Source organism: Polyodon spathula, chromosome 3, assembly GCF_017654505.1.
Source record: "Polyodon spathula isolate WHYD16114869_AA chromosome 3, ASM1765450v1, whole genome shotgun sequence".
In the NCBI taxonomy this organism is placed as follows: domain Eukaryota; kingdom Metazoa; phylum Chordata; class Actinopteri; order Acipenseriformes; family Polyodontidae; genus Polyodon; species Polyodon spathula.
Genome location: NC_054536.1, coordinates 45,431,866 through 46,008,581, shown reverse-complemented (window position 1 = coordinate 46,008,581; position 576,716 = coordinate 45,431,866). Strand labels below are relative to the sequence as shown.

Here is a 576,716-nt window from a genome sequence, read left to right as displayed (position 1 = left end):
AGAGGGTGAATAACCTCAGGTGCGGTACATTAGTTGATGAGATACCGATAAAAAGGAGCGAGACTGCTTGCGGAGAGAATGGAGAGATACAAAGAAAGAGATCAGGATAAGAAGTTTGCTGGCGGCTGGTGATGACTGGAGAATTCGAGACAAGGCATGGGAAGAAAGAAACCATATGAACGTTGCTACAGGACTGCAGTCTGCACATAAATTAAGTAGCATCTCTGACTATTGTTTACTTTTTCCCCCTTTGAATAACTTTCGTGTTGCTCGGGTGTTTGTTTAAGACATTTTGTAGTTTCTAAACATTTCTTACTTACCTGCCATCCCATTTTAAAATTATGAACTATATTGGATCCGGGGTGGGAGGGTGTCGACACCCTCGCATTACACTAAAACCGATCTCTAATCACTATTGTTTTTGTTTTGGCGTGTAGTTTGCACATATTGTATTGCTATATTTAATTATTCTTTGTGTGATATTTGATTCGAATTATGAATTTGCTGTGTGTTGTGTGAATTCTTGACAAATACTTTTATAGGATAGGAGTGTGTGCGTGTGTGTGTGTGTGTGTGTGTGTGGGTGTGTGTGTGTGTGTGTGGGGGTGTGTGTGAGATCACTGAGATGTATCCTCAGATTCTTGCCCTGTGAGCTGAACTATCAGAGTATAATTGTTTAAAATAAAAATAAAAATATCTCTTTTATGATACAGGGTTGCCTTGTCAAGTTTGTTCACATTCTCCAACCGGACACTCCGGTATAATAAAAGGTGGTGGTAGCAGAATCGCTACACGTATAATTAATAATGAATCAGAGAGGGTTCATTACAATTCTTCAGTAAAAACACGTTTAAATTGCAGTGAGGTCTTTCTGCTATATTTACGATACTAAATACACCACAGCAAGCACATTGTCATATTTTCATTAGCACAATCTGAGCTGAATTATTAGTATTTTTTGTTTTGTATATTGCAATTAACTAAGCTGCATTACATAGTACACTTTCTAATTACAGTTCCAAGTATTTCTGTGTGTTCTAAATGGTCAGTTTGAGAAATAAACTTTGTTTTCTTTGCAACAGCTGACTCTGCTTTAGTACAAATCTCATGCTAAATACTGTTTTACATAATGGTAATGGTGGTAACACCGCTGTGTTGCATTTATAAACATTGACAATTGCTTTTAAAAAGAGATGTAGCATTTTTGTGCCTAACCCCTAAAAATAGCTGTGAAAATATGTTTGTTGCATTTGTAACCATTTCAGTCGCAGTTAGTAACCCTGTAATTTATCATTTCTGTGTTATTCAGTAATACAAACAGATTGATACATTACAATGGTGCGATTGAGGAAGCATTGTGTTTTGAGGAATTATATTGTCAAAAAATAACTGTTGGTGCATACCACAGGATGAAAACCACTGCTCTAGACTGGTACCAGACCACTTTGACTTTCCCACTTAGAAATAGACTTTCCCACTTAGCAGCCGATAGTGCATATCACCCTCCCCAATTTCATGTGTCCAACACGCCACCAAAGAATGAGATACACTGGCATAAGTATTTTAAGCTGCACAAAATAGAAATGGGTAACATAACATTGCCCTTCAATGGTTTGTTACCCATAATCTGTTAAATGAGGTAATGCCACTGTATAGTAAAAGTCACTTATTTTACATAATATTTGGACCTGTGCATCTCAAAAAAATATAAATAAATACCAAATATGTGAAACTTATATAGCTTTTCAGGCTTTCACATGCTGTAGACTGACAACAAAGATTTAACAAATGGGTAATTGTTGTAATGTTGAAACTAGATTAACTGTAATCTTTCCCAGCTCATTGGGGAGGAGAATATTGGGGCAGCATGGATTGGGTTGGTGGACCAAAATAAATTCATTCTAGGTTCATCCTCTAGTCTCATTAGAAGCGATAAGCACCAAAACATTTTCATTTCAGAAACATTTGTGAGGACACACTTGTGCACCTTAGAGTATGGCCCCAGTTTGTTCCCATGCTGTGCCAAATATTGTTGGGCATACAAATTGATGTGTTTTACCAAATATTCAAAAATTAACAACTAAAAAATGTTAATTTGAGTAAACACAGTTGTGTTCACACTGGTACCTGGTGTGCCAGAAAAAGGGTCATCTGGCACAAAATCACTCTGAGTCAGACTCTGTTAGGAGGTTAGCAACAGCATCTGCACTGAACCACCTTCTTGCCATTTTCTCCCCAAAATAAACCTCCACTGCTCAGTACAAATACAATTATATAATACAAATATGCAATAATAAAATTAGATCCTATACAATTACAACCTGTGTTGTCAGAGCAGAGGATATATATATATATATATATATATATATATATATATATATATATATATATATATATATATATATATATATATATATATTAAAGCCAAGCCATTTTAAAATTTAGTCAGACGCTTAACGTAAAGTTCATAAAAAAAGATAAAGGTAAAGGTTTTTTTTTTTTTTTTTTTTTTTTTAATTTTAATGGAGAGAAGAAGAATCAAATTAAACCAGTAATTGCAAATTGTTTTGGGGGATATGGGGAAAGTAGACAAAATCTAATCAATATACTATAAAGCAAAGTCTTATTTTGTGTGGGGTTTTTTGTATTTTCTTTTTTAACCAAATATAGAACACGAAAAAAGAATAATAAAAACATTTTTAAATGAACCAGGAGAAAAAAAAAAAATACAATCAAATTGTTGGGGGGGGGGGGGGTTATAGCCTGAGTTGGTTTTTCACGTGGACATTACAAATACAGTACTCTGAACAGGCCTGAAGCAGTTGAAAACAATTATCAATATTGCTGTACCGTATACAATTTCTGAGGCTTATTGTAAAATGGTGGATCATGTGCGACCTGATAAGATGTTGAAACCAAGGCACATTGATAAAATCGGCCAAAGAGAACTTCAGAGTTCAAAACGAAATGCACATTGGGTCAAACCCAGTTGTACTTGCGTCACCTGATGGACAACTTTCAAATTTACATATATTTTGGGATAAGTGCGTACATTCCCATGAATACATTTAATATGCTCCTGTCCCGTTATGTGCTTATGCCCCGGTGAGATTTAGCTCTCCTACATCAGGGACTGACTACACCCTGAATCCAAGAGAGCCTGGGTTTGTGTATCATCCACTGACATAGGAATAACAAAACTCGTCTGCTGGAGTGACTGATGGAATGGAACAGTCTGACCTGGTCGGATGACATCACATCCTATAGCGGGGCAATCCCTGTCAATGTGGTTCACCTCCCAGCTTGTTCCACACATCAGTGAACTGGTTTCTCACTTTAGCAGAAGGTTGAGACGCAGGAGCCATGTAAGGGGCTCGATAGTAGGGTGACCACGCAAGACCCTGGTACAACACTGCAGCAGCCAGTGGGAGACCCTACTCTGCCCCAGTACTCAGGCCGGGAGCTCCCACCGTCAAGCTCCATCCAAAGACTTGGCTACTGCTCCCCCCAATCCCTTTGCACTCCCGGGGGCCAATAGAGGGGATGATGCTGGAGTAGCGCTGCTTCCAGGCGTTGGTTCTGCTGCCTGATATTGCTCTGCCAGTTGGATCTCCCGATCCAGGGTTGCGGGTGCCTGCCGTTGTACCCACAAGCCCAGTCCCGGAGCCAAGCACTGCAGGAACCATTCGACCACGATTACCCCCACCAGCCTGGCAGTGGTGGTTGGTCCCAGGTTCAACCATCCCTGTGCGTAATCCTGCAAGCGGTGTGCAATGCCCCTGGGGTATTCCTCTGCCAAGAAGCTCTCCTCCCGGAATTTGCGCCAGTAATCCTCTGAAGTTGCACCAATGCGGTTGAGGATGGCAGCTTTCAGTGTGGGTTAATCCATAATCGCCACTGGATCCAGGGTCCTCGCCGTCGCCTGCGCCTCCCCCGTCAGCTGGGGCAGGAGGTAGCTAGCCCATTGCTCTTGGGCCCACCCGGCAGAGATCACTATGGTCTCAATTACCTCCAGGTATGCGTCCAGCCGATCCTCTGCCGTCCTTTTTGTTTGCCGCTGTAGCATTGGGTTAGGAGCAGCAGCCAGTGAATCCCAATCTGACACCACGTGTGGAAGGGTATGGATATTCACTGACGTGGGAGACAGAAGTGTAAACACCGCACAGGTGCCCAGTTTTATTGGTCTCTTTTTTGTATTTCAGCAGTGCTTTATTTCAGCCCGCAGAGGGCGCTGTTGTCTGTGGCCTGAGTACCGACAATGGTAATCAGATCTACCATATTACCAGTAACTGTACAGTCCATTGCTTCCGCACTCACAGGTGATCAAAAGAATATTGAAAACCAAAGGCGAAAGATAAAAAGGGAAAAAAATACAGTAATAAAACTACAAAACAAAAGTGTTGCTTACACAGTGCCCCCATTGCCACTATGCCAGTCAGCTCGAGTCTCCGTCCTACACTTCGCTGTGCACTATACACTGGGTTGGCCAAGGTTCCCCTATCTCTACACATGTCCCCTTGGGTACGTAATCATATATTTTAATAACCAGTTTATTTCAAGCTGGCTATCTTCCTCAGCCATGCTTGCCTGCTTTTGGTCACTCGTTCCAACCACCGGCCTTCTCCTCTAGTATCTCTGTGTATTCTAGATCACGGCCACCCAAATGCACAACCAAGAGCAGTACTTATGGGCCGAGCAATCCCCCAAGGCCCGCTTCTCAGCCACTCAGAGAGAGGAAAAGCCCACACACCCTCTTCCCCACCTCTGTGTCATCGCCATGACTGAGAGGCGGATCTTACGGGGATGCCGCCTTCGTCCTGCAGTACCACGCATGCACCAGACAGTCAGTACAGACCTCCCCTGTTACACTCCCATTAAATGTTTATTGGTTTTATGTTTTCTAAGACATTGTCTCATATAAATATGAGACAATGTCTTATAAACCATAATCGTCATCATCTGTTTCTTCTTCAGAGGAACTGTCATCACATCCCTTTGCCTGATTGTCATAGTCACAAAGTCTACACTTGAGGCCACTTGCTAAGCAAACACATTTAGGCAGTTTGCACCTCCTGGGACAGTTGCAGGCCAGTAGATCGAGCACAGCCTGAGGTATGGGCTGTCCTTCCATCCAGTCTATTGCAAGCTTCACTTCCCCATCCTGTGTTTCCCACTTACAGCCTCTCCCAATAGGGGTAAGTGTCTCTGGATCTTTTTCCAGACACTTCCTCCATATTGCAACCTGGTAATCGGCCCATTTGGTATGTTTATTTAAACAGTTTCTGCATGGGGGCAGTTGGTGACTCTCAATCTTACCATTCTTCACACAGAACAGGTGATATCTCAAATCATTTACATTCACTGTAGCAGATTTGGCTACATAGAGAAGGCATATGAACTTATCCAATTTGCCATCAGCTCCTCAGACAGATCCAATTCCTTCCCCAACTCTGAGGCTTCCTATGCATAATTGTTGGCACTCAGGATTTTGAGGGCACTTACTTTCCCTTTGCCTGAAATGTGCTGACTCTGTGACATCCTGTATATGCATGAGGGCCTGACAAGCATTTGTGCCACAGCAGCTACTATTTTCTCCATGTCAAGGACATGGGTCCTGATGCAATCTTGGAATGCCAAGCATATGATGAAAACATCAGTGTCCTCTGGGCTTATAGTTACCACTTGGTAGCCTTCTTCAACAGAATGTGCTGCATGTAGCAACAAGCTACCATTTGCTTCCTGTTGTGTACTATTGAGATAAGGCACCTCCTTGTTATCTTGTACCATTTGTCATCAGAAGTTGCAAAGAGTACCTTATCCTTAAGTCTATCAGTGTACCTTTTTTCCACTCATTCACCAAAAAGGAGATGAGGCTTGTTTTTTTCTGACTTGGCTGAGAAATTTTCTCCACTGTCTTACAATTTGTAAGGCTGTGATGCTTTATAGCTGGAGTCAAGGCTTTTCCCCTCTAACTGTTCTTTCACTGTTCTTTACAGATGTTTCCCGGTATGTGTCAAACACCACATAAATCTTTTGACTCACTTACGTCTGTCATCTGAAGGTTGTGGCTCTGTGCCATCAAAATGATGCAACCAAAGGGTGCCCTGTCTGCTTTCAGAATTATTGTCCTCCCATTGCTCTTCACCTCCTTCTTGCATGCAGTGTTGAAGGTTTTCAGCTTGTTCATTCTTCATTGGCGGTTTGCTCTCAAGTCTCTAAGTTCTGAAGTCAGCAAAACTTTGCTTCCCTATTTCATATGCCTTCATTGGGTCAGGCTATTTCCCGAAAAGTTGCTTTTGCTGTGTAGATAATATGTCGAGTCAAAATACGACAAAGAACCTGATACAAATACAAAAAACTGATTTCAGTTCAAAATAAGCCCTTGAAGCAATTTCTGAAGGGTCAATAAAATACCTACTAATCAAAGGAAACGTTTTATTATCATTCTGCATTGAAAATAAAAGTTACCCATAGGTAAGATAGCCACCAATTATGTTCAAGTAGGCTGTACATTACATTTAACAAGAATGTCACATGAAAGATATTTTAATTGTGTAATATAATAAAATTAAAACCATATGTTGTGTAATAACTCCTTGATGAGCGACCCCGAGTGAAAAATGATAATCCTTGCAGAAACTTATAAATAATGCAGAAACTCGTAAAATTCGGTTCAGAAAGTATTTCATTTGCATTTATTGTACAGGACACATTTTTATCCACCCCTATCAAACAGATTTTTTTTTGTTCATTTTCGCCAGTTTTCATCAAAGTTGTCAAGCTTTTTTGTATACATATGAGTGTTAGCGCATAAAAAAAGTGTGATGTGCTTGTGCTGCAGTCAAGAGGAAGGGCTGTGATTGTTTGGTTTTGGTGGATAACAAAATTAATTTGGACCGATTGTGCCTTTGCTTAGTATTTACTGTCCAATAGAACTACTGTGTTTTAATGCCTGTATAGCTGGAAGCTGACTGGCTGATGATATTGAATCTTTTTTTAAATCACGATATATTGCTTTACGTAGATTAGGGTGCTTACCTTAATGAAGTTGCCGTGGCTTTACATGTGGGAAAAAAAGTGTTTTGTTATAGCCATATATTTGCTATTCTTCCAAGAGAAGAGGTAATATTAATGCTCAGTTTTTATTGGTAAGAGTTAGGGACTAGAGAATAATGACAATGGTAATAACAAATAAACATAGGATATTGCAATAGTTTATCGATCGTCTGTTTCTATACAAAGACAGTGTTGATGTAGGTCTAAAGGAAAAAATATGTTTAATGTAAAATATATGAACGTTCATTGTAAAAAAGTATGAATGGAATGAATGTTAAATAAGAGTTTATTTTTGTATAAAATCATTCCAGGTGTAGTAAATGTTTACTGAATAATTCATCCTGTTAGGAGTAGGCAGGGCTGGGGCTTATTTAATGCCATGTCATTCGTGATCTTGTCTCTGTGAACGTCAGTCATTTTGTGTATAACCTGTTAGTCTGTGAGCATCAGTTGTCATTTGTGTGAAGTATCCTTCCTATGCCAAAATAAATATTTATGCCTGTGAAAACTACCAAGTTGTTGTTTCCTGTGTTCCAAAAACCTCTATGTTCTCGAGCTGATAAATGTGATTGTGGGTAAGCTCAGACCCTCACACTGTTACATTACTATTTACAAAGTATTACTTGTTTTCTCATATAATAAGACTTTACATGTACAAATAGAGGTGCTTAAACGGCTATCAATATCAGAGGAAATATCTTCTTAAACCAGTAGTGAATAATATGCTGCACATTAATTATAATAAGGATGTTTCCCTACTTGCATTTCTGTGTACAAGGTTTTTCAAATATGCTCTGTCAATAGCATCATGTTATGCTTAAACAAATTTACCAACTGTCAAATAGCTTTATAAAGCTGTGAAATGTTATAAAACTATCAAATAACTTTATAAAAGTGTCAAATGCATCAAATGTCATGCAGTGCATTCATCATCTAAAATACACTATCATGATTTAATCATAACAATCCATATGCCGTACTTGGCTTCTCTGGGAACTCTGGAGAGGGTAAACCCCTCGACACCCTCTCAGATGGCAATGCGACAGGTTTAGGCATGTTGGCACACCTGCACCTCATATACAGTATCATAAACAGCAACATTCCCCAGTACTGATCAATCCACGGGGTCTGTGTACAAATATACAACAGTTTACCATCGGTAACCTAAAACTGAATGCAAAATCAATTTAACCAAAGAACTAACTACCATGGAAGAATCTAGACAATATATATATATATATATATATAGGACGAATGGGATTTGATGTACTCTTTCTCGAGTGTGTAAGACAATCAACATTCCTTAATTGACGGAATTATTAACTGCTAAGAAAAAGTAATACAATTAAGAGACTAAATAAGTAAGTAAATAAATAAATAAATAAATAACTTTATTTCCAGAAGTCTGATTCTGTTTAAATTTGGCAGGTAAGAGAGAATGACAAAATTTGCTATCGGCTCAGCAATAAGGTTAGGTGGCTGTGAGAACATGGTGTGGAAACAAAAGTCACAGATCTGTTGTTCATTACTGTAACTTTTTATAATGTCTGTCTATAAAATAAAGTAATGTATTTTCTTCCTTTTCATAATTAGTGACACTAACAATTGCTAATTATTATTTTGTATACAACATTCCATGTGGAATTAAACCCCCTAACCTAGTTTAAAAATATAATTGTATGCACAAAAACAAATGTTGTGCAAGCCAAACCTGTTAGCAGAGATTAAAAAACACACTTGATTGAAATGATCTCCAAACAGCAAACTTCTTGTATCACATACTTGATTATGAAAATTGGTTCCAATATCAAAATAAAAGTTTATACTTATATTTTTGTCTCTTAACATGACTCTGCCTTAATCTATTTGCATAAACTTCTGTATGTGACCAAAATCAATATTCTTTTGAGCCACAAGAAATGTGATCAGTGAATTAACACATAAACACAACAATGTGTAACAGAAATACTGGACTGTCAGGCCACCACTCTCTTCCCCTAAACGGGTTTGAATGACTCACCACAATTACTCTAAAAACATCTATAATCCTATGAAAGCTCTATCCATTTAATACAATACAACATAATAAACAACGTCATTGAATATGATCTTAAAGTAACCCACTGACATTATGTGCAGTGTGTAAGCTGACCATAGTGTACATGATTCTCTGGCCATATCTAGGTCATTTCCTGTCTTAAGTTCTCATCATTTATTAAATGGGAAGCTTTAAAGCATTATAATAAATGTAGTATCCAAGATCTCTTTGTAGATTTGCCTGGTTGAAAGCTGTATAGGTTAGCTAGTGAGGGCTGTTGTTTTATATTGTGACCTATGAGACATGCTGGTTCATTGCCATTCAGTACATTTATAAGATAAATGCCATACTACTTGCCAAACTGTGTGAGGACAACATAAGATATGCAGCTTATTCTGGTGTCACCCATTGAGGGGGATATAAAGTGTTAATAGAAGTTTTATAGAAACCTTTTTGAGGATGTGTTGTAAGTGGTCATTGAAATAACAACACTGAATACAATACAATTTAAAAAATAACATGTTATAACATGTTATAAAAATAAAATAAATACCTATTTTTACATGATTCATAAATAGAACCACTTAAAATGGATCTGTAAACTAAATCATTTTAATTTTGGGTGGTGTTGTCCACAGTTGTTTCCTACAGTAACCTGCAATGTGGTAGTTGTGTTATGCCCCTTTATTTATGGAAAAATGTAGCGTATAAACACACCAATATCTTAACACTCATTATAATTATCAGAACTTTCATCATTCAACTACATTCCCTCAAGGCTCTCAGCTATCCCATATTTCAACTGGTTGGAAGTGCTTGAGCGACTGCTTCTGCATCACTGCATAATAAAACAGTGTTCTGATCTGTAATGTTACAACTCTGCTACAGTGGATAGACATCTTTGGTGTAACCAATATAATCTCCCTCTGCTATCCTGCTGTCCTTACTTTAATTGGGGCTGATATGAGAACTCCCTCCCATGTGTTCATTAATGAGCTCTTTACCACATTACATTACATCAATGCAACTCATTAATCAAACATGTTCTTCTGAACGATTAATAGAAACCTGTCCCCTTTGGAACCAGTCAATGTCAATACTACATGGCCAAGTTTTGGGGCCTACATCATCAAGAGATGGATGTTCTTGCTTGTTAAAGTATTTTGTGGTTCTTGTTTGTCTGCTAAAGCCTAAAGGTTTGTACACTCTTGTTGTTGGCACCATTAAAGTAACTAATAGGTCTAAGAGAGGAAAGTGCATTCTAAATATATTTACAATATAATTAATCCCCAACCCATTTGAATGGCTTTTAATAGACGCTTGGAGGTAATCCAATCTAAACTGATTGTGTTATTTACCATCTGAGGTCAAACCAGGAGGTACTCCATGTCACAGATCCTTGTTACTATATATGGGAGGTGATAACATCTGGCCCACCTGGAATTCAGTGGCTAGTGTTATACTAAGTATTGGTACAGATGAATACATACATATTGTGAGATCATTAGTATTGTTAGGTCATTCATCAGATATGGGTAGGGGGGCCAATAGGAAAAGGTACCGCATGCCAGAATGTATCAATGTTTACTCATATAAAACTGCCTTGTTGACAGTTTATACAGTAGCCTGGAAAACAAATCCAGTCACAGGGACAGGCACAAAAATGAATGCACCTCAGGATAACTAGTAGCAGTGAGGGCTTGCCTGATCACCATGATAGCAACAAAATTTGTTTGAAATAAATTGGACAGTAACAGCATAATTTTCAAATAAATTATAGACAATAAACAGCATGATTTTCAAAAGGGGCAAAATAAGAACGAGGTCGCAAAGTGATTTCTAAAAGCTGATTTGGGTCACTATGTATCTGGCTTTCAAAGGGTTTAGATGAATTGAGTTGTGAATTCACTTGCTGTTGCTTTAAAAATATAAATCAATTGATGTGGTTACATTAATCAGGTTTTAAAAATAATTTTTAGATCTAGTCCTTATTTTGCCCCTTTTTAAAATCATGCAGTAGTTGTTCTTATTCTATCCAGAAAAAAAAGTTATGTGACTGTCACAGAGTGGTTAAAACAATGATTTGAGATAAACACTTAAATCGTACTCTTTGTAACCATGATGTAAAAGACTGTCTGTCAGATTCAGGCTCTAATATACTATCTTTAACATCATAATTTGAAGCTACTTTGCATTATGAATGCTCACATAAATAAAGTGTCAAACTCTGATTAACAACAGTGCGACAAGGTTAAACGTTAAAAAAATGTCAGATATTACAATGTCAGAATACTGTAGGAATACAGTTATAAATATTTACTAAAAGTTTTCATTCAACAATGACCAAGAAAACCAAAAATGTCTTTGGTATTAAGCTTCTGAAGACATACTGGTACCTAAAATAGGTATGCAAGAGACATACATTATAGTTTGATGTTTAACTTTGTATTTAAAACTAAAAATATCTATTCTTTTTAACAAATTATTTTCATATATTATAAAAATAACACAAGTTCAATGTGATTATAATTTCCCTCTCTAGGCTCTTGTGACTTAATGTTTGCCATTGCACAAAATCAGTTTTGATATTAAAAATCTAAATATGTAGAATGCAAAAGGGTAAACCATAACTCTCAAATTTAGCTTATATACCACCTGAGCACTACAAATCACTTTGCATCTAACAGGTTTTCACTTGTGAACTCAAAGCAGTACCGACCAAAGACCATTAAGATAAGAACCCAGCTGGCTCCAGGCTTCAAGCCTTTGCATGTTATTTTCAGACATGTCACAACTCTGGTATCTCCAAGAATCAATATCATAAAGATTCCATTTGTTAAATGTTGGACCTCATTCATTCATTTATTTAAAAGTGTATGTTGTTACTTTAAAAGACCATGAAAATATCAGCTACAGGTATTTCCTAAAAAGTGTTATCCGTGTAACCAAAAATGTGTAGAGATTTATTAATTTTTGTTTCCCTGAGCAACTGCAGAAAGTAAATTGATTGACATTAGCAGGTTTACGACTACTCCCACAACACACCTTGCTATGCAGAGGTGTTAGCAATAGCTAGTTTTGACTGGGTAATGTATGTTAGCAAAAAAGACACATTTGCTGTGGAGTACCTTAGGACAGTAGAGTGCAACAATATAGGTGAAGTGTACTTAAACACATTTCAAGAATACTTAAACACCTGGCTGTAGGAGTTCAGTGTATTTAAACACCTGGCTGTAGGAGTTCAGTGTATTTAAACACCTGGCTGTAGGAGTTCAGTGTATTTAAACACCTGGCTGTAGGAGTTCAGTGTATTTAAAAACCTGGCTGTAGGAGTTCAGAACCAACTTAATAAGGGTTAGGGTAAGGGTTAGAAAATAACACATGACTTAAAGGAGGGAGGATGCCTGCAGCTACCTTTAGGGAATGTAAACAATGGTATTGCTTTTGATTAGGTACACAAGAGTAAGCTTGGGAAGAATTACATTTAGTCACCAAACTCATATTTCACAAAGTAAAATATAGGATGATTATATCCAGCAACCTAAAATGTACTTGGTGTAAAAATGTATGAAAAAGCAACATACAACATACAACATCTATACATATATATATATATATATATATATATATATATATATATATATATATATATATATATATATATATATATATAAATCAGCTTTGCCAATGCAGTGAAGATGTGACATTGGAGGAATGCAGGATCACGCTATTTTTTCTCATAGAGACTGCCACCACAGCTGGCACAATTAGATGGCACGCATTTTGTTTAAATTTCAACAGCAGGATATGTCCTTGGGATGTGAACGTTTGTATTCAAGGACACCTCAAGGGGCAGCAAGCATGCATGCATATGTAGTACACAGCATTCTAAAACAAACACCACACTATCTTGAAGAAAAGTTATTATACATCAGCAGAATCATGTGCTATTTTCCTTAAACTGAAGAGAAATCAAGATTTTTTTAACTGATCTAGTTTTCAACTCAAAACGTGCAACACAAGAAAGTGTTTTCTTATGTTTAAACACACATCAGAATCTATATGTAGGCTGCAAATGAACAATGTATGTTGGAATGAATACAACCCCCAAAAATTGAATGAGTATCTGTAAACTACCAGCTTTCTGCAATACAATATTTAATGGAATGAACACAATAACTTGCAGTTGCCACCCTCCAAAACCCAGTAGTAGTGCAATATACATTATGTATACAGTCATCCATTTTTATACTGTACCAAATAACATAAGACGGGTGCCAAACTGACTCCACATGAGGGTGAAATATAACAAGTGTCATAAATACAATAAAGTATAAAAATTGCCGGTTAGCAAATTACAACATGAAGGATAACTTCAAAGATAAGACATAGTTTTCTGCAATTGTATTGGTTATTAGCATCTTGCTGGCTGTAAAGTGAGAGTAACTGTGAGAGAATTTCTGGACTGTTTAACAAGTGTGGGACTCAAACTGGCAAACCAATAGCAAGTAAAGATTTTGAGATTTAACCCTGACTGCATTAAACCTCCAAAATCAATTCATTAGTCGATTGAGATAAACAGTTCCTAGACACCAAGCAAGCATGAGACTTGAGTGCTTGCCCCTCAGAAATGAATGAGCATCTGTAAACTACCAGCTTCTAGCACGGTGGAAGCCTAGTCTAGAAAATGAGATATACTATCAGACTTCCCCTGTGCCTTCCTGCACTGATAAACCCAGTGCACAAAGCAGCTGTTTTAAAAGATACTTATCACTTGGAGTTGTTTATATTTCTACAATAAATTGAATTGCCATTATATTGAGTAAGGTAAATACGGTGTGTGTAGAACATTAAAACAGACAATCAAGGAAACCATTTGAAAGCTTAGAGCTTTAAATAACATTTCAAAATGGTCCCAACCTAAAAGCAGTCTATAACAAAATGGTCCAGATGTCACCACATACAATGTGTTCTGTAGTATATGACAAAAGCTACTATCCACAGATATATATATATATATATATATATATATATATATATATATATATATATATATATATATATATATATATATATATATATAAGAACCGGGCCCTCTAACTAAACTACTTTAATTGCCTGACCTAAACAATATTTTTAATTGACATGATTTGTATTAATTTTTTTAAATATTTTGTCCCTGTTGTTTGTCTGAATAGCACCTGTATTATATGCCTAAACTCACCTAAGGTATGGGAGGTAGTCATTCATTCATTCATTCATTCCTAGTGGGCATTATAAAGTGACTGAATTCCTTCCAATCTAATTTCCACCCGGTTAACCCTTCCATCAATGCTTTCAGGGAGTTTTGATATTTTTAAAGGGAGTATGGATTCAGTAAGGTTGTTTTTTAATCCTTTTCATAAATCTGATTGACGCAGAATGCCATATTTTCCAATATACGTAACAAAAAACGTTTAAAATTGTAATACAAATTGTTATTAATATTATTGGGCAGAAGATATAGTGAGTATTAGATTCTGTGAATATAAAGTATCTGTCAGTAAAACAGAAAAACGTTCAAGCCAAAAACAACACATTCAGAACAAAAATGACGAGGTTAATATAAATATTACGCGTGTATGTTTATTGCTGTTTTTTTGTGTACACATAATTTTCACCAGCATTTTTTTTTTTCAATATAATAAAATACACTATTCTTCAATATTTATGTACAGATTGTATTAGTAATGTTTGCACTACCCTCTTTTTTGGCTTGAATGTTTTGGTTCAAGGTTTTTCTGTTTTTTTTTTGTTTTTTTTGTTTTTTGTTTTTTGTGTGTGTGTGTGTAAATGTGTAACAAAACTAAATGTAAATACAGGAAAGCTGAAACGTGATTATTGTTATATTTTTATTTTATTATTATTTTTTTAAATGATATTATTTTAAACAGAATTCCTAATTATATCAGATGAGGATTTTTTTTTTTTTCTACAAATCCGATATCGGTAACTGTAATATTTGCAAGTTGCGTCTGCTGAACTGCAGTGTTCAAACGGCTTTAAACAAAAAGTAGGGCTTGCTTTATCCAATACTATTGGATACTATCAAATGAAAGCCTGTATTTGAGACAAAATGACTACTGTAAAACATAACTTTAAACGCACACACCTCTGCAATTAAATAACATCAACGTTCTGATGCTTCAGTATTGGTTTTTTTTTTTTTTTTTTTTTTTTGCCAAGTCATTATGTTTAAAACAGTTCATAATAGTAAATCGTCTTTTCAATGAATATGGTATTAATAATCGTGTAGGCTTTAATGCCGCTCCACTACATCACGTGGCATTAAAGACATATTGGTCATTAACTACCAGGAATGGACTCATGAACACTTATTTACTTGTTTATACCACCTATAAAAAAACAAACAAAAATAACAAACAAAAAAAAAAAAACCTTTTTTTTTTTAAATCACCCTGAAAAAAAACCCACAACAATATCCCACACCAGCTTCGCATTAATTTTCTCTGCCATTTCTTTGTTTTATTTATCCTTCAAAGAAGCTAGTCACATGACCTTTTACATCGCTTTCGTTTGTGGATTTATTCTATGACGTAATGTTGCTCTTACAATATCAACAGTCCTTAAACAGTTGCTTGCAACAAAGTAGCGTGTACGTCACTTTCTTCTACAAAAAGTGTCCCTTTCTACATTAGTGTCCCCTCGGCTTAACCCAATTTCCCCTTTTTTGTTTTTTTTTTTTTTTTTTTTTTTTTTTTTTTTTTTTTTAGTCCAGCCGAGCCTGAACCCCATATCCTTTTTCACACCAGTGAAGTAGAGGAAGCACAGGATTAGAGTAGCAATACTGAACATGCAGTCTACATATTATATATGCTATTAAATACACCAGCATATATTTTACAGTGGTTCAATACGGATTTTACACTCTTTCTAATGAGATTGAAACATTCAATAACAGTTCTTTCAGTAAGAATACTGTATACTGTGATGTATATATTAAGATGTATACTCCGCTGTAGATGACAAGTGAAAAGTCACTCTGTTTCTTTGTCCCACTTGTCTCATACAGCGCACAGCATCAATTTGTGTTATTTATCAGTTCTAGGTAAAAGTGAGAATTATGAGAAGAAGAAGAATCCTCACTTAACACACATTATTGTCTTATTTTAAATGTAAACCACTTAAGGGAAATTATCCATTCACGGCTGACAGAACAGACCAAAGGTGAAAAGCAAATATGCCTTTTTAGTTTGGTTTTGGCTGCCACTATAGCCCGTCCTTACATATTAATCTTTCCTCCCAGAAGCCCTGAATTTTACCTCACATGAATGAAAAAATAAAAAGACTAAACATACAAGATAAAAACATAGCTATGTGTTCAAAATGTTCATGTAAGTGGGAAGTATAATGAAAGCGTGGACACAATGAATTTACTCTAGAGGGAGCCAAAAATGCATTTTGTAGACAGGGCGAATGCCTTTCAGAACCTTTTATCTGGACAGCTCCGTGTATCATTCTCTTCGGCAATGGGTCCAATGTTTTGTTACTTGTAAAATAACATAAGATACAGAAGAATTGATTATTTTGCGCATAATCTAATTAGGAGAATTGCATAAGATTGTAGACGTCAGGGCAATATATTTAAATAGAACACAAATGCGTCTAGTTGAATAACGTTTTTCTTTTGTTAGGTGGCTACTAAAGAGATAGACAGAAACAATAAATAATAATAATAATAATAATAATAATAATAATAATAATAAATAATAATAATAATAATAATAATAATGTATTCGGCGAGTGATGGACATGATTAAATATGTGTACTTGATTATATATATATCCAAGTACATCATCACTTTACAATTACGAAGTTAAGTTTTTTTTTTTTTTTTTTTTTTTTTTTAAGTGTTTGGTTAGAAATAATCTTTATACATGTGTTGTGTCAGGTGATTATATATATATATATATATATATATATATATATATATATATATATATATATATATATAATGATGTTTTTATGGATATATATATATATATATATATATATATATATATATATATATATATATATATATATATATATATATATATATTTACAAAACTGCCATTCAACATTATTTTGGCACGTTGTCTAAATTAATAATGAAATGGTGGGGTTGTTTCATAATACCTACCTGGTTTGTAAAAATCATTGCGTTTTGGGGGGTAAACAGTTGCACCACAATATGAAGAATAGAGGTCACCAATCCAGCTAGTATAGCCCACGTCAGTGGCAATGGAAGCATACTGTAAGTGGCAAAGAGAGTGAAGAGCACGTAACCGATACCATCCCCAAGGAGGCCATACCCAAGTCTTGATGCCAAAATTTGAGTGGCCATAGTCCCCCAAGTCACCACACCGCTGTATTGCAAGTAGCTGTGAGAGGTCGTGTCTTTCCTAAACACCACTAAGGCACATATCAGCACCTCAATGCATGTGAAGAAGCCCAGTAACATCCCTTTTATTGGGTCCATTGGGGCAGAAGCCAAGGTAAGGTGAAGAACCAGTAGGGTGAGCTTGGTAAGCACATCCAGGATGTTCATGACTACCACTGATTTACGTCTCTGTCCCAAGAAATAACGCTGGTAGAGCCTCTCTAGGTCCCTGGATTTAAAAGAGTTTCTCAACGTTGGGAAGATGACTCCTCTGTAGGTGTATCCCCAGTTAAGGAAGAAGTCCGAGTTACTCGGGGCACAGTCTAGTTGCAGGAAGCCCAAATCACTACTTGCCCTTTCCGGGAACACCTTGGTCCCACCATTGTTATGCCTGTCCCCTATTGATGTTTTGCTTGCAGACTGCTTTCTAATGCTTTGGCTGTAGGAGTCGTCCGAAGTTGTGGTTTTGGTGCTGCTTTGTTCGTGTATAAATCTTTGCTCTGTAATGTGCCTGACAGCATTTTGCCAAAGAAGTCTTTTGGGTCTTGTGCTGCTGTTACTGATCGAGGTTTTGTTAATGGTATACAGCTCGTCATTTGCACTTGAGCATTTAACTTCAGATAATTCCATTTTTTGAAACAGTTTCAGCGTACTACTTTATTTAAAAAGAAAATCTAAGCAAATATACGGGTTGCTTTTTTATTTTCCATTCTGAAACCAATGGCACATGTATCCTTGTATTTGGGGATGATCAGATTGAATAAATCTGACATAGATCACATTCATAAGTCCTTTCTCCAGGAGTTTAATTTTAAAAACTGCCGCAAAATGTTGTCTATTTTCGAAAAATTGTCACGTCTCATTTTAAATAAGCAACACACTACTCTTTAGTCTAGGTTACAAAGCTTTGGATTGTATATATTTTTATACGGTTAACATCCAATAGTAGAACGTGTACGGACATTGTGCCGACTGTGTAATCACTCGCAATAGACTTAACATTTAACAAGATTTATTAAACCCATTTTATCCAAGGTAATATTTAGCAGCAGTCTGTTCATAATATTCAGAAGTAACTTTGAAGATGAGACCACGGTAGTTATACAACACTGCGGTACTGTTGCATACAGTCCACGGTAAAGAAGTTTATAAACCCATTTTTGCTAAGTTTAATAAGTTAACACTTTTATTAGTGTATTCCATGTAGCTGCATGTATAGACATTACGTTGTTATCTAATAATTAATATAATCAGGTCTTTCAATTTGATCAATTTGATATCTGCAGTTTATCAAACAATATGTTCAAATAAAGCATAGCTCATAACTATTACAGTAGAATGCTTCCATTTTGAACAATCGGTCCAACTGTGTAAGTTGTATATAAATATATTAATCGCATGGAATTTTGTGCCAAGGTCTTCAGATTTGCTTGAAAAAATCTTCAACTTGTTCTGTTTATGTACACATACTCTGTTGCATATTCTCATAACGAAAAACGGTTGTGAATTTGATTAGCAAAGTTAGATGTTTTCCATCAATAAGACCGTTTATCTTCAAAATGACTTAACATATGGCCAATGTACAGATAGCTGAATAATACTCCAGACGAGCCTTGTTACGAAAGACGATCCACAAGCAATACGTTTACCATACTTACATTTAAGTCCTTCTGAACCAAATCAATACTTTTCCAATGAAAAAATAAATATCCAAAAAAGCATCTGACTGTAACCATGTAGCAAAAAATGCGTTTCTTTCCCTGTGTGTGGTTTTCACTGGCGATTTGTATGCAGGATAATAAAAGGGAGCCGTGCTTCCTCTCTTGGCTAGAATTAATGTTGATAGCATTAGAGCTCAGTATAGACTGGATTAGCGGAGCAAAGACCTAGGCTGAGGAGGTAGGGCAAATGGTGTCAGCTGGGTCCATATGACGTCACCCTATATAAATACACTTGCATTCCTTTGTCATTAATGATAATACTGCAGCTGGAAGAAAGATAAACCAAGTTACCAATGAGAGAGGGAGAGAGGAAAATAGGAAAACAGGTTTTATAGTTATTTGGCACACATACTTTGAAGTACAGTATGGTACCTTCAAGCCAGGGTCCCCAGAATATGTTACATAAATAAAATGACTCATGCAGACCTGTTAACCTGCAGACCTTATTTACCAGGACTCTACCGTTTTTTGGACAATTCTCCCACACAACTACTGGACAGATTTTCTCTCATATTTTGCTAAAAACACTGTACTGTTAAACCCCTTTATGTCAGCAAGCCTTTAATTTCTGCAAATGGGATGGTTGTAATACCTTTAGTTTCTCCAAATCAGAAGCAAGCTAGAGTGCCATCACTCACTGGGCACATGCTCAGTTCAAGTCTCTGTCTGCCTGTGGAAGAGGAGCTGTCTGTGCCAAGCCCTGAGATTTTATCTACAAAAATCGATTTTTGACCTAGTAGAGTCAATTTTTTCCACAATTTCTTTTTGTGATTAATATATATATATATATATATATATATATATATATATATATATATATATATATATATATATATATATATATATTTTTAAATAGTAAAAGTAGACACGATCTATGTCCTTCTAATTGACACAATTGATTGCTTTTAGTTTTGTTGTTTCTTCCAGGAACCTTTAGTTTAGTAATGTCTACCTGGGATGGAGCCAGTTGTAACACGTGTTACAATTGACCCCATACACCATTAGCTGAACTATATTTGGGCACATGAATCTTGCACTGAAGGAAACAAAATGTTCATATATCATAATTGTGACTCAGAGTGACATATTCTTGCTTGATAAGGCCTATAATTTTAGGGATGTTAAATTTTAAAAGTAGAACAACAAAAAACAATTGCCTTATGTGAACATGTTATTCTTTTAATAGATACACAGTTTTTGAGTTAAATAAAAACACATATATTCGCTTCATGTTTTGATTTTATTGATTAAAACTTTCAATTCTTGAGTTCAATTAAATGTGTTGTTATTTATTTAATTTTTCTTCACAGAATGTTACATCTGACCCCATCCCTGTTACAACTGACAATGGCCATGGGGTCAATTGTAACATCGGACGCCTAACAATTCAGGCCCTCTTGCCATATGTATATCAACTCTTAAAACAAGATAACTATGGTGATTGGTAGAGGACAGATGTAAGTTGTTCGGTCAAACTAGCTCTAATCATCTGTGCGTAATGGAGAAAGATAAAAAATGTTACAACTGTCCACAGTCTCCCATATATATATATATATATATATATATATATATATATATATATATATATATATATATATATATATATATATATATATATATATACACACACACACACATTTTTGCAAGCTTCTTGGCCAACAACATATTCTCACATATGAATGTTAGAAAAAGGCATACCTTCTGTAAACTATGCATGACTGATTTTAACGGTGAGACATGGGAGCAATAATTGTAGTAAGCATGGAGAGCACAAAAACACCAAAAAGCCAGTGATACTCTGAATCAGGGCGAGCAGGCCTGTTCCTGTAATTTTTAAAACGGGGTCTCCCCCTCCGCCCCTGTGTTATTTTGTGTTATGTATATATATATATATATATATATATATATATATATATATATATATATATATATATATATATATATATATATATATATATATGATGTAAATGACGGCGTAGCTGTGTTGTGTTTTGTTGTTATTTTTGTTTTTATTTTGAAACGTGCTCTGGCAGAGGCGAGGGAGTAACTCGTCCTCTGCCAGGAATGATTAAACCTTGTGCAGAAAGTTGCCATCTCCCGAATTAATTAAGTGATTGATTTGTTGCTAATGGTCACCTGTATAAAAGCCTGCAGCTCTCTTCCCTCTGTGTGGGAGTTCAGAGGTGGAGCCGAGAGCAGAGAGCAGAGAGCAGAGCGCAGAGAGCAGAGAGCAGAGAGCAGAGAGCAGAGAGCAACTTAAAAAGAAATCTAAAGGATCCGTGAAGGCTACTGCCCAGCCAGACACTTAAGTGTTGGTATAGTGTTCGTGATTATTTTTGATTACATTTTGTTTCGCTCTGTGAGCAAGTGTTTATTTTTGTTTAAATATTTTATTTATTTTTGTTTGATAAACAACGCATGCCGCATCTTTTTCCCTGCAGTACCTATGTTTTCACTTCCTCCTTCTGGCCTGACGTCACTGCTCAGCCATTTCCTGCCACATGCTCATAAAACCAGTGCTTTAATTAATAACATCTTTTGTTGCAAAATGAAAAATGTAGATCAGGAAAGTTACATATCCAGAGACCTTTAAATGTTGTGACAAGTTCAGAAAATCTGTATAAAAATGTATTCTGCAGGAAAGTCTAAAAGTCACACAAATAATGAAGGGTGTTTCTATTATAACTTCAGCATCAACATTTCTTTAGAAATTCAGATTGATTGATACCGTGTTTATATACAGCAGTCGTGTATTCATTTGAAATGGAAGGTAGTTGACAATTAAATGTTACTGATAGTGGTATTATTGATCTATCACATTATGTGCAGTGTAATGAATCATGTTTTTTACACATTACTTTAACAAGTTGCTGTTCTTCATTAAATGAGTATTTTCCATGCAGAGTTTCGATAAAGGACACTTCAGAAGCAATTCATGTTCAAAGCACTTTTTTTTATTATTATTTGGCATAACTGCTAACTTCTGCCTACCCTAGAAATTTTGACAGTTGGTTCTGCAGGATTTCTTTTTTTTTTTTAAGCCCAGGTTTTTTTTTTAACCTTCCTAAGTTATTAAATTCAAACAGCTTAACCAACAAAATAAGTGTACTTCTGGGCAAAGCATTATTATTATTATTATGATATAGCCTTGCAAGACATAGCCGCAAATTATTCTTATTGCTAGTATTACTATTATTAATACTAATAACACTTATTATTAATTACAAGTAATACTATAGTTGTTGTGTGGTGAACATAAATGTATGGAGTAGAGGTGAATAATAAAGTCAATGTATGAAACTGGTCTGTGAATTAATCAAAAGGAAGAATATTTCAGCATAAACATAGATATACAATTGCTGGCCTTTAATAGCTTCTTGTATTTGGTAGCAGTATACAGTTATAAAACTTGAATGGAACAATTTTGAAAAAAAAGAGAAAAAAATCCTGAATAACCGACTGTCAAAACTTCTAGGGTAGGCTAAAGTTAACTATTAAATAGAAATCAGAGATTTTTTTTTAACATTGTTTTTGTTATTTGTTTCTTCAATGCCTAATCTTAATTTACCATAGCATATTGTAAAATTGCACAAAGAGGAACCATGTTTATCTGAAAAGAAGCCAGGATTATTATTTATTTTATTTATTTATTTATTTATTTATTATGGGTATTTTTTTTTTAAGTTTTATTTTCCAGCCGAGCAGATATTATTGTGACACTGGAACAGTTTTTTTTAGAGAGGGAAGCAGAATGTCGTTCCCTTTCAATTCAAAGACCAAAAACGACATTATGTATGGGATATGCCTGCCCATTGAGTAGGTAATTGCTTAGCTCTATACCAGAGCTGCCGATAGGCCCCTTCCTGGGATGACACACTCGGTCCTGCCCACCGAGGGGTTAAAACCGTCTTCCTGAGGAAGCCATGGTAAGAAGCCATGGTGTTGAGCTGAGCATGTTGATAGAAAAGAGCTTCCAGAGTCGAATCAAGTCGATTGTACTTGCTTTGCATTCATGCTGAAAGCTGGCTCATTGCTTTCCCAGAAGCAACAACTCTAAAAAGAACAGAGCCTGTCGCCTGTCTGCCTTTCAGTGGCCTCCTTGCTTGTGTGGTAGGCCGGTCTTTGTTATCTGTCTGTCATGTGTGAGTGACTGCCTGTGCAGTTAGCCTCATGAGTGGTTGTCTATTTCCTTCTTGAGAGTGCACAGTTCCTCCATGGGGCTAGGTCTTGCCGCATCCCTGCTGTTGAGTGACTCGTCCAGCCATGCTCTCCTCCATGGGGCTAGGCCTTGCCGCATAGACCTTGGTACTTTGGTATCTCGGTGCGTAAGGTGCACAGTGCTACAGCTTCAGTGCACAGACAGTGCCGCACGGTACTCAGTGTCACGATGCTTGGTGCCCACTGATACAGTGCTAGTGCATGAACGCACGGTGCTACATGGTACTCGGTGCGTATGGTGATCGGCCGATTGCGACAGCGTCAGTGCACAAGCATACGGTGCTGTATGGTACACAATGCACTTAGTGCTTATGGTACTCATGCACACAGTGCTTGGTGCGTATGGTGCACACGGTGCTAAGTGCCGACTTCTACACTAGTGCATGGGCATACAGTGCCCCACGGTATTCGGTACGCGCGGTGTTCGGTGCCCTCCACTACAGCGCTAATGCATGAAAGCATGGTACCACACTATTTAATCAGTGCTTGAGTGCTCATTACAGCCAGTGCAACACTGAATTGATGTCAGGCAAGTCGGGGTTCCACCCCTGTATGACCTGCAAGGCAAAGATCCCGCAGGAGGATAAGCATACCCTCCAACATGCCACCTTGGCCCTCGAGAGTTAGAGGTGGCCTGCAACACCTTTCTGGCTTTTCAGCCCCAGGTAAGGGAGAATAGGTTGGAGAGGGCCACGAGGGAATCTTCCACATCCCGGTGGCCAGACCTTGGGAGGCTCTTGGAGCTCTAGAGCACCTCCTCCATGAACTGTCCCAGGACCCCCTGCTGGACATCCCTGACTCACAGGCCCCCCGTATTCACTCCCCATCTCTCTATCTCCTCTTATGTCCTCTGGACACACCTTTGTGTCAGCCGTGGAGGAGATCCTACAGAGATCCCAACAGGGCCCCTGTAGCTGTAGTACTGGCGCGCTTGCACCTCGGACACCTGGGTGCTCGCCACCATGCACAAAGGTTACATGTTTCAGTTCCACTTTGGACCCTCTCCAGGCCTTGATACTTCAGAAGGGTGTGGCCGCCTTGCTGTACAAGCGACCCATTCATCTCATAGATCCCACCTCCTACGGAGAGGGATACTAAAGGTATTTTCTGGTGTCCAAAAAAGATGCTGGCTTTCGACCCATCCTAGACCTGAAGCTCCTCAACGGGTTCTTAAGAGAAGAGGTTCCAGATGCTGACTCACCGTCACATTCTCCAGTCTGTCTGGCCATGGACTTATGGGACGTGTACTTGCTGTGCTGCCATCCATCTCTCCCTACACATCTACACACCTGTTTTCAAGGTGTGTGGAAGCTATCCTGCTAGGCTAGGCCTCACCATCAACGATGCAAAGAGTCGGCTTACATTGGTGCAGTGCACAACGCACTTAGGGTTTCGGCTGGACTCCAGTACAATGCGTGCATACCTGTCATTGCCCGTCCCTGTTTCAAGGTCCAGTACAATGCGTGCATACCTGTCATTGCCCGTCCCTGTTTCAAGGTCACCCTCCTATTGTGCCAGAAACTGTTGGGTCTGATGGCCGTGGCCATTCAGCTGGGTCTGCATTCCACCTCAACACCAAACGCGACAGAGACCATTGGCTGACTGTGTCTAACACGTGCACGGCAGCCCTACCCTGGTGGAGGACAACCTCTCAACTGCAAGAGGGTGTACATGTGGGAGTGGTCTTCAACCGACCAAGCTATGATGACAGATGCCTTGAACTTGGGTTGGGGGGCAGTCTGGGAAGGCAGAGAAGTCGCAGATCCTGGCCGGACCATTGGACATCCCTGCCTTTAAACATGCTGGAGCTGCAGGCGGTCTCCCTTGCTCTCAGCCATTTCCTCCCAGTGCTAAGGGGTATGCATGTGTTGATCTGGATAGACAACACAACAGTGGTGGCATATGTCAACCACCAGGGTGGCCTATGGTCCCCGGGGTTGCATCACATTGCCTTCAGGCTTTTGATGTGGGCTAAGAGGAACTTGCTATCCCTGCGGGCAAAGCACATTCTCGAAGCAGTGAACTGTGCAGCGGACCTCCTCTTGAGGGAGGGTCCCCTTCCATCAGAGTGGTGACTTCACACTCAGGTAGTGGAGTGCATTTGGGAATGATTTGGTTCGGTGCAGGTGGATGTCTTCGCCTCGGCGGAGACGACATATTGCTCCCTGTGGTACTCCCTCCACGGCTTAGTGGTTCACTTGACATCGACACCATGTGGGTCATCCCAAGAAGGGGCCTATCAGCAGCTCAGCAATTACCTACCCAATGGGCAAGCATTACTGTAAGTAACCTAATGTTTCACTCGTTTTGACTATTTATTCATTTTGGTACTATATGCCAAATAATAATAAAAAAGTGCTTTGTACATGAACTGCTTCTGAACTCTGCATGGAAAATACGTATTTAATGACAAAGAGCAACTTGTTAAGGTAATGTGTAAAAGAAATAAAAATAATAACAATAACTTGAAACAAACCATGCAGCTACTTTACAATAACCAAGACCCTCGGTGCATCTTGGGCAGGCAGCAAGTACAGCGCTGTAATGGAGCTCGCTGTGGTGGTCTGTTGCTGTAAAGGGGTCCCGCAATGATGGGGTCCCATGATGATGGGGTCCCGCGATAAGGGGTCCCGTGATGATAGTGTCCCGTTGTGATGGGGTGCCACGGTAAGGGGTCCCATATTGAGGGGGTCCCGTGGTGATGGGGTCCCGCGATGATGGGGTCCCGTGATGATGGGGTCCCTCGGTAAGGGGTCCCATGGTGATGGGGTCCCGTGGTGATGGGGTCCCGTGATGATGGGGTCCCGTGGTGATGGGGTCCCTGGTGATGGGGTCCCGTGAGGATGGGGTCCCGCGGTGATGGGGTCCCGTGATGATGGGGTCCCACGGTAAGGGGTCCCGTGGTGATGGGATTGCGCTGTACTGGGTGACACGCTGGTGGGGTTGTACAGTACTGAGTCATGACTTGAAACAAACCATGCAGCTACTTTACAATAACCAAGACCCTCGGTGCATCTCAGGCAGGCAGCAAGTACAGCGCTGTAACGGAGCTCGCTGTGGTGGTCTGTTGCTGTAAAGGGGTCCCGCAATGATGGGGTCCCATGATGATGGGGTCCCGCGATAAGGGGTCCCGTGGTGATGGGGTCCCGTGATGATGGGGTCCCGTGTCGATGGGGTCCCACGGTAAATGGTCCCGTGGTGATGGGGTCCTGTGGTGATGGGGTCCCGTGATGATGGTGTCCCGTGGTGATGGGGTGCCACGGTAAGGGGTCCCATATTGAGGGGGTCCCGTGGTGATGGGGTCCCGTGATGATGGGGTTTGTGGTGATGGGGTCCCGCGGTGATGGGGTCCCGTGATGATGGGGTCCCGCGGTGATGGGGTCCCGTGATGATGGGGTCCCACGGTAAGGGGTCCCGTGGTGATGGGATTGCGCTGTACTGGGTGACACGCTGGTGGGGTTGTACAGTACTGGGTCATGGGGTGATGAAAGCGCGATGGAAGGTTTGCTGTATTAGACGTGCTGTAGGGTCTGGATACGCGCCAGCTGTGTATGCTTAGCTGTCGTGCAAAATCAACTACAGTGGACCTGTTTACAAAGTACTATTGGCTGCTGCAAATCAATCACCTACAACTACAGTACAATAAGAACTGCAGGGGCCAAGAGAGAATTTAATTGTGAAGCATCTCATGGTTGTTTTAATGTTTAATAGTTTTCCTTTTTAAAAGCCATTTGAAAGAGCACCTTATCACAGTCTATCATTCTACCAAGTATTAAAATTGAATAATTGTATGCATTTGTCTTGCAGATATTCATTTTAATTTAGGAAACATTTCAGTAATGAAAGACAGGTAAGCTTGTGTGTATAATGCTGAAAAGAAGTAATTGCTTTCGCCCACGTTAATATATATAATATATTATATATAGTATATATATATATATATATGTCTTATATCTATGTATATTTATATAATATACTGATACACACACACACACACACACACACACACACACACACACACACACACTGTGTGTGTGTGTGTGTATATATATATATATATATATATATATATATATATATATATATATATATATATATATATATATATTGTTGCCTTATAGCCTGGAATTAAAATGCATTAAACAGTTTTTTTTTTTCATTTATCTACACATCCTGTCCCACAACTTCCAGGTGAAAAAAAATATTCTAGAATTTTGTAGAAAATTAATTAAAAATAAAAACTGAAACAGCTTGGTTGTGTAAGTGTCCAGCCCCCTTATAATAGCAATCCTAAGTTAGATCAGGTGTAACCAATCGCCTTCATAAAAAAATATCAAATGCCTTGAATATCCCTTGGTGTACGGTGAAGACGAATTTGTGGCATTAATTGAAGATTGCTGTCAATCAAAGCTCCCCAAGGAACTTGACAGAGCTTGAATAGTTTTGTAATGAAGAATGGTTAAATATTGCCAAATCTAGGTGTGCAAAGTTGGTAGAGACCTATCCCAACAGACTCACAGCTGTAATTGCTGCCAAAGGTGCTTCCACCAAGTATTACCTCAGGGGGGTGGAGACTTATCCAATTATGATATATTTGTAATATATAATTTTTTTCTCAATAAAACCTTTTTTTTCCCCTTAACAGTGTGGAGTATGGTGTGTAGATAAGTGGGAAAAAATTACTCATTTAAATGTATGAAACTCTGAGGCACTGACACAACAAAATGTGAAAAAGGTTCAAGGGGGTGTAAACTTTCTATAGGCACTGTGTGTGTGTGTGTATATATATATATATATATATATATATATATATATATATATATATATATATATATATATACACACACACACACACACACTCAGTGTCACTCAAAAGTATTCACCCCCCTTGGACTTTTCCACATTTACTTGCATAAGTATTAACCCTCTTGAGTCAATATTTGGTAGAGGCACCTTTGGCAGCAATTACAGCCATGAGTCTATTTGTATAAGTCTCTACCAGCTTTGCGCATCTTGACACTGCAATTTTTGACCACCATTCTTCTTTGCAAAATTGCTCAAGCTCTATCAAGTTGGATGTGGACCTTTGAGCAATCTTTCCACATATTCTCAATTGGATTGAGGTCCGGGCTTTGGCTGTGTATTTGGGGTCATTGTCCTGCCGGAAGATAAATCTTCTCCCAAGTCCCAGGTCTCTTGCAGACTTCAGCAGCTTTTTCTTCAGGATTTCTCTGTACTTTGCTTCATCCATTTTGCCCTCTATCTTCACAAGCTTTCCAGGCCCTGACGTAGAGAAGCATCCCCATAGCATGATGCTGCCACCACCATGCTTCACGGTAGGGATGGTGTTCTCAGGATGATGTGCGGTGCTAGCTTTGCACTAAACATAGCGCTTAGCATTGAGGCCAAAATGCTCTATTCTGGTCTCATCAGACCATAGAATCTTCTTCCACTTGGTCTCAGAGTCTCCCACACCTTCTGGCAAACTCTAGCTGAGATTTGATGTGAGTTTTTTTTCAACAATGGCTTTCTTTTTGCCACTCTCCCATAAAGGCCAGTTTTGTGAAGCACCCAGCTATTGTTGCCATTTGCAGTCTCTCCCAGCTCAGCTGTGGAAGACTGTAACTCCTTTAGAGTTGCCATAGGCCCCTTGGTGGCCTCCTTGACTAGTGCCCTTCTCGCCCGGATACTCAGTTTTTGAGGACGGCCTGTTCTAGACAGATTCACAATTGCGCCATATTCTCTCCATTTCTTAATAATGGACTTTACTGTGCTCCAGGTGATATTCAATGCCTTGGAAATGTTCTTATATCCTACCCCTGATTGGTGCTTTTGAAGAATCTTATTCCAGAATTGCTTAGAATGTTCCTTTGACTTCATGATGTAGTTTTTTGTTAGGAAATATACTAACCAACTGTGGGACCTCCTAGAGTCCGGTGTATTTAACTTGAAACCATGTGAATCACCTTAATTGCACAGAGGTGGACTCCATTCAGCTAATTATGTGATTTCTAAAGACAATTGGTTGCACCAGAGCTTATTTAGGCGTGTCATAGCAAGGGGTGAATACTTATACAATCAATTATTTTCTGTTTTATATTTGTAATTAATTTAGAACAATTTGTAGATTTTATTATTTACTTTGACTTTTTTGTGTTGATGAGTGGCAAACTCCCAATTAAATCCATTTTGATTCCATGTTGTAACATAATAAAATGTGGAAAAGTCCAAGGGGAGTGAATACCTTTTAGAGCCATATATATATTGTGAGCATAGAGAGGGTTAATTCCTTGCTGCTCAGAAAAATTTTAATTTAATTGTCAATTGTTTTATAATTAATTATCCCCTGCACCTGTTGATTATTGTAAATTAGAGCCAATTGCAGGGTATTTAAAGAAAGCAGTTATTGTGCTTAGGGCTGCTGTTGTGTGGAGGGCCTGGTTGATTGTGTTTTCGTTATGTAAAAGGTACTGTGTAAAAGTCTTTTTGGTGTTTAATCTTATGTTTTTGTTTCAGCTGGTAAACAGCTTAACTGCCTGGTTTTATTGGAGTAGGTTCCTGGTGAATATTTAATTAGTGCTCCAAATAGAATCAAGGTGTTTACTTTTGTTTATTTCATTTTGTTTATTAAAAGTATGCGTGAGCGCTGTTCCTTTCAATCTGTGTGTTGGGACGTGACTTTAAAGAAAAAACAACCTGTATGGTGAGTCGCCAGCTCACTATAGAGAGAGAGAGAAATCCCACGACAGGGTGTGGGTTATTTCGCTTATAAAATGGCTACATTCTTTATTGAAAATAATTACACAAACTAACTTTAAGGAAAAAATAAGAAATATATTATGTATCCTTCCACTGAGAAAAAATAGTCCCTGAAGACTGTTTGATTGTAGCATATTTTATACTTTGTATTTTTTATTTGCCATAAACAATACATTGAACATTGCCATTTATAGAACATTTTTCGCGATTAATTGACATTTGTGAATTGAAAGCAAACAGACTTCTCAGATCTGAAGGAGGATTCATGGAACAGCCAAACATTACACTGGCGGGAGTTTATTTATTTATTTTTTGTAGGACATGTTCTACTCAGGTTTTCCGGTCTTCAAGAGAAGCTGACCAATAATTTATCACACCATTTTCACACCGATGTCAGTAACCAGCGTAATTTCCCTAGACTGTAAACCAGCATTAGAAGATTTCCCTGTCAGTTTGTGCTGTGCTGCAGTCCTTCCCGTCCGCGGCGAGCACAATAGAATTCTATGCCAATTCCGACTTTGTTTAAAAGTTCAATGGTTGTGTCAGCAAAGAGCAGGAGAGATTTTAATTTATTTTTAAATATGTTTCTGAAATCGGAGGGTAGTGGTGAGATGTGTCTGTTGTGTCGAGTTTAAACATTGTATATTCACTAGTCTGTTTTATAAGGCGATATTTAGTTTAATAATTAGATGCTGCTGCTACATATATACATGCTGAGTGAGACTTGCGTGGTGATTTCTCAGATGGCTTTTGAATAGTGTTGCTGCTACTGCTTGCTTCTGAGTTTTCTTTGTTCTGTTGTTTGACTAAATAAATGCCACAGTACATTTGCCAATTTATCAGTAATTCAGTTTTATTTTTTCATCTGTCACTAAGATTGTTGTGTGATTAAAATGTTGTTTCAGTTGTATGTGACATTTTTACCTACAGAAACACTGTTTAGATAATTGTTACTATTAAGGCGTAGTAATATTAATAGATCAGGTAAGTAAGTTGGTCTGTGATGTCAAGACAATTATTACCGCACTGTCATGTGATCTTGTTCAGCCACTCGCAGCACTTCATTTATTCAAGCCATCTTATAAATAAGGTATAAACCACGATGAGCTGTGTGGTTCCCATGATATATACCACACCTGGGGTGGTGAAAAGGCCCGAGGCATCAGCCGAGAGCCTTTAACCACCCCAGAAGTGGTATATATCATCTGAACCACATGGCCCGAAGTGGTTTACACTATTTATAACATGGGTACCTGTCATTTGTAGGAAGAAAAATAATTAAAACACATTTAAATTAAGACAAAATCAAAAACTTTTATAGTGTATACATCCTCAGTGTAATATTGTTCGGCTTATTAAAAATAAATTGCACATGAATTTCTGCATCAAAATTGCCATCTCACTAGAAACTGGAGGACGGATTACAATCTGTGATGGGTGGAGTTTCAGATGACACTAAGGAATTAAGGAGAACAGACTGAAGCCGGATCTTGAACAGAGTTTGTGAAATCGTTATATGCGCACACACATTCCTAGTACATTTTCATCCTTTTGAATCTCAAAATATGTTTTTGTTAGTTGTCGGACACCCTCGTGTCCAAGTCGTGCCAGATTAAGTTTACGATCAAACCAGACTAAGCATCAGTTTGACTGCAGAGTCAGTGGACAGTATCTCAGTTTCCCATAGACGCTTAAAATCCAGGCCAGTAATTCGGGGGATGGAGTCTGGCCTTGTCGTTACCTGCATTTCTAAGAGTTTTCCCCACTGACAGGAATACATTATTGTTGGTTTTAAACTTTATGTCAACAGAGATGTCTACTGTTGAAATATGTTTTTAGTCCAGCTCAGGATTATAAAACTGGAGACTGAATACCGGTCCTCAGCTGAACTTCTTGAACTGGCATAAAGTTCCCTTACGTCGCTTTATGATTATGATTTTTTTGGACTTATTTCCATAAAATTAACGTCTATATTTAAGTACGTTAACCAGCCCATGCTATAGCTTATATTTTAGCGGTAGGGCAAATATCAAAATGAATATTTGACATGTTTTACTACTTGAAGTAAAAACAATCGTATTCACCAGAATTGGAAACTTTTGTCTTTCCTGAAAGGAGACTCTGCCCATCAGTCTCATATGTTACCAGTTAAAAAGGTCTCTCTGCCGAAAAACCCCTATTATTTCTTTGTTGGTCCTCCTCCTCCCTGCCTCCACCCTGCAGCATGCCTTGTCTATGGGGAAGGTGGCCCCAAGTGTCACTCGTCCTGCCCGCTGGCCGAGTCATTCTTAATCACTATATAATTTTTCTAGCTCGGCCATCATAGGGGCGGCTATCGAGCTCCAATGGATAAGGCCATGGGCCAAATTATAAATGTATTATGTATCTGTCGGTTATCATATTCATGTCAGGCGTAACTGTTTGGCAATTGTTCATGTTCCATCAGGCATATCTTTCACAACCAATAAATTGCTATTTTCTACTACTATGTGGATGTGTCCTTTCTGAAATTACAAATCAGACACTGTAAAAGGCTTATTGTGAAATTAGAAATGCTTAACATGGCTAAATGTGCTTAAATTTAATTCAAAGCTTTAGAAACTTTGGAAATATTAAGCCTAGTACTCCAGTGCTATCATAAAAGACTATTATTGTATTTTGATTATTAACATACTGTATAATAATCACATTAAGCCTCCCATTTAATGTTGCTTAGCGTGTGCTTGTTACATGAGACCAATGTTGCCAGATCCTTCCAAAAAAAAAAAAAAAAAACCCTCTCTTAATGAAAGAAAACCTTTACAATTGTGCCTAATACCTCTAGGAAACACAAACAATTAGGCTGGTGAAATGTTCATTACATACTGAAATTATTAAGATACACTGAAATGCAACTTAAATAGTTCTAGAAGCACATTATAGTAAGGTCTATTACAGTAGAATCTTGTTAATTGCATAGCCCAGGTGCCTAATAGTTTTATGCAATGATAGTACCAGTAACACACACAGTGTAATGCATTTAATTGTTTATCAGATAATTGCATACAATTGTAAAGCAAATTTCTTTTGAAAATGTGTTCCTTATTCTGGTTAAATGAAAGTGTATGTTCCTTATTCTGGTTAAATGCATAAAACTGTGAGGTACGTGCAATTCACAGAAATGTTCTGCATGTGCATTTTCATAGGAAATGTGCTTCACTTTTTAAAAAAGTTAACAGGAATATGCAATTATCATGTATGCAATTCATTGGAATGTGCTTCTCTTGTATAGTTTTTAAACCTTAAACCTCCAGTAATATTACATTGCCACACCATGGGTACATTGTTTAAAAAAAAAAAAAAAAAAAAAAAAAAAAAATCATTTTTTTTTTCTCCATTTTCCTAATTATAGATTCACTGACTGTCACAACACTTAGATTAATTTCCTCTGCAGCAAGTATTAGGCCCCCACCTGTTCCTCTCATTCGGATTCTATGCAGCACAGACTCAGTGCCTGGTGGCCCTAATGCCTTCTGCACATGAAGTGATCTTATACTAGGCAGTCAAAGTAAATTGAATGTCTAGAGAAATTCTATACAAATCAGCGGTCACATCTACCATCTTAGTAAAGGAGGGACGTAGGACATGAAGGAACTAGCAACTGCAGATGTGATGTCAGTGTGACATACGGAAGACCTGCAAATGTAAACACTAATGACGTTAAATAAGCAATAATTGAGCAGCTCCAGCCCTTCAACTTCACCATCCAGCACCGAGCTTGCCATGCCAACACAGAAACACTGTCCCATCAGCCTTACAGTACAAATGGCTGTAGTCACTGCCCCAGGAAGGAGGCTCGAGAGAAGGAGTTGAGCAGACAGGAGGAGGAGTGGTGCCCCACAGCAGAGGTTAGCAGAACCAGGGTGATCACCTGCAGGTAGTTTACAACCATTGATGTTTCGCAGTGGCAGCACCAGCAGGACAAGGATCCATACCTCCAGACCCCCTGGGAAGGAATAGTGCCCCATTCCATAGCCACGAGAGCCATGTGGTCCCAGTGGAAGGGACTGACTGACGAAGCAAGGTGGCAGATGGTGTTCCCCCGAGCTCTGAAGGAAGCAGGTACTGGATAGTTTGGGGTCACCAAGACCCTGTGTTGGTTGCAGCAGGGATTATACTGGGGCGGAAGTGATCTACAGACTGGTTTCATGCCCTCCCCGGCAGCTTCCTGTCAGTAGATATCCTGGGGCCATTCCCACAGTTGGACAGAGGAAACCAATTTGTGCTAGTGGCCATGGACTACTTCATAAAGTGGCCCAAGGCATACACCCTGCCTGACCAGGAAGCTGAGACTGTGGTCAGTGCCCTACTGGAGTGTTTTTTTCAGCCAGTTTGGGATCCTGTAGGAGCTTCACAGTGACCAGGGTCGCAGTTTTGAGTCCTGGGTGTTTACAGAGGTGTGCAAGCAGTTGAACATCCACAAGTCCCACACTACTCCACCCTCAGAGTGATGGTCTTGTGGAGTGGTTCAACCATACTCTCACAGTCCAACTCATGATTAGAGTGACTGGGGCACTCACCTGCCTCTGGTTCTGCCGGTCTGCCGGATAGCAGTACAAGATTCAACCTCCTGCACTCCTGCCTTGCTTATGCTTGGATGTAAGCTTCAGATTCCGGCTGCATTGACGTTTGGATGCCCCAGTCAAGCTCCCAGGTCCACAGTTTGCCAGGAGGCTACAGGACTGCCTGGAGATGGCTCATGCTTTTGGCAGGGACCAGCTGATGGCTGCAGTTTCCCGACAGAAGCGGAACTATAACACCTGGGCACAGGGAGACATTCTAAAGATGGGGAGTTTGTAGCCATGCCAGGTCCTGAGGTAATTGACTGGGTTCAACTAGCTTCCAGAAGAGATCTCCCAGGTTCAACTAACCTCCCAGAAGATGACGGGTGACCCCCTACAGATTACAGGACCTGACAGAATTTGACCTAGCAGCTCCTGTCTCCCCCTTGCCTGACAGTCCCCTTTCCCTCTTGCTCCCCCTTTATCCCAAGGAGGTTCCAGTTCTCCCAGGCCTGACAGTCCGCCAGCCATCGCTGCTAGCAGCAGGCTGCATAACTCAAAGGACTTGTTTGCTGTTTGGACATGGGGAAAGTGTCATGCAGCACGAGGCAGGCGAACACTCCAAAGTCTTTGAAGATTCAAATAAGGGAACTCAAGCTGGGAACAGTAAAAATGGCAGAAGGGTTTCGTGCTTGAGAGAGAGGAGCCAAAGAGAATAGGTCTTAAAAGAGAGACATCAGTAACCAGCCAGGTTTATTATTTTGGAGGTGTAGGTCAGAGATGACAGTGACTAAATAAATACAGAACCTGTAAATAATAAACCGTTGAATTCGAGAACTGAAATCCCTGTCTCTGTGTGTCTTCATTTTCACACAACGTTACTGTATTATTATTATTTAAATGAGCTGGATTGCCGTTATTTCGCTTGGGCTTTCTCATAGAGAAGCTCTTACTGATAACACTATGTAACACAATTTTTGTTCCTGGGTAGTAAGTGTTATTTATAATTTTAGGAAATAACACTTACTACCCAGGAACAAAAAATAAATAAATTTTTGTTACACAGTGTAATATGGGTCAGTATTTCCAATTTCATTATGTTGCATGGATAAAATGTCTTCGATGTGATGTGACACATTTTTTTAATTAATTTGTAGCCAGCTTGAATGCTAGCGCTGTTTTAAAATCGTTGGTTGTCACAATCTGCACAAAGCTTTCGAAGAACAATTAAAAATTTAATCATATTAGAAAAGTGTTAAGGAATAGAATTAGTTTTTACGTTAGCAACGCTGGTACCTCAGCAAGATTACTTTTAATAGAATCACTTTGTAACTGCAGTTTAATACCAAAAAAGCTGTAAAAAACACACTGTAACTGCAGTTTGCCAGTAGCCTGTAATATAATCACATAGTAATTACAGATTAACACTAGACTGCAATAAAATGACATTGTAACTGCAGTTTTACCTAGATTGAAATAATCATTGTAACTTCAGTTTAACCACAATGAAGTAAAATTCCATTGCAACTTCAGTCTAACTCCCACTGCAGTAAAAATGTAACATAACATTTAATGCGCTTAGTGTGATGTCACATCAGCGGTGATTGTTGCTAGGTGGTTCCAAACAAACAGACGACAGTAAAAGTAATTAATGTGTTTTAAAACAACTGTGAAATTGTATGAGGTTTTTCTTTTTTAAATATAAAGCAACACCATTCAAAAAGAAAAAAATGAACAATTTAGTTCGAACACCCTTGTTATCTGTCAGCCACATCTTTAAAACATTTAACAATTCCAGGATGGAAATAAGACACCCATTTCATAGCAATTTGAGCCATTCCAGATTTTATGGTGACCTTAATCATTCAGACACAATTAAGCGTGTTACTAATTAATGTATCTATTATTCAGGTCTCTTCACAATAGACTATTGTAAATCTGCTTTGCGATAATGGAATATCAGTTTCACAAAGGTATCCATTCACACTCAAAACATATTAATATTGTTACTCAGAGGCAACTAAAATACCTTGCCGAGCCTAGTATCCCAGGACTATTTTCAACATATGCTTAAACGGTAACCACTTTATGGGGCACCTTTAAATAAATGCATATTTCAACTTTCCCATAAAAAAAAGACTTTTGCTTTTTATTTAATCAAAATAGAGAACCTGTATTTACAAATTTCTGAGGTAATGTGTCCATACAGAGAACAGCGAAGTGAAAATGTGTTTAAAATGTATTGCAGAGTAATAAATCGGTGTCATCTATTTCATTATCTTTTTAAAATAATTTAATATCAAAAGATAGTCAATTTAGCCAGAAATTTCCTCAAGATTTTAAGTTTTAGCCTTCATACTGGCTTTGACTTTCAAGACACCAAGCATACCATCATATAAGAATGCTAGATATAAGAATTATCTATAACTCACCATTCCCACCCCCACACAACCAACCAAAGGAACCAGACAACTGCAGACTGCTGTCATCAGGTAAGTCATAGAACATGCAACTTTCCAGATGACATCTCCATCATCATGGTAGCAATGGATATACATGTACACCTCAAAACATACACATCCACTTCATGCTACAGAAACATTTCAACTTTTAAAAAAATAGAACTATATTTGCATGCACTTTGGATAGCAATGCAAATATGAAAGTAAGTGACATGTCTCAATGCACCATTGTTTGCTATCACTTCAAAGCATTCAAACAACCATGGCTGGTAGGGAGTCTGCTATGGGGCTTAAGGCTCATTCCACCAGATATACTGTTGCCTCAGTGGCTGCTTCCAGGGACATTCCTATTCAGAAATTTGCAGGGCTGTTAGTAGTCTCTTTTTCTAAATAGGGGGTGTGCGCCTTTATCCCTCCTCACAGAGAACTGCTACAAGTCTACCATAAGTGTGGGTAGTGTATTTTATCCACGTCCCTAGAAATGAGTTATGTGACATGTAACCATAATTCTAGGAGTGGTATATGATGCATATCAAACATCTCGCCAACCTAGGATATGTCATACCAATTCTTGTTTCCAACGTGTAAGATCTGATGTCACTGACCTGTGCCGAGGAGGAGAGCACCCGGGTGGGTAGGGGGGAACAAGCTTAAAGATCTTCTGGGAAGAATTAAAGGGGAAAAAGAATATTATCTGCTTATCATTCAGGCCTTTCCAAGTAGTCGACCCACCAGTGCTATGCCTTCAAATTGAGGAGTTATTTCCGGAACTAGACCCTCTGTTCTGCCCAGAGGCGAGCATCCTGGATTATCTCTGGTCCCTTCCAGTCAGGCCTACGGTTTATGACCTTCAAAGTGCACATGGCAACCATCTTTTCAAGCCAGGTGCGAGCTGTAAATATAGTTTTTTTTTTTTAATAAAGTTGACAGGGTTCTGCAGCCTGAAGTGGGTGTGTATGTGTGGAAGTGTACATGTCAGCAGCATTGCTATCATGATGATGGATGTCTCTTGTGTCATCTGGGAAGAGTTGTATGTTCTATGTCTTACCTGATGACAGCAGTCTGTGGCTGCTTTTGTTGTCTGGTTCCTTTGGCTGGTTGTGTGGTGGTGGGAATGGCGAGTTAGGGATATAAACTGTAATGCCACACATTTCCTTACTTTTGAAGTGATGACTTCAACCCTAACTGCTGCATTAACCAAGTTTCTGCAATACATACTGTGTTATAATAGTAGAATATTAAATTTCCTTAAATAAGGAAAAACATTGAGTTAAATAGCTTGCATCACTTAATTTTTAAGGTGTGGTATCTGAAGCATAATCAACAACTTTTCTCCAACCAGTCTACTTGGAGAAAAGATCCTCGAGCAGGTTCAGAAGCATTTAAACTAGAAAGGAAGGGGGGAGAAATCAACAAAAAAACAGAAGGGAGACTGCATCAAAACAAGGACAACAACTCAAGTAAGACAACCATTAAATGTATTTATCTAAATGCTAGAAGTATCAGAAACAAAATTCTAGAACTTGAAGCTACTGCACTAACAAGTAACTATGATGTGATAGGTGTTACTGAAACTTGGTTGTCTGAGAGTGATGGGGATGAATATAATATTTGTGGGTATACACTGTATATGAAAGACAGGCAGGACAGAAGAGGAGGAGGGTTAGCGCTATACATAAGAAACAGTCTTGAAGCCCAGGTGTTAAACCTGGACAAAGAAAATAAAGCCGAATCAATATGGGTCAGAATAACAGACAAAAATTCAAAGGGCATAATAATAGGAGCATGCTATAGACCGCCAGATTCAGATGGTGAGCAAAATAATCTGTTATACAATGACATTAGAAATGCGTGTAGCAAAGGAGAAGCCATACTAATGGGGGATTTCAACTTCCCCCATATAAAATGGGAAAACCCGATGGGTAGCACGATGGATGAAATTGAAATGGTGGAAATGACAAATGACTGCTTCCTAACACAATTTGTCAAGGCACCGACTAGAGGGGAGGCATGCCTTGATTTAGTCTTTTCAAATAATGAAGACAGAATAACTAAAACAGAGGTCAGAGAACCATTAGCAAACTCAGACCACAACATGGTCTCATTTGAAGTGTTTTTTAAATCCCCAAAAGTAATGACTAAAGCTAAGGTTTACAATTTTAGAAAAAGCAAACTATGAAGGTATGAAACAGAGACTAACAGAAGTAGATTGGAGTAAAATAGAGAAAACATCTACAGAAAAAGGATGGCTGTTCTTCAAAAATGTAGCACTAGAAGCACAAAACAATTACATCCCTAAAGTAGACAAATCTAAATGTAAAACTAAATTGCCAAAATGTTTTAATGGATACAGACTGGAAAATTGCAAACGTAATACCGATCCACAAAAAGGGAAACAAAACTGAACCAGGTAACTACAGACCAGTAAGCCTGACTTCTATTATATGCAAACTTATGGAAACTATAATAAGATCCAAAATGGAAAATTACCTATATGGTACAGGGTCCTGGGAGACAGTCAACATGGTTTTAGGAAAGGGAGATCGTGCCTAACTAATTTGCTTGATTTTTTTGAGGATGCAACATCAATAATGGATAATTGCAAAGCATATGACATGGTTTATTTAGATTTCCAGAAAGCTTTTGACAAAGTCCCGCACAAAAGATTAATTCTCAAACTGAACGCAGTTGGGATTCAAGGAAACACATGTACATGGATTAGGGAGTGGTTAACATTTAGAAAACAGAAAGTACTGATTAGAGGAAAAACCTCAGAATGGAGTGTGGTAACCAGTGGTGTACCACAGGGATCAATATTAGGTCCTCTGCTATTCCTAATCTACATTAATGATTTAGATTCTGGTATAGTAAGCAAACTTGTTAAATTTGCAGACGACACAAAAACAGGAGGAGTGGCAAACACTGTTGCAGCAGCAAATGTCATTCAAAATGATCTAGACAAGATTCAGAACTGGGCAGACACATGGCAAATGACATTTAATAGAGAAAAGTGTAAGGTACTGCATGCAGGAAATAAAAATGTACATTATAAATATCATATGGGAGATATTGAAATTGGAGAAGGAATCTATGAAAAAGACCTAGGAGTTTTTGTTGACTCAGAAATGTCTTCATCTAGACAATGTGGGGAAGCTATAAAAAGGCTAACAAGATGCTCGGATACATTGTGAAAAGTGTTGAATTTAAATCAAGGGAAGTAATGTTAAAACTGTACAATGCACTAGTAAGACCTCATCTTGAATATTGTGTTCAGTTCTGGTCACCTCGCTATAAAAAAGATATTGCTGCTCTAGAAAGAGTGCAAAGAAGAGCGACCAGAATTATTCCGGGCTTAAAAGGCATGTCATATGCAGACAGGCTAAAAGAATTGAATCTGTTCAGTCTTGAACAAAGAAGACCATGCGGCGACCTAAATCAAGCATTCAAAATTCTAAAAGGTATTGACAATGTTGACCCAAGGGACTTTTTCGACCTGAAAAAAGAAACAAGGACCAGGGGTCACAAATGGAGATTAGACAAAGGGGCATTCAGAACACAAAATAGGAGGCACTTTTTTACATAGGTAATCGTGAGGGTCTCCCCAGTAATGTTGTTGAAGCTGACACCCTGGGATTCTTCAAGAAGCTGCTTGATGAGATTCTGGGATCAATAAGCTACTAACAACCAAACGAGCAAGATGGGCCAAATGGCCTCCTCTCGTTTGTATCTTACAATCGTTTCTTCTGTTCTTATGTTCTTAACTACAGAGAAACAACATCTGTAATTGACAAACCCAGAACTGGAAGACCAAAAAAGCTGTCTATCAAGGATCAGCAATACTTGAAGATAATATCCTTAAGGAATAGAAATAAAACAAGCATTGAATTGACATAAGAACTAGCAGAAGTTTTACATCTCTCAGTGTCTGCATGTTTTTATTACTCTACTAATCCTTGACTAGGACTACTGGAAACTGCTAGAGACTGGAAAATGCTGGCAGATGTTGGTCAACAATTTATTTTTCCATCTGAGTTTGCCACCACTTACCTTCAACCAGTTATTGTCTTGTGGTCTGCCTCACTCACCTGGTAGAATTAACAGTACCATGAGAGGATGCCTTGGGTGAGGCTTATGAGAGGAAGAAACTTTGGTATGCTCACTTAGCTGCTGAAGTGGAATAGCCAGGATGAAGAGTCAGGGTTTTCCCAATGGAGGTAGGCTCTTGAGGATTTGTGTCACACTAGTCAAAGAAACACCAAGGATGGAAGATGCCCACTTGAACACCCCAGAGATATAACCTACTTCACTCAATCCAGACAATTGTCATGCTGAAGCGTAGACTGCACTGTGGTTGATCCCTGGAGCCAGCATCATAGCGTTATGAGTGCTGATGCACCAGAGAGGCAAAATAAGCTGATCCCTAGAACCAGCATTACACTTTAGCCATCATTACCAGGCAGAAGGATATCTATACCATCAGATGGAAGGAAACACAAATAGATGGAAACGCAGATGGATCACATTAGTTTACTGTAAAGCTATGTCTTACTTGGTGCTTGGCGAGAGTCGAGTCAAAAAATGAGCTTGCAGTTTTAACATCTAATTTTGTATAATGGAAATCATCTAGGCATATTGTTAATACATCTTCAACAGTATTACCAACATGCAATATTGAGTTCTGAAGCTACATCCAAATTATACTGTTAGTCAAAAATAAAATGACATTTGCATGGCTTTTAAACTTATTTGAGGGATTCACTTAAATTGAAGCTAAAATGTTTCCCAAAAACGTAGGAATTCCACATTGGATATGTTTGAATGGTCTACTAGTAGTCAGATCCAATGATATCACTGTTTAGTGGTTCCCACATGTCGCTTTTCCAGTCAATTATAGTCACAACTGTTTCATTTAAATATACTTCTCACATATTCACATATCTACATGTTCAAACAAACATGCACATTAAACCATACAGCAAAATCCAAACAGATGGGGAAACAGAATGCAAAGCAAAGGATTATGGATTAATTTCACTATTCTGAGAAAGGCTACATTTTTTAATTTGGATTCAAAATACAGTAGAAATTTCTTATAGTATTAGGCCTGTCTGATCATACTGCAAAGATCATACTGAAGTGGACTAGACCTGTATTGTATTTAATCCCCTAAATGTCAAGTTGTCAAAATATAGCAATTATAAAATCATGGAAATTATTTGCAGATGAACTTTACCATTGTATGGTGTTGAATCTATTCAATGTTATTTAAATAGTGAATTATATAAATACTGCGGTTGTTTAAATCTATAGTTCCAGACTACTGAGTCCAGGAGTATAGTCCTTTAAAGATTTAATAGTAGAGGTTCTTTTGAGCAAACAAGTTAATAAATTTACCATAGAATAGTTTGTGGATTCAAGGCCATGAGGTTTTGTGGCAGGGTGCCCCGTCCCTGTGTGTATTTTTGGGGTTTTATGTTGTATGTGGCTTGTTAATGTTGGTGTATATGTATTGGGTTCATTCATTTATAATAAACAAGCAAGCAGTGTATTTCAATGACTTCACTTTGTTGTGGGTTTACTTTCTGACCTGACGACACCACAGAGCTATACATGACAGGTTTCTTTAAAGATTGAGACAGACTTTCAGAAATGAGCAACAATTGTTTATTATGTAGCCAACATTAAATTAAATAAACAGTTAAAGATTTACACATGGCTTTATAAAACAAACAAACAAAACAATCCAATTTAAAGCTGTTCACTTTAAATAATCAACTTACCTTGATGAGACACAATTAGATTACTTGACCATCAATTTTGAATGTGAGTGAACAAGTGCTCATTTACTATACACGTTTCCAAAAAGAAGGCAGAGTTAGTGTCAATTGTGTGCTCTCTTTCTAAATATTACAGTCAATTTTAATGATCTAAATGCAGTGGATCTAGGTAATGTACAGTGCTACTTCATCATAAGGTGACCACAGAACATGTTAGGCTCACATTTACCCCATAATGCCATTACACTAGCACGTGTATGCTTGTTTAAGGCAGAAATGAAATAGCACGGTTTCTAATCTATGCCCCCCCCCAGATGCAGATGCTACAGATGCAGCTATAATAGTTTACCAAGGGATCATACGGAGTAGCATAAAAAGGGCCAGAGAAATGCTAATCTTTTCCTTCGCTTGGGTTGTATACGTAAACCTAGAAAGACTGAAAACTGCAATAGAAACTGCCGAGGAATATTCGTGAGTGTTTGTTTGTTTTGAGTGTTAGTAATTGTCTTGTTTATCGTATCACTAGACAGCTAAACACGTTCCGGAGCTGTCACTTTTGGGCCAGCACAAGCCGGAACTGCACTGCACGAACTGTTAACAAATAACCTGTTATCACCCATCATGATCACTACTACACACACCCGGGACTGGTGACCACGTTTTAGTATTGTGGGGCGGATAACGTTTATTGTTTGGGACTGTAAACCTGTTTGTTTGGCTGCGCGCTTTGCACATTGTTGTGTATTGCCAGAGCATTTTTCTTTTGTTGGTCACCAGGCCCGGAATATAATTAAAACCCTCGTTTCCTACTGCATTACAATTGTTTGTGATTTCTTCTGCACTTCATCACCGTATTTCCACATGTGGTGTCAGTAGTGGGATGGATCGCAATGCACTGGCGGCTGCTGGAGGCTCTAGAACACAGACGGCACATAGAGGAGAGAAGGAAGGAGGAGCACTATACTCGCTCATTGAGAGGGTAGGGCTGGCAATGTCCACAACGCCAGCTCCTACCGCAACACCCGTTACGTCAGCACCGAAGGCTCGGACGATGAAGATGTTGGCAGAGGACGACCCCAAGGCATACTTGGTGGCATTTGAACGGTTGGCTACCACTGCGACTTGGCCGAGGGAGTTCTTGACGAGCCAGCTGGGACCCTGCCTGATTGGAGAAGCTCAGGCAGCCTATCCAATCTATGAGTGACCTTAACACCGCCAACTATCACCTGGTTAAACAGGCCATCCTTCGCCGCCTCAAAAAAACGGCAGAAACCCATCGGGCACACTTTAGGGAGTACTGAAGATCTCCCGAAACACACCCCAGGGTGGTCATAGAGCCGTTGCGTGACCACATGGTGCACCGGCTGACCCTGGAAAATCTGGCACAGATGGCGGATGCAATAGTGGTGGGGCAGTTCTACTATGTAGTCGGTGCCGATACCCAGGCGTGGATATGGCGCCACAACCCCGACACCCTGGAGGAGGCCGTGCAGCTGGTGGAAAACTTCGAGGGCTCCCTAGCTTCTGCCCGGGTGGAGATAGTGTCGGCCCCTGCCCTTCGGAGCAGTCGACCCCTAACTCTCTCTCCTCCAACACCACCCCCACCATCCGTCCCGGGACCCAGACCTTCAAGACCGCCGAGCCGAATGGGCCCTCTTGCCTCCCCCCATGGAGACCAAGGTTGGCCCCCAGCTGGGGTAGAGGTGCTGCCCCTGCTCCATTGCTATACCAGCAGCGGGACAGATTCTTAACCCCTGTTCCCTCTGTCCCCCCGATTTGTTTTAGGTGCCACCAACCAGGACATATGGCCAGGTCATGCCCCGCTGCCATGGAGTGTGACGTGGCCGCTTGTAATTGGGTACCTGAAATAGGTAAGCGTGGGGAAAATGGTCAGGAGGGGCCTTATATATATATATATATATATATATATATATATATATATATATATATATATATATATATATATATGGCGTAGTGTCCCGCCCTTTGTGTTTATTAGTGTTTTATGTTGTAAAAAAATACACAGGATATAAATATGAGTTATGTGCATGAGTGTTTACAATGTATATTTGTATTTAGGCACAAGGATTGCACAGCACTTCACATGCAGGTAAAATGTAATAATATGCCAGCATGGGGAATTGCACTTCATAAATTCACATGCAGTTGTACCGAGATTCCAATCAAATGATTGATTAGCAACTGAGTCTCGGTACAGCTGCATAAAAGCATCATGTTTTTATTCACTCAGGGTTGTGTGTTTGGTGAGTGGAGGACGTAAAAACAAAGTAAGTAACAATTTCTACTACATGCTGGAGAACCAGCACAGTACTTGTTTGTATCTGTTCATCCACTCGTTTGTCTGTCTGTGTTTTGTCTGTTTGTATGTTTTTGTTTACTTTTTATTTTGGCTGCAAGTGCCGCATCCTGTTTCGTTGTGCTGTTTTCTGTTCAAAACTTTTATTTCTGTTTAAATAAATGCACAGCAAGGGTAGGACCAGTGTAGGTATATATATATATATATATATATATATATATATATAATATATATATATATATAATATATATATATATATATATAAAATAATATTGGGAAGAAATGGGGCAGGAGAAAGTAGCAGCAACAGCAGCAGCAGGAGGTGCAACAACAGCAGCGCGGAGCCGGTCGCAGGTCCCGTCACATCTCTACTACACCGGATGTTTGTCTCGCCTGTCTGGAAGGTTGGTGCTTCCTGTGTGGCAAGGTCAGGTACCTGCCACTCAGCCAGAGCCATGCATGGCAGGACATGGAGGATCCTGAGTGTCCGGCGTCAGGGGAAGACAGGCCGTGGCAACATTAGATTGAGTGTCTTTGCATTTATTGTTTAAATAGAAAGTTAGTGACGGAAGTGCTTAATGGCGTGTGACAGAGAGCAAGTGAATTCAATTCATAAATCTCCTTCCCAATCTGTGAGATCTCTGTATAACAGAAACAGAAACCCGGACTGGATGGGTTGGCAATTCATTCCCGAGAAATAGGATGTCGGCCACCGAGAAAGGGAATAGAGTCACAATAGCATTGCACTCGCTACCGAAAGGGGCGTGACTGAGGGTATAGCAGGGGATGTGGCAAAGCAATCAAAGCGAGTGTTTTGTGTAATCTCTGTCTGTCTATTAATTGTCACATTTTTAATTTATAGACAACTAAAATCCGGAAGATGTTGCTCTCAGCCAGCACCAACTCTGGACTACACTGCACTACTGTTTCACTAATTGCTGTGTAATTCACCACTTGCACAAGAGCAGTCACTGTTGGATATTGTGATCGTGCGTGTATAGTGTGTGCTATTATTATTTAGGGACTGAACCCTGTGGTCTTAACTGTGTCATACACATCGCTGTGTAGGGCTAGTTATTTATTATTTTGCTTTCAAGCAACAAGCCAAATAAGAGCTGCTTTTCACTGTGAACTGTCTTGTGTCTGATATTCCAGAGCACTGAATCACCTCTTCACCTGTGCACTGCAAACCACTTTGCCAACATGGAGCAAAAGCACTAAAAATTAACGGGAGTTTTATTTATTTTTTAAAAATCGTTCTGACTGCTCATTGGACAGAAGGAAGCTTACTTGTATACTGTCTACTGTCAAAGCGAATTCTAGTATCACACACAGCATCACACGTGTAATTCTAGTGTGGCGTGTGCTGAACACGGCTTCACTTAACAAAATAAATTAGCCGCAGCTCTTCTTCTACAGCCAACAACAATACAACAACAAATTAAACCCCCCAGTTTTAACAGAAATTCAGGATTGCTGCAAGCCCATGAATCATGCCAAGTATGATAATATAAGAATATAAGAACACAATTTATTTATTTTTTTAAAGAGTAGGCCAGGGGTGTACACAGTTAGCACACAATCTCACCCAAATCTGTGCCTATGGGAATTCCAAGAATAAGTAAATTTACATATTTGTTATTATTATTTTTTTTTTAACTGTACACCTCGAAGACGGGAGCTCAAGTTTAGGACTAAAAGGCTATTTTTAAAAATGGTGCAGGCTTTAGCCAATCAAAGTAAAGTAGCAATTGTGTTGCTATGTTTTGGTGGGATATTCCACTCACAACAAATCATGTGCAAGCCTCATTTGATTGATTTTTAAAGCAAACTTGCAGACTAATTAGTAGTAGTGCGGTGGTCAACGTGGCAAAACATATATATATATATATATATATATATATATATATATATATATATATACACACACACACACACACACACACACACACACACTGAGTGAACAAAACATTAGGAACACCTTCCTAATATTGAGTTGCACCCCCTTTTGCCCTCAGAACATCCTCAATTCGTTGGGGCATGGACTCTACAAGGTGTCAAAAGCATTCCACAAGGATGCTGGCCCATGTTAACTCCAATTCTTAACACAGTTGTGTCAAGTTGGCTTGTAATGAATCTCTACTCCGAATAGCTCACTCCATCTCATCCTACAGATGCTCAATTGGATTGAGACCTGGTGACTGGGCAAGCCTTTGCAGTAAGCTGAATTCACTGTCATGTTCATGGAACCATTCCTGGACAATCCTAGCCTTGTGGCATGGGGCATTATCCTGCTGAAAAAATCCGTTAGTAGATGGATACACTGCTGCCATGAAGGGATGCACCTGATTGGCAATGATGTTCAGATATCCTGTGACATTCAAACATTGCTCCACTTTTATCAAGGGTCTCAATATGTGCCATGAAAACACACCCCACACCATCACACCACCACCACCAGCCTGCAATGTTGACTTGCGGCATGATTGATGCATGTACTCATTGGGTTTTATCCATACCCTAGTCCTTCCATCAGTGTGAAACAGCAGGAACTGGGATTCATCTGACCAGGCAATGTTTTTACAATCCTCCAGTGTTCAGTGTTTTCGTTCCTCACCTACTGCAACCGCAGTTTCTTATGTTTTGCTGAAAGAAGTGGAACTGTTAGGTTGTCGGCGGTCATACCCCATTCGTGTCAAGATACGACGAGTTGTGCATTCTTTTATGGGACTTTTGGCACCAATATTGTACTGGACTGTCAGTTGACTAACTGTAGCCCATCTGCTGGTCTGCACGATTTGTGTCAGCCTCCTTTGGCCTCTTTTATCATGAGCTGTTTTCGACCACTGGCCTGCTGTTGGCTGGATGATCCTTGATACATACGGGAAAATGTTGAGCGTGAAAAACCCAGCAGCGTTGCAGTTCTTGTATCAAGGCTTAAAAATCATTCTTTAACCTGATCTGATTGAAGTGGATTTAACAGGTTACATCAATAAGGGATCATACCTTTCACTTGGATTCACCTTTTCAGTCTGGAAAGAGCAGGTGTTTCTAATGTTTTGTACACTCAGTGTATATACACCCAATATCAATTTGTTACTTCATCTTTGGGAAAGTGAACCAGGGAGCACTCCAATGAAGATTTGAGAGCAATGTGGAATCATATTTTAGATTGTCAACTTTGTGAATTGAACAGCCGCTTTCAAAATTACACATGGCCATGAAAGCCACGTCTGCCTACTTGGCAAAATTGGACACATTCGGCAATAAAGAAAGTCTACACAGAACTGGCATGTACTTTGTACAGTGTTAATATGGATGAAGCTGAAGTTTTACAAATAATGTATAAATTGACAAAAAATTGACATTGATAAAAAATATCCAACACTAATTTAAGTTTTAGATTATTGACCCTTGTATATCTTTCCAAATATGCATGTAATTTTAAGAGTTTTGATCCCAATGACAGCCTGTACACCAGGAACAGGATTAATACAGCTGTACTGAGCCTCAGTGCTGACAAGTCGCTGAAGAACATACTGTCTCTCCTATGGTTTGAAAGAGACCTGTGCGATTCTCTGGAGTATGACTGTATATAATTGCAATATTCAGCAGCAAGCCCGATGCCTTATCCTGTAAGGTGTGTGAGTGGAGATGAGAGGATACTAACTAGGCAACAGTAAGTCATTTACTAACTTTCATTAATAATTGCTTAAAATGTAGTATTAGTGTGTTCTCACTGGTTTGGCCTCTCCCTGTATCTCTTATCTCTACACCATCTCTCCCCCTCACCCCCTCTCCCTGTATCTCCTATCTCTACACCATCTCTCCCCCTCACCCCCTCTCCCTGTGTCTCATATCTCTACACCATCTCTCCTGCTCACAACTCGATACAACTCGATAATAACATTATATTAAAAATATCTTTACAGTTTTGTAGATGTCTTTCATATATTGACAAAATATATATCTGTAAATATGAATGGATCTTCAATAAGGAATGTTTAAACATGTTCTCAGAATTGATGTTATTTTCCATGATGTCTATTGTCAGTGGAAAGACCATAGCAACAGTTATTAGCAAGACCATTCCTGAATCTATTAGGAAGAGCATGCCATGCAGTCCTTTCACAGATAGCCTCTGTACAGTTTCGTGCCACACACACCCACCTCTCACATCACACCCACACAGGAATCAATAAACAATATACAGGTCACCACAGTAATTCACCACAAGAACTAGGCCTAATTCCTTTAAAATGAAAAAAAAAAAACAATAAAATCTGTGTTTAATTAAAAAACAAACTGCCAATGAAAACATGGAACTGAAGCGACTGAGATTTAGCTTCTGCTGCTTGATAAACACTTCTGGATTATTATTATTTTTTATTTTTTTTGGATAAATAATTGTATACATTTATTTTTTCCATTGTATGATTATTCACAATATAAGACAACATCCAATTAGGGTAAAATTTCCCAAGAATGAGCAATACAACGGCAGTGCAGTATCAAGTTATATGTGATTATGCCATTGGTTGGTTCCTCTGTCAATCATACCTTTTTTCATAAGTTTTGGGGGGTTTTTGGCTTTTGCTTGGTAACCCGTTTTGCACTAAATGAGCCACAACAGAAAAACTGGAGCCTCGTGAAATTTATTTTATTTTTTATAATTTATCATTTCATTTGGAGAAGATTTTTTTTGTTATTTTGTTTTATCCATTAAAAATGCTGTATTTCTCTACATTACTAGAAATCTGGCTTTCTAAACATAGGAAGAAGGCGGAATATAAATTCTGTACTATTATTTGGGCAATTAAAAAAAGAAATCTTGTAAAATCATTTGGGCAATTAAAAAAATAAACTAAAAAATGTGTGGCAGTACAACTATTTCTCTAATTTAAATGATTTGACAGAGGCCAACCTTAATGGGATGCAAAAATTAAATAGGCGACGCAAAACAGTGAGGCGGGGAGTACTAAAACAGGTATTGTGCATGCATGGGCGTCCATTGAATTAATTTTGGTGGTGGGGGGGGAAAGGTTAATGTATTGCATGATAATTATTACACTTCTAAGCCTCATTTACATTTACAACTCAGACTTAAGCCAGCACAGCTCCGTTAGCAGCAGAGATCCTTCTCATATTCAGGTTGCATTTCCACTTGTTTATCTTTATTTAATTCAAGAGTGGAGACTGTGATGCACAGTAAGGTGAATTTAAGAATACACGATACTATGATAGTCATCATGCATAGGTCATCACGCATAGGTTCGTGTGGCTCCAGAGCTGGAGCACTAACACACCTAACTAAAGATAAAGTATTACAATCTTGTAAATGACCAGCAGCAAGCTATTTAATTATGCTCAGTTTAAACTTAATCATAACTTAGTGAGTTGGGTAAAAAGTATAAAAATGTTTTATTGTAGAACTATAGGATATATAATGAAGAACTATATTAGCAGTATATAATAATATTTTTATTAATTTATTTAGTAGACACCTTTATCCTTGACAACTTACAGAGGCTAAGCTGTGAACTATGCAACAACATGCAAATTTATTATAATAGGACCTCTGTTTCACACCTCATCCTAAAGATAGCACAAGCAAGTTAATTGACTTGCTCAAGGTCACAGTGAGTCAGTGGCTGAGCTGAGATTTAAAGCCAGGAACCTCCTGGTTCTAAACCTTTTCTTTTACCACTGGACCACACAGCCTCTACAGAATATAACTAAAGATTATAATTAAAAAAAAAAAAAAAAAAAAAAAAAAAAAAAAAAAAAAAAAACTTTTAAAAAAAAAACAAAGGTTGAATTCATTCCAACGATAGTACATTTTTAATTTGACTTTGTATCAACGTCACCAGTGTGGAGTATCATAGGAACTTGGCGGAAACTAAATTTATGGACGATGGTGTGTCGTGAATACGTAAATTTTAATAAAATTACGTTTTCTTTTTTACTGAAAACAGTAGTCCGTCTACAGAATACTAATAAACGAGTTCCAGTGTCCTCTAAACTCGACTTAAATTTCGGTCCTTGGAGTTGACCAAGATGTTTGAAAGAAAATGGTGACCTGGTGTGTCGGAGATAGAAACAGAAACAACGGGAAAAAGCTTTCTTTTGTAAAGTGAAACTCACTAATTTGGTACCATCACACATAAAAACAAAGCAAGTTTCTGTGTTATATCAAGTACAACCCGTAAGAATTAATCATGTTTTACAAAGAAATTTGATTTAATACACTGCTGAAAGCAAATGCATTTAAAATTAGATGATTTAAATGCAATGCACAAAAAATAACTTTGGTAAAGGCACAGAAAGTACAACATGAATATAAATGTATTTATCTTTGTATGTGTTGCCCTTTGTGAAAGAAAGAATGCTTTAAGTTGCTTGCAGACCCATAGAAGAATAACAAACAAGTACAAAAGAGTGTATTAATGCATGATTAATGCAAATGACATTTAATAGAGAAAAGAGTAAGGTACTGCATGCAGGAAATAAAAATGTACATTATAAATATCATATGGGAGATACTGAAATTGGAGAAGGAATCTATGAAAAAGACCTAGGAGATTTTGTTGACTCAGAAAAGTCTTCATCTAGACAATGTGGGGAAGCTATAAAAAAGGCTAACAAGATGCTTGGATACAATGTGAAAAGTGTTGAATTTAAATCAAGGGAAGTAATGTTAAAACTGTACAATGCACTAGTAAGACCTCATCTTGAATATTGTGTTCAGCTCTGGTCACCTCGCTATAAAAAAGATATTGCTGCTCTAGAAAGAGTGCAAAGAAGAGCGACCAGAATTATTCCGGGCTTAAAAGGCATGTCATATGCAGACAGGCTAATAGAATTGAATCTGTTCAGTCTTGAACAAAGAAGACTACGTGGCGACCTAATTCAAGCATTCAAAATTCTAAAAGGTATTGACAATGTCGACCCAAGGGACTTTTTCAGCCTGAAAAAAGAAACAAGGACCAGGGGTCACAAATGAAGTTTAGACAAAGGGGCATTCAGAACAGAAAATAGGAGGCACTTTTTTACACAGAGAATTGTGAGGGTCTGGAATCAACTCCCCAGTAATGTTGTTGAAGCTGACACCCTGGGATCCTTCAAGAAGCTGCTTGATGAGATTTTGGGATCAATAAGCTACTAACAACCAAACGAACACGATGGGCCAAATGGCCTCCTCTCGTTTGTAAACTTTCTTATGTTCTTATGATGTCATAATAGTTTTTGTAAATGCACTTTAGCTAGAGCAATCTCCTTCAAGAAAAATGCCACCAGTATTCACAAAAATCATAGTTTCTTGTTGTACAAGAAATCATATACTGTCTGCTGTAAATTTTAAAGATGAATTATTTCACATTGAGAATAAAATCTGTGCTTTATAAATTGGGAGATGTAAGAGGTTTCTACATCAAACTTCCCGAAGAGCTGTGTGCTGTGAACTCTGAGAGCTTGCATTGTTTTACACTCCCACTGTCTCCACAGGAACAACACTTGTCACCCGATTTCCGCAGTCCCCCAATATGTCACCCCTGTAGCATCGAACATGCAAAACTCTAAACAAAACAGGGCCATCCTCTTCCTACCCTAAAAATTTCAGGCTACAACTCCAAACTTTCTCACTGCTAGGCCTTTTAAAAAAATTGAATAAACAAACAAACAAAAACTGCACATCTGACTGGAATGAATTCGGCCACGTACGTCAAGAGACATTTACCCTACAAGATCATCCATGCAAAATGATGTGCCAGTCCATTTAACAGGGTTGAAATTATTAAAGTGCAAAAATTGGTGTTTAACAATAAAGTGCCTGCTCAACCCTGTAGTGGTATTTATACTGTAATACCCGACACACTCAGTTGTGTACAGTAACATTTAATCTGTGAGTAGAAGCGCACCAAATCAATCTTAATAAATGCAGCAGAATGGTAAACCACATACTCTTTATGTGCACATAAATCATCTAAAACAACAACATCTGATGAAAATCAAATGACTGCTTGGATAAATGACATTGGTTTTGTTGAAGTGTGTTCTTTCCTCCTCACGCTCCATGTCTTTCTCGAGAATGTACCGGTATACTTTATTATTATAATGTATATGACAGGCTATGCTGAGTGGTGACGTCAGGCCAGAATGAGGAAGAACACACACAGGCAAGTACTGCAGTAAAAAGACGCGCTGTGGTGCCGCTCGCTCTCGTTCCACCTCTCAAACACCCCACCCGAAACTGAGAGCATCGCAGGTTTATATACTGTGGCCGAGGGGTTTAACTAGCTAGTAATTATTCAATTACCTGTCGGCCACAATCTGCACAAGTTTATTAATTATCTGTGACTGTCAACTAGTTTAACAACGCACTAGCCGACAACCAAACATTACCACAAGGTTTTAAAAACAAACACATGGCTCCTACTTTTGGCCATCCTTTAGTTTCAACAAAATCTTTTATACACTCTAAGAAATAAAGTTTTTGCTTCATTCTGTAGGTTCGCACATGACTGGCCATGATTGCATTCGTATGGATATACTGAGAAATTAAGCTCTATAGGCTATACCTCTAATACATCCTAATTATTGTGATTTTATTTACACCTGTAGTCTATAATACTTTGGTCATATAAATGTATGTGTTTATTTTGCGTGTGAATTAAATAATGAGGAGTAATAAAAGTTTTGTTTAACTTCAACACAATTGTTTGAGCGTTGGATGCAGAAGCAGCTATCTCCTTTATTTCCACGTTATATCTGCGGTGCAAGGGGTTATCAGATACGCCCTTTTGAGTGGAGTTCAGAGAAAAACCTGCAAGTTTTTTTGAGAACTCTCGGAAATACTGAGCAGCAGGCCAGAGATAGACCCACCACAGATCTTGGATTCTATGGGACCAACGGCGATCTCCAGCCCAGAAAATAGTAATGGGGAATTATGACAAAGTGGCTGGTAAGGGGAACAAGTGTAGCGGTGATGCGATGCAGGAGTGACAGGCAGACAACGGTATTTCAGTGGAAAAAAGGTGCTTTAATTATAATCCAGGTCTGGTGACCGTACAATAATAAATCCCCAGTTATACACAACAATGTGTAAGGCGCGGGGATAACGAAAACAGGGCACAGTCCTGAACCAAAACACAAGACGCGGTCACCAGTCCTGGGCGCGTGCAGACGTGCAGGTGCTCGGTGCAGACACAGTTTATGAGGTGTGTAGTGGTGCTCCGGATAGTGCTGACCCTGGTGACAGCTCTGGAGGTGTGCTTAACTGTCTAGTGCTGAATACAAAAACAGTTACACGGACAGACACAACAATACAAAACACGAACACAATCCACTCTGAGAGCTCCTCTCTCAGTCCTTCTCTCTCTCCACTCGTTTAACCCAAACGAAGGAGAAGATCAGCGTTACCCTGGCCCCTATATGTAATCCTGCATGATATCGAGGTAAACGGTTGCAGCTGCCTTATTACTTGCAGCTGCCTTCGTTTACCTTTCAAATCAATACGGTCTTACAACAGAGTCGCGCTTCCCTCCAGGCTGACCCACTTCCCTGACCCGGAAACGAACTGTCAGGCCAGCCCTTCCAGATACTTCTCCTCCCGTTCTTTAGCGCCCTCACAGCTCGGGAGGAAGATTCATCACCAGAACTCATATTTCTGTCACAGGAATGCGTTGAATACACCGGCACTTTTGACGATGATTATGGGTCAGAAATGAATGGTAAGTATTTCTTCATCATACAGCTCTCATTAAAACGATAAAACTTGACAACTAGCATGACAACTACTTGTTATTGTTTATATTCAAATCCATGATTTATTCCTACATGATGTAATGGTGTTCTATATGTGACATCACTTTTACTTTAAATCTATATTAATTCTAATTACATTATTTTATATAAACTTATATTTATATTATCATGCAATGCTGGCTCTGAGGATCAGCCTTGATATGGTCTCCCCAGCACATCAGCATGCACAACTTTTGAATTAATTTTGTTTATTTAATTATTTTTAAATTTTTATATATTTTATTGGAATTAATTAGTTCATTCTTTTCTGTTGAGTCCCGCTGGCATAATTGTGTTCAGTCTATTTATCCATTTACTTTCTTTTATTCTTCTATATGTCGCATTATCTAATTTTACTTGTTTTAATACTACAAACTTTATATCATTTATGTCATGTCCCTGACTGGTGAAGTGCTGTACTATTGGTTCATTCATTTTTTTTATTTCTAATTAATGAAAGGTGATTCTGAATTCTTTTATATAAAGTTGTTCCAGTCTCTCCAACATATTTTATTTCATCACATTTTTCATAGGCTATTCCATAAACAACATTGCTATTTTTACAGTAGGTATATATACACATTTCAGATTGTTGCTAAGATTGTAAATCTCAATATTGATAAATAATGCACACAACGTTGCATATTCAGTCACCATTAATATAATAATCTGTATTGTGATTAATGTAATGTACACGTCCTTGTTTGCTGCATTTATGAACGATCCAACAGGATCGCTTCTTTCCACAGTAACCGACGGCATTGTCAACACACACCTTTATCATATCTTATGCAATAAGTACAGTACCAGCAGAGTTACTAAAAATAAGATGGCCATATTTATGTTTGCAAGTTTCCCAGCTCAATCTCTTTGTAAGGCGAGAGTGTATTAAATGGAATGTCCAGACAGTAATTTATGTGTACAGAAATAAAATAATTTATTTTTATTTTCTATACACAACAAAAGGATTAAATAACAAAAGAAAAACAAAATGGTGTGAGGGAAGGAGTGCAGGGGTGGAATCCAAAACAAACTGTGATGACTCGTCTTTAATTTGTCTTCGTGGTGACCATACATAAACAAAAAAAAGACAAAAGAAATGTTAGTGTTTCAAAAATTCCCGCTGCACAAAACCAGTCTCTCCCTCCACCCGTTACTCCTCCTACTTTACTTTCGGACCAACCGACACGTATCCTTCTCCTTCACTTGACTCCAGTGGCTGGAAGTTACATACTCGTACTTCCGCCCCTCACCAAGGTGCCGCCCCTCAAAAGATGACTTTTGCCATGGTCACGAGATCTTGGTAAGGGAAGTCCCGAGTTGGTTTGATGCCATCTACTGTCGGGAGGCTGAATCACAGACTGAAAACCCTTTGACTCATCACATATCCCACCCCTCAGAGTGGAGCCGAAGGAACACTCGGAAACCTCTAACCCTTCCCTTTTACCTCCCTCCCGGGAAAAAAAATCAGCATTTTGATGTAACTTACCCGCACGATACCTTATTTGAAAGGCGAAGGGTTGGAGCGCCAGGTACCACCGCGTAATCCTAGCGTTTGAATCCTTCATCGTGTCTAACCACTTTAAAGAAGCGTGATCTGTGATGAGTACAAAAGGTCGTCCCAGAAGATAGTATTTTAAAGATTCCACTGCCCATTTCACTGCCAGGCATTCTTTCTCCACTACCGAATACCTCTGTTCTCTGGGCAGTAACTTCCGACTGATGTATAGTATCGGGTGTTCTACACCATCTCTCTCCTGGGACAGAACCGCCCCCAGACCAGTCTGCGATGCATCTGTCTGCAGGACGAACTCTCGGCTGAAATCCGGGCTTATTAATGCTGGGGCCTGACTCAAATTAGTTTTAATAGATTCAAAGGCTGTCTGACACTCTGCACTCCACTTAATTTTATTTGGAGCGTTCTTTTTAGTGAGATCAGTGAGAGGGGCGGCTATAGTGGAAAAGTGTGGAATAAAGCGGCGGTAATAACCAGCCAACCCTAACAGTGATCTCACCTGGGTTTTCGTGGTAGGTACCGGTGAATCCAACAAAGCCTGGACTTTTGAAACCAACGGTTTCACTCTACCCTTACCCATTATGAAACCTAAATATTTAGTTTCTTCTTTTCCAATAGCGCACTTTGCCATGTTCGCTGTGAGCCCCGCCCTCCTCAGAGACTGTAAGACGGCTTCTAATCTAGTCAAATGTTCTCTCCAGGAAGAACTATAAATGACTACATCATCGATATACGCAGCTGCATACTCTCGATGAGGTTGTAAAACCCTGTCCATTAGTCTCTGAAAAGTAGCAGGCGCTCCATGAAGTCCGAACGGCATAGTACAAAATTGAAAAAGACCCTCTGGGGTTGAAAATGCCGTTTTCTCACGAGAGGCTTTCGTTAATGGAATTTGCCAATATCCTTTCGTCAGATCCAGAGTTGAAATAAACCGAGCTTGCCCCAGTTTGTCTAAGAGTTCATCTACTCGAGGCATGGGATATGCATCAAACTTGGAGATAGCATTCACCCTCCTAAAATCGATACATAATCGTAGTGACCCATCTGGCTTGTCTATTGGTACTATTGGGCTACACCACTCACTTCGGGAAGGTTCAATTACCCCAAGTTTCAACATACACTCCACCTCCCTTCGAACAGAATCTCTCCGACTCTCTGGAATGCGATACGGTCTCTGTCTAACTCTTAGACCTGGCGGAGTGATAATAGCATGTTCGATCAAATGCGTTCTTCCAGGCACGTTAGAAAACACATCACTGAACATTTTAATTAGATTGCTTACCTCTTCACGCTGATCAGGAGTTAATTGTTCCCCCATCGGGACCTCAATTGCTGACTCTGACTCAATTGAGGGTCCAAAATCCTCTCCCTCCTGTACAGGAGATATAAAATGGACTTCCCGTTCTTTCCACGGTTTCAGGAGATTAACATGATAAATTTGACTTTCTTTCCGACGCCCAGGCTGTCGGATCTCATAATTGACTTTACCAATTGCTCGAATAACCTGAAAGGGACCCTGCCATTTAGCAAACAACTTAGATTCCGATGAGGGCAACAATAACAACACTTTATCTCCAGGTCGAAAGTTCCGAATTCTTGCATTTTTATTGTAGCTTTGTTGCTGCTTCTGCTGTGCCGCTTTGAGATTGTCATGTGCCAATCGACCGACTAATTCTAAGCGATCGCGTAACTGCAACACGTATTTTACTACATTTTTAGACTCCTTTGACTGTTCTTCCCAGCCTTCTCTTATGAGATCCAAGATACCCCGCGGCTGCCGACCGTACAAGAGCTCAAACGGGGAAAACCCCGTTGAGGATTGTGGTACCTCGCGAACTGCAAAGAGCAAGTAGGGAAGCAGTTTAGCCCAATTGCGTTTTTCTTGATCTACAAAGCGGCGCAACATATTTTTCAAAGTCTGATTAAATCGTTCAACAAGCCCATCCGTTTGTGGATGAAAAACTGAGGTTCTAATTGAACGAATTTTCAATAATTTATATAGTTGCTGAATACAGTCTGACATAAAATTAGTGCCCTGATCAGTGAGAATTTCTTTCGGGATTCCCACCCTAGAGAATATTTTTACCAATTCATTCGCTACAGCTATTGCATTCATAGAGCGTAAGGGAACAGCTTCTGGATATCTCGTTGCGTAGTCCACTACTACTAAAATATACCGATATCCTGACTCTGTTCCCTCCAGAGGGCCTACTAAATCTACACCAATCCTTTCAAACGGTACCCCAATAATTGGAAGTGGAACCAGAGGTGCGGGGCGAACTGACTTAGGGGCAGCTAATTGACATTCAGGACACTCCGATACATACTTCCGCACAAGACCATAAACCCCAGGCCAAAAAAACCGGGCCAGAATTCGTTCCTGAGTCTTTTCAGTTCCCAAATGACCTGAAAATGGAATGTCATGCGCCAATCTCATGACTTCTGACTGAAAAGGCCTAGGAACCAATAACTGTTTTACGAGCTGTCCCGTCCCGGGAGCCCGGGTTATTCTATATAATAAGTGCCCAGATACAGAAAAATGCGGAAATACCACCGGTTGTCCTTCCTGCATATCCTTCCCCTCGATATATCTAACCCGTTTCCAAGCATACTGTAACGTGGGATCATTTTGTTGTTCATATCCCAAGTCAATATCTCGGTCCCAATGGTTAGGTACACAGAGAGGAGTGTCTTTTATTACATGACCTTCCACCTCAGTAACCTCGCAGCCCCGGTTACACTGAATACCTACTCCCTTTCCTTGCCGTTTCAGCGATTGGTTTACTTTTGTGTCAGACCCCTCCCCTTGTCGTCTCAGAGTTCCCTCATATTTTTCCACCCGACGCTCTCTTTTTGTTTTTCTTGGGCGGATTTTAGGGTTAAACAGGTCGGATTGCAACGGAAAAATCTCGCCAATTGTTTTCTCCTGTTGCTTTAATTGTCCCCTGGTAGAAACTAAGACCATTTCCCGACCTAAAATACGATCAAAAAACGGCTAGTCTCTCCCTCCACCCGTTACTCCTCCTACTTTACTTTCGGACCAACCGACACGTATCCTTCTCCTTCACTTGACTCCAGTGGCTGGAAGTTACATACTCGTACTTCCGCCCCTCACCAAGGTGCCGCCCCTCAAAAGATGACTTTTGCCATGGTCACGAGATCTTGGTAAGGGAAGTCCCGAGTTGGTTTGATGCCATCTACTGTCGGGAGGCTGAATCACAGACCGAAAACCCTTTGACTCATCACACTCTTATATTGACTTCTGGGAATGCGGTGTTTACATCAGTGTTTACATTCCCAACAAACTTTGCCGCAATTTAGGCTTCCTTTTGAGCCACATATGTGAACGAACTTAGGCAACCCCAAAAACCTCAACTGTGAACAGAAATTTGAGGCTGCCCAGAGACAGCTCAAGGCTGGCTCAGTAAGTGTGAATGGGGTCTTAGTACGCAGCTCTGTACTAACTCTGCAACTTTGCTGCAATTGACCTTATGGGTTTTTGTGACCGGTATACATCTCAGCTGTCCAGTATAGTTCAGAACTAAAAGGTTTAGTTAGCACTCCTAGAAGAAGTTAGGTTTTGTTTTTGTTTATTCTGTTTTGTGTTTAAAATAAACATACAGGCCTGCCCTGTTTAAAAACCTACCTGTGCTTTTGGAGTGCTTTTCCTTTTTATACAAAAAGTGAAAACGGTCCTACATGTGGAAAATGTATCACAACATCACCACAAGTCCAAAACCGCACCGACATGACCGCGTGGGCCATTACAGCGCCAGGCATTACAACGACTGCCCATAACAGTGCTATGACATCACTGCGACGGATATTACAGCGCCGACCATTACAGCGACTGCCCATAACAGCACTACGACATCACCGCAATGGACAATACAGCGTCGACCATTATAGCGACTGCCCATAACATGCAGGTTTTAATATGGCCTAGCAGTGTCGATGAATTGCGCTATAGCAAAGCAATTGTATTCCAGGTTTTACTACCAGCCCCCCGTTCCATTTCTCACAGCGTCCATTTCTCAAGGAAGAAATAAACAGTGGTTCTTGTTACTGCTATTTTGGCCCCAAAACTGCCTTTGGTATGTTTCTTTTGTCCGCCGCTGCCACAATATGTATAAACGTTCATTTGCTCGTTTGGCAGGGCATCTAAAAATGTAATCCTGTAAGCTGTGTATATACATTGATTGTCCAAAGTTTACAAACCCTAATTTAAGTGTAACACTCTAAAATTAATGTTGAATACATGAATATTGTATTTATTTATTTGAAAATTATCTATTCTCTGTGCCAAATAACATATTTGTCTATTTTCATTATCATCAAACCATTTTTGAAGTTCCAGAAAATTGCTCTGTAGTATCTTAGTTAAATCACGGATATTATCAGATCTGTAGTAAACCACCATATCATCCGCAAACATATGTTCTGAAATTTTCTTTCAGATTTTGGGTATTTCATTAATAAAAATAGAAAATGAGAGGTGTAAGAATTGATCCTTGTGGGACTTCTAGGGATATAGACATAAGGTTGGATTTCTTTTTTTTCATAGACAGCTGCTTGGGTACGTTCCATTAGATATGATTTAAACCATAACAATGAAGGACCCATTACTCCAAGGTTACTTAACTTATTGAGAAGTATTATATGGTCAACTAGGTCAAAAGCCTTAGAGAAGTCAATAAAAATGGCACAAAGCAGTTTCTTTTCTCCCATAGCCTGGTATATATCACTCATTAATTTTAATAAAGCTATTGTGGTTGAATGAGCTTTTCAAAAACCCAATTGATAACCTGTAAATGAATAAATTGTTAGGTAATTAGTCAATTGGGTTTATATGATTTTTTAGATAATCTTTGATAAGACTGGTAAAATAGATATAGGCCTATAGTTACCAAGGGCCTTGATGTCCCCACTTTGGCATTTCGCCAAACATAAGAGACCTATTAGTTGGTGTAGCTAGCTGATTTTCCAATGAGTAGCCAGCTACCTTAAGGAGTCTAAGTTCTATCCCATCCACACCTGTTTTTTTGGAAGCATCAATTTACATTAAAAGTTTATATACCTCCCCCTTATTTACCAGCTTGAATTTAAAAGAAGTTTCAGGAATACAGTCAGTAAGGTTTTTATGACCAATCATTTTTAATTTGCTTGTGTATTCACTTAGGTTTGTGAAGTAGTGGTTAAATGCATTAGAGATTGGCACTGGATCATCAACCGTTTTTCCATACAAGTTTAAGTGCGTGGCGTCAACCCTTTTCTCTCTATTTAACAGTTTATTGATGCCCTGTCGGTTTGTTTCTATGTAATTTAAAAAATATTCGGCTTTTGATTTACATGTGAGGGCTGTACTTTTATTTCTTAGTTGCCTGTATGAAATGTTACCTGAGTGATTTCCAGATAATCTAGACCTCTGCCAAGCCTGACCTCTCATACAGAACATAATAATTCCTATAAGCACCCCTATTTATTTATGGTAAATATATGTAGATGGTGCATTCCTAAAATCCCCCTATTCTTCTATTTTCTAATATAAAAAGTTCCAAAACAAAAAACAAAACTGTAAGTTTAGCTTGTTACAGTTACGTTCTGCTTTGTTTGCGTTGTGCTCTTGTAGCCCTGAATAAATATATTTTCAAAGAAACAAGAAATCACCATATTATGTGTGTAACAGAAGCATACATTTGGATACCTTTGACAAACAACTGTGGATACTGGCCAATTGCAAGTGCTTTTATTCTTTGGAGGGGGGTCTGCTTCACAGTCTTGCAACAGGGCCAGTAAAACGCAGAAGTGGTAATGGATGGAGAGTGGGACTAAGACTAGATATGAACCTGTGTCATTTTTTAACCTGTGACGTGTTTAATCAAGTTTACAAATATCACCACTTTTACTTTTTGTGCTTTATAATAGAACATACAGGATTTCTATCTGTAAATATATTCTCAAGAATTAATTAAATTCCTTTAACTTCATTAATGCATCAGTTAAGGTTGATATTAAAATGACAAAACTAGGGAAATGAAATGTCAGGGTGTGGCGGAGTGTATATATATATATATATATATATATATATATATATATATATATATATATATATATATATATATATATATGTATGTGTGCGGACAGACTAAAGCCATCCAATATTATTATTATTTGTTGTGTGAGACCGGCGAAAAGCCGGTCTCATAATATAGTCACATGAATGGGGTTAATATCCCTGTTCATAAAAACCTTGTGCAGAAGGTGACCATCTCTCAAGTTAATTCATTGATTAATTGTTGCTAATCGGGAGATGGTCACCTGTATAAAAGCCTGCAGCTGTCTGCGCTAAAGGAAGAGGGAGAACGAGCGAGGAGTTAGGAGGTTAAAGTATTAAACTGGAGTAAACAATTGCTATACATGCTGACTAAAAACCGCCACGATACTTGTTTGTTTGACCAACGTGCCATTGTGTTTGGTGTTTTGTGTTTGTTTAAATCTTTTGTTTATTATTTAATAAAACGCTGAGCGCCGTAGTGTCTCAGTTTGCACCGCCATTCCTTGTTATGGAGTCCGTGTTCCTGGTCTGACATCACCCCTGCATCCAACCTGTCCACACAGGGTTTTTAACCCTAACTCTGTATTCCCTCCCTCTCCCTTACAGGCAGTGGAAGGGGCAAGGCATTACAAGCAACCACAGACAGACATCAGCAGTTAAGACAAGAAACATACAACTCGCTGCAGAAAACACAAGAGACATCCATCATCATTGCTCTGTAGGTGTATGAAGCCTACTGCCATGCCAGTATGTTGGGGGGTTGTGTATATCTGAGCACTACTTATGCAGGTCTAGTAGGAGATGGATGCATAATAGTGGCACTGTACTGATGAATACCACTACCATGACCAATGTCTAGTGTGGCATCTACATGTTTGATGTGTATGAGTTTGTTTGGTAGGGGTGTGTGGAACTGTATGCAGGGCAATATGAGGAGATGTGTGGTCAATCGTGAGAAAGAGGTGCATAACAAAATGACTGCCAATAGTGCTGTAATATCAATCTATGTCCAAGCATAACTTTCTGCTGATGTTCAATGGCACAATACAGTCTTTTGCAAGGGAGGAAGGGATGGTGGCCTCTCATTAGCATTCATAGTAACATGGATAGGAGGAATGGGAGTACTTTAAGAACAGGACCTGCAAAAATTAAAGAGTATGAGGTACACTGTTATGAAACTGTGTTTACATGTGTGAGTGGAATATGCGGTGTTTGAGAAACAGAATACAGTTTAATGGGAGAGATGGCCTCACAGTCACAGTGTGCTGTATGCATTGTTCTGTAATAGCAGCATGTTCTATATTCTCCAGTGGTTTAGGACTATGTTGGCAGACAGCACACACATGCGTTCTGTAAATATCCATACTTATGCAGTGCGCCTTCCCCAACAACCTTGGCAGCCTCCCAGTAGGTCCCTAGAGAGCACTTCGAGGTCATACACCTAGTAGACCATGATGATGGATGTCTCTTGTGTTATGTGCAGAGTTGTATGTTGTTCATCTTAACTGATGATGGCTGTCTGTGGTTGCTTGTGTTGCCTTGCCCCTTCCACTGCTTGTAAGGGATGGGAGGAAGACTTAAGGTCCTTATGGAAAAAACATATAGTTTTTAATATATAGTAGAAAAGTATGATCCTTATATTTTTGGTATACAGAAATTGATCCCTTTATTATATATTTAAAATATATTTTAGTCTGTAATCCATATATTTATTTTATATGTTGAAAATATATGGTGCACCATATATTTTCATCAGTCTCTAATCCATATAAAATAAATATATCGATTACAGACTTGTTAGTCAGGGACCTGGTGGTGTATAGTCAGAGCTCCAAAATGAAGTTAAGTTTTGTTTCTGTTTTATTTGGTTTGTGTTCATTAAAAGTGCGCGTCAGTGCTACAAAAATCAATTTCCGTGTCCTGAGTCTGTTCTTAAAGGGGCAATGAATCGTGAGAGTTTCGCAATCTTTGTTCACATATGGTGTCAAAGTGTGGGCGCCCCTATGACCCTAGAAGTTGAAAGCATTGAACAGTTGATTGCCAGGATCAACCGGAATACCACTGCTCAGCTAGAGCAGAATAAGAGATGGAGATTGGCACTAGGGCTGCTGGAGCGGGAGCCGACGGAGCTGGAGCTGCTGCTCCAAAAGTGGGAGCAGGCAATAGTAGCCCTGCTGTCTCCAGCGCCTGAGAGAGAGTCCCCGCCGCTCCCAGAGCCCAGAGAGGAGGAACTGCCGCTCCCACAGCCCAGAGAGGAGGAGCTGCCGCTCCCAGAGAGGGAGAAGCAACGAACAAAGGGAATAGAAGGTGAAGTGCACACCTCCAGCACCCCAGCGAACCAGTCCAGCACTGCCAGGAGCAGTCCCTTGCCTCTTGCTCCTGGACACCCTGCCGGTCTTCCTAGACCTTCCTGCACTGGACCTGGAGCCCAGAAGTCTGCAACATTGGCCACAGCTCTGCCCCTGGTTCCCTGCTCTGCCCGAGCACCCAGACGTCAATGGACATTTCTGGACTTGAGTGTGGGTGGTTGTGTTTTAGGGGAGGGGAGGGGGTGGCCTTGGAATGGCCAATCAGTATTGCACACTTGAGGGAGGGGAGGGGAGGGGAGGAGGGGGGGGGTGTGTGTAAGATATCAGGAAGGGGGTTAAAATCCTCCCTGCTAAAAACATGTGAGAATGCACATTTTAATTGTTTAATTGTTTAATTGTTTAGTTTATTTAGTTAAATTGCAAATTAGCACCTGGTGGTAATTGCAAATTAGAGCCAGGTCCAGGGTATTTAAAGAATGCAGCCAGTCAGTTCAGGGCTGCTGAGAGGTGGGAAGAACAAGGTGTGGTCAAGAGTGAAGTACGATGTTTTGTTTATGACAGGTAAACGGCTTAGCCATCCTGTGTGTTAGTCGGGGACCTGGTGGTGTATAGTCAGAGCTCCAAAACGGAGTTAGGTTTTGTTTCTGTTTTGTTTGGTTTGTGTTCATTAAAAGTGCGCATCAGCACTACGAAAATCCATTTCAGTGTCCTGGGTCTGTTCTTAAAGGGGCAACAAACCTTGAGAGTTGCGCAATCTTTGTTCTCTCTCTCTCTCTCTCTCTCTCTCTCTCTCTCTCTCTCTCTCTCTCTCTCTCTATATATATATATATATATATATATATATATATATATATATATATATATATATATATATATATATATTGTGAGATAGCAGGGAGGGGGTTAAAATCCTTCCCTGCTAAAAACCTTGTGAGAATGCACATTTGGGTGTTATGGGGTTTAATTGGGTAATTGTTTTATTGTTTAGTAATCCCCTGCACCTGGTGGTAATTGTAAATTAGAGCCAGGTGCAGGGTATTTGAGAGGCAGCCAGTCTGTTCCAGGCTGCTGCTGAGAGAAGAGCCCGACTGTGTGAGTGAGCAGTCGTATTGAGGTATTGTGTGAGGGTGTGTTTTTTTGAATGTTTGTGGCAGGTAAACGGTTTAGCCGTCCTGCGTGATAGTTAGGTTCCTGTTTATGTTTAGTGAGTGCTCCAAATAGGAGCTAGGTGTTTGTTTTGTTTTTATTTCATTTTGTGTTTATTAAAAGTGCGCGTGAGCGCTGTTTCAGTAGAATCCTGTGTGTTGGGTCGTGATTCGGAAGGGAGAAGAACCCGTGAGAGCCTCTGTGGCAAGCAACAAGTTGACAATATATATATATATATATATATATATTTGTGACAACTCTAGTAAGGTTTGGTGTGTTTGTCACTTCTCTGGACCTTTTACACTGTCCTCTAGCACAAAAGAAAGTCAAACTTCCAGGACTGCAAGTTAAACAGGATCGTACCTGTGTGTTTATTTACAATGCTTCAAAAACACACAAACAAAAGCCTAACTCCTTAAGAGTACTAACTATAACATGAAGTTTCCCTAACTAACAGTCTGGGCAGCTAAGCTGCTTGCCAGGACTCTTAAGTCCTACCTTGCAAACAGACTCTTTCCCAGCTCACTCTCCAACTCTCCTCAACCAACAAGTTGACCCTGCCCTTCTTAAAAGGCTCTCAATTGTTTAATTGATGGCAGCTGTCCAATCAATTACACAATCACCTTGTCCAATTATGCCATCTAACATGGCCTCCTGGGAACTGAAGTCCTGCTTCGCCAGATCGGCAGGACTACATTTCCTTAAAAAGGGTACAGACTGTGCATAATCCGTGGCCCAAAATATCGGCCCTCGACCACAATGCCCCACAGTTCATCACAATATATACATGACTCTGGGCAAATTTCTATATATGAAAATTATAAGTATCATACTTTTCTACCATATATTAAAAATGTATGTTTGTTCCATAAGGGCATGTTTTAAAGTGGTTGATAGTGTGCAGGTGCAGGTGATAAAAGAACAGACAGACAACTGTAACCAAGGTGAAAAGGTTTGTTTCACTTATTTTTAAGTCCAGTGCCTCACAGCAAATCAAACATTAAATAATAATGGCGGTAAGTAATACAGCGGCATGTTTTACTTACTTTCTAATCCCTGTGTTGCCCCACAAATAATAATCCTTTTTTTTATTAAACACCCACTCAAAACACAAAACACATAAACAAATCCGTTAGTGTGTGAATTAGTGCTAGTGATGCAAATACAGCTATTGTTGGTACAGGTGCAGTGCTGTTCCGGATTTGTGCTGGCCTCTGGCAACAGATCCGGAATGTGTTAGCTGTCTAGTGATAACACGTAACAAATAGACAGAACAAAACAAACACTCATGATTACCCAACAACAATACAGGTCCTTCCGGGTTACTTAATACCAATCAAAGCTAAGGAACAGATAACATTCCTTCGACCCTTATTTATACTGTCACTCATGACCCCTTGCTAAACGATTGCAGCTGCTTTATATGACCTGCAGCTGCCACATCATTTGCCCTCTGGGTCAATGAGTCAGTGTACTAAAGCTACGTCTCTTTTCTACATGACCGACTTCATTTTATCCATCAGAACAAAGTGTCCCGTCAAGTAGTCAGAGTATTCTGTTCCCATTGCTTAGCACCCTCGCAGGATGAGAGGGAGATTCACCACCAAGAATCATTGTCTTTCTGTCATGGGGTAACATTTGTTTGGCATTCCGTAAGGGGATGTTTTACAACAAATTACCAACTGGGCATTAACATTTTTTTTCTTTAATATCAACCTATATGTTGGGATTTGACTTAAGTAATTACTTTTAAATCAAAGGAAAACAAAATATATTTAAACTTCTAAGATAAAAAAATAAATTATATAATATATATATATATATATATATATATATATATATATATATATATATATATATATATATATATATATGAATTTCCAAGGTGTCCACCAGTAATCGATCCAACAAAACTAAAAAGATAAAGACCATTAAATGAAATATATCCAGAGAAATAATCCAACAAAGTAATGAAAAGAAAAAATAATGAATAGCCATCCAGCCAACAAAAGGAAAGTAAAAGCAGAACTTCTCACCCGGGTAAGATTTGAAGTGTTTATGGTGATTCTGGAACCCTGGTTGTTGAATTATTTTCTAGAACTGTTCCAGCAGTAATTGCAATCCTTAGAAAATTTGATTAGTTGAAGTAATCCACAGGGAGGAGAGACAGGTAAGTCCACAGAAGAAACATACAAAGGACAAATCTGCAAATGTCTGACCAACAAGAACCAACTCCTGAAACTCTAAATCAAAGTAACCAACTATGTAAAGTGACTCAAGTCACCTGACTCATGGTTTAATAAAGCTCCCAAAAAACAGGATTTAAGCAATAAAACACCTGTATTGAAAAACTGATTCAACAGCATGTATAACCCCCCCCCCCCCCCCCCTCCTCTCCACATGTCCTTTTTTCTTCCTTTTCCTGACCTAGCAAGAATTCATGTAATCGAGGAGAGAGGGATGCAGGAGCTGGTCAGACACCCTTGCTACACTGCCCCCGATTGTGTGGCAGATGTCACATAGTCCCCCCCATGGAGTGATCGGGGGAAGAAGTCCTGAAATAAGGTTTTAAATTAACAACATTGAAGGTATCTACTTTGTCACCTTTGGGAAGTACACAAACCCTGTAATTCAAAGGCCCTAACTTTTTTACCATAAGTGATGATCTTATCCATTTTGGTGCGAGCTTGGCCAAAAACTTTGCGGTGACATCAGACTGAGGATGCGCCTTGACCAGACCAAGTCTGCCTCCTGAAACTGCACATTGTGTTGGAGAGATTTATAACTTTTAGCATGTCTGGCTTGTGCTCTATCAACATTTGGTCTTACCTCTCTAGCTATTTTTGCCTTTCTAATAGGGAATATCTATGGGGGGGGGGGGGGGAGCTACAGTGATTAGATCCTTTAGAGCCTGTCCAAGAGCTAATTCGGCTAGAAAGAATCTGTTTGTTTTTTCATGACAAGCTAAATTAATAGCAAAGTGAAATTCTGGAAGCCAGGAATCCTAGTTCTGATGATTGTCACCAATATAAAAAGCAATCATGGTTTTGATGGTTCTATTGACCCACTCAGAAAGATTGGTTTGGGGTGAAAGCTTGCTGTGAACTTGTTGACCATACCCCAAGCTGTACACACTTCCCTCAGCAACTGTCCTGTGAATTGAGGTCCTTGGTCAGACAGCAGGTAGCAAGGGGTGCCCCACCGAGTAAAAATGTCCTGATAATATTTGAATCACCTTCGGAGTATGACTGTCTCATGGAATGGGTCCCATGATGTCAATCTCGAGCATTTCCCTAGGTTCATAGAGCATTCCTTGCAGTGTTTCCAAACATCAGGATGCACTGAAATCCACCAAGCCACTTCCATAATCTACTGAAGGGTTTTTATCCTCCCTAGATGACCTTCCAGGCAATTGTCATGACAATATTGAAGGAAAGGACTAATCATTTCAGATGGGACGACAAGCTGGAAATTATAACCTGTCTGGAAAATTGGAAGTTTCCTCTATAAGAATCCCTGGTATAGGGTGAAACTAACCCAGTCCAGGTTATCAGTTGAAGCAGGTGGTAAATGAGCAATGATGTTAGTAATTCGGGGCTCTCCAGACTGGGCGGCCGTGATCTGGTCCAGAGTGATGGGGAGAGCCAGACTGTAGCACAAACATTTTTTTCCAGGTTATACTGCAATGGAAGGGGATCCTACTGAGAAGCCCAAGACAAAGCATCTGGAACGGTGTTAAGGCTGCCTTTCTGATACAGCACGGAAAAAGTAAACTGCTGCAGACACAAACTACGGCCAAGCACGCCTTTTCAGATGCGGAGTAATTCTGCTCCATATTGTTCAAGATTCTGGCAGTATAAGCAATTACCCCGTTCATCTTCCTCACTGTTTTGCATCAGACCAGCTCCTAAACCCACCTTGCTGGCATTGTTATACACTCGAAAGGGAAGATTTAGGTTGGGATGAGCCAGGATAGAAGGTTGCAGCAGAGTTTTTAAGCTGGGTGAAACTTTTCTGGTAGTCCTCATATTTTGTATTATTATTATTATTATTATTATTATTATTATTATTATTATTATTATTATTTATTTATGCCCATGTCCAGGGTAACTTACAATTGTCCAGTGGTCTGTCCTGCATTGGTCCAAGGGCGAAATGAATGGATAAAGGTTAGAAGAGCCAGCCTCCTTCACAACATATCTCTTAGTCACCAAGTCAATACAAGTCCTTGTCCGTTCTATAAAATCTAGTCCAAAGATTGGAGGAAAAGAGAGATTTTCCTCTGACATATCAAACACTGACATAGTTTAGAGAGGAGAGTGCCACGATAATCTAAAATCACTTGTTCTCTTCCAAATGCACAGCAGGAGTGGCCATCAGCCAAGGAGAATGTTAGATTTGAGCATGTATGCAAAGGCTGTCCCAATTTCTTAACCTTTTTTCTTAAGAGGGTGTAAGTGCTTTCAATGTCTTGTGAGGTGGCTCTCTGGTAACAGCAGATATTTATAAGAACCCTCAACAAAGATAGAGAAGCAGAGCAAAGTGCTGAATTTGGCAGCAGCAAGACTTCTTGTACTACAGAGAGCTCAGCAGCTTTCTTAAGCAGTTTACGGTTGGACTTGGCATCAGGGGTTGCTTTGTTTAGTCCAGTAAAGTTTTTGATTTGATTGGTCCTTGACAATCATGGTTCCCACTTGTACCAGTTGAGATATAGTAAACACAGTCCCTCGAAGGCAACCGGTAAGTTTAGGATTCATGTGGGCAATGATCTGCCGCACGATTTCTCGCTCCTCCATGTCAGTTTTCCATCGAACACAAAGGGCTCGATAATCGTATGCAAAATCCCTTACATGCTCTTTGTGTCCAACAACTCATTGCTGATCCTTTCAAGACATTTTATAGGGTAACCATCAATTCTGTTTCCTCCAGTGGTCTTAGGGCTAGAAATTCTTCACATCGTTCTATGTAGCTCAGGGGATCACTGATTTCCTCACCCACCCAATAATAAGGAAAATGGATTTTAATAGTTAGTGTATTAGGAAGTTTCTGAAGCAGTTACATGGCTTGCTACCACTTACAATGCACAGCCACACATGACATTTTTCACAGCAGACTGTGGTTTGCCTGCTGGTCTTTTACGTGCGGTGTATCACTGGAGATATGTACAATTAAACTTGATATAAACTAAATAAATATGCATATTTTTATTGGCTTTAATATGACCCTGTCTACTGATTGCTTAAAAATAGAATCTGAAATGTATTGCACTTTTATCATATAAAAATATATGTAAAAAATTTCAGCTTATCACTCTGTTGTCCCCACATGGACCAGAAGCAGCCATGGTTGTTTTCAATCAGGCCTGATGAGTTGATAACTGAGATGCAGATGCTAGAGATTTTGCATGGATGCTAAATGGAATGTATCTTGTGGGATCCAATGCTCAGTTTGTGTTCAAACAAAGACACATGACCGAGAGAGTGTACTAAGGAGGGTGTATCCTGTGGTGCATAATATCACTACCATGTCAGAAAAAATCAGTTCTAAACTTTCCCTTAAGACAGTTTCTCTGTTTAATTGGTTTGAGTTTGCATCTCTAAAATCTTGCTCCAGAGTGTCAAGATGTACACCCAAAGCAAATACTCTGTCTTCAATAAGATAGCATTTTTGACTGGATCCATGTCAACTTCCTCAGTCTCTGCAATATATAGAGAACTAAGTGATGAGGTTATTTCTTTAAAATGCTGCTAGGAATTGAGTTTCAAACTTCATTGTTTTTTTTCTTTTTTTTTTTTTTTATTTTTAACCACTTACAACCAAGGGTAATACTTACACAAATTACACTTACACGCGATGGCTGCAGGGGTGACGTCAGACCAGGGAAGTGAAACAATAACACAGGTAGTATGGGGTGAAACTGAGGTGCTGGGCAGCCTAGTGTTTGTTTTATTAAACAGAAAATAAAGATTTAAGCAAAGCACAAAATTTCTCCTATGCCCTCTAAGCTTTCCTCCGCTCTGAGCCCGGAGTAGGTATTTTATATTTTGTGGCTGGAGCCTTAATTACCCATTAAACAAATATCTTTTTGATCAGGAGATGATTTATTCCAGAATTGGAATACAACGTCGCAACCATTAACATTATCCCGCCAAGCAGCTATTATAGGTGTACAGTGTATCCTTATTCCTCATCCTTCCAATGTAACCTGCACATGTATGCAGAATCAAACCTCAACACACATCGGCAGCAAAGGCACTCCAAACAGCAGCATGCGCATACAGAAAGAAGCTACTAAATGGAGAAATTAAACAATAGCTTACATTATGAATTCAAAATATAACTTAAATAAACTTATATATTCATATATTGCAATGACTTGCTAGGATAAGTGTCAACAATAGAGTCTTTGTTTTTGTTTTTGTTTTTAATGGCTCAGAATTATGCTGCAAACAAACATGTCATTTCATTGTAACCTGTTGTCCTGGCCGTCCACACTATTCATAAACATATTTACAAAAGTGTGGACTGTAAAACAAATCCACAATGCCGAAAGCACTCGTCCATTTAGAAGCTCTGATGATGGAAAGCTGTGGATCCAATGTGCACGTGTATCCCTTACTCATACTCCTGCTGAAAGCACCCCCCCCCCCCTCCCCAAACTGCCCCTCTCTCACCATGCCCCCTGGCCTTACTACACCTGTATGGCACAGGCAATGGCAAGGAATGCAGATCAAGCATGTGAAAGTATGCCTGTGATATTAATGAACAGTAAATTGCACTATTAGAAAAAGCTGTGCCCTTTTACTGTACCTTGTAGAATTACCAGGTTCAGGGCTTGAAAATGAAAGGGAACTTTTGGTGAATGCAACTACAGGGTTATTTTACGGGCTGAGCCCTGTGGGCACTGTGATGTAAACTAGCCGCACACAGTACTTCACCAAAACTAATGTTGCTGAGGGAAGGCATTTAGCTACGCACATTTTATTGAACCATTCTGCTCATTGCAAAGCCCTAAGCGCTTCTCGCAAACTTTGCCATCTTCATTCAAATTAGGCCTTTAGAGCAAATCAAATAATTTTGTGCTTAAGCATATTAAGTTTGTCCACATTCATACATTCAAATGTAATGTTTATCACTATCATAGGCATTAGCATGGCTAATAAGTTAAATAGTTAAAGGGCCATCACAGATTATATGGAATTCAAACAGATTTACCTACCAGGAAGCTGGGAAGAGAGGTGAGCTATCGATGCCTCTGTATTTGCGTTTTTCATTTTGACGAGTGTCTCAAATATATGAGCACATTTTACCTATTTAATGAATTTAATGAATCTCTTGTTTTTTACTTTCTTGTTTTCTATTAAGTTCCCATCCGTTTTCTTTTAGTTTTTCTTTCTCAGTAGCCTATTAGCTGTGATCTCCTGGAAACTGTGCCAGTGGCGACCTGCAAGTGTTGTCCATCCGTAATGAAATACTACACCTACTACTTGCTCGTATCCAACTTTGCTCTTACAACTACATTCACGATATTGCAATTGCTCTTATTGAAACTGTCCTTAAACTGATTTCCACATAAGGAAATCAATGTTGATTGATCGATTTGTAGGGATTATATACAACTGTAAAAGGGTCTATTATTATTGTTGTTGTTGTTGATTACATTATATAGGTATTTGTTTAGTACTGTATGTGCCGGCTCAGTCTATGTTACATACCGTACTATACCCTACTGCAGATGTGGCCGGAACCTTAAATAACTGCTGGGTGTTTTCCATTGTTGTACCTTGGAAAGCTCCTGCGGTCAGTGCTTGAGTGAGTGCTGGAGTGGTGTGCACGGAATTAAGGCTTGCTTTTTAAAAGCATTATTTTGTGCCTCACAAAACTGGTTTTGTGCTTGGCGCATACTTTTGAAAATGGCAGGATCACGCAAATTGTCGACCACTCCCCCCATATTACACAAAATGATAGACATGTGAAAAATAATAAATTATATTTTTAAAAATTGCCAATTTCGACCCCTTTCCAAGTGTTATATAAAAAAAATAAAGACAATTTAGAGCATATTGTAGCTGCACAAGTTTTCCAAGGATTTCAAAGGGAGACAAAAAAAAACTTCCATATTGTGCTGTATTTATTTATTTTCAAAATTACCCTGCAGTTGAAGTCCTCCTCCTCCTCCTCCTCCTCCTCCTCTTGCAGCAGCTCTTCATCAGGGCGGTCCTCCTCCATGACACCCATGCTCTCGATCTCCTCCTCAGTCAGGGCCCTCCTCCTCTTCAGTGACTGAACCTGATGCTAGAACTGATTGCCTCCATCCATTTTCTGGCTTACACACACCCACATAAGACATGAACATAAATATCAATTATTAATAATAATAATAATAATAATAATAATAATAATAATAATAATAATAATAATAATAATAATAATAATAATAAAGACTACAGCTAAATAATGTATTTGTACTTTACATAGGCTACACCAATAATAAATAATAATAAAAACAACAAAATAATTATTGCTCATTCTTTTACACATTCAATAACAATTGTTATAAAAAATACATAGCTAAATAATAACAAGGACTACAGATAAATAATGAATTGCCTAGAAAAAGTAAACAAAAATTAGTCTGGATGTTGCCGATTCGAGTCCAGGCTATACCTTCGCTGACCGAGGATGGGAGCTCCCAGAGGGGAGAGAGTTAGCTTGGCCAGGGTTTCGTCGGCTCACCGCATACCAGCGACCCGTGTGGTAAGCTGCCCGGGGCTGCGTTGTCCTCCGACGCTGTAGCTCTGGGTGGCTGCATGGTGAGTCTACAGTGTGTAAAAAGGGGGCAGCTAACGGCACATGCTTTGGAGGACAGCATGTCTTCGTCTTCACACCTCCCAAGTCAGCGCACTGGTGGTAGAGGTGAGCTGAGCTAAAAAAAAACCTAATTGGACACTACTAAATTGAGAAGAAAATAACAAAAAAACCGAATTGGAGACTACTAAATTTATAAATAAATAAAAACTTATATGTGAAACTAACTATAAGAAAGGTTTTTTTAATGTGATGTTGGTACAGTAGTTACTCTTGTCTACAGTCATAAAAGTTAGCCCTGCCCAGCAAGCAAGCACACACACACACACACACACACACACACACACACACACACACACACACACACACACACACACACACACACACACACACACACACACACACACACACACACACACACACACACACACACACACACACACACACACAGACACACACACACACACACACACACACACACACACACACACACACACACACACACACACACACACACACACACACACAGACATGACACAGTGAAAAAAAAAAAAAAAAAAAAAAAAAAAAAAAAAAAAAAAACAGTGCAGATGTACACAACACAAAAAGCTAATATAAAGTTGAAAAAAAAAACAACAACAATATGGCTAATTAGCCTAAGTACTTTCCATTTAGATGATATGTTTAGATTAGCACGCCTGGAATTGTAAACCTGGAGATACAGAACTTTGAATCTGCTGTACATTCAGTCGTAATGGTGCCAGCAGAGACGGATCCTTGTAATCAAAATATTATATGTCCCACCCACCCTAGCCCTAAATCAATGGTATCAAGACAAGTTTTCTGGTTGGACGGATGGTATGACATGTTTTGTCAATCTAACAAGAATTACTAAATTGCAGCGCATTGGCAGCAAAGGGTTAAAGGCTAATTACAATAGTGCTGTTGACTCAAAATTGAGAAAGCACAAATTATATACAGACTAGACCATCTTGCCATCTTGCTTTAAAGTTGAAATGCCAGGAGGGTAGATTTGCCATTCCAAAAATCAGTTCTCTAACAGAAGTTCTGGTTCCTGATCTCAAAGTAATTAATGAAACCTTTCGATCCTTTTTTGCTAATTTATACTCCTTTGACAACTCATCCACCCTGGAGCTATGTCTTGCTTTTCTACAAAATTGTAACCTTCCCAGTATTTCTCCAGAAAACGCAATGATGCTGGACACTCCAGCATCTCTAGATGGACTTGTTACAGGCAGTTAAATTTACTAAAAGGCGCAGTTCTCCAGGAATCGATGGAGTGCCTATTGAATTTTACCTGGCATTCTGGGATTTGGGTCTGATTTGGCTTATAACAATGAATGCTGCAATTACGTGTGGCAGTTTTCATCGAGATTGTAACACTGCTTTGATTACTTACATGTGATCTCTAATAGTGGTAAATTTGATTCTCCCATTGGAATGTTGTTTTTGGACGCAGATTAAGCCTTTGGTTGTGTGGAATGGCAATATTTGTGGTGTGTTTCAGAAAAAAAAAAAATGGCCCTTACTTTATTAAGATGATTCAAGTCTTATACTCTAACCCCTCTGCAAGGGTCTCTACTGGTAGAATATTCTCTGATTTATTTTGTATTTGTAATTTTACTATATGAATATTCTTAAAGAGACTTAACTAGATGAACATTATCACCAGCATCAGTCCCTGCTGAAATCGCCACAATTAAAACAAAATATTCTTCCAAGAATGAACTTTATAAGTGCAGTGTTACCGCTACCTCCACCAATCAGCTGTTGGTTAAAGCTGGCTTTTGTGTTAATAAAGTATGCCTGGAATGGAAAGAGAGCCTGCGTTAAATGGTCTACGTTACAGAACAGCAAATTGAATGGTGGATTGACCTATCCTAAATTCAATTTATATCACTGGGCATTTCAACCTCGTTCGATATCCCAATGGTTAGATTCAACAGTTCATTTCTCTTTGAAAGAGATTTAACAGGAGTGATTTCTCCCATTAGACTGTGAGATCTATTTTTCTCTGGTCTTATGCAGAAAAAGCTGCTCTCTGCTCTATGGTCTTATAATTTCATACATCCTCCAAACTCTGGATCTTAAAATCAAGTGGCACAAACATTTTCCTTTATGGTATAATTCCAATTTACTATCTGGGGGTAAACCCTTTGTTCAAGGGTTAACATTAAATGAGACACTAATTCAACTTATTTTGTACTTGGTAGCACTGGAGCGTGTGTGCTGTGCTGTTTTGCCCATCCCTTGGCTACTACATTCTTTTTGTCTAGGGGGGGTGCCAGATATTATAGCTGGATACAACAAGTCTTTCAAAGGTTAACATTAAATAAGACACTAAATCAACTAAATGTGTGTGTGTGTGTGTGTGTGTGTGTGTGCTATAGCTGTATAACATCATTATTATTATTATTATTATTATTATTATTATTATTATTATTATTATTATTATTATTATTATTCAACTACAACAAATTACTTTACTCAAAGATAATGTACTAAAGCTATTTTTGTTTAAACCACTGTGCTTTGAAATGTTAATAACAATCTGTATTTAGGTGAGGTAAATAAAGGAGCCTGTTGTGTAATAAGTATATTTTTTTTCTGTTTTAGCCTACTGGCAAAAACCAGGGTTTAAAAGTTATCTGTTTTTTTTTTTTTTTTTTTTTTTTTTTTTTATATATTTTACCAGAGAATAAAAACAGCACACAATGATAATGTGAAGAGAAAGAAAGCAAGGAGGCATTTTGAAGATATCCGAAAGGTGAGAGATGCAGAAATTACACAGGATGCAGGATATTTCACAATACCGGCATAAAATTGCCTGAGGAGACTGTTCAACTTGTCCTTGGAAAGTAAATGAACATGCTGCTTTTTTTTTGGAGCCAGTTTTGTAGAAGAGCCCATTTTTGTTTTCATTTTGGTCAAGTTGGAGTTGATTCAGTTCTGGTTCCATTTTTTCACTGTGCCTTTTTTCTTTTAAAGAAAGTTGAATTACTGATAGTTTGTCAAGTTCGGGAAATTCATCTTCATACAATTTTTCAACAGTTTTTCCATTTAAAAGATCAAAATTAGATTTTGGGTCTGACTTTTTTTGTTAGTGTTTACTTACAGATGTGAAATGTTATAGAATGAGAGCAGGTAAGTGGTGGAGGAATTTAAATCAAAAGTGATGTGTCTGTGAAATGTTGTGTGGGATTAATGTACAGTTGATAGAACGCAGATAACCAATAGGACAGCAGGAACTTTGTAAGCAAATTTGTAATTTACATCAAAATTACGATGGCAGACAATTTCAACTGTCGATGTCTGGAAGAACTCTCTCTAATTCATTAAAGATTTATGGCATTTTATATGAGTAAAGGGGTGTTTTTTGTATGGGCTTGTGGCAGGAAATGGCTGAGCAGTGACGACAGGCCAGAATGAGGAAACACACACAGGCAAGGTAACTGTATTTGAAAAAAACGCAGCGAGCCATATATTAAAGACAAATAAATAAAGTATTTAAACAACAACAAACACTTGCTCACAGAGCGAAATAAAAGATTCAAACAAAATAATCCCAAATGCAAAAATACAAATAAGATCCAGGTCAGGATAGGCAAATTGCCTTCACTGTTCCTAAATTCCTGAATTATCTTCTCTTGCTCCTCTCTCGCTCTCATACTATCCTCCGTACACCAACCCAGAACCGAGAGCATAGTAGGCTTTTTTATAGCGTGGCAGAGGGGTTTAACTAGTTAATAATTATTCTATTACCCTTCGACCACAATCTGCACAAGTTTATTTAATTATTCCTGGCAGAGCACAAGTTGCTACCTTGCCTCTGCCAGAACACTATTAAACCAAAACCAAATAACAAAAACACACTGCGTTCGCGACATATATATATATATATATATATATATATATATATATATATATATATATATATATATATTGTAAGGTACCAGGGAGGGGGTTAAAATCCTTCCCTGCTAAAAACCTTGTGAGAATGCACATTTGGGTGTTATGGGGTTTAATTGTGTAATTGTTTTAATGATTTAGTTAATCCTCGGCACCTGGTCGTAATTATAAATTAGAGACAGGTGCAGGGTATTTAAGAGAGGCAGCCAGACTGATCGGGGCTGCTGAGTGAAGAGCCCGACTGCGTGTGTGTCCAGTCGTATTGAAGGTGAAGTGCTGAGTGAAGAGCCCGACTGCGTGTGTGTCCAGTCGTATTGAAGAGAGTGTTGAGAGAAGCCCGTTTGTGTTTTGGTGTTTGTCAGGTAAACGGCTTAGCCGTCCTGTGTGTGAGTCAGGGATCGGCTGGTGTATAGTGAGAGCTCCAAAACGGAGTTAGGTGTTTATTTCTGTTTTGTTTTATGTTTATTAAAAGTGCGCGTCAGCGCTAAAGCAATTCCGTTTCTGTGTCCTGGGTCTACTTTAAAAGGGGCAACGAACTCCGTGAGTGCGAGGATCGTTTACAATATATATATATATATATATATATATATATATTATATATATATATATATATATATATATATATACAAACACAAACTAACACAGGGGCGGAGGGGAGATACCGTTTAAAAAATACACTGTACAGGGCTGCATCGCCCTATTACATGCAGGACCTTCAGCACCCTCAGGGGAAGCGGGACCCTCAGCAACCCCAGGCGAAGCAGGACCCTCGGCAACCCTAGGGGATATAAGAGGGTCACAGTGGTTAGGGTTAGGGTTAGAGAGCCCCAGGCGATGTGGAGCACCAGGCAGTCCCAGACGGTGCAAACATGGAATCCTTGGGCGGTGCGAGGCAGGCATCCTTGGGCAATGCAAATCAGGGCAGCAGCGGTCCCTCGGAAGGCTACAGCAGCAGCGGACCCTTGGGAGGTGATAGCAGCAGCGGACCCTCTGGAGTGGTGGTGGTGGTGGTGAAGACAGAGGCAGCTCCTGCTGCTTTGCTCCTGGCGAATGCGGCAGGGGCTCCTCCCCTTCTGGCGGAGAAGGCGGCAGGGGCTCCTCCCCTTCTGGCTGCAGTGGGGAAACGAGCAAGCGTGCTCCCTCTGCAGGTGGAGATGGGAGCAACACGTAGTCCTCCCACGGTGGTGGATGGGGAACCAGCAGGTATTCTTCCTCTGCTGGTGGAGGTGGGAGCAGCACGTAATCCTCCCATGGGGGTAGAGGTGGAACCAGTAGGTATTCTCCCTCTGCTGGTGGGTACCTGGGCTGTGGACGCATCAACTCCCCACTCGCACTGTGGAGGCACCAATTCCCCCCTCTTGGGCTGTGGATGCACAGACTGCCCCCTCTTGGGCTGTGGACGTTCGGGCTCTCCCCATCATGAGCAGGATGTTTAGGCTCCTCCCACTCAGGAGCAGGATGTTTGGGCTCCTCCCACTCAGGAGCAGGATGTTTGGGCTCCTCCCACTCAAGCACACTATATTTGGGCTCCTCCCACTCAAGCGCAGGACGTTCGGGCTCCTCCCTCCTGGGCTCAGGACGCACCAGCTTCTCCCACTCGAGGTCTGTGTACTCTCTCCAGCAGCTGTAAGACCACTCTTCTTATATACCAAGTTCTAAAAATACACTGTTAAGACCCCATTCTAAAAATACACTGTACAGGGCTACTTGCGCTGTTACATGGCTACATTGCGTATGGCATTATTATAGAGCAGTTTAGAAGTAGTTTGACAGCTGCTGAAGAAACTAAATTTCGAAACATGGTCTTCAAGCCAGTAATCCGTGACACCTGCATGATGTGGGAAATCCAAGAAAACCCAGCAGAGCTAAACCAAGTGAATGTAAAGTGCCGCGCGATCCAGGACTTGCATAAACTAGTAACTATGCTAGAAATGAAGCTGCAAGAAATGAGACAGCAACAGGATCTTGAGGAACTGGCACACCCACAATTCATGGAAGTCTGCACCACCCCTAACAGACTGAAAGCCACCAGGGAGATAGAAGGTCAGAACAGCTGGCTTCAGGTAGGTAGAAGCAGGTAAAAAAAGAAACTTTGTCAAACACAACCCCCAGAAATCAAAACAACCAACAAATTTGAGTCACTGCAGAATTTTGATGAGCAGAACCAACAACAAGAGAATGAAAGGAACAACATCCAGGACCCTATTGACAATGGTGACCAGACAGCAAAAAGGGAGGTCATGATTGTTGGGGACTCCTTATTGAGAAACACAGCAAGTTCAGTTCGCAGTTTGGACCCCCTCACTACAGTGTGCTGCCTTCCGGGAGCCTCTGTCAAGCACATCACTGAGAACGTGGACAGGCTCCTAGAACGAACAGGAGACGACCCGGTAGTAGTCGTCCACATTGGTACAAACAATATTGGATGAGACAGACCAAAATCCCTGAAAAACAAATTCAGAGAGCTAGGAAGGAAATTAAAAGAGAAAACCAAAACTGTGGTATTTTCTGGTATACTACCGGCACCTTGCAAAGGACCATATGGACAGCTGGAAATAATTAATCAAAACGCATGGCTGAAGACGTGGTGCACACGGGAAGGCTTCACCTATCTTGATCATTGGACCACATTCTACAATGAGGACTATCTGTATAGACGGGATGGACTGCATTTAAATAACAAGGGAACTAGTCTACTCGGAGAAAAGATCCTCGAGCAGGTTCGGAAGCATTTAAACTAGAAAGGAAGGGGGGAGAAATCAACAAAAAAACAGAAGGGAGACCGCATCAAAACAAGAACAACAACTCAGGTAAGACAACCATTAAATGTATTTATCTAAATGCTAGAAGTATCAGAAACAAAATTCTAGAACTTGAAGCTACTGCACTAACAAGTAACTATGATGTGATAGGTGTTACAGAAACGTGGTTGTCTGAGAGTGATGGGGACAAATATAATATTTGTGGGTATACACTGTATAGGAAAGACAGGCAGGACAGAAGAGGAGGAGGGGTAGCGCTATACATAAGAAACAGTCTTGAAGCCCAGGTGTTAAACCTGGACAAAGAAAATAAAACCGAATCAATATGGGTCAGAATAACAGACAAAAATTCAAAAGGCATAATAATAGGAGCATGCTATAGACCGCCAGATTCAGACGGTGAGCACAATAATCTGTTATACAATGACATTAGAAATGTGTGTAGCAAAGGAGAAGCCATACTAATGGGGGATTTCAACTTCCCCCAAATAAAATGGGAAAACCCGGTGGGTAGCGCGAAGGATGAAATAGAAATGGTGGAAATGACAAATGACTGCTTCCTAACACAATTTGTGAAGGCACCGACTAGAGGGGAGGCATGCCTTGATTTAGTCTTTTCAAATAACGAAGATAGAATAACTAAAACAGAGGTCAGAGAACCACTGGCAAACTCAGACCATAACATGGTCTCATTTGAAGTGTTTTTTAAATCCCCAAAAGTAATGACTAAAGCTAAGGTTTACAATTTTAGAAAAGCAAACTATGAAGGAATGAAACAGAGACTAACAGAAGTAGATTGGAGTAAAATAGAGAAAACACCCACAGAAGAAGGATGGTTGTTCTTCAAAAATGTAGTACTAGAGGCGCAAAACAATTACATCCCTAAAGTAGACAAATCTAAATGTAAAACTAAATTGCCAAAATGGTTTAATAGATCAATTAAAAAAAATATTCAGCGAAAAAAGGCACTTTACAGAGCATTAAAAAAGGACCAAAAAGAAAGTACGCAGAAAGAGTACACAGAACTGCAAACGCAAGTCAAAAAGGAAGTTAGAAAGGCCAAGAGAGAAATAGAAATGAACATTGCTAAGGGAGCTAAAACCAATTCCAAAATGTTTTTCCAATATTACAACAGCAAGAGAACATTCAAAGAGGAGATTAAATGTTTAAGAGATACAAATGGCAAAATCGTAGAGGAAGAAAAAAAAATAGCAAATATGTTAAATGATTACTTTTCACAAGTTTTTACAAAGGAAGATACTGACAACATGCCCCACATGTCATCCAGTTCCTATCCAGTTTTAAATAACTTTAGCATAACTGAGGCAGAAGTGTTAAAGGGACTAGGAGCTCTTAAAATAAACAAATCCCCTGGGCCGGATGAGATCCTCCCAGTAGTACTCAAAGAAATGAAAGAAGTTATTTACAAACCGCTAACCAAGATCATGCAGCAGTCTCTTGACACAGGGGTGGTACCGACAGACTGGAAAATTGCAAACGTAATACCGATCCACAAAAAGGGAAACAAAACTGAACCAGGTAACTACAGACCAGTAAGCCTGACTTCTATTATATGCAAACTTATGGAAACTATAATAAGATCCAAAATGGAAAATTACCTATATGGTAACAGGGTACTGGGAGACAGTCAACATGGTTTTAGGAAAGGGAGATCGTGCCTAACTAACTTGCTTGATTTTTTGAGGATGCAACATCGATAATGGATAATTGCAAAGCATATGACATGGTTTATTTAGATTTCCAGAAAGCTTTTGACAAAGTCCCGCACAAAAGATTAATTCTCAAACTGAACGCAGTTGGGATTCAAGGAAACACATGTACATGGATTAGGGAGTGGTTAACATGTAGAAAACAGAAAGTACTGATTAGAGGAAAAACCTCAGAATGGAGTGTGGTAACCAGCGGTGTACCACAGGGATCAGTATTAGGTCCTCTGCTATTCCTAATCTACATTAATGATTTAGATTCTGGTATAGTAAGCAAACTTGTTAAATTTGCAGACGACACAAAAGTAGGAGGAGTGGCAAACACTGTTGCAGCAGCAAAGGTCATTCAAAATGATCTAGACAAGATTCAGAACTGGGCAGACACATGGCAAATGACATTTAATAGAGAAAAGTGTAAGGTACTGCACGCAGGAAATAAAAATGTACATTATAAATATCATATGGGAGATATTGAAATTGGAGAAGGAATCTATGAAAAAGACCTAGGAGTTTTTGTTGACTCAGAAATGTCTTCATCTAGACAATGTGGGGAAGCTATAAAAAAGGCTAACAAGATGCTCGGATACATTGTGAAAAGTGTTGAATTTAAATCAAGGGAAGTAATGTTAAAACTCTACAATGCACTAGTAAGACCTCATCTTGAATATTGTGTTCAGTTCTGGTCACCTCACTATAAAAAAGATATTGCTGCTCTAGAAAGAGTGCAAAGAAGAGCGACCAGAATTATTCCGGGCTTAAAAGGCATGTCATATGCAGACAGGCTAAAAGAATTGAATCTGTTCAGTCTTGAACAAAGAAGACTACGTGGCCACCTAATTCAAGCATTCAAAATTCTAAAAGGTATTGACAGTGTCGACCCAAGGGACTTTTTCAGCCTGAAAAAAGAAACAAGGACCAGGGGTCACAAATGGAGTTTAGAAAAAGGGGCATTCAGAACAGAAAATAGGAGACACTTTTTTACACAGAGAATTGTGAGGGTCTGGAATCAACTCCCCAGTAATGTTGTTGAAGCTGACACCCTGGGATCCTTCAAGAAGCTGCTTGATGAGATTTTGGGATCAATAAGCTACTAACAACCAAACGAGCAAGATGGGCCGAATGGCCTCCTCTCGTTTGTAAACTTTCTTATGTTCTTATGTTCTTATCTGTCTGTGACCAGACAGCAAAAAGAAGGGAGGTCATGATTGTTGGGGACTCCATATTGAGAAACACAGCAAGTTCAATTCACAGTTTGGACCCCCTTACTACAACAGTGTGCTGCCTTCCGGGAGCCTCGGTCAAGCACATCACTGAGAACGTGGACAGGCTCCTAGAACGAACAGGAGACGACCCGGTAGTAGTCGTCCACATCGGTACAAACAACATTGGAAGAGACAGACCAAAAAATCCCTGCAAAACAAATTCAGAGAGCTAATTAAAAGAGAAAACCAAAACTGTGGTATTTTCTGGTATACTACCCGCACCTTGCAAAGGACCATATGGACAGCTGGAAATAATTAATCAAAACCAATGGCTGAAGACGTGGTGCACACGGGAAGGCTTCACCTATCTTGATCATTGGACCACATTCTACAACGAGGACTATCTGTATAGACGGGATGGACTGCATTTAAATAACAAGGGAACTAGTCTACTTGGAGAAAAGATCCTCGAGCAGGTTCGGAAGCATTTAAACTAGAAAGGAAGGGGGGAGAAATCAACAAAAAAACAGAAGGGAGACCGCATCAAAACAAGGACAACAACTCAGGTAAGACAACCATTAAATGTATTTATCTAATGCTAGAAGTATCAGAAACAAAATTCTAGAACTTGAAGCTACTGCACTAACAGGTAACTATGATGTGATAGGTGTTACAGAAACGTGGTTATCTGAGAGTGATGGGGACGAATATAATATTTGTGGGTATACACTGTATAGGAAAGACAGGCAGGACAGAAGAGGAGGAGGGGTAGCGCTATACATAAGAAACAGTCTTGAAGCCCAGGTGTTAAACCTGGACAAAGAAAATAAAACCGAATCAATATGGGTCAGAATAACAGACAAAAATTCAAAAGGCATAATAATAGGAGCATGCTATAGACCGCCAGATTCAGACGGTGAGCACAATAATCTGTTATACAATGACATTAGAAATGTGTGTAGCAAAGGAGAAGCCATACTAATGGGGGATTTCAACTTCCCCCAAATAAAATGGGAAAACCCGGTGGGTAGCACGAAGGATGAAATAGAAATGGTGGAAATGACAAATGACTGCTTCCTAACACAATTTGTCAAGGCACCCACTAGAGGGGAGGCATGCCTTGATTTAGTCTTTTCAAATAACGAAGATAGAATAACTAAAACAGAGGTCAGAGAACCACTGGCAAACTCAGACCACAACATGGTCTCATTTGAAGTGTTTTTTAAATCCCCAAAAGTAAAGACTAAAGCTAAGGTTTACAATTTTAGAAAAGCAAACTATGAAGGTATGAAACAGAGACTAACAGAAGTAGATTGGAGTAAAATAGAGAAAACACCCACAGAAGAAGGATGGTTGTTCTTCAAAAATGTAGTACTAGAGGCGCAAAACAATTATATCCCTAAAGTAGACAAATCTAAATGTAAAACTAAATTGCCAAAATGGTTTAATAGATCAATTAAAAAAAATATTCAGCGAAAAAAGGCACTTTACAGAGCATTAAAAAAGGACCAAAAAGAAAGTACACAGAAAGAGTACACAGAACTGCAAACGCAAGTCAAAAAGGAAGTTAGAAAGGCCAAGAGAGAAATAGAAATGAACATTGCTAAGGGAGCTAAAACCAATTCCAAAATGTTTTTCCAATATTACAACAGCAAGAGAACATTCAAAGAGGAGATTAAATGTTTAAGAGATACAAATGGCAAAATCGTAGATGAAGAAAAAAAAATAGCAAATATGTTAAATGATTACTTTTCACAAGTTTTTACAAAGGAAGATACTGACAACATGCCCCACATGTCATCCAGTTCCTATCCAGTTTTAAATAACTTTAGCATAACTGAGGCAGAAGTGTTAAAGGGACTAGGAGCTCTTAAAATAAACAAATCCCCTGGGCCGGATGAGATCCTCCCAGTAGTACTCAAAGAAATGAAAGAAGTAATTTACAAACCGCTAACCAAGATCATGCAGCAGTCTCTTGACACAGGGGTGGTACCGACAGACTGGAAAATTGCAAACGTAATACCGATCCACAAAAAGGGAAACAAAACTGAACCAGGTAACTACAGACCAGTAAGCCTGACTTCTATTATATGCAAACTTATGGAAACTATAATAAGATCCAAAATGGAAAATTACCTATATGGTAACAGGGTCCTGGGAGACAGTCAACATGGTTTTAGGAAAGGGAGATCGTGTCTAACTAACTTGCTTGATTTTTTTTGAGGATGCAACATCGATAATGGATAATTGCAAAGCATATGACATGGTTTATTTAGATTTCCAGAAAGCTTTTGACAAAGTCCCGCACAAAAGATTAATTCTCAAACTGAACGCAGTTGGGATTCAAGGAAACACATGTACATGGATTAGGGAGTGGTTAACATGTAGAAAACAGAAAGTACTGATTAGAGGAAAAACCTCAGAATGGAGTGTGGTAACCAGCGGTGTACCACAGGGATCAGTATTAGGTCCTCTGCTATTCCTAATCTACATAAATGATTTAGATTCTGGTATAGTAAGCAAACTTGTTAAATTTGCAGACGACACAAAAGTAGGAGGAGTGGCAAACACTGTTGCAGCAGCAAAGGTCATTCAAAATGATCTAGACAAGATTCAGAACTGGGCAGACACATGGCAAATGACATTTAATAGAGAAAAGTGTAAGGTACTGCACGCAGGAAATAAAAATGTACATTATAAATATCATATGGGAGATATTGAAATTGGAGAAGGAATCTATGAAAAAGACCTAGGAGTTTTTGTTGACTCAGAAATGTCTTCATCTAGACAATGTGGGGAAGCTATAAAAAAGGCTAACAAGATGCTCGGATACAATGTGAAAAGTGTTGAATTTAAATCAAGGGAAGTAATGTTAAAACTCTACAATGCACTAGTAAGACCTCATCTTGAATATTGTGTGCAGTTCTGGTCACCTCGCTATAAAAAAGATATTGCTGGTCTAGAAAGAGTGCAAAGAAGAGCGTCCAGAATTATTCCGGGCTTAAAAGGCATGTCATATGCAGACAGGCTAAAATAATTGAATCTGTTCAGTCTTGAACAAAGAAGACTACTTGGCGACCTAATTCAAGCATTCAAAATTCTAAAAGGTATTGACAGTGTCGACCCAAGGGACTTTTTCAGCCTGAAAAAAGAAACAAGGACCAGGGGTCACAAATGGAGTTTAGAAAAAGGGGCATTCAGAACAGAAAATAGGAGACACTTTTTTACACAGAGAATTGTGAGGGTCTGGAATCAACTCCCCAGTAATGTTGTTGAAGCTGACACCCTGGGATCCTTCAAGAAGCTGCTTGATGAGATTTTGGGATCAATAAGCTACTAACAACCAAACGAGCAAGATGGGCCGAATGGCCTCCTCTCGTTTGTAAACTTTCTTATGTTCTTATGTAAGTTGAACCCAGAGGGAACAGCCGATCCAAACGAGTGAGACAGCCACGGAAGCTGTATACCTACGATCGCTTAGGGGAACCTACCTATCGACCTGCTGACCAGAGAGTGCACAGTGTGATTGCCGGACCTGCAATGTCTAGCTGGACACCTGTACCCATGGTTTGGGCTCCACAGAGATGCAACCCATGACTGGTCACTTCTGCATGGTAGACCAAAGCTGCTGAACTAAAGACTCTGAGACTGTTATGTGTTTCATGTTTGTTTGCTTATTTGTTTTATTCTTGTTAAATAACAAGTTATGTGTTGACCATTAGGCTATTTAAAAATATGTTTATTTGCAATGCCTGATTGACAGTTACTGTAGTTTTGAAGTAAATGTCTATTTACAGTCCTTAGTAACTACAGGGTGATACTACCAGAATATAACTGTGAATACAAAGGTTACACCTGTTCTTTACTGAGTTAGATAGAGTACTAGTACAGTTGACGGAATTGATTAGTACTGTACAAGTATTTGTGATAAGTGAGAAGTGGCATGTACATGTTTAAAACGCAGGAGAAAAAGGAGTAAAATGGTAAACACTATGCCAGTCAATCGGTTTTTGTTGGGTGGCCAACCAGCATAACTGTAGGCTAATTTTAAACTCCTGAAAAACAAGAAAAATAGTAAAATCTTACAAATTCTTGTATGTATGCCATAAGTATTGAAATGAAATGATGTAAAATGTAATCTTTGTAAAAGAAAACTCACCACACTCCACTTTAAGGTTATATTGGTTATTATTGTTAATCGAAAAAAATGTTTTGACAACATTTTTATTTTTCTTAGTAGGGGAGTGTGGCATCTCCCAGAGACAGGTATATTTAACCTGAAATCATGTGAAACACCTTAACTGCACACAGGTGGACTCCATTCAACTAATTATATGACTTCTAAAGACAACTGGTTGCACCAGAGCTTTTTTAGGTGTGTCATAGCAAAGGGGGTGAATACTTATGCTATCAATTATTTCCTGTTTTATATTTGTAATTAATTTAGAATAATTTGTAGATTTTATTTTTCACTTTGACATTATGAACTTTTTTGTGTAGATCTGTGGCAAACTTCTAATTAAATCCATTTTGATTCCATGTTGTAACACAATAAAATGTGGAAAAGTCCAAGGGGGGGTGAATACTTTTGAGAGCCACTGTATGCATCTGGTCCTGAAAGATACAAGTTATTTGAAGTTAAGCGTTTCCAAAAAGGTAACAAATGTTCTGTAATACGTAGGGGGAAATGGAATTGCAGAGCAAGTATCCCTACTGTGACTAAAATATTTCTCTTAAGAGAAATTAAGAATTATATGAGAACACATGACATTGATGCAAGATCTTATTAATCTATAAAGTTTGATCAATCTATTACAGACAAACATGTAACTTGGCATTTTGAGGGACATGATGTAACTGTTTATATGGAGAAAATACTAAAAACAGTGATTTGAAATATTGTAAAACAACTTTTTACATGAAATTAAATATATATATGTATTGTAATATAGACTGTTAGAAAATATTTTCCTAAAATGTTATAGTTAAGTTAAAAGGGTGAAACGGGATGACAGAGATGAGATGACAGATTTGGTTGTGCATATTCAATCTGGTATCAAAATATTCGTATTGGACTGAGCAAGTCAGATTAAGGAAGATCGTGATATATTCGAAGGTATGCGTCAAGCACAAAACCAGGTTTGTGATGCGCAAAATAAGGATTGTAAAAGGACTGCGTTAACTCCGCGCACACTACCATTCCAGCACTGACTACAAACAGGCAACAATGGGAAACGTGGGTAACATGCAACGTGTCCGTCAACATGTGGATGTGAATGATGCAAGGCACACCTAGCAACAGCAACCCCGACATAGGCGAAGATATGCTGAAAGGGTGTACCGGCCTCAGCACACATATGAGGAGCTCAGCAACGAGCAAATCTTGTCCAGGTGTCGTCTCGACCAAGACATGCTGACTCATCTAGGTCACATGCTGCATGATGACCTGGCAAGAACAAACCTGCGCAGTCATGCCTTGTCTGAGAAATTGGTAGTATCTGTCTGTATGTGAATCCTGGCTACCAGGACCTTCCAGAAGGTAGCAGGTGATACAGTGGGGATCACCCAGTCAGCGGTTTTTATGAGGTAACGCACCTGCTGCGCATGGTAGGTGCAATAGAGGTGCTCCCATATTGCTATCTGGGCACCAGGATTCCAGTTGTATTCGGAATAGTGGGACATTTAAATAGCTATTCCATGCCATGTAAACAGGGTATTCTGAATTAATCCGTCCGTATTCTGGATACCAGTGTTTCGAAAACGTGATACCAAATACCCACTTAGTATTAGGATACTATTGGAATACTAGCTCTTCTAGACACCTTATTCAGAAAACCAGTTTTTTTCTAGACACACGAGTTGTTGTTTTATAATCTATAATATATAAGATTACGGGTTGTGTGCCCAACAAAGCCTTTGCAAAATCTGTGCACAAATATATTAGTACTTGTATGACCCCAAACTGGTTGCCGACTATGTCAATGTTTTTTAGTAGATCAACAGTCAATACTATTATATATATATATATATATATATATATATATATATATATATATATATATATATATATATATATATTTTTTTGTTGGAAAACATGGATTGAGAATTGATTAGCAGTTTGCTACGCAAGTGGACTGGCAGAGCTATACTGGTGTTTTTTTCTGAAAAGAGACTAATATTGCAGATAGCAGACTGTTTGGTTCAAATTGCATGTACTGCTTACAATTGATAGAGACCTTGTGTCTACAAGTTTCTTGCCCAGCATTGACTGCAAGCTAAAAAGATAACAATGCTGTGGACCAGAAGGGGCCAGGCTCTAAGACTTTTGGAATGCAAAGCATAAAGGGGCTAAAAGGCTCCCAGGGGCTGGCGTTGGACCCAGAGGTTCTCAGAGAGATCGAAAGAGATAATGCCACTGGGATCAAAGGGGCAGATTTATGGACCTTTTTTCTCCAGGAGTGTGAAGAATGCACTGAGTTCAGAGGTTGTCACACTAGACTACACACACACACACACACACAGACACACACACACACACACACACACACTAAATTAACAGAATAATGTGTTGTACCTTGACCATTGGTTAAGTGTCAGAGAAAGGGGAGGTGGACCATCTATACAGAAGGGTATTTAATGTCATGCAAACATTGTAATGATGAGTATTCTGTTTGTCCTGTACCTGGGACCAGACTCCCTGCATATTTCAATAAACCTGGCAACTGATTGAAGAAAAGGACCCTGTGCATTTTCTTGAATCTACTTACTCACCATCTATTTTGTTAAGTTACTTCATATCTATCTATCTATCTATCTATCTATCTATCTATCTATCTATCTATCTATATATATATATATATATATATATATATATATATATATAAAATATATATATATATATATATATATATATATATATATATATATATATATATATATATATATATATATATATATATATCATTTATTTATTATCCTTTTAGTCACATTGAGATTAAAACCTCTTTTACAAGTGAGACCTAGCCAAGCAGGTAGCAGCAAGTCAATCGAAAACAAGAACAATAGAAAATAAAATACAATTAAGACACAGGCAAATCACATTTAAAACAATAATCAAAATACACAAAAGTAGTCAACTATTTAAAAGAATTTCAACTCTCAGTCACAAAATCATGCAGTTTACTCTTAAATTGCAATAAAGATATCTGGGTCTACAGATTTAGTTTGGACTGGAACTCATTTCAGGACCATGGGGCATAATAAGCAAAGGATCCTTTACCAGCTTCAGTAAGGACATTTGGGATTTTAAAATGCAAAAAAGAATGAGATCTGAGGCTATAGTTACTTTGGGAAACTATAAGGTATTCATTTAAATAAGTATATTCATATAATTTACATGGAATAGCTTTATATACAAGAATATGCCAGTGCTTCAACCTGTGTAAAGCCAAAGAAGTCCAGCCAACCAAATCGTATCATATACAATAATGAGTATTAAATCTTGCATTTGTAATGTACCTCAAGGCTGCATGATATAGCGAGTCCAGTTTATCTAAAGTTGATGGTGATGCAAACCTATATACTACATCACCATAGTCAATTTGCGGCTAAAACATACAAGCAATAAGCCTTTTTTTTTGTTTCCATAAAATATATAACATGAGCATATCATAGTGACATTTATAGCGTATTGCCATGCCCAACAGACAAGTGTGGAAACATGCACTCACCTCTGTCCAGCACACTGCCTTCCTTCTGCTCCTTTAACATGGGCCTGTTAGCATATGGTAATGCATCGGTAAATAGAAACATGAGATGCAAATGTATTCTAGGTGGATATTCAATATGCACATAGCGCAGTCAAATTTGAATTGGGCGAAAGCCCTAATTCATCTGAATATACCAATATCTGCGCGATAATTGCGATGCTCTAGTTCCAGTAACTGCGCACCGCTAGTTCGAATAACTGCGCACCGCTGGCTAAAATAGTGTCAGAGTAACAGTCCACTCTGGAGTTGGGAACAATAATACAAAAGTACAATAGTACAGAACCCCCCCCCCCCCCCCCCCCATCCTCACACACCGGATGGGCAGAACAGTTATGTGTTTTATCACTGTATTGATATGATGGACAGCGGTAGTGTGTTTACATATAGTTATATGTGTTCTTCACTGCTCCACAGGCATATTGGCATCCAACGTGTACCATCAAAGTATGGAATCCCAATTAAGATTGAGGGGAGGGGGGTCCTGCCTGTTATCTTTGCTGTGTGTTGCCACACGTCTGTAAATTAACTGTATAAATACGTCATACACCCATCTTGTGGCCCATTGCTTTATTTGGCTATTTCATAGGTTGCTGTGCATTACGGGTGAGGGGTGGACAGCTGCAGTTAACGTTTTCCTAAAATCAGACCAGTGATACGATCAACCAATCAAAGACCTGTATTTTCTCTGCATCACTCTAATCATAAGTTAGTTGAGGCGGGACAAACAGTTCTGTTAACTTTAATTTCTGGCCGTTTTTATGCAGCTGTCCAGTTTGCTGAATGTCGGTGTTGCTAATTGTACAGAGACTGTTAATTTATTGAGAAATCATAGTAGGCTATAATTAACATTTTAGGAGCGTATTTAGAATTAATTAAAAACGAAAAAAATCCATTCCGGCGACACTCAAATGGGTGTTCAAATGATGTTCAAATGGGTGAGTAGAATGAATAACATAACGCATTTCTGTGTATTGTGTATATAAAAATGCTTGATTGATGTTTACTTTGCAGGTGAATGACCTTGTTACATTTACAAATCAGAGAGTGTGCTACCACAGTTAGACTTTATCACGGCACGACTTAAAAAAAAAAAAAAAGAAAATTCTGAAAAAAAGACAGTATCCAAAGCATTTTTTAAAATTTTACTTCAAACACATAAAGCTATGTCGGTTTCCTTTAAAGAAACCTATATAGTATTTCCTTGTGATACAATACTGTCCGTATTCAATAAAACAGTGGTGTTATCAGTACATTAATTTGAAAATTAGACACCTAGCTATGGAGCCAATTGTGTATTTGAATGGTCCGTATGTATGTGTGCAGGATATATTGTGTGGTCTCGTCTGTTGTCATATCAGTACATACTGTGGCGACACCAATGATATGACCAATGCTTGTCGGGGTAATGCCATTACTAATGGTGACTGTCCATCATTCTGCATTCTCGCTTGGATGTTGTGTGCAGTTTCTATATTGTCAGTGAATGCGCAGACGGTTTTGTGAGGCACAAACAGATTTTCGAATTGCTCAAAAAACTGCTATATTCCAGTGTCTCGCAACTGTTTTGTGCCATTTTGGAATATCTCTCATTTTGTCCCAAAGCGCTATTTTTTTGTGAGGCACAAATTTAGTGAGGGGATTGACCGAAGATCGAGGATCAGGCCCATTGTCTTTAATACAGGATTTGCACATCACAGGAGAGTAGAAGTGAGTAAACTCTGTATCCATTATATGACAAGTGGGTAAATTATATGTTACCCAAATTCAAAGTGGGTAAACACCGTTAATCTGCATATACCCTGGACTACACCACTGAGTAAATCTCCAAAGAAAAACTTAAAGTACCTGTGTGGCAGGAAATGGCTGAGCGGTGAAGTCAGGCCAGAAGCCGGAAGAATAACAAACAGGTAACTGCAGATCAAAGAAAGAGACGCGTGGTGCGCCATTTATTCAAATAACAAAAATAAACACTGCTCACAGTGCACAAAAATAAAAGGTTTAAACAAAAACAAATCATGAACACAAAATAAACTACACACACAGGTCAGGCTGGGCAGATTGCTGTTACTGATCCTGTATTTTAAATATCTCAGCTCGCTTGCTCTCTCTCTCTCTCTCTCGTTCTCCTCCGTACACCCACCCAGGGCAAGGAGAGCTGTAGGCTTAAAAACCATGGCTGAGGGGTTTAACTAGTTCCCCAGAAGATGCGAAGCCCCAGGCTGCCCCAGGCGATGCAGAGCACCAGGCAGCCCAGGCGATGAGGAGCACCAGGCATCCCAGGCAATGCGGAGCACCAGGCAGCCCCAGGCGATGCAGACGTGGCATCCTTGGTCAATGCAGACATGGCATCCTTGGGCGGTGCGAGGCAGGGCAGCAGTGGACCCTCGGGAGGCGATGGCGGCAGCAGACCCTCGGGGAGGCGATGGCAGCAGCGGACCCTTCGGGAGGCAACGGTAACGACGGCAACAGACCCACGGGAGTCGACGGCGGGAGGAGAGCTATGACTAACGGTGGTGCTGTGGTTGGCCCTCTTCGCAGCCACTGTGGCCGGGCAGTTTTCCCTATGCTCCTTAACCTATGCAGGGGCTGCTGAGGCCCTGCAGCCTCTTGTCCTGGTCTGTCCTGTCGTGAAGGGAGAGGCAGCTCCTGCTCCTTTCTCTTGGGTGGTGGTGGTGGTGGAGACAGAGGCAGCTCCTGCTGCTCTGCTCCTGCCGAAGGCGGCAGGGGCTCCTCCCCTTCTGGAGGCGAAGGCGGCAGGGGATCCTCCCCTTCTAACTGCAGTTCAAAGAAAGGGACACGTGGTACACTGTTAATTCAAACAACAAAAATAAATTAAACATTTGAGCAAAAATAAACACTGCTCACGAAGCACAAACATTAAAGGTTTAAAAAAAAAAAAAAAAAAAAAAAATCACAAACACAAAATAAGCTACACACACTGGTCAGACCGGGCAGATTGCTGTCACTGATCCTGTATTTTAAAAATCTCCTCTCGCTCGCTCTCCCCCTCTCCTCCATACATCCACCCAGGGCAGAGAGAGTACAGGCTTAAATACCGTGGTCGAAGGGTTTAACTAGTTTGTAATTATGCTATTACACCTTGGCCACAATCTGCACGAGCTTGTTAATTGTGTGACTGCCGGCTAGTTTAACAATGCACTAGCCGACAGCCACACATTAACACAAGGTTTTAAATTAACCACTGGCAGAGGACAGGCTGCCAATCTCGTCTCTGCCAGCACAAAAATAAAAACAAAACAATAACAAAACAAACGCACGGCTACGCCATCATAAATACAATACATAATAAACACAAACAAATAAATCATAATGCAAAACACAAAATAAACTGCACAGGGGCGGAGGGGGAAACCCTGTTCTAAAAATAAATACTGTACAGGGCTGCTCGCCCTGTTACAACCTGGTATTGCCAAGCAGTCTCCCATCCAAATACCAACCAGGCCTGAAAATTCTTATTTTATTTCTTAGCAGACACCCTTATCTAGGTCAATTTACAATTGTGTGGTTATTTATTTTTTACATACAATCCATCATTTATACAGTAAATACCTGGGATGAAAATTGCGACCTTCCAGTCAAGAGCACAATGCTCTAATCACTACTCCACATATACTACAAGTGAAGAAGCAGTAATGTCTCGTTGTATAACAATTGTTTGTTTGTTTGTTTTTGTTTTTTTTTTTTTTTTTTTACATAATACATAATTTTTGTATATAGGTATACAAATATCAATTGTGCAAAAACCATTTATAATATAAACACTAATTTCTATTTATTTATTTTCTAAATATATTTATTCCTTTACCTAATACATTATTCATTTATTATTATTTGGGAACTACAATTTATTAGAGATCAAAGATTTAGACAAGACAACTTGCTACTCTTGTGTACAATTCCATTCTGTGCTATCTACCAAACAGCAAACTAGATATTTTCAAACAGGAAATAGAATAGAGCAAAACCTTCATGTTTTCAGGAAAAGCTGGCCAGGCATGGATGTAAGCTTAAAAAATGAACACATTTCAACAACTGCGCAGTGGTGCAGTGGGCTAGGTCAGTGGACTAGGTGTGCTCTTCAAAGATGTCATGTTGCAAGTTCAAACAATGGTAATAATAATAATAATAATTCTGTGATATGTGCTGTTTTAAAACATAAATAAATTTTTTAATATAAATTTTGTGGATATCAAACTGCTTGCGATCCCTGGTTTATTCTGACATTAACCAACATGTGGAATCACATGATTGGTAGATGTCCAGTTATTTAACTTTTCTGTTTGAAAAGTCGCTATACACTCTTAAAAAAGTAAACGGAAGAGAGAAGGAGAATAATAATTTTACCTTAATTTGACGACTTATATTTCAAGAGGTATTTGCAATTTTTTTTTTCTCATTTGATGTAAGAAAGTTTCAGACTTTTAGTACTGGTACAGATGGTAATTAGAAGTGATTTAGTTTTGCCAATGCAACATGATGAAAACAGCCAAACTCTTGGAGCTGTATAAAAACTTAAGTTGTTTCAAACTTTTTCAAACTTGTACGAGGAACTACTACTGTTCCTCTCAATATCTACATGTAAAAGATGCTAATGAAAACAAAACCAACACATACATATTCTTCTGCAATCAGAATCAAGTGGTGACATTGTAAAGCTAGCATAACCTACAATCTGACCTTTGTTCATGTGTTGTTGATGTTATTAGTAGTGACAGCAGTGTGGCTAAAGCATTTACCCAACAAGGCACCTTACATACAACACTTTTGAATTAATATGTAGTACACCAGGCTGTAACAATACAAGCAACCAGGTTGGGGGTCCATTCCTATTTTCCATTTCCAATTCGGTTTTATAAGCAAATCCTATTCTAATACAGCATTTTCCACAGTTACAATTCCAATACAGCACATGGTTCCCTTTCAATCTCAAAATGTCAACCATTACGAGTTGGGAAATGACTCTTGTGTCACATGACCTGAGCACACATTTAAAAAGCTGCCTGGTAGGCCCGGTGTGACCTTGTGACTGTTGCATTGTGTAACAAGACGCTACGTCACACAGCAACCTTCGCCATTTGATCCTCACTCCAACCTGAGCAGATGTGTCTTCACTTGATTTGTTTTCCTGAGAATCTCTTTCTCTTCGGAGACTGTTTTTGGTAAAAAAAAAAAAAAACAAAGAAAAAAAAGTACCTTATTATTCTACTTGCCGACTTGCCTCTTACTTTGGATGCGAAGGTAGTTCCTTTTGAGTCTAAACACACAGCTGTGTGTTTTTTTGGTGGCTGAGAAGTGGCGGCTGCTGTTTCCAGCCTCGTCCATTTTGGATTTAGTGTCTCAGTTTCTGGTCCGCATTCATGCGTTTTGCCAAACTGAGTTGTGTTTTTTTTTTGGCTAACATTGTTAACTGCAAATAAATTTTAAAAATGCTGTATCGATGTAGTAAAGTCAAAGCAGAGTAATAATGCAAAAGAGTCGTAAGTGCCGTGCTTCGTAAGTTGAGGATCGCCTGTACATTCCTAAAACGACAGTGATGAGCCCTTTACCGTTGCTCCTTGGAGGCTGTAGCTACACTAACTGTTTCAGAAAACAAAAACTTCACCCTCGCTAAACTGGTCATATAAAATGAGTAATGATTGCGGTGATTAATTATGTGTTTGCATTATAAGAGCACTACTTCAAATGCAGAGCAATTAATTTTATTCCACCTCCTTTATTCTGCACGTTAAGTTATTCGCTGGAGTGAAAGAAGTCTCAAAAGTTAATCGGCTTGTTTAATTTTTTTATAAAAACAGTCGACATAAAACTTAAAAGCAGGTACATCGTCAGAAAAAATAGCGAAAAGTAATTAAAAAATTATATTAAATTGAAAGACAGTAGCCTAGTACACACATCAATCACACATTATAAGTGAATAGTAAGGATGTTGAAAAGTACAGTGGCTGTAGATATCAGCGGGACTCAGGGATTCATGTATGCACACAACGACGGATTAAATGCATTTTATTTTCGGCAAAGCAACGTGTAAAAGAGCCTAGATAAATAATTATTACTATGCTTTTTTTACTGAGGCCCCTACATCTGGTGCCTTAGCTGGCTACGGCCTTGAACACTCATTAAATATTACTTTACACTGACTCACAATGTGTCCCTAACTTTGAACTCAACTGTTCCTTATGAAGTATATTAAGTACTACGTGTACACATAAGATTCACATTTGAATTTTTTAATGCATGCTGAAAATAATAATAATAATAATAATAATAATAATAATAATAATAATAATAATAATAATAATAATAAAAACCTATCAATTTCACACAAATATTATTGTTAAACACATACAACAGAAAGATGTGGACTCAATGTACTCATGTACCATATTCTATTTTCCTTTTGTTATGTCAGACCAGGACATGAATTGCATCAAAATAAAGGGGATCAATTGATATTTAATACATTAATAGTACATAATATTTTATTGAGATATTTTGATTTTACACACAAGAAGTTTTGTTTTCACCTTTTGTTGAACAAACAAATATTTATTTGATATGAAGTGTTAAACAAATGTTCCATTAACGATTACTTTCTCTGCTTTGACTGATTTGGGAAAAGACCCAGCCCTCCTCCTACGCAGTGCATTTATGTCCTTAATGTTTCATTGAAGTCAATGTTCTCACTGATTCAGTGCCAAAAAGCCTTTCATAATTCCCCATTACATCTTCTGCTAATACATTTAGCTCCTGGTCTGTAAACTTTTTACATTCCTCACTCTGTCCTGGCTCTTTGAGCGAAAATATATATATATATATATATATATATATATATATATATATATATATATATATATATATATATATACACACACACACACACACACACACACACACACTTTCCACAAACCAACTGGTTGACCGTCATAAAGGTCGTACAGCGAATTGGCTGGGGCAGGCACTGTCTCCCTCCAGCTCCTCTATAAAAGGGGAACTGGAAAAGAAGGAACTGTTACAAGAAGCAACTCTGTTTTGTGTCTTTGACATTGCTGCATTGGTGTTCAGAATTGGGATGTGGAGACCAGTCAAGAAAGAACCTGGAGAGGAGTCAGAGCTACCCCCACTGGAAGGATGGGGACTGTTGGCCGAACAGGCAGAGGGCAGTAAGCCATCAGACCCTGGGAGCGCATGGTGGCAGGCGGAGTGCTGTAAAGACCCCCCCGGTTCAATGAGAAAGTGGACTGGGATGCATTCCATGCCAAGTTCAGTCTGGTGGCTCACTTGAAGAGATGGACCTAGGAGAAGGCGGCTCTCCAACTCGCCAGGTGTTTGGCGGAGGTTACGCTACCCTGCCTACTCACTCTGGCTCTGGAACAACAGGCAAAATTTGGGGCACTGAGTGAGGCACTCCGGAGCCGGTTTGGCAGCAGCCAACAACCAGGGCTGCTGAGCAACGAGCTCCGGGGAAGGACTCAGAAGCTGGGTGAGACCCTCCGTGAGCTAGCCGCGACAATAGAGGTCTTTACATGCTGCACCTTTATCCACATGCCTCCCATGGTGCAGGAAGAGCTGGCCAGGGACTGGAGAACGCAGGCATAGGTGCGACTCCACTGGCCCCACAGCCTCTGGGAAGCAGTGCAACTGGCGTACAAGAGAGAGGTGGTCTGGGCTATGGAGCAGCAAGAACTCGTGGGACAGGGTCCATCATGAGTCCAGACAGCGCAGCTAGAGATAGAGGAGGCTGTGACTGGCCATTGGCACGCTGAATGTCTGGACAGTCACCATGCTGTGAATGCCAGCAACCCTCGGCCAGCATCGAGAAATGCTCAGGGGTCCGCTTATCTGAAGAAACCCCGTCAGCACGGAGCACGGTCCCTCAGTGGTGGTGACAACGACCATTGTCATGTTATGGTCTATGTGGAAGGAGTGACCTACCGGTGGATACCGGTTCAACAGTAACCATCGTGTGGTCAGATGTCTTGAAAAGGCGTCACGGGAGACTGTGGCTGGTAGAGGGAACCACTGCCCGAGTATGCTGTGATGGGGAAGCTGGCGCTGATGGAGGGAAAAGGAACAGTGACGATCCGTATTGGGGGGCAGTTGCTAAAGGGGGTATTGCCTCAGTCCAGCTCCGTAGCATCAGGGCTCATGTGGACTTACAGGCAGGGGAGCTGCGTCTTTCTGGAGGTCCAGCCCTTACCCTGGCTGGAGCTAGAACACTGGGTCCGTCGGCTGATGGAGCGCAGTCACCGAAACGCCTCGTCAACTGCGGCTAATCCTTGTTCCAGCTCCGGCAGTGTGCAGCAAGAGGAAGCAGCCGCCGCAACGCCGCCGCCCCAGAAAAATAGTACCCCGACTTCTCCCCTTCAACAGGAGCAGTCTCCTGCCGATTTGCTGTCACCGGTCATCTCCTGTCACCGGTCATCGCCACCACTGAGTCCAGCCAGCCGACGGCACCTGTTCCTAGGCTCTGAATAGGGGAGAAAGTGGTGTGTGAGAAAGCAACTGCAGTGTGGCAACACAATTGTGAGGGGCTTTGCCCGGAGCAACGAAGCCAGCTGCAGGACCTGTTGATGCGCTTCCTCCACAGCTTTGCTACCAAAGATGAGCAAGCAGGGCGGACACACCTGGTCCAGCACAGTGTCGACATGGGGGACGCCATGCCGATAAAACTGTGGCCTCATTGGATGCCGCTGGCTCAGCAACCAGAGGCGGAAAAGATTCTGCGAGGAATGGTGGATGCCGGCATGGTGGAGACTTCTGAAAGCCCTTGGACGGCACCGATAGTTATGGTGCGTAAAAAAACGGTTTTAAAACGGTGATTGGAGGTTTTGTGTTGACTACCGGTGGCTGAACAGGGTGACTAGGAAGGACTCTTTCCCCCTTCCCCATATTGACGAGTCCCTGGACCTGGTGGTTGGATCATCCTGGTTCACGTCCCTAGACCTGCGAAGTGGCTACTGGCAGGTCGCCCTTACCCCTGAAGCCTGGCCAAAGACTGCCTTTTCCACCGGGCAGGGTCTGTGGCAGTTCCGCGTGAAGTCGTTCGGGCTTTGCAATGCCACTGCTACTTTTGAACGGCTGATGGAAACAGCCCTGGATGACATTCACCAGCCGAGCTGCCTTGTCTACCTGGACGACTTGCCGGGATCCACCACACCAATGCTGATGTCCTGTCATGGCAGATCTATGCGGAGGAAGGCTGCCAGCACTGTCGGAGGAAGTAGGACCGTGAACAGGAGCTGCTCTCCGAGCAGCAGGAGGAGGATGTCCCGCTGGCTCCCAGCTCATCTGGCGGTGTCTTGGGACCTACCTGCAGGCAGCTGACCATCACTGAGGCAATGGAATGGCAGCAGCACTTCTAGTCCCGGGTCATGGCAGAGATGTGCCTTCGGCTGGGGATCCACAAAACCCAGACCACTCCACTACATCCTCAAAGTGATTGGTGGAGTGGTTTAACTGGACGTTGGCAACCCAGTTGGGTCTTGTAATAAATAATAACTGAAAGTTTGTAGATGGGTGTAACATGTGTGGATATTTATTACATTTGTGGGCAGGTGGTTGTAACATTTGTGAGAGATACTACATTTGTGGGTAGTTATTACATTTGTGGTTTGTACAGGGTATCAATTTGTTCAATTTGTCTCAATTTGTTGATAAAGCATGTCATTGTGTGTGATAGCATTAAATCTGTGTTTTAAAGTGACCCCAGAGAAAGTCTAGGGGCAATTGGTTGCCCAATCATCATTGAACATGTACAGAATGATGCCAGAGGCACTGTCAAACTGGACCATCACATGCCAGAGGTTAGCAAGTGGAAAGTCATCAAGGTATGGTGAAAGGATGTTTAGTAGGACAGACATGTAGAACTCTGCATTAACTGAAACATCAAAACAGTGTAGCCCAATAACTTTATTGTTGTGGATGACACAAAACTATTCTTGCCCAATTATTGATGTTTGACCAGGAACAGTCTCAAAAGGAAAGACTATGTGTAGTATTTGGTGTATTCTCAAAACCACATTTCAAAACATCTGTCAAACCTAAACTTCCTTAAATAAATGAATCACTGAGGAATATCTGAATTTACTGCGAATTATGGTCTACTAGCTACTTTATAACAGAATATTCTGAATAAGGTAAAACAAGAGAACATATTTTGCTTCTTAAATTAAATTAGTGCTAGTCCATAAAGAGATATGTAACACCCAATCTGCAGCACACTAATTAAAAACTGCTAAATATGGAAAATGAAGTGTGCAATTACCATCTGCAGAAGCTTGATATCAGAGTTCATATTTGTTAACAGCTTTTATATTAACATCTTTTTCAAACACAAAGTAGTGCCCATTATTTTATTTTCTTTGAATATTATTCATGCAAGTTAATTCAATTCAAACACTACCCTTTAACAAGAAATTGGGACACATCATGAGAAATTGAGACACATTCTTATTGCATCTTTAACGCATGTTTATGGTAAAGGATGAACCACTTTAATCATGTTTTGTTTTTATAATTTAGAGAGAATCTGTAACTTATTTTTGTAATACTGCATAAGCCTCATAGCTCTTGCTAGGGAGACTTAGTTTAAAAAGTAAAGTTGTTTACTTACTGCATTATTTGACAGGATGTTACTTCCTGCTTTGTGATTCTGGTCCAGACTGGAGATACACAAGAGGTTGAACTGTTGTTGAATGGGTCTGTAGAATTTATTAACAATATTTCATTGATTAACAATGCATCGGAGTCCTTAATAAATATCCATGCTTACACAAGCTAAGTACATAAATTTACACAAAATCTCAGACTTCCCGTCAGTTGTACATCAAATTAAAAATCATGTGTTTTGTGAAAAAAAGACTTGCAAGTTAATTTGTTTCAGAACCGCTTTCAATAACAGCTCATCTTATTTGAAATTCAGCAATTTTTCAGTGGCAATTTTAATTGTTCAAAACACAAATTGCAATACTCAGTTAAGCATATCTTGTTATGTTCAAAATTAACTCCTGGGTGCAATTTCCCACAGTTACAATTCCAACTTAAAGCTGAGCACAATGCTGGCATTCTGTGATTCTTGAAATGTGTATTTTTTGTGACAACTGTAAGAGTTAAGTCACACTGGGTAAGTAAAATAACGTGTAACTTTATATTTAATTACTGATAAATATTCTGATTAAACCAAGATCACATCACCAATTGATTAAGTTCAGTAAACAATAAGCCAAATTATTAATTTAATAAATTACTATTATAATTTTTTTACTATTACTATGGTGGCTCGCTGAGACCGTCGCAAAAGAAAAAAAGAGAAGATCCTGCGATCCTGAGATAATGCTCTATTAAGATCCTGAGATGTTCTCTATAAACTATGAGGTCATCACAAAAAAAACCAAACAAAAAAAAAAACTTTGTTTTCTCAGGATCTTGATATTACCATTTCATTTTCTCAATTACTGAGATAAATTATCTTAGGATTTAACGGAAATGGAAGTCATTACTTCCATTTTCCTAAAATAATTTCTCATGATTTTGAGAAAACAAAATGGTAATACTGAGATCTTCAGATAATATTTCTCAGGATCTCGCAAAAATAAAGATTTTTATTTATTTTGCGATACCCTCATAGTTTATAGAGCAGGGTGTATAGAATAATTAAGTGACTGCTGTCAAAAGGTTTAGAAAACAACTATTGAGAAAACTATTTTAAAAAAAAATGATTGCTGATGCTGGTGTGTCCCTTGGCGACCTGTTCCCCTTCTGTATCTGGTGCATACCTCAGCCATTTCTTAATGACATCTGCAAACATGGCTTGTGTTGCATCTTTGCCCAAATGACTTTTTCTCATTGCTCCTGAAAACACAAAGCAAACACCATATTCTATTTGTAATCAGAAGAAACAAACAAAAAGCAAACAGTTCAGGGCAGGACCTAAACTAATGAAGCCTATAGTTTCCTGTGGGTGTGTTTAGAATGACCTGTTAATTGACATCACCATTCTTTGGTGTCTATGGATATGCACACAGTCTCAGTTATAAAGGCAGTAAATAGTGTACGTTTTGTAATTTATGGGATTCTGCCAAATTTGGTTGAAATCTGCCTGCAGGTTGAAAAGGTAAGGAGGGGGCAGAAACAGACATGCATACACAGACAGAATGATTTGATAAGCCTTAGTTTCTATAGGAAACAAGGCCAAAAACTGTCCTAAATAGCAGATCCTGTCAAAATCAATTTTCTGCTGTAATGTCTTATATTTAGTTGATAAATGTAAGAGTTTTAAAGCATATTGATCCTGGTAAACTATAAAAGTCTAACAAACACAGGTATAGCAAACAAATAGTTTAAAAAGGTAAAAATGACAAACGTGACTTCCTGAAGCTTGGTCTGCTGAAAACTTTGCTTGCTGCCAAGACCTGTCCAACTCAGTTTGCAGGCCACTTTATTCATCAGCCCTGCTTGCAGAATGGTCTCATCCAAACAGCGACCACCCATCAGGGACAGATGAACCATTTCGAATTTAATGAGAAGGAAGCCATTTATTTACAAAGCTTCCTTGATATTAAGGACATAATAATAGGTTTCCACTACAGCAATTCAAATATAACTTGAGGATACAGAAAGTCATGTCCTAAAATTGTAGCTAGACCATTGTAAACTGTCAATCTCATCGTCAAAATGTAAGATCCATGGCTAGTATAATATAATTATTCCCATGCATGAATTAAAAATTTAATTATATCAAAAGTAATTCAAAAAGTAACCAACATTTTGAACAAAAAGTGCACCTAAACATATGTAGGTCAGTGAAAGAAACAACATTGCAGTATAATAATAATAACAAAGGAATTTTAAATAGGTATGATATTTGTCAGTCCACCAAATGCTGACTTCAAGCAAACATGTATGATTGAACAACACCTAAGTGATCTTACCAAACTATTTTTCATTTGTTCATCCTCCAAGCACTTCTCAATGTCTTGAAGCTGTTCAACTTTCATAATAGGCAGCTGAACATTTGGTGACAATGATCTGGTGTGTCTGTCACACCGCCTTTGGCCTGCAGCTCATGTAAAATGGCCTTGTGCTGCTTCTTTTATTTCTAAAAGCAAATAGATATGATAATGTTTGTATTTTAATAATCTCAAAAGTTCTTATAAAGACATTTCCAAAAGTGTATCATTTTTAATAATCCTGTTATTTTATCAGCAAACATCAGTGCATACCTCTGGCATTGATTCCACTTCATGCAAATGACGATGGCAGCATAGTCATTCTAGAGGTTATATTCAGTGATAGAAAAAAGACAAACTAATCAAATATGAAACAAATTGGTTTCCATATAAGGCCCGCTTGCAACTGTTTATTTCAGAGTGTAATGTGCAATACTTTATCGCAGTTAACTGTATCCCTATAACCAGTAGAAGACTGCTTAAAATTAAGAAGAAAAAAAAACCTGTCATTCATTGAGTGGCTAGGTATTTTTTGCTGAATTTCTGTAACTGGGGAATAGTGACAAGAACTGTTGCTGGGAGGTGTGTCTGAAAACTAAACTAAAATAAATTTAAAATTCAGTCCGGTAATGGAAAATCAGCTGTGTCTATAATATCTAATATGATATAACGTGGTTCCCATAAAAGACACAAAGTTGTGACTACAGTATTTACTTTAAAGTGCCACATGCAATATTTTAAAGCAATTTACTGTACAGCATCTCCATAACAAAAATCAAAAGATTGACTAAAGAGATTTAAAAAAAAAAAAAAATTCCATCATCAAGCGGCAGGGTATCCTTTCTTGGATAGGGGATGGGGTTGTGCTGCAAGATGATGATGATAGTTCCATAGAGCACTGAGGCATTTTACTAGATACAGATTGACATCCTGCCTGCTGGCTAAAAAAAAAATCTAAAAACAATATTTAGATTTAGCTTTAATATTATCTTATTAAAACTAAACACACATGAAGACATAATGCAAGACCACATATGAATTATAATCTGAAATGATGAATTCCTTCCTAAACTACTGTAAATGAGGTTATATATATATATATATATATATATATATATATATATATATATATATATATATATATATATATATATATATATATATATATATATATATATATATATATATATATATATATATATATATATATATTATATATTATATATAAAACCTGGCAGTAGAAGTACCTGGAATCAGCAAAGGGCCCACTATGTCCATTGAAATGCATTCAAAAGAGGTGGAAATAATCGGCAGTTGGACTAAAGGGGTGGGGTGCACTCGTCCAGAAAGCTTTTGACAAAGTCCCGCACAAAAGATTAATTCTCAAACTGAACGCAGTTGGGATTCAGGGAAACACATGTACATGGATTAGGGAGTGGTTAACTTGTAGAAAACAGAAAGTACTGATTAGAGGAAAAACCTCAGAATGGAGTGTGGTAACCAGCGGTGTACCACAGGGATCAGTATTAGGTCCTCTGCTATTCCTAATCTACATTAATGATTTAGATTCTGGTATAGTAAGCAAACTTGTTAAATTTGCAGACGACACAAAAGTAGGAGGAGTGGCAAACACTGTTGCAGCAGCAAAGGTCATTCAAAATGATCTAGACAAGATTCAGAACTGGGCAGATACATGGCAAATGACATTTAATAGAGAAAAGTGTAAGGTACTGCACGCAGGAAATAAAAATGTACATTATAAATATCATATGGGAGATATTGAAATTGGAGAAGGAATCTATGAAAAAGACCTAGGAGTTTTTGTTGACTCAGAAATGTCTTCATCTAGGCAATGTGGGGAAGCTATAAAAAAGGCTAACAAGATACTCGGATACATTGTGAAAAGTGTTGAATTTAAATCAAGGGAAGTAATGTTAAAACTGTACAATGCACTTGTAAGACCTCATCTTGAATATTGTGTGCAGTTCTGGTCACCTCGCTATAAAAAAGATATTGCTGCTCTAGAAAGAGTGCAAAGAAGAGCGACCAGAATTATTCCGGGCTTAAAAGGCATGTCATATGCAGACAGGCTAAAAGAATTGAATCTGTTCAGTCTTGAACAAAGAAGACTACGTGGCCACCTAATTCAAGCATTCAAAATTCTAAAAGGTATTGACAGTGTCGACGCAAGGGACTTTTTCAGCCTGAAAAAAGAAACAAGGACCAGGGGTCACAAATGGAGTTTAGAAAAAGGGGCATTCAGAACAGAAAATAGGAGACACTTTTTTACACAGAGAATTGTGAGGGTCTGGAATCAACTCCCCAGTAATGTTGTTGAAGCTGACACCCTGGGATCCTTCAAGAAGCTGCTTGATGAGATTTTGGGATCAATAAGCTACTAACAACCAAACGAGCAAGATGGGCCGAATGGCCTCCTCTCGTTTGTAAACTTTCTTATGTTCTTATGTTCTTATGTTCTTATGACCCTGCACTACTCTGGTAGTCTAGGCTTGAGGCTACATATTTTGTCACTTCAAGCCCTACCCCCCAAAATTGAGCCAATATTCCCTTGTTTTATCAGCTCCGAGGTGCCCTGCAAAAGGGATATCATGCCCCAGCCTCATAACCTCAAGCCGACAAGACGGGGGAACCATCAATTGTGTTACAGACTGTCCTGTGCCCATTGAAAGGTTTATCCTATACAGTAATTGCCCCTTAATAATGAAGTGTGTAAAAACTAGCGCCCCAGAAGACCTGTCCCCAAGTGTGCACGAGTGAGGGTCATTATGTTGGTTCCACACTATGTCCGTACTTGAGTGCCACGTGTCTGGTATATTGAGAGGGGCTGGAGTAGCTTCTGTTCTGAATGACCCAGTAACCTCGCCCTCTCGGTCACACTTCATTCCAACCTCCTTTGACTGGTGTTTGTTACCACCCAAGCATTCTCCCACCAGACCCCAGCCTCATCTGACTGAAGCTCCCTCCCAATTTTTGGTCTTTCTCTCTGAATTTGTTTTTCTAGGATGGAAAATAGGTGAAAACATACCTGCCTGTAAAGAGAAAAATATCACCAGTCAATTTCCCTTTTACTTTTTCTACCACGTTTATGTGTGTGGGTGAAAGTGCCATTAATTAATTCTTTAAATTTTGGCCAGTCATGGCCTAGAATAACCTGGTGTGGTAAACTTTCCACCACCCTACTACTAGATGACGTTTTATCGGTCCCAACGATAATTTTATGTTTAGTGTGGGGTTTGCTCACACCCTGTGTCCACTATTGTGTTCATATGCCTTAAAACCATATCAACAATGCAAGGCCCTTCCCGACCATTTTCCCTTTGTTTAACCGCTTCTCATGCCCAATTACAAGCTGACACATCACACTCCATCGCAGATGGGCATGACCTGGCCTGGTGTCCCAGCTGGTGGCAAAACAAGTAGAGGGGAAGAAGAAGGGAGCAGAGGTTAAATATCTGTCACATTGTTGGTATGGCAACAGGGCAGGGGCAGCAACTCTACCCCAGCTGGAGTCAATCTTGGCCTCCATGGGGGTCGGCGGTCTAGGAGGTCTCGTGATGGTGGAGAGGAGAGAGCAGGTGGTGCTCAACTGCTCGGTTGTGCTGGAGCGGTGAGTAGGCCGGCCTAGACGGAAACCAGGGAGTCCTCAAAATCTTCTACGAGTTCTCTTCCAGGGTGTTGGTGTTGTGGCGCCGTATCCACCCCTAGGTTTTGATGCCAACCACATGGCAAAACTGCTCAACCACGAGAGCCTCGCCCATCTACAAGCTTGTTTTCTGGGTGAAGTTGAGCCACTGCACCAAACAGGTGCTAATGATCATCAATTCAATATGTAGGTTGAAACACAATCATTAACTGAAACAGAAACAGCTGTGCAGGAGGAATAAAACTGTGTGAGGAACAGCCAAACTCAGCTAACAAGGTGAGGTTGCTGAAGACAGTTTACTGTCAAAAGTCATACACCATGGCAAGACTGAGCACAGCAACAAGACACAAGGTAGTTATACTGCATCAGCAAGGTCTCTCCCAGGCAGAAATTTCAAGGCAGACAGGGGTTTCCAGATATGCTGTCCAAGCTCTTTTGAAGAAGCACAAAGAAATGGGCAATGTTGAGGACCGTAGACGCAGTGGTCGGCCAATGAAACTTACTGCAGAAGATGAAAGACACATCATACTTACTTCCCTTCGCAATCGGAAGATGTCCAGCAATGCCATCAGCTCAGAATTTGCAGAAACCAGAGGGACCCTGGTACACCCATCTACTGTCCGGAGAAGTCTGGTTAGAAGCGGCCTTCATGGAAGCCATACCTCCGACGTGGAAACAAGGCCAAGCGACTCAACTATGCATGAAAACACAGGAACTGGGGTGCAGAAAAGTGGTAGCAGGTGCTCTGGACTGATGAGTCAAAATTTGAAATATTTGGCTATAGCAGAAGGCAGTTTGTTCGCTGAAGGGCTGGGGAGCGGTACACGAATGAATGTCTGTAGGCAACAGTGAAGCATGGTGGACGTTCCTTGCAAGTTTGGGGCTGCATTTCTGCAAATGGAGTTGGTGATTTGGTCAGAATTAATGGTCTCCTCAATGCTGAGAAGTACAGACAGATACTTATCCATAATGAAATACCATCAGAGGCATCTGACTGGCCACAAATTTATTCTGCAGCATGACAATGACCCCAAACATACAGCGAAAGTCATTAAGAACTATCTTCAGCGTAGAAGAACAAGGAGTCCTGGAAGTGATGGTATGGCCCCCACAGAGCCCTGATCTCAACATCATCAAGTCTGCCTGGGATTACATGAAGAGAGAGAAGCAACTGTGGATTCCTAAATCCACAGAAGAACTGTGGTTAGTTCTCCAAGATGTTTGGGCCAACCAACCTGCCGAGTTCCTTCAAATACTGTGTGCAAGTGTACCTAGAAGAATTGATGCTGTTTTGAAGACAAAGGGTGGTCACACCAAATATTGATTTGATGTAGATTTTTCTTCTGTTCACTCACTTTGCATTTTGTTAATTGATAAATATAAACTATTAACATGTCTATTTTTGAAAGCATTCTTACTTTACAGCATTTTTTCACACCTGCCTAAAACTTTTGCACAGTACTGTATATATATATATATATATATATATATATATATATATATATATATATATATATATATATATATATATATATATATACAGTGCCTATAGAAAGTCTACACCCCCTTTCAATTTTTTCACCTTTTGTTGCCTTATAGCCTGGAATTAAAATGGTTTAAAATTGTTTTTTTTTTCATTTATCTACACATCTTACCCCACAACTTCGAAGTGAAAAAAATATTCTAGAATTTTTTTTGTAGAAAATTAATTAAAAATAAAAACTGAAATAGCTTGGTTGGATAAGTGTCCACCCTCCTTGTAATAGCAATCCTAAATTAGATCAGGTCTAACTAATCATCTTCAAAATCACACACCAAGTTAAGTGGCCTCCACCATGTTAAATTGTAGTGAGTCACACAGGATAAATTCAGCAGTTCCTGTAGGTTCCCTCTGCTGGGTAGTTGTAACAGGATGGTGTGTGTGTGTGTGGTGACACACAAACAGCACTGCAAGGGGATATGGTGAGTGAAATGAATGCGCTACAATACATTACATCACACCACACGCAACATATAACACAGAAATACACACAGGGGCAGGCAACATTGCCACAGTAGTGCATTTCAAAGCAAAGACTCAACTATGAGCACCAAGGAGCTTTCAAAAGAACAATGGGACAAAGTTGTTGAAAGGCACAGATCAGGGGATGGATCCTGTCTAGATCAGGCCGTCCCTGCAAACTGGATGACCGAGCAAGAAGGAGACTCATCAGAGTGGCTACCAAGGCAACTTTGCAAGAGCTACAGGCTTTTATGGCTAAGACTGGTCAAAGTGTGCATGTGACAACAATATTCCAAGCACTCCACAAATCTGGCCTGTATGGTAGGGTGGCAAGAAGAAAGCCATTACTCAAGAAATCCCACTTTGAATCCTGTTATGCAAAAAAAAAAAAAAAAAAAAAAACCTCAGGAGATTCTGTAGTCATGTGGCAAAAAGTTTTGTGGTCTGACAAAACTAAATTGGGACATTTTGGTCTAAATGCAAAGCGTTATGTTTGGTGCAATGTGAAGCATGGTGGTGGCAGCATCATGTTATGGGGATATTTCTCATCGGCAGGGATTGGGACACTTGTCAGGATAAAAGAAAAAATGAATGGAGAAAATTACAGAGAAGTCCTTGAGGAAAACCTGCTGCACTCTGCAAGAAAGCTGAAACTGATGCTGTCCATCAACGCTCCCCAAGGAACTTGACAGACCTTGAACAGTTTTATAAAGAAGAATGGTCAAATATTGCAAAATCTGTACAAAATTGGTAGAGACCTATCCCAGTAGACTCACATCTGTAATTGCTGCCAAAGGTGCCTCCACCAAGTATTAACTCAGGGGGGTGGAGACTTATCCAATTATGATCTTTCAGTTTTGTATTTTTAATATATCATTTTTTTCTCAATAAAAACTTTTTTTCCTCTTAACAGTGTGGAGTATGATGTATAAATAATTGGAAAAAAATCCTAATTTAAATGCATGAAACTCTAAGGCACTGACACAACAAAATGTGAAAAAAGTTCAAGGGGGTGTAGACTTTCTATAGGCACTACCTATATGTGTATTTTTCCATTTTTCCAGTTTTTATTGAAATTTACACAGTTTAATGTCTCAATGTACTCTGAAATTAAAGCATAGAACAAATAAACAATTGGAGATAAAAAAGAAATCATGGAATCATTTTGTTTAACAAAATTTAAACTAAATACTCATCAAAGTAGCCACCTTTTGCAGATATAATAGCCGAACACAATCGTGGCATTCTTTCTACAATGGAAATCAAATATTGTTTGGAAAGTTCTTCCCAACACTGTTGCAGAAGTTCCCACAAATGTGTTGTACTTGGAGGTTGCTTTGCTTTCACCCTTCTGTCCAGTTTATAACCAAAACCAGCTCAATGTGGTTTAAGTCTGGAGACTGAGTGGCCATTCCATGATTTGAAGCCTACCATCATGTTCTTTTCTTCTAAAGTAGTTCTGACATAGGCTGGAGGTATGTTTTGGGTCATTATCTTGCTGTAGGATGAACCCCTGACCAACTAGACGTATACCAGAGGGTATTGCATGGCGCTGCAAAATGCTGTGGTAGCTGTTTTGGTTCAGGGTTCCACTCACTCTGTGCAAGTCACCGATTCTGGATCCAGCAAGAGCCCCAGACCATCACGCTTCCTCTTCCATGTTTGACAGTTGATGCCACACACTGAGGAACCATCCTTTCACCTACTCGATGGCGTACAAAAACCCTGCGTGATGAACCGAAGATTTCAAATTTTGATTCACTGGTCCATGAGACCTTCTTCCAGCCTTCAGTAGTCCACTGGCGGTGCTTCATGGCCCAGGCAAGCCTCTTTTTCTTATTTTGCCAACTTAGCAATGGCTTTCTTACTGCCACTCAACCTGTCAAACCTTTAGCTCGAAGTCTTCTCTTCATTGTTGAAACTGAGACTTGCTTACTTCGACCAGTGTTATGCTGTACTTGAAGCTGTTGTTCTGTGAGCTGCCTATCACGCAAGCTGTTGACTCTCAGAAACTTGTCTTCTGATTCTGTTGTGGCTTTGGGTCTGTCAGACCTCTTCCTGTCAGAGTTTCCTCCAGTTTCCAAGTGTCTTTTGATGGTGTAGGAAACTGTACTCGCTGACACCTTGGCTTTCTTTGCAATTTATCTAAAGGAAAGACCTAAATTTTTAAGGGTTATAATGGTCTGTCTGTCTTCCTTTGTTAACTGCCTTTTTCTCGCCCTTATGATAGCAATATACTACTTCCTGCAGTACAACACTGTCCAAATAATGCTTAAGAGGGTGTAGTAACACAGTCTGTTCCAACACTGCTTTTATACAGACAGAGGGTTTGTAAGTAATCAACAAAAGTTGGGACACCTGTAGGAATTGTTAGGATCAACTTCCAAGGCTTAATTTACTTCCATTGCTGCAGAACAGCTGTAAGTTGTTAACCCATTACTTGTTCCCTGAAAAAGGCCTTTTTGTATAACTCTGAAATGTACATTATTTTTTTCAGTTTTTGGTAACCTAAACTTTTTTTTTCAACCTTTTAATCTTTGTACCATTTCAGGTTATTCACTGGACTTGAACTGCTTAAATTTCAATAAAAACTGGAAAAATGGGGGAGTTCTAAATCTTTTGACCGGTAGTGTATATAATCTCAAACAAATAAAAACAAGAAAATGTTAATAAATAAACATCTGAACAGACATCAGTTTACAACACGCGGTACATATTTATGAAACTGAAACAATAGCAATACATTTTTTACATTTCAAAAGCAATCAGTTTATTATCAGATGAACAAAAGCAACTGAACAACGTAGATAAATAAACATTTTACAGAAGTGTACAGCACAAGAAGTTTAAAATGTCAAATTTATTTATTTATCTTTTTTTTTGACAAAAGGGTATTCCTGAGTCTAAGCTGTTCACAAACAACACAGATAATGTGCTTCTCCACGCCACTTTTCTGCACCAGGCACAGTTGTCGGAAGTTTTATTTTTATTGCACTTACCAACCTGGCACTGGCGTCTCTTGTGGCTCTCAAAGGGGTTGTCAGCTTCAGCTGTGGGTACACGCCTGGCAGTCTCCCTCTGTTACAAATGCTTTTTGCGAATTTCCTGTGCTAACTGTAAAATATATTCTCTCCTTGGTAAATTCTTCTCCGCCATGCATTCTTTGTAAAGTACCCAGAAGCTGATGGCTGCTAGGTCCAATACATTGTAAAACATCTGAACACACCACCATCGGGAGCCAGCTTTCACGGAATACTTCCGTGCCATCTGATCCAAAACATCAACGCCATATTTTGATGTATAGTGTCTGTATCTGTTGTGTCTAATTTAAACATTGCATACCCACTGGTCAGTTTTATAGGGCAATATTTAGTTTAATAAGTAGATGCCGCTACTGCATACAATATTTATTACGTGCTGAGTGAGATTTGCGTGGTGATTTCTCAGATGGCTTTTGAATGAAATGTTACTGCTACTACTTACCTATTCTGTTCTCTGACTAAATACAACAGTATATGTGCCACTTTTTCTGTAATTCTTAGTGACAGAGAAGAATAAAAACATTGTTTGATGGGTGATTTAAATGCTGTTTCAGTTGTATGTTGACATTTTTACCAACAGAAACACTGATTAGATAATTGTTACTATTAAGGCATAGTAGTAGTATTAATAGATAAGTAAGTTCGTCTATGATGTCATTGCCATGCGATAAGACAATTCTTATCGCAAGGTCATATGATCTTGTTAAGCCAATCGCAGCACTTAATTTATCCAAGCCATTTTATAATTGTTCTTAAACCACTGCTGCAAAAAGAGTTATATTTCACCCATTTTCTTTAACCACTTCAGTGCCCTTAGGATGTACCTTGTACGTCCAGCTCTTCGAAGTGCCCTGAAAACCCACAGGTTTTTTCCCCACCATTTTAAAAAGCTTGTTGTGATTAGGACCCTGGGCTGGAACATTTTCTGATGATTTTACTTGTTCAAAAAGTTTGAAAAAAAGCATGAAAAAGGAGGAGTGACTAGAGTGCTCTGTTGCTGTAGTTTAAGTGGTGAGACAAGGAGTGCTTAAGATTGCTGTTCATTGCCTAACTTTTAAAAAATAACTTGTATATATTTATCAATACCTTTTTTTTGTTATGAAATATTTCTTTTTTTTTATACCCACCAACAGCATATATTTTTGTTTGTTGCATTTCCTGCAGTTACAGAAAACACACTTGTGGTTACTTCAGTTAGAATATACAGTACCAGTCAAAAGTTTGAGTACACCTGCTTGAAACCAAGTTTTTCATGATTATCTATGCTTTTAACTGTATAAACTTGTCTATAAACACTTACTATTTCATTATATGATATGTGTACTTATATAAGCTGATAACACTGTGTAACAATTTTTTTTTTTTTTTTTTTTTTTTGGTCCTGGGTAGCATTTACAGTATAATCGTAAATCTCGAAAAACTACTCGCTTCTAAATCTTTTGTAGTCATTTTTATATTACTTTAGTATAAATACATGTTAATTTGGATTCACATGTTGTTTTTTTCTGACTTTATGTGAACGAAAAGACACACATTTGCCCGTTTTCCCATTGGAAATAGTGATATTTTGAAATATCACTGTCCTGGTCACAAAAGCAAGGTTTGTGGGGAATAATAGTCATTTTCTATACTTTTGAGGCATAAGCAGTTAGGAAATAACACTTACTACCCAGGAACAAAAATTGTGTTACATAGTGTAATCATAAGTGAATTGCATTCAAAAATTAAATTTTTAAATGAAAATGTAAATCTTGTCAATTTCAATGAAATGGTCACCCAAAGCAAGGGGATTTCAGTCTGAAGCCCAAGTCAGTTAAAAGTCTGAAATGTGTATAACCTGGTGTTAGAACACTGGCCTAAGTATAAAAATGTCTTTGTTAGATGTTCTCTGAGTTAACTAGCATGTTACCTAATTAACATTTTGTCACCAATTATTGTTAACAGGTGAGGGTCCATGATTACTATAAATATAGGTAGCATAGACACAAGTTTGTCATTCCTGAATGTAAGGGAGAAGAAAATGGCAAAATACACTCAGTTAAGCAAATAAAAAAGACAGTTCATAATTACTTTAAGAAATGAAGGTCAATCTTTAAGACAAATCACAATAACTTTGCCAGTGTCCTTAACTGCTGTGGCCAAGACAATCAATCGATTTGATGAAACTGGCACTCATGAGGACCGAACAAGGTCAGGCAGGCCAAGGGTGACCTCAGAATCAGAGAACAAGTTCATTCGAGTCTGCGAAACCGGCGATTAACTGTCCCTGAAATACAAGCTCAGTTAAATGCTATTAGAAGTACAGATGTTTCAACATCAACTGTTCAGAGGAGATTGCATGAAGCTGGCCTAACTGGAAGAATTGCTACAAAGAAACCATTGATAAGAGTGCAGAATAAGAGGAAGAGACTTGCCTGGGCCAAAAAACACAGAAACTGGACGTCGGTCTTATGGACCGATTAATCAAACCGCCAAGTATTTGTAAGACGCAGAGAAGGTGAGCGCATGAGTTCTGCATGTGTGGTTCCCACTGTCAAGCATGGAGGAGGCAGTGTCATGGTCTGGAGTTGCTTTGCTGGTGACAGAGTTGGTTGTCTTTACCAAGTCCATGGCAAGCTCAACCAGCATGGCTATCATAACATACTTCAGAGGCATGCCATTCCATCAGGATTACGGCTAGTTGGGCAGCCCTTCATTCTTCAGCAAGATAATAACTCGAAACACACCTCAAAGTTGTGCAAGAACTATCTGGCGAAGAAGGAAAGTGAAGGACAACTCAATCTAATGACCTGGCCTACCCAGTCTCCAGACAACAATCCCATAGAACTTATACGGGATGAACTGTCAGAAGAGTCAAAGCTACCCACAAGTGCTCTACATCTCTGGGAATTGCTGCAGAAGAGCTGGGAAGACATGTCAGGTGATTTCCTGCTGAAACTTGTTAACCGAGTGCCTCGTGTTTGTGAGGCTGTTATTAAGGCAATGGGTGGCTATTTTGAGGAATCCAAGATTTAGAGACAGTTTTCAATTTTTTTGAACATTGCTTTGATACTCCTTATGTTTTCTTTTGTATACTGTAACACGTGTTTTCATTTTCAAGTATTTAAGAAATGTATACGATGTAAAACATTGTCAATTATGAAAAAAAACTAGTTTCCAGCAAGTGTATATATATATATATATATATATATATATATATATATATATATATATATATATATATATATATTACCCGTGTGCTGTTAGTGTGTGTGTGTTTACCCTTTTTTCACTTTTGGGTTTGGCTTTTTCCCCGCAATTGACATTTATTTGTGTAATATTCATTGTATTTTATACTTTTGCAAGTTTTTTCCTCATAGTTTGTTTCTTTTTTCTTTCCTTTAGATATAGTATCTGGATAAACTACAAATTGAACTTGTTCTTTTTATTTATTTATTTTGCTTTAGATTACCAAGTTTATTGCACCTCACATTTGGCCGAACACATCAAGATTCAAATAATACGTATAGCCTAGCTATTTTGAAGTTACAAAAAAATTAATTGTTAACCTACGAACTTCTACATCTTTCATATTTATTATGTCTTCCATACCTCTGTAATTTAGCTGTATGATGTTATACAGTAAGTAGTGTATTTTGTGCAGCAGTTAAAAAAAAAAAAAAAAAAAAAAAGTAATTTATTTGTATTTATTGTCATTATGTTAATTTATTTGTAATTATTTGGAGGTAGTTAGGAGATTTATTGTATTGTATTCTTTTTTGTGACCTACACTTGTGTCTGTGTTGTTATACCCTTTTTTAACTTTAGGTTTGTTCATTGTATATTGTGGTTACACACATGATTTTTGTAAATTAAAAACCTATTGAAGCATGTTCAAAGACAAATTCAATAATATATTGCTTTCAAATTGCCTTATGAAAAAAACAGGCACAATCTGGAACAAACCCGAGCTGACAATGTATGAATTATCACAATCTTTATAATTTAATATTTTGGTCACTTTATCAGATATTCATACAGGGTTTGCACCAGTGGAAAGTTCAATGTGTGCTTGTGATAGAGTGAAAGAATCAATATTATAAATCTCCCTCCCAACCAGAAAGAGCTCTGTGTAACCATGGTGGTATGCTGCCTCCTAGATGGGCCGCCTTGATGGTAGGTGGAAATCAGGTGACCAAATTAGGGGGAGCACATAGTTGCAAGGACCTGGAAAGACTCCATTGTAATCAGCTGGGCGACGGCCCTCTATTGGACGAAGGGAGGAGTTTGTGTGTACAAAGAGGAAGCAGCTACGTCAGTACGCCGCCTTGTAGCTGAGAACTTAACCAACGCCCAGAGTGTTATGTTTGTTTTGTTACGTGATGTTTTGTTTTGTGTTTTGTAGAGAAATAAGGAGCCATGGGCTGCAGCCATGGAGTCAGCCCACATAAACAGAGCACTATCCTCACCTCACGACACCAGCATCACCCATGAATTTAACAGCATGCTTTCGTGCACAGGACTGTGAATTGGGTCTTATTGAATAGTATTATTGTTTTGTTTTTGGTCTGCAAGCCAGCCGTGTTCCCTCTATACCATTGCTGGTAAAGGGGTGGTTCTTTTATGTTATTTGAAATAAACATGAACATTTTGGGGAGTTAAACCACTGTTTGGACCTTCACTTTATTCACCACACCAATCTCATCTGTCAAAGGGCTGAACAAAACGATATGTAGGTTTGCTTGGATACACCAAAACGTTGACATAGTAATCGTGATTAAAGGAATGTATTGCAAAAATTGTAGAATTCCTGTGGCCAGGGAGGTGGAAACTTCACTTGGCAGCAAAAAGGTTAATATAGAACTGGTACAGCACCAATCTTCCCAGTAGAGACAGTAAAAAAAAAAGAAAAAAGAAAGTAAGAGCTACAGCAACTGTCAACAGCAGACACATAAGAGTAATGAGCCACAGCTAAATGAAACAAGAAAACAAAGATGAAAAAGCACTAAAAAAAAAACTGAAATATGGGCTGTTAATGTAAATGTGCAGTTTATTTTTAATAAGTGGAACGTAAATTCATTCTTAAATACAAATTTAAGGTGTGTACACAATAAAAAGTTTTTTTTTTTTTTTTTTTTTTTTTAATTTGTGTGTTATTTTTTAATACAATACAAATGACAATTAACTTTAAAATAGCCGTTTATAAGCGTTATAAACCAGTTTAGGTTGTGCGGTTCCCATAAATTATACACTTGCCTGGGTGGTCATGGTTTATACCTTAGTTAAATCTGCTTCTGATATTGGTGGTGGGCTATATCTTTGTCAGATTCTCTGTAATTCTTAGTGACAGATGATTTAAATAGAGACACTATTCTGATAGTGATTATTGCCAACTCTCAGACCCAAAAACTACTATATTAATTTTCTTCAGCATTTCTAGCTGTATGTTAAATAATAATAATTTATGTACCATTACATTCTAAATTTCATAATAAACTGCTATTGTATATGTTATTAGTTCAAAACCACTGCCAAAAATGAGTCACATTCCACCTTTATTATTTAACATGCTTAACTACAACTAGGTGTTTAATATATATATATATATATATATATAATATATATATTATATATATATTATATATAATGCACGTCTGCCACGCCATCAGTGTTTATCACATCACCCAGGCTTCTTTCTGAAACAAGCGGCACTTTGCAGACTGCAGTTTTAGCCTGAGCTTCCAAATCTGTTCAAAAACCTGTTCCAGATGATGAAGGTGAGTCTTAAAATCATGTGAATATAAGATGATACCATCCAGGTAAATAAGTAGGGAATCGGTTACATGGCTAGGCATCTCTCTATAAAACATTGGAAGGCAGGAGGAGTGTTACACAATCTGAACGGTGTCTATTCAAATTCATATTCAAAGGAGTAGTGAAAGCCTTCATCTTCTCCCAGTCCTTTGGATCCACTTCTACCTGCCACTATCCACTAGCCAAATCCAAAGTCAAGTACCAGAACAGGATAACTGACTGTGACAGAGAAAGAATATAAATCTCCCTCCCGACCCTGTGAGGGTGCTGTGTAAAGGGAACAGAGTGCCCCGGACTGGATGGTCTGACCATTCATTCCAAGGAAAGGTGGAAGATGGCCATCTAGAAAGGGGGTGAACTGTTCCTTTGCTTTTTTAACGTACTGTAATGTTTGTTTTTTTTGTCATGTCTAATTCTATGCGTTTGTTGTTATTAGACGGTTAACACGTACCTGGAGCTGATGCTTAAGGCCAGCACTAATGCTGACAACACTTCACAACTGTACACTAATAAATTGTATTTCACCACTGGCATGGTAGCTCTGGACTTGTGATCGTGCGTGTGTCTTTATGGGAGTATAATTTACAGTCGGCAGGGATTACAAAAATAAACAACTGTTTGGAACTACAAATTGGAAATTGGAAATAGCCAAATTGGAAATAGCCACCTGACCTTGTGGCTGCCACGACATACTGCTGAAGAGAGCCGCTCAAATTAATGTCTGCTCACACCCTGTGTCCACCAATGCGTGGGTTTTCATATACCGTAAAACCACATCAACAACACAAGGCTGCTCCCGACCATTTCCCCATCGCTTACCTGCTTCTGATGCCAAATATCATGCCGCCATGTCACACTCCATTGCAGACGGGCATAACCTGGTGATGTTTCCTGGCTGTTGGCACCTGAAACAAATAAGAGGGGCAGAAGGAGCTGTGGTTACGTATCACATGGCAGAACTGCTCAGTGACGATAGCTCATCCATCCCTATCCTTGACTTTGGGGTGGGGCTTAGCCTGTGCACCATGTGGTCACCCAATCGCTGCGCAACTACCCTGGGGTGTGTCTCCACCGATCTCTGGTACTCCCTAAATTGTACCCTATGTGTTTCCCCCCTGATGTTCAGGCAACGGAGAATGGCTTGCTTCACCAGATCATATTGGGTGGCTTTGGCGTCCATCATGGCCTGGTCCCTGGGTCTCCCCAATTAGGCAGGGCCCTAGCTGGATAGTCCAGAACTACTGTGGCCATGACATGTTGGTAGCCAACTGCTCAAATGCGACCAGGTATGCCTCTGGGTCATTCTCCGTTTGGGGCAGTCATCAACTGGTCCATTAGTCTCTGAAAGGCAATGGGCACACCATGTAGCCCAAATGCCCAGTTCTCATGTCCACATTTGCCAAATTAGAGACTCAATATTTGGGATTTTTTCGAGACTTGGGCAGGTGAAACCCGTCACCACCAATGTAAAGGCTTTGATGGACGCGGCAATCCTGAAAACCAAGTCCCATGTGAGGTCTCTCTTGGGGTTGGCTGGTTATTACCGAAGGTTTATCCCCGAATATGCCACAGTGATCAAACCTCACTAAAAAGAGCACATCAAATTCAATTAAATTGACAGGAGAATGCCAGGGGGAATTTGATAACATTAACCTCTTACGCCCCCTGTGTCCCGCGGGCAGGACAAGGTAGTGCAATTACACATTATATTTAAAAAATCATCTGTAATATTATTACAAAAGCAAAACAGCAAAAAAAAGACTCAATATCAAAAACGTTGTTTTCTTACCGTCAAACAGCGAAGGAATTTTTCGAATTCGCCATTTCACCGCTGAGATATTCCCTTTGCAATGTGTCTAGTACCTCACGGTTCAAAAACAACTCAGATCGACTAGCTGTGTGTTTTGCTGCTCTGGTCTTACACGTGTTTGTTGATGGTGAAATCTCGGTGATCACGTTGTAGGGGAGGTCACAAGCTTTCCATTCATACCTTGACTTTGTTTGTAGCCTAATCCATTGAAGAGTAATCGATGTGCGTACGTAAACAAGACAAATATTTGCAAGTGAGTGCGCAGTGTTACGCACATAGGATCAAGGTTTCTTACCGTTTTCTGATCATTTTTCAATTTGTAAAATTTATAAAATCTAACGAAATGGCGAGCAGTGTTCCAAAGCATCCCAAAAGAAGTCGATTCAGTCTTTTTGAAGTTTTGGAGGAGGTAGATAATAGTGAAAGTGATGGCGAAAATGACTTTCTGGGTTGGAGAGCGTTGATTCAGCACATTTGAAGATGGATTGGAGCCTCTTCAGGATTTGTAAGTATAATAGATCCACATTACTGCTATTATTATTATTATTATTATTATTATTATTATTATTATTATTATTATTATTATTATTATTATTATTATTCGTAATTTTCAATATGCATTTTTACTGTAAATGGTATTAGAAAATGCAACCATTTGACTCTCAAGGGGCATATAAAAATAACATTTTTTAAAATAATTTTTATTGCATAGTAAAGAGCAACACCATGTCTCATCTGTGCTGTGCTGCTGTATACGGTCCCTGATCTTTACGATGCAATAGAAGTTGCAAGAAGTAATTGTTGCTTCCCGGCTGTCTTTATTATTTTCTCATTGATGTTCATTGATTTAGATTATTGCATGGGAGTGTTTAGCAAACTTTTTTATATTTCACCTAGAGACAGTGTAGGTTTCTTAGCCTTTCAAGATAAGCTGTCTGCCTGCTCCAACAATCAATCACTCAGTTCCTTTGTTTGCCACATGTCAATCAAAGTAAAGATGAAAGGAACTGACGTATTTTCAGTCTGGCAGCCTGATTTAGAGCAGCAAAGATGTCTGCAATCTCATTATTATTATTATTATTATTATTATTATTATTATTATTATTATTATTATTAGACATTTAGCAGATGCCTTTATCCAATAATCAACATATGGTCACGTGTCAGCAGTGCTTGAATGAGTGTAACCACTTTATTTTGAAAAAGACAAAATCATTATTTTTCTTCTTGGCATTTACATACTTTCAAGCAAGTGAGTAACAAAAATACAGTCAGGTATTGAAAATTCAGAGCTATAAAAAAAATCTCAGTAGCAACATTCTCCTGCACAAACACACAGTTATGTGAGAGCAATGTGCCTGACAGTTGTGGCATATAAACTGAGAGTATTTGTCATGCATACTCATCATGGATACATTTCGGGCACCCCAAAGCTCTCCAAAAAGGCCACATTTTGAATGAAATATTGGACAAATAAGTAAAAAAGAGGATTACAAAATCTAATTCATGTGGCAATGCATAGCATGTGAGGTGCCAGAAGGTGACCTCCCTTTTAGATCTTGCTCAAGAAACTAGTGTATCACTGGCCATAAAGATTTACACAATATTCATTTTTGGAGAGGTCTGGGGACCCTTGGGCCTAACTGTGTAAAAACACATGTAGAATTTGATCCCTTTATTCAATCAATTTTTATCCAGTGTAGTAGACATGTTGGGGGAGCACTTGAAAAAAATCTGAAAAAATGACTGTAGAATATAAACAAATGAAAAGTGTTTCTTTTTCTGGTTATCTCCTTCCAGTGTGGTACTGAGTAAGACTTATATCAAATCTGATCTCCTAATGGCCAGGGGGTTACCTTGAATTCATGCCCTGAACCATGCCTGTGCTGTCTATACTTTGGAAGATAATGTGATTTATTTAAGGTCATAGCCCTCCAGGTGGAAATTGCCTGTGGGAGGCTGGGGGTTTAACAGGTTAAGCTGAGACTGCCAAGCCCCTACATTTATCACATCAGATTTTGATAAGGAATTCATCTTCCACACAGACGCTTTAGATGTTGGTGTGGGGGCAGTCCTTTCCGAGCAGGTCAATGGAGTAGAACACCCCATCTTCTATATAAGTAAAAAATACTCCCCCAGGAGCTTAAGTACTCTGTCATTGATAAGAAATGTCTGGCCATTAAATGGGCCACTCAGACCTTACGATAATGCCTATTGGGACATTCATTCAGTCTCGTCACTGACCACGCCTCACTCAAGTGGTTAAGCACGATGAAGGATCGAAACCCTTGAATAACTCGTGGTATCTGGCACTGCAACTCTTTGTGTATTTTATGACACACCGCACAGGGAAAGATCACCAAAATGCGACTTACTTTTCTCGGGAGGGGGGTGTAATAGGGAAAGTAGATTCAGCTGAGTGTTCCATCAGCTGCACTCTGAGCCGTGGTATATGTGACAGAGTGAATGAATCCGAGTCAACAATCTCCCTCTGAATGACAATTCATTCAGAAGTCAGCCATCCAAAAAGGGGGTGAAGCCACAATACTAGAAGTCAGCATCTTACTGCGATAGGCGATGTGTCAGTCATGGATTGGAGGAGACGTGATTGCACTCGCTACCAAAGGGGGCGTGACTGAAGGTATATCAGGGGATGTGGTCGAGTGATCTTTTCCTTGTGTTATGGTTACGCAAAACCTACGAGGAAAGACCTGTGTACTTACCGTGTTTGTTTTGTACTGTCTGGTAACTGTTGTATTTGTTATTGTTAGATGGCTAAACCATCTGTGAGCTGTTGCTAAGGGGCCAGTTTCCTTTGGCTCCATTCTTAGCGGTGGGATATGTGCTTCCCTTGGGTCGCCTCATCTGCCAACATAGCCTCATGTTTCAGTCCTATGCAGATGACACCCAGCTCTACCTAAAACTAGACCCTGGATGTCCCTCTCCTACGGTCCGTCTCTCAGCTTGCATCGAGGCCTGGATGTTGAAGAATGAGTAATATGTTAAATCCTTGCTCTGATTTGTAAAAACAGTTATTTACTCTTAGGTTTCAGGAACATGAATGTTTTTTATACTGTTAATGAGATTCACTGGGCGCCTGCGTGGGCTTAGAGAATGAAGTTAGGATAGGGTGAAATAGATCTTGGGGAAGTGATTATGTAAGTTTGGTGTTAGGACAAGTAGATAGAGGACGAGCTGGCTGTGTCTGAGTCAGACACATGCAGTGCTGTCATCATGTCACAAAAGCAAAGTTTGTGGGGAATAATAGCCATTTTCTATACTTTTGAGGCATAAGCAATTAGGAAATAACACTTACTACCCAGGAACAAAAATTGTGTTACATAGTGTAATTAAACAATTAACACAAATAAACAAACAAATGTGCATTCGCACATGTTTTTGAGCAGGGAAAACTTAACCCCTTCCCTGCTGTATTACTATATATATATATATATATATATATATATATATATATATATATATATATATATATATATATATCAAAATGGATTTAATTAGGAGTTTTTGCCACTGATCAACGCAAAAAAGTCCATAATGCAAAGGGAAAAATAAAATCTACAAATTGTTCTAAATTAATTACAAATATAAAACAGAAAATAATTGATTGAATAAGTATTCACCCCCTTTGCTATGACACACCTAAAAAAGCTCTGGTGCAACCAGTTGTCTTTAGAAGTCACATAATTAGTTGAATGGAGTTCACCTGTGTGCAATTAAGGTGTTTCACATGGTTTCAGGTTAAATACAACCTCATACATCTCTGGGAAGTCCCATAGTTGGTTCGTACATTTCCTAACAAAAAATACAGTCTTCCACGGCTGAGCTGGGAGACACTTTGCATATGGCAACAATAGCCCGGGTGCTTCACAAAACTGACCTTTATGAGAGAGTGGCAAAAAGAAAGCCATTGTTGAAAAAAACTCACATTAAATCTCGGCTAGAGTTTGCCAGAAGGCATGTCGGAGACTCTGAGACTAAGTGGAAGAAGATTCTATGGTCTGATGAGACCAAAATAGAGCTTTTTGGCCTTAATGCTAAGCGCTATGTTTGGCGCAAGCCTAACACCGCACATCATCCTGAGAACACCATCCCTACCGTGAAGCATGGTGGTGGCAGCATCATGCCATGGGGAGGCTTCTTTGCATCAGGGCCTGGAAAGTTTGTGAAGATAGAGGGCAAAATGGATACAGCAAAGTGCAGAAAAATCTTGGAGGAAAACCTGCTGAAGTCTGCAAGAGACCTGGGACTTGGGAGAAGATTCATCTTCCAGCAGGACAATGACCCCAAACATACAGCCAAAGCCACACTGGAGTGGCTTAAAAACAAAAAGGTCAATGTCCTGGAGTGGCCCAGTCAAAGCCTGAACCTCAGTCCAATTGAGAATATGTGGAAAGAGTTGAAAATTGCTGTTCACCAAAGGTCCCCATCCAACTTGGCGGTTCTTGAGCAATTTTGCAAAGAAGAATGGGCAAGAATTGTAGTGTCCAGCTGTGCAAAGCTGGTAGAGACTTATCCAAATACACTCATGGCTTTAATTGCTCCCACAGGTGCCTCTACCAAATATTGACTCAAGGGGGTGAATACTTATGCAATCAATTATTTTCTGTTTTGTATTTGTAATTACTTTAGAACAATTTGTAGATTTTATGGCAAAAACTGGCAGTGGCAAAAACTACTAATTAAATCCATTTTGATCCCATGTTGTAACACAATAAAATGTGGAAGGGCTTATCGCACACAAAGCCATCATAGATGGTGACGTGTGTGAGCTTGTCTATTCCTTTCATGCCACCAGTTGAAAGGGTGCTAAACCTGTGCTTTTGCAGAGGTGTACCAGTTTTGTGACACAAAAACATAATGACAGGTTCCCTTTCAATTAGAAGACAACCACCAACATACTTATGGGATATGCCTCCCATATGTAGGTATTCACTGAGCTCTTTATAGCAGAGCTGCCGATAGGCCCCACCATGGGGTGACATCCTTGGTCCTGCCTACCAAGGGATTAAACAGTCAACCCACGGAGACCATTTTCTCTTTTGCCATCTCACCATAAGGTAAGGTAAGCTTCTGTATTTCTACTTTGTGTTTTTAAAAGAGCTTTTCTGAGTTGACTGCAGTTCCCTTGCATTTGTGCTGAGAGCTGGCTTGACGCTTTCGTGGAATCAGTGCCTCTAATTCTTAACTTCTTTCTGTTTCTTTCCCCACAGCCCACCTCACTTGCATTGTAGGCTGTCTGTATAAGCTGTCTGTGTGTGAGTGACTGCCTGTGCAGTATTGATTAAGGGTGCATGTGTGTTATCTTTTCAGCCTACACTCTTTGGGAGAACACTGTTCCTTCATTGGGACTAGGCTTTGCTGTATCCCTGCAGTTGAGTGATTTCGCTGGCTGCTGTTCGTGCAGTTCTGGCAAAATAAAAACATAAACAAATGTTATTGTGCTTTGTCTGTGCTTGTGTGGTGTATTTTTGCTGTGTTAAGTTAAAAAAAACAAAAAACAAAGACACAACAACAGCCAGTCAGCAATGTAATTCCTCCACTGGGGCTGTGTCCTTCATGCCCCACTGTTGATTAGACCCCGCCGGCTGCCTCTGCCCATCCGACCAGGGGTGTCGGGCCCCCTCTTGGTTTTTTCACTCACCAGCCACAACTTCCATCACCCTGTGTGTCTCCCTGGTGTATGCTGTGCAATGACCAGGTGTGTGGCTACATGCGGTTATGGTAGGCACTACTGCATTAGCTGCCCTCTGGTGCTTCGATACCTTGGTGCATGCTCAGCCCTTGGTACTTCGGTGCCTCGGTGTGCATGGTACTCTGCGCATAGTGTCTCAGTACACTCGGTGCGCACAATGCTTGGTGCACACAGTGCTCGGTGGGCATAGTGTCTAGTACCTCGGTGCACATAGTGCCCTCTGTGCTCAGTACAGTCGGTGCACACGGTACTCGGCGCACGGTACATGGTACTCAGTTCACTCAGTGCACATGATACTCAGTACGCATGGTGTCTCGTACCTTGGTATGCATAGCGCCCTTGATGATCGGTACACTAGGTGCATGTAGTACTCAGTGCATGCAGTACTTGATGCACTCAGTGCACATGGTACTCTGTGCACTCAGTAAACTATGGTGCGCACAGCGCCTGGTGCATTCGATGCACAGTGTCCTTGGTGCTTCGGTACCTCAGTGCACGCGGTGCTTTAGTGTTCCCATGCCTTGCACTCTGTTCAGGCTCGTTGTGTGGTGCCTAAGGCTTAAATACCAGGTAGTATTGAAAAAGCATGGCAAGCATGTCCCAGGAGAATGGGCACTCTGTGTGTGTGTGGTGCTTAGGCATCCAGCACGCCACTTCGGCCCACGAGAATGAGACGTTTTGCAACCCAGTCACAGGTGTTTTACAATATGCTGGCCAGGGCCATGGGGGCAGAGGTGCCATCACCTGTGGCTGAGCCATCAGCGGCCCTGGGAGACCCGGGCTCCCCGCTACTCCAATTGTCCCAGAGCCCCTCGCAGGATATTCCCTGCACACAGGCTCAGTTGTCAACCCCTGGTAGCCACACCCCATCTCCGCAAGTGAAGCAGGTTAAGCGCCCGAGGCAGGCGAGGGACATAGTGGACCTCTAGGCACAGGTGGCCCAGGTACTGGAGTTATTGCCGTGGCAGCAGACTCTTGCTGCTCCAGCTGCAACTCCGGCTCCGCCATTGCTTACCCCAGTACCAGCTCCTGTCTCCTCCGGGGGAGCTCAGGGTGAGTGGGACTCATCTGTACTGATGGCAGAGGAGGATGTGCTTTCGATAGCAATACTTCATCAGGAAGTGGCTGTCTTGCTGTTCAAGTAAGCCATTCACCTTGTAAACCCTGCCTCCCACGGAGAGGAGTCTACTTGAGATACTTCCTGGTACCCAAGAAGGGCGGTGGCTTTCAGCCCATCCTAGATCTGAGATTCCTCAATGAGTTTTTCAAGGAGAGGAAGTTCCAAATGCTGACTCACAGTCACATTCTCTACTATGGACTTATGGGACACGTACTTCCATGTTCCCATTTGTCCCATGCACAGGAAGTACCTCTGCTTCACCTGACGTTTTTCAAAGTTAGTGGACATTATCCTGGCCCCCGTATGGTTGCAGGGGATCAGAATATTGACAATTGATTGATTTGTTCCCAGTTGCGAGAGGGAGCAGTGGTCCACATGCGATTGTGACAGAGCATGTGGCTAGCCTGGGCCTCACCATCAACAATGCAAAGAGTCGGCTTACACCGGTGCAGTGCTCAATGTACTTGGGGCTTCGGCTGGACTCCAGTACGACGCATGCATACCTGTCGGACGACAGGGTAGCAGCTATTCAAGATTGCATCTTCCTGTTTTGGCAAGGAGGTTACCTTGCTGTTGTGTCAAAAATGATTGGGTTTAATGACAGCAGCCATATCAGCCATTGAGCTGTGCTTACTTCGCATGTTCCCACGCAAGAATGGCACAATGCGTTCCACTTGCATCGAAGGCCCTGCTCTGGTGGAGGTGGACCTCTCACCTGTGCAAAGGCATGAGGATGGGAATAGTGGTAAACCGTCAGGTGGTGATAATGAATACCTCCAACTGAGGGGGAGTCTGGGAAGGCAGAGGAGTCGGTGGTGTACGTCAACCACCACGGCAGCCTTCGATCACCAGGGTTGCATCGCATTGCCTTCCGGCTCCTGACTTTGGCACAATGGAACTTGCTGTCCCTACATGTAACGCATCTTCCCGGAGTGGAGAACTAGGCGGCAGACCTCCTCTTGAGGGAGGGTATACATCCATCGAAGTGGTTGGCTCCACCATCAGGTGGTGGAGCGCATTTGGGAATGGTTCGGGAAGGCACAGGTCTATCTCTTCCACTCAGCAGAAACGACAATCTGCCATCTGTGGTACTCCCTTCACCACTTAGGCAGTCCACTCAGCGCTGATGCCATAGCCCACGAGTGACCCAGGACCCACATTTACGTGTTCCTGCCAATACCGCTGCTCCTGGCCTTCCTAGATAAGGTCCAGTTAGAGAAGGCGACAGTTCTCCTAGTGTACCCCTGCTGGCCCAGGAGAATCTGGTTTTCGACCCTGTGCCAGCTCCTACAAGGCCAGCCCTGCGAGATCCCGTTTCGCCTGGATCTCCTGAGTCAGGCAAAAGGATCTCTATGTCATCTGGAACAAGGCAGGTTCCAATTATGGGTCTGACCCCTGAACAGGATCGCTAGACAGCCATAGGGCAATCTGATGCGGTCATGGGCACATTGCAGAATGCTAGGAGAGGCTCAACTAGGTTGTTATACGCCTGTAAGTGGATATATTTTCAGGACTGGTGTCCGACTAGAGGTCATGACCCTGAACTTTGTCCTATGCCAGTTATCTTCTAATTTCTGTAAGAAATGCTGGATTCCGGTTGGTCAACTTCTGCTTTGAAGATGGATCTGGCGGCCATTTCTGCATGCCATGCCCCCGTTGACGTTGTATCTCCAGGTGCACATGTCTGTGTACCATGCCCTCATTTATGCTGTATCTCCGGGTGCACATTTCTGTGTGCCATGCCCCCGCTGATTCTGTATCTGGGTGCACATTTCTTGGCGACCCATTTCCTCAAGGGTCGTTCCCCCCTAATGGAGCCTTGATATTGTGCTGGAGGCTCTCACGGAGGCCCTGTTTGAATCTCTACTCCACCTCTACAAAGTGGGTCAGTGAGCTACAGACGCTGTCAGTTTACAGTCAATACAAAAGTGGTAAAGAGTGTTCTTTATTGTATTCCTGAATTTTATTAAATAAGTCCTTTTTCTCTACACCCACTTGTTCTCAGTGGCTGTCACATACTGTATTAAAGGTCTTTGAGCTTGCAGCTTTTTTTTCTTTTCAAGGTTCAGTGAATCAGTATCATTTCTGGAAAAGACATCTGACTCATGGGGATGCAATCCAGTAAATAAAAGGCAATAATAGGTAGATGGGACTGTAAGTAAGAGTAGCCACCAAGAGCACTGTAAGGAAAGGGAAAGCTTCACAATGGTCACTATGAAAACTGATCAGTCTACTGTGACAGGCTTTACTGAAAAAGCCATTGTAGCACATCAGTAAATATATACTTAGACACAGTGATGGCATGAATGATGAATTACTTTTTCTGGCAATTCTTAACAGCATCATAAGAATGCATGCTTGCAGTAAAGTCTTTTTGCAAAACTGTGAAAACACTTACAAAACACTTAGCCTTGTGCATTTGCTTGAGACAGAGTATCAAAAACCACCTTATTGACAGTGACAGTCAGGTAAATCAATACTCTATTAATATTTCACATCATTTCTGAGAGCCACAGTAAATAGAGATGAATAATGGGAACTTTGGTGTACCTCCTTGTGAGTACTTTTTAGTGAAGAAGCAAATTATTATTATTATTTATTTCTTAGCAGATGCCCTTATCCAAGGTGACTCTCAATTGTTATAAAGTATTGCAGTATAAAATATCACATTATAAAATATTATACAGAGTATCACATTACAGATTATTATTATTATGTGTTTATTTAGCAGGCGCCATTATCCAAGGTAACTTACAAGGACAAGGGTGTGTGAACTATGCATCAACTGCAGAGTCACTTACAACAACATCTCACCCGAAAGATAGAACACAAGGAGGTTAAGGCTGGGACCAAATCACAACTTTGACAACCCGCTAATCGCACTTAACAAAACTTTTTAATAGCATTTTCTTTTTATGATTAGGAGAAATAAGATACTTACAAAAAAAAAAGAAAACTCTATTAAATACAATTTTGTTAAGTGTGATTAGTGGTTTGTCAAAGTTTAGTCTCAGCCTAAATGACGTGCTCAGGGTCACACAATGAGTAAGTTCTTACAGTGCAAAATACTAATTAGACTTGATTATAATCATAAGTGGCACCAGTTTCTCTTTATGTTAACTTTTTTTGTGGAGTTAGATTAGTTGGATGTGCCAAATGTTTAATAAAGAGCTGATACTATCAATCAATCAATCTTTATTTTATATAACGCCTTTCATAGTGGACCACCATCACAAAGTGCTTTACAAAATGCAGTAACAAGAAAATCCATAATACTTTAAATACATAGTCATACATAATACATGATATACAGTAAAAAAAAAAAAAAAAAAAAAAAAAAAAAAAAGCATAATACATGAAATATTGTGGAAAGTGAATAATGATAGTAGCATAATACATGAAATAGTACATTAAATACAGTGAATACTACTATGAAACATCACAATGTCTATCTTCTTTCTAATTAATTAAAACAGCAAGGGAAAGTAAAATGACTTATATGGCGATGCTATGCCTACTGTATATACTAGCATTTATGGTGAAATACCTTCTATCCATTGACTCTCAGCACCACGGCATCTGTGAAATGAAACAGTTCAAGTAATTATATAAACATCTGCATCATTATTAAAGATCTAGGTGTGGCCAACTTACTAAAGTGTAGAATTCCTGTAATTCATTTGACAAACCAAAAATATGGGGCTGGTAAATACTGTATGACTCTAGGGGTTAGTTTTTCTTTTGTGTTCGTTATTATTTGCAGGGAGGATGGTTTTGAGATTCACATATATTACAACACACATGGATGTACAATGTATGGGTGCATATAACCACACAAATAAAAAAATAACCCATAAATAAAGTGACAGAGGATTAACTCACTAGTCTTTAAAAATTTGATTGGCTTTTTGCTAAACAGTCAACTGTATCAAGGAGGCAGGTTATAAATCATCATAAGAGGACAAATAAATTATTTATTTAAAACACTGTTGTTTCTTAACACGTGCTTATATGCACTATAATTAAGGCACTGTATAAATGCGCAGAAGTTGCAAAAGGTCTCATCTCCGAGGGCCAAAGTGGCGTGCTGGACACCCAAGCACCTCGCGCATAGAGAATGCCTATCTTACTGGGGCATGTAAGCCCTGCAGGACATGCAAGCATGGAATCACGACATGCCTACCATCACTTTACAATACTGCTGGGTATTTAAACGCTAGGTGCTGCACACCGCCCTGCATTGAGTGCAAGGCACAGGAGCGCTTGTGCACTGCGTGCACAGAGGTACTGAAGTACCGCGTGCACCGACCCCAATCACCATGCATTGAGTGCACCGGACCATGCACTTCATGTGTACTGAGCACCAAGGGCGCTATGCGCACTGAGGTACTAGACACCTTGTGTACCGAACACAGTGCACACTGAGTGCAGTGAGTACCGTGTGCACCGACTGCAATCATCACCAAGGGAGCTATGTGCAACAAGGTACTAGACACTGAGCACCGAGCACTGTGAGCATTGGGCACCATATGCAGCAAATGCACAGAACACCGTGTTCATCAAGGCACCGAAGTACCAAGGGCTGAGCGTGCACCGAGGTACCGAAGCACTGAGGGGGCAGCTAATACAATGGTGCCTACCCTAACCGTGTGTAGTCACACACCTGGTCAGCATGCAGCATACACACAGTCTTAAGGAAGCTGCGGCGGGCGAGTGAAGAAGAAAAAAGGGGGAGAACACACAAAGGCGGAGTCACTCAACAGCAGGGATAAGGCAAAGTCGAGCCCTGGCGGAGGAACGGAAGTGTAGGCTGAAAAGAACACACACACACACACACACACACACACACACACACACACACACACACACACACACACACACACACACACCTTGGGAAACACCTTTTCCGTGGTCCATTATTCAGTGCCTGGTGTGTTCGTCAGGTAAATGTTATTTTCACAAATTTCATTATTTTACACACAAAATTAAAAATAATAAGTGTGTTCAGTTTAAAAAATGCACGTAAGAAATGACACTCAGTACTGCATCTCTAGCCAAGCCCCGTGCTTGTTTGCTACTATGTATCATCCACGTGTGACTTCATTAGTAGTGGACGACACTGATATAAAATAGTGGTTTGAGTTATACGATAAAAATCATCCTTCAGAATAACTATATTTATACAGGCTTTCGAAACGTTTACAGTCACTTAAGAAACTCGCGACCTACACCTGCGTTGTCAAATGAACAAACAAATACAGGCACCCAATATGACACCAAATTCCCGCTGGATGTTCCCCGTCTACAAAAGCAAGCTAGAAACCAGAGTCGGAACTTGGTTTCTCGCAAATGTCAGTGATATTCTTTGAGCGCTGGATGTGGAAGCAGCTACAGAGTCTTGTTTGTTTATGTCCGTGTTATGTCTGTGGTGAAGGGACTATGCGCATTGCTCAGGGCAGATTTTTCTGGCTTCTCACGTCTTTGCCACTCTCAGCCATTGAACACTTTTCTCGGCTTTTTCCGGAGAAAAACTGACATAGTACGTGTGACTGATATCTTTTTTATGATGTCGGACTGGAAAGGAAAAGTTTTTATGTCGGACCTGGTTTCAAAATGTGCCTGGACATTTACCCCGAAACACTCCGGCTGCCTGCAGAATAGTTAGTATTGATAAGTAAAACATGCATTGCAAGGCAATATCAAGAACACTAATAAAACAGTTGTTTATTTTTACAGCCAATAGTATGAAATAAATAACACATTTAAAAAAAAAATTGAATTACTTTATGGGAGGGATGGGGTTGCATTGGTGAACACAACTGCTTTAAACGGGCTCAGTGTGGCTGAGGTGAAGGTGAAGGCTATCTTCAATAGTTAGGAGGGTCATGTACTTGTTTTTTAGTAAAGTTGGAGCAGAAAATCCTGATTCATACATTTATGTTACACATAAATCCAAAGGTTAGCAAGAAGTTTTCAACAACAAAATCTGACCTTTAGTGCCCTGTTACAAGAAATGTCCATCAGTGTTTCTTCTGCTGTAAGTGGTAAATTCGTGCTTCCAGTCACTTCATATTTTCGATCATATTTTCATGTTTTTTTGGTTTGTTTTTTGGGGGGTTTTTTGCTGCTGATCGGATCCTTGCACTTATTTTGCTTGCAGTGTCACTCGACTCCCCTTCATTAGTACCGTTTCCAATATTCAATGTTCGATTTAACACTACAGAAGTGCATTCCGCTGATTAGCCGACATGGAAAAATGATACAAGTGTGTGTTCTGAACTTATATATAAGATTGAAAATAAGGCTTTATTTGGTACTAGGTCTGCAGATTACTTAGCTTTAGTTGCCTGTTTGTCCTGTTCGTAATTTTTGTAAGAAAACAAGGCCTTCTGTTTTCTTAATATCTATTGAGATCCTGAGAGTAAAATTATGACAGACAATTCTAAATCACAATAATCAGGCTTTTAATTATAACATATGGGTAACATTATACAAAATAATTCAAGAAATTCACTGCTACTAGAGCTTATGATCTAGCCCTAATACAGAGGAACAGATAATGTCAAATACTTAGCTATTAGAACTGGACAGTTGTCAGACCTCTCCTGCCTTTTCCAACTGTGAGTGAGTTTGACATTGTAACAAAACATAAACCCTCCAAGAGAGACACACATACACACAGACACATACAAACACACACACTGACAAATACACACACACACAGGTATGGAAATAAGACTCTGATTGCATAGCACTTTCACCCATTCCCCCTATAGCAACGACTATATGTATCAAACTAGTTTAGTTCTCAGCAAGAATGAGTTAGTCAATTAAATGAACAATAAAATTATCAAAGTATCAGATGTTACAGTCCACACCTTGAAAGGGAAAGAACTGTGTTCTGACCATTCACATTCACAAACCCATAAATCTAAAGTTTAGTAAAATACAAAATATAAAATAAATAATAAATGGTAATGCTTATACTTTTGAAATGAAAAATTACACCTGCAGCTAAACAACTCCTTGGAAAATCCTACCCCATACTTATCAGAGTTGTAGACCTACACAGAATGTTGAGTAGTAATGTAATTGGTTTTGTATTGCTGTTCATCAGTGGTTACACAGTATTCTCCATTACCTTTGTATGCATAGTCTACCACTTGTATATTTGTGTAACAAAATGTCTGAATGGTTGTTCAAAATATTATTATTCACCATTGCTTCATTTACATGATATCGTTTTTTATTTTTTTCAATATGGTATGAGTTATGCAGGGAATTCCCTGACCTAAACAGTCCTGTTATATGTCCCCTCTATTTACCTTCTCTATAAGCTGGTTAATAACTTCATTGCCCATATTAGGAGTTTCTTTGTTCCAAACTCTGTTCAGCTGAACAACCGCCCCCCCCATCTGCACACCATCACATATAGTTATCTAACTCAGCAACTTCCTCTGTGACCTTGAAGGCCCATTGCTCCTGACAATTAACTCAGATCACCTACAATCATTATCTTGTCTTGTTGCTGGCTGGACTACACATACACACCACTCAGTAGTTTACAAATTTTATTGCAAAGTTTATTAACTTCAGTTCTTAACTCTTACAACCCCCCTGTTGTCAGTTGGATGTCCCTGTTGTCAGTTGGATGTCCCTGTTGTCTTCTGGATGTCCCTGTTGTCTGCTGGATGTCCCTGTTATCAGCTGGATGTCCCTGTTGTCTGCTGGATGTCCCTGTTATCAGCTGGATGTCTTTGTTGTCTGCTGGATGTCCCTGTCGTCAGCTGGATGTCCCTGTTGTCAACTGGATGTCCCTGTTGCCAGCTGGATGTCCCTGTTGTCTGCTGGAAGTCCCTGTTGTCAGCTGGATGTCCCTATTGTCAGCACAGTTCCATTATTGTCTCTGACCAGGTCCTTGTTCTCAACACTTGAATCACCATCAGAATTAGTAGCAACTTCATATCAGAACCAACCTGGAAGAAAAATCAAGTGGAGTATTTATCCTTTGTTAACATCTTTCACTTGGACTGAAAGGGGGCCCTTCACTCCTTTATAACCACCAGCATGTCTGCATATTTCAGTCTTGGGCTTTTATATTTCACCCCGTTGTTGTAAACATAATATCAAAATATCAGTTTGCAATCCTCATGGAGGAATCCAAAGTGGGCCTTTTGGAGAAGAGAAACCCTCAGGCCTGTGTCTTTACTTTGAAAGTAATTCTAAAAACTGTTATCTCTATGTGCGTGGTTAGCAGCATTCCTTTTTTTGTAATGGAAAAAAGTCAGACAGTGCTTTATTTCACCGTTTAGGGTAATTAACAAAACCTCTATCGTGAGTGAGTGCTCCATCCCTTTTATCTATCACAGATATGATACATTTGTTTCTCTGTTGGCAAAATTTTTTTCTCAATTCACACAACAACCACACTAAAGTAGCCATTCCACTGCACCTGGAATTTCAGTTCTCTAGCAGGCTTGCATATCAGTGTAGAAATAGTTACTGAGCCTCTTTCTATGAACAAAAACATAACCCCTTATAACATGCATATGAAAAGTACAATGTGGTTTTGCTCTAATAGCCATTAAACAAAGCCCAGGTTGTCGCATGATCTGAGTGAGATATGTTAGTCATGGAGAAAAAAGAAAAGTTGAGGTTACGGAGACAGTCCACCCGATAATTCAGCTCATTGAAGAATATTTGTGGGCGTCTGCCTCCCCATATAAATTTGGAAATCATAGAATGGGCATCAGTTCTAAAAATACTATTTTGGAAACGATGGACATCATAAGAATTAAGGTCTATTTCTTGCAATAAGGCTATAGATACTCATTTGTGATGCAAAAAGTGACAGCCTTTTGTACATTTGAAATGCAAATTGTCACAAGGCATCTGGGCCTGACTTATAAAACAGTTTCCAATCTGAATATCACAAAAGGTGCGAGCTCTGTAATACAAAACATTAAAACAACAACAAATACAAATAAAAGCACAAACTGTAGGAGGATTTCAACTTTAAAAGCCCCCCCGGTTTAGAAAAACTTAAGACTCTTTAGAGCTGTGACTATCTCACAGCAATGCATGTCCAAGCTCAGACCCGCCTTTTGTATTACACAGTCAGACCCCTGAGCCAACAGATAATAATTGTTTCTCCAAGCGAAATACCACAAAAGCACAAATAAAATGAACAGCATTGATCTCAATATCAAGTAAAAAATATTCGATCAGCTGCCAGCCGTAGCATTGTGTTGCAAGAACATTCTCGATTTTTAGGAATCCAACACTCCCAGTACAGGCTACTCCCTGATGAGAACCGTTGAAAAAGCTGCAGCCGCTGTCTCCATGCTGCCCATAGCAGGCTCAACTAAAGCTACAGGAGTATTTAACTGAAATTCGACCATCACAGTTGTAGAAGGGTTAGTAGAGATGCTTTGTTTTGGTTCCTTTGTTTGTAGGGGTGGGTGTCTGTATCCCAGTACCTCCCTGGGATGCTTTAAAAGTCAATATCAGAGTGTGAGGACAGTTTCTATCAGAATCTTTACCACTATACAATCTGTGCGCTGTTTCTATTTCAATCTGCCAACCTCTTAAAGAAGGGATCCACTTTGTCAGCGTGGTCTTTAAAAATCCGATTGGGTCCGATTCTTCTTTGGATTAAGCCAATTCACCAGCCGTAGGTTGATTCTTGGGGTCGTGTCTTCCATCTCTGCGGCCTTGTTTTGCAATTGTTCAATTTGTTGATTGCAGAGTAATAAATGTTGTTTGTTTGACCACACTGTGGATTGTTCATTATCGAATCTGGACTGTAACTTCTTCAGTGTCTTTGTATGTGCATCATGGTCTTCCATTAAAGCTTTGGTTGTATCATTTGGGTTTTTAAATGTCTCCTTCAACCTTAATTTCCGGAGTGAACAAGTCAAATCTCCCATACCGCTTGTTTAATCAAAGAGTGCGATAGCGGCTGATAACTCAAATCTCAGATTTATTCTGTTTATTTAAACCTGTGTTTTCTCTTTGTATGTTTGTAAAGAACAGTGTTTATTTTAGTCACCAGGAAAGATTTAGTTCCTGTGTTCTCCTGGCTGCTTGAGACTGAAAGACCTTACACTGCCAAACTTTGGGGGCTCAATTTTGATGACAGGGCAAACGTCTAATGTTAGGACAAAACATGTTTTCCCCTGATTTTGATGAAAAACTTGGCTCTAACATCGAATATTAAATATCAGCATACCTCAAATTCAAAATTGAAAATCAATTTGAGGACTCAACTTTCAGTTCAAGGTCTATCCATTCAATTCGATGTCTATATTACATTCAATAACTGGTCATTAAGTTCAAGGTCTGTGTATTTAAAAGTTGAGGTTTGCAGTTTAGCAGTGTCAATCATTCACCCGACCACGCCCACTTCTGTCAGGGAAATCAGTGCTTGTCCTTGGTACCTATTCAGCTAATAAGAGTTATGTTTGGTTTTGAAACAGAATACTATAGTCTCATCTGTAGTTACAGGCAGTAGTTGTGTTTAAAGGTTGTTGTAACGCCACGTGCTATTTGTAAGTGCTGTTTAAGAACGTTGTTTACATTGCATTGGACTATATGTAATCACTGATTTTTGTTGTACAGCAATTATTGATTATTTTAAACAACGTTAATTTTCTAATGTTATTGTAATTAGCTATCCATTCTATACATATAAATGTAGCTGATAGGCCACCTGTTGTGAGCCAGAGGCAGACTTATGCAATGCAAAAGTCTATTCTAGCGAGAAAAATGCTTTACGATATTTACATTTTATTGTACTATATGTAATAATTGACTTTTTTAATTGATCTATTTTAATTTAATGGTCATCGAAGCAAACCCTAATGGATCGAGGAAGGGTTTAAAATTTTTTGGAAGAAGCCATAAGAATGTTAGGCCTGCCACAGAATAACTCTAGTACTGGGTTTGCCTCTACTGCTGTGCCTGAAGGCTATTCTGTAAAGTACCTTAGACTGGATTGCTGTCTTGGCCATAGAATTGTGTATATTTGACCTTTGCAAAATGACCTAGACAACTCTGTTCATAAAGACGTACAATCAATTATATTTAATGGAAGGGTTCCGTGGTATTTTTGTTAGGTATTTTATTTTTAGGAATAAAATCTAATTAATCTAGTTGTATTACTTATTTCCGCCTGAGATTTAGTATTATCAGTTGTCTCCTGATGTCTAATTGTTGTTCTATGTTATAATTACATAAGTATTAAATGACCACAGGACCATTGGCTTTAAAAATGACAACTAAGTACCTCTGACATGCATCAAATAACAAAGCCATTGGTCTTTTATAAATAAATATGGACCGACTTGTATTTTAAATTTTAAAATGTAATATTAATAAACTAAATGGCACCCTACATTTGTAGGACAAATTTTTAGTCAAAATTAATAAAAACGTCAAACAATTGTATTAAAATGTAGGCTTTGTTGAATCATTTTATATTTGTTACACAGGACTCATTTGTTACACAGTATTCATTGCTTTGAGTTATTTTCCAGAGGAGTCATTTGAAGCCATGTAGCAACCTGCAATATATAATCATGTTAGATCGCTTTACAAAACTGGACAGCTATATACTGTGAGGAACTGTGTAAAGGTTTTTCATTTAGTCTTTGTAATGTGTGCATAACTGAAGAATTAACCATGTTTGCTTTGTTTTTGTCTGTACTTTAAAATGTGGAAATGATCACAGAAGAAGCTCGCAAGAGCATGATTGTAAGCAATGTTTAATTTAACAATGTATTTTTTCATTCTCAATACAAGACGGGGGACTAACATTAGTGGACAAGCTCTACATTCACAGTTTAGGGAGGTCAGTTAATAATACAAATCTTGAATGTAGTTTAAATGGTAAGACTTTCATGACTGCTAAATATTATTTAATAAACATTGTTCAATATTGTATAGTAAGATGTAGATCTAAAAATAACAATATAAATTCATAAACATTTCTGGACTCGCTAACTTTCGTTATTTTTGAAAAATTATTTCTTTAAGAAACTTATACAGTTTTAAACACTGACTTATTTTGTTAATGTAAAGTGTAGAGAATACAATGAAACAGTTTTCTGTAACATTTCGCTAAATATTTTCTATGCTTGCCTTCCGTCTTCACAGAAGAACTATTCAGAAAATCTTTCAGATATCACAACCTCTGGTAACCAACACAAGCTCCAGCACTGCAGAGGACGTAATGCATTCTGTGCTTCAAGAGCAGGTGGCTTAATATCAGTTACAGAGAAGCACTGACTTAGTGTTACACAGCAATACTGCCCCTGTGTTAGATGAAGACTCCTAGTTTAGCGGAATGTGAAAAATTGAAAATTCAAGTAACACTTTATTTTGTTTTCTGTTTGTGGTAATCTGAAAGTTAAGTGATGGGAAAAACAGTGTGTTCTGAAGCAGATTTCAACTTAATATCTGATATACTTAACAATGCTTTATTTACACCAGGGAAATGCTTAAATTGATTTGTGAAATATAGGGATGAAATGATAGTAATTTTCCACGATACAGATAGTTGAGATCCCACTCTTTCACAATACATAGATTATCACGATAGTAGCCGTTGTTTTTCAGTTACGTTTTTTAACTGAATAAAAAGAAAAAATAACTAGTGTTGTCTTTTTTTTTCTCTGTGGAATATGGTCTGCAACACAAGGAAGCTACAGACTTTAAAATAGAGCAAGATTCTAGCAAGAATTAAAAAACTTAGAAGCACACAGATGGAAGAAAAATAATCTTAATGAAATTGTCCTTATAGTACCATCATTAATAGTTGCAAAAAAGATACCTTTAAGTCTGTCAAAATAGGACTGCAAGCTTTTTTCCTCCTTCTGCTCTATTTACCCATTTTATTTATTTAAATGTTAACTTTTTAGTGTAATTCAGGGTGCCGTAGAGGGTGCTCTTTCTATCGCTCCTACCCCTTTTTCCCTATGCCTTTCCTAGCCACTCTAGCCTACTTGGTACGTTCAGTAAAGGGCAGGAGATCGGCCGCCCAATCACTTCCGGGTGGAGAAATAATCATGTCCTTGTTCAGGCTCATTGCTCCCTACCAATCACACGGTGACAGCACTGCATGTGACTGACTTAGACACAGACAGCTCAGCTTTGCAATTCCGATTGGCTGACTCACATGCCAATCTATCCCCATTTCTTATTTCTACACAATTCTACTTCTGCTCTCTCTGTGTTTGTTTTTGGATGCACTGGTGTAGTATATTTTGGTATCTCATTCTACCTTATCCAAAGTTTTTTTTTTTTCAACTATCTTACTAGCGACTCGTTTGTTTAAACATTTATTTTACTAAAACTTTTTTTTATTTATAATTTTTGTTTAAAAAAAAAAAAAAAAAAACTCTAGTTCTACCCTATCCAGATACCTTGGCACCAAGATTCTTTGCCTTTCATCAGACCCTCTGTTCATCAACTGCTCTAGAACTGTCATCACAAGGAGCTGGTTTTCTTCCCATCTCTCTACTATCCTGTCCCAGAACGGTCTTCCTACACAGCTCTTTTCCCCTCATTCATTCCGGATAGGAGCAGCCACTTCCGCAGCAAGGGCAGAGATTAATCAGAACTTAATCAAGTCCTTGGGATGTTGGTCCTCTTCAGCCGTGGAACATGAGATCATCTTCCGGGTCGGCTTCGTCAGTATCCACTGCCACCCAGCAGTTCCTTGCCAGGTCATAGGGGACCCCTGGTCACATCCTATACTTTCACAACTCCTGCGTTTGCCTCCACGGGCTTCGACCGGCTGTCTAATCTTCTCTCATTCTCTTTCAGGTTAAGTACCTATTTGAACCTCTCTGCAGTATGCCAGTACATCTACCCGCTGGGACAGGCCCCTCTCTAGAGGGGCTGAGGGGTTTTTCTGTATCTTCATCTCTCCTAAACGGACCAGATACTTCTTTTCCTAAACTCTCCACATTGCCCAACTGGCAGCCTAGATACCTGAGGATGCTGCCCTGAGTAATGAAGGAACTGTCCTTTGTTTGTGTTATCTCCTGTCCTGTCTCTCACTCTCAAACTGCCCAGCGGCCAGAGGATGGCGCCTGAACCAGCAAGACGTGAGAGTACAGGTTCTACCTGTCCTAACACCAAAGTTACATAATCATTTCCCCAAGATCAATTTCACCCTATCCTAACTTTACTTTCTAAGATCACACAGGTGCCCAGTGAAATGTACTTAGAAACAGTACATAATTACAAAATATGAAGCATCTGTATTTCTTTCAATACATTTAAAGTACTTGCTTTACACACATACTGCTAACTATTCTCAATTTTTTTTTTCAAATAGTCTGCAAAATAAATACATTATTTTATACTATACAACCTGTAAGTATGGAATAGAGCAGTATTGGCATGATGTTCTTTATGCATATTCATTTTTTTATTCCTTTTGTCGTTATTTCATTTATAATTTAAGAAAACACATTTCAATAATGTTATCAAATTTACCCGAGGTAGCCCGTTTTTCTGGTGGCATAATAGATTATAACGTGTACATTTTAATGGACGTATTGAAACTGTATACTGACAATTTAGGGCGGAATGGAGGATAGTATAGGAAGGGCGCCACACTGAAAAAAAAAGTAAGTTATTAAAGTGACCTTGCTTGTTGAATGCTGATGTTTAACTCCACCGAGTTTGTTTGTAGTGAAAGTACAAAGCCTCGAAATAGCAATCGATTAATTGGTCACACAAAATATAATCGTTCACATTTTCGGTGCATTCCTCTTCCCTGTGACGTTATTATTTTAATATCATTGCAGTTCAGTAAAAGCTTGTGCACAACAATTGAATGCGAGGGGTAATTACACCTTGGTAGTATTGAGAAAAAAAAAAAAAAAAAAAAAAAAAAACACAGCATTCACAACAAGCCTAGCAAGTTTAACATACTACAGGAGTATTACTAAAATATGTATTCCAAACAGGATTTTTTATTTTTTTTTTAATTCAGCGACAGCTGCAGTATCAAGCATTGCATCTTGTTAATACTGTACCCCCTAACCTTCACTATCTGTGAAACACAATGCAAAGTCCTGGCCTAAAACATAATAATAATAATAATAATAATAATAATAATAATAATAATAATAATAATAATAATAATAATAATAGAACTGCCAGACAGTTTTGCGGCTTCCAAGCCCCAGTACCAGTACCAAAAACTTAAGCAATTACTGGAAGAAGCGGGTTTAGTTTTAAAAAAATTGATCAAACAGCCATTTTGGTTTCAGGTCAACACCATTTTCTTAAAAGTTAGTTGAATTGCTACAGTGTCAAGGATGATGCTTGTGAAGTTTGGAGTTAGTCAAGTAAATCGTTTGTTAACTGACGCAGGTTTAAATTTCAAATGTAAACGTATAAGTGGTGGCCATCTTGTTTTATAAAACACCACCATTTTCACAGATTTGTATCCCATTGTTATTGGGATGATAACTACCAAGTTTGGAGTTTGTGGAGAAACAGTTTTCAAACAGCAGCAGTTTGCTGTTAGGGGAGTGTTTCAATAAGACTTGTGGCAGCCATTTTGACAAGAAAATTTATCACAGCAATTTCTACTTCGCAAACTTGATGTGGGTTTGGATGCTGATGATATATGCCAAGTTTCATGTCAGTGGCTTCACCGGATCCCGAGAAGATGATTTCGAAAGGTTTTATCAAAAATGCATCACAGCGTAAATTGCAAGGATGCAGCAGTAAAGTTTTTTCAGCATCTGACACAAATATTCGTAATCACGATATATCGTACTGTCGAAAACATTCTTTCATCCCTACTCAGCAACCAGACCATCTGCCCAGCACTAGAGATCAAAGTGCCCTCGCCAGCAAACCCAGCCTCTGGAGCAGATATTTTATAAAGATTAGGCACTTGCCAAACTGTCAAAATCCTGCATGACAACAATATCAATATTCCGTCCGGAAGCGATTGTATGGCGCTGTTCAATATTTACTGTACCTTCATATCTGCTACATCCATGTTCCCACCTTCTTGCAGACAAGCTTCAGCAAAACTGCCCGTCCAGAGTCCCAGGACAGGCAGCTGCCACCACCCTCCCTCTCCATTTACGGTCGACGCCTCCTCTCCCAGCACAGCAGTTCTGCAAACTGAAGATGCAGTTGAAACAGATCCAATCCTTCAGCTTCACTACAACATTTTTGAGGACATAAAGTCCCTCATTCACCACATTGCTATTTCAATTTCTTCAATTAGTACACGGCTCAATGATATGGACAGCGACAGCGAGCGGGAGAAGTACAGGCGTGGAAAAGTACAGAGCAGTTTAGAAGCAGTAAGGAGACATTGCATCTTGAATTGCTTTAATCAGAAAACAGAGGACATTGGGGAAACACAGCAGCAGCTCAAAGTCAAACAGCCGCGTGTGTTTTTCTGATACCAAACAAGCTGAAACTCGGAGCAGCTGATTCAAATTCAACGCCGTTCTGAGACACGGGCCAGGGAAGGAGCCAACAGCACAGCAGAACAACACAGTTAAACGAGGCAGTCTTCCCAGCGACAGCGAGTGGGAGAAGTACAGGCGTGGAAAAGTACAGAGCAGTTTAGAAGCAGTTTGAAAGCAGGCTGAGAGCTTCAGAAGAAACTAAACTTCAAAAAAAAAAAACCCTCAACATGGTCTTCAAGCCAGTAATCTGTGACACCTGCTTGATGTGGGAAATCCGAGAAAACCGCCATCTTTTAAATAAATACAATACAATAAATAAATCATAATAAACAAACACAAAATAACACAGGGGCGGAGGGGGAGACCCTGTTCTAAAAATAAATCATTGAATAACTGTACAGGGCTCCTCGCTCTGTTACAGGGGGTTTCATGGGTACAGAGTGGTCCTCCAGCAGCTGGTCTCTGGAAATTCAAAACCTAGACATGCATCTCAAGGATACAACACTCCTGGAGTTATAGCATAGCAGCCGCCTACCTCTGGGGCCATCAGTGGTCTAGGAAGTCAATCCTATTCTTCAGTGATAATCTACCCGCAGTGCATATCATCAAAAAAGGCCATTCATCCTCCCAACTCATCTTGAGCTTAGTTCACCTCCTTAAATGGATTTCAGTGCTTTATAATTTCATTATTCAAGCATGCCACATTGCAGGCATTCATAATAATGCTGCTGATGCTTTATGTCACCTCCAGATCACCAGATTCCGCCAGCTGATTCCAGCAGCAGCTCCAGTCCCATTGCAGGTCCCACTATTCCAGCACCTGGTGTTCAATTAAACTCAACTCTATCCAAGCTCCTTCAATCTGCCAGAACCTACCTGGTTTCAGCTCTCACTTCATCCACAAGGTCATCTTACACCACAGGCTGAAACTGTTATTCAGTCTTATGTGCACAATTAAAGTCTTCATATTCTGTTAAGTCAAGACTGGATCCTTGCTTTAATTGCACATGCAAGGACTCTCTCCATCTGGCTCCAGGCACAATAAAATTGTACATCGGTGGGATCCAGTGTCACTTTCGCTTATTGGTAGTTTCTTCCCCTATCTTGCTGTCTATTCTGGCAGCTTCCCAATCACGGCTATCTATATCTGGATATTTTATTAACTTTAATACACATCCTTCAAAATGACTGCTTCAATCCTTTCTGCGACCTACTCGTGTTTAAATTTCTTCAGATCCCTCAGATGCGCAGCTCACAGTTCCATCAATCGCTAGTTTTTCCTCCATCGGCATCTGTTCTTGTGACCTCTCACTGGTTCCCGGATCCCACTTAATTTTCCTACTATGCACTTTCAAAATGTCAACAGTGTTTGTAAGCCAGTGAAAATCATTCAGTGAGAAAGAAGTATTAGTAATAAAACTGAATTCAGATTCTGATTTAAATTCAAATACATACAATTCTTCCATTGAATTGGATGTCAGCAATTGTGTCAGTGAAGACGGAAGTAAAGAATATTTACCATCAACATCAAGTGACAGCGAAGAGGCGGCACCAAGCTCTGTGCGTTGCTCCATGCTTCACTGCCTCCACTCCCACGCCATGCCTCACTTTATCGAGCAAGACAACTCTTTTATATGTTTTCACTATAAGTCTCTCCTCTACCAACCCAATATACGATCTAACAAGCTATTCTTATAGTCTGGGCTCCGTCACTAAGAATCTTTTTTTTTTTTTCTTGCTTTTTATATATTGACTTTCATATTGGACAACCATCACAATGTGCTTTACAAGATACAAGACTAGGGTGTGTGAAATATGCATGAGCTGCAGAATCACTTGCAAGAATGTCTCACAGAGACAGAGCACAAGGAGGTTAAGTGACTAAAGCACAAAAATGATGTTCTTCCACCCCCTTTTTTAGGCTTTTTTAGAATGAAGTTTCAGCGCATAGGTAATTCTTATTTAGACTTAATCATTTCTTTAAATGTACGGGTAGGTTAAGTAGCATTTATTTAGCAGAATTTTTGTCCAATTAACACATTTTTAAGGGGTACTACATTACAAGTTCTCCCAAGATTTCCCCATATTTCTAAATCTCAATCCTACCCAATTCAACAACAATAAACAAGTAAAATAGAAAACCATAAAATGAATTATTTTTACAAGCATTTATTTTAGTCTTGGATAATTGTTTTTAACATGATTATTTTTAATTGATAATTCTCAACTTGCCTGTCACTAATACTTAACCCTTGGTTCCCAAACATGCAATCAAATATGTCAGAGGTAGAATTGAATTTGAGGCAATTGGGTCTCCGAGTTAAAGCTGCTAAAAATGTTAATACGTCAATGCTCCTGTGATAAAGAGAGAAAGGATCAATGTTGTAAATCTCCCCCCCAACCAGAAAGGGTGCTGTGTAACGATGGTGGTATGGACCAACTTGATGTTAGGTGGAAACCGGAAGGTGACTGTGGCAGGAAATGGTATTGCGGTGACATCAGGCCAGAAGAAGTAAGAACAACAAATGATAACTGCAGTTCACAGGCGTGGCGTGCACCATTTATTAAATAACACAAATAAAATATTTAAACAAAAAGACACTGCTCACAGAGCAGAAAAATAAAAGGTATAACAAAACAAATAACAAACACAAATAGGTCAGGCTGGGCAATTGCCTTCACTGTTCCTATAAATGTTTTTAAATTAATCTCTCCTCTCGCCCTCCTGTTCTCCACTTCCAAACACCCACCCAGAGTGCAGAGAGCTGCAGGTATTTATGCAAGTGACCGATTAGCAACAAATTAATCACTTAATTAATTTGGGAAATGGCCACCTTCTGCATAGGTTTTTAATGTGGATGGGGCTTCCCATCCACTCGGCTTCAGAGTGTCTCTGTATTTTTTTCTCGTGTTCTCCAATTCACCTGATTTAGTGTTTTTACTACACAGCAGTGGCGGGAAAAAATCCGCAAAAAATTTACTTCATAAGTCGCGTTCCATTAGAATAAAATCGAATTAGTCAAAAATTTACATGCCCATCAATTCATCGTACGTAAATCGTCGTCAAACAGGTAATTGTGTAAAATTCCCCATGATGTCAGTTCAAGAGGGTGCTACAAGGGTATAAGATTTAGAGTTAGGATGGGTTCAGTTGTTGTTATTTTTTGTTCATCTTTATCTTTTGGTATTTACTTAATAAAAATGTTAGTAAATAAAATCAGATCCCTCGTAACAAAAATTGTATAATATAAATTAACTATTAGAGTGAACGGACAGTGATATTGGAATTGGAACCAAAGTGGTTGTACGTAGTTTTACAGTCTCCTCTTGACTTACACTCCGTTAACCCAGAGGCTCAATTTTCGAGATTGTCAAGTGCTAGTTAGACGCCCCATTCTCTTTGCCTAGTTACAACATAGAGGGGGGTTGGTTTTCCCACGACAAATTGCTACGCACCATACCTTTTGAACTACCATCCACCTTTGGCCTTACACGACACCGTCCTTTACATAACGCCACTGTAGGGCTTCTTATCTTGTTGTACCTTGACGTCAAAGTGTCGAAGCTGCAAAACATATACAAAACAATAACAAAATACATGGCGATTTGCCGTCATATATACACTAACCACCCCTAACAGACTGAAAGCCACCAGGGAGATAGAAAGCCAGAACAGCTGGGTTCAGGTAGGCAGAAGCAGGAAAAAAAAGAAACTTCATCAAACACAACCAACAGAAATCAAAACCACCAACAAATTTGAGTCACTTCAAAATTTTGATGAGCAAAACCAACAACAAGAGGATGAAAGGAACAACATCCAGGACCCTACTGACAGTGGTGACCAAACAGCAAAAAGAAGGGAGGTCATGATTGTTGGGGAAATTGAAATGGTGGAAATGACAAATGACTGCTTCCTAACACAATTTGTCAAGGCACCGACTAGAGGGGAGGCATGCCTTGATTTAGTCTTTTCAAATAATGAAGACAGAATAACATAAACAGAGGTCAGAGAACAATTAGCAAACTCAGACCACAACATGGTCTCATTTGAAGTGCTTTTTAAAACCCCAAAAGTAATGACTAATGCTAAGGTTTACAATTTTAGAAAAGCAAACTATGAAGGTATGAAACAGAGACTAACAGAAGTAGATTGGAGTAAAATAGAGAAAACATCCACAAAAAAAGGATGGTTGTTCTTCAAAAATGTAGTACTAGAGGCGCAAAACAATTACATCCCTAAAGTAGACAAATCTAAATGTAAAACTAAATGGCCAAAATGGTTTAATAGATCAATTAAAAAAAATATTCAGCGAAAAAAGACACTTTACAGAGCGTTAAAAAGGGACCAAAAAGAAAGTACACAGAAAGAGTACACGGAACTGCAAACACAAGTCAAAAAGGAAGTTAGAAAGGCCAAGAGAGAAATAGAAATGAACATTGCTAAGGGGGCTAAAACCAATTCCAAAATATTTTTCCAATATTACAACAGCAAGAGAACATTCAAAGAGGAGGTTAAATGTCTAAGACATACAAATGGCAAAATCGTAGATGAAGAATAAAAAATAGCAAATATATTAAATGATTACTTTTCACAAGTTTTTACAAAGGAGGATATGGACAACATGCCCCAAATGTCATTCAGTTCCTATCCAGTTTTAAATAACTTTAGCATAACCGAGGCAGAAATGTTAAAGGGACTAGGAGCTCTTAAGATAAACAAATCCCCTAGGCCGGATGAGATCCCCCTAATAGTACTCAAAGAAATGAAATAAGTTATTTACAAACCGCTAACCACCATGCAGCAGTCTCTTGATACAGGGGTGATACCTACAGACTGGGAAATTGCAAACGAGATACCAATCCACAAAAAGGGAAACAAAACTGAACCAGGTAACTACAGACCAATAAGCCTGACTTCTACTATATGCAAACTTATGGAAACTATAATAAGATCCAAAATGGAAAATTACCTATATGGTAACAGTATCCTGGGAGACAGTCAACATGGTTTTAGGAAAGGGAGATCATGTCTAACTAACTTGCTTGATTTTTTTGAGGATGCAACTTCGGTAATGAATAATTGCAAAGCATATGACATGGTTTATTTCGATTTCCAGAAAGCTTTTGACAAAGTCCCACACAAAAGATTAATTCTTAAACTTAACACATTAGGGATTCAAGGAAACACAGGTACGTGGGCTAGGGAGCATTTAAAATTCTAAAAGGTATTGACAGTGTCAACCCAAGGGACTTTTTCGACCTGAAAAAAGAAACAAGGACCAGGGGTCACAAATGGAGATTAGGCAAAGGGGCATTCAGAACAGAAAATAGGAGGCACATTTTTACACAGAGAATCATGAGGGTCTGGAATCAACTCCCCAGTAATGTTGTTGAAGCTGACACCCTGGGATCCTTCAAGAAGCTGCTTGATAAGATTCTGGGATCAATAAGCTACTAACAACCAAACGAGCAAGATGGGTCGAATGGCTTCCTCTCGTTTATGTTCTTATGTTCTTAACTCATAAAACAAAACAAATACAAAATAACACAGGGGCAAAGGGGGAAATACCGTTCTCTAATAAACAAATAATTTTTATAGCAGGGCTTTCCTACCGCCCTGCTACAGTGATCATATTAAGGGGAGCATGTAGTTGCAAGCACCCGGAATGACCCCATTGCAATCAGCTGCGGAACCGCCCTCTATTGGAGAAACCATGGCAACAGGTTGATTGCAGGGAGGAGTTTGAGGGTATAAAGGGGAAGTAGCTATGTCAGTATGTAACCTCCAGCTGGACCAGTTTGTTTACAATTTTGTTACATGCTGTTTTGTGTTTGCGTTTTCAGAGAAGGAGTAAGGAGCCAGGGGCTGCAGCCATGGAGCCAGTCCGCATCAACGGAGCACTACCCTCACCTCACGACACTAGCACCACCCTACAGATCGAAGAGCACACTCTCGTGCACGGGACTGTGGAGTGGGGATTATTGAATAACATTTGTTTTTGTTTTTGGTCTGAAAACCAGCCATGTTTCTTCTGATACCATTGCTGGTAGAGGGGTGGTTCTGGGGTGGTGTTTATATTTTATAAACACAGACTTTTTGTGTGAGAAATCATTGTCTGGTCTGTCAATCTATTCACTACTACACCACTCGCGCCTGTCACAGTTGGTGACCAGAATGGACACACTGTGTTGGGAGCAATGTTGGTGGCACAGACATCAGGAGGGAATGGCGACTATGACGGAGAGGATGCACGCCATGTTCCTGAAAGCCAATCGGGGTAGGGAACTGGCAACTGAACCAACGGCGCCCTTACCAAAGATAAGGGTGGTGAAGATGTTGCTGATCCCGAGGCCTATTTGGTAGACTTTGAGAGGCAGGCGATTGCAGCACTGTGGCCTCAAGATTGGTGGGCAATCTAGTTGGGCCCTAATTTGATTGGGGAAGCCCAGGCAGCCTACCAAGCCTTGACCAATGAAGACACAACTGAGTAAAGCAGGCCATCCTCCAGGTGCTAGACATCACTGAGGAGACACACCGTTGCCAGTTCCAGGAATACAAACAACCCCCAGTACTGCGAGCTCGTTTGGTAGTACAACAACTGGTGGACCACATGATCCAGTGGCTCTGCCCCAGCACCAATTATGCAAAGAAGGTAACCAAGCTGATAGCAATTGAGCAGTTCATAAAGGTGCTGAGGCCAGACATGCAGAACTGGGTCAGCCGCCACCATCCCACCACGCTGGATGCTTCAGTCAGATTGGCTGAAGGGTTCGAGGATGCCCTGCCCACCCCTCCAGTGGTTGCCACACCTGCTCCTGCCTACAACAAACCACGATCGGCGAGCCCACCACAGCGCTTCATCCCCACTACCCACGGACCAGCACTGCAACGTCACCCCATGGGCGGCCTCCCTCTAACACAATGGAGATCGAGGGCAACCCCCAGCGGGGTAAGAGCAGAGCACCCCTCCCCACTGTCGAACCGGCGGCGGGATACGCAAGCTCCATGGGTGCCCTTTCACCCCACCTGTTACTGGTGCCAGGAGGTCAGCCACCTTGCCAGAAATTGGCCGGCAGCAGTGGAATGTGGCGTGAACTCCCATTATGTTCTGACAGCACCAGGTAAGTCCAGGGGTAATGATTGGAAAGGGCCTTGTATTGTTAATGTATTGGTTGGTGATATGAGCACCCATGTGTTAGTGAACTCAGGAGGTGGGCAAACTTTAATTCCAAAAGCTCTATTGACAGGGGTACCTTCGTGGTCATGTGAGGTTGTAGTCATTTCCTGTATCCATGGAGATAACAAGGACTACCCCCTCACTAAATTAGATTTGACAATTGGATGTCATACCCGCTGTGTAATCGTGGCTGTAGCTGAAAAGTTGCCATATCCAGTCATTTTAGGTTGAGTGGCCACATTTTGATAGCACGATAAATAAAACGGTAAAGCCAGTCTACAGTAAGACCCTGGGAGCACCGGGGGAAGGTACTGGGAATATTTTTCCTCTGCACACTGATTTGTTTAATTTCCGATTTCAGAATCTGTCAAATTTAAGGGAAAGGGGATTGGGACTGAGTGTGACCTGTGGGACCCCAGTGATGAAGCTACTTTATCTCTGCTCGATATCCAGAATTTCTGGGACCGAGATGTGGACCTAGCATTGGAACAAAAGAACTATCCTTTGCTGGCACACATCTGGGGGCAGGTTTGGTCTATCAAGGGGAAGGATATAGAGGATAACCAACTGCTTACATATCCTCACCACATTATTGTCAGGCACTTACTATATAGAGCATCCCAAGCCAGGAGCACAAATCAGATTGTAACACAATTACCCGTTCCCCAGTCTTTCTGACATGAGATCATGGCCCCTGTTCAGGCCATTTAGGTAGCGATAAGACTCAGGAATGAACATTGGCTTGGTTTTATTGGTTGGGAGTTTTTAGTGCAATGATGAGATAGGTAGCGAACTGTCCAGAATGCCAGCATTAAGCGCCTGGGCGGGTTCGCCTGGCTTCGCTGGTTCCACTGCCCCTGATCTCGGTTCCCTTTGAATGCATTGCTATGGCCATAGTGGGTCCATTGAGCCAGTCTGACTCTGGATATACACACATTTTGGTAGTGGTGGACTACGCGACTAGATATCCAGAGGCAGTACCATTGAGATCCACCAGTGCCACAGCAATTGCTCGAGAGTTAGTACAGATTATAGTTAGAGTAGGGATTCCAAAAGAAATCCTCACTGATCACGGAATGAACTTCATGTCAGTGTTTGAAGAAATTATATAAATTGTTGCAAGTTAAGTCCATTCGAACCTCCATTTATCACCCGCAGACAGATGGTTTGGTGGTATGTTTTAATCAGACTTTAAAACAGATGCTGAAGCAATTTGTCAACCAAGAGCAAAAACATTGGGTTAAACTCCTCCCCTATATGATGTTTGCAGTGAGAGAGGTGCCTCAGAGCTTGACCGGGTTCTCTCCCTTTGAGCTGCTGTAAGGGAGGCAACCCCAGGTCGAAAGGAGCAAACAAAAACTTCTAAAAACAGTCAAGTATGTAATCATGTTAAGAGACCGTCAGTCATTGATCAGTTATTTGGCACAAGAAAAACTAAAACTAGCTCAGCATCGCCAGGAGCAACAGTACAACAAACAAGCACAAATTATGACTTTTTAGCCAGGTGGTAAAGTATTGTTGCTACTCCCCACATCAGAATCTAAGTGGTATGTTAAGTGGCAGGGAAAGCAGGCAAAACAGGGAACTGGTAATGTGAATTATGAAATCAGACAACCCGATAGCCGAAATAAGATAAAAAATTATCACATTAACTTGCTAAAATCCTGGAATGAAAGGGAGGCCCTATTTATAGTTTGTGACAAAAGAGGATTTTGGTACCACTGTCAATCCACCATCTACAACTAATATTCTGATGGGGGAACAGTTACTTCTGGATTAGAAACGCAAGCTCTACCAGTTACTGGAAAGGTTTCATGATATTTTTTCTGACTTGCTTGGCAGAACCAATGTTATTTCACATGTTATTATTACTCCACCAGATGTCAGTATCTGGAAGAGACCGTATCGAATCCCAAAGAGTAACAGGGGTCCCGTTCACAAAGAGGTGGAGGATATGCTCGGGCTTGGAGTCATTGAACCTTCCCGGAGCAAGTGGTGCAGTCCAATTGTGATGGTGGGCAAGAAGGGCAGTTCCACTCAGTTCTGTGTAGACGTTCAAAAGGTTAGTGCCATCTCCAAGTTCGATGCCTATCCAATGCCCCAAGGTGGATGAACTCCGCTGACTGGGTAAGGTAGGGCTAATCTCGACCTTGGATCTGATGAAGGGATACTGGCAGATTCCACTCACTCAGAGCTCGAGAGAGAAAGATGCTTTCTCTACCCCAGATGGCTTGTTCCATTTCCAGACCATACTCTTCAGGTTGCATGGAGCTCCCACCACCTTTCAGAGACTGATGGACCAGGTCTTAGCTCCCCATCATCAGTACGCCGCCTTGTACATTGATGATGTGGTGATTTTGAGCTCCATCTGGAAGGAGCATATTATGACTTTCAGCCATCCTACAGTACCTAAGGGAGGCAGGGCTAACAGCCGATTGCCTCCAAAGTCCAGGCCCTGGTGGAAATGGCGATCTCGAGAACCAAGTCACAGGTGAGATCACTACTAGGGTTAGCCGTCTATTATTGCCATTTTATCCCCGAGTATGCCACCATAGTCAACCCCCTGGTAGATCTCACCAAAAAGCCTGCTTCAAAAATATTTAAATGGTCAGGGCAGTGTCAAGAGGCATTTGATATGATTAAGAAGAGACTCCGTTAAGCTCCTGCTCTGATTTCAGCAAAGAGTTCTGGGGGTTCTGGGGGAGTTGGTCTGGGGGCGATCCTGTCCCAAACAGTTCACTGGGTAGAACACCCTATCATTTGTTTGAGCATAAAAATGGCTTCTAAGGAGCTAAAATACTCCATCATTGAGAAGGAGTGTTTAGACTTGTTGGGGCATTCTTTCTCTCTTGTCACTGATCATGCAACTTTAAGGTGGTTATACACGATGAAGGACAATAATGCCAGGATAACTTGGTGGTATCTGGCGCTGCACTACACGTGAAACATCGTGCCAGTAAGGAGCATCAAAATGCCGATTTTATTTATTTTTTTCCCCAAGAGAGATGGGACCATTGGGGAGTGTAGAGTTGGCCGAGTGTTTCTTCAGCATAACTCTGAGGGGTGATATATTTGATAAAGAGAGAAAGGATCAATGTTGTAAATCTCCCTCCCAATCAGAAAGGGCGCTGTGTAAGGGTGGTGGTATGCTGCCTCCTAAGGTGGAAACCGGAAGGTGACCATATTAGGAGGGGCGCGTAGTTGCAAGTACGGGGAACGACTCCATTGCAATCAGCTGTGGGACAGCTCTCTATTGGGGAAACCATGGCGACGGGTTGATTGCAGGGAGGAGTTTGTGGGTACAAAGGGAAGCAGCTACGTCAGTACGCCACCTTGCGCTGAGAACGTAACCTCCAGCTGGACTGGTTTGTTTACTTTTTTTATGTGATGTTTTGTGTTTGTGTTTGCAGAGGAGTAAGGAGCCAGGGGCTGCAGCCATGAAGCCAGCCCACACAACCAGAGCACTACCCTCACCTCACGACATCAGCAACCAGCATCCCCCTGCGGATCAAAGAGCACACTTTCATGCACGGAACTGTGGAGTGGAGATTAAACACAGACATTTATTTGGGAGAAATCGTTGTCTGGTCTGTCAGTCTATTCACCACACCACTTGCACTTGTCACAGCCTCCCTAAACATTTCCAATGGCATATATGTTGCTTTTTTGCCATCACCTATACATTGGGTCTGGAGTGATTGTTCCTCCAGTGGCTGATCAGTGATCAGGTTACATAAAAAGCATAAAAATTCAATTAAGATTTCTAACCTCCACAACTGTGCAATGAACCTGCAACCTTCGGAACTTCAGATAGGACCACTAACCCCTTGCTACGATAACCACTTACTAAAACATTTTTAACTTTGCCCCTTTGTAGCCCCTATTGATTATATTCAATTTCCCTTGTGGTCTTTGGGTAGCCACCGGCAGCTATGTTGAATTCCAAATTATATGCACCTTCTTAGCTGTGTAACTATAGCAATCTGTCATCAAAAACACCAAACATTGCATAGAGACAGCCAAGGCTTTTGAGGAATAACTTGTTTACTTAAATTAATTGGCAGTCTCTACACTTTGAAGATGATGGCTTTGATCTGTGTTTCCAATGCCCAGCAGTCAGACACATGCTCACACAGACTGAAGCGAGAGTATGGACAATTCTTTAGGTCCAACTAAGCAAAGGTCCTATTTCTAGTTTTGATTTCAAAGGACATCAAAAAATATAATACATGTAATTAAGTCTGTGATATTCTAATCTTTAGAAATACATTTATTTGGAGGTATATGCATGTGTAAACATCCCATGTAAGTTATATATTAGCTACTGTATTTATATGCATAAATATATATATATATATATATATATATATATATATATATATATATATATATATATATATATATATATATATATATATATTATAGTAGCTCCGATTTGTTATCATCGAGTAAACAATTAATGACAACTTTATCTGTTTCAAAGTTTACTATACAGACATTATACAATACATCTATGTATGTATGTATGTATTTATTTGTTCTTTTAGATCTATAATATAAAACTGTCTTGGCAAACTGATGAAGTGCTACAGGAGCCATTTGTATTAAGAAGATTAAAAACAGGATTGGATCTGGGATCACTGGAGCCGGATCATGAGCAGGTGTGTGCTACACCGATCGGGATCAGGCTCCATTGATTTATAATCTTGATCCAAACTAAAGAAACTGACCAATGAGGAGAGAACATGTGTAGTGCCATTGGCCTAATTTACATGGTGGGCACAGGGGACATGATCAGTGTTTGAGCTGCCAAAGTAGTCTAGTATATGAATTCTTAAATGGGGCTGTATGTATTCAATAATAATAATAATACATGATATGCAATGTTTTATTATGCTTGTTTGTGAAATGTTTATTTTAGATAGAATAATCTTCATGTATGCCCAAACTCCAGAAACTGCAGTATACAGCGTTTGAAGTTTGTAACTCACCGTAGCTTGGTGTAATTTATTAATGTTACCACACTGGGGTTTCTAACTGTCTACGTACAGTTAAACTTTTCATACTAAATTGAAACAGTAAACTTAAAATGGTACATCTAAATGACCTTTGCACTTGTTTCTTATACAAAAACAATTTGTTTGTTCAATATAGACGTCAATAAAGCAGCCCTTTTTTAATGAATTAAGCTGACCTTTTGTGTGCAAACTGAGTTGATAAAGTGTCATGGAGGTAGCTGTGACCAAGTAATGGATTATCGCGAGGATTTCACGATAACAGCCTCTGATATGCTGATTTGTCAGCATCATGTGTAACAGGACAGAGGGTGTGTGCAAACTAGCAGCCATGTACATTGCAAGTAAGCCTCTTCACCACTGGACAGACAAGGCTAAGGAGTTTTGCATGTGCAATTATAGAGCTTTTACTTTCAACAGATCAGAATCAGAAGGGGGCGGAATCCACACAACACTGTCCGGTCCATTATTTTCCGTTTAACTCGGCAGTCAGCAGATGCCAATCTGTGAGAATTTTTGTCACGGCACCAATGTAACAGGGCAGAAACAGGAACCACACTCAGCAAGAGAATATATTAACCACTACAAAACAACGGGCTTGTTGAACAAGCAGTTATTGTTCTAAACATTGTTTCACCTGCAGGTATCAGAATCTGTAACAGTGCTCGTTACACAACCATCATGTTTTCTGTATGTTCAAATAAAACGCTAATTATAATTCTAGTCATCCTTGTTAATGTGTGTCATTCCTCCATTATATCTGTATTCCTATCAGTATTACAATAGTTTAATAATATGTAAATGAAAAGATAAGCACATTTGCGGAATGTTGTAAAAGTGTGTGTGAGAGAAATTTATGTATTCTAATATAATTCTATATTTTTCTTGTATGTGCTGAGTTAATCCTGCATTCTTTCTGTCATCTCCCCTCACCCAACTTAAAATGCAAGCTTCAAAAGAAACTAAGAAAGCAGTCTGCAGATCTGTTAGCCAGGGCCAGGAAGAAATGAACAAGATTATGTTTGTTTTTCTAAATGGTCAGACTCTGATAAAATGGCTGTCTCTAGCACAGGTGTTAAATGTCTATTTAAATTTATGAGTAACTCTAAGTGCTTTAGAGAATGTCTTTGAATTAGCTTTGCAGTCAACAGACCTTTAAAATGTTTAGATAAGTAGACATAGTTTTCCTAAAACTTTCTAAATACAAGATTGACACTAACATTTTGATCATAAATTTATTAAACTAACAATACCAAACACTATCCACATTATGATGATTGTTGTATCTCAAATTGTATTTTGATAACTGTTGTTATGATATTAAGGATTGAAAATACTTGTGCCTTACAATGATATTTGGCACATACATGGTTAAATCTGTAAAGAATAAGTTACAATTTAAAATGAACAAATAGTACTTTATAACCAAATATCATTTGTGTTACTCAAGCTGAGTAGCCATATATAATAAGGTATGGAGTTATTCCTCTTTTTGTGGGCAACATCAATATCAAGGTTTTATAGACACAGGAAGGAGCACAGTGGAGTTATTAATAAAAGAGACTTTTCTTAAGTTACCTTTTAAGAAGATATTTGATGGACAGCCTTATCCAAGGCATGGACAAGAATTCTTTGAAGATCAAGGACACACCTTTTTCTAAGGACAACTGCCAATGAGGTTACATTTTGGGTCAATCCCAAATGATTGGCTGGTGTCTCAGAACACCCATCTCATGCCAATTTTAAAAGACTGGAAATCAAATGATTTCTGGGTCTTGATTTTTCCATCCATTCAAGATCTATTCTGGACCTATTCTTTGAGGAATCATCTATATATCTGGAAGCTACAGAAGATGCCTTGTTGGAGAAAACCTTCTTCAACTTAAGAACTTCGATCTGCCTTGGAACTAAACTTTGAATTGAACTGCAACCAAAAGACAATATCTTTGAAGAGGATTAACTGCAATTGACTTTCTACGTGGGATTTTAAAAGAAAAACTTCATACATTTTTTCTTAGAAATCGAACAATTTGCAACGAAACTCCAGAACTCTTAAATCAAGTTTTGCACATTAATGGACTCTTTTTACAACTGGACTTGCAAAATTTTGAAACATTCCTGCTCTTAAAACCTTTCTTCAAGCTCCACAAGGGTAAATATATCATTCTTAACCAATCAAAAGTTGCCTATAGCTATTAGATTTAGAATATCTATTATGTGTTGTCTTTGCTTATCCATGTGTGCTATATAATAAAACTAGTTAAAATCATTATTTCTTAAATTGTCTGTGGTTTTTTGTTTGAAACAAGGTGCACTTTTACCGAGAGTAAACATTCATGATTTAATCAATTAAAATTAAGCCAGAACTGTGAATTACTATTGGAGTGATGTATTGCTGTAGTTTTTATAGCATAATTGGTGAACTATAGTGACTAAGTTCTTTAATAGTAAATAGTGAGGAAACCATGTTGTGATATGACCTTAGATGTAAAAACGTAAATATACACGACATGTGTTAAATTACTACATCCTAGCTTTCCCACAGTCCCTTGCCATTAATAACATACAAATCAGATGTGAATTATTGCACATGGCAACTGTACTTGAAATGATAAAGGTTCCATTGATGTGTTTACAACCAGGCTACTTACATTTACAGTTTTACAGCGTGAACCCCAAAAAGCAAGACTTTGTTAACTCTCATAATTGACTAGACACCGCAATAAACAGTTTTTTGACTATTAGACTGTAACATATTTGATGGTGCACAGACAATTTAAGATGATTATAAAAAGTATCTGAAATGTATCAAACTATAGATGACAAGTCATGCCAATTAAACTTGTTTCTACAAATGGTTTACCAGTTCACTGGACAGGAACAAATTCAATGTGATAGAGAGCAACAGTAGACCATGGTAAATGATACAATATTTGACACATGATCAAATATTGCATGATTTATTCAGTATATCACTCAAATATGCCAACATTGGATTATTTTTCTCTTTTTGTACGTTTGAACATTAAAATAATTATATAACTCCCTCGCATCCAACCACACCATTGTTTGCACTGCAACTTCGTGTTTTAAAAACTGTAGTGTTACCTCTGACAGAATTTATGTGTACCAGAAACCGTCCCCTAAAGAAACTATATTTTCTGTATGTTCTGTGTGGAACTCTGCAAGAGTATATCTAGTTTGACAAGAAATACAAGCGCTTATACAAATCACAATGCAGAATACTTTGTTTATTTTAAATGGCATTTCATATTTTTTGTTGATATAGTAATTTTTCATGTGTGTGTAATTTTAAGGTAATTAATTTGGCGATTATTAGCTAAACATGCAAGTAGATTTTATTTGTAGATCCCTTCATGCTAGCTAAAAAAAGGGGTGCAATTTATTTATAAACTTATCATTTTATTTAGCTGACGCAAATTGTTTATTGTTTTGTGCAAATGTTTTCTTGTCAAATAAATTACTATTTGCAGCTAACAAAACCATATGCACACTTGTCTGTAATATAAAAAATAATGTTACAAGTAGTAGGATATTGATATTTTAATGTATATTGTCAACTGGAAATATGAATAATATAGGTTACTATTGAGACGCACACGAAAAGTGAGAATTCATACATGAAAAAGTATGGACACTTTATTTTTTTTACTTACCTGCACCTTTAAAATAGGAACACATCAAGTCCTCCTTGAACCTAAAGGAAAAGCCTAGTAAACTGCATTATTTGATACAGCCACTAGGTGGAGCAGCCTAAATGCAGGACAGCGCTATCAGTTAGTGGTGATATCATGCTTTCTTTCAGTAGTAAAACTGAGAGACTGCAAGCAACAATTGATTTAGTCCTGTCTTTACTTTTCCTATTTTAACAGATTAAACACTTTATCTTCTGTTGATGGGCTCTCTGCCCGAGACCCGTAACAGAATCATGGGAGCTCATCCGGGATCAGTCTCCAACGCCTGGCGGAACTGATTCAGTGATTTGAAGAAACCGAGACAGCGAGACCAACGCGGGTGGCAGCAGTGTGCATCCAGACGGCAGAGGGGGGGGGACCAATCTGGCAGAACGTCAAGGTGAAAGGGGGACCCTGGCTCCAGAGACACAGCGCTGCTACTAGACCCAAGCTGCTGAAGAACTAAGAGGATCAAGGAGTGGCACAATTGCTTTTTCTAAAAGATTTGATACATGATTTGATCGCAAACCGTGAGAAAAGCCCAGAAATTATTCAACCTACTAAAGAGATTGAGGGGCTAAACGAAAACCAGCAAATGCCATCCTTACCAATTGATCTAGCTGGCGATGCCACTGAAATATCTTATGGTGTTGAGCTCCAACAAATGTTGGCTAGTTACAAACAACTAGGTAGAAAATTGGAGCAGTACAAAACTACTACAGCAACACTCATAACAGTTCGCCCTACTACAAGGGAGCGCACTAGTATGGATAGTAGTCCCAGCAATGAACATTACCAACATACTAGGAGTGAAAATACTGCGTATGCAAAAGAGGTCACATTCCTGCAGCGTAGGGAATTTAAGATACACGGGGGTCAAATAGGTGACACTACCTCTGATATTAGGTTCAGCAACTTATCTAAACAAATAGGAGAGGGCGTTAAAGAACATTACAGTGAGAGTGAGATCATTAGGAGTGTCTTTCGTATTATCAAACCAGGAAACTTTAAAGACAAGCTGATAAACAAAGATGACATGACACTTACTGAACTGAAAAAAATTCTCCTATCGCACTTAAGAGAAAAGAATAGCACTGAGCTTTTCCAGGAGCTAATGTGCGCTAAGCAATATGACCATGATCACAAGGGAAGACCCACGTCCCCAGAAGACAGGCAAAGTGGACCAGTGCCATTGTCTCCACAAGGAAATTGTCCAACTGATCAAGTAAGAAGATCCACTAGGGAAAGAAGACCTAAACAAGTCTTCACTTACAATCGATTGGGACAGCCATCATTTCAGTCACAAACCATGGTTAATGCCATGGGTCTAGCTTACTACACTGTTCCACCCCTACCTGTTTGGGGAACTGTACCATACCAAACACGCTACTACAATACACTGGTATCAGTTCCATTTCCTATTAGTGTATACTAAAGTAAGCTAAAAGCATCAGCAATTTTCAGTTTCTCTTTTTTTCACTATAAGATTTGTAAATAAGTTGAAATTATTCAGTAATGTCAGGAGCCATTTATTTTTGTCAGGGAGCGTGTGACGCACCCGAAAAGTGAGAATTCATACATGAAAAAGTATGGACACTTTATTTTTTTTACTTACCTGTACCTTTAAAATAGGAACACGTCACGTGCTCCTTGAACCTAAAGGAAAAGCCTAGTAAACTGCACTATTTGATACAGCCACTAGGTGGAGCAGCCTAAATGCAGGACAGCGCTATCAGTTAGTGGTGATATCATGCTTTCTTTCAGTAGTAAAACCGAGAGACTGCAAGCAACAATTGATTTAGTCCTGTCTTTACTTTTCCTATTTTAACAGATTAAACACTTTATCTTCTGTTGATGGGTTCTCTGCCCGAGACCCGTAACACTATGAACAATATATTGTTGTTGATTTATTGTGCTTAAGGTTACAATATGGTAACATACCTATAGTTTATTGAAGGTGCAAAATCAAGCCGCTTATTGTTAGTGTTTCCCATGTAAAGTGTGACAGATTGACAGACGAACAAGATTAGCCAAAATTGTAAAAGAGTAAGGCTGTTTTAACATTACCAGGCTGTACATTGGCAGTAAAAGCATTGATTATCTTGAAGGATAAAAAACTTTTATAGTAAAATTTTATAACTGTAAAGTCTGTATTTACTGCATTTAATACATTTTATTGTGTCTGTGTGAATGGGGTGTGCACGAATATTCAGTAGAGAAAATATACATTTTTCCCCCGTGCCGTGCATCTAAAAAAGATTTATGAAAACACGTGTAAGATCATTTCAGTCATGTCCTCCAACTCCAACCTGACATTAACATGGTCTTTTTCAAATATATCTTTTTCAACCCTATAGCAACAATTGCTAGAGGTAACTTCAACTTTTTTTTTTTTTTTATTTTATTCTCTTGTAGGTGTAATATGTCAGAGGTAATTTGTGTTGGCTTCCAATGTGCTGAGGCTGAGAAACTTTACTTTGCAAGAGTAGGTTGGTACATTATTTTTTTTTAATCTTCAAACTTCAGCCAAAAAGCAATGCAGTGCATCAGAGTAAAGGAAAACTTGCACGTGATGATGGTTCAGTATTAATATTTTTTTGTTAAACTTTCAGACCTATAAATATTGCTTTTACTGTAAAGTCTCTTAAACAAACCACTGCATTTCTACAGAATGCTCAAATTCAATAAAACCTGTATTACTGATCACCTGAATGTAGCAGCCACTACTCCAGTAAATCCTAAAACAGATATTGTTTTCTTCTTAAAATTGAAAAAAAGGAATCTTGAAGATCAGATGTTATTGTTCAGCTCTATTTTCCAGCCAAAGACATATAACTACTCAAATAAATTAAAGAGGAAACATTAAATATCTCAGAAATAATACTATAAACTTACAGTAAAAAAAAAAAAATGGAATGGTTACGGCATTTACCAGGTAGCCCTTTTACGTGTTCTTCAATGAATTGTGACAACCGTTGACATCAGCTTTGCACCGACTGGCCCCTTTTAAAGGTGTCCTCATTTAGACTTTAAATGTTATCAATAGTCCAAAGGCTGCTCTGCTGAGAACACTGTGATAATGCAGTTAGTTTGGGAATCATGGTTTTTAATGGTGGCTGAATAAGATTTTTGACTGGTTCTGACTGCCAGAATTGTTCAATTGCTGGAATCTGAGGATTAAGAAATACTAAACTAAAACTCAATAACAAGCATTTAAATTGGAAGATGTTTTCAAAGTCTTGATCTAAAGACTTCAAGACAAGTGGAGTCATCATAAGCAACCAAACTGTAAGAAACAGATTGCATGAGTCCTGGATTGAGGGCAAAAAGATCAGCTACAGCTCAATAATTTACCCTACCTCACTGCAACACTGATCTATCATTCAGCACCTGTTTGCTCAATGATGAATCAGGATTCCATCTGTCCAACAATAATAAGCTTATTTGAGTATGGAACGCCCAGGAAAATCATACGGTCAATGCAACATTTTTCAATATGATTGCTTTGGAAGGGACTCCCTTATGGTATGCAGGGACTACAGAAGTTATGAACCGGCTTGCAAGAAATCTGGACCTTATCCCAAAGAATGCCATTGGGATGTTCTAGTCCTTAGCATTCACACCCTCAACTTGATATCAGAGAACTTGAGATTTCAATGATTGAAGAATGGAACAAGATTTCCCCACCTGATTAGAAGCATGCCCAATCGATGTACAGATTGCAACAATGCCAGCAGCACCCATACGCGATACTGAGACATTCACATGGACCATTTTTAAATGTTAGCCCGCGTAGTTCAGGAGGCGTGCAGCAGGGGGCTTCCAATTTCCTGTCAATTAGTACCTATTTTCTATTTAAGCCCTGAACACTTGCACCTTTGGTGTCTAGCATTTCGTTTTTGTAGCAAACGCTCAGAGGTCATCTTTTCGTGTTTCAATGGTAATCTACATTTTGTTGCCTTTCACTGGAGGTCATTTCTCTGCGCAGCGCTTCCAAGATATTATCAAATATTTTCCTACCTGCTCCGGTGCTGCTTCTCATCATTCAGCTTCTCCATTCGGCTGCAGGAGCTCCAGCGTTAGTCTTTCCTGATCTTTCCAGCCTCCAACCCAGCAACAGCACCGTCCAAACCGCAGCTTCATTTATCAACTCGTCCGCGTCTTTATTAGACAGACTGGCCCTCCAGTAAAACCTCTAAAGCTCCTTCAAGAAGACATCGACATTCCCGTCGTCAGCGTTTGCCTTGCCATAGCTCCTCTATTTAATCCACCACAACGATCTGTCAGCTGAATATTCCTTTAGTCTTCACTTGCAATCAAGCGCCCCTCCTCCGCTCCCAGAGCCAGCACAAATTATCATTCCTTCATGGGATCCTGCCCTGGATTTCTATTGGCTAGGTTCAACGTTTTAGGGACCGCTCCATTCAGTTTCGTGCTCCGTTTCGGCGTGTGGCGGCTTGTGCTTTCGACTGGTCACAACAAGCTCCAACAACACTGCTGTTTTGCAACTTTTCCACCGGCGCCTCTCAGTCCGTGGCTACCATGGCAACGCCCTCATTGCGTGACTGTGGGGAGTGGTAAGTAACCATGGTGACCAGGCAGCTTCATCTGCACTGTGAGCTCAGTGCCTCAGTGCTGCAATCGTCGTCTGGCTTACTGCTGCTGCGCTTTTACAATCTGCAAGGGCTCGTTCAACTCGCTGAACTGTGACATCTAAATACTGTGTTAATGTATTTATATACATGACTAACTGTCCTAAAACATGTAACGAAGATATTCAAATCTAAAAGAATACGCAATTGTTGTTCTACACCGACAAGGATTTTAATCACAATAACCAAATATTCTACCCGGCTTCACTCAAGCCAATGGTTAATTCTAATCTTAACCGCTAAATGTCAGTATAACACCACAAATTTTATACAGTCTCTAAGCTGGTTTGCTATCACTGTGAAGCTCACATGCTCCAGATTTTCTATACATTCCTGCAGTTTGTTGTCACTCTGAAGGATTTGCAGGAGACCCCCTCCTCCTCAACCTTTTGTAGCAACTGACATTCTCCAATTTCAACTCTTTCCCTCTTCAAGGACCTGGTCATGAAGCAACCTTACTCAGCTGTTTTCAAGATGCTCAGTATCTACCATCATAGTAACGTCCTGCTTTTCTGCATCATGCATCCATTCCTGTGACTTATTCCTGTTCCCAGATTCGTGTTTCCTCATCTGGTGCTACTCCTCTAATCCGACCAGCTTCATCAAAGTCATCATTTCATCAACACGAGCTACTAGTCAGTCATGGAACCATGTCCTACAATTTATCAACATTCCAGTCAATATCCTCCTACCCCCAATAGACAATAAACTGCTCCCAACCAATCAATAGGTTTTGCAGACGCCTCGGAGCAACATATTCTTCATCCTCTCTAGTTCTGCAGCGGTCTCAGATCTCTGCAATCTTCATCTCTGCCCAAAAGCAGCCCCATCTCTGGCTCCATCTAAATCTGCCTTAACACTGAAAGACCAATATCTTCTGCACCCTACTCTCTGCAGCAGACCACCGCACTCTACCGATGGTAGTCCTCCGTTCTCTATTGCAGATCTCTGCTTCAGCAGATCTCTGCTCTCACAGCTGGGCCTCTGCACACTACTGACAGCACTCCATTGTTTTCTTCCTCAGACTCCTCACTACAGCAGATCTCCACTCCCTCTTCAGATTAGCTCAGTACTGCAGCTGCAAAAGTCGCTCTAGTTTACTGTTTAAATCTGCAACTGCACTTCTCCAGAGCCTACAATGTTCCAGCCTTCCTCCAATACACAGATCGTGGCAGCATTCCCACAATCAAGGCTAACACTAATCCCCATCTAATCAAAATACGGGGCACTTCTTCAGCAATCCTATTCATATCTCCACTCGTCCTCCCAAATGTTACAACATTAATACTTGGTTTGAGACGTGGTACGAGACTGGAAATCTGTCTTGATTATGAGCTAAGGATTTCCACTATTAAGAGAATAACTGACTGTGAGGCGTGTGAGTAAAAATGGATTTTCCAGACAGCGATTTACGTGTAAAAAAAAAAAAAAATTGTATTTAATATTACACAGAAAAGAAAAAAAAAACAATAAAGAAGGATGTGAGGGAGGGAGTGCTGGAGTAAAAAATAAATAAAGGAACGGAAGCCTCTTAGTCCTCTTCATGATCTGCTCAATCCAAAATGAAACAAAAAGGAATAAAAACAGAAAAGAGCAAAGTTAGTAAGGCCTCCGTCCGTAATTAAAAGTAAATAACACAGTCCAACCCTACACGTACTTCCCTCCAGCCTTTTTTTCCCCGCCTCTATTCCTCAGGACCAACCCCGAACACTGTAGCACGTTCCCTTTAGTATGCAAACCCCGCCCCGGTAGTCAGTGGATCACCAATCCCAGACTGACAGGTATCCTTAACTTCACTTGACTCCAGTGGCTGGAATTTACATACTCGTACTTCCACCCCTCACCAAAGTGCCGCCCCTCATAAAGATGACTTTTGTCATGGTCACGAGACCTTGGTAAGGGAAGTCCCAAGTTGGTTTGATGCCTTCTACTGTTGGGAGGCTGAATTGCAGACCGAAACCCCTTTGACTCATCACACTGACATTTCGTGTTCCGGTCTTCCGGGACAGTCTTCCTCTGAGGGGCAGCTCCCTGTGTCATAACCCTCATATATGTTTTCGGTTGCTAGGTCCTTCGGCCCTGGGCTCGTGTCGGCATCGCCGCCCTCAGTCAGTGACCACCTTCCATGTCCAGCTTCGCTGGTCTGCTACTAGAGTGGGCCTCACCTGCTCTTCTATCCTAGGTCTGGTCCTTTCTAGCTGGCACTCTGTCCTACTTATCGCTCCCTTCTGCTTCTTCTGCCCTATCTCTACCCCCCAGCTCACGCCTCGTGAAACTGTCTGAAAAAAAAGGTCTCCAGAAACTAAGGATAGTGGCATTTGATTTCCATGCATCTTGTGTTCAGATGTCTGTCACTGGCTGGGTTACATGCATATAAAAATCATCTCTACAGCCATGACTGTGTGACGTTGTCACGCAAATACATTATGAAAAAATAATAACATTATTGTAGGAAACCACAACTTGAAATTCCCGTCCAGGGTAGTCAACATTTTTGCTGTACAAAAACCTCGTAAACTGGAGCAGGAATAGATGAGTCTCTCAAGATTTCTGCAGTCAAGATTCTGTTTAACTGATAGAATCTCATGTTATTCCTCAGCAAAGCCATACCACACCACACACACACACACACACACACACACACACACACACACACAAACACACAAAAAGCAAAAGACACTGCAAATGTAATCCTCTCGTATAGCCTATTATTAATGTTTGTAAAAATGCATGTTGTTAAGCACAACTAATGGAACTTTTAGCCTCATATTATTATTATTATTATTATTAGTAGTAGTAGTAGTCGTAGTTTCTTTCTATAATTCTTTTAAGATTTCACAGGAAACAGACCTTTTCTTCCACCGCACGAACTGGAACGAACTGTTAGCATCAATTGACATATTGTGCAATAGTAATGGATATAGTTAACAAACAACATAAATGTACTGTATTACTTTAAGCAGACTTTTGTTTGAATGTTTATAATATTACAAGACATCCACGTTTCACTGTAATGTGTGTGTGTGTGTGTGTGTGTTAAGCGGATTCTACGCCTGTCACTTCTACTGCAGCTGCAGACCAGCAGTCACTGGCTTCTCAGAGCAGAGGCAGGGTAGAGGGACCGGCAGATGTGTGCAGGAACATTAGGATGCTCAGCCTGGTATTCCACTTATAGAACTGCCAGTGCATGAAGCTGCTCAGGAACCTTGTATTTTTACATATCCCCCTGTTCTCAATCTTATATTCATGCAGGCAGAAGGATCATGACGTTTTTTATTGTATTGTAGTGTCACCCCCTATGTTCCCACATTTTCCACATACATTTATAGATTACTTTAATCAAATAAAATTTTAGATGTTATGCACATCTATTTTTTAAATAATAAAACTTGTACTTCGTAGAAGTGTTATTTTATATACTTTTATGTGTGTGTGTGTGTGTGTGTGTGTGTGTGTGTGTGTGTGTGTGTGTGTGTGTGTGTGTTGGAAAGGTAACGAGATACAAACCAGTAATGCATAATAATTTGAAATATGCACGACAATTAGTTAATTCTTTTCTCTTGTTCATTTTTTTAACAAAAGTCATTATTTTCCTAATTATTAGGCAGACACTGACATTAAAATATCCCCTACCCTAAATTACTATGAATTTGATAATCTGCATTGGTGACTTTTTTCCTAAATCAGAACAGCATAGCAACGCATTTCCTGAAAAATATGGCAAAAACATTGTGAGGAGCACTGTCCTGATTTGTCCTTGCAAACACCATCACTGATATTATACATATAATAAAAAAATAATGCATTACTTCATTTCAGTGTGTAACAAGAGGTCTGTTGAAATTATCAGATTTAATCCTTGTTGTTATTATGTTCAATAGAAAAACCTTTAATTTTTTGGAGTAGCAGAACATTTCGTAATGTGATTTCTGTAAAACTTTTGGGCACCACTTGTTGACTTAACATTAAACGTCAGGATTCTGCATCAGGTATTTTACAATATCATGATTATCTAGAACACATTTTTGTCCACAATGTGTGTCCGTGATTTGACAAATGTTCTACAATTCAAAGCAAACTTGCTGTGATAAAAATGTAGTGACTCTTCCTAAAGTCATAAAATGCCAAATGCTGTTTACTACCTTTATTACTTATGTGTCATTGGTTACTATGGTTACATAATGCCTGACTAAAGGATCTTGTTAATATGTTATCATTGGGCGGCTGTAAACTAGATCTTTGAAAGAGGTGCTGTATATTGTTTGGTTACTATGCCAAGAGCATGGCTGAAGAAAAGGCTATGTAAAGCCACATTGTAACCATGGGGACATTTCTTTCTTATAACCCTAATCTTTATCTTTATCTGATGAGCAAACAAAGTTACAAGCATCTGGATTCACCAAAACTAAGTTTTCATTTTAGTTTCCATTATTTTACTTTCTTGCTTTCCCTTCATATTTGTATGACATATTGTTATCATACTGACATATTTTCTACAATGACAAGGAACCCATCTGTGTGCTGGTAATCGTCTGAAAAAACACCATGCTAATAAACCCTTTAATTTGATCATTTTCCATAGTTGGTTAAGTTTACAACTGAGGGAAAATTGTTGTCAAGTGTAAAAGGATGGAGGAGGATAATCAAACCCCTCCAACAGGGATTCTGGACATATTGTGGTATTATTGGTTTGTACAGCTTAGTTTGTTGAACTTAAAGTTAAACATGCAGTGAACACATCGCATGTACACATCCACTGGAATGGAGATCTCTTACAGAAAGCAAAATTTGTGGCCATGTGCCATTTATTGTTAGGACCTTTCCTCATTATCAGCTCAGGTACAGCCCCTGTATGATAGTAACACTCCTTCCTCTAATTTCCCTATATTTTGAAATGCACTTATTTGTTGGAACACTATGTAACACAATTTTTGTTCCTGGGTAGTAAGTGTTATTTCCTATTTGCTTATGCCTCAAAAGTATAGAAAATGGTTATTATTTCCCACAAACTTTGCTTTTGTGACCAGGACAGTGATATTTCAAAATATCACTATTTCCAATGGGAAAACGAGCAAATGTGTGTCTTTTCGTTCACATAAAGTCAGTAAAAAACAACATATGAATCCAAATTAACATATATTTATACTAAAGTAATACAAAAATGACTACAAAAGATTTAGAAGTGAGTAGTTTTTCGAGATTTACGGTTATACTGTATTTACAAAAAAGACACACATTTGCCCGTTTTCCCATTGGAAATAGTGATATTTTTAAATATCACTGTCCTGGTCACAAAAGCAAAGTTTGTGGGGAATAATAGCCATTTTCTATATTTTTGAGGCATAAGCAATTAGGTAATAACACTTACTACCCAGGAACAAAAAAAAAAAAAAAATGTTACACGGTGTAATAAATGTACTGAATGTAAAATTACTGTATTTTTTATTATTTGTAAGGTATTTTTATTTTTAATTCACTTGAAAAAGAAAGCACAGTTATTTCTCAGTTAAGTTTTTTCTTCTTGTGCTTCAGTTTGTTTGCTACAATTTGAGACTCCACCAAAAACTCCTTTAAACCTAGTGAAGAACTCTCAAACCAACAACATGTGTAAAAACTATATTTGTGTAGCTTTGTGTTTGTTTGTCAGTATGTGAATGAGAGTAAATATGTGCTCCGGCCTTGCTGTAACTGAGAATTTTGGACCTAGAAATTATAAGTACCCCTGCCCTATAGGGTAGAGTCCCACTTTTATATTATCTAAGCAAATACAACTTTGCATACCAGATACCCCTGTCTGTTGGAAATTATGCATTTGTCTTATTTGTCTGGCCTAAGCTACAAGCATTTTGTTATTGAAAATGAGGGATCTGATAATATGGATGATTCTCAAGTCCCTTTGAAATTGATAATATGTTAGCTACCCACGTCATGTTCAAAAGAATCTTCTTACATTTGGTTAAATCATTTAGTCACTGGTCTTTCGCATTGCATGCGCTTGTGGTGAGGAAGAAATAGAATCTGGGGACAGTCCCAAACAAACAAAACAATTAAACACAGATAATCCTCTCTCCATGCAGGGACAAGTGGTGGTTGTGTGCAAGGTAGGTGCTCCAGGGGGGTGTGCTGGCTTAATGAGCGTCAGCTCCCGACGTATTCCTCAGCTGCAACACAGACAACAACAACAAACAAAGTTCCAGCTGGGTTTAGAAATTTAAGCATGAGGGGCCGTACTCACATAGCTGCATCCCCTTTGTGCTGCAAAACTCGATCCAATCGTCACCCGGACCACAGATGATCACAAAAGAGTTGTTCATCAGTCATACAGTTATGCCCTTTCCCCAAGATGTCCAACTTCCAGTTCCGTCACACTCTCTAGTTGACCCATCCCGGAGAAGACGTACCACCAACCTTACTTAGCGCCCTTCCTAGTTGGTTTGCAGCTCAGATTCCTTCTCTCCCTGTCACAATGCTCCATCAAATGCATCCCTCATATTAGATCCGGTAAGAACCAGAGAGGGCCCCTTCCTTGGCAAGAAGTCCGGTTTTGTGGTTGCAGATCCAGTGGGATCCGAGTTTTGTATGGTCTTTAACCTTAACAATTCTGTGTGTCGATGTGCTTATATACATAAATGTCTGTAGCATTTTCCTGTGAAGCTGTTAGAAAATGGCTTAATGTGTGTGGCTGTGTATTGGGTGCACACTCATGTGGAGTACCTTGATACAGGATACCTCCAGCCAACATGGGTGGTCCTGGCACATGTTTTATTTGGATATCCCTGTTCTTCAGCATAAGAGTCTAGCATGCTAGCCACTTGTTAGATGTGGTACCATCCTCAATGCTGCCTTTCAGGAGCAATTCTGTGTGGCTATGGCAAGTACTTAACACAATACTGTAAAGTGTTTAACAGCTCAAATTGTTGCAAACAAATGTTTCTCAAAGCACTGTATGTCAATTCCACTGGTGTCAGCATTTTGGAACCATGTGCTATTGGATGCAGCTAAGGGTATTCTTTGAATCTGGCGTGCAACTGTACTTGTCAGCGGGTGATGTGATAAAGGATCTAACAGACAGAGGCTTTGCTATCAGTGCCCTCAAGAAACCTGAAACAACAATGGACATGATCAGACACAATGCATGGCATACAGCAGGGGGTCAGAAAGGGAAACGCAGGGGACAAAAAACAACAAATGACCAGTACAAAACAGCACCCCAGGCTTTTCATCGCCATACCCCACCAAAGACTGAAATACATGCCTGAACACCAGTTGGACACCAAAAAAAGTTCTCAACAGTATAACTGAGGGAGTTCACAAGTTACTGGTGAGATTGTTCCTATACAGTTTTTCTTTAATATTACCCATACTATAAGTCATAACAGATTTATTCGAATGTTGTGCTAAAATGGATCATTGGTATATACATAGATGTACTGTTTACTTTTTATATGTAACTCCTTACAGGGAGTATGAGCATGTAATGTATGTTTATGCCCAGGTTTAGAAATTAAGTCTCTCTCTGAATACTGTGCTTTAATTCGACAAGTAAACTAATCTTAGTTCATATAACAGTATAAGCAGAATTCCCTCTAAGGGTCTCTGAAATTCAAGATGATAGTTTAGTAAATCAGCGACTGGGAGGAGCAGTGATCAAAAATTTCACAACACTGCACCATTATATATATATATATTTTTTTGATGAACACGCATTTCATTTAGGACCCTCTTCTCTTTCAAAGAGGGACAGCATTTCCCTTAGATACCCAGGATTTGCGCTGGGTCAAAAGGGGTTGATAAGATTTTGTAGCCCTTCTTTGAAGTCTGTACAGAATAGTTATAGTTTATGTTATTTAGGTTTTCATTCTACATGCCGGCATTTTGGTATGTTGAGAGAGAGGGAAGAAATGGTTAAACTTCTTAAAGAGAAGGAAAGGTTTATACAGTGTATCTGATGTCATTCAGAACTACAATCTGAATTAAAACTTTTAGAACAACATAAAAACAAAAACATTTGAACATTAGAGCAGAAATAAATAATCTACAAAGTCTCGAGGTGGAAAAAAAAATGTTTATAAAACAAAAGTATTATGAATCTGGAAACAAATCACTGAAATTTTTTGCAAAATGATTACATAAACAACAGGCCAGGGCTAAAATTTATAAAATACAAAACACAAAAATCAAGCAGACATGTTGCAAATTGGAAGAAATCCAAACAGCTTTTGTAGAATATTGTAGCAATGTCAAGAAGGAAAACACAAGGCAAGTTCTCAAGGGCTAAATTAATTTTTATTTCTCTAACAAGTCCCATTCCTGTCTTGTCCACAGCTGCTGCTTCTTTTCAATTCGACCCTGGTATCCAGCTGCCACTCCCCTTTATAGGGGAGCCGGAGGGAAGCAGTGCTCGTTTCAACCAATCCAGAGCTAGATATCTCACCTGGCTGGAAAGTCCCAGGCTGGCAGCTGTGGAGAAATTCCCCAGCCCAGGGATCCATAGAACCTTCTAAAAGGGAAGGGTCGGGGCCGCAGCTTAACTGCGGGTAACCTCGCTCGGTGAAAAAGTACAGACTGGGTTCTTTCGTTCACTACAGCTCTCTGACCACGCCCCCTATCCATGAGGCACCCACTTCCTGGTTGGTGACGATCAGTCAGCACACTGGCCCTGCCCCTCTCTCTTGCCTTGAGACCTGCCATTACACAGCCCCCTCCCTAAGTCCTCGTCATCCTGAGAGGCAATTTTAGTCCAGGAAATGGCGGGATCTCCGCTTTAACCTCTGTGGCCTCGGTCTGACCAGTCCGGGTGAGGTAGCTGGTGAACTAATGAGTCCCGCTGCTGCTGCTGCCTCAGGGTACAATCCACGGGGCTGCTCCACCAGTGTATCTACAGGTAGGGGCGATTCCCTGGCCAGCCCTCAGTAGGGGGTAAATCGATCCTGGTGCAGCACCACTTTCCAGCTATGGTTAGGAAACTGCACCCGGTAGATGACTTTTCCTAGTGGCTCCAGCACCCAGCATGGCCCCAAACAAACACTGTCCAACTTGGGGCAGCGACCGTGCTTGCACTGTGGGTTGTATACCCAGACCGGTTTGCCAGCTCAAAACAACCTTCCTTTGCCTGAGTGTCACAGTCACAGCCTGCTTCCTGAAAATAATCCCAGGCAAACTGGTGGGCGAGGTCAAGCTGGTCTTGAAGCCACCGAGCATACTCCGATCCCAATGGAATCGCGTCAGAGTCGGGTGGTCGGCCAAACACCAATGCTGCCGGGGTCCATAGCTCCCGTCCTGTCCCTTTCAGAGTGGGGGAAGGGGCCCAGGATGTCGTCTCCTATCCGGTAAATAGGCCCGCCTACAGGGAACTGCTGGAGGGAGGCTCGCGGCTGATCTATCAGTCCCTTCTTGGCTGTGCAGTTGTCACAGCAGCAGCAGTAGACCGTCACATCACTGAGGCATCGCCCCCAGTAAATGCCCTGCCGAAGTCGCCATAAGGTTTTGGTGACTCCAAAGTGGCCCATTCCAGAGGTGCCGTGATGTGCCTTCAAAACAGTGGCCTGAAGATTCCTGGACACCACCAACTGCCAGCAGCCTTTCTGTCCAGCTGGGGCTTCCCAGCGACACACAGCCACGCAGTACCACTGTGCCCAGGGTCCCTTAACTACTGGAGACACCAGAGCAATGGCTTCCTAGGACGGACGCTGCTGCCACTCCACCCACTCCAGGACAGGGAGGAAGTCGGGGTCCCGCTCCTGCAGCTGTTGCTGCCCCAAGGGGCTGCTCCGAGGGTTCTGAATCCCCAACATGCTGCTTTGCTCACAGCTCCTGCTCCCAGTCCTCCTTCCTCTGGCAGTGGTCACTGCCTTCCTCCATACACGGCCGCCAGGACAGGGCTTCCACGTTGGTGTGGCAAATCCCTGCTCAGCGTTGGTGTGGTGGATCCGTAACCACTGAAGGGCTGTGTGCGTCGGTGCGGGTGGTGAAAGGGAGGCTGCACAGGTAGTGGTGGAACTGGTGCACCCCACTACCATGGCCAGCAGCTCCTGACGCAGTACCATGTCTCCGGCTTAGTTAGGCCCCGACTGTAGTAGGCCAGCACCAGCTTCCCCTCTGGTCCCTGTTGGGAGAGGGCCACCCTGATCGCCAGGTTGCTTGTGTCAGTGTCCAGCAAGAATGACAAACCACATTCAGGTAGGGAGAGTACTGGGGTGCAATTCAAGGCCTCCTTTAACTCAATGAAGGCCACCTGGCAGTCAGGGCCCCACAGAAACACCTTTCCTTTCCTCAGGAGACAATTCAGGGGGACTGACTTGTCTGCAAATTTGACCACGAAACGAAGGCCAAACCAAAAAACACCTTCATCTGTCGCTGGTTGGTGGGAGTGGGTCAGTCCCTCATGGCGCTGATCTTGTCGGCCTCAGTGCGGATGCCTTGATCCCCAACCCGGCGTCCAAGGAAAGTGACTTCCTTCCTCATGAAGCGACACTTACCTGGGTTGAGATTCAGTCCTGCTGCCTCCAGGTGTAGCAGCATCTGTTGAAGGGATTCAAGGGCTTTTTCAAAGCTGGGGCCATGCACCAGCAAGTTGTCCAGGTAGACCAGACAGCACCGTTGGGGGAGCACTAGGACTTGCTCCATCAAGTGCTCAAATGTGGCCGGAGTATTGCAGAGCCAAAATGGCATCACCAAGAACTGCCGCAGACCCTGCCCTGTCAAAAAGGCTGTCTTGGGCTAGGCTTCAGAGGTGAGAGCTCCCTACCAGTAGCCACTTCTTAATTCCAGAGACGAGAACCATGATGACCGAGCCACCAGGTTCAAGGACTCGTCTATGCTTGGAAGAGGTTACGAATCCTTCTGAGTCACCCCATTCAACCTCCGCTAATCAACGCAGAACCTCCACTCCGTTCTCCGGACACATGGATGGGGTCCAGCTGGCCTTACTTGGCCACAGGACGACGCATAGTTTATGAGTAGCCTTTGGAGCAGGCAGTGGTGTCTCTAAACCAGCCAGGGCAATAACTGTCTCACCGGGGATTCGCAGCATCCCCTCCCATAGGTTAGACCGCTGATGCGATGGAGGAAATGCATGCATCCTGGACTGGTGCAATCCACACTGAGTGCTTTAGCACTTGACATCTAATGTGGATGGTCATTGTCTCCTTTCCTCCCATCAGTGACAGCTCCCCCATCACTGTCCTTAACTGGACAGTCATTGCTTGCAGCAAATTATGTCCCCACCGACTCCAGTGCCAAGCAGGTACCCCCCTTCAACCTGGACCAGGACATGAGAGTGGTCTCCCACCGAAGCTCTCCAAACCACCCTCACAGGGACATCCACTATTTCTGCAACAGGGTTTGGTGACGAGGTTCGCTTTTCACTCTTAAGCGGACCTCTTGTCGTTTTCCAATGTCAGTTGACAACTCGGGGAATCTCCAGGACGACGCTTCTCCGGGCACTATGCTCTATGATGACCAGGCTGTCCGCACCCCCAACACTAGAGAGGTTGCCGACAGTTGGCTTCTGGGTCCTAGGCCACGACCAACTTGATAAGAGCAACCTCTAGAAGCCATGCCATTGACGCCACATTGGGACCAGACTCACCAGGTCGATCTGCATCTCCCAGACCAGGGGATGCCTGCTCCTCACGGGGCCTAACGGTCAGACCGTCTCCCTCACTTGGGCCATCTCTAGCACCTCCTGGAGACTCTGGGGGTGGAGCAGGCGCACTTGATTCCACATCTGTCCAGGCCCCTGGGCCTCCACAAATTGGTCCCGAGCCAGCTCCTCCTGCACCAAGGATGGCATGTGCATGAACACTTGGTGAGTCAGACACTCAATCGCCACAGCCAGTTCGCAAAGGAGTTTCCCTGCCTTCCTGCTCCGACCCCTGATCTTGTTACACTGCAGCTCTGGCTGTTGGCTGAGGCCGAACCAATGCCCGAGAGCCCCACTCAAGGTTTCAAAATCTGACTGCTGCTCCGGGGCTAGGGTGAGTAGGCGGGGTAGGGTGTCCTTTGAAAACCCCAAGGTGAGTTGAAGAGCCTTCTCTTCCATGGTCTACTCTTCCAAATGGGCCACCAGGTGAACTGAGAAAGGAAGATGTCCCAGTCAGCCTTCCTGCTGAACTGCGAGGTCTTTACGCAACTCCTCCTGCCGCCTCAGGGTAGCCCCCTCCGCCGTTTCCTCCGCCTCATCGTCCTGAGACTCCCAGTCGGCCTCTGGATCCACCGACAATAACCATCAGGCCAGCAAAGAGAAGATGGAATCTTCCTTCCTAATCATCCACGCCATCCCACTCTGACACTAATGTAGTGATGGGAAGAAGGAAAACACAAGGCAAGTTCTCAAGGGCTAAATTAATTTTTATTTTTCTAACAAGTCACATTCCAGTCGTGTCCACAGCTGCTGCTTCTTTTCAATTCAACCCCGGTATCCAGCTCCAACTCCCTTTTATAGGGGAGCTGGAGGGAGGCAGTGCCCGCTTCAGCCAATCCAAAGATAGATACCTAACCTGGCTGGGAAGTCCCAGGCTGGAATGTCTCAGGCTGGAATGTCTCAGCCTGGCAGCTGTGGGGAAATTTCCCAGCCCAGGGATCGATGGAACCTTCTAAAAGGGTAGGGTAGGGTCCCCAGCCTGACTGTGGGTAACCTCGCTCAGTGGAAATGTACAGGCTGGGTTCTCCCATTCACTCCCTCGCAGGATATCAGCACACCTGTCATAGACGTGAGCAGGACTTGCGTGGATACAACTAGTGATGAACCTAATGATCCTTGCGAACCCGGTCAAACAAACCAGCATAAGAGAGAAAGAACAGCTGGACAAATGGAACAGTTGAAAGGAAGATGGATAAATTTGGAGACATCATCTACGCATATGGAAGCGAGAGGTTTGGAATTGAACAAAGGAAGGAAAAAGTAGAAACTATTCCTGCAAAGTCTAGACGGCAGCAGGGATTGAATGCTTAGTTAGAGAAAGGAGGCAGTTGAGAAAGCAATGGAGAAAAGCAGAACAAAATAAGAAACAGGGACACCATCTGTTAGAAAGGGTCATAAAAGATAAGCTTGCAACATTGAGCAGAGCTGAGTGCCTATGGAAACACTACAAAAAGAAAGAGCGTGCGAGAACTAACTTTTATAACGATCCATTCAAATTTGTAAAGAAGATATTCACCAGTGAGAAAAATGGCACACTAAAATCATCCAAGTTTGAGCTGGAGAGATATTTGGAGGAAACACATACAGATTCAAAAAGGCAGGAGCCTATGTTAATTCCTTGAGACATCCCACCTATCAATCCACCCGAATACCAAATGGAGGACTGTGCACCTAAGTGGAAAGAAGTAGAGCAAGTTGTGAAAAAAGCAAGGACATCATCATCTCCAGGGCCTAATGGAGTTCCACACAGAGTGTACAAGACTGCTTGGGAGTTCTATGAATCCTGTGGAAATTGATGAAAGTGGTATGGGAAAAACAAATTGTACCACGAGCACCGGGCTGAGCAGGTGGAGTCTTTATACCAAAAGAAAAGGATTCTACAAGCATCGGTCAGTTTCATTTTATTTCCCTATTAAACGTAGAAGGCAAGATTTTCTTCAGCATTATTTCGCAGAGATTGTCAACCTACCTTTTAAAGAACTGCTTCATTGACACTTCAGTACAAAAAGCAGGCATTCCAGGTTTCCCAGGATGCTTAGAGTATGTCAGCGTAATCTGGCAACAAATCAGCAAAAAAGTAGAGGAAGGAGCTCCATGTGACATTTCTGGATTTGTCAAATGCTTACGGTTCAGTGCCACATGAAATTCTTTGGGCAGCATTTGATTTTTTTAGTGTACCAATGACAATAACAAATTTAGTGAAAGCCTACTTTGGAGTTTTGCACTTTAGTTTTTCAACTTCAGAATTCAGCATTACATGGCAATGCCTAGACTTTGGAATAATGGCAGGATGTACCATTTCTCCACTGGCTGTTACCATGGCAATGGAAGTAATTATTAGGGCATCAAAATGGGTAGTTGGAGGAGGATGCTTGGCTTCTAGAATGCGACTACCACCAATTCGAGCATACATGGATGACATGACAACAATGACTACAACAGTAGCCTGCACTAATCAGTTATTGGGCAAATTAACCAATAACATTGAATGGGCACGAATGCAATTCAAGCCCACTAAATCAAGTAACATCTCTATAACTAAAGGCAAAGCAGTAGAAAAAAGGTTCTACATTAATAGTGAAGCAATACCAACAGTGTCCGAGAAGCCAGTGAAAAGTCTAGGGAGATGGTAGGACGGGGATCTAAAGGACACAGTTCGTGTGGGAGAAGTTAGACAACAAGCAGTGGAAGGGTTGAAGAGCATAGACAGCAGCGCTTTACCAGGCAAACTGAAACTCTGGTGCTTTTAGTTTGGTCTACTGCCAAGACTGGGCAGTGGCCACAGACTGTGTACAAGGTTTCTTTGATAACAGTTGAGAAGCTGGAAGCTTTAATCAGTTCATACATCAGGAAATGGTTGGGAGTTCCACGCTGCCTCAGCAGAGTGGGACTTTATAGTAAAGGAATACTGCAGCTACCAATCTCTGCTCTAACCGAGGAGTTTAAGTGTGCCTAAATTAGTAGATTCACACGACAAATGCATAAGGGAGGCAGAACCTGTGTGGAAAACTGTAAGAAAATGGACAGCAAAGAAAGCTGTGGAAGATGCCAAGGCTGCCCTTCGAATCGGAGATATTATGGGGCAAGTTCAGCATGGAAAAGGAGGTTTTGGTCTCAGTTCAGCTCCTTCTACATGGCACAAAGCAACCCAAGCTCAACGGAAGAAGCTGAGTCAATGAGGTGTAAAAGCAGGAGGAAAAGATCAGGTGTGTAAAGACCATTTCCCAGACCAAGCAGGGAGAATGGATGAGATGGGAGAGTGTGGAACAACTCAAGATCAGCTGGTAAGACCTGTGGACAATGGAACAGAACAGGATCAGTTTCCTCATCAGATCAGCATATGATGTTCTCCCATCACCATAGAATCTAAACTTCTGGGTGGTTGAGGATCCCTCATGTCCTTTGTGTTCATCACCTGCAACTTTAAGGCACATTTTGACGGGATGTAATGTGGGTCTTAGCCAAGGGTGGTTTACTTGGTGCCATGACCAGGTGCTGCGATGTTTGGCCTTAGCATTGGAAGACAAGCGTAACCTGACCAATAAGTTGCCACCAGTTCCATCAAAGCATTACACACAAAAGACAATATTCCTCCATCCAGGAGAGCAACCACCAAGAAAAGGTGCTAAAACCAAGCCTTGCCCATGGTAACTGGAAGATGCTGGCAGATGTTGATCAACGGCTTATTTTTCCACCTGAGATTGCCACCACTAACCTTCAACCAGACATTGTCTTGTGGTCTGGTTCAGCACGCCTTGTTCATCTGGTAGAGTTAACAGTGCTGTGGATGAGGCGTATGAAAGGAAGAAACTTCAGTATGCTCAACTAGTTGCTGAAGGGGAACAGCGAGGATGGAGATTCCGAGTTTACCCAGTGGAGGTCAGTTGTCGAGGATTTGTGGCACAATCTACAACCTGGTTTCTCAGAGACGTCGGGTTCAGTGGCCAAGAGTTGTGTCGCACAGTGAAGAACTTATGGATGGAGATGCAGATGGATCACATTAGTTTACTGCAAAGCTACGTCTTACTTCGTGCTTATCTTGGCAAGAGCTGAGTTCAAATCAGCATAAAGTTCAACATCTACTCTCATGTAATGGAAATCATGAAGCCCTTGCGCAATAGCTAAGACAGAATTTCGAGATTAAAGGAATACAAATAAATGGGCAGGATCCTAAAATTGCACTCTATGCAGATAAGGTTCTAATATATATGGAGTAGCCTGCTGTTTCCCTTGATGGGTTGATGGCTCTCCTGAAGGAATATGGTAAAGTCTCAGGGTATAGAATGAATGTGGAAAAAATAGAAGTTTTATCATAGAATTTCCACCGATCAATCCAACTGGATGGAAAATATGATGTGAACTGGCAATCAGCTTCTATCAAGAATCAAAGACAATATTGCAAGGTGGAATTTGCTTTTTTTGTCTAATCTTTAGAGTGGAGGCTGTTAAAATGAATGTTTTACCAAGGCTGCTGTATCTATTTCAGACTATGCCTGTGGATCTCTCGCCAGGACAGTTTAATGAATGGGATAGACTTATTTCAAGATTTATTTGGAATGGCAAAAAGCCAAGATTATGATTTAAAACACTTCAACTATCCTGTCTTGAGACCTATTACTGTGCTGCTCAATTGAGACCTCTGGTGTGTTGGTGTAACCCTTTCTATACTGCAAGATGGAAAGATATAGAAACTTTGATAGTACACAGATTTCTGATACAGGTGGTTTTGAGGGATAATTCATTGACAAAAGTTCTATATATATCTGAAGTGTCATGGGTCATACTGCCTGTTAAGCTGTGGATTAAATTCTAAAGACATGCCATATGAAGACGGATGTGGAATTGTTAAAATGGATTGCTTATGACCCAGACTTCCATCCAGCGCAGCTTGAGCAGAGGGTTAACTCTTGGGCTACGGGGGAGTATTATGGCTATATGCACAGTGATGCGGCAGGGTCAGTTTGAAAATTTTGAAGAGTTGATGCACAAGTATAATTTAAAAACCTAGAAATACAAGACATCACTTTTTTTTTTTTAATAAGTCCTAAAATACAATCACAATAAAAATACATAACCTAACAGTGTTGGAGGATTTATGGGGAACAGGTGGCGACTCATACACATATTTTTGGTCCTTTTCAAAGGTGCAGCAGTTTTGGCATTCCTGAGTTTAGCTCTTAAAAAATTGATACATGCTGAAGTACCACTGAAATTTTCATCTATGTATTTGGGAAATATCTTCTTCAAGTTCATTGAAAATAGAAATAGATACATCTCGGGTATTCTCTTAGTGACCAATAAGAAAGCTATTACAAGAAAATGGCTTGTTCAGGAACCTCCAACATATGATCAATGGATTGATATAGTAAAAGAAATATATGTAATGGAAAAATTAACCTGTTAAACCCCCAGCCTCCCACAGGCAATATCCACCTGGAGGGCTATGGCCTTAAATAAATCACATAATCTTCCAAAGTATAGACAGCACAGGCACGGTTCAGGGCATGAATTCAAGGTAAGCCCTTGGCCATTATAACTAAACCCTCAGATCTGATGTCTTACTCAGTACGACACTGGAAGGTGTTATCCAGAAAAAAAAAAACATAACAATTAAGAAATGCTTTTCATTTGTTTATATTCTATCATCATTTTTTCACCTTGTAGCACATGAAAAGAGCTTCTAGTGTTTCCCCAACACGTCTACTACACTGGATAAAAAATTTAAAACTGATTGAATAAAGGGATCAAATTCTGCATGAGTTTTTACAAAATTAGGCCCAAGAGTCCCCAAACCTCTCCAAAAATAAATATTGTATAAATATTTATGGCCAGTCATACACTAGTTCCTTGAGCAAGTTCTAAAAGGGAGGTTACCTTCTGACACCTCACATGCTGTATATTACCACAAGAATTTTGTAATCCTCTTTTTTACTTATTTGTCCAATATTTCATTCAAAAGGTGGCCTTTTTGGAGAGATTTGGTATACATGATGAGTATGCATGACAAATACTCTCAGTTCATATGCCACAACTGTCAGACACATTGCTCTCACATAACTCTATGTTTGTGCAGGAGAATGTTGCTACTGAGATTTTTTTGTAGCTCTGGATTTTCAGTACCTGACTGTATTTTTGTTACTCACTTATGAAAGCATGTAAATGTGAAGAAGCAAAATAATGAGTTTTTTTTTTTTCAAAATAAAGTGGTTACACTCATTCAAGCACTGCTGACATGTGAACATATGTTGATTATTGGATAAAGGCTGTTAAATGTCTACAATAATAATAATAAAAATAATAATAATAATAATGAGATTGATGGTAGGAAAACAACGTTTTTTATATTGAGTCAGTATTTTTTGCTGTTTTGCTTTTGTAATAAAATTACAGATGATTTTTGAAATATAATGTGTAATTGCAGTACCACATTCCGTCCGCAGAACAGGGGGGCGATAGAGGTTAACCAGCATCACCGGATGCGTTTCCGAGAATACTGGAGGCCACGGGAGACGCGCCCCAGGGTGGTCGCCCAAAAGCTGTGGAAACACATGGTGCACAGGCTCCACACTGCACAAAAGACCAGTGCACAGATGGGCAAGGCAATGGTCTTAGAGCAGTTCTGCCATGTGGTTTGTACAGACACACAGGACTGGGTACAACGTCACAACCCAGACACCCTGGAGACCGTCTTCAAACTGGCAGAGGATTTTCAGGACTGCCAGGCTTCTATCAGGACCGGACTACTGACCCCTCTTCCTCCTCTCACCAGCAGCGCCCGCAATACCGCCAACACCTCCTCCCCTGGACCCCAACCGGCCAAACCACCAATCCCAATGGGATGACCCACCTCCTCACCATGGAGGCATCAGTTGGCTCCCAACTGGGGTAGATTTACTACCCCTGACCCGCTGCATTATCAGCAGAGGGACAGACCACTAACCCCAGTGCCTTCTGCCCCGATCATCTGTTTTAGATGCCATGAACCAGGACACATTGCCCCTCAGAAATGGAGTGCAACGTGGTGACGTGCAATTTGGCATCTGAGGCAGGTAAGGAACAGAAATGGTCGAGAGGGGCATTGTATTATTGATGTGATGGTTGGTAACGTGAGTACCCAGGCTTTAGTGGACTCAGGGTGTGCACAGACCTTAATTTGATTAGCTCTCTTAGACATTGTGCTGCGGTGGCCACAAGGCAAGGTGACGATCTCCTGTATTCATGGGGATACAGAAACGTACCCCACCCTAAAAGCATACGTGTCGATAGGTCAGACACAGCGCTACCTCACAGTGGGGGTGGTGGAAAGGCTCCACACACCGTAATTCTGGGCCGAGTCTGGCCACAGTATCAGCAATTAATATAAAAGGCAGTCCCGACCACAGGCGTAACTTTTTCCCCTGCAAGCTGACCTGTTTTCTTCCCTTTTTTGTCCTAAGAAAACAAAGAAAGAGAGACAGATCAAAAAATGAGAAGGTGCATCTCTGAAACGAGGCTGGGGACTGGTGGGGGAGTGCGTGAATGGTATCAAACGCCATTCAATTGGAATCGGTACGCAGTGTGACCGAGAGGGCGAGGTTACTGTACCCTCCAGGGCAGATGTTACTCTAGCCCCTCTCAATATACCTGACATGTGGGGCTCAAGCATGGACCTAGTGTGGGATCACAAAAATGACCCCACTGGTGCACGCTTGGGGACAGGTCCGGTCTGTTGAAGGTAAGGATGTTGAAGGCGCTGGGGTGCTAGTATATCTGCACTTCATTATCAAGGAGCAATTACTGTATAGGGTAAACATTGCCCCAGACACAGGACAGCCTGTAACACAACTGATGGTTCCCTCATCATGTCGGCCCGAGGTCATGAGGCTGGCTCAAGACATTCCCTTTGCAGGACACTTGAGAACCGACAAGATGAGGGAACGTATATTGGCTCAATTTTATTGGGTAGGGCTTCATAACAAAGTGTCAAAATATGTAGCCACATGCCCAGACTGCCAACGAGTAGCGCCGGGTCAAATGCGCCCCGCCCCTTTGGTCCTACTACCAATCATTTCTACCACCTTTGAACGCATTGCAATGGACATAGTGGGTCCTTTGCTGCCTTCTGACTCTGGGTATACGCATATATTAGTGGTTGTGGATTATGCTACACAATACTGGGAGGCAGTTCCATTGAGATCCACTAGTGCTGCTGCAATAGCCAAAGAACTAGAGCAGATTATGTCGAGAGTAGGGATCCCCAAAGAGATACTGACTGATCTTGGGACCAACTTTCTGTCTCGAACGCTACAGGAGGTATAAAATATTAAAAATACATCTCATCCGGACATCATCCACAGTTGGACGGTTTGGTTGAATGTTTTAACCAAACATTAAAGCGCATGCTGAGATGATTTGTGAACCAAGAGCAGAAACATTGGGCAGCACTCCTTCCCTACCTCCTTTTTGCAGTGAGAGGTGTAGCAGCATTCAACAGGGTTCTCCCCCTTTGAGCTCTTGTACGAACGATAGCCTCGCGACATCCTCGATCTGTTGAGAGAGGGGTGGGAGGAGCACAAAGGCTCATCCAAAAACGTAGTGCAGCAGGTGCTCCTACTCCGTGATCTCGATCGTTTGGCCCAGGACAATCTAAAAATGGCTCAACACTGGCAACAGCAGCATTACAACCAAAATGCACAGATTCAGACCTTTCGACCAGGAGACAAGGTAATGAAGCTTCTTCCCACGTCGGAATCCAAGCTATATGTTAAATGGCAGGGACCATATGAGGTGATCTGGGCAATAGGGAAAGTCAATTATGAAATTCGGCAGCCCAACGAATGAGAAATTTACCATGTCAACTTATTAAAGCCCTGGCAGGTAGGGTGGCCTTATTTATAGCCCCAGGCGAGGTCGAAGATGATTTTGGACCCTGTATAGAGGTCAGAAGTTCAGCAATGTTTTTTCTGATGTGCCCGGCAGAACTAATCTTGTTGAATATGACATTATCTCTCCCCCAGGTATCACAGTTACAGAGAGACCCTACCAGATAGCGGAAAGTCGACAAGGTGGCGTTCGCAAAGAGGTACGGGCGATGCTTGAGCTTGGGGTGATTGAGCCTTCAGGGAGCGAGTGGTGCAGTCCAATTGTGATAGTGGCCAAAAAGGATGGTGTTGATTTCCATAAGGTAAATGCTATTGCCAAGTTCGATGCATATCCCATGCCTCGGGTCGACAAGCTTCTCAACAGACTGGGAACAGCGAAGTTCATCTCGACTTTGGATCTGACGAAGGGCTACTGACAGATCCCCTTAACCCGCATATTACGTGAGAAAACTGCATTTTCTACCCCTGATGGTTTGTTTCATTCCACAGTCATGCTGTTTGAGCTACATGGTGTGTCCACTGCCTTTCAGAGACTAATGGACCAGGTTTTATGCCCACATTGTGAATATGCAGCAGCGTATATTGATGATGTGGTGATTTACAGCTCCACCCGGGGAGAGCATTTGGCTAGGGTCAAAGCCGTCCTACAATCTCTGAGGGTAGCCCGGCTGACAGCCAACTTGGATAAATGTGCATTTGCCAAAGAAAAACCCAATATTTAAGATTTATTATGGGACATGGGCAGGTGAAACCCATCGCTACCAAAGTCCAGGCTTTGATGGACACAGCGATCCCAAAAACCAAGTCCCAGGTGAGATCTCTCTTGGGGTTGGCTGGTTACTACTGCCAATTCATCCCCGAGTACGCCACCGTGGTCAACCCCCTAGTGAACCTCACTAAAAAGAGAGCACCAAATTTAATTAAATGGACAAGAGAGTGTCAGGGGGCCTTTGATACCAATAAGCAATGACTTTTACTGTATTTATTATTATTACAACACAAACTGTTATTACTCACTGACACAACCTTTAATGACATTGCTGGAATTTTGTAATTTACTTATATTATTTCTGTAAGGTTGTGTGCAGGCAGTTTTTTCATGATTGCATCTTAAGTATTCATCATGAAGTGTTTTATCCCTCTCATATCCTGTGAAGGATTTTACCCCTCCTACAGTGCCTATAGAAAGTCTACACCCAATTTCAAAATATTCACCTTTTGTTGCGTTATAGCCTGGAATTAATGCATTAAATTTTTTTTTTTTTTTCATTTATCTACACATCCTACGCCACAACTTCCAAGTGAAACAAATATTCTAGAAATTTGTAGAAAATTAATTAAAAATAAAAACTGAAATAGCTTGGTTGGATAAGTGTCCACCCCCTTGTAATAGCAATCCTTAATTAGCTCAGGTGTAACCAATCATGTTCAAAATCACACATCAAGTTAAGTGGCCTCCACCTGTGTTAAATTGTAGTAATTCACATGATTTCATGATAAATTCAGCAGTTCCTGTAGGTTCCCTCTGTTGAGTAGTGCATTTCAAAGCAAAAACTCAACCATGAACACCAAGGTGCTTTCAAGAGAACTCTGGGACAAAATTGTTGAAAGGCACAGATCAGGGGATGGGTATAAAAAAAAATATCAAGGGCCTTCAATATTATTAAGGAGTAGATGGTGAATAACACCACCAAGACCCTGCCTAGATCAGGCCATCCCTCCAAACTGGATGACCGAGCAAGAAGGAGACTGATTAGAGGGGCTACCAAGAAGCCAATGGCAACTTTACAAGAGCTATAGGCTTTTATGGCCAAGACTGGTCAAAGTGTGCATGTGACAACAATATCCCAGGCACTCCGCAAATCTGGCCTCTATGGTAAGGTGGCAAGAAGGAAGACATTACTCAAGAAAGCCCACCTCGAATCCTGTTTTGAAGTATGCAAACTCTGGAGATTCTGCAGCCATGTGGCAAAAAGTTTTGTGGTTTGACGAAACTAAAATGGAACTTGTTGGCCTAAATGCAAAGCGTTGTTTGGCGCAAAACCAACACAGCGTATCACCCAAAGAACACCATTCCTACTGTGAAGCATGGTGGTGGCAGCATCATTTTATGGGGATGTTTCTTATCGGCAGGGACTGGGGCACTTGTCAGGTTAGAAGGGAAAATGAATGGAGCAAATTACAGAGAAGTCTTTGAGGAAAACGTGCTGCCCTCTGCAAGAAAACTGAAACTGCAACGGAAGTTCACCTTTCAGCATGACAATGACCCAAAGCACACAGCTAAAGCTACACTGGAGTGGCTAACGAATAAAAAGGATAATGTCTTTGAGTGGTCCAGTCAGAGCCCTGATGGAATTTGGTGAAGCCGAGTGCTTGCTTGCGCTCAGCATTTAATAACTGAACAGACATAAAATAAAATGTTTGAAAGACAAACAAAACACAGGACACGGCACTGGTAGCCAAAACAAAGAGATAAACAAAACGTACTAACACTAAATGAAACACACTGACACACAGGGACAAATACTAAACAAAACAAGTACCCTGCTGGTCCTCCAGCACGATGTAGCAATTGATTTTTTACTATTTTTAATCCTCCTTCTCCACACCCGTTCCTTCGCCCTGAACACACAACACAGAGTGAGAGAAAACATGTTCATTTTATGCAGCTGTACCAAGACTCAATTGCTAATCAATCATTCAACTGAATTCCTGGGACACACAAGAGCAGTACAATTTCTTAAAAAACGTAATCAGAGTTTGGCACCACTTGATCAAAAGATATTGTTGCAGGATTTCCATGAATGTTTCTAAAAAGATTTTGAGGAAGATAGAAAGACAGAGGACCCAACACTACCCGATCTAATTTACTAGGGAAACTGTGGCCTTGGTACTCTCTAATATGGAACAACTAAAACTGGATGGAAGCTGGGAGAGCTACTAAGAGCACTATGGCAGCTCTTTCATGATACACCAGTGTGATGAGAGGACTATACTAAAGTAACTGAAAGCACACGCTTTCCACTGAAGTTTTGTCCTCACAGATGGGTGGAAGATTTGGTATTTGCAGAGAGTGCACTTGAACTATGGCCGAACATAATTCAGTTCATTGACAGCTACAATCAGCAAAGTTCCAAATTCAGCATCATATTCTTTGGTGAAGCAAACCACAGTTGATCCCCTTTGTGAAGCAAAACTGTAATTTTTTTGCTTCAGTTGCGATAACTTAAACCATTCCTGGAGAAATTTCAGACCAATGCCCCTATAGGGCCAGTTCTTGCAGAGGAACTTCAGGCTCTCTTTTTTACTTTGCTGTCTTGCTTCATAAAAAAAGATGTATTTGAAAAGGCAAACACAGTTATTAAGCTCATCAAAGTTGACCCACAGGACAATACCCTACACTCCTCTGGACTGAGAGGAGTGGAATTTAAAATGGATTGCATAACTGTTCTGGCTGCAATGGCAAAGAAGCTTATAGAAAGGAATCCACTACAGTGCCCCATGGTAAGGTGCTTGCTGTCCTTAGTCCACAGTTCATAATAATGTTAGAAGGATGCTACATCTAAACTTGAAAGACTGTTGCAGATCCTCTTGAATTCTAAATGGCATACTGCTGCACAATGTGATTAAATCTTTGCACTGTATAATTGTTCCTAACAGAGGTGATCAAAAAACACAATACTGAATTCCAGAACTTTGGCCAAAATGATTCAGAAACCTGCAGAGTTGATTAGTTATTTGGTAGAGTCTTCAATGGTAGATTTGAATTCAAGAAACTCTGGGATTTGTATAAACTCCTGAACGAGGTTATTCTATTGCAAATAATTGCTAATTGAAAATCTAAAGGAAAGGACTCTTGCTACACAATGCATTGTGTATGATTCCTTGTCATCATTAGGAGAAAATGCTTCACAAATGGCCATTGCAAAGAAACTCCTGCAGCACATAAAAGCAACCAGAATGAGGTAAGCCCAGTTCTTAGAGGACCAAAAGAAAACCAAGACAGAAACAGAAAACCAAAGAAAGAGAAAAGAAACACACAATGAAATTGAAATGGAACAAGAGACAGAAGGTCTTGAAAAGCATTGACAGAATGCAGAAAGAAGCTGATGAAATGACTGAACATGCTGAAAAGAAACAGGACTTCACTCTTCTAACTAAATCAGATGCATACAGAAAACATGCTAAGGATAAATCTGTTGAAATGGCTGAATTGGACACAAGACTTTCAGAGCTGATAGACAAGGCTAAACATTTTGATTAGTTATTGTTTTTTGTAATACACTATTCGAATAGTTTTTTTTTGTTTTTTTATTTTCGTGTAATCGTGTACTTGACTACACTGACCCATCCCTAATTAGCATGATTATAGTTCAGTTTTAGCGTTGCTGTGACCATATGATAACAGTTTGGTTGGTGGTTTGTGAAAAAATGAGTATCATTTGTACACATACATTTTCAAATCTTGAATACAGTATTTTCATTTTCTGACAAGTACACAAATGTGTGCATGTGAAATGGCTGAAGTAACATATATTGAAAGGCTTTGTTTAGCCACTTTTGAGACGTGGGCTCTCTTTGGTTACCATACCATTAGAAACATACAAAATAAAAACCATCATGAAAAAAATATCTAAATATATTGGGCCAGATAAAATTGCATCTGGTCCAGTAAAATATGGCAGACCAAATGATCCTTTAGAGATATCTCAAATTCATTTATAGATATTGCATATATAAATGCTGGCGAAAGCTACAGATTTGTTTGTTTTATGATTTATTTATTGTATTTATGTATTTGTATATATGACGGCGTAGCCGGAGATTTGTTTGTTTTATGATTTATTTATTGTATTTATGTATTTGTATATATGACGGCGTAGTGTGTGTTTTCTTATTGTTTTTAAACTGTATTTATAGTAAATGACGGCAGGGACTGTATGTTTTGTTTTTGCAGGGTGGATGGGAAGCCCATTCATGTTAATAATTAAAACTCGTGCAGAAGGTGGCCATCTCCCAAATTAATTAAGTGATTAATTTGTTTCTAACTGGGAGATGGTCACCTGTATAAATACCTGCAGCTCTATGCTCTTCGAGGTGGGTGTTTGGAAGTGGAGAACAGGAGAGCGAGAGGCGACAGAGAAATTTAAAATTAAAAGAACATAAGGATCAGTGAAGGAGTTGGCCAGCCTGACCTTAGGTCAGTTTGTATTTTGCGTTTGAGAGTTGTTTTATTTAAATCTTTTTATTTGGGCTCTGTGAGCAAGTGTTTATTATTGTTTAAATATTTTATTTATTTTTGTGTTAAAAATAAAACTGCCCACCATGCATCTCCTTCTTTGAACTGCAGTTACCTGTTTGTTATTAATCTGGCTTCTGGCCTGACTTCACCACAACGCCATTTCCTGTCACAATATCTCTAAATCATTTCACTAAAATACATTTAGACATATCTCAAATTGATTTGCAGATATCTTTAAATAATATGTGGATTTGGCTAGCATGGTGCCCAAAACTGTCATTTAGACATATCTTAAATCTAACACCCACACTTTATTTATAGGCAGGGCTCAGGTCTTCCACAATATGTAGTGTGGCAGAGACGGGCAAGGATGTGTGGGAAGGTAGAAAAGGTAGTCCAGGAGGAGGCTGCAGGACTACTTTCCCAGAATGCCACAGGACTGCAGTCAATTGAATGCAACTGAAGCAGATTAAGCACTCGATAAAGACAGGGGAAACTCTGTCCACTGAGCTGATGGAGAAACAGCCATAGGCAGCCAGGCTGATGAAGGACAAACCATGTGCAAAAGAGACCTCCCTGTGTGGTCAATGAATGAGGTACTGTGTGAACCTGTGTGAGTTAAAAGTGTTTTTGGCTTAGCCGTCCAGCCTTCGTAAGAATAAAGAAACGTTTTGTTTGCTCTAAGGTGGAGTTAGTTTTTTGTTTGTTTATTTATTTTGTGATTAAGTGCAGGAAAGTGGTCAAAGTATCATTTTGTGTCAGGGTCTGTGTGTTAAGGGTGAAAAATGAGACAAGTAAGAGAAGAGTAGTGGTTAGAAGATACCCTGTATAAGTAAAATGGCTGTATTTGTAAACCATATAAGGATTTTCTTAGTATTTCTATTGCCAGCAATGTTATCTTTTTAATGATACTATAACATATTGGTACTGGTCTTTATATAACCAAAACACAACCACTCTATATGGGTTTCACAGATATTTGATGTTTCCTTCTGAATAAATAGTGCAGCAAAGTATGTACCAGAGACCTATACAATTTACGTGCACTGTGTATATATATATATATATATATATATATATTATATATATATATATATATATATATATATATATATATATATATATAATATGTGCATTGGTAAAATAAGTATTTTAGATTGAGAGAAGTCAAAAATGTTTTTAAAAGTGTGTTTTTGTATAGTTTTTTTATTATTTGAAAAAGGCAGTGGATAGTCTCTAAGTCCCCTTGGTTCACAGGGCATGATCTGGGGGTGTAAGGATAGAGCAAAAGAAGCAGAAAAGAGTCGTTAGTAGGACAGATGCCAGCCAGAAAGGACCAGACTTAGGATAGAGGAGCAGATGAGGCGCTGACTATTAGCAGACCAGCAGAGCCGGACATGGAAACAGGATAGAAAGATGGTCACTGACTGAGGCTGATGATGCCTACGCAACCCAGGGACAGAGGACCCAGCAACCGAAACAGGATAGAAAGATGGACGCTGACTGAGGGCGGCGATGCCAGCACATCTCAGGGACAAAGGACCCAGCAACCTGAGACAGGATACAAAAGTGGTCGCTGACTGAGGGCAGTGATGCCGACACAACCCAGGGGCAAAGGACCCAGCAACCAAAAACACATAGGGGGGTTATGACTTGGGGAGCCACCCCTCGGGAGGGAGACAATCGCAGTAGACCGGGACACAAAAGGAAATAGAGAGAGAGAGAGAGGTACCCAGCATCGGAGACTTCTGTAAAGGGCGCTCGTTAGACCCCCAATTGGCTGAGATTTCACGCTGCTTGGGACTTGAAATAAGGACAAGGCATAGAGGTTAATATGGGACTCGAGCACGGAGTAGCCATGTCCCTAAAGTAAGGCAGAGTATAGAACAGAGCCTCGAGTGAGGTAAGATAAGCGCAGGATCTGTGAAAGGGCAGTGTGGCCTGGGGTCCTCTCTGGCTCACATGGTGAGGACCCCCCTGAAGGTAAGGGAGGCGGATGCCTAGCCCTGAGGCCAGGGAAGAGAGAATCACTTGCCCCCCAAAGGATGGACTCCCGGCTCCTCGCGAATTCTTCCACACCTTGAGATGAACAAAAGACAGCACATGCCATGACAGCGCATGCCAGCATAAACAAAAGACCTGAAGGACAAAATGGGACAAACAGAGGGATGGTCAGTAATTTAGTAGGATGTGATTATGTGTACACCAGCTGCTCAGTGGAGAGGAAAAACCCCTTGAGGCTGATTAGGGGAAAACCTCTGCTGGCCCCGGCAGACAAGAATCCCCCCCACTCCGGGCATACTAGCAATTTTAAAATGAGCAGCAACTATATCAGAGAAGTATGAATGTAGGAATCCACCGCAGAGGAGGACCAGCTCCCCCATATTCATGATCAGGCTGTGATTGATCTTGGCCCTCACTGAGGAGGTTGCTGCGCCTATACGGAATGATGGCGGAGGGGGGCTGCTCTGGAGGCGAGGGTGGAGAGGTGTGTTGAGAACCAGTGACGAGTGATAACACTATGTAACACAATTTTTGTTCCTGGGTAGTAAGTGTTATTTTCTAATTGCTTATGCCTCAAAAGTATAGCAAATGGCTATTATTCCCCACAAACTTTGCTTTTGTGACCAGGACAGTGATATTTTGAAATTTACCTATTTCCAATGAGAAAATGGTCTTTTCGTTCACATAAAGTCAGAAAAAAACAACATATGAATCCAAATTAACATGTATTTATACTAAAGTAATACAAAAATGACTACAAAATATTTAGAAGTGAGTAGTTTTTCGGGATTTACGATTATACTGTAAATCACTTTCACGAATCAGCCCCCAAATGTAGTCTCCCATCATGTTCTCTTTATACTGTCCTACGGCGTTCAAAGTCCAGTATATCCTGATGGAAGCGCTCGCCTTGCTCCTCCGAGTACGCTCCCATGTTCTCCTTGAATTTATCAAGATGAGCATCAAGGATATGGAATTTGAGGGACATCCTACAGCCCATTGTGCCGTAGTTCTTCACCAGAGTCTAAACCAGCTCCACATAGTTTTCGGCCTTGTGATTGCCCATGAAGCCCCGAACCACTGTGACAAAGCAGTTCCAAGCTGCTTTCTCCTTACTAGCGAGCTTCTTGGGGAATTCATTGCACTCCAGGATCTTCTTTATCTGTGGTCCGACGAAGACACCGGCTTTGACCTTTGCCTCAGACAGCTTAGGGAAGAAGTCTTGAAGGTACTTGAAGGCTGCCGACTCCTTATCTAGAGCTCTGACAATTGTTTCATAAGGCCCAATTTGATGTGCAGTGGTGGCATCAGCACCTTCCGGGGGTCCACCAGTGGCTCCCACTTGACGTTGTTCCTCCCCACAGAGAACTCGGTCCGCTGTGGCCAGTCCCGCCTGTGGTAGTGCGCCTTGGTGTCCCTGCTGTCCCAAAGGCAAAGATAGCAGGGAAACTTGGTAAAACCGCCTTGGAGACCCATCAGGAATGCCACCATTGCAGCCTCTTGATGCCATCTCAGAAAAATGCAGATATGTATCCATTTAGGCAGCTGGAACTAAACTGAACTGGTGGGCTTAAGGTCCCTGTATTTATACTACTATTTATATTACTGGAAAATTCTAGAAGTTACTTCAAGTTTACTCAGCACTGAATCTATCTGGAATGTTCTGGAAAATAGGTAAATTTAAAAATATCACTGTCCTGGTCACAAAAGCAAAGTTTGTGGGGAATAATAGCCATGTTCTATACTTTTGAGGCATAAGCAATTAGGAAATAACACTTACTACCCAGGAACCAAAAAAAAAAAAAAAAGAAAAAAACTGTTACACGGTGTAATAGGAGTGAGTGGAATCAATGAACAGAAGGGGGGGGGGGGGGGGGGGGGGGGGGGGGGGGGGGGGGGGGGCCTTGGGTTTCCTGCTGGGGAGATATCTTGACGTTGAAGGAAAGGGGGGATAGGGGACTTGATACTTGATGGCTGAATGAACTAAACATGCTGAAATTGATCCATCTTCGAGGTATGCAGACAAATGATGAAGTAAGCATCGAAGGTGGCTGAGAGGGAGTTTGGGGAGAAATGGCCTTTCCAAAGAGTGGAAATGAGCAAATGGAGAGTGTCCGTTGATATAGATATACAGGAAGGTGAGGCAGGGGGAAAGCTCTTAAGAATCCCACAAAGATGGAGAGAATCCCTAGCATGGACGATGAGACATTTTAATTGAAGGAATGTGATTATTTGATTCTGGGCGCAGAAGGTTGAAAACACTAAGCAGGCTGTAGAATAGGAATCTCTTGAAGATGTGACGAGGGCTGCAGACATGTAATGCTGTGGGGAAAATTAATGATTGAATGTAATTTATCATGTTACTAATAGAGACGGTTAGAATGTATTTGTGTTTTGATCCCCCCCCCTCCCCCTCTCCCTCCCTCCCTCCCATTTTTTTCAATTCCTCTCCTCTACAGAAGCAGCTGCAGACTAGGTTTATGGTTTAATGAACTTTGTATAAACAATGAATGGCAAATGGTCTTTGGAAATTTAAAAGTGATTTTTGATTAGACTAAGAAACAGACACAGGAACAGATATGTATCTGGTCCTAGAAGATACAAGTTATTTGAAGTTAAGCGTCTCCAAAATGGTGACAATGATCTGGAGAGAGCCGAGTAATTTATGATTCTGTTGTAAGTAGGGGGAACAATTGAATTGCAGGCATGCATGCTCTGATGATGATTAAAGGATTTCTCAAGATCAATTAAGAATTATATGAGAACACATGATATTGATGCAAGATCTTATTAATCTATAAAGTTTGATGACTCTATTACAAACAAACCTGTAACTTGGCATTTTGAGGGGAAACTATAATGATTTACAGTGGCTTGCGAAAGTATTGACCCCCGTTGGCATTTTCCCTATTTTGTTGCCTTACAACCTGGAATTAAAATTGATTTTTTGGGGGTTTGTATCATTTGATTTACACAACATGCCTACCACTTTGAAGATGCAAAATATTTTTTATTGTGCAACAAACAAGAAATAAGACAAAAAAAACAAAAACTTGAGCGTGCATAAGTATTCACCCCCCCAAAGTCAATACTTTGTAGAGCCACCTTTTGCAGAAATTACAGCTGCAAGTCTCTTGGGGTATGTATCTATAAGCTTGGCACATCTAGCCACTGGGATTTTTGCCCATTCTTCAGGGCAAAACTGCTCCAGCTCCTTCAAGTTGGATGGGTTCCACTGGTGTACAGCAATCTTCAAGTCATACCACAGATTCGCAATTGGATTGAGGTCTGGGCTTTGACTAGGCCATTCCAAGACATTTAAAGTCAAGTCATAGGAGTGAAACATTGGTGGATGAGGTGACCCAAGAGATGCATGTAGATATTGAACAGAAGGGGCCCAAGAACAGATCCTTGGGGAACACCACAAGTAACTGGGTTTACAAAACCACTGCGTCTAGCATAGAAAACAGACTGTATGCATCCAGTTAGGTAAGAGGACATTAGGTTATTACCATAACCCTGGTTCCCTGAAAAGAATGACAACCATTACCGAATAGGAAAAGTCCTTCTCTGACCATCAATCACTGAGCATGTATAAAAAATCTGCCCTATCAGGGCCCTGCTGTGAGGAGGAAGTCCCTCCCACCTCCTGCTGAAGAGGGACATCTTCACAGTAGCATATCACCATTTTCTTTCGAAAGCGGAGATCAGTTGAGGACACAACCTCGAAGAGTAATGGTTGTCATCCTTTTCAGGGAACCAGGGTTATGGTAATAACCTAACGTTCCCTTTCAAGTGGAATGACAACCATTACCGAATGGGAAGCTGTACCAAAGCTGTCGTGGCTCCAGATTACCAATAGTACAGCCTCGCGGTTATAGCCTCAGAGCCCTCATGATTCCTAAGTGCATGCCGCCTGCAACACCCTAGAGCCCAGAGAGGTCCTCGCTCAGTTTGCAATATCAAGGCGTTACAAATGCACAAATGTCTGACTGCCTGTCCATGTAGCAGCATTGCAAAGCTCATACAAGGAGGTGCCATGAAAGAGAGCCCACGAAGTCGCTTGGCCCCTGGTAGAATGGGCTGTAATCTCCCCCAGCATGGGGAAGTCCATCTGTTAATACGCCAAGCGTATAGCATCTGCCACCCAGCGTGCTAGACGTTGCTTTGATACAGCCTGACCTCTAGAGCGGGATCCATAGCAGACAAACAGCTGGTTGGATTGACTGATAGTGACCTTCTGCAATGCACCAGTCTTGGAAAACTTTCTATTTATATGAATACTGGGCTCTAGTGCTCAGCACCCAAGCAGACTGTAATGTCTCTACCATTGCATCTGGCAAACCTCGTCTGAATAGACTGCTTTGTTCAATGGTCAGACCTAGAGTTGGAGCTGTGCCAGGTTCTGGTGCCATAATAACCCCTTCGCTTGGCTCAGGAGGTCCTTGCTCAGCGGGAGCTGCCACTGTTGACCAACAACATGTTGGAGAGGAGAGCAAACCAGGGGTGCCTCGGCCATCTGGGTGCAACCAGCAAAACCTGTGCTCTCTCCACCATGATCCTCTCTAGTGTCAGGGGTAATAGCAGTAGCTGCAGGAGGGCATAAAAGAGCCCCTATGGCCAGGGGTGAGCTAGCGCGTCCACTCCCAGGGGGCCCCCATCTCTCTCCATAGAGAACCATAGGGGGCAATAAGTGGACTTGGCTGTTGCAAAGAGGTTAACGTGAGCAGTACGAAACCTCTCCCAAATCTGTTTCACCACCTGATGATGCAGTCTCCATTCTGAGCTGTCTGGAGCTCTTCTGGACTAGGTCTGCTGCCTTTTCGTCCACACCGGGGAGGTGAACCGCCCTGGTGGAACACAAGTTTCTATGCGTCCAAGACAGGAGTCTCTGCGCTGTGTGGTGAAGGCCCAGTGAGCGCATGCTACCTTGGTGGTTTATTTAGGCTACCACTGTAGTATTGTCCGTCCGGACCAGCACATGTCTGTGCACTAATATATGTGCTTGCTGCCAAAGTTCCTTCCACTGACCTCTTATTCCTGTCCCATTCCAGACCGCTCACCAGCCCAGACTGGAGGTGTCCATAGTGACAACTTCCCTTCTGTGAGGGGAGCCGAGGGGAGATCCGAGGCGCTGATTGCCAGGATGGAACCACCACTCCAGTGTCTTCTGGCATTATCTGGACACTCGCACCAGCTGGTACCGATCTTGGACCGGGTGCATCTTAAGTGTATTTACCCAGGCTTGAAGCGGGCACATTCTCAGCAGCCCTAAGGGAAGTATTCTTGAGGCGGCTGCCATCAGCCCCAATAACCTTTGGAATATTCTGACCTGTAGAAGAGAATCCTCTCTGAATTGGGAGAGTGTGACTCCCAACGACCAAATCCTTTCTTCCGTCAGCGGGGCAAGCATGCTCACAGAGTTCAATTTGATCCCCAGAACTCTGTGGTCTGAGATATTATGAAGTTGCTCTTCTGTTGATGTATGGAGAGTCTTAACTTTGTCACCTGATCTATGAACTGAGTGGAGCCAGTGCTGCATCCATGCACTTTGAAAATGTGCGGGGCGCCAGCGAGAGGCCAAATGGCAACACGCAGAATTCGTCCGCATTGCCTTGAAAGGCAAAGCTCAGATACTTTCTGTGCGCGGGATGGATCGGGACATGGATGTAGGTGTCTTGCAGGTCGATCGATGTGAACCATTCACCCAACTGGAAGATACACTGTGTGGTCAACATTTGTTTCAGGAACATGTTGAGGACCCTGAAGTCCAGAATAGGTCTGAAATTGCTGTCCCTCTTGGGCACCAGAAAATATTTGGAGTAGAAGCCGCTGAGGGCATCGCTTGGGTTTATCAAGCACACAGCATTCTTCTGTTGAAGATTAGCAATCTCCTGTTGAAGAAGTAATGTGCTTGCTGGTTCGATGATGGTTAGGCGCACACCCTTGAAGGGTGGCAGACCTAAGTGGAATTTTAGAGAGTATCTGTGTCTCATTGTCGAGGAGTCCTTGGTGCAGCCTTGCCATGGGTCATGTCCAGTGGTCAGTCCGGTTGTGGGGGGGTGGCAGCCGGAGCCCCTCAGAGGGGGTCTCCCTTGGGCTTGGGAGGAGGCACATCTTTCTTAGGCCCCGGCCTCAGTCTCCAGCTGGAGAACCGGTTCCCTCTGGCCGGCGGTGGTCCCTTACCTCCGTCTCTTCCTCTGCCTGCTTGCTTGTTCTGGGGTGGAGGGTGGCGGTCAGTACCAGTTGCTCCTGCAAGTTGTGAAGGCCACTTTGGGTGCTGGCGGTAGGCAGGGAGGCGAGAGAACTTCGAAGCGATCTCTGTGGCATTGTAGCATCAGAAAGGGGGTCATCATATCATTCTGTGCATGAAAGTAACACAATTGGAATATACAAGGGGATCTTAAATTTTCTGTACCTTCTTGGTCTGGTTACAAACTCTCCCACTGACAGAATGTTTTTAGAAAGAGTCATAAACTAACTGCTGGACAAGTGTTTTATCTCATTTTGGCGCCAGTAGTATTTTGCTGAGGCAACTTTCAGACAATTCTGAGTACCTTGACACTAAGACGAGAACCAGTCCTTGTCATAAATTCAGCCAAAAGGGGCAGCGTCGTAAGGGGCCGTGTCAGTACGAGAACAACCAATGAAAGACACGTGGACACTGCCCAAAAAATAACCAGACTAACCAATCACAGGGTTGAAGAGAGAATAAAAAAACTGACTTTCGAAGTGTGAGTGATCTTCTGCTGTGAGCTGTGAGCTTCAGCTGCGTGGTGAGGTTTCCAGTGTGCTGCTGTGAACAAAGTTGCAGAGTCATGGGAGCACATGTGCTCGAATTCACAGAAGGCACGGAAGAACCAATGTTCTGAATAATGGATAAAATCATCTTCTGAGGAAGGGCCCTGCCCTCTGTCCTACGAGAGACTAGATCAGTAAACGGGATACTGCATTAATCGGAAAGCGGGTCTTTGTTTCCACGTATCTGCATAAAACGAACTGAAGCAAAGCCGTACAGAAGAATTGCCACAAGAACACTTTTACAAACTATATAACTTTTCAATTGCAACGGATTAGCTGAATTGAGTAACGTCTGATCAACGGAACTATTCCCAGTAGGAAAACTGCCAACAACAAAGATAATGTTACAAACCTTGGAGATCAACAAGCTGATTTTCATTTGAAAAGAACTTATTTGTTTATTGTGAGCCTAGCAATACAATGCGTACAGCAAAGTACCGTCTACATTGGAACTGCGGATCCGGAAAGCTGCAGTATTCATCGACACAGATTGACTTCTGTATATGGAAATCGATAAGTATTCAACATGTCTAATATTAAATACTTTATGACTCGAGAAAGTAACTGAAGCAAATGCTGTCAAGTTAAGTGGAAACTGTTCTAGAAATAGAATATAACTTCCTGTTTTAGAGTGTGTAAGAAATGTATTATGTTTGTTTGAAATGTGCAACTCAAAAGGAGTTGTCTCGTAAATGCAGAGAATTTCATCATTGCCCCATTTCTGAGTTAATTTGAATATATAATCAACTGAAGTTGCTAACATATTATCAGTGCTGTAGATCACGTGTAAACTAAGTTAACATGGTAAAACTAATTGGCTAAATTGGGTAATGGAATGTTGAATTCCGTTCTAAATGGGAAGTTGAATTAATTCTCGTGCAGCTTTACATGACCGATTACAACGAGAATGGGTATTGAAAATACTAATACAAAGCAGACACTGTGTGATAAAACATTCAGTATTAGTATATTAACCGCGTATGCTAATGATGTTATGGTCGTTGTAATCGTTTGACTATTGAATTAATAAACTGCATATTACTATTCATGCATATCTCTAACCAATAGCCTTTCCTTTCTGTAATATTAGATTAGTTGTGCACCCCTTTTTCCCTTAAATAAACAATTGTTTTACATTTCAGACACGTTGTGTGGATGTCAATTGTTGTCAAGGGAATCCGAGTTCTACATGATATCACCGAACTATTATGGTATGTCCCAGTGTGTGCCCGCCCCTGTGTATATTATGTTATGTTCTGTGTGGTTTGTTAAAATGTTGGTGTATTGGTACATGGGATATAAACGGGTCTGTAACACAAGTGTTTAAAATGTATATTTGTATTTAGGCACGGGATTGTACATCACTTCACATACATTTAAAGTAGTTAATATGTGAGCACGAGGTTGCACATAATAAATTCATGTGCTGGGATTCAAGTGAATAATTAATTAGTAATTGAATCCCAGCACAACAGTATATATAGGTGCACGTTTTCACATACTCGCGGTTGGGTGTTCGGTGAGTGGAGAACGGGAGAGAGAGTAGGAAAGTTAAAATATCAATTGCTATTGCGTGCTGGTGGGACCAGCACGATACTTGTATTGATCTGCTCACCGTGTTTGTTAGTGTGTCTGTCCGTGCATCGTGTTTTGTTAAGTATAGTCCGTTTTTGTTTGTCTTTTTATTTTGGCGTAAAGTGTCATGTCCTGTTTCTGTTTGTTTGTTTAAAATTTTATTTACAATAAACCGGCGCAAGCAGGCGCCATCATCATTTCATTTCATCCCTGTCTGTTGTGTATTTCATTCCTTCCTGGTTTTGACGCTGCCCACTTTGGCCGTCTCTGTGACACCCAGTTATTAACATTTGGACATTCTTAAACAGTGCGCCTAGAGACTAATTTATATATAAATAAACTGTATACCAAAGTCACTACAGCATTGTGGGACATTTCAAGGCTCCAAAAGTCTGTCCCTGTGTAATTGGGGCATCTAATAACGCTACCTTTTCGGTCTCCATGACCTTGACCTGTGTTAGCCATAGGCAGTGATGGACTGGGACTAAAAATCATCCTGGCATTTAAAGCACATCGACCCATGTTTAGGCCTGTGACTCTAAGACAAATTATTTTTCTGTACTCCTATCAAACCTTTTTTTTTTTGTTTAAGCAAGCATATAATTAATAAAAATACATGTATTTAGTTAAAACACAATATATACAGTTTTATTTGTATTTGTATCCATCTGTTTTTGTTACTTTATAATATGTAGGCACGTATGTAATATATTGATTTATTTTTTAATAATAATGATTAAAAATTTTTTTTAAAAAAAGGGCTTAACCTGTACGCATTGCTGGGACGAGGTAATATACTTTAAATAACGCCTGCTTCATTATTCCGATATTAAACTCAATATAACAATATACTGACTACAATGTCATACTGTGCATTCCTATAAGCAAGCCATACAAATAAGAAAATAATTGTATCTTACCTTATGCAATGAGCAGACTCCTTTCTGCAACTCTGTCGATTACTGCATCCAAATAAAGGTTCATAAGAACGTCTTTTTCTGTTGCCATCAGCATGAAAGTCTCCAGTGTTCCGGTGATAAGGTGCTCCTCAGTCTTCTTGATAAACTTCAAGGTGGAGAAGATTCTCTCACAGGCAACTTAAGAACATAAGAAAGTTTACAAACGAGAGGAAGCCATTCAGCCCATCTTGCTCGTTTGGTTGTTAGTAGCTTATTGATCCCAGAATCTCATCAAGCAGCTTCTTGAAGGATCCCAGGGTGTCAGCTTCAACAACATTAATGGGGAGCTGATTCCGGACCCTCACAATTCTCTGTGTAAAAAAGTGCCTCCTATTTTCTGTTCTGAATGCCCCTTTGTCTAATCTTCATTTGTGACCCCTGGTCCTTGTTTCTATTTTCAGGTCGCAAAAGTCCCTTGGGTCGACATTGTCAATACTTTTTAGAATTTTGAATGCTTCAATTAGGTCGCCGCTTAGTCTACTTTGTTCAAGACTGAATAGATTCAATTCTTTTAGCCTGTCTGCATATGACATGCCTTTTAAACCAGAAATAATTCTGGTCGCTCTTTTGCACTCTTTCTAGAGCAGCAATATCTTTTTTATAACGAGGTGACCAGAACTGAACACAATATTCAAGATGAGGTCTTACTAATGCATTGTAGAGTTTTAACATTACTTCCCTTGATTTAAATTCAACACTTTTCACAATGTATCCGAGCATCTTGTTGGCCTTTTTTATAGCTTCCCCACATTGTCTAGATGAAGATATTTCTGAGTCAACAAAAACTTCTAGGTCTTTTTCATAAATACCTTCTCCAATTTCAGTATCTCCCATATAATATTTATAATGTACATTTTTATTTCCTGCGTGCAGTACCTTACACTTTTCTCTATTAAATGTCATTTGCCATGTGTCTGCCCAGTTCTGAACTTTGTCTAAATCATTTAGAATGACCTTTGCTGCTGCAACAGTGTTTGCCACTCCTCCTATTTTTGTGTCGTCTGCAAATTTAACAAATTTGCTTACTATACCAGAATCTAAATCATTAAAGTAGATTAGGAATAGCAGAGGACCTAATACTGATCCCTGTGATAGTCCACTGGTTACCACACTCCATTCTGAGGTTTTTCCTCTAATCAGTACTTTCTGTTTTCTACATGTTAACCACACCCTAGTCCACGTACCTGTGTTTTCTTGAATCTCGAATGCGTTCAGTTTAAGAATTAATCTTTTGTGCGGGACTTTGTCAAAAGCTTTCTGGAAATCTAAATAAACCATGTCATATGCTTTGCAATTATCCATGATGTTGCATCCTCAAAAAAATCAAGCAATTTAGTTAGACACACTCCCTTTTCTATAAGGCCCGTGCAGTACCTTAGACTGTTCTCTATTAAATGTCATTTCCATGTGTCTGCCCAGTTCTGAATACTGTCTACAATCATTTTGAATGACCTCCATTTTTTTGTGGTGTGCGAATTTAACAAGTTTGCTTACTATCCAAAATTTAAATCATTAATGTAGATTGACCTTATCGTCTCCCCTGGATTTATGACTACGGCAGACACTATCCAGCCAGTGACCAATGCGCTCTTTTCTGTTTCTTTTGTGAGGTAAGACTCCAGAAAAAGGAGATTAATCAAGAAAGAACAAAGATGTACAATTGAGTAGTCCATACACATGCATCCTCTTTTGTGCGGGAAAAAAATCAAGCAATTATCCATTATGGATGTTGCAGTTAGTTAGACACGATCTCCCTTTCCTAAAACCATGTTGACTGTCTCCCAGGATACTGTTACCATATAGGTAATTTTCCATTTTGGATCTTATTATAGTTTCCATAAGTTTGCATATAATAGAAGTCAGGCTTATTGGTCTGTAGTTACCTGGTTCAGTTTTGTTTCCCTTTTTGTGGATCGGTATTACGTTTGCAATTTTCCAGTCTGTCGGTACCACCCCTGTGTCAAGAGACTGTTGCATGATCTTGGTTAGCGGTTTGTAAATTACTTCTTTCATTTCTTTGAGTACTATTGGGAGGATCTCATCCGGCCCAGGGGATTTGTTTATTTTAAGAGCTCCTAGTCCCTTTAACACTTCTGCCTCGGTTATGCTAAAGTTATTTAAAACTGGATAGGAACTGGATGACATGTGGGGCATGTTGTCAGTATCTTCCTTTGTAAAAACTTGTGAAAAGTAATCATTTAATATATTTGCTATTTTTTTTTCTTCATCTACGATTTTGCCATTTGTATCTCTTAAACATTTAACCTCCTCTTTGAATGTTCTCTTGCTGTTGTAATATTGGAAAAACATTTTGGAATTGGTTTTAGCCCCCTTAGCAATGTTCATTTCTATTTCTCTCTTGGCCTTTCTAACTTCCTTTTTGACTTGCGTTTACAGTTCTGTGTACTCTTTCTGTGTACTTTCTTTTTGGTCCTTTTTTAATGCTCTGTAAAGTGCCTTTTTTCGCTGAATATTTTTTTTAATTGATCTATTAAACCATTTTGGCCATTTAGTTTTACATTTAGATTTGTCTACTTTAGGGATGTAATTGTTTTGCGCCTCTAGTACTACATTTTTGAAGAACAACCATCCTTCTTCTGTGGGTGTTTTCTCTATTTTACTCCAATCTACTTCTGTTAGTCTCTGTTTCATACCTTCATAGTTTGCTTTTCTAAAATTGTAAACCTTAGCTTTAGTCATTACTTTTGGGGATTTAAAAAACACTTCAAATGAGACCATGTTGTGGTCTGAGTTTGCCAGTGGTTCTCTGACCTCTGTTTTAGTTATTCTGTCTTCGTTATTTGAAAAGACTAAATCAAGGCATGCCTCCCCTCTAGTCGGTGCCTTGACAAATTGTGTTAGGAAGCAGTCATTTGTCATTTCCACCATTTCAATTTCATCCTTCGTGCTACCCACTGGGTTTTCCCATTTTATATGGGGGAAGTTGAAATCCCCCATTAGTATGGCTTCTCCTTTGCTACACGCATTTCTAATGTCATTGTATAACAGATTATTTTGCTCACCATCTGAATCTGGCGGTCTATAGCATGCTCCTATTATTATGCCCTTTGAATTTTTGTCTGACCCATATTGATTTGGCTTTATTTTCTTTGTCCAGTTTTAACCCCTGGGCTTCAAGATTGTTTCTTATGTATAGCGCTACCCCTCCTCCTCTTCTGTCCTGCCTGTCTTTCCTATACAGTGTATACCCACAAATATTATATTCGTCCCCATCACTCTCAGACAACCAAGTTTCAGTAACACCTATCACATCATAGTTACCTGTTAGTGCAGTAGCTTCAAGTTCTAGAATTTTGTTTCTGATACTTCTAGCATTTAGATAAATACATTTAATGGTTGTCTTACCTGAGTTGTTGTTCTTGTTTTGATGCGGTCTCCCTTCTGTTTTTTTGTTGATTTCTCCCCCCTTCCTTTCTAGTTTAAATGCTTCTGAACCTGCTCAAGGATCTTTTCTCCAAATAGACTGGTTCCCTTGTTATTTAAATGCAGTCCGTCCCGTCTATACAGATAGTCCTCGTTGTAGAATGTGGTCCAATGATCAAGACAGGTGAAGCCTTCTCGTGTGCATCACGTCTTCAGCCATGCGTTTAGATTAATTATTTCCAGCTGTCCATATGGTCCTTTGCAAGGTGCCGGTAGTATACCAGAAAATACAACAGTTTTGGTTTTCTCTTTTAATTTCCTTCCTAGCTCTCTGAATTTGTTTTGCAGGGATTTTGGTCTGTCTCTTCCAATGTTGTTTGTACCGATGTGGACGACTACTACCGGGTCGTCTCCTGTTCGTTCTAGGAGCCTGTTCACATTCTCAGTGATGTGCTTGACCGAGGCTCCCGGAAAGCAGCACACTGTTGTAGTAAGGGGGTCCAAACTGCGAATTGAACTTGCTGTGTTTCTCAATATGGAGTCCCCAACAATCATGACCTCCCTTCTTTTTGCTGTCTGGTCACCACTGTCAATAGGGTCCTGGATGTTGTTCCTTCGTTCTCTTGTTGTTGGTTCTGCTCATCTGTTCTGCTCAAAATTCTGCAGTGACTCAAATTTGTTGGTTGTTTTGATTTCTGGTGGTTGTGTTGCCAAACCTCGCCTCTGCCAGAATATACACACATGCACGCACCGGCACAAGAATTCTATCTCCCGGTGGCTATATTTTCATTGTTGTTATGTTTTATTGTGGCAGGAAATGGCGTTTGGGGTAAGGTACCTGAACCCACCTTCTATCTCCCTGGTGGCTTTCATTCTGTTAGGGGTGTGGCAGGAAATGGCGTTGCAGTCACTCAGACCAGAAGGAGGAACAACAACAGGTGGGTACGGTGCAGTGGCGCATGCGCCATTTTATTTAAAGCCAACAAAAATAAATAAAATATTTAAATAAAAATAACACTGTGCTCACAGAGCACAAAAATAAAATAATAAACAAAACAAGTCACGAACACAAAAATAACAGATGTGATCCAGGTCAGGCTGGGCAATCGCCTTCACTGATCCTAGATCGTTTTTAGATTTATTTTCCTCTCTCACTCCTCACTCTCTCTCGTTCCTCCTCTGAACACCCACCCTGAGTGCAGAGAGCTGCAGTTATTTATACAGGTGACAATCTCCTGATTTGCAACAAATTAATCACTTAACTAATTCGGGAGAAAAAAAAACTAAAAAAATTAAGGAAAAAGAAAACCATGGTCAGCTCAAAATGAAAACAAACTGATGCTATTACAGCCTATAAAATACAAGACCACAACGTAATCCTCAACACAATCACTGAGAACAAACTGACGCTATTACAGACTGTAAAATACAAGACCACAACTTAATCCTCGACACAATCACTGAGCACAAACTGACATTATTACAGCCTGTAGCAGGGCGGTAGGAAAGCCCTGCTGTTTAATCATATTGTTTGTTTTTTTTTAGAATGCGATCTGTTACATACCGAACGGTAACAGAGCACTGCTCTTTTCATGTAAATTGAAATCTCTTACACACTTTTTGAGTTTCTCCTGTGCTCCAGAAACCATGACGACGCCGTGAGCGCGCGGAGTCACCATACAGTACCACAATAGCTCACACAATGGTAATTTGGACTACACACGGTAGTAAAAAGAGAATTACGGCTGCTTGCCAATCTCAAAAGAGGGGTCGAAACCAACTCTAATTGTTAATACTGACGCGAGACTCGGGCAAGAGCAATCTCAAAAAACACTTGAGTGTAGCTTACCGTGTGAATAAATTTGTAGGCTCGAAGAACAAACAAATCAGCCAATTTCCAGAAAAAAGACACACAAGGCAATCTGTGACCTGACTCAGTGGACAGAGAGAAAATGACGAAATGCTATTGTGAGGATGACCTTCTTCAACAGGAGGTGGGAGGGACTTCCTCCTCACAGCAGGGCTTATAGGGCAGCTTTTCTATATATGCTCAGTGATTGACGGTCAGAGAGGGCTCTTCCCATTCGGTATTGGTTGTCATTCCACTTGAAAGGGAACATCCAAGGGAGACACGTTCCATACTTCTGAAGGCAGTCAAGAAAAATGCCATGTTAGGTCAAGGAGGACAAACACAGAGGGAGCACCAGCATCAGCAATGAACAGGAGTTCATTTACAATCCGGAGCAGAGCAGTTTCAGTACTGTGATGCGGCCGGAAACCAGATTGTAGAGATTCAAGCAGATTGTTGTCTGTGAGATGTTTCATCAGCTGACTGGCTAAGCCCTTTTGAGAGTTTTTGAGGGAAAAGGAATATTGGAGATGGGACAGAAATTAGAAATGCTTAAGGGCAGCAGGAACTGAGCCAGAGTCCAGGGACATATTGAGGGTGTGCATAATGGAGGAAGCAAGTTCAGAAGTACAGAGATAGACAGTCGTAGTTGAATTCAACAGTAAGCTGGAAACATCAGCAATGGAGAGAGGAGAGAAGGAGGAGCATCAAGGTGGTGAAGTATTAGACTGGGTTTGTGATGGGTGAGTGTAGAATAGACATTGTCGATTTAGTTCCGAAAGAAAGAGGAGAAATCATAACAGGTAAGAGAGGAGGATGGACGGGAGTTGGATCTGTCGGTGGCTGGATGTAGGATTTCATCAGTGGTCCGAAAGTGAACATTGGGTTTACTGTGTCCCATAGTTATGATTTCAGAGAAGTATTTCACCCTGGCCACGTTAAGCGCACGTCTGTAGCTCCTGAGATGGTCGGTCCAGTTGAATCGTTAATCCAGATGACCTCCACTTACATTCGAGCTTGCAGCAGGCAGATTTAAGTAGTCGAATTTCAAGGGTGTACCATGTGCAGTTTTGATCTTTCTTGATGGTTCTGGTTATAAGCGGGACAACAGTGTCAATGATATGAGTAAGGGTCATATTTGTCAAATTGGATAAAACAAAAGACAGTTTTTAATGACACTTTGTCATACTGATAATACTAGCACATTGTTTGAGAATACTTACAGCAATAAGAACAGACTACAAATTAAAGATGCGTCCATGCTGCAGTGGCGTAGCCAGGTATGGCGCTTTGGGTGGGCCCAGAACAATGGAGGGGCAGGTGGTGTACAAACCATCATGGTGTTAGTTACTGTATTGAGTTCTAAACAATCTGTTCATAGTTCCACTCTAAAAAAACATAAAATATAAAAAAACTTATTTTATCACGATGAGTTAGCTAAAAACAATAAGATCCCCCATAACTTCAAACACTCAATAATAACTTATGCTAAAATGAACTGGGCATTGATAATAAATATATACCGTATAACAATGAAAAAGAGGGAATCGAAATGTCTGATACCAGACTAATCTTGAAATATTCTAGAAAATGATTAAGCATTTTATTAATCATTAATATAAATAAACTTAAACTAAACACCTGATGATGTCTTATCTCCGTTCCACCCCTCTACATGACAAGGCATCGTGGCTTGCTGTTGACTATGCCATTAACTGTGAATCACACAGTTTAGAATTCCCTTACCCAGACTGGCATGATGGTGTAGTAGAGTGGATGAACAGAGTGTGATCATATTCATCCCAGGGCTTAAATTTCAGCGCAGGATTGCGAGAATTGTGCATTTTCCAAGTTGCTTTCGCATATGCGCAACTTCCATTGTGGGAAAATCCCCCAGAGGTATTTTAAGACACCAAGCTACTGTATTTTTCACCCAATTTAGAATGCCTGAAACGCTACAACAATCTCTAAGGAAGTGGGTGTCAGTGACGAAAGCACTATAAGAGACATTATGAGTAGTTCTGGATAAAATAAATAAATAAATAAAAGTAGCGCTGGATATTTTAAGTGCTGCAAGACTTTATTCTCTCATACGTAATTCTCGACCGCTATCTTTAAGCAATATAGAAACTCAGTACACTGCAGTATAAGTAAACCGTTTTGTGGAAAAAAAATATATTAATTAAATCTAGGTGTTATTTTGCAAGCAGTGATTTTTGCTTTAACTCTTAAAAGTCAGCCCCATTCATTTTGGGGCACCAGCACACCAAAGGTGCACACTTATTACTCAGGCACCGTAAAAGCCATCTAACTGGTTCGTTTCAAAGTACAGACTCAGGGCTTTCCAAAGACGGATTCAGTGGCTGCGTTCACAGAGATCGTTCTGCACAGATTCTGTGCCTAATCTGACCAATTTAGCCAATGGGTGCGTTCATTATTAGAAGATTATTGGCAAAATTGGTCAGATTCTGCACAGAATCTGCACAGAATGATCTTCGTGAACACACCCCAAGGATATTGCTGCTCTAGAAAGAGTGCAAAGAAGAACAACCAGAATTATTCCGGGTTTAAAAGGCATGTCATATGCAGACAGGTTAAAAGAATTTAATCTATTCAGTCTTGAACAAAGTAGACTAAGCGGCGACCTAATTGAAGCATTCAAAATTCTAAAAGGTATTGACAATGTCGACCCAAGGGACTTTTGCGACCTGAAAAAAGAAACAAGGACCAGGGGTCACAAATGAAGATTAGACAAAGGGGCATTCAGAACAGAAAATAGGAGGCACTTTTTTACACAGAGAATCGTGAGGGTCCGGAATCAGCTCCCCATTAATGTTGTTGAAGCTGACACCCTGGGATCCTTCAAGAAGCTGCTTGATGAGATTCTGGGATCAATAAGCTACTAACAACCAAACGGGTAAGATGGGGCAAATGGCCTCCTCTCGTTTGTAAACTTTCTTATGTTCTTATGTTCTTATGTGTATGCGGTACTCCTAGTCAGAACTGTGGCTGCCTGAAGTTAAGCCTCTTATCATGTGACAGAGCTCACAGCTTAGGTTTCATTTTAAGCTAGGAATATGGCTGTGTTTCATTCCAAAAACCTTCAAACTGATCACTTCCAGGAGTGATCTCTTCGAAGGGAAGTAGGGCATAGGGGGCACGAAAGTGTTTCAATTGGAACACACATTGGAACACACTTCAGAGTCATCATTCACAGCCAGGGAAAGGTGTTATTATTTGTCAGCGCTAGAAATGTGTACTGTCTGGCATAATGATATGCAGCATTTTGTTTTAAGAAAGTTGGGTATAAATGTACATTTTGATGGTGTTGATGCTTTGCTTTATTTCAAGTAAACAAACATTGAACAGAAGTTGGTGTATATCGTTATTATTAGTTTTTGGAAGATATATTCATAAAATGAAGTGGACAAATTCTACTCTAAATTTTATTTGATTTAAAATAGAGATGAAGCATTATAGCAACACGATTAAAACAATTAGAAATAAGAAAGCAAAAAAAGTGTGCTTTTTTTAATCATTTAATTTATTTTGGAAACAAGTGTAATATTCCTGGCAATATATGAAGTTTATTTCTCTCTCGTTTTTTTTTGTTTTATCTTGATAGCCGTTGATATCCTATTAATGTATCATTTTGTTTCAATAAAAGCATTAAAAAGTACATTCTCCACAGAAGAACCTCAGGAAGTCATTGACATTTTTGTTTGTATGTGTAAGAGATTCTGCTCTTTTAAATATTGCTATGCTTAAGTAGCTATTCATTATAAAGCACTAATAAAACATTTGCTTTTTGTATATAAAATATAAAATAACATAATACTAACCAGTACAACAGAGATGTGTAAATAGACATTTAAAAAAAAACTAATTAAAAGTGAATAGACATATAAAAAATGTATTTAAAATTAAAACCCTTCATTAAGCAAAGAATGCAATAAATTTGTCTTGAACATTGGTTTATATTTATCTGGGGATAATAATCGCATGAGTGTTATTTATATGACACACAAAGCATAATATTGTTTTGTTATATGAATGCTAATCACATTTGTAGATGGACTCTAGACTCAAATCTTTGGCTCCATTTTTGTGCTATGTCTTTAAGATGCAATGTTTGATGGGATTAACACAGTGCTCAGTGGGTTATAAAAAGAAAATCTCTTCCACAGAAGTGGGCATGAAGTGTACAGTGCTTGTACACTTTGGGAACGCCCACTTGAAGGCCCCTTCAAAGGTAGCATTTTATGGTCACTATGGATTGGAACATCCCTTAACATGGCCACCACCCACTTCCGCCCTTCTATCATCACTTCGTAGGACGCATTTTCATGAATTGGAAGACAGCCTATATAGGACAATAGGAAACTTGTGTCATTCGCACTTGCCCCGGTAAAATGTTTATTGACATAATCAAGCATTAATTCACATGAATAAGTCAGTCCCTTTATATTAACAATATTTTGCATTGTTATTAAAAAAATACTGGTATATCCTGTTGCTGCAACACAGCATCACCGCAATGTATTCAGTACTGAGTGGCTCCACAGATGGCACTTGTAATTGAGTAACGAACTGCATCACGGGATTGACTGTCTTATCTTTCTTTATATAGTCCTAGGTTTTGAGTCTATTGATCCATCATTGTAGCAGCTAGACTGAAAGGGGTGGTATCATCGGAAACCTTAGAAGCTCAACTTCTCCATGTTCATTTCATTTCAAACCAATTCCAAAATGTTTTTCCAATATTACAACAGCAAGAGAACATTCAAAGAGGAGATTAAATGTTTAAGAGATACAAATGGCAAAATCGTAGATGAAGAAAAAAAAATAGCAAATATGTTAAATGATTACTTTTCACAAGTTTTTACAAAGGAAGATACTGACAACATGCCACACATGTCATCCAGTTCCTGTCCAGTTTTAAATAACTTTAGCATAACTGAGGCAGAGGTGTTAAAGGGACTAGGAGCTCTTAAAATAAACAAATCCCCTGGGCCGGATGAGATCCTCCCAGTAATACTCAAAGAAATGAAAGAAGTAATTTACAAACCGCTAACCAAGATCATGCAGCAGTCTCTTGACACAGGGGTGGTACCGACAGACTGGAAAATTGCAAACGTAATACCGATCCACAAAAAGGGAAACAAAACTGAACCAGGTAACTACAGACCAGTAAGCCTGACTTCTATTATATGCAAACTTATGGAAACTATAATAAGATCCAAAATAGAAAATTACCTATATGGTAACAGGGTACTGGGAGACAGTCAACATGGTTTTAGGAAAGGGAGATCGTGCCTAACTAACTTGCTTGATTTTTTTGAAGATGCAACATCGATAATGGATAATTGCAAAGCATATGACATGGTTTATTTAGATTTCCAGAAAGCTTTTGACAAAGTCCCGCACAAAAGATTAATTCTCAAACTGAACGCAGTTGGGATTCAAGGAAACACATGTACATGGATTAGGGAGTGGTTAACATGTAGAAAACAGAAAGTACTGATTAGAGGAAAAACCTCAGAATGGAGTGTGGTAACCAGCGGTGTACCACAGGGATCAGTATTAGGTCCTCTGCTATTCCTAATCTACATTAATGATTTAGATTCTGGTATAGTAAGCAAACTTGTTAAATTTGCAGACGACACAAAAGTAGGAGGAGTGGCAAACACTGTTGCAGCAGCAAAGGTCATTCAAAATGATCTAGACAAGATTCAGAACTGGGCAGACACATGGCAAATGACATTTAATAGAGAAAAGTGTAAGGTACTGCACGCAGGAAATAAAAATGTACATTATAAACATCATATGGGAGATATTGAAATTGGAGAAGGAAGCTATGAAAAAGACCTAGGAGTTTTTGTTGACTCAGAAATGTCTTCATCTAGACAATGTGGGGAAGCTATAAAAAAGGCTAACAAGATGCTCGGATACATTGTGAAAAGTGTTGAATTTAAATCAAGGGAAGTAATGTTAAAACTGTACAATGCACTAGTAAGACCTCATCTTGAATATTGTGTGCAGTTCTGGTCACCTCGCTATAAAAAAGATATTGCTGCTCTAGAAAGAGTGCAAAGAAGAGCGACCAGAATTATTCCGGGCTTAAAAGGCATGTCATATGCAGACAGGCTAAAAGAATTGAATCTGTTCAGTCTTGAACAAAGAAGACTACGTGGCCACCTAATTCAAGCATTCAAAATTCTAAAAGGTATTGACAGTGTCGACCCAAGGGACTTTTTCAGCCTGAAAAAAGAAACAAGGACCAGGGGTCACAAATGGAGTTTAGAAAAAGGGGCATTCAGAACAGAAAATAGGAGACACTTTTTTACACAGAGAATTGTGAGGGTCTGGAATCAACTCCCCAGTAATGTTGTTGAAGCTGACACCCTGGGATCCTTCAAGAAGCTGCTTGATGAGATTCTGGGATCAATAAGCTACTAACAACCAAACGGGCAAGATGGGGCAAATGGCCTCCTCTCGTTTGTAAACTTTCTTATGTTCTTATGTTCTTATGTTCATATTGAGGTTCAATGGTGCAGTATTGTTGTTGGTTTTTTTTAGACATCTATGTTTACAATATATATAGCAGGACCAAACATGATTTTTTTGGAAAAGCGTTGTGTTTTTTTTTTTTTTTTTTTTTTTAACATATATTCTCATCTCTACCACATAGTATCCCTGATCCTGTTGCAACTTACATAATGTGAAATAAATTTTGCAGTCTTTGATTTGATATGTTACATGCATGCACCACAAACTATCCAGTAGTTAAACATACATAAATGAAAACAGTGGAAAACAGGTGGAAATAGGGCTGAGTGTAAAGAGTTAAAAAAAACAAAAATGGAGTGCTTGTTAAAAAGAAAAGCACCTTTTTCTTCTGCGGAATGCAAAAACATCTCGTCAGGCAATGGCAAAAGCAATGGAGAGTGCTCTGTCTCCATGGATGCCAACATCTACTGTATGGTGGGGGGACATAACGTGTGGCAATTTAGGAAAATAAGGCGTGATGTCATGACAAATTCTTATAAACACAGATGGAGAGTATTGAAAAGGCAACGATAAGAAATGTTCTTAATGCACCTAATGCTAATCCTTGTAATTTCGCCTGCACACAACAACCCCCCCCCCCCCGACTTGTTTGTTGCCTAAATATACAATATATATATATATATATATATCTATATATTATATATATATATATTTAAATATATATATATATTATATATATAATTTTATCATGCTTTTGCACAGAAAACAGCACTGTACTCCCTTAATTGACTCCTTGCAGTGTAACCAGGGATAATGTGTGAAACTGGTTGGCTTGAAAACACTGTTTTACTGCTAAAAATTGGTATAATACTTGTAAATGGCTGTTTTAGATTTTGAAGCAAAATGATGCTTAAATTCCCTTTGCTACCAATGTCCTCATTACTACAATGCTGAAGTTGGCTTCTTATTCGGCTAGCTTCTTATTCACATCCCATGAGAGAAGCAACACAAATTGAATAGGTAACTTGGGAATTTCAGGGGTTCAATCACTCTGGGCCACTTATTTCAAAGTTCATTCTCACAGAGGGGGAACTCCTCTATGGCACCCAAGGGCATTTACCCTGGCCCAAGATGGATTTTGACAGGACAATAGCTGGCAAACATGGCACAGGTAACAAGGTCGCATGTTTTCCAATTAATGCTAATTGAGTGAGTAACTGGGGTGTTTCAGAGGTTGAATCGTTTTGGGCCAGTTATTTTGAAGCTGATTCTCACAGGTGGTGGACTCTTCTGTGGTACCCATGTATATTTACCCAGACCCAAGGCGGGTTTTGATACGAAAATGGCAGGCAAACATGGCACAGATAGTACATTCCAGCTTCGTATTCGTGGACAGCAAATGCAACACAAATTGAATAACTGGGTATTTAAGAGGTTAAATCGGTTTCAGTCACTTATTTAAAAGTTCATTTTCACAGGGAGGGAACTCTTCTATGGTACCCATGGGTACTTACCCTGGCCCAAATGGGTTTTGTACAAAAACTGCGGGCAAACCTGGCACAGGTAACAAGTTGGCATGTTTTCCAATTACTGCAAATTGAATAAGTAATTAGGGTGTTTCAGAGGTTAAATCATTTTTATTTAAAACTTATTTAAAAGTTGATTCTCACAGGGGGGGGAACTCTATGTCACTCATTGCTATTTACCCTGGCCGGGTGATTTGATGCACTACTATTCCTGTCTTCCATAACAAGGTGTGAACTCAAAACATGTCATATAGTAAACAAAATAACCTAAACTTTTATGTAATATATCAGTCTAAAACCAAAGACGTTTCGACACAAGTTCTTCATCAGATTAAGTTGATGTCAAAGAGTTTTGAGTTTCCTTTCAATGAAAACTTTTCTTCACCTCGGTGTAATAATATTTTATGCGGGGAGAGTGTCTATAACAACTGCGAGCTGACGGCCAGGAAACACATTTTTTAAAAGTTGCAATAAATTCAGTCGAGCTACGCGGTGTGATAATATTTTATCTAGTGGCCATTCTGCATTTTATTCTATAAGTCTATATCTGAGCTCCCATATAATTAACTACTGTAAATACAAATATGCAACGTGCAATTTTACTATTGTATTGCCGTGCTGCCTCGCGGTAATTAAGCAACAATATAAGTTTAGTAAAGGTTTAACACTTAAATTACAGATTCATTTCTTTACAAACTTTTTCTGTCTTAGTGAGGGATTATGGGGCCAGGTGGTTTTTAGATTACCTCCGTTCATCATGGTGCTGCTTAATTACAGCCAAACCTATGACCAAACACAGACGTTCATGAATAATGGTTCAAATCCAGCTCAGCAACTGACTCACTGTGGGAACCATGACGCAAGTCACTTCACCTCCTTGTGCGCTTTCAGATGAGCCACTGTTGTAAGTGACTCTGCAACTGAGGCATAGTTCACACACCCTAGTCTCATATATTGTAAAGCCCTTTGTGATCGTGGTGAAAGGCGCTGTATAAAAATAAAGATTAATATGATAACAATAACATTTTTGATGCCTGATACTAATAATAATGTAGCGTTCTCAGTTCCCACAGACAGGTGCATCAAACAGTTCGAAGCAATCCACATACAGGTGGAGGGCAGGCCGATACCACTGTACAAAAGAGCCGGCTCCTTTGCAAGTAGCATATATCGGGCTTATGTTTTTGTATGTGATTACGTCACCTATCATCCCACTGCTACCACCAAGAAATATGTAAGGCCGTGGGTTACCTTTGGTTCTCGGGGATCCGTAGCGTGGACCAAAGAAGCAGGTAAGGCACTTGATCTTGCTTACATTCATGGTCAGTTTTTATTAAACAGTGACTCTGATATACAGGCTTAGCAATAGTAGAAACACACAAAGTAGTTGGTCAGCAGATAATACATAAACTGTGGTATGATTACAGTAATAAAATAACACAAGTAACGGGATGCAGTCGGGAGCAATCTGCCCTCTACCACGTCTCCTGTGCAACCTCAACTCCTCCTCCTTTTCTCCCAGCATTCTCTCTCATCTCTCTAGCTACGGGAGCTGTTAAGATGCAAAATAACATACTTACACTAACAAAATATTGTAATTACTGCTCACAATAGTAAAATGTTGCTCTTTGCAAAACAACTACTTTGTAATTGATTTGTTTCATAACAACATTCTTTTGTCATCTAAAACATATTTTATGATTCTTCATTCATAGTGCTATGCATGCAGCTAAAAGGGCACTATTTAATTCCCTTCTGACAATTAAAGTAACAAAGACAGCGAATGTTACTTCAGAGATTAAACTTATTTTTATAGGAGCATCACATAATAAAGGACACTCTTGCAGCAAGTAAATGGGTGGAGGAAAACAAGCATTTGTTTTAGGAAATGTCTTGGAGCCATTGGTACTTGCAATGGAGAAGAGTGATGTGGAAAATGCCATTCAACTACCAAAATGTACATTTGGGCGGTGAAGAGGGAGATTAGTGCATGGTACCATTCTTGTACACTTTCACGGAGAGGGCAGATATGGACACATATAATTGAGTAAGGCACAATACACATACTGTTTACAAATACTGCAAAGAAAGGTTAGTGTACATAAGAGCTAGCAGTTCAGTATGTTAGGAAAAAGATGTATATATATATATATATATATATATATATATATATATATATATATATATATATATATATATATATATATATCCCTGTATATAGTTTTGGATTGTGATATAGTTTTTATATATCAGAGTTGCTTTGATAAAGACATTTTTTTCACTGTCTTTACAAATCAGAGCAAGAATACATTTCAGTAATAAGACTAATAGAAGTCACATTCCATAGAAAATAAAGCACAATGTTAGTAACGATGCATTTGTTTCTGCGAAGTTCAATCTAAACAGTATCCTATGCCGAGTGAGTAATGATAACGGAAACTAGTTCACATATTAAATGGACAACAATAGTCTCGAAACATACTTGGGGGCTTGCAAGAATTCCTCAGTGGGAAACAATGAGTCAGGTGGCACCTATACATTGAGTGGATTAATACAATAATGTAATAAAGCTGGGGGTTAACTGCCAGAGATATTGGTCCATGTGGAAGGGGTGTGGGTAATTCACTGACCAGGAGACAGACAGGTGTATTTGGGAAACACCACACAGGTGCCCAGTTTTATTTTAGACCGGTTCTTTTTTTTTTTTTCTCTCCGGCAGAGGGCACTGTTGACCGTGGGCTGCCTATCAACGATGATAGACAGCACCATGGAAATACCACAGCTGGTACACGAACCGCAAATGCACTCGCAGGTGCTCAAAGAAATAATAATGAAAACAGAAGGCGAAAATAAAACAGTAATAAAACTACAAATAAAAGGTGCTGCACTCGGCAGCGTTATCCCGGTCGCCGCTACCCGCACGACCCGGATCACCGTCCTACTCTCTCGGCTAGCTAGCCTGCTCTTTCACAATACGTCCGGGTCTGCCCAAGGGTTCCCTGCTCTCTCTCTCTCTGTCTCCCTGATTCCCGGTCTCGAATCAAAGCGTCCGCACCCTCTAAGTGGGCAGACCTGAGGAAACAACAGAGCGTTATTTTATAGGACCAACAATCACCCAAGACCCGCCTCCCAGCCATTCAGAGAGGGGGAAAGTCCACACACACCCTTTCCCACCTCCCCGTGTCATTGCCATGACTCACAGGAGGCTGTTGGGCAACTGCCGCCCTCTTCCTGCAGCCCGTGAACACGCCAGCAGAGTCAGCACAGATCTCTCCCTGTTACAGTCCACTAAAACAAATTTCCTTTCTGTTGTAAAGTCATCTGTCAAAGTTCCCAGTCTGGGAGAATCAACTTTGATATAAGTGGTCCAAAACAATTTAACCTCTGAAACACCCCAGTTACTTATTCAATTTGTGCTGCATTTGCTGTCCACGAATATGAAGCTGGAATGTGCTATCTGTGCCATGTTTGCCTGCAATTTTCGTATCAAAACCCGTCTTGGGCCAGGGTAAATAGACATAGTTACCATAGAAGAGATCCCCCCCTGTGCTAAAATAAAAAACATTACTGTATGCATCAACTTCATCAATGACACATGTGCAAGCAATGAGACATGTCAGGTTCACAGGCTCAGACTAGTTCATTGTGTAAAATAAGGAGGGGTGGAGAATCTGGTGTGTTCCAGTCCGAACAAAACAAGTTAACAATTCTGAATCATAAAACCGTTTAAAAATATTGTTAAGGGGTTGTAAAAGTGTGTGTGTGTGTGTGTGTGTGTGTGTACTGTTCCCCCCACTACGAAGAGTGGGTGGGACTTGACCCCCTCGTTCCCTCTGGGATCTGTGCCTATGTCTGTCTCACAGTGATGAACGCTGTTAGGTCTCCTGAAAGCAGCTTATTTTAAAGCAACACCAGTGTGAATGATGATGCAATAAAATATATATAGTTTTTATATGCAAAAGTGCCTTTTCTTTTGCCATTGCCCCCTAAAATTTTGGAATCCCCCCCATTGGCTGCAGCATACGGGCGGAAATCCACCCAGCACAAAAAAACGAAATTCAAGCCCTGCATCCTATATGGGAAGGATTTTGTGCGCTGCAGCTGTTTTGAAATTGATGTCAAATTTGTTATCTCATTTGTGATCAATCCAAAAATGTATACAATACCTATATAAATAGAACTTTTTGTCTTCTACACGTCTGTCCTAGTATTTCTGTGCGGTTTTATGTTTAACAGAGGTCTAAAATCGATACAAACCGTAAAATACAACGAAACCCATTATATTAATAGTATAATAATTTCTCAAAACATAATATAAATCTCACAAAATATCATTTTTTTGGTTGTACTGTTCACCTAAATTACTATTTTTTAAGTGTTTTTTTATGTTATAACATTCTGTTTTTTAGTCAAGCATCAGAGTCAATTTTGGGACTTAGCCGCTGCGCCATGTCTGCGGCACCAGCATTTTCAATTTTGGTCTACCTATTTTGACCTCGCCACAAGCTCCACTTCAAATTACACATAGAAAATGCTTTTCAATCAATGTAATACCAGTATGCACTAGCGACAGACCTGATTGACCGTAATTCCTGCAAGTAAAACATAAAACAAATGCATTTAAATATTTAGAGGCGGTATTTCGAAGCCATAACCATCTACCATTCAACAAAAAATACGTCATTGGTTAGTGCTATATGTCAGGGAGACATACCTCTGAGTTACTATCCTATCAGGTGTGATTTTATGAGATAAATGGGTTGGATTAAGTGACGCACACTGGAGGTTTGACCGCTGTCAAGTCACCTAAAAGTTTAGCTTATTCTGTTAAAGTGGAGGCCCTAAACAGTGGTAAGAGGAAGCAGCAATGCGCTTTTTGTGCAGAATTAAGAATTGATCTTAACGACAGAAATAGACCAATCAAAAGTTAAATTATACATGTCATTATTAACAAATGGTGTGATTAGTGACATCCATAAATTTGCCAAGAGTCGCACCGAGGAGCGATGTGTAAGTCTTGCAGTCTACAGTGCCTATAAGAAATACTCACCCCCTTGGACATTTTCAGTTTTTTGTGTTACAACCTGAAATCCTGATACATTTAAATGGGATTTTTTTTCCTTTGATTTACACAACCTACTCAACATTTTTAACCCTCCTAAATAAGCTCAGGTGCAAACAATTGCCTTCAGAATTCACGCAATTAGTAAAATGGAGTCCATCTGTGTACAATAAAAGTGGTTCACATGATTTCAGACCAAATACACCTGTCTCGATATGGTCCCACAGTTGAGTAGTGCATTCAAAGCAAATATACTACCATGAAGACCAAGGAGCTTTCAAAACAACTCTCGGATAAAGTTGTGGAAAGGCGCATATCAGGGGAGGGGTATAAAAAGATTTCAAAGGCATTGAATATCCCTTGAAGCACAGTCAAGTCAATCATTAAGAAGTGGAAGGTATACGGCACCACCCAGAATCTGCTTAGAGCAGGCTGCCCTCCCAAACTGAGCAGCCGGGTAAGAAGGCCATTGGTCAGAGAAGTCACCAAGAGGCAAATGACAACTCTAAAAGACCTACAGCATTCCATGGCTGAGATGGGAGAAACTGTACTTACAAATCTGGCTTGTATGGAAGAGTGGCAAGAAGGAAGCCATTTCTGAAAAAAGCCCACGTCAAATCCTGCTTGTAATTTTCAAAAATGTATGTGAGAGACTGAAAAGATGTGGCAAAAGTTTCTATAGTCCGATGAAACAAAAATGAACTATTTGGCCTAAATGCAAAGCGTTTTGTCTGGTGCAAACCCAACACAGCACATCACCCAGGTAACACCATCCTTACTGTGAAGCATGGTGGTGGCAGCATCATGCTATGGGGATGCTTTTCATTGGCAGGGACTGTGAAACTTGTCAGGGTAGAAGGCAAAATGGATTAAGCTAAATACAGGCAAATTCTTGAGGAAAACCTGCTTCAGACTGCAAAAGACCTAAGACCAGGACAGAGCAATGACCCCAAGCACACAACCAAAGCAACACTGGAGTGGCTTAAAAACAAGAAAGTGAATGTCCTAGAGTGGCCCAGTCAAAGCCTGGACTTGAATCTGTTTGAGAATCTGTAGCAAGACTTGAAGATTGCTGTACATCAACAATCTCCATCCATCTTGACAGAGCTTGAACAATTTTGCCAAGAAGAATGGGCAAATATTGCATGATCCAGATGTGCAAACCTGATAGAGACTTACCTCAAAAGACTCACAGCTGTAATTGCTGCCAAAGGTGGTTCTACCAAGCATTGACTTAGGGGGGGGTGAATACTTATCTAACAAGACATTTCAGTTTTTTTTTTTTTCTAACTGTTGTTTCACTATAAAAAGTTTCTTGCCTCTTCAAAGTGTTGAGTAGGTTACGTAAATCAAAGGGAAAAATCCCATTTAAATGCATCAAGATTTCAGGTTGTAGCGCAACAAACTGTGAAAATGTCCAAGGGGGGTGAATACTTACTATAGGCACTGTATGTCATCTTAAATAGTAACTTCAATATCGATATAAAAAATCTGGAGGACGAACAGTATTTCAAACATGTTCAAAATTATTAGTATGTGTAGATAATCCAGTAAGAATACGCAAGATACATTTAAAAAGGTACATTTTTACTTTGACCTCTTGCAAGCAGACGAGTGATTGACAGCAGTGACAGAGACAGTATGACTGATCCAAAGTCACAGGGCAGCTCAGAAAGTGCAGACATTCACAATGCTAGTAGTAGTAGCATCGATATAATTCATGATGGCTCTGATTAGGCAAATAATACATTGATTTGTAATTTAAATGTGGAAGACATGACTTTGCAATGCATAGATTTAGATGCTACAAGAGAGGATTTAAATAAAAGTAAGGAAATAGGGCTCAAATTGTATTATGCAGAAGTTGAAATTTAAAAATTAAAGAAGGAGCTAAATAAGACTACAGATAAACTTAGTGAAACAAGCATTAATAATATAAATAAAAAAAAAATCAGGTGCAGAGATGGAAAAATTGTGCAACTTGGAAGACAGGCAGAAATTCAGGGAACTGGAGGATAACATGAAAGGCTAGACAGGAGTATAGATGGCTTGCAGGCACAGCTGGAGAAGTGTAAACAGATATACATAATAAAATTGAAACTATGAAAGTAAATTATTATAAGAGAAAGTCTACAGATGGAGGGAAACAGAATTCTGATTTGATAAGCAAGGTCAGGGAGTTAAATGACCAGGTGCAATATTGACAGGGTGTGTATGACGATGTGAAGGCAGAATTGGACAGTTTCATTAGTAATAAAACAGTTACTTACAACACAGGTAGATACACAGATGTAGTGAGGGAGCTGTATGTGGATTTGATGGCCAACATGGGTGTTAGCGCACATAAGGCATCTCAGGTAATCAGGACAGTGTTACAAAAAGTAGCTGGCATACATGTAGACTCCCAGGGGAGACGTTTGCTAAATATGTGATTTTACAAGCAAGACAGGTATCTCTGCAGCATGTGCAGGTCAGTATTCTGAAAGAAAATTAGGTCACTCTTGCTACAGATGGTACTTCTAAATTAGTACACAAAGATGGTACTGCAGGGATGTTTTTCATGGATGACAGTCGGATGCATTTAGGCCTTAGAGAACAAGCATCAGTGCACATTTGATACTGTTAGAGAATTGTAAGCTTGCTTGCTTTTCTGGATGGAGAATCCGCCCCTAACCAAAACATCATAAGCATGCACATAAAAGCTCTGTGTATTATTCTTTCTTGTCACTTCTTTTAGTTTCGGCTGCTCAGTCAAGCACTGGGAAGCCAAAACAGGAGTTGACTGCTTAGAGCTTGGAGGAAGGGCTGCACTCAGCCACGGATTTCCTGAGGTTTCCCCCTAAAAAATATGTGAGTAGGGGGTTTCTCCTTACCCGAGTGCTGAGCAGTTTGTATTTATTTCTGTGGGGTGAGTGGTCGGTTTAGAGACACTGGGCTCTCTCCCCTGGTGCAGTCATGCTCTGTGGGATGGGCCGTGTCTCAGCTGCTGATTTTCTTTAAATTCAATATTTGGGGAATAGGTGGAGAGCGTTAATTATTTATTATTATTCATTCATGGTTTGGTGGCCTCGTCTTTTTGGGGGGAGGTGGCCACAGCCATTTTATCTGCGGCACTGGGATGCATGTAATTGTTCATGTTTTTCTAGCCGCCCACATGCAGGTAGCCATCAGGCACCCACGGACGTGGCCTCCAGCCAATTTTATCTCTCTATTGTAGGGTGCGTTAATTATTTATTATTATTCTCCGTTCATGGTTTGGCAGCCTCGTCTTTTTGGGGGGAGGTGGCTCATAGCCACTTCTTATCTGCGGCACTGGTGTGCATGTAACTGTTCATGTATTTCCAGCTGGCCTCAAGCAGGTAGCCGTCGGGCACCTACGGACGAGACCTCTGGCCAAATTTATCTTTCACTGAGCACCCTTCACAGTTCATAAATCAGTAAACAAAGTAAATTAAATTAAAGCATACAATTGCTATTTTGTGCTGGAAGTACCAGCACCATACTTGTGTTTGTTTGGACCAATCGTGTTTGTTTGTCTGTTCGTCCACTGTTTGTTTAGTGTTAATCTGTTTTGTTTGTCTATGGCCTCAAGTGCCGTGTCCTGTTTTATTGTTTAAACCGCATGTCCTATTTTTTTGTTTAAAATGCATGTCCTGTTTTTTTGTTTAAACTGTGCAACCGCGCAATTCACATTTCACCTGGCAGTACTGTGTTTCTTCCGGGTCTCACCACTACAGTCTGCTTGTTACAGTACCACGAATGGCTTTCAAGGGAAACAGGATTAATGTAATGTTTCACAGTGTGGCTGATGTTTATTTTCTGGATGAGGACTTGCTGGAATTCGCTCATGAAATCCAGCATGAGAACAAATTGGTAAGTGCAGTGTTTGAGGACTTGAATGTTACACAGTTCTTAGCAGGATGCAGAGCACTTGGACTCATCTGCAAGTTTATCACAGCCACTTTGGAGAGCTCTGTCCAAAAAAGGAACATATTTTAGAAATGAATGTGAGGTATAGGGAGCTTGTTAGTAAGATTAGAGAGTGGCAGACAGACAGCATGAAGTTTGTTAGGGGCGAGGTGTGCTTGTACACAGATATAGAATTGCACGCCGGACCTGTTCTTGAGAAGCTCACAGAGCAGCCTAGTTCAGAGTTTGATGAGATGACTGGGCAGGCTGTAGAACCAATCCTTGCTGTAGTATGTTAGCTGATCATTTAGAATGTGGTAGGTATGATGAGGTGTCAGAGGAACTATACAGAATACTGGAATCGGCTCCAAAGACTAGTGTTAGCTGTTTTGGTATCTTTTTTGATACCAAAGCTGTGTTAGCTGTTTTGGTATCTTTGATAAATTACTCTGGAAATTGCCCTTGAGGGGATGATCATGTTCAAAGTGAATCGTTCCTGGCAGTGGCTCTCTAGTTTCGATAGTGACAAAAAGTCAGAGGTTTTGTCAATTGCTCAAGCTTCTGTAAATGATCAGAGTGCTATGTTTAGTGAGAGGATGGGTACAATTAGAGAGGCTAGATTGCAGGCAATGAGGGAGAAGAAGCAACAGAAATTTCAAAACTAAGCAAAGGATATTGATACAAAAGAGCAGTTGCCAGTGGAGTTAGGAAAATATGGTGGCCTTTGGGATAGCGAGGAGAATATTGATCAACAGCTGAATAGTTTATAGACCAGTGCTAGAATTAATGCAGTAGTTGCACAACTAGAATTCAGGAGATTTGTAATTGGCATGAAAAATGCGTATGGGATTTTTAATGTTGGGCAATTCCAGCATTATGGATGTGACATTTGCACACAAAATTCAACTTTGTTACCATATACAAGGCCTCATTCAAATAATTAACTAAATATGATACACTTTTTGATAATGTGCTTTTTGAACAGTGTCTTGTTAAAATTTCAAGGTTCAAAGTTTCACCATTCGTTTTTTATCATCCAAAGAACCTTGCGTTATGGATGGGATAGAAATGGACAGGCATTGCTGGGTCACTTCACATGTTCTCAAAAGTCTGTGATTTGTGGAATTTGTGAAACATTAAATGTCATTTTTTAAGAACAACTTGGCAGCTCCTAAAAATCATATTAAGTAATACGTCAGGTTTTTAATATTTTCATAGCATAGCTTGAAGTGCAGCATTAAGGATGTGACACAGTGTTATGGATGTGACGCTGTCTGAATTTTATTCAAGAAATGTATTTAAATCTTTTTTTAAAAAACACTTTAAATTGACATTTGTCATTGGAAGCCCAGCCAAATTGATATCAAGATGTAATGTACAATGAGGGAAATATTTTAATAAACTGGAAACATTGCCCTCTTGAGAACAGTTACTGTATCCTCAACAAATAACAATTACAGGATTAATAGTAACATTCCATTTAAGTAACAATTAAGGTTTCAAAAATTGACAAGGAGTATCGGTGGAAATAAATACAAACTTTTAAAACAGATACATTTGAACTAATACTGCTATTTCTCTGTTGGCTTTATAGCTTCCAGAACATTTAAAAATTATTCAGCCGGGACTGCTTCACCGAAGTGATACCTGTTTCAGTTGTCAAGAACTGGGGTTAGTTTGCTGACAGTCTGCTCAGCCCCAATCCAACCTTTTGTCTTCCTTTGCTGGCAAGACATAAACAAGTCCCACATCATCATTTCTTCTTAGAAATTAAATGTCAAAAATCTCAGAGTCACTGTCTGTGACCAGACCCACAAACTATCTGGTAGATAAGAAGGCAGTCCCCAGAGATCACTTCTTCCATTGATTTCTTGTTGGTTTCTGGTTGCTTACTTGCCGGTTTTTAAATGGAAGCAGCTGTCATCCTGGCAGTGCAGAAAGGAGTGGATCTCTCTGCTGCTGAATATGTCTTGTGAAAAATGTAGCCATAAGTAAAAGGCTCAACATAATGTACGGATTGGGTTCCAGGGATTGCAGGAACTTCCTTCCAAAATTCCTCCAGATTATTCTGCTTAGTAAATACTCCGATATCTGCAGCGGTCACCAACATCACTTTCATTTTTCTGGCAAACCTCTCTGCAGCTATGGCAAATGAGCTGGCAGTATTAACAATTGTTGCCTACCAACTGTTTACAGCAATCGACACAACCCGCTTAACTGTTCCTCCAACACCATCCACAGCACCCTTGCCATGACTTGTTGCAAAGAAATGCCACACAATTTTCATGTCCTTAACCATCTTCAGCAGAGCAGTGGACAGAAAACAAAAGATGTATTTGTTTTTTTAACTGTGATGCAGCACCATCGCTAAATACATCCAGATGGTTCATATGTGGGTATTTTGGGATGAGGTCTTAAAGATCTTGCAAAGAAAGGTGCACACAGCTTTCTTGTCATGATCAAGCCTATCACTGATTAATGCATAGGACATTGGAAGTTCTGTATCTGGCCACACAACAACAGTAAACACAGTGATTTGTTTTTGGTGCCAGTGTGCAGACTGGATTTCATCTTGATACACATCACTGTAATTTTCTGAAAAATCAACTTTACAGCACATTTGCCATCTGCTGCCGCTTTCTTTCTTTGAACTGTACAACTCTGATTTCTTTTTATGTACACATAATTCAGAAACTTCGGTGCAGCAGCTTTCAGAAGAACAAGGACATCCTCCAATATACCTTGATTCTGTACCTTTACCTTGACTCCTCCAACTGCTTCCCAGATATACCACGTGGCATCACATAACAGTTCTTCAGGGATTCTGTTAAGAATATTTTTTTTGAAGTAGCTTCAGGTCACAGCATGTTTCACATCCATTCCCCATGCACTGTGCACTATCAGGATCACATACAGAAGCTTCCACAAATTCCCTGGAACTGAACAGAACTTTATTTGGTACATGTCTATGAAGGCATTTAAGGAGCAGGTGGAGATTCTCGTGGTAAATACACAGGCAGACATTTCTGAATGTCTGAACATTTGAGCACATGACTGGGTCACAGCTCTGCAAACTTTGATTTTCCAATTGCTGCTGCAGAATACTCCTCTTTAAAACAACAATAAGCTTCTACCGATGACATTGATAGGTGGCGTTTTTGCATTTTTGTCTTCTCCCCACCCACTTACACCATAATAAAAATTTTCAGCCCTGGTGCCTGTCTTGAAGTGTCATCCCTTTCAGAAAACTGTTTTATTACCTTTTAGTTTCTTGGGATATTCCCACATGATTATTTTTCTTCATTTTCTTGGTTGTTAGCAGTGAAACAGAAAAGGCAAGTTTTCAGAGGACAGCCTTTTGTTTTGAGGGACTTTTTGGCAATACGCAGGAAATGCATTCCCAAGGGACTGCGCCGACTTAAATGCCTTCGGTGGTGACCTACTGTCTTGCTCTGGTGTCATAACAGCTGTTGGATGTTTCTGCTGATGGCATTTGCGTTGTTTCTCCCGTGCAAGTTTTCGCACCCTTTCACCTTCATCCTTGTTCTGAGTTAGCTTTTTTAGTATACGCTCAGCTTAGAACATAAGAACATAAGAAAGTTTACAAACGAGAGGAGGCCATTCGGCCCATCCTGCTCGTTTGGTTGTTAGTAGCTTATTGATCCCAGAATCTCATCAAGCAGCTTCTTGAAGGATCCCAGGGTGTCAGCTTCAACAACATTACTGGGGAGTTGATTCCAGACCCTCACAATTTTCTGTGTAAAAAAGTGCCTCCTATTTTCTGTTCTGAATGCCCCTTTGTCTAATCTCCATTTGTTTTCTTTCCTTTTCCTTGAAGGACTGATCTTTTTTTTTCCTATCCATGAAAGCCTGTTTACGTTCTGCATTTGTTTTTACCAAGACAGCATGTGAAAGCAATGGATGCAGGGAGGAAGAAAGGAGACTTGAGTCAGTTTAGAATTCCACAGATAAGGAGGCCAGAACAGTTGCTGGGCAAGGTAGTTAAATATGCATTTGATGAGGCAGAAAATAAGATTTGATATAGAGGGACAGTAGTTTCAATGTAGCAGGAAAGTGGGAGCTTCATCTTTTAAAATAAGGTATGATGCTTTCAGGAAGATGTGGTGAGTTGATCTGTGGAAAGATGACCTAGGTAGTTACCTTGAGCTGGTGTCTGTTGTTGCAGCAGACATTGTAGAAAAAAGATAGAGCACATGTATATAAGTAGCGAGGACGGCACTGAGTAGGTAGGTAGAGTAATGCATGCTAATGGCATGGAACAGTTTATTGTAGAGCATGTATAGGAGGAAAATGATTATGAAAGTGCTGGTGTGTTTGAATAGCCGCTTTTGGATGATTATGCATAAAATGAGTTTAGGATTCTGTCTTATGTGACAAAATAGGCAGATTGGCAAAGATTAATAATGCAACAGATCTTTTAAATTATATATGACTACACCACCCTCAGTTTATAGAGGAGAGGGACCTCTAAATTACAATAAATAGTCCACTCAATTTCAATCTTCCCCACAGCAAGTTCTCTCCAAACAAATGAAGACAGAGAAAAGATGCAATTAAAAATAATGCTCATACAAGCCTCTTTATTCACAATTGCTCTAAACTCAAATAAAACTCAAAGTATAGTAGCAAGTACTTCAAATAATCAGAATTATTCCCACATAATTGGTCTGATCAATAAAAGGCTGTACCAATCCATTTATAAACCACACAAATCTATACGCTGCCAATGCCGAATCAAACAATACTACCACCGTGCAATAAAATCTACTTTAAAAAATGTAAGTACAGTGACAATCCACAACACAACAATAACATTAATAAAAATAAATAAATAAATCACAGCCCACAAATTAACCACAGTAACAGAAAAGTACACACATGCACTATAAAGTGTCTACCCGCAACCCTTATCAATCTCTACAATCAGTAGTAGCAGTCAAACAACCAAATTGTTTACTAAAACAATAAAACTAAGTTTCTAGTCCAATTTAAACCTAACAAATTCAACCTGTTACTGAAACAGCTCACAGGTGTATATTTAGCATGTAACAACGAAATATCTGAGAATAATTGAAGTATAAAATTACAATTACTAAAGCAACAAGAAAATCTAAAATAGAGGTTTCCCTCTACTAGACTAAACCAGGTACTGTGATTTGATTACAACAAAATTAAAAATGAATCGTATCTATAGGAGAAACAGTGAGTTTGCTCTTTACCCCATTGGATTATTTTCAGTCAATATCTACAAAGGTAAACACAGTATGTATTATCTGTAACAATCCCTGCATACATTTTAAACAAGGCAATGTAAAGAAATAGTTCTGCCAAGGAGACAGCTTTTTTCTTTACCTGCTTGGTAATGGTCATCTGTATACTATTAGTACAGTAGCACAAACGTCTTCCTCAACAGCCAGCCTAAAATAGTGTACGTTTAGTCATTTTTTAAAAAAAACATTTACAAATATATCGTAACAAACAAGTAAAATGAGAAAAGCAGCTTACCAAAGTGTCACTACCTTTACACCGAACACTGCAATCCCGCCACACCAGAATTCCCAAACTTTTGTTTGCAATCATGCACAATTAAACCCCCCATGATTAATAGCAAAACTGTCTTGTCAGGTGATACGCTACACTACTGGCTGCTACCGGCTACTCTTAGATCGTGGTTATTATTGTGGTACATTAGGGATAGATGCTGATGCACTAATCCTTTGAGTAAAAACTAATATAACAGAGAGTGGTATGATAGGAATAGATTCTGATGGTGTGATAGGAGTAGATGTAAAGTAGATGCTGATGGCGAGCTAGGAGTAGATGTAGAGGAGGTGATGATGGCATGATGGTATAATAGGAGTAAATGCTCATGGCGTGATAGCAGTAGATGTAAAGTAGAAGCTAATGCGTGATGGGAGTAGATGCTGATGGTGTGACAGGAGTAGATGCTGATGGTGTGATAGGAGTAGATGCTGATGGCATCGTCATAGGAGCAGATGTAGAGTAGATGCTGATGGCGACATAGGAATAGATGTAGAGTAGATGCTAATGGTGAGATAGGAGTAGATGCTGATGGCATGATAGGATTAAATGCTGATGGTGTGATAGGAGTAGATGTTGAGTGGATGTTGATGGCATGAGAGGAGTAGATGTAGAGTAGTTGTTGATTGTGTGATAGGAGTAGATGCTGATGGTGTGATAAGAGTAAATGTAGAGTAAATGTTGATGGCATGAAAGGAGTAGATGTAGAGTAGATGCTGGTGGTGAGATAGGAGTAGATGCTGATGTCGTGAAAGTAGATGCAGAGTAGATGTTGATAGGAGTAGATGTAGAGTAGATGCTGATGGCGAGAGATGAGTAGATGTAGAGTATATGTTGATGAGTTATAGGAGTAGATGTCAAGTAGATGCTGATGGCATGATAGGAATAGATGTAGAGTAGATGCTGATTGTGGGATAGGAGTAGATATAGTGTAATTGCTGATGGTGTTATAGGAGCAGATATATAGAAGATGCTGATGGTGCAATAGGAGTAGATATAGAGTAGATGCTGATGGTATCATAGGAGTAGAGGCTAATGGTGTGATAGTAGTAGATGTAGAGTAGATGCGTATGATAGGAGTAGTTATAGAGTAGATGTTGATGCTGTGATAGGAGTAGATGTAAAGTAGATGCTGATGTGCTGGAGAGGCTTATGAAAAGGCGGATCCCTGAAGCCAGCATTATCGTCTAATTTAACAACATAAATATGAATGAAATAAGTGAAATAAATGCTTCCCCAAGCCAGCTGTTTGAAAACTGGTTCCAAAACATCTATATAGTTCATTGATAGTGTTGTTGTTAAAGTTAGTATACACTTGTACTAATCCTTTTGCATATTTTTTACATGATTATATATTTTTTTTACAAACCATGTTCTATAGATTTTATTGTAAAAAGCCCATTAATGGCTACTTCCCAATCAGTGACTTACAGAAACAGACAATCTGATCCTAGACACCTATGAAAGGATTTCTGTACAGTTTGTACTTAGAAGATATTTTGGTTTCTGAGGACTTGTTGTGAAAGCAGGAAATAAAGTTCATCAATGTCTAAAAGCTAACTTTTTTCTTCTCCTTTAATGTTTCCATCAGGCCTAAAACCACGTATATCCTCTCTGACTCTATTCTGAGGGGTCTGGAAGAGCGGATACGAAAGCACCTATGGCTACATCCAGGAACCACATTGGAGCGCAGCACACACCAGCATGTGGACCACCTGCAGGCCCTAAAAGTGGACATATTGCTGGGACAAATAACGTAGCTCAGGGTGATTTCCCTTATGAGATCCTTAGAGCTATGTGGCAGTTGATTGTGGCTTCGCCCCATAAAGTTTTTATTGCTCTGACCTCTATTTTACCCCAGCCCTGGGATGAGGCATCAAGGTCTGAAGTTGTGAAAGAAGCCAATCATTTTCTTTCAAGACTCCCTAGTCAGAGAGATAACGTCCTCTTCCTCAGAAGTAATCATTTGTTTCTGAGGAACAAACAACCTGTTTTTCAGACCAGATGGCCTTCACATCAGTGCTGTGGGCAAAAAGAACATTTTTAACCTCATTTCTAATTTTCTTCATCAGTATTTTAAATCTTTTTAATTAATTTATTTAAGTTTTGTTTTAGGGGGGTTTGGAACTGCTACCGTTTTTATTTGTTTTATCTTTCTTAATTTATTTATTAAACTTTTTTTTCACTTTTTTGTCACATAAACATTTTTTTAACAGTGTAAATAATTAAAGTACTTTGTATTTATTACATGTCCTAAAATAGGCAAATGTGCAGGACCATATAGCAAAGCCTCCATTCTTTAATGAACTCCTATTTTTTTAAAGAAATATTTGTTAATGTTACAAAATTAGAAACAAACAGTTTGAGAGTCCATAAAAGATTAAATTATTTGATTGCTTGATTCTCGTTTTGTGAAATTAATATGCATTTGACCTCTTTCAAAAAATAGGAGTTAATTTAAGATTGGAGAAAACACTTTGAAAACAGGGACCATTATGTGTTGTTATATTTTTTTCTTCCTAATTGTTGCTGTTTGATACAACTTTGAAAAAAGGTATTCTACATAATTTCAACTTTAAGTTTTATTAATAGCATTACATATTTACCAGACATGCATTGTGCAACAAGTAAAAAGATGAGCTGGACCATACAGTATGAAGAGCAGATGGCGTATTTTAGCTGCTAGTTTTAAATATAATTTAAACATAAATGAGAATAATTAATTAGCATTAATGATTTAATTAATGTTGAAATTGAACATGAATAAAGGTGAGCTTTATGGAGTCGTCACCTATTTGTTTTTTAGTATATTAGAGATTAACCTGAAATAGCTTGGAAACTGTGAAGGGACATATGTTGATGCACAGAGAAGATAATTTCATATGACAATTTGAAGCAGATGTCAAGGATTTTCTGAGAATTGGACAAATGTGTGTTAAGTTTTAGATAAGATGGTCATAGATCAGTTCTATGTAGTTCTAATGAAAACTACACTACAATATACAGTAACACAGCATACATAAATTTATATATTTATAACGATGCATTGGAATGGCACACATACAGTTTAAGTGTCATTTATGTATCAAACCAATAATGTAAAATGCTGATAGGGCTTTTTAACACCAAAAATGTATTTTTAAAAAAAGAATGCAGTACTGATATATTTTTTATATTCTGAAGTCCAATACATCCATTAATACACATGTTTTGATCTATAGTTAACAAATCACAAGTCTTCAAAAATGACTTGAGCAGTTTTGCTGTGACAGATCAGCTGTGTCAGTGCCACGCCCCCAGCACTTTCTGCCCGTGGTGAGATATGCGGTTTTCAAGAGGCTGTCTTAAGGTGCTTTCATGCATAGGAGTCATGATGGTTCAGAACAGCCACTGAAGCAGCTTATAGGTCTGTGTGAATTGCCTATACCACCACAGAACCATCATATTTTATGCCACCATATTTTAGCTTAGAGTAGAGTAACATTCTTTCTTAAACCATGTTATTCATTTAGTACAAATATATTACACATTTATTCAGTTTCCGTGTGTGCGTCATTGCTCCATGGTCTTTTAAAATAATTAAACACAGATATTTGTTTCACTTTTCTCAATCAATTTTAGTGCGGTATAAATGGGCGGCTTTCATTCTTAAGTGATACTGAACACGCTACATTCATTGTCATCTGTCAATCAAATGTTGCTTGTGCATGGTTAGCTCATTGGCAATAACCCCCCCCCCACAGTTGGAATGAAACCTGTGATTGGTCAACAGCTCTGTTTGTGTTCAAAACATACTCTTTGGAGACAAGTTAAAGGTAGCTAAAAAGAAAATCAGAAACAGCGACATTTGATTTACTCGGAAGCATGAACCATCATGCAGACTCTGATTGGGTGGGCCTTGTTCCTGCGTGGGCGGGCCATGGCTACTCCCCTGCTGTAATAACAAAGCATCATGGAAACTCTAGCCATGCCAGATAGCAGCAGCTGCGGGACACTGCAAGAAGCAGCACCTTTTATTTGTAGTTTTGTTATTGTGTTTTATTTTCCTTTTTAATTTCACCTTCTGTTTTGAACATTATTTTCAGCACCTGTGTGTGTGTGATAATCTGCCTTGGAAAATAAACTTACCATTGTTGGTATTTTTCCTCTATGATACAAGGGTGTCCCCTTGTGCCTTAAATAAAAATTGAACACTGGTGAGGCGGTATCAAGGACACTCTGATTCCTGTGTGTTCAGTGAATCCCCACACCCTTCCACAATGTTTAAGTGGTTGTCATTTTATTGTGAGCGAAGAGGGACAGCTTTTCATTCAAAGTTCGATCCTTACCCAATGCCAGTAAGTGATTAACTTATTAAAAAGCTTGCAAAGGCCAAATATGTAACCACCCTGAACTTATGTAAAGGATATTGACAAGTGCGGCTGACGCCGGAGTCAAAGGAGTATACAGCTTCTATAGTACTATTTGGGTTGTTCCAATCATGGACAAGTTTTCCAAGGCACAAAAACATATGCAGCACATAAACTTAATGATGTCATCATTTACACCTTTACCTGGGATGAACATTTGAGGTCTGTGTTTAACAGAATTAAATATGCAGGACCTACTGTATCATCAACCCTTAAAGTATGCTTTGGCGAGGACAGAAACACGATACCTGGGCTATATCCTTGGGAATGGGGTTCTTTGGCCAAAAAAAGAAAGTAAAACCTGTCCAGACTTGCCCTCCCCCAACTGCGAAAAAAAAAGTGCACTCCCTTCTAGGACTAGCCTGTTGGTACTGGTGGTTCATCCTGGATTTTTTAGGCAGTGGCCATATTGGCAGACTTAACCAAAAGGTCTGGAACCAATAAGGTTATATGGACTGAGACCTGTGACAAAGCTTTTACTGAGACTTTGTACAATGACCCATGCTGAAAAGTCATGCTTTTGATCACTTTTACTGTTCAAATAGATGTCTCAGCAGTCGGGTTGGGGGCAGTCTTACTACAAGGTGAACTAGAAGATTTACGACCTGCTGTATACATCAGCTGGAAACTATTTCTGAGAGATACTAAATATCTCACAGTGGAGAAGCAATGTTTGGCCATCAAATAGACTCTTTAAGGCATTACCTTTTGAGTAGAGAGTTTGTCCTGGAAACTGATTGTCATGCTTTGCAATGACTGGGAAAACCAAAAGGCAAATGTACACCTGGCTCTGCAGACACTCATTTACTGAGCTGGAGGCAAGAGTGAAACTGCAGACTTCTTTTCCAGCCTTCCGGAAGAAGGCAAGAAAACTTAAGGAGTGAGAAAAAGAAACGTAATGAAAAAAATACGTATGGAGCCATGTTGGGTTGTGTTGTCCCTGAAAGCAGCCATCTTAACAAAGGCAGGTGTGCGTATAGCATAAAAAATGTCATGTACAGGGATGTCTAGGAAAATTTTTTGCTATTTACAACATTATTGTATTAAAATAGATATACTATTTCTATTTCAAAAACTTTTTTAAAGTTTTACTTTTGTAAATAGTTTTTTGTTTATTAGTTAACTTTATGTCAACCAGAGTGCAGAACTTAACTCGATTCTGTTCTGCCCTACCTGGGTTATGAAATCCATACATACATCCTTGTGTAAATCTGGATAATCGCTTTTCCAATTGTCATGTAACTTGATGCTAACATTATTTAGCATAAGTTATTGAGGAATATTAGATTCTGGATATATCCAGTCCGTGGAGGTGTATGGCTATCCATAGAGCCATCCATCTGCATGTCACACTTACATTTTTGCATCTATCTGGAGACCTGCTTACCCAATTATCATGACACTTGGTGCTAACATATTTAACATTAGATATTTCCATTATGTTAAAATTATACATTTCTCTCTTTCCATGTAAGGATTCACTTTTTTTGTATCAAATACAATATTAACATAATTTCAATTAAATGGCATCCCACAAGATGTTTCAACCAAAATGCAGAAGCTAGGTCACCATGTGCCTTACTTTGTAAATATCAAAGATGTACTCATGAATTTGTTGCCATGTTGCATTAATTTTAACACAACCGCAACATGCATGTATAAGTTTGTAACTTATATTTTTCTATTCAGAGGGTGAAGTTAGTATGAATCTAGAACATTAACAAGTGTAATAAACTCTATTAATTATTTTACATGGAATTAGTCCTTCATTTTGAGTAATTTTTTTTTTTTTTTTTTTTAAAAGTCCTTGCCCATGAAGCATCAAATGTAATGTTATGCGGCTAGTTTTCTTTTGTTTTCCTACTGACATTTTCAGAAGGATCACAAGGCCATATAAAAGTGAAACAAGTTGTTTTTGTGATTTAATTGACAGTAAATAATGGTTTCCACAGTACCTTTGCTGATTCTGACCAGACAGGTCTCCTCTCGGCTGTACACATACATTTACTTGGCTTTCACACCATCAGCTGTTTGCTGCGGATCCCTGGGGTGGGTTTAGTCTGAATGTTGACAAATCAATGGCTCGGAAGGGTGTGAATAAGGAAATTCGTATAGATTGACAGCTAGTGTTAATAGAGAAGTAGTATAGGTGTGATGTTTTTAGTCTGAAAGAATCTGAACACTTATGTTTAACATTCAAAGTGACTTAAGCTGAGAGCCACTTTTTCAGGAACAGCGGCTTGAAACCTGGTTCCAGGAGACCAATGGAGACCTAGTTTGAGGCAAATCTACTGTATCAATCTCTATAGAGGAAGTCTACAGGGATACCCAAGGCACTGAAGAAGCCTTTAGTCTGTTCCATGACAATTGTGCTGGGCTTCCTAGGCCAATCATCTCCTCACTCAAGTACCATAAGTGCCTTCATAATTTCTATATGGCACCACATGACAGGAAGGTGTGTGTGTTGACTTCAGTCCAAGACTGGGGTATGACATGCGCTGATGCGCATAGTTATTAATTAAATAAAATAAAACGTTTAAACAAACAAAAGGCCATGTGACAGGGAATGGCATTGCAGTGACATCAGGCCTGAAGGCGGAAGAACAACAAACAGGCAGGTACTGCAGTTCAAAGGCACGGCGTGCACCATTTATTTAAACACAAAAATAAATTAAATATTTAAACAAAAACTAACATTTGCTCACAGAGCGAAATAAATGATTTAAACAAAATAATCACAAACACAAAAACAAAATAATAAACTCCAGATCAGACTGGGCAATCACCTTCACTGACCCTTGAATTTTCTGTTAGTTTTACTTTCGTTTTCAAATCACCTCTCTCTCCTTGTTCGCTCCCATTCTCTCATCTGTACACCCACCCTGAGCAGGGAAAACTACAGGGTTTTTATACAGGTGACCATCTCCCGATTAACAACAAACTAATCACTTAATTCGGGAGATTGCCACCTTCTGCACTGGTTTTTAATGTGGGGCTTCCCATCCACGCTGCAAAACATGAATAAAAACAATAACAAAACACATGGCACTTAGCCATCATTTAAACAAATCCAATACAATAAATCATAAAACAAAAATAAAACAAAATAACACCGGGGCGGAGGGAGAAACCCCATTCTAAAAATAAACACTGTACATGGCTGCTCACCCTGCTACAGTCCGATACAAAACAAAATGGCTCAATGGCCAAAACGAACAGACAATGTAGCAAACAAACGTTTACAAGTATCGTGCTGGCCCAAATCCATATGCTTATAGTTTTTGCTTCTTACTTGTCTCTTTTCTCCTATGGACAACCCATCCGATTCTGCCAAAGCTGCAGGTTCTTATATTGGTGATTCAGTGTGGCAAAGTACCCGCCCCTGTGTGTATTTTGTGTTGTATGTTGTGTGTTAATGTTGGTGTATAGTCATTGGTACACAGGATATAAACGAGTCAGTGTAGCACAAGTGTTTAAAATGTATATTTGTATTTAGGGACGAGGATTGCGCTGTACTTCTTGTGCAACTAAAAAGTAATAATATATGAGCACAGGGAATTGCACTTTATTAATTCACCCGCGACTCCAATTGAATGATAGATTTGCAATCGCCTCTTGGTACAGCTGCATAAAAGCTGCATGTTATCACTCACTCAGGGTTGTGTGTTCAGTGAGTGCTGAACAGGATTGGAGACGGAGGTAATAATACAAATAATAATGTAAAGTAAAATAGAAGCTCACTGTGTTTGTCTGTGTAGCTTGTCTCTTTTGTTTTGGCGAATGTGCCGTGTCCTGTGTTTTTTGTTTGTTACAACCTTTTTATTTACTGGTCTGTTAATTCATTAAATGCTGAGCGCAAGCAATTGCTCAGCTCCACCCAACTCCACCTCTCTGTCGTTTATTTCCGGGTTCCTGTTTCTGGTCTGACGTCCCCCCACTCCGGCCGTCTTTGTGACACGTGGTGTAAGAACCGGGATTACCAGCGCCTCCTAGATGAAGACCAGAGCAGGGACCGCAGTGTGTGGGAAAATAAATAAATAAATAATTATAATAATAAAGAAATGGAGAGAAGAAGTGGGAGAGGAAAGCGGCAGCAACGACTGCAGGAGGAGGACACAGAGGAGTTCCGTCTGAAGGCTAGGAACCCAGGGCGATACAACCAGCTGTCGCCAGTGTGCCCCCTCTGCGAACAGGGGCATCGCTTTTCAAGCTGTCCCTTCCACAGTTATGAACAGGAGGAGCTAGAGCCCAGGAGGGAGGAGACAGAGCCTTTCCCGTCTTCTGAGGAGATGCTGCACTAGGTGTAGGACCCAGAGTGGAGCGGGGAGGACCTCCCATTGCTTGTTGACCTGCTGTGGGCCAGAGATGGGGAATGTCAGCAACGCTGGGAACAACATTTCTACCCAGTGCCCTTCGTGAAACCGGCAGCCGTGGTGATCAATTACTAGGCTGCCAATATGGGACTGCCCCAGTAGGTTGAATTCCAAGTGGGAACCACGCCTACCTGCATCCTCATTGGGCTGAAGGGAGACGACTTGCAGCTCCCATCTCCACCAGCAGAGGAAGAATGCCTGCTGGTTTTGCCTCCAGAGCCAGAGGGAGAGGAGCCATCTCTAGCGCCAGAGGGAGAGGTCCCACCGCTGTCTCCAGAGCAGGAAGGAGAGCCGCACCAGTCCCCTGCAAGTGAGGGAGAGCCGCACCAGTCCCCTGCAAGTGAGGGAGAGCCGCACTAGTCCCCTGCAAGTGAGGGAGAGCCGCACTAGTCCCCTGCAAGCTAATTAAACAATCAATAGCTGACAGTCACGTATTCTCACAAGGTATTGAGAAACACAAAACAATAACAGACAATGGCGGGTGGCACCTCGCTCGTCCTGCCAAACATAATAAATAATAATAATAAAACATATATATATATATATATATATATATATATATATATATATATATATATATATATATATATATATATATATATATACACACTTGTTGTGTATTTCTTCTTTGATATCATCTGTGATCTTTTTAAGTCACTTCCTTGTCATCCAATCATCCAAAACTTGGCTTGATCAATGAGACCCCACCAATTTTGTAAATACTTGAAGAGTTGGATGTCTGGCCCTAAAGAACCCAGGTAGAGACATGAGGGATCCACATTTGCTATGCGCAATCACTTGTACTATTACAAGGGAGAAGGGAAAGGTGCATATCAAGCAAAAATAGTAAAAACTTGGTTGGTGAGGTTCCACTAAATACAATTCAATTTTGATGACATTGTGCAGGGAGCAGTTTTTCACCAATTGAAAAATAAAATGGGGGTGAGAGGACAAGATTTAGTATTTTCGTGTTTTCCATATCTATATGAACCACCCTAATACACACAGCTATATATTGTTCTAACATTGAGTATACTGATCCCTGCTCATCATGTTGTAATACCTTGTTGTAAAAACAAAAAATGTAATCGGTCCTTGTTTACCATTTCCCATTTTTGTTAGAACATTATAGAGTTAATTATAATACTGTATATTATATACTGTATACAGAAATACAGTATGTGGTCAGTTAGTAAACTTATGTTGTAAATTAAATTCTATAATTTACATTTTATTTAAAAGATTATGCACTATTGTTCTTAGTTCGATTAATTTATCAAAAACTGGTCTAGTTGTTTTTTTGGCAAGATCTGGATCTTTGTAACTTTCTTGTTTATTGCTTTTTAATTAATTAATTAGTTAAACAACCAAAAATTAATTAATTACATTTTTGGTAGTTTCACCAGCCGACACTCCACTACATTCTTCTCCAGGTTCTTCGTAATTGTATTTAACATTCCTCTGCATACTTTGGTTCCTGGAGCAAAGTCTGGGAAGATCAGAACAAATGTATCACCAAAGCTTCCTAACCCTTGCAGTGTTTATGATTTCCTGTGTTTTCCCCCAGTGCCACACTTGCAATAAGAACACAGCATAGTCCCTGGTTTGTATTTGCATAAGTAAGCTTCCTTAAACTGCATTCTACGTCCAAGTAGTTTGATTGTAATCTCAATGAGCAGTTTCGTTATTTATCTTTCTCTGTAAACTATGTTTAAGACTAACAGTTTTTTTTTTATTTACAAAAAATTATTGAAAAAATACACTCCCCAACTATCCTCCTTTTTAAATGTTCATCCTATCTGTTAATTTGGAACTCGTTTTTGTGTTGAACATCTTTTGGATGGTTGCTTGTATTTTATATTTTATATAACATGCAGATGTTTCAAAGACAATACAATTTAGTTTCTGTTTCCTGATACCCAATTGTGTCTCGTATTTTAGTTCTAACTAATAAATTAAAAGAATGTGGGTCAGCTGTTGGGCATTGAGAGACATTTGGCCCCATGGCCACCCAATGAGGATAAACTTATTTTTTGTAGCTTAAACTCTTTACAAAAGTTAACAATGAATACACAAAAGTATAAAGACGGTTACACACAACTTGTTTAAATCCTCTGCTTTGTTCAGTTAAATGTATAAGTAACCCTCCACATCATCTCATAGTTTCCAGATGTCTCTTAATTTACAGCAGCAAAAGGGTTAAACAATGTGTGAAGTAGAAAGATGTTTTTTATTGTTTATTATAAATGCATCATAATACAATATTTTTATAAAGCGTGTCATCAGCTCATTTCTTTACACTGTAGAGAGCCACTCAAGAGCCATCTATGTATCCATTTCATGCTTCCTTCAGCAGTATTGTGAAAAATGTTATCAATTTTATTCCTTCAGAAAATAACAACCTCACTAAAGCAATGGTGGAACCTGACTCGAACATAACAGGATAACAAAAGAGGATTGTATTATGCTATTGTGAAATGCGTATTTTAAATTTATCGGTATAAGATCATTCTTGATTTATAGTGTATTTTCTGTTTTAAGAAGTTATTATATGAAAGACCTAGGCAGCAAATCAATCAACAACTAATAAATCTGCATAACTCCAAACAGGAAATAGCTATAATGTATTGCAATGTTTTTAAAGTTGAATTTGGCATGGTGAGAAGGTCTAACACATATACTTCCTTTTTTTATTTTACCACTGTCATAAATCTGCTCATGTTTAATCACACTAATTGACTACAGACGGGGGCAACATGTCTATTATGTAAACAATGTGCAAGATTGCTCATTCATCATTCTACTATATTTCTAGATTTATAAAAAAAAAAAAGTAATAATGTTTATTTTTGGCTGAACTTGACCTTTGCGTTCTTTTCTTTAGCTTTATTAGTCCTCACAGTAAATTCTTTAAACAATAAAACTATCAGTCAGAATCTAAATGCTGACACCTCAGAAAATGTACACCTTAAAAGTAATATTCAAGATTATTATTATATAATGTTTATGCACAGCTTTCCTCAACTCTGTAACCCAAGCTACTAAAATCCACAAAACATACTAAGCATCTCTGCATAGCCACTGGTTAATTCCTTTTCATAACCTGCCAGTTAATAAGTAATATGTCTTTCTGGCGCGAGTGCTCTTGCACTGTCAATCTGGCCCTCTGTTAAATTCAATGTGCAACAAAACATCTCATCAATTAGCCATGATGGCAGACAAGTATCACTCAGAAAATATTGAAACACTTACTTCCCAAATGTATCATTTTTCAAAAGGTGAACCTCGAAACAAATACAACAAGCATTCCTATACATTTACTTTTCCTTTTCAGTTTATTTGAAACAGAAATGAAATTCCCTCCTTCTGCTTGTTTTTCCAGGTTAGTGGATGATTCCTTTTAGAATCTACTTCTTTCCCTCACAGGTTCTCGCTTGTGTCCTGGCACAGCTAAACAGTGCTGTGTTGCCCCTAGGGCTGTGAGTACCTTGCATTTGCAGCAGACTTGAGGCATCACTGTCACAAGTCAGCACATACGTGTCTCACTCTTGCATCTGTGTCCTTAAGCAATTGTCTGACAGCTTTCAGATAAATCCCAATGACAGAGCTCAGTTGACCTGACCTTTGTTCTTGGGGATCCAGATAAAACACATTTGGGCCATATCTTCATCGAAGTTTGAGAGTCAACCCTGGAACCCTGCTCTGCATGGGGTGACAGATCTCACTGCTTGACATATTCAAACAGTATAGCCACATCATGTTTTTTCATTCCCCTTTATGGTCCTTGAAATCTTATCTAATCTTAATGTCTAAGTATGTGCACATGTGTAACAATGTAATGAATACACTTTTGATTTGTATAGAGAGCACACGTTTGTTGATTTGATTTGGTTATTCTTCCTTTGATTTATGGAACATATTATTTTGTTATAATGCACTGATTTATTAGTTTTTGAATGAGGATTTTCTTTGTACTTGTTAGATTCATTACTAATTGACAGAGGCAGCTCCTGCTACATTGCTCCTGGCGAAGGCAGCAAGGGCTCCTCCCATTCTTGCAGCGAAGGCAGCAGGGGCTCCTCCCCCCCTGGCTGCAGTGGGGAAACCAGCAGACATGCTGTGGATGTGGGAGAGGCACACAGTCCTCCCATGGTGGTGGAGGAGGAACCGGCAGGTACTCTCCCTCTGCTGGTGGAGGTGGGAGTGACAAGCAGTCCTCCCAAGGTGCTGGAGGTGGAACCAGCAGGTATTCTCCCTCTGCTGGTGGTGGACACACCGACTTCCCCTTCTTGGTCTGTGGATGCACCAATTCCCCCCTCTTGGGGTTTGGATGCACCGACTCCCCCCTCTTGGGCTGTTGACGTTCGGGCTCCTCCCACTCAAGCGCAGGATGTTCGGGCTCCTCTCACTCAGGCGCAGGATGTTTGGGCTCCTCCCACTCAGACACAGGATGTTCAGGCTCCTCCCACTCAGGCTCAAGGCGTTTGGGCTCATGACATTTGGGCTCCTGCCACACGGGCTCCTCCCTCTTGGGCTGTAGTGGGGCTGGGCACAGCAGGCGTTCCTCTGATGGGAGGGGGCAGTTCGTTGGGAAATGTCCCCACTCCTCACAGATGCAGCAGCAATACTGTACTCCCATGCTTTGGAGGAAGGCTTCCCAGCCAGCCTCCTCCTGTGGCTGTAGCCCCAGTTCCACCTCCTCCTCTTCCTGAAGTGGAGAGTGGTAGCAGTCAGGTGATACGTGACCGACCTCACCAACTTTAAAACACCACTCCTCCCCCCTCAAGCATGTCAGGCAGACTTGCTCCGGCTGTTGCTGCTGTTTCCTCCAGCTTCTCCTTTCCCCTCTTCCTCCTGTATTTCATCCTCTTCCTCACTCCAAAAAGTTATAATACAACAAAAAAAGAAAAAATTGCAGTACCCTTTTCTGACCTGAGTGCTGAGGCGCTGGTGATCCCACGCTGGACAGCACGTGTGATAGGAAATGGCGTTGTGGTGACGTCAGGCTAGAATGAGGAAGCACACAGATAACTGCAGTGAAGACACAGCACTACATTTATTTAAATACAACAAAAATAAATAAAATATTTGAACAAAAATAAATACTGTTCACAGAACGAAAATAAAGGTTTTAAATAAAACAAATCACAAACACAAAATAAACCCTAAGTTTAGGCTGAGCAGCTGCCTTCACTGATCCTTAGTTTCTTTTAAATTAATCTCTCGCTCTCTCGCTCTCTCGCTCTCCATGAAGGTAATTTCCAATTTTTTTATATAGTTATTTTTTTTTTTTATATAGTATAGGTGGGCACCTATATCTTAGACAAAATAAAGAATGTTTTAGTGCAATGTGTTTTACACACCTGTATCCAAATGAAAATGCCCTCACCCACACCTGTATAAATTATTTATTTATGTCTGGCCTTTCTATGTAAAGAACCACTGGGAAAATATAAAATTATATTGAGGCAATGTGTTCTTCATATAGAAATGACAGCTGTAATGAACATATAGCTGTGTGTAAATGTAACAGGAATGACGGGTGCTGACGTCAGGCCAGAATTCAGGAACTGAACACACAATCAAGCACTGCAGTGCAAAAGGCACTTTAGGCGTTGTTTATTTAAATAATACAAAAATAAAATAAAAAGTTTAACAAAAACACTTTGCTCATAGAGCACAAAAATAAAAAGGCTAATAAAACAAATCACAAACATTATCCTAAAGGTCTGGTTGGGTAGTAGCCTTCACGGATCCTTATTAGTTTTAGTTTTGGTTTTAATCACCGCTCCGTTCTCTCGTTCTCCCGTTCTCTCCACCACACACCTACCCCGAACATTCTCTTTACTGTACACCCACCCCGAACATGGAGAGCTGCAGGCTTTTTAAACAGGTGACTTTAACAAAACAATTACAAACACTTAAACAATAATTCAATAAATGGCACCAGCCACATTCTCACAAGATGTTTAACAGATACGAGCTGCTACCATCGAATCTGCTAGACCACATCCAAACCAAACAACACCAAAGAAAACATTGTATTTTCAAATAACACAACATTCATTCAAATTAGCAATAACAACACACTTGGCTATTCGCCGTAATCTTTATAAATATATACAATCAAGTAATCATAATACAAATACAAATATGACACAGGGGCGGAGGGGGAGACCTAGTTCTAAAATTAAACAAATAAATGTACAGGGCTCCTTGTCCTGTTACAGTAACTCTAATCATCAATTTCTAAAGACTTGGAACAATTTAATTTGGACTAGTTACTAGCAGTATTTTTTTCAATATAAGTAGTCATTTGTTCAACTAATTTAGAGATAATTTGGAAAAAAACAGCTGAACACCCTGCAGCTCTCCTGCACCAGAGCTGATCACTCCTGATTTAACTGAGCAAATTAAATTGTTAAATTGATCAACAACTTGCATTCTTCACAAATTGATGATTTAAGGTTTACCTATAAAACGTGCTGGATTGTGGCTCTCCAGGACAGGGGTTGGCCACTCAGTGGTGATTTATAATAATAATTAAGTTTCTGTATTGATGTTTTCTAATTGCTATTACTAAGCAGGGCATTCGGTATATCCTTGCAATTGCTACTATTTAGGTTTTTACTATGTTGGATTTTGTCAGGGTGTATTTTATGGTTATTTGTGCTTGAACGAAGCTAAAAGTTATTGGGTAAACTACTATTTTTTTTTCTTTATAAAGAAAACAAAACCATACAACTGGATTTATAATTTCAACAAATGTTTATAGGCATATGTGTTCTTATTTAGGACATTTAAGAGCATATTTTTTATCTTAGTCACATTCTGACTTTATTAACATTTATATTGATGTTAATTTTTATGATAGAGCTATATATACAGCGTACCTGTGCAGCACACAGACCTCACTTAGTTCTTGTAATAGCATGCTTCAAGACCTGAAGGGGACAGATCGGGATTCATGGAACCCAGGACTTATTATTATATTTGTGAACAATTATAGACTTTTAGGCTGCTGTGCACAACAATATGGCTACATGCTGCATCATTAGTTTTATTTATTATTTATTCATTTGTTTACTGAATGTGATTATTATGTGTTACATTCCAATGTTAATATTTAATACATAATAAGTTCAAAAGAAACATACAACTCAGTGTGTCTGGTGTTTGTTTCTAAATGTTTGAAAGTCAAAGCCAAGGAAATATTATCTTTAGAATCCTGAGCACGTGTAGTTAAGTACAGTGATCCCAAACCCTGACAACATTTGTGTTCTTACCTAATAGATTGGGTTGCACATATACAAAAGGATTATGTGTCATTAAAGGTGTAATTCCTGTAGGAATAATGCATTGCCCCAAGGTATCTATTATCCAATATCCAAGAATAAAAACAAGCCAGCCGCAGCCCTATATACAGTGCCTGTAGGAAGTATTCACCGCCCTTGGACATTTTCACAGTTTGCTGTGCTACAACATGAAATCTTGATGCATTTAAATTGGATTTTTTCCTTTGATTTACAAAACCTACTCAACACTTTCAATCTTTGAAACAATTGGGGGGGGGGGGGTGATCAATTAAAAATAAAAACTTGAAAAGTCTTCATTAGGTAAGTATTCACCCCCTTTGCTATGACACTCCTAAATAAGCTCAGGCGCAACCAATTGTTTTCAGAATTCACACAATAAGTTAAATGGAGTCCATCTGTGTACGATAAAAGTGGTTCACATGATTTCAGAGTAAATACATCTGTGTCTGTAACGTACCACAGTTGGGTAGTGCATTCAAAGCAAAGATACTACGCTTTCAAAACAACTCTGGGATAAAGTTGTGGAAAGGCACAGATCAGGGAGGGGTATAACAAGATTTCAAAGGCATTGCATATCCCTTGGAGTACAGTCAAGTCAATCATTAAGAAGTGGAAGGTACACGGTACCAGCCAGAATCTGCTTAGAGCAGGCCATCCTCTCAAACTGAGCAGCCAGGTTAGAAGGTCAATGGTCAGAGAAGCCACCAAGAGGCCAATGACAACTCTGAAAGACCTACAGCGTTCCACGGCTGAGATGGGAGAAACTGTCTATATGGCAACAATAGCTCCACAAATCTGGCCTGTATGGAAGAGTGGCAAGAAGGAAGCCATTTCTGAAAAAAGCCCATGTAAAATCCTGCTTGGAATTTGCAAAAAGGCATGTGGGAGACTCTGAAAAGATATGGCAAAAGATTCTGTGGTCCGATGAAACAAAAATTGAACTATTTGGCCTAAATGCAAAGCGTTATGTCTGGTGCAAACCCAACACAGTAGGGATGGTGTTACCCAGGTAATAACATCCCTACTGAGAAGCATGGTGGTGGCAGCATCATGCTATGGGGATGCTTTTCATTGGCAGGGACTGGGAAATTTGACAGGGTAGAGGGCAAAATGGATGGTGCTTAATGTAGGCAAATCATTGAGGAAAACCTGCTTCAGCATGCAAAAGACCTAAGACTGGGAAGGAGATTCACCTTTCAGCAGGACAATGACCCCACACTGGAGTGGCTTAAAAACAAGGTGAATGTCCTAGAGCGACCCAGTCAAAGACCGACTTGAATCTGACTGAGAATCTGTGGCAAGACTTGAAGATTGCTGTCCACCAACGATCTCCATCCAACTTGAACAATTTTGCAATACAGAAGTGCAAACCTGGAAGAGACTCGCAGCTGAAATTGCTGTTTCAGTTTTTTTGTATTTATCATTAACTGTTGTTTCACAGTAAAAATTATCATTCCTCTTCAAAGCATTGAGTATGTTGTGTAAATCAAAGGAAAAAAAATCCCATATAAATGCATCAAGATTTCAGATTGTAACAACTGTGAAAACGTCCAAGGGGGGTGAATACTTACTATAGGCACTAAAGTAGTACTATATTAAGGCTGGCTTTTCTATATTAAAAAAAAAAAAAAGATTGCCCCAGGATAATGCCAAGTGTTTCATATGGTATGGACTTATATTTCTTAGGAAAAATAGTTGAGAATAGCAAACTACATAAAAAGGACATCACATTTGCACATTGTTAGTGTATGTGCGTATACAACATATTCTCATGCAATCCATAACCCAGGTAAATAATGACAGATTGTAACTGGTATGATAAAATGGCATGTGATACATTTTTCATTGGTTTATTTTCGCTTACTTAAAAAAGTAAACATGCAAGTATAACCTAACTGAAAGCCTTGACTCAACACACTAGATTATTTTTTAATCTGGGTAAGCCGGACCAGGACAAAACTGACAACAGGTCACTAAAACTGTGAAACATCACTAAAACTATAGTCAATCAATCTTTATTTTATATCGTGCCTTGCATAGTGGATCTCCATCACAAAGCGCTTTATAAGATACAGTAACAACAAGAAAAGCCATAATATTTAAATACAGAGAAATGCATACTACATGATATACAGTAAAAAACAATGCATAATACAGTAAATACAGTGGAAAGTGCATAATGCATGATAGTAGAATAATACATGAAATAGTAGCAGCAACACAGTAGCTAATAGCAGATAACAGGCTTAAAGAGCATGGAAAGTGAGAACAGGTAGCTCTTGAGAGTTGATTTAAAGTGAGCGACGGTGGGAGCATTATGCACCAAAGCTGGGAAAGAGTTCCAAAAAGTTGGAGCCATAAAGCTAAACGAACGATCTCTAAGTGTGGTGCACTTTTGCTTAGGGATAACAAGCAGTCCAGAGTCAGAGTACCTCAGCTTGCGGGCAATGACATAGCAGGTCAGCAGGTTGATAAGGTACTTGGAGTTGCAGTAGTTGAGTCGAGAGGCGACAAATGCATGACAAAGTATCTTCGCATCCTGGAGAAAAAGGTAAGGACGGACTTTGGAAATGTTTCAAAGATGATAGAAGGAAGATTTGACCATGGAGGAGATTCGTACTGTAGAGGAAGGCATCAGCAGACTGTTTCCGAGGTTCAGGGCAGCTATATTTAGATTTTTAAGTTGAATTTTAGATCTAAAAGGAGCTCATATTTACTAGTGTTCAGCTGAAGAAAATTGGCAGACATCCAGGCCTCGATGTCTTGAATGCAAGCCGAGGGCTGGACCATGGCAGAGGCTACCAGGGTCGAGTTTTAAGTAGAGCTGGGTGTTGTCAGCATAGGAGTGAAACATGAGGCTGTGTTGGCAGATGAGGTGACCCAAGGGAAGCATGTAGAAATTTAAGAGAAGGGGCCCAAAAACAGATCCTTGGAGGACACCACAATTGACTGGGTTTGCAACACCACTACATCCAGCATATCAAACAGACCGCATGCATCCAGAGAAGTAAGAGGACATCCAGGAGAGACAGCTTCCAGAGATTCCAGCATACTTCAGAAGGTGGTCAAGAAGAATGTCATGATATATGTTATCAAAAGCAGCTGCTAGGTCAAGAAGGACAAGTAAAGAGGGAGCACCAGCATCAGCATTGAGCAGGAGATCATTCACAATCTGGAGCAGAGCAGTTTCAGTACTGTGAAGCAGCCGGAAACAAGAATGTAGAGATTCCAGCAGATTGTTGTCTGTGAGATGTTTCATCAGCTAACTGGCTACATAGCTGAGATTCGCAAACTACATAAAAAGGACATTGTATTTGCGGATCGTTAGTGTATGTGCGTATATAGCATATTCTCATGGAATCCATAACCCAGGTAAATAATTACAGATTGTAATTGGTATGATAAAATGGCATGTGATGGCATGTGAAGTACAGAAGGAGCAGACTGTTGTCTGTGAGATGTTTCATCAGCTGACTGGCTACAGCCCTTTCGAGAGTTTTTGAGAGAAAATGGAGATTGGAGATGGGACAGAAATTAGATGTCAGCCAGGTCAAGGGAGGGGTTTTGGGTAGTGGCATAACTTGGGCAAGCTTAAGGGCAGAAGAAACCGAGCCAGAGTCCAGGGATAGACTGAGAGTGTGCATAATGGTGGGAGCTAGATCAGAAGCACAGAGACGAACACAGTTATTCAGCCAGGGGCCCAGGGGGCATGTGGCAGTAGTTGATTTCAACAGTAAGCCGGAAACATCAGCAATGGAGAGAGGAGAGAAGGACGAGAGGGAAGGGGGGGCAGCCAGAGGAGCGTCAAGGTGGTCAAGTAGTAAACTGGGTTTGTGGTGGGAGAGCGTAGAATAGATATTGTCGATTTTGTTCCGAAAGAAAGAAGATGGATGGGAGTTGAATCTGTCGGTGGCTGGATGTAGGATTTGATAAATGGTCAAAAGAGAACATTGGGATTACCGTGTCCCATAGTTATCATTTCAGAGAAGTATTTCACCCTGGCTGCAGCAAGCACACGCCTGTAGCTTGTGAGATGTTCGGTCCAGATCACTCTGTGAACCGTTAATCCAGATGACATCCGCTTGCGACAGACAGACTTAAGCAATCGAAGTTCGAGGGAATACCATGGGGAGTTTCGATCTTTCTTGATGGTTCTGGTTCTAAGCAGGGCAACAGTGTCAATAATATGAGCAAGGGTGGCATTGAAGAGGGTCCCAGCATGATCAACTGAGGACGGGAGAGTACCAGTTAAAGGGGATGCAGAGATTGTGAGAGTTTCAGAGGATTCAGAAGATTCTTAGGACGGAAGGAGACAACAATTTCAGTAGCGGAGGAAGGAGCAGTGAGATTAATATTAGCAGTGATTAAGAAATGGTCAGAGAAAGAGATACTTGACTCAGAATGGGGACATGAAGGCCCCTGGTGATGAGTAGATCCAGGGTGTGTCCTCAGGTGTGAGTGCGGACGTTGACAGATTGAGAAAGTCCAAGACAGTCTAGAATCGTGTAGAAGTCGGTCACTAGTGGGGAGGAAGGCAAGTCAACATGAACGTTGAAGTCACCTAGGAGTAGGATTTCACCACCAGTAGAAGTGCAGACAATGAAGAGAAATTCTGAAAACTCAGCAATAATAGAAGAGTTGTTCTTTAGGTGATGGTAGATAACAGCAAGGGTGAGGGACATGGAAGAGGGAGCTTGATGAAAAGATGCTTAAATGAAGAAAAGGCAGGCAAAAAAAGAACGGAGGAAGTGAGCACAGAATTTGCAATAACAGCAGTGCCCCCACCTCGCCAGTGAGACAAGATTTGTCAAAGATGGAATAGCCCTTTGGGGTGGCTAGATGCAGCGAGTGCATGTTGTTTACAGAGTGCCAGGTTTCAGCTAGACAGAGAAGTTTAAGATTGGTATCAGTCATAAGTTTGCTGAGAAGCTTAGATTTGTTAGACAAAGAGCGATAATTGAAAAAGGAGATTTTCAAGTTTGTAGCAGGCATTGTAAGGGGAAAAGGAGTTAGTAAGGGTATGTGCAGCAGGTACTAGTGTTCATTGTGGGAGTGGAGAACAAGTGAGCCTGCTTTGTTCAGGGGATCCAGACGTTAGGTGTCAATGTAGGAATGAGTCCTCTAGTAGCCATTTGGAGGGATTTGGAAAAGGTCGTCATTCCATCTGTCCTCGCTCGGTCTGCTAGAGCTCAGACTGCCCTTGGACTTGTGGCCCTTAGACTGGTTGGCGCCTAGAATGACCGGCTTTCTAAGACACTGATTGCCAATTTATACTATCCTGTCTGCCTTGAGTCGTACACTCTTAATGCTAAATTTGCATACTTACTTCATCACTTTAAATATTAAAAAGAATCAAAATGCTCACAGACAAAGAGAAACCTACCCCAGTATGGCACTAAATCAACGAGAAACGTCTTACAAACTATTCCACACAATTAAAAAAGTATGAAAACTCATAATAATTATTTTTATTTTGTAGACTAGAGATTTTTCAAGACTTTTGGCATTACTTTATTGTCCCGTCTGTGAGTTGTGTACTCTGCAAGTGCAGTTTGATGTGCCTTAATGCAGGTGGGGTCAAAAAGTTGATAAGGTGAACACAGCTTAAGGATGTAACTCTGGAAAGTGCAATGAAACTTTGTCCATAGGAGAAAATGGAGTTACCAAGATCCATCATAACTGTTTTTAGAGTCTTACCCTAGCATTTGTGAATGGTGATTGCATGAGCACAAATGACTGGGAACTGGTCTCAAACAGTGTAGACTATGTCCATGATTTCAAACGTTGTGCGTAAACGTTCAAATGTGTGGGTGACTCCATTGTCAAATGAGATGGTTATGGTTTTGACCATACTTGTATTTTCCAGATCGTAGGAAGCAGACTGAAGCTTCCGTATTGCACCATTGATGAGACCAGTGGCAATGTCAATGTTCTTGCGAAGCACCAGTTTGCAGCCTATTTTGACTCATATGGTAGTTTCCAGTCTAACTGTATGACTGCAGTCAGCCTTGTAGGTGTTCATTTTAGTCAGGAGATTTCTCTGGAAGTTAAGTCCACTGTCCATAAGTTGAATGTCCTCTCCAGGCATAAGATCAAACATGACAGTCTGGATCTGGTTATAGGCATCTACAGTAGGCATGAAGCAGGTTGAGCCCTCGGGATGAAATAGCTAGGTGGCTATTTTTTGGCAGAAAACCAAGTACAGTAGAATCTACCAGAACTGACGGACGCTGTATCTACTATAGATACTAATGGGAGCAAAACAAATACAAAAGAAAAACAAGGGAAACGTAGATCTTTTCAAGAAAGCTGGGAGTCTTTGTATAAATGGATTTTAAGCATCCACACTATAATTTGACAGATCAGGTGAATTATTTGCATGTGCAGGACTTTATTTTCTCCCATTGGTGCTTGAGCCAAGCAGCACTCATGGAATTGTCGCCTGTGCACCTATTAGCAGTAATTAAAGGCTGGTTTTCAAACAAACTGATTATCGCTTACCAATACTGTATTGGTATAAGAAAAGTGTGTTTTTAAAAAAGTTATTTCAGCTTTCAGTTACTTAAAATATGTTGAAGATAATGTAAACAACACCAAGCTACAGACACGGAGTCCAAAGCTTTAAATGTGTTACTGTTTATAAATAAGAACTCAGCTTTATTATGAATATTGTGTTATTATGTTTTAAGCAATATATTACGATAGTGTTCATTATGGTAAGTGTTTGTTAATTAGTTTTAAAATGTTTAGTAAAACGTGACCTATTGTTTGACCTTGTTAGCGTCTTCACATTCGAATAGATAACTTTTCTCAGCAGTTTATGTCAGCATTTTTGCATAGCTGTTTTTTTTTTTTTTTTTGGGGGGGGTCAAGATATGCGATTAATAAGGACAATTAAATCGTATTAATTTCTGATGGTACAATAAATCTTTTCATCTTTTAAAATACATTGTCTTTAACACAGGATTTGCACATTACAGGAAAGTAGAAGTGAGTAAACTCTGTATCCCTGTGACAGAAAAACAATGAGTTCTGGTGATAAATCTCCCTTCCATCCTGTGAGGGCGCTAAAGAACAGGAGGAGAAGTATCTGGAAGGGCTGGCCTGACAGTTTGTTTCCGGGACCGGGAAGCCTGTCATCCTGGAAAGAAGCGAGACTCTGTTGTAAGACTGTATTGACCTGCAAGGTAAACGAGGGGCAGCTGCAAGCAATAAGGCAACTGCAACCTTTTACCAAGATGTCATGCAGGATTAGATATAGGGGCCAGGGTAACACTGATCTTTTCCTTCATTTGAGTAAACGCTTGGCGAGAGAAGAATCGAGAGAGGAGCTCTCATCATTTAAAGAAAGACGTGTTGTGTGTTGTTTGTTTTGTTCAGTAATTGTCTGTGTTTTGCACCACTAGACAGCTAACTCACGAATCCGGAGCTGTCCCCGAGGGTCAGCATGATCCGGATTATCATTGCACAAACTGTCACGAGATACCCGTGTCTTCACCCACCACAAGCACGTCTGCACTCTGACATACAATTACCCATTTATAAAGTCAGATTTTTAAATGGACCAGCAGCAATGTGTCCCACACCTGTGACTGAACTCACAACTCTCCAGTCAAGAACACAGTGCTCTAATCGCTACTCCACAGATTATGCAAGCAAAGACTCACTAGTGTCTCGTTGTATAACTAAGTCTTGGCAGTTTCCGACAAGTTTTTCTAACATGAGGAGCTACCGTTCCAGAGAGGCAAAGGAGAGAAAAAATATATATATATATATATTATAATATATATATGATTATATATATATATATATATATATATATATCTCTGGAAAAAATTAAGAGATCACTGCAAAATTATCAGTTTCTCTGGTTTTATTATTTATAGGTATGTGTGAACATTTTTGTTTTATTCTATAAACTACTGACAACATTTCTCCCAAATTCCAAATAAAAATATTGTCATTTGGAGCATTTATTTGCAGAAAATGACAACTGGTCAAAATAACAAAAAAGATGCAGTGTTGTCAGACCTCGAATAATGCAAAGAAAATAAGTTTATATTCATTTTTAAACAACACAATACTAATGTTTTAACTTAGGAAGAGTTCAGAAATCAATATTTGGTGGAATAACCCTGATTTTCAATCACAGCTTTCATGCGTCTTGGCATGCTCTCCACCAGTCTTTCACATTGATGTTGGGTGACTTTATGCCACTCCTGGCGCAAAAATTCAAGCAGCTCGGCTTTGTTTGATGGTTGTGACCATCCATCTTCCTCTTGATCACATTCCAGAGGTTTTCAGTGGGGTTCAGGTCTGGAGATTGGGCTGGCCATGACAGGGTCTTGATCTGGTGGTCCTCCATCCACACCTTGATTGACCTGGCTGTGTGGCATGGAGCATTGTCCTGCTGGAATAACCAATCCTCAGAGTTGGGGAACATTGTCAGAGCAGAAGGAAGCAAGTTTTCTTCCAGGACAACCTTGTACTTGGCTTGATTCATGCGTCCTTCAAAAAGACAAATCTGCCCGATTCCAGCCTTGCTGAAGCACTCCCAGATCATCACCGATCCTCCACCACATTTCACAGTGGGTGCGAGACACTGTGGCTTGTAGGCCTCTCCAGGTCTCCGTCTAAGCATTAGACGACCAGGTGTTGGGCAAAGCTGAAAATTGGACTCATCAGAGAAGATGACCTTACTCCAGTCCTCTACGGTCCAATCCTTATGGTCTTTTGCAAACCTCATCTTGGCTCTTCTTTGCTTCTCATTGATGAAGGGCTTTTTTCTAGCTTTGCACGACTTCAGCCCTGACCCTAGGAGCCTGTTTCGAACCGTCCTCGCCATGCACTTCACCCCAGCTGCCGTTTCCATTCTTTTTGTAGGTCACTTGATGTCATCCTATGGTTGCTGAGTGACATTCAAATGAGTTGGCGGTCATCCCGGTTAGTGGAGAGTCGTTTTCGCCCTCTGTCGGTCTGTAGCTTTGTTGTCCCCAATGTGTGCTGCTTGACCTTGTTCTTATGAACCGCTGTGAAAAGAAGCACCAGACAATGGTGTCATTTTTTTCTCTCAGACACACACAAACGATCTCGCGTTTAATACAGTTTATTATGTAGCTAACAACAAATCTTCACCATCCACACACCCACATAGACACAGTCAGCCCTTCCCCACTCTAGAGCACTACTCTGCTTCTCAAGGTGACGTCCACATATTACACAAATAACATCAGAAGGGTAAAAACAGTTACAGGGCATTGCATTTAACAATATTGGAACTTGACAATAACTAATAATGAAAACAATAATAATTCAGCTTTCCCCTACCATATTTCTCAATCCCAGCATCCTCTGCTACACATTAACTTATTAGAAAACTGGCTCTGAGTACGGCACTCCATTCGCCAACAGGTGGCAACTTTATGAGTCAGTCCAGCCGTGCCCGTCAATATTCTACGTGTGTTATAAATCAGCGGTTGGCTGTTCTTGACTTTTCCTAAATAGATATTTTAAATATCCTGATGCTGTTTGAAAGTCAGAATCACAAAAATAAAAAATAAAAGTTATAAAGTTATAAGCACTTCTACCTAGAACAGCCAAAAGTATTCATTTGGACGGCGTGTTACAATACATGCTTTTGTCAATATAACCTACATTACGTTATGTTGTATATGTATACAAGTCCGTTTGTTATCTCTACCTCTGCTGATTTTTCAAAAGAATGTATTTGAATAAAATATTGATAATCTTATCAATTCCTTGGAGAACTGCCATTGGCTGTCTTATAATACTACTATTACAATAATTTTTTGAGAAATCTTGATATTTTTGCATTTTGATTTGAGAGCAACTACCGATAACGGAAACGGAATATTTGCATTGGCAGCAGGAATTTGTAAGGACTTCACTGAAAACAACATTGACTGTTTCAAGCTAAACATAAAACAAAACATGGACAAGCAGCTGTTTCCAACAAAAGTATGGTATCGGTGGATACAATACACGTCAAACAAGCCTGTCAAATTTAGGATCAAGTTTTGGCTGGCAGCGGACCAAACCCCTACCTGTGCAAAGATGAAACTGGGTGGCAATGTGTTACTTATGCTGATGTAACCGTGCTTACGAAAAGGGATGATTGTTACCAATGACAATTTGTATTTCACTGTAATTAGCAAAACAGTTGAAGAAAAAAAAAATACAGCCTGGTTGGAACAGTAAACAAAGCGAGAAGAGAGTTTCCACCATCTGTGCAGAACTTAGTTCTCCGTGAAAGCAATCACCAGTGTCCAGTTGTTGTAATTTACAATGTACTGGACATGGCAGCAGTCAATTTCTTCACTTTGTGCAGTGTATGCACAGGGGAAAATATCATCTTATGATGCTAGCCACAGAGCTTTGGCAGAAACATTTCAATCACTAAGCTGCAAAGCAGCAGAGAAACGCAGCTCAACCTGGATACAGTGTGCATCAAGTAACACACGCAACAGAAAACAAAGACAAGTAACTAAATGCAATAAAAATAAAACATCTGATATCTGTGCTCAGTGTGAAAGAGCAGTATGTGGTAAATGCACACGACAAGTTGATAAGCGTTATATCTGTATGGAATTTGCTAATATGGGAGTTACTTTGAAGTATTGTAGCGATCTCGGTTCCCGCAGGCACGCACCTCACACAGGGCGAGGCAATCCACACACAGGTGAAGGGCGGGCACGAACCCGGGACTAAAGCATAGCACCGCTGTACAAAAGAGCCGGCTCCTTCGCAAGGAGCGTATATCAGGCTTATGTCTTGGTATGTGATTACATCACCTACCAGCCCTGCTGCTGCCTTACCCCGTGCACGCAACACTCTCCCCTACCAGCCTCAAGTTCCCCCCGGACTTGCGCACCAGGCTACAGTCCGACATGTGCATGCCGGGGTACCTGTGTCCACTTCTGACACACATGGCAAATGACATTTAATAGAGAAAAGTGTAAGGTACTGCACGCAGGAAATAAAAATGTACATTATAAATATCATATGGGAGATATTGAAATTGGAGAAGGAATCTATGAAAAAGACCTAGGAGTTTTTGTTGACTCAGAAATGTCTTCATCTAGACAATGTGGGGAAGCTATAAAAAAGGCTAACAAGATGCTCGGATACATTGTGAAAAGTGTTGAATTTAAATCAAGGGAAGTAATGTTAAAACTGTACAATGCACTAGTAAGACCTCATCTTGAATATTGTGTTCAGTTCTGGTCACCTCGCTATAAAAAAGATATTGCTGCTCTAGAAAGAGTGCAAAGAAGAGCGACCAGAATTATTCCGGGCTTAAAAGGCATGTCATATGCAGACAGGCTAAAAGAATTGAATCTGTTCAGTCTTGAACAAAGAAGACTACGTGGCGACCTAATTCAAGCATTCAAAATTCTAAAAGGTATTGACAGTGTCGACCCAAGGGACTTTTTCAGCCTGAAAAAAGAAACAAGGACCAGGGGTCACAAATGGAGTTTAGAAAAAGGGGCATTCAGAACAGAAAATAGGAGACACTTTTTTACACAGAGAATTGTGAGGGTCTGGAATCAACTCCCCAGTAATGTTGTTGAAGCTGACACCCTGGGATCCTTCAAGAAGCTGCTTGATGAGATTTTGGGATCAATAAGCTACTAACAACCAAACGAGCAAGATGGGCCGAATGGCCTCCTCTCGTTTGTAAACTTTCTTATGTTCTTATGTTCTTATGTTCAATGTAGCGATCTTGGTTCCTGCAGGCAGGCGCCTCACACAGGGCGAGACAATCTACACACAGGTGGAGGGTGGGCGCAAATCCTGGACCTCTCACCTGACATACGCTCCTTGCAAAGGAGCCAGCTCTTTTGTACAGAGATATCGGCGTTATGCTTTAGTGCAAGAGTTCCCGGGTTTGCGCCCGTCTTTTGCCTGTGTGTGGATTGCCTCGCCCTGTGCGAACCGAGATTGCTACATTTCCTTGAACGCTTATTCCCGTTACACAATGTGAACAGAGTTATTTCCTTTTTATAAGTAAAGATTTCGATTTTACGGTTCTGTATGTAGGCCTACATGTAACCACTTTATAGCTGGTTACACAATATTTTCTTTTGAAATGTTCATTTTATTATAGTTTTCATTTTTTGAAGTCAGGCTAATGTGAAAAAAGACTTATTTTACTTTGTAAATAATGACTTCATTTTTATCATTTTGTATGTGCATATATTAAGTTTAAACCTGATTACACAATATCCTCTTTTGAAATGTTTATTTTACTATAGTTTTTTTTATTTTTTTACGTCATACATTATATGCACGAATTTTGAAAATAAAGATTTTTATGTTTATTTTTTTATTTAAATATGGTATTCCTGCCGTGCAAATGTTAAATATGACGTTCATAAATAAATATTTTGAGTTGTATCAGATAGTTTGCGCTTCATTTTTATATCAAAGCTGTTTAAAATGTACTCGTCAAAATGACTACTGCTGGCAGTTAGTAGCATAAACCCAACGGTTCTAGTGTCAAAAAAGGAACTACACTCAGTGCAGGCAGATTGTTCCCCCGAGTACTGATCCAGGATCAGTGAAAGAAAAACACAGAAAATGATTTTCAGAATATCATAGTACAAAGTTATGGCTAAGGTTAAGGTTAGGGTTAGGTACAGTTTGCCTTCCCGCTATCAGGACTTAATGACAAAGTATTTTTTGTTTTTTGTTTCTCTCACTGATCCTAGATCAGTACTTGGGCGAACAATCTGCCCGGAGCACTACATTCTACCAAACAGGAAACCAGAAATTTTCAAATAGGAAATAGAGCATTTTTAGAATTGAGCAGAAACCTAAGTTTAAAGCAAGTTCTGATCAGGCATGGATGTAAGTTTGGATGTAAAAATGAACACTAAGGCTGTGTGCACTTCAAGGACATCATGTTGCAAGTTCATCATGATTTTTCTCCCATTTTTATATTGCACAAATGCAGCTCCACAATCAGGAATATATAAGGAATAATAAGTCATCTCACAGTGCTTACTTTCTGATGTTCAGTGTCCTTTACCCTCAAAACACTATATAGACCACGTTAAATACAACTAAGATGAGCGTTTCTTTCCATAAATGGCTATATGCCAGGGTTCTAATTTGCAAAAATGCAAGGAAGTCAATTTTTTAACAGGGTGTAGCAGTGGTGAATAAGCATTCACAAATAATGCTTAGAAAACTGTCACTCAATCGAAACTGTGAAACCTCCCGTCATCTCCCTTGCAATGCCAACCCCACTTAACAGTGTTTTACGTTTGTGTTCTCCCTCTGCATGGGATGTGAAGTTTATTGTTTGAATTCATTGAAATGTGTTGCATCTTTAGACATAAGTGTAAAGTTATTTTACCAAAATGTGGAGATTTATACTTGGTTATGACCTTGACTGGAGATGTCATTAGCAAAAGGGGGCCAGTTGTACTAACAAGGTAAAAAAATAGATCAGTTTTACTAAACATTTTAAAACTAATAAACAAACAACTACCATAATGAACACTATCATAGTATGTTGCTTAAAACATAATAACACAATATTCATAATGAAGTTGAGTTCTTAATTATAAATAGTAACACGTATAAAGTTTGGGACTCCCTGTCTGTAGCTTGGTGTTGTTTACATTATCGTCAGTATATTTTAATTGATTGAAAGCTGAAATGACTTTTTTTAAAAACACACTTTTCTTAAACCAATACAATATTGGTGAGCGATAATCAGTTTGTTTGAAAACCAGGCTTTTATCACTGAAAATAGGTGTACAGCTGGTGATTCTGTGAGTGCTGCAGAGCTCAAGCACCAATGGGGGAAAATATTGTCCTGCACCGTGCAAATAAATCACCTGTTCTCTCATATTATAGTGTGGATGCTTCACAAGCAGAACTGTACTGCAGCGTTTAAAAACGTAAAATCAGTTTATACAAAGACTCCCAGCTTTCTTGAAAAGATCTGAGTTTCCCTTGTTTTTCTTTTGTATTTGTTTTGCTCTCATTGTATATATGGTAGATACAGTGCCCGTCAGTTTTGATAGATTCTACTGTACTTGCTGAAGTGGTTTTCTCCAGCTGCTAATTAAAAAAAATAGCCACCTAGCTCTTTAACCCCGAGGGCTCAACCTGCGTCATACCTACTGTAGATGCCTGTAACCAGATCCACACTGCCGTGCTTGATCATAGGCCTGGAGATGATATTCATCTCATGACTGGGACTGTAACTTCTAGAGAAATGTGCTGAAAAAAATGAATGCCTACAAGGCTGACTGCAGTCGTACAGCTGGACTGGAAACTACCATACGAGTCAAAATAGGCTGCAAACTGGTGCTTCGCAAGAACATTGACATTGCCACTGGTCTCATCAATGGGGCAATAGGGAAGATTCAAGCTGTTTCCTACTATCTGGAAAACACACGTATGGTCAAAACCATAACCATCTCATTTAACAATGGAGTCACCTATACCTTTGAATGCTTATGCTCAAAGTTTGAAAACATGGACAGAGTCTACATTGTTTGACAGCAGTTCCCAGTCATTGGTGCTCATTCAATCACCATTCACAAATGCCAGAGTAAGACTCTAAAAACAGTTATGATGGATCTTGGTAACTCCATTTCCTCCTATGGACAAAGTTTTGTTGCACTTTCCAGAGTTACATCCTTAAACGGTGTCCACCTTGTCAACTTTTTGAGCCCACCTTCATTAAGACACCTCAAACTGCAGTTGCAGAGTACAATAGGCTCAGAGGGATTTATTGCCCTAAGTTGATAAGCTTGAAGGAGACCAACACGCACAAGGGATAGAAGGTACAAGATCAAGTGCATTTCATTCACCGAGCCATCACTAATGTTCAGGAACAGCAATATTGCAATGCCTTCTTCACTTGCAGCATCTGAAGGATTCATTCAAACACAATCAACAAGAGGCTATCAGAAGCTTTGTTCACAACTATGAACACTTGTCATCTATTGTGGATATTTGTCACTTCTTAGGATAACCCTTCAATCTGCAGCAAGATGTTGCAGAGTTTCTCACCAAATTGTCTGAAATTTGTCCTGAAGTATCTCGCATGGTTTCAGTCACAATAAGTCATGACATTCTATATACTAGATGTAACTACTGTTCATCAAACTGACAGGTGTTGCATGTTTAGCCTCTACATGTACCTGCTGGTACAGATTCCATGTGTTTGGAAGAACTCATTTATAGAAATGATAAATGGGCAATGATTCTTGGTAGCAAATGTAGGCAATGCAAAACTTCTCCAATTATAAAATGTGAACTTACTCAGTCAGCAGGAAGAATGATTGCAGTCCAAACCAAACAGGACCGATACAAAGCGACACAATGCCAAGTTTACTGTTGTGCAGAAAAGTAAAATTACTGTGGACAACAGGAATGACCAATTATCTTCCATTATCATTTACCATGGACAGGATGTGTCTCTTCTTGCTATGGGGGCTACTGGTAAATGGGTGCATGCAAATGATGCACTCAATGAAGTCAAACCATGGCCAAGAAATGCAAAGGACATGGATATGGTCTTTAATCAAGACATCTAATGCTTTACCAATGCCTTATATTGGCCAAAGTTCATAACCCCTCTATAACAAGGAGAATAATGGGGTTTTTCAACATTAAAATGTTTTACTATACTAACCTTTAGCACTGACATGCATATGTACCTTCTTAATCATTCATAATATTGCTGTTTTGCACCTACGTAAATATCAATATATCAATACCTACCAAAATAAACATATTGTTTTCACCACTCATGGATGTACATTTGCAACTAAAAGAATACAATGTTTACACTTTCAATAGTGTCCAAAAGTCCCTTCTCCCATTATTTTACTTTAAAATATTTCCTCATTTATCTTATATTATATTTTTCAAACTTGTTTTTAACATTGTTTTTGTTATAGAGAAAAAACTATTATACTTATGCATGTAGTAGAATAAAGATAGGTAAATAAGAATCAATACATGTGCAAAAATAAGTGAACCTAAAATTGCATTAGCTCAATCAAGGAGGTAACTATAATCAGGTGGGTAAATAATTGGGTACCAATTTAACCAATCAAAGAGGAGATCTCAAGGACAATGTTTGGGTGACTCTCTCCTATATAAAGGTAAGAAACCTGGTCAGTTTGGTCTTACCCCTATAGGTCAGTGTAACACATACCATGCCACAATGTAAAGAGACCTCTGAGGACCTCAAAAAGAGAGTTGTAAGTGCTCCTCAGTCTTCAGAGGGTTATAAAACCATTGCAAAACATTTTGGGCTCCATCAGTCCACTGTAAGGCAAATATTCTACAAATGGACAACATTTAAGACCAAGGTGACTCTACCTAGACGGGGACGTTGTTCAAAATTATCCCATAGAGCAACACGAAAAATCATAGAGGTCAAAAAGAACCCAGGAACCACATCAAAGGATCTGCAGGCCTCCCTTGCTGCAGCTCATGTCAATGTTCATACCTCAACAATAAGATGCAAACTGAATGGCAATGGTATTCATGGGAGGGTAGCCAGGAGGAAATCTTTGCTTTCCAAAAAGAACATCGCTGCTCATCTTAAGTTTGCAAAAGACGACCTGGATGATCCTGTAAACTTCTGGAAGAATGTTCTCTGGAAGGATGATTCTAAAATTGATCTTTTTGGGCACAACCACAAATGCCACGTTTGGTGAAAACCTAACACTGCCCACCACCAAAATAACTTTATCCCAACTGTCAAGCATGGTGGTGGGAGTTTCATGGTTTGGGGCTGCTTTTCTGCCTCTGGCCCTGGACGACTCGCCATCATTGAGGGAACCATGAATTTCTGGAGAACGTCAGGCCACCTGTCCATCAGTTGAAGTTGCACTGAAAATGGGTATTACAGCAAGACAACGATCCTAAGCATTCCAGCAAATATACCAAAGAATGGATTAAGAGGAAGAAATTTTGTGTTTTGGATTGGCCAAGTCAAAGTCCAGAGCTCAACCCAATAGAAATGTTGTGGCAAAACCTGATTCAGGTTATTCATGCAAGACAGCCCTCAAATGTGAAGCAGTTGCAGCATTTCTGTACTTCTGCACACAAGGATTTTTTAGTTTCTGTTACTGTAACAGGGCCAGCAGCCCTGTACAGTGTTTATTTTAGAACGGGGTTTCCCCCTCCACCCCTGTACTGTATTTTGTGTTTGTTTTATTTATTAATATATAAATGATGGCGGGACGCTGTTTATTTGTGTTTAAAAACCTTGTGTTAATGTGTGGCTGTCGGCTAGTGCATTGGTAAACTAGCTGGCAGTCACACATATTAATGAACTCGTGCAGAGTGGCCGAGGGGTAATAGAATAATTACAAAATAGTTAAACCCCTCGGCCACGGTATTTAACCTGCAGCACTCCCTGCTCTAGGTGTGGGTGTTCCGAAGTGGAGAATGGGAGAGCGAGAGGAGAGAGATTAATTTTAAAAAGATTCAGGATTGTAGTTATTATATTGTGTTTGTGATTATTTTTGTTTAATTATTTATTTTCTGTGCTCTGTGAGCAAGTGTTTATTTTGTTTAAATGTTTATTTAATTTTGTGTTATTTCATAAACAGCACACGCCACACCTGTAAACTGCAGTTACCTGACCTGTGTGTGCTTCCTTCTTCTGGTCAGATGTCACCGCTCAGCCATTTCCTGCCACAGTTACATAAACATGTTTTTTGTCAACTTATATCTGAAACTCAAATGTGAAAAAAAAAATTGTAAATACCTGTGAGGACTCCATGGACCGCACTGTGGAGCAGCCCAGCGAACATCCAGCGCCTAGATGGGGGGATCATGAGCGTCCAGCGCCCAGACAGGGGGACACCGAGCACCAGCACCCAGACAGGGGGACCACAGGAATCCAAAGCCCGAGAGGGAGCTGTTCCCAACTCCACCAGCAGAGGAAGGATGTCTGGTACCTCCATCTCCACCAGCAGGGGAAGAATGCCTGCTGTCCCCATCTCCACCAGCAGAGGAAATATGCCTGCTGTCCCCATCTCCACAAGCAGATGAAGAATGCCGCTATTTTTGCCTCCAGAGGCAGAGGAGCCATCGCTGCCATCTCCAGCGCCAGAGGGAGCGCTCCCACCACTGTCTTCAGAGCGAGAGGGAGAGCAGTCCCCTGCAAGTGATGGAGAGCCATGCAAGTCCCCTGCAAAAGAGGGAGACTACCCACTGCTCTCGCCTCCATTACCAGGAGGAGACTACCTTCATCGCCAGGAGACTACACGCTGCTCCCACCTTCGTCGCCAGGAGACTACACTCTGCTCCCACCTTCGTCATCAGGAAACTACATGCTGCTCCAACCTCCACCGCTTCCACCACAAGGAGGAGAGTAGCAGGAGCTGCCTCTGCCTCTGCCACCTCCACCTCCAGAAGAAGAGCAGCAGGAGCTGTCTTTGCCAACTCCACCAGCAGAGGGTGAATGCCTGCTGGGTCACTATCCACCAGCAGAGGGAGAATGCTTGTTGGGTCCACTTCCACCAGCAGAGGGTGAATGCTGATATCCCTTTCCCCACCATCACCATATATGAGGAGAGGCGCAGGAGCTGCCTCTCCTTTAATCAGAATGACCAGGACGTGATGCTGGCATTCCTCAGTAGCCACTGCATAGTCTGCTGAGGGGAGCATGGCAGAAAACAGCCCGGCCTCAGCGACCACGAAGAGGGCTATCACCGCCGCAGCCACTGCCACAGTGGCCAACCACAGCACCATGACTGGTCCTGACTCCGTCACCACCCAAGGATGCCTGCTGCTCAGCATCGCCTGGCGTTGTCTGCTGCTCTGCATCGCGCATAGCCTGGGGAGCTACCAGTTACAGGGTACGAGGGAGAAGTGGAGATCCCGCTGCTTCTATAGTCAGGTGCTCTCGAGGTCGCCTCCCAAGGTGAAGGGTCCGTTGCTGCCATCGCCTCCCAAGGGTCCGCTGCTGCCATCGCTTGGGGTTGCTGGCTCTGCTTCGCCTGGGGTCGCCGGAACTGCTTCATCTGGGGTCGCTGGAACTGCTTCGCCAGGGGTCCCCGGAACTGCTTCACATGGGGTCGCCAGAATTACTTCACCAGGGGTCGCCGCCAGCTCTGGGGATGTGATGGGGCTGAAGGAGCCAGCCAGGAAGCCATTAATGGCTCTGCTGCCGGAGATACTGTGGCTGGAGGCCCACAAGAGGTAGCTGTCAGCTACAGAGAAAGGGGGGGTGATCAGGAGACCACCTTCCTCGGCAGCCTTTCCGCTGTGGGAGTGGACCACTATGCTGTCAGCCGTGCAACTACAGGCAGGGGACGTGACAGCATTTTCAGCCATGGGCCCAGAGAAGCCTCCCTTCCCAACCAAGACTTTTGGGATTTTAAGGGGAGAGGTGGTCATATTTACTCAGGCAGGTTGAAAGAAAAATGGTGCTAATCCCTTGTGTCATTTGTTTCTCTCCTGAGGTGGAGACAACGTCTGACGCACCTTACTGTAAGTGTTCACCTTGCCAGGAGGTAATTAGATAGGGCATGGCTGGAATCTATTGTTCTGTGTATGTGTGACTACATGGAAATGTATTGTTATTCTGGGATAAACAAGTAGCAAGATGAGTTTTCACACTGCACTCCTAATTATCAGAGTGCAGGATTTTCATGCATTTTGGAGGAGAACTGTTTCCACTGTCGTACCTGACCTGTGAAGAGCTGTTTCTACTGTACATTTTGTGGAGTTGACCCTAAACCAAGATGTGAAACTACGGCCCAGCAAGTTATCCGAGCCTGGCCCTGGGCCAAAGCAGGCCATAGGCAGAGCGTCAGAACCAATCGTTGATGTATAACCAACCAGTATTTGGAATGAGAGAATTTTTGTATTCTGTTTTAATTATGGATTACTTTTGTATTGTGGCACAATACTTGTTTATTCCTTGTCCGTTTGTTTTGTTTGTATATTTTAGGCACGAGGATTTCACAGCACTTCACATGCAGGTAAAATGCAGACTCCAATTGAATGACTGATTAGCAATCGAGTCTCGGTAGAGCTGCCTAAAAGTAGCATGTTTTCACTTCACTATATTTGAAAACAATCAATTGCTACGAGTGCTGGAAGCACCAGCACCATACTTGTTTTGTGTAGCCTTTGTCCACCGTTTGTTAGTGTCTGTTCGTTTTGTTTGTCTATTTATTTAAGCCTAAAGTGCCGTGTCTTGTTTTGGTGTCATTGCTTTGTACAAACCTTTTATTTTCTGTTTGTTTAATAAACCACATAGCAGCACTTTTATTCAAATTCAACTCACTCACTATCATGTCACAGGACTATATTACACTGCAGATGTATACACAATAAAAGTCTCTGATTTTGTCTTAATTTAATGTGCTTTAATTATTTAAATTATTTTCTTCCAAAAACAACAGTTGTTATATGCGGTATAAACCACTTTGAGCCATGCGGTTCCTATGATATATACTACCCCAGGCATGGAATATATCACGAGAACCGCACGGCCAGTCGTGGTTTATACCTTACATATATCACACACAGAGTATATTTGATTACAACTGTGTAGACACTTGCTGTACTTCTGTAACAGGGACAGCATACCATTACTGGCTTCTCAGATGCATACATGCATCTGCGTGATGCCAACTGTGTTTTGTTTTTAGGGGATTGCAGCCAAGAATCAGAGCCAAATAATTTGGTTACCATAATTTCTCCTTCGCTTCAGTAACTAACTTTTTAATTAACTGCCTAGTTACAGTAAATCCTGCCCATGCCCTCTATAAAAATACAATAACAAAGTATAGCACATATAACAATCTAACCATTAAAAGAAACATAGGAATTGTATTTCAATCCCCTTTGAATCCCATAGAGCAAGCTAGTATTTAAGCTCAGTATTTTAACACTTTGCAAAGCAGATTCAATCATTCATTCAAATCCATTCAAAATCAAAACAGCATCCAGTGCAAAGTTTGCACCACATGAAATAAAATAAAGAATTAACACACTAATACAACATATGAGCAAACAAGCCATAATTTTCCCAAAAGGAATATACAGTTAATGCTTAACGATGGTATCGTTCGACTCCCATTCCAGCCGACAGTTGCAAAATGTGCACATCATTATTTTGTCACCGTCAGCTGCATACATCAGATCTTTGCAGCACTGTTTAATTGTTATACGTGGTTTAGGCATTTTAGAAACAAACATCTCTGCTCTTCCATTACAATTGGAATTCCCAAATGACTCACTCCAAATTATACATCTGCCCAAGTGCTAGTCATAGCTTCCATTTCCCTTCAGACCGTGTCTATGGTAAAGGCTGAGCCTTGACAACTACGATTGTAAGAATTTATTTAAGGTATTTTTGTTGTAAACCTCCCAATTTAAAAATGTTATTCTATGTTTGCTTTCTAATGCTTTTTTGTTTTATTTAGTTTTATGTTACATTTTGTTTTATTTCATGCTATTACGCATTTGTAAAAAACACAGGGTTCTAGTTCTGATCAACCACGCACTCAGCGATGCTACTGATGGTAACCTGCCTATGGGCTGCAATTTGCAATTACAGAGGGTGTTTCAAAGTCAGTTCCTTGTGTCTCTCCTACTTTGTCAGCAGATACCCCACAAACTCACTTTCACACTGTGACGGTGTTGTGGTGTGTGACGGCCGGCTCTCCAAACAGACCCGCTTGGGTTCTTTTCCCTTCAAAAATCACGATCCAAAATTGAAAGAAAAATAGCGCTGTTGCGCACTTTTAATTACAAAAGAAACAAACAAAAAAGACAAAACAAACACCTAACTCCTTCTGAGTACTGGCTAAACATTCGTTTTAAGTTCCTAACTAGCAGGACGGATACGCCGTTTACCTGCCACAAACACCAAAAAACTTAGACAAATAACGACACAAGATACACACAATACATTTCTCAAACCGACTGCTCACACACACAGTCGGGCTCCTCACTCAGCAGCCCTGAGCAGACTGGCTGCCTCTCTTAAATACCCTGCACCTGGCTCTAATTTACAATTACCACCAGGTGCAGGGGATAACTAAACAATAAAACAATTAAACAATTAACAATTAAACAATTAAACAATTTAAAACCCTTAGCCCATTTACCCAAAAGTGCATTTTCACATGTTTTTAAAGCAGGGAGGATTTTAACTCCCTCCCTGCTATCTCACATGGTGAAACAGACATCACAGAGTCACTGGTACAGGTGCAAATAACCCCAATACCAACAATGGTAGAGGGTGTATTTTATTAACGGAACACAGCCCAAAGCAACAAAAATACAAATCATAGGTCCCAATAGAAAGAGTCCCTCTTAGCTCTTTTGTGCACTTTTGGGGTGGTGGAAATTGCAGGTGCTCAGGTGCTGAGGTGTCCAGTTCAGTTGTGCAGGGAGTGTGGTGTCCAAGGTGAAAGTGCTAGCAGTAGTGCGGCAGTTCCGTAACGTGACAATTCACTCTGACCACAGTCCGGATGAAAACAAGTAAAAGCACGTAGCACACAAAGAAAACACACGACTCAGCAACAAAGGTTCAGTGTTACCTCAAAGGCCCCGCACTTGCAAAATGACAGCCCTTATACAACAGCAGACTCAACCCCATGCTCAGCGCAACTCGGCACACCTGTAAGTTGTCTAATGCAGCACAGCTGATCACAGTAATATTGTGCCCTAATATGGTCATTCTGCCCCGTACTAAGATGGCCGACTTCCTTTTCCACCCCTCTCTCCAAGCCGGCCTCTCTCAGTACAGGCGTGCAAGTACCTCTGCTTAGCGTCCTCTTGGGTTGGGAGGGAGATTGGTAGCTCAGATCCTCTCGCTCTCTGTCACATATCCCTTTCCTCAAAGTGCAGCCAAAGGCACTGTAACAGGGAGAGATCTGTGCTGACTCTGCTGGCGTGTTCATGGGCTGCAGGAAGAGGGCGGCAGTCGTCCAACAACCGCCTGTGAGTCATGGCAGTGACACGGGGAGGTGGGAAAGTTGGTGTGTGGACTTTCCCCCTCTCTGAATGGCTGAGAGGTGTGTCTTGGGAGATTGTTAGCCCTATAAATTAACGCTCTGTTGTTTCCTCGGATCTGCCCTTTTAAACACGTAGAGTGAGCGGAAACACTGGTCCTCGACCGAACGAAACGGAACGGAGGTTCAGAGCGAGACAGTGAGGGAGGGGAACCCTTGGGCAGATCCCTGAATAAGGATAGCTGAGCAGGCTAGGTAGCCGGCAACGTAGGACGGTGATCTGGGTCGCACGGGCAGCGACGAACAGGATATTGCTGCAGAGTGCAGCACCTTTTCTTTGTAGTTTTGTTACTGTTTTATTTTTCCTTGTTTCTTTGTGCCTTCGATTTTTGCAGTATTGTTTTGAAGCACCTGCGAGTGCGCCTGAACTGTTTACCCTTGCTTGGTATTCCCGTGGTTCTGTTTATCATAGTTGGTAAGCAGACCACAGACCAACAGCGCCCTCTGCGGGCTAAAGAAACCCAACGCGCCCCTGAAATAAAACTGGGCACCTGTGTGGTGTTTTCAATTACACCTGTCTGTCTCCTGGTCAGTGAATTACCCACAACCCTTCCACACGTGGTGTCAGTAGTGGGATTCACTGGCATTGCCCCAAGCAGTGCATCCACGGAAGGAGCAGACGAGCAATGGATGCTACACAGTTTGCTGCGATGATGGACCTCCTGTGCCAGACGCTCACCGCAGCAGTGCAGGGGGCGGCTAGACCCGCAGCTCCAGACCCCCAGTTACAACGCCCCACAAAAATGACGGCCGAGGATCGACCCGACGCCTATTTAGAGGTGTTTGAGGCCATGGCGACCTCGGCCGGGTGGGATCCAGCCCAGTGGGCTAGTTACCTGCTTCCTCAGCTCACGGGGGAGGCGCAAGCAGCAGCGAGAACGCTGTCCCCGGATCGGATGATGGATTACCCCACGCTGAAAACCGTCATCCTTAATCGCGTGGGGGCCACACCGGAGGGGTATCGGAAGAAATTCCGAGAGGAGCAGTTTGCGGTAGGGGAGCACCCACGAGCCATCGCCCACCGTCTGAAGGATTACGCCCTGGGTTGGTTGAACCCGGAGCTGAACACCAAAGCCAGGGTGGTGGAGATGATCGTGGTGGAGCGCTTCCTGGAGTGTCTAGCACCGGGACCTCGGCTGTGGGTCCAGCGACAGGCACCAGACACGCTGGACCGGGCGGTCGAACTTGCCGAGCAGTACCAGGCAGCGGAACCAACGCCTGCGAAACTGCCCGGGAGGAGTGCGGCTACTGGATCGTCCCCTCAACTGGCCCCGGAAAGGGCGAAGGGACTGGGGGGAAGGGGTAGTCCAGGATTTGGTCGGGGGGTGTCGGCGGGAGCCACGGGCTGCTGCAGTGTCGGACCGGGGTCTCGCGCGGACGCCTTATCGGCGAGCCCCTTTTATGGCTCCAGTGTTTTTCCCCCTCTTTCCAAAACTTCGGGGAGAGAAACCAGCCCACCGAGGTGTTGGACGTGCAGGGAGGTGGGCCACCTCTCCCGGGACTGCCCCGTGATGGAGTGTGACCTCAGCCGACCAGGTAGGCGCGTTCAATTACCTCAGTCACTTCAGCACCCGGGTTTTGTTATTCCTGTGACAGTGGATGGTACAAAAACCCAGGCTCTCCTGGACTCAGGGTGTGGTCAGTCTCTAGTACAGGAGAGCCTAATCTCACCGGGGCATAAACGCATATTGGGACGGGTGCATATTAAATGTATTCATGGGGATGTCCGCTCTTATCCCAAGATCAATGTGTGTATGACTATTGGCCAGCAGGTGACGCAGGTGCAGGTAGGATTATGTCCTCGATTGCCGGTACCAGTAGCTCTAGGACGGGACTGTGAGCAGTTTAAAGATTGGTTGGCTGCTCTGACAGCCCCGTCTTCTTTATTGGCTAAGAAAGAGGAAGTAATTGGAGAGATTTTTCCCTTTCGCGATCCAGAATGGTTTTGCCATAGATTTAAACCCCGTAAAACTAAACGGGAGCGCCGGATCGCTAAGAATGAGGGCTGGCAATGGAGGGAGTCGGAGAAGTTTCAGGTGGGGGTGGTTGGTGAAGAGTCCAGGGGGGAGGTCGCGGAGCCAGCGCAGGGGTCTGGCTCGGCTGCCTCTGCTCGGGACCAACCTGACCCCGAGTTGGAAGCCATGGGAGCTGATTTCTTAGCTCGCTCCCATGACTTCCGACTCCAGCAAGGGCGTGACGATGTGCTGGGCAAGCTCTTTGACCATGCAGCGGTGGTTAATGGTCGGGTGGTCGAGCCCAGACGCGCCGCCACGTACCCCCACTTTGAAATTGATCGAGACCTACTGTACCGTGTTGATAAATTACCCCAGACCGGTGAAGTGCGTCATCAGTTGCTCATTCCTCAGCCCTTTAAGGAGGATTTGTTGCAGCTGGCTCACGCTATTCCCCTGTCTGGTCATTTGGGAAGGGATAAAACTAAAGCAAGGCTTGTGTCACGGTTCTTCTGGCTGGGGCTGGATGGCGATGTTAAGCGGTTTTGTGAGCGTTGTGGGGAATGTCAGAAGGCCAGCCCTAGAGCCATTCCACGAGCCCCACTGGTGCCTTTGCCCCTAGTGGAAGCTCTGTTTGAACGAATTGGGATGGACATAGTTGGGCCACTAGAAAGGAGTGCGGCAGGATACACCCACCTACTTGTCATTCTGGATTACGCTACGCGTTATCCAGAGGCAATTCCCCTCCGATCTATGTCCGCTAAGTCTGTTGCCAATGAGCTTGTGAAGGTTTTCTCCCGGGTGGGGATTCCCAAGGAGATACTAACCGATCAAGGCACCAATTTTATGTCCCGGCTAATCCGCGGAACATGTAAGCTTTTGGGAATTAAGACCATTAGGACCTTGGTGTTTCATCCTCAGACCGACGGTTTGGTGGAACGCTTTAATAAGACCCTTAAGAACATGTTGCGCAGGTTTATTCGTAGTGATGTGCGTTACTGGGACCAGCTGATTCCTCCCCTTCTCTTTGCGATCAGAGAGGTTCCCCAGGCTTCTACGGGGTTTTCACCATTCGAGCTGTTGTATGGGCGGAGACCCCGGGGCGTGCTCGATCTGGTCAGAGAGATGTGGGAGGAGCAGCAGGACAATTCGACCAATACCGTCTGGTATGTGTTGGACCTGCGCAAACGTCTTGAGTCTGTGGGGAAATGGGCGCATGACAATTTAAAGCAGGCGCAGCACAGACAGGAGACACAATATAACCGAGGAGCCCGGTTGCGCACATTTCAGCCGGGGGATAAGGTACTTCTCTTATTACCCAGTTCTGAGTCGAAACTCTTGGCTAAGTGGCAAGGACCCTTTGAGGTTACACGCCAGGTTGGGAAGGTGGACTATGAGATCTGCCAGCCGGAGCGACGGACAGAGAAACACATTTATCATATCAATCTCTTAAAGCCTTGGTTGCAACCAGGGGCGTTGTTAGTGGCGCATGCAGATGACGTCACGGACCTGGGACCTGATCTTTCTGTGTTGGCAAGAAAAGGATCGGTACAGATTGCTGAGAATCTGACACCAACGCAGAAATATCAGGCTCACAGTCTGGTGGCGGAGTTTCCTGATGTGTTCTCTCCCGTCCTGGGGCAGACTCGAGTAGCCCATCATCACATTGATATTGAGCCGGGGGCGCTAGTTCGCCAGAGGCCGTACCGTATACCTGAGCGTAAAAGACAGGTAATAAAAGCGGAAATTGACGAAATGCTGAGACTGGGGGTAATAGAAGAGTCCCAAAGTGACTGGAACAGTCCGATCGTTTTAGTCGATAAGCCAGATGGGTCAACTCGATTTTGCATTGATTTCAGACGAATCAATGAGAAATCGAAATTTGACGCTTATCCAATGCCCCGAGTAGATGAGTTGCTGGAGCGTCTAGGCACAGCTCATTTTATGACGTCACTGGATTTAACGAAGGGGTACTGGCAGATACCCCTGACCCCGGAATCTAGAGAGAGGACAGCGTTTTCGACTCCCTTCAGGTTGTACAAATTCAGGACCATGCCCTTTGGGTTGCACGGAGCCCCCGCCACTTTCCAGCGGATGATGGATCGCATCTTGTGGCCCCATCAGCAGTACGCCGCTGCTTACATAGATGACGTGGTTATCCACAGTGAGGATTGGCCGAGTCATCTGTGTAAGGTAGCGGCGGTGCTGCAATCCTTGCGGGAGGCGGGGCTCACTGCTAACCCAAAGAAGTGTGCCATTGGGAAGAGTGAGTCGGAGTATTTGGGGTATCGAGTAGGGGGGGCCAGATCAGACCGCTAGTTGCTAAGGTGAAAGCCTTGGCTGACTGGCCGGTTCCTACAACCAAAACCCTGGTGCGCTCTTTCTTGGGACTAGCAGGTTATTATAGAAAGTTCATCCCGAGCTTTGCTATGCTCGCTGCTCCCTTGACAGACCTCACCCAGAAGGCTGCCCCAAATACAGTTCAGTGGACGGAGTCGTGCCAGAGGGCCTTTCTCGCCTTGAAGCGGAGGCTGTGTAGTAAGCCAGTGCTATGCAGCCCGGATTTTGGTAAGAGGTTCACCCTGCAGACGGATGCATCAGAGACAGGTCTCGGGGCAGTGTTGTCTCAGGAGGTTCGGGGAAGCGAGCACCCAGTCCTGTACATCAGCAGGAAGCTCCTTCCCCGCGAGAAAAATTATAGCACCATTGAGAAGGAGTGTCTTGCGGTAAAATGGGCAGTCGAGTCACTCCGGTACTACCTCCTGGGGCGACACTTCACCCTGGTTACAGATCATGCCCCCTTAGCATGGCTTCACCGGATGAAAGATAGCAATGCCAGAATCACACGGTGGTACTTGGCCTTGCAGCCCTATGCCTTCAGGGTAGTCCACCGAGCAGGAAAGCTGCATCAAAATGCAGACTTTTTCTCTCGGGAAGGCATGGGGGTGTAAGATTTTCGAATGAACCGGTGGTGTCATTCTGAGGGGAAGGATATGTAACAGGGAGAGATCTGTGCTGACTCTGCTGGCGTGTTCACGGGCTGCAGGAAGAGGGCGGCAGTCGTCCAACAACCGCCTGTGAGTCATGGCAGTGACACGGGGAGGTGGGAAAGTTGGTGTGTGGACTTTCCCCCTCTCTGAATGGCTGAGAGGTGTGTCTTGGGAGATTGTTAGCCCTATAAATTAACGCTCTGTTGTTTCCTCGGATCTGCCCTTTTAAACACGTAGAGTGAGCGGAAACACTGGTCCTCGACCGAACGAAACGGAACGGAGGTTCAGAGCGAGACAGTGAGGGAGGGGAACCCTTGGGCAGATCCCTGAATAAGGATAGCTGAGCAGGCTAGGTAGCCGGCAACGTAGGACGGTGATCTGGGTCGCACGGGCAGCGACGAACAGGATATTGCTGCAGAGTGCAGCACCTTTTCTTTGTAGTTTTGTTACTGTTTTATTTTTCCTTGTTTCTTTGTGCCTTCGATTTTTGCAGTATTGTTTTGAAGCACCTGCGAGTGCGCCTGAACTGTTTACCCTTGCTTGGTATTCCCGTGGTTCTGTTTATCATAGTTGGTAAGCAGACCACAGACCAACAGCGCCCTCTGCGGGCTAAAGAAACCCAACGTGCCCCTAAAATAAAACTGGGCACCTGTGTGGTGTTTTCAATTACACCTGTCTGTCTCCTGGTCAGTGAATTACCCACACCCCTTCCACAGGCACACTCGGCCAACACTACCTTCCCCAATTGGGCACCCTCCCTAGAGAAAAAATCTGCATTTGTGTGAAAGATTGCAGCGCCAGATACCACCAAGATATCTGAGCGCTGTAATCTTTCATCGTGTCTAACCACTTCATCTTGAGCATGATCTGTGACAAGGAGGAAACGATGCCCCAGGAGATAATACCGGAGGGAATGCACAGCCCATTTAATGGCCAGACACTCCTTCTCGATGACGGTGTAGTTACGCTCCTGAGGGAGCATCTTCTTACTGGTGTACAAGACTGGATGTTCTACTCCATCAGTCTCCTGGGACAAGACACCCCCCCCCCAGATCTACGCCAGACGAATCAGTCTGGAGGATGAATTCTTTGCTGAAATCAGGAGATATTAGTGCAGGAGCTTGACTCAGTTGCCTCTTTATCACATCAAAAGCCCCCTGACACTCAGCAGACCACTTTACCAAATTTTGAGCCTGTTTCTTAGTAAGATCCATTAACAGTAGTGGAGAACACGGGGAGGAATGTACGGTAATAACCTGTTAACCCGAGAACGAATCTTACCTGGGTTTTGGTCTTTGGAATCGGAGTGTCCATTAAAACCTGGACTTTAGAAGCCATCGACTTCACGTGACCATTACGCATAATATAACCAAATATTGTGTTTCTAGTTTGGCAAACGCACATATGCTCAGGTTGGCTGCCCCGCTTCCTTTAGAGACTGAAGGACAGCTGTAAGTCTAACAAGATGCTCTTTCCATGAAGTGCTAAACACTACCACATCATCAATATACACGGCTGCATATTTCTGTGGTGGAGCTAGCACATGACCATCAGTCCCTGAAAGGTTGCTGGAGACAGGAGCCCATGCAGCTCGAGCGGCATGGTCACAAAATGGAACAAGCCTTCCGGAGTTGAAAATGTGGTTTTCTCATGAGAGCTTAGAGTTAAGGGAATTTGCCAGTATCCCTTGTCAGATTGAGGGTGGAGATAAACCTCACCCCTCCTATCCAGTCCGAGAGCTCATCCACTCGAGGCATAGGGTATGCGCTGAACTTGGAGACCGCATTCACTTTGCAAAAATCCACACAAAAGTGATTGGTGCCATCCTTCTTGCCAACCAAGACAATCAGGTTGCACCACTTGCTCCGTGAAGGCTCTATGACCCCAAGCTGTAACATATCCGCTACCTCTCGGCTCACCGTACCCCTGCGACTTTCCGGTCTCTCCCGCATCCTCATATCTGGGGAAGTAACAACAGCATGTTCGATTATATTTGTTCTACCTGGAAACTGAGAAAAAACATCACCAAACTTCCCAATTAACCCTTGTATCTCTTGCTTTTGACTGGGAACTAATTGATCCCCCACCACAACCTCAGTGTTGCTACGGGGATGAATGTCCGGACCAAAATCGTCCTTGACATCATCTCCCGTAATGAACAGGGCCTCCTTTTCCATCTAGGGTTTTAACAAATTAATGTGGTAAATTTCAGTTTTATTACAGTGGTCCAGCTGCCAAATCTCATAATTTACCTGTCCCATCATCCGCACCACCTCATATGGGCCCTGCCATTTAGCAAACAGCTTCAATTAACTTGAGGGCAGGAGCAACATCATCTTATCCCCAGGCTAAAAGGTCGGAATCTGTACATTTTTGTTATAATGTCGCTCCTGATGATGTTGAGCCTGTTTTAATTTATCATGCGCTAGTTTGCCAATTATTTCTAGGCACTATCTCAACAGAATTACATGCTAGACTACATTTTTGGTTTCATTTTGAGGATCTTCCCACTCTTCTCATTAGGTTGAGAATGCCACTGGGTTGTCTTCTGTACAGCAGGTCAAACAGGGAGAACCCCTTTGAGCTCTATGGCACCTCTCTCGCTGCAAACAGAAGGTATGTGAGAAGCTTTGCCCAATTTTTCTGCTCTTGGTTTAAAAATCGCATCAGCATCTGTTTTAAGGTCCGATTGACAGCTCCACCAAGCTGTCAGTCTGCGGATGGTACTCTGATGTGCGGATGGAGCGGATTTGCAATAATTTATACACTTCAGCCAGATATTTAAACATAAAACTAGTTCTTTCATCAGTAAAAAATCTCCTTGGGGATCCCTACTCTAGACATAATCTCCACTAATTTGGTTGAGACTGCAGCTACACCCGTGAACCTCAAAGGCGCTTCAGGTTGCATAGTCCACCACTACTAAAATATGCATATATCCCTAGTCAGAGGGAATCAATGGGCCCACTATGTTCATTGCAATACGCTCAAAGGGAACCCCCACCAAGGGCAGTGGGACCAATGGGTCAGGACAAACTAGACCTGGCACCACCTTTTGACACTTAAGGCATTCTGTGACATATTTCCTCACTTCTCCACATATCCCAAGCCTTGAAAACCGAGCCAATATTTGGTCCAGTGTCTTTTCAGAACTGAGATGCCCAGAAAAAGGTATATCGTGTGCCAACCGCATCACCTCCACTCAAAAAGGCCCAGGAACCAATAATTGTTTTACAGGATGACCTGTGCCCAGGGCTTGGATTACCCTATACAGTAACTGCCCGGATATGACGTAGTGAGGAAAAGTGAGTGGCTTAGGATCATCAATAGCTTTCCCCTCGACAGACCAAACCTGCGCCTGGATGTTAACTAAGGTGGGGTCATTACTTTGTTCCCACGCCAGGGCAACATTCCAGTCCCAGAACTTCGGTATATCGAGAGGGTTATGGTAGCCTGTGCACTGGGATTCTCAGTAACTCTGCCTTGAAGGTCACACTGCACCCCTACCCCCTTCCCTTGGCTTTTAACAGACACAGAGTTTCTCCAATGAAGCCCCACCCCTGTCTTATTGCTATCCCCTCCCACTTCTCAGCCTGTCACTCTAGTTTTGTTTTTGGGGGCTGGAAGTGAGAAAAGAACACTTCAGCTTACAATGGAAAGATCTGGCCAATACAATCCTCCTTTGCAACTACTAACTTACTTGGGGCTGGACCTGTTTCACCCAATAACAGCTGTTTGAAACACTGCCAGTCCCTTCCCAGAATGACAGGATAGGGCAAATTATTTGCAACAGCCACGACTACATGGTCTGTCCGACTTCCCAGAGTCACATATAATTTTGTGGTCGGATACACCTTGGTTTTTCCATGATCACAGGAAATAGCCACGTGGGCATGCCGCTGCCAATATGTACCCTCCACGAGAGCAGACCGAATCATAGTTTGCCCACACCCTGAGTCCAATAAGGATGGGTACTCTTATTGCCAATCTTTACATCAATGACACAAGGCCCCTCCCGACCCTTTTCTCAGGACTTATCTGCTTTGAGAGCCGGGTAGTGAGAAGCCGCAACACACTCCATCGCCACAGGACAGAATCGCTGGATGTGACCTGGCTCGTGGCATCTCCAGCAGACTGTGGGTGAGGACACAAAGAGAGCCGACCTGTCTCACTGCCCTTGAGCAATCAGGGGGAGGGGTGGAGAACGTCCTGTTATACCCCAGCTAGGGGCCAACCTCGGCCTCCATTGTTTGGGAGGTGGCCCATCGGGGCACATGCCGAAATGGGTGTCAAGGATGGTCTCAGTGAAGGTAGAGGTGGGCTGGGGAGCTGGAGCCAACTCTTGGGAGGGGGAGGGGTTGATGCTGAGAAGGGTGACACTGCATCTTCAAAGGCCTAAGCCAGGTCGATGGCAGCCTCCAGGGTGGTGGTCTCTGTCCCCATCATGCTTGTAAAGTGTTTGAGGTTAATCAGCTTGGCCACTTCCTGATTTTTCTGTGGGGTAGAACCACGGGTCGGAATGGTCTTGCAGCTGTTGTGCCACCATGCAGGGCTGGGTAGTTGGAGGTCTTTGGTACTCACAAAACTGGTGGCAGTAGGTCTACCCAGTGATGTTGGACGCCTGAGGATGGCCTGCTTAATCAGTTTGTAGCCTGGGCAATGGTGTTGTCAAGTGCCCAGCCAGGGCCCAACAATCCTGGGGCCACATAGCCATTAGTGTCACATGCTCGAACATGACCAGGTAGGCCTCAGGGTCTTCCTCTGGCAGCATCCTCTGCAGCTTTGGCTTGGGGACCGAACCTATGGGGAGTCCATCCTCCCCTACTGCTGGGCCACCGTCTGGATGAGTGAAGTGTGTTGTGCAGTGAGCTCCTCCTACCTGCTTCCCTCCTCAGCTCAGCATCTGTTGGTTCAGCGTTGTCAATAACATCGCCAAGGCAGTTGGATCCATCTTTTCAGATCCTGCTGCTGACACCAAATGTGACAGTGTGGTGGGTGTGGTGGTGAAACACACATTACAGAGTCACTGGTACAGGTGCAAATAACCCCAATACCAACAATGGTAGATGGTGTATTTTATTAATGGGGAACACAGTTCAAAGCAACAAAAATACAAATCATAGGTCCCAATAGAGCAAGTCCCTCTCAGCTCTTTGGTGCATTTTCTGGGTGGTGGAAAGTGCAGGTGCTCAGGTGCTGAAGTGTCCAGTTCAGTTGTATGGGTTGTGTGGTGTCCAAGGTAAAAGTACTGGCAGTAGTGCGGCAGCTCCTTGAAGTGACAATTCACTCTGACCACAGTCCTGATGAACACAAGCAAAAGCACGTAGCACACAAACAAAACATACTGCTCAGCAACAAAGTTTTAGTGTTACCTCAAAGGCCCCGTACTTGCAAAATGACAGCCCTTATATACCAGGAGACACCCCATGATCAGCACAACTCAGCACACCTGCCAGTTGTCTAATGCAGCACAGCTGACAGCAATCTTGTCCCATAATACAGTCATTCCTCCCTGCACTAAGGTGGCCAACTTTCTTTTCCGTCCCTCTCTCAAAGCCGACCAGTCTCAGTACAGGCATGCAAATACCTCTGCTTAGCGCCCTCTTAGAATGGGAGGGAGATTTGCAGCTCAGATCCTCTCATTCTCTGTCACACACACCCTCCAAGTTGAAAACCAGTGAATCCATTTGAAAAACATGTCAAGTATATCAACCTGAAAAAGGTTCTTAAAAGTATAAATCTATCTAGCTTATCTATTTCGATTTGTTATTCTGGTCTGCAGATACAGTATGTCATTGTAAATAAAAAACAATAAAAAAAACAAAAGGTGAGATAATGCTGCTGCCTTCTCTATCATTTCTTTTTACATCAGCATTAGCATTCAATTTTTATGCATAGCCTAACTTACTCTGAAATCTGCTGAAAATGACAAAGATAGTGAAGTTTGATGCTCGTTAGGAACACAACCTTAAATCCCTTTCGGTTCTTGTGGATCTGTTCTACACCCACACATGTAAAGGAATGTGTTGAGGCAATAGCATCCCCTCCAGGGAAGGTATCAAAGGAATTGACATTAAACAATGCCTTCACCAACATGTCTGACTTACGAATATCTTCAAAGGAAATCATTTGCATCAAATCTGTTTTGAAATTCTGTCTGACATAGTTTTTAACTTATGTCTATAAACTTTGCAAATACTAAAGCTGAAGAACTATGGGTATACAAACAAAAATGGCAGCTTGATAATCCAAATTTTGAATGAAACTAATGTAATAAATTAGTCAAATAAGTCGATTTCGTTTGAGATTTCATGCTTTTTAAGTTGTATGAGGTTCAGTCCTGATCAGTCCAATATTTTACACAATAGTGGTTAGCATTGTTAAGCATTGAGAAACTTTGACAACTAGAACATACATCCACATTTACTAAGGTGTAATAAAATCAACTTGAATTAGAACATTTTCTATTGTTGATTATTTTTGTCACCATTGTACGCAATTTTAGATATATTTTTTTAGTGTTAAATCAGAAAATGGTTTCTAAGAGGGCTCTTTTTTGTCTTCACAATTTGATATGTATCTGCCACGACTGCACTTACAGAGGAGTAAATGAAATTGATAAAATGGGAACTTGTTTCAAGCACTTACAATTCTTATAAACTCTCAATAATATTTGGAATTCACATATAGTACTGTGTATGGTTATTTGTCTCATTTTAACCATGTATTACTTTTTTTATCAATCATAACATAGCCACCAATGTGAGCCATTACAAAACCACTGCTGAACTTGCTTGCATTTGTTTCTTAACAACCTTATTGACTTTATTTCATAAGCAATATTAACTAATCATTACAAAAAACTGTGTTAAAAATAGTTATGGTTTAAGCTCGAAGACATAAAAGTTAGGAAATGTCATACCACCCATAACTCAGCTCCACCTAAGAGCTGATGGGCAGGGTAGCATTCAATGATAAGGGGAGCAGTGAAAATGAGAAGATCATTTATTTTAAAATCTTAGCAACAACACCTTTCTAACAAGGAAAAGCTCCACAAAACTATAAGTGCCTTCAATCACACAGAAGTGCATGCCCTGGAGTATGTTATTGCGTTTAGAAAATGACTTTATTTACATTTTATAAAAAGAAAACAAAAAGCAGTAGTTTTTAATCTCGTAATATGTTTTTATTGAATGTATCCTTCCACCAAAGTATTACTGCAGAAGTCATTGTTCATTTATTTTTGGAGACATGCATATTTATTTCCTTAATTATTTAGTTTTGTACTATGTGTGACAAGGAAAAGGAATCTGATGCAAGTCTACCCCCTGACCAGAAAAGGCGCTATATAAGGTTGGTGGTACACTATCTCATTCGATTGGTAGGTCGGAAACAGAAATCAGCCATTTTGGAGAACAACTATAGTTGCAACACTGGTAAAGAATCCATTCGGGTCAGCTGTGATTGCAGAGAATGTGGTGCTGGGCTGGCCACAGGGAGGAGTTTAGAAAAGGGAGGCAGCTACATAGAGGAGCTGGATTATTATTGTCTGGGCTTATTAAATAGAGGAGGAGAGCATCCGCTCCATGGAGAGAACTACCACAAAAAATCCTTCCAACTTCAAGATGGTGTGCGTGAAGACATTGCCCAGTAGAGGATGCCAGGAAGAGGCCGGAGTCACCAGGACTCCACTAGGCCCGTTTAGGGCAGTGGTGTTCAGTACATTCACTGGAGGGCCAGATGAGGCAATGTCCAAATCTTAATAACCTCATAATGTGCATTACAATGATATGATTTCTGATTGTCATTTAATAATAAAAATACAAAGTAAATATATTTATCACGTAATTTTATTAAAACTGCATGATATTAATCTTAATTTTATTAAAACTATGAAATTAAAATGGACATCTAATTTCTTCTCTTTTTGTCTAAAATTGACACTCGCTCACACCGTCTGCTTTCAAAATATTACTACGCAACAAGCATGCAAGTAATGATATCATGCCAATCTGTGGCAGTGTCATGGCAACCCACCCAAAAGTATGTGACGGTTTAGCCATCTGGAGCTAGTGAACACGCCCATTTATTTAATTGCCTGCTTCAATTTTAATGTGTATTTCTAAAATGTATCTTGTGTATAAAATATATGAAATACAAATGGGTAAAAATATTACTAAATGTTTGGAAAATGTTTATTTACTTGGGGGAAGAGGTCAAGTGGGTAAATAAAAGGAAGATTAACACTGGGTGTAAGCTGGGTGTGGACCTTGACTCTCTATGTAGAAGCTGTAGCACATTTGCACTTTTGTTGTTTTTAAATATTGCAACCTACAATTACCTCGAACTGTGTTCGCTTTTAGCATGCTTGCACATTGTCTGCATTTCTGGATATTGCACTACATTTTTGGATTTGTTTACAATATCACCACACTTGAATATCGGGAGGTATGAACTGTTTTTAAAAAGTCTTGCTGTCTATGTGCTGCTGTTCTTATGTAACATTTCTAAAGCAAAGACTCTGAACTGAATTACTGCCTGTGACTGAATTACTACTGCTCTGCACACAACACTGCCATAGGAAGTGACTTGAACCCTGATTCTCTAAGTTTTCAGATGGTCTGTGGTACAATGCTGGTCGGTGCCACGACAATGTATTTTAACAAACGTTATACGCGTCAAAACAACCAGCACTATTGGTGTGTCTGTTTGAGGCAAAATAAGTTTAAATGTATTCAAATTAAGTTCAGGTTTTTCAATGTAATATTACAGATAACAACAGAGTTATGCGTAAATACGTAAATATACACACACATAACATTGAACGTTGCTATTTATAGTAAAATATTCAAGATGGAATTACATTTCTGAATTGAAAGCAGACTGATTTGCCACATCTGTGGGGGGATTCATGGAACAGCCAAACACTGCACTGCAGTTTCACTCGAGAGAGGGGTTTCCGAGTGAGTTTTTTTTTTTTTTTTTTTTTTTTTTTTTTTTTGTAGGAAATGATTCTACTAAAGGCCAGCATTAGATGATATGTGGACTAAACAATTTCTGTGTCTGTTTGCGGGGTGCCGCAGACCTTTCCCACTGTGGCGACCTTGTTTTAAGCCCAACGGTTGTGTCAGCAGAGAGCAGGAGATATTTTAATTTTATTTTAAATATGTTTCTGAAATCGAGGGTAGTGGTGAGATGTATCTGTGGTGTCGAGTTTACAGTAAACATTGCATATTCACTAGTCAGTTTTATAGGGCGATATTTAGTTTAATAAGTAGATGCCGCTGCTGCATATACAGTATGCTGAGTGAGACTTGCGTGGTGATTTCTCAGATGGCTTTTGAATAGTGTTACTGCTGCTGCTTGCCTCAGAGTTTTCTTTGTTATGTTCTCTGACTAAATAAATACCACAGTATATTTGCCAATTTTTCTGTAATTCTTAGTGACAGAGATGAAGTCATGTGATCTGGTTCAGCCAATCACAGCACTTAATTTATCCAAGCCATTTTATAATGGGCCATATTTCAGTTATAAAATGTAATGATCAACCCGATTTACATTTTTAAAATTTGTTTCAGGCATTTAATATTGAAATTAGTACAGAAAAAATGGTATGAAAAATAAGAAAAATATGCTTTGGGTGCATAATAATTTTAATGCTTGACAAACCCTGGAAGTTGCCATGAATAAGATGCCATAATATTCATAATAATAACGAATAAGGAAATCTATGGGGACGGTTAGTACTTTAAACTGTTTTTGTGACATCACTGTATCTTATCTTGTGAAATATCACCCAAAAAGAAAAATATGTATTATATTATGGTAATTTAAAATTACACATTCTCAGAGCTATTTACTGTTTGTCTGCAAGGGGCTGACATTAGCTAAGGTCGCATTAATAGTCTAAATATTCTCATGAAAAATTGTAAAATGCATACCTTAGCTCTTTATTGAACTGTTTTTCCTTGCAAGTGAAAAAAGGTGTGTTGTGATTTCCGGTCTCGTTACACCGCTCTCATTGGTTGTTCTTAAGTTCAACAAATTACCTTTATTACCCTGTGACTAATAAAATGTTAAAAAAAATAAATAAATGTGATGCCAATTTCTGTGGTGCCAACGGATTTTGTTTCTTATAATTCTTTTGGGGGGGGCAAAGGATAATCTGCCCCCCCCAAAACAAAATATTGGTGGGGCCTGGCCCCCTTTGACCCGTGTGGTTTCTTTATAGTTTTTAAGAGTGTGTAGCGACCTTTGAAACAGAAACAAAAATGTGATTCTACATGTTGGTCAACGTCAAAATAAACCTGGGAACACAAGTAGTTTGATATCCACACCATTTACATTAAACCATTTTTTTGTAATACAGCACATATCACAAAAAAAAAACATAACATTCTTGAAGAGCACACGGCCTTAGCCCACTGCGCCACTGCGCTGTTGTTGAAATGCGTACATTTTTTAAGCTTAAATCCATGCCTCACCAGCTTTCACTAAAAACATGAAGGTTCTGCTCGATTCTAGAAATGCTCTATTTCCTGTTTGAAAATATCTAGTTTCCTGTTTGGTAGATACCAAAGAATAGAATTGTACACAAGAATGGCATGTAGCTTCCTTGTCTAAATCTCTGATCTCTGATAAATTGTAGTTCTCTGTTTAATTAAAAATAAATAAAGGAATCATTTATTTATTGTCGCTTTGGCTGTGTGCTTGGGGTCATTGTCCTACTGAAAGGTGAATCTCTGTCCCAGTCTTAGGTCTTTTGCAGACTGAAGCAGGTTTTCCTCAAGGATTTGCCTGTATTTAGCTCCATCTATTTTGCCCTCTACCCTGACAAGCTTCCCAGTCCCTGCCGATGAAAAGCATCCCCATAGAATTATGCTTCCACCACCATGCTTCACAGTAGAGATGATGTTACCTGGTTGATGTGTTGTGTTGGGTTTGCGCCAGATATAACAATTTGCATTTACGTCAAATAGTTAAATTTTTGTCTCATCAGACCAGAGAATCTTTTGCCATATCTTTTCAGAGTCTCCCACATGCCTTTTTGCAAATTCCAAGCAGGATTTGACATGGGCTTTTTTCAGAAATGGCTTCCTTCTTGCCACTCTTCCATACAGGCCAGATTTGTGGAGTACCTCAGCTATTGTTGACATATGTACAATTTCTTCCGTCTCAGCCATGGAACGCTGTAGGTCTTTCAAAGTTGTCATTAGCCTCTTGGTGGCTTCTCTCACCAATGTCCTTCTTACCTGACTGCTCAGTTTGGTAGGAGACCTGCTCTAAGCAGATTCTGGGTGGTGTCGCATATCTTCCACCTCTTAATGATAGACTTGACTGTGCTCCAAGTGATATTCAATGCCTTTTAAATCTTGTTATACCCCTCCCCTGATCTGTGCCTTTCCACAGCTTTATCCCAGGGTTGTTTTGAAAGCGTCTTGGTCTTCACGGTAGTATCTTTGACTTGAATGCACTACCCAACTGTGGGACTTTACAGAGACAGGTGTATTTAATCTGAAATCATGTGAACCACTTTTATTGCACACAGATGAACTCCATTTAACTTATTGTGTGAATTCTGAAGTCAATCGGTTGCATCTGAGCTTATTATTAATTAACTTATTTAGGAGTGTCATAGCAAAGGGGGTAAATACTTATCTAATGAAGACTTTTCAGGTTTTTATTTGTAATTGATTAGTTTTTTAAACGCCCCCCCCCCCCCCCCCCCCCCCCCCCCCCCCCCCCCCATTTTTTCACACATTGAGAGTGTTGAGTAGGTTAAGTAAATCAAAGGAAAAAAATCTTATTTAAAGATTTCAGGTTGTAACAACAAATGGGAAAAGGTCCAAGGGGGGTGAATACTTCCTATAGGCACTGTATATATATATGAAGAGTTTAGATGCAAGACGCGATATACACTATTTGAACCAAAACTGAACTAAAAGCAGTATCATTCATCTCATAGTGCCTACTTTTTGATGCTCAGAGCCCTTTGTCCTCAAAACACTATATACACCATGTTAAATATAACTCAAATGGCCATTTCTTTCCATAACTCACTATAAACCAGGCTTCTAATGTAGCAAAATCTGACATAACCACTTTTTGACCACACCTGCATTTAGCCCCTCAAACTGCAGTTGCAGAGTACAATAGGGATTTATTGTCCTAAGTTGATAAGCTTGAAGGAGACCAACACGCACAAGGGATACAAGGTAAAAGATTGAGTGCATTTCATTCACTGAGCCATCACTAATATTCAGGAACAGCAAATGCCTCAATCTTCTAAGAGAACACTTGCAGTTACACATACATTCAGAGGCTTGAGCAACCCATGCTGTGCAAATACATCATTGCAGTGCCACCTTCACTTGCAGCCTCTGAAGGATTCATTAAAACACAGTCAACAAGAGGCTATCAGGAGCTTTGTTTACAACTATGATCACTTGCCATCCACTGCATCTCTAACTACTGTGGATATTTGTCACTTGTCAAATGGGCAACAATTCTTGGCAGCAGATCCTCCAATCATGAAACATGAACTTATTCAGTCAGCAGGAAGAATGATTGCAGTCCAAACCAGACAGGACCGTTACAAAGTGACATAATGTCAAGTTTACTGCTGTGCAGAAAAGTAAAATTACTGTGGACAACAGGAATGACCAATTATCTTCCATTATCATACACCAAGAACAGGGTGTTACTTCAGGACACTATGTGTCTCTTGTTGCTGTGGGCTCTACTGGAAAATAAGTGCATGCAAATGATGCACTCATTGAAGTCAAACCATAGCCAAGGAATGCAACAAGAAAATGTTTTACAAATGCCTTACATTGACCTAAGTTCAACACCTTTATAACAAGGAGAATGTTTTTTTTTTTTCAGCATTAAAATGTGTTGGTATACTATCCTTTAGCACTGACATGCATATTTACCTTTTTAACCATTCATAATATTGTTGTTTTGTACTTACATAAATATCAATAAATCAGTAACTATCAAAACAGACATATTGTTTTCACCACTCATGGATGCACATTTGCAACTAAAAGAATACAATGTTTACACTTTCAATACTGTCCAAAAGTCTACCATTATTTTACTTTAAAATCTTTTCTCACCTTACTCTACTTATTACTCTCTTGTCTTGTCTGTCTGTCTATTTACCAAACACATTCTCTAATATCATTATTATTTGCTGGCTGGTCATCAGTCCATTGGATTCATAACCATTAAACAAACCATTTCACCCGTACTTTGTTGTCTGTTTGTTCTTGGGATTACTGCACCAGCACCGCACCTGCTATACACCTGCTACTAATTGCCACAATGGGCTAAATATCTGTCCATGTGTGCCCCGATCTACCTGTGCCTTACCTGCATGTTGTCTGTGTGTCTTCCCAAAGCATACTTGCTTGCGCCTGTGATGACGCCTCTTCCATTCCCTGTCTGTCTTTCTCTCTGTTGTAGTGCTTGTAAGGATAACCAAGAACACTTCAGTCTGTGTTGAGCACTTTTCTTGGCACATGTGTCTTAGCATCTTTATTCTGGTTAAACCCAGCTGATAAGGGAATGAGCATTTCAATGTAAAGTGAAGTGATAAATTGGAGCAATAAAAAAAGAAGCCAAGTTAGAAGCAACAATTGTATGAATGCTGGGCCCCAGCAGCTTTCCAATTGTGCCTATTTGCTTGATGCTTCACAAGGTTGCCCCTATTGCTTCTCCTAACTTGGGCTTTTGTGTTTGATATCACCACTTTAAGCAGCTGTTTCTTTTCTAACTTGTTTGTTTACATTGAAAATGTTTTTATTATAGATACACTGTAGCCTGTATAACTAGTCCTCCACCCTTTTACAACAGCTACAGCTAATTCTCAGTTTTAAGTTATTATGAACGACTGAGTGAATCTGACAGCAAATTAAAATGTAGGGATGTACTAAAATAGCTACATTTCAGAATAAAACCGTAAAAACTGAAGCCTACGTTAAGTCTTGTAGCACAGCTCGACAATGACTTTTCCTGATTTACTGAATAAAAAGGCAACAGTTCAAACAAACAAGGAACACCATATGAAGTTGAAAAAAGTTATATATATATATATATATATATATATATATATATATATATATATATATATATATATATATATATATAGCGTAAATATTAAGGTAAATAAAGCGTTTTGTTTTGTTTTTTTAGATCACGTGTGTCTTCTCGCTTCATTGAAGAAAATGTCCTGTTCTCCAAAGCAGAAAAATCCCCAGAGTTTTGGCACACAAGTAAGTTCAGGTGTTACAGATTTCTGTACCCTTGATGATTTCATGCCATTTTTTCAAAGACTTTTATTACATTGAACACTATTTCCATGTAATAAAATGAAAATGTGTTTAAAGAATATATTTTTAATCAAGGGTTTCGTGTATTGAGCAACGCAGAAGGCTAAACGTACAGTATATCTAGAAAACCTGTGGTGTTAAATGTGCTATTTTATTTTGCCCCAGAAACAGGTTTGTCTTTTTTACTTAATATTTAATATTTAATATTTGGTGCAAGCTGGCACTGCTTGAGAATTCAGCGGTGCTCAGGAACAGAAATATTGTGCGTGCACGTCCAGTGATCTTTGAAAAACTGCATAGACACAAAAAACAAAACAAAAAAAAAAACCTTAACTATTTTGTGGCCCCTCCCTCATTGAGTTCGGGCCATAGGTACATGTCTATTTTGCATTTGCCTTAATCCGCCTCCCCCTGATCGCAACAATACCCGTATTTCAATATAAATTTTAATTTCAGTAATTTCTCTGCCTAAAATACAACTATATAGAAAACCAAATTACCCGAAAGGTACTACCAAAATATAGTGAGAAAAAGGTGAGATCTATTTTTTTTATTCTTACATAAAAACCACGCCAATGTAAGTCCTAATATTACATTTTATTAGTGCGTATAGTGGGGCTGAACACATGGTAATTTAACAACTGTTGTGGAATACTGCAAAGTAGTGTTGTCATAGATTTTTCCCCAGCAGTTCGGATATATAGCTATGAAAGGTTGATGGCGATGCAACGTATCACAGTACCTGGTGTTTAAACACTATGTAAACAACCAGCCACTTCCACAGGTCGATCTCTCAATTCTGTGGGAGGGTCCAGTTTCGACAACGACTTCCTTATTTATAGCAGCAACATCGACAGTGCTGACCTCAGCGGAAGGAAACACCTTTTAAATACCGACTTTCAACTTTCGTATCTTTTCAACTTGTATCAGCATTTAGCAACTGTCTTGTTTGTGTAGCGTTAAAAAAAAGCTCTTGAAAGGTGGGCGCTTTACAAAGATTGTTTGCATTTGTACTCTGTGTCATTGACAAGGAGAGACAAAGTCTGCCATTGTACTTCCTGGTTATATAGGCGACTACAGTACCCAACAACAAGGTACATATACATCATTCTAGTTACAGGAGCTATTTAATGCCAGGTAAAGTCATACAGCCTCAGTGCGTTTAAGATTAATTTTTTCTAACTTCTAGATCATGCTAATAGTTTACATTATTTGTGTGGTTAGATCGAGCAGTACGTAGCAGATTGGCAGCTGTGTGGCACTACTAGGTAGAATCATACGAAAAGATTTACCCCAGGTATTTAAATAGATCTACACAGGTATTACAAAGCAAGTCGGTCTGATACGCGTTTATCATTTCCTAATTATGCTACAGTTAGGTTGCTAGTATGCCTTTCATTAGTATTAAAGCGTATGTTTTGGTTTTATGAAACAGTGACCCGAGGAGACAGTTAATGGAAAACTGAAGTAAAGAAAACCCCCTGAACACGAACGTTTTTCCCTGAGAACCAAATTACTCATCAGAAGATAACCCATTACGATTTGAGTGAAGAATGCCTTCTGGTAAGAAACCTGGCTTTTCTAAATTAAAAAACTATATATATATATATATATATATATATATATATATATATATATGTATTGTAATTATACTATTACTCAATACTTGTAATGTTAGTATCTTTGACTAGCATAGAACTCACTACTAATTAGAGCCTTACAGTAAGCATGGGTAACCATATCTCACTGCAATACATTACAATTCTGTCACAATGTTGTAAAAATCCCTTAATAGCAGCAAGTCACACACAGTTTTGGACATTAATCTGCACTCATGCACGCATATATACAGTACATATATGTGGAGATAATAAGCCATATAATTGTATAAACATATAAAGTTATTGATAAGTTAGGCTACATGCAATGAAACACCGAAACTCCCAATTATATCCCATCAGATGTTCTGTTGAAGAGAGCGTGTTGTGGTTGTGAAGTGTCGTACAAGTTTTAAATATCTGGGACTGTGGGCTGATGCTAAATTAATTTTTGGTAAACAAATAAATATACTTTTGTCACATTTAATTCATTTAAATGAGTGCTGTTTATTGAACACAAACATGTTTTAATAAATCCGAATTACTAGGAATCGTATTAACAAGTAGTTTATTATTGCCAGTGGTTTAACAATTATACTGTTTACCAGTCTGCTTCCATGTTGGTCTTACTGTAGGCCTAAACCACAAGATACTGTGATACGTTTCCCCTTATCCCTGCAAGAAAAAGCTAAGAATAAATCATTTCAGTGACTTACATAAATAAATAAAATGTACCTTTTGTATTGTCTAATCATGGGCATACACAATATTACTTTACTGGCCTGCTGTTTTGAGCAGTTACCTTTCTTTTGTACAATACAAAACATTTTGCAGTTATCTCTCCTACTGTAATTCTATACAAGTCAGCAGTATTGAAATGGTTAAGATCCTTTCCTGGTTGTCCCGGTTAGGCCAAAAAAAAAAAAAAAAAAAAAAAAAAAATGTGTGGTTCGGGTTACGTTGCAAAAAAAAAAAAAAAAACAGGGTAGGCAGGTAAAACGTTTCTTTTTGTTTTAATTTTTTAATTTCGTGAATAAGCAGTGTGATCATATTAAAAGTGGCAAGTGATAGTTTACAGTACATTGTTAGTAACCCCTGTTGTACTTTCATTAGTTACTGTCGTCTTTCTTCATTCTCCCCTTTTTCCACCTCACAGCTGGCTCAGTCTCATTTTGGTAGCTCTAAGGCGTGAAACCACTGGGATTAAAATATAGATGCACCATTACTGCAACACTTAATGGCTGTCAGTTCATTCTTTTGTACACTGAAAAAATATTAAGTTAATAAGTTTTGTAGTAGAGTGAAAAAAAATAAATAGAGATTAGTCCTATTAAAGAACAAATCTGCAATAATTGTATTGATTAAATTCAGAAAATAACAAAATCAAAGTGGCAATTAAGTTACGTGAAACAAGTCATAGTTTTAGCTAGTTTTGAGGATAAATCTATATAATATATATATATATTATATATATATAGATATATATATATATATAATATATCTATATATATATATATAGTAATAGTGCATTATAATATTATCATGGTACATGTCTTTAGACACTACCGCTTTTTTTTTTTTTTTAAAGAATGCATCCTTATTTGTCTTAAACAAACATGTTTTGCAATGATGTATTTGCAACATTAATATCTGAAACTGCCCTTTTTCAGTTTTGACAAAGAAAAATGTTGGACTAACCAGGTCAGAGTAAACTAGTATTCATACAGTACACATTATAAAACATTGCAACTCTGAAAGTCAATAAATTGAACCCCCCCCATGATTTTCCAGCACAGCACTGGGCACTGCCTGTAGAGCTGAATTAAAGCACTCTGCAAAACACGTCCGGTGCAGCCAGAACTAACTTTATTTAATAAATGGTTCCTGTTTCTGAAGACGTTGCTTCCCGCATTTGGATTGCAATTTTTTTATTGTTCTGTATTGAATATTGTAACGATCTGTGCATTTTGTGTTGTACTGTACTTCTGTTTCTGTGTGTTTATGTACTGTGTGTGTCTTATGTCGTTCCCATTGTTTGTAATTGTGTTTCTTTCCCTCTCTGTATTTCCCACTGTTGATTAACTCGGTCTGTGTTGCTTTGTGACCCTAGCCTGCGTGCAGGGGCATGTTCTGTGTCTTCCCTGTGATTGGCCCTTCCTGCTGTATCAGTGGTATAGTGCGTGGTCTGTGTCTGCCCTGTGATTGGCCCTTCCTGCTGTATCAGTCGTGTAGGGCATGTTCTGTGTCTCCCCTGTGATTGGCCCTTCCTGCTGTATCAGTTGTATAGTGCGTGGTCTGTGTCTGCCCTGTGATTGGCCCTTCCTGCTGTATCAGTCGTGTAGGGCGTGGTCTGTGTCTCCCCTGTGATTGGCCCTTTCTGCTGTATCAGTCGTATAGTGCGTGGTCTGTGTCTCCCCTGTGATTGGCCCTTCCTGCTGCATCAGTCGTGTTGTGCGTGGTCTGTGTCTCCCCTGTGATTGGTCCCGTCTGTGAGTCACTGTGTGTTGAAATGTTCAGTGTGTTCCCTTTGGCCCTAAGTGTGCGGCTGAGGACCATTGGGATGTGTCAGCTTTGAACAGAGGGGCGGGCTGGGGTTATAAGAGGTGTTGCGACACCCTGTTGTGGTTGTTGTCACAGTTGCAATGGCTCCTGAGTAGCTAACAGGGAGCTGTGAACTGTGTGTGTGTGACTGAGGGAAAACGGTCCTGAATAAAGCTTTTGGAACGAGAAACGAGCGTGTTTTTCTTTCCTGTTTTCTGGCTGCCTGTGAAACGCTACATTGGTGTCAGAAGTGTACCCTTGCACGCACTCGTCGGACTGTAGCCTGGTGAGTAAGTCCGGGGCGGACTTGAGGCTGGCAGGGGAGAGTGCAACGTGCATGAGGGAAGGCAGCAGCAGCGCTGGTAGGTGGCCTAATCACACGAAGACATAAGCCCGATATATGCTCCTTGCAAGGGTGCCGGCTCCTTTGTACAGCGGTGTCGGCGCTGTGCTTTAGTGCAGGCGCTCCCAGGTTCGTGCCTGCCCTCCGCCTGTGTGTGGGTTGCCTTATCCTGTGTGATGAGCCTGCTTGCGGGAACTGAGGTTCACTACAATATGTTTGTAAATAGACCCCAACATTGCATCTCAACCTTCTGGGATAAGCTATAGCATTTTCAAGAATAATGTCTACATACAGGCGTGTTAGTGATATGAGCGAGTTTCTGAAAATGATTTAATGATTTAATCAGTGGTTTAATTTCCTGTAAAGGGTGAAAGGACTATTTCTATGTACTGGTAAAACATTTGTAAAGAGTACCGGGAAAACAGTTTGTCAAGGTAATTTTATATTTTGATTTTCTAAACGATTTTAGGCTAATTATAATATCATTTATATTTTAATTAGTTTCCCTCCTCCCAGCTGCTTCTTGTCCAGTTACTAATATTAATATTTAAATTAAAAAAACTTGGAACTTAATTTAGGTCCTGTTCACGTGACTTAGGGGTGATTGCCATGGTAACATTAGGGGTGGTCGTTCCATAACATTAGCTTTATTTGGTGCAAGTATAATAATAATAATAATAATAATACTTAGTAGAAACTCTTCCAGCGAGCATAGCAGACAGCGAAAGTGGGTTCACATACCTGTCAACGTTTAGTAAATAAGGGAGCTTTTGTAAACTGAAATCTAATGGCCCGAGTTTAAGCAAGTAACTGCGTAACACAAAGACATACAACTATTCCACTGTATTAGTTGGTGGTAGAATAAGAGTATGAACTCGATCAGACTGGTTATACGCTGCTCCTGTAGTGGCTTTTTATGAGTACAAAGCTGTAACATAATAATAGCAGTCATTTATTTTCTTTAAACGGATGTTTGTTTAATCGTTCTGATTATGTGTTTTAAATATGTTAAATATATATATATATATATATATATATATATATATATATATATATATATATATATATAATATATATATATAAAAAAAATATTATATTATTTATTATTTATTTATTTATTTTTTTTTTGCTGCCTTTGTGTACATTTAACATGTTTTGAGATAACAATATAAACAAACACATAGGTATTATCCCAGTAATACAGTAGGCCTAGTGGTAAGAAATTTGTTACTTTTGCTTTCAGATTTTTGTACATTTTAGTAGTTGATTATGTACAGAAGTAGCTGACAGCAGTTAAATGGATGTTAAAATGTGTGTATGTTAATTGGATTGTTAGGGAACATCAAAATAAATTAAGTACCTGCTTAACTTTTTTCGTGGAACAGTATTTGAAAGGTATCAGCTGAAATGGTTTTGATGTTAAAGTATTCCTTTACAATGCATACACATTTACATTTAAGTGCTTTCAATCCAGGAAAATTATTTGACAACCATGAAGAGTTTTCAAAGTTATTCAGCTCATCTGAACAATTTTTAGTAATTTCAGAATACAGTATTTACAAGGCAACCCATAGTGATTTGTGGCAAATTGTGATGTGGTTGCATTTTTCAAACAGTGCAAAACAACTGCTGGTGCTTGATACTCCAGATGCCGACAATTTCTATGTTTGCGTGAGGTCTCTGGAAAATCGCATCTTTCAGAGTGATATTGAAAAATGTAGCCTGTTATCAGCAAAAAATATTTAGGGTCTGGTGGAAAAAAATAAGGATGATCGGGTAACCCAAACAACACATTTTTTAAATTTTTTTATTTGTCCTTATTAATGAATGCTGCTGTTATTATTTTGTGGTGTATTATTCCCCATCTCTCCAACTTGAGTATTGTGATTAACAATTCCACAGTTTATCCTGGCAAAAAACTTTATATCTGCCCTAGATATATGGCACAAACTGCATAAGACTCTTATACTGCTGTATTTTGCTTACTGAATATGTGCTTGCAAGTGGCATGGTTATTACAATTGATTTTCAGATTAACCATAACTAGGCACTGTTATTCATCTCCAATAATGTAAGGACATAAAAAGAAACTCCCGGCATCTGGAAACCGACTGGCAAGTCCTGTACAATTAATATTCAAAAACACAGGCTTCATACAGGTTGCAAGTGGTTTGCCATTCAAATGCAGGTGTTTTTCAATTGTTAAGGTTATAGGTACATACTGAATAATATACATTTGTCCTTTAAGCCACAAGCCTAGTGTATTACAGCGCAGTTGTCACAAACAGTTTCATTAAGTCATTAAAAATAATCTGTTTTGAGTGGAATACATATTTATTCTAATTATGTAAAGCACAGTTTAATCTAAGAGAATGTTTGCTGTACTTCAAACAGTTCTTAATTATTATTATTTTTTTTTTTTAATGTTACAGTGATTGCAAAATGGACAGTACTAGTCTGAATTAACCAGGTTAAAGTCAAATACTGTCATAATAGTTGAGTTACAAAATACACAAGAGTATCAACTTGGTAAAGGTTGATAAATAATAATTTTGAACTGTCTGGCAACATACATAACTGAAGATACCGTAAGAAACATGAAAAACATCTTACATTTGTTAAGACAGAAGCACTACCCTTACAGGACGGACAAGATATACTGTTGCTTTGCTCAGTACATTTGCCAGCTGCTTTTTTCCTTATATAGAATTAGAACTGTCACTTGGTAAAAAAAATTAGTCAGTTAACTAATGGCCATAAATTGAGTAACCGGTAGATTAATCCATGCGCATTTCTAATAAAGTTGACACTCTTTCAGCGGCTGTCCTGCAAAGTAATACTTTTTTTTTTAATTAATATTATTTGGTAATTAATATCATCCTATTAAAGCAGATTTAGGGACCTGATAACTCACGCAAGCCCCAAGGGCCAGAGCAGCATAGTTATGGGTACTGTTTAATCATTCTGGGTTAACCCCATAACAGCAAAATTATTAGCAATGCACAAACACAGAAACAAAAAACACTCAGAGGTTTATAAGTAAATCAACGGTTTATTATGTTGGTCAGGATAAATGCACCACGCTGGTTAGAAATCACACGACTAACTTTGCAGACACGGTTTGGTAATCATTTAAATCAACGTAAATAAACATTCCAGTTCCAAATACATATATACTTCCATAGCACACTATCAGCAATCTGTGTACAAAACAATGCAAGTTATGATTTTCAAATCAAATCAGCACTTCCCTAAATAGCAGCACATATTTCTCTCTCTAACCAGAATGCACTTGTAATGCATGATTTAAATTGGGGGGGGGGGGGATCTTTAGTTGATTAATTGGTCCGATTTAATCTGTTAATCGGAACAGACGTTTCTCTCTCTCTCGCTGTCTCTCTCGCTCTCTAAAATTAACCTACTACACAATGTTATGTCTCAAGTTGGTTTTGAGCCATAGTGCATTATTGGCTCAAAACTAATAAGAGGCATGTTTTTGTGTGGTAATATATTCTGACCCATATTATTATTTTATATATTCTGTTTCTTACCTTTACCTTCTTTATTAAGCTGTTTTTGTTTGGCTGTTTTTTGTTTCTTTGTTTAAACTGCAACGGCTGCTCTGGAAAATGCTGCATTCGCAGTTATTCCTGCGCAGGTTACTCGAAGCGCTGCTAAAATGCTCCAGAGAGAGAAGTTGGCTCAAAGTGGTCCCCATTTTGTTTTTATACTGACAAGATGAAATTCTAAACTTTTCCAGGTATCTGGTGACATGCTCTCGTTTTTCCCACTGAACACCAATACGATGTGAGGTTTATGTCAGTAATCTTTTTCTTTTTGTATTTTCATTTTCTTGCTCTTTTAAAAACATTTATTTAAATTGTTCTGTCATTGGTGTGAAGCTTGTTTTTTCAAATTGTCCTTCTTGTTTGTTTTGAATGTATCCTATTATCTGCTTTATACAGTTGTTGTAGTTCGTGATAAATATGATGGCTGTTTGCATTAAGTGTCACAAGCAGGCAAGCATTGCACACAGAAGAATAAAAAATATTGGCCGTGTTGTGACAAGCTGGCTTTAGTGGTGACGTCAGACCAGAAAGGAACACACAGCAGCACTGAAATGGTGAATGAAACGTGCTGTTGCACATATTTAATAAACATACAGAAAATAAAAGGTTTGAAACACAAAACACAACAACAGAACGGCGTGGTGGCCAAACAAACAGACAGACAGACAGACAGACAGACAGACAGAGTGGACGAACACTAAACAAGGTTCGTGCGAGGCCTCTCTCACAAGTAGCAGTTGTTATTTTAGATTTTATTTAAAATTAACTCTCTCTCTCTCACCCCTTCTCCACTTCCCGAACACACAACCCCGAGTGGGTGAAAACGTGCACCTTTTATACATCTGTACCGAAACTCGATTGCTAAACAGTCATTCAGTTGGAGTCTCGGTACATCTGCATGTGAATTAATTAGTGTATTCCTGTGACACACATTATACACATTTTATCTGCATGTGAAGTGATCTGCAATCCTTGTGCAAAATACAAAATCTTAAATACAAATCTACATTTTACATTACTAGTGCTCATAACCTACCCTCGGCAACCCTAGGGGGATAGAAAAGAGACACAAACAGGTCCAGCAATGCGGAGCAGCAGGCAACCCCAGGCGGTACGAGGCAGGCAGGCATCCTTGGGCAGAGCGAGGCAGGCATCCACGGGCGGTGGCAAACTCGGCTGCAGCTCCTGGCCTTTGGGTGGTGGAGGTAGCTCCAGCTCTTCTGGTGGTGAAAGTGGGCGTGGCAAGTAGTCCTGCAACCAAAAGTCCAGTTTTTATCACCCACATAAAACAGACACAGTTTCTACGGTGTGTGAATTTAACTGCTTGTGGTGCTAAGACAGTTGCTAGTTAAAAGTGAAGTGCTGGTGTCCTGGTTTGATGCTGGCCTGCAGCTGCAGTCAGACTAGTCAGACTAACAGAACACTCACGTTTTTTAGGAAAATACAGGGACTACTAGGTTGTTTCTAACCATTTACAAAAACAGATTTCTTTTCTACACCCCTGTTTATACCCTCGCTCATGACCCCTTGGTTAACGAGCGTATCCGCTCTTCCAGTCCATGGATGCCATGCCATGCCATTTCCCATTCGGGTCATTGAGTTTTGGTACTGTAGCTCAGTCCCTTTTCTAGCCGGCCGACTTCCACCTACTCACAGGAATAAAGTGTCATTTCTTTTAGTCCAGGGTACTCTGTTCCCTTTATCTAGCACCCTCTCAGGTCGGGATGGAGATCTAACGGCAAGCGTCATTCAATCTCTGTCACAGACCAGAAAGAATATCTTCCTTTCAGTAATTAAAACTTTCAGAAGAGCCGGTAAAGACAAAGGCAAACAGTACCCACGCATTATCGACATGAATCTGATGCACTGTCACTGGACACCGCGATCCAGTTGTTCCTCCCGATGCAAGTCTTTTACCCAGAGCAAATCCTGAACACTAGACCCTATTGGTACTCCTTTTAACCAATGGACTTACATTTCCTCGGTGAAAGGATGTCTAAACTAAGCAGTACAACCAGTCTCTCACAACGCTATACAAACCACTGCTTGAGAAGTGCAGCGGTGCACCTACTTTCAGAAGCCAGGCTACATCAAGGGAAATATTGTCTGTAACTGAACAAAGATCTGAAAGCAGTTGCTTAGCTACTGGACTCCAACACTGTAAAACAGAAAACAGTGGAGTATATTTCATGGGAACACGTCATGGTTTATATATTTGTATTACCATATTTAATGTTCGCTATCCGGGGGTTCCCCAAGCATCCATTGGATTTTCACCATTTGACCTTTTATGCCAGCGACACCCTAGAGGATTGCTAAACATTGTGAAATAAACGTGGGAAAGTAAACTAACCCTACACCGCAGTGTAACTGAACACATTTCACAAATGCAAGACTGGATTGCAGCTATTATGCCCATTGTTAGGGAGCACATGAGACACGCACAGGCGGCCCAGAGACATTTTTATAATAAAAAGGCAAGGGTCAGGGTTTTTCGGCCAGGAGACAGAGTACTGGTTTTAGTGAAATTTCTAGCTACCTGGCAAGGGCCATATGAAATAATCGAGCAGGTAGGAGAGGTAAATTATAAAGTACGGCAACCCGGAAGCCAGAGCAAATTTATCATGTAAACCTGTTAAAAGCCTGGAAAAATAGGGAAGTATTAATGGTCATAGAAACAAACCCTGTTTTGAGTAGTAAATCCGCAGAAACAATTGCTATATAGCCGACACGCTTTCAGACAAACAGAAGGAGGAAGTACGGGAGTTTATATCCCAAAACAGGGACCTATTTTCAACCCTTCCAGGGAGAGCTGAAATAGTGACACGTGATATTATAACTGAGCCAGGGGGAAAAAAAATAAAAATACACCAGAAACCCTATCAAGTACCACAAGCTAGAAGAGAAGTAATTCACAAGGAGGTGAAAAAAATGCTTAAATTTGGCGATTATTGAAGAATTGTACAGTGAGTGGAGTAGCCCAGTCGTGTTAGTACCCAAACCCGATGGTTCATGGTGTTTTTGCAATGATTCTAGGAAAGTAAATGGTATATCCAAATTTGATGCTTATCCCATGACCTGGGTAGATGAGCTAATAGATCGACTCAGCGGGGCTAGATATCTTACAACACTAGACCTCACAAAGGGTATTGGCAGGTTCCACTAACTAGGCAATCAAAGGAAGAAAACTGCATTTTCCATACCAGTTGGGTTATTTCAGTACAAGGTATTGCCGTTCGGGCTACCTGGGGCACCGGCTACATTCCAACGAATGATGGACCGAATTTTGAGACCACATCGGCAATATGCGGCTGCTTATATTGACGATGTTGTAGTCCACAGCGCAGACTGGGACACACATCTCCTGACAGTACAAGCAGTGTTAGACTCCATTCGTAAGGCAGGGCTAGCCGCTAAACCCACAAAGTGCTCTGTCGGGCTAGAAGAGTCAAAACACTTGGGGTACACGATTGAACGGGGATTGGTTAAGCCACAGGTCAGTAAAGTGGAGGTTACATAGAAATTGCCAAGACTCCTTAACAAAAAACATGTTTATGCTTTTCTGGGTTAACGGTATTACAGAAGGTTTATCCCTCTATAGCAGGCCTCCTGATAGGCTTAACTAAGGGAAAGGGTCCAACGATGATAAAATGGAGTAAGTTTATTGTACAAACTGATGCATCTGAGGTGGAGTTAGAAGCCATATTATCACAGGAGATTGGGGTGGAGGAAGACCCAGTTGTATTTCTGAGCTGAAAAGTCAAACCGCAGAGAAAAGTTACACGATTGTTGAAAGAGAGTGCCTTGCTTTTAAATTGGCCTTGGAGTAGTTTAAGATACTATCTGCTAGGAAGACAACTTAAATTAATCACAGATCATGCTCCCCTCACCTGAATGCACCAAAACCGAGAAAAAATACAAGGGTAACACGCTGGTTTTTAAGCTTACAAACTTTTAATTTAGAAATAGAACACAGGGCAGGGAGCCGACAGGGCAACGCAGATAGACTTTCATGTATTCACAGTTTTTTATTTTTTATCAGGGTCGCTCGCCCTGTCAGAGCTGAGGGGTAGAATGTGTAATATAGCATGGGGTAGTGAATGGGAGGTATGTAGAACTGCATTTATTACAGAACCCATGTCTATTATAAGGAACATATAGTCATGTTATGTTAAAGCCCATAAAGGAAACTACATCTTCCAGAAGACCTGGTGGAGGGAACTGAATTAAGGCACACCTGTTGGGAATTAAGGGATCAATATATAGAGGGAGAGGGGATAGTTTTTTGAAAGAGGGAAACTGGAGATGAGCTTAGGGGTGAGAAGGATGGAGAGAAAATTAAGAACATTAAAGAAAAAAACAAAAAAAAAACGAAAGGAAAAGAAGAAAGTTTGGGGGAGAACCGAAAACGAGTTGGTCGTCTGTTTAGTAGCAGAGGGAAAACCTGAGTTAGTTGGTTAGTTAGCGCTCCAAAAGGAGTTGGTCATTTGTTTTGTTTTGTTTATTTTATTGTTTGTTTATAAATAATAAAAATACAGGCCCAGCTCTGTTCTCTGGTGCTTTTTTAAACACACAATGACAGCGGAAAAAGGTCCTGAACTGTGGCAAAGCACCCCCCATTGTCAGAATCTCTCTCTCTCTCTCTCTCTCTCTCTCTCTCTCTCTCTGTCTGTGTGTGTGTTTGTACTACATTGGTAAATAAATATCAAGAAACAATCGGATGTAAGTAGATATTATATACACTTTTATTTAATCAAAGTACAGTTGTATAATAATTTGTTGTAACAATACAAATTTATTTTTGGTTTTGAAACTTTAAATAAAACAATATGGGACAATTCGTATCCCCAAACACCACAGTGTGACCGCCGCTCGTTTCTTCCACCGATACCGAACGACTCATCTGTGTGTTTTTGGCACTCCAGGAAATGACAAAGACGCATATACAACTCTTTAGACATGCGTACATTTTTTTATCCAGTCATTTGGAAACCACTGAAGTTGTTTCCACAAACCTTCTGGCGGAAAACAGGAAACAGTGTTTTTCTGATGCTGTTTTTTTTGTTTGTTTTTTTGGGTAATAATAATACGTGATGATCATGATAATAATAGCATCAGTAAGAAACAAACTTAAATGAAATGGTTGCAGTAACTGCATTAGTTAAATGTATGGTTAAAACCAGGATTAACTGAGATTAATTATGTTAATCTCAAGATTAATCATGATCAATTTTTTTTGTTGCTTGACAGTCCTTATGTACACCAGGGAAGAACTTTTCTTTTGACATTATTTCAGTTTTTCAGCACCAGAATTTTTTATTCTATACCTTTTGTTTATATAGGTTAATATTTTTTTTTTCTCAAACTTTTCAGAGATTGAGTATTTTATGAGCTTTCTTGGATGTTGTTTTTGTTTTATAATTCAATGTGAATTTAGATTGTGTGAAAACAAGCATTAAGGACATGTGATTTTATAGCATAGTGTTCATTTAAGTAATAACTTTACATAATTATACCCATCCCAACTCACTACTGTTCAAACAAACACAGCTCTGTCATTATTTTACCAATTTTTTTGACAAAGAGGTTAATCCCCATTGCCTTCTGTGCTTCAGGGGATTTCAGATTTAAAAAAAGAAATAATCTTGTGGTAGGGTTAATCTTGTTGCAGGAATGCATTTTTTTAAACAGGATTAATTATTACAGGTCTGCTTTGAGAAAGTACACATTGGGTCTATTTGCTAAATGGAACAGTATAGTAAAATACTTCATTAGCAAAGAGTTGGATAAGCACCAAATAAATAATATTAATTTTCAGCCTGAGAAACATAAAGCAGCTGATTATGTTGTAAATGGCTAGGCAGTTTGTACTAGAGCTGGAGGCAATAATAGCAAAGCACTTGCCTATTACTTTTACTTGTTGCTCTGCTTAGGTTTGACTTTATAATCTGAGGCCCACACATTATTTAACTTTTATCAGTACACACACACACACACATACAGTGCCTTGCAAAAGTATCCAGACACTTCCTATGGTGTCCCTTTTTTTTATACTTGAATGCTCAAACTGAAGACTTCTAAGGGTAAGATAAGTTACAGTAAATGTCAGCAAAAACTAAAGAGAAAAAACTGAAATATGTTGATTTAGACCCGTCATCTCAATATTCGGTGGAAGCACCTTTGGCAGCAATTACAGCCACATGTCTTTTTGGGTAAGTCTCTACCAACTTTGCAAACCGGCTTGGTGCAATTTGTGCCCATTCTTCTTGGCAGATTTGCTCAAGCTCTCTTAAGTTTCTTGGGGATCGCTTATGGACAGCAGTTTTCAAGTCTTTCCACAGATTCTCAATAGGATTCAAGTCAGGACTTTGACTTGGCCACTGAAGGACATACTCTTTCTTATTCTTAAGCCACTCCAGTGTAGCTTTGACCTTGCTCTCTGGATCATTGTCCTACTGAAAGGTGAATTTTCACCCCTGTTTTAAGTCTTTAGCAGACTGACACAGGTTTTCCTCTATGTGTAACTGCAGTGAAAAAGACGCAGCGTTGAGCGTCGTTTATTCAAACAACAAAAATAAAAAAAAAAATGCTTTAAACAGAAAACACACTGCTCACAGAGCACAGAAAACAAAAAGGTAAAGAAAAATAATCACGAACACAAATAATACAGGTCCGGCTGGGCGTTAGCATTCACGGATCGTATACTTTTTAATTTCTCTCTCCTCTCTCGCTCTCGTTCCTCCTCTCGAACAACCTTCCAGAGTGCAGAGAGCTACAGGTTTATATGCAGGTGACCGTCTCCCAATTGGCAACAAATTAATCACTTTAATTAATGTGGATGGGCTTCCCATCCACGCAGCAACAAATACAAAAACAAAATACAGCCCCGCTGTCAAAACAATAGACGTCATTTTTACACATAACAAATACAATAAACAAAACACACGGCGTTCCGCCATATGGCCGGCAGCTCCCCTTTGTAGGGCTCTGGCCACCGTACTTCTTGACACGATAGTGCGGCTGGGGGAGCTGGTCTCCTGACCTCCCCCCCACCCCTTCTTTATAGCCGACAGCCCCCTTTTGTGAGGCGTCGGCCCTTGTGCTTCCTGCGGTCCTGCAGGACTAGCAGCGGCCCCAGGCGGCGCAAGCCAGGCAGCGGCCCCAGGCAGCGGCCCCAGGCGGCGCCAGCCAGGCAGAGGAGAGACAGGCACCCCCAGGCGAAGCGGGACCCTCTGTGTTGACAGGGAGACATGCTGTGTTGGGTCTGTGTCATACGCAACGCTTGGCATTTAGACCAGAAAGATCCAATTTGGTCTCGTCTGACCACAACACCTTTTGCCACATTTTTGCAGGCTCACTCAGGTGCTTTGTTGCAAACTCCATGCAGGCTTTGAGATGGCTTATTTGTAGTAATGGCTTCCTTCTTGCCACCCTGCCATACAGGCTACATTTGTGAAGTGTTCTGGATATTGTTGACTGATGCAGGATAACACAATGCATGTGTGTTGTGTTGCATTAACATGACTTTGTTGGTTGGCTTGGTTTCGTGCCTCCAGCCCAACTACAGCTGTCATGTGTTAGCCCTTAATTTACAAGCTGCTGTTTTGACTGCATCTGAGTGCAATTCATGAAAATTCCCATGAAACGACTACATTTTAGACACTCAAACTATATATAACAGAGTTTATACCTTTTTTTTACTTGGATATCTTATCCATGTATTAATTTTTTTCCTGCTTCTGTAGCTGAGTTTTTATTTAACCCTTTGTGGTCCTATGTTTGACGTCATCAAAAAGACGTAAAGCACAGGTCTCTACTCGTTTTTTTTCTCCAGAAAAAGCAGAGAAAACCTTTCAATAGTCGAGTGAGACCGAAAATGAAGCTGAAAAAAGGGTGTATCTCATACTCCCATGCACTACAGAGATAACACAGACATAAAGGGGAGGGGAGGGGGGGGGGGGGGGGGGGGGGGAGAGCGAGCAAACAACAAAACATGAAAACTGTACTTTATTTGTACTTTTGTCTCATTCCTATTAATGTGCGCCTTGCTTTGGGATGTAACTTAATGGGCTGCTAAGGAAACACAGTGTAGAGGCCTTTATTATTAGTAGCCTTGTAGCAGGGCAGTACGAAAGCCCTGCTTAAATGTTCAGGTTTATTTTTAGAACGGGGTCTCCCCCTCTGCCCCTGTGTTATTTTGTGTTTGCATTATGATTTATTTATTTGTTTATATATAGAGATGTCTGCGAAGCCATGTATTTGTTATTGTTTTTATATGATGGCGAAGCGCCACGTTTTGTTTTTGTTTAAGCGTGTTCTGGCAGAGGCAAGGTAGGCCCTTGTCCTCTGCCAGGAGTAATTAATAATTAGTGGCCACAGTATATTAACATGCAGCACTCTCGGTTCCGGCTGGCGTGTTTGAGAGGCGGAACGAGAGCGGAGAGAGAAGAGAAAACGAAACTAAAAAGATATAGGAACAGTGAAGGTGATCGCCCAGCATGACCTATATTTGTATTTTGTGTTCGAGATTTGTTTTTAATTTTTTGTTTTCGCTCTGTGAGCAGTGTTTTCTTTTTAAACATTTTTTGTTCTTTAATAAACGGCTCACGCCACGTCTTTTTGAAACTGCAGATACCTTTGTTTTTGTTCGTCCTTCTTCTGGATTGACGTCACCGCTCAGCCATTTCCTGCCACAGGCCTTTATTTAAGTGTGTTTGTTAACACTTTTATATCTTTTGATTCAGTGTAATCAGAAATAGACAAAAATGGCAGTAATCATCCATTTTAAGAAATGTTTAATTTTGTGCATTATAGCAGATGCAGGGATTCTGCTTTCAGTTAAGTACAACTGTGAGGATGTTGAAGCAGGGACAGCTTAAGGCTAGATTTGCTTTTTGACAGTATTTTGTCTGCAAGATGTTTTAACCCTTTCCCCTTCATTAGTGACTGCTGACACTTCAAGGCAACTGGTATTGATGATTTTTGATTGCCTGCACATATCTGCTGCATATGACATCTTTGTAATGCAGCCTGCAGAGATGCTTTCTTTTAATTCATTATTCTAGTAGAAGGCTATAGAAGTATGTGGAAGGGCAATTTATTTTATTTCTTATGAAATATTTTAACGATTGTTTTTTAAAGCAAACAACCTGTTAATTAAATCAGGAATGCAGTTAGTTTTATTAGAAACTGGGGATATATGAAGGTGCCTTGCGTGTCTCACTTTCCGGTTGGGTCATATGTTGCACTTGCATATGTCAAACTTATATTTTTATGTGTGCATACAGTGGATGTGAGCTATGATAATTTTCCAGTAGCTCTAATGCTGCAATATTTTATTACATGATTTATGACATTTTAGAAGTATCGCGGTTGCTTATTTTCTGTATTACGGTAGCCTGCCTGTATGTAGCAGCATGTGTGGCTAACCGACTTTGACTACAGTACATTTATCGGTGACAGTTACCAAGAGCCTATTAGGTGGGAGTTGGAAGTTTCAGGGGAGTACTGTACCAGTGAATCACGAGTGTGTATTGGTTGTTAAGGGGTGGGACAATGCTAGTGTGACAGTTAAATCCAGTAGTGTGATATAGATGTTTTTCTGCATCAAAAATTACCTCAGAATCAATTTGATTTTTTTTTTTTTCTCACTGTAACTAACTTGCTTGTTTGTAATTTTTCTGCAAGTGAAACCGAAACTAAATCTTTTCATAGATAGTAAGCACATTGTCTGTTTGTTCGGTATTAAGTATGGGAATTACAATTGAACTAAAAACAAAACAACAAAACCATCTGTAAGAACTGCTGTTCTGTACGTAGTTTATCTTGCATTTTCTTTCAGAACTGTACTACCATAAAATAAAATGTGCTTACTCTGTGTGTGTACATTAAGTTTGTAATTTACATGCTAGATTGAGGCTTCCGTCTCTCGGGGGAGTTACATATACATAGTCAGTGTTGCGCGTTTATCTGTTTTGTGTGTTTTTTTTAGTAGGGGGTGAAAAAATACCTTAATATTTCTTTATTGATAGCAGTGTTTATTTGAGGACAGCCTCTATTATAAAGCTGACCTATGACTGCGGTGTCAATACGAGGGCGTCTTGAAGTCAAGGACGGCGTCAAATTAAAGTAACACGGTAAGTTCATTGGTGTCTCATTTAATGTTAACCCCTGAAAGACAGGGGATGCCAAATATTATTAGCTTACATTGTTTTTTCTTTTATTTTAAAAAAAATAAAAACAAGTAAACAAACAAGTGATCTAACTGAAAGTCTTTGAATCAACACACTGTTGGTTCTTTTAACCCAGGACGACTTACACTTGTATACAAAATATACATATCAAGAATTACAGTACAGAAGATCAAGATACAAAATACAATGACTTTAGTCCTAATAAGAGCAAATACAAAACACAGTATGATTTGATATCGGGGCAGTTCAAGAGCAGGTAATAGTGTTGCTAGTTACATCAGGGTTAGATACGAGTGCAGGTGAAATACAAAGTACTACAGATTGGGTTGAGTGCAGGATTAAATACAGTAAACTAGGGAGTAGATAAGTGCAGGTTAAAGTGCATTAAAGGCAGAGTGCTATATTGTCCAGAAGGGAAGAGTTGAGTTTTACAGGTGTTGTCTGAAGAGGTGTATCTTGAGGAGGCGCTGGAAGGTTGTCAGGGACTGGGCAGTCCTGACATCCATAGAAAGGTCGCTCCACCAGCGTGGGTCGTGGGTGGAGAAGGAGCGGGCTGTGGAAGCAGGGGAGCATAGCTGAGGTTCTTTTTTCAATATGTCTACAGATTGACATCCTAGTTGATTTTGGTTAAGAATCAATTTTCAAGAAAAACTTTCTCAGAATAATAAGGTAAACACCGCAAATACCCAAACTGACTCAGGAAGAGAAGGGATATACTTGCCACTTCCAAAATTTAAATTATGAAAGGTATCCGTGGCTTACCGGTAGCTGTCAGTTTAAAAAAAAAAATAAATAATAAAAAAGTATGCTACTGGAACTGTATTTGGTTCAGTACAAAAAAAAGGTGATCTGGAACAGCACTGGCTATGTCAGTCTAGGATGAGCGTTCCCAAAGTCACTTGCAAGCCTCTGTTACACTCAAACTTTTGGTCAACCCGAATTGATGCCCAACTGGATGAGCAGAAGCGTAGGGCTGCAATACATCACAATGACCAAGTAAGAAAAAATCACTGTGAGGTTCTTAAATGCTTGATTGATTTTGTTGTTCACCTTAGCAATCAAGAACTGGCACCAGTTCCTCAAATAGAGGTAATTATGTGGAATTACTTTCTCTGATTTCTGACTACGGCAGCATGTTAAGCAGTCACTGGTCAATACCACAGTATTCTTGGGTACCTCTAATAAGATTCAGAACGGCAATCTCTTTGATGCGTCAGGTTCTTCTAGGTGCAGAAGTACAGGAAGCAAGATTCTGCTATATGCAGAAGTACAGGAAGCCAGGTTCTGCTAGGTGCAGAAGTACAGAAAGCCAGGTTCGTAGCTATAATAGTAGCTTAACCCATTGCAGGTCCGACATTAAAATTTTCCCTTTCCAGTCTGTCCGACATCATCAAAAAGACATAAAGCACAGTTCTCTAGTCATTTTTTCTCCTGAAAAAGCAGAGAAAACCTCTCGGAGACCGATAGGAGCCGAATGAAACCGAAATAAATAAGAAAAAGGTGCATCTCATAGCGCCATCCACTACAGAGAACATGGACATAACAAAGGAGGTAGCTGCTTCTGCATCCAGCAGTCAGAGTATCACAGACATTTGCAGAACTTTTTGGAGAGGTTATAGTAATAAAAGAATGACTTGGATTGCATTATTGAGGGGTCTGGTGATAAAATGAGTGATCAGGAGAGGATTTGTCAGTATGCACGTCTATAAAGAGGTATGTGAAAAATACAGTGAACAAGGGGTGGGGCTTGGCTGTAGATACAGTACTGAGTGTTCTTTTGCTAATCAATGCCTCTTTAAACCTGTTTTACTCTGGGGGCGGGGGGGGATATATATTTTAACAGCATTGGTAAAATAAATGGCATGTGTGAAAATAAATTGGACCTGACGCGCCTGACAAGCACTGAGTAAATGGACTGCAAAGGGCTAAACAACCATAGCTGTCTTGTGTTTTCAGATATGTGACAGTGGCCCAAAAGAACGGTTGTTTAAACAGGCATGTTTATAATGAAAATGAAACACAATTTCTGTGAGGTGCTATACTAACATACTGAATTATTACTATAAGTATTAATCTAATCGTTTTTTTTTTTCCATACTACGACTTCTACTACTAATAATGATTATTTTGTTTATGCAACTAAAGCCTTGTTCACACTTGTATCAGTACAGTTTGATTCAGTATATGTAATACAGCATGTTTTGCCATCCTGTCCATGTACAGTATTTTGTTTTGGTATTCAGTCATTATTAAGAGACAAGCAGAACGCGAAAGGATGAGACAAACAAAAAAGCTAAAACAATTAGCAGTCTTATAAAAGTGTGAGGTTGCAAAGACAGCAGGCTTGCATCACGGCTTTAGGAATGCATGTTTTTCAGAATATTTAGATAAAGCAGGATACCAGGATTTTCATGTCAGAATTGAGAATCTCTATCGGAGCAAAAATGTGGGAAAAGTGTGGTCGTCCTACTTACCCATATTAATCGTTTTTACTGGGGTGACTAGATGGCTCTGTGTTCACCAGAGCTCTCTGTTCACAGGGACAACTGAGACCATTCCAGTTTACAGACTCCCATCATCACTAATGCATTTACCAGACAGGTGTGTTGAGTTTCTGGTTTTCAGTGTTCCCCTCTGACTTTTCTACTCTACAATAAGAATTATTCAATTGATCCCTGGTAAGTCAATTACAACTGTGAAATGCATTAGTAATAATGATAAGCTTGTGAAGTACTGCATTGCGTATTTGTGTGTCTGCTGCACATTCATTTGCTGCCTTCATGTTTCATAATACGTGCTTACCCTTAAGCTAAAAAAAATATGCATTGGGATTTGTGCAAGTACAGTCAGCGGTGCATAGTCAGGGTACTGATAATTGGGATGTCTGCTTAAATGGGATACACCTCTGGGAGGTGGTTCTTCCCAATGCTGTTTATGTTGTTTAATTGGGACCTCACTTTGTTTAATTGGGATACAGTATTTTTAAATGATGAACGAAAATCGATTTTCAGAGCAAGACAGTTTTGCACAGAACAGCACAATGCAGTGACTACCCTGAGACTTGAGTAAACCCCGTTGAACTCTTGCCTTGTGATAGGATGTGATTTCATTCTTTTTCATTTCATGTGGAAATAAACAGTAATTTTAATTTTACTTGGAAATAAAAAAAAAAAAAACAATTGACATGTATTTACCATTTATTCATAATGTGATGTGATTTTATTAATTTTCTTTTCATTTAGAAACAAAAAAGTGTGACTAATGTCATCTCAAATGCCTGTGTTTAATTGGGACAGAGGCTTATTTTTTACTTCTCCCGAGGCGTCCGACCTGTATTCTAAAAGCATGAAGTTAGTTTAATTATAGTGCTGTGTGTAATTAGACTGACCATATTAGGGAAGGTAGTAGTTGGAGTGACAATGTCTTTGTTGCCCTTTCTGCTAAATGTTTGTACATCTGTAACATTCAAAATGTTCTTTTGATAATGTTGTCATGCAAATAGTTTTCAACTTAGAAAAAACTTTTGTTACCCAACACGTTGGCTCATTTGATGGCACAGATTAATGTTAAGATGTGATCCATAATCCGTGCCAAATTAAAAAGCTATATCTTTTTATAAAAAGTCTGCTTGGCTTATTATAACATTTGTATCTGCCTGTGGCAAAGTGGCTGGTGATTGTGAACAGGTGTAGAGGTGATGCGTTGCAAAAGAAAACACAAACAACTGTAATCCCATAGGAAAGTGGTTTTAATTATAAACTGGGTCTGGCGACCAAATAATAAATCCTGGCAATACACAACAGTGTGTATTGCACAGAGAAAACAACAGGGTTACAGTTCCAAACAATAATCACAGACGTATCTGCCCCACTATAATACGGCACATGGTCACCAGTCCTGGGTGCGTGTGGTCGTGCTCGTAGTGGGTGACAAACAGTGTTATTTCGTGACTGTTGGTGCAGAAATGATCCGGCTTGTGCTGGCCCAAGGCGACAGCTCCGGATATGTGCTAACTATCTGGTGGTTAAATAAACGCAGACAGTTACTAACAGACAAGACAGACAAACACAACATTCACGAATATTCTTTCACGTTCTCTGGCAGTGACTACTGCAGCTCTCTCAGTCCTTCCCGGTTAAATCGCAAACCCAAGCAAAGGAAATGATTGGCGTTTCTCTGGCCCCTTTTTTGTTACCCCGCATGAGCCTTTGGTAAACAATTCCAGCTGCTTCTCTTGCTTGCAGCTGCTACCTCATTTACCTTCCGGGTCAGTACATTTCTGCAACAAAGTCTCGCTTCCATCCAGGCTGTCCGACTTCCTGACCTTAGAAAGGAACTGTCAGGCCAGCCCGTCCAGATACTTCTCCTTTCATTATGTAGCACCCTCACAGGTCGAGAGGGAGATTTACAACCATAACTCATTGTATTTCTGTCACACTGCCCCACAAACTACCATTTTAAAATGGTTGGATGTGTTCCTGTAGTGTTGTGTTCTTCGGTAGGATAGATATTCAGCTAGAAAAATCTAATTTGCAATATCAAAGGAATGTTAATGCTTTCGCCAAAACTTTTTTTTCAACCAGTACAATTTGTTACATGTTACAGTTTAAGTGATGACGTTACAGAAATCCATGTTCATTATCAGTTCATTTATAACTGGCCAAGGACACTTGTCAATATTGAACAACCTAATTGTCATCAGTCTGCATTATCCTAAATTTCTCATAAAAGTAATGAAAAAGAAACATTTGTTAAACCATTTGGAATGACCTATATACCGAAACAAAGCATCTTTTGTGCCAGTGATTATAAGAGGGAGGGCTTTTGCTTGAAAGAAAATAGGTCTAATTTCAAGAAGCTTGTTACAATACAAACTAAAAAAACAAACAAATCATATTAGATTACTTCCCATTCATACAAGTGCAAAGGCTTGAAATTGGGGAAACGAGCAGTGTGTTCATGATATTAGGTGCAGATTGTAAAGGACTATAAATTGGGAACAAACATCTTGGTCCCATTTGATGTTCTCTGTTTGATAACTGTGCCTTCCAGTCTGAACTTTCCTTAGCCTTTGTATTGTGCTGAGCAGTTTCTTTGTTTTTCTTTTTATTGTCTAAGTAAAGGTTAATTGTAATCCTACTAAACAATACAATACAATACTATATAATCCAATAGCACCCCATCTGTAAACTCAAATGGTTGCAGTTACTCAGAATAATTATGATGTTGTGTCTTTGTTTTCTGTTAGACTGTGTCTGACACGAGTATGTTTGATGTTCATTATTATTTATCGCTTCTTTGCAGTCTTATTGTAGTATATTATGTATTAAAATATTTCGAAGTAAACCCTGTTTCAATGTAAGTTTGTCTTTCTTTTTACTATTTCAAGTAGTGCACTGGTTTCTTTTGACAACTGCAGTACAAATAATGCAATACAAGTTGTAGTAAGCAGAAGTTAAGCTGGAAAAATTAGATTTATAAATGTGTGCTGTTGTTTTACCATTATTTTGCTAAATTCACTTCTGACAAAAATGTATAATCAATCAAAATACATACAATGAGTCAAATGCTTATTTGATCCAGATAAAAGCTTAAATATGTTTTCAATTGTCAAATTTTAATTTCAAGTAACAGTTTACAATTGCATTAATAATAATGAAAACAAATCAGTATCCGTTGATATGGAATGACTTCATTCAAACTTTTTTGTCTTCTTGACCCACTACCTGTTACACTGCATTTGGGAACCTGGCAGCCGGTTTAGTTAGTTTGCTTCTGGTAAATGATTGAACACTCTGCATAAAGTGGCATGATTTCTTTAAAATGTCTTCAACGAAAGACACCAGGTGTTTTAAAGATTGGAAATATTTCTGCTAAAGATCTCTCTGTTCTCTCTTTATTTTGTTTTTATTTTGTTTGATAATTCAGTGGTGGTAAAAATTTGAATGCTTTTAGAAGGTGGACATAAAAAAAAAAAAATACAATTTAGCATTTACAGTTTTTCTGGTAAGGATTTAAATGTTTAGGAACATTTGTTGTTTAATAAAGCTAGAGAAAATATATCAATTTTGAATGTGACACCATCACCTAATCTTGTTATGCACAGGTCTTGCGTCACCACTGAGGCTGTAAAACACTGATATTTCTAGGAAACTTATCGTTTTTCATAATAGTAATAATAATAATAATACTTAAAGGCTGGTGTAAGGGTACGTGCAAAGTGATTTGCGCCTGCAAAACACCCATATTGCAGCCAAAATCTGCGTTTTACATGCGCAATCCTGCTGTTCTGCACCTGCTATCAAATTAGCAGTTAGTATTAAATTATATTGAAATGTATTTAAATGAAGAAATAAGCATGGAATTGGGCTGTGATCTGGAATGCTAAGCGGATGCAAACATTATAATGAGATGTAAGGATTTTGCCTTGCACTTTGGCAGTTATTGACCCTCCAAAAATATTGCACCTTCTCTTACAAGGTGCAAATAATTGTAGAAGTGCTTAGCTAAGAGCTATATAAAAGCACACACCTTCAGAGACCTTTCATTGGCCTCAGGATGGCTGCAGTGGTACACTTCCTGATGCAGCGATGGTTGGCTCTTGTTGAGGACAGACTGGAAAACCTTTGGAGGAGAATGGCAAGACAGAGAAGACTCCGTATATACAAACCCAGGGTCACTTTGTTTGGGATGCGGTGGTAAGGACTTATCGTCTCAATCCGCAGGTCTTCCTAGACCTAATAGCTGAATTTCACCTTTCCATCACTTGGTTGACTGTCCTCTTGATAATACACAGCATTGACTTTCTGCACTATGGAGGACCATATGGCTTCTTTGGTTGTTGGCTGATGGTTTTCCAAATAACTCTGTTTCATTGCTGAGTGACCTCAACTGTAAGGACTCTCAGATCCTGTTCTTTTCTGTGCACCAAGAGGACTTTGCTGTCTTTCCTCTAACATTTATTTTTTTAGTTTAGTTTTCATGCCCCACAAATCTCATTTTCATCATCACAGCTTTTCTTTATACGCTTATTAGGCAATCATGTCATATAGAACATTTGTTTTTAAAGTGTGGGAAAATATAATTTTTTCAGTGTGTGTTAATTAAAGTGCTTTATGTGTTTGTGACAGCCTTTGTTAACAGTACATGCAATAAACTATGTGATGCTTTCCCATCTGCTTTCATATAGTATAAATAAGAAGGTTAAACAATTATTCATATTGTAATGTTGGTTTAAAAAAAATGTGATGAATGAAGTATTTTTTTCACAAACTTTGGGCATTTCGATGTACGGTAAATAAAAAAATATCATTTTGGTTAGTTTAGTTTTTTCTTTATCGAGTGGAGAATATGTAATGCATGCAAATATAAATAAACGAGTTGCCCTCTAGCCTACGCCGTGTGACTGGGCGTATGTACTGTGAGCAGTCTGACATTTACAAAAAACGTATTAATAGGTGTAGAGTGAACAATTCGTTGTTTTTGATGTAGCATGCTGGTACTGTGTGTAAGTTAGGTCATACAGTAGTTGATCAAAAATGAGTAAAGTTGCATAACTTTGCATACTGCATAGAGCTATCAATTCAGTTACTTGCAAATCCAATACATCATGTAAAGGGCTGAAGTCTAGCTTCCAGCAATATGGATATTATTTGTATATAATAGTTTATGGCAGAAACATCTAACCAGGGTCCCTCCATATGCCGTGGATTACATAAAATGCCGTTTATATGACAGATCACAGGATCAATTTTGTGTACTGCTTATGGAGTTATAAATTAGTTTTGTTTGGTTATCCAGTACATCATTCAAAAGGCTGAAGTCCTCAGATTTCAACTATGTGGATATTATTTGTATAAGCCAGCTTTACAAAAGTTTATTGACATCAAGAAAGAGTAACCGTCAGTTTATCAAATTTCCTGACAGGACTTCAACAAAAAGCATTTGTTAATTCCAAAGATTTCTAATATGGTGGTATTTCTCAGACTGAATCCTCTTCTTATTTTTTTAATGGTGTCAAAGCATTTTTCTCATTATTAGCACAATTTGTACTGAATAAAAACACACTTTGTAATCGTATAGGAAGCAATTTAACTATGCTCAAGTCTAAAATGGTACATGTGGTTGTAGTGTATACCACATTGTATGATTTGTTTGTAAAAATGTACCATACTATATCTTTTATGTATCTGCTGTTTTGTTTACTGAGATACAGTAAATGCAGAACAAATACAGGCTCTTTGTTTTGATTTTTTTCAGTATATTAGTGTAGGTGACTTTGGCGACACGGTCTGTGGTCCCCACTTTTCCTTTATCGTTCTCCAGGGAGTCTTCTATTCATATTTTATTTATAACTCCCCAGGCAGCTCAGTGGAGTCGCTCGTGATTCCTGCATTTTAATCCTACATGAAGCCATGCTAATCTTTTCTCATTAACCATCGGTATTTGCCCAGTTTTTAATCGAGTTCCAGATTTGTTGTTTTATCTTGGTCAAGGCAGGCATATATTGCATTATATTCTGATATGAGACTTGTTTTGACTTTGTAATTTCTTTGTAATTTTTATATAAATATTTTTATTTAGCCTGAAGATGCATGATGTGGCATTTTGTCAGTGCTCTACAGTGCATTACATTGCACAACACTCACAAAACTGGGCTGATACATGAGACAGAAAGACAGAACAAATTATGTAATAAAGGAGAGTATAACTTATGTTACTCTTTTTTGGTACCAGGGAGTTCCTGAACATAGTATGCGTGCGAGTACAGTGCAAGTACCATACATATAGAAAGATGTGTTTAATATTTAACACCTACTTTGGTTTAATTATTCCAATCCTGGGTTAATGTATTTTCCTTTTAACATCAAAAGACATCCTCCTTAATAGGTTAGCTTCGTTAGATGTATAGATGGTTTACAAGTCTATCAAAAACATAGTCAAAATATAACAGTCCCATTTTAGCTATTCAATGCTTTAAACTAAACTTGACCTCTCTCTGTTTTTTTACAAAAATCTTGTTCAGGCAAGTTCCGAACCACCTGCTTCTCTGTCAAGGTCATCTGTCATTTAATAGAAGAGTCTTCTGTAAGCATTTTCTCAGACGTGTGGCATAAGATGGTTCTATGCTATGGCTCCCCCTCACTGGTTTTTACCAGATCTTCACTAATTTCTATGATTTAATGAAGCCAATATAGTTCACCAGTGACTCCCCTTTCTTGTACCAGGAGGTATTTCTTATATGTAAAAGATCACTCATTATAGAAACCTTGGAAGTAAAATCCTCTAAACATTACCCTCCGCCTGGTACTGCAAGCAAGCAATGGTTACCAAGGTTAATTACCTTCTCTTTGGCAAGCCTACTATATGCCTAATACAGACTGGTATCGTTATGTTTTGACTGAAGTTTTTAATTTCTGCACTATATTCTCTTATTTTCAAACTCGTACAGTTCTTCTGTTAAAATAAAACATTTGCACTTATATTCAGTTTGAATTATTCTAAAATACCTGTGTTTAGCTTAGACTACTTTCAAATCAAGCTAAAAAAGAAACTTGACTGAACATTTGGATTAATTAAATTAGATTATCATTTCTGCTTTTCTCCTCAAGGTTATAAACCTTGGCACCAGTAGCTCAGACAAAGACAAGCTTAGTTCATTTCATAGTTGTTTCTTGGTCAGCATGACCCCAAACCTGCTCCCTTTTTACTGAGACTTATAAAGATACAATAATATTTTTTACTGTTATAACAGAATAAACAGGAATATAGCATGCTCTAAAAAGGTGGTGCACAAGTCAGGTCATGGTAGGCCGGTGTCCCTCCTGGCTTTTGTCCTAACCATACCCTAAATTAGTTAATTGAACCAACTAAGCTTCTAATAAGGTCCAATATAGTACTGTAGTGACTTTGGTATACAACATTTATATATAAATTAGTCTCTAGGCGCACTGTTTAAGAACGTCCAAATGTTAATAACTGAGACATACCATAACAGTTCGGTGATATCATGTGGAACTCTGATTCCCTTGACAACAGTTGACATCCACACAACATGTCAGAAATATAAAACAGTCGTTTATTTACGAAAAAAGAAGTGCACAACTAATCTAATATTACAGAAAGGAAAGTCTATTGGTTAAAGATGTGCGTGAATAGTAATATGCAGCTCATTGATTCCATAGTCAAATGATTACAACAACCATAACATAATTAGCATACATGGTTAATATACTAATATTGAATATGTTTCATCACACAAAGTGTCTACTTTGCATTAGTATTTTCAATACCCGTTTTTCGTTGTAATCGATCATGTAAATATGCACAAGATTAATTCAACTTCCCATTCAGCAAGGAATCCAACATTCCAGTACCTAATTTAGCAAATTAGTTTTACCATGTTAATTTAGTTTAGACGTGATGTGCCAAACTAATGATATGTTATCAACCTCAGTTGATTATGTATTCAAATTAACTCAAATGAGGCAATGATGAAATTCTCTGGATTTACGAGACAACTCCTTTTGAGTTGCACATTTCAAACAAACATAATACATTTCTTACACACTCTAAAACAGGATGTTTATATTGTATTTTTAGAACAGTTTATCCACTTAACTTGATAGAAAACAGAAAGTACTGATTAGAGGAAAAACCTCAGAATGGAGTGTGGTAACCAGTGGTGTACCACAGGGATCAGTATTAGGTCCTCTGCTATTCCTAATCTACATTAATGATTTAGATTCTGGTATAGTAAGCAAACTTGTTAAATTTGCAGATGACACAAAAGTAGGAGGAGTGGCAAACACTGTTGCAGCAGCAAAGGTCATTCAAAATGATCTAGACAAGATTCAGAACTGGGCAGACACATGGCAAATGACATTTAATAGAGAAAAGTGTAAGGTACTGCACGCAGGAAATAAAAATGTGCATTATAAATATCATATGGGAGATATTGAAATTGGAGAAGGAATCTATGAAAAAGACCTAGGAGTTTTTGTTGACTCAGAAATGTCTTCATCTAGACAATGTGGGGAAGCTATAAAAAAGGTTAACAAGATGCTCGGATACATTGTGAAAAGTGTTGAATTTAAATCAAGGGAAATAATGTTAAAACTGTACAATGCACTAGTAAGACCTCATCTTACGTGGCCACCTAATTCAAGCATTCAAAATTCTAAAAGGTATTGACAGTGTCGACCCAAGGGACTTTTTCAGCCTGAAAAAAGAAACAAGGACCAGGGGTCACAAATGGAGATTAGACAAAGGGGCATTCAGAACAGAAAATAGGAGGCACTTTTTTACACAGAGAATTGTGAGGGTCTGGAATCAACTCCCCAGTAATGTTGTTGAAGCTGACACCCTGGGATCCTTCAAGAAACTGCTTGATGAGATTCTGGGATCAATAAGCTACTAACAACCAAACGAGCAAGATGGGCCGAATGGCCTCCTCTCGTTTGTAAACTTTCTTATGTTCTTATAGCATTTGCTTCAGTTACTTTCTCGAGTCATGAAGTATTTAATATTAGACATGTTGAATACTTATCGATTTTCATATACAGAAGTCAATCTGTGTCGAAGAATACTGCAGCTCTCCAGATCCACAGTTCCAATATAGACGGCGCTTTGCTGTATGCATTATTGCATAGGCTCGCATAGGTACAAATAAGTTATTTTCAAATGGAGATCAGCTTGTTGATCTCCAAGTCTTGCAACATTATCTTTGTTGTTGGCAGTTTTCCCACTGGGAATAGTTCCATTGATCAGACATAACTCAGTTCAGCTAATGCATTGCAATTGAAAAGTTATATAATTTGCAAGTGTCCTTGTGGCGATTCTCTTGGAATCTTCCAAAAGTGTAACTGACGGCTTCACTTCAGTTCATTTCGTGCAGATACTGATCCAGTCTCTCGTAGGACAGACGGCAGGGCACTTCCTCAGAAGATGATTCTAGCCATTATTCAGAACATTGGTTCTTCCTTGCCTTCTGTGAATTCGAGCATGTGTGCTCCCATGACCAGAAACTTTCTTTAGAGCAGTGTAGCGTCCATTTCGTTCCTCCGAACTCCCAGCCACCTCTAGCGGATGGACACTCCTTGTACACACCTCCTTTGCGGACAGCACACTTGGTCAGCACGCATGTTTCGAAGCAGCACCCGCAGCAGCAGCAGCTCGAAGCTCACTTCGAAAGTCAGTGGGTTTCGTGATTCTCTCTTCAACCCTGTGATTGGTTAGTCTGGTTATTTTGGGCAGTGCCTGAGTCCACGTGACATGTCTTTCATTGGTTGTTCTCGTACCGACGTGGCCCCTTGTTCTCCATTGGTCCGCTATTTCACCCCCTCTCGGATGGATTTACGACAAGGACTGCTTCCTGTCTAGTGTGAAGACGCCTAGAATTGTTTGGCTTGTGGCGCCGAATGAGTCATTCAGCGATCGTGAAGATAAGCCATATGTCCAGTATTTAGTTTACTACTCTTTTTAAAAGCATTCTTTGTCAGTTGGGGAGTTGGAGACCAGAAACCAAGAAGACACAGAATGGTTTAAGACTCCCCCCTGTATATTCCAGTTCTGTTATGCACAGAATGATATGATGACCCCCCTTCTCACGCTACAGTACTTTAGGGTGCAGTTGGAATAAAAACCTGCAGGGACACCGGCCCTGCAGGACTGAGTTGTGCAGCCCTGCTCTAACATAGCTATAGGTTAATACAGAGCATATTACAACTTTTTGTATGAACAGTGTGTTTTAACAATTTGTTTGGTATTTCTACTGGCTTTATATTCCTTAAAACACAGTACAGTTATTACAACATTTTAACACACATGCAGTTTTACAAATGTTCAATTTTTATCCCAAAGATCAGCCTGCTTCCAGTAGTGGTCACACTCTTGGGTCAGTTTCTACTCTCAGTGAGTCTATTAAAGCCACCACAGGTTTGTCTTTAAAAGCTTGATACCTGCAAAAACTTAAGTCTTGTTAGCAGATCTTCTGTCTCTACATTCCCATTCCCATCATCAATGGGAAGACTTCAAATAAATGAAACAGCTTCTATCAGAGACATCTGTCTCTGCCACATACACCTTTCACTCAAAAAAAGGTGATCACACCTAGTACAAGGGAAGACAGATTTTAGGTTCATTCGTGACACTATGCAGCAGAATGTGGGCAGTAATCCCTTTGCAAGGGATTTATTGTACTAATTTAAATGATTTTAACACTTGTACAGATCAATAAGTAAATAAAGACTGGTGCAATGCAGCTGCTATCAGTAAAAGCCATTTTTCTCTATCTGGGCTGCATTTTGTTAGATACCATTCTTTTTGTAATGAAGACCCAGAATAAAGAAAGGGCTTTTTTTTTTTTTTTTTTTTTTTTTGTTTTGAATTCTGTTCAGAATATTGTGTGTTTTTGTATTTTCTGTACTGCTTGCAGCTCTCCTGAATCTCAATCAGCAGGTTTGGCTTGAAAGATGGAAGTACAATATCAAGTTAACTAAATACAAAATTAATATGTACATTGGAACAAGCTACAATGACATCTCTATATACACATGTTGGAACCTAGTTAAAAATTGTTACAAGGAAATGAATTTAATCCTTATTAGTGAGACTTGGCTGTATAGAGTATTTGTACTGATAAACAGTGTATTAAAAAACAACAAAGCATTGCACAAGGCAGCACTATTGTTCATTCAAATGATCAGTATGTATATTTGAAATTGTGTTGTGTTACATTTTACTACTAATGCTCATCCTCTCAGAGCACATTAGTTATCAGCCTGCTGGCTGTTCATGCTGGTTGGGAGATAGCACCTGGAGAGACTCTGTAGCCAGAAGATGTAGGAAAGGTTCCAGGCTGGTGGCAATTTAGAGCAGTGAAAATAGCAGAAACTTTTTTTTAATGATCCCCAAAAGCATTGTTCTACCATGATTGGCGGTCTTAAAAGGAAGGCAATTGGGTGACAATACAAAAAAATGTTGTAGAACTATTAAATATTGACAGATGAGGTGCAGAAGTTATTTCCATATACTGTGCTCCAGTGGAAAGTATAACACAACTTATAAAAGTGTTAACCACCTAACTTTGCACTTTAATAACTTTGCACTTTAATAACTTTGATAGTGTTTGTCGGAATTGTCCACAGATTTGCATGTTCCATTGGCTTGCAATGTTGTGAAAGTGTGGAGAGTTTCATGACACCACCTTGTGCAGTTTCTGACATCTGGATACCCATTATTTAGTTTTTTTTTTCCCCCTATACTTAACATGTTTATTTTTTGCATTTTTTGTGCTGACGTACAGGCTACAAGGTACTGAATTTTGCACCAAACTGAGTAAGGTACTGAGGTCTGTGCTGAGGCAAGGCCTTTTGAAGGTTTTGTGAAAAAATATTAAACGGTTCCTGAGTTACTTAAAAAAAAAAAAAAAAAAAAAAAAAAAAAAGATAACCGCCTATTCATCCGTGACTTGGTTAAATCTTCTTATCAAGCAATTCTGCTCCTGCACGTCAGGCCACTCTGTGGTGGTTTTTGTTGTCTGGTTCTTTTGGCTGCTTATGTGGGGGTGGGGTGGCGAGTTATATAACTCAAACCTGACAGTAGTAAATATGAGAACCTTTCATATGGAAGAAAGGTACTCTGTATGATGGATGTGTTTTTTGTAACTTTAGAAATTCATCAGCTGGGGGAAAAAAATCTACTTATTGGTTGCGTTTTTCATCCCATTGACACTGGTCCATATATTTGCACTACCATTACTCTTTCTGGGATGAATGAGATTGGATTGGGATCAGTACAAAGCCATGTGATTGAATGTTAAATAATGTGTTCTAGAAAATTATTTTTCAGCCCCATAACCGCGCCATCAAAAGCAAAGTAGATGACCCCATTCTCTTTATAAACAAACTTGGTATCAAACGCTGGGATTGAATTATAGCAAAAGTATCAAGGGAGCCACCTGGGTCCCTGGATACAGAAATCTGCACTCGCCACAAAGTTAGGAAGTAAAAAAATAGCAACATCAAAACAAACAAAAGCACTATTTTAACAAGGTGTTTTTGCTAGGGGAGGTTTAATCATAAGTTAATGGGAGTATTGCATTCTGGCAATGTATGGGATTGTCTCTTGTTCATACATGTCACACGTACATTTTTGTATATACTGTAAAACCACTTATTAAATTGTGAAACATGGTATTAACATTATTTAACAAGTTGTTGGGAGTATCAGATTATAAGAATGTATGGATTTGTTCTCTTGCTGTACATTCATCCATCTGTATGTCCCACTTGCCATTTTATATGTATCTGGAACACAGTTATTCCACATATTGTAAATCAGTCATTTTAATATACGTTACCATGATGCTAACACCTCATTTGCTTACTGAATACATATTTGATACCACTAAATTTTAATACCATCCAATTTTCCATGAACTATTCATTGACATTTCTTATTCCATACTAGTTTGTACATACTGTTAATATGTCATAGTCATCACATTACTGCCATACTGAATTTAAAGCTGTGCAGGGGTTGTATGTTACTGAAGTAATTGTTATTGTGGTCACGCCTACCTGTGAGTTTCCACATCACCTGTAATCCTTTACCACTGACAGCACTAGACAGTATCAGAAGTACAGTTCCATCTGTATGTCACACACAAAACCATTTCAGTGTCATACAGTTTGTTTTTCTTTATCTATTAGACCTTGTCATTCTGGGCATTAAATACACAAAGGTCATATAAATAATTAGCAGGGCTTCACTTTTGCATTAAATGTAGACAGGGTTTATAGCAGCACCCAGTCACTCTTCTGCCTGTTGTATACCAAGTCAGTTTTATAATGAAAACAAATGATGACAATTGAAGCACATCACAAGAACATAAGGCTTTGTTTATCATGTTGGACAAATATCATAAACAACTGTTCAAGTTGAATCTCAAGCGTTCCCTCAGCAATTCTTAATTAAGCAGTTATCTAATACTAGGTGATGCTTCCAGTTTATATCAACATCCCAGATTATAGAAGGCAGTCGTTGTTATGACCTTGATGATCTCTCCTTCGACATAGTTGCAGCGATTGAATAGCCTCTGTGAGTTCCACCATACAACATTTTTTTATCAACGCCTATTTCTGTGACAGGGAACCATATGTCTTGCAGGGAAAGCTGAAATGAAAAGTCTTTAATTATTGTCACTAGTGTGCAATTCTGCTGCCAGCTGCCACTGGCTACTGACGTCAAATCCCAACCCAATCCCCGTAGATAACTGGTCAATATTTGAAAGACTAAGATGAAACAGAAGCCATGGTTACCTTATTTGTTTTCCAATATACTGTTATTTTTAATCATGAATTGAGGCAATTTGACAGAATGAGTTGAGTCTGAAGACATAGTAAAATAATAAAATAAATGGTTACTTGTTTTTATTTTTTAACATGCTACTAATCGCCTCTTCAGGGGAGTTGGGACAGCTGCATGATGGAAATTTATTAATTGCAATCGTTGGTGATGTGTTTATATACAGTATTTCCAAATTGTATTCTGTGTGTTTATGGGATGAAGTGATGTAATGTAATTTTGGGACTTTATTAATTTATGATCGGTGTTGCTCATTTGGAGTAAAATTTCCTCATGGCCAGAAAATGATACATTTGATTCTTGCTTAAGGTTTACATGGACTCGGTCTATGGGCATTCATGTGTGCGCATGCTGAGAGGGAATGAAGTGGACAGAGGTTCTATCTTTTTTTTTTAATGAGACAGGAAAAACAATTAATGCTGCTCTGGTTAGTCTCCTTATTCTAGTTTAGTTGTTTTTGTACATGTAAAATGTTTTTGGTTAGTTATTTGTTTAGCTCTGATTTTGTTTCATTAGAATTTTCTATATTTAAAAAAGAAAAATAAAAAGTTATGAGGTTTCTGAGAAGTACACTGTTGCACTCACTGTCTTGTATGTAGTTTCAATTATAGTAGTAGAGCTAAAATTGAGTTATGAAAAGCATATTCAAAGTATTATTGCACTTTGATTCCTCTGCATCTAATTTGTGCAAAGTGGGTCTTCTTATTCTTTTTTATTATCTTCAATATTGAGCTTGTTGTAGATACAAGAAGGCATAATGGAAATAACATGCATGGGAGATGTTGTTTGACTTATTTAAATCATAGAAGTGTCTATCGTTTTAACCTCGGCATTCCAAAGAAAACTCTTTCAGTTCATTCCATTGGAGGACTTAATCTGTTCCTTAATTATTTAATTTACTCTTCTGAAGATCAGTTCGAGCCAGTGAACAGATTTTTTTTTTTATTGCTGTTAGTTTCATTTCTGTCTTGATGTCAGTGCTAACCCTTCTTCAGCAAATGTACCACAAAGGTTAGTCTGTGTGCTTGGATTAGTGCTAGTTTGTCTTGCAGATTCCAATATTGGCATGAAGTAAATAACAGCTATTGTCATGTGATGAAAATCAGGAAGATCTGGAATAAATCCAGTGGCTGCTGTGAATAGTGCAGCTGGCGATGAGGGAAAGACCATGTGGCAGCTTGGAGAGACAACTGACAGGCGAAAAAATGTCCCCCATTGGGACTGGTTAGGGTTAGCCACTAGTGCTGCATGAAACGATTAATCTATCGATTTGTTGCTTCAATTAATCAATTGTTCGGATAAATACCAACACATCACTCAATAGCTAGCAAATTGACCCATTAATACTAATATTATATATATTATATATATACTATATATATATACTATATATATATATATATATATATATATATATATATATATATATATATATATATATATATATATATATATATAGTTCTCTCCACTGTTTCGACCGGTGTTGACAAAGCTGGCCACACACACACACACACACACACACACACACACACACACACTATACATATATATATATATATATATATATATATATATATATATATATATATATATATATATATATATATATATATATATATTTATATAATCGGATTGAGAGGATCCCTTTTTTTTTCGGAATAAAAACTTGTATTTAAAGATGTTTTGTTTAACATCATGTAATCAAAGAAACTACAAAATGGTATCGCAAAAGTCTACGTGAAGCCACAATAGTATTTCGAAATGTCACATTTTTAAATGTCAGTTTTTCTTAAGTATGTAAAACTACAAAGCAGTATGTAATTCAGTATGTTAATGTAGCATTATTCCACAGGCATCATTCGACTGCGTGAACCAGGATGATAAAATGATATAGGGAGATGCAAAATGTTTGACTGTCGCTGTAGTGCTAATTCACTATATTGTAATAGATAACTGTACATGCAATACTGGCAAAATACAATAAACACAGTCTTAATTTACAATGCTCTGTACCATATAGCGAGATGTGTTTATATATTTCACCGATAATATTAATGTTATAGTTTGTTACGTATGATGTAACTACTGCTTGGAACTTTTTTTGTAAACAAAATCTCCACAATGCACAAACAGCATCCCCAAATCACTGTCGACCAAAAGGCTGGAATCTGTTTATGTTCCACATCGAACAAGCTGAATGTGCCAGAGGTTTCCTGCCTCAAAAAATTCTAAAAACTTTGATTATTACTAAAGGATGGTCAAAATTCAGTTTAAAAAAAAAAAAAAAAACAAAAAAAAAAAACAAAAAAAAAAAAACATGCTTTTGGGACATTAATTTGTTAAGGGGGTTTGCTTCACAGTCTTGAACCAGGGCCCAGTAAATTCTAAACACTTTGGATCTCATTCACTAACGGCAGTAAATTGCCAAAATTACCGCGTGGCAGGGGGAAGCCACACCTCGTGCAAAAATGAAGCAGCGGGGGCTCTACTCACTAAGCTAATTATATGCACAACTAAAGTGAGCTAAATGATTCATTTGCTATTTGTCACATCACACGGAATTATGCACAAAGTCTACACCCACTTTATTATAGTATATAAGGGAGTTTGAATGAAAAGGTAAGTATCAGCGTAGGTGGAGGGGGGGGGGGGGGGGGGGGGGGGGGGGGGCTCACTTGTACGAAACAGTCAAAGCAGAGAAAGTAATTGCTAATGGAACATTTATGTTTAACTCTGCAAATCAAGTAAATATTTGTTTGTTCAACTTGATCTCCCTCCGATTTATTTTGTAATATTAATCAAAAGTCAGCAAAGCACTCGCTCAGTCAATTTAAAAGTTCACTTTTTACATTTCAAAAAGTGGCGAATTGTCTTTTGATTGCTCTCACTGTCACTCTGTGTACATTCATTTATTGGACCATTACAGTTTCCATCATTTTCTTTTGTATATTATAAAACCATTTAAGCATAGCCAGCTTAAATATTACACGTACATGGTGACCTATAAATATATTAACAGCCGAAATTATTGCTTATAACAAGAAGCCAACCAGCTCCATATATACCTGCCTCGTAATCTTCATATATCCCAGACTGTATGTGCGGATATAGAACATAAATCCTTCCTATTATGAAAGATATGTTCTATATCCTGGGGTAGTGACAGTGCTACGTGGGTGCAGCCAATAGCCCCCAATACATTGAAAAGCCAGACACGTCATATAGCAGGCTGTGTGGTCCAGTGGTTAAAGAAACAGGCTTGTAAACAGCATACATTTACACCCATTAACATTATTCATTATATTTAAATGACTCGAACACAGTACTTTTTCAACGCGCTTTTTTCCACGCGCTAGGTTGCCTGCAAAACACGATACTGCTGTTTAGTGAATGAGACCCTTTGTGTGACTAGGTGAAGAAAAATATATAAACCTGTGTCAGTGTTTAACATATATACACCAGTGACGTGTTTAATCAAGTTTACAAATATAGTCAGTTTTACTTTTTGCGCTCTATAATAGAATATACAGGCTTTCAAGTCGTAAATCTATTCTCAAAAGGAAGGAAATACATCAGTTAGGGTTGATATTAAAACAACAAATGTAGGGAAATGCAATGTTACGGTTTTTACTCCTAACTGCATTCCCTCCCACCCCAGTGGAAGGGGCAAGGCAACACAAGCAACTACAGACAGCCACATCAGTTCAGATGAACAACATACAACTCTCTGCAGATAACACAAGAGACATCCATCATCGTGGTCCACTAGGTGTATGAGGCCTACTGTCATTCCAGTGTGTTGGGGTTCGTGTATATCTGAGCACTGCTTATGCAGGTCTATAATAATAATAATAATAATAATAATAATAATAATAATAATAATAATAATAATAATAATCTTGATTTTTATATAGCACCTTTCATAGTGGACCACCACAAAGCGCTTTACAAGATGCGAGACTAGGGTGTGTGAACTATAAATCAGCTGCAGAGTCACTTACAACAATGTCTCACCCCCGAAAGACAGAGCACAAGGAGGTGAAGTGATTTGCTCAGGGTCACACAATGAGTCAGTAGCTGAGCTGGGATTTGAACCAGGTGCCTGCTGGTTACAAACCCGTTTCTTTAAGCACTGGACCACACAAATAGGAGAAAAATGCCACCAAAATCGCACTCTGTGAATCCCACTGCCATGACCAATGTCTAGTGTGGCATCCACATGTTTGATGTGCGTCATTTTGTTGGGTGGAGGGTGAGGAACTGCATGCAAGGCAACATGAGGGGAAGGGTATATGTGTGGCAGACTTATAGGACTTGGACACAAGTCATGGCCGCAAAAGACTCAGACTTGAACATTCGGGCTCCGTGAATTGGAGATATTAACGACAAGTCCTTTTTTGTTTTCTATTACACAAGCCGGCACCAGTTTTTTGTGGGCCCTGGGCAATGGACCGCCAGTGGGCCCACACCTCACCATTGCCACCAAATCAAAAATATTTTCCATTATGAAAATAGATGTTATGATAATAATGTTTGACATAACCCTTGTTAAATGAAAGTCTTGATTATTGGAAAGTAAAACATTTGTATAATTGTATGTCGAGATCAGTCAATAAGTCATTGCAGGTTGTATTTCCCGATTAACATAAGAACATAAGAACATAAGAAAGTTTACAAACGAGAGGAGGCCATTCGGCCCATCTTGCTCGTTTGGTTGTTAGTAGCTTATTGATCCCAGAATCTCATCAAGCAGTTTCTTGAAGGATCCCAGGGTGTCAGCTTCAACAACATTACTGGGGAGTTGATTCCAGACCCTCACAATTCTCTGTGTAAAAAAGTGCCTCCTATTTTCTGTTCTGAATGCCCCTTTGTCTAATCTCCATTTGTGATCCCTGGTCCTTGTTTCTTTTTTCAGGCTGAAAAAGTCCCTTGGGTCGACACTGTCAATACCTTTTAGAATTTTGAATGCTTGAATTAGGTGGCCACGTAGTCTTCTTTGTTCAAGACTGAACAGATTCAATTCTTTTAGCCTGTCTGCATATGGCATGTCTTTTAAGCCCGGAATAATTCTGGTCGCTCTTCTTTGCACTCTTTCTAGAGCAGCAATATCTTTTTTATAGCGAGGTGACCAGAACTGCACACAATATTCAAGAGGAGGTCTTACTAGTGCATTGTACAGTTTTAACATTACTTCCCTTGATTTAAATTCAACACTTTTCACAATGTATCCGAGCATCTTGTTAGCCTTTTTTATAGCTTCCCCACATTGTCTAGATGAAGACATATCTGAGTCAATCTTGTCTAGATCATTTTGAATGACCTTTGCTGCTACAACAGTGTTTGCCACTCCTCCTACTTTTGTGTCGTCTGCAAATTTAACAAGTTTGCTTGCTATACCGGAATCTAAATCATTAATGTAGATTAGGAATAGTAGAGGACCTAATATTGATCCCTGTGGTACACCACTGGTTACCACACTCCATTCTGAGGTTTTTCCTCTAATCAGTACTTTCTGTTTTCTACATGTTAACCACTCCCTAATCCATGTACATGTGTTTCCTTGAATCCCAACTGCGTTCAGTTTGAGAATTAATCTTTTGTGCGGGACTTTGTCAAAAGCTTTCTGGAAATCTAAATAAACCATGTCATATGCTTTGCAATTATCCATTATCGAAATTGCATCCTCAAAAAAATCAAGCAAGTTAGTTAGACACGATCTCCCTTTCGTAAAACCATGTTGACTGTCTCCCAGGACCCTGTTACCATATAGGTAATTTTCCATTTTGGATCTTATTGTAGTTTCCATAAGTTTGCATATAATAGAAGTCAGGCTTACTGGTCTGTAGTTACCTGGTTCAGTTTTGTTTCCCTTTTTGTGGATCGGTATTACGTTTGCAATTTTCCAGTCTGTCGGTACCACCCCTGTGTCAAGAGACTGCTGCATGATCTTGGTTAGCGGTTTGTAAATTACTTCTTTCATTTCTTTGAGTACTACTGGGAGGATCTCATCCGGCCCAGGGGATTTGTTTATTTTAAGAGCTCCTAGTCCCTTTAACACTTCTGCCTCAGTTATGCTAAAGTTATTTAAAACTGGATAGGAACTGGATGACATGTGGGGCATGTTGTCAGTATCTTCCTTTGTAAAAACTTGTGAAAAGTAATCATTTAACATATTTGCTATTTTTTTTTCTTCATCTACGATTTTGCCATTTGTATCTCTTAAACATTTAATCTCCTCTTTGAATGTTCTCTTGCTGTTGTAATATTGGAAAAACATTTTGGAATTGGTTTTAGCTCCCTTAGCAATGTTCATTTCTATTTCTCTCTTGGCCTTTCTAACTTCCTTTTTGACTTGCGTTTGCAGTTCTGTGTACTCTTTCTGCGTACTTTCTTTTTGGTCCTTTTTTAATGCTCTATAAAGTGCCTTTTTTCGCTGAATATTTTTTTTAATTGATCTATTAAACCATTTTGGCAATTTAGTTTTACATTTAGATTTGTCTACTTTAGGGATGTAATTGTTTTGCGCCTCTAGTACTACATTTTTGAAGAACAACCATCCTTCTTCTGTGGGTGTTTTCTCTATTTTACTCCAATCTACTTCTGTTAGTCTCTGTTTCATACCTTCATAGTTTGCTTTTCTAAAATTGTAAACCTTAGCTTTAGTCATTACTTTTGGGGTTTTAAAAAACACTTCAAATGAGACCATGTTGTGGTCTGAGTTTGCCAGTGGTTCTCTGACTTCTGTTTTAGTTATTCTGTCTTCGTTATTTGAAAAGACTAAATCAAGGCATGCCTCCCCTCTAGTCGGTGCCTTGACAAATTGTGTTAGGAAGCAGTCATTTGTCATTTCCACCATTTCAATTTCATCCTTCGCGCTACCCATCGGGTTTTCCCATTTTATATGGGGAAGTTGAAATCCCCCATTAGTATGGCTTCTCCTTTGCTACACGCATTTCTAATGTCATTGTATAACAGATTATTTTGCTCACCGTCTGAATCTGGCGGTCTATAGCATGCTCCTATTATTATGCCCTTTGAATTTTTGTCCGTTATTCTGACCCATGTTGATTCGGCTTTATTTTCTTTGTCCAGGTTTAACACCTGGGCTTCAAGACTGTTTCTTATGTATAGCGCTACCCCTCCTCCTCTTCTGTCCTGCCTGTCTTTCCTATACAGTGTATACCCACAAATATTATATTCGTCCCCATCACTCTCAGACAACCAAGTTTCTGTAACACCTATCACATTATAGTTACTTGTTAGTGCAGTAGCTTCAAGTTCTAGAATTTTGTTTCTGATACTTCTAGCATTTAGATAAATACATTTAATGGTTGTCTTACCTGAGTTGTTGTCCTTGTTTTGATGCAGTCTCCCTTCTGTTTTTTTGTTGATTTCTCCCCCCTTCCTTTCTAGTTTTAAATGCTTCTGAACCTGCTCGAGGATCTTTTCTCCAAGTAGACTGGTTCCCTTGTTATTTAAGTACAGTCTGTCCCGTATATACAGATAGTCCTCGTTGTAGAATGTGGTCCAATGATCAAGATAGGTGAAGCCTTCCCGTGTGCACCACGTCTTCAGCCATGCGTTTTGATTAATTATTTCCATCTGTCCATATGGTCCTTTGCAAGGTGCCGGTAGTATACCAGAAAATACCACAGTTTTGGTTTTCTCTTTTAATTTCCTTCCTAGCTCTCTGAATTTGTTTTGCAGGGATTCTGGTCTGTTTCTTCCAGTGTTGTTTGTACCGATGTGGACGACTACTACCTGGTCGTCTCCTGTTCGTTCTAGGAGCCTGTCCACGTTCACTGCGAATTGAACTTGCTGTGTTCCTCAATATGGAGTCCCCAACAATCATGACCTCCCTTCTTTTTGCTGTCTGGTCACCATTGTCAATGGGGTCCTGGATGTTGTTCCTTTCGTTCTCTTGATGTTATACCGGCGGTGGCGACTGGATTTTGGAAGAGGGGAGGTGAAGGGATGGCTTGGGGGGCGGAGGATTTTTTTAACCCTAACCCAGCACACACACAGGGAGAATGTTTGTTTGTTTGTTTGTTTGTTTGTTTGTTTGTTTGTTTGTCTCACACACACACGCACAGTATTATAAAAAGAAACAGGTGGAAATTATTCGGGAAAGAAAACACTAGCCTTTTTATGTGACAAAAAATATTTCTGTATGATACATAGCTCTATTACTTACTGTAATGTGTACAATACAATTTAATATCTGCAATAAAGTAAACTTTTAAAATAGTTTCGCCTTACAGATAACCGATAACCAGAACTTCTCTAAATGTACCGCAGTCTGAAGTAGAACATTATCCACCCATTCCATTCTTTTAAACGCAATCAGGGGGCATTTCACATTTTCGAGAAATGGCAAACCATAGCTGTTTTTAAATCTATGAACAGTTGTCTTAAATATTATGAAGTGAATTAGCCATCATTTTTTAGTCTTTAAGGGTTGTCAGTTGTTTTGTTTTTGTTTTAATTGCACATACACCCCTTTCAAAACTTGCCATTTGATGTGTATTCTAAAGTGTAGATGCAAATACATTTCTGGAAGCTCAGCAAGATCAAATTACATATTTTGAATGCACACTTTTACAACTCTGTTTCTACAGTATTATTTATTTGTTAATTACATTGACTGACATTAGCTATTCCACATGAAACTTAATGCAATATACATTTCTAAGTCCCATCAGTACGGGTCCCATTTTATCTGGGTCCCGGTATTATCAATACTCACTAGAAACCTGTCTCGTACATCAAACAAATAATTTTCAAGCTCTGCGAGAGCATTCCAGCAAGTTTTCCAAGACAACACAACACATTCATGTGGTTTTTATTATTTTTCAAATAGCATTTGTATATCATATTTCTTTCATAATACTGCTTTTTTATGTGTTTGCTTATTTCCAAGCAATATAGAAAATGTTCTCTTCGTAAACCGCCACACAGTAACATGCTGCTTACAACCGTGTGTGTTCTACACAAGGTTCTTTATCAGCTCGGCAGCAATTTTTTTATTGAGGTTTGGTTCTGGAATTACGTTAGCTGGGTCCTGTATTTAACATGAAATTCTTCATCTCCGTTAATTGTTAAAATGTACCATGGAAATAGCTTACAAGCTCACAGCACAGCAAAATAAAATGTTTAGTTTAATAGTTTCTCAAGCGAGTCTTAATGCTTCAATCAAATGCCGTCAGCACTGACAACGAATCTGAGGCCCAAATTTATAAAGGGGAAAAACCAACAAACCACCAAAAAGCCACGTAATGTGCATGTTCAGTACGGCCGCACTCAGCGTCAAAATAACAACCTATTTTATAAGACTAATTAAGTAAAGCAGGCGATTCCACAATCAACCAATTTAAATACCCCTCACTGCGGTGGAGAATTACACACCTCACAATAAATAGCGGGTTTTGGGTCAATGCTGCGTGTGTAGGCTGCATATTCCAAAAGAAAATGAATGGCACACAAAGACCTCAGTCTGGTACTAGCCGGTGTGATGAGGATGCTCTGAAGCAAAAACTGAAATTTACTAATGTTGAAGTGGAGATTTTGGTACAAGCAGTACTTGAACACATGAAGATGTGTTACAAGCTTGAAATACATCACCAGGAAAAAGAAATAAAATATGGAATGTGCGGTGGCTTGATATACAAATGTACCACTTTAGAGTAATTCCAGGCATATAGACTTTTCAGACTTCAGAAACAATACGTTTTATTTACTTACATCCATGACAGTCAAACGGGTGGAAAATCTTTGCATTGTACAGCAATATGTTCAACAACAATTCCATACAGTTTCATATGAAGTCTTCAGTTTAACTACGACTTATATCTTAAATTCTTGTGCAATTACAACTCTCCTATTTCTTATGTATATCTGTATTTCTGACTGTATGATTTTAATGCATATCTGTAATGTCTATAATATAACTACATTATTCAGATGTGCCTACAACCAGCTGTACTGTATTTGCTCTAGCTACAAACTAACTGTGTCATATGTCTTGGTCCTTTTACTGTTTTCTTTCAAACTCAAATTTAACACTACTGCCTTATGCAGTACTGTATAATACCATAATGCTATATTACAAAACATAAATTCTGTAGGTATTACTAAAACAATGGTGGAGGATGAGCCCTCATTGTATTACATATATATGAGACTTTTTCTTTAGTACGCCTCGGAATACCGTTCCATCTTTTCTTAATCTCTTCCACCGTTCTTATAATAATGCCTAAACTCTAGAAGTAAAGGCTCTCGTTAGAACCTTGCTTTGCCACTGTGCCACACCTTTTTTTAGATGGATTCTGTATTCTCTATTTGCAGACTTTCTTTTTTGTCATGTAAGCTTTGAAACGTGTATTGAAAATTGGAGTTTGCAAAACAATACAGTATTTTAAACCGCAATTTACAAACTGACTTGATCAGAAGGGTTAAAAAATTTGCCCTTTGCAAAATGCTATTAAATGTTTCTGTGTCCTTGAAAATGATGTCTCCTCCTTGCTGCAGACAAGTCTTCTACATCACCTTGCCTTTTATATAACCTACTGTCTGACTGCAGCAAATTAACGCCTCCTTTTCAGAATTCTAAAATAATCACGCAAATACAAAGCCCTCAATTACCGGCAGCTTTAATAAATTAGGCGGAATATTTGCAAAAACGCCCCAGAATTACATTTCTATATATAGAATTACATATGCATCAAGGGCTAAAGCGCACATAGACATTGACCCTGCAAATTCTTAAACGTCTTAAATGCGTATTTATGCCACTGCGTGTGTTTTTTATAAATCCCATCCAAGAATTCAGAACCCTCAGCGCCTGGTTTACAGTCTTAAAACATGTGCAGTCCTTTTCTAAATCTGCCTGAGTAGCTTTCACATGTTCTTAATTCCTACTGTGATTGGCTGTATAGGTAACAAGACTATACTGAAGGCATGGTATTCTGGGAGATGTAATTTTTAGTGGATATTTTAGGAGAGGCGGGAAGGGAGGCCTGCCTCCCCCTGGCGTTACCACTGTATACCGGTATAGCAATTTCCAGTCAGTGCAAGTTCCGTTTTGTTTGTTGTTACTACCGCTGGTATTTCAGTCTTTTATCTTTTACTTTGTGAGTTCAGATTTATCCAAAAGTATAATAGTGGACCTATTTTACAGTAAATGACTACACAGGATGGCAAAGTCATTGTGTAGCGCCAACAAGCAAGTTGAACAAGGGGTTTAAGTTTTTTGCCTCCAGCTACCTCTGTGACTGAAGAGGAGTTATACGTTTTAAGTCTATTTTAGTTATTTAAATTGTACCTATCTTTTTAAAAACTGTAATTTTTTTGTTTCAGCATTGCTCTATAAACTGTTTCAGTTAGCACAGTGGTTCCCAAACACTGGGTTGCAAGCGGTATTGGGGTGGGTCGTGGAACCAAACAAAGTAAAACATAGACATATTTTTTGTTTGAAATTAATCAGAAACTAATTACCCTAAATATTTTTAATCTGAAAAAACAAAACAGACAAAAACAAGACAAATACATTATAAATAAATTACAACAACGTAGCCCCCCACCTGCATGTAAAATGATCTTGACCAGAAATCTATCACCTGCTCCTACTCAACATCACCTCACGAGTGTGCGGTAGTTAGGCTGGCAGTGTGTATTTACACAAACAATTTGTTAAAATTGATACGTTTTTAAAACTAGGGAGTGCTAGCGATCTAAGTACAAGTCCAATGACTCCACCCAAAAAGAAAAGCAAACCTTTTATCAAGGCAATACTGTATGACCACAGTTACATTGAGTTTGGCTTCATTGTGTGGGAGTGAAAACAATCAGTGCCAAAGTGTGTGAGGTGCCTAGAAATGTTTTCAAAGGAAAGCATGAAGGCTTCCAAATTTAAAAGGCATAGAATTGCCCCGAATGCACAAGCAAAAGCTGTGGTTTATTTCTTAGAAAAAAATAAATATACTCGCCAAGACGTGTGTTTTAAGAAAAAAGCCCTGAAAGCATTGCATCTCTGCACATTGCAAAATCAAAAAAGCATTGCATCTCTGCACATTGCAAAATCAAAAAAGCATTGCATCTCTGCACATTGCAAAATCAAAAAAGCCTGAATCGAGGAGGAGCTGGACATCGTTGAGCAAATGCTAGGTAAGGAAGCCACACTAAATCAAATACTGCTGTCAAAGTAAATAAGTAAATTGAAGTCAGGGGTGGGAGTGTTCCATCTGTAGACGATTTTCCGTCTTAAAAATATTTTGGGAACTTTTGTGTGTTTTGGAATGTGTAATGTAGCAATGGCAGGTGTTTGTGAGCCGAGAGCTGATTTCGTAAGCAAAAACGAAAAGTTGTTTTCATATTCTTGCAATTTTACTGTGAAAAATAAGCATTGTATTTTCCTTGCAGCATCCCAGCAGGCATTACAGTGGGCAAGTTGATTGCAGTGACGTCGTATTGACGTCAGATTCTGATGTTGGATATTGGTCATAATAAGATTGCGTATGGAATTTTGTTTTGATGTCTGAACCACAATGGTGCATCAACGTCGCAATGTGAACGTTCTACTGACGTCTGAATTACAATGTTGTGATTAGGTGAGAATCTGACCTAAAAATTAATAATAATAATAATAATAATAATAATAATAATAATAATAATAATAATAATAATAATAATAATAATAATGACCTAAAATAGTTTCATACGCATTAATAACCCACCATAATCCAATGTCAGATTCCTAACCTGTGATTGTATCAATATTGACAGTTTGCAAACTGGTTTGTTTTGTATCACACTAAAAGTACATAACGTTGACCAGCCGCATAAACTATAGTTAGAATTTAGTTATACTAACTACTTACTTCATCCTCTAAGAAGACACATTTTTGTACCTGTATAAACACTTAAGTGACTGTAACAAAATATCTTTAAAATTTGGCTCCTGTTTATTAAGCATACATTCTATTACCCACACATTGTATATGAATTAAGTTTTATATAAACAAAAAAAAAAATCAATAAATAAACAAACTATGGACACTGATGGTAGACTAATGAAGTTTAATAAGAATACAAAATACATGATTATTATTATTATTATTATTATTATTTATTATTATTATTATTATTATTATTATTATTATTATTATTATTTCATTACTGGGCTGTCATCTTTATCCAAGTTGACTTACACTGTTTTTCAAATACTAAAATATTATAGACAACATTACACTGCATAATCTCTTATTATATATTCACTTTGCCTCGGGTATGTTACGGGTGCTCATTTCATTCTGCCAGTGCACTTTAAAATTACAGTACAACCAAAATTCTTGACAAAAGGTAATTGAACAGCAATTAATTGTCCTCATTTAACAGTGTAAACTTAAATAATTGCAGTTTCCAAGTTAAGATCATCTTTATTAAAATTATTACATTAAATTTTCTGATCTTTACCGTGAAATGTGGAAGAGTCTGCTTCTTGGATGAAACATGCCTGTCTCTCACCAAGTCACGCCTTTGCGATTTCGCATGCGCATGTTTTGTATTTTATAATTGGAGGCTTCTGTCGTTTTTAAAAAAATATGTAATTTCATTTAATTCACTTCTATATTATCAAGTGCATTTATAATCTACTGTGCTGTTAAATACAACCATGGATTGATAGGAATAATAATAATAATAATAATAATAATAATAATAATAATAATAATAATAATAATAATAATAATAATAATAATAATAATAATGTATTGATAAAGAAAACTGTGCTCTTTTGTTAACACAAAAAAGTGTTAAAAATAAAATAATATATAACAATACTGGCCTAGCAGGGCATTTTTTAAACAGACATACCACAACCTAAAATGACGTTAAAATGGCATCTAAGACAGACGTTGCCTCGACGTCGTCAAAAAGACCTTGTGCATTGGTTATATTTTGGTTGCCCGACATCGTGACTCAGATACAACCAATGCACGTCGGTATGACGTTGTGGGCCCGCTAGGATTTTACACTGTAAAGTCATACTTCTATTGCACCGTGCATTTGGTTACTAGGCAACAGGCTCAAACAAATACAAAGACTTCATGATGGTGTTAGTCATACTTAAACTAGTCTGTACATTGACCTAGCGAGTCAGTGGCATATATGATGTTACAATTTACTACTAATTTGACGGTATCTTTGGTTTTAAAACGTCATAATTATTTCTGTGTAGTATTAGAAATGTAAAGAAAAATACAAAAACTTGTGTTTTGTCATTTAAGCTTTGCCTTTAAACTACTTCTGTGTAATTACTGATTTTAAAAGCAGTAAAATATGGAAATGACATGTACCTTTTCAATGTGTCAACATAATTTTAAAAGGTTTATAAAACTTGAAAATGTTGCTGAGTTTGTCACTCAAGGTTGTTTTAAAAAATCTATTTTGTCGTTTTGTTACATTTTTTGCGTCCAACACATTTACAGAACATTGATACATTTTTAAATGTTGTTTCAATAGCGACTCAAGTTTAAATATTTGAATGTCGTTTGACTTGATATAGCGCAAATACTTCCAAGGTTAGCTCGGGAAACTAACTTTTAATATATTTTTTCTTTTCCTAATCTTTTAGCTCTGGGAATATGTAGACACTTCAGTAATCATCTCTCCACATTTACTTGCGTAAAAACTGTCAGTGTGTGTGTATTGGGTGAGGGGCTGACATCACTGCTCTCATTTTTTCTCTGGAAAAAGCAGAGAAAACCTTTCAATAGCTAAGTGAGACCAATAGGAGCAAGAGAAGCCGAAAAAATAGAGAGGGGGGGATCAGAGCAATACACATAGCTCCTGCACCACAGAGATAACACAGACATAAACAAAGAAGATAGCTGCTTCCACATCCAGCGCTCAAAGAATATCACAGACATTTGCAGAGCTTTTTGAGATGTTATAGTAATAAAAGAATGACTTTGATCGCATTGTTGATGAGTTTGGTGATTTTTAAAACAAGTGATCAGTAGAGGATTTATCAGTATGCATGACTATGAAGAGGTATGTAAAAAATACAGTAAACAAGGAGTGTGGCTTGGCTGGAGATGCAGTATTGAGTGTCCTTTTGATATGCAGTGCCTTTTAAACCTGTTTTACTGTGAACAAGACTCAAGCACACTCTATCTGTGACTGGGGATGGGGTCGATGAATTGATGATAAAAATATTAATCGATTACGGCAAAATTGGTGATTTAATCAATTAATTTGAATAATTGTTGCAGCACTATTAGCCACCCTGGGTAGCAGCTCTATTGGTTTCAGGTTAAGAAGATGCTGAAGACGCCCATTTGAGGCTTCTAACAAAGGAAAATACCCCTAAAGCAAGAGCGGTGGTAGATGACTCAAGTTTGGACAACATGTTTAAAGACTTGGGAAAGGAAATGGACACAAGAATTAATTAGACCTGCGGTCAGTTACAGTGTAATTTGTAATTAATTACAATTACAATGTAATTGTAGTTGAACCTTGGCACACCTGCAAAGTTGTATTTGTAATTGCCAATTTAATTGATGAATTACACACCTTTTCCAGCTTAATCATTGATAGTTCCATTTTGTTTTACATTGAGTGAACAGTCTTCTCGTATTTTCAACCAATTTTAGGGACCCCATTTGTTTGAAAAGTTATATATTATATTTCTGTATTGGTAGCTGTGGTTATTGCTTGGTAGAATAAACAGAGTAAATATGTTAATGTGTGAAGCTATTTATTTAACTTTTTCAGTGTAATTATAATTGTAATTACTATAGCAAAAATGTAACCGTAATTGAACAAAATAGTATTGCAATTGCAATTCCAGCAAACATTTATGCTGTAATTGTAATTACAGTTATAACTGACCCCAGGTCTGGAACAAATACTTTACAATGGACAACCCAGTTGTGTAGCTCAAGATCTGTACTGAGAGCTATTGGACAAGATGTGGCATTACAGGTTTGGACCAAGGTGACAACGGGCAGAGTTCTGAAGAATCATCAGTAGTTTGTATCTTTTTCTCAGTTATCACAGATTTCAACATTTTTGTTAAGTTTATCAGTGTAATATTTAGTTCCCTGTGAAAATTCTGAAAGAAATACAGCAAACATTTGCCTTATTGACATATTACTTGTTACACTGCATTTTTAGTTAGCTTCCGGTAAATGATTTGACAAACTGCATAAAGCTGCATGATTTCTTTAAGGTGTCGTCAATGAAAAAGACAACAGCTACATCAAATATCAGAAATACATCTGCTAAAGATTGCTCTGTCCGGTACAAGAAGGGACATTTCATGTGTCTGTTGTTTTTACATTTCTGCATGTTGTTGTTTTTACATTATGTGAGAGGCTGCAAAGGCAGGAGGAGAGGAGGAGGTGTGTCAAAACAGTGTCCCAGAATAAACAGGGAGAGTGGATGAGCTGGAAGAATGTAAAACCACGTAAGATTGGCTAGTGAGACCTATGGACAACTGAGTGAAGATGATCAGCTTCCTTACCATGTTAACATATGATTTTCTTCCATCACTGCAGAACCTGAATGTATGGGTAGGGGAGACCACTTAATGTCCTTGGAGTTCATCACCGGCTACCCTGGAGCCAGCATTAGGCCAATAGAAAATCCATGTTAAAGGAAAAGTGCTGAAGGTTCATATATTAGAGCCAAAATATGTCTTGGTTAATGCCCACCACTGCAGTGTTATTTTATCTTGACAAAAGCAGAGCCCAGTATTAGCATGAAGTAATTAACAGCTACTCATGTAATACAAATTGAATTATTAACATGTTTTCTTAATAGCACATTGTGAACTCATTTGTTCCTGTGTTGATAATATAATCTGTGCAATCCACAAAGGTGTAGGGCACTTGTTAGCGCCTTCTCTATGGATCATCATTAAAATTGAGAAGTCAGCTTCTAAAAATGGATGTATTTACCATATTCTGATACACGCAAGTAGTAGGAGGTATGCCATTTTTTGGATTCATAGAAGACAACAGAGAGTAATAATGGAGCAGGGAAAATCCTATCAGCCCCATATCAGACCCTGAACAAATGTAAATTCATTCACCAAAATACATATTTCTACTTAAGAATATTTCATAAAATAATTGTTTGCACGTTTTATAAGCCACACAAACCATCCTGATTTCAAATGTTTGGTCCAGATATAATTTCGATCTGTCACATAAATTATTATGTTTGTGTTGTAGTGAGAGATTTAATTTAGTAATGTTTGAATCAGTGACCAAACAATTTTTTGTTCATTAAGTTACATAACATGAAATAAATAGGCTCCGTTAAGACTCCCAGTGCATCATTTGTTACATTTGAATTTGTTATACATAGTTTAAACTATATAATAGGAAGGGTGGCATGACATGGAGCATAGCATGGATTTAAACTGGCGAGCTCAAGTTATAGGGCACGTCTTGCCTTTATCGGATGCGCCACTCGGGAACCCCCATTTTTTTTCGTTCTTTATTCTGGCTTTAGCTGAGGCACGTTTTAATGTGTCCATAGCCTCTTGGGCAGATCAGGGATTTTTTTTTTTTAAATGCAAGGTACTGGAGGCTACCAAATTTGTAAATTCACTGCACTTCTACAAGACAAATAAATAAACTACAGTAGAAACTATATCATATCCAAGGAGTCCATCAGATATGTAAAAATGTCCTACCTCAGGGAGTCATTGTACTACCGTGTAATTGCTTTGTTAATGTCAGGGCATTATAAATGAACAATGGCAGGTACATCAGTGTGTCTAAAACACCAAAGTAAGTTACTGATTTTCTACTGTACAAAGAAAATCACTGAAAGGTCTGGTATTTCCCAGTACCGCCCATCCTGGAGGGTCTTATTGCGCTTAGAAAATTGGTAATTGTTACAAAAACAGTTTGGTTGTTTTAATTAGGTGGATCAATGATATCTATCTAGGTGAAAAGCCACTTCTACTGGTACTTTTTATTTCCTAGTCATCTATTGAAAGTTAATGTACCCCCCTGCAAAGGGTACTAGCTAATGAGATGCCGGGAAATAAAAAGCCCATTCTAATACAAAACAAAACACTATAATACAGTATTTGGCAATTTACAAAACGGCATTACTAAAGCAACTTGACTTTTTTTTTTTTTTTTTTTTTTTTTTTTACAAATTCCTCACCCTCAGTTTGAGAAGAAAATAAGATGCAAAGATACAACCTCAATTACACATATAAGAAAACGACATGTGGAGACAGTTTGCGGCAGTCTGCTATCACACAGAGCATTGCAGCTATGTGCTGCTTCTCATTTCCAGTCGTGATTACTCGCACCTGTTTCTCTCCTTTTTTTTGTAAACTGTGGTATTGCTTGGCATGTCGAAAAGCTGGTACTGTTTGTAGAACAGAGCCTAATACTGAAACCCTGAAAGCTCTTTGAGTTCCTCAGGAAGCTAATGAGGGTCTTTTGAAAATGGCTGCCTCTATGTCGGATGAGTCGCGATTGGGCAGTGATGTCTTTGTTGTTTATTTCTTTATATTTATTTATTTATTTATTTATTTATTTATTTTAATACACACATCACTATACTCTTAAATTTGAAGGAATACGGTATATTAATCCCTTGTTTTATTTTCTTGTATTCAACTTGTTTAAACTGGGCAGTTAAGTGAAGTGACAGCTTGTGAAAAGTGAAACTCAATTCCCGTTTTTTTAAAATGTTTTTGTCTGCAACTGAATCCAGTTTGTCCAACTAAGAGCTGAATTTACTGTTTAGATCCATGATAAAATGTGTATTGCTCAGTTTCCATTAGAACTGTTCAGTTGGTAACGTGCAAATCGCACATGCCACAGATCCATCAGTTAAGGGTCTTTTATCTTAGAATGACCAATTATTATTTTTAGAAATTTCCCCCCAATTTGGAATGTCCACTTGTGTATTTTTTTTTTTTTTCTAACACCCAGCACAGACGTTCTGAGGGTGTGGAGTGTCCTCTGATTTCAGAAGCCTAAAGCCAGACTCGCTTATATGCCAAGCAGTCCAGAGTCCAGAGGTGGGCAGGCTACCGATCCAGGAGAACAGAGATCAGCCATGCTTTTTCTTTTTTTTTTTCTTTTTTTTGTCGAGTACCCCTGTTTTTTGCCAGATAAATCTTTTTTGGTGTAAAGTGAAGGTACAGTTAGGCACAACAAATGTCAACAAATAAAATGTTAGCAGAAGCGGCAAGAGGCAGTCGCCATAGCAACTAGTAGCAGTACTCAGTCAGGGACAGTTACAATGTTTGTGGAGTTGAAAAACAATCTGCAGGCTCTTGGCAGTTTAAAGTCTTGCGGCAGTTCCAATAATTTATGACTTAGCTTGGCGTTTACCAAATACAACTTTAAGTGAAAGTAAATGTCATTTATACATGTATTTTGTACTGACCTTTCATCAATACTTCACATTAACAATTTCTAACATACCTCCTGATATTTTGCCTTACTTTTCTTGTGCTAATACGTGGCTTTGATCATGAATGGTAAGTCTGTCATTTTCAAAATGGAGCTAATAATAATAAAACAATAAACAAAAACACACACAACACTATGTCAACGATTTATCATTAAGATCTTTACCATGACCTTTCATCCTCTCTTATTATGCAGCTAAAGTAAAACTGGCTAGCATAACGAATGTTCTGACTGCATTATTCTACATTTTGACGCTGATTTTGTTTATCAGCATTATAAAAGCTCTTAAGGTATATATGGTCAGCTTAGGGTGTGGTTTGATTAACTTAAACAGCTGGGATTTTTAGAGCATTTTACAGCATTTGTGAATCACTCTGGATAGCACCAACCAACTGCTTATATCCAGTTGTCGTGTATCCCTGGGGGTATAGCTTGAGAAAATCAACCCCTTAGCCCGAGGTAATGTGCATCCACTTAAATAAAAGGAATTGTTCTAATCCTGAAGTGTCCCTATGCATTTACAGTATTGCATTGTTGTTGTGAACCCTGTGCTTAGTAAGTCTCAGGATGAATTGCAATGCACAGCTGCAGACTGAGTCTGTTATAGCCTTTAAACCCAAGCTGTGAAAATCTATTGAGGTACATCACACAGTAGTTCTCACTTTAAGCTGTGGATTGGTTTCCCAGTTTGATTGACACCTTGCTTGGATTTGAACAGCTGTTTGCAAGAGCCATGGGTTTCCAAGAGGTTGTAGAAAAGCCAAGAATATGAGAACATTACCTAGACAATGAGACTGAAGGGCTACATGAAAAGATTCTGAGTATCAGCTGACATGTTTTAAGTTCTAAGTATGTGTCACCGTCCAGAAACAGACGTTTTGTGAGACAATATGTGCGAGAGCCCCTGAAGCCATTTTCTAAATATTAAATCACATTTAAAATATTCCCAAATGCAACCTTGGTATATTCAAAATAATATGTATTTACTGCATATACAGTACTAACCATAATAAAGAGTTATACTGGCTTGTTGTACCAGATAGGAAAATAAGAGAAATAGCTTGTATTGCATTGCAAAAAAGCTATAGTCCCTCTCACTCTCTCTGCTAAACTGTTACTGGTACATGGAATAAAAAACAACCTAATGGTCTGTTTTAACCTGCACAGATGAGAATATTCTCTACCCTTTGTAGTAGCATAATTCACTGTAATCTATCGTTTTAGCATCCACAATGATCCAAATACAGTACACTTCACAGGTTATCATACAGTACTAGTGTAAATTGCACAAAAATTTCTTATGCAATATATGTTGTAAATATTGCATATTTCCTCAGTTGTGTGGAGGAGGATGTGAGTTCTCCTACAGCAGAGTTTCTTGTATTTGTGATTTATAATTCCCATCTGAAAAGTAATTTTGATCACATTTGAAGATCAAGACAGTGCATTCTACTTCTCTCACACATACCCATGCCATGCAGTAATTTAAATAGAGGTCAAAGACTACAGTAACCCCATGTGTAATAGCACAGTCTCTTAGTCCTTATTTACTGCTCTCCAACATCGAACACCTCTGGAAAATTCACTGCAAGTGCTATACTATTCAAATTATTAAATTTTTGTTATTTCAAACTACATTTTCAGGAAATGTAAGCCCATGTGTGTAGTTTTTTTTTCTGGTTTGTTTCACTTTGTATGTCATACAAACCAAACATCTTCAGCTCTTTTCTAGCTACAACATCTGAAAGTACATTTTCCATTCAGATCTGTCTAACAGCACGTTTGCACCTTTTGAAAATGTCGTGTCCGTGTCGTCGTCACCCCCCCCCCCCCCCCCCCTGGCAATCTGGGTTGTTTTATTTCTTCATGTTTGGTATAAATAAAGTAGGAAAAATGCAGGTTAGCATTAAAAAATGTGCCCTTCAGTACCATACCCCTTGCTCTCCACAGTTTTTGGCAAACATTTCTGCAATTTTGCATTGACCCTGCCACATAATACCAAAGGAGGAATGATTTAATCAAAGGTTCATGGAGTGCACAACAAATACTGAAGTTCTGAGATGAGAGAACAATATAGCCTCTTCACCACAAACAGGTCACACTCCTTTCCTTTCAACAGATACTGCACATGTGGTTAGGTTGCCACACTGATACATAAGTCTCAGGTTTCTTTGTTCTTGTTAATTTAAGAAGGCACAGAATCATGTTGATTCATTTATAATGGACATTCTATAAGGGAAAATGATACAGTGAAGCCTCGGGTGATTGGGAGTAAAAACTGACTAGTCTGTTTTATTCTTAATTAGATATACAGTAGCCACATACCGTCAAACAAAAGCTACTTCTTTAAAGAAAGATAAGAACTTAGTTTACTTGGCTTAGTGTAAATCAAGTTTGAGTTCTTGGACCAGCTACACGGAAAAGCCTCTGCAATTCTTCTTCTAAGGACATCATGAGAAGGTATATACAGGTACCACGAGCAGAGCCTGGGAGCACCAATAACTATAATTCTACATTTGAATCAAGACCTTTCTTGAATATTGGTAGGTTGACTGCATTTGAGGTAAATCAAGATTTATTTCAGGCAGGTCTGTTGGATGTGGATGGATACAATTAGTAATATGCACTATAAATATAAAACTGCAACAATTATAGCTGTTTAGCAGGATTGCCAAAAGTGACAGCCTTGAATAGACTATAGCCTTTATTTCCTGGAAATGGTTTGTATGTTTTGTGTTTTCGTCAAACCTTGTGGTTACCTTGACGAGATCAGTTAGAATACAGTAGTGTCCAGCATATATAATTTCAGTAGTCTGAGAACTTGGGAGATTCAAAAGTCTATTTTAAAATGTGTATGTGAGAGAATGAATAATTATCGTTGTTACTTGTACAATGTTTATATTTGTATGGCCCCATACAATAGTTGCAGAACATTGCTTTTTAGAGAGGTCTGTGTGTTAGACGGGTATTCTACTACCAAAGTACATTGAGAAATGTTTTTTTTTTTTTTTTTTGCTAAGCCTTGGCTGTTCTCCAAAAAATATATTTTTTCTTCCAAATGACAATATAATATAATAATCCATAGGAATCTAAATATTGCCTTATTTGTGGTTTATGGTAAAGGCACTACAGGTGTTACTGATTGTAAATAATGGGACAAACACTCCTGAGACAGTTTAGTTTTTTTATTTAACATTTTAATTTATACAATAGACAACATCTCTTCAGTTAGACATGTCTGTGTTATCTGAAGCATGGAAACAGCCATTTTGTGGCTTGGACCTTGGTTTCAGGAGACTGGGTTTCAGGCCACTGCATTGCACACCAAGGAGAATTTGGGGAGACTACTCATGAAAGTGCTTTTTTAATATTAAAATGTCATGTTATGGATTAAACAGTAATACTCAAATACAATAGTGATAACATAGTACTAGAAAAACAAGGAGACTAATCAGAGTGGTGCAATTGCACAATGCCAAACTGCAACGTTACCACGATAAAAAAAACAAACAAAAACAAACATAAATAATAAAACAAATACCATATTGATAGCTAATTTTCAACAACTGATCTTAGTAAACACATCTTAAAAATAAATATGAACGCATTAGGCCCTAATCCATTTTGCCGTAGATATGATAATCATATGGCAGAGCAGCCAACTAGAAATAAAATCCAGAATAAATCTGTGGCATGCAGTCTGTGTTTCCGTGATCAGAAGAACGGAGCCACGGTTTTTTCATGATGTCATTTAAAATCTAAAGTGGTTTGATGCAGCAAAGTTGCCTCAAACTTCGTCTGCCAGTCTCTCAGAACCAGGTTTGAAGCTACTGTTCCTGAAAAAGTGTCTTTGTGTTCCAAGGGCTTGAGAAAGAAATAAATTAGATAATATCACCATATTGTTATGTAATTGTGATCATGGGTTGTAATTTCAATGGGTAAAAATGTCACAACATTTTTCATGTCCCTACAGTTTATTACACCAGCCAAAGCACTTTTGAAAGAGACCTGCACCAATCTCTCTCCACATACCCATGCCTGTTGACATTGCATGATCTTTCAGATGATAGTCTCTAGAAGTAGAAAATATAGGCACGTAGCATTTGTGACCTGAAGTGGAACAGACCAATGCTTATACAGATTAAGTGATTTAATATCAATTTAACATTTTTCAAATGGTGTCGAAGCACACTAAATAAAAACTCTGCTAAACTGTCTCTGTAACATTTAATGAGGAAGAAAATTAAATGCATTACAGGATTTTTGGTTGATTTACAAATAATAATAATCAAAAAATTTTAGATATAGATAAATATATCTTTTAAGGATCAACCTCAGTAAGGTTTGCATTTTTATGTTTTTGATAAAGTCTAGACTGTTTTTTTTTTTTGTCTATAAATTTTACAAAGCTGTCTTGCACTGTTAAATCCTCATATTGACAACTGCTGTCAGGTATGCAGGGTTATGCAATTAACAAGGCATGCTTGTCTGTGAATCCATCCAGTAAAACACACCTAATCATTATTGCAAAGATGACTTGTAATACATGTGGGAAAAGTTTAACCTCCAGATGAAGGGGGGGGGGGGGGGGGGGTAAAATATGTATTAAATTAGCGTAGCTGAATTATTGATAGCGTCTACCGACACTAAGCTTGAACAAATTCTTTGAGTTAGATTTGTTTCAAAAGTTCAAAAACATGAAAGAAAAAAAAAAATCTTGGTTTTAACATCAGCTTGCTGCATAACAAAGTTTCAGAAAGTCTGGGTGGGCAGCACAGATACGTATTTGTTGAGCTTGTATGGGCTACCGATATACTTACTGGTTCATCAATTTAACAACAAGAACAATGTATATACTGTATAATATTATAATATCAACTGTCGGGAACCTTGCACTGTCATTTGCATTTGTATTTCTAATAATAATAATAGTAATAATATGTAGTGGGAAATGTAGCGAGTAGTGTAGCCTGATTTACTACCATTGTTTTAAAAACTGTACCAAACATTTTGACTGGATAATTTGTATATTATTAACCTAAAGACTTTAAGTGCTAGTCTGTTAACTCTGTTTGTAGACTATAAGGAAACTTGTATATTATGTAAGTATGTGTGTATATATCTTTCGGATAAGATGTGTGACTGCAGCAGCAGTTGCATTTGTCACTCCTATCCTCGCTTTGGATAAAAGCGTCTGCTAAATGACAAAATAATAGTAGTAATAATAGCATTCTCTTCTTCCTCTTCTTCTTCTTCTTCTTCTTCTTCTTCTTCTTCTTCTTCTTCTTCTTCTTCTTCTTCTTCTTCTTCTTCTTCTTCTTCTTCTTCTTCTTCTATAATAATAATCAATATGATGCTACTACTATGATAATATTATATATTAATTATTATATATATATATATATATATATATATATATATATAATATATAATTTATCAAAAATGTTTATCAAATAATATAGCAGATGCTCATTAGTTTTGCTATGTTGCTCCGAAGCGGCTGTTGCTGTTATGGGGAGTGTCGACTGACCAAAGGCAGCTACATAAAACGGCTACAGTAAGTATATTTGTAAAATAACATACAGACTGAGACAATCTAACAGTTTGATGTATGTTTATTATTATTGCTACATTATTACATCAGTATATGTACTGTGTATTTTTAAACATGTGCGCTGCATTTGTAACCTGAAAGCGGTATTAATTAAGTTAATGTTATAGAAGTATCACATTTTATTATTATGTTTTAAGAACAATTAAACATCAAACATGACAACAAACACAACCTCTTGCTTTTACTTGTAAACATTTTTTGTACTCTCAATTAACTGTAATACTTGTAAGTCGCTCTGGATAAGGGCGTCTGCCAAAATTTAATAGCATTTTGTGCCCTATGACAACATGTACAGCCACTTCCGAGTATATCTGTACATGTTGATTAGGTGCTGCTTGTTGTCTTGTTCAGGTCTTTAAAACTCCCACATTTATCTAATGAGATACCATATAACTTCTTGATGTATTGGTACAGAAATAAAAGTCCTTTGAGCTACTACAGTGGCTAGTGACATTGATAACCAGGTAACGGAAAAAAGCAGTCTCAGTTTCCCCTTTCACGCTCAGCATGTGTAAATAATTAATTGCTGATTCGGTTCCAGACTAATTTATTGTTGAACTAAAGTTAGAGACGTGAATTCAGGTAATAGAGAGATAGATGCCATGGAGATATGAAAGGCACTATTAGTTTTCACATTGCTTTACTTCTGGGGAGTAAATTACATTTAATTGTCAGTGCTTTCTTCACAACATGGGATCAGGGATCAGGCTTTTATTTGCAGTGCTAATTTACTGTGTTTCTGTGTAGTCTGATATACATGTAGAACCTTATGATGTTTCAATAAGGTGAACAACACATGGATATGTCCAGGTCTGTGGATACTACTTTCTTGAAAGTACTGTGCTGCTTCTTGTACTTAATGTACCCCAGGCATCTATATATATATATATATATATCGGCAAAACCAGACACCCTGTTGTTGAAAAGGGTGAGTCCTAGGAAACTTAATGAACAGGCTCACAGGTATCTGGCATTTTAAGTTTAATTTAGTATTATATTCATTTTAGCTAGACAAAGGTGTCCTTTTTTTTTGCAGTTTTTTGTGTTGAATTTCATGCTATGGTTTCATCCATCTTTGTATTTGTAAAACATGATTTGCCAAATAAATACAATAGAAGTATGCATCCAGAATATGTATGCTATACTGTCGTTTCTCTGAACTTCTTTTTTGAAATCTAGCCTAAATGTATCAAATTTTATATATTAAAACATGTGTAGTTTACTCTGATTTATTATTATTATTATTATTATTATTATTATTATTATTATTTATTATTATTATGCAAATTATTACAAATCTACGTCCTCACAAGTTTGATGATCAATTTATTTCAGAGATGACAAAATAATTTAAAAAAAAATTCTGTCAGAGCGAAATGCCTTAAAATATTTCATTTTATTTTTTACTTTTATATTCCGTTGTATCTAAATATTTGTGCGTTATACAGCATAAACTGTTATTACAAAATTGGTCACAAGCAGAAAAGCAATTTCGTGTCCTTTTGCTACTGGTTTTGTAAAAACTAATAATTTTATTTTTCTTTAACAAAACATATTACACTGTAATAAAGACACAAATAAAATGTGTTGTGTGGAGGAAGGAAAGATGATGAGCTAGCCTACTGTCCTTGAGATTTCAGGGGAAGCAGGTGGTGGGTTGTACACTTTCTGGTCTCTGGGAACAATATACCTACACCTGACACCAGGACATCAATTGGTTCCATAACACCTGTTTTGGGCAGGTGAAATCACTTTATTTTACCTGGTGCAGGCTGTGGTGGGGGTGGTGGTTTTTGTACTTGTAGTAAAAAGTTAAAAGGTACTGCATTGGTCATCACGCAATACAAATGCGTACACGTTTATTCCTTTGTGTATTGCAATATTGTACCTGCCATCATTATTTTAAAATGTTGCAGCTGATTTGAATTGAAACATTTTATTTCAACCACCGTATGTCTACTTATTATCTGAGACACCTGACTTTATTCATCAAAGTGTTGGTCCCAACATTCTTTACTAAGTATTGTTTCCCCGACAGTTCTCCAACTGTTTTTGATTCATCAAAACATTATTTCACGGCAACTTTTTCATGGTCCAAAAAAATCGCTTTAACCAGATGTTTGCCTCATTTGTAAACATTGACTACAACAGTGGAAGTGCAAATGGTTCATTACGTAATTTAGATTATTTGGGACCATTATACAGTCCGAGGTAGTTAACTCTGTCTCTGCTCATTTAACAAGCAGGTATTTTGTAAAGGGTTATGCCCAGGTTCTACCTGCTCCTGTATCTTACACTGGAAGAATCATAGAAAGAGGAATGCTTTTATTTTTTGTAAACATTGAAAGATAACATATCTTAAACTAGAATGCGATTTTTTTTTTTTTTAAATAGAGCTCTCTTTCACCACTCATGGGATAGTCCTACCCAGTGTTCAGATGTTCTGTAATAAACAGAGGGCTTGACTGTCCCACTTTCAGCACCTAGTAATACTAATACCTTTTCCCAGCATGCATGGTAAATCCGGGGCAACCACATACGTACAAAAAAGGTAACGGAAAAAAAAAAAAAAAAAAAAAAAACTGGAAGCAGTGTCTTACAATTTTATGTTGCACTATCCTGTTCACTAAAAAGTAACGAAGCAAATATGATCTAACTGAAATCCTTGGTTTATCATACTGCTGGCTCATTTGTCCATCTGGGGAGTGGAAGAAAGCCAGACCAAGACAAAACTGCTTGGACAGGGCACTAAAAAACAACGTGAAACATCTTGAAAACTGTACTACACAATTAGGCTGTCACTATTGTCTGCATATGGAAAAAATTATATATACACTACCAGTCAAAAGTTTTAGAACACTTCCATTTTTCCAGTTTTTATTGAAATTTACGCAGTTTAATGTCTCAATGTACTCTGAAATTAAAGCATAGAACAAATAAACAATTGGAGATAAAAAAAATAAATCATGGAAGTGTTCTGTTTAACAAAATTTAATCTAAATATTTTACTCAAAGTAGCCACCTTTTGCAGATATAACAGCCGAACACACTCATGGCATTCTTTCTACAATGGAAATCAAATATTGTTCGGAAAGTTCTTCCCAACACTGTTGCAGAAGTTCCCACAAATGTGTTGTACTTGTAGGTTGCTTTGCTTTCACCCTTCTGTCCAGTTCATCCCAAACCAGCTCGATGGGGTTTACGTCTGTAGACTGTGCTGGCCATTCCATGATTTGAAGCCTACCATTTTGTTCTTTTCTTCTAAGGTAGTTCTGACATAGCCTGGAGGTATGTTTTGGGTCATTATCTTGCTGTAGGATGAACCCCTGACCAATTAGGCGTATACCAGAGGGTATTGCATGGCGCTGCTAAATCTTGTGGTAGTCGTTTTGTTCAGGGTGCCACTCACTCTGTGCAAGTTGCCGACTCTGGATCCAGCAAAACAGCCCCAGACCATCACACTTCCTCCTCCATGTTTGACAGTTGGTGTCATACACCGAGGAACCATCCTTTCGCCTACTTGACGGCGTACAAAAACCCTGCGTGATGAACCGAAGATTTCAAATTTTGATTCATTGGTCCATAAGACCTTCTTCCAGTCTTCAGTAGTCCACTGGTGGTCTTTCATGGCCCAGGCAAGCCTCATTTTCTTATTTTGCCATCTTAGCAATGGCTTTCTTACTGCCACTCGACCTGTCAAACCTGCAGCTTGAAGTCTTCTCTTCACTGTTGAAACTGAGACTTGCTTACTTCGACCAGTGTTAAGCTGTGCTTGAAGCTGTTGTCCTGTGAGCCGCTTATCACGCAAGCTGTTGACTCTCAGAAACTTGTCTTCTGATTCTGTTGTGGCTTTGGGTCTGCCAGACCTCTTCCTGTCTTTCCTCCAGTTTCCAAGTGCTTTTTGATGGTGTAGGAAACTGTACTCACTGACACCTTGGCTTTCTTTGCAATTTCTCTAAAGGAAAGACCTACACTTTTAAGGGTTATAATGGTCTGTCTGTCTTCCTTTGTTAATTGCCTTTTTCTCGCCATTATGAGAGCAATATACTACTTCCTGCAGTACAATACTGTCCAAATAATGCTTAAGAGGGTGTATTAACACAGTCTGTTCCAATACTGCTTTTATACAGACAAAGAGTTTGTAAGTAATCAACAAAAGTTGGGACACCTGTAGGAATTGTTAGCATCAACAGCTGTAAGTTGTTAACCCATTACTTGTTCCCTGAAAAAGGCCTTTTTGTATAACTCTGAAATGTACATTATTTTTCAATTTTTGGTAACCTAAACTTTTTTTTTAACCTCTGGCAGTTTACCGCTTACCTTTGTAACATTTCAGGTTATTCACTGGACTTGAACTGCTTAAATTTCAATAAAAACTGGAAAAATGGGGGTGTTCTAAAACTTTTGTAGTTTAGTATATATTGTATGTGTGTGCATTTTTTTTCTAAATTTAGTTCTTCTGGACCAGGACAAAAGTCCTGGTTAGCATTGCCAGCATAGTGGCAGCCTTCAGACTGCAGGCAGTGAAAAGGCTCCTGTATGCCGAGGAAGGCGCTTACTGGAGAGGGATTTATTTTCTGAGAAGAGTAGGAGGAATGGGGATAGGTCGGAACTTGTTCTTAATTGATTTTTTCAGGTTAGATAAGACAGGTCTCCCCACTTCTTATGTTAATGTTTTTAAAATGTGGCAGATAGAGTGGAGAGGGAGGAGGGGTCAGTGACAGGGCAGTCGTTACTAGAGGAGCCCCTCCTTCTTTAATCCCCTTTTTCTACATTCAGTTTTTTCAGTCGGGGGTGCTGTGTGGTAGTTTTGTCAAGGCTGGTGTAACCTGACTGGCTCATCTGAGAGAGTCAAGTCACCACTGTTGGATCTCAGCAGCTGAGGTTGCTGGGCTGGCGCTTGGAGAGGCTGGCTGAGAAAGTGATTAATGAGCTCAAAGCTAAAGGAGGCTTTGGGGAAGGGCCTTGCTGGGGGGTCAGATCAGGAAGGGGACCCCTTTTTCCCTAGTTTTTTTTTTTTTTTATTCCCAGGTTTAGGTGAGGAAGAGGGCAGGGAAGGAGCGAGAATAGGGAAAGTGGAGAGTAAAAAATATAGCTCTCCACACAGCCGAGGGGAAAAAAAAACTACATGAGCTGTATGTTAAAACAGTCCAGTCCAACCAGCTAAAAGGGACTGCAGACACAAAATAGAGAAGCCTTTTACAGGTAGTGGAAGAAAGAGAGCCGGTATAGATGGTGTTGTACAAACTGTCATTAACAGAAAGAGCAGGGGACGTGCAGTGGAGGATCCTGCACTGTGCTGTGTCTATGGGAAGGTTCTTCCACAGAGTGGACCTCAGCATTATTGCTGTCTGTGGGGAGATAGTATTCCACACGTTCAGTGACTGTCAGGCCGGGATCATTCTTTTACCTTTGCAGGTCCAATGTAGAGGCCTTTACACTGCATAGCCGTTAATTGCAATAAAAATGCAGAAACCTTTAAATAGTACCCCTGGAGAGTCTGATCATATAGTCCAGCACAATGCCCTTCAAAGTCATCTCTACAACATACCATACAATGAATACACATAAAACAAACAGCAGGTTATGGTGGTAATAGAACCAAGAGGGAAATGCGGTGCAACAGGTTTACCTCGTAATAGGTAGATACACAGGAAACAGGACCTCAAGCACAGCCTCAGCAAAAATCCAACAGAAAGCTGCCTTAGCTATGGCCTTTGCTTTGCATGTATTTATAGCATGATCAACTAACATTTTCCCAGTTCCTAAGGTCCCATCTGTTACAGACTTCAAGCTGCACTACAAGATAGCTGCGGTACAATGTGATGTGTGTCGGGGTACCATAGTTCAATTGATCATTGCAGGGTGACATTTCCATTACAAAATGAAAGAAATCCCCTTAGAGTAGATTAAACATCTACTTTTGAAAGTGTTGGGAGTGTGCTATGTACCCTAATGAATCTGTAACAATGTTCAAATTCCATAATGGTTGGAAAATCTCTTGAGTTTATTTTTTGTTGTCATTCATCACATCGTTCTGCAGTGAAGACCCTATGCTTGTGTAAATGTATAGTTTTAGTTGTGGGATTAGATGTGTTCAGTGCTCTGTGCTTGACATTAGTGGTGCTTCTTCAAATTAAAATCATGCTAAAAAAAGCCTTAAGTTATGCTTCTGGGGCCAGCTGCAGTTTTGCATTTTCTGTAGACAACATTATGGACCTCAAGTGGAACAAAAGGTAGAGAAATGATGTTGACCGATACCTACCCACAGTGTTGAGAGGATTAACCCTTTCCCTCCCTGTTTGTTGATGTTGTGTATGCTGAACGATTTGTAAAAGAGTTGTTCCAAAAATCGCACTCAAAGCTTATCAAAATTGTATAATCACATGATTTTGGGGTGGTTTTTGTAACTGGCTGTCTTACTGTGGGCCATTTTACTGTTTTACATGAAAGAAAGTGATCTTATTATCTAACTTAAGATGAAATGACCCATTATACATTGTGTGGTGGTAACGTCAAGGACTAAACTGAGACCATTAAACACATTTACTGTACATAATGACCTGCCGATTCAAACCCAGGCTTCCAGAGTTAAAAGGCCTGCTGCAATTTCTAGCCACTCTAGTTTTTGTCATTGCTGAAGAATATTTCCGTGTGTGTGCCTTACAGTGTACTATGCCTATTGTACTTCTCCTCTCTTCGTGATCCAGCTTTGCTATTAATGTTATTTCTTTCCTACAGGGGTGTGTGGCTGTTGCGGTCCTCTGCGCCCTCGATACAAGCGCTTGGTGGACAACATATTCCCAGAAGACCCAAAAGTGAGTGCACAACCAGATGATTACAAATCTAGTTAAAATATATTGTTTAGCTTTCCCTCCGTTATCTCTAGCTGCATGGATTAATAGGTCAAGCAGTTTTCTTCAAGCAATTTTTTGAAATGCCGTATTTGTAAACCTGAATCTGTGATATAATTATGTCTGATTCCAAAAAGGTTTACTTAGTCTGTGTAGTGTTCCTGAACGACAGTGTACTAGTTTCTAGCAGATGGACATCATTTGGGTTGGTACCTTTATGACTTGATTTCCACTAGGCAATAGAGACAAAAATAATGTTCTTATAGCGATAGTGCCCTCTCGATGAAGGCTGTACCGCGTGGTAGTTGACCATGACTGGAGTATGTCCTGGGCTGACGGCTAGGGCGGTAGAAAACCATATGTACCATATGTACCATAAAATGATATGTACCATAAAATGATCTAGACAAGATTCAGAACTGGGCAGACACATGGCAAATTACATTTAATAGAGAAAAGTGTAAGGTACTGCACGCAGGAAATAAAAATGTACATTATAAACATCATATGGGAGATATTGAAATTGGAGAAGGAAGCTATGAAAAAGACCTAGGAGTTTTTGTTGACTCAGAAATGTCTTCATCTAGACAATGTGGGGAAGCTATAAAAAAGGCTAACAAGATGCTCGGATACATTGTGAAAAGTGTTGAATTTAAATCAAGGGATGTAATGTTAAAACTGTACAATGCACTAGTAAGACCTCATCTTGAATATTGTGTTCAGTTCTGGTCACCTCGCTATAAAAAAGATTGCTGCTCTAGAAAGAGTGCAAAGAAGAGCGACCAGAATTATTCCGGGCTTAAAAGGCATGTCATATGCAGACAGGCTAAATGAATTGAATCTGTTCAGTCTTGAACAAAGAAGACTACGTGGCGACCTAATTCAAGCATTCAAAATTCTAAAAGGTATTGACAGTGTCGACCCAAGGGACTTTTTCAGCCTGAAAAAAGAAACAAGGACCAGGGGTCACAAATGGAGATTAGACAAAGGGGCATTCAGAACAGAAAATAGGAGACACTTTTTTTACACAGAGAATTGTGAGGGTCTGGAATCAACTCCCCAGTAATGTTGTTGAAGCTGACACCCTGGGATCCTTCAAGAAGCTGCTTGATGAGATTTTGGGATCAATAAGCTACTAACAACCAAACGAGCAAGATGGGCCGAATGGCCTCCTCTCGTTTGTAAACTTTCTTACGTTCTTATATCTTAATGACAAAAACTAGAGTGGCTAGAAATTGCAGCAGGCCTTTTAACTCTGGAAGTGATCGATTTTTAGGTTGTAAATAAAAATCTGTCATTAGGAAATTTGTTTGAGTATTTAAGGTTTATACTGGACAGTTTGTATATTTTGGTGTTTTGTACATCCTTCCACAGTAGCTACTCTTTAAACTGTCACTGACTTGCTTGTGGTTTGTTTCTTCATTAAAAGAGAGAGTTGCATATTTCGGATGCTGTTCATCATGATAATTGAAAAGGTTTTTGGTGACAGCAGTCTCTGACCCTCTCTGTGTCTGCGAGCAAAATGTAGCTGAATGTTAAACCAGGCTATACAACAAACCTTTACGAGTGTCTGCAGAAAATGAACATTTCATTTTATTTCATTTCAATTTATCGTGATGTGCTGCTGTGTTTTTGCTTTCATGTCTAATTATTTTAATCACTGCTTTCAGTACCTTGTTGGAACTTTGTATACTCTGAGTCCTTCATAATATTACAGTTTCTACTGTATGGGGGGTTATTAAGATGACTGTCTATCCCTGCTCTTATTCCTAAGAAACTCTGTATGCTATTCTGCTCCTATATTAGCCGTTCTTTTCGTTGCATAGATCTATCTGTGTTGTATTTAGTTGATGTGAAGTTTCATTCTCAAAGTTGAGATTTTTTCCCTTTTCTGTGTTTGTTCTACAGTTTTAGTCTAGCTCGGGGTTTTCAATTTGTTTTAAGGTAGATCTCATCGTGGCTCATAGTGCTGAGGGTGGAAAGTGCAATTTTGGATGGTTTAAGCATGTGCTATACGTAGTGGTCTGCTTTTAGATGAAAATAATCTGTTAGTGGGACTCGAAACTTTATTTCGGCACTCTACGATTTGACTGGCGGCAGGCATTGGTGCAGTAACCGTTTCACTTCCTTGTTTGTTTAGTTACTGAGCTTTTTTGCTTCATTATAGCCCTTCATTAACATTATTTACTTTAGTTTTCAGGGCATTTTTCTAATGGCATGCTACACAAAAACACAGTGTGTGTTTATTTTAGTTTTTTGTTCAAAGTTTCTTGAATGCAACTGTGACTGGAGTGGATAAAGAAGGGAGTTTGAAGCAGGTATTTCAGCACTCAATCCTGGTTAGAGTAGTAGTTTTACTAAACAAAAAAAACAAAAAAAACAAAAAAAAAACATGCAGGGTCAGGGCGTGAGAATTAATCAAAATATAAAAGCAGGATCAAGTTGAGGGCGGAGCTGTACTGTTCGGCAGCCTTTCCCTCGCTCCTCAGTTGTTAGTCCTGTCTACGAAAATAAACACACAGGTTAAGCTAAACCTCCCCTCCACATCTCCCATTCATGAATTCGAACACCAGCCTCGAAGTAGCCCCCAAACAATGCAGTTTCCTTTGTACTCACAGCCACGCCCCTGAGATCAATGAAACACCTATCCGCGAATGGCAGGTTTTTTTAATAAACACTTGACCTGAGTGACTGGGTTTAGCGTACCTGCACTGTTGCCCCACACAAAGATGGCGTCCCGGAAAAACATGACTTCCATCACAGTCACGTAATCTTTGCATGGGGATCCTTGGCTTGACCCACCGCCCTCTGTTGGTCGGCAGGCTGAATAAAAACACGAGACCGTTTTCTCCTATCACAGCAACTGTTCATTTTAAGCACTTTTTTTACACAATAGTACTCACACACATTTGATAATCATGACACCTGAGGTTAGCATATTATGCTGGTGTTAATATATACAGCCCCTCTGCACTTAAGCATTTGTGTAGCAGCTAACAAGGGCTCAGCTGATATCCCATCATGCCTTTCTTCTTAAAGGCATACAGCCTGTATACATGAACCCCCAATATCTCTGACAAGCACCTGGGTGCATATTTTTACAGTATTTTGATGCATATGTATAGCTATTGTTTATTATCGACTTACAGTACAATAATATGACATAAAATGGACTGAATGATAATATGGAAAAAATATTCATAATATCTTTAAATAAAAGAAGCCATCGCAAATGTGGTATTAGGTGGCTGATCGCACCGGTCGCCGGCTTATTTAGGAACCCCTACGCTTTTCTGTTTTCTTCAAGACTGTTGAGCTCTGAGTTGTTGTCTTTCATCAGCAGTAGACAGTTTGGAGTCGTGATGCTTTTCTGTACTCCTGCTAGTATTATTAGCACTACTAGAACCAGTGTGGTGTTATTTTGCAGTATGTGTTAAAATGTGGTACACCATGTACTGCGCTTGCCCAGTCATGCACAAATGATTTTTGCTCAGAAAACATGGAAACATCCATTTGAAAGGGGTACAATGTACTGAGCAGGGGTGGAAAGTAACAAAGTAGAAATGCTTTGTTACATTATTTAAGTATTTGTTTTCAAGATCTGTACTTTACTTAAGTACTTTGTTTTTGGGATATTTGAACTTTAACTCTTAAGTACTTTTTGTTTAGAAAATATTGTATTTTTTACTCCACTACATTTTCCAGAAGCATCTCATTACTCGTTCTTTCAGCACTTTGGGTGCGTTCACGATGATCATTCTGCACAGAATCTGACCAATTTAGCCAATGATCTTCTAAGAATGATCTCTGTGACGCACCCATTGGCTAAATTGGTCAGATTCTGCACAGAATGACCTCCGTGAACTCACCCACGGACTCTTGCGCTGGCCAGGATTCTGATTGGGTAAAGCAGAGCCGCAAGCACAGTGTCTGCTTGCTTTGATGATGACATAGTATGTTGATGCCCAACCATATGCCGTTTTTTTTGATTTTTTAAATAACCAATCAACAAACAGAACTTTTAGCTGCGGAGGATGCATTAGTAGTTTAGAAGAGTAACAGGAATCTACAAGCAGTTTCAAAACCGGATTTTACATTTTTAACATTTGATCCTAGAATTGTTTCAGGAATTGTGTTTTATTTATGGATAAAGGTTGTGACTAAAATTTTAATTCTTGATTTGAGATTTAAATTAAGCATTTGAGCCTGAAGGAGGGGGTTTAATCGTGTGGTAATGCCCTCTTCGTGCAGTTACAATTACATGCTGAAGCCAAAGGCGAGAAGGCTCCTGAGGGCTCAAATGCTATTATAGAATATAGATATGTTAAACAAAATTTAAGTGTTTTATGTTTCTCTAATAGTTTTATCCTGATGTTGTGAAGTACTAGTTTTTGTTGCTAAGCGTACTCCATGAGTAATGAATGCGGTTTTCTCAAAAAACATCCGTGGTCTGTTCAGGCTCTTTGGTTTAATCCAAGCGGTGGAGCCTGTAAGCTACTTCCAGTTGTGACGTAAACAACAATTTAATACAGGACCGTATTTAATTAAAATGTTCTAATTACATGCAGCTGTTTTGTGAAGTGTTATCGATTTTAACTTTGTTTTTTTTTTTTTAAATAGGATTTAAGTGCATGTTTGTGCAGCCAGATAAATGTCAGTATTTACTGTTAGGCTAGTTTTTTTTTTTTTTATGTGTTATTGGTAATCGTGCTGTTGTGTTCATACTTTTTTTTAAAATCACAAACAGCAAAATAAAATATTTCAAGGCTTTGTTTTCATTTTAAATCTGCAAGTTTGGTTCCTCCTCCTCTTTTATATGGTGTCTGTGCTGTCTATTGCATTATTCCCTCAAGGTGCGCCACTTGCCAAAACAAAAAACATCTCTGAGACAGCCACTTCGAGGTAGTGTCTTCAGTTGTAATAAATGTCCATGTCGTCATGCTGCAGCATAACAGCTTGTGTGATCTCCATGGACATTTTGCCTTAGGCATGCTTACTGCTTCTTGGTGTTATATTTGTTATAGTGTTGCTCAGAGGACTTGCACTGTGATTTGTGGAGTTTTTCGAGGCAGTAACAGAGGTTTTGCATACATTGTTTTTGCAGCTTACATACATCCCCTGCAAAAAGTATTGAAACAGATGAAAACATACAAAATGAATGACCCCATGTTACGGTAAAGTATGAAATTTAGTCCTGGGGAACCATTTTCGTGTGACATCAGCACACGCTCTTCTATCGGTTAAAAAGTAACTGAAAAAACCTATAGTCCAATGCCCTGATTTAAAAAAATAAAATAAATAATAATAATTATTTAATGTATATATTAACAGTAGAACCGCCATGCCAGTCAATTTGACCGTCTTATGGTTTAAAATGTAATTAACCCTGCGTTAGTGAATCCCATGCGCATGTCTGTTCTTGACTTTTCTTAAATATATGGAGTAAATAACCAGACTGTGTTTGAGCAGCAGATTTACAGAAAAAAAGTTAATATAAATATAATATAAATATAAATATGCATCCCAAGAACTGCCAGACCTGTCGTATTGACTGTGTTTTACAATACATGATTTTTTTTTTAATATAACATACAATATTCTATTTTTATATATACAGTATACAAGACACATCTTCTTCCACCTCTAGGCCACATCACTATGTATTTCACTGTGGAATGTGGGATGATGTGGCTCCATGCTAATCCTTTGCAACTCGTATCTTTATTGACGTGCACAGCGTGCGGATGTAAACAACTGCGGATTACAACATTTTTTTATAGACAATATCACCAGAATCTTTTCGAGAAATTTTGAGATATTATTTTGTTTTGTTTGAGAGCAATGAGTTACGCCCGGCTTCAGACAGATATTTGCCCTGACTGGATTTGTATAACAATAGCTTCAAGATGGCCACTTACTTGGCAACTCACCTGGGAGCTATCAATTTTTCGTTTGATACAAGGAATGTAACGGAGAAAATATCAGAAGGAGACAAAGCTTTGGCACAAACATTTCAATCACAATACTGCAAAGCTACACTCAGTGTACACACATCAGGTAGGTAAACAATAATAAAACTTCTCATGTCTGTACCCAATATGAAACGGCAGTATGTCTATGTGTGAAAGTACATCTTGTTGGATTGTGTTGTTTTGAAAGCGCCATGCATCCTGTACATAACAGGAATTTAGTTACATTTTCTTTTTTACGTTGTATCTGTGTGGGTTGTTATTCAGGGTGTATGAAGTACTTTCCGTTGCTCAAAGTATTTGCGTTACACAGCCTATTATTATTATTATTATTATTATTATTATTATTATTATTATTATTATTATTATTATTATTATTATTATTTTGCTGACTGCAGGAAGAGCGATTTAAAGAAAAAAAAAAAGGTAGCAAAGGGCCCATTATGTCCATTGCAATGCGCTCAAAAGGAGTGGAAATAATCGGCAGTGGGACCAAAGGGGCAGGGCGTACTCGACCCGGCTCTACTCACTGGCATTCTGGGCATGTGGCTACATATCTCGACACATCAGTATGAAGACCTACCCAATAGAATCGAGCCAATATCCCTTTCCTCATCTTCTCGGCTCCAAGGTGCCCCGCAAAAGGGATATCATGCGGAGGCCTCATGACCTCGGTCTGACAAGATGGGGGAACCAACAATTGTGTTACAGGCTGCCCTGTGCCCGCGGCTAGGTTTACCCTATATAGTAATTGTCCCTTGATACTGAAGTGTGGATATACTAGCGCCCTAGCGGCATCAACATCCATACCTTCAATAGACCGGACCTGCCCCCAAGCTTGCACTATTGATGGGTCGTTATGTTGTCCCCACACTATGTCTGCGCTTGAGCACCACAGGTCCGATACATTGAGAGGGGCTGGAATAACCTCTGCCTTAGCTGGCCCAGATGGACCCCTGACCTTGTGGCCACCATGACACACCACCCAGGAGAGCTGTCCTAATTAAGGTTAATCAGACAAGGCCCCTGTCGACCATTTTCCCCACGCTTACCAGTTTCAGGTGCCCAATTGCACGCGGCCATGTCACACCTAAAACATATAGGAGGGACAGAGGGAGCATAGGTTAGAAATCTGTCCCGCTGCTGGTATGGCAATGGAGCAGGGGCAGCACTTCTACCCCAGCTGGGGGCCAACTTTGGTCTCCATGGGGTGGAGGCAAGGGGGCCAATGGGGTCGGCGTTCTCTGAGGTTTCGGTCCCGGGAACAAGGGTGGTGGTGGTGGTGGTGCTGGAGGAGAGGGAGGTAGAGGTTGGCTACTAAGAAGGGCAGGGACCGACAGGATCCCGACCAGGGCAGAAGTCAGAGTCTTCAAAATCTTCAGCCAATTTGACCGCCTCCTCCAGGGTGTCAGGGTAGTGACGCCGTATCCACGCCTGGGTTTTGGCGCCGACCACATGGCAGAATTGCTGAACCACAATGGCTTCCCCCATCTGTTGGGCGGTCTTCTTCCCGGGTGTCAGCCAATGCACAACCGCACAACCTATGTGCAACCATCCTGGGGCGTGTCTCCGGGGCTCTCCAGTATTCCTAACCGCACCTGGTGAGTCTCTGTGGTTATATTAAGTCGGCGGAGGATAGCCTGTTTGATCAGGTCGTAGTTGGTGGCGTGATGGTTGCTCATGGTTTGGTAGGCTTCCTGAGCCTTCCCGCTCAGGCAGGGTCCCAACGGGTTTGCCCAAAACTCACTCGGCCAAGCCTCCGCGGTAGCCAGCCTCTCGAACGCCACCAAATACGCCTCCGGGTCATCCACCGCCAACATCTTCATCACCCGTGCCTGCGGGGGCAACATCAGTGGTGTTGCGGTATGGGCCATCGCTGCAGCAACAGCCAGCCCTACCCGTTCAATGAGCGCCGAGTAGCACTCCTCCCTCCTTCTATCCTCTGCATCGTGCCTGCAGCAGCTTCGCCAGTGCGTTGCGGTCCATCCTGGATCTGACACCACATGTGGCCAAGTGGCTGGTGAAGGGGAACAGGTGTAGCGGTGATGCGGTGCAGGAGTGACAGACAACGGTAATCCAGTGAAAAGGTGCTTTATTTATAATCCAGGTCTGGTGACCGTCAAATAATAAATCCCCGGCAATACACAACAATGTGTAAAGCGTGGGGATAACAAAAACAGGGCTACAGTCCCGAACAAAAACAAACACACGGTCACCAGTCCGGGGTGAGTGCAGACGTGCTTGTGGTGGGTGAAGACACGAGTATTTCATGACGGTTTTGTGCAGTGGTGATCCGGATCGTGCTGACTGTCAGCGACAGCTCCGGATTTGTGAGTTAACTGTCTGGTGGTGCAAAACACAGACAATTACTGGACAGACAAAACACAACACACAACACGTTCTTCTTTTCTCAGTGAGAGCTCCTCTCTCGGTCCTGCTCTCAACTTCTTTTACCCAAACGAAGGAAAAGATCAGCGTTACCCTGGCCCCTATATGTAATTCCGCATGACATCTAGGTAAACGGTTGCAGCTGCCTTATTACTTGCAGCTGCCCCTTGTTTACCTTTCAGGTCAATACGGTCTTAAAACAGAGTCTCACTTCTTTCCAGGCTAACCGACTTCCAGGTCCCGAAAACTGTCAGGCCAGCCCTTCCAGATACTTCTCTTCCCTTTCTTTAGTGCCCTCACCGGTTGGGAGGGAGATTTATCACCAGAACTCCACGCCACGAAGGAAAACCCACGAAGTTGCCTGGCCCCTGGTAGAATGCGCCATAATATCCGTCCGTCTATTCATACGCCAATCGTATCGCATCTGCCACCCAGTGTGCTAGATGTTTCTTCGATAGGGCCTGAGTTCTAGAGTGGGACCCATAGCAGACAATCAGCTGGTTGGACTGTCTCCAGGGTACCATCCTATCCAGATAACAGTGCAGAGCCTGAACTGGGCATAGCGTGTGCTGTCTACGGTCCTACTCAGACTCATGTGGGGGAGGTCTGAAAGTTTCCAAAACCACTGGTTGGTTAATATGGAATTAGGATACCACCTTTGCCGGAAAGATTGGATTTGTTCTTAATATTACCCGCGAGTCATTTGCTGTAAAAGCCATGCATGTGTCATCAATGGACATCGCATGAAGCTCACTTACTCATCTGGCAGACATAATGGCTATTAAAAATGCCACCTTCAATGAAACAGGGCGCAGTTCTGCTGATGCCATGGGCTCGAATGGGGGACCCATAAGGGCCCACAGTACCAGTTCTAGAACCCACTTGGGGACCATACCTTTCATGGGAGGACGAAGCCTCCGAGCTCCTTTAAGAAATTGCACTGGCACACTGATATTGCTGCCAGGTATACCTTCAAAGTGGACGCTGATTTTCCTGCATCAAACAAGTGTGTAAGAAGGTTAATATCATCTCAATAGGGCAGGTCACAGGATTGTGACCTTCGGCAAGGCACCAGTCTTGGAAAACTTTCCATTTATATGACTACTGAGCTCTAGTGCCCGGAGCCCTAGCAGACTGTAGTGTTTCTACTATCGCATCTGGCAAACCTTGTCTGAGTAGACGGCTACGTTCAACGGCCAGACCCAGAGTTGGATCTGGGCTGGGTTCGGGTGCCATAATAACCCTTCCGCTTGGCTCAGGAGGTCCTTGTTCAGCGGGAGCTGCCATGGCTGACTCGACACCATGTCGGAGAGGAGAGCAAACAGGGGCGTCTTGGCCATCAATTGTGCGCCGCCCGATTGGACAGACTGGAGGATACGCTGTGCTGTCAACATGTTGAACTTCCTCTGTTTGAGGAACAAGTTGAGGACCCTGAGGTCCAGAATTGGTCTGAAACTGCTGTCCCTCTTGGGCACCAGGAAGTACCTGGAGTAAAAGCCGCTGAGGGCATCGCTTGGACTTACCAAGCGTAAAGTCTTCTTCTGTTGAAGATTGGCTATCTTTTGTTGAAGGAGTATCGCTTTCGCTGGTTCGACGGTGGTGAGGAGCACAACCTTGAAGGGTGGCGGACCTATGCAGAATTGTAGAGTGTATCCATGTCTCATTGTCGATACCACCCAGCTCTCGAAGCCTTGCCATGGGTCGTTGCCTTTGGTCAGTCCGGTTGTGAGAGGGGTTGGTGGCAGCCGGGGACCCTCAGGGGTGGTCTCCCTTGGGCTTAGGAGGTGGGTGTTTCTTATGCCCCGGCCTCGTTCTCCAGCCGGAGAACCGGTTACCCTGGCCAGCGGTGGTCCCTTGCGCCAGCTCTGCCTCTGCCTGTCTGTTTTGGGGTGGTGGGCGGTGTTCAGGCCCTGTTGCCCCCGCAGGCTGTGCATACCACCTTGGGCACTGGAGGTAGGCAGGAAGGCGTGAGAACTTGGAAGTGACCTCTGTGGCCTTGTGGGACCTTTCAAGGTTCACGTCAATGGTCACTCCAAACGTCTGCCCCAGTGTAATAGGGGCATCTAGTAGTGCTGCCTTCTTGGTCTCGATGATCTTGGCCTGTTTTAGCCAGAGATGTCTGCGCGCGGCTACCAGCGCCGCTAGAGACCTGCCTGATTAAACAAGGCAGTCTTCCCAGTGACAGCGAGTGGAAGTGACAGCGAGTGGCAAAAGTACAGGCGTGGAAAAGTACAGAGCAGTTTAGAAGCAGAAAGGAGAAATTGCATCTTGAATTGCTTTAATCAGAAAACAGAGGACATTGGGGAAACACAGCAGCAGCTCAAAATCAAACAGCCAAGTGTGTTTTTCTGATAACAAACAAGCTGAAACTCGGAGCAGCTGATTCAAATTCAGCACCGTTCTGAGACACGGGCGAGGGGAGGAGCCAACAGCACAGCAGAACAACGCAGTTAAACGAGGCAGTCTTCCCAGCGACAGCGAGTGGGAGAAGTACAGGCGTGGAAAAGTACAGAGCAGTTTAGAAGCAGTTTGAAAGCAGGCTGACAGCTGCAGAAGAAACTAAACTTAAAAAAAAAAAACCCTCAACATGGTCTTCAAGCCAGTAATCTGTGACACCTGCTTGATGTGGGAAATCCGAGAAAACCCAGTGGAGCTAAACCAAGTGTGCCTAAAGTGCCGCGCGATCCAGGACTTGCATAAACTAGTAAGTATGCTAGAAATGGAGCTGGAAGAAGTGCGACAGCAACAGGATCTTGAGGAACTGGCACACCCACAATTCATGGAAGTCTGCATCACCCCTAACAGACTGAAAGCCACCAGGGAGATAGAAGGTCAGAACAGCTGGGTTCAGGTAGGCAGAAGCAGGGAAAAAAAGAAACTTCCTCAAACACAACCACCAGAAATCAAAACAACCAACAGATTTGAGTCACTTCAGAATTTTGAGGAGCAGAACCAATAACAAGAGAATGAAAGGAACAACATCCAGGATCCCATTGACAGTGGTGACCAGACAGCAAAAAGAAGGGAGGTCATGATTGTTGGGGACTCCATATTGAGAAACACAGCAAGTTCAATTTGCAGTTTGGACCCCCTTACTACAACAGTGTGCTGCCTTCCGGGAGCCTCTGTCAAGCACATCACTGAGAACGTGGACAGGCTCCTAGAACGAACAGGAGACGACCCGGTAGTAGTCGTCCACATCGGTACAAACAACATTGGAAGAGACAGACCAAAATCCCTGCAAAACAAATTCAGAGAGCTAGGAAGGAAATTAAAAGAGAAAACCAAAACTGTGGTATTTTCTGGTATACTACCGGCACCTTGCAAAGGACCATATGGACAGCTGGAAATAATTAATCAAAACGCAAGGCTGAAGACGTGATGCACGCAGGTATGAAACAGAGACTTACAGAAGTAGATTGGAGTAAAATAGAGAAAACACCCACAGAAGAAGGATGGTTGTTCTTCAAAAATGTAGTACTAGAGGCGCAAAACAATTATATCCCTAAAGTAGACAAATGTAAATGTAAAACTAAATTGCCAAAATGGTTTAATAGATCAATTAAAAAAAATATTCAGTGAAAAAAGGCACTTTACAGAGCATTAAAAAAGGACCAAAAAGAAAGTACGCAGAAAGAGTACACAGAACTGCAAACCCAAGTCAAAAAGGAAGTTAGAAAGGCCAAGAGAGAAATAGAAATGAACATTGCTAAGGGAGCTAAAACCAATTCCAAAATGTTTTTCCAATATTACAACAGCAAGCGAACATTCAAAGAGGAGATTAAATGTTTAAGAGATACAAATGGCAAAATCGTAGAGGAAGAAAAAAAAATAGCAAATATATTAAATGATTACTTTTCACAAGTTTTTACAAAGGAAGATACTGACAACATGCCCCACATGTCATCCAGTTCCTATCCAGTTTTAAATAACTTTAGCATAACTGAGGCAGAAGTGTTAAAGGGACTAGGAGCTCTTAAAATAAACAAATCCCCTGGGCCGGATGAGATCCTCCCAGTAGTACTCAAAGAAATGAAAGAAGTAATTTACAAACCGCTAACCAAGATCATGCAGCAGTCTCTTGACAGAGGTGGTACCGACAGACTGGAAAATTGCAAACGTAATACCGATCCACAAAAAGGGAAACAAAACTGAACCAGGTAACTACAGACCAGTAAGCCTGACTTCTATTATATGCAAACTTATGGAAACTATAATAAGATCCAAAATGGAAAATTACCTATATGGTAACAGGGTCCTGGGAGACAGTCAACATGGTTTTAGGAAAGGGAGATCGTGTCTAACTAACTTGCTTGATTTTTTTGAGGATGCAACATCGATAATGGATAATTGCAAAGCATATGACATGGTTTATTTAGATTTCCAGAAAGCTTTTGACAAAGTCCCGCACAAAAGATTAATTCTCAAACTGAACGCAGTTGGGATTCAAGGAAACACATGTACATGGATTAGGGAGTGGTTAACATGTAGAAAACAGAAAGTACTGATTAGAGGAAAAACCTCAGAATGGAGTGTGGTAACCAACGGTGTACCACAGGGATCAGTATTAGGTCCTCTGCTATTCCTAATCTACATTAATGATTTAGATTCTGGTATAGTAAGCAAACTTGTTAAATTTGCAGATGACACAAAAGTAGGAGGAGTGGCAAACACTGTTGTAGCAGCAAAGGTCATTCAAAATGATCTAGACAAGATTCAGAACTGGGCAGACACATGGCAAATGACATTTAATAGAGAAAAGTGTAAGGTACTGCACGCAGGAAATAAAAATGTACATTATAAATATCATATGGGAGATACTGAAATTGGAGAAGGAATCTATAAAAAAAGACCTAGGAGTTTTTGTTGACTCAGAAATGTCTTCATCTAGACAATGTGGGGAAGCTATAAAAAAGGCTAACAAGATGCTCGGATACATTGTGAAAAGTGTTGAATTTAAATCAAGGGAAGTAATGTTAAAACTGTACAATGCGCTAGTAAGACCTCATCTTGAATTTTGTGTGCAGTTCTGGTCACCTCGCTATAAAAAAGATATTGCTGCTCTAGAAAGAGTGCAAAGAAGAGCGACCACAATTATTCCGGGCTTAAAAGGCATGTCATATGCAGACAGGCTAAAAGAATTGAATCTGTTCAGTCTTGAACAAAGAAGACTACGTGGCGACCTAATTCAAGCATTCAAAATTCTAAAACGTATTGACAATGTCGACCCAAGGGACTTTTTCAGCCTGAAAAAAGAAACAAGGACCAGGGGTCACAAATGGAGATTAGACAAAGGGGCATTCAGAACAGAAAATAGGAGTCACTTTTTTACACAGAGAATTGTGAGGGTCTGGAATCAACTCCCCAGTAATGTTGTTGAAGCTGACACCCTGGGATCCTTCAAGAAGCTGCTTGATGAGATTTTGGGATCAATAAGCTACTAACCACCAAACGAGCAAGATGGGCCGAATGGCCTCCTCTCGTTTGTAAACTTTCTTATGTTCTTATGTCCCCCATTAGGTCGGTCATCACCGTTGTTACCGCCATTAAATCTCATGTGTTTGCCTCCGTTTCCCGCTTCTGCAGCCTCTCAGCCAGCTGTGTCTGGTACAGGACCAGTATAGTCATTGCATTGGCCGCTCTAGCTGACAGTGCCATGGATGCGTATGCCTTTTTCAGCATGGCATCAGTTATTCTGCACAGATTGGAAGCGCAGGTAAGGTTTTTGGCCCCTTTGGTAAGGGTGGACCCCTGCACCAGTACTGTGACTGTGTCCTTGATGTTGGAGAACATGTCTAGACCTGCTTCTTGGGCTCCTGCGGTGTGTTGCAGGGCCTCTGCTATTCTAGAGGCTGAGGGGGCAGATGCAGGGTTGCTCCAGGATGAGTGCACCAGGTCCAGAAAGTCCTGGCACAAGGGGAGGGCATGGTGTGGATGCCCCTTCTGTTTTAAGAAGCGGCTCCCCTTTCCCTCCTGCTCAGCTGGCCAGGGAACATCTGCGCTAGCAGCTGCACACTGTATCAAGGCCCGGAACTGCTCCCTCTGTGATACATGCGGAAGGGGTGGTATAGAGCCCCCCACTGTGTCCTGCGTAACTGACGTGGCAGGTTCGGACACGTCCGACCTTGAGGCTGTGAATGACAGCTCGCCTGGGCTCAGAGTTATCTGTGGAGGGCCTTGGACCACTGACCTCCTTCTCCTTTAGCTTGGGGAGAGAGACTCTGCTGGGGATAGGGCTGCTCTCCAGCACTTAGTTCTTCTCGAGAACTTCCTACACGGAGAGCAGTTCAGCTCACCTGCCAGTGCTTTGGCCGCATGTTCTGGCCCTAAGCATCTGGTGCAGGACCGGTGCTCGTCCTGCCCTAGCTGCTTCGCCACACACTGGTGAGATCAAGCAGAGGACCCAGTCGATTGTACTGACATGTTGCCGCTGCGCTCAGTGCCAATAGTTCCTTGGTCGGTGCTGGGCTGTAGATGGCTCTTAAACGATTCACTGAGTCAGTCGGCGCAGAGGTCGGTGCAGATGTGTAGTGCGGTCAGTGCCGGGCTGTAAACGGCCCCGAAGCTATTCTCCGCCACCGAATCAGTCAGTGCCGGGATCGGCGTCGAGAAGAGCGTGATCAGTGCCGAGAGGTCGGTGCCAATGGGTAGCGCGGTCAGTGCTGGGCTGTAGACGGTTCTGAAGAGGTTCACCGGTGCCGGGATCGGTGTCGAGGAGAGCGGTGCCGAGTCGATCTGTTCCAAGGTCGATGCCGATGGTAGACACAGTTGGTGCCGGGCTGTCGGTGGCTTCGAAGATAGTTACACCGGTGCCGAGTCAGTCGGGACCGGGTAGGTGCTATTTTTCTCTGCCTCAAGTTCGGCGGGAAAACCGCAGTCGATGCTGGGGTAAGCAGCCGATTCAGTCGGCGTGGTCGCCGAGGGCAAGTGCAGCCGCGTTAGGAGAGCCCGAGGCTTGAGAGAGGCACTAGGCCTGAGCTGGGGTTTTTTGAGGGTTTTTTGGGGTCATTGTGGCCGATTTAAATCGGCGTAGAGGACGATGCCACAAGCCCGCGGGGTTTACTTAAAGCACCAGAACAGCTCTCAGCACGGTATCTGGCAACTATACAAAGCCTAGTGCAGTGAAAAAGAGAGTAATGGCCGCTTACCAATCTCCAGAGAGGGGTCGAAACCAGCTCTCGTCAGTAAACTGACGCGAGAATAAGGTAGCAGCACTCTCAAGAATGCTCGAAAGCGTGATTCTACCGTGGATTATTTAAATTTGACGGTAAAAACTGGCAAATCAGCCAAATTCGGGCAAAGAAAGCACAAAGCAATCTGTGACCTGTCTCAGTGGAGTGAGAGAGAAAATGGCGATGTGCTACTGTGAGGACGTCCTTCTTCAGCAGCTTTTTTTATATATGCTCAGTGATTGGCGGTCAGAGAGGGCTCTTCCCATTTGGTAATGGTTGTCATTCAATTGAAAGAGAATGTCCCGCTACACATAAACACACGTAAATAGGAGAATGTGCTACTGTATAAGCAATTTACAAACATTTTTATTTCATAAACACAAACAACTATGTCGTCTTCTTTTTTTTTTTTTTTTTTTAAAGGATGGATTGGTTAAATCTGATATGGAGAAGCTGACCTTCTACGCAGTTTCAGCTCCAGAGAAGCTAGACAGAATTGGAGCCTATCTGGCAGAGAGACTGAGCAGAGATGTTGTCAGGCATCGCTATGGGTAAGGAATTTTATTGAATCTAGACACTGACCTTCACAAAGTCAGAAGGCTTTCATTTTTTTCAGTGTTTTCTTTTGTAATCCAATTTAATGCTATCCAAGTGCTGTTCACAGCTTCTGTAGGCGTGTCTAAAAATGTATTTAGGTTGACCTGAGTATAATTCAGTTAGATTGTTGGGTTAGGTGGAGTGCCAGGTGATATTTTTTAAAATGGTATAATGTAAGGGAACAGTCAGGCTGGTGTATTGTTTCCATAGTAAATACTTGTAACTTTTTGTTTTGTAGTTTAGTTTTATATATTTTTTTTTTTTTTAAATTCATTTACAATATCCGAAAGAAATAAAATAAAATCCAGTGGTGTGCACAGTAATGCAGCTTCCTACTTATTCAGAGTATGACAGATTTTCTTGTTTTAGAGGACTGTATGTGGTTTGTCACTTTTATTAATTATTGGGGCTCCCCTCATGAAAAATACATCTTGCTTATCTCCCTGTGCACTGTTCTGATTGATTTTACTATCTGCAATTACTGTTTGAGTTTCTGTTGAATTGATTGCCATCGCCTTTTCCCATTATTCAGAAGTAGCGTTTGGCTTCATGTCGACCTGATAAGTAGTTGACTTTTTGGACGCTTGTCATTCCTTAAAGACATGTGACATAACAGTCCTTGATGTACAAGAAGATGCTGTTGTAGTCTGGAATGCAGATGCTTCAATGAACCTTTAGTAAAGCTGTTTAGCTGTTAAAGCTTTAGTTTACTGCCAAACTAAACAAATTATTTCAATAATAATTGGCTTATTCCAATACATATCAAGTGGTTAAGCTCTTTGGAATTGCATTACTTCCCCATGCCTACATTAACTTTATTGCAGATGATACATAAATCGCTGTATGGACCAGATTTACTGATATTGTGAATTTTCAAATGGGGTTATTTGTTTAGAGGTGGTTTAATTAAAATCCCCAAATGTTAGTAACCCTACTGGGCTTATATATAGTAAATCTATTATGATAACTCTTGAACCAAACCATATTACTGAGTAATGAAGTATGAGTCCTCAAAGTTGACTCCTGAACTGAAAGTTGACTAACACTGGTATATCTTCAATGTTCAAAACTAAAATTATTTAAATGCTTAATAGAAAAACTAAAAATTTAAAATATTACAATTCTATTAAAACGTTCAGGTACCACTGTGTGAAGAATAATAATGAGGATGGAGCCATTGCTCCATTTATTTTAGAATGATGGAGAAACAACCTCTTCCATGACCTAATCAAGCAAAAAAAGGGTATGTGCAGCAGAGCAATAAGAAGGAATCTTGTTTAGAACCATTTCCCACAATGTTCTGCATCCAGTCCATATGCTGTATACACCGGCTTTTTTGTATACACCGGCTTAATTTTGCTGTTTTCAGTCATTTAAAATATTTATAATGTTTTTATAGTCTCACTTAAGCTGCTTTAATTTATATATATATATATAGTGCCCTGAAAAATTATTTGCCCCCTGTCTGCTTTTCTTCATTTTTGCACATTTTTCATATTGAATTTCATCAGATCTTTCTGTGGGTTGTAGGTAATCAAACATGCAATCTTCAGGTGTGAAAAAGTTATTGCCCCCCTGTGGAAGGGGTGTGGGTAATTCACTGACTAGGAGACAGACAGGTGTACTTAAAAACACCACACAGGTGCCCAGTTTTATTTACAAACAGTTCTTGCTTTTTCCGGCAGAGGGCACTGTTGACCGTGGGCTGCCTATCAACGATGATAGACAGCACCACGGAAATACCATAGCTGGTACGTGAACAGCAAGTGCACTCGCAGGTGCTCCAAGAAATAATAATGAAAACAGAAGGCGAAAAGAACAATGGAAAATATAACAGTAATAAAACTACAAATAAAAGGTGCTGCACTCAGCAGCGTTATCCCAGTCGTCGCTACCCGCACGACCCGGATCACCGTCCTACTCTGTAGGCTAACTAGCCTGTTCTTTCACAATACGCCGGGGTCTGCCCAAGGGGTCCTCGCTCTCTCTGTCTCGCTATGAAACTCTTTGTTTCGCCTGATTCCCTGTCCTGGATCAGAGCTTCCGCACTCTTGTTGCGTCTAAGTGGGCAGACCTGAGGAAACAGCAGAGCATTTTTTTATAGGGCTAGCAATCTGCCAAGACTCGCCTCTCAGCCATTCAGAGAGGGGGAAAGTCCACACACCCACTTTTCCACCTCCCCGTGTCACTGCCATGACTCACAGTCGGTTGTTGGACGACTGTCGCCCTCTTCCTGCAGCCCGTGAACATGCCAGCAGAGTCAGCACAGATCTCTCCCTGTTACACCCCCCTAGTTAACTCAACCCAATTAAAGGGATAATTAGGGTCAGCTGTTTGAATACTTTGACTTTATACTTTTACTTTTAAATACTTTTAACAATCAACCCTGATTTGGGCCAGCCCTGCCCAATTTAGATCTGACTAACTTTGGCCCTTACCATCAGAGTGAAGTTGTCAGCACACAGGTTCTAGAGGCAAATCATGCCACGGTCAAAAGAAATTCCTGAAGACATCCGGAAAAAAAGTTGTTGATGCCTATCAGTCTGGAAAGGGTTACAAAGCCATTTCTAAGGCTCTGGGGCTCCACCAAACCACAGTCAGAGCCATGTTATCCAAATGGAGAAAGTTTAGGACAGTAGTGAATATTCCCAGGAGTGGCCGTCCAGCCAAAATCTCTCCAAGAGCAAGGCGTAAAATCGTCCAGGAAGTCACAAAGAACGCTAGAACAACATCCAGGGATCTGCAGGCCTCTCTAGCCTCGGCTAAGGTCAGTGTTCATGACTCCACCATCAGAAAGACACTGGGCAAAAATGGGATTCATGGCAGAGTAGCAAGGCGGAAACCACTGCTCACTAAGAAGAACATGAATGCTCATCTCAAGTTTGTCAGAAAGCACCTGGATGATCCTCAAGAGTTCTGGAAAAATGTTCTATGGACAGAAGAGTCAAAAGTGGAACTTTTTGGCCAGCAATTGGCCCTATTATGTCTGGCAAAAACCAAACACTGCATTCCACAGTAAGAACCTTATACCAACGGTCAAGCATGGTGGTGGTAGTGTCATGATTTGGGGCTGCTTTGCTGCATCAGGACCTGAATGACTTGCCATCATTGAAGGAACCATGAATTCTGCTCTGTATGTCTAGTCAAAGTTCAGACCTAAACCCCACTGAGGTGTTGTGGCAGGACCTGAAACGAGCAGTTTATGTTCTTAAACCCACAAATGTCACAGAGTTGAAGCAGTTCTGCATGAAGGAGTCGGTCAAAATTCTTCCACGGCGCTGTGAGAGACTGATCAATAATCCCAGGAAGTGTTTGGTTGCAGTTATTGCTGCTAAAGGTGGCGTAACCAGTTATTGAGTCTAAGGGGACGATTACTTTTTCACATGGGGGCATTGGATGTTGCATAACTTTCTTTAATAAATAAATGAAATAAGTATCAAAATTCTGTGTTATTTGTTCACTCAGGATCCCTTTTATCTAAAATTAGATTTTGGTTGAAGTTCTGTTAACATTCAGTGTCAAAAGTAGGCAAAAATGCAGAAAATCAGACAGGGGGCAAATACTTTTTTTCGTGTGTGTGTGTGTAATACACACACACACACACACACACGGCTTGCAAAAGTATTCAGACCCCTGACCAATTCTCTCATATTACTGAATTACAAATGGTACATGAAATTTCGTTCTGTTTGATATTTTATTTTTAAACACTGAAACTCAGAATCAATTATTGTAAGGTGACATTGGTTTTATGTTGGGAAATATTTTTAAGAAAAATAAAAAACTGAAATATCTTGCTTGCATAAGTATTCAACCCCTGTGCTGTGGAAGCTCCCAGTTTGCACCGATGAAAGAAATTACCCCAACGAGGACACAATTACCTTACCATTGGCCTCCACCTGTGAACCATTACAGTTGCTCTCACATGTTCTGGATAAAAAACTAACTGTTGAAGAATCATTGGTAAGGCTGTGAACCTGAAGGAAAATGAAGACCAAAGAGCATTCTACAGAAGTTAGAGATAAATTAATAGAAATGTGTAGATTAGGGAAAGGGTACAAAATAATATCCAAGTTATAATAATCAGGAAGTGGAAGCTGCATCACACCACCCACACACCCAGGCCAAGAAAAGGCCATCCCTCTAAACTCAGCGCTCAAACAAGAAGGGGACTTGTGAGAGAAGCCACAGAGAGGCCAACAATCACATTGAAGGAGCTACAGAGTTCAGTGGCTGGGAGTGGAGTAATGGTGCACCAATCAACCATACCAAGAGCTCTGCATAACACTGGTCTGTATGGGAGGGTGGCAAGAAAGAAGCCGTTACTCAAAAAGTACCATCTGAAAGCGCGTCTGGAGTTTGCCAGAAAGCAAAGTGTGGTGGTGGCAGCATCATGCTGTGGGGATGCTTCTCATCAGCAGGGACTGGGCATCTTGTTGCAATTGAAGGAAGAATGGATGGAGCAAAATACAGGAAAATACTGCAAGAGAATCTGCTTCAGTCCACTAAAAAACTGAAGCTTGGGAGGAAATTCACCTTTCAGCAGGACAATGATCCCAAGCACAAGGCCAAAGCAACATTGGAGTGGCTCAAGAACAAAAAGGTGAATGTCCTACAGTGGCCCAGTCAAAGTCCTGATCTCAATCCCATTGAGAATCTGCGGCACTATTTGAAAATTGCGGTCCGGAAGCATCGTCCAACCAACCTGAACAACCTGGAGCAAATCTGCCAAGAAGAATGGGCCAAAATCACTCAGACACTGTGTGCAAAGCTGGTACATACTTACCCCAGAAGACTTAAAGCTGTTATTGCAGCAAAAGGTGGCTCTACCAAATATTAATGTGTGGGGGTTGAATACTTGTGCAAGCAAGATATTTCAATTTTTTATTTTTCTTAAAAATATTTCCCAACATAAAACCAGTGTCACCTTACAATCATTGATTTTGAGTTTAAGTGTTTTAAAAAAAAAATATATATCGAACAGAACGAAATTTCAATATACCATTTGTAATTCAGTAATATGAGAGAATTGGTCAGGGGTCTGAATACTTTTGCAAGGCACTATGTATGTATACACAGTGGCTTGTGAAAGTATTGACCCACCCCATTAAAATGGATTTTTGGGGGGTTTCTATCATTTGATTTACACAACATGCCTACCACTTTGAAGATGCAAAATATTTTTTATTGTGAAACAAACAAGAAATAAGACAAAAAAAACAGACAACTTGAGCGTGCATAAGTATTCACCCCCCCCCCCCCCCCCCCCCCCCCCCCACCCCCCCCCCGCCCAGAGACCCCTTTTGCAGCAATTATGGAGCACCGTTTTGGAGTTCAAACCTCCTTCAAGTTGGATGGGTTCCGCTGGTGTACAGCAATCTTTAAGTCATACCACGATTCTCAATTGGCTTGAGGTCTGGCCTTTGACTAGGCCAATCCAAGACATTTAAATGTTTCCCCTTAAACCACTCGAGTGTTGCTTTAGCAGTATGCTTAGGGTCATTGTCCTGCTGGAAGGTGAACCTCCGTCCCAGTCTCAAATCTCTGGAAGACTGAAACAGGTTTCTCTCAAGAATTTCCCTGTATTTAGCACCATCCATCATTCCTTCAATTCTGACCAGTTTCCCAGTCCCTGCCGATGAAAAACATCCCCACAGCATGATGCTGCCACCACCATGCTTCACTGTGGGGATGGTGTTCTCGGGGTGACGAGAGGTGTTGGGTTTGCGCCAGACATAGCGTTTTCCTTGATCGCCAAAAAGCTAAATTTTAGTCTCATCTGACCAGAGTACCTACTTCCATATGTTTGGGGAGTCTCCCACATGCCTTTTTGCGAACACCAAACGTGTTTGCTTTTTTTTTTCTTTAAGCAATGGCCTTTTTCTGGCCACTCTTCTGTAAAGCCCAGCTCTGTGGAGTGTACGGCTTAAAGTGATCCTATGGACAGATACTCCAATCTCCGCTGTGGAGCTTTGCAGCTCCTTCAGGGTTATCTTTGGTCTCTTTGTTACCTCTCTGATTAATGCCTTCCTTGCCTGGTCCGTAAGTTTTGGTGGGCGGTCCTCTCTTGCCAGGTTTGTTGTGGTGCCATATTCTTTCCATTTTTTAATAATGGCTTTAATGGTGCTCCGTGGGATGTTCAAAGTTTCGGATATTTTTTTATAACCCAACCCTGATCTGTACTTCTCCACAACTTTGTCCCTGACCTGTTTGGAGAGCTCCTTGGTCTTCATGGTGCCGCTTGCTTGGTGGTGCCCCTTGCTTAGTGGTGTTGCAGACTCTGGGGCCTTTCAGAACAGGTATATATATACTGTGATCATGTTACAGATCATGTGACACTTAGATTGCACACAGGTGGACTTTATTTAACTGATTATGTGACTTCTGAAGGTAATTGGTTGCACCAGATCTTATTTAGAGGCTTAATAGCAAAGGGGGTGAATACATATGCACGCACCACTTTTCTGTTATTTATTTTTTAGAATTTTTTTAAACATTTTTTTCATTTCAACTCACCAATTTGGACTATTTTGTGTATGTCCATTACATTAAATCCAAATAAAAATCCATTTTAATTCCAGGTTGTAGGTAACAAAATAGGAAAAATGCCAATACCTTGGCAAGCCACTGTATGTGTGTGTGTGTGTGTGTATATATATATATATATATATATTTTTTTTTAACAAAAATATAAATGTAACATGCAACAATTTCATTTTACTGAGTTACAGTTCATATAAGGAAATCAGTCAATTGAAATAAATTCATTAGGCCCTAATCTATGGATTTCACATGACTGGGAATACACATGCATCTGTTGGTCACAGATACCTTTAAAAAAAAAAAAAAAAAAAAAAATGTAGGGACGTGGATCAAAAAACCAGTCAGTATCTGGTGTGACCACCATTTGCCTCATGCAGCACGACACTCCTGTCCCACTCCTCTTCAATGGCTGTGTGAAATTGCTGGATATTGGCAGGAACTGGAACACTCTGTCGTACACGTCGATCCAGAGCATCCCAAACATGCTCAGTGTCTGGTGAGTATGCAGGCCATGGAAGAACTGGGACATTTTCAGCTTCCAGGAATTGTGTACAGATCCTTGTGACATGGGGCCGTGTTGAAACATGAGGTATTGACGGCGGATGAATGGCACAACAATGGGCCTCAGGATCTCGTCACAGTATCTCTGTGCATTCAAATTGCCATCGATAAAATGCAGTTGTGTTCGTTGTCCGTAGCTTATGCCTGCCCATACCATAACCCCACCACCACCATGTAGCGCACTGTTCATAACATTGACATCAGCAAACCACTCGCCCACACGATGCCATACACGCTGTCTACCATCTGCCCGGTACAGTTGAAACCGGGATTCATCCATGAAGAGCACACTTCTCCAGCGTGCTAGTGGCCATCGAAGGTGAGCATTTTCCCAGTGAAGTCGGTTACGACGCTGAACTGCAGTCAGGTCAAGACCCTGGTGAGCACGCAGAAGAGCTTTCCTGAGACGGTTTCTGACAGTTTGTGCAGAAATTCTTCGATTATGCAAACCCACAGTTTCATCAGCTGTCCGGGTGGCTGGTCTCAGACGATCCCGCAGGTGAAGAAGCCGGATGTAGAGGTCCTGGGCTGGCATGGTTACACGTGGTCTGCCGTTGTGATCTTTTATTTCAGCTCATGAAACATGGGACCAACACTTTAAATGTTGCGTTTATATTTTTGTTCAGTGTGTGTATATATATATATATATATATATATATATATATATATATATATATATATATATATATATATATATATATATATATAGTGCCTGTAGAAAGTCTATACCGCCTTGAACTTTTTTCATTTTGTTGTGTCAGTGCCTCAGAGTTTCTTGCATTTAATGAGGATTTGTTACACTTATCTACACACCATACTCCACACTGTTAAGGGGAAAAAAGTTTTTATTGAGAAAATATATATATATATTAAAAATACAAAACTGAAAGATCATAATTGGATAAGTCTCCACCCCCGAGTTAACACTTGGTGGAAGCACCTTTGGCAGCAATTATAACTGTGAGTCTGTTGGGGTAGGTCTCTACCAACTCTGCACACCTAGATTTGGCAGTATTTGACCAGTCTTCTTTACAAATAGGTTCAAGCTTTGTCAAGTTCCTTGGTGAGCTTTGATGGACAGCAATCTTCAAGTCATGTCACAAATTTTCAATTGGATTTAGGTCAGGGCTCTGACTAGGCCACTCAAGGACATTTACCTTTTTGTTTCTTAGCCACTCCAGTCTAGCTTTGGCTGTGTGCTTTGGGTTGTTGTCATGCTGAAAGGTGAACCTCTGTCCCAGTGTCAGCTTTCTTGCAGAGGGCAGCAGGTTTTCCTCAAGGACTTCTCTGTACTTTGCTCCATTCATTTGCCATTCTATCCTGACAAGTGCCCCAGACCCTGGCAATGAGAAATATTCCCATTACATGATGCGGCCACCACCATGCTTCACAGTAGGGATGGTGTTCTTTGAGTGATGCGCTGTGTTGGGTTTGCACCAAACATATCGCTTTGCATTTAGGCCAAAAAGTTCCGTTTTAGTTTCATCAGATCACAAAACTTTTTGCCACACGGCTACAGTACTTTTTTGCATACTTCAAACGGGATTCATGGTGGGATTTCTTGAGTAATGGCTTCCTTCTTGCCACCCTACCATACAGGCCAGATTTGTGGAGTGCTTGGGATATTGTTGTCACATGCACACTTTGACCAGTCTTGGCCATAAAAGCCTGCAGCTCTTGCAAAGTTGCCATTGGCCTCATGGTAGCCTCTCTGATCAATCTCCTTCTTGTTCGGTCATTGGAGGGATGGCCTGCTCTAGGCAGGGTCTTGGTGGTGCCATACACCTTCCACTTCTTAAGAATCGTCTTGACCGTGCGCCAGGGATATTCAAGGCATTTGACAATTTTTTTTAAACCCATCCCCTAATCTGTGCCTTTCAAACAACTTTGTCCCAGAGTTCTTTTGATAGCAACTTGGTGCTCATGATTGAGTCTCTTGCTTTGAAATGCACTACACAGCAGAGGAAACCTACAGGAACTGCTGAATTTATCCAGAAATCATGTGAATCACTACAGTTTAACACAGGCCACTTGACGGTGTGTGATTTTGAAGGCGATTGGTTACACCTGAACTAATTTAGGATTGCTAATTCAAGGAGGGTGGACCCTTATCCAACCAAGCTATTTCAGTTTTTATTTTTAATTTATTTTAACCTGGAAGTTGTGGGGTAGGACGTGTAGATAAATTAAAAAAAAAAAAAAAAAAAAAAAGCATTTTAATTCCACGGTATAAGGAACAAAAGGTGAACATTTTGAAAGGAGGTGTAGACTTTCTATAGGCACTGTGTGTGTGTGTGTGTGTGTCATATATATATATATATATATATATATATATATATATATATATATATATATATATATATATATATATATATATACACACACACACACACACACATACTGCAGACAGTGTATAAAATTGAAGGCATATGATAGAAAAGATTTTTTAAAAAATGTACACAAAAGATTAAGATAAAAACAGCTTCCGAAGAAAGGCTTTTGCCCGAAACTCTTTTTCTAAAAGATTAAAAAAATTTTTTAAAAAAAGAGAGTCTCTCAGTATGTATATCATATATATAATATTATATATATATATATATATATATATATATTATATATATATTATATATATAATATTATATATATATGTAACACGGCAGGGACCCCTTTTTTCCTCCCCGTTAAAAAAAAGGTACTGTGTGAAGGCCTTTTTGTGTGTTTTTGTTTTGTTAGATTTTGTGTTACAGGTATACAGCTTAGCTGTCCTGTTTTAGTTAGGTTCCTGTGTTTGTAGTCATTGCTTGTAAGAGCTAGGTGTTTATTTTGTATTTACTAAAAATAGCGCGTTAGCGCTTTAAAAACTTCCATTTGTCTCCTGGGTCCTGCTTGTAAAGGGGCAACGAACCGTGGAGAGTATTTCAAGCTTTATTACAATATAAGAGCTTTTGCAAGTTTATATATATATATATATTATATATATATATATATATATATATATATATATATATATATATATATAAAAAAAAATCTTATATGTAAAGTTATTAAGCACTTAATTGAATTTTGTGAAAAAAAAAAAAAGACCCATAAGAAGAAAAAAGGTAAAGCAAACAAGCATTTTTATATCGCCATATAGGATGCCTAGCTCAAAAAAAAAAAAAAAAAAATCTTATCTCTTTTGTGCACACAGATATGTTGTTATTGCAATGGAGGCTCTGGATCAGCTTCTGATGGCTTGCCATTCCCAGAGCATTAAACCTTTCGTCGAAAGCTTCCTTCATATGGTGGCAAAGCTGCTGGAGTCTAGAGAACCAGACTTGCAGGTTCTTGGAACTAATTCAGTAAGTAAAGTCAGTCATTTGTGTTAATAACTTCAACTTCTTGCAACTTCTATTTGAGTCACTTTATTTACAGAAGTGCTTTTAGAAGGTCACTTAGGACAGACAATGTTATTATTTCTGCAGCCTGAAGAGTTCAAATGCAGTGCAATATAAAAATTCAGTTGAAAATCCTGGACATTTCAATTATTTTAATGTATTTTTTATCTTTATTTCTTAAAGGAAATCTTGCTGTATGCTTTTTATTTTCAAAAACTTATTACGATCTAAGAAGATTGTTCTCTCCCACATGTTATGAAAGCAAAGCCTTACTGTTAATTCCAGTGGTCCTCAAAATAATTTGGACATGGGAATAAATGAGCCGTCACTGGCTGTTTTGAGGGCACGCTGATGTATACTGCCAACTATGTGTTTTAACCCTTTCCAGTCCAATGTTGGAACCTGTCTGACATCATCAAAAAGACGTAAAGCACAGGTCTCTAGTTGTTTTTTCTCCGGTAAAAACAAAGAAAACCTTTCAGTGGCCGAGTGAGACCGATAGGAGCCGAGTGAAGCCCAAAAAAAAAAAAAAAAGGGCGAATCTCATAGCCCCATGCATTACAGAGATAACACGGACAAACAATGGCGGTAGCTGCTTCTGCATCCAGCGCTCAAAGAATATCACAGACATTTGCAGAGCTTTCTGAGATGTTATAGCAATAAAATAATGACTTGGATCACATTATTGAGGAGTTTGGTGATAAAACGAGTGATCAGGAGAGGATTTATCAGTATGCAGGTCTATAAAGAGGTATGTGAAAAATACAGTGAACAAGGGGTGGGACTTGGCTGTAGAGACAGTACTGAGTGTTATTTTTGTAATTCAATGCCTTTTGAACCTGTTTTACAATGAAAAAAAATATTTTATACAGCGTGTTTAAAATAAACAGCGCGTTTGAAAATGAACTGGACATGACGCACCTATTGAGTGCTGAATAAATGGACTGCAAAGGGTTAAAACCCTATGCTACACTGTTAGGTGTGCAAAACATCTGATCCAGTATAAAGATTTGATCACTGTTAAGTAATGACTTTTCCGTTGCTTTTGTATGAAGCACTATTTATTATTCGATTACAAAGAGAAGGTGGTGTACACTTTAAACCAGACCAACAATTAAGAAAACATATATCCTGTAAATACTCCACATAAAAAAAGAAATACCTTATTCTTGGTTTGTTGATCTGCTGCACAAGACTCTTGTAATGTGTTTGAAAGGATGTGCGCCCCTGATACAATGCTTCAATCTGTCACATCCCAGGAGGCTGTGCAGCTGGTTTTTAACATCATTCAGCTCAGTGATGTGCTCTGTGTACACATCGGTCAGTAACTTCTCTGAAAAGTGCTGCTTTTCATGTGTTACACGAAACAAATGGGGAAAATGCCTAGTTTTTTTTGTTTACAACACCTAAAAAAAATCGCATTTTGCTTTGAATGCTTTTACAGCAGAAAGTATTTCCATTGGGGTTTTGTCCTTTCCCTGCAGAGTAAGGTTCAAGGCATTGAAGTTTACAGTTACATCAGTAATGAAAGGTAAATCCAAGATGAATACGGCTTCCCCCAGCATAGGCTCAGGCCTTCTCTTTCTCTCAAGAAATCATCCACAAATCTTACAGTAGCCTGCCTCTTGAAAGCCAACGAACATTGCTGTGGAGTACCAGATCTGTATAGTAGTGAGTTTCATATTCCTCAATATATGACTGGAACCGCTGGTGATGAAGAGCATGTGCACAAATAAAGTTTGTAATTCTGATAACTACTTCCATGGTTCCGGGAAAGCATCCACTTTGCAGCTTTCCAATAAGTGTATAATGGTGTATAATGCAATGAAAACCGATTATTTCAGGGTCATTTAAACTCAGAAAAACAAATTTATTTCCTAACATTGCAGGGCATCCATCAGTACAAATAGAAACCAACTTCGACCAGATTAATTAAGTTAAATTATTTTGAAAGTAATGCTTGAGGGATAAATGGATGTCAGACTCACGTGTTTGGCCTCTCAGCAGTATTATACCAATGAGTTGTTTCTCAAAATTACCAATAACATCAGCAGCGTGCTCCATACAGTGTGGGTATCTTACCCAAACTGCAAGTCCAGCATCATCCATGATGTCTGTGCTTTCGTCAAGCTGCAAACTAAAGCACTCTGCTGTAACAGGTTTATGTTCAGTTGATGAAAACAGTCTTGCCCCAACATCTCTAGATGCAAGCAACTGTATTATCAGAGAGTTGCAATAACTTTGTCTAATTTATAATTTCAGTTTTGTTCTTGAACACCTAATATAATACATTTGCAGATAGTAGAAAGCATTCTTTGACCATTTTCTCATCTGCAAACTTTTATTTTTTTTCTTCTGGCTAGTACCCATGCAATTCAGAATGACGCCTCGGTGACCCTGCCTGGTTCCCAGTTTTGTTTAGCATACTTTGTTGAAAACTCAAACAGGCTTTAAGCCCTGTTCTTTCTTTTTTTCTGGCACTGCTGTCCAACAGGTACACATCTTTGTATTGTGGGTGGTTTGTACTGTGATGCCTGTTTTAAGTTGTAGCTTTTATTATGGAGGACTTTCAGACAAATTACACACACACAGCTTGTTCCATCTTCACTGGCAACTGCAGGCTTCCATTGTGGAAAAAAATTGTGCTTGCCTACCTGGGTCGACTTGGTCTTGCTGCTGTCATAGCACTTGACTCCGATTTTGGCCATGCGGTTGATTCCAATGTTGCTCTTGTAGAAGGAAACACATGGCCACATTTTTTTTAGTTTCTCTGAAATTGTGTGAGTTGCATTGGTAATGTCACCAGTCCTGTTTAATTCTGCCTTTTTTAATCAGCCACTTATCCATTTGAATTGTGTTTGATATTACACTCTCCCATATGTTGCAATACAATTTAAATTTCACAACAAATCTTGGGATATAAGGTCTCATCCAAATCACAAGGGGGTACGGCGTCTTTCAAATATATTTTGTGAAACTAATTAAATTTCTCAGAATCTCAGTTTATTGTGCAATTAAAATGTATACAAATACATAAATAAGATTGATAGATCAGCTGTTTAAAACAAACATTTGACATAGCACAATAGCTTGAAATGACTTTGCATTCCCCACCTAAAGCATTACCCGCTGGACTCTACTCGTCTGGCTCCTGGTGAGCTCAAGCCACAATTTGAGCAGAATAAATGCTTCCTTTTTCTATTATTTATTTTTCTGTTGTGTTTCCCTGAGCTATAGCAGGGTTGGCAGATGGCATTCATAACCTCCTTCTGCTGCAGGAAGTAGTAGGAGTTTTCATATTTTGTTCACAGGATGACAAGGTGGGAACATGGAGGGAGAAAGATTGTATTCCTGCATCTGAAACCACTAGAAATGTAAACAAAACCAACAAGTTTGATTTCCCTTATGTGAAAAGTTGGCAGTATCCTGTATTTTACTAGGTACACAGATTTGGAATCCCAACAAAAGTCTGTAGCAGAGGGATTTTACTTGTCATATAATTGCCATCATAAAGTTTAAAACAATTGTTTTAAATTAGAGACTCTCTTTTTGTACAAGTATGTATCAATGAGAAATAATTTAATTTTAAACAGTGGTTTCAACAGCTGTAGGTAGCTGAATATACAATTTCATGAATCTGTGAATTCTTGAAGCTCAAGATTCTCTGCAATAAAATGATGTACATTTTAATTTCTGCCAGCTGTCTGCACATTTGTCTGTCACATCTTAATAGGCTCTCACTTAAATCTCTGTTTTAACTGATCTGGCCTAGTGATGTGATCTTGTTTCTTTCAGCAGTGATTCATGGCTCCATTGTTCTGAGAATAAGACACTGAAACTGTAAAAGAACAAGAGGCAGAAAGTCTCTGGAGCTAGTGAAAAGTAATGGGTCTTTTATTGTGTGTTGTGAAATATGTTGATGAAATCACCACTTTCCCACAAAGAAAGTGTTCAATTTGATGACTTTGTGGTGCATTATACAGGGGACCAAATGTTTTGAAGATCTTATAATTTAATTAAAGATATTATTGCATGAAATGATTCATTGGGATTCTATACCAGTAGGCATTCCAAAAGGCAATTTATGTGTGTTCTTCCTTCGGGTTTCAGGTTTATGAATATCAGGCCAGTCAGTAATGGTTCATTAGGACTATTTAATCATGTTTGTTATACATGAATAAGTGGTATTTAGATCACTGCTGTTTAGGTTAGTTTGATTGAATAGACCCCACAGTGACCTGAAAGTACTGAAATAGGACCTGCTCTTAGTACACCTTACATCATGGTTATCATCATTTCATTGCTCATTTGGTTTGCACTAAGTGAACATCTGAATTACTGAATTAAAAAATAATAATAATAATACAATAAATAAAAACATTCTGTATGTTTTCAATTACTATTAACTGCATGGAGCAGCCCTTAAGGAATACCCTGAAGGTGAAAAAACACAAATTCATAGATTAATTTTTTTTTTGTTCCCTCTTAAGCTGCCATTGCAGCTGAAAAGAACGCCTACACTGGTGTTTGGATTCCAAAGCTTATCAGTTATTTATAGCTGGTATTTAGAAGTGGCGGAGTGGATGTGGTATGAAGTGAAAGAGATATTAATTATATGTAGGGCTTCTGACTTTTGGTTTTAACCAATAAAAAACAATAAAATGCCTCGATACAAAAAACAAAGAAGTCGGTGTATAGCCAATAAACCCCGGAAAAAAACTGGAAATGGTTACTCAATTCATGTTGACTTCACCCCATTCCCATTAAAAAAAACAAAATAAACAAAAACTAAAACAAACTACCTTTCCATGCAGTTGGGTAATGTCCCTCCTTCCTGACTCGTATGTATCATTGATTCTTTATGAATAGTTTAAAACCCACCCCAACTACTACATATCTGTTGGTGACTCCACTTGTGAAATTAAAACGAGGTTACAATTACTATAAGCTTGTTTGTGGGATTTAAAACTATATTACAGATAGTGAGTATTTAAAACAGAATTGCAAATTACAAAAAAAAAAAAAAATATTTATTCTTGGTTTGAATGATTGACCATAATGATTTAGTTGTGGAAGATAGCAAAGTAAATTATGTACAACTAAGCGTGCAAATACTGTTGAATTACTACTATTGTGACAGAAAAAAAACAACCAAGCATTTTGGAAATTAGGCAAAAACTATAATTTCATACAGTATATAAAAAGCGAAAGCACTGGGGGGAAAAATAAATTTCCATAAAACTTGAAAATAGCTAAACGTAAACACTGAAAAATGAAATTAATAAAAAGAGGCTCTAATTATGTATAGGGTGCCAATACTTTTGACTGCAACTGGGTATATGTCTATAATCATGAGTGAACAAAAGTATAATGTATATATATATAATAGTGGTGCACTCGCACCCTAATTTCATGTTTGATTATCGTATAGGCATTTATCAACGATAATCGATGCGTTGATAATCGATGTTTTATTTTTCAAAATAAAATACGTTTGTTCTTTTTTAACAGAAGATCCAATAACTAAAAACACTGTTTTGCATAATAATTAAACAGAAAGTCACAACTTCTGTTCAAATTACAAAACTTCCGAATATAAAAAAAGAAATGCAAACGACAACTGAAAAGAATACGCGTGCGTCCGCATCAGATGTCCCTTACATTGTAATAATAAAAATACTATATTTTAACAGAAGTAATTTCTATCTGAACTATGTTTGTTCATTACTGGTAACATTTTATGTCCAAAAGCAAAGCAAAACATTTGAATTAATCTCACAAATCCGGACTAATTTAACTGTAGTACTAAATTCAGCTCCTTTTTATATGATATTGTCATATAATCCAAACACAACATCCTTTAAAACAAAATAAGGTAAATCCAGTGTATTTATCGGATTTAAAACAAACAAAAAAAATGTATTGCCTTAATTTTTAAATCAAGAAAATGTGAATACACTAGGGCCTGCTTCTGATTTGGCTTGTCCAGCGTGAATGTTAAACTACTGTACTAGCACTAAAAGAAATGTACTCTCATACACTCAAGGCTTTATTGCAAACCGGCAACAGGAGACTTCAAACTGGGTTCTAATTTGATGCATCAATTCACCAATAGGTAATCGAAGCTCAGGCAGTATAAGGACAGATTATCAATAATAGATGCATCGATTAGTTGTTGCACCCCTAATATATAACAACTGAATTTGGGAAAATGGGTTCTTAGACCAAGCTCTGCTTCTGCTCAGCAATGCACCGTAATTTGGAACTGTGTGATTCAGTTGGTCATTCTGTTGTTGGATTTGAATGATACAGCAAAGAAAGAAGAAAAGTTACTTGATGCTAGTTACTGTATCTGTTGTATGAAATACATAGAAATAAAGAAATTACAGAAAAACACATCCTCTACATTTTCTTAAAATTGATTTTATATTATATTGCTAGTACAGTGCTTCCTTGTTATTTCACTATCTGATATGGCATCCTGTCTCAATACCCACCCACTATACCTATGGAAAGGACATGGCGAGCTGAAAGTTGGCAGTCATACTCAAAGTGGCACCCAATTATGATTAACTGCAAATTTGAGCTTTTTTTCTTTTTTTTTAACAGACTGGCCACAGCCATTCATGTCTCATTCCCTTTGACTTTTATTTCCTGTGACATGACTGATATTTGTAATCTCTTCCTTTTGCCCTCGGATTATCGTGAATTATTTGAGCCTATTTCAGCTTATTTATTTATTTATTTGTAATCAAAGAATAACATAATTTTAACATTATCAAACCTACCAGAAAGTTCAAACAATGAAACTTTTACTGTTTGCAACTTGGATAATGGAAAAACTTACACTCAAGCCTTATAAAGAATATTAATAAATCATGTATCTGATAATATCTGGTGTACTGTGTACATACAATTTTGTAACAATTTGCTGAATGTGGCTATGTTTAAAACATTCTTTAATTATTTTAAACTTAAATAAAAGAATATATATATATAACAGTCGACTTAAAATAAAACTGTAAAGATTAAAATAATTATCTAATAGTAAACATTTTCTGTGGCTTGTTAATGTTTACCAAAAAATTCATTTTGATAGTTAAAGTGTGCTATTAGTCTACTACCAGTTTCTGAGGTTGGCTGTCACTTTTCTAGTTGACTATTCTGTGCTACCCCTAAAATTTTCCCTCAAACTACATAGTTGAATAAAAATAGTTTGGCATCAAAGAATTCTCAGATGACAATATGGAATTACAATGTACTATTTATTATCTTCTTCGCTAAACCTCTGTAACCTACAAAAAGTCTGGATGAATATCAGGCTCATTAATGGGTAAATCACTTCTAAAGTAGCTGTTCATGCACACTGGCACTTGTCCTGTTACATAGGTTACAGTGTTTTCCCTTCAAAGAATGTAATGCTTTGTTTCTTTTTGTCCTAGAAAACATTAAGTTTGACTTGCTTTTCTTGTTGTGCATTAGTCACACCACTTTCAGCATTAACAAAAACCATACATAAGAAAATTTACGAGCGAGGAGAGGCCATTTGGCCCATCTAAACTTGGTTCCTAGTAGCTGATTAATCTCAGAACTTTGTCTGTTTCTGCCTCAGCAACATGACTAGGTATCCAGAAAAAGATAAATTAAATACCTAGTGTGACCTTTCTCTGCACAAAATAAAACCCTGCGTGATGCTGACAAGTAAATGAAATGCTTGCAGTGGAGGAGTGAGAATGTTTTGTTTTATGTTGGTAGCTTTTGTCTCATTAAACTGTCTTCCATTCAGATAAGAACTAAACATAAAATTAGAGAGAAGGGTGAAACCTAATTGTTTTCTAAAAAAAAAATTCCCCCAAGTACCTGATTTAATTGTCCTACCTCATTGGAGTATTATTTTCTTCCTAAATGTGAAATATTGTATAAAACCTAATTGTGAGGCAATGCTTAGGGGGGTTTAACATTGCTGTTTACTTTACAGCAGGTAGTTAACACATTTACCAAACAATGTAAATGTGATCAAATGTATGGTTATCTTTCCCAAGTATTTAAGGAAATTCAACAAATAATCTTTGTAGTATTTCAGTTTACAGTATTCTGAATCCACAAACCGCTGTCCAAAGAGCAGCCGGTGTCTGGAACAAGCAATTAATACATGAAAGGCTTGCAGCGAAGCAGGCCAAAAAAAGCTGTTTGGCTTTTGAGATACTGTACTGGTTATCATAGGGACCACTTGTGAAACTTGAAACTTATAGGAAGATAAAAAAAAAAAAAAAAAAACCCATGAAGAGACTTTTAGATCAATATGTCAACTGTCTGCAGAACAGAGGACAAAATAATACATTTAAATTCCGGGAAGCAGTACTTCTGGCATAGAGCAAATCAGAAACGTTATTTTGGCATTATTCATAAGGTTACATTTTAGCTAACTGTTGAAAGACAATTTAAACTGGCATCAATATGTGAAGAGAGTTGCATCTGAGCCTCAGTCTCTCCCTTACATTCTCCACGTTAATTACTCTTATTTAAAGAGCATTCAGAAGAAAAGATCAACGCTGCTTCTCCATGAAATGTTCACCTCCCCACCCTCCATTGCTGTTTCAAACCCTGTAATTCTACACAGACGGTACTGAATGCTGTGCCACTGCAGTAACACATTTAGCTGCAAAGGTTATAATTTTGTCTTATTTCCATAGACTCAGACTATAATTTAATATCAAAATGACACTGAACTATAGTACAGCAGGGTTTACTGAATAATCAACATTGCATTTCTAAACCACTTTTTCTCACTGTGTATTATGACCAAGCAAATAAATAATATTTTTTTCTGTTTTAAATCAGAAATAATACAGGTGCAAATCATGTTCTTCCAGATCACAAATAATACTGCTTTAGTAATCCTCTATATTTTTTATGCCTGGCTAAAAGCTGCACTTACCCACATAGAACCATAAGGTCAGATCAGCCACATGATGACCCAGACAAGCTGTACCCCTGAAAGCCCTAGAAACACAACAAGCTATTCTATTGTGAATACAAAGCTTTTTAAACACACAGCTGCAAACGAGCAGCTAAGGCAGGCTGAATACCTTAACAACTTAATTTGAATGGTATTTCAGCTTACAATTTAACATGTTAAGACATCTGTTTATTGGCCCTGTTTTTTTCCCCTGTATTGTGTCACAACTCCTTCAGTCTCTTCTGTTGAAACCCTGGCTTATCTTCAGACTCCAGCTACTCCTCGTCAGCTATGATCAGTTGTCATCCCAACTTCATCTTTTTTGGCACTTCACCATGCAACTACAAACAGAAACAGGAATCCCGGCTCTACACAAATCTTCAGCCCAGCCGTCTACTCTTCAATTCACCACAGCTCTTATCTCCCCCCTTTGTAAAACAGCAGTTCCTGACATTAAGAAACGGACTATTTCAAAACTAAAAAACTGCCTCAATGAAATAACATTCATTATCCTTCATCTGTCCGCAAAGAAAAGTTATTTTCTCTCTGTCTTCAATCAACTCGCATTCCTGATTCCAGTCACTCCAGCAATGACGTCATCACAAATTGCCACTCTCCAGTAAAGTAGATGTTTGTTTTAATATCTGCAAACTTTTTAGTCAGCGTGCACACCCGGGGATGGGCTTCCACTCAGGTGGTACGGGGGAGCTGACCCCGATGTCTCCGTCGAGGATGTGTTGTGGGCGGTGGGAAAGTCAATCGGGTTTAGAAATATTAAATCTGCCTCATGAATGAACAAAGCAATAGTTGTTTTCCTGGGTCAAGAAATTCTGGTCAGTAAAATTGTGGAGGAAGGGTTTGTTATAAATGATTCATTTATTTGTCAATAAATTTTCAAATATCCCCCCGTTTTATTGATAACGCCGTAGTTAAGAGAGAGCTCTCTCGATATGGCAAAATAATGTCACCTTTTAAACAAATCCCACTCGGTTGCAAGGCACCAGAAATTAAACATGCAATGTCTTTCAGAAGACAGGTTTTTGTGCTTCTGAACGACCCTGGTTTTGTTTTAAATGTTGCATGGCGTTTTAATATTGAAGGTAGGGACTATGTAGTGTTTGCAAGCACAGATGTAATGAAATGTTATCGTTGTGGGGAACAGGGGCATCTCAAACATTCATGCTCACAGTCAAACACAGAAACAAGTCTGAGTGGTAACAGCAATGCTAACGGGAAGGGGGCCGAAGTGGTTCAGAGAGCGCAGGTGGAAGAGACAGAGTGACAGGAACCAGACGACTCAGCCCAGCAACAGCCTGCCAGCAGTGAGTCTGCAGCCGAACCAGAGGCTGCTACAACATCGGCTGATGCTGACCAGGAGAGTGAGTTCAAGGTGGTGGGGAAGAAATGGCAGCTGAAAGAGAGGAAGGCGTCCTCTGCTGCTGCCGACGCGGCAGGCAGGGGGGAGTCAATTTGGGGACCTATGGTTTCTCACGGCAGTGGCAGAGGGTCTCAGCCCTGCATTGCGGTGGAACAGACTAGTCAGATGGAGGAGGGTGTGGATGATGATTCCCGGCCTGCTGATCGTGATTCTCAGGTTTAGGTATCTGGTGAGGTTAGCGGAGGTGAATCTCTGTCGGCTCCAATGGCGGTACTTGGCTGTGAGGAGGGAGTCGGCGGTGACGGAGCTCAAGCTGGCTCTGATGGGAATCTTGTCCCGGGTGGCTCCTCTCGGCCCGTGGAGTCAGCGGTGGCGGAGGAACCAGTGGAGGAATCGGCGGATGAGGAGAAGATGTCGCTGTATGAGGAGGGCAAAGAGGATGATGGAAATTTCTCCGACACCTTGCAGTTCTCTGACATTTCGGCCACCCAAACCGGTAAGGGAAAATTATATACTATTAAAGAAATCAGCACTTTTATTGATAGAACAAAGGGTAAGAAGTGATTTAGTGTCAAGGGAGGTCATCATATCATTCCGTGCATGAAAGTAACAGAATTGGAATATACAAGGGGGAGTCTTAAACCATTCTCTGTGTCTTCTTGGTTTCTGGTCTCCAACTCCCCCACTGACAAAGAATGCTTTTAAAAAGAATCGTAAACTAAATACTGGACACATGACTTATGTTCATGATCGCTGAATGACTCATTAGGCGCCACAAGCCAACAGTTCACACTTAAGACAAGAACCAGTCTATGTCATAAGTCCAGCCTACAGGGGGCAGAATAGCGGACCAATGGAGAACAACCAATGAAAAACACTTTACGTGAGCTCAGGCACTGCTCAACTTAACCCAACTATCTAGTCACAGGGGTAGAAAGAGACCTACAAAAGTATGAGCGCGACATTGAAACGACGCTCCTGACACGAAATCCAAGGCTCTAATACACAAACCAGTCTTTGAACTGTGATAACGTGGAGATACAGTCTGCGACCAGTGGGACAGGGATACCGTTTTCAGACACTCTAATATGAGATAACTATTCTAGTGTTTGCCTTTTTTTTTCCTTTATATAGTTTTATTTCTAATAAAACTGTTACTGTTTTCACTAGAAATGTGATCTAGTCTGATTATTTCAATAAGGGTTGGGTTCTACGTGATTTTAATTCAAAACAAGGTATTCCATTATTACAATTTTAACTAATCAAAACAGAAATATACCTTGCACACTACAGTAAGTAGAGGGAATTTTTTTTTTTCCCCAGACCAGAAACTTTTTCTATACTCTGAAAATGTTGTATTCAGGAAAGCAACTTTAGCTGAATTTGATAAAAAAACAAAAAAAACAACTCGGGGGTGAGTTTTATTTTTTAAAAAGCTGAGTCAGGTGTTGGGACAATGTGACACTGGTCATGTCCTCATACTGGGAGAAGATTTTAACTGCACTGTGGATTTTAACAATGATAGAAACCATGGGGAGCCCAATCCCCAATCTGTTAGGGAGCTGGCCACTGTATTAAACACTTTTGACCTGGTTGACATCTGGAGGAATTTTCATTCCACCAGCAAACAATACAGATGGATTAAAGTCAATCAGAATCATCTGTCAGGGGCACGTTTGGACCAGTTTTACACACCAAAGCATCACACAAATAAATTCATTAGATGCAGTATCTCACCCAACTCTATTTCCAATCATCACTTTGTATCTGTTACTATCTCTTTACCCACCAAAACACATTCAAAGTCATACTGGCATTTTAACACAAAACTACTGTTAGACAAACAATTCACCAATTATTTTTAATTATTTTGGCAGAATTGGAGAAAAGAAGAAAATAAGTGACAGTTTGAGGCAGTAGTGGGATATCGGAAAGGTCCAAATTAAAGTTTTTTGTCAGCAGTACACACAGTGCGTCACCAGGTCAGTAGATGCAGTGGTCAGTGAGTTAGAGAGTGAGATTGTGGAGTTTGAGAGGCAGTTGGATGTTCCGCGCAGTGAACAGGTGTACCAGGGCCTGAAGGAGAGACTGCAGCGCCTGGGCAGCCTGCTGGAGGAGAAGGTGAAGGGCTGCCTGCTCAGAGCCCATTTTACTGAGATTAAAGATATGGATGCTCCTACAGCTGCCGCCTTCAGCCTGGAGAGGGGGGGCGCAAGCAGATGAGCTGCCTGAGGCTGCCCTGCGGAGCTCAGGCATGCGGCAGTGGATTTCTACAGTGGTCTCTTTAAGGCTAAGAACTGTGAGCTGGGAGAGATAGAGCGATTGCATCAGGGGCTCCCCAGTCTGAGTGAGGAGGAGTGGCGCAGGCTGGACACCCCGCTGACCTTCCAGGAGCTCACTGCCGCCGACATGCAGCTCTCCAACCAGAAAGTGCCTGGGATCAACGGGCTGCAAGCTGAATTTTATAAACGATTCAGGGACTGTGACAGGATTTTTATAAGGTCCTTCAGGAATGCAACCTGGATGGAGAGCTGCCTTTGAGCTGCCACAGGGCACTAATCACGCTGCTACCCAAGAAAAGAGACCTCTGTAACCTTAAGAACTGGCACCCCGTCTCATTGTTGTGCTCAGACTACAAAATCTTTTCCATGGCACTGGCAAATCGGCTGTGGACACAAATAGGATCATTGGTGCATAAGGATCAATCCTATTGTGTACCAGACCGGTCCAGTTTTGATAATTTGTTTTTAATAAGAGACCTTTTTAATGTGTCCAAACTTTTTAATATTGACAGTGTTTTAATTTCAATTGACCAGGAAAATGCTTGACCATGAGTATTTGTTTCATACACTGAAGGCACTTGGTTTTGGCCCTGTTTTTATTTCTAATATTATAAGAATGTTTTTTAGCCTGGTGAAAGTAAACAATGATCTGAATGTCCATTTCCCTGTGCAGAGCGGGATACGACAGGGCTGCTCCCTCTCAGCGATGTTCTACTCTCTTTATAGAGCCTTTCCTGCATCAGCTGAGGGAGAAGCTAACTGTGTCAGCTGCACCCAACTGCGCCCCCATCAGGCTATCTACATATGCTGATGACCTAAATGTTTTCATTACTAATGACAGGGACGTCACTGTGTTGGAATCCTGCATTAAGAATTATGAGAAGGCCACATCAGCTCGGGTTAATTGAGCAAAAAGTGCAGCTTTTCTGTCTGGTAGCTGGGAGGGAGTAACTCCCCCATCGATGACTTGGGAAAACACTGGGGTTAAGATATTGGGAGTGTTTTTTGGTAAAGAAGGATTCATGTAACAGAACTGGGAGGAATTGCTGGATAAAGTGAAAGGGAGGCTGCAGAGCTGGCAGTGGCTCCTTTCACGACTCTCATCTCACGACTCTTCTCTCACGACTCTCGTTATTAACAATTTGGTGGCACCTATGCTCTGACATACGTTGGTGTGTCTGGATCTTCCCCTGGGGTATAAGAAGTTAAATAGTGAAACTAAATCTTAACAGTGTGCACTAAACATCATATTTTTTAGATTGTTTGGCAACCCATCAGAAAAGTTGTCGCGACTCATATTTAGGTCGCGACCCCCACTTTGGGAAACGTTGTCTTAGCTGATTTCTTTTTTTTTTTGTTGATTTTCATTATGAACCCCCCTCTCCACACGCAGAGTCTAAGTTTTCTCAACTCTCTTTTTTCCCAAACTAGGGATTCCTCTAGCTGTAGAAAAAAACAGCTGGTCCTTCCACATCTATAGAGTTATTGGAAATCACACTTTAATTTCTTTAAAGCATCTCTCCCTAAAGAAAAAATAGATTGCATTGCTATTTTAATTTCTTCTGTCTCTTCTTGTCACCATAATTGCACAATAAGAATTACTGTATTTTACAGGGTCATACATTTGTTTAATATCTTCTTCAGCTTGCCTCATATGTCAATTCTATCTCACTCTTTTACTATTGATTCTTTTTGTCATGAAGAATTACACTTATGGAAACTCCTTCTAACTCGGTAGAATGGAATAACTTTTTTCTGTGATGAATGCCTTCTACAACCCGAAGATTTACAGCTGTGTACCGACGCTTCTCCTTCCCATGGTTTCGGAGGGTACTTTACTGGAAAATGGTTTGCTGCTTCTTGGCCCGAAGAGTTTTCACATCTATTCCTAATCAGTCTTCTGTGTTGTGTGAAATGTACCCAGTTGCAGTAGCTGTATTTCTTAGGGGGTCTTCCTGGGCTAAAAAATCTATCCCCATTCACTCAGATAATTTAGCTACTGTTCAAATTATAAACAAATGCCGGTCGTCCTCTCACTCTATCATGAACATTTTCTGAAGAATCACTTGGTTATCAGTTTGCCTTCAATTCATATTAAGAGCAGATCACATTCCAGGCTACAAGAACCAGATTGCTGACATGCTTTCTCATTTCCAATCTTAGAAATTCAGACACTTGGCTCCAGAAGTGGATCTATATCCATCACTGATTCCTACATTTTTAGACCTAACATTTCTGTAAATCATGCTATCTATCCCCTTCTCTTACAAGTGTAGTAAACAGCCTTACTCAACATCTCACTTTGCACGCTACAAACCATACTGGTCAGCTTGGAATAGTTTTAAAAAGTTCCATGCAATTTTTAACATTCCTTTTCCTTCATGGTGCTGTTTCAGTCACTGCATTTTTTAACCTCCCTCAATAACTCTCACAAGCAAGCTTTTTGCATTAAAGTGGTCACATCAGGCATTCAGTTCTTTCACAAATTAATATTTTGTTCCCCTAGCCACGCTGCAGCTGATTCTCACATTTCTTTAGTTCTCAAAGGGTTCAAACATACTGAAGCTTTCACATCTAAGCCTTGTTTGCCCATTACAATAGACATACTTTTTCACTGCATACACACTTTTTGTTCCAGTTATCAATCTAACAGTTTAGATAAAATTCTTGGCTTTATTTGGGTTCTTAAGATGTTCAGAATTCACTGCTTCCTCTTCAACTCTCTCATTCATCCATGCATCAACAATTATCTATTCCCTCAAACGATACTCTGACCTTCCTTTTAAAAATAGCAAACCAATCAAGAAAGGAAAGGCTCCTTGATTTATTACTTCAGAGTAAATTCAGTAAGTCCTTATGAATCCCTCTTCCTTTCATCCAATTCATGTGTCGCAAGGTGCTTCCAGTTCACATCCCCTGTTTGTAAACGAAAATGGAACTGTCATTACCTGCCACTGGTTTATCTTTCACTTCAGGTAGATCCGTTCAGATTGTGGGTTTTCAGCAGAGAAATGACTATTCAGGTCATTCTTTTCGAATAGGAACATACAGCCTCCCGTTGTAGAACTCAGTCGGTGGTCATCAGAAGCATATCAATTATAGATCAGAACTGACGTCAACATCCTTTCGCTCAATTCAATACTTTAATTTATCCTGCGGCATTGGGACCTGCTCTGATCTTTTGGGGATCTCCGGCCTCCTCTAAACGGCCAGGCAGTGGCCCCTCAAACTAAGCAGGTTTGATGCCAAATTGTTTCCAGTCACCCTTCACATACCTCTCGTTCTTTCATTTGCATTATCATAAATAAAATCTTTAAACTCATACTGTCGGGGTTTGACCTGAACCAGAGTATACTTTGGCTCTTGAAAGTCTGATTCAATGTTGCCATAGAACTGGAAAAACTTGAATGATGAAACACCAATTCTGAACAACTGCTGTCTTGAAACCTTTTGTCTTTGTTCACATACATAACATGTATAACCAGAGAGTTGCTTGTTTTATAATCTGTTCATTATGGAGCTGATAATCCAGTTACTTTGTCATATAGTCTATTGTCTTCCATCTTCAGCTAGAACTCTGTTTCATTTAGTAATTTTTAATTGTTTAATACACTGCCACAGATCCAGTGTTCTAATCATATTTTTACTAAACATTTGGCAGTAAAAGGTAGTTTGCTGTAATGGTCTTTACTGTACCCATTTACTTCTCAAATATTTGGGGTTTTTTTAGATTTAAAACATGAAATCTAGTACTGCTGTTTGTTTTTAAGGTTGCACTTGAGGGTGAAATTGTCCCATCCTTCAATGGCTACTTTCCTGTAGTTAACTGACTAGCTTTTTCCCTTATAGATCGACATGCTTTCAGTCACTAACATGCTTTGACTCAACATATATTCTGGGAATAGGGAATAGGTGTACTTTTCAATTGCTTTTAATCCAACAAACCATAAGAACAATACAGATGTCACAATTTCATGTATAAATTGCATTACAGGTTTCTTTTTTTCATTCCCACAGTTTGTCAAGTTTGCAAACATAGAAGAGGACACCCCTTCTTACCACCGACGCTATGACTTCTTTGTCTCCCAGTTCAGTGCCATGTGCCATTCCACTCATGATGACCCTGACACAAGAACTAAGTGAGTACTTAGGAATGTGGTTGGAGGTACTAATGAAATGCAGTTCAATACCCTGGAGTGTGTAGAGATTAGAATCCCCAGGATACAGCCCCAACGCCGCCCAGATTTGCTTTGAGACAAATTTAGTGAAAATGGGTTAACCTTTTCAAGACCAAGCATTTTTCAGTGGGATGCTCTCCCAGGACCAGCTGTAGTTTTCTCTCTTCCTATAAAAATGTACTAAAAATGTCTTTTTACAGAATCATCTTGGAACTTATAAAGTACTTCAGAAACTTTTTGCTTTTATTTTAAATACAATATTTAGTTTTTTTTTTTTGTTTGTTTTTAAGTAAAGTATTTTTGTTGTTATTATTATTATTATTATTATTATTATTATTATTATTATTATTATTATTATTATTATTATTATTATTAATTATGTATTTTGCTTAGAGATGCATGTATAAAAACAAACATATCCTATGACCTGAGGGACCTTACAATGCTTCCTGAAAGTTTTGTTGAAAAATATTGATGTTTGGAAAAATAACAAGACATTGTTACTATCCCACCACCCTCATACATAATCCGATTTCTTCTGGCTCTGTCTTACTGAAACGTTGCTTTTTTTTTTTTTTTTTTTTTTTTGGATTCGTTGGTGCAGCCACCATATTGAGTTTCTGCAGAGACATGGAGTGAAGTTACATGATGAATAAAATAAATAAATAATGGACATGGTATGTCTCCAATTACTATACACTTAAATGTGTATTTTCGACTAATGTTCTGATTACATTTTTACCAGTTTCAAAACACTTAAGATGATTTCTGAAATGGTTGTTTTTTAAAAAGGGAAATAAAACAAAAACCGTCAAAGTGAGTATTTTATTTATGTTTACCAGAGTATTTACATTTATAAATTGTGCTTCACTGATTTTAGCATCCAATTATATGATAAGTTCAAAACTGTAAAGTTCATGAGCAGCACTCAATAGAGGCAGAATCACCAGGCGCCTGCTTCATCCACCCTGTACCAGTAGATTCGCTGGTGCCCAAGCGAGCTCGGCACTAATGTGACATGCATTTCTACAGAGCGGAATCAGCTGCAAGACAGCCACAAATATGCTTATATTAGTGCTTTGTAAGAATGGTCTCAAAATAATAGGTTTACCTTGAGAGGCTGGAGTCTCGATTTGAGGTTGATATTTACAATAATAACTTGCCAAAGTTAGTAAACTGAGTGCGAAAGTTGTTGCCATGCATGCATTTTAGCCTTATACGGAACTCTGACCACATTATTGTGCATCTCAAATTTCTATTTAACTGAATTTTTATTATTATTTTTACATATAGATTGTTAATCTCCTCTAAAGTTAATCTGATTAAATCAAACTGTCAGAACTAATGACTCAAATTGACACAAGGCAGTTAGGTGACCTCGAATTGAGTAAATTCTGTGACTCGAGCTTGTCATGTCAAAGACTCAATTTGACTCGAGTCTTTACCCCCTGTGACTCAACTCGAGTTGAGTCACAATTTTTGTGACTCAATTGCAGCACTGCATAAAATCCATATGTTCATGGAGTCTGTACAAAGCCTGTCTATGGTGAGACAGTTGCTGGCTTCTCCATCGCTGATACCTTGTGTTTTTAAGAATCAAAGCCATAACGTTCATTCTAAGAAGCGCTATATCTTCCATGGGCATGGGCTCAATATCTGCTGGGTTGTAAACATAAAATGCAGTCCATGATGGGATACTGTTGTCGATTACTCTGGTGGAAACCGTAACCAAACAATTTTAAATGTGTTTGTACGCATTAAGCCCAACTAAACATGAAACCGTACTTCCGTGTGGGTTATTTCAGCTGGATTAATTAGAATGTTTTCGAGTACTGTTCTTGAGATCGGTTCTGTAGTGTGGACAGGGCCTAATCAAGAATGTAAGTGTTTTGGTGTGTGCCTGTTATTTCTGATAGTACCTTGTAATTTTGAATTTATGCTTTTGAAGATGTGGATGAATGCTATTTTCAGTAGAACGGAATATCCTTTATTAAGCACTCTGATGCTGTTTGATGTCAGTAGGGTCCACTGTAGCACAATGAGGAGAAACTGACCCTGATGATTTTGCCTCCTTAACCTGCGGGAGCCAAACTCACTGAAGACCAGTAACTTTGCACTGCCAGCATGCAAACTCACGCTCTACTAGCTGTTATGACTTACCCTGTACACCATGAGGCCGTACACTTACCACACGAGCCATTCAGAGACCCCGGGCAGTTCATCTCTAAGTCCAATGAAAACAAATGAGTGGACCCACTGCATTGAATTACTGGTTTCATAGAAGTCATTTTTATATTTCACGTGGGTGTAATTCTATGTGAGGAGCTGAAATTGAGCACACAGGTGAAACATAAAAAATAAATATAGTGCACAATGGAGAGAAATCACACTACTTCAAGAGTCCATAATTCATGAGTGAAACCGAACACACTGCCACTGGAGTAATATCTTCTGTTTACACCTCATGTAGGGAGCAGTAACTGGTTGTTTCTTTTAACATTGAACGATGTCATTTCTCAGCAGCCAGCATCTGCTGGTTGAAGTACAAGCTTTTATACTGAGCAGCCAATTTTATAAAAGGGAGTCGACAGAAAAAAGGCTGTATGGCCGTGAACATGGATGTTCACAAGCAATTCCCAGGGGTAATATCATAGGTTACCTGCTGCAGATTGTTGTCAGGTTTACAAAGTTACATCGATACAATGGTCAATAAAATAAAATAGACTTGTCTCCTATTGTGGTGAATATAACTATTACATCCTGCTGTGTCAAAAACAAAGTGATGTTCCAGAAAGATGGGACAACAGCTGTAGGTATTGTCCACCAGAGGCTTACAAGCTTTATTGATGTTTGTTTAATGGGCAATGCAAGGTCATCTGAATTAAGATGCGATAACTATAGAAAGGGCCAAATTACAGAAAAGGGTAATTCCAATAAAAAAAGATACAACAATGTCTGTTTCTGTCTTAAACAGAAAGTATGAAAACAGGTGGTGTTTTGATAATAGGACATGTGTTTTTATAGCAATATTCACATCTGATTGTGAAACCTATTTTAATTTGAATTGGTAGAATTAACGTTTGTAAGTATGTATCTTATTGAGGAGTGGTAGAGATGCATTTAAAATGAGTTAGTTGGGTAAAGGAAAAGTACTATTTGTTATTAGGGATGGGCACCAATATTGATATTTTGATATTGATATTGTTTGATATCGGTAAGAATTTCCATATCACAGTATCATGGGGTTAAAAATTAAATTCACGTATGCTCGCAGAGACCTACTTTGTATTGCTAATACTGTTAAAAATACAAACACAGTATAATCAAGTTTATTTTATATTAAGATACAACAAGCCCTATGCGTACCAATCACTGTCAGTCTCGTAGGCAAACACCACACACCAAAGTATTATTTAACCACTTTATTTCATTGATTAACATTTAGGTACCAAACACTCTTTGCATGCTGCATTACATGTCATTGGCTATCTAAAATTATTATTTTCTTGTATATATATATATATATATATATATATATATATATATATATATATATATATATATATATATATATATATATATATATATATATATATATATAATGGGTGGCTATCATGTAAAAACAAAAATGAGGGTATCAATCAATAATACAGTATCTGAATGTAAATTATTTTCATTATTAAATTTATATACAGTAGCATAATGCTGTAAAATAATGCTGTAATGTCCATATAATTCAAAATGTCAAAATCACATAGAGTGTACTTGACAGTCATTCATACTGAAACACTAATGTGACTTCATCTTTACACTCTATCTGTTGGCTTTGAAAAACATGGAGAATATTATTCTGCTTGTCTTTGAAGCAGGGAAACAGTTATAAGGCTAGATCATAATCTGTATTTGTTGTAAAAACCAATTTGCATAATTGCAGTCTGCTGCATAGTAATTCTTTGAAGCTACATGGGGAATTGCCTATAGTTCATATAGTTCATTTAGCCCTGGCCCTTTTTCAAATGACTGACTTTGAGGTCCTTAATTGCCAGCTTATGACCTGCAGGGGTTGTTGGGCATCAAGTTCTCCACTTTGTTATATCCGGTGCTTACTTTAAATAGAATATCGATAGTATGTTTTAACTTGCAGGGAAGGGAATCATATCTATACTGCTGTCTGTCTTTCTTGCATGGTTACAATGGCTGCAGTTCTTTGCTAACAACATGAATGCTTGTTTCATGAATATAAATTTTTAAAATGGTTTCTGCTAAATATGTTGAATAAAATGTTTTCACTGTTGCAGGTTTTTTGTTTTTTTTTAACTTTGTAATCTGACATCGAGTTGTAAAGGCCTAATGCATTAGAATTTGTCAAATAGATGAGGCTTTTTGTTTACACTCGTGAGTATTCACTGGCAGATAATTACCTGAAATGCTGCTGAAGCTGTGTCAAATGTTCCATTGGGTTTATAAAAATGGTAGCGAGCAGCATATCTAAATACTGCCTTTAATACCAATACAACCTGTGTGTGCATATGTGTACTGTATGTGTTAATAACAGGATCAACAATTCACCACTGGGGGACAACAGTAGTGACATTTAAAAGGCAGTGGCATTTTGATCAGCTGCTATTTAGGTCATTAAAACACAGTTTTTTTTTGTTGTTTTTATGGTAATCAAAGAATCCAATTTCTTTAATAGTAAAGGGTGCTGCTGCATCCCTTTAGAATTACGTCTGTGGTAAAACTGCGCAAGGAGAAAGAGTCTGAAAACAGGTGCTTGAGCTTAAAGATCTTTAAGTAGCTAGTTAGTGTATTCAAGAAGCAAGCCTCCGCTGTTTCTCAGTGATGTGGAATAGACTGGTGCAGAACCAAGACTGACTCTGTGCAGAGGAAAAGCTTCGCGGAATTAAACCCAATCTGGCTTGATTTAGTGGGTAATAGATGCAAGAGAGGAGAGCACTATCACATTCCAATACTGGCAGAGGACTGGAAAGTTAAGTAAAACAAAACAAAGCAAAACAGAACAATATAGAGGGAGATTGGAGGCAACAATAGTGTTGGGAGCAGGGACCCAGATCCTTTTCCTGTTCGGCCTAGCCAGAATTGCTGCAGTAACAGCTATACCGAATACACTCCATCCCTACAAATGTAACAGCACCATATTCCCGCTACATGATTTTGGCATCACAAACAGGATCTTAACTAAGAAGCTAAGTTGTTTATATGAATCTGATTGTTGTTTATTGAGTAGCTTAGTGTCAGGTCTGATTTAAGCCCCGGGATGTCAGAATTGGAAGAACTGGAGGAGCAGTTTGCAACATTGCAGGGGAGGCTTAGAGAGCAGGTGGGACCTACAGGCAGCTGCTGCACTGAAGCCCTGTGTAATCTGTGTCCCAAGGGAAAGAAAAAATCCTGAATCTGTGCCCGAGCAAAAGGAGACCTGAGCATCGAAGAATGGACAGCATCAGCCAGATCAGCAATCAGAGTTTTAAAGGAACCTGAAGAAGACTGATTAGATTTTATTAAAGGACATGTTAAAGGACAAGCCTTATACACTGCAGTTTATGCCGAATGAAAAAGCAAATGACCCTTTTCACATTTTGTGGTTTGTGTTATTTTGTATTTGTTGTGTTATTATTATTTACATGTGCTGTTTTTGTGTTTATTTAAAAACATGCAGTTTTATTATTATTGCTTGAGAGCCTGGATGGGGTTAAAATACCCCATCCAGATAAAATCGAAAGAATACGTGGTCAACAGTGAATGCTTATTGAGGTTGGATAAACTAGGTAATTGATAGCCAGTTAATCCCTTGGGCTACAATATAAAAACCTGCACCTATGGCTAAAGAGGGTTGAATGTGTTCAGAGGTGGAACGAGGACATGAGTTGTGAGAAGAGTCTAGATAAATAACAATTGCTATCCATGCTGGTTTTACACCAGCATGATACTTGTTTTGGCCACTGTGCCATTTTTGTTTGTGTTTAGTGTTTTGTTTCCTGCTCTGTTTTTAAATTATTAAACAGTGCATCAGCGCTTTCATATCTTGCAGAACTAACTGTGTGTCTATTCTGTAAAGCATGCCTTTATTGGTAATGTTAGAGAGCTTATAGAAAGCAGTACAGCAGAATACATTTATCAGCTGTTTTCGCTTTTATACCTGTTTAGAACCTGGTCTTGTGAGTGGAAACTGCCACCTGAAGAGAGATTCCAGGTGTCAGATTCCCACATACATATAGATAGATAGCTAATAGATAGATATACAGTGCCTATAGTAAGTATTCACCCCCCGTGGACTTTTTCAATTTGTTGTGTTACAACCTGAAATCTTGATGCATTTAAATTGGATTTTTTTTTCTTTTGATTTACACAATCTACTCAAAACTTTGAAAAGGCAAGAGAATTTTTATTGTGAAACAACAGTTAATGAAAAAGAAAAAAAAAAACTGAAATGTCTTGGTTAGATAAGTATTCACCCCCTGAGTCAATACTTGGTAGAACTACCTTTAGCAGCAATTACAGCTGAGTCTTTTGGGGTAAGTCTCTGTCGGGTTTGCACATCTGGATTGTGCAATATTCGCCCATTCTTCTTGGCAAAATTGTTCACGCTCTGTCTAATTGGACAGGGTTCATTGGTGGACAGCAATCTTCAAGTCCACAGATTCTCAATCGGATTCAAGTCGGGGCTTTGACTGGGCCACTCTGGGACATTTTGCCCTCTACACTGACAAGCATCCCAGTCCCTGCCGATGAAAAGCATCCCCACAGCATGATGCCGCCACCACCATGCTTCACAGTAGGGGTGGTGCTACCTGGGTGATGTGCTTTGTTGGGTTTGCGCTGGACATAACACTTTGCATTTAGGCCAAATAGTTCAATTTTTGTTTTATCAGACCACAAAATCTTTTGCCACATCTTTTCAGAGTCTCCCACATGTCTTTTTGCAAATTCCAAGAAGGATTTTACATGGGCTTTTTTTCAGAAATGACTTCCTTCTTGCCACTCTTCCATACAGGCCAGATTTGTGGAGTATTTCAGCTGTAGTTGACACATGGACAGTTTCTCCCATCTCAGCCATGGAACACTGTAGTGTCTTTCAGGGTTGTCATTGGCCTCTTAGTGGCTTCTCTGACTAATGGCCTTCTTACCTGGATGCTCAGTTTGGGAGGACGGCCTGCTCTAAGCAAATTCTGGGTAGTACCGTGTACCTTCCACTTAATGATCGACTTGACTGTGCTCCAAAGGATATTCAGTGCCTTTGAAATCTTTTTATAGCCCTCCCCTGATCTGTGCACAGTTCTTCTGTGGATTTAGGCAGCCTCAGTTGCTTCTCTCTCTTCATGTAATCCCAGACAGACTCGATGATGTTGACGTTGTTGAGGGCTCTGTGGGGGCCATACCATCACTTCCAGGACTCCTTGTTCTTCTTTACACTGAAGATAGTTCTTAATGACTTTCGCTGTATGTTTGGGGTCATTGTCATGCTGCAGAATAAATTTGGGGCCAATCAGATGCCTCCCTGATGGTATTGCATGATGGATAATTATCTGCCTGTACTTCTCAGCATTGAGATCATTCATTCTGACCAAATCCCCAACTGCATTTGCAGAAATGCAGCCCCAAACTTGCAAGGAACCTCCACCATGCTTCAGTGTTGCCTGCAGACACTCATTAGTGTACCGCTCTCCATCCCTTCCGCAAACAAACTGCCCTGTGCTACAGCCAAATATTTCACATTTTGACTCATCAGTCCAGAACACCTGCTGCCATTTTTCTGCACCCCAGTTCCTGTGTTTTCGTGCATAGTTGAGTCGCTTGGCCTTGTTTCCACGTCGGAGGTATGGCTTCCATGAAGGCCGCTTCTGACCAGACTTCTCCGGACAGTAGATGGGTGTACCAGGGTCCCTCTGGTTTCTGCAAATTCTGAGCTGATGGCATTGTTGGACATCTTCCAATTGCAAAGGGAAGAAAGCATAATGTGTCTTTCATCTGCTGCAGTAAGTTTCCTTGGCCGTCCACTGCGTCTACGGTCCTCAACGTTGCCCATTTCTTTGTGATTCTTCAAAAGAGCTTGATCAGCACATCTGGAAACCCCTGCGTGCCTTGAAATTTCTGCCTGGGAGAGACCTTGCTGATGCATTATAACTATCTTGTTTCTGTGCTCAGTCTTGCCATGGTGTATGACTTTTGACAGTAAACTGTCTTCAGCAACCTCACCTTGTTAGCTGAGTTTGGCTGTTCCTCACCCAGTTTTATTCCTCCTACACAGCTGTTTCTGTTTCAGTTAATGATTGTGTTTCAACCTGCATATTGAATTGATGATCATTAGCACCTGTTTGGTATAACCTGACTATATGCCTACAAAATCCCTGACTTTGTGCAAGTGTACCTAGAAGAATTGATGCTGTTTTGAAGGCAAAGGGTGGTCACACCAAATATGGATTTGATGTAGATTTTTCTTCTGTTCACTCACTTTGCATTTTGTTCATTGATAAATATAATCTATTAACATGTATATTTTTTTAAAGCATTCTTACTTTACAGCATTTTTTCACACCTGCCTAAAACTTTTGCAGAGTACTGTGTGTGTGTGTGTGTGTGTGTGTGTGTGTGTGTATATATATATATATATATATATATATATATATATATATATATATATATATATATATATATATATATATATATAATATATATATATATAAATATAAATATAAAATATAAATAATGCTCTGAGCACACTCTTAAACCCAGGGGAGACGTTTAAGGAGGACAGATATGTATAAGTAGTTTTGTTCGTCCACTGGCCATGCTATACAGTGCCTATAGACACCCCCTTTCAAAATGTCCACCTTTTGTTGCCTTATAGCCTGGAATTAAAACACATTATTTTATTTTTTTTTCATTTATCTACACATCCTACCCCACAACTTCCAAATACAACTTCCCTTGTAATAGCAATCCTAAATTAGCTCAGGTGTAACCAATCACCTTCAAAATCACACACCAAGTTAAGTGTCCTCCACCTGTGTTATATCCTAGTGATTCACATGATTTCAGGATAAATTCAGCAGTTCCTGAAGGTTTCCTGTGCTGGGTAGTTGAAAGTCACAGATCAGGGGATAGGTATAAAAATATATCAAAGGCCTTGAATATCCCTTGGAGCACATTCAAGAGGATTATTAAGAAGTGTAAGGTGTATGGCACCACCAAGACCCTGTCTAGATCAGGCCGCCCCTCCAAACTGGATGACTGAGCAAGATGGATAATGATCAGAGAGGCTACCAAGAGGCCAATAGCAACTTTGCAAGAGCTACAGGCTTTTACGGCCAAGATTGGTCAAAGTGTGCATGTGACAACACTATCCCAAGCACTCCACAAATCTGGCCTGTATGGTAGGGTGGCAAGAAGAAAGCCATTACTCAAAAAGCCCACCTTGAGTCCCGTTTTGATGTATGCAAAAAAACACTCAGGAGATTCTGCAGCCATGTGGCAAAAAGTTTTGTGGTCTAAATGCAAAGCGTTATGTTTGGCGCAAACCCAACACAGCGCATCACTCAAAGAACACCATCCCTATTCTGAAGCATGGTGGTGGCAGCAACATGTTATGGGTATGTTTCTCATCAGCAGGGACTGGGGAACTTGTCAGGATAGAAGGGAAAATGAATGGAGCAAAGTACAGAGAAGTCCTTGAGGAAAATCTGCTGCCCTCTGCAAGAAAGCTAAAACTAGGACGGAAGTTCACGTTTCAGCATGACAAAGACCCAAAGCACACGCCAAAGCTACACTGGAGCGGCTAAGGAACGAAAAGGTAAATTGGACCTAAATCCAATCGAAAATGTGTAGCATGACTTGAAGATTGCTGACCATCAACGCTCCCCAAAGAACTTGACAGAGCTTAAACAGTTTTGTAAAGAAGAATGGTCAAATATTGCCAAATCTGGGTGTGCAAAGTTGGTAGAGACCTATCCCAACAGACTCATGGCTGTATTTGTTGCAAAAGGTGCTTCCACCAAGTATTAACTTATCCAATTATGATCTTTCAGTTTTGTATTTTTAATGTATAATTTTTTTCTCAATAAAAACTTTTTTCTCCTTAACAGTGTGGAGTATGGTCTGTAGATAAGTAGAAACAAATCATCATTTAAATGCATGAAACTGAGGCACTGACACAACAAAATGTGAAAAAAGTTCTTGGTGGTGTAGACTTTCTATAGGCAGTCTGGCCAATCCGGGGCCTTTACAGGTTTAACATCATTAGTACTTCAATACAGTTATACAGATATGGTTAATTTTATGCTTAGCCCTTAGACTAGCTATGCAAAAAAACTGAAGTGTTTAATATATCACTATCTTAAAACTACCACATCATTTTTATACTTTATAGCAATGCATCCAATATAAAGAGGTATTAAATTAAAATATATGCTTACCTTCCAGTATATGGAAGAGTAGTGTAGGATATATGAAAAATAAGAACTATCTTCAAAAGGCTTCTGAACAGCAGTCAGTTTTTCGTAGACTCTCTGAGCATGGACCATGTCAGCTTGCAAGATCAAGATCAGTGGTATTGAATGGGGTCCTGCTCTGGGGTTATATATGATTTTCCCTCCATTGAATACATCAGGAGTACCAATTAAATATGATCATCAATCTGCCTTGACAGTTCTTATCTTTTGAGTAAATGATATATCATATACAGGTGTGTTAATGAAGTATTGAACAAAGACTGTACGGGTTTATGACAACCTTTGAATAAGCATACAGTGGTCAGTTCAGTTATTTCCATTTAAATTTAAGCTGTAATAAACATGTTAAATATAATAGCCTTATATTAACTTGTACTATGCTTGGACTAAGCTTGACGTCACTACCTATCTGATAAGGACTGATCTGTAGATGACTTCGACCAGTGAATCTCTTTTTTAAGAGCAAACACCAAATCCAGCTTTGAGGCGCCAAAGACCAAGCCTTTCTTTTTTTTATTTATTTATTTAATTATTTCACTTTTAAACTCTATAGTTTTCCAGTTCATTACTGCAGTAAAGCCTTTATATAAGCGAAACATTTAGATTCTTTAGTTTAACTGATGTTGTAATGTCTAAAATACTTTTTGTTTATTTGGAGAAACTGAACTAGTACCTTCACTCTTTATACAATATCCAGTTAAAGCAAGTTTTAAGACAACCTCTGCTTTTTGCCAATTTTAGGGTTGATTAATATGAAACAGTATCGTAAGCATTTTTCAATACTCATTATTTCAAACAATATCTAACTCAACGTATTAACACGTCCTACGCTTTCCATTCCCATCTCTTCCTGACAGGTTCTAATTAATTTCTGTTATATATAGAAAATGATTATTGTATTATAAACTCCTATCTTCTGTTATCAGAAAATATATTTTGTTCGTTAATATTAACGAGATTGCTCATTATAGAGAAGATCTTGGCTGTTAAATCGCTGACCATCAGAAAAAAATCCTCGCTTCATCTGCCAACACCAATGAGTCCTCTTCAACACTGCCTGTACTACAAGCAGGTGAGAACGAGGTTACAACATTAGTTGTATTCCTTTAGTAAGTTTACTGTTAGAGTTACAGTTTATACTATTTTTAATGTATCGTCTTGCTTTTTTAAAATACCACATTCTAATAACTGTATTATTGTAATCTAAATAGAAGACTTACTTCTAACTCAGCGGTTCCTTTTAGATCAAGTCTTAATACTTATTTCAAATAAGATACATGACTACCAATCCATTTAAACTATACATTTGTTTAACTCCAAGAAATACAGCAGCAGTTTGAAGACTTTAAAATGTTGATTCAATTATTCTTTCGAATACTTGCTTTAAATCAGACTCACTCCTTTCTTTAATAAGAGACTTGACTGTGAGTCTGCTCTTTAACTGGTTACCCTGTAAACAGTCATTTTTTTTATATTCTTTTTTTATTTTTTTCATTACAATATTTTTTCTTTTTCTACTTTAACCCTTTGCGGTCCATTTATTCAGCGCCTGTCAGGCATGTCGGGTCCAATTTATTTTCACATGCTCTGTTTATTTTACATGCGCTGTTTAAAAGTAATTTTATTCATAGTAAAAAAACAGGTTTAAAAGGCACTGCTTATTGACAGGACACTCAGTACTGCATCTCCAGCCCTGCCCCACTCATTGTTCGCTGTATTTATCACATATGTCTTCATAGTCATGCATACTGATAAATCATCTCCTAATCACTCATTGTATCACCAAACTCCTCAATAATTCTATCCAAGTCATTATTTTATTACTATAACTCAAAAAGCTTGGCAAATGTCCGTGATATGCTTTGAGGGCTGAATGCGGAAGCAGCTATCTTGTTTGTTTATGTCCGTGTTATATCTGTGCTAAAGGGTCTGTGTATTGCTCAGATCTGCCTTTTTTTTTCTTTTCGGCTTCTGTCGGTCTCACTCGGCTATTGAAAAGTTTTCTCTTGTTTTTCCGGAAAAAAAAACAACTAGGGACCTGTGCTTGACGTCTTTTTGATGTCGGACTGGAAAGGAAAAAATGTAATGACTTGAAGACCCCGTCCAACATAGGACCTCAAAGGGTTAAACATCTACACTAACAGAACAACAGAACACTAAAACAATTTGTGGAGATACCTCCAAAAATAATGTTTAGACGGGCATGAAATTTGAGAGATTCAGGTGATTCATAGTGATTTAAAAGTAATGCCACACAAGACATGGTTGTGCAGTCAGCCCAAAGGTAATTATAAATGTGGTAACTGTGCTGGGTGCAGTAATACTGCACATTCTGATTCATTTTGTCATCTTCGCAAAAAAGGTATCAAATAAAGCGATTCATTAATTATAGTACCATGTTTGTTTTATACATGCTGGTTTGTCCATGTGGAAAATCTTATGTGGGGAGGACAAAAAGAACATTAAAACAGAGAATTGAAGAACATAAAACAGGATACGTACTGGCAATCTGGATTATGCTATGGCAAGACATTATATGCAAGCTGGTCCTGGGTCACCATCTATGCTAAGATTTATTGATATAGAAAAAGTTAATTGTCCTAAACGAGATGGTGATAATTTGAATGTACTATTGAAACAAGATTTGGGATTTATACATTAAATGCTTTGCATTCCTTTGGTTTAAATGACAAATTAGACTATAGTCATTTCTTATAGTAGGCCCTAATTCCTTATCGCTAATGCACTTTACCTCTTTATAGTACTTTATTTATGAATGGGTTTGTATATAACTGATTTGTATTGTTCATGTACATGTGTAAATTATGAAATTGAGTTTGATAATGGATGATTGATGATCATTTATGTGTGGTTCAATGTGTAATTGTTTTCCTGTGCAGTATGTGAGGATATGGTGGTTAAAGTGTTCTACTTGTTAATTATATATAATTCCTGTGAAAAGTTCACATGATGAAGGCACTGTGGTGCCAAAACCGGTAGATTGTTACATCTTTTTTTAATGCAATAAAGCATACTGAATACACTATAATGTGTGCACCATAAATTTGTTCTTTGCAGAAGTCGAATGGCTTATATGTTTGTTCTGTTTGGCAACACCTGAATGAAGATGATGATACAATTTATCTAAATGTTGTGGAGAATGTGTAGCATGTGTAGCGCAATTGTACACATCGTAGATATATACATATATATATCTATATATATATATCTATATATATTCAATATATATAAAATATATATATATATATATATATATATATATATATATTTCAAAGTTTTTCCTTTTTTGCCTACCTCTGATAACGGTCTGCTAAGAGCTGGTCAGCTCGACCTTTCTCTGCATGCTTTTACACAGACTGCACATAATAGCTACCTAATATTTTCTACCTGGTATACAGGTCTATTTGAAACAAAGTATTGCTAGGATTATTGACTATTATTACTGATTATTGAGTAAATCATATTATTTTAATCAATGTTGTTCGTTTAGACCATCCAATTCATGTCTAACAAATCAGCCCGTGCCCAGCAAAATTGAAACTCCGCTCCAGGCTCAGTTCGGACTGGTTCTGCAAACACCACAAAAGGCCTTTTCATCCAATTCTTCACATTGCAGCTATGGGCCACCAGGGTTTTCACGATACCTACAATGTACTTGTACACGTTTTGGCAGAAACACCCTTCTCACATTCTAACTTACCCAAATGAGCCCATGTCAATGGATGACCACTTTCCCAACCCACACATTCAATTCTCTTAACCAGGGTTATGATAATAACCTAACCTTCCAGACGTGTGAAAGCAGTCCTGAAATCATTTAACTGGAAATTTATTGTGGTCAGGGGTTCGATCTATGAAAGCAAGAATTCCACAGGGAAGCAGCCGCCCATAGATGGCTGTAACTTCCTATGATTTTCAAAGCATAACATTGTTTGGTTTATTTTAAATTACAGCACGCCCTTGCTATAACGAACCTGTAGGGGTCCAAGCCTTTTGCTCGATATATCGAGAGGTTCGTTATAGCAAAATGACAATCAAAGTGAACAATAAACTGTTGGAGTAAATTGATGAGATTGGATTGTGAATTAAAGTAGAATCACATGTACCTGTTTGTCTTAAGTATGTAGTATTCTGCCTTCGCTTTATCCAATTCGTTAAATACTTAAAACAAAGTACAAAAGCAAAAATCCTGAATTGAAGCTGAACTTTTATTCAAAAACAATCTGACATGAATCATTTCAAGTGCACATCAGGCAAGAATCCCAAACTGAGCTTTTATTCCAAATCAACCTGACATGAAAAGTTCATCACATCCTCAAGTTTTTTTGTTGTTGTTGTTGTTGTTGTTTTTTCTTTGATCAATTTTACTTTGCCGCTTGGTTGCTGAGCAAGCCAAAAACCAGAATGCTTTTTGACAACCTATATTCACGACAGAGATATGCTACGTTACTCGTTTTTTCAAGTGATCAATATAGTTTGCTGCTTTGTTGCTTTGCAGGTGTAGTGACATAGCATGTGCTTAAGACAAGAGAGTTGACTTCACTGCGGAGGTGGCATCCGTGCAGTGCGTACAGATGTTGACAGTGTGTGTTTTATTTTTTTTTTTTTTGTTTTTTTTTTTAGTGGGGTCCAGTTCCAGGTTTGTTATAATGAAGGGTGTTATAGCGAAGGTGTACTGTATGTTGTGTTGCTCTTCTGAATTTACTTCCTGGACATGAACTTTAAGCAATGGAGTGCAGAGGGACAACATAGTCTTTTGGGTAACCTAAGCCCCAATCTGCCCACTTAGAAATTGCATACAATAACATTTTTAAATGTGTTTTGTTGGCAGGATCCGAATTGCTGGTATCAAAGGGTTGCAGGGAGTGGTACGTAAAACAGTGAATGATGAGCTGCAGGCAATTATCTGGGAGCCACAGCACATGGATAAACTGATCCCCTCAATGCTGTTTAATATGCAGTGCTCCGAGGATTCAGACAGGTAAGAACATATATGTGACTCTGAATAATAGGGAAACTCAAACATTTCCTTTGTAATGGTTATGGAGTAATTAAAAACAGTTTAAAGTATGCTGATCATGCTGTTCATGCTAAATGTGTTGTTTAAATTAATAACAAAACTAACTGCATACATTAAATACCACATAGACCTGAGATTACAGTAAAGAGAACTTTGTCTTTTGAACAGTCTTGCAATATAGGATTCGTATTTTAATAGATAAAAACATGGGGAGGATAACTGCTCTCTGCAGCAAGCCTCATGGAACTGATTTTGGCCGCGGATCTCTGTCTCCTGTTGAAGAGTTCCGTCCTTCCATATTCACTGAAGGCAGCTTGGCAGCCGTCTCTCCTCTCTCTCTCTCTAGCTCTCTCTCTCGCTCTCTCTGTCTAATTTATATTTAATTCATAATTGATAAGCTCATACCGATCACACGGAATTAAGTGTTACCATTGATACGCATTTACCCTATATGTGGCAACTGTTGACACATTTAACCAATTAGCTAAGTATTTTTCAAATCGTTCCGTATGATATACAAGGCATGCTGACCATCGATTCTAATTACTAATTCCATGTGTCCCAGCACCAACCTGAATTTTTATATGAAATAGATCAATAAGCAGTTGGGGTTTGGATCAGAGTAAAGCTCCAATAAAAAAAATTGAAATGCCAGTGATTAGATAGTAAGTACTGTACAGTTCACATTGTATTTCAAATGTTTTCTAAGCTTTGAGCACATATTTCTAAGGGTTAGATTTCAGGAGGAAGAAACAAGCATATTTTTATTTTACATGGGGTAGAAATACTGGCAACAGATATGCAACACACATTTAATACCTATATTTTGTTGTTCTGTAAAAGTCATGGAGGCAATTTTTACAACACTGGCACTTGATTGCATGAGTGAATAGAGCTATTTATATGCACAACTTTCTTAAATAGTTAAAAGTGGTAAATTATTTAGACACCTCAAAGCAGAAATTGTGGTGTCCCAGTATAAAAAACACATTAAGACTGCTCTCTGTCATGTCTTTTTCAATTTGAAGATGGGATAGTTTTACACAGTCCCCAGGCACAATAAAGGAATCCAAATGCATACCATCTTTTATCCTATGCTCAAGCCTAGAAAAATTGATTCTGAAGAAATATTTAAAATTATTAAATTATTTTCCATGATAAATTACGCTTCTGACCTTTCATATGTCAAATGAATGGCTTTGGCTGTCTTGTGCTCTGTGACAGGTATGGCTGAGTGGTGACATCAGTCCAGATTGCAAGAACAAAAAACAAACACAGGCAAGGTACTGCAGTGCAAAAAAACGCAGCATGCGCCCTTTATTTAATAAAAATAAAGTAAAAGGTTTAAACTGAAAACACTTGCTTACAGAGCAAAATAAAGGTTTGAACAAAAACAAATCACAATAATACAAACCTAAGATCAGGCTGGGCAATAGCCTTCATGGATTCTATAAGTTTTAGTTTTGTTTTCCTCTCTCCTCTCGCTCTCCCGTATTCTCCTCTGTACACCCACACAGAGTGCAAGGAGCTGCAGGCTTTTATTTACTGTGGCTGAGGGGTTAACTCATTTACCCATCGGCCACAATCTGCACAAGTTTTTTTAAATTAGTAACTGGCAGAGGACGGGCTGCCAACCTCGTCTCTGCCAGAACACATTTAAAACAAAACAAAAACACACGGCTTTTGCCGTCATATATAAATACAATTTTAAATACAAATCTATAATAACCACAGCTTTCGCCGACATCTAAATACATAATAAATCATAATAAACAAACAAATACAAAACAATAAACTGCACAGGGGCAGAGGGGTACCCCGTGCTAAAACAAACAAATACATGTACAGAGCTCCTCGTCCTGCTACACGCTCCTAATTTCAATGCAGTACAATTGCGGTGTATTACATCCTAGTAACCATGAAAATATATTTGTGGCCACAAGAATTTTTGTCTCCTAGTGATTCTCTACATAATGCCTTAATTGCTTTACCTTGACCTTCACAAAGAATTTTTTAATGCATTCCCCTTAACAAGGATCCACAAGGCATACAAAACAACCTGGAATAGTTTTGGTCAAGGGTGCTTGGTTCTGTTAATTGCTTTTCAGAAAAGTGAACGTGACAAGAACCAAAAAAGTGGCTATAAATGGCAATCTGCTGGGGGATTAATTTTCAAAAATTAATTGGGCTTGTTGTTACGTGTCAACTTTGTAAACAGTGCTATTTGGTAAATTAGAAGCTTCTTGAAAGTGTAATTCTGGATGACCTTGAATTTATTTTTAAATACTTTACCATATGTTCATTAAATTTGGACTGATATGAACTGAAATAAGGTACAATAGTACATTTTAAAAATAGTTTCCTTTTAAGGATTTATTTGGAAACGTGCATATCCCTGGGAGGAATCGCACAGATCTCCAAGCTAATGAAGTTTGTAAATGGTTCTATAAAGTTCTGTTATCAATTATAATGTACCATATAGTACATTAAATATTTCTTCTTCCTTCCTCCCTTTGTCTTTGTAGCTTTCTATTGCTAGCATAGATGCAATACAGTAATGCGTTTTTTTTTTTTTTTTTTTTTCTAAATTAGAGAAGGTGAAACTTTTTAAAAATACATTTTTGTATTTATACTGTTAGTTATCGGTCATTACACACTGTATTATGTCTATGGACATTTCTATTTTAAAATAGTGTTTAACTCCAAATAGAAAATAATAAAATGTGAGTAGGTTAGTCATGTGGCCTGGGAAAAAAAAAAAAAAAAAAAAAGTGTTTCTCCTGAGAACTCTTTGCCTACAGACCATCTGCTGCTGGTGGGAGAGAAAACAATTTCTCATTTAATTGCCTGGAACTCCATGAGAACTGAGTCATATTTTTGGAAAATAATTACTGTAACAAACTTATAGACCGCTGTACTTTTCATCTTTCATATGCAATTGCCTGTGGATATTAGTACACATACATATGTAATATTGGCTGGATATTTTATAATATCTCATAGTATACAATTACATTTCTGCATACTATTAGAAATGTAGTGTGTATAATATAAAACACAAACGCTTCAGTTTTTTCATTTCAGGTTTGTAATTAATATTTCCTCTGTGTTTAATATTTTGGGTAGAGCCAGCAAAGCAAGTTATAGGTGATGTGTCAACATAAGTTTTAAAGGTTTACAAAACTCGAAAATGTTGCTGAATTTGTCATTAAAGGTTGATTTTAAAAAAATCTATTTTGTCTGCTTGTTGCTTTTTTTGCAGCCAACACAGACCATTCTAAATGTCTTGTTTCCAGCAGAAGTTTGTTACATTTTTAAAGATTGTTTCAATAGTGAAGCCTGCTAGGTATTCATTTGATTTTTACTACTGTACTGTTTAAGCATGTACACATCTATATTTTTACATAATGTAACGTGTAAAGAGAACACGTAAATTTTATTTTAATATGCCCTAATATATATATATATTAGTGCCAATTGGAAGTATTCACCCCCCCTGGACGTTTTCACAGTTTATTGTGTTACAACCTGAAATCTTGATGCTTAAATGGGATTTTTTTTTTTCTTTTTGTGGAAAGGCACAGATAGGGGAGGGGTATAAAAAAGCATTGCATATCTCTTGGGGCACAGTCAAGTTGATTATTAAGAAATGGAAGGTATAGGGCACTACCCAGAATCGGCTTGGATCAGGCTGTCCTCTTAAACTGAGCAGCCAGGTAAGAAGGACATTGGTGAGAGAAGCCACCAAGAGGCCAATGACAACTCTGAAAGACCTACAGAGTTCCATGGCTGAGCTGGGAGAAACTGTCCATGTGTGAACAGTAGTTACTCCACAAATCTGGCCTGTATGGAAGAGTGGCAAGAAGGTGGCCATTTCTGAAAAAAGTCCAATGTAAAATCCCGCTTGGAATTTGCAAAAAGGCATGTTAGAGACATGTGGCAAAAGATTCTGTGGTCCGATGAAACAGAAATGGAACTATTTGGCCTAAATGCAAAGTGTTATGTCTGGTGCAAACCCAACCCAGCACATCACCCAGGTAACACCATCCCTACTGTGAAGCATGGTGGTGGCAGCGTCATGCTGTGGGGATGCTTTTCATCGGCAGGGACTGGGAACTTTTGTCAGGGTAAAGAGCAAATTGGATGGAGCTAAATACAGGCAGATCCTTAAGAAAAACCTGCTTCAGTCTGCAAAAAAGACCTAAGACTGGGATGGAGATTCACATTTCAGCAGGACAATGACGCCAAGCACACAGCCAAAGAGACACTGTAGTGGCTTAACAAGAAAGAAAACAAGAAAGTGACTGTCCTAGAGTGGCCCAGTCAAAGCCCAGACTTGAATCTGATTGAGAATCTGTGGCAAGACAAAGATTGCTGTCCACCAACGATCCCTATCCAACTTGACAGAGCTTGAACAATTTTGCCTAGAAAAATGGGCGTATATTGCACGATCCAGATGTGCAAACCTGGCAGAGACTTACCCCAAAAGACTCAGCTGTACTTGCTGACAAAGTTGGTTCTACCAAGTATTGACTCTGGGTGGTGAATACTTATCTAACCAAGACATTTCAGTTTTTTTGTTTTTTTTTCATTAACTGTTGTTTCACAATAAAAATTCTCTTGCCTCTTCAAAGTGTTGAGTAAGTTATGTAAATCAAAGGAAAAAATCCCATTAAATGCATCAAGATTTCAGGTTGTAATACAACAAACTGAAAAAGTCCAAGGGGGGTGAATACTTACTATATGCACTGTATTTGTACCGTATTCCTTCAATTTGGCACCGTAATGTTTATTTTAAATTGATCAAAATGACTGTGTTGCTTAAAAGAGGGCAGCCTTTATTAATAACACTATGATTTTCAAACTGTGCAATATTTTATTACATGGTGACATTTTAGAAGTATCGCGGTTGCTTATTTTCTGTATTACGGTAGCCTACCTGTATGTAGCAGTGTGTGTGGCTAACCTTCTTTGACTACAGTACATTTATCGGTGTCAGTTACCGAGAGCCTATTAGGTGGGAGCTGGAAGGTCAGGGGAGTACTGTACCAGCGAATCAGGAGTGTGTATTGGTTGTTAAGGGGTGTGACAATGCTGGTGAGACAGTTCAGTCCAAGAGTGTGACGTAGATGTTTTTCTGCACCAAAAATTAGCTCACCATATCAGCTTAATTTCTGTAAAAACTACAAAATATCCTACTTGTTTTTTTGGTTTTTTTTCTCACTGTAACTTGTATGTTTGTAATTTCTCTGCAAGAGAAACCGAAATTAAATCTTCCAATTTCACATTGTTTTTATTTGTATGGGATTGAGTATGGGAATTACAATTGAACTAAAAACAAAACAACAAAACCACCTATAAGAACTTCAGAAGGATTGCTGTTCTGTACGTAGTTTATCTTGCATTTTCTTTCAGAACTGTACTACCGTAAAATAAAATGTGCTTACTCTGTGTGTGTACATTAGTTTGTAATTTACGTGCTAGATTGAGGCTCCCGTCTCTTCAGGGGCATAATTTCCAGGTACATAGTCAGTGTTGCACGTTTATTTGTTTATTGTGTGTGTTTTATTTAATAGGGCGGCCTCTATTATAAAGCTGATATATGACTGCAGCGTCAATACGAGATCCAATACATGTTAAAATGGATTCCATAGCATATCAAAAGATATTGGCCAATCATCTGTAACCCTGCACTACACTAACCCTCCCTAAAATCTGAATAAATTTATTTTGCAAAAAATGTAAAAATATTCTTAACCTAAAACAAAAATAAAAAACAGAGATCTTGGAACTGCAAACACAAGTCAAAATGGAAGTTAGAAAGAAAAAGATGGAAATGAGCATTGCTAAGGGGGCTAAAACCAATTCCAAAAAGTTTTTCCAGTATTATAGCAGCAAGAGAACATTCAAAGAGGAGAAAAAACATCTAAAAGATACAAATGGCAAAATCATAGCTGAAGAGAAAAAAATAGCAAATATGTTATATGATTATTTTTCACAAGTTTTTAAAAAGGAGGATACGGGCAACATGCCCCACATGTCGACCTGTTCCTATCCAGTTTTAAATAACTTTAGCATAACAGAGGCAGAAGTGTTAAAGGGACTAGCAGCTCTTAGAATAAACAAATCCCCTGGGCCGGATAACATCCTCCCAATAGTACTCAAAGAAACGAAAGAAGTTATTTACAAACCGCTAACCAAGGTCATGCAACAGTCTCTTGACACGGGTTGTACCGACAGACTGAAGAATTGCAAATTTAATACCAATCCACAAAAAGGGAAACAAAACTGAACCAGGTAACTACAGACCAATAAGCCTGACTTATATGTAAACTTATGGAAACTGGAAAATTACCTATATGGTAACAGTATCCTGGGAGACAGTCAGCATGGTTTTAGGAAAGGAAGGTCATAACTGCAAAGAATATGGTTTATTTAGATTTACAGAAAGCTTTTGACAAAGTCCAGCATAAAAGATTAATTCTCAAACTGAACGCAGTCGAAATTCATGGAAATGAATGCACATGGATTAGGGGGTGGTTAACCTATAGAAAACAGAAAGTACTGATTAGAGGAGAAACCTCAAAATGGAGCGAGATAAACAGAGGGATCAATATTAGGTCCTCTGCTATGCCTACTCTACATTAATTATTTAGGTTCTGGTATACTAAGCAAACTTGTTAAATTTGCAGATGACACAAAAATACCACCAGGAGTGGCAAACACTGTTGCAGCAGCAAAGGTCATTTAAAATGGCCTAGACAGCATTCAGAACTGGGCAAACACATGGCAAATGACATTTAATTGTGCATTGTAAATATCATATGGGAGCTACTGAAATTGATGAAGGAATCTATGAAAAAGAGTTTATGTTCACTCCGAAATGCCTCATCTAGTCCATCGGTGGCCAATACAAGCACTAGCATATAAGCATACAACAGTTTTTGTTTCGGTTGATGGGCAGAGCCTTCTGTCTCGTTCCGTAGCAGAGATGAAAATGTCTCAACAGTTTCTGCATACTAACAAAGGCTTGTTCGAATGTACATTTTAATGTAGGCGCACCTATACGAGTAGAGATTCCTAAAGGTTGATTATATAAATGATAAACATGATATATTTTTTTCAGCTGATGAGTATAAAACAAAAGAAAAAAAAAACTCACAGTAGGATTTAAACTCATAGCTCAATCGTAATGTACTCTGGGAATGTAGTTTATTGGTGTTCACTGTCCACTGTTAATCACACTTAAAAAACTACAAATCCCATACCCCGCCAATTTTACTGATTTATGAGTGCGGTGGCTACAAGTTTCCAGACAGTTTGTCAAACCAAGATGAGGAAAATAACAAATTCATTGTTGCGGCAGCACAGCACAGCGGCATGCCTGTGTTGAACCTGTTTACATAATCATTGTATATTCTCATATTCTTTTCGAGGGTAAAATACATACAGCACACATTTAAATGTATTTTATGCATGCCCGCGTGGATGTAGCCCTCCATTTTTTGTTCAATTAAACAAATAAACATACATACAGGTACCATCCTATTTAAACCCATCCTTGTTGTCGACAGTGCCTTATCCACCAAAGACCGGGCTAGGAACCCAGAACTGTGTTCGAAGTTATACAGTCAGCGCTGCTTTATCGGGAGTAATAGGCTGGCCCAATTAAACGAGAGGCAATTGAGACGACCCTCGTCACACTTTTTTGTTTCTAAATGAAAAGAAAAAGAAAGAAATCACATTATGATTAAATGTTAAATACATTATTTAAAATGAGTTGATTGTTTTTTTTTTTTTTCCTGAACATAATGAATCGGTTTTAATTTCTGAATAAAATGGAAAAGAATTAAATCACAAGGCGAGACATGTACAATGTTGATACGCCAACTTTCTTTGCAACAGCAGCCTGAGAAACTACAGGAGATTCCAGCTCCTTCAAGATTTCAACGTGGTTTAGCAATTTTCGCAAGTCACGTTGTAATCACATACTCACTGCACTATGCTACACGAACCAGTCTTGCTCTGAAAACTGTTTGAAAATCATTTGAAAAAACTGTATCCCAATTAATCAAAGTGAGGTCCCAATTAAACAACATAAATAGCATTGGGACGAACCATCTCCCAGAGTTGTATCCCATTTAAGCAGACATCTCGATTTATCAGTATCCCGATTAGGCGTCTCCGACTGTGCTGTGAGTAAAGAAGCTTTGCCACAATTTGTAATTAAGAATTTTTTTTTTACATTATATTACTTTGTAATTAAATAACTTTTAGCAAATAGTATGAAATGCTAAACTGAAATTACAAGCCTGTTTTTAAGTGTTATGCTTAAAAAGAATACATAACATATAATTAGTTACTTACTGCACTCACTAGTCCTAAATTCTATATTCTTCAAGAATGCAGTTTTGTAAATGTATTTCTAGTGCTTAAAAAAACTTAGAACACGGTTTAAAGTAGTAAAGATTGTCGACTTTCACACTTGGGAAATGTGGTGTTGTTGACAAGAAACCCATTAATTACTTCTCAGTCTTAAATGTGCACACGTGCTGCATGGTAAGTGAAAGTAAGTGTATTTACTACTGTAGGTTGTATAATCCCATAATACCAGAGTCACTATCATTATCATTATCATAATACCGAGTCACTATCATTATCAAACTTGTGTAATGTCAGAAAGTGGTATGCTGTCAGATTTTGGTACATGTGCAATTAATTAAGATCTGATGATTGTTTTCCTATTTTCAAATAGAGGTACATTTACCAGTAATTATACTTTTATTTTAATTTTTTTTTTTTTTTTGCAAACATAAACTAGAAATAGACAACCAATTTCTCTAAAAAGTCCACCGCAGAGTTGCACAAGTAAAAAAAAAAAAAAAAAAAAAAATGTACAAGATCCAGTGTGTTAGATATGATAAATATTTGAATGCCATTTTCTTAATGGTGGAAAAATATGATAAATTACATTAAAAACAACGTAAAATACTGGAATATATGATAAATTTAATTTTTAAAAAAGATGTAAAAGTCATTTAGGAATGCACGAGCAAGTGCAGTGCGCTGAATACCACTTTAACGCGTACCTGAAACTAACACATCTGTAAGAAATGAAAGTTACTTTCACCTCCTGACTGTAGCATCTGCTGTGACTTCATCTGGTAAAATCTGCCAATCTGATTTAGACATTGCTTGAACTATATATATACTGTGTTCTTAAATAATACATTTAGTATTATTTTAATTATTTGTTTTGCAAAACAGAAACGTTATGTTTCACTTTCATTGCATTTGCATTAAGTCTATAATACAATGATGCATTTACAAGATTGTGCTTCAGTTCATTTGATTTCAGATAATGTATTTTTCATCTTTTCTTTTATACAAAATTATGTTTATCTATTTTCCCTTTGTGTAGGTTCATAATGGAATACAAAAATGCATTTCACAGAGACAGATTTCTAGGTTGATGCGGCACAACATATTGTTAATATTTTTTTTTTTCATTTTGGCAAATCAACTGGTATTAATTTATTCTGTCATTCTTTTTTGCTATCAATCAGTCCTTCTGCCTGTTTGACAGTAGGCAATTTTAAATTTGAGACTTTAGTGCCTAGTTTTAAACTGAATTTGCCAGGTGAATTCATTTATTCATGTTGCTTGCAAACAGTGATGGCGTGTGCTGGGAACGAGTGAAGATTAGAAGCAAAGCACAGGATATTTAATCACACACAACTTTCTGATATGAATTAAGAAACTCTAAATGTATAACTAAAATTATAACTTGTATGATTTATTCTTTTTTCATTAGTTATTGTTTTCAGTAAGATGACCAATATTCTATTGTTTTCAGTGCAAACAAATAAATTATATTCCTGTTTTTCAGGGAGCTCATCAAAATCAAATTACATGTTCTTCAAGAATGCAGTTTTAGAAATGTATTTCTACAGTGCTTAAAAAGCTTAGAACACGGTTTATTAAAGTAGTAAAGAGAAAGGCTTGTTAAAAGCCAAATAATGACTTGCTTGTTTAACATGCTGACATTATTTATTCCTTATAAAACGTAATGCAAAAGAGAAAAATAAAAACTTGGTCTGAGATGGTTGCAGTTGGATTCATGTGTGGGGGGTGTTTATACTACAGCTTACAGCTTCCAATGTCTTATTCTTACTGTGATTAGCTGCAGACAACGGGGATAACCAGGGGATTGTTTTGTTTTGTTGGGCAGGTTTTAGTTGTGCAGTTTCCTATTAACTGTATATTACTTGAGTAATAGAAAATTTAAAAAAAGTCACAGATCCTGAATGTTTGAGTCACAAAAAATGCAAGTCCTGCAAGTCTGCATAATACAGATTTTAAACATCAGATGAGAGCAGAATATGTATTTATTTGCTCTGCTGACTGCAGCGTGTAAGCTTTTTAAATATTAGGCAACGTTTAGCCGAATAGATTGTTGTTCAGCGTATATTAATATTCGAGCAGTTATCGGAAATTGTATAGTATAAAAAATACTTAAACTTTGCGCTTTTGGTATTCACCAGCTTTAGCGTGTGGCATCCTCTGGCAAAAGACTGTTTCAGTAGTAATCTGTAACAAACCACTTTCTAGTCAGATATCGACTTCCAGCAGTTAACAAAATGGCATATCACATTGACTTCAATTTTACCGCAGAGCACTGCACCATATTTCAATATTTGTAGGCTGTGGCTACCACTTTATACCACTTACAGGTACAGTATGTACTTCATGTATACTCACCTATAGTCATAGTAGAGCTTATTTCACTGTGAGAAAACTAGATTCTCTAGATTCTGCTAGTGAAGTACATACTTGTTAAGATAATTTAATTGTCTCTAGTTTGTCCTAAAAGATGTGTTCCACTGTCAGTAAATAAATAAATATTAAGCTTGTTATGCCTCTGAATGTGAGGCGCAGTTTGTGTGAATTCATTCTTAATACATCCACCACTCACAGTTAAACGCTGTTTAAATCAGAAGAATATAGTTTAAAATTGGTCCTTTCTTCCATATGTCAATTTTCATGCAATATAATATACTCATTGTTTTGTTCTTTGCTCGATTAGGACTGGCGCACCCACCACTCCCTCAGACGGCGACAAAGATGAGAACCCGGCTACTTTGGCAGAAAGCTGTTTCAGGGAGCTGCTTGGAAGAGCAGCCTACGGGAACATGAACAATGCAGTCAGGCCTGTGTTGGTGTAAGTATACAACCCACATTATTGAATGTAACAAAAGCTGAAAGGTCTTAAAGATTGCATATGTTTCTCATCCCCTCTCCTCCTTTTTGGATACACCACTTAGCATAATTACCTGTAGCATAATTTAAGAGGGGGAAATTAGCTTGACAGTAATGCCATCCCACATCAGGGCCTCACTGCCCCAAAGCCTAAATTTAAAGAGTAAGTGGCGGGGTTCTGAAAAATATAACGTTACACATCCCCCTGTGTTGCTACAACTGTGTAAATAACGTACCTGTAATTTTTCATTTCATTGTTAACATCTTCACAGCTTTTTACACTTATAACTTTAAGTCTGTGTGTCAAAGTGGCTGCTGAGTGAGAATAGGTGCAGAGGTGATGCAGTGCAGGAATAACACACACAGAAACTGTAATCCGGTTTGGAAACTGTAATCCGGTTTTAATCCAGGTCTGGTGACCAAAACAATAAACCCCAGCAATAGACATCAATGTATAATGCACGGAGGTAATAGTAACAACGGGTTGCAGCCCATACAATAAACACACATTATCTGCCCCACATTAATACTGTACACGGTCGTCAGTCCTTGTTGCGTACAGTAGTGCTCGTGGTGGGTGATAGCAGGTTATTTTGTGACTGTGATGTAGTGCTGTTTTGGCTTTGTGCTGGCCAAAGACGACAGCTCTGGATACGTGCTAGCCGCATGGGGGTTTACAATCAAGACAATTACTAATAAGCACAAACAAAACACTCTGCAAGCAAAGGCATAGATTGCGATTCTGTGTCCCCTTTTATGCTGTTATGCATGACCCCATGGTAAACAAGTGCAGCAGTCTCTACAATCTGCAGCTGCTACATTGTTTTCTTTCTGGGTCAATACGTTCTTGCAACGGAGTCTTGCTTTCTTCCAGACTGATCGACTTCCTGACCCTGGGAAAGAACTGTCAGGCCAGCCCGTCCAAAGAACTCTATTTTCGCTGCTTAGAGCCCTCACAGGTCGGGAGGGAGATTTACAACTAAGAGTCATTGTATTTCTGTCAGTCTGTTTCAAAGCTCTTTTCAAAATGTCTACTCTAGTGCACTGATAGTGTAAGGATTATTGCCCACATTGTCAAACAGGTAACACAGCAGTAGCGATCCATGATGTGGTGTGGAACAGAAAATCTGTCAGTGTATATCCCCAATGTTTTTTATCACTTGTGGGAATGTTGAGGACCAGCCAAGTAATGGTAGCCAGGGGTTTTGTGATACCAGTGCAGAACAGCAGGTTCTGTATCAGTTTTTCAGGGACGGTGATTCATGCTGATCATGATTAGATTATGCCATGCAAATGTATTTGGTCTACTAGTTTGTGACTATTAGTATTACTATTATCATTAAGCCTTTCTGACATAAGCCCACTGCAAACAATATATGCATACCTTTATTTAATTATAGGTAAAGAGGTCAGAATGAAAAGGGAGTGCCAAAAAATGTTAGACATTACAAAACTATTATTTGAATGGCAATCAAGGGGAAACAAATCAACTGCCCAATGTTTTTCTCCCATTAAAAAAAAAAATCCCCATACAATGATTTAATAATAGTCCTGAATCCCAATGGACCCTCCCTTTTTTTAGTCATTAAAAATTAAGATGGTTAATAATTGATTAACTGTATAGAACTAGCAAAGTTTTAAAGTGTATATAGGCCTAAAATAATTGTAGTTTTTTTTTTTTTTTGCATTACTTAAAAACGCAAATAATATTTTGATCCGTTGCACTGCAATTGTAATATTTGTTTGGAGTATGAGAAAAGAGAATCACAAAACAAAATAAAACAAGGTAATTCTTTGTATATTTATCAGCCTTGACAAAAAAGGAGGAAAACAAATCCCCCCTTTCAAAACTAAATAAATTAAATACACAGTTAAAACAAAGAAGACAGCTGTAGCGACACACATTATAATAACCGATTCTACTTAAACAAAGGCACGCATTCGTCTTTCAGCGTCAGGTACAGAAATAATAGGTCTAAGTTTAACTACATTTCTGAAATGATAAAAGGATACTTTAGTAACTTAAATAATATATCTCAAATGATAGATTAGGGTCAAAGATGAGAACCACATTTCTCATTTCTGGTTTTAGTTCTGATTAGAGATTGCTAAAGTCTAAAGTAAATCAAAATGTTTAGTTGATTTGGAGTACTCACAAGCATAACCTCTGACTCAGCAAGGCAAACAGCCAATAACATCCCAGCAGAAGTATTTCCAGGCTTTAAAGGCAAACATACAGTCAATGTAACAATGGAAGAATACAAAAATAACCAGGTGTTATTAATTTGATTTAAACTATTTTCAAGTAACGCCTCATTTAAGTATTCACACAATTATAAAGCAATAAGTATGTTAAATAATTAAAATAGTGAAAATAAGTCAATCAGTACATAAAATGAAAATAATAAAGCAAATAGAAAAATGAAACAATCTTTCTATACAGCGGGGATCAATGGCGTGTAAGTTCCCAATCAGTAATGGCACTGTAAGTGGCAGTATGTATACACATATATACGTAAACGCAACAGCCTATGTTTTACATCAGCAGCTCATTGGGCACATACATAATGTTGTTTACATTTGAAATGGTTTGCAGATAGATTTGTTGATTGCTTGAGTAGTATTGTTCCAATGTGTTTTAATTGAAATTGATGGTCTCGGAGTCAAATGGGTCAAAGTTCAAGTATATTTTCCTCTAGAACTTCATTTTGATGTCACTACTGTGGATTTATGCCTTTTTTAATGGCTCAAGATGCAAATATAGCCTTCATCCATGTAATATATATATATATATATATATATATATATATATATATATATATATATATATATATATATATATATATATATATATATATATATATATATATATATATATATATATATATATAGGGGGAGGAAAGATGCAGTCCAGGGGTTGATGCAGGAGTATATCCCCCAGAATGCCATTGGAGCTATAATTAGAGCCAGGAGGTCTACATTAGAATCACCTGCCTCTAATGTAATGAGCAACACCTGCCTGTAGTTAAGCAGGCAGGTGTATAAAAGCAGGTCAGTGCCTCTGTGTTAAGGCTAAGGCCAGAGGAGAGACCTGTGGGATGGGTATTTTTATGTTTGGTCACAGGTGAACAGTGTAGCTGTCCAGTTTAATAGTTAAAACTGATAAAAGTTTAATTAAACACTCCTTGGTGAAGTTAGGCTTTTGTTTTGTTTATTTTATTTATTTATTTTTTGTTTGGAAAAATAAATATACAGGCACTGTCCTGTTTGAAATATGTCTGTGGCCCACTGAATCATCATTTTTGCGAGAATACCCCACTTTGCCACAATATACAGTGCTGAGAAAAAGTTTGTGAACCCCAATAATTACGGAAATTCCATAGTTTTACCATGATGGCCTTCTTGAATCAAGACCAGTCTTTTCTTAAATATCCAATAGGGTATATATTAACAAATTCCAAGTCTTTTGAAACAAAATGATGTATGAATTAGACAAACAATGAGTAATTAAGATTCAGGGTATGTGAAAAATTAAGTGAACCCCTGGTTTTATAAGCTCAATTAAGGGGATAATTATAATTGGGTGTTTTTAAATAATTAGGTAAATCTTCAGGGGTGAGTTTGGCACAACCCACCCTATATAAAGATCAGAAACTTTGTGAGTTTGGTCTTCACCATACAGGTGTGTGGAAACACATCATGCCACGATCAAAATAAATCTCTGAGGACCTCAGAAAAAGTTATTGATGCTCATTGGTCTAGAAAGGGTTAGAAAACAATTTCTAAGGATTTGGGGCTCCACCAATCCACTGTCAGACAGATTGTCTACAAATGGAGAGAGTTCAAGATCACAGTCACTCTACCCAGGAGCGGTCGTCCTACCAAAATGTCTCCAAGAACAAACTGGAAAATCATCAAGGAAGTCACAAAGAACCCCAGAGTAACCGCCAAGGATCTGCAGGCCACTCTCTTCTTGGCTATTGTGTTCATGACTCAACTAATCAGAAAAAGACTGTTCATGGAAGGATAGCCAGGAGGAAACCACTGCTCTCTAAAAAGAACATTGCTGCCTGTCTGAAGTTCGAACAGAGCACATAGATGATACACAAGACTTCTGGAACAATGTTCTTTGGACAGATGAGTCAGAGGTAGAACTTTTTGGCCTCAATGAGAAACGTTATGTTTGGCAAAAACCAAACACTGCGTTCGAACAGAAGAACCTCATCCCTACCATCAAACATGGTGGTGGGAGTGTGACGGTTTGGGGCTGTTTGCTGCCTTTGGACCTGGACGGCTTGCCATCATTGACACAACCATGAATTCTGCATTGTATCAGAAGATTCTAGAGGAGAATGTCAAGCCATCCGTCCATGAGCTGAAGCTGAACCAAAAGTGGGTGTCATGCAGCAAGACAATGATCTTAAACATACAAGCAGATCTACAAAAGATTGGCTGCAGAAGAAATTCCATGTTTTAGAATGGCATAGTCAAAGTCCGCACCTAAACCCCTTCGAAATGTTGTGGCAGAACCTGAAGCGAGCTGTCTATGCATGGAAGCCCTCAAATGTCACCGAGTTGAAGCAGTTCTGTAAGGAGGAATGGGCCAAAATTCCTCAAAACCGATGTGAGAGACTGACCAACAGTTACAGTAAACACTTAGTTGAAGGCATTGCTAATCAAGGGGGTGCCACCAGTTACTGAATGTAAAGGTTCACATACTTTCACACATGGATTTTGAATGTTAAGTCATTGTGGATAAATAAATGTTGAAAAAGTATCACATTTTTGTGTAATTTGTTTAATCTATTATTAGGACTTATATTAAGAAATATACAAATAAGGTGGCAGGGTAGAGAAGATAGTACAAATCAATAATAATAATAATAATAATATAATAATAATATAAAAGAATGACAAATGTCACATAAGAATAAATCAATTAAAATTATTTTTAAAAATTGTTAAAATGAACTAGTATAATTTTAAATAATTGCATTTAAGTTTATAATGAGACATGGCAACCACAAGAGTGCCATCAGTATGTTATTTCCGTTTCCCTTGCCATTTTCTGTATTTATTCAGTGGGAAACTAAACAATATCCCTCTACCAATATTCCATTTTCTGGATCATTTTAACCTGGTACCACATTATGGGACCAACCTGACCTTGAAATAAGATGATTAGTTAAAAATGGTATAGGTGTTCAACTAAGTGATCATTCTGTTCACAGTTTATGACCTTAAGTTGTAATGTAATGATGGTACAATTCAAATCGTTGTTGGATAGACTGGAAGAACTAAAACTGTTCCACTTAAACAAAGAAAATGGCCTGTGATTGTTGGCTTTCTATTATTATTATTAGATTTTTCCAATGCCCTTCAATTAAAGTCCCAAGATTGAAATAGCCATTATATGCAAGTCACTATGGATTTCCCATTTAAAACTGTCATCAGAACAAAAAAAAAAACTGTAAATCCTCAGGCAACTAATTATTCATCCCTTTTTTCAAAATGAGACAAAAAGAAAAAAAAAAAAGAATAAAGTAGGTTTGGAAATAATTCATTAGATAATTGGGACAGAAACCATGAAGCATGAACTAAAATAAATGTTTAATAGTTTAAAAAAACAAAGAGTGATTTGTAACTTTCTAAGCTGTCAAATAGAGAGAAAGGATTAGAATCAGTAGGATGTTAGGTTACGAGTAGACTGCAGCTTTATATCAGAACTCTGCAGCTCATATTTTTATGAAAATTACGGCTGGGCAGCACATTATCCCATCTAGAGATCACTCCATTGTTTTCTACTGCAGTACACGGTTGATTTTAAGGTTGTGTTACTGACCTAAAAGCTCTACATGGTCTTGCTCCATGGTCTTGCTCATTCCGTATGTCCCTAGTCGTGCCATGTGTTCGCAAAATCTTGGATTATTGGTGGTGCAAATAACAGTTAGTCTCTCTACTGGGAGCACAAACCTTCTCAAACTATGCACCTAAGCTCTGCAGCTCAATTCTGAAAGGTGTTAGGGACTTCAAAACTAACTTTAAAACATATTTATCTAGTTTGGCCTTTGCAACTGCCTCGGCCTGTATCTCTTTATTTTATTACTGTAGTTCTGGACTCACTATGTACATTGTTCTGTGGTGTGGTACATGAAAAGCACTTTAGAAGTCTGCAAAAGTAATTTAAGAGTATATTGTCATTAAGTCATCCACATTAAAGAGCTTTGCAAATTCATTGGAATTGAATTATTAGCTAAGAGTAATTTTCTCAAAACAGTTATGAGGTTGATACAAGGTAGGACTCAACTGGTGGCACTTGGTACGTATACGTATAAAATTAACAGAAAATTAACAGAAAGTAACTTGCCAATGTCGTGAAGTAAATGTCTTCAGTAAACCTTGCAATTTGTTCATTACTACTTATTTCCACTCTCTTACGATCTTTTTTGGTCTCCAAAACTGAGAGGGAAACTTCTTAAGGCACGGCTGAGCAAGGTTTTCCATACCTAAATCATCCGGGGGAATTGTTGTTGTAAAGTCCTAGAACTAAACTATTGGTGCTGGTCACTGGCTGTTCAACAGGAGTCCCATGTTTAACTTCCTTGCCGCTAGTCTCAGATATAAATGAATGTATGGCGGTTATCTACATGGAAAGGGACCAGGTTACTTAGCAGCGACATTGTGGGCATTGCAAATGGAAAATACATAGATAAATATTGAAGCAGACATACACGTCATAGCTGAAATCATGTAAAAATTATTGATTTATTAACAACGGGAGAAGACCAAACTTACTTTTTACATACCCCCACAACCCCCCAACCCCCCTCCCACCCCATGGGGGTAACACAAAAAACGTGTAAAAAAATGTTCGATGTACTCATATGTCAGTCTGTAAAGAACAAACTTTGCTCCTTAAGTGGCACCCAACAATTAGATTTGGCAACCAATTTTTTTGGCCTAGGAGCACCAGGCAAAAAGTTTGTAACTCATGGCTCTCACGCCACATGAACACACCCACCTTGCTCAGTCACACGGTAGGTGGATAACCGCAGATTTTAATACATGTGACCATCTCCAAATTAGCAATAAATTACCTAATCTGGAGACTGTGTCACATTGTAGGACATATTCCCTGAATATGATAATACATGAACGTGTATAAATGATATAACTGGACTAATTAATGAAACTGCTGTGTCTTAGGAAAAAAAGCAAACTGCTGTATCTTAGGAAAAAGAGCAAAGTGCTGTGTCTTGAGAAAAAGGGCCCCTTGGTTCCTGGCAGGAATACTCAACTGAAGATGACCAGGGCTAGGAGGAGGGCATCTGGACTGGGTGAGGCTGAAAGGGTAGTGAAGAGACTGCAAAACTGCAAACACAAGAGGTTTGGTGCAAGGAAGACAAAGTATGGGTGTCAACAAGTCCCAACTGCAACAACAAACTGATGGACGAAAGGAAGCAGACAAAGGACAAATCTCAAAGATTCGTGAGTTAAAAAGGCAAGATACACAAATGATGTGTGAGTGAAAAAGACTATAAATATCTAAGTGAAATTGAACATTTTGCGCTCCACATCGAATGCTAAACAAGGTGATGTCACTCTGCTAAGCAAAGCTGCAACTCCGGGATTCTGCCTAAAAACGGAACCAAAGACAAGTAAGCAAGTTTCAAGCGAATCAACTACCACAAGCAACAAGACTAAGGCCCAGCTGCAGGACTAAGAGACTTATAAGACAAACCAGTCTGGGTCTGCTGTACACCTAAAACCACAGTATCCAGAAGAAACTGTGAACCTGCGTAGCTAAAAGATTCAGTGAATAGGGCAGAGTGGACGGGTGCTGTTTTAGATCCTATACCGAGGACTGAAGACTATGTTGCAGCTGTTTCTTGATTCTATCGAGAATTGAAAGCTTTGTTGCCAAGTTTGATCCAACGTAGGAAATAACTTTTAGTGAAACTTGAAGAAGTAACTATAAGTAATCTACCTCGTATTGTTGTATGAAGAATTTCTCTAAAAGTAAACTTGCCGTATACTTAATCTATATACGATTAGTAAGCTTAATGTGATATATTCTGAGATTGTTTGCATCATCTCAGTTAAGGCTGTGTGCTTGGGTGTGGGCGTGTGTGTGAGAGCAAGCGACTACGTCACAGCCTGCTTGCTTGCTGCTAGTCAAGCATGAATGTAGTGAGAGCTTTGGAATTGTCTTTGTGGAATTGTCTTAGAGATTTACTTTCTAACTTTTCTGATTTCTGTTTATTATTTGTGTACTTAATATAATACTGCTATTGATTTTAAACATTCCTTGTGTCTGCGTGTGAATGTGTGTTCATAGTAAATCCTCTATCTTTGGAACACATCAATTTAAGTATTGTTAGTAGAGAACTAATCAACCCAGATAAACATTAAATGAACAATTACTGAATTGTTTCTACAACTTTCTACATGGGTTTAGCATGGATGGGGATTTTTAACCTCATTCATGCTGCAAAACAACAATAACAAAACATTGTGTTTTTACAAAGTAAACAATACATTTTAAATACAACACAAATACAAAATAATACATATACACCCAGGGGTGGGGTGTACCCCGTCACAGGCATTCTTTCCAACATACAAGTATTATTTTATTATCACTCATGTACAGTACTAGCTACAGGTTGATTTAATCTCTAATTGAAAACTTATCAAAAATACATGGTTTATTGGAGGTTACCTTTGAATAAACAAAGTGAATAAAAATGAAAATTATAGCATAGTAGTTACTGGCTTCAGGCTCAACGCCCACTGGAGTTTGAACCTTGTAGTTTATTTAATCAATTTTAAGATGCTTGGCAGTGCTGCTGATCCATATCAAAAGTGATTAAAAAGTGGGGGTTGCAGATTTTCTTTTTTGAGTGGGCTGCAGGCACAAATAAGCAGCCACCTTTCTGGTTCTAATTACTTATCTGCTCAGATGTGGTGTGCATATCCTAACATGGGGTCAGAAAGGGAAATTCAAAGGCAGTCTCTTCTGCATTTATTCTGAGTCATGAAAGTATGTGGGCAGACATGGAATGGCAGCATTTCCTAAAAATAAGAATCAAAGTTTTTATAAAACAGCAAAGAGTAAACAGCAATCTCTGTATTAACTTTCTTTATGGGTGGATGAGCTTCACAGAGTTATATCCTGCTTAAAATGGGGCCAAAGCCTTTAAGAAAAAGTACTATAGAAAAATGAGGCATTTTGAATATAGTACAGATGTTTCTGTTATTGCCCAAATGTACTTCGCTAGAGCTCAGATGTGGTGAGGCATCCAGAGGATTGACAGGCGATGTAGGAATTTTTTTTTATCTTTATCTACGAAGGCTATACATTTTATAGCTTTATACCATCCTGAACTAAGTGTTAAATAATGGAGCTAAAATAAGTTGACTGAACTGCTTCTCTTTTCAGGTTGAAAAGGGGCCAGTGGAGCAAGTGATTGCTCTGTGATAAAAAGGGCATTTGCAAATGGTACTGTAATTTTCATTTAACTCAAATGTATTGTGCGTGTTATATTGTGAAAATTACAGTATTTTGGATGAAGCCCTGAAAAGTACATGAGCATGATAACTTGTAAATCGACCTATTAATCACTAACACCTTGCAGCAATTGTCCAACCTGTCTCAGTTTTGAGTAATCACATAATGGTTCAAACTTTCCTACTGCTCTTAATAAAAAATACAAGCTGTTCTCTTTTTGACCTTGTGATAGGGATGACTTAGTGGTGACATCACGCCAGATGCAGGAACAAAACACAGAGAAGGTACTGCAGTGCATAAAGGAGCTGCCGTGCCATTTATTTTAACACAAAAATAAAATTCAAATGTTTTACAAAAACAAACAATGCTCACAGAGCAAAACAAAAAGGCAGACAAAAACAAATTACGAACACTAAACAATACCTCGGTCAGGCTGGGCAATCACCTTCACTGATCCTACATTGTATCTATTTTTAGTTTAGTTTTGTTTTGTTTTCTCCATTCCTCCTCTCAGATACCCTCAGCACTCCACCTGGAACAGGGAAAACACCAGGGTTTCTATATTGGTGACCATCTCCTGATTTAGTAACAAATTAACCAATTAATTAAATCGGGTGATGGCCACCTTCTACACTAGTTTCTTTGTGGATGAAGCTTCCCCATCCATGCTGCCAAACAAAACAAAAATACAGATTTTCACTTTTGGGTGGCGGCCATGGTGGGAGGTCCTCCTCCCAAACCAACAGTAGTAGCGGCCAGGCTGACCACGCACAGGCCGGCTCCTCCAGCCAAGCCAGTCTTGGCAGCTGCCCGGCTGCCTGTGGGGGTGGTCTCCTGACCTCTCACCCCCTTCTTCTTAGCCGGCAGCTCCCACAGTATTTCCTGTCATGAAGCAGAGCTGGCAAGCGACCCCAGGCAAGGCGAGTCAGGCAGCGACCCCGGGTGAAGCGAGCCAGACAGTGACCCTGGGCGATGCGGCAGGGCAGAGGTAGCTCCTTCTCCTCTCCTCGTGATGGTGGAAGCAGAGGAATCGCCTGCTTCTCTCCTCTTGATGAAGGTGGTCGAGGCAGAGGTAGCTCCTGCTCCTCTCCTTTTGATGAAGGTGGTGGATGCAGAGGTAGCTCCTGCTCCTCTCCTCCTGGTGGTGAAGGCAAAAGCAGCAGCCTCTTCATATTGGGGGTCTCCGTAAGGGCAGTCCTCCTGGACATGCCCAAACTTGCCACAGGCTTCTGGACATAGGAGCCCCCTCATTCATCCACTGCTTCTGTTCAGCTGCCCAGTCCGGGGGTCCAAATGGTCTTGGCACCCGGAACCACCACCTTTTGCCCAGCTGTTGTTGCTGCTGCGGCTTCTGCTGCTTTCTGCTTCCACCCCATTCTCTCTTGTTCCAAAAAGTAAAAACCCGGCAGTACCTTTTCTGGCCTGATCTAGGAGGCGCTGGAATCCCGTGATCCACACTACGTGTGACAGGGATGGTTGAGTGGTGATGTCAGGCCAGTTGCAGGAACAAAACACAGGCAAGGTACTGCAAAAAGGCGCTGCAGCGCCTTTTTATTTTAACACAAAAATAAAGTAAGAATGTTTTACAAAAACAATGCTCACAAATCACAAACACTAAACAACACCTCGGTCAATCGTTTTCACTGAACCTATATAGCATCTGTATTTTTAGTTTAGTTTTGTTTTCTCCATTCTCTCACTCCCATTCCTCCTCTCGAACACCTAGAACAGGGAAAACGGCAGGGTTTTTATATTTGTGATGATCTACCAATTAGCAACAAATTAACCAATTAAAATGTGAAATACACACTTTTTTGCCATCATTATATATATATTAGTACCAGTCAAAAGTTTGAGTACACCTGCTTGAAACCAAGCTTTTCTTGATTATCTATGCTGAACTCTATAAACTTGTCTATAAACGCTTCATATTTTATTATATGATATGTGTACATATATAAGCTGATAATCATAAGTGAATTGCATTCAAAAATTACATTTTAAAATGAAAATGTAAATCTTGTCAATTTCAATGAAATTGTCACCCAAAGCAAGGGGAGTTCAGTCTGAAGCCCAAGTCAGTTAAAAGTCTGAAATGTGTATAACACTGTGTTAGAACACTGGCCTAAGTATAAAAGTGTCTTTGATAGATGTTCTCTGAGTTAACTAGCATGTTACCTAATTAACCTTTTGTCACCAATTATTACCAGGTGGGTCAGTGATTACTATAAATATAAGTAGCATAGGCACAAGTTTGTCATTCCTGAATGTAAGGGAGCAGAAAATGGCAAAATACTCTCAGTTAAGCAAAGAAAAAAACTTTCTCAAGAACTTTGCAAGGGTCTGTAACTGCTGTGGCCAAGACCATCAAACGATTTGAAGAAACTGGCACGCATGAGGACCGAACAAGGTCAGACAGGCCAAGGGTGACCTCAGAATCAGAGCACAAGTTCATTCGAGTCACAAGTCTGCGAAACTGGCGATTTAACTGTCCCTGAAATACAAGCTCAGCTAAATGCTACTAGAAGTACAGATAAGAACATAAGAAAGAACATAAGAAAGTTTACAAACGAGAGATCTTGCTCGTTTGGTTGTTAGTAGCTTATTGATCCCAAAATCTCATCAAGCAGCTTCTTGAAGGATCCCAGGGTGTCAGCTTCAACAACATTACTGGGGAGTTGATTCCAGACCCTCACAATTCTCTGTGTAAAAAAGTGTCTCCTATTTTCTGTTCTGAATGCCCCTTTTTCTAAACTCCATTTGTGACCCCTGGTCCTTGTTTCTTTTTTCAGGCTGAAAAAGTCCCTTGGGTCGACACTGTCAATACCTTTTAGAATTTTGAATGCTTGAATTAGGTCGCCACGTAGTCTTCTTTGTTCAAGACTGAACAGATTCAATTCTTTTAGCCTGTCTGCATATGACATGCCTTTTAAGCCCGGAATAATTCTGGTCGCTCTTCTTTGCACTCTTTCTAGAGCAGCAATATCTTTTTTATAGCGAGGTGACCAGAACTGAACACAATATTCAAGATGAGGTCTTACTAGTGCGTTGTACAGTTTTAACATTACTTCCCTTGATTTAAATTCAACACTTTTCACAATGTATCCGAGCATCTTGTTAGCCTTTTTTATAGCTTCCCCACATTGTCTAGATGAAGACATTTCTGAGTCAACAAAAACTCCTAGGTCTTTTTCATAGATTCCTTCTCCAATTTCAATATCTCCCATATGATATTTATAATGTACATTTTTATTTCCTGCGTGCAGTACCTTACACTTTTCTCTATTAAATGTCATTTGCCATGTGTCTGCCCAGTTCTGAATCTTGTCTAGATCATTTTGAATGACCTTTGCTGCTGCAGCAGTGTTTGCCACTCCTCCTACTTTTGTGTCGTCTGCAAATTTAACAAGTTTGCTTACTATACCAGAATCTAAATCATTAATGTAGATTAGGAATAGCAGAGGACCTAATACTGATCCCTGTGGTACACCGCTGGTTACCACACTCCATTCTGAGGTTTTTCCTCTAATCAGTACTTTCTGTTTTCTACATGTTAACCACTCCCTAATCCATGTACATGTGTTTCCTTGAATCCCAACTGCTTTCAGTTTGAGAATTAATCTTTTGTGCGGGACTTTGTCAAAAGCTTTCTGGAAATCTAAATAAACCATGTCATATACTTTTCAATTATCCATTATTGATGTTGCATCCTCAAAAAAATCAAGCAAGTTAGTTAGGCACGATCGCCCTTTCCTAAAACCATGTTGACTGTCTCCCAGTACCCTGTTACCATATAGGTAATTTTGCATATAATAGAAGTCAGGCTTACTGGTCTGTAGTTACCTGGTTCAGTTTTGTTTCCCTTTTTGTGGATCGGTATTACGTTTGCAATTTTCCAGTCTGTCGGTACCACCCCTGTGTCAAGAGACTGCTGCATGATCTTGGTTAGCGGTTTGTAAATTACTTCTTTCATTTCTTTGAGTACTACTGGGAGGATCTCATCTGGCCCAGGGGATTTGTTTATTTTAAGAGCTCCTAGTCCCTTTAACACCTCTGCCTCAGTTATGCTAAAGTTTAATCAACATTTAATCTCCTCTTTGAATGTTCGCTTGCTGTTGTAATATTGGAAAAACATTTTGGAATTGGTTTTAGCTCCCTTAGCAATGTTCATTTCTATTTCTCTCTTGGCCTTTCTAACTTCCTTTTTGACTTGCGTTTGCAGTTCTGTGTACTCTTTCTGCGTACTTTCTTTTTGGTCCTTTTTTAATGCTCTGTAAAGTGCCTTTTTTCGCTGAATATTTTTTTTAATTGATCTATTAAACCATTTTGGCAATTTAGTTTTGCATTTAGATTTGTCTACTTTAGGGATATAATTGTTTTGCGCCTCTAGTACTACATTTTTGAAGAACAACCATCCTTCTTCTGTGGGTGTTTTCTCTATTTTACTCCAATCTACTTCTGTTAGTCTCTGTTTCATACCTTCATAGTTTGCTTTTCTAAAATTGTAAACCTTAGCTTTAGTCTTTACTTTTGGGGATTTAAAAAACACTTCAAATGAGACCATGTTGTGGTCTGAGTTTGCCAGTGGTTCTCTGACCTCTGTTTTAGTTATTCTATCTTCGTTATTTGAAAAGACTAAATCAAGGCATGCCTCCCCTCTAGTGGGTGCCTTCACAAATTGTGTTAGGAAGCAGTCATTTGTCATTTCCACCATTTCTATTTCATCCTTCGCGCTACCCACCGGGTTTTCCCATTTTATTTGGGGGAAGTTGAAATCCCCCATTAGTATGGCTTCTCCTTTGCTACACACATTTCTAATGTCATTGTATAACAGATTATTTTGCTCACCGTCTGAATCTGGCGGTCTATAGCATGCTCCTATTATTATGCCCTTTGAATTTTTGTCTGTTATTCTGACCCATATTGATTTGGTTTTATTTTCTTTGTCCAGGTTTAACACCTGGGCTTCAAGACTGTTTCTTATGTATAGCGCTACCCCTCCTCCTCTTCTGTCCTGCCTGTCTTTCCTATACAGTGTATACCCACAAATATTATATTCGTCCCCATCACTCTCAGACAACCAAGTTTCAGTAACACCTAACACATTACAGTTACTTGTTAGTGCAGTAGCTTCAAGTTCTATAATTTTGTTTCTGATACTTCTAGCATTTAGATAAATACATTTAATGGTTGTCTTACCTGAGGAGTTGTTCTTGTTTTGATGCGGTCTCCCTTCTGTTTTTTTGTTGATTTCTCCCCCCTTCCTTTCTAGTTTAAATGCTTCCGAACCTGCTCGAGGATCTTTTCTCCGAGTAGACTAGTTCCCTTGTTATTTAAATGCAGTCCATCCCGTCTATACAGATAGTCCTCGTTGTAGAATGTGGTCCAATGATCAAGACAGGTGAAGCCTTCCCGTGTGCACCACGTCTTCAGCCATTCGTTTTGATTAATTATTTCCAGCTGTCCATATGGTCCTTTGCAAGGTGCGGGAAGTATACCAGAAAATACCAGTTTTGGTTTTCTCTTTTAATTTCCTTCCTAGCTCTCTGAATTTGTTTTGCAGGGATTTTGGTCTGTCTCTTCCAATGTTGTTTGTACCGATGTGGACGACTACTACCGGGTCGTCTCCTGTTCGTTCTAGGAGCCTGTCCACGTTCTCAGTGATGTGCTTGACCGAGGCTCCCAGAAGGCAGCACACTGTTGTAGTAAGGGGGTCCAAACTGCGAATTGAACTTGCTGTGTTTCTCAATATGGAGTCCCCAACAATCATGACCTCCCTTCTTTTTGCTGTCTGGTCACCACTGTCAATAGGGTCCTGGATGTTGTTCCTTTCATTCCCTTGTTGTTGGTTCTGCTCATCAAAATTCTGAAGTGACTCAAATCTGTCGGTTGTATTGATTTCTGGTGGTTGTGTTTGACGAAGTTTCTTTTTTTCCCTGCTTCTGCCTACCTGAACCCAGCTGTTCTGACCTTCTATCTCCCTGGTGGCTTTCAGTCTGTTAGGGGTGATGCAGACTTCCATGAATTGTGGGTGTGCCAGTTCCTCAAGGTCCTGTTGCTGTCTCACTTCTTCCAGCTCCATTTCTAGCATACTTACTAGTTTATGCAAATCCTGGATCGCGCGGCACTTTACGCACACTTGGTTTAGCTCCGCTGGGTTTTCTCGGATTTCCCACATCAAGCAGGTGTCACAGATTACTGGCTTGAAGACCATGTTGAGGTTTTTTTTTTTTTTGAAGTTTAGTTTCTTCTGCAGCTGTCAACCTGCTTTCAAACTGCTTCGAAACTGCTCTGTACTTTTCCACGCCTGTACTTCTCCCACTCGCTGTCGCTTCCACTCGCTGTCGCTGGGAAGACTGCTCAACTGTTCAGAGGAGACTGCATGAAGCTGGCCTAACTGAAAGAATTGCTGCAAAGAAACCATTGTTAAGAGTGCAGAATAAGAGGAAGAGACTTGCCTGGGCCAAAAAACACAGAAACTGGACATTTGAGGAGTGGAAGTCGGTCTTATGGACCAATGAGTCAAAACTTGAAATATTTGGGTCCAACCGCTGAGTATTAGTAAGACGCAGAGAGGGTGAGCGCACAAGTTCTGCATGTGTGGTTCCCACTGTCAAGCATGGAGGAGGCAGTATCATGGTCTGTGGTTGCTTTGCTGGTGACAGAGTTGGTGATCTTTACCAAGTCCATGGCAAGCTCAACCAGCATGGCTATCATAGCATACTTCAGAGGCATGCCATTCCATCAGGATTACGGCTAGTTGGGCAGTCCTTCTTTTTTCAGCAAGATAATGACCCGAAACACACCTCAAAGTTGTGCAAGAACTATCTGGCGAAGATTGAAAGTGAAGGACAACTCAAAGACCTGGCCTGCCCAGTCTCCAGACCTCAATCCCATAGAACTTGTATGGGACGAACTGGACAGAAGAGGTAAAGCAAAGCTGCCCACGAGTGCCCTACATCTCTGGGAATTGCTGCAGAAGAGCTGGGAAGACATGTCGGGTGATTTCCTGCTGAAACTTGTTAACTGAATGCCTCGTGTTTGTGAGGCTGTTATTAAGGCAAAGGTTGGCTATTTTGAGGAATCCAAGATTTAGGGACAATTTTCTATTGTTTTGAACATTGCTTTGATACTCCTTATGTTTTGTTTTGTATATTGTAACATGTGTTTTGATTTTCAAGTATTTACAGAAACATATATGACGTAAAATAATGTCAATTATGAAAGAAACCTAGTTTCCAGCAAGTGTACTCAAACTTTTGACTGGTACTGTATATATTTTAATTTATCTACAAATCCTACCCCACAACTTCCAAGTGAAAAAAAATATTTTAGAAATTTGTAGAAAATTAATTAAAATTTAAAACTGAAATAGCTTGGTTGGATAAGTGTCCACCCCCCTTGTAACAGCAATCCTAAATTAGCTCAGGTGTAACCAATCGCATTCAGAATCACACACCAAGTTAAGTGGCCACCTGTGTTAAGTTGTAGTGATTCACAAGATTTCAGGATAAATTCAGCAGTTCCTGTATGTTCCCTCTGCTGGGTAGTGCATTTCAAAGCAAAGACTCAACCATAAGCACCAAGGCTCTTTCAAAAGAACTTCGGGACAAAGTTGTTGAAAGGCACAGATCAGGGGATAGATATAAAACAAAAATATCAAAGGCCTTGAATATCCCTTGGAGCACGGTCAAGACAATTATTAAGAAGTGGAAGGTGTATGGCACCACTAAGACCCTGCCTAGAACAGGCCGTCCCTCCAAATTGGATGACTGAGCAAGAATAATGATCAGAGAGGCTACCAAGAGGCCAATAGCAACTTTGCAAGAGCTACAGGCTTTTATGGCCAAGACTGGTCAAAGTGTGCATGTGACAACAATATCCCAAGCACTCCACAAATTTGGCCTGTATGGTAGGGTGGCAAGATGGAAGCCATTACCCAAGAAAGCCTACCTTGAATCCCGTTTTGAAGTATGCAAAAAAATAGCCATGTGGCAAAAAGTTGTGGTCTGACAAAACTAAAATTGAACTCTGTGGCCTAAATGCATAGCGTTATGTTTGGCGCAAACCCAACACAGCACATCACCCAAAGAACACCATCCCTACTGTGAAGCATGGTGTTGGCAGCATCATGTTGGGGATGTTTCTCATCGCAGGGACCGGGGCACTGTCAGGAAAGAAGGAAAAATGAATGCAGCAAAGTATAGAGAAGTCTTGAGGAAAACCTGCTGCCCTCTGCAAGAAAGCTGAAACTGGGACGGGATTTCACCTTTCAGCATGACAGACCAAAAGCACACAACCAAAGCTACACTAGAGTGGCTAAGGAACAAAAAGTAAAATGTACTTGAGTGGCCTAGTCAGAGTCCCAACCTAAATCGAATCTAAAATTTTTGCATATCTTTAAGATTGCTATCAACACTCCCCAAGGAACATGACAGAGCTTGAAAAGTTCTGTAAAGAAGAATGGTTAAGTATTGCCAAATCTAGGTGTGCAAAGTTGGTAGAGACCTATCCAAACAGACTCACAGCTGTAATTGCTGCCAAAGGTGCTTCCACCAAGTATTAACTCGGGGGGGGGGGGGGGGGGGGTGGGGTGGTTGTAGACGTATCCAATATGATCTTCCTAGTTTTGTATAAAACATATATATATATATATATATATATTTTTCACATTTCGTAAAGTGAGTGCCTCAGAGGATTCTCGTAAAGTCATACAGTCAAGTTTTAATAACCTGGTTTTTGACCCAAAAAAAAAATTAATTAATAACATAATATATATATATATATATATAATATATTATATATATTCTTATCTTATAATATATATATATTATAATATATATATATATTTCTTTTTTATGTATTTATTTTGTTGGTCAATTTTTTTGAACTTTTGAAATGACTACTTTACGAGACTCCGTGAAATGTGTGCTTTACACTTTTTTTCAAGTTCCCCACATCTGAAAGATATCCGTGACACGTGTGGTGTGGTCACCACATTATTATATATATATATTATTATATCTATATACTATATAATTATATCATATATATAATAGATAATATAATATATATATAAAATAATTAGAGAGTAATTAGACACGGGCAGAGGGGTAGCCCATTCTAAAATACATAAACAATACATTTATTTTTAAATAATACACCAATACATTTCAAATCATACAATAACAATTACCTGTGCTAAAATAAACAAATAATACATTTAAACAGCAGGGCTTTGCCCAGCCCCCTTTTATATGTGCAAGGCTTTTCTACTGCCCTGCTACAGACCTCAAAACCATTCAGTTTCTTGTCACGATCAGAGAAACAAGAGGAATTGTGCTAGTCTTTTGAAAGCAGACCAGTTTTAGGGGGGAAAATTGTGCTGCAGGATTCCATCAAAACTGTTTAATTTGACCAGGGGCACTAACAATATTTAGTCTCAATATCATCAGTTTTCTATAGTACGCCTTTCATTTTTGTAGCTTTTACATAAGCAGGTGCTACATCTTGCTTTCTTACTGCAGTTTTGTATTAGCAATTAATGATGCCTTCATGAAGCTCTTTTATAGCTTGCCAGATTTTCCAATTGACACTGTTGATATAATTAGCAGTGTCTTTTAACACTCATAGGTATGCCTTCTAAACAGTCAGTCTGATTAGATTAAATTATCTTTAGTTTCTTTATCTCTATATAATCTTTTATTGGATTTGGTTCGGTAATTAGCTGTACTTAAAACATTTTCAAACAGAACTGAACCAAAATGTACAGTACTTCATGGATGGATATCTATCTATCTATCTATCTATCTATCTATCTATCTATCTATCTATCTATCTATCTATCTATCTATCTATCCCTAGCAACCAACCACAGCTTGCTTGTAATTCTTACTTTCTTGTATATTTCTGCTTGTCCTCTGCAACAGCGTTCTGTAGAAGCTGCAGGGAAAAGACATTCTCCATGGCTCTGTCTAAAAATAGACACAGGATTTGGCTATATTCAGTTTGACGTCACTATTGGCAAATGTAGCAAGCATTAGTATGGACAAAGTCACCTAGAGAAAAAGATACAGCAGATGACTAGTTTTAAAAATTGTAAATACAATAGAATGTTTGTTACTTGACTCAAAACAGAATTTATTTAAACAAGCAGTATTGTCACACACTGGGGACCGGACTTACACCATCACAAATTATGAATTCTGCAATATGGCCCCAGTATAGTTAATATGTCTTTAACACTAGAACGACCACGTTTCTAGAACAACCATGAGCGGTCAATTTGACCGGCGTATTAAAAACAACATAAATATTACAGTGAAAGGACAAATAATTGAATATATGTCAGTTTTATTCAGGAACTTCATATAAACAACACAACTGAAACATTGTAAATAAACAAACATTTTAACAGAAATGTGTTTATATACAGACATATTACATAAAGTGACTGTCTTTGCGCATTTATTTAGCACAGCTATCAACAATAACCCAGGCTTCTGGCACCAAATGCTCCATGGGCATATACTAGTGCAATGGGGCCTAGAACTTCCCTCAAAATATTATGTTCACCCCTTCTACCTGCAGCTTCAACACCAGGATTTCTAGTGTTCCAAACAGTGCCATCATTACCAGCCTCTTCAGTGCCAGGTGGTGCTGGCGCAACCACTGGAGAAGTGGCTGCCTCAGGTGAAGTAGCAGCTGGATTACATGCAGGGCCTGATGCAGGTGAAGTGGCTGGCATCCTTGCAGGGGCTGCCACAGGATTGCTTCTTCTCCCACAGGCTCTCCTGTGCACTCTTCGGTCCTTTCACTTTGCTGGCATCCTTCTTACTCTCACAGCTGCCGAAAGATTAATCTTCGCAAACCCAGTCTGCTTCAGAGCCAAACTCGTCACTGTCTGTTTCTGCTGCATCAGAATCGTTGTTTGGTAAACTTTGCAGTAATTCCAAACACTGCTTTGCTGTCAGCAGACTTCTGCGACCCATTTTCAATGTGTATTGGGGTAACAATGAATTTCTTAGAAAACCAAGTGACTTTTATACAGTAACCAGAGTGCAGACAGACAGCCTGGCATTGTGGGCTGTCGAGTAATTAAAACAAATTTACACATATACTCTCACGTTCAGTCTGGCATTAAAAAAAATGCTGGAAAGTCAATTTTCTAACAGGGTGTAGCAGTAGTGAATAAGCATTCACAAGTAATGCTTATTAAACAATAACTCGGAACTGAAACCTCCGTTCTTCTCGCCTTCAATGCCAACCCCACTTAATGTCGTTATATATTTGTGTCCTCTCTCTGCGCAGGATGCAAAGTTTATCATTTGAATTTACTAAAACACATTGCTTCTTTTGAAGTAAGTGTAAAGTCATTTTACAAAAATGTGGAGATTTATACTCGTTAATGAGGTCAAACAATAGGTCGCGTTTTTTACTGAACATTTTAAAACTGATATACAAACAATTACCATAGTGACCATTATCGTAGTATGTTGCTTAAAACATAACACAGTATATTCACAATAAAGTTGAGTTCTTATCTATAAACAGTAACATGTTTAAAGCTTGGGACTCGTTGTCTGTAGTTGGTGTTGTTTACATTATCGTCAACATATTTTAAGTGATTGAAAGCTGAAATTACTTTTTTTAAAACACTTTTTTTATAGCAATACGGTATTGGTGAGCGGTAATCAGTTTGTTTGAAAACCGGGCTTTAATCACTGGTAATAGGTGCACAGGCAGTGACTCCATGAATGCTGCGGGGAATGGGGGAAAATAAAGTCCTGCTTAGTGCAAATAAATCTGCTGTTCTGCTTCACAAGCAGAACTGTTTTTTCAGCGTTTAAAAATATAAAATCCATTTATACAAAGTCTCCTAGCTTTCTTGAAAAGATCTGCATTCCCTAGTTTTTCTTTTGTATTTGTTTTGCTCTCATTAGGATATAGTAGATTCTACAGTACTTGCTGAAACGGTTTTCTCCCACTGCTAAAAAACAAAAAAAAATTAAATAGTCACCTAACAATACAGTGAATTTAAATTGGACTTTAATGAAGACCGCATGTGTACGTGAGTAGGCTTACATTAGTTATTGCAGATAGTAATTCATAGCCAGCCAGCATTGTTGTAGATAGTAGCACATGTAATGTTCAGTAAAATAAACATTTTACTTGTGTCTTAGGTGTAAATTTCAGGCAGAGCTTCATGGTCGGCAAGGTGACACGTGAGAGAATTTTTTCCTCTCTCATTCCATACGGTGTTGTCAGTGTCAGTTTCTAATCACACAGTACAAGTTAGTCGCTCAGTAACAAGGTGCAAACAGATGATTGATCGATCTGTATGAGCGTTTACGAAGGTGTTTTATTAAAAAAGAACTAGTAAGTTTACATCAGGACTACCAAGTTTCAAAAAGGTACTAGTTCTTTGTTTCTAACCCTGTTTCTCTGCCTTTAAATTCCCTCTGAGCTTCTGAAGGTCACACACTAGAGGGCATAGACTTGTCTTGACCTTTTGAAGCATTTTTCCAATAATAATGTGTTTTTGTAGTCTTCATTTTTTCTGTGCAACAGCTTTGTACCCTCAGCAATGCCAAAAGCACTTTCTTAAACTATATGTGTGTTTGATTTGAATCATTCCCTCAGGCACAAGTTAATTGGAGCTTGTACTGGTGTTTATATATTATGTTAGGTTGTGCACTTGAGGATTGATTCCTGGTGTTGAAAAAGTCATTATGTTGGGTTACCTACTGTGTATTGTTAAAGTCAGCAAAAAAAACACATTAAAAAGACCACCCAGCCGTGAGAACCTTACATGCTGTGTAAAGTTCATTGAACATGATCCACATTCTCAGCAGAGATCGTTGGTATCTTTGCTCAAATACTCTTGCCACTTAATTGAAATACAGAATACATGAACTGCAAACAATCCATGGAAAAAAGTCAATTTAAGTTCTGAAAGCAATGTAATATTTTATACGGTCCGGAATGATATTTAGATTCATCACATTTTATAAGCATTTTCATTGACATTTATGAGAGAAAGGAACGATGGCATTGTATCCCCCCATTTCATTGATCTTTTGTGCTGTTACCTTTTCCTTCCCCTTTAAAGTTTAATTAATTTTCTGATGGTGTCTGTCTGGAGATAAGGAGTAATTGCTGCCTGAAATAGGAACCTTGCTATGCTATTCTTCAAAGGCTCACCAAATCGTTAGGCAGATTCAGAAAAAAAAAAAAAAAAAAAACATCTGCTGAAAGCACATCTGATAAAACTGCAGCTAATTGAACAAGCACCACTGCTGTTTATCACTGATAGGTAAGAAGCTGTGCAGTGATGTGTGAGAGAGAATTCAAAAAGCATTGAGTGTCAAATAGGCAATAGATGAATTGATTGACAGTAGTTTCACAGATTAGAAGAATGGCTGACAGATTGACTGGGGCTGTCTGTAAAAGTAAGCATGAAAGCAGAATTATACAAAATCAACTGAGAAAACAGATCTCTTTCTAGGAAGATAGATTTACTGGAAAAATATTTCTTAACTCTTGACAGTGGTTGACTTTTGTATCTCCAGTAGAAATAATGTGGTGGCTGCATTACAATTTACAATGTAAAGATGTTTTTATAAGAATTTGGCTGCCCCCTGTCAGATATTTAATCGATACCCATTACCAAGGGGCTTTGTCTGCATAACACGCTCTTCGATCAGAAATATTTTTAACAAAGCTTCAGCTTTAAGAAGGTGTACATGCAGGTGACTCCAGCTCAGGCACATTTGATTAAAAGTGTAAGTAGCGGGGTTCCGAAAAATATACCGTTACATGTCCACACGTGTACATTGTTTAAATAACGTACCTGGAATTTTTCTGTTCTTTGTTAACCCTGTGGTAGAAATATAGTTATATTAGTGCGTTAGCTCTTTAACTAATAATCTCTTGTGTTTTTTATTTACTTACTGCCCAGTTTACTGCATTCTGCCATGTCTTCTATTAGTCTAGCAGCGGGACCCCGAGCTTGGTGCACTTGCTTGCTTGTTACCATTTACTAAATTGCTGGGGGGGGGGGGGGGGGGGGTTGTTGGTTTTATTTGTTTCATTTGTTTCTCGCACATGTATTATTTACTTGCAGGGTTGTGTGTTATTGTGCCTGCTTTTTTATTCTTTTAGCTGAGCACCTACTTTTAACACTAGGTTTTTAAATTTATTTTTCTCTACTGATTTTGCAGCTAGGATTTTTGACATTTCCTAAATGTATGTATTAAACATATCACGGTACAGATAATCTGCTTGACGAGCATGGTACGTATAACTCACTTGTCTAGTTACTTGTATCCATGTCTCATAGAGCCTCAACTGAGATGAGGCATGATAGTGGCAAGCACATAGAGATGCTTCGAGGGGCCACCCTGGGAAGTAGAAGGCAGCATGCCAGCAGCTGCTGTCACCGGTCTTGCCGTTGGCTTCCCTCACCCCCTCTGTGGAACGAGGGTGCTCCTTCCTATTGAATAAGCCTTGACACTGACCTTGTCTGCCTTGACCGCCTGCTAGAGTAGGGTCAAAAGCTAGTTTATTTTGATTGTTCAAAAGCTTCTGAAAAGACAGACAACATTGTCTTCCTTATACTGAGCTAGCAGCATAACCACTCCTGGCTCAAAGGTAAATGTATCCACAATAGCAGCCTTTACCTGCTCAGAGCATCTGGCCTGCCCCCTAATGGCCGCTGCAGCAGCTAGAACAATGCCTGAGACACACAGCCCACTTCCGGCATGTTTTCCTTAGCCATATCCAAAGGCTGTGAGGACAGGTTTCTTCAGGTTTCTGATAACATGGTAGCTGCATTGCCCATACAAGCTGCAGCCACAGAGGCTGTAGATAAGATGAGCTGTCTTTGCCAAACCCTCTGTCATACAGCATTGTTTGTTCAGACAGACAGTATCTACCAGTCTCTGCATGGCAAGCCAGAAAATCTGCGAGCATGGCTCCCAGACCGGTTCCGGGACCTTGGGGGTGTGTCAGAAGACGGCAGCGGCAGTGACCCGGCATGATCCACTGCTGACGTAGAAGGTGAATGGCAGGAACTAACAGTGGGGGAGATGCTGGCTTTCAGCATATTCCACTTAGAACAGCCCAAAAGAGATTTGCATGGGTCAAAAAAAATAGTATCAGTGTCCTCTTAGGCTGCATGTACTCAGGCCTTAACCCCACAAGAAGTGCACTTACGAAACCATGAAGGAGAGGCCATATTAAGCATAGTGTTACTGAGGATATATCAATACAAGTGCACTCCATTTATTAGAATCTCATCCTTCCCGGATGATTTGATTCTTATAAGCGGTTGATTCTTGAAAGTGGATCGATATGATTACTGTGGTGAAGTGCTGCAGAATTTATCGCTGGTGTCTGGGTCCAATATAAATCTACTATATATCGAGGGACGCAATATAGCGAGAGACCCATAATTTTTTTTAAATTCTACAGCGGAGGGTAGTTGCTACTCATCAACTTGAGTCCAATTAATTTCATGAGTCTTCCTCTCCTCTCTCTATGTATACTGCAGCTAAGGCATACGCAGTTAGACAGTAAAAATGGGGAGCCAACTCCAGGACCGCAATATAACTGAATCTGCAGTATAGCGAGAGGCAATATAACGAGGGGTGGGTGTAGTTTGAGAATGAAAGCTTTGTTCCCTGAAGTGTAAGGGGTTGACCACTAGGTGTCATGAGTTCCCACACATATGCAGCAGACCACACAAAAGTATTGTTTAGTGTAGTGTCCTTAAATTGAACTTACTTGGCTGTTTGTGGGCACGATGACTATTGTGCATAGGTTCTTATCTTAAATACGGCCTTCCTGCAATGAAAATATATATATATATATATATATATATATATATATATATATATATATATATATATATATATATATATCAGAGAGAGTATGACATTATATATGCATACACAGTATATTAAGAGTTTTAGTGGGAGTTATTGACTGATAAGGCCAAGTCTCGGGCAGTAATTGTGCATGCTTTAAATAAGTTACATAAAATATGCAATGCAAATATTTTAAATAGCATGTTTACACGGATAACCATGAATAAACTAAAATAAGAGGATAGATAACGTCTCACTTTGTTTCAATTTGTCAACACTACTCACTACTAAATCTACTACAGTGTTTCCCTTGTCTGGTGAAATAAAAAAATATATAGAAAATTAAATTCTAAATACTGAAATGTATTATTTTTCTGAATAACAGTCGGCGAAATTCAGTGCTTACTCAGCGTGTTAACACCCCACCTCTGCTCACGAATGATTGGGTAGCTGTCAGATTTTTCACTTTTCCATTTTCACGCAGAATACCGTGAATGGCCTGCTTCCTTATGATTGGACAGCTGCATAAAACTTGGCAGATATTTTACTCACTTATTGGTTAAATTTACTGTCAGTGTCTGCAACTAAAACAGACACAGTTTATGTCCCACTCTAACTTATGATTGGACTACCGCAGAGAAAATGCAGATAGTTAATTGGTTGATCAGCACAGCATAAGCGAACAGCGCAGTCAACAGACTGTTATGACGCTTTTGTTGGAAAATGTGTTTAAAGCTTTATTTATTTTCCCACGCTACAACCCGCCAGAAATGTGTTCACGACTCATAATTTAAGAACAGCTGTAGCGGGCACGATGGCCTAGCTTTGCCAGCACAAATTTGCCCACGGGCACCACTTTTGAGGACCACTGGTTTAGTCAGTGCTCCAACTGAAAGCTAGGTTTATTTATTTATTTATTTATTTTGTTTGTTTTAATAGCAGTTGTTTCCCCACCACACTGTAACAAAAATAAAACAAACACCGGTTTTAAACTGTAAATCAAGACTCCAGCCTGATTATTTACATTGCCCTCGGCCACATCACGTTACAATTAGCAAAAGTGCCTCCACGCGTCAGCAGCTTAAATACAGTAAACAAGTACATCAAACAAGTTCTCATGGATAGGTAACTTGTTATATGATCACGATTATGTTTACTTCAGACTGCAGAATCCTATTTTACTACGGTATTTACAGTACAATACTACATACTAAAACTAAAACTAATACTTGATTAAATTCAAAAACAACTTTAATGGCTGCGCTTGATCAAGTACCATATTACATGTAGTCGGTTTGCCATATAATGATCTTCAGAGGAAGCAGTTTACAATTCACGCAAGTCACTCTCCAACACTTAGAGGACCTTGGGTCTGACTGTAAACGTGGGAAGGTGCCACCTGTGTCCAACACAGAGCATACACATTCTGGGTATCCAATGGGAGTGGAGGTAAAACACTTAGTGATAGGTGATTAGGCCTATATCAGTTGCTTGGATGGCAGGTGAGGTAAAAGGCTACTGGTGTGCAGCATTAATATTCCAGTATCTCTTTTTCTCAATTAAACAAACAAAATAGGTAAGTAAATAAAAAAAGAATGAAGCATCTAATTTTCTGGGTACAGAAAAGAGAATTTTGCTTGAAATGTTACTGGCTCTTGGGCTATTTTTGTTATGTTGTGTTGTTTTTCATTTTCACTTTATTTCATCTGCACTTGTTGCAGGTTGATTTATAGCATTTTACTCTCTATCTTTAGCAGTTGGTTCAACTGTGTACTGTATTTCCAGAGATAACATCTTATGCTTTCTAAAAGTTAACGACTTTTTTATCAGAAGAGATGAGTAAACAATTATTAATGTTTGAAGTTGAAATCGGTACTTCCATTTTGAAAGATTGTTATCAAGGTTTTTTTTTTGTTTTATTTTGTGAGTGCATTTCCTGCGTCAAAGGTAAAGCTAGATTAAAGGCATGTCTTATTAAAGTCAAGGTAATGCTGTGAAGTGCTAATTTCTTTATTGAACACTGTGACTGACTGTAATGAAACCTACCAAACAGGCATTATATGAATAAAGATTAAATAGGGTTGGAAAGTATCTTTTCATAGTCTTTTTATTTTTAATGAATATCAAGCACCATAGAAACAGAAGTTTGCTTTAATGACAGACAAATACGGCTTTCTACAAGGCACCAGACCAGGGGCGCCTAACATTGTTTAAAAAAAAAAGGGGGGACGGGGGGTTAAAGGTAAAGGACAACAGCCGATCAAAGAAGCCAAGAAGCTCTGGTAAAACACATTTTTACTTTTTCAGGTTACTATTTTTGTAATAGTAAAACAATAAAATTGGACAATTGGACAGGTGTTTCAACGTAAAATATAGAGTATTTACTATGTGAGCATTTATTAAGTACAAACCCAAGTAGCACCAAATGGCAGAACCAGTTCCAGTGGCATCTCTGCACAATGCTGTACAGAACCTATAATTCCAACATGCAACTTATTAAAGGGAAGTGCTATACAAACAATAACATGTACAAAATGTTATAATATGGCTTGTTTATTGATGGATATTTTGACATTTGTATATCAATAGTTAAAATATTCCTTGCTCGGCTGTGTTATAAATGTAGTGCTGGAAGCTACAGTTTTTCACGTTTTCCACCAGCCATTACTGAGGTCAATTACACTATGTAACACAATTTTTGTTCCTGGGTAGTAAGTGTTATTTCCTAATTGCTTATGTCTCAAAAGTATAGAAAATGGCTATTATTCCCCACAAACTTTTCTTTTGTGACCAGGACAGTGACATTTCAAAATATCACTATTTCCAATGGGAAAACGGGCAAATGTGTTTCTTTTCGTTCACATAAAGTCAGAATAAAACAACATATGAATCCAAATTAACATGTATTTATACTAAAGTAATACAAAAATGACTACAAAAGATTTAGAAGTGAGTAGTTTTTCGAGATTTACGATTATACTGCACAATTTAAGTTTTCCCCAACGAAAAGATAATAACGTCATAATTCAGACTGCTGACAGGGACGTGTATTGTACACACTGCGAGCAGCGTTTTAAACGGGCGTAAATAAATCTGGGGAAAAAAAATGCATTGAAACGACAGATTATACAAATGCAAACAATATTCATTCAATACATAATAACTTGTTATTATAACTGTAAGCAATTAGCTTCTTTTTTATTCAACATTTTTAGAATAGTTTATGGACATAATGTACCGTAAATGTTTATTATTAAATGAATGGGAGTTTACATTATTAGCAAGTACAAAAGTTTCAATATGAAAGATTAACTTTTTCACTAAAATAAAATCAGGCATATATTATTTAGAAATGCCACTTGCTATATTTACTAGTACTTAATCTAAATTAAAAAATCTAAGATTTTGGTGGGAATTGAACTTGAACTCGTTCATGGCCCCGCGGCAAGATTAACCTGCTAATTTATTATCTAATTTTTAACAACGGTCTGATACACCCTCTTCTTTACCTTTTTTCAGTGAGTTTTTGGTAGTAATAAAAATTCCTCATCTGTCTTGACCACTGTTCCCGCAATTCTCTTAATAAACAGCGTTTTTTTTTTTTTTTTTTTTTTTTTTTTTTTTTTTTTTTTTTTTTTTTTTTGTTTGTTTGTTTTGTTTTGTTTTTATTTGTAATTGTTAGCCGACGGTGCACAGATCTTGGACCAAACCAATATGTTAGTGTAGGGAGGAATTGATTGTGAGCGTTTATAAATTTGGCCCATCCTCTAAACACTTTTCAATTTTTAGATTTTATTTTAAACCTTTAAAGACAAAAACAATGTTAAACATATTATAAACATAGTATAAATATATACTAGTTAGCTATAATAGGGGTAATACAATAAATGTACTGTATTCAAGCCCCCAAAACAAAAGAGTATAGTACTGCAGATCGGAGCCTCTCGTGGTGCCGCTTCTAAAATACCTTAAATCGTGAAATAAAATATTGCAGCGTTTGTAAAGCATAGTGTTTAATAAAAGCCGACATCGCATAAGGGCCGCAGTCATTTTGATCAGTTTAAAATAAACGCCGCAGCGCCAAATTGAAGTAATACGGTATATATATATATATATAAAACATAATTCCCTACCTTCTGCATTTCATAAATACTGCTTTAGAAGTGCAAAGAAGTTGAAAATATGAATCATTCATATCATCTCCTACTTACATTACATTGTATATGCCTTTGACATGTCTGTATATGTCCATATTATAAATGTTATCACTTTTGCACTACCATAATGATAAAACAAAAAAAAAAAAGAACGGTATAAAACTTTACCATAACCCTGGTTCCCTGAAAGAGAATGACAACCATTACCGAATGGGAAGAGCCTCTCTGACCGTCAATCACTGAGCATATATATATATATATATATATATATATATATATATATATATATATATATATATATATATATATATATATATATATAAAAGCTGTCCTATCAAGGCCCTCCTGTGAGGGGGAAGTCCCTCCCACATCCTGTTGAAGAGGGACGCCCTCGCAGTAGCACATCACCATTTTCTTTCGAAAACAGAGATCAGCTGGGGACACGACCTCAAAGAGTAATGGTTGTCATTCTCTTTCAGGGAACCAGAGTTATGGTAATAACCAAACGTTACCTTTCAATTCGAATAACAACCATTTCTGAATGGGAAAGCTGTACCAAAGCTGTCATGGCTCCAGAATACCGACAGTATTACTACGGTGATAGCCTCAGAGCCCCCATGATGCCTAAGGGCATGCCGCCTGCAACACTCTAGAGCCCAGAGAGGGTCTTGTTCGGTTTGTAACACGCACAAATGTCTGACTACCTGTCCATGTAGCAGCATTGCATAACTCATCCAAGGAGGTGCCATGAAGGAAAGCCAAAGAAATTGCTTGGCCCCTGGTAGAATGGGCCGTAATGTCCCCCGGTAACAGGGAGTCTATCTGCTTATACGCCAAGTGTATCTCATCTGTCACCCAGTGCTCTAGACGTTGCTTCGATAGGGCCCGACCTCTAGAGCGGGACCCATAGCAGACAAACAGCTGGTTGGACTGTCTCCAGGGCTCCATCCTATCCAAATAACAGCGCAGAGCCTGAACTGGGCATAGCATATGTTGTCTACGGTCCTCCTCTGACTCGGCGGGGGAGGTCTGAAAGTTTCCAAAACCATTGATTGGTTAATATGGAACGAGGATACCACCTTTGGCAAAAAGGATGGATTTGTTCTTAATGTTACCCGTGAGTCATTCCCAGTGAAAGCCATACATGTATCGTCGATGGGCAGTGCATGGAGCTCACTTCATCTGGCAGATGTAATGGCTATTAAAAATTCCACTATCGATCTCGGACCGGGTGTACCTTGAGCGTATTCACCCAGGCTTGAAGCGGGCGCATTCTTAGCAGCCCTAGTGGAAGGATTCTCGAGGCGGCTGCCATCAGCCCCAACAACCTTTGATATACTTTTACCTGTAGGAGAGCGTCCTCTCTGAATAGGGAGTGTGGTCTCCAACAGCCGAATCCTGTCTTCTGACAATGAGGCACACGATCTATGACCTGTTTTGTATGCGCTTCTACACATGCTTTTGAATGCGCGCAAACTAACCAATCATCCAGATAGTTTAGGATCCTCAGCCTGAGGGGAGCCAGTTCATCCATGCACTTTGAAAATGTGCAGGGCACCAGCGAGAGGCCACATGGCAGCACACAAAATTCGTAAGCATTGCCTTGAAAGGCGAAGTGCAAATATTTTCTGTGCACAGGACGGATCGGGACGTGAAAGTAGGCGTCTTGCAGGTCGATCGATGTGAACAATTTTCCCGGTTGGACGGACTGGGTGATACGCTGTGCTGTCAACATGTTGAACTTCATCTGTTTGAGGATCAAGTTGAGGACTCTGAGGTCCATAATTGGTCTGAAACCGCCGTCCCTTTTGGGCACCAGGAAGTACCTGGACTAAAAGCCGCTGAGGGCATCGCTTGGACTTACCAAGTGTACAGCGTTCTTCCTTTGCAAGATTGGCAATCTCCTGTTGAAGGAGTATCGCCCTCGCTGGTTCGATGGTAGTGGGGAGCACACCCTTGAAGGGTGGCGGACCTATGCGGAATTGTAGAGCGTATTCATGTCTCATGGTCGATAACACCCAGGAGTCCTGGGTGCAGCCTTGTCATGGGTCGCTGTCGTTGCCGTTGGCCACTCCGGTTGTGGGGGGGTTTGGTGGCTGCCGAAGTCCCTCAGGGGCGGTCTGCCATGGGTTTGGGAGGGGGCGGGTCTTTCTTAAGCCCCGGCTTCGGTCTCCAGCCGGAGAACCGGTTACCCCTGGCCTGCAGTGGTCCCCTGTCGCTGGCTCTGCCTCTGCCTGCATACCTACTCTGGGGTGAAAGGTGGTGTTCAGACCCTTTTACCCCAGCAGGCTGCGAATGCCACCTTGCGTGCTGACTTTAAGCCGGAAGGTGCGAAAACTTGGAAGCGACCTCCGTGGCCTTGTGGGACCTCTCAAGGCTCACATCAATGGTCACCCCAAAAGTCTGCCCAGGTGTAACGGGGGCATCCAGCAGCACTACTTTTTCGTTCTCCACGACCTTGGCTTGTGTCAGCCTAAAATGCCGGCGGGCAGCCGCCCGCGACCTCCCTGATGCCTGACCTAACTCCCCCATTAGGTCAGTCATCACCTTAGCCACCACCTGGAGCTCTCCTGTGTCTGCCTCTGTATCTCTGTCCTGCAGCCTCTCTGCTAACTGGTTTTGGTAGAGCACCAGTATTGCCATGGCATTCGCTGCTCACACTGACACCGCTGTCCTGCAATGCTTAGACGGGCAGGTTGGGTCCTTATCCCCCTTGGTGAAGGTGGAACCTTGCACCAATACTGTGACCATGTCCCCGATAGTGTTGAATGTGCCCGTGCCTGCTTCTTGGGCTCCTGCAGTAAGAAGGAGAGACTCTGCTGTTCTGGAGGCTGAGGGTGCAGACACTGGGTTGCCCCAGGAGGAGTGCACCAAATCCAGGAAGTCCTGGCATAAGGGGAGGGCATGCTGTGGGTGCCCTTTCTGCTGGAGGAAGTGGTTTCCTTTTCCCTCCTGTTCTGCTGGCCAGGGGACGTCCGAGGCTGCAGCTGCACACTGCATTAGCACCCACAACTCCTCCCTCTGCGATACGTGTGGCAAGGTCGGCAAGGATCTCCCCACTGTGGCCTGCCTGACGAAGGTGGCTGAGTCTGAGACGTCCGATCTGGGTGCCCTGAAAGACAGCTCGCCTGGGCTAGGGGGTCTAGGCAGAGGGGATGGGGCTGCCAGGTGGTAGGGGGCAGCCTGCCCTGAGATTTTAATAGGGTCTCCAGCATGGTCTGCTGAGCCCTTACAGTCTCTGCCAGCTCCGCGAACCGCCACTCGGCCAAGCTTGGGCGCCTTCGAGGCGACTGTGACAGTGATCGTCTGTGCCTGCATGGGGAAGGGGAGCAGTGCCTGCGTGCCGACCTCCTGTCCCCTGGGGAAAGGGAGCGGTGTCTGCGAGGCGATCGTCTGTCCCCTGGTGAGCTTCCCTCGAGCGGTACCGCCTTGGCGATGATCATCTCGTCTCCCCTAGAGGTGTCTGCGCCTCTGTACCAGTGGTGGGGAAGGGGAGGGTGACCCAGTTGTGAGGGAAAGTTCCCTGGTCACTGTAGCAGAGGGTGTCCTGGACGACCTCTGCGGAGGCTCTTGGACCACTGATCTCATTCTCCCATGGCTCGAGGGGAGAAACTCTGCTGGGGATAAGGCTGCTCTCCGTCGCTTAGTTCTCCTCGAGAACTTCATATATGGAGAGCAGTCCAGCTCACCTGCCAGTGCTTTGGCCGCGTGTTCTGGCCCTAGGCATCTGGCGCAGGATCAGTGCTCGTCCTGCCTGGGCAGCTTTGCCGCGCACTGGTCACACTGGTGGAACCCAGCGGAGGACCCAGTCGACATGACCGACATGGCTTTGCAGGTCAAGCTGCTGCACTCAATGACAATGTGAGCGCTGTCCATGCCGAGTTCGGCGTCGAAAATGTGCGCGGTCGTGGTCGGTGCCGAGCTGTAGACGGCTCCGAAGGGGTTTACTGGTGCCGGGAACGGCGCCGAGGAAAGCGCTGTCGGTGCCGAGTCAATCAGCACTGAGGTCGGTGCCATTTTGTATCGCTGTCGGTGCCAGGCTGTAGACGGCTCCGAAGATAGTCACCAGGGCTGGAGCTGTTTTTTATTTGTTTGTTTTGTTTTTGGTCGCTGTGACCGATTTAAATTGGTGTAGAGGACGACTACTATTGCCCGTGGAGTCTCCTTACAGCACCACAACAGCTCTCCACACGATATATCAACTACACGAGATATCGTGTTGTGAAAAAGAGTAATGGCCGCTCACCAATAACTTAAGAGGGGTCAAAACCAACATTCAAGAGCGTGATTTTACCGTGGATCCAATAAATTTGTTGGTCAAAACCAAACAAATCAGTCAAATTCGGTACCAGAAAGCAAACACTATCTACGACCTGTCTCTAGAAGTGAGAAAGAAAATGGCAATGTGCTACTGTGAGGATGTCCCGCTTCAACAGGATGTGGGAGGGACTTCCCCCTCACAGCAGGGCCCTGATATGGCAGCTTTTTTATATATGCTCAGTGATTGACAGTCAGAGAGGCTCTTCCCATTCGGTAGTGGTTGTCATTCAAATTGAAAGGGAACAAATACAGTTAGTGTTTTCACAGATATGAACAAACAGAAAGAATGAATATACAGAGATTACCGTTCTGTTACAGTGTTTACATTACCATTTATGTTACAGTTTGTACATGCATGTACTTCTAAATAAACATTTTTAAAGTTTAGAATATCACAAAATTAATTACTTACCGTACATATATTAGATGTTTTCGTTGTCCTTCATTATTATTATTTTAATTTTACATTTTGTTAATGACACGTGCACATCCCTCCGTGTATTATTGTTTTTGCTTTTGGGTTGTTCTTCTTTTAAGTTTCTTGATAGCAACTGTTCATTTTCAGCTGCATTTTTACATAGCAGTACTCACACACATTTGGTCATCATCACTCCGGTTGCATTAAACTTTGCTTACTGTATTCTGTTTAACACAGCACCTCTGGAACAGATAATTCCAATATTTAAATAGCCTCAGTATTCATGGTGACAACATGTTTGTTGTAATTTTGCCACCATGAATATGTTGTAGTAAAAGTTTTAAGTTTTCATTAAATATCTCTTGCTTTTCATCAATTACAATTTACCTGTATTGTTTTCATTTTGAAAGTCTACAGATTTTGGTCTTTGAAAACAGCCCACAGTAGAAAAGTAGGGTTAAAGCTTTAGGTAAATATTGTGTTTGCCAGCAACTTTGTATTCAGCGCCACTTTCAATTGGATCAGGAGCCACAGGAGTTTGTACTTTAATATCAGAAAGGTGATCTATTTCTTGTTTGCAGTGAGTATTTCATTTATATCTTGATAGATATAAAGTGCAGATCGGGCATCTGCTGTTTTAAAAACGTTCTCTAGATAATAGCTCACCTAATTTCGAGCCTATATATATATATATATATATATATATATATATATATATATATATATATATATATATATATATATATATATATATATATATAGGCTGACTCAAACAGGTTTTCCTCAAGGATTCACCTTTGCACCATCTATTCTCCCCTCTATGCTGACAAGCTTCCCAGTCCCTGCTGAAGATAAGCATCCTCATAAGATGATGCTGCCACCACCATGCTTGACAGTTAGGATGGTTTTGACTGGTTCATGTGCATTGTTGGGCTTGCGCCAGATGTAACGCTCAATTCAATTTCAAAGCTCAATTTCTGTCTTTTCAAAAACATAGTCTGTGTCTGTGTTTATGCGTGCAGCTGCAGATGCCGACCTGAGACAAAAAACTAATTACTGAAAAGACATCGAAGATATATTGCTTATAAATGTTTTACTGTTATTTTTAATTATATATGTTTTTATTTTATTTTGTGTCCTGTTTTGAAAATGTTTTTCTTGATGGAGGCGAAAGTAAATATGACATTTCTCTGATCTCTAGATAGCTAACTTAATATATTTGTCATGTCAGTGTTATTTTATCATTATTTTGTTTGTTATTGTTACTGTACTTTGTTTCTGTGTGTGTAAACGATAAGTCTTTAGCTGTAGTCATTACTTTTATTATTGTTTAGCTGTTTATTGGTAGTTTTTTTTTTTTCACCCTATACAGTATTCTCAAGTTTCTTCTTTTTATAAATAAATAAATAAATAATAATAAAAAACATACTCAACATCTAGTGTGGCATACATATTGAGACCGCTACACACAAATAATTAACTTTAATCACAAACGGGATTATATTATATTTCTAGGTTTCTTCAGTTTCATTTTCAGTTTTACATCCACCATTTTGGCTCTTATGCTTTTTTTTTTTTTTTTTTTTGCTTTACAAAACCTTATCTATCTGTGCAACTGTACAAGCAATTTCAAGTCTGATTAAATATTTGAAATCCTCATAAAATTGCATAACTCCCATATACTTTTTTTCTACATTGTTTGGAAAAATGTGAACATTTGCACATTTGTGAAATATTATTAATATTTCATATTTCAATATTTTTTTGGAGGTGTTACTTAGAAGATAAAATCTATAAAACACCCTACAACAAAACAGATGATATGATTAAGAAGGTCTACTCAATACCTTTCAGTTGATATATTGTGTTTTAATTTGTGATTTATGGTTATTAAACACAAGCACTAAAATAGAAAGTTGTTGGATACAAGGACAATTTATAGTCATTCCTAGTAGGCGGCATAGGGTTAATGATGGACTTCACTGTGCTGAAAGGGATAATCAGTACCTTTGAAATTTTCTTGTACCCTTTCTCCTGCTCTGTGCCTCTATCACTTTATCCCTGACTTGTTTAGAAAGCTCCTTGGTCTTCATGGTTGCTTTGTTGGATCACTATGTGAGTTGGAATTTGAAAGTCTTTAAATACCTGAGGGAAATTATCTACAAGTTAAATCGCTTTGAGTACACATAGGCTGAAACCATTTCACTAATTTTGTGACCTTTCAAATCATTTGCACCTGAGCTGATTTAGGGCTCCAGTAGAAAAGGGGTTGAATACTTATGCATCTGAGATTAATCTGTTTTTCTCTGTAAATCTTACTTATTTATATTCTATATGCATTTTTTAACTTTTTCAATGTGGAATAGTTTGTGTAGATTGTACATGTAAAGTCTAATTTGGAAGTGGAGTACGCTCAGGTGCCAACAAATGAATGAATACTTCTGCAAAACACTGTGTCTAATGAAGAGTCGATTAATATATATATATTATATCATATATATATATATATATATATATATATATATATATATATATATATATAATATATATAATCTTGCAGGACATACAATGTATACTGTCGTGTCCTGTATACAGTCCAACTGTGACCGTGAGGCCATCCCTCCCATTAAACATCTGTCTGTATTCTGTTGCTCATCAAGTCTGAGGGTCAACAGTGATTGTCAGCGCTACAATAGATATATTCATATACAATAAAAAGAAGAAACCCTGTAATTTAGAACAAAATGGCTAAATTGCAAAGCATACATGGTTTATTTAGATTTCTAGAAAGCTTTTGACAAAGTCCCTCGTAAAAGGTGAATTCTCAAACTGAACGCAGTAGGGATTCAAGGAAATGCATGCACATGGATTTGGGAGTGGTTGATATGTAGAAAACAGAAAGTACCGATTACAGGAAACAAGGGGATTACCAGAGGGATCAGTATTAGGTCCCCTGCTATTCCTAATCTACATTAATGACTTAGATTCTGTTATAGTAAGCAAACATGTTAAATTTGCAAACTCTGATGCAGCAGAAAAGGTCATCCAAAATGATCTAGACAGCATTCAGAACTGGGCAAACACATGGCAAATTACATTTAATAGAGAAAGTGTACATTATAAATACCATATGGGAAATACTGAAATAGAAGAAGGAATCTTTTAAAAAGACCTAGCAGTTTTTGTTGACTCAGAAATGTCTTCATCTAGTCAGTGTGGGGAAGCTATAAAAAAAGGCCAACAGGATGCTCGGATATATAGTGAAAAGTGTTGAATTTAAATCAGGGGAAGTAATGTTAAAACTTTACAATGCATTAGTAAGACCTCATTTAGAATACTGTGTTCAGTTCTGGTCACCTCACTACAAAAGGATATTGCTGCTGTAGTGCAGAGAAGAACGACCAGAATTATTCTGGGTTTAAAAGGCATGTCATGCAGACAGGCTAAAATAATTTTATCTATTCAGATTTGAACAAAGAATATGCAGCAATCTGCTCAAGCATTCGAAATTCCAAAGTTATTGACAGTGTCGACCCAAGGGATATTTTTGACCTGAAAAAAAAAGAAGAAAACAAGGACCAGGGGTCACAAGTGGAGATCAGATAAAGGGGCATTCACTTTTTTACACTGAGAGTCGTGGGAATTTGGAATCTCCTCCCCAGTAATGTTGTTGAAGCTGACACCCTGGGGATCCTTCAAGAAGATGCTTTGATGAGTTTCTGGGATCAATAAGCTACTAACAACCAAACGAGCAAGATGGGCAGAATGGCCTCCTCTAGTTTGTAAACTTTCTTATCATCTTATTTATGAACCTTTGTAAGTTTTTCTTAGAATTTATATGTTTATAAGCAATGTTATCTTCCTAATGATATTGTAACATATTTGTACTTATAAAATGGCTTGGATAAATTAAGTGTTGTGATTGGCTGAACAAGATCACATGACCGTGCAGTAATAATTGTCTTACCGCATGGCTATGACATCATAGACCAACTTACTTACCTGATCTTAATACGTCTTAATAGTAACAATTATCTAAACTGTGTTTCTGTAGGTAAAAATGTCCATACAACTGAAACAGCATTTAAATCACTCAATCTGTTTTGTTTTTTTTTGTCACTAAGAATTACAAAAAAATGTAAAAATATACTGTGGTATTTATTTAGTCAGGGAACAGAACAAAGACAACTCAGAGGCAAGCAGTAACAGTAACACTATTCAAAAGCCATCTGAGAAATCGTCACACAAGTGTCACTTGCATGTAATATACTGTATATGCAGCAGCAGCAGCATCTATTAAACAAAATATCACCTTATAAAACTGACTAGCGAGTATGACATTTTTCGATAAATTCGACTCAACAGATACATCTCACCACTACCCTCTGATTTCAGGAACATATTTAAAAGAAAATTAAAATCTGTCCTGCTTTCTGCCTGACACAACTGTTGGGCTTTTAAACAAGATCGGGTTCAGCATAGAATTCTGTTGTGCTCGCCGCGGACGGGAAGGACTGCAGCACTGTACAAACTGACATGGAAGTCGTTTAGTCCACAAATCATCTAATGTTGGTTTACAATCTAGGGACATTATGCCAGTTACTGGCATCGGTGTGAAAACAGCCTCAGAAATGATTGGTCAACTTCTCTTGAAGTCCGCAAAGCCTGAGTAGAATAATTTCCTACAAAAAAAAAAAAAAATAAAATAAAAAACTCGGAATCCCCTCCCTCGAGTGCCAATGCAGTGCACTGTTTGGCTGTTCCATGAATTCTCCCTCAGATCTGTGTAATCAGTCTGCTTTCAATTCTCAAATGTCACTTAATCTCGAAAGTGTTTGTATAAATGGCAATGTTCAATGTAATGTTTATGGCAATTTAAAAAAAGTACAAAATATATGCTACAATCAAACAGTCTTCAGAGACTGTTTTTTCTCAGTGGAAGGATACAGAAGGATATTTAGTTTTTGTAATTTTTAGCCATTTTCTAAGCGAAATAACCCACTCCAGGGTCTGCGGTAAGACAATGTTTACGTCCTCAGCGTCCTTATTACAATATTCATATAAATATGTATTTATACTACCTTTACAGTACTTGTACACTTCCAACTATAATGACTCACTACTCTGTACCAAACAATTATACAGTGCTGTTAATTTTGTAGTTGTTAATACTGTGTATGCATGGATGAGTCCTGTCTCCCAGTCTGAATTGGAGACCCTTCACAGCAAGCTGGACTGCACTAAAAATAGAAATCACCAGAATATTCTCCTCAGGGGATAGAGGCTGGGGATAGGATTCATTTCTTAAGAACAACTCTGGGTTTGAAGAAGGATTACAGGAAACTAGAAATGGACAGAGCTCATCGGTCCCTTTTTAGTATGTGGTGCATATGGCAATGACAGTGAATTGAAGGGCACAGTGGTGGTTTGCTAAATGACATCCAGAGTAATTAATTTCATCACTGTGCTCTGTCACTTGTATGCAGGTACATGGGTGTGTGATCAATGGATACTAACAATGTTAAAAAATAGAGGGGGAGTGAAGGAGAAGATAAAAAGGGGGAAAAGAAAAATATCACTGGAATAGATTGTTACAAATGAGCACTGATATAATAGCACTGTTCAAGGAGTTGTGTTCAGTTTGATCTAACGTCAAAATATATAATAAAAAAAGGTTCCAGAGATTTACAGTGTTTAACATGGTATGGGTGCATATGTGGTAAGATTTACACAAATATGTACATGCTGCACATCCTCAATGATTGGTTATTAACACAATACATTATATGGGTGATATCAGGGATTAATATTGGATATTTCAAAGAAAAATTTAAAAAGGGGGGGGAATACAATTAAGATGTACATCGTGGGCATTGATGGGTGAATTGAAGATGTGGGGGCATGATTTGAGTGGTGGATCCCACTTGGAGAATCACAGACCTTAAAGTTTCACAAGTAATTTTGTTTCTTTTATTTTTTCCAGTTTCTGTTTTTTTTAATTTATTTTCTCATCTTTTTTGTGCCAGTTGGTGTTAGTATATTGTATATAGTCGGTTACCAGATGTCTGTTTACCTTTTATGTGATAAAATATGCAAGCCTCTAACTCTATTAAGAGAAAGAAGGTGCTATCCAATCTCAAGTCATCAAAGTGTGATCTTGCATTTTTACAGGAGACACATCTCTTGGAAGGGGAGGTAAATGAGGCAGAGATGTATCTTATAGTGTGGGTACAAAGAGCAGGGAGGTTGCCATTTCAGTCAACAAAAAACTACAATTCAAACTTGTTAAAGAAATAAGTGCTCAAATGGGTAGATTCATAATAATATTGTCTGAGATACAGGGCCTGGGCCTGGGGGTTATCCTAGCTAATGCCTTTACTCCAAATGGTGACGACCCTGAATTTATTGGGGATCTGGAAAATAAATTAAATGAAATGGGTCAGTATCCATTGGTAGGAGGGGGAGACTTTAATCAAATTATGGATCCAATTTTGGACCTCATTTTGTCTTTCATAGACAGTGCACCTAAGTCAGTGAGAGTTTTGAAAGGTATGTGTGATGGGCTAGGCTTAGATATTTGGCACCTGCGAAATCCCAAGGAAAGAGACTTCACATTCTTCTCTTCTACTCATAACGTATTCTCTAAATTGATTATTTCTTAATATTGAAACCTCTAATTAATTCCACTGTATCCTGCTCAATTGGCAATATTGCTGTGTTAGACCACATTTGTATATCTCTGCAACTGCCTGCATTTACAAAAATTAACAAGTCCACAAAATAGAGGTTTAACTCTAGTCTAGAGAGACTGATGTGCCGCCCTCCCCTTCTGCGAAGTTAACCTGGGAAGCCATGAAGGCTTTTCTGGGGGGCTTTATTATTCAATAGTCTTCACGAAAGAAAATTGATACAGATAAAATATGAATATAATTTCCCTTATTTTAAGGATAAACAAAAATATTTTGAGTTGGGAGATAAGGCCGGGCAATTACTAGCTTGATATATAAAAGAACAAGAAGTGGCAGATGTCATACCATCAGCGAGGGCTTCAGGGAGAAATCTTGTGTCTGAGTGATGCAAAATGAAACAAACTTTTGGGGAATTTTATCATACATTGTTAATGCTAGGGGTTGTATGGCAGTTAGTTAATCTTTGGTTTGATCCTTGTAGCTCATCAAAACCTTCATGTAGATATATGGGGAAATTAGACAATATGTTAGTAAATGGTAAACGTCCATCTGAAATAATACCCACAGCTAATTCTAAGTGCATTCAATAGGGTACTTCCAGATTGGGGTTGCCACCTTTCCGGGTTTGACCCAGAGAGTCCGGGAATTGGCACCCATGTCTGGGTGGCAGGAATTAACAAACCTGAATGCCGTAATATCTTGTATTTAGTGAAATGCATAAGAAACACCAACCTTCTTTTAATATTTTCTTTGACATACCGTATAACAGGACATTTTGGAGTGGAATTTATTTTGGCTTTATTGGTGGTTTGGATTGGATCGGCAATAATACTTCCACCAATCAGAGTGTGGTATAGATAGTGTGATCCCGTACTCTGCCAGACTGGTGGTATGCAGCACAGATTAAAGAAGCGTGCTGGACAAGGGAAAAAATATGTCGGCTGTCAAAGTGAGTATGAGAGTGGCAGTGGGCGATGAAGACTATTTGTTTAAAAAATTTAAAAGCAGACCTGAGCCTGCTACTGTGTACCTGTATAACTGTTATTCTTTAGGTTAAGCAGTTTTGTGTAGATTTTTTAGTTTTTTAGTTTTTTACAAGGGGTTAATTAAGTAGCAGCCAAAATTGTTTATGCCAGACTTGTTAGAAAATCTGTAACAATGGTGCAAATTTGCTTTGGATTGTTATTGTTGATACTATTATCCACTGTGCAGGTATCACAAAGTCCCTAAACAATATGTTAAAATAAATGAGTCCTGCACCATATTACTTTTGGCTTTATTGTTAAAGTTTTCACACTTGCAATACTGTCCTATAATTACTACATGATACTGTGACCATTCCACTGTGTTATGTTAATGAACCTTATGGAAACTATAAAAATATCCAAAATGGAAAATTACCTATATGGTAACAGTATCCTGGTAGACAGTCAACATGGTTTTAGGAAAGGGAGATTGTGCCTAACTAACTTGCTTGATTTTTTTGAGGATGCAACATCGATAATGGATAATTGCAAAACATATGACATGGTTTATTTAGATTTCCAGAAAACTTTTGACAAAGTCCCACATAAAAGGTGAATTATCAAACTGAACGCAGTAGGGGGATTCAAGGAAATGCATGCACATGGATTAGGGAGTGGTTAACATATAGAAAACAGAAAGTACCGATTACAGGAAACCTCAAAATGGAGCGAGGTAACCAGTGGAGTACCACAGGGATCAGTATTAGGTCCTCTGCTATTCCTAATCTACATTAATGATTTAGATTCTGGTATAGTAAGCAAACTTGTTAAATTCGCAGACGACACAAAGTAGGAGGATTGGCAAACACTGTTGCAGCAGCAAAGGCCATTCAAAATGATCTAGACAAGAGTCAGAACTGGGCAGACACATGGCAGATAACATTTAATAGAGAAAAGTATAAGGTACTGCATGCAGGAAATAAAAATGTACATTATAAATATCATATGGGAGATACAGAAATTAAAGAAGGACTCAATGAAAAAGACCTAGGAGTTTTTGTTGACTCAGAAATGTCTTCATCTAGACAATGTGGGGAAGCTATAAAAAAGGCCAACAAGATGCTCTGATACATTGGGAAATGGAATTTTAATCAAGGGAAGTAATGTTAATACTGTACAATGCATTAGTAAGACCTCATCTTGAATATTGTGTGCAGTTCTGGTCACCTCGCTACAAAAAGGATATTGCTGCTCTAGAAAGAGTGCAGAGAAGAGCAACCAGAATTATTCCGGGTTTAAAAGGCATATCATATGCAGACAAGCTAAAAGAATTGAATCTATTCGGTCTTGAACAAAGAAGACTACGCAGCGACCTAATTCAAGCATTAAGAATTCTAAAAGGTATTGACAATGTCGACCCAAGGGACTTTTTCGACCTGAAAAAGAAACAAGGACCAGGGGTCATAAATGGAGATCAGACAAAGGGGCATTCAGAACAGAAAATAGAAGGCACTTTTTTACATTGAGAATCGTGAAGGTCTGGAATCAACTCCCCAGTAATGTTGTTGAAGCTGACACCCTGGGATCCTTCAAGAAGCTGCTTGATGAGATTCTGGGATCAATAAGCTACTAACAACCAAATGAGCAAGATGGGCCAAATGACCTCCTCGTTTGTAAACTTTCTTATGTTCTTAACCATTGATAAGTTTTAAAACTAGGAGTTAGAAAATACCTATCGTTAAAGTGTACTGCAGTTAGTAATCCTTTTCAATTACTGATATCTTAAAATTGAAGGGTCATTTAAGAACGATAAATATTGTAACTCATTTTTAGAAGGCCTTCTTTGTTGTTTTCCAAGTTGCTGCTATGACATTGTAGTTGCTGTAACCAGTTAATGTAAATGAGATACTGTTTTAGCAGACACATTTCATCAACTAAACATGTATATGAATGTTTTTTTAAATGAAAAAAGAAATACAAAACTTACATTTTTCTTTGTGACGGTGCTAGTTGATAAATGCCAATTCAAAATCCATCAAAATCTATCAAGGTAGCAAATCTGCAAATTTAATATCATTCAAAATTTCCAGTTATACGGTACATTAGTTGCTTAAAGGATTTCCACTATCTTTTAAAATATTGGTTACTTACGATGTATAACGGTAATTAACACACATATATACTTGAGTGTGTATGTATAAACATTGCATATTTATGATGCAATTAGTAACAATGAAAAACCCAAACCAAATTTGAGTACATTTTGTCTAATTTTGTCACTTTTTATTATTTAATAATTCTATTAATAACATTTGTTAACATGTATTTGGGGGGGGGGGGTGAAATTTGCCATGATGCAATGGCTGTAAAATAATTCTGAGCATCACAAATGGGCTTTTCAGGCTCAGAAATTAATAATAAAAAAAAAAAAATGATGTAGACAGGATCATCGCTGCAGAAATTGCATTGATTTACTACAGCGTTACTCATCACCACAGCTACTTGTCTCAAGTAAGATTAGTCTACCGTGATATAGCTACTATTCTTCTGGCTTGCAAGTTCAATTGCTAGAAATATCAAGAGCACAATACTGTGTATACTGCGTGATTATTGATTTGTACCAAGATCTGGTGGTGTTGTGTTAAACTGTATTACAGTCTACTGCAGTTTTGATAGAGCTAGGCTGACTGAGAAATATGTCCAGGTTTGGTCTGTGGAAAAGGTGGCACCCCTATTCCAGATTTTAAATTGGACCTAACTATTACAGGTCTGTGATAGAGAAAGAATGAATATTGCTTATAAATCTCCCTCCAAATCTGTGAGTGCGCTGTGTAAAGGGAACAGAGTGCCCTGGACTGGATGACCTGACAATTCAATCCAAGGAAAGGTGGAAGTTGGCCATCTAGAAAGAGGGCAGAGCTACGGTACACAAAGTTATTGCCCCAGAAGGGAAGCGATGTGGCAACCGTGGATTGGAGGAGAAACGGTTGCACTCGCTAACCAATGGGGCGTGACTGGCGGTACAAAAAAGGGGTGTGGCTAAGTGATCTGTTCCTTTGTAATGGTTGCGAGAGAACCCATGAAGAAAAATAACAAAACCCTGAGTGTTTAGTGTTTGTTTGTTTTGTCATGTCTAATTGTACTCGTTTGTTGTTACTAGAAAGCTAACACGTACTGGGAGCTGTCACTTAACCTCCTCTGTGCTATGGAAGTACCTGGTACGTCATGATTAAAAAACGTGGTTAAAAAGAACAACAATGACGTTTTCTCACTCAGGGTCGCCCATCCAGGAGTTATTACATAACTTGTTAGGTCGGTGGCTTTAATTTTAAATTAATATTTTATTTCACAGATAAAATATGTTTCATATGACGTAATTTACAGCCTATTTGAACCCAAACGGTGGCTGTCTTTGGCTTGTACTAGGGCCTGCGAACAAAGCATGTGCAACTTTGGCTCCTATGGGAGTGCGCATCACGAATGCAGCCATTGTGAAATCGTTGTAAGATTACACTATGTAATACAATTTTTTTTCTGGGTAGTAAGTGTTATTTCCTAATTGCTTATGCCTCAAAAGTATAGAAAATGGCTATTCCCCACAAACTTTGCTTTTGTGACCAGGACAGTGATATTTCAAAATATCACTATTTCCAATGGGAAAACGAGCAAATGTGTGTCTTTTCATTCACATAAAGTCAGAAAAAAACAACATATGAATCCAAATTAACATGTATTTATACTAAAGTAATACAAAAATGACTACAAAAGAAGTGAGTATTTTTTCGAGATTTACAATTATACTGTAAATATTTTGAAATATCACTGTCCTGGTCACAAAAGCAAAGTTTGTGGGGAATAATAACCATTTTCTATACTTTTGAGGCATAAGCAATTAGAAAATAACACTTACTACCCAGGAACAAAAAAAAAAAATGTGTTATACTGTGTTATCAGAGTTATCATGAATCAAAATATATAACTATATATTCATATTCAATTATATCAACTACAAGTGCGTATCACAATATTTACGTATGTTTCTGTTGGTTTTGTAAGGTCTAAAATTGCAACGCAACAAAATGTGCCATATTAAAAAATATCATAATTTCTAAATATAAAACCAACCCCATGAAATAAGATTGTTTTTTAATTTTTATTTTAACATTAGTGTTGATTACAAACTGCACACAAACACCCATAAAAACGCAGTTGATTTTATTATATAGTAGGTGATTTTTTCTTAAGACGAGCATACGGTGCCATTTAGACTTAACCACTGTGTCATATTCCTCTTTATTTTGGACTGGCCACAAAAGGAACTATATATTACACACTCAAAACTTTTTTAAAAGTACACGGTACCCATTGACCTTTTAATCCCCTTTTTCCGTAAGAAATCCCCCAATCAAAACATTAAAAAAAAAAACAGAATTAAAATATTTGGGGTGCTTTTTTATAACCATAACCACCTACAAACAACACAAAAATTACATGATTGGTAGGTCTAGGCGTCATGTAAACATACATTTTTGAATTATTAACCAACATTTTGTGACCTTGGAGATAGAGGGGTTGGATTAAGTGACGCACGGATGTTTTCGCTGGCGTCTGGTGGTTTTTATTCAGTCTTTGGTAGGTCGATAAATCACAACGCTTTAAAAATGATTCATTTACATATTTGCTGGGCAGACTTGCACAGCTGACGCGGATCATCGGCACCTACACAATGACAACACCCCACATGTCAGACAGGGAGGTGCCTGGGTTTTAGGAGGACTGCTTCTTTGCATGAAACTTAGATCCTCCCATTTTAAACTGCCAATCACTTCTGAGTAAAGTTTAAAAACACAAAACAAAACAAAACAAAAAAAGTGACTGATTTAATAAAAATAAATGGGCGATCTTTGTTATGAAAGCTTAGGACTGACAGGCCTGTCAAAAAAAAAAAAAAAACAAGATGGCGGCCTGCCAAACAAGAAGCTAATTCTGGTGCGTTAAAAAGCCTTTTTAAATGTTTATAAAACATTTTGGAGTGTTTTCATTTTAAATATGTTTAAGTTAAATAAAAACTGTTTGCAAAAGCCAGTTCATTCTAAAATTATGCTTGACCTCCCTACTTGTACTGTGAAATATCCCAAATGAATTTAAAACAATCTGTGTGTAACTTTTGTCGTCTTTTCAATGTGGATTGATAATAAAAAAAAAAAAAGTTTACCTTTGATTAATAACTGTTTTATCGAGCTGTGCTTCATGAAGTCCGCTTTGAAGAAACATCTGACTACTGTAGTTGCAACTTTTTTTTGTGAAATGATGTAAACTCAGCGATCAGATGGTAAAATAAGCATTAGGAACCATGTGTTTTTTGTATATTCATGTAGTTACTTTGTGTGAAACCTTGTATCTCAGATTTCTTGTGTCTGGTTTAGTTGTTTGGAGAAAAGCTATTAGGCTAATGAGTTTGAGCATAAGATTGATCTATTCTACATATTTCTCGAATACTGCATGACTTTATATTATGTAAAAAATATGCATTGCAATTGTGAAAACGACTTGGCTTTGACATTTGTGTTTTTTTTTTTTTTTTTTTTTTTATTTCTCTCTCCCCTCACAACACATATAATTTTATAGGATATCATTATATATTTTTTATATTTAATTCTACCATGACTTGCCAAAATTTTTTTTATAATTGACTTATTTTATTATCTTATTGTATATTTCAGATCAGATTGTTTTCCTGTTCTACATTTTGATTTCTTTCTTTTTGATTTCTTTGGAAAAAAAAAAAAAATTGATTAGTATTTATTAGGTTATATGTGTTTTTTCACCTCTCCCCATTTCTCTCTAGTATTTCACAGTAGGGTTTTTTGGGGGGCAATTTTTTTGCTTTATACTGTATAGCTCAAAATAATCCTTTCCCATGAATGATTTGTTACAGTTATTTGGTTGATTTTATTTTTCATTTTCTCCATTTAATATAGAAGGGCTTAGGTCTGCCAGGGTGTCCCCAGCTCACCGCGCACCAGTGACCCCTGTAGTCTGGCTGGGCATCTGCAGGTTTGCCTGTACGCTGCCCAGAGCTGCGTTGTCCTCCAGTGCTGTATCTCTGAGGTGGCTGCATGGTGGGTCTGCAGTATAGAAGCGGTTGGCTGACAGCACAAGTGGAGTGTTTTTCAGATGTGGTGTCTGCCTCATGCTTAATACACTCATGAAGCCTCCATCTGAGCCCATGCATTCAGCAGGTTACACACCGTACCAGTCCTGCCTTTTTGTCAGAAACAATCTTGACATTTCATGTCAACCAGTCCGTGGAATTGAAGGCTTTCCATCTACATCCTTCCCAGTCTGATAGGGAGCGACAGCTCAATACGCCCTGGCTTACTACATTGACAGGACAAAAATTTGGAGGCAGTCCAAACAATAGTTTGTCTGCTATGGGGCAAAGTCCCATGGTCAACCCTGTGTAAGCAGAGGCTGTCCAAATGGATTGTGGTTACGGTCAGGACTGCCTATGAGCTGGCCAACGTACCCCCTCTAGAAAAGCTGACTGCCCCTTCCACTAGGTGCATGGCAACTTTGTGGGCTTTGTTCCAGGGTGCATCTGTCAAGAACATTTGCACTGAAGCGGTGTGGGCTATTCCCCATACCTTTACTAGGTTGTACAGACTTAATGTCATGGATCCTTAAAACCCTGGTTTTGGAACTAGTGTTAAGAGCGGCTTCTCAGTCGAGCCTTACAACACAGGCATAGAGATGAGTTTCTCCCTCAATTTTTTGATGTTTCGGGTCTTTAAGAGGTAAATACCCATACCGTAATGGTTACATTTCGATTTCAGGGAACCACTGTTATGATAATGACCTAAAGTTTTTTTTATGTTTGTTTTGTTTTTTTGTAGGTTATTTAAATTTTTTTTTAAAAACACAGGAAAAGGGTCAAGTCATCATGAATTAAGTGACCATTTTCCGGTGTTTATTGAATATACACCAGTTTTATAGACAATATAGGTTATTTATTGGTGAAGACACATTTTAGTGTACCTCATTTCCCCTCTTTAAAAATTGTATGTTTTTGATAGAGATTAGATGTTTATTCAAATATTAACCCCTTATTGATTTACAATTGTAACTGCAGTCCTGTTGTGTTTTGTTTTAAATTTGGTACAGAAGCTACAGAAACCAGGTTGTGTTTGACATAATTTTGGGATCTCAGTATAACCATTTTTTATTTATTTATTTATTCTGTTCATGTCACTGTAGAAAGCAGTTGCAAGTATCACTTGAAATGTTAAAATCAATAAAATATATTAAAATAATGTGTATGGTTATTACCTATTTTGTATTTCTTTTACATGCAGGCATTTAGACAACCATCGGCTCTGGGAGACAAATGAATTTGCAGTATCCTGTTTTAAGATCATAATGTATTCAATACAGGTACGTGCATAACACTGACTCAGAATGTACAGTGCCATCTTACTTTTGCTTTGAAATCCTTATCCAGAAAACATAACAATAAAGGGCTGTATTTTTCATAGCCAATTCTATAGCTAAGCATTCTTTTGAGGGAAGCTTAAATGCAGTTGTCAGTGCGACTCTGCCAATGCTATTTCAACTGCTAATATGAGAGAGACCAACTTAATATTTTCAGTGGATGCAAACTCCTTGGCCAAAATCTAACAGCACTTTTCACTTTGACCTGTGACCCAAGATGTTTGCTATTGTGGTCCTTTGTCTGTTCGTTTTCTGGATGATAGCGCTTTGAGGTGTTGGCATACTCTGTACACTACTGTAGTTTATGATTATGTAGGTCAAGTTTAATCAAGGGTACCAGTAATTTTAGATAGCTGCCTTTGCTGCTGAAGCCACATAATGCATAAACTGTTTTAGTTACTGTCTTTTATGTATAGGGTTATAAAAACAATGTATATTAAATGTGTTGTGACTATGAAATGTAACTTCGACCGAATATGACTGCTGTATTGAGGTCATGTGACTTGCCTTTATGGAGCGTAAAGACACTTTCACTGGTTTCACATACCCTGATTTGCAGTGTTGTCCAGTAAAAATGTACAGGATTGTGTTTTAGAGAAAACACAATAAGTAGAATAAAAACTTTTGGATTATTTTTAGTTTATAATACATCTTTTTAACACGTGTCTTTTATTACCATAAAGTGGTACTGTATATGAAAGTATAATTATGTTAGTAGCGATATTTAAAAAAATTAATTCAGTTGACAGGTGCTTGTTTCATAAAATGTGGTGGTCCTGTATTCTAGAGAAATATAAGACGTTTGGCGTTAAGTTCACATCTGCTGAAAGCTTGCTTAATACTGGTTACTGAATATTCACAATACTGCTTTTGCTAGCAAACACCCTGACAGAGTGTGACAAAGTGTCCCAGCCCTGTGTTTTTTATTATTTGTTTGTATTGGTTTTATGTATAAATGTGACGTCTCAAAGCCGTGTTTTGTATATTTTATTAGTTTCCATACCAGGTGACTGTCAGCTGCTGATTGTTAAATAGGCTAACAGTCACACAGCTTTAATAAACTCGTTGAGAATGTGACCGAGGGGTTAACAAGGTAATTAAGAGCTAGTAAATCCCTCCGTCACCATTATAAAAGCCTGCGGTGTTTCTTGTTTGGAGGAGTGTTCAGAGGAGTGAATGAAAGCGGAAAAAAGAAACATAAACAAATCTAAGGATCAGTGAAGGTGATTGCCCAGCCTGACTTAGAACAGTCGTTGAGTGTTTTAGCGTTCGTAATTATTTTGTTTAAACCTTTTATTTGCTCGATGAACCAAGTGTTTTGTTTGTTTAAATATTTTCTTTATTTTTGTTATTTAAAATTAATCGGCACAAGCACCATTTGAACCCTACTTGCCGTATCTGTATGTCTCCCTGCTTCTGGCCTGACGTCACCACACACGCCATCCTCTCGCACAAGTGTGTACTCGTGGGATCCACCACAGCCTCCGACTCAGGCCAGAGAAAGGTACTGCAGGTTTTTATTTTTATTTTTGTATGTTATTGGTAAATTCATTTTGAATGGAGGACCAAGAGGTGAAGGACTCGGAGCATGGGAATCCAAAGTCCAAGAGGCACCTGTTCCCATCTCCACCAGCATAGGAAGAATGCCTGCTGTCCCCATCTCCACCAGCATAGGAAGAATGCCTGCTGTCCCCATCTCCACCAGCAGAGGAAGAATGCCTGCTGTCCCCATCACCACCAGCAGAAGAAGAATGCGTGCTGGTTTTGTCTAAAGCGCCAAAGGGAGAGGAGCCATCGCTGCCGGTTCCAGCGCCAGTCCCCTGCAAGTGAGACAGAGCTGCACCAGCCCCCTGCAAGTGAGGCAGAGCCGCACCAGCCCCCTGCAAGTGAGGCAGAGCCGCACCAGCCCCCTGCAAGTGAGGCAGAGCCGCACCAGCCCCCTGCAGGTGAGGCAGAGCCGCACCAGCCCCCTGCAGGTGAGGGAGAGCCGCACCCGTCCCCTGCAAGTGAGGGAGAGCCGCACCAGTCCCCTGCAAGTGAGGCAGAGCCGCACCAGTCCCCTGCAGGTGAGGGAGAGCCGCACCAGTCCCCTGCAGGTGAGGCAGAGCCGCACCAGCCCCCTGCAGGTGAGGCAGAGCCGCACCAGCCCCCTGCAGGTGAGGGAGAGCCGCACCAGTCCCCTGCAAGTGAGGGAGAGCCGCACCAATCCCCTGCAAGTGAGGCAGAGCCGCACCAGTCCCCTGCAAGTGAGGAAGAGCCGCACCAGCCTCTTGCAAGTGAGGCAGAGCTGCACCAGCCTCCTGCAAGTGAGGCAGAGCTGCACCAGCCTCCTGCAAGTGAGACAGAGCTGCACCAGTTCCCTGCAGGTGAGGGAGAGCTGCACCAGCCCCCTGCAAGTGAGGCAGAGCTGCACCAGCCTCCTGCAAGTGAGGCAGAGCTGCACCAGCCTCCTGCAAGTGAGGCAGAGCTGCACCAGCCTCCTGCAAGTGAGGCAGAGCTGCACCAGCCTCCTGCAAGTGAGGCAGAGCTGCACCAGCCCCCTGCAACAGGGGGAGACTACACGCTGCTCCCACGTTCGTCTCCAGGAGACTACATGCTGCTCCTACTTTTCGTCACCAGGAGACTACATGCTGCTTCCACCTCCACCGCTTCCACCACCAGGAGGAGAGCAGCAGGAGTTGCCTCTGGCTCCGCCACCTTCACTGGCAGGAGCAGAGCAGCACGAGCCAACTCCGCAGGTTCCGCCTTTCCCAACGTGGGAGGACTACTTACCGCTCCCACCTCCAACACGCTGGAGCTACCTCCACCACCCGAGGGAGAGGAGCGGCAGCTGAGTTTTGTTACTGCCCGGGGATGCCTTCACGTCACCATCTGGAGATGCCTGCCCAAGGATGCCTGCCTCACTTCGCCCAAGGATGCCTGCCTCACTTCGCCCAAGGATGCCTGCCTCACTTCGCCCAAGGATGCCTGCCTGCCTCGCCCGGGGTTGCCTGCTGCCCCGCATCATCTGTGGAGCCACTGGGTATAGGGTACGGGGGAGAAGTGGAACTCCCGCTGCCGTCTCTATGGCCATGGGCTCCCCTCCCGAGTTCGCCTTCCGAGGGTCCACTGCTGCCATTGCCTCCCAAGGGTCCGCTGCCGCCGTCGCCTGGGGTCGCTGCCAGCTCTGCTTTGCCTGGGGTCGCTGACACCACTGCTTCGCCTGGGGATGCTTGTTCGTCATCGCCTGGGGAGGCCAGTTCAACATCACTTGGAGGTTGTTTGTTGATGTCAGCCTGGCCACTAGGGGTGTTGGGTTGGTAAGAGGATGTCCCACCATGGCTGTCCTGCTCCTGTTTCTGGGCCGGAAATATGACCTGATCTTTGGGACTTAGGGGGGAGGTGGCCGTTGAGGCCAGGTGTGCTTTGCATAAGGGGGGGGGGGGGGGGGATCTGTGGCAAAGTCTCCCGCCCCTGTGTTTATTTATTATTTGTTTGTATTTGTTTTATGTATAAATGTGACATCGAAAAGCTGTGTTTTGTATATTTTAGCTACTGATTGCTAAACAGCAGCATTAATAAACTTGTGCAGAATGTGACCGAGGGGTTAACAAGGTAATTAAGAGCTAGTTAATTCCTCGGTCACTATTATAAGCCTGACGCTTTTCTTGTTTGGAAGAGTGTTCAGAGGAGCGAACGAGAACGGAAAAAAGAAACGTAAATATAAGCAAATCTAAAGATCGGTGAAGGCGATTGCCTAGCCTTACTTAGAACAGTTGTTGAGTGTTTTAGCTTTTGTAATTATTTTGTTTAAACCTTTTATTTGCTCGATGAGCCAAGTGTTTTGTTTGTTTAAATATTTTCTTTATTTTTGTTATTTAAAATAAAACGGCACAAGCGCCATTTGCACCCTACCTGCAGTATCTGTGTCTTCTTGCTTCTGGCCTGATGTCACCACACCCGCCATCCTGTCACACAGAAGTACAATTCCAAGATCAGTGGCAACCAAATGAGTGGAGTGATTCCTTCAGACCGTAAGCAGTGGTGTAGTCATAAATCTGAAAGTACCGGAATTCCAATTAAAATATAGATTTTTCTTAAACAAATTATACAAACTCACGTTGTATTTTTACATTGAACTTGAGGTAATATTTAATAGTTAATGCATGTGCTTTGCATGCGACTTAGGCTACTCCCCCTTCATCGGTGCTGCTTTTGCCATTGGCTCCAAAGACAAAAAGTTTGTCTGGAGCCCTACCATACTTCTGTGGGCTTCACCATGCTTTCAATATACTTTTATTATACTTTGCTATGCTTTGCTGTATAAGGATGAGATAAAAGTGGAAATATGTATTTTTCTATGTTCCTTGTAGGCCCAGCACTCTCATCATGTGATTCAGCAGGTCCTGGGTCACCTGGACACTCACAACAAAGACTCCCCTCGAGTCAGAGCAGGCATTGTGCAGGTCCTTCTGGAAACAGTTGCCATTGCAGCCAAAGGCTCCATAGGTAGGTTACACTAAAATGGAAACTCAAATGAGTTTTTTCATTCATTGTAAATGTAGTTTTACTTTTTTTTGTTTCATTTACTGTCCCTTTTTGATGTCCCTGTTAACAACTCTGTATTTTGCTACTGAACCTTTCGGGGGCATCAATGAATTCAATAAATTATTTCTAAATATGCATTCTAAATACTGAATTTATAAAAAACAATTTGAAACATGTGGTATGTTCCCTTGTTTATTGGAGTTTCACCAGAAAGGTGATAATTATGCTTAGTGACCCCTCTCTATTATGATTCTCTTTGTACGCATACCATTTGTTGACATATTATTTGTCTCTCACAGTCCATTAGCGTGTCCCTGAAACTCATTTTACCTGAAATGAAATTATATATTATTTGAAGACATGATTAACCAAATATCTTTAATTGTCCAAGATGGTTTTTATAACAACCATTAACAGTTTGCAGGAAGCCAATCATGTGTCATATTTTCCCATTATTGCTTTGCAGTTGTTTATTTAGTTCAACCTGTACAGTCCCAGCATTTTGGAGTCATCCAAAATTATCATCAAATACAGCAAACATGAATTGCATGCTCTTTTATAAGAAAAAGCATATGTTAAAATTAGACCCCAGATTAGCATAGACGCATTGCAGCTAGATACCTTCCTCAGTATGTATTCAAACAAAATGTATTACATTTCTGTCTATTTAATTTGTGGTTATTACAATTGGCTAATTCATTCATTTTTAAAGGGAAATACTAAACATTACAATAAAACAGTATACAACAGTTGTTTCTCAATGACTTCTGATACAATCAATTATTTTGCAACAATATTGGAAGTTCATCATTTAACCCTCCTGGAGATTCAGACTAGGTATCCATTTTGTAACACTATTTTATCATGATCACCACCCTTCCTTGAATTTGTAACCAATTCAATAACCAATTATCTAAAGGAGCAGATGTCATGTTCCATTAGGTTAAATGTCTCGCTACAGGTGATTTAGGGTCCTCATTCCTTATAGCACTTTTGTGTTCACAGATGCTGTTTTTGTTTTACCGATGTAAAAACATGAGTGTCACGGTGCTGTACAAATTGACTTGACCCAAAATGCCACTAGGTAAAAATAAGGCAAATCTTTAATTAACAGGGAGTTCATAGAGTACAGGCTCATTTGTTTTGTGGAGACAATGGCATTGAGCAAATAGTCCACGAGTAATAAATGAAAGTATGAAGCTTTAAGCCAGAATGAGAGGAAGAGTTTGCTTTCAGTGAAAACAGTGGTAAACATCTGTGTCTTATTTGCAACAGATTGCTTACACTGTAGTCTGTATAAAGTGAGCAGCCTCAAACGTAATTATGAAACAAATCAGAAAACACTTTCATCTGAATATCCTCCTGGATCAGACTTGAGGAGAAACAAGCTGGCCTCTTTAAAAGCACGCTTCAGCAGCCAGCAGATGCTCCTTTCAGCGTTCAGTAGAGAAGCAGAGTTTTGTATGGAATGGAATGTCACTCATGCCAAACATCCTTATTCAGATGAATTAATCTTTTTATACAATTGGACTGTTGGCGCTAGACTAGAGAATGCATGTTTAAATGTTATATTGCAAAATATATATTATATTTATTATATTATATATTTATGTCTCCTCACGAGCAGGTACTGTAATTCTTTTGAAAACAAATACAGTGCATTTGTGATGCACAAAGCTCTCAAACATTTAATACACGGAGCAGTCATGCAAAAAAAAGCTTTTTTTTTTTTTTTTTTTAACCCTGCATTTAGATCTTCAACTTGTCTTTATGTGGTGTTTTTGGTGAAATCAGAGCAGTTACCGTATTGTGCTTCATAATAACTGAATATATTTTATTTAAAGTGCATAATTCATACAGTATAAACAGAAACAATGGGAAAACACTATAGGGTTACATGTAAAGTTTAATTCACTGTGGATCTACAGTACAGTAAAAATGACACATAAACAGTGTAGGCCCTACAATACTCTATCCCTTGTTCTTGTGTATTTTGCTGTTAACAACAACCTAACTATTGTACTGCATAGAATAAGTGTAGGATTCCGTTATTATGTTTGAGAGAATAGTAATAAAAAAAGCAAAACAGTGGTTGTTTAAATGCCTTTCTTGCAAATATTTAATATTTGACACTCTGTCTTGTGGCTCTCTGCAATATAAACATTTTTGTCCGCGGCTCGCAGGATCAGGAAGTTTGGCCATGAGACATGTTCTTGTTGTTCTTCAACTGGTATTGCAGGATCTTCAATGTTTTCAAAAGTTAATAAACACAGAATCTACTTTGGGGAGTTGGTATTTTGAATGCCTTGTCTTAAACTTTTAATTACTGTTTCTCAGTGCTTATTGCTAAACAAATACTTATTCCATTTGATGTCTTTTGAAGGTCCTACAGTTTTGGAAGTGTTTAATACTTTGCTGAAACACCTATGCCTCAGTGTGGATTTTGAATTGGGGGACAGACGCAACTCTGCCAGCAGTGTCAGCACCAACTCTAAGGAGAATGAAGAGAGGATAGTGCAGAATGCAATCATACAAACAATTGGTGAGTAGGAGACAATCTTAGTAATCTAAGTGAGTACATCTTACAATGTTTTACAATGTGTTTTAGGGTTGAAACAGGAGTGGGAGTACAGCAAAGTGTCCGAGACTGAAAAGCGGGGCAATCTGCTGAGTGTTTGGTCTTGGAACAGTTGGCCCCCAGAATCCAAAGGGTTTTCTGGTTCAGAGTAACCTGGGCAACCTTATGATTACATTTTTTGCAGTTTGCAGCTCTACATAACACATACAAAACAAATATGCATTTGATTATGAAACCTACAGAAACAAATGCACACTGCGCAATAATGTCAGAAACACATTTTATTATATTACATTTGAAATATAAGCATTTAACAGGTATCACAATATTCATGTTTCAGAAAAAAATATTATTTTGAACATGTCTTACAAAATAAACTCAATACACAAAAGAGTACATCTTCCACAAAACCTTTACCACAGATTGCTTACTTTTTTTAGCAGTTGGCATTACAAATACAAATCAAATAGAAGGGACACTAGAAAAGTTATCTATCCGAATAAGGAGGAGATGAACTGAGGGAGATTCCTTCACTGCTTTTCATTATAATAGACCCTGCATCTGACCAGATCCTGGCTCCAGGAGGATCAAAAAATCTATTTAAATATATCTATTTAAATCCCTGGGGGTAGTGGAAGACAACAAATAACCATATGGAAGACTGGCGGCTGGGATAAGTCTGCCTCCCTGTGTAATTTACCAAGCACATGGTGTCCAAATGGTGCAGAATTAGCAAAGTATTCTTTGTCTAATCATGGCTGGATGAGAAGTCAATGAAGAGTCTAGAGTCTAGTCAAAGAAGTCTAGTCCTTATTTTTGATGGACATACTTCACATGTATCTCTGAAGCTAGCTCTAAAAACAAAGGAAAAAAATGTGCTCCTCTTGAGGCTCCCATCTCATCTAACAATAGGTTGCGGATGCAACCCCGGTTCCCTGAAAGAGAAAATAACCATCAACGTATGGGACATTGCCGTCAGGCAGTAGGGATTGGCTGAGCTTTATAGCAAGGCTGCCGATAGGCCTCTGCGCGAGCTGCCGTGTAAGCCCGCCCCCCTGGGAACTTACTATATGCAGCGCGCAGAGACTCTCTTCCTCTTTTGCTCTTCGGGCCGAGAAGGCTTCCGGAGTGACCTCGCGGGTTGATGGTTATTTTCTTTTTCAGGGAACCGGGGTTGCATCCGCAACCTATCGTTCCCTTTCAATTCAAAAATAACCATCAACGTATGGAAACAGTGTACCCAAGCCGTCACGAGGGAGGATTCTCAGCAGTAGGACAGACTTACATCATAACGCAATTGCGTAGGTAACACATCTAGGCATATGCGGAGCTGCGCCTCAGCGTCTATGCTCGCAATAACAGCTGTCAGAAGTGGAATAGTAAACACCATACTGGCATCCTAGGATGCCATAGGGTGTAGTACAGAAGCTCCAAATAGTGGAGCAGAGGAATCCAGAATACGTTTAACCGGTAAAACCTCATATAAGTATGCGGTGTAGCCCAACTGGCTGCCGCGCAAAGGTCGGACACCGGCACTCCCTTAAAGAGGGCCCAGGATTTCGCCATACCCCTAGTGGAATGCGCCTTCAATACTGCCTTGGTGGTGGAAGGCCTGCAGACTCATAAACTAATTTAATAGCATCCACTATCCAATGGGAAAGACGTTGTTTAGACAACGGCTGACCCACGTTCTTAGAACCATGGCATATGAACAACTGTTCTGTTTGCCTCACAGTCTTTGTACAGTCAATATAACACCTCAATGCCCACACAGGGCAGAGCATGTGTAACCGTTCTTCCTCTTGGGAAGAAAAAGGAGGAGGATGGAACTCCATCAACTCGACTGGCTGGTTCATGTGGAATGGGGATATGACCTTTGGCAAAAAGGCTGGATTTGGGCGCATGGAGACCTTAGAACCGTCTCGAAACGAGTACATGAAGGATGCACTGACAGTGCATGTAACTCGCTGACACGTTTAGCTGACACCAGTGACAGCAGAAACGCAGTTTTAATAGACACGAGCCTCATATCCACAGTGTGGAGAGGCTCAAATGGTGCCTTGGTAAGGGCTTCTAGCACCACATCAAGGCTCCATGACGGTAAACTGGTCGTCCTTGGAGGTCGCAAACGTCTTGCGCCTTTGAAGAACTGCGATGCCAGAAAATGGCAACCTGGTGATAACCCATCAATGCGTACATGGCAAGCTGATATGGTGGCTAAATACACTTTAAGTGTAGAGGGAGATTTCCCTTCATTTAACAGTTTCTGTAGAAACTGTAATATCACTGCCATAGGACAAGAGATTGGGTCATGGCCCCCCGCCAGACACCAATCTTGGAACAACTGCCACTTGTACATGTACTGCGACCTGGTAGAGGGTGCTCTAGCGCTCTGAATGGTTGAAATTACCGCTGTCGAAAGCCCTAAGGCTGACAGGCGCTCCCGTTCAGGGGCCAAGCCCATAGTTGCATGAGCTTGGGGTTCGGGTGCCAAAGTCATCATTCGGCCTGGGACAATAGGTCTGCTCGCAGGGGAAGCTCCCGCGGTTGACCATGCAGTAACTGCACCAAGCTCGGGAACCATATTCTCCGAGGCCATGAGGAGCGATCAGAATCACTGTCGCTTGCTCTACCCTGACCTTCTCTAAGAGGGCGGGGAGCATTGGAGTCGGTGGAAACGCATATAGGAGGACTGGCGGCCATTCGTAAATCAGTGCGTCGACTCCTAGGGGGCTGTCGGGATCCCTCACCGAGAACCATAGGGGGCAGTGCATGGTCTCTCGTGAAGCGAAAAGATCCACTTGCGCCATGCCAAACCATTCCCAGATGCGCTCTACCACCTGAAGGTGGAGACACCATTCCCCTGCAAGAGGGACTCCTCTGGATAGAAGGTCCGCTGCGTAATTGGCTCTGCCCGGTAGGTGAACCGCGCGCAGAGAGGGCAAACGCGGCTGTGCCCATAGCAACAGCCGTGTTACCATTAGGTGAAGGCGGGGGGACCATCGGCCGCCCTGGCGGTTGATATACGCCACAACCGTGGTGTTGTCTGACCGCACCACCACTTGCTTGTCTAGAAGCACTGGCAAGAAGTGCCGGAGGGCAAGGTCCACTGCTCTGAGTTCCAAAGCGTTGATGTGGGCTGACCTCCAGGGTCCTGACCACACTCCACGGGACCCTGAGCCGTTCCAGACTGCTCCCCAACCTTGGTTGGAAGCATCGGTTGTAACCACTTCCCTCCGGAAGATGGGACCCAGGCGAACGCCCTGGCGGATGTTTGACGGAACTTTCCACCAGCGTACTGCTTCCCAGCAGGTTCAAGATACCATCAACCTGCGGTGTTTGTCTCTCCGCGGATGTAATGTGAAGGCATTGAACCAGGCCTGTAGAGGTCTTTGGTGTAATAAGCCTAAGGGAAGGGCTTGTGAGGCAGCAGCCATCAGCCCCAGCATGCGCTAGCACAGCTCCATGCTGATTGTTTCTCTCAACCTGAACAGGGGGAGACACCGTTCCAGTGAGGCAACTCTTTGTGTCGATAAGGTCGCTTCCATGGACACAGAGTCCAGATGCAGACCACGAATTTGGTCTGTTGGCTTGGCATGAGGCGGCTCTTTTCTGAATTGACCTTCAGACCCAGCTGCTGAAGACGGTCCGTAACCATCACTGTGTGCTGTGCCAGCTACTCCTTGGACTGTGCGCAGATGAGCCAGTCGTCCAGATAGTTCAGCAGTCGGACACCTTGAGCCCGCAAAGGAGCTAAAATGGCATCCATACATTTGGAAAAACATTCGAGGAGGACACAAAACTTGTACACCCAGCTCTGGAATGGCAAACGCAGATACTTCCTGTGACCCGGGCAGATGGGAACGTGAAAGTACGCATCTGTCAGGTCCACGGTGGTAAACCAGTTGCCGTGTTGGACTGACTGGATAATGTGCCTGTGCGTAAGCATCCTGAACGATAACCGTCATAGGTATCTGTTCAGTACTCGCAGATTTAAAATAGGACGGAACCCGGCGTCCTTTTTGGGCACTAGGAAGTATTTGGAATAGAACCCCTGGTCGATCAGAACAGGGTCTACTTGTTGAACGGCACGCTTCCTGAGCAGTGCCTGTATCTCCACATTCAGAGCTGAGGACTGAGCCGAGTCCTTCACTGCAGTTACGACCACCCCCCTGAAGGGGGAAGGGGGCTTTAACCGGAACTGAAGGGTGTACCCGGTGGAAATGGTCTTGTGCACCCAGATGTCGTTGGTGCACTGTTGCCAGAACTGGAGCTGTGGAACAGTATAAGGGTGGGGTAATAGCTGCCTGGATGTCTCAGGGCTGCTTTGGCTGTGCTTGCCCACGAGGGGCCTGGCCAGAGCCACGAGGACGTGACCTGCCACCTCCTCTAGGGTGACATTCTACGCGCCTCGGCTTTGTAAAGCCATGCTGGCCGCGTGCTGATTGACCTACGGGGGAGGTCCTACTACCCCGTGGTTGCGCCTGCTACTGTGGTGGTGTCTTACGCCATGGCTGTTCCTGAGGCCACATCTTGGCCATTTGCTGCGACGTCTCCCGCGCCTTGACGGAGCGTTGCAGCATCTCCTCCACTGCCGGACCAAATGTGTGTCCAGGTGTAATTGGAGCGTCCAGCAAGGGGGCCTTGCCAGGCTCCTGCACTCTCGCCTGCAAGAGCCAGAGCTGTCTTCTGGCCACAACCATAGAAGCAGTGCTCCTGCCCTGAGCCCACGCGTTGAGCTGGGCTAGCTTCAGCAGCAGCTGGCTGACTGTGCCTAGCCTGCTTCTGAGGGCCGCAGAAGGGCACTCAGGTAGGTCTCTTGAGTGCCGCCTGGTAAACCGCCAATAGACTGGCTACATTAGACAGTCTGACTGCCTCCGTGGCTGCAGAGGTGTATCTCTATGGTACTGCACTGCTTATTAGGACATGCTGGGTCCTTTGTAAGCCCAGATAGTGTCAGCGTTTTAACCAACGCAGCGAATGCAGCGTCCACCGGTGGAAAGGACGCTAGACCTGCTTCACTGGCCCCCTGCATAATAAAGGCCGAAGCCTTGCGAGACGTCGCAGGAGCAGAGGCCGGGGCCCCCCAGGTAGACTGCACTTTCTTGACAAAGTCTGGGAATGCTGGAAGCATCCTGGACTGATGGGAGTGGGCTGAAGGCGACTCAAACAGAAATCGCAGGGGAAGCTCTGTCTTGGGCCAATCAATACCCAAGTGGCGGGTTGCCCTATCTACCACAGACCACATAGGGTCGTCAGTGTCCATCACCTCGGACTCAACGTCCAGGTCCGAGTGGTGGAAGGCTACCTCAGCCTCTACACTGTCCCCTTCCAGGATGTCAGAGGCATCTCTGGAGACGGCATCGATATCCCAGTCCTTCTGCGGTTGCATTGGAAGGGAAACGGCCAAGGGAGATTGTGGGGGGCCACTGGTTGGCTGGTGACGGGCGCAGTGGGTTGTTCTGGTGCTCGAGGCACTGCAGTAGCTAGAGACATCATAACCTGCATGAACTTTGACATCTTGGAGGTTAACTCCACCACCCCCGACTTGTCTCTGTATCGCCTGTCGCGACGAGGGTAACGAGAGCGTCCTCTACATCGAGATAATCTGGAGGGCAAGCTAGACTCCCGACGAGGGCGTGCCCTAGGAGGGGAGGGGCTACGAGCCCGAATGCTTTTGGTGGGGGACCTCTGACCGGCTGTAATCTGGGAGGCCGGGCTCGTGGAGAGCTGCAATAGACGACGGCAGGGCTGAAATGGTGTGGGAAGATCCCGACGAAGGGGAGTGCCCACCCACTGACTTCTTAGCCCTTTGCCGAAGGGCACGTGCTTGAAATCCACCACAAAGGTGGCAGAAAGCCTTATTCGCCAACGTGGATGTGGCATGTTCCGGCCCAAGACATGCCACGCACTCCTCGTGAGGGTCACTGGCAGGCAGCTTTGTCTGGCAGGACTTGCAGGGGTTGAAAGCCCAACATCTTAGTCAAGCGTGGCACGGCAAACATTGACCGAGGCGTTGAGCGTCGAAGTGCCGAGCGTCTAGCGTTGAAGCGCTGGGCGTCGAGCGGCAGTGCGCTGATATGTCGAGCGTGTAGCGTCGAGCGTGTGGCATCAAAGCGTCGAGCGTGAAGCGACGTAGCGTCGACGCGCCGAGCGTATAGTGTCGAGCACGTGGCGTCGAAGCGTCAAGCGCGTAGCGTCAAGGCGCTGAGCGTCAAGGCGCTGAGCATAGAGCGTCGCGCATCGAAGCGCCGAGCGTAGAGCGTTGAAGCGCCGAGCGTGTGGTGTCGAGCACGTGGTGTAGAAGCGCCAAGCGTTGAGCACGTGGCGTCGAGCGGCGAAGCGCCTACGTTTAGCTTCGAGGCGCCTAGCGTGTAGCTTCAAGGCGCCGAGCATCGAGCACGTGGCATCGAAGCGTCAATCGTCGAAGCACCTAGTGTATAGCTTCGAGGCACCGAGCATCGAGCACGTGGCATCGAAGCGTCAAGCATCGAAGCGCCGAGCGTATAGCTTCGAGGCGCCGAGCGTCGAGCACGTGGCATCGAAGCGTCAAGCGTCGAAGCGCTGAGCGTGTAGCTTCGAGGCGCCGAGCATCGAGCACCTGGCGTCGAAACGCCGAGCACGTGGCGTCAAAGCGCCGAGCGTCGAGGTGCATGCGTCGAGCGTCAAAGCGTCAAGCGTCGAGCAGCGACGCACCTGGCGTCGAGCACCGAGTCCGAAGCGCGGAAGCGCTGCACTGAGCGCCGAATCGCTGTCACCTCGCAGAGCGAGTACCGAGCGTCGAGACTCTAGCACAAGATGCCTAAGCGTCAGCTGACCTGCAGAGCGGAGACGCTGGTGCTGGTACAGTGTCTTATTTGGTGTTAATACTTACCTTGGTGCTAAGGGAGTATGTGCTTGGTGGTCGTCTTCTTATGGTGAAAAAGGGATTTTTTTATTTTTTTGGGACGCTGCAGCAAGTGCTTGTTGTACTGTGAGAGATACACACAATAAATTTAGAATTACCTAATAAAGAGAAGACGGAGACCACGAGGTTAAACAAAAACGCAATGCTGAAGCAAAGCGTGAAAGGATATATAAAGTCATATATAAAATATATATACACAATTATATAACCCAATAACCAATAATAAATGTAACTGAAATAAACTCGGAAAAGGGGCCAAAACCAACTTCTCAAGCCTAAGCTTAGTGAGTACAGACAGTACCTACCTACTGCTACCGATGCTGAAGACAAAAGAGGAAGAGAGTGTCTGCGCGCTGTGTATAGTAAGCTCCCAGGGAACGGGCTAACACGGCAGCTCGCGCAGAGGCCTATCGGCAGCTTTGCTATAAAGCTCATCCAATCCCTTGAGAGAACTCATCTTACAACCCCTGGTCAAAGATGTGCTTGGTACGATGCTACAATGTTATGCACATGTCAGTTGGGACAAGATCAGAAAGATGTTCCATCCCTGCTGAAGGATGTGCTTGATGGGGCTTTAAAGTCACACAATTTGATAAGTGAAATCGGTTTGTGTTTTATTTTTAAAAAACCTGTAGTAATATGCAGTGTGTAAAGGGAAATAAGTTATTCATCTGAATATCATGTTGTCATATTTTAAAAAAGATAATTCTGAATTGCAACCTAAAAAAAAAGGAAACAATAAACAGGAAAACATGTGGGCTTAAATAGTACGTGATGTCCCTATTAAGCCCAGTCCAGGTTTAGCTCATATTTTGAAAGTTATTTTTTTGTCAAAAATAATATTAGTTTATATAAATTCATGAAACAGCAAATGCAGGATTAATCTTTCATTTACACCACTCTTATCTGGCAGAAAACCTGAGGGTTCAAACTAGATTTGGTGGGCTTAAAAGGTACATTTAACAATATAAGTGACATATATATATTATAGACACACACACACACACACACACACACACACACACACACAGTGCATATGGTTGTCCTGCCTGGGGAGCTTTGCAGAGCACTGGTCACACTGGTGGAAACCAGCGGAGGACCCAGTGGAGCGCACTGACACGGCGCGGGACGTCGGTGCGGACTGATCTTAACTGGCACCGATCGGGGTCGATGCTCAGAGAGCGCGGACGAGGCTGGGTTGGTAATTGGTGGGCACGGCGCGGGACCCAGTCGAGTCTCTCGCACCGATCGGGGTCGATGCTCAACCAGAACGGACGGCACATAGTGGGTTGGTAATTGTGCTCTTTCGTATCAGCTTCTGCACAGAGAAAGCGAGGTCGGTGCCGAGTCATCCTACAGCACCACAATGACGTGTTCCACCATTTTTCTCTGGATGCACAAGGTAGTAAAACGAATTACAGTTTTGCTAATCTCAAAAGAGGTGGAGGGAGCTTCGAACTGCAATACACACAAGTGACGAACTAACTGTCCGCTGGTTCTAATTCACATTATATACCGCTATTTTTATTATATTATAATATTATTATTATTATTTATCACAAAGCGAATATATATCTAGATATATATATATATTATATATATATATAGATATATCTTATATATATATATATATATATATATATATATATATATATATATATATATATATATATATATATATATATATATATATATATATATATATATACACATACATTGTATAGGCAATAAATAATTATATAAAAACCATCCTTTAATAGTGACACCTTCGTATATATCTGCAATGAGTTATCCCTGTGAAAATCGCGATTTCATGGGGGACACGCGCGGAAATTGTGAAATTAGCACACTTACAGCGCTTTTTTTATAATATTAAAAAAAAAAAAAAAAAAAAAAAAATCATTATTATTTATACTTCATACCAAAAAAATCACATTAACGAAACTGTACAGCTCTGCTGTGTGCCCGCATGTACTGGTCACCGTGCACACAGTGCTGTGCAGTGATTGTCATGTGACTGTGCAATCCAAGCAGGCATTTAAAGTACTACACACTGTAAATAAGAAAATGGATGTCTCTAAAAAGGCTACAAATGTGTCTGCAGCAGATCAATTAAAGCAGGATCCAGCAGGAGTTTACACAGCGATGGAGGTAAGCTCTTCTGTAGGTCCTGCGACGTTACTGCAGATCACTACCGAAACTCATCTGTTGACAACAAGTATTCACCAAAAGAGAAAGGCGGAAATCCAGAGCAGTACTGCTTTACTTGCAAAGAAACAAAAAACGGGGACTTCCATATTCTAAAAGTCCACTTATTAAATTTGGACCTGACAGAGGCGTTTGTTTGCACAAATATCCCTTTTGATGGAGCGACTCCTTCATCAGCCCAGCTGAGACTTGAATACTTATCTAAAGTTGCCGAGTATCACAAGCAGTTGATTATGGAATTGGTAAAACAGTCTGGTTGCTTGTGTGGTGTTCTTGCAAGTCTGCCAACAGTGAGAGTTGTGTTTTTGGGAGGCTTGCATAGAATAATGTTGTATTGGTAAAGTGTCGATCTTTTTGTATACATATTAGTGTTTATTTTTTTTTTTTTAATTATGAAGGCTCAAAGTAAGTAGAAGGCATAACTCAAATCCAAGCTGGCCACCGAGCAAAAGTAGTATCTTAATTTGCTGCGTTAAAACTAATGTTTTTATGATTATAACTAATGTTTACATGATTAAAAGTAATGTTTCAGATATGTTTAAGTTAGTTAAAAAACAAAATATAATAATCTATTTTGGATTTTGTTTGTTGAAATATTAAAATTTGTTCGATCACCCTACTAATAGTTGAAAGAACAGTGTTAAAAACATTTAAAAAAACAACAAAAACAAAACACGTAACATCTGCTCTGTACTACACTATTTATAACGCTTCATGTAACAGAATGTAACACAATGGACCGGGAGGTATGCACCGTATTTAATATGATATTACTTAACGTAAACATTTATTTATATTTTATAGTTGTCTAATGAGGACAAGTTATTGATTCATTATAATCTGTCGCTGTTTTTAAATGATGCATAAGTTGGGCTTTATGCATATTGATATTTCTAATTAAAGTTCGGGAGGAGGGTCAGACACCAATCTCTGCGTCACCAAATTGAATCATTCAATTTGCACATTAGCTAATTAAGATTGTTAGCACTCAGTGTTGGGGAGTAGCGAGCTAATAGTAGCGACGATACTGTAGCGATCTACTTTTTTGTGTAGCTTTGCAGTAGCGAGTTACTTTTATTTTACATTAACTTTTACAGTAGCGAGCTATTGTTTCCTGCAAAATGTAATTGCCGCTACCGCTACTTAAGCCGCTACTTTCTCTTCTTTTTTTCAGCAGAAACATAAATAAACTGATTCGATAACTCTGTTGCCCCCGAATGTGTTAATTACTGAGCACTGTGGACAACTATCATACTTCCTTGTTTGTGTGTTCTCTGTATAGTTTGGTAGGCTGGGCTATCAACATGGCTAGGGGTTTGTCTCGGAAAATGTGAACATAAATCACGGAGCAGTCACGGTCAATGCATTCAAAATGACAGAGAAAATGACAGAGGGAAATAAAGTCATGAGGATACAAAAATTAAATAAAATAACTTTTTAATAAAAGCATATTGCGGCGTTGGTGCGCAGAGGTTCAGCAAAGAAGCACGAAACAAGCAAATGAAATTTCAATGTGTTGCTTTTTTATTTGCTCTGCAACGGTGACTACTAACAGTAACATTTATAAGTGATGAGCTAATCAGAGAATAAAGACGCAAACAGGGGAAAGGGTAAGAGATGGCAAGCGTAACACTGGGGGCGAGAAATACACACGAGGATCACACAAAGAGGGTGTGGGGCAGACAAGAGACATGTACATTAAATTAATTGCAACTGTACAACAATTAAAACACAAGTGGAACAATCATTTCAATTAAAAAGAGAAAACTCTTCATTGCATGCCCCTCAGCGAATGCTGGCAGTTACTATAGCACACACACACACTGAATTTATGAACTGTTAACATAACTTTCAAGAAGTATTTAATCGAACAGCTTAGTTTGACTCAGATTTTTTTTTTTTCTCCAAAAAAAAAAAAAAAACAGGACATCACAGTATGAAGATGGAGCTAGTTTAAATATGTAATTATTTATTTGAATTAATAACGCTGCTCAGTGTCTCTGCTGTCTCCGTTGTGAAAAAGTGCACATTTTCTAGAAGGCTTGGAGAACAATTCTTGTTATTGTTTTATCTGATGATATGCCAAATGCAACGAGAACAGTATCGAGTTAAACTTGAAATTGAGGATTACATGAGATGATCTTTACTTTCTAGAAATAATAATCACTGTTTTATTTATATATATATATATATATATATATATATATATATATATATATATATATATATATATATATATATATATATATGCCATAATTCCTCTCAGTTGCGTTTCGATTTAATCGTAAATGCACACATCATGGTCAATTTCTGGATTATTCCGTTTTGTCGTATGATGATCTGTTTGCAGTTTTCCCGGAGCCGAGATCCACTTAACCAGTCAGCCCTTCCCAGGCCAACTCCACGACAACTTCGGCGGTATTTACCACTCCGGACTTCTCCGCCCAGATGTCTGCTTCACCTGTCTGCCGTAGCTCCTGCCTGGCCACTCGTTCCTCCGCAACTCCTGACATCAGAGACTGGACGATCCCCAGGCTCTAGCATTATCTTCGTAGCAACAACATCACTTTTAAATCTACAGCACATAAGGGGAATTTGTTTACTTTATTTCTCTCCACTCTGCAGCATCATTCCCATCCAGGTGATATGACGTCAGTACAGATCGTTGCTTTACAGCTCGCTCCCAGTGTTGCCAAGTCTCACGAAAGAACAAGCCCAAGCCATGCCAGTATGGGTGTTTCTACAAATTCCAACCCGTTCCTCAAGAAACAAGCCCAATTGCGCTTATTAAGCGGACTTGAAACACCTCGCCCCGCAACGACTGCATCTCCACGAAGCGCGTCTACATCCAGAAAACTCTGAAGGCGGGACCTCACGCCTGTCAATCAGCAATTAGTGATCATTCTGGCTCCAACTATAACCTTTCAGGTTACCTTCCCTCATAGGGTTACCATTTTACTTATTCTCAAAAAGAGGACACTACCCAGGGGGGTTCCTGATGGGCGAGCGATTTTTATTTAAGGTTAACTTTGTGCAAAATGAACATGAAAAAACGAAATCTATACTAAATACTTTGAACATCTGAAAATGATTTAAAAAATAAGTATAATGGCCTGCATCAAACATATGCATAACTTTTTACAGTCAGTACTTTATTGATTGGCAGTCAAAAAAGTCTTTGCAAGATAACTGTCAAATCTGTGCACCAAACACCCGTTTCTTACTGTGCTTCTTTTTATGCCCATGCATATTTCTCTGCAGAGCATATCTTTCTCAGTAGTGGTTGAAGTAGCTCTGAAAGTCTTTCCAAGATGTGTGCCTGAAGTTGTTCTGTACGAGCAGGATCCCTTTGTCCACTGGGTTTGCATCAGTGAAAAAACTCTCTCTACATTTGCATTTTGAGAGTGAACAGCAAAGAACTATGCAATACAGTATGTAACAGTGCTGAATGATATTCAATGTTTCTATATTTGTTGACTATAAAAAAGAAAGGCTGTTTTATCCTGTTTCATTTTACTAAATTTTATATTGTACAGTTTATTTGTAGCAAAACTAAAGTATTGCAGAACACGTTATAACGCAATAAACCCGAAGAGGTATTTGCTTTTTTTTTTTGCTGATCACGAAGTACACACTTCCGTCAGTCTATGAATGAGCCGCTGTAGTTCATCCATTTAAATATGTTTGATCAGGCTCTGATCAGATTGTGATTCTGCTCTGAAGCAAGATTGTGTTAGTATCAGATTTTGGGCTGAAACTGAGCCAGAATCAACCCTGATTCTTTTAGTACAACCCAGTACGTCACAGGAGCAAGATCAAATCTGTGATCCAGTACAACCGGCCCCAGTGAACAATACAGCCGTCTGTGCAGGCGCGGTGCTGTCAGGTCTTTTCTCTGTGAAATGCTTTTCTTTCTGTTCCTCCTCACTGCGGGCCTCCAGCAGGCCCATGCAGTGACCTCCCTGCCCACTATGGGCGTCCAGCAAGCCCCCATGGTGGTCCCTTCTTCTCCAACTATAACCTTTCAGCTTTTCTCCTCTCACTGCAGGCATCCAGCAGGCCCCATAGTGGCCCCTTCTCTGAGATGCTTTTCTTCTTTGAGCTCATCAGCGGTTTATTCAAAACACTTACCATTTCCGAGTTCATTCTAGCTCTCGGCCAATTCAGGGACATCATATGCGAGATCTATCCCGACCGCCGGTGCGAGTTGGTTATTGTATGGCGATCATGTTAGACTTCTCAGTTAGATTTGGAGGTTCCCATTTCTTTGAATACTACAAAGTATTTTCTGCCAAAGCCGCTGCCCATCTTCAACAATGGAACCAGAGCATTTACTGGGGCGCACTGGACTAATACATATTCTCCTGTTTTTCACAGTATCTAGTATGCTTGGCAGGCGGTTCAACTGCTCACCCCACTGACCCTCCGCCCCATCCCCTCATGTACTTCCCTCGCAGTCCTCCTCATCTTTTCATCCCTCCAGATCAAAAGACGGTCAGGGCTGCAATACTGCATACTCTGGAGGCTGCCAGATTACAGTAATAACTTCAACGAAGAAACCTGTCCTATTCCGCCTGTAACTTCCTTCATTTCCGCTCACCATAACTCCACTACACCCAGCATTAATAGTTTTAATCCCTCTCGAAGATTTCTCCCTGCAGTGTGCAAAAATAGACCACACCATATTAATCAAAATTGCTGGGAAAGCCGATATATCAAACACATTTTTTAATTATGCCCATTGAGCCTGCTCTCAGGCACCTCTTCGGAGTACAGTGGCTTTTCGAATTTTATTTTTCTGTTCACCTGATGTTCGGCTGCAAAAGCAGCCCTTAGATATTCAATACCTTGTCAGAAGCGCTGTGCTGGATCCTCCTTAATAACTACTGCATTCCTTTTGTGCTGCATCTCCTGGATGACTTTCTTGATTTTTTTCCATGCTTTCCCTGCCCAGAAAATAACGATCCTCATATCATTATTTTCAAATCTCGGCATCCCCCTACATCAGAAAAGACCTTGTGTCCTCTCACTTCCATTGAGTTTCTAGGCTTCGCCCTGGATTCCCAATCTTTTTCAGCCTCGGGGAGCAACCGTATTGTTTCTATTTCCACTTTTCTGTCCGGTCACCCTCCTACAAACGCAATCTTCTGTCTCTGCTAGGCCATTTAAACTACACAATGAGGATAATTCCTCAGGAAAGAGCTATCTCCTACCATGTCTTGATCCCTTCTGTTGATTCCCTCAACGATGTCATACTCATGGATCCTTTTTGCCGCAAGGAACTCTGCCTGTGGGAGCTCCTACTGAAAGTCTGGAACGGCATTACTTTTACGTCGAGTGTCTCCTGCTGCACAAAGACATTCAACTGTTCACAGATGCAGCTCCCTCTCTCGGTTTTGGAGGATACTACAAGGGAAAATGGTTTTCTGCTCCATGGCCCGAAGAATTCATCATCATTCCTATTCCCGATCACTCCTCGTCAATGTACGGAATGTATCCAGTTGCTGTAGCCACATTCCTTTTGGGGGTCTTCCTGGGCCCAAAAAATCCATTCTTCTCCACTCAGATAATTCAGCTACAGTCCAAATTAACAAAGGTTGTTCATCCTTCCACCCTATAACGATTATTATTCAGAAGGATTATTTGGTTACCTGTTACTCATCAGTTAATTCTCAGAGTTCAACACATTCTCGACCACCTATAATCACAGATTCTCTTTACCTTTTCCAAATGCAGAGATTCAGAGCATTAGCTCCTGAAGACAACCTCTTGCCAACTCCGTTTCCTCCCTTTTCAGACCTGATATGTATGTGAGTCACCCGCTGCATTCCCTAATTCTGCAGGCTCAAGAAACAACTCTTCTCATCATCACTCCCCGCTCACTGCAAATATACTGGTCATCTTGGAATTGCATTCTGTTCCCTTCATTTTCAATGCCTGTAGTATCATCCTATATTATGTCCCTTAAGAGTGGAGCTATAAGAGTTTCCTCCATCAATATTTCAATTTCCGGGGTCCAATTTTTTTCCAAACTCATTTTCGGCATCCCAGCTCTACACTCGGCAACTCGCACATTTCTCTAATCCTGAAAGGGCTTCAACGACCAGGATCTCTTTCTCCCCCTGCTTGCTTACCTATCACCATCAACGTACTCTCTTGGTGCCTCTCGTCCGCTCCGGCTACTCCTCCCAGGTTTTAAATAAACCTTAAAGCTCTTTTCTCATAGCCTTCTTGGGTTCCTTAGGTGCTCCAGGGTCTACATCGCTCTCAAATTCAACCCCCAGATTCACCCCTGTATCTCCGACCTCTCAATTACCTCATCTGATACCTTTTCCTTCCTACTATAAAGAATTAAAACTGTCCAGGATGATTAGGAAACCCTTTCTATTTCGTTTATAAATAAAACCCCCATGTTAGCCCATATGACCCCTTTCTGTCTTATCCATCTCAATCTTTCTCAGGGCGCATCATCCTCAGACCCGCTGTTTATTAGTGAAAATGGAACAATCGTCGCCTGCCATTGGTTCTTCATTCACCTTCGCCAGATTCTTTCCAGGTCCAGGTTCACAGATGAGCAGTTCTCAATTCATTCCTTCAGAATCTAGCAGCTTCTTACGACAGAGTTCCAGGCTCCCTTATCAAATGGTTAGGTTGTTGGTTGTTCATTGCTTACCAAGTTTATATTAAACAAATATTATGGATCCTAAAAATGCTTTTACAAAAATGTACTCTTAAACGTTAGTAGCCTTCCCGGAGGAAGGGTAGTCGAATCAGCCATGGATTCCCAGAGGTTTATTTCCCAAAAATGGGAAAAAAGCAGGCTGATGATCATTTGTTAAAGGTTGGCTAAACCTTCAAGTTGGCTATATTTAATACTAATCGCAGCATTGAGACCAGCTTTTTCTTTTTGGGGGTCTCCGCCTCGTCCATTCGGCCAGGCAGCGAGCCCTCAAACCAAGTTAGGTTTGATGCCAAATAAAAACGTATATACAACATAATTCTCTGTAAAATTGCATACTCCACATTCTCCACAATAAATAGTTGTACTAACACATTTCTTGATTGGTGTTTGTCCCGAACTACTGAACTGTAATTGTGTTACACTTCCTGTTATAAAGAGGTACTTATTGAAACATTGCCAATTCAATTTTGGTGCTAAAAATAATGCTTACATAACAAGTGGCATGTTGATGTAGTGTAATCATTTATGTTTAGTATATGATGTGTATTCGATTATTAAAAGTTACAGAAATGCCCATCCTTAATGGTGACATATTTGCAGTTTAGAACACTTGTTAGGCAATGAGAATGCCCCCCTGCCAGCTAATAAATTATTGTTTCAGAGAAAGAGAATTATTCTTGGTAATAAATCTCCCTCCTGACCTGTGAGGGTGCTGTGTAAAGGGAACAGAGTGCCCTGGACTGGATGGCCTGATAATTCATTACCAGGGTTAGGTGGAAATCGGCCATTTAAAAAGGGGGCGGAGCTATGGTACACCAAGTCATGCACCTGTTAGGGAAACGATCTGGCAACCGCGGATTGGTGGAGAAATGGTTGCACTCGCTTACAAAGGGGACGTTACTGACGGTGTGTTCAGACTGGGTTTATTATGGTAAAACGTTGTTGAATGACGACATTAGTCATTAGCATGAAACAAAGTACCAAACCGGAGATTGCTGTCTGATCTTAAAATAAAGCAGCTGTTGTAGATTTGTTTTTTCTCTTTTTGCTTATATGTAACAATAATAACCTATAGCAACATCTGTGCATGTTTTTATCTTGGGACAGAATTACAACAGTGTGAACAAACAAAAACACACACACCCTGATTTTTTATTTAGGCTTCTTTGGTGGAAACCTCCCAGACTACCAGCGCTCTGAGGTCATGATGTTTATCATGGGGAAGGTCCCTGTTTTTGGATCACCTTGTCACACACTGGATACCTCCAATATTGGGTAAGTTGTAACAGCGATCCAGACATGGCAACATGAACGATCGAAGTTACCCAGTACTTTCTAGCAATACATTCTCTTAGATCTGCAGCTCCACATGCCTCTCTGGATTTCTTCATCCTCCACTGGGCACCCAGGGGACACGAGAAGAAAATATAGTTGACACAACAAGAAAATGCATTACAGTTACAGTTTACAAGTGCAAGTTAGCTGAAGTTTTTAAAGTAAGGGGCTTACAATAGGCATAAAAATTTCATGAGTCAAGGTACCAGACTTTTTGAGTATTTATTGTGCCTAGTCAGAACTCAAACATGTTAATTCATATACCTGCCAGTCTTATTGAGTGAGACTTAGTCGCTGCAAGATTGCCTATGTATATTTTTGTATATGTTGCATTATAATGAACTTTTATTGAAGAACAACAATGCTAATAAAACTTGATACATTTTCTTGCATTCTTGTTCTTGTGCTAGTATTACTTTTCCCATCACCTCTCTTTCATATTGGTGACCTTCACAGGAAGCCCAGATCATGTAACTAATATTGCACACCGGCTATTTTATAATACTGTTATTTCTATTACTAGGATCAGTTTCCCAAATATCCCAACAATGATCACAATCAATGAAAATACTGGTGCAACACAATAACACTAAATCATAGATCAAATTCCCATTCTTTATTATTTAGTATTTAAATAAAGCTAAAGCAAACCAACGCTTCAGCCAGATGGCATTTTTTGCAGGCTTTACTGAATAGACACAGCCATACCATTAAATTCATTATCACCTGACCTCAGTTAGACACAATCATTGACAATTAGCAATTCATATATAATATTTGTCATATTAGGTGCAAAAAATGTGCTTAAAATATAATACAAATAGTTGAAGACATGCATACTTATATTTATATACTTATGGGTGTATATTATTTAGAAATTCCAAAAGGTGCAGTCTCTTACTATAAAAAGAATATATCGTCAATATGTCTCATCCATAACAATACATGCTGCTGGTATAGTACTCGTATAGGTATTATACTCCTCCAACTTGCCCATAAATAAATTTGCATAAAAGGGAGCCATATTGCTTCCCATAGCAGTACCCTGTATCTGTAAATAATATTCTGATAGAAATAATTCTTATGAAGAACAAAGTAGGTAAGTTAAATAAGATAATCTACAGGTAACTCAATTTCGGCATTTCTAGATAGAAATAGTCTTAAGCTTTCTAAGCCCTCTGATGGAGGAATGCTCGTATGTAAACTATTCTCATCTATACATACCATTAAAGTTATAAGTACAGTTGACCTTATTTTCTTTTGTCAAAGTCAGTGGAATTTCTTAGATATGACTGCAACATTGTTACCAAAGGACATATATGAAAGTCAACAAATTGTAATATTTTTATAATCCTTATTAGTCATCTTTATGATAACTCTAATTGTGTGCATTGTGGCTGGGGATGTACTGCATGTCAGTAGTATGCCTGTTATTTTTCCCATACTTAAAAATACTTAATGTGTAAAATGCCAGTCAATGTTCTTATTGTCGTTGCTCCCTTTAGTGTTTCTAAAGCAAATTTTCATGTCAAGTGTTCAGCCTTGGGCCACCACTTTTGCACACTTGACACTGAATAGTCCCCATTCACACAAGTATATTTTATTACAATAATTACAATGTGAAATGAACAGTGTGTAATAAAATGTCTTATATTCTTAAAACCATTTACTCTTAATTGCTTTTATTTTTAGTGCAAGGAAGACAGCGCCTGAACAGCTTGATTTTTTATTAGCTCATAACTAATCACAAGTTGTTTCTTATTTGTTTTAGAGAGGTCATTTGTATTTCTTTTTTATTTCCAAACATGTCCTAATGAGGATCTGGAGTAAAACGTTGTATGTTAAAAAGCCTCAAGCTCCACTACGTATAATTCTAAAATAAAAGTAGTTTAATAAGACTTTTAAGCCTTTTTCATTAGGTCATTTGGCATATTATTCCAACTGAAAAAGAAGTCATGTTTTACACGATTGTGATTGTAGACGCCTCAAGTTAATCTGATCCACTGTTAACCCTTCCGCTGCCATGAACATTTGACCTGTTTGAGGTCTGACTGACATAACATAAATTTCGGCTTGTGTATCAGGAAATAAATCCAGAGAAATATACCATATTATACATTTCTAAACAGCTGAGAATCTGAAAATTATTAAGAGACTAACATTTTCACTCTGTGATGAAATATACCCTATGATTACCTAGTTTGAATATAAAAAAATACGTTTTAAAATGTACTCAGATTTATTTGTCTTTAGAAATGTCTCCATAAGTGTAATTTAGTGATCTCCTACCTAAAAACGGTAAACACAGGGAACTAGGATCGTAAAGAATTGTATAAATACTGTGTCTGGTTTTCATTTTACACCAAATTGTTTGATGGGTATGTAATGTGAAGAAGTTCACCATCAGATCGATTTGTCAACTCATCAGCATCTTCTGTAAAAAATAAATAAATAATTTTGGGTCAGTAAGCATTTTTGGTTATGCAAATCAATTTAGTACGCTCTCCAGTAATGCAGCACTTTAAAATCATGGTATATACATGGGACTTCTGATTTTCAGTTTTAACCGATAAAAAATTATTTAAAAAAAAAAAAAAAAAACCCTGATACAAAAATGAAAAATTGGTGTATAGCCAATAAAAACTGGAAACCACAAGAAAAACTGTGGAAATGATTAATCAATTCATGTTGACCACTCCTTTCCTATTAAAAAAATAAAGATTACAATCAGAAATTGTAAAGCTATCTGTATTGGCCTGGAATCTGTGAATATTTCACTACAGTTAATATTTTGTTAATTTATTTTTGAGTATATAAACATTTTGGACGATTAGTATGATTTCTGGAAAGCTTGTATTTTGTTATCACTGAATCGTCTGACAAAAGTTAAAATAAAATAAAACTCACTTGTCTAGCTTTCTGTCTATCTAACTTTACTTTTGTTTTGAAAGTATATAAAACCTTCCTTGTTTGGTTGTTGGAGCCTTTGGAGATGTCAGTCTTTTGGTAAGCAACCAATGGTTGTTTCAAAAGGCTTAAAATGGGCATCTAACGTCACCATTACATCATTGTTCATACATGAACGACTTCTAGCTACACCATAGCAGAGGGGTTAAGCTAATGTACTGTACAATATGTGTGTGTATGTGTGTGTGTGTGTATATATATATATATATATATATATATATATATATATATATATATATATATATATATATATATATATACACACACACAGCTCTGGAAAAAATTAAGAGACCACTGCAAAATTATCAGTTTCTCTGGTTTTACTATTTATAGGTATGTGTTTGGGTAAAATGAACATTTTTGTTTTATTCTATAAACTACTGACAACATTTCTCCCAAATTCCAAATAAAAATGTTGTCATTTAGAGCATTTATTTGCAGAAAATGACAACTGGTCAAAATAACAAAAAAGATGCAGTGTTGTCAGACCTCGAATAATGCAAAGAAATTAAGTTCAGATTCATTTTTAAACAACACAATATGAATGTTTTAAGAATTTTTTCCAGAGCTGTATATATTATTATTTTTTTTTTTTTCTGCAGGGATCTTGGAACCAAACGTATTCAGGTCATGCTGTTCCGCTCACTGATAATGGCAAGTACATACTATTTATATCATTTTGCTTCAGTGCTAGTAACAGTGTACAATCAAAGTCTTAAGGTTTGAGAGGTTGGATCCGATAGAACAACATTACACCAGTTTAAAAAAAAAAGTCTGCTGCCACATTGCTGCCTTGACGGTAATATGATTGGTGGTAGTTAAAGGGCCTCATCTTATTAGTATACAGTATGAATTAAAATCCACATTTTAAAGCTGTGCAGAGGCAGTCAACTTTTAGTTCTATTTTGCGCTTTTTGTGCTACATGAGTCCAATGAGTGACTTTTTATTTGCCGGATAAACACTGCATGTCATTGAAATTATTTCTCTAACCATATTATGCCAAATTTTTTTTTATCTCTGGGCATAACAATGATACAGACCACACATTTTGAGATAGTGTATTCCCATTTTGTACACAGCCATCAGCAATGCCTGTGTCACCTTTGATTTATTGTTGTCATTCAATAAAAATGAACCATTGTTGTGCCCACATTTGTATTCTAAGTGCCATATCACTGAAAGATTAACACTATGTGCTTCACTGTAAATTCATTTTGCAACAACCATTGCTAAAGGTTTTACATCTAATTTACACACACACACACACACACACACACACACACACACACACACACACATATATATATATATATATATATATATATATATATATATATATATATATATATATATATATAGTGCCTTGCAAAAGTAATCAGACCCCTGACCAATTCTCTCATATTACCGAATTACAAATGGTACATTGAAATTTTGTCCTGTTTGATATTTTATTTTGAATCAATTATTGTAGGGTGACATTGGTTTTATGTTGGGAAATATTTTTAAGAAAAATAAAAAACTGAAATATCTTGCTTGCATAAGTGTTCAACCCCTGTGCTGTGGAAGCTCCCAGTTTGCACCGATGAAAGAAATTGCCCTAACGAGGACACAATTACCTTACCATTGGCCTCCACCTGTGAACCATTACAGTTGCTCTCACATGTTCTGGATAAAAACCCAACTGTTGAAGAATCATTGGTAAGGCTGTGAACCTGAAGGAAAATGAAGACCAAAGACCATTCTACAGAAGTTAGAGATAAATTAATAGAAATGCGTAGATTAGGGAAAGGGTACAAAATAATATCCAAGCGTTTGGATATCCCAGTGAGCACAGTTGGATCAATAATCAGGAAGTGGAAGCTGCATCACACCACCCAGGCACTGCCAAGAAAAAGCCGTCCCTCTAAACTCAGCGCTCAAACAAGAAGGGGACTTGTGAGAGAAGCCACAGAGAGGCCAACAATCACTTTGAAGGAGCTACAGAGTTCAGTGGCTGGGAGTGGAGTAATGGTGCACCAGTCAACCAAATCAAGAGCTCTGCATAACACTGGCCTGCATGGGAGGGTGGCAAGAAAGAAGCCGTTACTCAAAAAGTACCATCTGAAAGCACGTCTGGAGTTTGCCAGAAAGCATGAGAGTGACCCAGCTGCGATGTGGGAAAAGGTTTTATGGTCAGATGAGACCAAGATAAAGCTTTTTGGCCAAAACTCAAAGCGCTATGTGTGGCGCAAACCTAACACTGCCCATGCCTCAAGACACACTATCCCTACAGTGAAGTACGGTGGTGGCAGCATCATGCTGTGAGGATGCTTCTCATCAGCAGGGACTGGGTATCTTGTTACAATTGAAGGAAGAATGGATGGAGCAAAATACAGGAAAATACTGCAAGAGAATCTGCTTCAGTCCGCTAAAAAACTGAAGCTTGGGAGGAAATTCACCTTTCAGCAGGTCAATGATCCCAAGCACAAGGCCAAAGCAACACTGGAGCGGCTCAAGAACAAAAAGGTGAATGTCCTACAGTGGCCCAGTCAAAGTCCTGATGTCAATCCCATTGAGAATCTGCGGCACTATTTGAAAATTTCGGTCCATAAGCATCGTCCAACCAACCTGAACAACCTGGAGCAAATCTGCCAAGAAGAATAGGCCAAAATCACTCCGACATTGTGTGCAAAGCTGGTACATACTTACCCCAAAAGACTTAAAGCTGTTATTGCAGCGAAAGGTGGCTTTACCAAATATTAATGTGTGGGGGTTGAATACTTATGCAAGCAAGATATTTCAGTTTTTTATTTTTCTTAAAAATATTCCCAACATAAAACCAATGTCACCTTACAATAACTGATTTTGAGTTTAAGTGTTTTAAAATAAAATATCGAACTGAACGAAGTTTCGGTGTACCATTTGTAATTCAATAATATGAGAGAACTGGTCAGGGGTCTGAATACTTTTGCAAGACACTGTATATACATATACATACACCATTCTATTAGTGAATTAATTCCCTTTACATCATGACCTCAGGATTTTTTTCTTCACCAAAACACCCCATTTCTATTTCCACTGTGCACAGTAGTATAGATACACCATTCCTCTGATGTTGTACTACTATACTGCAACTTGAAACCACACATTATTAGATGTACTTGCATCAAATATCTGAAACTAACCTCTTTTAAGAGTTATCAAGGAGATGGTTTTAGTGAGTAATCTTCCTTCCCATTACCGTAAATGTTGAAAAGTCTAATTTTAACTTTTCTTTGAAAGCAATCTAATGAACTGCAGACGCTTAGTGTGAAAGCTTAATAAATCTAAGCAGATACAGTGCCATTCTCCTTACTTTTAAGTACAAAATGGAAGTAAGAATTGTTATTACCAAGATCTAAAGTTTCTTTTGATTTTTATCCTCCTCTATTGAGATTAAACCCTAGGTGTAAGCTGTCTTCCCATCCTCAATCAAGGTAGCTTAAATTCTTAAAACCGCTTATAATGCAGGTATGTGCAACTTGGCACCCATGGGCTGCGTGTCCCCCAATCTAGTCTCAACCTGCAGCAACTTAGTAGTAAAAAAGAAAAAAAAAACTGTATGTAAACTAGAACATTTATTATCAAAATCCAAGAATTCAACTTCTTATGAGCAAGCTGTGTCATAAAGCAGTTTAAGAAGCTCAGAGGCAGTCCTTAGGTTAGGTCAGCTTCCTTAACCAAGTTCTATTAATACAAACAAGCATTGGTACTGATGACAAATACAAACGAGTAATACAAGTACAGAGAGACTGATGGCTTCTTTAACAGTCTGGAAAAGCAAGTTACAGTTGTTACCCTTTTCTACGATAAGACAGTATTTGAAAGTAATATTAGAATTGTGTCAACACTTTACATTAACAGTCTTTTGTGAGTGGTTCATACACTCTGTAAGCATATTTAGAAATAATAAAACTGAATTATGATATTGAAATATCTTTTGGCTACAACAGGTTACTTCAGGTTACAAGGCGAAAACAATAGCTGCGGCCCTTCCTGCCCCATTCCTTGAACCTTTGCTTGCCATTTCCCTGATGGAGGACAATGAACTTCGACAGTTAGTGCTGGAGATTCTTCACAATCTAATTGATCGTCATGACAACAGGGCAAAACTGAGGGGCATAAGGTAATGTTCCATGACTTTGTCTAAAGACACTTGTAGTTAGTTTTTAAAAATGTAATTTATATTAATGTGTACTTACTAAAACAAATGCTATTGGTTTATTGTGCACTCTTGTGTTTGTGGAATCTTTGTGTTTTCACTGTCACCGTGGAATCTCTGGATCTGCTCTTGTCAATGACCCCATTGACAAGAATGAGGGTTGATAGTAATATTAAAAATACATGTTATATCAAAGGGCATGGACATGTAATGCATAACCTTCTTTCCTGCAAGTTGTAGCATGGCATGCCTGTTTGACTCTTAGTGAAACTGTGGCAAGCTGGTGCCCCTTCAGCTAAAACTTCCTCAGGGGATTTCAACCGTGTGAGGCTATACTGTGCAAAGGAAGTGAATGGGAAGACAAACACAAGTATGGCACATACATCAGACTTACAGCCTTGGGCTTTACATGATTAAGAATGATTATAAATGAAGTCATACTAAGGACACTGTAACAGGGCCAGGAGCCCTGCACATAGAAAAGCAAACAGGGCAAAGCCCTGCCAATTTAAAATGTGTTTATTTTTAGAACAGGGTTTCTCCTCCACCTTGTGTGTTATTGTTTTGCACTGGTTCATTTTGTATTATGATTTTGTATAGGTATTTATTTAATTTAAAAAGACGGCGTGTGTGTGTGTGTGTGTGTGTGTGTGTGTGTGTGTGTGTGTGTGCGTGTGCATGTGTGTACATTCTGGCAGAGGTGAGGTTTGGCAACCATTCAAAAACTGGTGCAGAATGCAGCCAGGGGGTAATCGGCTAACTGATAGCTGGTTAATCCCCCGGCTGAGTATATAAAACCCTGCAGCTCGCTTATCATGGGTGAACGGAGTGAGAGAGAGGGAGAGTGAACGAGCGAGGGAGGAGAGAAAGAAAGAAAAACAAAAAAATGACTTACTGCGTTAATGCAGTCATTCAACCAGCCTGGCCAGTACCTTTATTTTTGTAATCCTTTTTGTTTGATTTGGTTGTTTATTAAAAACGGCACCAGCGCCATTTTGCCCTGCAATACCTGTCTGTGGTTTTGTTCCTGTGTCTGTTCTAACGTCACCCCTCGGCTGCCCTGTGACAGACACATTTTAAGGCCCTTGATCGTTACACATTTAATGTTTTGTCTTTTATCTAAAATATATCTTTAGAATGGATGCCTTTCCAATAGAATCTGCACCATGTGAAAATATACACACTGTCCATCTGTACAATGGTTTTCTTTCTGCAGAAGCCAGTTGCTGTTGTATTCTTTTTATTTCATTTATTTCCATTTTACAGGTTGTGCTTTTATAATTTTCAGACGCTTGATAGTAACAGCTATGTATAATGGCTGCAGAACCATTGTTATTTTGATTAAAATGTTGTGTGTCTGCCTCCCCGCCCCACCCCATTTGATTTAGGATCATCCCAGATGTTTCAGCCCTTAAAATAAAGAGAGAGAAGATTTCCAAACAAGATGTTAACTTCATAAAAAAGGTAAGCCAAATTATAAATACACATTTCCCTCAATCAAGTCTAGAGAAAAGTGCTGAAGTGGGGTATTCAGTGTGATGCCAGTGATGGTGGTCACCATGGCAGAACTAGGAGTTTTAATCTTGACATTTTCTATTGATCGATTAATTATCTGATCTACAGACGATTAATCAATTAATATGAAATCCTATTGAAAGACAATTACAAGTAATACAAACTATTAACAGAATGCTATTTACTGCATATGTTTAATAATGCCAGCTAATGTTTAATATACACCACTGATGAGCAAATGTTGCAAGTTGCAGTTTGTATAGTAAAATATTGGATATACCTTCGAGTTGCCCTTTTGCTAAAGCCTTTAGATGTACCAAAGATATTCTATATTACCAAGGTACTTAACTCTGCTGATTCCCTATGAGGACTTCTGTCACACTGCATGCAAAGTTACGGGATATAAAGAGAGCTTGGAGGAATTTCATCTCAATGGGTTTGGAATGACTACAAGGCCAGTTGGTAATCTTGGTATTATTTGTTTATTTAGCAGAGGCCTTTATCCAAGGTAACTTAGAGACTAGGGTGTGTGAACTATGCATCAGCTGCAGAGTCACTTGGAAAGTCTCACCTGAAAGACGGTAACTTCCTAGTCACTAGGTTTCTGTAACAACTTTTATTGGTCTCTTGCTCCCTCTGCCAGGTATTGACTGAGTTACATATAAACCCAGTCACAGAATGTCAACAGTGTTTGTAAACCTGTGAAAATTGCTCAGGGAGAATGAAGAATTATTATTTTTTTTAATAATATTGAATTCAGATCCCAATTTAAATTCAAATACATACAATTCTTCAACTGAATCAGATGTCAGTGAGTGTGTCAGTGAAGACATAAGTGAAGAATATATGTCAGCGAAGAGGTGGTGCCAAGCTCTGTGCGTTGCTCCATGCTTCAAGAAGTGTCATACGCTGAAGCATTAGACACTCTCCCTCCATCCACCCCAACAACCTGTTTACAAGGATATGATTTATCCATCTCTCTCTCTGTCTCTCTCTCTCTCTCTCTCTCTCTCTCTCTCTCTCTCTCTCTCTCTCTCTCTCTCTCTCGTAAAACTTCAATTAAACTCCTCCGCCATTTATTTACAATATTTACTGGCCGATCCGACGCATAACTGGAGACCGGCGATTATTTGAGGCTGGCGTTTTATATTAGATCACTAGCTTCACATGTTTCATGCTGTCATTGAATAGCCGCTAGCACACGATCTTGTAGCAACATTGTAACTCAATTTAAACATTCCGGCAACTTTGTTAAAAGGTTGTGTGTCAGTGGGAACTAAGTAACATAGTAACACAGTTACATTGTATTGTATGCTTGGGATCATTGACCTGCTGAAAGGTGAATTTCCTCCCAAGCTTCAGTTTTTTAGCAGACTGAAGCAGAATCTCTTGCAGTATTTTCCTGTATTTTGCTCCATCCATTCTTCCTTCAATTGTAACAAGATACCCAGTCCCTGCTGATGAGAAGCATCCTCACAGCATGATGCTGCCACCACCGTACTTCACTGTAGGGATAGTGTGTCTTGAGGCATGGGCAGTGTTAGGTTTGCGCCACACATAGCGCTTTGAGTTTTGGCCAAAAAGCTCTATCTTGGTCTCATCTGACCACAAAACCTTTTCCCACATCGCAGCTGGGTCACTCTCATGCTTTCTGGCAAACTCCAGACGTGCTTTCCTATGGTACTTTTTGAGTAACGGCTTCTTTCTTGCCACCTTCCCATACAGGCCAGTGTTATTCAGAGCTCTTGATTTGGTTGACTGGTGCACCATTACTCCATTCCCAGCCACTGAACTCTGTAGCTCTTCAAAGTGATTGTTGGCCTCTCTGTGGCTTCTCTCACAAGTCTCCTTCTTGTTTGAGCGCTGAGTTTTGAGGGACGGCCTTTTCTTGGCAGTGCCTGGGTGGTGTGATGCAGCTTCCACTTCCTGATTATTGATCCAATTGTGCTCACTAGGTTATCCAAACACTTGGGTATTATTTTGTACCCTTTCCCTAATCTATGCATTCGTATTACTTTATCTCTAACTTCTGTAGAATGCTCTTCAGTCTTCATTTTCCTTCAGATTCACAGCCTTACCAATGATCCTTCAACAGTGGGGTTTTTATCCAAAAAATTTGACAGCAACTTTAGTGGTTCACAGGTGGAGGCCAGTGGTAAGGTAATTGTGTCCTCGTTAGGGCAATTTCTTTCATCGGTGCAAACTGGGAGCTTCCACAGCACAGGGGTTGAATACTTATGCAAGCAAAATATTTCAGTTTTTTATTTTTCTTAAAAATATTTCCCAACATAAAACCAATGTCACCTTACAGTAATTGAGTCTGAGTTTCAGTCTTTAAAAATAAAATATCAAACACAACGAAATTTCAATGTAGCCTTTGTAATTTGGTATTATAAGAGAATTGGTCAGGGGTCTGAATACTTTTGCAAGGCACTGTGTGTGTGTGTGTGTGTGTGTGTGTATGTGTATGTGTGTGTGTGTGTATATATATATATATATATATATATATATATATATATATATATATATTATATATATATATATATATATATATATACACACACACACACACACACACACACACACAGTGCCTATAGAAAGTCTACACCCCCTTTCAAATTTTTCACCTTTTGTTGCCTTATCGCCTGGAATTAAAAGGCATTACAATAGTTTTTTTTTTTTTTTTTTTTTTTTTTTTTTTTCACAACTTCAAAGTGAAAAAAATATTCTAGAAAATTGCTGAAAACTAATAAAATAAAAACTGAAATAGTCTGGTTGGCTAAGTGTCCACCCCTTGTAATAGCAATCATAAAGTAGCTAAGGTGTAACCAATCACCTTCAAAATCACACACCAAGTTAAGTGGCCTCCACCTGTATTAAATTGTAGTGATTCACATGATTTTAGGATGAATTTAGCAATTCCTGTAGGTTCCTTTGCTGGATAGTGATTTTCAAAGCAAAGACTCAACCATGAATACCAAGGTGCTTTCAAAAGAACTCCGGGACAAAGTTGTTTTAAGGCACAGATCAGGGGATGGGTATAAAAGAAAAATATCAAAGGCCTTGAATATCCCTTGGAGCACGGACAAGACGATTATTAAGAAGTGGAAGGTGTATGGCACCACCAAGACCCTGCCTAGATCAGACCGTCCCTCCAAACTGGGTGACCGAGCAAAGGAGACTGATCAGAGAGGCTACCAAGAGGCCATTGGCAACTTTACAAGAACTACAGGCTTTTATGGCCAAGACTGGTGAAAGTGTGCATGTGACAACAATATCACAAGCACTCCACAAATCTGGCCTGTATGGTAGGGTGGCGAGATGGAAGCCATTACCCAAGAAAACCCACTTTGAATCCTGTTTGAAGTTTGCAAAAAAACACTCAAGAGGTTCTGTAGCCATGTGGCAAAAAGTTTTCTGGTCTGACAAAACTAAAATGGAACTTTTTGGCCTAAATGCAAAGCGTTATGTTTGGCGCAAACCAAACACAGCGCATCACCCAAAGAAAACGATCCCTTCTGTGAAGCAGGGTGGTGGCAGCATCATGTTATGGGGATGTTTCTCATCGACAGAGACTGGGGCTTTGTCAGGATAGAAGGGAAATTTGGAACAAAGTACAGAGAAGTCGTTGAGGAAATCTTGCTGCTCTCTTCAAGAAAGCTGAAACTGGGACAGAAATTCACCTTTTAGCATGACAATGACCCAAAGCACACAGCCGAAGCTACACTGGAGTGGCTAAGGAACAAAAAGGTAAATGTCCTTGAGTGGTCCAGTCAGAGCCCCGACCTAAATCAAATCGAAAATTTGTGGCATGACTTAGATTGCTGTCCATCAACTCTCTGCAAGGAACTTGACAGAGCTTGAACAGTTTTGTAAAGAGGAATGGTCAAATATTGCCAAATCTAGGTGTGCACAGTTGGTAGAGACCTATCCCAACAGAGTCACAGCTGTAATTGCTGGCAAAGGTGCTTCCAGCAAGTATTAACTCAGGGGGGTGGAGACTTATCCAATGTTGTGTAGATTTGTGGGGAAAAAAATCCTCATTTAAATGCATGACACTGCATCGACACAACACAATGTGAAAAAAGTTAAAGGGAGTGTAGACTTTCTATAGGTAGTGTGTGTATGTATGTATGTGTATGTATGTGTGTGTATGGGTATATATATATATATATATATATATATATATATATATATATATATATATATATATATATATATATATATATATATATATACACACACACACACACACACACACACATATATATATATATATATGTGTGTGTGTGTATATATATATATATATATACACACACACACATACACTGTATAATATAATGTGGTGGACTTACGGGTTAATAATGAGGTGATTATTATTAAAGGCTTTAATGGTTAACAAAACAAATAATTGTTTTTGTTTTCAATATTTTTAAGTCTGTATATGCACTATTGTATGTTCTAATAGGATCTGCATTGGAAATTGCTACTCGCTGTTTATGTCTGTCAGTGTCACCAGAAGGGAGGTCATCACCACGGACACGTCCAGCCTGGGCTGGGGCGCTGTGTGGAATGGCAGGGGTGTGCAGGTGTGTGGAACCCCCCTTGACAGGGTCTCCGCATCAGTGTTTTGGAGCTGCTGGCAGTTTATCTTTTTTGCAGGAGGTTCGAGGGAGACATGTGCTTGACCGTACAGACAACACTGCAGTGGTAGTCTACATCAACCACCAGGGCAGCCTCAGGTCACCCAATCTCCCTTGTGTGGTCTGCAAACTTTTGCTCTGGGCACACGAGAACCTCCTCTCATTATGGGCAGTACATCCTCTCAAGAAGAGTCTCCTGCATCTCAGTGGAGGCTTCACCCCAAGGTGGTGAGCTTCATTTGGGGGAGGATCAGAAGAGTAGAGTTAGATCTCCCAGGAATCAGCTGTCTCCACTGGTTCTCCATAATAGGAGGCAGTGACCTGCTGGCAATAGATGCCTTGGCACAACAGCAAAAGCCTGCTTAATTTTTAGAGGACAGGACTAAGGTTACACTCCATACCAATCCTGCCTTTTTGCCAAAGGCATTTCATGTCAACCAGTCTGTGGAATTGAAGGCTTTCCATCCACCTCCTTTCCAGTCTGACAGGGTGCGATAGCTCCATACCATCTGCCCAGTGTGGGCCCTGTCTAAGCAGAGGCTGTCCAAATGGATTGCAGACACAGCCAGGACTGCCTATAAATTGCCCAACTTGCCCCCTCTAGAAAACCTCACTGCCCATTACACCAGGGGCTTGGCAACTTTGTGGACTTTATGCCAGGGTGCATCTGTCAAAGACATTTGCAATGCAGCGGTGTAGGCTACTCCCCGTACCTTTACTAGGTTCTATACTAATGTCATGGATTGTCAAAACCCTGGTTTTGGAACTAAAGTGATAAAGGCAGTTTCTTAATCGATCCTTACAACACAGCCATTGCAGTGAGTTTCTCGCTCATTTTTTTAGCCCTAGCTACTACTTACTGGGGTTCCGTATGGTAACACACAAGACAGCCGCTTGGCTTAGCCTTAGCATTCCAGTCATTCTGCAATATTGTCCTTGCAATGGCTTTGGTACACTCACCCATACAGTAATGGTTACATTTCATACTTGAAAGAGAATTTTAGGTTATTATCATAACCTTGATTCCCTCAAATAGAAATGCAACCATTCACCTTCTAGGTCACCACGCCCATGATTGCAGCAGGCTTGAAGGAAAAATAACATTGAGGTCTGTGACCTCAGTGGTTTTATGTCCTTGGGGGCGGGCCATGACTGTCACAGGCTCATTGAGCAGCTTTGATAAATGTTATTCAGATTTCGGGTCTTTAGGAGGTAAATACCCGTGCGGTAATGGTTACATTTCTATTGGACAGCTGAGGTAATTTCTTACCACATGTATGTTGCTTATTGTTTTTTAGTACTTGCATTCATTCTGTTCTTCTACACATTTCTCCCTGTCTTCTATGGTTAAAACTTTTAATCTTTCGTTCTTTTTCCTGCTTTTTACATATTCAATCTCGACTGGATCGTGGTTGCTAATCAGAAAATATATTGGCTTTCGTTCGCATCAGACTACAGCAGGAAGCTGACCAGTCAATCTTTCGCCTACTGCCTGGTACGGCTTGTTCTCTCCATCTGCGTCGGGAGTTGTTTTCTGTCTTTGTGACAGGTCCTGGACCATGTGCGCAATTTTGGTACAAAACATCCAGCAAGTAGGATGAGGTGCAAATCAATTCATGTACAGGTGGTAAAACTTTCCAAAATAGGATTCAGTCAGACATAAAACCACGGGCCCAGTTTTTCTCATGACACCAAAATCTTCTTTCTCAGCCCAAGTGTAGATCAAAAAATTGAAATATACCCCATGTTCAAATCACAAAGCTAAAAAGATTTGATCCTAATGTTCATGGAATTATTTTTTATATACTGTTTGAACCCTAATCGATCTTTTGGCTGGAATCATTCCCTCATCAATTTGCAGCTCCTGTTCAGGCACATAGTGATGCTGAAAATGAGCTATCCGCTTGTTCATCAGTGGCAGAACCTTGTGTAGCTTGTTGGATTTTTCTACCTTCTCTTCATCGACCAGATGAAAACAATTCTATTTTAATGTAAACCATTTTCTATTAATTACCATTCAGTAGTAACCCGGGGTGTCAAATGGAAATTGCTTTGACGGCCTAATTACCAACATTTTTTTTTTTAGTCTGTAGAGGTCCAAGTCTTCCTAATTGCTTTATTAGAATGCTTTCTGATAAATTAAATCATTAATAAAGTTTCCCCAAGTATAATTTCCTCTTAAAGTGCCTGTCAGAATGCTACTTATTGTTGTAATTTCACCACAAATATCAACCATTTTAACTCACTGTGCACATTTTTGTAGTTGTCAAATCTCCTTCCATCGCACCTCACTCTCCTCGGAAATACTTCAAAGAAACGACCTGTTAGGTCATTTAAAAAAAAAAAAAAAAAAAAAAAACCTGAAACCTGAAATTTACAATGACAGATTCACACATTTCTTTTGTATTATTTTGTAAATATATATATTATATATATATATATATATATATATATATATTATATAATATATATATATATTTTTCATATAAAAAAGTACTGGACAAAACTATAGCAAACACTTATTAATGTGGATAATTACATTTGAAATTTAATATTGTAATGAATAGGTTTAATAAGTCAGTAAACTTGACGAAGTGTCAATGACTACAAAAAAGTAAGACATTAGGTAGTACTATTACAAATACTTGGTTGAGGAGCCAGACAATGTTAACCATGACACGATTCAGCATTTTTTTTTAATTTGTTTTTCAATTATATTAATATACAGCAGTAATGACAAATTGGATAATTTATTACACTTGCTGTTTTCCTGAAATATATTTGCACATATTTAATTTTCAGTGATCAATTGGCCACATTAGTTTGTGTAATAACACCGTGTAACAATTTTTTATTTTTTTTTTTGGTTCCTGGGTAGTAAGTGTTATTTCCTAATTGCTTATGCCTCAAAAGTAAAGAAAATGGCTATTATTCCCCACAAACTTTGCTTTTGTGACCAGGACAGTGATATTTTGAAATTTACCTATTTTCCAGAACATTCCAGATAGATTCAGTGCTGAGTAAACTTGGAGTAACTTCTAGAACTTTCTAGAACTTTCCAGTAATATAAATAGTAGTATAAATACAGGGGCCTTAAGCCCACCAGTTCAGGTTAGTTCCAGCTGCCTAAGTGGATACATATCTGCATTTTTGAGATGGCATCAAGAGGCTGCAAGCATCCGGCAGACGCATTTTGCTATGTCTGCGGCCAATTTATCAAGACAAGAGCGAAAAAGTACTCTGTGGAAGCATCTGCTAAGATGTGTGAGACTTACTAGGCATATTTTGGCATGCCTGTTGGGGATCAAGACAAACCCTGGGCACCTCATTTCACCTGCGAGCACTGCAAAAAAACTTTGGAAGGTAAGATGGACAATTGATGCTCGGAATTTTATGTTATAAAATTCGTTAAAATTTTTAAAATTGTAAAAGTTTTTAATTTTAAAATGTTTTACAATTTTCAATGTTATTGAAAAAATATATCATATATGAAAAATGTTGCGAGAATCTCTTACACATTAGTCATGGGTGAAATAAATGTATTTTTGTAGAATGATACAGAAGGGAAAAGAGAGCCTTGAAGTTTGCTATCCCAAGAATTTGGCGGGAACCCACTGACCACTCAAGCAACTGCTACTTCTGCATGGTGGACCCTTCCAAACGTCGGACTGGCAAGAATGCACCTGCTATCACGTATCCAGACCTTCCTTCATCCATCGCCCCAGTGCCACACTGCCATGAGCTCCCCGTACCCACTCCTCCGGAGAGAGAGCAGCCGTCTTTAGAAGAGAGCAGCAAGTCAGAGAGCGAGGAAGACGTTGTAGATCCAGATGACAATTTCAGAGGTGGAGCTGAGGAGAGAAACCCATACTACCCCAACCAAAAAGACCTCAACGACTTGATTAGAGATCTTGGTCTCACCAAGTCCAATGCCGAGCTTTTGACGTCTAGGCTCAAGCAGTGGAACTTGTTGGATGAAAGTGTGCAAGTCGCAGATCAGAGGAAGTGTCACCAACCTTTTTCCAGCTTCTTCACCCGTCAAGATGGGCTCTGCTTCTGCCACAATGTGACCAGTCTGTTCGAGGCAATCGGAATCGCCTGTAACCAGAATGAGTGGCGCCTCTTCATTGACAGCTCATCCAGGAGCCTCAAAGCCGTGCTGCTCCATAATGGTAACAAGTACCCGTCTCTTCCCCTGGCTCACTCGGTGCACCTCAAAGAAGATTACAACAGCATCAAGACCTTGCTGGACACCTTGAAGTATGATGAGTATGGCTGGGAAGTCATAGGAGACTTCAAAATGGTGGCATTCCTGATGGGTCTCCAAGGCGGTTTTACCAAGTTTCCCTGCTATCTTTGCCTTTGGGACAGCAGGGACACCAAGGCGCACTACCACAGGCGGGACTGGCCATAGCGGACCGAGTTCTCTGTGGGGAGGAACAACGTCAAATGGGAGCCACTGGTGGACCCCCGGAAGGTGCTGATGCCACCACTGCACATCAAATTGGGCCTTATGAAACAATTTGTCAGAGCTCTAGATAAGGAGTCGGCAAGTACCTTCAAGACTTCTTCCCTAAGCTGTCTGAGGCAAAGGTCAAAGCCGGTGTCTTCGTCGGACCACAGATAAAGAAGATCCTGGAGTGCAATGAATTCTCCAAGAAGCTCACTAGTAAGGAGAAAGCGGCTTGGAACAGCTTTGTCGCAGTGGTTCGGGGCTTCCTGGGAAATCACAAGGCCGAAAACTATGTGGAGCTGGTTGAGACTCTGGTGAAGAACTACGGCACAATGGGCTGTAGGATGTCCCTCAAAGTCCATATCCTTGATGCTCATCTTGATAAATTCAAGGAGAACATGGGAGCGTACTCGGAGGAACAAGGCGAGCGCTTCCACCAGGATATACTGGACTTTGAACGCCGCTACCAAGGACAGTATAACGAGAACATGATGGGAGACTACATTTGGGGGCTGATTCGTGAAAGTGATTTACAGTATAATCGTAAATCTCGAAACACTACTCACTTCTAAATCTTTTGTAGTCATTTTTGTATTACTTTAGTATAAATACATGTTAATTTGGATTCATATGTTGTTTTTTTGTGACTTTATGTAAACAAAAAGACACACAGTCGCCGGTTTTCTCAATGGAAATAGGTACATTTCAAAATATCACTCTCCTGGTCATAAAAGCAAAGTTTGTGGGGAATAATAACCATTTTCTATACTTTTGAGGCATAAGCAATTAGGAAATAACACTTACTACCCAGGAACAAAAATTGTATTACATAGTGTAATTAGAATTATAACGCATACTAAATTTAAATTAGAACATGTACTAAATAATATATTTTTGACCCGGTTACTTTCCATATTACCGTCCTTCTCGCACTTGAGTTTAAAACATGTAATATGCAGGCTTTTTTATTTTCATTTTTTACAGATTGACATAATTGCGCCTTCATTAATACAGATATGTTTTTAAAGGGAGAGGCGCCTAACCCCAAGAAACAGGTGCTGAAATTTGTAGTCGCATTAGCTAGCATTTTAGTTTAGTCTGTATCAGTGTTATGTGGACCTGTGTCAGAAGTAGAACGTTTCTGATTTGAGAATCTTCTTAACAGGTTAATTTCTGTTTCTATGGGTTGTTTTTTTTATTTATTTTTTTCAGATGTTGATCAACCAAGGATACATTTAACACTCGAACCGCCAAGATTTTGGTCTACATACAATCGTCGCACCCGCAAAATGTGCAGCTCCATTTGAAAACGGCTTCGATGTGAAAATAAAAAACAAACAATCAGATACAACTTAATATTTTTATTAATGAACATCATACATAACATTTTCAGAGCAGAAACTCTGTATTTACATTGAAAATTAAACTTTTTTTCTTATTTTTTCAAAAAGAACACATATACATAAACCATGAAAAACTGTAAAAAATAAACTTTACGCAATAAACTTCTGTGTAAACAGGTGTAGAAAGCTATATGCACATATAAAATTATAATAAATAAATAGCTAGTTATAAAAATAGCTTAAAACAAAAATATAACATAACTTATGCAATGTGAATGTGCTTTGAGTGAAACAGAGTTCAAATGCTCTGTCTGTCTGTTCAGAGTTCTATTACAGCATTTTAAGTACAATCTATGCAGAAAACACACTTTTCAACTGTACCAGTGCATTTGCTTGTCTTTTCACAATGAACGCAGTCATCAAAAGTTCTGTTTTTATTGCATTTAGCAACCTGGCATTGTCTTTTATTCCATGTGCCAGTGGGTGCAGCGCTGGCTGAAGGTTGAGGGGCATTTGCCAGCCGACTTTCATGTCTCTATAAAAAAAAGTTTCTGCCGTAGCTCCAAGTCCCTCCGAGTGATTGTGTTGCCGGTGCACTCCTTCTACAAAACCAAAGCATTGATGCCAAAACATTATAAAAAACAGCCACAGGCCACCTGCGAGTACCAGGTGTATTGTAAAATGCAACAGTCTCTGGCTTTTGTTTAGCATCAGTCCCGATGGTCACTGGTCTGTGCAGAGTGCTTAGAATACACACATTTTTTTATTTTTTTGCACTGTCACACTCAGGGTGGCACAGTCGTTCTGCCTGAGAAATGTAATGTAAATAATAATAATAATAATAATAATAATAATAATAATAATAATAATATATGATGTGTAGAATGACTTTCATCAGTGTTTCAAGCACTCAACAGGATTATAATACGTTATTTCATAATGACTTTTGATTTTATTGCAAAGCCCAGACTAAATTGTTGGCTATATTGTATTGATTTCAATATGCTTCATAAAGTGCGGGGTCTGGTGGATGAAGAAGTAAGTGCTTATAACTTACTCATTTTTACGATTCTGCAGCTGAAACACTGTATGCATATTTAATTCAAATATTTAGTGACACTTAAGACCTGACATGCACATACGGATATTTAACAGATATTCACATTGATACATGAACGGATATTCACAATTTGAATTGCAAAAGCTGTTCAAAAAGCGGCTATGGTGGTTCTAGTGTTATTTAGAACCTGTAAGACAGTTTACAGCTTTGGTACACCAGTACAGCAGAACAAAGTCAGTGCCCTGGATGAGAGGAAAATAATCTTTTTAATCGGCTTTTAAACACTCAATGCAGAAGTTAATTGCCATTGATTTGGTACTGAATTGGAACCTGAGGGTTTTGAAATCCTTACATTAATGAATCGATTTTATTGAATACCGCCTAAAAAGCAATTGTGAGTACAAGTAACCTCTGTAAAATGTCATTGTGTGACCCTTTTTAACCAGGAAAACAAATGCAGATTGATGATGCCAGAAAGTTGTCTTGCCTCTCATCAGATTTTGGATACTGTAAATGTTACATGTTTCTAGGTTCTCTGCTTATAAAAGTTGCTAGTAATATATATATATATATATATATATATTATATATATATATATATATATATATATATATATATATATATATATATATTGTAATTTAGATACTTTCTGTTGTTCAGTCTTAAAAATGCAAAAGCAAGGTGTTTGCACCAGAGAATACTGACATACACTATTTAGAGGCTACAGACATAATTTCCCTGATAGATTCAAATAAACATTGCAGTACACAAATAAAGTAACTAAGTCAGTGTATGTGGCTGAAACTACAGCTCATGTTTAAAATACGGACATTAAGCATCCTTGTGAAAAGCTGCTCATTTTAGTGCTCCTACGTATTACAAAGCATTTGAGATTGCAGACACCACACTACACTTGACTATTTCTTTTTGTTCATTTCTTGCAAGCAAAATTCCCATTTTACAGACCTTTGTCCTTTCATGTGATCCATTGTGTAATGTTATCTAATCAACCATTCAGGCCTGTACACAGATAATTAATGCAGTGTAATTGTATTCATTAGCAGTGGAAGCACTGAATGGTGTTTGCATATTTTAAAGAACATTTACATTTTGCCAAGCTGAGTGAATGAATTTCCAGTAATTTCACACTTAAACACATCCCCAAATATAACAACACATACATGAACAGAGATGCTTCTCCAAAACAGTGGCTTGTTTTGTTTAAACAGTTTAAATTTTTCACTGTGACAAATGATTTGCAATTTGATGCCATTTTCCATTTGTTGTAGCATGGACAGCAGCTGTACAGACACATCTACTTGAGTTGCAAAGAAGAAGATAATGTTCACAAGAACTTTGAATTACTCTACACTGCCCTGGCTATCCTTACTATAGAACTGGCGAATGAAGAAGTGGTTATAGACCTGATTCGTCTGGCAATTGCTTTGCAGGTAATGTTGGAAAACAGGGACAGGTCAGAGGTCAGTGTTGTTCAACCACTCACAGCTAGCTAGACTGGAAGTAGCCAGTATCAATAGCAAACTGGAAGTAAAGAGTATGAATAGCAAACTGGAATTCATCATACAGAGGTTGGCCAACAATAATGCCTGGCATCTATAGCCATGGGAAAGTGAGCTATCCCACAAATCAGTGATACCTTTGTCAACTTGTTTTTAAATGTCAGTTTTACACTTGTTTGTGAGAAGTAAATGTTGTAAATGCATGTTGTTGTTTAATTTTTTTTATTTTAAAACCTATGTAGAAGAAAAAAACGTGATATCTAACAATAGATTTGTCTTGAAGAGTAACTTATTCTGGGTGTGAAATATCAGTTAAAGTCAATTTTAATGTATGAAGTTATTGTACAATGATTAGATTAACAAACATGTACATTTCCTATTGAACATTACACACCAAAATCTGATCTTTAATTGCATTAAAAATGACAGTGACTAGTGATAATCTTCTTTATCAGATGCTTCAGTCATGCTTATTCCAAATGTCTGAGCACGATAACACCTCTCTTGACGCACAACACAACAATGCTAAATGAGATTGGACCTGGTGTGCAGTGACCTTCTCTGTATCTTAACTTGTGTGTTCTTCTTGTTTAGATTTACTTTGTGTCACTTTGTCTTTCAGTAATCACAATCTGGTGACTTTTTAATTAAGACTTAATTAATGTATTTTCTCTAAATAAAGCTGGTACATCAGAAAGTGTAATCATTAGCCTCCCCACCTGCCACACCCTGCCCCTTGTATATGAAAGCAATACAGCAGTAAGAAACACCACACATGCTATTTCTTACCTCAGGTATTGTTTTTGGTGGACAGGGTTAATGGAAACATGACAGCTGTATGTGGAGTTGAGACACAGGTGTGCAGTTTATTTCCTGGTAATAGAATCAAGGAGCAGGTGCTTGGCAAGTAATGCCAGGTGACAAGTAAACAAGGAAAGCAGAGGCCATTTATTTCTTGTAATTCTAGGGGGGTAGTAATTATTATTATTTATACATCCCCCGGAGACTTCAGATGTTATTTTTTTTTAATACATTAGCTTCCTGTGAAGATACAGAATGATGTTTTTATTCCATTGACTGAGCCAGAGCCATCATTATCCTAGCAGTGGGAATTACATCAGCGAGCAACTCGTTTTACTTTCAGCCTCGTTTCAGCACAAATGACTACCAGCTTTCGTTCATTTGTTCTTTCCATTGTCTTTGTTTCCTCCATCCCTTTCTTTTCCTCTCTTATCTTCATGCTGTTTACTAATAAACGTATAACACAAGGTCCTTAAATAAATCTGAACAAAATAAGAAAATATTATGATCATTACAATACAATCTCCATTGAGATAAATTACTTTGTGAAGGTTGTATTGTTTGGCTTTGAACAAAGTATGTAGACAAAGTGTCATCAACCCATGAGGATGGTTTACCAAATAATAATCCTTGTAAATAAGCCCTATAAGTCAAATCAAGTCGTTGAGGCAGGACAATTGGGAAATGAAACCTTATATGAAGTGTGTTTTATGTTTTTCCTTTTTTTTTTTATTAGTTTTTGCTGTTGTATGTATAGTAGCAAATCCCTGTTCTTTTTTTACTCTTCAATTAATTTCAGGATATGGCCATTAACAATGAGGAAAACCTGTCTATGTTTAATCGGTGTGGTACTATGGCCCTGGTGGCTGCTTATTTGAATTTCCTAAGTCAGATGATTGCCAGTCCTCCTTTCTGCCAACATGTGAACAAGGTAGGTATAAGATTTAATACCACTAATGCCAACTTCAAGATTCAAATTTGTATTATTTTGGGAACAGGGTGTGGGTTGAAGTTTTAGATGTGAAACTTTTAAGTTAAAAAAAGACAATTGTAGAGCTTGCTAAAAAATGTATAGTGATCTTACAAAATTGTATTTTGGGCATTGTTCAAATTCTGTATTTGAATTATTATTATTGTTTGTTTATTTAGCAGACGCCTTTATCCAAGGCGACTTAGAGACTAGGGTGTGTGAACTATGCATCAGCTGCAGAGTCACTGATAACCATGTATCACCTGAAAGACGGAGCACAAGGAGGTTAAGTGACTTGCTCAGGGTCACACAGTTGGTCAGTGGCAGAGCCAGGATTTGAACCATTTTCTTTAGCCACTGGACCACACAGCCTGGTGTATCTAGGATTCAGTATTATGTTGTATTGTATTGTCTGTAATTTATTTTAGTGGTAAGTACAAGTCCAAATCATGGCTTTGACTCTTGTGTGTCACGTCAATCTACAGCTATGGCCAACAGTTTTAGCATTACCTAGAATTTTAGGATTAAGACAATTTAAAAAAAAAAAAAAAAAAAAAAAAAAAAAAACTTGTAAAACCACATGATCAAAGAAACTACAAAATTATGCTGGAAAAGTTTACCGAAAACCACAATAACAGTACAGTATTTCATGTTAGATTTTGAAATATCAAATATTTCAATTTGTCAGTTTTTTGATAAATATATGAATAACTACAAAATGGTATATAATTCAAAAGGTTAACATAACATTATTCAGAAGGTTTCATTTGTTTTTTTGTTCATTTTTTCTCCTTTTTACAAGTGTCAGAAGTTAGTACCTAAAAGTGGGCATATACAATACTTCTTGCTGTACAGTAGTATAATACAGTGAAGCATTCAACAATAGTACAGCTACCTAAAATATGACATACATTCTTGGATTCGAATCATATTTCATAAAATGTATTTGTTTTAGTCTGGCCAAAATTATCAACATTAGTTGCAGTTTACATTTTTGAGAGTACCCTCTTATTTAGTTTATTTTGTAATTACTACCACTTCAAAAATATTTTGTTTGTTAAAATATATTGCAGAACAGCAGGTTCAGCATCAGAATTTTTCAGGGATAATCCAAATCATGGTGATCCAATGTTCCAGAAATGTGAATGAATGACAAGCAATCTGTAGGCCTACTGGTTTGTGATTATTATTATTATTATTTATTATATTATTATTATTATTAGTAAAAACCTGTCTGGCATAAGTCCACTGCAGACGATAAATGCAGACCTTTATTTAATTATAGGCCAGATTTTGCCAGAACTTTTTTTAATGCCAGTACTGGATACTGGGACTTATTTGATCTGCTTTTCATCTGACATGCATGCATTCCACAATGCACAATCCACTAGCGTATCGTTTCTCAAATGCAGCCACTAGTGGAATTTTGTGTGGCCAAAGCAGCCCCCCAGTAACTCCTCTCCTAATCAGCCTTTAATCGGCACCACTGTACAGCTTTCGTTCAGTGCAGTCGATGCTACTTGCATTTGAGTCCCCATAGTGCTTCTGTATCTATTAGCTGCTATTGGCCAGCATTAACTTCAGTATAATCACTGCATGTTGATTAGCTGTAAGAAAACCAAGCCAACTGTTTCTTTAATGTCTAGTGAGACCCTGAGAGTAGACTCACCAGGCACGACAAACAATTCCAAATCACAGTAACTGTGTTTTATTTTTAATATATAGGTACAATTATACATTTCACTGCTACCAGAGTATATGAACTAGACCTAATACAGAGTAACAGATAATAGGTTAATACTTTCCCATAGCTGTTAGCTCCAGACATTTGGCGATGTCAGCTCTGCTATCTTCTCCCTTTTCTGATCTGTGCTGAATTTAACAGTGTAACCCATGTAACCTGAACCCCCACCCCAGCCCATACATGCACAGGTGGGCATCCCTGCTCAGTGCTACCCACGGTAACTGCGAACCGGATGACCTATTATTATTTTTTTTTATTTTCCCCCCAATTCGGAATGTCCAGTTATGTTTTTTTTCCTTACCACAGTGAGCCCCCACACAGCACAAATGTTCTGAGGGTGTGTTAGTCTTCCGATCTCACAAGCCTAAAGCCAAAATCGTTTTTACGCTAAGCAATCTAGAGCAGAGGTGGGCAGGCTACCGATCCCAGAGAACAGAGATCAGTCCTGCTTTTTATCCACTCTGAATGTGCTCGGTGTCTGGCCGGTAGGGTTCACTGTTGTGCAATGATGAGAAGCAATCCCTGCCGGTTTCCCATCCCCCACCCCAGGAGCATCAGAGCCAATGTGACGCCCCCTGCTGAATCCCCAGCAAAGTCTGTCCTCTTTGCACAGCCCGGACATGAACCGGTCCCGTCCAAGCTGTGTGACTCCTTATGCGCTCCCAGCAGCAGCGCTTTAACTGGATGAGTCACTCAGGGGACCCCTAGCTTTGAAATATCTTATCTTATTCAGGTTTTTGGTCTTTAGGAGGTAAATACCCATTCATTAATGGTTTCATTTCCGTTACAGGGAACCAGGGATACGATAGTAACCTAACATTCTATTGACTCGTATTACATGATTAATAAGCACAAACATCTAGTTCAATCTATTTCTGATCTCATACATTACATGTAGAGAACAATTTCAGCTAGAAAGCGTTAGTTAAGGAAATTATTATTTAAAGTATGTTAATTCTAAAATGGTTAAAAGTACTAGTGTTACAAAGCTGAGCTTTCTGGTCTTATTTCATTTTGGCATGCATAACATATCTCTGCCTATTTTGCTTTGTGTCAGTGCTCATTGGTTGATCAATGAGACAAGGCATCAGCATGGAGTAATTTTTTAATTTTCTTTGTGTGGCGGAGAAACCGTTTGAATATTCAGATGAATATTGCTGCACGTGTTTATTACAATTATCACAACACGTTTTGCTTTGCACTGATTTATCACCTTGCCAGAATCCTCTAAACTGGCAAGTGAATCAGGGGATACAGGTATGCTTCACATCTTATGAATACTGGCCCAACTTGCAAGGTACATGTTAAGTATAGTGATCAGTGTTTTGTTTTGCTGTGATGCTATTTTTTGTTATGAAGACTGGAGTAAACGTAAACCACAGTAATGATATTGTAGCAATCTGTGCTGAGTGTGTGTGTTGTCCTGTCATTCCTGCCATTTGTGTGTCACCCTGCATGAATCTGTGAGTAAAGAGCGTTTTGTATCTAGGCAGTGCCCGCGCGGTGCCTGGGGTGTCACTTGCACAGTGCAGCTGTATGTAGATGTTCGGTTCCTCCAATTAGCTGCTTGCGTGGGACTGAGTGACTGAGTGATTGGTCAGTGTGTATGTAAATGTGCCCTTGTGTGTCTGAGCCAATAGGGTTCTTGGATCTCTATTTAAGAGCTACTTGCGAGCAGCTCGGGGGCTGTGCTGTGGTGTCCTGACCTCAGTAAACATCTGAGTGAGATCTTGCAGTGGTCATCTGCCTCCCCTTTGTTTACCCTGAAACACTACATTATTACTTTATGAACATGTGTATTTTTGCCAATGTGTTTATTGTGCAGAACAGATATTTAATTTACTTATCTACACATTAGCAGAAGAATGTACACAGAATATATTATTGTAGGATAAGTAAAAAAAAACAAACAAAAAAAAAAACAGATATATGTTGTAAACCATGGCTGTCATTGTGGCATTACCAGTTCCTGTTGTAGGTGAGTACCTAGGGTCTAGAAAGTATGTGGATGTTTCAAAGAATACTGTGGAGATTAAAATGGCCAGTACATCATTATTATTATTATTATTTATTTTTTTAAGAGTGCCTGTTGTGTTAAAAATTAGAGGGGTATTTAGCCCATATTGTGCTTTTTTGACTTAGACCTTTTTGTATTATTTGTTAGCACAGTTGTTTATATATATATATATATATATATATATATATATATATATAGATATATTATCTATATATATATATAATATATATATATCATCATCATCCTTTTTTAGGAAATCTTGAAACAGAACTCCTTCTCTATAGTAGTTACTGCATAGTGAAATATTTCTTAATACTTATCATTTAAGGTTTAGCTTAAGTGCTATATTACAGTACATGACTGAGTGATACATGCAGAGGGTACAAAGCTTTCAGTATTTTCAGCTGCTTTGTTTATGGTGAATAGGTTATATTATCAGTTACTTTTTTATTCATTATTAATCATTTATTATTCATTATCAATACATTATTTTGTATTCATAAATGTATCATGTACTGATACATACATTTTTAAAGTATTGTTTCAGTTTTTTAAATGTTTGCACATGGCTGCGCATATGAGTACCTGCACTTTTATGTTGAGAATTTCACCCCTTTATAGGTAGAGTGACAAAAAAACATTAGCTGTTATGAAGTGATCTGCTGCTCAATGTCCTCTCCCTGTTTAAAAAAAAAATAGAAGAATGAAAAATAAATCCCAGCCCATTCATTCTTTAATAATAATCCTGACCCCCAACTGAACCCTGCCTTTCTAATCCACTAAAAAAAAGCAGATGGTTAATAATTGATGGTTGATAATGATTGACTGTACAGTACAGAACTAGCAAGGAGAAATTATAATTTAACCCCCATTTTTTTAAACTTACAGCCCGCCGATGTCACACATAATGTGTTTTAAATTGTATATAGGCCTAAACAAAGTTCAGTTTTTTTTTTTTTTTTTTTTTTTTTTGTGTGTTACTGAAAAATGCCAATATGTGAACAGCTGTACTTGGGTTGTAATATTTATTTGGAGAGTGAAAACAGAGAACCACAAAGTAAAAAAAAAAAAAAAAAAAAAAAAAAATATTCGTTTATTTGTTGACTGACAAAAAAATGAGGGAAACAAATCCTGCTTTCAAAATTAAATGAATAAACAAATAATATATACATAGCTAAAGTTGTCTTTAAAAAAATAAATATATGGTGAATGCCTGCAGATTTTACCTAAACAACTGCTTATCAATCAAAAAACAAGATGTTGCCTTAACCCTAGAACCACGCGGTTATACTCATACCAAAAACCAGCAGTCATTAAGACTGTTATGTTTTAAACAACATTTTCATTACATGAGAGCAGGTGTTAAAACTTCATCCTGGTATTGGACTTAGCTCTCAAAGACAAGTGCCAACTAAGACATAGCATATTTTACTGTAAACTAATGTGATCCATCTGCATTTCCATCCGTCTGATGATTTAGTTGTCCTTCTGCTTGATATTGATGCCATCGTGCATTATTCTAATTTCTAGACATTGCCATGCAGTGAGTGGCCACAGAAGTCTTGGCAGTAGACCAAACCGAAAGCACCAGAACTTAAGTTTGCCCAGTAAAGTGCTGCTGTCTGTGCTGTCTAAAACTCAAAACTTTTATTCAAGCACATCATATTAAACATATCCACAGCCAAAACATTGCATTTAAATGAACAATTAGACATACAATGGTTTATTTTTTAACTTATCACATATAAAGAAGTACTTCATAAAATGAAAAACTGTAAATAAACATTTCAAAAGAAGCTAGTATGTAAACAGGTGTATGTGCATACAAAACTGTAAAAATGAAAGTAGTTTTTAATTTAAAACAAAAGTAACATGTTTTCTCTTGCGTATATCACTCAGTGCAGCACTGAATCCAGGTTGAGCTGCAGCACTCTGCTGCTTTGAAGTTTTCTGATCGAAAAGTTTCTGCTGAAGCGCTGTGGCTAGCTTCAAGATGAAATCTCTCCTACTGATATTTTCCCTGGTGCATGCCTTGTACAAAGCAAAATAATTGATGGCTGCCAGGTCCAGTAGAGATAACAACAGACATGTATATAAAAATAAAATAGCATATTGTAAGTTATATTGAAAATAAAAACAGGCAGTAAAAGGCAGTCAAAATGAGTTCTCTGGCAGTTCTAAGTGGGTGGGATTATAACATCCTTATTTTCGTGATCCTGCCTTTCAAATGCTGTCAGGGTATTTAATACATGTATTTAGGAAAAAACATAACGGACAACCGCATAACTTTCACACACGCAGAGTAATTTAACCTGTTAAACCCCCAGCCTCCCACAGGCAATTTCCGCTTGGAGGGCTATGGCCTTAAATAAATCACATTATCTTCCAAAGTATAGACAACACACATAGTTCAGGGCTTGAATTCAAGGTAACCCCCTGGCCATTGGGACTAAAACCTCAGATTTGATATAAGTCGTACCACACTGGAAGGAGATAGCCAGAAAAAAAACATAAAAAAACAAGAAACGCTTTTCATTTGTTTTTATTCTATCGTCATTTTTTCACCTTGAAGCACATGAAAAGAGCTTCTAGTGCTTCCCCAACATGTCTACTACACTAGATAAAAATTTGAAACTAATTGAATAAAGAGATCAAATTCTACATGAGTTTTTGCAAAGCTAGGCCCAAGGGTCCACAAACCTCTCCAAAACTCTCCAAATATGAATATTGTGTAAATCTTTATGGCCAGTCATACACTAGTTTCTTGAGCAAGTTCTAAAAGGGAGATTACCTTCTGACACCTCACATGCTATGCATTGCCACATGAATTAGATTTTGTAAACCTCTTTTTTACTTATTTGTCCAATATTTCATTCAAAAGGTGGTGCCTGAAATGTATCCTTGATGAGTATGCATGACAGATACTCTCAGTTCATATGCCACAACTGTCAGGCACATTGCTCTCACATAACTGTGTGTTTGTACAGGAGAATGTTGCTACTGAGATTTTTTTGTAGCTCTGAATTTTCAGTACCTGACTGTATTTTTGTTACTCACTTACTTGAAAGTATATAAATGTCAAGACGCAAAATAATGAGTTTTTTTTTTTTTCTCAAGATAAAGTGGTTACACTCATTCAAGCACTGCTGACAGGTGAATATATGTTGATTATTGGATAAACGCGTCTGCTAAATGTCTATAATAATAATAATAATAATAATAATAATAATAATAATAATAATGAGATTGCAGACACCTTTGCTGCTCTAAATCAGGCTGCCAGACTGAAAACACCTCAGTTCCTTTCATCTTTACTTTGATTGACATGTGGCAAACAAAGGAGTTGAGTGAATGATTGTTGGGGCAGGCAGAAAGCTTATCTTGAAAGGCTAAGAAACCTACATTGTCTCTAGGTGATTAACATCACTCCTTGTAATCATAGAGATATAAAAAAGTTTGCTAAACACTCCCATGCAATAATCTAAATCAATGAACATCAATGAGAAAATAATAAAGACGGCCGGGAAGCAACAATTACTTCTTGCAACTTGTATTGCATCGTAAAGATCAGGGACAGCAGCATAGCACAGATGAGACATGTTGTTTCTATTTACTAAGCAATAAAAATTGTTAAAAAAAAAAAAAGTTATTTCTGTGTGCCCTTTGAAAGTCAAATGGTTGCATTTTCTAATAACATTTACAGTAAAAATGCATATTGAAAATTACACATAATAATAATAATAATAATAATAATAATAATAATAATAATAATAATAATAATAAATGTAGTGTGGATCCATTATACTTACAAATCCTGAAGAGGATCCAATTCATCTTCAAATGCTGCTTCACAGATGCTGAATCAGAGCTCTCCAACCTAGAAAGTTGATCATTTTCGCCGTCACTTTCACTATTATCCATCTCCTCCAAAACTTCAAAAAGACTGAATCGACTCTTTTGGGATACTTTGGAACACTACTCGCCATTTCGTTCGATTTTATACATTTTACAAATTGAAAAATGATTAGCAAATGGTAAGAAGCCTTGATCCTATGTGCGTAATGCTGCACTCTTGTTTGCAAATATGTGTCTTGTTTACATACGCACATCGATTACTCTTCAATGGATTAGGCTATAAATAAAGTCAAGGTATGATTGGACAGCTTGTGACCTCCCTTACAACGTGATCAGGGAGATTTCACTATCAACAGATATATGTAAGGCCAGAGCAACGAAATGCACAGCTAGAACCGTGAGGTACTAGGCACATTGCGAAGGGAATATCTCAGCTATGAAATGGCGAATTCGAAAAATTCCTTTGCTGTTTGACAGTAGGAAAACAACGTTTTGATATTGAGTCAGTTTTTTTTTTTTTTTTTTTTTTTTTTTTTTTTTTTTTGCTGTTTTGCTTTTGTAATAATATTACAGGTGATTGTTGAAATATAATGTGTAATTGCAGTAACATGTTCCGCCCACGGAATAGGGGGGCGTAAGAGGTTAAATTTGAAATTTCAAACCGTCAGAATGACTGCCGTGTCGGTTCTAGTGTTAAACTCACAAAACTACAGTATATACAGTACTGTGAAAAAGTTTTAGGAAGGTGTAAAAAAATGCTGTAAAGTAAGAATGTTTTCAAAAATAGACATGTTAAAAGTTTATATTTATCAATTAACAAAATGCAAAGTGAGTGAACAGAAGAAAAATCTACATCAAATCAATATTTGGTGTGACCACCCTTTGCCTTCAAAACAGCAGAAATTCTTCTACGTACACTTGCACACAGTTTTTGAAGGAACTCGGCAGGTAGGTTGGCCCAAACATCTTGGAGAACTAACCACAGTTCTTCTGTGGATTTAGGCAGCCTCAGTTGCTTCTCTCTCTTCATGTAATCCCAGACAGACTCGATGATTTTGAGATCAGGGCTCTGCGGGGGCCATACCATCACTTCCAGGACTCCTTGTTCTTCTTTACGCTGAAGATAGTTCTTAATGACTTTCGCTGTATGTTTGGGTCATTGTCATTCTGCAGAATAAATTTGGGGCCAATCAGATTTATTATATGTGGTTGTTGAATATTATGAAATATTAGGGTAGAGATAGGGTGACCAGATAGCAAGAGTGATAAATCAGGACACTTTCAGATGGTGAGGGGAGGAAAGAAACCTTGTGAAGTACTGCACAACGCAAGCAATGTATTTTTCTTCTGTATTTTTTTTATTTTTATTATTCCTTTGCCTTCCTGTGTGCATTGCACTTAGGCAAAAACTAAAACTTAGAGAAATATAATTAAAAAATTAAATAAATAAATACTCCAAAGCGGAAACTTTCTTGTTTAGCTGTCTTTTTACCTGTAAATTTACAGTATAATCGTAAATCTCAAAAAACTACTTACTTTAGTATAAATACATGTTAATTTGGATTCATATTTTGTTTTTTTCTGACTTTATGTGAACGAAAAGACACAAAAGCACCCGTTTTCTCATTGGAAATAGTGATATTTTGAAATTTACCTGTCCTGGTCACAAAAGCAAAGTTTGTGAGGAATAATAGCCATTTTCTATACTTTTGAGGCATAAGCAATTAGGAAATAACACTTACTACCCAGGAACAAAAAAAAAAAAAAAATTGTTACATGGTGTAATCTAACTGGAATGCCAAAAATTACAGCAACTAAGGAAGATACTAAAATTGATTTTTAAATTCATCCTAAGGTACAAGTCAGTATTGTTGAATTTACACAAGAAATTGATCTGAATAGGTACACTGATTTCAGTATTTTTGTATCATTTAACAGGTGATTGAAACAAGAAACCTGGAAGCACCTTATCTGTTGCCAGAGAACGCTCTTAGGGAGAAATACACGTATGTTGAACATTTTTCAGGTGTCATGTTTTTACATAAGCTGCTATCTTTGTCTCCTGTGAAAAGGTGTCTTAATATTGTTTTTTAAGCCCTTCATGAACCGAGTTTGCAGTCTGGCAATCCTAGCTTTTTAATTTCTGAAACACAGGGAATTTGGGGTTTTTTTGTTGAGATACTGTATTTGTCAATAAAAAGGCATTGTATACATTGGTGCCCATAAGAATGACACCCTACTATTTTTTCAATGCAAAATCCTGCAATTCACATTTATTTCATAATAACATATGGATGTAATTCTTATCAACACTATTAGTTGTCAGTTCAGCTAGAAACTGTTGGATAAAAATGTGAAATTTTAAAATATATTTTAAAATAATTATTTTAAAAGCATTATTTGTTTATGGTTTTTTTTTTTTTTTTTTTTTTAAATAAATGATACAAAGTGACAGTCAAACATCATAATACAGTCAAATAACTATCTACAGTAAAAGCATCCCTTAACAGTGGTAATATGTAAAGTGATTTTAGCATGGGGAACTGTAAAGTACATTTTTACCGCAATCTGCTTCTGAACATTTTCACACAGTCTGTTCTGTAATTGACACAGGCTGCCCAAGTCTTTGGAAAAGCACGAGAAGAATGTGTTTTTCCTGACTAATAAGATTGCTGAATCCTTGGCTGGTCCCAGCTATAGTGTGGATAGGCTCTCCGTGCCTTACATACCCCAAGTGAGGGTAAGTGACAGGATTAATATATATATATATATATATATATATATATATATATCTATATATTATATATATATATATATATATATGAATTGTGTAGTTACAAATAATAATTGTCAGTGGTTCTACTTATACTGGAAAATAAGATAAATATGAATATAGTGTTAGCAGTCAGTTTTATTGAGTGGAATTACCTTATCTGGAAAATAACTGCTTGTCAATACAGCTATGCAATTTGAAGAGAGTCAAAAGTACTGGAATAACTTTTATTTTTTACAGTAACCAAAATGTTATTTTCCAAATGCATTTTACTTACTAAGTGTCCAAGGCGACAACAGCAGGTGGAGACATTCTTTCTTTTTCAAGTTAGGCTAAACTAAATGCAACATTCATGCATGATGGTCTTTAATTTAGAAATACACAACCTTCTAAAAAAATTACTTGTTCACAGAGCATGATAATGTTAGCCAACTACCTAAATACTTGTATGTGCTACTGTAGAAGGAGTATTTGTGATAATATATTTTTTACTTAATTTTTTTGCAAAAAAAAAAAAGTATTGTCACCTTTGCTTCGATTTGTTACTTCCTGTTGAATCAGTCATTTATACCGTAGGGACATGCAGACAAAAGTTCAAAGTTAACGATTAGCTTTAGGTCTACTATGAAAATAAAGTACAGTATGTGTCTACTGTATATGCCTGTATGTCTACTGTCTGTGATAGATACTGTCTGTCTTTTAGATATTGATAGTTGTGGTCACTGACCTTTTTGAAGTTCCAGCTTCCATTTAGTTTTTCTGTTAAATATATGTTCCCTATGACTACCAAAAGTCTGAAGACACTTTTGCCTGATATAGAATGCTTTTAATTTTGAAATCAACAGTTAAGTCTTAGTTGAGATAAGATTTAAGTACTGGTAGCATATTTGATTGTATGGCTATATATGTTTGTATTGAAAAGTATGTTTCTAAAATGTCAAACTTATAAAAAAAAAAAAAAAAAAAATTGAGATGAGTTTTTAATACATAGATAGTAGACTTTTTGTCACACAAATGCACTTTCTACATACTGTGCAAGCACTTGATGTGATCCCCCCTCCATTATTCTGTACTGTTTCTCAGATCTTAAATATGCAGACTTTTTTTAAACCTGTTAAATTCAGTTCAAAACTACCTGCAAGGTCTAGAGTTCCAATTACTGTGTCTTTTTTGCATATGGGTCATTCCATGCCAACTCAACCAGTGCTGTTGCCCGTCCGTCTCAGATTTTCCTAGAAAAATTCACCTGGGGGGTTTCAGACACGCTGAGTTCATGATGATAGCCATTATTATTTTTTTTAAATGTCCCCTTCGACCTGTGACCTTGCAAAGGTCAACCTCAAGTGAGAAAGGGACCTTGACCAGAAAAATCACCCTGGGTGCAATTTAGATGCTACCACCATGTGTAGCACCTCGTTCTACTCGTATTGAACAGGACTTTTTTTCCCTACTCACTTCTGGCAATTTGCCAAACGAGGGGTAACTGACAAGTTTTGTTTGAACTTCAGCCTAACCCTTTACCCTGCAGGGGATGTGGGTCCTAAAATGTAAGTATTGCTGTAAGAACCTTAAGCACCAGTCTTACACATACACACCAGTAAGCACCAGTCAAAAGGTGTGTGTGTGACGCGTTTTCACATACATATATATATATATATATAGTTTATATATATATATATATATATATATATATATATATATATATATATATATATATATATACACATATATATACAGCTCTGGAAAAAATTAAGAGACCACTGCAAAATTATCAGTTTCTCTGGTTTTACTATTTATAGGTATGTGTTTGGGTAAAATGAACATTTTTGTTTTATTCTATAAACTACTGACAACATTTCTCCCAAATTCCAAATAAAAATGTTGTCATTTAGAGCATTTATTTGCAGAAAATGACAACTGGTCAAAATAACAAAAAAGATGCAGTGTTGTCAGACCTCGAATAATGCAAAGAAAATAAGTTCATATTCATTTTTAAACAACACAATACGAATGTTTTAAGAGTTCAGAAATCAATATTTGGTGGAATAACCCTGATTTTCAAGCACAGCTTTCATGCGTCTTGGCATGCTCTCCACCAGTCTTTCACATTGATGTTGGGTGACTTTATGCCACTCCTGGCGCAAAAATTCAAGCAGCTCGGCTTTGTTTGATGGCTTGTGACCATCCATCTTCCTCTTGATCACATTCCAGAGGTTTTCAATGGGGTTCAGGTCTGGAGATTGGGGTGGCCATGACAGGGTCTTGATCTGGTGGTCCTCCATCCACACGTTGATTGACCTGGCTGTGTGGCATGGAGCATTGTCCTGCTGGAAAAACCAATCCTCAGAGTTGGGGAACACTGTCAGAGCAGAAGGAAGCAAGTTTTCTTCCAGGACAACCTTGTATTTGGCTTGATTCATGCGTCCTTCACAAAGACAAATCTGCCCAATTCCAGCCTCGCTGAAGCACCCACAGATGAGTCCAATTTTCAGCTTTGCCCAACATCTGGTCATCTAATGATTAGATGGAGACCTGGAGAGGCCTACAAACCACATTGCCTCGCACCCACTGTGAAATGTGGTGGAGGATCGGTGCTTCAACGAGGCTGGAAATGGGCAGCTTTGGCATGAATCATGACATTTGTGACATCACTAGGGGAAAACAATAACTATAAACACGCATTTTTATGTATATATATATATATGATCATTTTGTTTATACCATATATATATATATATATATATATATATATATATATATATATATATATATATATATATATATATATATAAACAAAACGATCATACAGACAGGCTTATTTCGCACTGGTTAAATTGTGTCAAAAATACATTTGACCTCAGATAGGCACAAGGAAATTCATTGCATGAAAAAAAAAAAATACTGTATTCTGTGGAAGTAAAATCAGTGATTTTGTCGGTGCACAATGCAATGATCACTTCATACAGCACGGAACACAGAGACTAAAGCTTTTGTTTGTTTGTTGCTGGCAGGTACAAATTTCATTTTTTCTCTTTTGTTACACACTGGTACACAAGTTCATAAACACATGCAGACATTTATAAAGACAGCTGTTCAGGAAGACAGTCATCAACTAACTGACCATTAATTGATTTTCTCCTGACAACGGCGGAACCATTTAGGAACCGCAATACTGTTCATATAGATATAAGAATAATTAACTTTTTTTTTTTCTTACCCTGTGAACTAGTGCTCAATACTACTAGGCTATCCACTGCACATAATCAGTTATTTGCAAGCATTGCATTTGTTTTTTCAGATGTCAGAGTTCTTCTTCTTCTTCTTCTTCTTCTTCTTCTTCTTCTTCTTCTTCTTCTTCTTCTTCTTCTTCTTCTTCTTTTTATTGTTATTGTACAATATACCGTTATCAAATAAACTCTGTGGCACAACACTACCCAAAGAAAATAAACACGAGCACAGCTTTCATATTGCTGACTTATTAAAAACAATAACGCCAGAGTACTATAAACCAGTACAAACACATTGTGTGCTCAAGATTTCTGACGCAGAAATCAAAAGAATGAATCCAGTCACCCAGGAAACGGTAAACACTATTTGCAAGATATAAATGTAAAACAAACAAAATATAGAAATTTACTTTTTTGTTTGTTTTATTGTCATAAATTAACTGCTGGCCGGGCTTAACTGTATACAAGAACAACATTCAGAATTGCCTATCTGCAGACAAGGGGGCGTGTCACTCGCATTCCTCATGCCAGTGTCGTTGTTTTCTCCTGCTGGAGGTTTAAAACAGTTTGGAATCAGGCCTCAAACCTCTTTGTCCCCACAATGTGGGAAGCCTATTGTTACTGTTGAGATTGTTTTTCTCCCCAAAACTTTAAACTGCTGATGCTTTGAAACTGTGAGACTGAGCAGGTTCTGACTGACACGTTGGATAAATTGGATGTCTGATGCTGAAAAAATGTTGCTGCTGCTCCTTGCAATTGGTGCAGTGACGCAGTTTTTGATAAAACCTTTCAAAATCTTCTTCTTGGGAACCGGTGAAACAATTGATCTGAAACATCATCAGCATCCAAACCCACATCAAGTTTGCGAAGCAGAAGTTGCCGTGATAAATTTTAATGTCAAAATGGCTGCCACAAATCTTATCGAAACACGCCCCTAACAATGAACTATTGCTGTTTGAAAACCATTTGTCCAACAAACTCCAAACTTGGTAGTTATCATCCCAGTAACAATGGAATACAAATATTTGAAAATAGTGATGTTTTATAAAACAAGATGGCCACCACTTATACGTTTAGATTTGAAATTTAAACCTACGTCAGTTGACAAACGATTCACTTGACTAACTCCAAGCTTCACAAGCATCTTCCCTGATACTGTATCAATTCAACTGACTTTTAAAAAATTGTGTCGACCGGAAACAAAAATGGCCGTTTGACTCATTTTTTTAAAAACCTTTTGAAATTTTCTTCTTGGGAACAGGTGAAGTGAGTGATCTGACACTTGGGATATATCATCAGCATCCAAACCCACATCAAGTTTACGGAGCAGAAGTTTCTGCGGTAAATTTTAATGTCAAAATGGCTGCCACAAATCTTATCGAAACGAGCCCTTAACAGCAAACTGCTGCTATTTGAACACCGTTTGACCAACAAACTCCAAACATGGTAGTCATTGTCCCAGTAACAATGGTATAAAAATATATCAAAGTGGTTATGTTTTATAAAACAAGATGGCCACCAGGTGTATGTTTATGTCTGAAATTTAAAACTGCCTGAGTTGACAATTGGGTTACTTGACTTGAAACTTCACAAGCATCATCCTTGACACTGTAGTAAGGCAATGACTTTTAAGAAACTCACGTTAAACAAGATGGCTGCCTGACACATTTTTGAAAAAAGAAACATTCAAAATCTTCTGTGGAACAGTTGAAGTTACTGATTTTAAATTTGGCATATTGAGAACTAAACACGCTTAGATGGGTACTGATACTGGGGCTTGGGAGCCGTAAACCTGCCTGGCAGTTCTAGATGATAGTTTACTTACGTATTTGTCATGCATTCGAGCACAGCTTATGGACATTGTGGTGAGGTTAAAGTACCACATAGTTCGATCCAAACTGGCCATTTCTTCAAATTTGCATTCTCTGAGGATTGCTCTAGAGGAAAAAATAACAATTTGGGCTTCCAATGGCACTAGCTTGGGGCTGAGGGGTTATGAACTTGCATATGGGACTTGGGACTTTGTTGTTATGATGACACATTTGAAACTACCAGAACCATGCTTTAGTGCCTTGATACCCCAATGCTCCACTGGTTTCAACACCCTATGGTGTTTCAACATCCTTGGGGCATCTAGCATGGTTAAATTCCATGCTTGCACGTCCTGCAAAGCATTCCAGCCATGGGTTCTATGCAGGAGACTTTACAGATGCAGTGTCTCCTGCTAGCATGGCTGAGCCATCCGTGGTACTGGGAGCCCCTCCTCAATCTGTCCCTGAGCCCTTTGCCGAGCATTCCCGTGCTCAGGCTCAGGTGCCTTGGTCTTATACCCGCTCTCAGTCTCCTACATGGAGTACTAAGTGGGACAAGCACTCGAGACAGGCACAGGATATTGTAGACTTGAAAAACAAAATGGCCAAAATCCTTGGGTATTTGGCCAGGCAGCAGGCTCAAGTCACTGCTCCGGCCCTGGCTCAGCTGATAACACCAGCCCTGGAGATGACCCCGCATGCACCGGTGGTCACCCTGGTTGTTCCAGCATTGAGGAGGTAGGTCCAGGAGCTAACCTCTGAGACAGGCCGAAGCTCAGAGATAACCTCTGACTCTAGGGTTTCCCTTATGCCAAACTCGATCCCAGCGCTTATGGAGTGGACCGCCAAGTTCCTACAGGCACTTTGGAAGGCAGCACCCAAACAGCACTAGCAGTTTTTAACAGTCAGCCTCCTATCCCCCACCCCCAGCCCTTTGTAGTGTTTCCATACTTCTTAGAAGAAGTATGGTCCACTTGGAACCAGCAGACCTCGACGCCCAGCATGCTTAAAGAAAACATATGCAATGGAAGCGGAAGTCACACGCCTAACCGATATGGCAGGCCTGTTGATGGTGTACCTGGATGGAGCACTGCAGTCAGTGCCCCTACCTGAACTGATGGCTTCATAGCTGTGTCTGGTTTCGAGTACGCTGCTCCAGATCTCCGGCTTCCAAGGACAAGCCCTGGGCCAGAGCCTGGCAAACCTTGTGGTAGCTTGCAGGCAGCTTTGGCTGTCCCAAGTGATGGAAACGGTGTACACAAACTCTATGCACAAACTCTGCTTTCCTCCCTAAGGTGGTTATGGTTTTCCACTTAAATCAGTCAGTAGAACTAGAGACTTTCCATCCCTCTCCGTTTTCTTCGGTGGAGGATCGGAGACTAAAGTTTCTGCCCGGAGTGGCTATGTCATGGGCCTTATTTAGAGGAGCCTTATAAGCTAATTCATATATGTATGCCAGCTAGCTGGGCTACTCCACATATGTTCACCAGGTTCTACCGACTTAATGTGGTAGATCCCTCTATGCCTTCATTAGGCACAAGGGTCCTTGAGGTTGTACACTCGCACCACAAACTCTGGTTTTGCGGTAGTAAGACTTCCCTCGTCTCTTGTCTCTGCTCACACTCCCTCCCAATGGCTTTGGTATACTTTTCCCAAAGGTTTGTTTGGTGGTCATCTTTGAATTGAAAGAAAATGTTAGGTTACGGATGTAACCCTGGTTGACCTGAAAGAGAAGTCAACCACCAAACCTTATGAAATCACATTGGTCGCTTTCGCGGGTTCAATGCAATAAAGGAAGTGAGCTCCATGGAGTGACTGTTTGATCCCTCAGGAAGCTCTTATGTAAAATGCTCATTGAATACCTGCCCTGTGGCAGGCATATCCCAAAAGTATTGGTTGGTGGTCGTTTTCTCTTTCAGGGAACGTTTTTCAATCTAAAATTTACGATTAACAGTTTACAATTCGGGGTAAAATTTAAGTTTAGGATTAGGTTTACAATGCTCTTGGTGGATGTTCCTTGATGACCTGACCACTGTATAATATCCAACAATTATTGAATACATGTTATAGGCATTATATGTAAGGGTACAAGTATATCACAGCTTATACGGAACCTGTGAAATAAAAAGTGAGCAGTCTTTTGCATTGGCAGCAGTGCAAAGTTAAAGCTCTTGGCAAACATAAAATAAAGGTGAATACTTACACAAAACTTCAAAGAAGTGGCCAGATTAAGTTCTAAGCAACTATCAGAGCATTATCCAAGCAATTAAAGCAGAGGGAGTCTCTATAAAGGAGAAAAACCTTTTCAAATTAACTAAAGCCTTTTGTATAGAAATGTTTCGCTGCATACCCTTGATAATGCAAAACCTAAAGGGAGCATGGTTTACAGTTTTGGAGAAGAAACGATAGGTTGCGAATGCAACCCCGGTACCCTGAAAGAGGAAATAACCCTCAACGTATGGGACATTGCTGTCAGGCAGTAGGGATTGGCTGAGCTTTATAGCAAAGCTGCCGATAGGCCTCTGCACGAGCTGCCGTGTAAGCCCGCCCCCCTGGGAGCTTACTACAAGCATCGCGCAGAGACTCTCTTCCTCTTTTACTCTTCGGGCCGAGAAGGCTTCCGGATCGACCTCGTGGGTTGATGGTTATTTTCTCTTTCAGGGAACCGGGGTTGCATCCGCAACCTATCGTTCCCTTTCAATACGAAAATAACCATCAACGTATGGGAACAGTGTACCCAAGCTGTCGCGAAGGAGGATTCTCGGCAGTAGGACAGACTTACGTCATAACGCAATAGCGTAGGTAATACATCTAGGCATATGCGGAGCTGCGCCTCAGCGTTTATGCTCGCAATGACACCTGTCGTGAATGAAATAATAAACACCATACTGGCATCCTAGGGTGCCATAGGGTGTAGCACAGAAGCTCCAAACAGTGGAGCAGAGGAATCCAGTATGTTCAAACGGTAAAACCACATAAAGGTATGCGGTGTAGCCCAACTGGCTTCAGCACAAATATCCGACACCGGCACTCCCTTAAAGAGGGCCCAGGATGTCGCCATACCCCTAGTGGAATGCGCCTTCAAACCCTGGTGGTGGAAGGCCTGCAGACTCATAAGCTAATTTGATAGCATCCACTATCCAATGGGAAAGGCACTGTTTAGACAACGGCTGACCCAAGTTCTTAGAACCATGGCATATGAACAACTGTTCTGTGTGCCTCACAGTCTTTGAACGGTCAATATAACACCTCAATGCCCACACGGCAGAGCATGTGTAACCGTTCTTCCTCTGGGGAAGAGAAAGGAGGAGGATGGAACGCCATCAACTCGACTGACTGGTTAATGTGGAAAGGGGAAATGACCTTTGGCAAAAAGGCTGGATTTGGGCGCGTGGAGACCTTAGAACCGTCTCCTGCGAAACGAGTACATGAAGGATGCACTGACAGTGCATGTAAGTCGCTGACACGTTTAGCTGACACCACTGACAGCAGAAACGCAGTTTTAATAGACACGAGCCTCATATCCACAGTGTGGAGAGGCTCAAATGGTAAGGGCTTCTAGCACCACGTCAAGGCTCCATGACGGTAAACTGGTCGTCCTCGGAGGTCGCAAACGTCTTGCGCCTTTGAGGAACTGCGATGCCAGAAAATGGCAACCTGGTGATAACCCATCAATGCATACATGGCAAGCTGATATGGCGGCTAAATACACTTTAAGTGTAGAGGGAGATTTCCCTTCATCTAACAGTTTCTGTAGAAACTGTAATATCACTGCCATAGGACAAGATATTGGGTCCTGGTCCCCCGCCAGACACCAATCTTGAAACAACTGCCACTTGTACGTGTACTGCGACCTAGTAGAGGGCGCTCTAGCACTCTGAATGGTCGAAATCACTGCCATCAAAAGCCCTAAGGCTGACAGGCGCTCCCGTTTAAGGGACAAGCCCATAGCTGCATGAGCTTGGGGTTTGGGTGCCAAAGCCGTCCTTTGGCCTGGGACAATAGGTCTGCTCGCAGGGGAAGGTCCCGTGGTTGACCCTGTTAACTGCACCACGCTTGGGAACCATATTCTCCGAGGCCACCGAAGGGCGATCAGAATCACTGTCGCTTGCTCTACCCTGACTTTCTCCAAGAGGGCGGGGAGCATTGGAATCGGTGGAAACGCATATAGGAGGACTGGGGGCCATTGGTGAACCAGTGCATCGACTCGTAGGGGGCTGTCAGGGTTCCTCACCGAGAACCATAGGGGGCAGTGCGTGGTCTCTCGCGAAGCGAAGAGATCCACTTGCGCTCTGCCGAACCTTTCCCAGATGCGCTCCACCACCTAAGGGTGGAGACGCCATTCCCCTGCAAGAGGGCCTCCCCTGGATAGGAGGTCCGCTGCGTAATTCACTCTGCCTGGTAGGTGAACTGCGCGCATAGAGGTCACACATGGCTGTGCCCATAGCAACAGCCGGACTACCATACGGTGAAGGCGGGGGGACAGTAGGCCGCCCTGGCGGTTGATATACGCCACAACCATGGTGTTGTCCAACCGCACCAACACGTGCTTGTCTAGAAGCACTGGCAAGAAGTGACGAAGGGCGAGGTCCAGTGCTCTGAGTTCCAGAACATTGATGTGGGCTGACCTCCAGGGTCCTGACCACACTCCGTGGGTCCCTGAGCCGTTCCAGACTGCTCCCCAACCTTGGTTGGAAGCGTCGGTCGTAACCACTTCCCTCCGGAAGATGGGACCCAGACGAACGCCCTGGCGGATATTTGACGGAACCTTCCACCAGCGTAGTGCTTCCCAGCAGGTTCGGGATACCATTAACCTGCGGTGTTTGTCTCTCCGCAGATGAAACGCGAAGGCATTGAACCAGGCCTGTAGAGGTCTTTGGTGTAATAAGCCCAAGGGAAGGGCTTGTGAGGCGGCAGCCATCAGCCCCACCATGCGCTGGCACAGCTCCATGCTGATTGTTTCTCTCAACCTGAACAGGGAGAGACACCGTTCCAGTGAGGCAACTCTTTGTGTGGACAAGGTCGCTTTCATGGACGCTGAATCCAGATGCAACCCTACAAACCCGGTCTGTTGGCTTGGCACGAGGCGGCTCTTCCCTGAATTGACCTTCAGACCCAGCCGCTGAAGATAGCTCGTAACCATCACTGTGTGCTGCTCCTTGGACTGCATGCAGAAAAGCCAGTCGTCCAGATAGTTCAGCAGTCGGACACCTTGAGCCCTCAAAGGAACTAAAATGGCATCCATACATTTGGAAAAACATTCGAGGAGCTAGAGACAGACCGAATGGGAGAACACAAAACTCGTACACCCTGCTCTGGAATGCGAAACACAGATACTTCCTGTGACCCGGGCAGATGGGAACGTGAAAGTACGCATCTGTCAGGTCCACGGTGGTAAACCAGTCACCCCCCCCCGGACTGACTGGATAATGTGCCTGTGCGTAAGCATCCTGAGCGATAACCACCGTAGGTATCTGTTCAGTACTCGCAGATCTAAAATAGGGCGGAACCCGCCGTCCTTTTTGGGCACTAGGAAGTATTTGGAATAGAACCCTTGGTCGGTCAGAGCATGGTCTACTTGTTGAATGGCACGTTTCCTGATCAGTGCGTGTATCTCCACATTCAGCGCTGAGGACTGAACTGAGTCCTTCACTGCTATTAAAACCACCCCCATGAAGGGGGGAGGCTTTAACCGGAACTGAAGGGTGTACCCGGTGGAAATGGGTGTCTCAGGGCTGCTTTGGCTGCGCACGCTCACGAGGGGCCTGGCCAGAGCCACGAGGACGTGATCTGCCACCTCCTCTAAGGCGTCATTCTACTTGCCGCGGATTTGTAAACCCAAGCCGCACTGATAAACCTGCAGGGGAGGTCTTAATACCTCTTGGTTGCGCCTCCTGCTGTGGCGGTGCCTTGCGCCAAGGCTGTTCCTTGGCCGCTTTGGCTAGAACTGCTTACCTGGCCACATCTTGGCCATTTGCTGCAACACCTGCCGTGCCTTGACGGAGTGTTGTAGCATCTCCTCCACTGCCGGACCAAACGTGTGTCCAGGAGTGATTGGATCGTCCAGCAAGGGGGCCTTGTCAGGCACCTGCACTCTCGCCTGCGAGAGCCAGAGCTGTCTTCTGGCCACCACCATCGAAGCAATGCTCCTGCCCTGAGCCTGCGTGTTGAGCTGGGCCAACCTTACCAGCAGCTGGCTGACCGTGCCTAGCTCGCTTCTGAGGGCCGCAGAATGGCACTCAGGTAGGTCTCTGATTAGCGCCGCCTGGTAGATTGTCAGTAGACTGGCTACATTAGACAGTCTGACTGTCTCCGTGGCCGCAGAGTACCCTTTTTTGAGGTGTACTTCTGTGGTCCTGCACTGTTTATTAGGGCACGCTGGGTCCTTAGGAAGCCCAGACAGTGTCGGCATTTTCACCAACACGGCGAACGCAGCGTCCACCGATGGAAAGGACGCTAGGCCAGCCTTGCTGACCCCCTGCATAGTAAAAGCAGAAGCCTTGCGAGATGTCACAGGAGCTGAGGCCCGAGCCCCCCAAGTGGACTGCACCTCTTTAACAAAGTTTGGGAATGATGGGACTAGGCTGAAGGCAACTCAAACAGAGATCGCCGGGGAAGCTCTGTCTGGGGCCAATCAATACCCAAGTGGCGGGTTGCTCTATCAACCACAGACCACATAGGGTTATCAGTGTCCATCAGCTCGGACTTGACCTCGTCTGAGAGGTGGGAGGCTACCTCGGCCTCTACACTGTCCCCTTCCAGGATGTCAGAAGCATCTCTGGAGACAGCGTCTATATCCCAGTCCTTCTGCGGCTGCATTGGGGGGGGGAATATCCAATGGAGGTAGTGGGGGGGCCATAAGGAGGGACTGCTGTCCCATCATGACCTCCATGAACTGGGACATCTTAGAGGTTAATTCCGCCACCTCGGACTTGTCCGTGCGTCGCCTGTCTCAACGAGGGGAACGAGCGTTCTCTACGTCGAGGCGACCTGGAGTGCGACCTAAACTCCCGACGAGGGCATGCCCTAAAAGGGGAGGGGCTTCTAGCCAGAGTGCGTCTGGTGGGGGACCTCTGACCAGCCGTGATCTGGGAGGCCGGGCTCGTGGAGAGCTGCAGTCGCCCTGGCGGCGTCGCAGTTCACGATGGCAGGGCTGAAACAGTGTTGGAAGATCCAGAAGAAGGGGAGTGCCCACCCACTGACTTCTTGGCCATTTGTCGAAGGGCGCGTGTCTGAAAACTGTCACAAAGACGGCAAAAAGCCCTATCAGCCAGCGCGGATGCGGCGTGCTCTGGCCCGAGACATGCCACACACTCCTCATGAGGGTCACTGGCAGGCAGCTTTGCCTGGCAGGACGTACACCGGTGAAAGCACGGCATCTTGGGTGAACACGGCACCGTAAACATCGACCGAAACGCCAAGTGCCACGCGTCGAGTGTCGAAGCGCTGAGCGCCGAGCATGTGACGTCAAAGCGCGTAGTGTCGAGGCACCGAGTGTCGCGTCGAAGCGCCGAGCACGTGGCGTCGAAGCGTCAAGCGCCGAGTGTCAAGCACATTGTGGAGTGCTGCACCGAGTGCGGAGGTGCTACCCAGAGCGCCGAAGCGCTGACACCTCGCAGAGCGAGTACCGAGCGCCGAGACGCTAGCACAAGACGCTTAAGCGTCAGCTGACCCGCAGAGCGGAGACGCTGGTGCTGGTACAGTGTCTTATTTGGTGTAATACTTACCTTGGTGCTAAGGGAATTGTGCTTGGTGGTCGTCTTCTTTTGGTGTAAAGGGGATTATTTTTATTTTTTCTATTATTCTGGAACGCTGCAGCAAGTGCTTGGTTTGGTGTACTGTAGAAGGAACTGTAGGGCAAGCCGTACAGCTACCACGCGGTGGAGAACACACAGCAGTGGAAGATTCTAGAGGGCTGCAAAGCAGACTCCACACACATGCGGTCTAGCCAGGGAAGACCGAGGCTGCAATATGCGTGTGGCAAAAGCCAACGACGCGTGTCCTAAAATATGTATATATCTGAAATAGAAATATATACAACCCAAAAACACACAATATAATAATAATATTTATAATAATATTATAAATAATAGGAGAAGACGGAGACCACGAGGTTAAACAAAAACGAAGAGGAAGAGAGTCTCTGCGCGCTGTGTATAGTAAGCTCCCAGGGGGACGGGCTTACATGGCAGCTCGCGGAGAGGCCTATCGGCAGCTTTGCTATAAAGCTCAGCCAATCCCTACTGCCTGACGGCAATGTCCCATACGTTGATGGTTATTTTAAAATTGAAAGGGAACCTTGATTTGCAGCTCTTGCAATATCTGCCCTGTGGTTCTGAATAGTACCTGTAACATTGTGCTCAGGGATGATAGACTTTGCATAAAAAATTAATGTGCTGTGATTTTTACATATTTTTACCATAACAAAATCATTATAATTTTCTCCCAAGTCCCATATTTTTTTCACTCAGACAATAGTTTGCCAAAGTTTGAACATACTATTTCCAGTACTTTTATCATCAAGAACTTTTAACACTTAATCATTAGATATACAGAAGTAATTCAGTATTTTTGTAATGATTTTTGTGTATGACTTTGTATTACACAGTTATTAAGTAGGTGATTTTTGATCCTTTCAATTAGCACAGAATCAGTAAAAATAAAGACAACAAAAATAGACCAAGACAAAAGGGAAAAAACTAAAGTTTTTTTTTTATTTTTTTTTATTGCATTACACTAAAATAAATAATGGGCCATTCAAATCTGTGGTTGTTAAAATTCTTTACTGATGCAAATTGTGTGTTGCATTAAACTTAGCTTGTGAACACAGTTAGTTTGAGGCATACTTTGATACTACAGCTGTAGGTCTGTTGTTTTATAGCTAGATACCACAAGGTGTCATTGGAGGGCTTATGTAATATCTTGAAACCAATTATAATTAGTTTCAGGTCCATAAAGAGCCTACTATAGATATGTATTCTGCATAATAGCAATTAAGAAATTATTTCTTGAAATTGATTCCGCCCTGCATTCTTCATACAAACTTATTTTCAAATTTAAATCATCTTATTAGTGACTGATCAATTAATTTCACAGCACTGTTTTCCAGTAGTGTCAGGGTGCAGCAGTCACCCTTCTGCTGCACCCTGACACATGCTGTTAAACTGTTCTGTTCACTGTGAAATCAATTATTTATTGGTCAGGCACTAAGTAGATGAAAATGAATGTTTAAAAATACTTGCATAAAACAAATATCAATAAAAATTGGGCTTTATGCTGTGCAAAATAGATTTTCCGGTATTAATTTCTTAATAACCTTTACTAAGAATAAGTCCTTTGAAGTATGTTTCTCTTCTAGTATGAAATAATAACTGGGAAAGTTGATCTTCCGGCTGGCATACATTGGGATTATTTTTGGTATGTGTAATCTTTACAGATGAAGACAAGCATTCCAGAAGGAAAAGTATTGTGGACACTGTATCAATCCAGGTTGACATCCTCTCTGGTAACAATCAACCGGACAAGGTAATGTGGTGATTTTATTTTATATTACTATTGAGCTTGAATTACTGACATTAATTTGCAGTACTGTAAAAATTTGCATCTCTTTTCTGGAGCAAAGTTTGCTTCTGACCGCAACCATATTTACTAAACCTCTGTGCGTTTGAATAAGCTACCTTCCTTGCGGCTCCCCTGATAGTGCGGTCACCTTCAAAAGGTGAAGCTGCATTAGTTTATGAATGTGGTAATCAGGATGGATTATGTCCGCCTGCTTAATTAGTAATCGCTGCTAAGTTTCTTTTGCTCTCAAATTGCTAAATGTAATGATACCTAAAACCCCTTTGATGTGAGCGCAGCACTTCATGTGAAGATCTACAATTATTGTAATGTTTACCACTGTATTTTTATTTACATTGTTTCTATATTCTTAGTGTTTATTATGTATTAAAATATTATGAATTAAAACTAGTGTAGTTTATACAAACATTATAATGCAAACAATTACACATCAAATGTGTTACTATTTTTGCTTATAGCTAAGGCTGCAAGTATTAATAGAAATAAAATATGTGTGAGAGAATGAGCTTGGGCAGACTTATCTAAACACCACTGATCATCTTAAAAACAATTATTAATTATTATGATTTGTGGGATTTACTTGAATTATCACGGAATTGTAAAATGGACATTAACATTTCATTAAACATCTATTGGGTTAATCTAGTTAATCCTTATATGATATTACTGGGACAAATGCTTGTCAAAAACTGGTTCCCTTTCAAGTATGAAATGTAACCATTACCGAATAGGTATTTACATCCTAAAGACCCAAAACCTGAAAATTGTATACCAAAGCTGCTCAGCGAGCCTGTGACGCAGTTGTGGCTCCGCCCCCGACAATAGAAAAGGACTGCGCTCACAGATCTCAGCGCCATTTTTCCTTTCAAGACTGACCTGATAGGAGAACCTTGTTCAAATAAGTACATTGTTGCTTCTATGTGTATATATTTAACATTTATTGGAGTTTTACACAAATTACATGTGATCTTTAAACTAATCGTTATAATAGTTTTTACTAATTATGAATATTGTGTGCACTGCAGCCTGTTGCTTGTTACATCCTGCTGCGGCCAGCAGCCCGAGTCGCTCCTTTCCAGAGATCCAGCATCATAAGTTGACTGACAAGAGCAGCTGCTGGGCTCAGCAGCACTGTGCAGGATCAGAATACTTGCTTGCAATTTAACCACAGTATGTTGATGCCGTTTTGGTGAAAGCTTTTAGCGTCACCATTGTGAAGGCTGTTAATCCATTCTAACAAGCAGACTTCCCTCGGTCTTGTGTGCAGTACTGACAGTGGCTTTTACAGGTGAGAATCCTTGCATGTTGCCACCTGCGGTTACTGCAAACCTGTACAACTGTACCTGTACACTGCATTGCTTGCTCCTTGCATCACGTGCAAGGCCAATCGGCCTATTGAGGACAAGCACAGTAGTTGCTCTTACTGTCTGGAGTCAGAACACGCAAGGAGGCACTGGCTAATTATAGCTTCTGTGAGTTTTGTGTCCCAGTCTCCAAACACATGCTTGAGAAACGGCTTCCCGCAGCTCTAAGCTCGGCGCTCTTCACCATTACCCTCTCTTAGAGAGGTGGTTGCATCCTCAGGCATAGCTCTGTGCCAAAGGAGATTGGACGACACAACTGGAAAAGTAACCCAAGTAGGAAACCATCCTCACGGTCTTCCTCATCCTCCTCGAGTTCTGCCTCTCCTTCCCCTCCCCCACAGAAGAGGAAGAAAAGTTGCCATTCCAGGCGATTGGCAGACTCGGAGCAGATGGAAAGGCTCTGGGCAGTTATTTCCCACCAATGAATCAGCACAAACGTTCGGCAGCACCTGGCCCGCCTGTCCACTTGGGGCTCCATGGGACTGCGAGTGCTGTTTGGCCACAGGAGGGCATACTACTCATTGCCGAGGTGGTTGAACAAGAGCTGGCATTCCCATCTGAGGACGTCCCTTGCGGTTAAGCTCTTATACCGCTAATCAAAAGGGTCACTGTAATCTTGCAAGTGCCTTGGCCTACAACAGGGAAAACAAGGCAGTCAAATTTTGACGATGAGCCTACCGCCTGTCACATATCCACCCGTTCCTGGGACAATCTGTCAACAGCTTCTGCTGGATGCCCTATATAGAGTGCATAATGCGGAGAAGGTGGGACTGGCTGGTTGAGCTTCTATTGCCGCTTTTGTCCAGGCAGCTATTTTAGCACTATCCAAGGACTTAGCCAGGTCTCTGAGGTTATCCTCAAGAGAGCCTATTCAGCCAGTGCATTCGTCGCACACCTAGGGATCTACAACAGCATCCTGGTAGCATACCAGTCTCATATGCTGCTGTCCCTCTGAGAACCACAGGCCCTCACCACAACAGCTGGTTCAGCTGCACCTGGTTTACAAAAACCTGCTCAACGGACAGGTGTAGGTAGAAACCTGGCTGCATAGGTAGTTGCATTTAGGCAGCTTTAGCTTTCCCAAGCACACGTGCTAGTTAGGGACAAATCACCGCTGTTGGACACCCCAAACACTCCACGACGTACCTTTGGTCCCATGGTGGATGAGATGCTGCAGCGCTGTCACTCCACACAGTAATCCATTAAGGAGCAGTTTATCTGCCCTTGCAAATATTTTTCAGGAGGTTCAAGTGAGACATGTGCTTGTCTGCAACCACCAGGGTGGCCTGCAGTCACTCAGTCTCAATCGTGTGGCTCACCAGCTTTGCTGTGGGCGCATGAGAACCTCCTTTCATTTTGGGTAGTTAATCTGCCAGGATGATGAAATGGGCTTCAGACCCCCCTTTTCAAGGGGAGTACCCAGCAGCTCAGACTGGAGGCTTCACCCAAGGTGGTGAGTCTTATCTGGGAGAGGTGCGGGAGAGCAGAGATAAACCTCTTTGCCTTCCAGGAATCCACCCACTCTCCCTAGGAACTGCTGGGAATAGATTCCTTTGCATACCAGTGGACAAGGCACCTGTTATATGCCTTCCCACCACTCGATTTGCTCCCGCTGTGTCTGAAGAAGATCAGGCAGGACCGGGCCAAGGTGCCCTAAGTAGCCCCATACTGGCCCAGGAGAACCTGGATTTCGACCCGCGGAGACAAGTGACACTAGGCGCAGAGAACCTTGTGGCAGCCCGACCCATTGAGTCGGACACTCTGGGTCTGGCTCCTTAATGGCTGCATTTGAGCCATGTGGGACTTTCCAAAAGGGTTTGACAACCTACAGAATGCATAGTAGAGTGAGAAGACCCCTTTTTTGACGAGAGGATATTCCACTCCATGTTAAAGGTCTATTTGGTAGCTATTAGGCTTGCCATGTCAAGATTGACCACAGGAGCTCACTTCCTGGCGAGACAATTTTTAAAAGGAGCTCAGTGGCTTCAACCACCTATAAAAGGACATTGTTCGTCGCTGGAAGCTAAACATGGTGCTTAATGCACTCATGAAGTCTCCATTTAAACCCCTGCATTCAGCTGAGCTGAAATTGTTATCTTTTTAAAGTGGATTCTTCCTGGCTATCACCATTCTCTATTGTGAAAGCCTGCTTATTTTTTACAGAGGCCAGGCCAAGGTCAACCAATCCTGCCTTCTTGCCAAAGACTATCTCGGATTTCCATGTTAACCAGTCTGTGGAATTGGAGGCTTCCATCCACCTCCTTCCAGTCTGACAGAGAATGACAGCTCCTTACTCTCTGCACAGTTTGGGCCCTGACGTATTATGTTGGCAGGACAAAAAATCTTGGAGGCAGTCTGAACAGATTTTGTCTCCTATTGCCAGTGTTAAATGTGGCTTCTCTGTCAACCCTTACAACACAGGCATAGCTACTTGTTACTTGTTGTTATTGTTATTCGGTAATGGTTACATTTTGTACTTGAAAGGGAATTTATGTTGTTATCATAACCTAGGTTCCCTGAAATAGAAATGTAACCGTTAACCTTCAAGGTCACTGCGTCCATGATTTCAGCAGGCTTGAAGGAAAAATGGCGCAGAGATCTGTGAGCGCAGTCCTTTTGTGCTGTCGGGGGCGGGGTCACGACTGTGTCATTGGCTCAAAGAGCAGCTTTGGTTTACAATTTTCAGGTTAGTAGGTAAATACCCATTCAGTAATGATTACATTTCTATTTCAGGGAACCAGGGTTATGATAATAACCAAACATTTTCTTTCTTTGTTCTCAGCTAGACCTACGTTACCTGTAAAAGATATGTGTGTAAAGCTATTTGTTTGTGAAATGTTTTTTGGGTTTTTTTTTCCCAAAAGGTTCTGCACAATATCCTATGCTTGTAAAAGTGAAGTCCTTTGCTTTAAATGTTAACTCGCCACTATAATATGTGAAGGACAACATAAAACCATATAAATGTACATGCAAAGCATAATCATTTCTTAAAAATATATACATTTAAGGTATTTTGTGCATACATATAGTATATATGTTTATTTCCCTTATTGGCATTAAACTCATTTTATTCTATGTAATTTGTCATACTTTCTTATAGGCAAGGTTAGCTGAAGAAATAACCTTTGACACACTGAAGAAAGCCATAGGTAAGTGAGAAACTGTTCTACATAGAGAACAGCTTCACACAAGTACTGGAAGGCTGTAACATAAGATATACAGTACTGTGGAAAAGTTTTAGGCAACTGTGAAAAAATGCTATAAAGTAAGAATGCTTTCAAAAATAGACATGTTAATAGATTATATTTATTAATTAACTAAATGCAAAGTGAGTGAATATAAGAAAAATCTAAATCAAATCCATATTTGGTGTGACCACCCTTTGCCTTCAAAACAGCATCAATTCTTCTAGGTACACTTGCACAAAGTCCGGGATTTTGTAGGCATATAGTTGGGTGTATGATTAAACAATTATACCAAACAGGTGCTAATGATCAATTCAATATGTAGGTTGAAACACAATCATTAACTGAAACAGAAACAGCTGTGTAGGAGGAATAAAACTGGGTGAGGAACAGCCAAACTCAGCTAACAAGGTGAGGTTGCTGAAGACAGTTTACTGTCAAAAGTCATACACCATGGCAAGACTGAGTACAGCAACAAGACACAAGGTTGCATCAGCAAGGTCTCTCCCAGGCAGAAATTTCAAGGCAGACAAGGGTTTCCAGATGTGCTGTCCAAGCTCTCTTGAACAAGCACAAAGAAACGGGCAACGTTGAGGACCGTAGACACAGTGGTCAGCCAAGGAAACTTACTGCAGCAGATGAAAGACGCATCATGCTTACTTCCCTTCGCAATCAGAAGATGTCCAGCAATGCCATCAGCTCAGAATTGGCAGAAAACAGTGGGACCCTGGTACACCCATCTGTTGTCCAGAGAAGTCTGGTCAGAAGTGGCCTTCATGGAAGACTTGCGACCAAAAAGTCATACCTCCGACATGGAAACAAGGCCAAGCGACTCAACTGTGCACGAAAACACAGAAACTGGGGTGCAGAAAAATGGCAGCAGGACTGATGTGTCAAAATTTGAAATATTTGGCTGTAGCAGAAGGCAGTTTGTTCGCGGAAGGGCTGGAGAGCGGTACAAGAACGAGCGTCTGCAGGCAACAGTGAAGCATGGTGGAGGTTCCTTGCAAGTTTGGGGCTGCATTTCTGCAAATGGAGTTGGGGATTTAGTCAGAATTAATGGTCTCAATGCTGAGAAGTACAGGCAGATACATATCCATCATGCAATACCATCAGGGAGGCATCTGATTGGCCCCAAATTTATTCTGCAGCATGACAACGACCCCAAACATACAGCGAAAGCCATTAAGAACTATCTTCAGAACAAGGAGACCTGGAAGTGATGGTATGGCCCCCACAGAGCCCTGATCTCAACATCATCAAGTCTGTCTGGGATTACATGAAGAGAGAGAAGCAACTGAGGCTGCCTAAATCCACAGAAGAACTGTGGTTAGTTCTCCAAGATGTTTGGGCCAACCTACCTGCCGAGTTCCTTCAAAAACTGTGTGCAAGTGTATGTAGAAGAATTGATGCTGTTTTGAAGGCAAAGGGTGGTCACACCAAATATTGATTTGATGTAGATTTTTCTTCTGTTCACTCACTTTGCATTTTGTTAATTGATAAATGTAAACTATTAACATGTCTATTTTTGAAAGCATTCTTACTGTACAACATTTTTTCACACCTGATTAACACATAGGCCCATATGCATAAAATGTACTGTCTCCTTTATCGTGCCAGTAATGGTGTTTAGCATGACAGTATTTCATCATGTGATTCATAAAAGCCATTTATCGTCAAAAAACATCACTCATAATAACGTGCCCTTGGAGACCTTTTTTTTTTTTCATTTTTCTGGTGCCATTAATTGACTCTTACTGGCATCATAATTAACACTCAGACCAGGCAAAGAATGAGATGCGCCTTAACGGTCTGATTTCCTAGCATAATTGATGTGTTTAGAACATGAAATAATATAAAACGTCTGTTTAATTGAGATAATTAGGTCATTTAAGTATTTTGTTATCTGCAACGCATACATTAAATTGCATTGTTAACTCGTCTGAAAAGGATAGGCTACTTACAGGCTAGAAAACATAAGTCAGGTTAGTAGTCTATTCATTGCTCTGTGGAGAAAACGGAAGGCTTTGGTGTGCTTGTGTGGGCTGTACATCAAGAGAAGGGAGATATCTTGGAAGATGATCCTCCCAGAAGAGTGAGAAGACCCCACATGTTTGACCTTTTGGACTACTCTGATTTCATGATTCTAGCAGGTATCCACTTAACAGATGCACAATTATTCACCCTTGCAGAGAACTAGAACATGAACTGAAGAGTTGAACTGTTAGAAACAAGGCTGTTTTCTATTAATGAAAGTTACAAACTCACCGCATGATTATGATTTCGATGTGAGCGAGTTTTTATTACTATTTATATTGAAAAATACATATTCGGATTTTCTTGAAGGTCTAATTAGTTGTACTTTAGTAACTACAAATAAATTGCAAGAAATACGTAGCACTTTTGAATCCAAGTATAGCATGACAGGCAGGATTTTTCAATCTAGCTGCATTTGTTTGTTTTAGCTAAAAAAAAAAAGGCTATTTGCAAACTAAATAAATGCAGTAACAAATAAAAACAGTTTTTCTACCATTTAAAAATGAATTGTATTGTAACGTAACTGTGTGGTGCTGTCTTTCTGTGCCATTTGTCATTCAAATGAAAGTTTTAAATATAGAAAAAAACAACCAGAGCTTGTTCACTCTCCAGTGCCTTCTGTGCTTTTTTGTGCACTGGAAAGGAAACGTGTCTGTGACGGCCGGCTCACCAAACAGACCCGCTTGGGTTCTTTTCACTTCTAAAAATCACGACACATACAAGTTTGAAAGAAAAATAGCGCTGATGCGCAACTTTAACAAAAATAAGCAAAATAAAACAAAACAAACACCTAGCTCCTTCAGAGCACTAAGTAAACACTCGATGCAAGATCCTAACTATCACGCAGGATGGCTACGCCATTTACCTGCCACAAACACTCAAAAACACAAACTCACACAATACCTCAATACGACTGCTCACTCACACGGTCAGGCTCTTCTCACAGTAGCCCTGAGCAGACTGGCTGCCTCTCTTAAATACCCTGCGCCTGGCTCTAATTTACAACTACCACCAGGTGCAGGGGATAACTAAACAATTAAACAATTACACAATTAACCAATTAAAAAATAAAAACCCTTAGCCCTTTCAACCAGCAGTGCATCTTCACATATTTTTAAAGCAGGGAGGATTTTAACCCCCTCCCTGCTATCTCACAGCGTCCTAACATTAGAGGATCATTTTTTCAACCAAATCTAATATCAAGAACTATGACAAAAATGACATTTCTGGTGGTTACAGTTATTTTTCATGTACTTATCAGTTATATATATATATATATATATTTTTTTTTTTTTTTTTTTTTTTTTCAAAAAGTCAAAAAGTGTACACTGCCCCTGACGGGATTGGATTTGATAGTAACGGAAAAAAATCATCGGTGGTTACACCACCACATTCGTCCGACATAAATATTTATAACAAATTTATGGTGGGCCATAAAAAAATACGTATACCCGGTATCTGATATCTATAAAAATTAATGACTAAAGCTTTTTTTTTTTTTTTTTTTTTTTTTTTTTTTTTTAAAGATTTCACTAATGGTAGCTTAAATATTGAAACTTGCACAAATTCACAAACCTGCGCTCAAATCCTAATTTAAAAAAAAAAAAAGTTAGCTGTACTTTTATTCTTTTACATGATTTACAAACAGTTCACAAACCATGTTCACTTTTTCTGTATCCACAAAACAACATAGTCCATCGCTGGTATAATGAAACCTGAAGGCTGTCAGACAGAGATGGAATTGCAAAAGGCATTTCTCATGGAATAATGAGGAAATGCTTGTATTCATTTGCAACAAAAACTAGTGCTGCATAAAATCGTGAAAAAAACAAGCAGAAAAACCTTTTTTTTTAAATATATCCATTTTCAAGTATATGTTTTTTTTTTGTATGTATTAATGCTATTAGTAAATAAACCATCCCCTGTTAAAAATAAAAAAAAAAAAAAAGCAAAAACTAAAAAATAATAAATATTGTTTTAAAAATTAAACAGGGTTAAAGGTTAAAATGGGGGCCTGTGACAAAGTGGCTGCTGATTGAGAACAGGTGCAGAGGTGACGCAGTGCAAGAACAAACACAGACAGGAAACTGTAATCCGTTTGGAAAAGGGGTATTTTTATTTAACTCCCAGTCTGGTAGAAAAGGCATTTTTTGGGGTTGCAGCCCAACTAGTAAATAATGATAAATAAACATCATACGCCCCGCAATAAACATTATACACTCCGGGTGCGTGCAGTACTGCTCGTGGTGGGTGATAACAATTTATTGTAGTGACTGTGGTGAAGTGTTGCTCTGGCTTTGTGCTGGCCCAAGGCAACAACAGCTCTGGATATGTGTTAGCCGCCTAGTGGTTTACAAACACAGACCATTACTAACACACACAAACAAACAAAATACTCACAAATATTGTTTTCAACAGGTTTCACTGGGTCTCAAGGTTATTCTAGTTTCAGTATGCAAAAACCAAGTGAAGGAGTAGATTGCGATACTCCATCCCCTTTTATGCTGTCATGCATGACCCCTTGGTAAACAAGTGCAGCTGTCTCTACAATCTGCAGCTTCTACATTGTTTCCCTTCCGGGTCAATATATTCTTGCAACGGAGTCTCACCTTCTTCCAGACTGACCAACTTCCCAACCCTGGGAAAGAACTGTCAGGTCAGCCCGTCCAAATGACTTTATTTTTGTTGTTTAACACCCTCACAAGTCAGGAGGGAGATTTACAACCAAGATTCATTAGGTTTCTGTCACATATCCCACTGTAAGAGTGGCGCCGAAGGAACACTTGGCTGAATCTACCTTTCCCTTTACTCCCCCCTCCCGGGACAAATTATCCACATTTTTCGTTCTGCCAAGTGACAAACAATGACTACAAGTCTAGTCAGAACATATTTCCAGTACCGGTTCTAGCTAAATGAATTCCATTCTGGTTGATCAATAGTAGTATTGGGTCTCATTCCTACCTGTAGGTTGCGCCACGTTCCTATGTTCTGTGCATGTGGCTTTAAGTGTTCATGTTCTTTAAGAGTAAATGAAAGGTGCTGCCAGGCACGAGTGCAGCAAGAGTGCACAGCAAAAGCAAAACACTGCATCCAAAGAAGGAGACTATACAAGCTACGTATCGAAGAATTTTGTTAGTGTTCTTCATGTACATATAGTAGGAGGCTGCATCGTGGAAATTCCATTTCCATAATCTGCTTTGGACCTCTTTTTATAATTTCGAATCGTTGATCATTGCTTATTTGATCAGGCCAACACTCTGGGTCATTAGATAACATGTTGATATCTGCTGTGCTAGCCACAGCATGCTGTGAGAGGGCCCTCCTTGGTTTCCACATCATCTGCAGGTGGTCCAGTAGCATCCTCAGTAGCTGCAGCCACCAACGTACTACTGCTAGCATCTTCTTCCGCTTGCTGTGATGCAAAGAATGATGTTAGTTTAGGCTAAGTTACCACATGCTTTGTTTTTTCTTGTGAGTGTTTTCAGCACTGCTGGGATAATTCACCTTCATTTCGTTTTTACGCTCCTACACTTTGGTAATTAAATCATAAGCAACGGTCTGCGGTAGAAGATGGGTTAATCTTCATGTTACACGTGGGGCTTGTTTTATACACTATGAAACCGAATAGGCCTATTCTATTACAAAAATAGTCACAACATTTAACATGTCTATCACATGTAAAAAAGGTATACCTCATTTTGTTGTTATTTTTATTTGTTAACACATTTACAATTTCCAGCATACCCCTCTGTTTTTTCATTCTAGTCTTGTCAGATCACTTGGCTGTCAGTGTTAGTGATGTAATAGCTGTCCACTTTTATGGTGCTGACTCTTATGAATATGACAACAACTAGAACTGAAGAGCAGCTTCTGAACTCCAAAGTCTTAACACAGATTGATCAAAAAAACTTAAATGTACAATATATGAGGAATTACAATGAGAACCACTCAGAATGATTGCTTACATCATAAAAAGGGAATACTTTAATTTTAAAACACTTACTTTTTATTATGGATATTCATATTTGTTTCCTAAGATGATGATTGATAAACATTAATTTTCTCAGATACCACTGGAATGGAAGAACAGGAGAAGGAAAAGCGACGTCAACTAATCGAGAAGTTCCAGAAAGCTCCATTTGAAGAGATTGCAGCTCAGTGTGGATCTAAGGTGAGAATACACTTCATATGTCAGTTGTCTGTAATAAAGATTTTCTGTAATGTATATTCAATAAAGTTTATATTTTCTCTGTATTTGTAAAGCTGAAATACTTGTATTATTCTTTTAGGCAAACTTGCTGCAAGATAAACTGGCACAGATATTTGAACTTACTATCAGGTAAGTTGCAATTTTTTCCACTGTATTTTCACTTTTTTCTAACCTGTCCTACTTGTTTGGTGAGATACAGTTTTAAGGGCTTTCTCACAATTTATAGTAACGCGGTGATACTACATTTGTTCTGTTTTTCTGTGTTGATGCATCTGCTTAAATAATGTACCTGTAATTTCTCTTTTCATTGTTAACATCCTGACAACTTTTTACTCTGGGGTTTGAGATCTCTCCTCTAAGCATTTAAAGAGGAATTAAAAAAAAGAAAAAAACATAACAAGTGCTCTGGCTTTTTTGATCAGTACCACATCATGGATCGTTATTGCTGTGATATCTGTCTGACATTGTGTAAAAAATTGTCAGGATGTTAACACTAGAACCACCACAGTAGTCATTTTGATGGTTTTCACTTTTAAAATGTAAATTACTCTGCGTGTGTTAAAGATCCGCAGTTGTCTGTTCTTCACTTTTCCTAAATAGATATATTAACCCTTTGCGGTCCATTTATTCAGCACCTGTCAGGCACGTCAGGTCCAATTTATTTTCACATGCAATGTTTATTTTACATGCGCTGTTTAAATCCCCCCCCCCCCCCCCCCCCCCTCCAAGAGTAAAACCGGTTTAAAGGGCTTTGCAAGGCTAAGCGACATCAGTACTGCATCTCCAGCCAAGCCCCACCCCGTGTTCGCTGTATTTTTCACATACCTCTTTATAGACGTGCGTACTGATAAATCCTCTCCTGATCACTCGTTTTATCACCAAACTCCTCAATAATACGAACCAAGTCATTATTTTATTACTATAACATCTCAAAAAGCTCTGCAAATGTCTGTGATGTTCTTTGAGTGCTGGATGCTCAAGCAGCTACCTCCTTTGTTTATGTCTGCTTATCTCTGTGTGGTTCAGCTGCTAGGGCTATTGCTGACACACCCCTTTTATTTTTTATTTTTTTAATGGCTTTCTCAGCTTTTCTGGAGGAAAAACCTCTAGAGACCTGTGTTTTACGTATTTTCGATGATGTCGGACAGGGTACGACATTGGACTGGAAAGGCAAAAATTGTAGGTTTGCTGACCTGTTATATCAGGTCCACGACATGGAGGAGTTGGGGCTTGGCTACTTTCCTCATGTTGCATCCACTGCCTCCCTTGCAAAAGGCACACATCTAGCGGTCCTTTCCAAAGATGTGTCTTGCCCTAACAAACGTTGCAAGGACACAGAGACGATGTTAAAAAAGACCCATGTGGGTAACTACACGAGCATTCTGGTGGCTTACCAGTCAACGCTTCTACAAGTACTTGTCGGTGAATCACAGGCACCCCCAGTGGACACTAGAGGAGCTGAATCTGGTCACTGGCCATCTGCTGCAGCTGTCCAAATACAATGGCCAAGGCCTCGCAGCCATGATAGCTGCTTGACAGAAGCTTTGGCTCTCCCAGGCACGAGTGCCTGTTGGGAACAAGGCCTCCCTTTTGGATGCCCCAGTCACACCAGGACATATGTTCTCAGCTGCTAACAGTGCCTGCAGGTCGAGGGACTCCCCACCATAGGGGTGGCCAGACACAGAGGGCCTTTTCGAAGCGCATGGAGGCTATCCTGGCCCCTCTGAGGCTACAAGGCATCAGAGTGCTCAGCTACCTGGAGAACTGCCTCATATGTGCCAAATCTTGAGCGCAGGCAGTAGCGCACACTTGACTGGTGACCGCTCACCTTGTCAGGCTCAGCCTGATGGTGAACTTGTCAAAAAGCCAGCTGCTACCGTCCCAGACTACCACCTACAGTGGGTTGCGAAAGTATTGACCCCCCTTGGAATTGTTCCTATTTTGTTGCCTTACAACCTGGAATTAAAATTGATTTTTATTTGGATTTCATGTAATGGACATACACAAAATAGTCCAAATCGGTGAAGTGAAATGAAAAAAATAACTTGTTTCAAAAAATTCTAAAAAATAAATAACGGAAAAGTGGTGCGTGCATATGTATTCACCCCCTTTGCTATTAAGCCTCTAAATAAGATCTGGTGCAACCAATTACCTTCAGAAGTCACATAATTAGTTAAATAAAGTCCACCTGTGTGCAATCTAAGTGTCACATGATCTGTCACATGATCTCAGTATATATACAGCTGTTCTGAAAGGCCCCAGAGTCTGCAACACCACTAAGCAAGGGGCACCACCAAGCAAGCGGCAACATGAAGACCAAGGAGCTCTCCAAACAGGTCAGGGACAAAGTTGTGGAGAAGTACAGATCAGGGTTGGGTTATAAAGAAATATCTGAAACTTTGAACATCCCACGGAGCACCATTAAAGCCATTATTAAAAAATGGAAAGAATATGGCACCACAACAAACCTGGCAAGAGAGGGCTGCCCACCAAAACTCACGGACCAGGCAAGGAGGGCATTAATCAGAGAGGCAACAAAGAGACCAAAGATAACCCTGAAGGAGCTGCAAAGCTCCACAGTGGAGATTGGAGTATCTGTCCATAGGACCACTTTAAGCCGTACACTCCACAGAGCTGGGATTTACGGAAGAGTGGCCAGAAAAAAAGCCATTGCTTAAAGAAAAAAATAAAGCAAACACGTTTGGTGTTCGCCAAAAGGCATGTGGGAGACTCCCCAAACATATGGAAGAAGGTACTCTGGTCAGATGAGACTAAAATTGAGCTTTTTGGCCATCAAGGAAAACGGCGCAAACCCAACACCTCTCATCACCCCGAGAGCACCATCCCCACAGTGAAGCATGGTGGTGGCAGCATCATGCTGTGGGGATGTTTTTCATCGGCAGGGACTGGGAAACTGGTCAGAATTGAATGAATGATGGATGGCGCTGAATACAGGGAAATTCTTGAGGGAAACCTGTTTCAGTCTTCCAGAGATTTGTAAATGGGATGGAGGTTCACCTTCCAGCAGGACAATGACCCTAAGAATACTGCTAAAGCAACACTCGAGTGGTTTAAGGGGAAACATTTAAATGTCTTGGAATGGCCTAGTCAAAGCCCAGACCTCAATCCAATTGCGAATCTGTGGTATGACTTAAAGATTGCTGTACACCAACGGAACCCATCCAACTTGAAGGAGCTGGAGCGGTTTTGCCCTGAAGAATGGGCAAAAATCCCAGTGGCTAGATGTGCCAAGCTTATAGATACATACCCCAAGAGACTTGCAGCTGTAATTTCTGAAAAAGGTGGCTCTACAAAGTATTGACTTTAGGGGAGGTGAATACTTATGCACGCTCAAGTTTTCGTTTTTTTTGTCTTATTTCTTGTTTGTTTCACAATAAAAAATATTTTGCATCTTCAAAGTGGTAGGCATGTTGTGTAAATCAAATGATACAAACCCCCAAAAAATCAATTTTAATTCCAGGTTGTAAGGGAACAAAATAGGAAAAATGCCAAGGGGGGTCAATACTTTCGCAAGCCACTGTACCTGGGAACCTGCTTGAACAGCAGTATGATCGCCACTGTCAGTGGACAGAATCCAGACTCCACATATGCCTGAAGCGGTTTCAGCCTGGCCTGTCACGGGAGGTTGTCTCCTTCCACAGGTTTCTGGGCCTGATGGCAGCAGCATGCCATACCCTTCCATTGTGTCTTCTCCTCATGCGCCCACTCCAAGCGTGGTCCAACAGCAGGGTGAATCATTCCCTCTTGTAACTACGTCTATGTCCGTCAGTGTCCTGACTCTGTATGCTGGCCCTCTCGTGGTGGAAACAGTCAGCTCATCAGTGTCTAGGTGTGGTGTTGGGCAGTATCACCAGGCGAGGTGATCACCACGGACACCTCAGGCTCAGGCTGGGGAGCTATGTGGAACGGACGAGGAGTGCAAGGTGTGTGGCAGCCCCCTTGAGTGGGGCTATACATAAATGTCCTGGAGCTGCAGGCAGTTTTTCTGGCCTTGCAGAGTTTCTTACAGGAGATAAAGGGGAGACATGTTGTCTGTATTCAGTATGTCTATTGAATACAGACAATATACCAGCTTTGCGAATTGCTTTTCTGTCCATCCATCACATAAGGAATTGCTTTCAGTTTTACAAAGAACTGGAGAGGATGAAATCCAATAGAGAGAGAAGAGGTGAGACTAAGGGAACAGGACGAGGACACAAGCAGGAAAAGAAAAAAGGGGAGATCTAGAAAATGGCACTGCACTGCACGCATACATTTTAGTTTAGTTTTGAAAACTAAACGTTTCTAGCCATGAAGGCTGCTTGAGTAGGATAGCTGGCATAGGGTGCTGACGCTGGCCCTGTCTACGCTCAGAACAGTACTGACATTCCATCTAGTACTTCTAAGATCATCTTACTGACAGTGAATATACCTTGTATTTTCAGCATGAGCCCTCAAGTAAGGCAAAGATAATATTTAAATTGAATTGTTAATAAATATAACTTAAAGGATTTGTTTTTGAGTTCAAAATAGCTGCATTGATTATCTGGGAAGCACATAGAAAAAAGCTCCCACAACTTTAATGCTAATGATCTGTTGATCTTTCTCCTCTACAGGCCTCCACCCAGCCCATCAGGAAATGTGACTATCTCGGCAGGACATGCTCAGTGCCAGTCCATTCCAGTCTATGAGATGAAATTCCCAGATCTCTGTGTGTATTAGATGAAAATTGTATGCTTGTAAACACACTGCTCTGTGCAATGTAAAAGATCAAAATATCTACCAAAACATGTAGGCTAAATCAGGTTCTGTTGCTCGTGTTTAAAAAAAAAAAAAAAAAAGGTATTTTATTTGTCTGTAAGTTAGATATACCACTTTAAATATTGATAGAAATCTAATAGTCATGTCATTAAGTATTTTTCATGTAGATTATGGATGAAGGGCCATCAGTGATAGTACAAGGGACTATTTTTAAATAGTAAAACTCCCAGTGTTTTACACAAAGGTACCAATTTATTCAAGGATTTTACCACTGTGTATTAGGGTAGTTTTGATTTAAGTAATAAACATCATTATTATTATGGACAACCTAAAATTTGAAATGTATGTTCTGTTTTGCTCAGTTAATGAGTAAGAAGTGGGGTTCCAAAATGTCTATCATTATAAGTCATTTTTCTTTTCATTGTTAACATCCTGACAACTTTTTGCACTTATAACTTAAATGTCTGTTTCAAAGCTCTTTTCAAAATGCCTGCTCTAGTGCACTGGAGTATGGGATCTGTCCTCTAAATCACTGCAGGAAGAGCCCTGGCTTCTCTGTTCCGTACCACATCATGGATCGTTATTGCTGTGTTACAAGTTTGACAATGTGGGCAATAATCCTTACCCTATCAGTGCACTGGAGCGGACATTTTGAAAATAGCTTTGAATCAGACATTTAAGATATAAGTGTAAAAAGTTGTCAGGATGTTAACAATAAAAAGAAAAATGACAGGTATGTTATTTAAACAATGATTTAAACAGTACAACACGCTGGGACGTGTAATGGTATATTTTTTGGAACCCCTCTGCTTATTCTTTATGTCACCGTGTTTAGGTACAACTATAGAAACTAGTTGATTTACTTAAAGCTGTGATGTCCCACTATCATGTCCAGTCCACACTAAAATATAGTTATATTCTCTGTTTACCAGATGTTTCCATCGTTTTGTCTTCTTTACACTCTGTTTTTTCAGAAAGTAGACCTTGTTCCCCAGAGGTATTTTTACTTTGAAATTTGTGATATGATACACCTATAGAGATGATTCTTTCTATGTGAATTTTAAATGACAAAAAATACTTCTTAAATATGCAAATATATCAAACCACGTTGTGCACTGCAGCTTTAATTTGATGGATTAAGTTACTAGGCTTCTGCAGGAAGAGCAATTTGACCTTCATGAATGAAATATGAAGCATACATATTAAACGTTAATGTATGAGCAGGTTTGTATGGAAACCAAAATCTTTTAAACTCTCTTTTACCTGTTTGGGGTACAGTATAAAGTACAAATTAATGATTACTGATTTTGTGGATAAGTGACCCACACCCTGAAAGTAACTGTGCTGCTACCCTGGAAGTAAATAAATAAATAAAATAATGAAAATGTATGCATGTTTTATTAGGACCAGGAGTGGTCCAGTTAATTAACAACTCTCCCAGTTGCATAACTCTGTACTGTACACTGCTTTTACGCTTTCTGAGGGTTATTAGTGGGAATGGGATATATTTTGCACTTAGTTACTAGTGAAAAATTGTAATGGTAAAGCTTTTTAAATGCTAATATATACACTACATTGGTCTTATCTAATGACCATCTCATAATTTCATGAAAGATCATTTATAGAGCATGTCATCATGTAGAAAAAGAAATACAGCTAATACAATATTTTAGTAAAGTGCAGTATGTGCTTTAGTACAATGCTGTAATTAATAACTTTTAAAGCTGTGCCTCAGTGCATGCTTGTACTGTATGTGCAGTGTTATACAGTAATTGTGAAATTTTATTTAGTACCTAAATAGTGCAGTGCTTATAAAGCAATAATGACTTGTTTTTGTGTGTGTATTTTTTCCTCAACAGCTTTGGTAAAACCATCCATCATAAATATCTAAAATGTAAAACATGTCAATACCTAAAACTAGTACAATACAGTATGTTTTTCCAGGCAAGACACTTACACTGGTTGCTTGCAATAGGACACTACAGTACATATCACATTTGGCCCCACTTCTGCCTGAAAAAAAGGTATTTGATGTATTAAAACAAGATGTTTGTATGTTTATTTTAGGGTGGCATTGAGACAGTTATCCTGTAATGCTGGAACTGATTTTACTCAGTGCTGAATTTTCTTTCTTATATATATATATATTTTTTTTTCTGGTGCTAAATCTTTGCAGTAGCTGTATAATATTATGTTGCTGGATACACTTGATAGACCTCCATGGGTATTGGAAAGCCTAGCAGATGGCAATCCTGGATTTAATGGAATCTCAGCAGGGAGTCGTTCCAAAAAGTGGAACAGAAAGGCATAAACCACTAGAATATAAAACCACAGAATGAGGGGAAAGCTAGTGTTTTAATACTTTCCCCTAGAATAGATTATGCATTTTATTATGATGTTGTGTTCTTTTTTATTATGCTTATCAAGGTACAGAAAATGTAATTATGTTTTCTGTTTTAATATGGAAACATGCTGAGTTGGGGTGGCAACTAAATGAATAATACATTCACAAATTATAAGGAGCAGACATCTGTGCATTGATTTTATGTAATTTGTTTCTTGTTTATGCAAATTTATCAGAGATTTTTGGCAAGCAAACAAAATACTCCTGATAGTTTTTAATCTATTCTTAACTAAAGCAGGTTATTTACTGCGAAGTGCCTGTAGTACACATAGATGAACCTTTTCCTTAAACATAAGATCACTTAATTCTATAATTTTAGACTGTCAATAAATATACTCAAACAGTTCAACATGTTTTCAATCTCATATAATCAGGGTCTGTAAAAGTAGCATATAATGTGATATTAAACAGCTAAAAAATTACATTTTAGACAAATTTTCATACCCTTTGGCAAAAAAAATAGCAGGTACTGATGGTGGAGAAAGCTGCTCTAACGGGTAGTACTGCACCTTCAAGTCAAGAAAATATATGATGGTGGGCAGTGAGAAGGGTACGGAAGCTATTGGTATTTTAAAATCTTGAGAATAGAGACCTAAAGTCATTGTTCTACTGTATTGCAGGCAACTAATCAGTAGCTTCTTTTCGCCAAAGCATTGAATGATTTAAAAAACAAATGAAAAATGGTATATTAGATACCAACAATATCTGGTGTAATTGTAATTGTACTTGTATTTATAACCATTGTGGATGCCTGTGTAGATTAGTATAGCATACACATTAGTAGCTTATTGATCCCAGAATCTCATCAAGCAGCTTCTTGAAGGATCCCAGGGTGTCAGCTTCAACAACATTACTGGGGAGTTGGTTCCAGACTCCCATATATACTGTCAGTAATTGTTGTTGGCCAATTAATTTAAGAATATAATTTTATTTGCACACATCAGTACCAATAGGCCCGATACATTGACCATGATGTTGTGTAATTCATTGCAGGATAAGTAGAAACATTTTGTTTGGTATGGTTTGATTAATCAATATAATGTAATGTATACTGTAAGGGTACAATTAAGGGCTGAGACCAAAGGCAAAAACAATGCAAAATCAGTGATACTGTGTGCAATTTGTAAGGATTAAATGAATGTCTGCACTTGACTGCTTCTACTTTTATTTATGTATTTGTTCTCTCTGAATAGTTCAAACTTGAATTTAACCATACCATCTATACATGTCCAGTCTAACTTAGACCAGTGCTGAAATTGTGTAAAAACAAACTTTAATGGACTTAATGATGTTATACGCAGCTGTCTTTGGTTCAGGAAGACATATTAACCTGAAGCTGCATATGAAGCATGGAAGATGAGTTATAGTTAAAGCAAGACCAGCTTTCTGGATAGCTTAATACGCCATGATGAAAAACAAGGGGTCAACGTTTGCGTATATCTTCAATGTTAAAAACATTTTAGTACTTAAAATTGTAGTCCATGTTTAAATAATTGCTTCTTAAAATGTAACAATAGACTTTTGAATTGGTCCACAGTTGAGCTCTTCCCTTTTAGTCTTAAATGCAGTAACCAAAAACAAAACAAAAAACTAAAATAAAACCAAAACCTATTATTGTTTGCAGTTTTTGATGTTTTTTTTATCACAATTTTTGCACTGGCAAAAGGACAAAAACTGTACTGGTCTGTCTCTGACCATCATGCAATGTTAATACTTGTGCTCTTGTGAGTTGTTTATATTCTATCCAATACAAATAATGCATGTGGTGTAAATCTTAGAGACTATTTTTATGGTAATAGATTATTGAACATTTAAGTGTAAATTAACCACTGCAACTTAGGTTATGTAGTAAGGTGTAACAAGTTTTTTTTTTTTTTTTTCTGAATTGGGGAGTAGAGGCAGTGTCCAGTGCATTTGAAAAAAAAATATTTTCTTGGAAACAGCTAAATTGGGTTTATAATATGCTTGTTGTAAAATGTGAACTAATCTTTACATTTTTCTTACACTGATTGTAGATTGATTAATAAAATGGAAAGGAAAAAGTTCATTTTGGGAATGAGAAACAATGAATTTACTGTACAGTATGTGTCCATGCTTAAACCAGTGCTGCCATTCCATCCATGTACTGTAACAATTCATTTTAACAGTAGCCCATTTTCAATTTTAAAAACCCACAATAAATAAACCTGTGCTTGCTTGCTGTTTATTGTGTTTTTGTTTTCATATTTCCAATAGTATTAAAACTGATGAGCTTTGACCTAAAGTCACTCAAAGGGGGTGTTTGGGTTGATGATATTTCTTGTTCAATTTTAATGTCTTTGAAAGAGTATATCAACTAGACAAGTGTATTAAAACTTTACATATAATATGTATAAACTTTATTTAAACAAAACAAAAAATCATTACCATGTTTTTTCCTGTTGAAAATCTGCATCATTTTCTAAAATGTGTGTTTTCAAATGTTTGGTATGGTGGCCAATGTTTATCTTTAAAATGTGCCAGCAACATTCAATTCTGGCGGATGTAGACATGCTTTATTCCTTAGCATAGGTGATGATAGCTCCTCATTTGGTCTGGACTGCTAACCTGGCCCACCCACACTTATCCACTTACACAGGAATTCATTAAAGAGCATATTTATTTCTCTGATGCTACACTTTCAAAACAGTTTAGCACCAATTTTCAAACGTTTTAGCACCCCTGCTGTAGTAGATATTGGTCTCTTTAGCAGTAAGCAGCAGTTAGAATTTCCTTTGCAACTGTTTGTAAAAAAAAAAAAATGCCAAAAATAAGACATCAAAAAGGTAATTACTGGGCCATCTCCAATGTGATAAACAACAATTAGCTAGATGCAAATTTTTGGTGCCAAAATAAGGTGGTTTTGGAAGTAAAGCCAACTCTAATCTTTTTTTGGCTGTAGGCTTTGCCCACTGGTCGGTAAAAGACTTGTAATGTAGCCCATTTTAAAAGATGGTCGGGGGTGAAGGGATGTAATATACTTTGTATACGTTTACAAGTCGCCAAGTTGGGATATTATCTAGTTGATATTACTTCGATTTTGGATAAAAGGCCCTGGTAACAGCAATAAGAGTCAAGATGCAGGTTCAGAGAATGCCAAGAAATGTACAGTGAGATGTTGTTACTGTTACAGATATCAATGGAACACTAGGGTGTAATACCTAAAATATTGAACTCAAACATGTTTGTAACTGCTGAGTCCTATTTGGTTAAACAGGCGATGTTGTATTGTGTGTGTGTGGAGGGTTTATTATAACTGACTATGGGTAAAACTGAAAATAGGTAATTCCACACCTTCCTGCTAAGCAGTAGGACTGGACCACGTTAATACCTGAAGTGACAATTGTCAGATAGATGCCACTGTCCAGTGTAACACTGATCAACCTGCAAGGTGAATGGAATTATAAAGCATTGTAGAATACAGATATTTTGTTCCCTTTAAATTTGAAGACGACCACCGATGATACTTTTGGTATATTGCCTGCCTTTGGTAGGTATTTGAGTGTTTTATATCAGCTGCCAATAGGCCCATCTGCGGAGTGATGTCCCAGGTCCCGCCTTCTGAGGGATTGAGAGGAACGGTACTTCCTCCTACAAGTTAGAAAAACTTGTTTGAAACTACCATGAGTCTCTATACAGCTCCAAGAGTTTAGCTGTTTTCACTATGTTGCAGCAGCAAAATTAAATCACTTAGAATTACCATCTGTACCAGTACCAAAAGTCTGAAACTTTTTTACATCAAATGTGAAAAAAAAGTAAATACCTATTTCTCTTCCGTTTGCTTTAAAAGTGTGTAGCGACTATTCAAACAGAAAAGCTAAATAACTGTCCATCTATCAATCATGTTATTTCACATGTTGGTCAACGTCAGAAGAAACTTGGGATCGCAAGCAGTTTGATTTCCACACCATTTATATTAAACAATGTATTTATGTTTTAAAACAGCACATACGGCAGAAAATTCTTTTACTGTGGGTTTGAACTTGCAACATGTCGTCCTTGAAGTGCACACAGTGTTAGTCGCTGCGCCACTGGGCAGTTGTTGAAATGTGTTAATTTTTAAGCTTACATCCATGCCTGATCAGCTTTTGTTGAAAACGAAGGCTGCTCGATTCTAGAAATGCTCTATTTCCTCTCTGAAAATATCTCGTTTCCTGTTTGGTAGAATGTAGTGCTCTGGCAGATTTTTCCCCCAAGTGCTGATGGGATCAGTGAGAGAAACAAAAAACGAAAAATACCCTGTAATTAAGTCCAGATAGCGGGAAGGCAATCTGTACCTAACAGTACCCTAACCTTAACATTAGCCATAACCTTGTACTATTAAATTCTGAAAATCATTTTCTGTTTTTTTGTTTTCCTTCTCTCACTGATCCTGGATCAGTATTCAATGGAATAATCTGCCTGCACCAAATGTAGTTGCTCGTTTAACACTAGAACCGCTGGTAGTAGTCATTTTGACGGGTACATTTTAAACAGCTTAGATATGAAAATGAAACACAAACTATCAGATACAACTCAAAAGATTTATTTATGAACATTATATCTAACATTTGCAGAAACGCCGTATTTAAATGAAAAAATAAACACAAAAGGCTTTATTTTCTGTAAACTGGTTATATGTAGGCCTACACAGAGAACTGTAAAATCGAAATCATTACCTGTAAAAAAGAAAAAAAACTCTGTTCGCAGTGTAATGGGAATGCGCATTCAAGGAAACATACTTCAAAGTAGCCCCCATATTAGCACAATCCACACAGATGTAATGCTTATCAACCTGTCGTGTGCATTTACCATATACTGCTCTTTCACACTGGGCACAGGTATGAGACGTTTTATTTTGATTGCATTTAGTTACTTGTCATTGTTTTCTGTTGCGTGTGTCACTTGATGCGCACTGTATCCAGGTTGAGCTGCGTTTCTGCCGCTTTGCAGTAGGGATGGGCGGATCGATCCAAAGTATCGATACTTCCGATCCTGACATAAAAATGTTGATACCAGGTGCTTTCTTTAGCCAGTGTTTTTTTTTTTTTTTTTTTTTTTTGAGAAACTAAATGTGTATCAGATATTGAAAAGTGAAAATAAAATAAAATGAAATGTAGCACATTGTTGTTTAGGATAGGAACTACTTCTCCTTCCGCCCTCTCCCTCCGCTCCTCATATAGCCTATACACAGGCACTCCGAGACACACACAGTCATTCAGTCACAGGCAATCACATAAATGAGGGCGAACACGGTTACCAGTGCTGCTCTGCTTTCATGGCCGAAAGAAAACAAAGCATCGTTTGGAGTCATTTCACTCCAATAAACAGCAATTAACAAAATGTGACAAAATCAGTCACACACGAGAGCATGACGAGTTTCAGCGGAGGCGATTAGAGGAAGGGGAGAGAACACAGACAAATACCACCACGTCTAGTGGCAGAGTGAGGCAGAGTTCTCTGACAAAAGCCTTTCAGAGAGGCAGGCATTATCAAGGTATCTAAGTGATAATATTAGGTTATTTTAATCATTTGAACAGAAATCAGTTAATACATTTTATTTCTTGAGGAGCATAATATTACAGTGGGTGCATGTACAGATACACTAATACTCTGATACCCCGACTAAGGTTATTATCCGGCTATGTAAACACCTTTATCTGATATCTTTAATCAGGGTTTTAATAGCAGTAACATGCCAAGATTTCTGCCCAACACTTTGATTAATCTAGGCATGTTATCAGCTTTGTCAGATTTCTATCTGTTTTTTAAATGCGTTCATGTCTGACTACATACTATACGCAGCACGCAGAGACTCTCTTCCTCTTTTGCCTTTAGCCTTTGTAGGACATTAAGCTGGTAAGTTCTCTCTGAGAGATTTACTTCCACTGATTGTACTTGATAGCCTTGAGCTTGAGAAGCTGGCTACCACCCCTTCTCTGAGTTTATTTCAGTATTCGCTCCTTTGAGCATTATATATGAAGCACTCCCAGATCATCACCGATCCTCCACCACATTTCACAGTGGGTGCGAGACACTGTGGCTTGTAGGCCTCTCCAGGTCTCCATCTAACCATTAGATGACCAGGTGTTGGGCAAAGCTGAAAATTGGACTCATCAGAGAAGATGACCTTACTCCAGTCCTCTTTGCAAACCTCAGCCTGGCTCTTCTTTGCTTCTCATTGATGAAGGGCTTTTTTCTAGCTTTGCACGACTTCAGCCCTGCCCCTAGGAGCCTGTTTCGAATCGTCCTCGCCATGCACTTCACCCCAGCTGCCGTTTCCATTCTTTTTGTAGGTCACTTGATGTCATCCTACGGTTGCTGAGTGACATTCGAATGAGTTGGCGGTCATCCCGGTCAATGGAGAGTCGTTTTTGCCCTCTGCCGGTCTGTAGCTTTGTTGTCCCCAATGTGTGCTGCTTGACCTTGTTCTTATGAACTGCCGTCTTTGAAATTTTAAGGATGGATGCAACCCGACGCTCACTGTATCCCTCTGCCAGTAAAGCCAGAATTGAACCCTTCTTTTCCTCACTCAAAACTTTCCTTTTCAACTCTTTGGGCATGGTCAATAGTTATTTTTTGATTCCAATTACTTTTGAGGTACTACTAGCACTGTTTTGCCAACCAGCTGGTCCTGTTGCAAGAGGATAGTGATGACCACAGGAGTGGTTTTTATACTTTTCCTCGTTAAATAAGATTTGGTTCAGGTGATCCCCTAATCAGTACCTCATTCAGTAGAATGAGGTGTGCCTGTGTTGGAATTCAACAGACACTGGAATGGAATGGCTGCCATACATGTAGAGATGCTGATTTAAGAAAAATTTGCAGTGGTCTCTTAATTTTTTCCAGAGCTGTGTGTATATATATATATATATATATATATATATATATATATATATATATATATATATATATATATATATATATATATTTTATCCTTTCACTTTCACGCTTTGCTTCGGCATTGCGTTCTTTCCTTGTTGTTCGTCTTCCTTCTTCTTATATTCATATTATTTTATTATATATATATATATATATATATATATATATATATATATATATATATATATATATATATACTATCTTGATCTCTCTACTCGTTCTATAGAAAGAGGGCAGCCCTGTCTGTCTGCCGCCTCAAGTCAGGCATGGCAGAGCTCACGTCTAAGATGTCCCAGTTTATGGATGTGATGATGGGTCAGCAATCGCTACTCATGTAACTGACAAAGATGGTACCACAGGCCACTGACGCACAGGTCGGGCCGACAGCCATCCAAACGGCACTGCCCGCCCCAGTCGCCCAACTCCAAGGGGTTTGGGACATAGATACCATCTCCAGGGATGCTTCAGAAGGGGAGCCTCTCGTTGAGAAGGACAGAGTGGAAGCTGAACTAACCTTTCACAACTCAGAGCAAGACACTGAGTTGGAGGTGCTGGACACCAATGATCCCTTGTGGTCACTGCTGGAGTGAGCAATTTGGCACCTAGGGATTGAGTGGCCAGCCGTAGAATTACCTCGACGGTCACTGTTTGAATTGCTGTCTGTGCAGTCTCCACAGCCCAGGACGCTCCCAGCCTTCCCTGATTTTATTAAGGAGGTGCAATCCACCTGGAGGGCCCAAGCTTCTTCACCGGCAACTTCGCGAAAGGCCTCCACGTTTGCCATGCAGGGATGGAGTGAGGCAGGACTGGCGTCCTTCCACCAGTCAATGTTGCCTTCGCGGCTCTAGTTAAGACACCGATACTCTCGGGCCTAACTAAAGACCCTGCATGTCCTAACAGACAGTGCAGGACCACGGAGGTTCATTTAAAGAAGGGCTGCTCAGCGGGCTACAGAGGCAGTTAAATTATTCAGCGTGGCCAGCCTCCTTTCAGTCTACCAGGCGTCGCTGGCGAAAGATCTTCCAGAGCACCTTTCGGCGTCTCTGAGGGCGGAATTGGCGTTGGTCGCTTAATTCCTTGTCAACGCTCGGGCCCAGGGCAGGAGTATTGCATCCCTAGTAGTTGCCAGAAGGCAGATCTGGCTCTCGCAGGCGAGAGTTCGAGAACCTGACAAGGCCCCATTATTAGATGCTCCCATCACACCGGGGCACACGTTTGGCCCAGCGGTGGAGAAGATGCTACAGTGCTCTACTAAAGCCCGGGAGGCATCTCAGCAGATGGCGAAGATGTGGCTGCATAAGCCCTTCCAACCTAAGCGCCAACAAGAGCATCAGTGGTGCAGAACACCACCATGGCACCTACCGCGGATGCGGGGTGCTAAGACACCTCCTTCAGCTGCAGCAGTGCGCGGTCAGCCTCCATTTCCAGTACCGCAGCATGGCGGGTAGCCCCCTAAGGGAGGTGGCAGACCACGTCTCCGTGGTTCTGGCCAGCCTTCTCACGAATGAGCGCAGCCAAAACAGCCCTGAAATCCCACCCTTATACTGTCCCTCAGCTCCAGTTCTGGCAAAAATGTACCAACAACATCTGGGTGCGCAAGACTATATCCACTGGGTACACACTTCAGTTCTGGTTAAAGCCTCCCACCTTCAGGGGGGTGGTCATAACTGCGGTGAAGGACTCACAGGAAATACAGGCATTGCTCAGGAAGCGTGCCATTCAACAAGTAGACCCTGCTATGTTCGACCAGGGGTTCTATTCCAAATACTTCCTAGTGTCCAAGAAGGATGGTGGGTTTCACCCTATTTTAGATCTGAAAGTACTGAACAAATACCTGTGGGTGTTATCGTTCAGGATGCTTACGCACAGGCACGTCATCCAGTCCGTCCGACATGGCGACTGGTTTACCACCGTGGACCTGACAGATGCGTACTTTCACGTTCCCATCTGCCCGGGTCACAGGAAGTATCTGTGCTTCGCATTTCAGAGCAGGGTGTACGAGTTTTGTGTCCTCCCATTCGGCCTGTCACTAGCTCCTAGAACCTTTTCGAAGGAGGCTCAAGGCGTCTGACTGCTGAACTGTCTAGACGACTGGCTCGTCTGCACGCAGTCGAAGGAGCAGTTGGCACAGCACACAATGATGGTTACAGACCATCTTCAGCAGCTAGGTCTGAAGATCAATTCAGAAAAGAGCTGCCTCGTGCCAAGCCATCAGACAGAGTTTTTGGGTCTGCATCTGGACTCAGTGTCCATGGAAGCGACCCTGTCGACACAAAGAGTTGCCTCCCTGGAGCTGTGTCTCTCCCTGGGTTTGATGGCTGCCACCTCGCAAGCCCTTCCCTTGGGCTTATTACACCAGAGACCTCTACAGACTTGGTTCAATTTCTTCGCGTTGCATCCGCGGAGAGACAAACACCACAGGTTGACGGTATCCCAAACCTGCTGGGAAGCACTACGCTGGTGGAAAGTTCCGTCAAACATCCTCCAGGGCGTGCGCTTGGGTCCCATCTTCCGGAGGGAGGTAGTTACGACCAATGCTTCCAACCTAGGTTGGGGAGCAGTCTGGAACGGCTCAGGGACCCGCGGAGTGTGGTCAGAACCCTTGAGGTCAGCCCACATCAACACTCTGGAGCTCAGGGTAATGGACCTTGCCCTTCAACACTTCTTGCCAGTACTTCTAGGCAAGCACGTGTTGATGTGGTCGGACAACACCACAGTTGTGGCGTATATCAACCGCCAGGGCGGCCTACGGTCCCCTCGCCTTTACCGAATGATAACACAGCTGTTGCTATGGGCATAGCCGCGTTTGACCTCTCTGCGTGCGGTTCACCTACCGGGCAGAGTCAATTATGCAGCGGATCTCCTATCCAGAGGAGGGCCTCTTGCAGGGGAATGCCGTCTCCACCCCAGGTGGTAGAATGTGTCTGGGAATGGTTCGGCATAGCGCAAGTAGATCTCTTCGCTTCGCAAGAGACCACACATTGCCCCCTATGGTTCTCGGTGAGGGACCTCGACAGCCCCCTAGGAGTCGATGCACTGGCTCACGAATGGCTGCCAGGGTTCCTATATGCATTTCCACCAATTCCGATGCTCCCCGCCTTCTTAGAGAAGGTGAAGGTAGAGCAAGCGACAGTGATCCTGGTTGCTCCTCGTGGCCTTGGAGGATATGGTTTCTGAGCTTGGTACAGTTTCTACATGGTCAGCCACGGGAGCTTCCCCTGCAAGCAGACCTATTATGCCAGGCCGAAGGATGGCTTTGGCACCCGAACCCCAAGCTCATGCAGCTATGGGCTTGTCCCTTAAACGGGAGCGCCTGTCAGCCTTAGGGCTTTTGACGGCAGTGATTTCGACCATTCAGAGTGCTAGAGCGCCCTCTACTAGGTCGCAGTATACGTACAAGTGGCAGTTGTTCCAAGATTGATGTCTGGCGGGGGGGCCATGACCCAATATCTTGTCCTATGGCAGTGATATTACAGTTTCTATAGAAACTGTTAGATGAAGGGAAATCTCCCTCTACACTTAAAGTATATTTAGCTGCCATATCAGCTTGCCATGTATGCATTGACGGGTTATCACCAGGTTGCCATTTTCTGACATCGCAGTTCCTTAAGGGCACAAGACGTTTGCGACCTCCGAGAATGACCAGTTTACCGTCATGGCTAGAAGCCCTTACCAAGGCACCATTCGAGCTTCTCCACACTGTGGATATGAAGCTCATGTCTATGAAAACCGCATTTCTGCTGTCAGTGGTATCAGCCAAACTCATCAGCGAGTTGCATGCACTGTCAGTGCATCCATCATGTATTTGCTTTGCAGGAGCTGGTTCTAAGGTCTCCATGCGCCCAAATCCAGCCTTTTTACCTAAGGTCATATCCCCGTTTCACATGAACCAACCAGTCAAGTTGATGGCATTCCATCCTCCTCCTTTTTCTTCCCCAGAGGAAGAACGGTGATACATGTTCTGCCCCGTGTGGGCATTGACGTGTTATATTGAACGTACAACGACTGTGAGGCAAACAGAACAGTTGTTCATATGCCATGATTCTAAGACGTTGGGTCAGCCGTTGTCTAAACAACGCCTTTCCCATTGGATAGTGGATGCTATTAAATTAGCTTATGAGTCTGCAGGCCTTCCACCACCAAGGCAGTTGAAGGTGCATTCCACTAGGGGTATGGCGACATTCTGGGCTCTCTTTAGAGGGGTGCCGGTGTTTGACATTTGTGCAGCAGCCAGTTGGGCTACACTGCATACTTTTATGAGGTTTTACAGATTAAACGTACTGGAATCCTCTGCTCCACTATTTT

The 576,716-nt window shown here is 39.8% G+C and overlaps 2 protein-coding genes across 5 annotated transcripts in view; one reads left to right on the top strand and one right to left on the bottom strand.

The window, feature by feature from the left end:
• adcy8 (adenylate cyclase 8 (brain)) overlaps positions 1–19,326 on the bottom strand; it is a 190,424-nt gene extending 171,098 nt beyond the window's left edge. Inside the window, exon 1 of the mRNA XM_041241855.1 lies at positions 17,278–19,326. Within this exon, the coding sequence (XP_041097789.1) occupies positions 17,278–18,147 (870 nt within the window). The 5' untranslated portion in view covers positions 18,148–19,326. The remainder of the gene's footprint in view (positions 1–17,277) is intronic.
• A 270,217-nt stretch (positions 19,327–289,543) lies between these two features.
• efr3a (EFR3 homolog A (S. cerevisiae)) lies at positions 289,544–563,273 on the top strand. Of its 4 annotated transcripts, none has more exons than XM_041245312.1 (24): positions 289,544–289,731; positions 290,187–290,314; positions 355,170–355,246; positions 371,235–371,362; positions 381,703–381,853; positions 398,526–398,647; positions 414,005–414,154; positions 425,280–425,414; positions 474,737–474,815; positions 479,225–479,360; positions 481,783–481,941; positions 498,935–499,049; positions 502,679–502,730; positions 506,052–506,224; positions 507,649–507,724; positions 520,564–520,725; positions 522,395–522,526; positions 532,120–532,187; positions 532,795–532,918; positions 547,425–547,517; positions 552,036–552,084; positions 558,225–558,328; positions 558,447–558,496; positions 562,984–563,273. In XM_041245312.1, exons 2-24 carry the CDS (start codon positions 290,305–290,307, stop codon positions 563,087–563,089), a joined length of 2,451 nt encoding a protein of 816 aa, XP_041101246.1. In that variant the 5' UTR covers positions 289,544–289,731; positions 290,187–290,304; the 3' UTR covers positions 563,090–563,273. The 4 variants fall into 4 exon arrangements, with proteins under 4 accessions (XP_041101246.1, XP_041101247.1, XP_041101248.1 ...); XM_041245313.1 differs by having other exon boundaries at positions 289,544–289,845; XM_041245314.1 differs by having other exon boundaries at positions 289,544–289,888.
• Positions 563,274–576,716: the final 13,443 nt, after the last annotated feature.

What these genes read in the sequence shown, in the direction of transcription:
- efr3a (XM_041245311.1), top strand. Translation starts at nt 345,267, where the DNA reads ATGAGAAGGTATATACAGGTACCACGAGCAGAGCCTGGGAGCACCAAT. An exon ending in GCAGTCAGGCCTGTGTTGGT is followed by an intron (nt 425,415 to 474,736) that starts GTAAGTATACAA and finishes TTTTACATGCAG; the next exon opens with GCATTTAGACAACCATCGGC. An exon ending in CTGGATACCTCCAATATTGG is followed by an intron (nt 499,050 to 502,678) that starts GTAAGTTGTAAC and finishes TTTTTTCTGCAG; the next exon opens with GGATCTTGGAACCAAACGTA.